Raw genomic sequence first — 559,199 nt, 5'->3', positions numbered from 1 at the left:
CCATTGTGAAAAGAAACCAAACAAAAACCACTATGAGCTCACACTATTTTTACTTTTCTTTTTACAATGCCTGCAGGACCTTCACTAAATCCAGGCAGAGACCTTTCAGCCACTGTGTCTTTTAAATTCTTTCAGGTATAAAAGCCTATAAGGATTTAGTTCCCTTAAAATGCTTTATGTGTAATGTGCTTTCTCATCAGTCCAGTCCTAAGCTACTAGTTTACTTTACTAGAGTAAGTGTGCTTGAGACAGCCAAGTCATCAAAAAGTTGAGGCTTCACCATTTAAGTATTTATTGGGCAGTATAGCTGAAGAAAGCTTATTGAGGCCAAGTGAATTTTAAAATGAGAAAACAAAAGGACAAAAGGCATTTGATTTCAAATGAATCAGCATGACCCATGAAGGAAATGTTAAGTTATAAAACACAAACTCCTGCCTTTCAGCAGGAAGGAGATGCCGATTTGTGCATTTGTAATGCCGAACAAAGTAAAGATATTCACAAGGCATCTGTCACTAGTAGGTCAGTGCCCCAAAAAACTAATACCTCCTAAATGATATTCAAATTATATTCAAACCAGGTTATCTATAACCATCCTACAATTCAGAGAGGGGAAAAAAGGTAATACAGTCAGTTTTCCCCCCAAATTAAAATAAATTAATAGAATATATTTATGACAGAAGTTTGCTGAATAACAAAGCTAGGGCCCTAATGAACTCAAAGAAACTGATGGAAGAATGTCAATGGTTGTTTTCCCATTTTGCCGCAGCTTGAAATTCTACACACAAAGTATCGTTTCAGGACCTATTATCTAAATGGTAATATCATGTAAATTAATTCTTGCCCATGTAGGGACATCGTAGTTCAAATAAATAGAGGGGTATATTGACTCACATTTAGCTAGTTACTTTATCCCACAGGTTTTCATTGTTTTTTATATACATTGCACATTTTATGATATTCTGCTTAGTAATCTTTCTGTGGGTTACAGAGTGAATTCATCAGTCTTAGACCACTGAACTTATCTGAACTATTTTAAAGGAGTTGTTACATTGATGACATCTTGATAACTCGAAGAATTTGTTTAAAAAGCACAAGGAAAATAGCAGCCAACATTTGTAAGTTAGTAAAAGTAAATTGTTGGTAATATTTGTACTTGACCTATTTATTGTATGCTAAAATAATGTCTTTATTTGAATAATTAGTCACTTTCCCCAAAAGTAGCATCAATGTATCAACTGACAGCATCAGTTCAAATAGATTACAATAACTGCCACGTAAATATCTACTTTTTAAATGCATATTCATGCTATTTTGTTGAATCTAATGAACATTGGGCCAGTGCATTTCTGGGTTTCCTGTAAATAAAACTAGCTGATGGGCCCAGAATGCCACTTTCTGACTTGGGATGTAGGTACAGATCCGGTTGGAATGAACCCTTTGGACGCATCAGGATTTCGTTTCCTGTGATGCTCTAACAGTCCCACTCCATGGTAGTCCACTTGACCTCACTCCGTTTCCCTCGAACCCTTAACCTTCATCTTTATGTTCTCCATCTTTACCAGACCCACCACAACTTTATTCATAGAGAAACTATTTGGTCAAAGGAAAAGATTGAAGGTAGACGCACACACCATGGAAATTGGTTCAACTGGAATCAGAAACATGTATGGAATGGTGAAAAGGATTGTAGAGCAATAGAGACTGTGTTCCAAGAATTGTCTTAACTGTTGCTGAATTTGTCTATTACAGAGGTTCTCCGTCAGGGACAATTTTCTCCAAAGGGGACATTTAACAATGTGCACAGACATTTTTGATTGTCACACCAGGGAGGAAGTTAATTGGTATTTAGTGAAGAGAGGCTAGGAGTGCTGCTAAACAGACTAAAACTAAAATGCACAATCCAATCCCCTATCCCCACCAGAAGATTCATTTAGCCTAAACGTCAAAATAATTTCAAGGTTCAGAAACTCTTGTTTATTAAACTTTCATTTACTTTAGGAAATTTCTAGAGCTTGCTTCCTCTAAGTGAAGAAATAAGCCTATGACAGTTGTAGAATTTTATGTGATTTGCTCACCGGTTTGAAGTAGGCAATGCTCCCTAATCATGTATTCGAACACTGCTCCTACTAGTTGATTATATTTGTAATTCACATTGGGACAATCAGGCCACATCTACATGTCCCAAATCACCAAACCACACACAGCCTATCATTTCCAGAATTTAATGTCTGCTTACAATTGCCATGCAGTCTAGTGAGTTGGTGTTCTGCTAGCTGTCCATCAAAATGGTCACACTTGACATAGTCAGTTTCCATAGGAGCTGCCATTTTCTATTTGAAAAATATGAAGAGCCTCTTTTGAAAATGACATGATTCATACCCTTTATCTTCATAGGGAAGATGGATTCTGTCAACTATTTCCTCTCTCCTCTTAGCAATAATGTAAATATCCCAACGTGGTCTTTTAAATGAAGAGGAGATTAAGAATATTAAAAATTCATTTCATATTTTAGAAATTATTACCCTTTGACCAGTTCATCTTTTATTTAACACCAACTTCCCATTGTCACATCACAAATGAGATGCTTTCTAGTTTGAAGGGTGGATGACTGGAGATCCCGCAGACTTGTGCTCCTTATTTAGCCACTGCTTTTTTGACCTGGAAGATCTGACACAGAGGAGATGGGAGCACACATGATGGCCACAATTATTCATTCTTCGTTATTACTTCATTGATAGTTGCCAGCACCCTAATTTGATAATATCCCTTTCAAGAACTATAACACTGGTGTTTCAAATAGATTAGGAAAGCACCAAAAGCTGGATAAAATTGTGCAAAGTGTATTTTCGCATGTATATACAATACCATGCCTCTTCAATATGCTTCTCTTAAATGGGTGCACGCTGTAGCATGAACTATATGCATATTTAATGTATCTTCCTGGAATATGCTGTATGCTTAATATATATACATATTATATATAAAATTATAACATGTACAATAGAAATACATATTTCTGTATGCAAATAAAAGTATTATACACAAAATATTCCTATGTGACCTGATGTATCTTCTTGCAACTCAGCAAGAGTAAATGTGGCATGCCAAATTTTCAAAGAAAACAGAATTTGCATTTGAAAGAAAAAATTTCAAAACAGTTAAAATCATATCCATTTTATAATTAAAGTGTTTTATAATCTTTGGAAGCATGGCATTGGTTTTAAACATCTCTTATAAAAAAAATATTTTTTTTATTGGAAACGCAGGTCAACAGAGAAAAGAGACACAGATCTTATGTCTACTGGTTCACTCGCCAGGTGGCAGCAACAGCTGGAACTGAGTTAATATGAAGCCAGGAGCCAAGAGATTCTTGCAGGTTTCCCATGGGGACACAGAACTCCAAAGCCTCGTGCCATCCTTCACTGCTTTTCCAGGCCACAAGTAGGGAGTTGGAAGGAAAGTGGAGCAGCCATGAGCCTAACTAGCAGCCACATGGGATCTCGGCACATGCAAGGCAAGGATTTAGCCACTAGGCCATCATGCCAAATCCTAAATACCCCATGAGGGAGCAAATCAATAAATTTTTGCTGTCCCCTCCCCCCACATGAAAACTCTTTCTTCTCCCGTGCCTGTGACATGTCTCTGACAAGAATCTTCCAGCTGGTGCGACTCCAGCAGCTGTGTTGAGCTTGTGGCTGACTGCCTGATGAGGCTGCAAACAACCCTTTGTCATCATTTTACTCTCTTCCAAATTAACTGATTTTAGCAAAATAAAAAAAAAATCAGTACAGGAAAAAAAGATGACCTTCAGAATATTTTTCTTTTTTTTAATCTTAAAAAAGTGGGGCTGCTGGGATTAGAACCAGTACCTATAAAGGATCCTGGTACATGCCATTAGAAGCTATAGCAGCTAGGCCACCGCACTGGGCCCAGGATATTTTTCATTCTGACAAAGGAAAAATTGTATTTTAGAAACCATTTTTTAGGGCCTAGCATGATAGCCTAGTGGTTAAAGTCCTTGCCTTGCATGTGTCAGGATCCCATATGGTCGCTGCTTCCTATTCCAGCGTCCCTGCTTCCCATCCAGCTCCCTGCTTGTGGCCTGGGAAAGCAGTTAAGGATGGCCCAAAGCCTTGGGACCCTGTACCTGTGTGGGAGACCTGGAAGAAGTTCCTGGCTCCTGGCCTCGGCTCATCACAGCACCAGCCGTTGCGCTCACCTGGGGAGTGAATCATCGGACGGATGATCTTTCTCTCTGTCTCTTCTCCTCTCTGTATATCTGACTTTACAATAAAAATAAATAAATCTTTTAAAAATATACCTTAAATAAAACATTTGGGCTCTTGTGGCATAGCTGGTTAAGCCACTACTTAGTAGACTGGCATCCTAATATGGGTGACAGTTCACATCCGATCTGTTCCACTTCCCATTCAGCTCCCAGATGATCCACCTTGGAAAGCAGCAGAAGATGGACCAAGTGTTTGAGGTCCTACCCTTTGTGCGGGAGACCCAGATGAAGGTCTTGTCTCCTGACTCAGGCCTGGCTCAGCCCTGGTCTATCCGGTCATTTGGGGAGTAAATGAACAAGCAGATGGAAGATGTTGCTTTCTCTCTCCCTCTGCCTGTCTCTCTTTCTCTCTAACTCTGTCTTTCAAATACAATGAAATAAAATATGCACAGGGAATGAATATTTTTCTTAGCTATAAAAAATCCAACATTTACTTGTAAATAAGCTTTTCATATATTCTCTCTTGAGAAGCTTTTAACGCCACATGTGTAACATAAGACATTAAAGGGACCGGCATTGGTAAATTCATTAGAAGAATCATTGGAATACCAACATTTAAAGGTAAGTATCACAGATGCTCTAATCATATCTATGGTTCCTCCAAAAAAGATGAAAATAGACTGTCCACCCATTGACGGGTGCACAACGGCATTGTTGTCAGCTGCAAAAATGGATAAAATGTTGCCCTTTATAATGACATGGATGCTACAGGAAAATATAATGTTAAATAGAGTTAGCCAAGTAAAGAAAGCATCATGTAATCTCATTCATATGTGGAATCCTTAAAAAATAAGGGAGAGAGGGAGTTCAAGGTCATGGAAGCTGAAAGTATATCGTTGACTACCAATGATGGGGTGTGGGAGGGAAGGAATGTGGGAGAACTTTGGAAAGGGTGACGGGTGGGTACTAAATCATAACATATAGGAATCAGACGTTCTGGGGTTCTATAACAACATAGGGTATACGTCTGAAGTATATTAATGTATTTGAAAAAGCATGTAATGGGGTTTTGATTGTTTCTGCCACAAATAAAGTTGAAATGCAAGGACAATAGATACAATTACCAGGAGTATACATTTAGTTTTTAAAAGCACATCACATCCCATCAATACATACAATGTTGTAAAACCACATGGCACCCCATTAGTATGTTCACTTTTTAAATAAATAAGAATTCTTTCCTTGAAAAGTATTTCAGCATATCTTCATAACATGAGAAGACATGACATTCCACGTCAATAGAGTAGTTAGCTACCTCTTCCCATGGGGTTAGCTAAGCAAGACACAAGATAGAAACGTTTAATTTTTAAGTTGAGATTTGTTTTCAGAAAGCTAAAGGATCATCAAACCTGTTCTGTGTTTTTCCTTACCTCGTTTGCAACTTCCTGAAATGAATTTTTTTTTGCTTCTATTTTGTATAAGTTAGAGAGGGTGAGCAAATGAAAGTCATCGTTAGAAACATTCTAGGATAAATTCTGATGAAGCTGTTTGAGGTTTTCAAATTAAATTATTGAATATTAAAGCTGAGACTTCCTCCTATTGAAAAGCAGTTTTCCATTTTCTTTGTTCATTCCCGAAACACTCTAATCATATTTCTTACATGAAGGATCAGAAATGAGTTTTCAATTCAAAGTAAAGTCAGGCTTGCAAGGAAACATCAGTTTGGGTAGATGATTTAGAGAGAAGGATTGGAATGAACTATCAAGAGCTTCCATTAATGGATAATATAGAGCTTGCAAAGATAGTTGAAGGGACCAATAAGGCAGCCTCTGCATAGCATAGTCTCTGTGGTTGAAGCACAGTGAGTGAATAGCAGTGTAGAAATTGGTCTATGGAGAGGACTTTGCTATAGAGAGTCGCATCCTGAGCACACATTCCAAAGCTATTAATAAATTTAAAAAGAGACCGCATATGACCGCATTGGAAGTTTTAAACCATTACTCAGGTAAGGGTGCAAACAGGTTGGTGGTGGACACAATGAGGAGATGCCTACGAAACAATTCCAAATTTCTGCTTTGAATAAATGAGCTGTTGAAATGATTATTAACTGACATATTGCATGTTCTTTTTAATGACTGACTTTCACAGAAGCATTTAACTTTTAGCCACTTCTCATGAAAGCTTCAACTGTCTCATCCTGTGCCAATAATGTAGTGTTCAAAAGAAATGACATGTTGGTTCATTTTTGTTTCTTGTTAAGCAATTTGTGAATATATTATGGTTTAAGGATTACAGCAAATGTATAAGTATTAAACCACAATTTTCATTTTAATATGTTAATAAAATGGACCAATTAATTGTAGTTTGCAGTTTTAAAAACGTAGTGATACTACCATTTTTTTCCCTCCTTTCCTTGCTTCTTTTTATTCATTCTTTCTTTCGAAAAATTTTAAATAACATCTTTTAAGTAATGATTTCAAGAAGAAAAAATTAAAAATCATAGTTCAGCAGAATATAAGCAAAGGCTACAAGGTATGACCCAATGAATATATTTCTAGACAACTCATATACAGTAAATTTTAAAATGACCACAGGTAATTAAAACTATACTAGCCTATCCTTCCTAATCACTTTTTTTTGACAAATATATAAAAAGCAAAATTTCACAAAACAGTATTTGCAGCAATACTGATAGATGCAGAAATTCCTTTTAAAAATTATTTTCTTTTTAAATATTAGATCTCACGTAATGAGGACTAATAGGTCTTACTTATCTTTCCATTTCTGTCTTCTTTCACTTCACATGATATCCCCCAATTTGATACAGATGTTTGAATACCATTTTTATGTGTGAATAACATTCCGTTTTGTGTTCACCTGTTCTTTTCCCGTGTATCTGGTGATGGAGACCTTCACTGATTCTGTTTTTAGCTGCCATGAATAGTGAATCTGTAAGCAAGGGGAAGTAGATATCTTTTTGACACAATGTAGTCAAGTCTTTTCAACATGCACATATTAGTAGGATTGCTGGATCATACGCAAGTTTATCTCTAGTTTTCAAAGAAAGCCCCATACAGTTCCCGACCTTGCTTTCTATGGACAATCTTTAAGGAAATGCATACATAGGAAAATTTTAAGCAAGGTATCAACAGGAAACTATTTTGAAGGCATCACTCATCTTCACCATCTGAAATCACATAAGATGAACATATTTTCCCAAAACAAAAGATCAAGAATACCTTAGCTCTACATCAATAATACATAAAATAGATAAAAAAGAACATGAACAAAGTCTCTTAAGATGTTCACTGGTGATTGAAAAAACACATGTCAGTCAGCTCTGTAGGAATGCGGAATAGAGCCATGAGAACTAATACACAAAAATCATTGAGAAATTAGAGCTGAGAAGTTTGGAATAAGTACATTGATAGGCAGTAACAGGATTTGTCTATGGTGTAGACAGCAGCATAATTCATTTTGCTTATCTGAAGGCAGGGACAATCTTCTCATTATTTTAGGGTTTTAAAAAAAAAAACGGTTTTCAAAAAGTTGGAGGAATTTTCACATTATATAGATGCAAAACAATCCATGACACAAAAAATATATTCTGACATTCTTGAATTTTCCTTTCTCTGATCTTTGCTGTTTCTGGCATTCTTGTCAGAGCTTCAAAAATAAGGTGTTAATTTCAATATGTTGCTTTCTGAAGCAATCATAATAATGTATTTTTTTTAATCTAATTCTCTTGGTTAGAAATACTAAGAACTCAGGAGTTAAAAACACTTTATAATACCCCCTATCTGAATAAAAGCTAATTTTTTTTTGCTTAGAAATATTCTGTGACTTAAGTGGCTATTTTTATCTTCCACCTTTTTCTCATACCATTTAGGAAAGGTGATTTAGCTTTAGAAACTGAAGACTTTGATGTTCAAATCGGAAATCATAAAAGAAACTTTGTTGAAAGTCTTTGAAATGGATAAAAAAAAAATCTGTTGCAGAATTCCCATCAAGAAAGGGCATAAAACAAACTAGGAATTGTTTGCCAAATGTAATTAACAATAACGATAACCTTAATATATCAATAGCTACCTCAGATCCACAGTGAAAAACCGAACATTTTAAGACACAGAGAATCAATTAAATTAATTATATTAGAATATTTAAATCAATTAAATTAGAAGCAACTTAAACTACGAGAGTTTGAATTTTCATTATTTTGAAATACATAAACAAAGACATATCGCTGAAACAGAAAATAACCCAAAATTTTAAAAGGATAATGTCTAGCATCTGCAATATTTCTACAATAGATACAGTTATTTCCAGACATCTGGTAGACCTGCTAGTATATATTGCCTTTCTGAGAAATTTGATAATATGTTATGAGTAACAAAAATGAGCACGATTTCTTCAAATAGAGAAAAACAATGAAACAAAGAGTTATGTGTTAAAATTGATAAGCACTTTTTAAAAGATTGGCAGAGACCTTAAATTGCAAAGATCAGTTATTGAATAGATCACGTCATTACAGTTCCTGCAATGATCTTGAAGGATTATCTGGATATACCACAGACATGAACGATTTTAAAAGCCTTAGACAGATAGTTCTAGTCAACCAAAGCCATGCATTTTTTTTAATTATTAACTGTAATGTCTCAGCAGCTTGATACAGCAAATATACAGCAAATTAGAGAATTACTCATGATCAGTTCACTTTCAAATAGTCACCAAAGTGTCCAGATTTTTACTTCTGTGATTAAACCATTGCAGAATCTTCTGGCATGTGCAAGGTGGAGGGAGGAGAGAAAGAGCCAGAATCTACAAATTAAATGTTTGTACCAGGGGTTAAGCTCCTGGCTTTCACCTTTCCTGGTTATGGATGTTGTGACCATTTAGGGAGTAAACCCTTGGATAGAAAATCTCTTTACCTCTGTCCCTCCTCCCTCTCCCCGGATATGTTTATTTTCAAATAAATATTTTTCAGGGTTACACCAGTAGTGTCAATGCCAAAGACTCACTTGGGGATTTTTGTTTAAATCCACAAATTCCTTTGACCCCAAGTAGTTACATGGCCGGGATTTACTCTGAAAGGAACTGGAAAATTTGGTATTCAGTGTTTCTAAGAAACAACATTTGGCTTGGTGAGTACAAGACCACAACCAGGTGCTCATATTCTTCCCAATAACAAGGTTTATTATAAAGTTGGTGTGGTCATTAAAACTGAAATTGTGTTTCCCTTGAGAATATAAGAATCACACCTGTGTACGTACTTTCAAAAGCATGCATGTGTATGCTCGTCATTATGAAAGTTGTTAAAAGGGAAAATATATAATTACAGGGAAGGAATAATATACTATGTGAATGAAATGCTATAAAATATTTTAAGGTAATGAACCATTAAATATATGTGAAAGAACAAATAAAAGTTTGTTCTCACAGGAAACTTCAAATTTGGGGGGCTTTTCTCTTAATGATTGTAAGTGTAGTTTGGTCAAATGTTGCCAGAACAAAACATTTAGGAGACACTTATCAATGTGACATTTAACTGTCTTGAGATGCCTAACACGATTTTCAAGATCTATTTCTTCTATATTTCATTATTTCATGACTATTGAGACAAATGCCCAGTGAATTTTAGATTCTCAGTTAAAATTCACAGTTTAAGTGATATGGTAGAATTTGAATGCATTCTGTACGTCTCTTCCACTCTGAGCACACAGGAAATAATTCTATTCGAATAACCTCAAAAAGTCTGTCCTCATCAATCATCAGAAGCATGCAATTGTCTGGAAACAGAATCGCATAATTAGACATGAAAAGTTCAAATTGATGTGGATGTAATGATAGAATCCTCAACAATTTTGAGTAAATTTACTCATCAAAGGCACAATTTTTAAGATGGATTCAATTGCTTCATTATTTATAGTCTATATCGAGAAGAAGAGAAAATAATCTTTCACCTTCTTCTTGTTTATTCTCCAAACAACCGTAGATAGCAGGACTGGGCCAGGACCGAGACAGGCGTCTGGAAGTCCACTCCGTTCTGTCATCTGGGCCACACTGAGCACTTACTCCATCGTCTGCTTCTTACCAGGCACAATACGAGATGTCAACAACTCAAGTGGCAGCTTGGCAAGCTGAGCCACGATACCTGTTCCACATTATTTATTTTTAATCTAAAGAACTTAACTTAAACATAGAGACACCTTTCCTTGCTAATTCCATCCCTCAATTTTTTGCTATGCAATGTGAAAACAGTCTAATAAACATTTATTTACCCATATAGTCTACAGTCTTAAAAATACCGACAATACTGACATCAACGTGCACAATTAGAAAAGGAATGCTATTTTCCTTTAGATTTCAATGTTCATTGAATACAGATTCTCCTCCAGGTTTTTAAATAAATGCCCTGCGATATAATGGGATAACTGTGTCCTATTTTAATCATTTTCCAGTCTGATAATAAACTCATCTATGATTAAAATCAATTGCTTAATTTGTAAATAGCTTACTTAGAAGAATGAAACCAATATGATACCATAGCACATAATCAGACCCAATGTCTGCCTCCTTTCATCTCCCAATTAAGAGCCAATGACATGGGTCCTTTAAATTCTAGGGAAAATCCAATCATTGAAATAATAGCTTCTATAGCAAAATAGAAGTGATAGCATTGAAATATATGCTCTTACGGATTATTATAGCAGTATTGTTCATGGTAAATCAGAAACTAGGCATAAAGTGAATGTTTGGATTTATTTTGGTGACCATAAGTGTGACTGGATTTATAATGACACAGCTTATGTGTAATTGCATATGTAAATCAAGCATGAATTATACAACATTAACTGATTTATAATAAGTTATATAAGATTCTTTGTAAAAAAGCAAGATAGATGATATAGCCTTTCTGTTTTGATCAAATAAATGCTAACACAACGAAAAAGCTGTCCATATGTACTCATGCGTGTGCCTGTACAGGATTAAAGAAAACTGTGTAAAGACTCCTACACAAGGTCTTAAAAATATAATATTTCACATGAAGATATTTGGTAACAATTATGAGTATGTCATTTATTAATACACCCAGATTATAACTGTGCACCAGTACCCAGAAATCACCCACGTAATCAGAAGGATTTTAAAGATACATGAAAAGAGGTATTCTCTTCTAAAAATACTTGAATCTATATATGCAAATGATTGATTAAGCAAAATAATCCAAATCAGATTTTAAATGCTGATCCCAACTTTGGGTTTATTTTAATCATAAGCATCTCCTATTCTATTGCTAAAGCTACAATACATCAGAGTTACAACTGAAAGATCAGAGACAATATTTTGGATATTTACATTTAAGAATAGGAACAAGGTTTTATAATAAGACTGATCAAAGAATGCATCAAGTAAATCAGGACACTTTTGCAAATAAAGGTAATTGAATATGGAGTGAGAGAACAGGTAATATGTGTAGAATAGAATAGAATAGAATAGAATAGAATAGAATAGAATAGAATAGAATAGAATAGAAGTGTTTCCAGTAGGAATAATTAATGTCTTTCATCCTACTCCCCATTTTAAAAGTGATTTGTTACAGTGTGTAAAAACTAAACATGATTAGAAAATAGTTGGCAGAGTTCTCATACCCTTGTCTCACACCATATAGAAAAATCTACTCGAAAAGTATTAGGAATATAAATATAATCCAAAACTATAAATGTTGTTAGAAGTAGAAACAAGGTAAATATCCATGATAATAACCTGGGCATTGATCTGTTTATTGACTATATCCCTCCAAAATACAGGCTACCAAAAAAAAAATGGAATTGCATTAATAACCAAGAAAAAATCGCATAGCCTAGAACATAGTCAACAGAATTAAGAGACAATTAATGCGAAGAAGATATTTGCAAGCCATATTCATGCTTAAGTAGGATGTTAATATCCAAAATCTCTAAGGGGCTCAACTCATCAGCAAGAAAGCAAAGAACTCAATTTTTAAAATGCACTAAGGATCTGAGTAGGCATTAAATGTCTAAAAAGTATATTAAAAGGTCTTCAACATTAAGAAGCTTCAAACAAATGCAAGTCAGAACCACAAAGAGAGATCACCATGCATCCTCTAGGACTGGTCATATCCAAATGTCAACAGACTACAAATGCTATTGATGATGTAGAGAAAAGAGAGGGCATGTACATAAGTGGTGGAGAATTATGTGGCTACACCATATGGAAGACAATGTGAAGAATCTTGAAAATAGAACTGCCATCTGATCTTACAATCCCACTTCTGGGTTCATATCCAAAGTAAATGAAGTCAGTATGTAGAGACGTATTTTCATATCCATCGCCATTGCAGCAGCATTCAGTGCATAGCCAAAATACGCATTGAATCTAAGTGTCCATCAACTGATGAATGGAAAAAATATATATATTATGTAACGGAAGAATCTTTAGCCCTAAAAAGAAAGAAATCTTGTAATTTGTGACAACGCAGATAGAGCTGGAGGACATTATGTTATGTGAGATAAACTAAGTACCAAAATACCAATGCCACTTGATCTTATTCAAGCAACATGCAGAACTAACGGAAGTCAAATTCAGAGAATAGAATGTTTGATATCATTTTCCTTCTGGGATACAGAAGGTGTAGGGAGAATTTGATGAAAGTATGCAAATCAGTTAGCAGATTCAAGAGCAGTTCAAGAGCTCAAGCCTGGTGACAACAGTTAATAGCTGTTTACACTATACTTTAAGTTACTAAGGAAGCACATTTTAGTTGTTCTAGCTACAACCCCATATTTATGTGAGTTCATGCATATGGTAATTGCCTTTGTTTAGCCATTCTATAATGTGTACATGTATAGCACTACCACCATGTAGAACACTATAAATAATACGGTCCTAATCTGTCCACTACATCTCTTTTAAAAATAAAACAAGGGCTTGTAGCAGCAAGTAGAGCCACCACCCGCAGCTCCAGCATCCATAGGTGTCAGTTCAAGTCCCAGATGCTTTATTTTCAGTTCAGCTTCCTGCTAATGTCCTGAGGCAGTAGTGAAGAATGGCACAAATGCTTGGTTCCTTGTACCCATATGGAAGAAACAGAGAAAGCTCCTGACGTCGAGCTTCAGCCTGTCCCAGCTACGCACATTGCAGCCATAAGGAAGCACACCCTCACTCTTTCTCCCGCCCTTTCCCGTTCTCTCTCCTCTCCCTCTCTTTAACCCTGCCCTTCAAATAAATAAATACACAGATCTTTTAAAAAAATAGAAATGGAAAAAAGAACAGAGTTTGCAGAAAGTATCGCCTTCAATGAACAAAATAACTCTAGAATTATTTTCAGAGAAGCCAGTTAAAAAAGGATAGCAGGCGTATGAAATGCATTAAATATTCCAGCTTCAGAGTGTAGGAAGTTGGTCAAATAGAATAGAAACAGCAATAGGAGAATGGAAACTAAAATGATAACAACCTATTAAAGACAGGCAGAAGAAAACTGCTAGTTAAGAGACTATTTGCAAGTATACAGTATCAATAATAAAAATGGAAATCAATGTTAAGCTTCAAAATATGTCACTCCAAATTTTCTTCCTTGCTTCACGATCAATTGTCTAAAACTGGAGATACAAAGGAATATATGAGACTTAAATTTGAAAGGCAATGGAATAGCAAACAAGATAATTTTTGGCACAGATTCACATAATTGATTTTCCTCAGTATCTAAAATCCTATTTTCCTAGCACACTTTTTTTGAAATTTAAAACTCACCAAGAGCTATTATTCTTGTATTCATATATTATTCTTATATGAACATTTTTATATCCTTATTCATATATTATGTTTAATTTCAATGAAGATTTGCAATATTGATATACAATTGTGCATTTTTTTTCTAGAAATTGATGATTTTCCAAGGGTTCAATGTAGATTTCAAATAATGAAATGCAAATGTACATTCTTGTATTCTATTTGCTTGCCTCTGCACAGCTCAGATTATAAATGAGAGGAAAGAGGACAGGCAAATGAGTGTGATCTGGAAAGTTCTCTGAAACTAACCTTTCTATGGTAGACATTCAGAGAGCAAAACTGGGTGTCAACCATTCCTCTGAAAACTCTAAAATAAAAAAGATTTCTCGATTCCATTCTCTTATCAAAACATGCCCCTGAATTTGTTATGAATGGAGATCTGTTCAAAATTGGTATAGTTATGCCTGATGTGCCTATGTCAACACTACTTTTTTCTCATCTACTTAGAAGTCACGGTTTAGAAGTTCTGGTTGGCATTTAAAAAAAAAACAATAAAATCTTGCCATTCGCTAAGGAAGAACAGTAACTTTATTCTAGTATGACTAGTCCTTGGATGGATGGAAGTGGTAGAAATTCATTCTTCGAAGAACATTATAAAACATTTTTGTTCTTTATCCCAGTTATATTATACATATAATTGCTTAGAGAAAGGGCTTTTCATTGAAGAAAATCATGTAATAGCTAAAGCTTGGAATGTTATTTAAAATACTTCAGATTTTGTTTCATATTTTTAGAATTTTTTTCAATTCATCCATTCTGTCATAGAAGAAAACTAATCAAATTATAAGTTAGTTGTCTTATTTAGGGTATAAGTTTTACAAGTGTTCTTTATTTTACAAAATTAACATTTGTCACTACAAAAATAGCAAAATAATAAAAAGAAAATATAAATTCATTGGACGTCCCATCCTACCACTATTACTCTACTGTTGAAATTTTCATGGAGCCATTTCTTTATTAGCCTCTTAATCATGATCTAGAAAGAAAAAAAATTTAGATGAACATCTTTTAAAACAGCTCTGATGAAGTACCATAACTATGACATATCATGAGACTAGTATAATATGTAGATTTTATGAAACTACAGTTATTAAATACTAGTTTTTAAAAGTAAATACCTACATTTTTTCCAACTTATCTTCCATGTTCTTTTATCCATATGTATTCTTGGAAGAGTCAGTTATAGACACATTTATCCTTGCTTACCTCCCAAGTTCTGCCTAGATGAATGTGATTAAACATAAAAAAAGCAGTCAAGTATTTACAAGATTAAAAATAGCTGGAAAAAAAGGCACATGCGGCAGGCATACTTTTTGGAGACTGAAAGCAGATGGGTGAGTGGTAACCGATGGAGCAAGTAAAGACAGCTTAGGTGGCAATGGGAAATCCCATATACTCATAGACAGTAATTGTCAATGCCAAGTACCTCTGAATAGAAGAGAAGGTGAAAATCAAGAGATTAACCCCTCCTCGCCAGTCAGAGCCCAAGCTGGCCCGGACTGGTATTGAGGTCCAGGAAGCTCAAACGAGAGAATTTCTGCTGAGGTTTCCAGGCACAGATGAATGAGTAGAAAAGTTATGATCATGGGAAACATTTCCCAATTAGTTTAGAGTTTACATTACTTAAGTCACATATGAGGAACAACAATTCCTTACTAAACGACAATCAAAAGATGCTCTGATGCTCTCTGACATAGAACTTCAGTGTCCCAGTTATGTGCCGTTTGTTTTTTCTTATGTAGTTCTCAAGATAACTGCAGGGCATATTGGGAAATGCAACACCTTGAAAAACAAGGGGAACTAGCAGGAGTCTCTGAGGCTCTTTTCAGTCCATCCCAGAGGCAGGATGGCCTTTAACACTTCAGCCTGGGGAGTCGCCAAGTCTCAGATGTGAGAACCAGGGTGGGCTTGTTTCTGGTAGGCTTCCAGTACTGTGAGTATGGGCAGCTCATCTAAAAGTGCACCCGTGCAGGGGGCTTCCCTGAGCCTTGGTGAACCAGCTGCCAATGAATCCCAAGCTACTGCTGTCTCTTGCTGCCTATCTGTGAATAATAAACTTCATGGAACTTTTGAGTGTGTGCATGTACTGTCTTGCCAGGCTCAGGCAAAGTGGAAATCAGTGCATTCTGAAACCGTTCCACATGGCACCGTGTTCTCCATCTGTGCAACTGTTTGAAGCAAAATAGTATAGCACATCTAAAGAAAATCACTTCTTCTGGGAATATGCAAAATTGTCTTAAATTTTATCCTTGAATATTTGTTAAAATAAATGAAGTTGATATTCCGAATATTTTTGTTACATGTTTTTCCTCTCTATCTCTAATGAGGTATGATTTTCTTTGTATATTTTATTTTTAAAAGATTGCATTTAGTCATCTGAAAGTCTCAGTTGGACACTGTTGCCTTGGATGGGGCAGGTCAAAGCCAGGAGCTTCATCAGGGTTTCCCACGTGAGTGGTAGTAAGAAGCCCAAGCATCTCATCTTCCACTGCTTTTCCCAGGCCATTAGCAAGGAGCCATGTTGTAAGCATTTCAGCCAGGTTCCAAATCACTGTCAATATGGGATGTCGTCCTTACAGACCGTAGTTCTACTAGCTATGCCACAACACTAGCCCCATGAATCTTCATTATGTTCTTAAAGCAGTATATATGAAATACCTGAAATTTGCCCCTTTTATATAAATAGTTTTTTTTTTTTTTAAAAAAATCTATTGGACAAGGCCTTAGAGAAAAATACACCAAATAATGTTTTCTCTCTATTCTTAAAGACTCCTCGTTTCCTTTTTTTCCCTTGAAAATTTTAAAAACAAAAACATTTAGCTTTCCTTTTTTGCTTAAAAAAAGCAGAGTTCTTAACAGTAGGAAAGAGAGGTTCGCTACAGTAAGTCTGAAAACATGCTAATGAGGAAAACCGAAAGAAAAGCTTCGTGCGAGTCTCTCTGCTTCACACCCTGATGACACACACAACACGCTCCCGAATGACTGTTGCTGCCAGGTGTGAACGCATGACAAGCTGCAGGTTCCAAGTTTCATAGAAATGTGCAATGCACACAAAGATGATTCCAAATAACTTGCGTGTGGATAAAGGCTTAGCCGATGTGCCTGCAGCACCAAAGCAAGCATTTGGAGTGGAAAATTGTATCAACTAAAATATGCTTTTTCTATCCAGTATTTAAAAAAAAAAAAGCATATTATGGGCTAATCTTGTTAAACAGGAAAATACATATATTTAAAGAGTATGTGTAACCCTAATTTCTAGCGTAGGGTAGTTTCTAGTGCGGTGTAGGTGTGATTAATAGGAAAATGATTAAAAGAAATACTGTGTAACTTCATCTCAGGAAGTCATGATCCCACGGATTACTGGTCTAACCAATCCTCACCAGTAGAATTACATTTGGGAAAAAAAACACAACCATGTTTGTTGTTTTTGTTTTTGTTTTTTTTTTTTCTTTATAAGAGTGCGATGGACAAAGGCCGGGGCAGATTCCGAGCAGATGAGGAAAGCATGTGAGGTTCATATACGGGCACAGCAGAGTAATGGCGAGAGCTGCTACACAGGCTAGAAGGATCTTCACAACATGGGAAGGGTGCACCTGTGCCCAGATGCTCCAAAGACTGAGAACTCAGATCCAGGGTAGAAACGATGTGGCAATGAGGCAGGGATACTGGTGGGCCTGTGCTCAGCCCTTAGTGCCTGGGGCTTCCAAGCATCCAGTGCCCACTAACTGTGAAGTTTTTTTCCTCCGTGGGAAGGCAGTAAGGAAAGACAAATCTAATAGTGATTCTTGAGATGTTTTGGTGTATTTCGGGATCGCTTATGTAGTTGTTTGGGCACCTCTACAGATTTTTCTCTCTCTTTTTTTTTAATAAACAATACTTTATAAAGGTTTATTTATCTCCCTTTTCCTTATTCATTCCCCCATGTGTCCACTCAACAAATGCCAGGGTTGGGCTAGGCCAAAGTCAAAAGTCCAGAATGCAATCTAGGTCTCTAATATAAATGCCAAGGACTCCACTAATGGGGCCATACTTATTGCCTGCCACGGTAAGCTTTAGCAGAAGGCAGGACTGAATATAGAAATTCAGACATAGGAGGCCAAGTTACGACACTATCCCAACCCCGCACCCCTGGCCAATTCCCTACTAAACTTGCCTTTCTTTTCCCTATCTCTGCCCCCCTCTGTTCTTTTCTTAGTTTATGTGGAGGAGGACCAAGAAACTGACTTAGGAATTTTTAGGCTTCTGTAATTATGCATACAAAATTCGTATTTTAGTATACCATAAAATACTGTCATTGCTTCTGTGTATATGAGTATTCTGAATTAGTACAAGAGTATGTTTTGATTTCTAGGGATTTCATATTTACTTGTCTTTATGCACATTCGCTGCTAAGGACTTGTCTAGACCACTTCCAAATGAAGCTGGGATTCTTCAGTACAGTACGCTTGAATGAATAAATTTCAAATCAACTTTATAAACACAAGTTTTCTCTTTTTAGTGTGGAATCTACAGATGTCTCAAAACATTTCATTCATGCTCAAATTGGCAGAATTTTTTTCCCCCTTCTTTTTGGCAAATATCCTTCTGACTGGGATTAGTGTAGAACTAATGCCAAATTTATTCAGTATGGTTAGTTTGTGTTTGTGCAACAAGCTTATCATCCACAGTGAACACATGGCTTTTGGAAACATAAATTAATCAGTGCTGGAAAGACACGCTCCTGGCATTGATTCTAGACTGCCTGCTCGCACGAGCCTACATTTCTGATCTCCTCTGCAAAGCAGCGTCCAGACCTGCAGAGCACAGACTCATCCATCTCTATCAGCCTCGCAATTCTAGAAATTTAGCTCTTTGGGTGGAAAGTACTGAGAAATACAGATATAGCTAAGACCAAGTTAGTAATATGTCCTTTTCAGAGGCTTCATATGAGAATCGAATGGAATCATATGTGTGAAAACATTTCAGTAATGCATGCCCTGTCTTTAAAAGGCGGGGATTTGAAGCAGTTCATACTGGCATGTAAATATGGTATGAATACATTTGAAATAGATGGGTAAAGAAAAGCAAAGACATCTATAAGGTAGCCAAGAATGAAGTTTATGTAAGCCCTGTGTTAATGTTGCTGGTTTTCCATAAAATTTTATTTAGGAATTTTATTGGACAATCCATAATAAGGACTCAAAATCAGCTCCATAGTGTAAACTAAACATCTGGATTAAGTTGCTCCAGAGAAGTGGTTCTTTCTCAGTTTATGATACTACGAAGTTCTTCTGAGGGCTTTCCAAAATAGAACACTCCAATATAGTCAACGTATCCTTCTCAACAATTTACCAACATTTTCAGAACTTAACTGTGCTTCATCATGGTCCATTCAAATTATGGAAGGTCAACACCACACGTCTTTTCATCTTTCTGCTACTTCATCTTCCTCCAGACAGCAAAGTGCCAGGAAAAAATTGATCGGTCACTATGAATACACTTTGTAAGTTGCACAAGAGTATGTAGGTGCAAGGCATAATTATTTCCATGATCACCATGGCTTTGAAAGTCAGATCATGAACTTGAAACTCTAAAATATTGGCCATCAGAATGACTACGGAAAAAGCAATTGTTCTTTTGTTTCTCTTTTGCTGTGACACAATTTTCCTCTCATTCTCTCACACTAATACCCAATTTTGGTGGGCTGCCACTGAGTTAAAAATAACTGCCAACGTAGTAAGGCTCAGAGATGCTGGAATTCTTGGCTGTATTTCACAGAAACATACTCACAGTAGAGAGAGAGAATTTATTCATGCAGGAAAAACAGAAAATTTAAAAGCTACAATACTGCATACTCTAACATTGCTATTCATGCTTTTGAATGTGGATATAGAAAACACCAGTAATTCATTCTAAATGCAGATACTGTGCTATACTGACCTGAAAACAGACTTCAGACCTCTATCACCAGAATTCATTGACACAAATGTTTCTGAGGATGCTTTTTGTCGCATTGAGCTTAATATGAGAAGTCTCTAACTGCACTGGTGCCCAATACTTAGGACATAATCCATTTCCTCTTACATTCACTAGAAATGGAAAAATTGGAGTGTGTGTGTGTGTGTGTGTGTGTGTGTGTGTGTGTGTGTGCACTTTCCCATAGAGGAATCTTTATTTTAAAGAACTTTACTAAAAATAAGTCTTCATTTTTATTAAATAAAACAGAAAAGCATTTACTTCCAGCCTCTATTATGAATCAGGCTTTAGACACAATCCTTGTCATCACAGAAAATAATTAAAAACTGTTTAGTACCATTTAATCATCCAAGCACCGTGCTAAGCTCTTTCTGTTCATGGCCTCATTCTGTTATCATAGCAGCCTTATGAAGTAGTCACTGTTCTCATTCCCCTTCAGTAGATGAAAAATTATTTTACAAAGAGAATGAATAACTTCCCCAATGTCATAGTGTTAGTTAACTCTAAAGTGAATAATGGAGCCGTATTTTGACTCAGGAGCCTGAAATCTTAACTACAGCAAAGCAGAGGACTCCTGGAAGAATCCCAGCCCCAGACGGGCACAGAACATGAGGTTAGCAGAACAAGAAGAATCATGGGTAGTGATATTTTGAAGTAAGGACCTTGTGGAGTGGATTTAGACTGACTCTCCAGGCCTGCACAGAATCCGTGTGGTGAACATACGGCCAGGGACATAGATAATGCAGATAGAGCCAGCAGCATACTACGCCGTGATGTTGCACTAGGCCTAAATCAGCCCACCACACGTGCAAAAGCAGCCACACGCTTTGTGGTCTGGAAAGAAACAGACTACCAGCAGCACCATCACTGGAGACAACACGAGTCCGTTAGCGAGAGGACAAAGACGACGCTTGCCTAGAATGAGATCTGGAGAACTACACTCTGCTTGCTGTTCTCCGTAATGTATATAGCACATGTTGCTCTGTACCTCACAGGGCTTTAAAATGCCTGCAAGGACTCCCTCACCTCCACCAGCTTATCCTTCAGCTTCATTTAGTAGTTTTATCCATTGGCACTTGAAATATTGTTCTAATTAAAGTGTTGGCACTTTAGGGATGCTGTGCAATTCCTCCTGGAAAAGTGCCCTTTTGTCTTTCCCATGATGAAACCAGGGGGGGAAAAAAAGGTTTAGGGATTCATCGGGTTTCAAATCTTTTTAAAGCCTCCAGCAACTCATCCTGTAATCTTTCCCATGAATGATTGTCAAATATGAGGTTAGGAGTCACCCTGCTAGACCAAAATGTTAGCTTTTTCAGCATTTTTTTTTTCTGCTTTTCAAAATTTCCATAAGGAGATAAACTCTGCAAGGATCAGTAAGCTAAACAGCTTGTACACCCACTGTTGCCACACAGGCGTGTGAAATGCCTGTATGTGACTCATGACTGGAGACGTAAAACTGTCATCTAGCTCAGGATTAGAGCTTGGCATTACAAGTATTCATAATGTGTGTGAGTAGAAACTGTGGCCTTGAAAACTCATGGCTGGAAAATTGGGGCTCTTGAAAGGAATTCCAACAATTTAAAAGAAGTCCGGGCAAAATAGGTAGATATGTGAGAAATACTCCATCTGCTGATCACCTAAATATAATCATGTCTATATTAATTAAAGGTAAATGAAATCCTCTCTTTATGTGTGTACAGAAAAATAATTCCATCATTTTACCTACTTTTATTTCACCCCATTGAAATATCAGTCTTAAAGGAAAACCTTTTGGGCCCAGTACAATAGCCCAGCAGCTAACGTCCTCACCTTGCATGGCCAGGATCCCATATGGGCACCAATCCTAATCCTGGCAGCCCTGCTTCCCATCCAACTCCCTGTTAGTGGCCTGGGAAAGCAGTCAAGGACAACCCAATGTCTTGGGATCCTGCACCAGCTTGGGAGACCTGGAAGAGGCTTCTGGTTCCTGGTTCCTGGCTTCAGATCGGCACAGCTCCAGCCATTGTGGTCATTTGGGGAGTGAATTATCAGATGGAATATCTTCCTCTCTGTCCTTCTTTGTCTCTGTATATCTGACTTTCCAATAAAAAAAAAAAGCTTTTTTTTTAAAAAAGGAAAACCTTTCAACACTTGTCCAATTTTCATTGTGACATATACCACAATTCTATTTTCTGGTTTAAGAAACATGATTTGAATACAATGAAGCAGGCCAAGTGGCTAAAATATGTGTGTGATTAGTTTTGAAAAAGTATACAGCTCATACAACCTGGAGACTTTAAAGATTTTGAATCAATACACATATTTTGCATGCTGAAGGACATAAAAATAGCCCTATGCCTCTTTTATTTAATAAGCTTGGTAACGGACATGAGGCAAGGCTGTTGCAGAGGCAGAACCAGGTTAACAGCTGGATTCCTGCATGACTGTCCTTGCCTTTCACACGTGCAACCAACAAAACAACATACAACGTTTTCATTAAGACAGAAATATCTATGTCCGTATACACTTCAGCTAACATAAGAAGTTTCAGAGATTCTGCTTTTATGCGTACTTTTCCGATCACTTACTTTTCAGACCTTGCCTTCTATTTTGGATTGATGTGTGTAATTTTGGAAAGAAATACAGTCAGCATTGCAATGCAGTCTACCTGGAAAGAGACTTTTCTCCTGTCACAGTGAGTTAGGTCAACTGTCCCTAGAGTTTCCAATTCCATATTTGAAGAACCATGGATAGTGATTATTACATTTTTCTTCTTTGACAGTTGAGTTTCTATGTGGCCAAATAAGGCCGTTTTAAAATAAAACAACGAGGCACTACCTCTATCATTTCATAAAATGAAAGAAAATTGTGCAACAATGCTGGGAAAGGTATAAGTTCGAAACCTTTAAATTGAATAAGCCTTGCTTTGCGGGAAACTTATTAAATATCCTTTGTTTCCCTCATTTCCTGTGAAATTCTTGATAGCATCTCCTTTGATATATCACCCTGTATTTATTACCCATTAAAACACATGGCATATAGTCCCATCGTCGGATTTATGTTGTGTAGTCTGAATTCTGACATGTCACTGTCAATATCCAAAGTTCACACAAAATTGCAGTAATGAGTCAAGGAATCATCCTCAGAAGCAGACATGTCATCATGTGTCCCGAGAAATGGGAGAGATCCAGTTTGCTGAGCATTCTGATGGGCTCCAGAGAGACTACAGAACAAACTGACAAGTTACCCTGGGAAACATTCCACCTAATGAGAGTATAGTCTAAGAATACCAGAGTCCAATCTGGGTGTTTTCTGTGAAAAGCAAAGAATTTAGGAGGTGATAGTAATTCTAAGAGACACCGCACCCATAAAGAGCACTTTTTTTTTCATGAAACACAAATATCAAGAGTAAAAGGGTTATAGTGGGTGCTGTGGCCCAGCAGGTTAAGCCACAGCATAGGATGCCTATAGCTAAGATCAACTGGCTTTCAAACCAGTTGCCTGATGAAGTGCCTAGGCAGTAGCAGATAACAGCCCGAGGAGTGAGTCATTCCAGCCACATGGAAGATTCGGATGGAGTTCGTAGCAATCACCTCTGGCTTGACCCAGTCATGGCAGACTGTGCACATTTGGAGAGTGTGCTAGTAAAAGCAACGATGGGAGGTCTCTTTTTCTCCTTCTAAATGGCTTTATCTTTTAATTAAATAAATGTATTGCCTTTGAGATCAATTTTAGCATTTTTGAGAAAGCATGAACGCTCCTAATGAGTTTATACAAAGGACCCTGCATAGATCCCAACTGGAGATTGTCCACCGCTTTCTCTAGTCATATGTTTGATGTATGATTGTCTAAATTCAAGTCCCAGCTTCACTCCTAATTCACCCTTGTGGTAACATGGATTCTGGGAGGTCTCAGGTAATGAGGGCTCAACTGGTAGGATCTACCCTAAATGAAGGACCTAGGACTGAGGAATTGGCCCCTTCCTCGGCCTAACCCAGCCTGGGCCATGCTCAGCACACAGGCAGTGAATCTGTGAATGACAACACTTCCATTCCTCTCTGCCTATCCATTTATTAATCAGTTAAGAATACCAAATTTTTTAAAAACCAACCAGTCATGTCACTTCTGAATATCACACTGAATATCCTAAACATTGTGGAAGAAAACCAGTTTGCCTGCATTATTATACCTTATTAAACCACTGAACAATCACGTGTGAGGCCAAAGTAAAGTTTTTTTTTTTTTAGATCTATAAAAGTTTACAAGATTCTCATCCTGTGAATCTTTCCTTACGAAGACACTAACCGGTGTCTTTACAGACTTGGAAGAGCCCACTTTCAATGGGACGGTGAAGAGGTATCAGATACGGCAGCTGTAGAGCAAACCCAGAGACAAACCAATATGGATACAGACAGGAAGACAGAAGAATACAAATGTGAACATTGTTGAAATGCAGCCTATATTTGCTCTAAATTAAACTCTAGGGACACTCATCCATAAATTTCCAGCACAGTACTGATGGCATATTAAAAGCCCAGAGCTGCCCTGGAGTAGCTGGCATCATTAAAACACATCTACATTATTGATCATCCAAAGAAACGTTGTCTGGGAGGTAAAAGAAATTCATGTGTCTGGTTGCAGGCATACAACAGAGAATTATGTGTCCATTAGAACAATGAAGCATCTATCTATAGGCGTGATAAACCAGGAACAGTGATATCAGTAATAAAGAACAATGTGCAAATGTAATTTGTATCTAACCTAGTTGCTTGTTAGTCATTGATTTCCATCCTTCAGCTAGTCCAAACTTGAGTGGATGAAGGGTTTTAATTAGGAAAGTGTGAGAAAGAAAACGTAAAGAAAGTGGAAGCTGTTAGAGACATGGCAAGCAACTCCATCATGGGGAATTCGGGGAAAGATAGGTTGATATACTTAGCAGTTTCTTTGTCTTCTTGGACAATCCTCTCCAAACTATGCAAAGGGGGGCAACACAGCATGCTGAAATTCTTGCTCCTTGACTGAATTGTTCTTCCAACCACGAGGCACAGGGTTTAAAGGCATCCCTTTAGACGATGAAGAGAGAAATGAACATTTCCACTAGAACTGAGGAGAACACGCTGACAAACCGGGAACTAATCCTGACATTTCATTAATCCCCCGATAAAGCAAGTCTGAAATCTGTCACTGAATTTTATATTATACCCACCATATTATGATATGATTGTACGTATTATGTTACCTCAAGTAATTAGTGAAAAAAGTGGAATTAAAGATATCTGTTGTACTACCAAAAAAGAGTTGTTCCATAATACAAGCTTACCTTGAACATTAACGGAAACTGTACACAGACTTTGAATTGTTTTGCATCACAAAAAAAATGAACTTTTGATTCAATTTTGCAATGAAATTTTGATGTACCTTCATTAGCTGCATGTTACAAATATGCAGTTATTTCAAATATCGTAAAAAATCTAAATTCAATAAATATGACATACATTCATTTATTCAATGTTTTATTTTGATTTAATGTTATTTATTAACCAAAAATATTTATTAAAATTTAATTGAACAATAAAAATTTTGTTTTCACTATATAATCTGGTGATTCCATCTGTACACGCATAGCGAAATGAAAAAAAATCAATATAATAACCATTTCTATCACATCACAACCTTACCGTTGGCTGTGAGAACTATTTAAATTGTACTCTGAGCAATTTCCAAGAGTGCAATACATTACTGTTCATGACAACGGTCATTTCGTAAAATAGATCTGCCAACCTATTCATCCTACCTGAACCTTAAACCCTTTAGACTTCTGTATACCAATTGCTCACTATAATATGGAAAAATGCCGAAGATTACATATATCAAATTCTATGCTTTGAGTTATCAATGCGACAGTTCAAATTTATGAACGCCTACTCACACATGTTCAGGCACAAACATTCTCCCCCTTTGGGAAGGGATAATGCCAAACTAATAACAGTTTGGCCTAATCTTAGCACATAAAACTGGGACACAAAATATGGGGACATATTTATTTCTGCTTGAATTTTAATTATTTATCAATTGCCTATCATTCTTAAAAATAAATGTCAGAAGAAAAGGATAAACAAATGTGATAATAACAAACATGTCAGCACAACAAAACTTCATGGACAATGAAATTAAAAGCGTAACATCAATACAGGTTGTTTTTTCCTTAATTAAAAACTTTTTTTAATGGTGTATCAGGCGAATAAACCTCTGCCTGTGGCACCGGCAACTCAAATAGGCACTGGGTTGAATTTCGGCAGCTCCACTTCTGATCCTGCTCCTTGCTAAAGGCCTAGGAAACTGGACGAAGACGAATCAAACAGTTTGGTGCCTGCACCCACAGGGCAGACCTGGAAGAAGCCCCTGGCTCCTGGCTTTACATTGGCTGATCCATTCAAGGAGTGAACCAACAGATGGAAAATTTCTCTCTCTCTCTCTCTCTTTCTCTCTCTCTCTTTCTCTCTTTGCTAGTAATTCTTAAAGACGATCTCTGTTATCCCTCCTTTAGTCTTCATTTCTATGCAAATTTGCCTTTCAAATAAAACTACATTTGTAAGAAAACTTTTCTTCAATCATACTCTTTCCACAACATACTTTATTGTTCATTTTAATGAATAATAATTTTGATTTCACATTTTTCAATCTAATTCTTACCTCCTTTAATGTTTATCTGTACCAAGAAAATAAATTTGATGTATTGTTTTATATATAAAATTTAAAGCCTTTAGTGATTCTTCCCATCACATCCCTCTCTTCCCCCCTCCTTCTTTAATTACTCTTCTTGAATAATATTTGGCTTAAATTACATTATTTTTTTAAAAGGATTTATTTATTTTTATTGGGAAGGCAGATATACAGAGAGGAGGAGAGACAGAGAAAAAGATCTTCTATCCGGTGATTCACTCCCTTAGTGACTGCAGCAGTCAGAGCTGCGCCATTCCAAAGCCAGGAACCAGGAGCCTCCTCCAGGTCTCCCACACATGTGCAAGGTCCCAAGGCTTTGGGCCATCCTCAACTGCTTTCCCAGGCCACAAGCAGGGAGTTGGATGGGAAGTGGGGCTGCAGGGATTAGAACCGGCATCCATATGGGATCCCAGCACATTCAAGGCAAGGACTTTAGCCACTAGGCCACGCTGCCAGGCCCAAATTATGTGCTTTTAAAATTTGTATTCATAAGAATATTCTGAAAAAACAAAAAGAGCAGCACCTAATATGGTTTCAAAAAGCACTCTATAATTCACTGGTGTGTGTTCTTTGACAAATTAGTCAATTCCCTTGCATTGGAGTTATTATCTATAGATTATGAGTAAACATTTTTAATCACAAGGAATTAAATAAAAATGTTTGTGTTTAGTTGTTATTAATATTAATTTTCTTTCTTTCAAATATGAATTTATAGACTCTAAACTTTTTGAGTTATGAATTTTATAGGCTATAACATTCCAGTTCATTTCAGAAATACCACTATTGGAGCCATAAATGTTGTAGTCAACCAGCAGGCTTTTTAAAATATTTCCCAATAACTCTACCTATTAAGCTTTTAAATTATTATTTTCACTTGTGACAGGGAGAAATCCTCCAAGCGGTAGTTCACCCCTCAAGCACCCCCAGTCGCCGTGTCTGAACCAGGGCAAAGCTAGCAGCTAAGGACTCAGTCCCCCAGGAGGGGCAAGAACCCAGCTACTGAGTCATCAGTGCTGCCTATGGAGTCTTGCTCCCCACCTAGCTGGATTCTGCAGCTGGAGGTCGATATCAAACCTTGAAGGGGAATGTGGGTGCCTCATCTGTCATCTTCATCAGTAAGCTTAACACCTGTCCCGAATGCGGAGTTTCTTTAGCAGGCACAAATTAATCATCCCAAAAGGAAAACTAAGATGATACACACTTAATTATGAAATTCCCAAGTAATGCTTTGTCTGGCCCTTCAATGTAACCTGCTGGACCATCGGCTAAGCTATCTTTAACGTGACCAGAATACATCGTTGACCAAGCAGAGTGTGGAATGACTACAGAGTTGTCGCAAAGCACTGTCATTGTATGCAAGTGCTCTGAAACAACAGAGAATGAAAACAACACAGACGAAGGGTGGGGTGGGTTAAACGTGGGGTGCAGGGAATCCTGCACTCAGGGTTTTGTAGGTTTCCATGGAAACAGTTAGACGTAGATGCATGGGTGCATAAGGCGGTCTTACCAGGTGTCTGTCATTGGTTTGGAGGAGGAAAAAAAAAATCATATTTCCATGACAGTTACAGATTAGCTGAGCAAGCAGCTTTCCAAAGTGATGTACTTGCAAAAAGCAGATAAGTACTGCCCAAAGTGAAAATGTTTGTATTCTCTAGTGCCAGCTGGGTAATTAGAGCTCGCCATAGAAAAGACCAGATTGTAGTTTGTACTTTGTCACTATTTGATCCAAGATAGCAGGATCTTTTACAAAGAAGCAATTTTCTGAGGGAAAAAATATTCATAATATGTAGGTAGACAGTAGGAGAGAAAATTGAAAGTGGGAGGAAAAAAAAATTGTACCAAAGAGAATCACGCAGACATTCTAGAGGTTACTAAAATAAGAAGTGTGTTTACACATGGAAAGCTATGAAATATTTATAACGGCATTGAGACATCGAGGCATTTGGCAGTGTAGTGAAGCAATACTTCATGGTGTGATCTGAGACTGAAGAGAGCAAAACCCACCATCCATCACAGATCAAGAGGTGACACAGAAAGAAAACAAAGGAAAAAGTATGCTACAGAAGGAATAGAACGGCCTGGAGAGCATCTGAGTTAAGAAAAACACAAAACGCAGCTGGATATGCACATGTCATCACACATAGGAGCTACACACATATATAAGATGGTATGAATATAGATAATAGTGGAAATATAAATATGCACATGAATGTTATTGGGAAGATGGTAATGTACACATGTGTGTGTCTTTTGTCCCTAAAACTGTATTATGTCTACTATTTTTGGTATATCTATATATTACTATTTCAGCAATACATACTTATTTCTGCTGTATAACTTTACATGTACAAAACACACACACACAATTTATGTAATACTTTCATTGTTTATTGAAATAGATAACAGTGGGAAAATCAAACAAAGGTCTTAAGGGAATGCTAAAATTTAAGAAAACACTGATATGTCAAAATTGCATCATAAATTAAAGATTATTTCTTTTATAAATGTTTTGTTTTTGCAAGCAGATCAAACTTTACATAGTGCATGCAGTTTTCTAAGACTTATTTATTCTTACTGGAAAGTCAAATATACAAAGAGTGGAGAGACAGAGAGGGAAATCTTCTGTCCGATGATTCACTTCCCAAGTAGCTGCAATGGCCAGAGCTGAACAGATCTGAAGCCAGGAGCCAAAAGCCTCTTCCTGGTCTCCCACATGGATGCAGGATTACAAGGCTTTGGGCCATCCTTGATTGCTTTCCCATGTCACAAGCAGGGAGCTGGAAGTGAAGCTGGGCCACCCAGATTAGAACTGGCACCCATATGGAATCCTGTTGCGTGCAATGTGAGGGTTTTAGCCACTAAGCTACTGCACCAGACTCTCACACACACAGTTTTAAGAACATAATAATACTCCTAACCCATCCCTTCTTCCTTTCCTTTCTCCACCTTCTCTCTTCCTTCCCTTTTGTTTTTCTTTCAATTTTTATAACACAATGCTTTCATTTTACCTTGTAATAAACCAGCTTAGCTAATAAACCATAATCAAATCTCAAAATGTCACTTTCACTTGTATGCATCACTTATGTACTCTGTGCATTTATTAAGATGAATCATGGAAAGCATGATTTGTGTCTTTCGGGGATTGGCCTATTTGAACAAGCATAATGCTCTAGAATTTTATCTTTTAATTGCAAATGACAGGACTTCATTCTGATATAAAGGAGTAGTACTCATAAATAAGTGTGTGTACAGATATAGATATATGGAGAGAGAGAGTAAGTGGAGTTTCTGTAATTGATTTTCTTGAGCTCTTTATGCATCCTGGATATTAATGCTTTATTAGAAGCATGAGTGGCAAATATCTTCTCCCAATCTCTCAGTTGCCTCTTCCCTTTGCTGTGTAGACCCTGAGCTTTTGGTATGTGTGTCTGTTTTCTCCTTTCGTGTGTGTGCGTCTGCGATTTACCTGAGACGTCGTTGCCTGTGCCAGTGACTCGCAGTGCTTCCTCTGTGTTTTGCTAGAGTAATTTCATGGTTTCCATTTTCTTGGTTGTTTTTCAAAAGCAGATTCTGAGATACGATTTGTGGGTTCCACCGAGGGATTGGGAGGGAAAACTGAACTGTTTCCTTCCCTAATTGTAAATGCACTTTAAAATCAAGTGTACTGCGGCTGGAGATGGCCCGTCTTCTCTGCTGTCAGCGGCATGTCCCCCAAATCAGCTTAACACAACAACTCATCGACTCAGTGTCGGTTTCTGATTGTTTCATGTAAATGAGAATAATTTAAACCATTTTCTGTCTAGATTCTTTAATGTAAAACTCACCCAAGGGATTCTTTCTATCCGTAATTTGTTCCATTTGCTTTGTTTCAATGTCTTCCCCTGTTGTATTTTGTAGTATATAGCTAGAATGAGCTATCATTTATGGAAACATTTATGCTCATGGAAGCTTGCTTTGTTCTAATTACAGAATATTAATCTTAAAAATTCTATGACTGTGTTTGCATAGGGCTTTGTGTGATGCGTGAATTTTTTCTTGGACTAGGATTTTTGGGGGTTGTTTGCAAAGCTCGTGTTTTGTTTTTTTTTTTTGACACTGCCACATTTTTATAACAACGGCGGCATTTTTACATGTTCACCAAATATTTGTGGTGTTTCAGGAGCCCCACTTCATCTCCAACTTCTATATTATCCATTTTTAAATGAAGGTTATTTTACTGAGAGTGCAATTTTATTTTGTCATGGCTTTAACTTGAATTTACCCATTAAGTAAGGATACTGGAGGGCTTCTGTCGGTTAGCTTTTTGTAACTTCTTTAGTGACGAATATAGACAAATCCTGCCCATTTTTCTAATTGTAATTGGATATAAACATTCTTCTTAGTGAGTAATATAAAGTTTTTTATAGATTAGGAATACACAGCAGTTACAAGCATTATGGATATTTTTCTCACAGCTTGTGGTTTGAATTTTAAGTCTCTTTTTTTTTTAAGATTTATTTATTTTTATTACAAAGTCAGATATACAGAGAGGAGGATAGACAGAGAGAAAGATCTTCCCTCCGATGATTCACTCCCCAAGTAACTGCAACGGCTGATGCTGCGCCATTCCAAAGCCTGGAACCAGGAACCTCTTCCGGGTCTCCCATGTGGGTCCAGGGTCCCAAAGCTTTGTGCCGTCCTCTACTGCTTTCCCAGGCCACGAGCAGGGAGCTGGATGGGAAGTGGAGCTACCGGGATTAGAACCGGCGGCCATATGAGATCCCGGAGCGTTCAAGGCAAGTAATTTAGCCACTAGGCCACGGTGCTGGGCCCAAATTTTCAGTTTCTTAACAAAGCACTTGGAAATATAGAGGTTTTTATTTTTGTTTAATTTGTCACCTTTAAAGACTTGTGCTTGTGGCTGAACAACCAAACCATATGTTCTCATTGCATACTGACAACAAATTCTTGTGCTACTTTTAGCTTTTAGATTTGCGTGTAATGTTTACATATGATAAATGTGCTATATAATGCTCCCTTGCATTTTTGATAGTCAATAATTCCACCACAACCAGTCCAAATCAGTTCTTTTCCCCATTTACAACCTTTGCGAAAATTAATTTCAAATGCAGAATCAATTTTGAGATACTAAACCTGTTCTGTGGACTTCTGCACCTCAAACGCTTCAAACTTCAGACAACGTTCTTTTAAAAATAGTTGTGTATTTGCAAGGCAGAGAGAACAGGGCAGAGGGTGGGGAGAAGCAGAGCAAAGAGAGGTAGTTTCGTCCGCTGGTTCAGTTCCCAAACGGTTGCGATGGCTGGACCCAAGCCAGTATCCTGGAGCTGCATCCATGCCTCCCATGCAACTATGTTCTTCAGAGCTGTGAAATTGATGCAGTGACTGGAGTGGGCATTTGGATGACTTCCCTGACAATTGTAACAAAAGTAGTGGGGATGCAGATCCTTTGGTCAAGTGAAATAAGGCAGATAAAAAGAAAGGAAAATAATGTTATCTCGTACATGGAAATTAATATACACAGAAGGAATATGTAAAAATTACGTGGATAGCATATCATTTGTTATATAGATATTTAAAAATAGTTTCACTGAATTATATCACCCGTGAAATAATATATATTTGTTTCCCAAAGAAACAATCCGATATGTGATATTGGAGCCTTGATAAAATACTGCAGTATTTTGATAGAGGAAGCCACAGAGTTACTACCTGTCTGTAGCAATTTTAAAACATCTCTAAAGATTCATTTTCAGCTATCCCCTCCAAAAGCTTGGGCAATGATTTCCTAATAGACTCTGAATCTCTTCGTTGGGAGTAGCCAATCTTTAGAATGCCTTCCCTGAACTCATCATCCATGGGATTCTTGTCCATGTACACGGGCTTCCTTGTCTACATCTGGACCTCAGCAAATGTGTTCTCGGACCTGAGCAACCCTAACAGCTCACTTCCGGCCTTTGGATAGTTGGCTACCATTAGGATCACTTTAAGCTTCAAATAGTCACAGTCTGGAAGAGGCCGTTGACCTTTGGACAGCACACTTCTCTCCCACATGTTCTTGGTCTATCTACTCCATTGCAGTCAGCTATGAAAAATTATTGTATTCAGTTCCTTCTGAGTCACAATTCTCACTCTGACAGTTCCTTTCCTTAATTACGGATGGCTGGAAGCTGTGCAAGTAGCATCAACAGCCAGCTAAGTGACTGTCATTGTCCTTTCTTTTCTTACCAGGTGTTTACCCATTACATCACAAGAAGCTGTACATTCCATGTTTCTAAATCATTTTTCTCATTATGTGCCGCATAGCTCACTGATTCAATATCGTATTGAAGGTTTCCTTACAGCATTCCTTCTCTGACGTGAAATATGTTAGGCCTTATGAATCAGATTTAGGAATCCAAGCTAAATGTCACTGCTCTACTGCAATCAAATTTTATGATATGGGATTAAGAGCTACTCTTCTAAAAATAATCCTCACTTAGAAATGCAGGCTAATGGAATCCTCACTAATCACTTTGGCAGGATAAAGAAAATGATGTAGACCACATGCTGGTTCTTCAAGGGCATCTACTATCAGTTACTTGTCAAATTCTCTCAGAGATATTGCCTAATTTCAACAGGATGGAAAAGTATAATCTTGCCACACACCTAAACAGAAAGATAGAAAGGACACAAGGCGCCATCATGATGACGGCTATGTCTGCCATTTCTTTTAATGTGGCCTAAGTTTCTTTTGAAGCTGAAGAGCTTGGAGCAAAACAATGAGCTGTAATTGTTGCCTGTGACTGTGTCAGCTCTGCCTGGACTGGACCCCTCAGGTCATTGCAAAAGTTCACTCTTCCCATTGGATGAGGTCCTATTGGGGAGATGGAAACAGTAAGCCTGGTACCCACAAATGTTCCAGAAATTGTACCAGCTCGTTTTGTTCCGACTCATACTCATTGCATTATCTTCTAATATTTCTTTCTCTGTGTAACCTGCTCACAGGAATAAAAAATGCGCTGACTAGGGAGATGTGAACATTCTGTCCTTTTGCAGTGATAATTCCCAGTGCCATAATTTAAATCAACATTCAACTTTCTGCTTTGTGGGAGATTTGTTAGCATCAGTGGGCATCATTAAGGCTCATCAGCTCTGCTACACTGACAGGATCAAACTCAGAGAAGCAATACATTCCAAATCAAATTACTGGAAAAAAAGAAGAAATCCAGAGGCAAGGAGAAGGGACCAGCATAAATCTGAATTTACCCATTATCTGGTGACCAATGAAATAGTTCTAAAATATATATATTGATACACACACATACATATATATAAGAAGTCTTACATATTTTATTCAACATATATGTGCAATGAAAAAAATGGCAAAGAATCATGGGATAAAGAGGCTTCAAATCATGTTTGGGTCAGAATCAAGAAGCAGAATGTGCTTATAGGGAAAAGCTTAACACTAGATCATATACTCCAGTTGTCAGTATCCCAAAACCCAGGAAACAGACCCCAGTATGAACTACAGTGCTGACTTCCCGAGTTACATGAACACTAGACCTGATTCATACATGTGGGAAGACACAGTATAAATAGATTTCTTTTGTGACTATTTATAAAAGAGAGAGAGAAACAGGAAAACCCAGAGACAGAAGTCTTCTACCTACTGTTCACTCCCCAAACGGCTGCCTTGCCTGGGCTGGGGGCTTCTTTTAGGTCTCCCATGGGATTGTAGAGGTCCAAGCATTTGTGCTATCCACCATTGTGTTCTCAGGCATGTCAACAGGGAGCTGGATCAGAAGTGGAGCAGTCAGACCAGAGCCAGAGCTGACACAGGAAATGGGCATTTCCAGGGGCAGCTTTACACACTATGTCATACCCCTGACCCCAAGCCTCAGCAGCTTTTAACCAGTGCCAGACACATTCCATTGTTCCTGTGTTGGCTTCGTAGCTGGTCTTGACCGGCAACAAGTTTAATCTTTCCTCGGGGATTTTGATTAAATCCTGGGCTCTGGCTGGAGTGTGTTCTTATCCTGTCCTCCACTGTAAGTACAAAGCTAGAACTGAGCTGGAGAGTGCACTTGAGTGGAAGCGATTTCTGATGGTGCTGGCCAATTGTTGCACCCGTTGGGGACACTGAGACTAAAAGTACCTACAAATACATGTTGAATATGCATTATGAAGATGAATTTCTAAATCATCCATCCCTTAATTAGAAGAACAGGTGACTCTACATGGGCAGAGAAAGCAGAAAATAAGCAAAAGCTTAGAAATACATTTTCATTAGAAGGTTAATCATGCGATGAAATATACACAAGACAGACAGGATGAGAAAGCTGGTGAATGCTGAATTTCTGATCTGAGCCCGTCTGATAAATCAATGTTAAATCATCACGCAGTTATGACTATGACATGCGTGGTTTCGGCAAGCCAAGGTGAATTCCCGCTAACCGAGTGCAGGACTTACATCCAGAGCAACATGACGAAATAAAAAATAGTAAAAAGAGAAAGAGTGTAATTATTCCTTTTGGATGTGAAAGAATGTTTGCTTTGGCAAGCCAAAAGCCCCATGAGGTATCAAGAAAACATCAGTGGAAAAATACCCCAAAGAAGAAAATAATGTCCTATTCCTAAATTGACTATGTTTTAAGCAAATGTCAATTCATTTGATTGCTTTTAACTGACACGTAAAAATGGTAACTATTTATGGTGTACCCTGTGACATTTCAATGTGTGTAGATATTGTGTGCAGGTCATATCAGGATAAACAGACCTATCTTTCTAGAACATTTATTATTTTTATAGTGGGAATATTTAAAACCCTGTCTTCGATCATTTTTCATATTTTAGAAGAATACCCTGTACATTGCTACTATCCACAGAGATCTGACTGCAATAGAACATCCAAACTTCTTACTCAAGTTATTCCTGAGAAGCAGAAAGCCACAAGCCATGTCTCTCAATGTGAGGACAATGGAGCAAAGTGTGCCATCCCTGCTCACACTCTCTCTAATGACAAGAAGCATAAGGCTAATTTTTTTAAGATTCAAAGAGTAAAGAAATGCAACCACCGTAAATAGTTTAAAACAATCGAACACTAATCATTTTAGAGTGATCTGAGTGTACTTCAGGCAACCAAAGTTATGCAGGCTGTGGTTAGAAAGAGAGATGCTATAAGCTGGCATGACACAGCATGCTAACCCACTGCCTCTGGTGCTGGCATTCCATATGACCATCGGTTTGTGTCTCAACTGCCTACCATTAGCATAGGAAAGCATCTTAAGAAAAACCCCAGCCCTTGGGCCCAGGCACCCACATGAGATACCCAGAAGAAGCTCCAGGTGCCAAGCTTTGGACTGGCCCAGCCTTGGCTGTCGTGTCCATTTGAGGAGAGAACTACCAGAAGATTCTCTTGCTCTCTCCATAATTCTTTCAAGTAAAAACACGTATCTTAAGAAAAAAGACCAAAGATGAACAATAAGCATATTTAAATGTAAAATTTTTAGGTTATAACTGATGTAGGAGAAATACAAATGTAAATCAGGATAATATGGAAATATGAGGCAAAAATATCTTGCTGCTTGGATTATGTTTCAATCCATTTGCAGCAAGCAGTGTTTTGAAATATATGTATAATCTTTTAAGAAAACAACATCCACATATGATATCCTTGAACTTCGTATCTTCTACCTTTTCACTTTTTGTATGACAAAACGCTTTAGATGATTGTATTAAGTTGTATAAGTTCTAATACTAAATTTTGCATCTTCCAGTCAGTGATTCAAATGCCGTGTACCTTCCTGAGCTTTTGAATATTATGTAACTTTCGGCTGGAGATACTTCCTAGACACACAATTAATTTATAATCAGGACAGCAAACAGTATTTCTCCTCTTTTTTTTGCTACTAAGATATCATATATCAAATTTTACCAATTACCAAGATAAATCCATGCAATCTCTTCAGCACTATTAAGCCTGTGTGTTTGTGAAATTTTAATTTATGTACTTCTGCAGATCCAGAACTCCCATTTAATCCTCTTGTATAGTTTTAATTCATGACTGAGATGGCCCATTTATTTACCCAATATGATCTTTTTTTAAATTTTAATTCTTGCAGATCTTTGTAATAGCGGTATTAAGATCCTTGTCTTCTAACACTGTGTCATTTCATCTCCGATAACTGCCAACTGTTGCATTAAGCTACCTTTGAATCTTGGCATTTCCATATTTAGTAGGATTTAGCAACTACTGAACATTCTAAAGGAAACATTGTAAAGGTTCTCCAATTCTGCTTCTTTTTCTCTTGGAAGAATGCCCACTTAGATTCCAGCAGGTACAAACTTGGCTACACTCAAATCCCTGCGGTGGCAGCAGAGAAATCTCTGATGAGTTATTGAGACATCTATCTGTCTGTCACGTTTTAGGTGTCCCTTGTCTGCTGTCTCCCCTGTCCTAAGCACTTGGGTAGACCATTCAGAGCCCATCCTCTCCTTGTTAAGCTGCTCCAACTGGACGCATTACCTAGACCATTCCGATTCTTCAAGCCATAAGGTTATGGATTTTATTCTTTAAGCTGCAGCCACTCTATGCTAAAGTGATACTGTAGCAACCTCAGGCAAAGTATGTACCTGTGACTGTTGCCCGATGTAAGCCAGCTCTTTCAAGGCTGACATTTCTTAGGATTCTGCCTACTTTTAATCTGTTATTGCACCTAAATGTTGGCAAATATTTTATTTATTCATTCATTCATTTATTTATTTGAAAGACAGAGTGACACAAAAAGGGACAGAAACTGAGATATCTTCCATTCTCTGATTCATCCCCCACATTACTGCAATAGCTTGTGTGGGACCAGGCTGACGCAAGAGGCGAGAATTCCCTCCATCATGGCTCTCCCACTGTGGGCCTGGGCCAAAGGACTTGAGCAATCTCCTGTTTTGATAAACGCACGAGGAGGTGTTGTTCCAGAAGCACACTGGCTGGGACTTATGCTCCCATTGTGGGACGCTGCTGTTGCAAGTCGTCATCTTGGCCCACTGTGCCACAAAACTGGACCCTGGAGAGAATATTTTTGTGCAGAAGCTGTAACTGTTTCCCACAGGATTGTTGGTGTCATTGAAGCAACATCATTGAAAATGGAACACTTAAACATCATCTCTTTAAAAATAATATTGCAATTACACTAAAATGATTAAGTGACTTATCAGTGCATTGTTTTCCAACATATTGCCTTGAAAGAGGAATGTTAATTAAAGAAATGTCAAATTAAAGAAATCACAAACTTCTGAACAAAATCGTGCGTAAGACATTTCTTTTTTTAAACTGAATCAAAATTCAGTGAACTCAAAAACATTCTGCAATGCAAAACTAAAGGGCAATGCAGTTGAATTATTTCCATTACCATTATAACTTTGCCATGGAAGCTGCCTTATAAATTTCAAACCAGCGTAGATTACAAGTTATCTTTTACCTTAAAATACTTGGTGTTTCAGAAATTTTTATTCCGTAGAGCACTTGTAAAATCAGTAACACTGAGGTTACTTTATTCTTTGAATGTTTTCTATTTTCATTCCTTAATAAAATCACATTTTTATGCAGCTTAAACATACATAGCCAGAAATATATGCCTCATTAATATGTTAATTGATCATGCTCTGTGTTTTTTTCTGTATTTTGTGTATGTTATAATGAAAATACATCAAAATTTAACCATAACTCTCTTTCAGTAAGGAAATTATTGTTATGATAAAAACCAACTCAAAAGAATGTGATAAACAGAATATCTTTCTGATGAGATATTTATATTTGTATATATATATGTATATATGCAATTATATTTACGCACACATTTAGTAAAATAATACATAATGCCAAAGTAATATAATAAAACTAAATTTAAAATTAAGTTATCTTACAGGAGGAAATGCATAACCACACTTCATTTTCTCATCTGGAAAAATCATTTGCTTCTAATTAGCTTCTATAAATTAACACATACCTTTGAAGAGTCTCAAAATGTCTGCTGCTAATGAATGATGAGTCCACAAAAGTTGCCATCCCAAAAGTTAGTAGTTGGTTAATTATGATAATGAATGCTGTGTGGTCATCCTTTTGACTTATTCTAAAGTTTACAATAATTTTTCTTCACATCCTTTTGAAAAGTATAGTTTCTAAAGAGTGTTTGACATAAACAGCATTAGTATCTTTTTTTAAGATTTTTTTTTTTTATTGCAAAGTCAGATATACAGAGAGGAGGAAAGACAGAGACGAAGATCTTCCGTCCAATGATTCACTCCCTAAGCGACCGCAACGGCCGATGCTATGCCGATCTGAAGCCACGATCCAGGATCTTCCTCCAGGTCTCCCATGCGGGTTCAGGATTCCAAGGTTTTGTGCCATCCTCGACTGCTTTCCCAGGCCACATGCAAGGAGCTGGATGGGAAGCGGGGCTGCTGGGATTAGAACCAGCGCCCATGTGGGATCCCGGTGAATCCAAGGCGAAGACTTCAACCACTATGCTCGTCCCACTTACTCATTCTGTATTTCAGTGTATTGGATCATAGGTGGATAAAGATTGTAGGTAATTTGAGGATGTTGCTACAGTTTCATCTATCACTGGCTCCTCTCTCAATCCTGTCACTACTTCAAAATAACATCAGCCATCACAAGTTGATGATATTTATTATGTGGAAGAAATTTCCAGAACTCACAGAGCACTTGGCAAAGTTATGCTTACACTGTTACTACAATCATAAATACACAGGTAGTGTTAATTAGTATTCAAAAAGTGTGTGATCATCCAAGAAACCTTGTAAAAGCATATGTAGAGGACAAAAGGTAAGATTAAACTTGTAATCACAATTTCCACAGTTATTCATACTCAATGAATGGCTGGAAAAATCCAAAATCCTGAAGAAAAAATGTCATAATGTGAATGAGGACAGGAAAATTATTTCTGAATTGAGGAAACTGCTTTTGGAGTTCAGAAAAGCTGGGAAAGCTTTGCAAATCCCCAGGTTTTCTGCTTTCTTACTCCGCAGCATGCATTGAAACCACCTTAAGGTTCCATGTCACTCTGTTCTAAGCATTAATATTTACCTATTTTGTCACTTTTGACTTCTGTGTATATTTGATCTTATTATGGAGTATACTGTTTATTCATTCATTTAAAGGACACTTTTCTTGCATATGTATTTTTTTAATTATGTATTTTTTTTAAAGTGACAAAAACAGAACAGGATGGATCACAGAGAGACAGAGAGAGAAAACTCCTACATATCACTTCACTCTTCAAAGCTGGCAACCACTGTGACTGCAGGAGCCAGGAGCCAGGAACACAACCCAGATCTCCTACATGATTGGCGGGAATCACCTTCTACCTCTCAAGGGACACATGAGCAAGCAGGAAGCTCCGCCACAGAGCAGAGACCCAAACCCAGACACTCTGATATAGGATACGGGCATCCAAAGCCACAGCTTCGGGTTGTGACCAATGTCCATTCTTTTGCAGATATGGCCTCAGTTGATATCATGGTCAATGGCAGAAGTCCAGCTGATCAAACTGAAAAGGTATATTCCATTGAAAACTGGATTGAAATTCACTCACCAATCATAACCCCTGATTCTGTGTGTCCTCTCTTTTTGAAGAAATACATTCAAGTTTCTCCTCTATACTAAGTTTTCATCATAACTGTAAGATATGACTTTGATAATCCAGAAGGCATTCATGGTGTGTGACATTGAGGTCATAATGAATATTCAAAGTGATTCATGGGGTGTTAACCACAAGAGGTTCTCTCCCCTTTGTGTGAGGGGCAGGCTTTAAAATGTCAGTCATAAAAATAAAGAAATACAGGTAGTGGGATAGTGAACTGGAAACTATGCATGCAAGACTTATTTGTTTTCTATCCTGCATTAAAAGCTAAACAAAACAAATAAACCAAAGAAGAATAGCCAAGAAGTCATCATGTGGTCCCTGCTTTTTATTTCTCCAAATGGGATGAGCCTATCCTACCATAAATTTATTTGAATATAATCATTTTAAAGACAAGGTAAGTGAAAATCATAGAGGGAAGTACTTTAACTTCTTGAGAAAATTCTCATTCTATTTATGTAAAATAAATGCTAGATTTGGTTAATCTGATTGTGAGCAATTTTCCTGCGGAGAGACAAAGAGATGTGGAATTCCTATTACAAAGCTTAACACTGCTGTTTTCCTTCTCCTATTCCATTTGTAAAAGTTGTGGTGTTCAATTACTACAATGCTCACAGATGGTACTGGACCCAAGATCGTGGAAGCTATTTGGATATAAATCCTGCTGCCTTATATTCCCCTGAGATGGTGGTACAATAGAGTCCACGGAAATCAATGGCCATTGTCCCTTCTTCTGTTATTAATTAGGGGCACATTACAGACAAACAAGATTTGCAGAGGGGTCTGTTTTCAATGTAACAGAGATCTTTTCAGTATCTGCCTTTTTCATACATAATAGCTCCAAGTCATTCCCAGAAACTGTTAAGTAATGGTAACATCCAATTGTTTAGAGCGCATGGTCATATTTTTCTCATCTCCCATCCACTATACAGAATAGACCAGATTGAGTTTATTAAGGGAAGAGTTGTAGAATAAAGGCACTATTATTTCCTGTGTATGGGTAGAGCACCTTACAGATTGTACAGATCACGTGAATGTCTCCTCATTAATCTTCCCAGCTAGATGAGGTATGTTATTACAATCAGCTACATTACAATCAGCTACTTTTTCTTCGCAAATCTACAGCAAACCTAAAAATGAACCTCCAAAATAAAAAGGTTGTTTTATTACTAAGTACAGCATTCTCTGAACATTGAAATTTCTCTATCCTCAATGCCACATGTCCCTTCCAGGCATATGAACACAAGATATCTATGGTGTTGACACCTCTTAAAGTCATCGTCCTCAGAAAACAGTGGCTCACATCCCGCGGCTAACCCAGTCTTCCTCAGGGAGCTCCAATAAGCACCTTCTTAGTAAAGAACCTATTAGGAAGTTGTATTTCAGCCTCGAATGTTGATTTTCGGTTTTTTGAATATTTTTTAATGGGGCTTATGGTTTTAGCATTCTTTGATAAATAGATTGAGAAGAAAAACGGTCCTTCTCCCAATTTTGCATAAGCACTGCTTCAAGTAAAACTTGCACAGCGCTGTTGAGCAGCACACGTATGCTCCGATTGACCAACACACTCTAAACAGGCCGATGCATCTCACTGAACAGCTGCAATGAGAATTGCCTTGAGAAACTCTTTCACGTTGTTTTCTGAAGAAGCCTGAGCTTATATACAAGCTTGTCATTCCGTCTGTAATGTCCGCTTCTGAAGAATGAGTGCACGCGCTTTCGGTTGCTGTGCAGCAAATCACTACAAACACACCAGCTCAAGAGAGGACTCCTTGACGAGTTCACGGATTCTATAGTTCCAAAGTCTGTGCACAGCATCACTGAGCCTTCTGCTCAAAGTTTGGTAAGGAAGAAATCACAGCGCTGGTAGAATTAAGTTCTCACCTTGCCTTTGAGGTTCTCTGGCAAGCACCTGATAACTTCTGGCAGAAGTTTATCTCCTGGACCGGTAACGCTGAGAACCCCTTTTTTTCTGGATGACCGTCAGACAGCGGTTGTTCTCTGCTAGTGTATACTGTTGCTTACAGCTAAGCCAAATGGAACTCATCCAGAGAAAACTCACCTCATTTGCATTTACTTTCTTTCAAGCCAACAGGAGAAGGATCCGAACCCTGACTTGTTTTTAAAAGAGTTTGCCTGATTTCATTAGTCCCACCCAGAATGGTCTTCATTCTTTTCCACGGTTCTATTTTCGTATCAGCATCGTGTTCTTTGGCTGCTAGGGCTCTGCAGTGAGTCTTGAAGTCAGATATTGTGGCACCTCCAGCTTTATTGATTTTGTTGAAGAATAATATTACGGTGATCTGTCCCTTCCATATAGGGACAGATCACCATATAATTTTAGATTTTTTTTTTTTACTTCTATTTCTGTAAATAATGTCATTTGGATTTTGGGGGGGATTGCATTGAATCCACAGCAAGGATATTGTAATGATGTTTATGCCTTGAATCTATTTTTCCTTCTATCTTTTTAATGGATTTCCTTCATTATAATTTTTACTGTGGCGCCTTTTTCACTTCTTTGGCTAAAATTGTTCTTGAACATTGCGTTGTATGTATCGTGAATGGAGCTAATTTCTTGATTTCTCTTTAATTAGTGTAGTGTACAAAACTGCTAGACAGCTGTATGCAGGTTGTGTATCCTGCGACTTACCTGGATCTTTTTGGTGGACTCTTAGGTTTTTCTACACATCACTGACAACAGGGATAATTTTACTTCTTACTTTACATTTTATATGGATTTTTTTTCTATTTGTTGTTAATAAAACTTCTAATACTTGTTGGATAAATTCAATGAGAGCAGACATCTTGTGAGGCCCCAGGTGTTAGGAGAAATGCTTTCACTTTTCCCTCTCCACACGACTTTGAATGCGGGTTTGTCATATTCAGCCTTTTTAGTGTCTAAGGTATAATCATTTGTTTACAATTTTAATAAATGGTGAATTATAATCTCCCTTTTGTGTAGAGAAACAAGGAATGTCTGCAATTTGGTTTCGATGTAGATCTGCTTTGAATGTAACTCATTAAACTATTAACCACGTGAATGTATTTACTCCTACACGGCGACTGAGCCTTGTACATCCCTGCAAGTTTCCGCCTAGTCCACCTGCCAATATCTCATATATGAGAATTGCATTTGAATATGTGTTTCAGAAGGAACAAACCATACTCAAGGCACAGTAGTGATCCACTCTGCATCCACTCTAAAACTATTAAATTTAACATCCACACCATGCTCAATGGTATCTGCAAGTCAGTCATCTTGCACTCACACATTACAAATCAATTTCATTACACCAGACACAATTTGCATTTCTAAGCCTAGAATACTTTACATTATTATTAGTTATCAATAAAATATTTTTGAAGTTATGGAATAGCCAAATTTATAAACAAAATCAAAAATATAGGTTAAACCCAGGCTAAATTGCTCTAAGATCAGATAATCCTTGCAGGCTTCTGCCATCTTTTTTGTCCACTTCAAAGTCTTGCCCAGGCATAGGGAAATCACAAAAGGTATTTTGTGAGACTGCAAGAATTAACCTACATAAGCATGATATTTTTCTCACAAAAGCTTTCCTTTCAACTTTGGCTTTTTGCATCATTACTCTCTATCATTTAAAAAAAAAAGGAGTTTTTGGGGTTTTTTTTTCTTGGTTTTTGTTTTGTTTTGTTTTGTTTTAATACGCATAGTTACACAGTGAGAGAGAGGGACAGGGAGACACAGAGTGGTATATTCCACCATTGGTTCATTCCCGAAATGTTCGCAATGGCCAAGACAAAAAGTCAGATGGAGTTTAGGAGCTCAGAACTCCATGCAGGTCTCCCATATGTTTGGCAGGGACCCAAGAACTTGAGCCATCTTCTGGTAGGAGCTGGATCAGAATCACTCATGAGGATCGCAGGCGTCACAGATGGGGGCTTAACTCACTGTTCCACAACAGCACTCCCAATTCTCTCTTGTACTGTTTTTTTTTTTTTTCTGCATCCAAGACCAACAATAGAAAATGGTAAATAGGACCCAGCATCAGGCAGGATGAGCTAACCTGCCACCTGCAATGCCAGTAATGGCTTGAGTTCCTACTGCTGTGTTTCTCATCTAACTCCTGTAAATATTTCTGGGAAGGCAACAGATGATACCCTGCCAGCTTTGCCCATGACATCTGCTAGGATTGAAAGGACAGAGATAACTGAATAGGTAGAAAAGAATTCTATTGCACAAAGGACAGTCTAGTGCTGTTTGAGCTCGGAATATAGCCTGTCTAAACATCAGCTGAGGGAGACAGAAATGAAACTTCAGCCAGCTTGCCAATAGAGGGGACTTCCTTTCAAGCTAACTCCCAAGGGAAAGCTGCGAGAACGTGCACAACATCACATTGCACATGAATGTACAGAAATCCCCTAGGCAGTTTACTTAAATCATTAAATTATTCAGTTTAAATTTTTAAATTATTCAGTTGTTAATCAAGGACAATTACTGACAACGTGTGGATTTGCTAGTTTGGTATGTCCCAGTAGAGGTACTGATAAAAAGTTTGCACATGGCCAGTGGGATAGAGAACAGAAAAATTCCACCAGATTAGTTAGAGTTATCAATCTGTGCCCAGTTTTACAAGGTTTTTGGAATTAGCTATCTGTATCCCCTGAAGCCTAGAGTAGTCTAATACCACTCATGTGGGAGATCAGTTGGAATTTCTGGCTCCTGGCTTCAGCCTGGCCTAGAGAAGGCCATTGCAGCAGCATTGCAGATCTTTGGGGAATGAACCCAGCAGATGAAGATTTTCTCTCTCTCTCTCTCTCTCTCTCTCTCTCTCTTTTCCAACCCTCTCTTTTTGTAACTGCCTTTTTAAAAATAGACACTTTTTGTTAAAAGAAGAAAAAAATGGTAAGCATTTACTACTTCCATTTTACATCTGGAAGTTCAAAAAGACAGCCAAACTAGTAAACATGTCCTAGTCCCATGTTACAGTACATAGTTCACTCTCTAGGACATAGTTATTTTTGAGTAAACTGAATAATTTGTTGAGTTAAATTGTAAAGCAAAGAGGCAGATATAGGCACCTGTATCTGTAAAGAAAGAGTAAGCAGTTCATATGGACACGAGCCTATGTGTCATGAACGTAAATCAACATACATTAATCAAAAGCCATGTAGAAGTTCTATACCCAAGGAATCTTCCTGTCATTTAACGCTGTAGTGGGTTTCATGCCCAAGAAGCTCTATCCTGTACTATTGCAGAGAGGGGAAAGCAGGAAGAAAAATTGTCAGAAAAGTGATCACCCAACAACCACAAAAACTGCAGACTAAATATAGACATAGCACGTGATTTCTGTGGAGCTGCCAGTTGGTCTCTTATGCACCTTCTTTCATTAAACTTCACAAGCTTGCTTATCTCTAATATCTTCCTCTCCTGGGGATTCTTGTCTTATAGGGAAACAAGAACCCTCCACCGTTCCATCCTTACCGGCAATACTATGAGCAGTGAGTCTTCCTTCCTGGGAGAGCTTAGAGGCTGTTCTAGCAGCTGCTGGACCTGTCGGCCTTGGGAAGACCCCGCTCAGTCGTCTTTGGTGACATGACCACCGCTTTCTATGTACTTAAGGAAAAGAAGCAGATCTGGGAAGAGCCAAGCTCCAACTTCAATCAATACCAGTAACGCAAAAACAAAACCTGGTGTGTATGTGTGTGTGGGGTCTTTCAAGGTGTAACAAACGTGTAAAATCCATAGAGAAACAAGGTGAATTATGTAACCTTAAACTGAATATTAGAACATCTTATGATCAAATCAGTTCATAGCAATAAGCCAGAGGTGACATGAGGATTATAAAACTATGCCTGTTTTTTTTTTTTTTACCAGTTTGGTGATCTTACATAGATTGAGCTAGAAATACTTCACCAACTATTTTTTGATATAAAAACTAAACTTCTAGCTTCTAACTTTCTGATTTCATCTAATTGTCAATGCAAATCATCATATCTTTTTACTCAACCTTTCCTTTCTAGAAGTCAGCCTTCCTGCTCCAGATTTGCTAACACAAGGGGACACTGTGGGAACACCTTGATAATTGAGACATTGTTAGTGTAATTACTTCTATCACACCCCTGCTTCACCTTCACCCTCCCCCAACCCTTGGAGCAGCATCTGCTAAATGTCAGGCATTACAAAGTGTCAGACAGAAGCCAGAGCTACACAGCATCCATTGCTGGGAGGCAGCCAGAGCAGAGAGGAAGAAGAAAAACATTTCGTTGAAGAACCTTTCTCAGTGGCCTTGCGATTGTTTTACAAGGGCCCTCAAAAATGGAAGGACAGAGTATCTGTGTGCTTCAGTGAATATGTGTGAGTATATGAGGGAGGGACAGGGAAAGAGAGAAGCTGAGAGAGATCAGTCTGGAAAGAGCAAAAGCACACATGCACACAAGGAAATCATGACATCATTGGCTTGATTCACATGCCTGTGAATGACTTAACGACTCTTTAAGAAGGGCAGCTAGTTAAACACATCTAAAACTCAGTGTACCACTCATGCCATGGTGGGTCAGCCATTAAAGCGTAGCAACTGCTGTAGATGGCAGCCAACTGTATTGACTATTTGGGGATATCTGTTGATAGCTTGTCATGACTAAAAGTATATATATTGTCTATAAAAGGCAAAGGTCACATAAGAACAATCACTTCTCTTGGCTCCAGTATGTATGTTACGTTATTTCTTTATATTAGAATGAAGCTGTTATCAATGATAAAGCAGAAATTCTTTCCTCAGCACACTGTGTTATGGAACATCCCTAAAAACGGTTCGAGGCATTACTGCATCACCCCTAAACCTGTGTCTACTTGCCCAATCAATGTACAGCAGGTCAATTGCTGAAGAAAGCTGGCAACTGAAGCTCCAGTCCCATATTCCCTGGCAGTTTTCAAACGTGAATCATACTGCTCAAAACTGGAGATAAAGTCTGCATAACCAGCCTGTTTCTGACTGGATAAGAGTGCACACCACCTTCCTTTGATTGGTCACTAAGAGAGACCAGAGTACGGATTTTTGTTTGTTTGCTTCTTGAAGTGAAAAAGGTGAGCCCAAGTTAGTCTGAGTCTAAGGGAATATGGGTTATAATATTGATCTAGGTAGATGAATTTAGCAATATTCTCAGACCAGAGGTTAGCATGGACACATTAACGAAAAGCAATGGCAAGCCAAGGCAGGAATACCAGTACATGATGAAGTCCACATCAAGGTGTTAAGGGTAGAGGTTCAGCTTTGAGTGAAGTGTCTACTTAACTGAAGCAATCAGCAGGATCAGTGTCCATAGAGTTCTAAATCATTTGAGGAAAGAAAGATCAGTTGGCATAAGCAGCCCACTTTATTTTGGAAATAGTGTTGCTTATATAATATATATGTGAGGTATGTTTGAGATATATATTTATTATGCATGCATATATGTAGCTCAGCAAATCTGAGATGTATGTGGTCATCCCATTGAGCATAGAGTAGTGGTTCTCCACTTGGTATTCTTTACGTGACATCATTTCTTTTCAGATCTATTATGTTAGAACACCTGATGAGAAACTCCAGTGTAAGCCCCTGTACCTGATTTTTTCTACAGCAAGACTTTATTACCAGTTTCGAGGAGATTCTCGGTCTCTGAGCTGTCAGCTCCATAACACCATCAACATCACTAGCAAATGGCAGGTCCACTGCTGCACAATACGTAAAATGGGGAGAAAATGTCAACAAATATTTTTACAATAAATAGTAATTAAAACATAATAGCTCCTTCCTCATCGTATATAAATATGTATATACACCAAGAAAAGACATCCAAGCACATTATTTACCTCTACTCATGTCTTATGCTGACCTTTAATTTAATTCATTTCGCACCAGACAAAGCGCAAGGCCCTGAAACCTCAGGAAGGGCACAGCCTACGCTATCCTTCCTGCCATCTCATCAGAGCTTACAAAAATCCTTTTCTGTTGAAAAGGGGTTAGCTTCTCAGAATCCGAAATTATTTTGAAATATAACTTTGATACCTGTTAATACTAGGGCCAGGGTATTGGTCTGCCAAGTCACCAGAGAAGAGAGAGAATGCGAGAACAGATTGAAGTAAATGATCAGCATCTTGGTTGACAGCATGTCATTTGACAAGTCTCGCAAGTATTTTTTTCAATTCGAATTAGCAGGAGAACTACAGAAAGCAGAAAGGGGAGCTGGAGCTGCAGAAGATTAAGAGATACTTGAAGAGCTTCATTAAGGAACCATTTGGGTCTTGTTGTTGTGCTTGTTTGTTTGCTTCTTGGCTTTTATTTTGGCATTTCATTCACTAGCATTAGGCCAGTTGCTAAATGCTTCCTACATCTCGGTCAAATAAACCCATTTTGAACAACTGTTGGTTTCTGCTGTTTAGCTACCAAACAGCTGAGAATGGCAGTGGCCTTAATGGGAAAAGATAATGAAACAACAGCTTTTTCAGCTATGTCTAATCTGCTTTGCTGCTTTCGCTGGCACCATCAGTCAGTGCTTTGAAAAGGGCGACAGGTGAATCCATAAAATGGTAGAAAGATGGACAGGGTTGACTTTCCTCGTAGTATTGAATGTCTACTGCATTCTCCGGTTTTCTTTCTTCCGATGTTCCTGTTTATTTGTGCTTGTTTTATAGACAGCAGATGAAAGCAAATGTTCATATGGAGTAATACGCAGAAGCAAAATCAAAGCCAGGCACTAGCTTAGCCTGTTTTACAATAAACATTTTTTTAAAGATTGGTTCACTCCCCAAGTGACCACAAGGGCTGGAGCTGAGCCGATCTGAAGCCAGGAGCCAGGAGCTTCTTCGAGGACTCCCATGGGGGTGCAGGATCCCAAGACTTTGGACTATCCTCCTCTGTTTTCCCAGGCCACAGGAAGGGAGCTGGAAGAGAAGTAAAACAGTCGGACATGACCCTGCACCCATATGGGATCCTGGCAAATACAAGGCGAGGATTTAGCCACCAGGCTATCACGCAATGCCTTATAAGCATATTTCAGTGTTAGGGTTTGTTGTTGTTGTTCTGCTAAGTTTTAATTTAGCCACCAGGCCGTCACGCAAAGCCTTTTACACACATTTTAATGTTAGAGTTTGTTGTTGCTGTTCTGCTAAGTTTTAATGGAAAACAGCATTATTCCTCAAGAACAGCTGTAAATGTCACTCACTAGTTTTGCAGAATCACAAGCATTTTGGTGCCTTAAAACATAGCTACTTTTGGCTTGAAAAATTTATAATTTTAATCATTATAATAAAAAAACCCTTTAGGTTATTTTGTTGGATTTTTCACATTCCACAATCAACGAATAATATATATTTTAATTTAATCAATTAGGGAGAGTCAGTATTTAAAATAAACTAAAAATTCTCTTGCTGATAAGTACACATTAAAATGACTGAAAGCTACATATAAACACATTAAGAGGCTCTTCTTCAAAGTTAGCTTAGTTACGTGACTGGATGGTAATCTGCAATCTATTTTTCCTTTTTATGCGAGGTTTAATATTCTGATTTTCTCTCACTTATATGGCAATAAAAAAAAATTTTGTCTTTGAAACAGTCATATACAATCTGTTACATTCGTCCTTGCTCTGGAATTTTATGATTCTGTGATTTTATGGCAAGACATCTCCGTTGTTACATATGGTCCTTTCTCAGTGTCAAGGAAGAAGGAAAATTGCGTTGTATTTTTTATTTCCCCTGGAACGTGCTAGAGGTGTTCATGTGTGTCTATCCCATTTCTAACCACAAGGTAAAGGTGCAGTAAACCTGTTACTTAACCAGAAACATGAAATGCCAGCAAGCAAGTGGCGGTGTTTGGCCTGCCAGTGGAGATCGTCTCTCACAGCAGAATGCCTGAGTTGGATACCCTGTTCTGCCTCTTAGCTCCAATTTCCTGTCCGTGTTGTCCCTGGGGAGTAGCATTGTCAGCCCAAGGAATCAACACTCTTGTGGAAGAACAAAATTTCACTGCTAGATCACGGCTTCCATCCTGCCCCATCTGAGCCCTGGGATGAGCCCCAGACAGAAGGTCTACCTCTGTTAAAAAAAAGAAGGAAGAAGAAAGGAAAAAAAAAAAGTAGCTGTTTTTAAGGCCTTTCAGTGCCTCCAGCTCTCAAGAAAGCAATATATTTTTTTTAAGTTCATGTCTAAAATCAGTCATTTCTTAGGCCAGTATTGTATAACTGTGAGTTAAGCAACTCACAACTTACAGTGCTGGCATCCCATATAGACACTGGTCTGAGACCAAGCTACTCCACTTCCAAATCGGGTGCCTGCTAATCTGCCTGGGAAAGCAGAGGAGAATGACACAAGATCTCGGGGACCCTACACACCCATAAAAGACCCATAAAAAGTCCCAAGCTCATGGCTTCAGAACAATCCAGCTCTGTCAAGGCCATTTGGGGCGTGAGCTGTAGATGGAATCTCCCTCTCTCTCTCTCTCTCTCACTCGCTCATTCTATCAATAAAATAAATAAATAATTTTAAAAAGCAGCATTTTCTATTTAAAGAAACTTAGAACATTTTGCTCAGATCAGAGAAAATACTACAGAACGTTTTGTTTTGAAAAATGAAAGATAAATTATCTGAAACAAGAAAATCTAAGAGAGCCTATGCTAGTTTAGTGAGAAAGACATGAATAATAATTGATTTCATGAAATAGTTACTGCATTCCTGCCATATGTAGGTGGCCCTGAGGCTTCTCTGTTGGACTCCTGAGGCCAAAGGAATTAGAGAATTCTTTTACCTACATCCCCCTTTTTTTTTCAGTGACAATTAAACAGGAAGAGTTCACACAGGTGGTATTCTTTTTTAAAAAATTCTAGGTGGGCTTCAGGGAAGTCCCAGAGCCTATGCAGCTGTATCATAAAATAATAAATTTTAAAAGAAGAAACAAAAAAAATTCTAGAGCAGAGAATGAATTCTGAATTATAAAAATAAAAAGTACCTACATATTACGTAAAAATAAATACATCCACGTACAAGGAGCACAGGAAAAACTGAAAAAGAAAAAGGAATGAGATTGGTGAATGATGTCAGTGTCGCTGTCAGTATAGCTAGGAAAGTGTCCCGTGGCTTTGCCGGATATTATGAATAAATAACTAAGTAACTTGCACACAGGTTTCGTCTGTGTTATTCATTACAAACACATGTAAATCAACAATGAACTTAAATGTTAAGTAGAAGTAAAAATATAAAAGTAAACACGTCATAGGAACTGCAAATCCAACCGAAAACAAGGATTGATAACCTTTATTGGCAGTAATAAGAAACAGAATTGACAAAATCTAATCAATGCTCTACCTGACAAACTTGAGAGATTTCTTATAAGGAAAGAAAATAATGAAGAAAGCAAGGGATGCTGCAAAGCAATAATGAAGTTACCACAAAGAATAACATTTGTTCCTGAATAAACAAAGAATAATTGGATTCATGGTAATAATAAACATAATTGACATTTCCTTAGATAAAATCAAACCATTACAAAAACATGAATACAAAAAAAGTGAAATTGAGTCATCATGTGCCAGATAATTCAATAAACAAAAACCCACACTGATCCATTTAGCAACATTTTTCTTGAAGGAAAAAAAAAATGTGTAAAGAGAAGGAAAAATTCCAATTAGTATTCAGGGAAAACGTAATAACCCACTAAAAATAAAACTATAAAAATATAGAAACTGGTTGTGCTCAAGGCTGTATAACCTGGTGACACTGGCAATGCTCTTCCACAGAAATAATATCAGAGAACAATAAAGCAGGAATATTTGAATCTGGGCATTTGAATATGTTAGAATTGTGTATCCAGAACAGCAGGGCGAACTAATAGTGTTTATCAGGGGAAAAATGAGAATTCAGAGAAGTAAACTATTGTAGGGTTGCTCACCTAGATGCCTTATTCTGCTTCCTATTGTAAAAATACCCAAGACCACAGAATTTATAAAGGAATAAAATTAATTTGGCTCAAGTTTAGAATCCAAGAACGTGATCAGAGCACCTGGTTGGTGTTGGTGGGGGGCGGGAGGAAGTGGGAGTGAGAATCCTGACAGCTGACCTTGTTTCTGTCACAATTCTGTCTTCCTCCCCCTCAAAACGAATCCATTGCTACAACAGAAAGCATTATTCACCTTAGCAAACTAACAGCAATACAATCGCAGTCATATTTTAATGTGAATTCTAGAAGTGCTCAATCATAGGTAGGTGCAGTTTTCACTGTATTATTACATCTATTGGGTAACATGCCTGAAGCAGCATTGTAATTGTAGCTTCAGCCACGATCCAGTTCCTCTCCTCACTACCCAAACGACTGTTGTCACATCACATGGTGCAAATTAGAGCACATCTTTGCTTAAAACTCATTGGTAGGTTGACAAAGACCAAACAAGAGATCCAGTAGATATTTCAAGGAACAGACATGATCACAGGCTGGTAATGCAGCAAATAAAACTAGACAATAAATCAAAATTTTAAAAACATCTAGAATTTAAATTACTTTGAAATAGCTCTTGTAATATTTCAGATTCAAATCTGAACTGATAGTGTGACCCGGAGTTGGGGGAAAACGCTGCCCATTGCCTCCTGCTCAAGAGGCCAGGACCAGCCTCTGTAGCTGCTTCTCCCACAGGGACGAGGCAGCACTGCCCCAGATGCCTTCTCTGTCTTTCTGCCAGCCCAGTGATTGATCATGCATCTTCATTTTCTAATCACATTGTGTTCTGAATATGGAATGGATTCAGCAGCCCACGGGGAACATGGAAAAGCAAGGCTGTCGTTATTTGGGATGTGATATGACTGAGGTAAAGCACGGAGTGAAGCAGCCGTGTTCTCTTTCCGTAAGAATCCTTCCTGGTTGCCAAAGGAGGCAAGCTTCTCTTCACTCGTCACTGCGCAGTGCTCACTCGGTCTCTCAAAATCAAGCAGCATTCATCACATACATACGAGAGAGAGAGAGAGAGAGAGGGAGAGACAGAGAGAGACAGAGAGACAGAGACAGAGGCTGCAGCAGCAAACTCATCATCCTTACTTGTAGATCTCCCTTCCCCCAAATAATAAGGTGGTTTTGTTGATAGGAATAGATACTATTCCAGTGTAACTTTCCAAAGCAGTAGGATGTGATGCTGATCCCAGTGCTGAATTCTAAGAAAGACAACAGAAAAGAGAAAGGATGCGTTTGAATGATCATACAACTAGAATAGATTTGAAAAACCATGATCAGTGGTGTTTTTCCAAAAAACCCAAAGCGACTGTAGAACTGTGGAGTTTGGTGTAAAGGGAAGCTCAGAACACGCATTTGGAGCAGAGACTGTTTTAATATCCCATTATTGAAAGAAATAATGGCTATTCCTCAGTCTCAGCCAACAATGACATTTAGTCTATTAAAAAAGATGGCCTTGAGAGAAGAAAGAAAAAGAGTGAAGAGAAGCATGGTTAGACGGAAGAGCTTAAAAATGAGGAGTTTGAGAAGCAGTTGGGGAAGGGCCATAATAGAACTCCCGGCAGCAATATTGTTGCAGACCAATAATACCTTTAGGTTATTTGACTGTTTCAGCTACAAGAGGTGACATTTTTAACAACAAAAAAATGAACAATGGAGCTAAATAAACTTGACAGGTAGCTTGTGACTACCTTCCATGTCCCCCCTTTGTTCCCTTTTAGCTCTCTATGCCTGTCTGTTAACCAGTACAATGTCATTGTCAGAGTATGTGTATTTCCATTAGACTCAGAGGCAAGACACCTGCCTGTCTTTTGTTTACACAGTATCTGGCAACAATAACTACTTGTTGAAAGAATAATAGATGAGAGATATCAGGCAGCCTCTGAGAGCAGATAATCCACACCCCTTTGAATAGCTACAATGACAACAGTTCGTTAAGTATAAAGACAATTGCATAATTCAAATTATTTGGTAGCTTATTCAATTAGGTAATCTAAATTATTACAACATATTAAATTAGCATTCTCTTTTTTCCACCAGTTTCTTTTGCAGGATGCAATGGAATGTGCCTTGTGCAATCCTTTTTTGAATCTTTGACAAGTATGCATTCTTTTTGTCATTGTTATCATAGGAAATTTGTAGATGCAGAAACTGAGGCTCAAATAAATTCATTTTTGTTATTTCCATTTATTTTTAGATATTCCAGAGAAAGAGAGAGATGGTTTAACAATAAACCAATAAATCCACTGGTTTGCTCAAAATGTACCCGTATCAGGCAAACCTTGGCTAAGTATCAAAAACTCAATCCAGAGCTCTTCCTCCTAGGTGACCAGCCAATCCTCCATCAGTAGAGCCATCACCTGGGACTCCTCTGTGTGTCCATTCCTAGTCAACTGTTAGCGAGAGCAGAATCATCCATCGAAACCAGAAACTCCATGCGGAATGCAAGGGTCCCAAGTGAAACTTTAACCACTCTTCCAAAGCCTGCCACTCCGGTAAATAACTTAGGTAAAGTCAAGTTGTTCAAGGTAATAGCTATTTGGGGACTTGAGCTCATTCTTGTTTGATTTTATACTTTATGAGCATAACCTCTTATGCTGTACTTAAAATGCCTACCATGTGAGTAGAGAAGGTTGAGAACTTGATGTGAGGAAGAATGTTCCAAGAGTTTCACTTGAGTGGTTTTGATGCTTCCAAGATGCTGTCAGTTTCATTGCACCCGGGTTGAGAAAATCTTCCCAAGGTGTATTGGCTGACCAAATCCACTTTACTTACATTCACGAACCCAGACACTTGCTGGAAAGCTTGGCCAGCAAGTGGTCCAACCCGTTCTGTTCCATCTGACACAGTCCTCAACATTCTCTGCTGACCTAGGTGAGCTGACTTTCTGCCTTGTGCATCTGGGCATGTTGCCCCGTGCACGGGCATCAGCAACTAGGGAGGCCCAGTTTTGACACATGGACTCTGAAGTTGGATCACATAACCTGTTATTTTCGCTGAGGCAGGGGTTTGAGTCCAGCAGTACAGTTAGGGAATCCCCCAAGAAACCCTACCTGGGTGACCCTACCTGACTCTTGCACTTGCCAGCTAATGCAGGGTCAGGTTCAGTCTGTCACTTGCAACAGCCAATACATGCAACGGTGGATGCAGCTGCCTAGTCAGTTCCACCTCAGCTCTATTTCTCATGTAAACTGATGGGTGCTGCAGGCTAGTCTGACCCAAACTTCCACAGGCCCAGTCCTCACACTAGTGTGTGTTGCAGCCTATGTGGGGCAACCCCCAATAACCGCCACCATGCCCAACCCCAGGGCTGCTTTATACATGTGCCAGCATATGCTACAGCCCAGCATCTCATCTGGCTCTTGTGCACATCCATCTGTACTGTGACCAACTCAGCCAGGCATGTCCCCAGTCATGGCCCACATGTTTGCCAAAAGGATGCTACTTTGTAGAGTCTGGTCCACCCCCAGCCCTGGGACTCCCATGCTCACCAGTGGGAGGGGGGTTCAGCCTAGCAGGGCAGTGTCCACAGTTCCCCTACTAGGTCCACTCTCAGCCTCAGATTTTGCTCTTGCCAAGGAGTCCAGGCTGACATGATTTGGACCCAGTCCTAGCACTTGCCAGTGAGTGCTGCAGCCTAGCCTGGCCTGCTCTAAGACTCAGTCCATTTGCTGCGGAATGACTACTGCAGCCCTGCCTAGCCAAGCCACTCCCAGTTACAGCTTTCACCAGTGAAAGCAGCAGCCTACCAGGGAATCCTCAAAATTCCCTTACCAGGCCCTCCTTTAGCCCAGGATCTTCATGCGTTGGCAGGTTGTGGCCCAATCTAGCATGGCTCATCCCCCAGCCTTGGCATTTGCCAGCAAGTGTTACAGCTTGACCTTAGCCCAGCCTGTCCCAATCCCAGGTTTCTACAATGGGTGCTGCTGCCAAACCCAGCCCAGCCCAACCCCCAACCCTGAGCCTCAAGTGAACTAAGTGGGTGTTGCAGCCTGACTTGGGCTAAACCCATCTTGGCTCTTGAGTGTGCTATGGATTAGCCCAGCCTGGCATGCCCTCAGTTGCAACCTTCATCCTCACCAGAAGGACCTATGGACTAGAAAGGGAGTTCCCCAATTTCCTTACTAGGCCTCCTCCCAACCCTAGACCTACACTAACGTATGCCTCAGGGTAGCCCAGCCTGTCCATACCTATTCTGGCTCTAATGAGCACTAGGAGTTATTGGGGTCTAGCCCAGGATAGCCACCCCCAAACTCAGGCCACACATATGCCAATGAGTGCTGCTGCCTTGCCCAGCCCCAGCTATGGCTCTCACATTCACCAGTGGGAATTACAGCCTACTAGGGGAGTCTCCATAGTTCTCTAGACCCACAGCCAGTCCTGAATTTTGTTTTTGCTAGCAGGTGCTTCAACCCAGCCTGGCTTAACCCACTCCCACACTTGACAGTGTATTCTGCAGCCTGGCCTGGCCTGGCCTGGTCCACTCCCAATCTCAGCTCTCACCGGCAGGTACCTTGGGATAGCCCAGTCTGGCCTCCTCTAGCCTAGGTTCTCATGTAAACCACCAGGTGCTACAACCTAGCCTGGCCTGGCCCACATCTTTTCCTGGCTCTTAAGTGTGCAAATAGGTGTCACAGCTTGGCCCAATCTGTTCTTTCAGCCTCACCCAGCTCCCATGAGTGTTTATGAGTTTCATGGTCTAGCCTGGCATGATCCATCCAGCTCTTGCACAAAGTAACAGTTGCTGCCATCCCACAAGATCAAGCTCACAGATTCCCCCACCAAATCTGTCCCCCAGATCCAGTTTTCTCTCATTCCAATGGGTGCGGTAACCCAGCCTGACATGGACCACCCCGTCTCAACACTCACAGGCAGGACCTGTTGCCTAGTCCTGCCAGGCCTGCTCTCCAGCCCTAGCTCCCGTATGCACTGGTGTGTGGCAGGCAATACTGTTACCCCTCCCTAAGTCTCCCACACGTGTGGGTGCCTTGGCCTGAACTGGATATGCTTTCTGGTTTTTCCTGTTTAAACCATCCCATCTCAGCTCTCTCATTTACCCACAAGTGCAGTGGCTTGGTCCATGAAAACCCCCAGCAGTCATTCCTCACCTGTCAAACATGCTCTCGGTGGCCTCTCTCCCAATGTGTCCCCAGACCTCCTTCCCTGGGGCAATCTGCAGTGGTCCCACCACTCGGTGGTGTTGTGTGTGGCACGCCTGGGGCCGGAGCCTGGTGTCCCCCAGCCCTCTCTGCACTGCATGCCCTGCATACATATGTGTGTGTCTACATGTATGTATGTGCATATATATTAAATAAGTAACCATGCTGGTACGCTGGTATACTTAATTCAGAGTTGGCAAACAATAGGCCCAGAATGCTCACCAGCAACCCGCTGCTTTTCTCATAGCAATGTGACACTCACCTACAGCTGGGGAAAATTCATTGTTTTTAACTAAAATGTAGGATCATTTATCATTGTTCAATGTCCTCATTTTGGATTAGGTCTGTCACAGTTATTTCGAAATTTGACTCCAACATCTATCAAATGGGCTGCTTTTTGTCATCTGTGCATTTGATATCTATACTTTCTAAGCATTCAGTCGTGTCATTGCTAAAATATTAAAGGGACAAGATAAATCGCAGAGTTCAATGATGTTCTACTAGAGATGTCCCTGAATAGAGAAAAAAAAAATCCTCCAGAAATTGCTCAGTTCATTTGCAGAATAATAATAGACTATCTCACCATATTTTAAATTAGGACATAAGAGTCGTCTTTGTTTAAATGCCATGTAGAAATCATTGTATCCTACACAGATGCTCCACTGCAGAAAAAAAAAGGCTCAATTTTGCTGACATATTCTTAATTAGAGAATCCATACTGGCTCGTGGTAATCACATAATCTTTCTATAAACTGAAAACATCAGTGTTCAGGGAGCAAATATCACTGGACCTGGGAATCTTCCTTTTTTTCTGGAACAGGGGCCATGTCTGCCTGGGGAAGATATGGTAGAAATATGTGATATACTTTGTGGTAAGTTGGTTTCACGTATTATAAAATTTCCTCACGTTTTTCAGCAAACATTCGCTGACCATTCCATGAACTTCACAATAACGTATGCCTGTATTTTATACGCTTCAACATTTTATTAGAGTTATTATATACAATTGCTATTATGTACAGTGTCGGTGGAACCCAGTGACACACTGCACAGAATCGCCGTTGAACGGCGAAATTGGCTTGTCACTTACGTCACTTCAAATATTCCTTTTGACTGTAGCCTCAAAAAGATTAGCTCATGTAATATACAATATCATACACAATAAGCAAAAGGTTTCCTGTTTGAAATTGTAATTTTATTCAAGACTATAATTGAAATGTTATTAAGAGAATCTGATGTCATCAAGCACAAATTTGCCCACATCTACATTAGATTTTATTTTACTGATTTTAATCACGTATGCTTTAGCTATTTCCATTTTTTTTTTTTAAACAGAAGTGGATCGTGTTTAAATCCTCCCAGGCTGGCCTCCAGGCTTAGTGCACTTTTCTTACGTATTCCTGAATTATTCCCAGAGTGGGACCTTGACTAGGTCCCTGTCTTTGCTGTGGAATAGGAACGTGAATTTCGCTGCAGTTCCATCACGCTCCACATGATGGTGGCCTTGTCCCCACAAACCAGACTTCAGATCCCTGCATGCTGGTTTATGGAGTTGAGTTTCAAGCGGCTGTCAACTTCCTTGCACCCTGTGGGACACTGAAGCTCTCCGTGTAGGCTTCAGGCCCCACCTGTGATGGAGGAGTATGATGCTTCCGGAAAAACAAAGGGTATTGGCTCTTTCCAGATGCATCTTGCTTACAAAATGTGTTATGCTGTTGATTTCTATTCGTCTTTTGGATTTTTTTTTTAATAGAAAACTTGCAAAATTTTAAAATGTACATAGTGGCAAACTAAATGAGATATTCCCCACTGTGAGCCTTTGCTATTGTTCATTTACCACTTTCTAGAACTGTACAACAGCTAATGTGTGGCTCATGAGTATTTAAGATCTGACCAAGGGGCTGGCCTGGTACCATAAGGGGTAAAGCTGCCTGTGGTGCCCATCTCCTTCATGGGCACTGGTTCAGCCCTGCTTGCTCCTCTGGCAATGCTTCCACCTGCTCATGCTCCTGGGAGAGCAGCAATAGATGCTTCAAGTACATGAGCCTGATTGCCCAAGTGAGAAACCCAGGCGGCGTTCCAGGTTCCTGGCTTCAGCCTGGCCCTCCTGGTGTCATTTGGAAGTGAACCTGAGGATGGCATCTCTGTTTCTCTCTCTCACTGTCTCCCTCCCTCTCTCTAACATGAAAAACATAATGCAAGCTTATTTACACTTTAACATACATATATATATATATATACATTAATATATCTATAAAAAGATATCTATTTATGGATATAGACATAGATATAGATGATACAGATATTATGAAACAGTTCCAGAGGCTTAGGGATTTTCCCTCCCACCCTCCACATTCCCCATCCCCTCACCGATTTCCCTTATATTACTACAATACCATAGTCCTTCAGCAACAGTCACACGTCCATCACCGTAGTTAACAATATCCTGACATTATACATCTAGACAATGTCAGAATGCCCAGCATCTTACTGTCAAGATGCATTTACCAACTTCATTGAGAGTTTCATTCAGGAGTAGAAATAGATACTGCATCTCCACTTCTTGGTATGGTAGTCTCCACTGTAGATGAATAGAGATGAATATACATGCATACATTTTAATATTAAGATAATACTCTGGAGTTATTAAATAGATGTCACTAGAATTGATTTTACATTGATGAAAGTTGCTAGAAAAGATGATATGACATGCCTTATCCTCTGGGAGTTCTCGTGATATTTCTGTTGAACTGAGCTTGTCTGGAAGGCTAGGTAGTATTTACTAAGTACAGAGAAGTGCTAAATTCCTAAGCAATATTTCCTCGTGAAGTCTCTCAGTTCCTCGGGATAGTGATCAAGTCTGAAGTCTTGAGTGGCATTGTAGGCCCTGATGTGCCCACGGAGTGGTAACGTGTCTTGAGGCCCAAAGAAGAACCTCATCATTTTCGCTGATCAGAATTATAAGGGAGAAATACTTTATGTTGATTTTTGAGTTTCTCTACAGAAGGTGATTCATAGAATGTAGATAATATATATATTTGAATCTCCTCTCATGCTTTTCTTTCTTTTTCCCTTCCTTTCTAATTTTTTTTTAACCTATGGAGAAATAACAATGTCCGGATAGAGGCTATACCATTATCTAAAGAAACTGAAACATACATCTAAAGAAGGAGACATGAATATTATGATATGTATATGAGAAGAAGATAAAAATATACAGATAAGTGTCATCACAGTTGTGACATAGTAATGCTATCTGAACCTGATTTAACTCTAAAAAGCAGTCATTTGACCTTATGTTTTAAGAAGTTGATATATAATTTTCAAAATTTATAGAACTTTCATCCCCTTTGTTGTCTAGAAAGTTATTACGAAATTGCACGAACTGTGCACACATTTATTAGGAAATCCCTGGGTCTATAGTACCATATCAAGAAAAATTTTTTTTAAAAATTTAAAGATGAGTCTTCAAATTCTTTCAACTTAAACACATCTCTTTCACATTTCACAGCTGAAGTTTTGTTGCAGTTAATCACACTTTCTTCAGAGAAATAATAATTTCCAAAAATGTTTTTAAACGCGTTCATTTGAAACAGTCAGCAGCTGGGGCAAGGGTGCTAGGGCACATTTGACCATCACTCGGCTGCGGTTTGCTTATAGTTTAAGTGCTTCCAGTCTTTGTGTGTTCAGGTTTCATCCCCCTTGTGAGATAGTATAATGGAAGAAATTAACCAAAATAGGATGATTACAAGTAAAGTGCTCAGGATTCATACAGCACCACCAAAGTGTAGTCCCATGATTCAATATTCACAGCTTGACAAGCAAAGCCAGAAACACACACACACACACACACACACACACACACACACACACACACACACGTGCTCCTGACGTGACAGGTGGAGTCAAGGGGGATGCACAAACCAAAGCTTGCATCATGGTATTTGCAGTTCCAGTCTCTGAAATTGTGAGCTAAAGAAATCTCTTTTTCTTTCAAAATTATCCTGACTCCACATTTCACTATAGCAATATAGAGCAGAATAATCCATATTTTAGAAATGATGTGCTGGAATCCATTGGAGAAAACACAGACATCAGCATGTTGCTTAGCCATTCACTGCATGAGTGACTGCAGTTGCCAGATCTGTGTTGAACATTAGAATGGGGTCGGGGGTGCAACGGCATAACAGCCTGATCCTCCTCCTGCAGTGCTGGCATCCAAAATGGGCCTTGGATAGTGTCCTGGCTGCTCCACTCTCCACCCAGCTCCCTGCTTATGTCCTGGGAAAGCAGTAGAGGCTGGCCCAAGTCCTGAAATCCACAAGGGATTTCTCTGAAACCAGAATTTTCTACAACTATTGTAAAGTACTAATGATGTATTGCACTGTATAGAACTTGAGATTGTAGCAGACAGAACATTAGCTAGAAATGTTTTAAGATTAAAGTCCAAGAGGGAGGCAAAGCTATAACTGGAAGTAAATGATCCATATTCACAAATGGAATCATCTGCTGAATGGGATGAGGAGGGGAAAAATATAAATGACAAGTAGGAGAGCCTGTCACTTGTAGGTAAGCAGTGTGGCTCTCAGCTGCAGAATACAGCAGACAGGATGGCTGCCCGACCATCGGCTTCTCAAACCAGACCATGTGTGCAGGAGCAGATACTGCTCGAACAAATCATTTCAGTGTGAAGTATCTGCAGCAGGAATTCCACCATGAAAATTCATGAGAACCCTTCTTCATCTGTCAACCATACTCTGAGCTCTTTTGACACACACTGCAATTCTTGCAAATCAAACATCTCCTTAGCATTAATCGGGTTTTTCCCTCATTCTGTGCCTCTGTGCTTATTTTGATTCCAGAATGTGAGGTGGGAAGGCTGTTAACATTGCTTGTTAGAAGTTTGTGCTTTTAACATAAACTCTAAACTATAGTCACAAAGAGAAGTAGTAGAACTACTTCCATAAAATTGATGCCAAGAGCTTTACATAATATTCAGGTTTTGTCTAACCAAGGCACAGTAACAGCAGAACTTTTATCACCTTAAACAGACAGTGAATTTGTACCAGTGTTGACAGACACCCCATTACAGAGATTTGTAACAGACTTTGAATATTATTGGCTCATATTAAACTTGCTATCATTTAAATCCTTATAATCTTAATTATCCATTTATATGCCAACCACTGTTAGATTCCTATCTTATACTCATGCAATTGATATTCTAAGCAAAATTAAATCAATTACTGTCTTTTTTCCAGCGTTCATCCAAATCATTTCTCTGCACTGGCTGACCTGATTGGCAGCTAGCAATCCTGCCTGAGTTCTTCACCATTGCAGATCATTTTTTTTTCTAAAATGTTCTCTATAACCATATAATTCCTTTTTAAAGCATTTTAATAAGTTTCTACTGCTTAGTGCGCAGTATGTAATCTTTTAGTTCACAAACATAATACCCTACGATCTTTCAAAAATCTCGCTCTCAGCTGCTTACCCTGTCTCCTCTACACACTTTCTCTATTTCTGACCAACCAACCTAACACCTTCAACAGAGCATGTTGCAGTCTATAAAGCATCTCCTCACTCTGCTACTACACTTCCTTGTTGGTTTTTTTTTAACTTGGAGAATCATTTGAAAACTTGCATGGATAGTACCAGGCACACTGTTACAACACTAACCATCATTTACCCATTTGCAAACATTTTCTATACTTGCTGCTAATTTTGTTCTATAGGCATGACTTATTTCTGTTTTTATTTGCATCTTTTTAATCAAATGGTATCTTTCTAATTAAAACAAAATGGAGATTATCACTTAGAATTTTAAGAAACAAATCAAGGAAATTCCACGCAGCCTTCAGTGCCATCTTCCTAATGGCAACATCTTATTAACCTCATTGGAGCAGGCAGAATGTTAACATTGATCTAGTCAAAATTCAGAATATTTGCATCACCACTAAGCTTCTACGTGTTGCTCTCCTGTAGGGCATACTCCCTTTGCATACACTACCTCCTCTATATTTCACAATCATCATCTGATTTCCTTTCTAATAATTTATTTTTGGGGCACCATAGAAATCATATGATATACAAACTTCCAGTGTGAGTTTTATTAGAACTACAGAAACATGAGTTCCATCAGGGCATTTTGTCTATAGGGCTTAGGAATTTATCCGCAGGACTGGGAAAAGTTCTGACACGTGGTAGACAAGTTAAGCTGAACATTGAATCCAGGATGCTTTTAAGAGCCATATCACTACATAATTAATGCACATTTGGGCTTGGTGAACTAACAGTGAGAAGAGCTTAAACCTTCTGTTGTCTGTAGGCTAAGGTGTGATGATGGGAATTGCTGTCAATCCACTTTGATTTCAGTGGGGTGATGAGTTTCTGTGGTGGATCATGTACTGGCATCCAATTCACCAAAACTAAAGCTCCGAGCACTAGAATGAGAGGAAAAGCAAACATGAGTGAACGGAATAGTCTTCTCAATAGAAACCGTTGGTATTAGCTGGCCGATCCTGCTGCAGTCTGAAGTCAGTTAAACAGAAAGGTGTAGGGTTTAACAAACAGGATTGACTTAAATGATTCCAATCACCGACTGAATCTGAGGGATCAATAGAAGCAGGACCGCACACGTGCCGTCCCAGCTACGTCAGGGAAGGAGCTCAAAACAAACTTTACCTGAAATTCAAACAAATGGTGAAGTGTAGTAAAACTCCACCGTAACTTTGATCTTGGACTTTCCAGATTCCAGAAGCGTCAGAAAGAAACATATGTGGCTTAACCAATTCATCTTTTGGTCAGCTGTTATTGCAGACTAAGCTAAAACAGAAACAGGGGTCATACTTTATTCCTCAAGGCAGCCAATTGTGCTTGTATATGTGTGTATTTCTGTGTGTGCGTGGGTGTGCCTACACTCACTTAGGAATACACTCAAGTATTTTTAACATTTATAAAGAAAATGGTAGTAAATATATTGGAAACCACAGTTTAGTTTGAATTCTTAGGGAAATTGCGCTACAGAGTTATCTGGAAAACCCAGAGTGCAAATTCATTTTCTTATGGATTTTGTACAACTAGTCAAGACATTGATAAAACACCATTCCATTTTGTTTAGATTATTTTCTTAGATTATTTTTTTCAAACATACGAAGCTATCATGCTTACCAAAAATAAATTATGTTTGTGACATATTCTATTTTCTATCCCTTCCCTGTTAAGTTCATCATATTATCGTGGTATTGTATAGCCAGACATAGTCAGATGCTCGGATAATGACACAATCCGTGACGACATTTTCTATTACCCTCTGCGTACTTTTATAAATATTGTAACAAGTGTCATTCTAGTCAGAGATTTTTTTTAGTGTATAACTACACTCTTCTCTCTATTATCATCTTCAAGTCTCCATTGTCTCTACTTTATAATTGGAGAGTTTTTTTCTTTTTTTCCTTCACAAGGTTATTGAAGTTTATGTAGCAGTCAGCTGCCAGGCAATAAGATTTCCTGGTGATTTAATTTTGATGTGTCTCTGAACTTCAGTTTAATTATATTCATCCCAACAGATATCAAAGTAAATAACTATACGTTATTAGGAAATTTGATATGCTAGCATGGGGTTAATGATATTTTAAATAATTCAATGAAGACTACTATCTACTCTGGTCATTTTAATACCCTATGTCAACAGTAGAGAATTCCAAAAACAGTGACATAAGGCAGAATTATCCTTTGGAAAAGACAGGCTGAACAGTAGAAATTATCCCATGGAAAGCATTACATTGGCTCTTGTTCCATGTTTCAAGGGCTCTCACCTATAACCAGCTCAAGATTCGATTAGCACAATACACATATGGGATATATGTGCCAGGGCAGATTCACATCGACCTCACTGCAGAGCTTAAATTTGCAATCACTGTATCCGCACGTATTGATTCATAGTGCTGAAATAGCTGTATCTCAAGCCACACCACTCACTTAAACCTTGTATTGATTGCTTTCCTCTAAGGAAACCTGAATGCATTATGGAGCTATTTTTGAGATCAGTAACATCCACTCTTTGCAGATGAACGTAGAAGATGTTTACTTCAATGCAGACCTCGCATGAGCATACAGTTACTGCGACTGCCTTTATCCCTGGCTCACCATCCTTGTCTGCCCTTCTTCATACACTGCAGGCTGTAGTTCTTATCAGCATCTACTTGCTCGCTAAACTTTGTAAGTCGGGCAAGCCACTTTCAATTTCTTGATCGAAGAATGCATCCTCTTCCTTCGTGGCCTTTGGATGTATTCTGTTCAACATTTATTTCAGAGTCATCCGAAGATAACCTAGTTCTTTTTGAAACACACTTCAAAAACGTGTCCACACTCTCGGAAATAACATTACCTCCCCTGAGAACCCTACACACAGTCGACATGAAATGAAAGACAGCGAAGTCGAAAACATGAGAAACACGCTAGAAATCATTTTCCTAAGTTAGTTTTTATTTATAATCAGAAAAAGATGGATACATCTAGAAGGACTAATAATTTTTGTGGAATTGATTTTCTCCATTATGTAAAAATCAATACCCACTTCTCCAGAGCAAAGTAACCTTGTCCTGTGCAGAGACGAACCATGAGCTCCTCGGAGTCCCATTGAAAATATGAACCATCAGGACCTGAAATATCAGTGATTTCTATTTCATAATCAGTAGCAGAAAATGGATGTTAAATATAAAAGCTGGCATTGAGAAAAGCAGTAAAGGAAGTGACTAGCTACCTGGTAAACCAGTTAGTACTTGAATTGAATTTTTTTATTAGACGCAGTCAAATTTAACAGCAAATGGGCAGGAAGAAATCAATTATCCTGAACGTCTTAACTGCCAAACTCAGCTACCTAAGTCTTTTTATCTAATTTTTAGTTTGTTTGCTTATGTTCACATGCGTCTATGTCTTTATATTCTTTCTTTGCAGTTTTGCCACCTAATGTTCTGTCATAAGAATGCTAATCCTATCGAGGGATGGGAAGAACACGGAACAGGAGTAATCACTCAATATAGACTATATTTCTCCACAAGAAGGAAAAAATACAGAAGATAGAATTTTGGGTGTTTTCATTATTAAGACACAGTCTGTTAGAGAAGAAAGACATTTTTATGATTGGACATTAGACAACATATCTATGAATTGAAACATGACATAGCACTCTATGAATATGTACAACTTTATTTGTAGCATCTTTTGACAAAACATTTTTTAAAGAAAAAGAAACAGTTGGAAAGCAGCTATTAGTATAAAGACTAGGAAATTTCTGAAACTTATTTCTTTATATATTTTAGAAATGTATTGTCCTAATTTTTGAAAATGATTATTTGGGGCTCGGCATGATAGCATAGTGGTTAAAGTCCTCACCTTGAATTCGCCAGGATCCCATATGGGTGCTGGTTCTAATCCCAACAGCCCCGCTTCCCATCCAGTTTCCTGCTTGTGTCCTGGGAAAGCAGTTGAGGACAGCCCAAAACCTGGGGACCCTGTACTCCGCAGAGGAGACCCAGAAGAAGCTCCTGGCTCCTGGCTTCAGATTGGCTCAGCTCCAGCCATTGCTGGATACCAACCATATGGGGTACCAACGTTGCAGCCACAGCGCTGATCCCTGTTGTCTGAGCCCTAATGAATACTGAGAATGAAATCTTAGAAATTAAGGACACAACAATATGGATTAATTAAAGTGAGGGATGAAGAACTCCATGACAACACGCTCACCTTAAAGCAGCCACTAAACTATATCCTTCTGTCATCACGCCCTAGGGACTCTCTTCGGACAAGTTGTCATAAGCCAGGATCAGTGAGGGTCAATCTCAGAGATGAACTGAGAACTGTGTCACCTCATTTACAGGGATCGCAAGGAAAGTAACGCTTGCATAGATTTATTCATGTTAATTCGAACAATTTGAAGAAATCCAAACCACTAAACCTCTTACTTAAACGGGCAGATATCTTTTAGCCTAAGATAGAGGAAATTATTTCAAATATTTTCAGAAAGATTAGTGAATTGTACACATATTGCCTTTTTGCCTATCCATCTATCATAATAGATTCTTGAGAAGTCACTCTTTATCTTTGCTACACAACAGCAAGTTGACAAGTCTAAGTCAATTGGCAAAAAAAAAAAAAAATCAATTATTATCAATCTGTCGGTCTAGGATGTCAGAAATGCTAGAATCCTCTGCAGATGTGGAATCCAGGATGCTACAATTTCACCTTGACATTCAATTGATATAAGATCTCTTGTGTTACCAGAGAGAGGAGAAATTCTGCTAATGAGGACATCATGAAACAGCCCCCGCATACTTACAATTATAAAGGTCTCAACATTTCTAACAACCTGCTGATGCGACTCGACAGAGTGGAAAGACACTACATGTCCTATATGTATTGTGGATATTCACGTGCAAAGTGTAAAAGATAAATTGTGGAAACTGATCTTGTGACAAAAGAAGACAGCTGGAATATAGTCAGCCAAACTTCCAATGGGATATGCCAAAAACTAAGAGAGTAAGGTTTTCCAATCTTTTGAGCAAATATTACATTCCCTTTGTAGATTTCTTCCTTGGGGTGAAAACTGAATCCTCTTTCCAAATCCTAAGTGTTTCGCTGCTGCAGCTGCTCTCATTTGTGAATCATTAGTACCTCCTATGAAGAACAGCTTTGAAATGTCCCGGCTTATTACGAGGGGCAACACCCTCACCCCTGGTGAGAACATGGTATCTGCCTACCCTTCCTTATTTAAATATCGTGAGGACCCCCTCTCTTCTTTCCCACAGGGAAATCTAGGACTATGGCTAGTGTGAAAGGCAAATATGAGCCACATTAACAGTCTGGGGGTGGCAGGAGTAATATAGCCTAAATGGTGATTTAGTAATTTAATTTTTTAATTTAGTAATTTTCCCTAAATGATTAAAAAAAAAACTTCAATTTCTCTTCTTGCAATGCAGTTCTTATAAAAGGAAACACAGATGTCTCCTTCACATCTGCTTATCCTCCCTTCACGCCCGATGAACTTTAGGGTAAAGTTCATGAAACGCTGAGCATTTGGGAAGAGTTCGTTCCTGCAGCACACACAGGAGCACCAGTGCCAGCTGGTTTCTTCCTGCTTGTGGGAATTTGTGATTTTTGTAGTTTTTCTTTGTGTATGTATGGTTCCGCGCTTTGGTGTGATATAGCAAGATGTTTAAAGGTGAAATTAAGGTAAAATACTTCTTAAGACTTAGAGGAACTTGAATTTCACACCCTTTCTCCTAGAAGATTAACATCCCAATCCTTTGCTTAACAGAGAATTGGGAATTATTACATGATGTGCTAAGATTCACAGGTGACACAGCTGAGAACTCCTGCCTCTGGGCGCCCTGCCATGTCCTGTGACTAAAGTCTATGCCACAGAGTTTACAAGGCAACCGATTCTGTTCAAGTTCTCCCTAATGCATAACTGACTGATGAGCAGTTATTTTGGCTAAAACGATGCTGGCGGAGCATCTATTACCCAAACCTTTTGGAAATTGCCATCAAGAAACACAGTCAAGATGTACCTCTCTTCCACCACGCTGCACGAGTGCTCATGAGGAGCACTTTTGCCTATTAAGGTCTGCTTGTCAAAGAACTGAACTTACTATTTTATGTTTCTGCCATTTGCACTTTACAAAGTGCTCTATTTTTCTTAAGCACCATGCCATAAAACACTTGAAAGTTCATGTTTCTCCCCACCCGCACAGGTGGCAGTTGGATTTGTCTTAATGGAGAAGAAATGGATCTCCTTCCACATTCCTAACTCAAGTGAAGGCAAAGATTTAGACCAAATGGCAAAATGTATTGTTAAGAGCCAACACCCTTTGAGTGCATTCGTTGTAAGGCCAACATGTAATCATCTTACCCAAGATGTATTGGAACCATTGTGTCTGAAAATAGACTTAAAAATGTATCAGTAGATTGATGTTTATTGAGTCTTAATACTCTGGGATTAGATACCTGTCATGAGAAATTCTTTGAAGCTAATCCCACCATATTTCCTTAGACTTTATTTCTCTGCATGATTGAAGCATTAGTCTTGTTTATTAAGAGTGCTTGGAGTCCTTCAGCAAGGGAGACCAGATGCACAGTAATTGGCACTCATGATATCTAACGGAGTGATCATTCTGGCTTGGTAGAAATTAAACACAAACTATTCGTGTCTATTGCACAATTTATTTTTTTTCATTTTAATTTTGTTTTAATTTATTGTGTCTATTTGCAATTTATTACTCCAACCCTGGCTAGAAATAAGTTACCCCAAAATTATTCAGTATAGATGTATCTTATTTTTTTTTTCTGTCCCAACCAAACCTAGATTACTTCAGGACTCTTGTTAAATTCACCAACATCTATTCTTACTATAAAATATAGATGAAAAATACTGAAGAAAAATATGGTATGTGTGCCCAGGAGTGTCTTCATTAGTTTGCGGGATCAGTTCTCATTGCTCACAGGTTAAACAGGGGAGGGCAGACAACAGAAGGAGAGTCACCATATTAAATTATTGCACACGACAGCATCTGTTTGAAGCATAACTTTGATTTATTTTCCTAGTTTTTCCCCTCGGATGGAAAAATAATTTCATCATTACAACAAAGATTTCTGCCAAAATGAAAGCATTTGAGTGTTTCAAAATTTCTGTTAAAGGAAAAGTCACCATTTTTTTATCAAGGGCATGCTCTTTCTCCACTCCTCCCATTTTGCTATTTTGTTTTAATCCATTGGCAGAAAACAACATATTTTCCTCAAACAGAGTGAATACATTTTATTGCTGCTTTGTTTAGTATATATTTGTCTGGATTGGGAAAAAAAAAAATTCTAGGCCTAACAAGAGAAGTAGCTTACCTGATCACAATATTTAAATTGTTGCCAAAAAGGAAAAACATGTAAAAAAAAAATCTTAATGGAAAATATCACATAACTTGAAAAAAAAAAAAGAACTTACCTCAATTGTCTATCATTTAACATGTACTATAAGTCAACTTGCTAAATAGGATTACAGTCCTTTATTATAAGCCCCTAGTGGTACTATGGTATACATTTAAAAAATGCCACTACAAAAGGTTTCATTTCTTCTTGGCTTGTGCCTATTGGGTACTTAAGCTACAGATCGTTTTGAATACGAAGCCTACAGTAGGTATCAATGTAACTGCTGATTGACTCTGTGTGTTGATGTCCTTTTCCTGTTCCACGGAAGGAAGCGTCCTTTAGTCCAGCATCTTCTCCTGTTTCTTGCCTTCCTTTTTCTTCTTCTTAGACTCTGCTGCGGTTTAAAAAGAGAAAAAGAAAAGAGAAAGTGTCAAATTACTGAACTCCCTTCGGGAAGAAAAACTCTTTGATTATAACGTACCAAGAATGGATCACTTTGAGAAACACATCCGCATTTCTGTCTCTTGGCAGGTCTCTTGGGAAGTTGTATATCTGAGAATAATTTTCAAGCAAATCCTTTTAAGAACAGGCAGATAGAAGATGGCCTACGCCAGCATGGAGACGTATAAACAGCTATTACGCCATTGATTAATCCCATTTTGTTAAGTAGCAAAAGCTTTGCCTCCCACTTCCCACATCCCTCCTCTGAGATTGTTTAGAAGGATGTTTTGTCCCTGAGTAAACAATTCCAAAGTGTTCCCACTCCAGGTCTGCCCTCTGCACAGACGTTTGACTGGATGTTTATACAGGAAGGAGCAAAGGGAGCCACATGTATTATGCACGGAGTTTTGGTTAACATAACCTTTACCCTTGGAAGAAGTCAGTAGACTGAGTCCAACTGAGTTAACACTAAATAGACAAAACTGAGAAAGTTTAACTCAAAAGACTCCATTCTTTCCAATTCCGTGTGTTGACCACCTCTGGTTTCCCGAAAGGAGACTGCGGTGTAGAACAGGACATATCTAGTTTGACTCCAAAGATTAGAATGATCAGAATCACAGGGACAACTAGTTAAATGATGCTGTTAAAATATCTCTAAATTGACTTCTTTTTGGTCAGCAATACTAGCAGAACTTTATTAAGTATAAGCGGCAAAGCTAGACTACTCTATCTTAAATACTAGGTGCGTCATTTTGCCATGGTGACACTTTGCAAATGTCATTTAAACGTTTGTGTCTCCAACTGCTCACACTGTAATGTGCTTATCAAAAGTATCATAACATATGACAGTAGGTATGGGACTGTATAGGACTAATACCCAAATTAAATGAGTTGAATAAAATCCACTTAAAATAGAACATGGTAAAGTATGTTGTGCTTACTCTCATGAGTGTGGTAACAGACAAAGAGCAAGAGGTCCTCTTGCTGACTGCAAAGGTGCGCTCTATGCAACTGACTCATTCGTTTCCAAAAATGTGGAAATGTTTTGTCTATGAACATGTCTGTTCTCAACTTTTCCTAAGTCGATACTGAAGAGATTTGATATTCCACTTGCGCTTGGCATATTTTAACAAATTTCACCCTGAGGATGGTGAGGAGAACAGAACTTTCAAGATAAAGGTACCTGTAACATCAATGAAGATATTCCGTTTAACTTCTAAATAATTCACAGATCAACATGATTCCCAATCTTTGGCTGACATTTGAAACAAAAGCTGTGTATTCAGGGGGTGTCCTCATGGGACAATCCAGGATGCCATAGAAGACTTAACTCTGATTTCTTCAGTCTCATTTTCCCCACATGCCCGCTGGTGAAGCCTCAGAAATTTATAAGTCTCCAGCTCACCATTAAAGTGGATGTTTTTGTCAAGTTTCAGATTCTCATAACCTAAGCCTATTAGATTCACAAATTTGAATGGATGACACTCTGAGTATTTTGCATGCCTCGATTTCACAAAAATCTTAAATTATTCTAAATCCTGGACAAATATTTCACAATTGGTTCTTTTGACATTTTCTTTCCAAGACCTTAGATAGGATTTATTGACAATTCCTATAACTCATTTTTTGCTAAAGTTTGACTGCATCTGTTTTCCACGTCGTTTCATGTTTTCTGAAGCATAACTAAGTAGCATGCCTTCATTGCATCTAATTTTTGCTACTTTTTCTCTGTTGAACTCCCACCAATTTTATTATTAGAAATAATGATGTAATGGTACTTTCAGGCATTTAAATGTTCCTTTAGGATATAGATTATAAAAGAGAGAATTTACTAGATCAGAGAATGAGTCATTAGATTTTTTTTGTTTAATTTTAGTGGCAGAGAGATGGAGAAGCAGAGAGGGAGAGAACATGCACCTGCTGATTCAATCCTATATGCCACAATAAGTGGGGCGAGACCAAGAGCCAGGCTCCCAGTTCAGGTTCCCCATAAGGGTGACAAGACACAACAACTTGGACCAGCACGTACTTTCTCCTAAGGTGTACAGTTGCTGGAAGCTGGAATTAGGAGTAAAGAAGTGATTCAAACAGCTACTCATGTATATGATATGGGAACCCTCACCACTGCCTGAACAGCTAGATCTGCACACTGACCAGGCCATTTAAACGTTTTACCCATGTACTGGAATATTTATTTTTTGAACGACAGTACTACTCCAAATCATTATCAGCGGTTTAGGCAAGTGTCTGTCACAGCAAGCCTGCTGTGCAACTAATCCAACATACCATATTGTATCTTTTCCACCTGTTGAAAAGCACTTTGAAAATTGGATTGAAACAAAGTAAATATCTGCTTTCATGACCAACATTGGAAACACACGGGCTGGAAGTAAGCTTTTAAGAAAAGACATCAATGGGTAGATTGCTTTAAGATCTAAAATGCAGATTTTTTTCAAAGGTGATCAGTTGAAAGTTTCACACTGTTTTCTCATTTTCTTAGCAAGAAGTCTTGTTTTCATTCTTTTTTTTTTTTAAATTGCCTGCTGTGTATATCAAAGCCTAAGAAGGAATTTAGGAGGTGAACTTGTCAAGGAGAGCCTAGATTTTAACTAAAGTAAATTAGCCTCTCTTTGCTGCTGACTTCAACAAAGTGGCTTTAGATCATTACAGCAACGGGAGGAGTTAGTGATCAGAATACAAGTAAGACCTAAGTCCTTCCCAAGGAGGAAAATTCATAGTACGAGGAAGGTTAAAACAATCAGAAATATTCATTGCCTATTCAGAGATCCAGCCAGCCACTGGACTAAGTTGAAGGGAGGCAGGGTAGGGGGATTATGCCACAGGGATATTCATCGTTCACCTTTAGAAACGCGTATCATTGCAAAACAGTAAGAACACAATGTAAATTTGTCCAAAAGCTTGACTACCAGCAAGATCTCTTAATGCTTTGTGAATCTGTTTAAAGACACTCACTTGTGCTTCAGGATTAGCTGCCTCCTCACACAGAAGTTATCTAAGCCCTCAGCCCATGCCAGCTGAGCCTGGGAGCTGTTAATGAGGCTTGTGGTCTGCGCCTATTCAGTCCAGTGATCGTCCTGGAATCCAGGAACTGGTTAGCAGCTTCTCCTAACATGACACCATTCATTAAGACTCTACGCAGTTCAGTCCAGGTAGAAGTAGCGTACAGAAAGTGTCACACAGTTCAGGAATAAATTTTTATCAGTTTAGCGAACACACTGAGAAGAAAGCCAGGCTATTGCCATGCTCAGGAGAGAGTCCTCAGTAGACCAGCATGTGCTGCCACCATTCTGTCATTGTTCTGGCCTCTAGAACAATGAGCACACACCGCTGCTGTGGCTTGGAAGGATCTGGGTTTGACGGGCAAAGATTCCTGTTAGTGAAAGGTGATCTGAGCCAATCCTCTGCTTGCTACAGTAGCATCCATATGGCTTCCGGTTTGCGTCCTGGCTGCTGTATTTCCAGTCCAGCTCCCTGATGATGCCCTGGGAAAGCAGTGGAAGGCAGCCCAGGTCCTCGACCCCCTCTCCCTACACCAGACCCCAGGGGAAACCAGGCTCCTGGCTTTGGGCTGAGCCAGGTTTGCCCTTTGCAGACATATGGGGAGTGAACCAGTAGATGGAAGATCTCTCTCTCTATCTCTCTCTCTCTCTCTCTCACTCTCACTCACTCACTCTGTTTCTCTCTCTTGCTTTCACTCTTGCTGTCCCTCTCTATGCAATTCTGCCTTTTAAATTAAAAAAAATCTATATTCTGATAAAAAAAAGTGGTCAATCTTTAAGAAGTGAGGTCTCATGGGAGATTATTAGTGCCCTAAGAAGATTGCCTTCAAACAGGATAAAGGTGGTTCTTGAAGAATCGAATTGAAGAAGCAAGTTGTTCTAAGATGCACCTGCCCCTGAGGCATTCTCTAACTTTCTGTTTATCAGGGCCACAATTCTCTCATCACTCGCTTGCCTTGCCGCTCACAACAAGGTGCCACAACCAAAAGGAACTTCACAGGGGCTAATGCCATGGCCTCCAAACTTCTGGTCTCCAAAACCATGTGCCAGGCAATCCTCTGTTCTGTGCAGTAAGCCAACTTCAGGCATTTCGTTAGTCAGGAAGCCAGAGCAGTAGGATACGCGTGTTGCAATGGCAGTTGGGAAAAGCAGCCCTTGCACACAGGGCTGCTTTGGGAATGCTTCCGCAGAGTATCTTCCCTTTTTGTGTGTTCTTCAGAGATTCCTCATTAGCTGTTGAGTTACAAAAATACCTGAACATTTATTGTCATTGTAAAACTTGCCTGCCAGAATTTTTAAAGTCTGATTTTATTCCTATGTTTCCATATGTGACTTTGAACTCTTGCCATATGGGATTTCCTGCTCATCTGTGGCTTCACACATGCGGGTGACATTAATTCTTTCACCGTCTTTCCCACCTGCACTTCCAGCCCTCAGCAGGTGAGGTGAGGTTCCCCCCCCCCCGGTGTCTCCTCTCCACCCTTCTGCCCAAGGCTCTGTCCCCAGCAGTAGCAAAAGCTGGACTTGAAGAACGTCCCCTGTATTTGTCCACATGTCTCACACAGCAGTCTTCATGGCAGCTGAATTTATTGTCTTCATGTGTCTAGTGGCAATCTGTAAATAATGTTTTTCTATTTTCTGCAGAATGAAAATGAGTTTCAAAAGCATTGCATGAGATAACACTGCAAATGTGTCTAACTGGGGTAAGTACATCCAGCCCTTGCTCTCCATGTCAGCTTAGTGGGACAGCGAGAACTTTTTTCTTTATACCTCATCCTTTGGGTTAATTAAACATATATTGTTTAATTTTCTGTGGGAAAAAAAAAACCTTTTCTTTGACTGCTTCTGCACCCTGAGCAACAACCAGCCTGCTCTGATTTCCCAGAAGTTTCCTGGAAGCTTTACATCATTGCAAAGTGGAGTGAGGTTGCTGGGTGTGTGAGATGCATCTCCAACCATGGGGCTTGTTCCCGGGACAACAGTGTGGAGTCATGAACTCTCCCAGCAAGCAGGAAATAAGCATAGGCTCATCCATGTCTACCTTCAGAGGCCACTGAGTGGCAGGGTACCCTGCCTGTCACATACACTCCCAAAATACAGAATACAGCCCATTGAACAGCTCTGAAAGTTGTCTTTGCCTTCAGTGCAATCATTATAGAAAGACAATCAGGGCAAAAAATTATTTGACAAGACTCAATCAACAGTTCCAAATATATGAATGATTTGGGACTATTATTAAAATAAAATTATTAATTGTGATTTTAATACCCAGCGATCCCTCAAGAAGCATTTGGCTTGAAAGACACCAGTCTAACAGTTAGGAACCCTTGAAATGGACTGGTCTTCAGGTTCTGGTGTGACCTTTCTCTAGATAGGAGACTCCATGCACGCTGCAGACGCAATGCCCTCACCAGAAAACGTGAGTTCCACTTCTCCGAGGTGTTAGGAGAGAGCAGTGAGACAGAATGTGTTATGGCTTTAGCATGCATAATCCTCTCGTAACACTCTCTCAGAACCACTTTGTCAATGTCAGTAGGTAACAAATAAATTAATGAATTAGATAGAATGCCAAAAGACTCACATTTCTTCCCCATTGTATTCATCACTGTGTGTGCTACATTGGGATTAATCTACCTGCTCTGTCCCTGCACTAAAAAAAAAAAAAAATCAAGTTAGGACATTCATGTATTTCTAGTGTGAGTTCTAGCATATAACATCCACTCAATAAATATTATTAATCAACAAGGTATATTTTCTAGAATTCATAGGGGGAAACACAGAATAGGAGAAGGAAAAAAAAACCAACTTCAGGTGATGAGCAGGCTAGGTACAGAGGAATAAGTGCTTGAGAAATCCTGATCCACTCAGCCACAAGTGTGGGTTTTTGTATGTGGACAAAGGTCCAGGCCAGGGTCACACAAAGCCCAGACAGAACAATGTGCAAGATGAATGCTCCGCCAAAGAGTCAGCATGGGGCTGAAACTCATTATCTTCCTTTGACTTGATTTATTTTTTCCAAGATAGAGTTATATAGGCATAGGATTCCATATTCCCCCCGGTTCATGTACCCCATTTTCACAACAGTATAGTCTCTCAGTACAAACTATAAGCCTAACTTTCTTATATTTAAATGTGTCATGATATGGTAAGTATAGGAAAAGCTAGAAAAGCTTGTATCATAACATAAAAGTATATCCTTCTTATGTAAGACACTTGAAAGTTGATGTTGACCAGGCAAGAAGTAGTCAGGCATAATCCAGTTGTAATTTGTCCTTGTGATTCCTCTGCTATGACCTGTACACATTAATTGTCAATCTAGCTTTTTTAACCCTCATTCTTTCAGAAGTAAAATTTGGAGCGATATTTCCCAGTATGCTAACCTCTTTGTAGCGCTTACATTCATGTGCTCTGTGTATTAGCTGCTGCATATCAGAGGAAACATAGGCTATCTGTCTGGGGGAGTGGGTGATTTCACTAAAGCTAATGGCTTCCGGCTGAGTCCATTCTGTTGGACAGATGTACAAAGCATGCGTCTTTAATTCTGAGGAATAAGAGGATTCCTATTTTTAGTTTTAGTTACACTTTTACATTATATTACTCAATTTTCTTCCCTTTCCTATACTAGCCATGGCATGATACACTTGTATATCAGACAGCTAAGCACGCAATGCTGAAATGAATGACTATGCTATTGAATAACTTGGGGATAACTTGGGAAGGTGTCATTCCTTATGCTTCTAAATATGACAAAAAGGAATCTACTCATGGTACAAAATTTTTAAACGACCAAAAAAGGGAGTGAATAACTCTCTCTCCATTTAAGGATGCTAAATCTAACCACGTGTGAGCAGTGTACTGAACCGCACTGAAAGACACTAGACTCTTAACAAATCTGAGTATAGTTTCTATTCTACAATCATTGTAAATCCACCTGAAAAGGTGCTGCTGAGGGCAGCATCCACCGCAAGAAAATACAGTAGAAGAGACAAAATGCTCTCAAAAGTCCTCCACATTTTGCAAGCAATTTTATATGTGATTCTTCATTTCATCTTATTGACAATGCTGTCAGGCATTCGTTGCCAACTCAAATTTATGGAAGACAAAAAAAGGTGTCACTCTAGTGTGAAAAGCAAGGGAATTAGATCCCTTCAATTACTCTATGGACGAGAAATGCAATCAAAAGCACCAAAAGGCATTTTCATCAAACAGAATTTAAAAAAAGAAAGAAAATTCTTGATCCGAAACTGAGTGTGTTTCCCTCTGATAAAAACTGGATTTTAACAAGCCTGCCCATTCTGGTCAAATTTAAGCACCCCTACACTGCCAGGGGTTCCAGGACAGCCTAATAGTGGGATTCTAGCCACCCTCAACCCCGACCTTCGCTCAGTACCATTTGTCTTCCTGCCTTCTTAGAAGCTCATCCACGCTGCATTGCCAGGCTCACTCCCAAAAGGTGGCAGAGCCCAGAAAGTGGAACGAAAGGTTGAGGAGCTTCTTTTATCTTTAAATGAACTAACAAAAGCATCTATTTAGTGGAAGAGAGAATTGAAAATGGTGGGAATATCACTTTACTGACCCGCTTTTCCTACTTAATAATCAGCTGCCAGAAGCTGTGTCCTGCACACAGCGGAGACCAGCACTTCAACAGTTGCCATTCTTTTGATCTTTAAAGATGAGTTGTCAAACCTAAGAGAGGGCTGGGCAACTGTCCAAAAAAAGGGGGTAGCAAGATGGTAACACTGGTAAAAATAGTTGGGAAGACATAAAAGGAACGAGGGGAGCATGGAAAAGAAGGAAATTAAACAAGGATCTAGAAACAGTACAGGGTGGACTGGCACAGATTGGTCACAAGAACAAATAATATTCTCCCCTTGAGCTACCAGTCACACAGAATATCCATCCATGTCATCTCTTCTCTGTGCATTCCAGAAACATTTAAGAACAGCCTCTGGTGCTGACATAAATGTCTTTTTTTTTTTCCAAAAAAACAGAAACTTCAAAATTCTTTTATTTAGGCAGTTCGTATAAAAGACAACAAATAAATAATTTATATGTGATAATGTTACAGGATCATGCAGTATCTTGAGATAATTGTTGTAACATACGACCTGTAGTCCCCTTTGGACTCTCAACTCACACTGAAGCCCCCACAAAAGATTCAAACCAAGCTTCCTCCTAGCTCTGTACTCAGCTAACAACTATTTCAAGTCTGCTACACAGGAGGCAGGATGCTCAAATAGATGGGGCTGGCTGTAAGGTCATGGCACCACACCAGGTCCCTCCTGGACGCCTGGCTTGTTTTGACCCCCTTCTAATTTCACAGTGAGCCCATCCTCTAAGGAACCATCGAGAAGCACTAGTGGCTTGGGAAACGGCTCTTTGACCTCTGAAGGGTTCTCGACCACGACCTTAATGGAACTGTCTGTATAGACTGAACCTTATTTGCAGGTTTCATCACTGTTCACAGATCAGTTATTCCTCCAGAAAATAAAACGCTGATCACTCCAAAAAAAGAGACATCAAACTCCTTCTAATGGGAACTGTCCATTTAGAAGATTCGTCTTGGAAACTTCGTCTCCATGGAATGGGATCCACCATTCATCTCACCCAAGCAGGAAAGACCTTCTAAACATTCTGGTTTATTTTCTCACTGTAGCAGATGCTCAGATCTCACAGCAATCATAAATCCTTTGCTTTCCCCTTCTCATGTTAAGGGGTAGAATCTGCAAAGCCACAGGCACATTTCTTAGACAAACTTATGGGAGAATGTTCTATGTGAACATGTGTCTAAATAAGGTACAAAGGTAGAAATGGCCAACTAGAAGCAGGGCACAAATTTGTCAAGGTTGGGTGTGTCTGTTTAGAGAATAGAGCTACACCATGGTTCCCAGTGTTCAGCAGCTTATGTCCTGAGGACAGGATAGCTTCAACAGCAGGGTTTTCCCTAGAGGAGTCACATGTGGTGACAAGATGTTCCTCTTAGAGCTCTTGACTTTGGCTGCAATATCACTGACCTTGCAACATCCAAACCACATCCCCTGGTCCTCCTGGAGACTTTTAACTACGTAAAATCCTCGCATAAATAGTCTTAATAAATGTAAGTTTAATTTTTTAACTCTTTTTCCTAAGTTACTAAATTATGAGATATCAAAATCACTCGTCCACTGATTTATCCTGTCTACACTCTGGTGATAATTTAGCAGACTGTAGCCAAGCAAGGAGTCTTCCCCACATCAATTCTGCCTCCATCCCCAGGAAAACTTACTCCATACTGGCAGCAGTCACTTCTCATGTCTGCAGGAGCCTAACACTATTCTCTCTTCCTCTGGACATAGCATGCGGAAGTAGATCACTCAAAGCTCTTCTGAGATGAAGTGGGATTCCCTGGATATCCAGTGTCTTTGAGTGTGTGTTCCCTGATAGCCAGTACCATTGAACTTGTGGACTGAGGCTAGAGAAGGGAGTTTGGACAGTATTGACACAGCAACAAAAGGCCTGCTTCTATTCCTCTGGAGGCAGTACTGCTCAACAGGCCTGGGAGGAACTGAGAGGCAGCTTTAAATCAAAGTGAGGAGAGTATTTAGTCATTTGCTATCATTTAGATGACAAATTAAGATATTAAATCTCCCACTGGTTCCTAATCAAATATTTGTGTGTGTGTGTGTGTGTGTGTGTGTGTGTGTGCGTCTCTGTGTGTGTGTGTGTGTCTGTGTGTCTGTGTGTGTCTGTGTGTGTCTCTGTGTGTGTGTGTGTCTGTGTGTGTGTGTATTAGCCTTATTATTAGTGTTCAAGTCATGAAGATATCCTCTAGTTTCCCTCAATTTAATGCTACCCTTTTCAACTTCCATTTTAAATTTGAAAGGCTATATTTTCCAGCCTGAAAATAAAACTGTTTATGTTAATCTACCACCAATTATCAAAACAAAATAGATCAGAAAGTAAGCAAAGCAGCTCTCCAAAACCAACATGGGACACGCAAACAAAACTGCTAGATCATGTGTTTGGTGAGAAGTAAATTGGGTTAAGCAGTCAGAGACTAGATTGTTTGAAGTAGCTCTATGTCAACAATTACTAATATTCCCCAAGGTCACAATACTCTAAAGCTATTTATGTAAGAGTCTAGCAACTATGTGAAAACCCTTTCTTACAATTCTCATGTTCTCCCAAAGGCAGAAAAGCAATACCCAAAGAGGACAAACCTGGAAGAGAGTCCATCTCTGCAAAACAGGAGGAACACGAGAGTGTGGGTTGCACTCATTTATTCCAAAAGGGTTTGATCAGATCATAGCCAAGATCCCAAGAAGACTACTTTCTAATGACTGTATATAGAAAAATATATTCAAAATAACCACTTTCCTGAGTTTACAACACAAAGACCCACCCTGGGACAGTTGCAAAGACCACCTTTCACAGCAATACAAGTTGGAGTTTGAATCCCAGCTTTCTCCATTTAGAAATGTGAGAGCCCTCCAGCAAGTTACTCAGCTCCTGGAACCCATGTTTTTCATATGTAGTGTAGGATACATAAAATTTACATGTGCAATTGCTTTAAGACTTAGATGAAATTGAAGACTCCTCTTTCTGTGCCCAGTCCAAAATGAATGCACTCCCAACATCTCTCTATAGTTTTGGCACAGACCAAGTTAACAGCAAGTTAACTTTCTGGAAGCAGAAAACAATCCAGGATTCTATCACTTGGAGAAAAGTCCAGTGACATGACTTCTTTGCTGCTGTGTCCATCAATTCTGGGTATATTCTGTGTGCAAACTCTTTTTTTCAGTTTAGCATTCTTATACCCTTCAAGTGTTTTTGAGTATTTACTGTTTGCTGCTGCTTTTTGGAGACCACAGGGATACATAGAGAGCCAAGTGGCCAGCTTTGTGTCCTCCTGAGGTTTATATTCTGTGGGATGCCTCCCAGAACAGTTTTAGAAAGAGTGGTGATGAAATATGTCTTCTCCCATCAGGTGTGTCACTATTGAGTTTCATCTGGTTCCAATAAAACTCATAGAACCTAATCATTACAAGGACTATATCAGACAATATCTGTTAGACATCTAAAGCAAAAACAAAAACAAAAACAAAAAATCTAAAGCAACACAACACATATGAGTATAATTAGAACGAAGCAGAATAATGATATTTGGCTTGTATTTTATTAGTATTTGTTTTTCCATTAGAAAAATGAGCTAACTTGAGATAAGACATTCCCAAAGAGAAAATTATAACATGACTTAAGAAAAAACAATAAGGAGATACACCTCTCATGTATGTCACTCGTTACCTTCCGGCTAGCCTGTGAAAAACATTTTGTGGACCATGCACATTGTCTATTAAGGAAATCTCACTGATGTGGGTCTTTGTCCTGACAGTTAAGAAACCAGTGCACATACTGGAGTGAATGGGCTTGAGTCCTGCTTTGGCTCTCGCTTCCTCCTGTCAGTGCCAGTTCCAGAAGGCAGCAGTGACAGCTCATCCCGTTGGCTTCCTGCCATCCATGTATGAGTTACATTAGATAACTGACTACCTGTTCTGGCTCCAATCGAACCCCAGCCACAGCAGGCATGTAGCAAGTAAATCTCCTTTTCCCTCCTACCCTTTCCTTCAAACAAATAAATGCATAAAAGCAGAAAATCTTCTTCCTGACATATCTCTCTGACTCAACTATTGACTGACTATTCTTTTGCAGCATATCTGATACCAAAACAGCTTTTGCAAAAGGATCCACTGTTGCAGGGGGAAAAAAAAAGAATCCACTGTTGGGAGGGGAAATGTTGGTTAATTTTAAGAAAGTTTTAATTATGCACAAATAGAAAGTCGCATTTTAACGGATTTTAAGATGCATGGCCAGTAGTCTCAAACACAGGGCTCAGTCAGGATAAGCCCACTTTCAATTAATTTTAGACCTTAATTCGTTAATATATATGAAAATTACAGAATGTCTATACACTTGAAATATACCACTTTTTCAAGCTGAAATCTGGAAACAAAATTGCAACCTCCATTAATATACTACATGGAAAAATTTAAAAGGTAAAGTAACTATCAGTTTAGTTAGAGGAAATTTTTCATTTAATGGATTTACCAAACATCCTAAAAGTTCTTTCTTAATCATGTTCACTGCTATGCCCCATGTATTTCCCACATTTCAACGTTTCTTTATTCACCAGACCTCCATTTCTCTATCTGAAAATATTGCCACTTTTAAATTAAATTAAAAATTCAAACGCAATTTCTCTCCCCTGTGGAAGAGAACAAGAACAGCATGCATGGATGTGCACATGTGTGCTTGCCTTGTGAACCTTCACGTACATGCCTGTGTGTGGGTAATCTAGTCATTGATTTCAATATTGGAACATGAATTATCAATTGAAACTGAAACTTCCTACAGGGCACTTCCCTTTCTAAAACTAACGGTGGTCATTTAGGTCAACTATGTTATATCTGGGCACTGGAATTTTTATGTTTTTGTAACAAAATTTGTCAGAAAACATTTATTGTAGCCCAGGTTAAGACCTCTGCTAAAATACGCAGAGTTCCTCAACTTTTCCTTCCTATATAAATATTTGCTCCTATAGTTGGTTAAAAATAAATTAATATGAAAACTGTGTCTCTGGGTTTTTCTGTTTGGGGGAAATATTTACTTACGAGATCTGACTGCTGGCTTTGATTAGACCTAAGTGGTGGTCTTTGGCCAAGGGACATCGATGGGGATGGTAGAAGAACTCATTGCATTAACCCCAACCCTGATCATAAACTGGAAAGGGCAGCCTGAATGTTAGATTCATTGTCTCCAAGACTAGGCTGTACCTACACATCTTGAAGTCAGAAGTTTCTACTTCTGTGGACAATTCCATCATAGGCTAAGAAGTCTGCAAAATTTGTATTAATTTTTCTGATTTTATGAAAACTTCTTACATTTTTTGTTTCAGGATATGATGCCATTGTAGATTTTAGAGCATAGGGTCACCATACAACCATAGCCTTAACTGGCCTGTTTTGCTAAAATATAGTGTCAATTTCCCTAATTACACACACGACTTCAGCTTTAATTCACAAATTGTTTATGGGTAAGTATTTTTGTGAATGTCTAACCTACAGAACTTTTTCCATCACTTTCTAGATTTCCATATGTGAAGATCTTGCTTGATTTCATTAATTCATTAAAATTAAGCTGTAAGGGCAAGGACCTACCTTGAGGCTTGGGCTTGGTCAGTTTGCCACAGGGCTTGGAGATGGTGACTGTCTTCTGGCATTCAGCATTGTGCAGAGCTCGCTTCAGATTTCCAGTTCTGGTCTTCAGGGCCGTGTTCAGATCGCATTCTCCCCAGGCCTGGAACTGGTATTTGCACTCCGCTAGAAACAGAATAGGAGGAAACAGAAATTATTGAAAGATTCAATCGTGGTGCCATGAAAACTAACGCACGTTTGCATTTCACTCAAACTGAAATAATTGTAATTTCCATTGCAGTCAGAAGCTGTACAGAGAGTTTGCCAACACTTTTTTCTCCTTGTTTTTCACAATAAGCTAGAGACCAACAGGTTCATGCAGGTCTCCCCCATGCATGGCAAGGGCAGCACTTGGGCCATCCTGTATTGCTTTCCCAGGCCATTAGCAGGGAGCTGAATTGAAAGTGGAGTAGAGAGTCACTGGGACAAGATCGATCGGGTGACCATCTGGGATGCCTGAGTTACAAGTAGCCGCTTCTGCTTCATCGCAGGAGCCCCAGTGCTGTGGATTTTTATCACATGAAAGGAAAGAAGGAGGGAGGGAAAGAAATAACACATCAATGGGCAAGGGTAGGAGGCAGTATATTTTTTCTTCTTATAGGTAAAGCATAGGTTCTCAAGCCAGGAATAATTTTGACCCCTATTGGATACTTGATCATAAAATATCTGGGGACAGGTAGTTTTCACAACTGGCAGAGGTGAAGATATTATTGGACGATGGTGAATGGAAGCCAGTAATGGTTCTTACAATAGCATAGCTAGCTTACAGTACAATACAATACAATACAATACAATACAATACAATACAATAACATTATCTCACAAACATAAGCCAGCCTCCACAACAACAATGAAAATCACCCGATCAAAATGTCTTTATTGCTACAAGTTGAGAAGCCCTAGAATTGGGCAAAAAGCCTGAATACCTGGTGTTTTACAATTGATCAATCAATGTGAAGTAAAGAATACTTGACCTTGAGAGCATTCTAGAAGTATCTCAGACTAAGAGGTTAAAAGAATGGGATGACAAGGTGAGACTTACCACCAAATTGCTTTTTCCAGTTGCAGGGGATCTTACATCTCTGGGTCTTCATGGTTTGTTTGCACTCGGCTCCGGTGCGGGTGCCCTCCCGGGTGCCCAGCCCACAGTCTCCACTGGTGGGTACACATACACTCCATTGCCATTCTCCACAGTCAGACTTCTTTACTTTTTTTTCTGGAAAAAAAATGTAATCAAAATTCATAAAATTCTGAGATTTAAGTTCACTCTCCTGAGTGTCCTAATTGCAGGACTCTGTATCTCCCTCCCTCTGTCTTGATTGCCCAGTAAGTAGTAGAAATATGACAGCTATTAGACAAATCAGTTAAGCCTGAAAAATGACAGGAACACTCAATTTCAAAATAATCAGCTTAGCCTTTTAGCACATTTCTTTAAAAAAAAATGTTTCCAAATTCCCATTTATTTGAAAATGAGATTATATGTAATATATATGCATTATACACATACATCTTCAATCAACTGGCACATAGCCTAAATATCTTCAGTAGCTAAAAACTGCCAAGTCCAACACTGGAATCCCAAACCTCTATCCAGGTCCCCCACATGGGTGTGGGAGCTCAAATAACTGATCCATCACCTATCCCATCGCTCTGATACGGACACAGATGTCATAGCTGCTATGCTAAACATCCACTTGGGTTTAACTATTATTAACACTTACTTCAGAGAAGCACATGATTGCTGAGCAAGACAGAGTAGCCATAATATGCACAGCTCCTCTTAGATCTAGGGACAATAAGCGGGGAAACCTTTCATGTTTCTCTCAGTCACTGAGAAAAAGAATGGAAAGTAGGCAGAACACGGGGCGAGGAGGCGGGGGCCGATGGCGTTCATCAGCGGAGAATCTCACGTTCATCACTCCGCTGCTTACCTGGTTTCTCTTTCTTCCCTGCTTCAGCGGTGTCCACAGCTGCCAAAATGAAGATGAATGCCAAGAAGGCAACTGCAAATTTTCGACGCTGTTGCTGGTAATGTTGGGACTGCATTCTAGAAATAAACAGACAAAGAGAAGGATGTGATAACGACCTAAGCGAAGGAGACACTCGTGGGAACTCTTGGATGAAGGGCTCTACTTTCCAATCCTAAAATGTTAAGCTTTTGTCAAGATTTATACCAATGGTCTTAGAATGTTATCTTTTCTCCCCAATCATCTATGACATAAGCATTCTGCAATCAATCACACTTACTGTATTATCCTCTTAGGATTTTATGACATTTTGATAGGTATGCCTCGGGAATCATGGAAATGAAAGAAGAAATCTGAAAGCGTATATTTGAATGAACAAGCTCTCCCGGTGAGTCTGGATGATGGTGTCACTTGGTAACACCAGTGACTTCAGAACGCCTGAGCTCCCTGGAACCATCACGGTGCTGCATGTTACAGGGCTCGTCTGAACGGACGGGAAGCATAAATTGGACAAATATGTGATTGCTGCTTATTTTCAGATAAATTGATTCTAACATCTCCGATGGTTTTATCACTTTGCATGATCATTACTATAGTCTTATTATTATTGATTACTCAAAGAATGGAGCATACAAGTAAAGCCAGCACATCTATAATACATATCAGCCACACCAATAAACTCAACATGTACTAAATATTCTCCAAGTTCTAATACATAGTAGATTCTTCTTTTTCATAGGATCTCTCTCTCTCAATATCAGATATATTAATGATTTATATTTCATGTAAAAATAATGACCTATGTTCATTCACTTTGTGAAATTTTTCCAATAGTTATAATAGAGATTTTTACATTCTTTTCAGTGACTTTTTTTCATTCATATCACAGTTAAGATCCCTATGTTCTAGAATTTGTTTTTCTGATTCAAAAATGTCTTTGAATCAATCCCTTCATCAGAACGTTGTCTCCACAACTGTATCTTTGGAAATGATCTTCCTTATCAATGTGTTCTTCAATTGAAAACTCTAGATTCCATTATGTAGTTGAATTATACTTGTCCAATATTTTGGTCATTTGAGCTGTTCATTGAGTCACAAGAGCCAACTCTTTACTGGCCAGCTCCATTGCTCTGTGTGGCCTTGTCCTGGATGATCGATTCTTCCTCCTGATCCTGAATTTTTGTCCTTTTACTTTACTGATGATTACAGGGAACAGTTAGTATTGGTCCTGAGGCTTTGCCTAAATTGTTCACTGCACTTGCACGACTGGAGTAGCCAGCCTAAGCTACTTGATTTGGAGGATTTGTCAGTTTTCTGAGAAGAGCACGCGAGTGAATTTGTACTATTCTGCCTTGCTACGATACTTTCAAATAGTATTTAAAATCGCTACCTGTGAATTGAACCAGAATGGAGGCCTTCTTGCTTTTCCTAAAGGCTGTCTGAGAGACTCCTTTCAGTGACAAATAATGTGAGAGTCAAAAGACATACATTTGGGTTTTGTTAGAGGACAAATGAACATTTTAATTGATAACACGTTTATAAAAAGTTGTTAATATAAAGATAACAGACTTTATTTCCTAGGTACTGTTTCACAAAGGCTACTATCCTTCCCTCCATCCTATGCCTCTCCCGTACCCTTCCCTTCCTCCCTTCCCTCTGTCAGTGTTTGCAAAGACATAGCATTAATCCACTCTATACTCATAGGCTTAATTTGCCACTAATTATCAAGTAAGACGTAGCAAGGCCACAGTGGCACTAGCATATAAACACAGGATAAAAAGTGACAGTCACATTCCAGAGTAACAGTTTTATTTGTACATATTTTGTGAACTGTATACTTTAAGTGGCACATATAAGAGAAAACGTGATGTTTGCCTTTTTCAACTGGCTATTTCGCTAAGCATAATGGTTTCTAATTGTATCCACTTTGCTGCAAGACAGGATACCGTTTTTTATGGCTGAGTAGTATCTCATGGTGTATATTATGCCATTTTTTTTAAATCCCGTTTTCAGCAGATAGACATCTGGGTCGATTCCATATCTTAGCTTTTGTGACTTGAGGTGCAATACATGTAGGGTTACAAATAACTCTGTCATAGACTGATGTCGTTTTGTCCAGGAATTCGCAGGAGTGGGATGGCTGGGTCCAATGGTATATGCAGATTTTTATTTCTGAGGAATCACCATATAGCCTTCCGTAGTGATTGCCCATAATTTGCAAAACTTCTTTTTTGCTTTGTTGTTCATTATGGTTTATCTTTTAAACTGAACAATTTTAAACATTTTTGCCATATTCATTTCATATATTTATACATGTGTATATATGCACTATATTTCCTTGAAGTGTTGATATTAATATTATAAAGGGAAACATTCATGATAACAATTTATTTCCAAGTTAGAATCTGGTGTTTCATGTTTGACAATTACCTACAAATTTGTGAAGTGTTTGGAATATTCTTCATTAAGTAACTGTGACAATTTGGAAATTTCTCTGGGAAAGCATGACTCTTCAGAAAAATTTCAGATAGACAAAGAAACGATTCAACCTAGTGTTACATCCAGCAGAGACAGAGATGAGAAACGGCTCAAAGCCCACAGGGCAAGCATGGTTTTTGGACAGGAATGTAAACAATTTTATCCTGCATAAACAACACAAAACACACACTAAGAGGGTGATACTGTCTATCCTTGGCAATTTGTAGCCTCTGCATTTCTCATTTTACATTACTGAACTCTTAATTTTATCATTATTTCCCAACAGATTTGTCTTAATCAAACTGCATTTACTTATTTCCAAAAAAAAAAAAAAAAAGAAAAAGCCTCACAAGGATTCAGTGCATCTCTATTTCCAGATCAAAGATGGACTATTACTGAAACTATTAGCTGTATCTTGACAACGGGAGGCTGGACTCTCTGCCATTGTCCATGCCCGCAGTAATGAACATGTGACTGTTTATGAAGAGCTACGCTATAGTAATATTATAGGGGAATTTGGTGGGGGAGAGGGGACAGGGAAAATTAAAAATAAATAAATAAACATAAGCCCCACAGGTCAAAATTTTCTATTCATACACTTTTCTTTTAATTTCTAGACTGGTTTACTAAGCTGAAATTGCAGCTATGTGGAACCAAAGGAAGGTTGGAATTGAAAAGGTAGTTAGTTGTAGAATAGAAATGTTCTGTTTCTGGCATTAATTCTGAGACACTCTAAATGCTAAGTGGATAAATGGTGAATTTCAGCTACTAATTTTCTAGAAAATAAAAAGGCAAACAAGTCCGCATTTACAGGGATCTACCCATGTAAAATATGTGATCTGTACTAGTTTTGAGTTGGAAAATGTCTTCCTCCTTGTCAACTTACCTTTTCCACCCTCCAATTTTTCCTGTCATTCTGATTCAGCCAATATTCTGTAGCTTAGAATTAGAAAATGAATGCAGGTTATTTAAAAGAAGAGAGTAAGGGAGTTTAAAAAGGAAATGATCAGTGCTACCAAAAGTTTCAAGTGCATCCGGACAATGTCCAATTACTCTGCAAGTGCCTTGATGTAACAAAGACTCTAGGAGCTAGTTTGGGAGAAGGAATAGTTCCCCTTGCTGGAAATGTTTCTTTAGTTAAGTGAAGGCAAAGACTCTCCTCTTTACAGTTTGACCTTCCTTGTTTGCCAATCAATCTTTCCAGACGGGTGCAGAAACAAATTACTGCACATAAGATGTGATCATAATAGTTACATATTTTCACACCAAGGAAGATAAAACAGCAAGAAAATGGGCTGTAATATGGAGTAGTTTTTGAAAATATTTTCTTACAACTCATTTTCCCCCATATTCATCTCTCTTATACTTGCCCTGATAGATTTAATGCCATACACTTTATCAGTTAAAATGAAGCCCATCATAGTTTGAGTCAGTGTGCAAAAACTTACTGTTGAGTTATTCCAATGAATTCTGAAGCTTAATGTTAAAACGTTACTAAAGTTAAAGAAATCAACTCTGGATGGAAAACATTCATTTATCAAGTCCCAATCTCTTTTCTAGAATACTTTATTAGAATTCCCATTTCCTTTAACATTTTAGTAGGATATAGAATTTCAAAGATGATAACCTTTGAAGTAAACACAAGGCAGTCTAGTATGTTGAAAACTTCCCTTCAACAACTTTTTTTTTAATTAACAGAGAATTTGTGCACACAAATTTTGAATCCAACTTCAGCTCCACTGTTTAGTTTCTAGGTAAATAGCGATCAGTTGAGTTGTGCCCACATTTACAAAATGGAAATGGCAATAATACTTGCTCATGAAGATTGAAAATGAATTGATAATATTTGGACAAAAAAATACCTGAAAATGTTTCTGCTTAGGATGATGGCATCACACCCACCTAGAGTATCAGGCCCAGTCTTGTATATTCCACAGTTTTGGTTCAGCTACTTAAAAATGCATCTAGGATGTATTAAACGATAGTCAGGATACTTGGTTTCTGCAATCCACAGGGGGGGCCCAAATGGAGTTTCTGGCTCTTGACTAAGGCCTAGTCCAGTCTCAGCTACTACAGGCATTCAGAGAATGAACCAGCAGATGATAAATCATTATCTCTTTCCCCATACATCTCTCTCTCTCTGTCTCTCTATCTCTCTCTCTCACACACACACATAACACATTGTACCTTTCAAATACATACATAAATATTAAGAGATAAAAGATAGCTAAATTGGTGGGCCAGCTTTGGGATGCAGCAAGTTAAGCTATCACCTGCCAAATTGGCATCCCAGAGGCACCAGTTTGAGTCTCAGCTGCTCCACTTCCAATCCAACTCCCTGCTAATGATCTGATGGAAAGAGCTGAAGCTGGTCCAAGTACTTTGGTCCCTGCAATGCATGTGGTAAATGTGGATGGGGTTCCAGACTCCTATTTTCAGACCGGCTGAGTCCAGGCTATTGTAACCAAATAGTGGATGAATCAGAACATGGATTATCTCTGTGTAAACATGTCTCCTTCTGCCTCTATAACTCTTTCAAAAAAATAAAATATTTTTTATATAAAGCCCAGATGAGTCTGAATATTGAGAAACATATTATCAGTTGCTGAATTTGTTTTTGGTTGATGCTATTCCTTTTCTCTGTCAAGAGAACATCTCTAAGTGTCATTTGTAGGGCAGGTCTGGGAGAGGTGAATTCTTTGAGTCTTTATTATTATTATTATTATTATTGGAAAGTCAGATATACAGAGAGGAGCAGACACAGAAGAAGGATCTTCCATCTGCTGGTTCGCCCTCCAAGTGGCCACAATGACCAGAATTGAGTCAATCTGAAGCCAGGAGCCAGGATGTCCTTTCTGTTCTTCTACATGGGCTCAGGGTCCCAAGGCTTTGGGCCATTCTCTACTGTTTTTCCAGGCCACAAGCAGGGAGCTTGACGGGAAGAGGAGCAGCTGAGATATGAACTGGTGCCTATTCATGGACATTGGGAAAGCTAAGGCACCAGGCCCTGAGCTTTTCTTTACGTGGAAAAAATAAATAAATATATATACATATATATATACACACACAATACAAGAGTTACGGGAGAAGGTAGGTTTAAAGATCTAGTCAAGTGAAATAGTAAATGGATGAAAACTTCCTTAATAAGGAGAAAGAGTTGGGAAACAACAAACAGGAGGGGCACAGAACTCTCAATAGGGCTGACATAAAGTGATTTTCACCACAACATATGATATCAACCTCTTTTCAGTGAACATAAACAAAAGATACTTAAATGTGCACGTGGAAAAAAAAACCCTATTAATATATAGAATATCCCTGTTCAGACTCATAGCTGACCTCTCAGAGAAGCTCAACAAACCATTGTGCCATTGAACCACCGCCCCGCCCCTGACACACACACACCCATAGTCAATCTTTCTTGCTTATTATTGTCTTTTGAGACAAGATGGGCAAATTTCTACCTGCTTTTCCAGTAACATCAGCATGGGGCCAGATAGGAAGCAGAGTAGCTAGGGTTCCAACCAAACAGTCTAATACGCAATGTTGGCATCTCAGGCACAGCCACGTAAGCCATTATGTCACAATTTGGAAGCCAATTTTAATCTTTTTTAATATTTATTCATTCTGTTTTTAAGTTTCCATTTATTTGAAAGGTGAGAGAGACAGAAAAATATACTTTCTGGTGCATTCTCCCCAATGTACGCAACAGTTCTGACTATAGCAGGCTAAAGCCTATAGGCCAGAACTCTCTGTGGGTCTCCCACTTAGGTTGCAGGGGACCAAGGACTTCAGTCATCACCCACTGTCTTCCAAGAATGCATTATCCAGAAGTTAGACAGGAAGCAGAGCATCTAGGACCACAACTGGCACTCCAGTTTAGAATGCAAGGACTTAGCCAATGTGCCACAGCACCTGCTCTATGAATTCAGCAAACCGTAAAGCAACTACCAAGGGCTGGGAAGTAGGAATGTGGTAAGTGAACATGAGATAGACTGCTCCCTCAAAGGGAACTGTCCAGTTAGAAAGAGCAGCTAGATAAGCATGATGCGTTGTGGTAAATAGTGTCCAAAAATCTGGAGTATTATCTGAATGTACAGGTCCAAGCAACAACTGCGCACGGCAAGACTGAGCATGGTAGAGGACTGAGACATGTTTTAACTACTTTACTGAAGGAAAATGCTTGGAGGTTGCTGCTGTGGCACAGCATGTTAAGCTAGTGTTTGCAGCTTTATCATTCCCTATGTACGCCAGTTCAAGTCAAGTGCTTGGAACTTTGCACCTACCAGGAAGACCTGAATAAAACTCCTGGATCTTGGCTTTGGCACATCCCAACGCTGGGTGATATGGACACTTGAGGAGTGAACCAGCAAATGGAAGGTCTCTGTTTATTTCTCTTTCCTTGTCTCTCTCTGTAACTCTGTATTCAAATAAGTAAATAAATAAATAGCTTTTTAATTAAAAAAAAGACAGAAAAGGAAAATAAAGTCTCTAAATTAAAAAGGGAATGGGGAAGAAAGTTCCAGATAAAGGGTTATATAATGAAAGGATTACATAAGCTAATATACAGACGAGGGATGGAGACTGAGTATACATTAAATTTAATTGTGTGAGATATAAAAACATTATGACTGAAAGTCAGAGTATTGATGCTAAGGGAGTCTAAAATTCTTGCAAAGCCCTCTTAGGGAAATTGAGAAAATATTTATCAAATTTGGGCAGAAGAAAAAAAAAGATTCATTAAGTCACATATTCAGTAAACTGAATCTTAAAGAATTACTAATATTAACAAGTCATACATAAATGTATCATATTGACTTAAAATATCAATTAATACTCATTCAACCTAACTCATTGGACTTTACATTTAAAAATGTGTAGATTTCTAAATCAAATGAAAAGATATTTATGCCAAAACCGCTACCCCATTTTCATACTCTTGTGCAACTCAGTACAGCTCAATTAACTGCTAAGCTTAGCTGGCACTTCTAATAACTGATGACTTTATTTATTCAGATTAAATGACGCAATTAAAAACATAATTAACAAAACAGCATGCAGATTTTCAAGTTCACTGGCACGCCACTAAGCAAATGAAGGGTGTCCTAGATTATCATGCATTTAGGGGAGGTAAAAATGAGTGTTGCATGGCTGACCGTGGCTGCTTGTGTATGGCAGCAACAGACACCAGCTCAGGGCAGAAGCTCTGCTACAACTGCCACAAGTAACAAACACCTAGTGAATGTAAGAATCTAAGGGTGTATTTGTATGCTTTTTCAGTTTTATAACACACTGTTGGACACAGGTCAGGTTTATAAAAAAAAAGGGGGGGAGAGTTTTGACAATCAAATGCTTGGTGCCAACATCACCTTAATTCTGTTAAGGACCTCATTGCATTGGAATGGGAGTGCATCTCAAAACAGGACAACAAAGAGAGGCTGAAATCACACCTTCCTCTTGGGGAGCATGCCCCCTTTGACCTAGAGACTTGCCACTTGGCCCCACCTCTGTTACACTGAGTACCAGATTTCCAACGCGGGAACCTTGGGCACAGGGGAGGACACTTTCAAGCCGAAGCGAAATAAGTAAAGAGGCTTCTAAATATGTTGGTTACGCTGTTACAGACTCTAATGTAAGCATTTCAGTCCTCAGAAAGCCCTCAAGATGCATGCATACCATACTTGCAGCTAAAAGTACTATAGGATTCTTGAAAACCTTCCAAATATTTGAAAAAAAAAAGTCTCTGCAATAAGAAAAGATTAAACACTAAAATTAGTGTTTATTAATATCCATGTAATAAAGCATTTTGTCTAATGCATAATATGTATCAGCATAAAGCTCACTATATCAAAAATTTGATTTTCTCACTTTATAGGAATTCTGGAACAAATCCAGTGATGGTCTAGATGGAAGGCAAATAATTTTCAAAAAGGATTGCACATATGTATGCCAGAGAGCGGACTTACACGCATCTCTTGCAAAGGCCTACGCCCATACCCTAGCATGGGTAGCCAACCTTGTGCATGTCACCCCAATCTCCCAGTTTCTACTCTGGTTTGCGACTAGAGCCTAAGGGTGGCCCCTCTCTCCTCCCAGCCCAGAAAGTGATGTAACTTTTGTTCCCACACCGTTCCCACTGTTCTGGGAAGTTTCCACACGGAAACTAAGGTGCTACAAGGTAAAGATGAGATATTTGGGGGTTTTTTTGTTTGTTTGTTTGTTTAATGGGCAAACGCTGGGTTATTAACGTCCAGCCCGATACCAAGAACAAAACCCTGGGAGACTCAAACAATTGCCCAGGAAGCCATTTGGATTGGAGTTAGCGTCTCCTTCAGGAACGGAAGAACTGCACTTTGCCAGCTTTCATCTGCATGCTTTTCAGCTACTATTTCCAGTTGATTCAGCTCATACAACTCCAGCTTTCATTGAGCGCTGAGCTCATTGACTAAAAAAAAAAAACATAAAGAAGAACTTAAAAAAGAAGAAGAAAAGACATCAAGGAAAGGCTTCATTGATTATGCAGAGTGTTGCTTTGGGAAAGGGGACAATCTTGTTAGAAGCCTGGCAAACTTAATTCATTAAGGCCCTGGTGACATCGTCTCAAATCAGAGCTCTACATCAGGTTAGTTGAAAACAGCAAGCAGCCTTGTGGTAAAGTAGAGCTGCCCCACCCCTAGCCATTCTCTCTGATTCTGCCACTTTTTTTTTTCTTTCATTTCTTGTGAAATAATTCTAAGCAATAGTAAATAGTTCTCTATCAAAACATGTTAAATGATATGTAATTTATTGGAAATTAGAAGTATTAAAATCGGGAGTAGTGATTCTGATTACGCTCCTTGTCCTCTAAAAGCCCGCTTTGTTTTTCTGCAGGTGACGGCTCAAGTTCTAGGTCCCCACACCCATCCAGGAGTCCCAGATGCAGATCCCACCTCCTGGCATTGACCTAGTCCATCTCAGGCCATGGTGGGCATTTGAGTGAACCAACAGGAAAGGAACCAACACAGCAAAGATCTCTCTCTTCCTTTCTCTCTCTTTCTCTCTGTATGCTTCTTTCTCTGTGTCTTCAGGAACCTCTTCCAGGTCTGGCATGTGGGTGCAGGGTCATAAGGCTTTGGGCTGTCCCTTACTGCTTTCTCAGACCACAAGCAGAGAGCTGGATAGGAAGTGGGGATGCCAGGACATGAACTGGCGCCCATATGGGATCCTGGTGCATGCAAAGTGAGGACTTTAGCCACCAGGCTACTGCGCTGCACCCATGGTCCCATTCTTATTGGAATGAAAGCACCAAAAAGTTCCTAATTCAATGTACAAGCTACTTAAAATTAGGATACAATTTAATTTTTTCTTCTTCATTTTCTATTTTTTATTTTATGATTCAGTTCCATTGGCTCCGGGATTCTCCTTCCCCTCCAAACCCCCTCCCTTCCACTATTTCCCCCCATAATATTATGGTGACATAGTCCTTCCTAGACAGTCCTAAGCTGGTCATTCTGCTATTTAAGTGTATGTGAGGATACATTTGAAACTGTATTGTTAATAGAGTCGAAGTTAATTATATCCTTAGTGGAGCAAAAATCTAATATTGAGCTGAAATAAATTTTTTTTAATTTAATGATAAGTGTAAAATTAAATGCATTTAAATCAAAACCTGAAGTAAGAAAAGACAAGTTATTTCACTATAGTTCACAGGATATACTGAGGTGCCAGGTTTTTTTTTTATTAATAAAATTTACTTTGACAGAGGTGCCACTGTTAAAAAAAATTCAAACATAAATGTGGAATCAAATAACAATAGATATGTATATAAATATAATTTTAAGAAGTTCAAGTTGTTAGGAAAACTTTCCTTACATTGAATTGCTATCAATTCACCATAAATTTAATTTCATTTTCTTAGTGAATAATAAGTTTGAATTCCTGGCAACTCATAAATATACAATTGTCTTTAAACTCAGCTATGATTAGAATGAGTTTGATATGATTATCAAGCAGGAGTCCGGCGGGAAGCAGCACTCAAACAGATTGCAAATGATTATCTGTAGCTGCAAACTTTATCTAGAGTATAAGTAACCATTAACTCAGGTCGTAATATTTCCTTAAAAACATACAATAACATCAATTGCCTAACAGCAGATTAATTCAGCTCCTCTACACATCTAAAAATCGTATCTTGTACAAAGTCCCTCCCTCTATATAACGCTTGACAAATATGGACTGAGTGAATGAATGAATGAGTAAATGAAATTTAGAAACCTGGCCCGGCGGGATAATATCAAGTGGTTCATACCCACAGTCTATTTATTATTCTCTTTTGAATTTTTATGCATAATTCTGAAGCCTTGGCTGTTTGATTTCAAGTCTATTGCATTAGAAGGAAGATTCAAAAAAAAAAGTTATTAGTGTGAAAATAAAGAACAAATATATTTTCAATGCATAAAAGTGTAGTTTGGAACTATTGAGTGTAAGCTCAAATAATTTTTACAAAATTCGGTTTATCCTGATGAATAAACCCACCGACTTCAGTGATTGCATTTGTTAGTATAGCTAAGACTTTCAAGTTATACCTGTCTTTATGAGGCATTATATAAACAGCAATATAGGAAAGAAATGTGGAAAACCTCTCATAAGGCTACACCTGCAAAGTTAATTAGTTGAAAGAGAGAGAGAGAGAAAGAGAGAGAGAGAACCTGTGCATAAAGGCTTACATCCAAAGAAAAAGATTAGATTTAAGTCCTAATTGATTATTCTCATTCATGCAACCATCATATATCCCATTTTGTGGGTTAGAATCATTCTGGAGTTGCATTTGCAAGCAGCATATTAAATAAATGAGGTTTCTCCCATAGATGATGCACCATTGGCTGCTTTGCCAGTAAAATGTTTCTGCCTCCGTGCTTGGCACATCACATGCACAATTTGTGAACCAATCCACTGTCAGTTCTACTTACAGTTAACTGCTATTTTCAGAAGGCTTATAAAAAGTCACTTTTACAAAACTAACTCAAATAGTTATAATATCATAAAAAGTGTTCACATTTGGTGAGGAATAGTTTTTGTGTGGAAGTGTAAATAATTATTACAAGAATAAACAGCAGTAATAATTTTTGACATAGAAAGAGAGGAGGAATGTGAGAACATAATTCCATGTTTTACCAAAATAACTTTAATTACCCTGAAAATAAATTTGAAAGAAGTCAAAATGAGAGTGTTGTGACGCTGGAGAAGGCACTCCCATATCAACGTTGACAATTTGAGCCCTAGCTGCTCCACTTGTGGTCCAGCTCACAACCGATGCATCTGGAAAAGTAGAAGATGCTGGCATAACTCTGTGAGTCCCTGCCACCCATGAGGCCGACCTGGGTGGGGCTCCTGATTTCAGCTTGTATTAGCCTTGGTCATTGTGGTCATTCAAAGAGTAAATAAGTAGATGGATGAACTCTCTCTTTCTTAAAAAAAAAAAAAACTAATAGATAAATCAAACCGTTTTAAAAGACTTGGTTGCAATCCTGTGGGAGATCGCCCCTTGATCTCTGCCTGCTACCTGTTGGGCGTGGCTTACAGCTTACCTGGCCATGACCTGAAGCACAGCTTCCAGCCCTGCATGCTGAACATGACCTCTGAATGTCTGGAGGATCTAGGGGACTATACTGCCTTCGAGTCGATTACAGCGCCATTGTTGGGTGGGGGACTGTTGGGAGACTCCCTCCAACCCTCTCCTTCCGTAACTCTTATAAGCTTGTAAGTTGTGCTCATTAAAGGGAGATCCCCCACCAGATGGTCCCCAGTGATTCCTGCAGCCTCACCTCAGAACACCTTGCAATCTTGCAGAATATCTTAGCCTCAGCCCTCGGTGGCCTCAGTGCCTGCTGGCAGGCTTCTCTGAGACAATCCTGCTATACTCTCCAATTCTAGTTTCTGGTCTTGAATCACTCATTTGTTCTCTTTACAAACCATTCCTTGGACTGTAGGGAAAGGCAGTAATAATTTAACTACTTACTAGTTTATAATGAGGCTAAATGATAAAAGTCATGTATAATGCTCTAAAGTGTTATGTATACATTAATGCTATAATTTTATTTAAAATTATGATTTACTTATTTATGATATATGATGAGGTGACCAGAGGAATTTGATAGACTTGTTGTTTATCCATACACCATTGGTACTCTCCTGTAGATGTGTTCCCGGTAGACTCTCAACTTTTGAGATAATATACTTTTAATTTACTTCATACTCAAAGGCTGAGGGTGCCAATCAATAAAGAATTGAGCAAATAAAAAGTGATAAGGCAGCTGAATAGCAGGAATATAGACGAGAGTGATAAAATTTCAGTTTCATTTATATACAATTTTTATACTCTATGTATTAATTACTACAATTCAGAGAAAACAGGTGATATCTGTCATTTTCAATGTTTTACTAAGCCTAATGACCACCAGTAGCATCCACTTTGTTGCAACAGTAAGAATTTCCTTGTTCCTCGTGACTGGGTAATAGTGCATTATATTTATGTTTGAGTAATATGATATCATGTACACACACACACACACACACACACACACACACATTGCATCACATTTTCCTTTCCCTGGCATCTGTTGATGTACACTTAGGTTGTTTTTTCCATACCTCAACTAATGGGAACTGAGCTGCTCTAGCAATGGAAGTGGAGCCAATCCTTTCATATGCTCATTTCATCTTCTTTGGATATATGTTCCCAGGAGTGAGATGGTTGGGTAATATTGAAGACTCATTATTAGCTGCCTGAGGAATCCCCAAACTGTCTTCCTGAATAGTTGAGTTTGTTTTTCTACCCATGAGGTGGTAATAACATTAAGTGCTTTTGTAAGGCAGTTGTCACGATCAAAGAAGAATACATGCACCACAGGCTCAATATATTATTTGCTTGTAAGAAAACAAACAAATAGTACTCTTACTATTGTGTCAGTAGGAAGTCTATGCGATTATCCAGTGGAATTTGTATGGTTTTTCTTCTTCTGGCCTTTTTTAAATGGAATCTACCACCCCGCACAAGAAAGTCAGATTCTTCTTTTTCTAATACTTTACTAAAATTGCTTTTCCACAACAGTTGCATTATTAACAATTTTCAGTGGTTTGAGAAATAATAAACCTAAGGTTTTCCAAACTTCAAATGAGATTTTTGTTTCCCTAAATAAATGTTTCTTGCCATCTTTACACAAATATTTATTTCTTGATTTCCTTAGTCTCACACAAAATTTTAAAATGTATTTGACTGTAGGCAAAATTAAGTAAATACGTTCAATAATAAAAGCTTCTGCTGCTCTCATTGGCAAGTCCTAACACACAGTCAGACTATTACACAGAAGTGATAACATACAAGTGACCTGGGGAGTCTGGGTATGTTTTGTTTCACCTGGAACACGAAAAGCAACAGAGGATTGGTTCTTCAGTTGTGTAAGGACTGTAAGAGCTGAAAGAGAAAACTTCTACTAGTAAAGAAACAAAACCGAGATGGAGACTAGGCCTGCACCTGACTTCCTTCTGTCGTTGCAGGAGGCTGAATCAGCAAAAACCAGTTCATAAGAGTGTTGCTTCATAAAATTCCGGAAAACCTCTGATTCCAAACAATTAACTCATTTTGGAATAATTGCAGCTTTATTAGAACAATCCATTTCTTATCTGAGCAAACAGTTATTTCATTAAATGGCAATTAACTTATCAAGATGCACTGTCAGTTAAAATACTAACTTACAAGAATGATTCATTTCTAATCAATCCTTGCTTTGAAAGATGCGACTTAATACCATTCGAATCCAGGGCCCAGCACCCTGTAAATATCCTCTTCTTTCTCTACCTACAAACCCACCACAATGCAATCAGGGTTAGATCTCACCAGGCTGCAGTATGCTTAGTAAGAACGTCTGCTGAGTCAGTGGGTTTTTCTGTTATTTTGTTTATTTCATTTCATTTCATGTTGGTACGTTGAGGAAGTAGATGTGTGTTGACTGGGATTTCAGCTGCCTGTTTTCTCAACTTGCATCCCTGGGCCTCCTCCTTTAACCCACTGGCATCTCAAGAGCACAGTTGGGGCTTCGATCTTTGGTCTGAATCATGAAAGTGTGCATGAATGTCGTAGCTTCATGCCTATTGCCATGGATGCAAAAATGTTCATGAGGCCTAATGTTGGGTAAATGGTTATGATGGTAGGTTCATCTTCCAAACACAGACAATATAATCAAACTACAATTAAGAAAGAGAAAAAGCCTGATCCTTAGCTTTAAATTCCTACCAAACTTATTTCAATGTTTTGTTACTCTCGATCCTTTGCCATCGTGCATATAATTATCCATTTGCATAGCCACCATTTCATAATATTCACTATTTTTTCATTTATATCAAATTTTGCAAGTCATAACACTTTTTAAATGTTTCTTTGAAATGTCCAGACTTCTGGTTTTTTTTAAACAAATGTATTTATTTATTTGAAAGAGTTACAGAGACAAAGGGAAAGAAAGAGATCTTCTAAGCACTTACACACTCCCCAGATGCTCACAAGAGCCAGGGCAAGGCCAGAACCAGGGGACGGGATTTCCATCTGGGTCTCCCACAGGTACAGCAGAGGCCCAGGCACTTGCTCCATCAGCTGCTGTTTTTCCAAGACCATTAGCAGGAAATCGATTTAGAATAGATTATGGGACCCGACACAATCGGGTTTAGTGGCTAAATCCTTGCCTATAAGCACCAGAATCCCATGTAAGTGCCTGTTCTTGTCCAGGATGCTCTGTTTTCAATCCAGTTCCCTGCTTGTGGCCTGGGAAAGCAATAGGGGATGGTCCAAAAGCCTTGGAACCCTGTGCCTGTGTAGGAGACCTGAAAGATACTCCTGGTTCCTAGCTTCGGATTGGCTCTGGCCACTGTGGCCCTTTGGGGAGTGAACCAGCAGACAGAAGATCTTTGTACCTCCTTCTCTCTGTAATTCTGCTTTTCCAATTTAAAACATAATTTTTAAAATCCTATTCAAAGAAAGAAAGAAAAGCACCTGGAACACAAATAAGTGCCAGCACCACAGGCAGAGGCTTTATGCTCTGTGTGACAACACTGGCCCCTTGATTTTTATTTCCAGTTGCTGTGTGATTGTTACCGAACAGATGCACCAGAATTTGATGTGGCTATTTTTTCTTTGCTTTCTTCAACTTCCAGTTTTATTATCCAGCCATTCAGCAAAGATATGTCGGTAACAAAGCTAATACCAGCCACCCAAAGTGACTCTTCCTCTTGTCACTCGGACCTGCCTTTCCTTCTGAAAGCAACCGTTGGCCTTATAAATCACATTGTGTAACCTGGTCTTGTGATACAGCTAAGCCATCTGAAACTGCTTGCAGCGAAATTGATCATTCATAGAGAAATGACAGGAAATATAAACATGAGTGTGCTTCAAAGAGGTCAGGGAAAATGGAATTAAAACATTTTGATTTTGGTGAAACAAATTTCAAAATTGACATGGAGGCTTTTGTTTTCCATAACATGCATTCTTCGGTCCCTGTTTCCTGAGGCAAGCAACTACAAACGGGATTGAAACGAATTCGTGCTGGAAGGGGCAGACTGCACTACCTCCAAAGCCTGGAACTGCCTAGTGAAAATAATACAATTTTAAAAACACACAAGCATTTTTAAATATTTTTCTATAACACTCATCATAATCTTGATGAGGTTTCTGAGCCAGCGTATGTGAAGTGCTAAAAATTAGAGCAGACATAGTTGTGCAGGGTTCTGGAGAAGAAAAACAAAAAAACATCTTGTGAGGAGAAGCTGTGACTGTCCCAACACAGCAACACGAAGATGACATCTTGTCCTAATTTTGATTTGTGGAATGGAGTGTTTTTAGAGCAGTCTTACGTTCAAAGTAAAAACTAAATAAAAGGAAAAGAGGTTTCCAATACAAACGCAGACTTCTCATCGCTATAACCTCCTTATTATCGACACTACCTAGTGGCCCTTTTGTTAAAATGATTGGAACTACCCTGACACATCCTTAGTGCCCAATGATCTGCATCACAATTCTTCACATTGTTGTACTTTCCATGGGTTGGACAAATGCACGGGGACATGTGTCCACCCCTAAAGACTCATGCAAACAATCTTATCCCGTGATCCTATTTTTCGAGCTTTTCTGTCTTCAAATTCCCAGCTCAAACACTTAAAGACCTACAATATACTTTAAATACTTAGTGAAAGACAAGTGTTGCATGCCATGCCTGCACACAATTTTAACACAATATTATAAATGTCTGGGGCCTGACCCAAGAGTTTCCCCGCCTTTTCTCCCTTGATTTTACTTCTTGGCAAGAACACTCACACTCTTTCAGACAATAAAGGGCTTTCATATTTTTGACTAGGGGCAAACTGATTTTTTATTCGTTATTTTTTCCCCAGCACTATCACATGCTTTCGTTTCTTTAACATTTTATTGAGGAATGTTTGTACATTTGCAAAATATAAATTGTGAGATAGTAATGCAAAGAGCTTTTATGGGCGCTTCACTCCCTTTCTCCTGCTACCATCATATGAGTATGTTTGCCATAACCAATAAACTACATACAAACCTTTCCCCTCCATTTCTTTTTTAAAAAGCCAAATCACTGTCATCCCTTGTACTCCAGCTTATCCCCAGTGCCTAGTAATCAACACTGGGTGTTCAGGTGGAGTTTTTGTTGTGATTTTATTTTTATATCCCAGGTAAATGGAATCCCTCCTTCAGCGACCATTCAGTGCCTTACACAGTCTTCTTAGGGTCTAATGATGCCGAACGCCATTGCACAAAATCCGAGAAGGTTTCTGTTTCCGGGGAGGGCGCACTCACAGCAGGACACCTGGTTATCAAGCACTTTCCCTAGTGCCCCTGGCTTGGGCAGTTTTGTACAGGGCAGTTTTCAGCATGGTATGCAATTGTCCTTGTCCTAAATATTTATGTTTTTTATTTTTTAAAAAGATTCATTAGTTTTTCTTTTTTCTTGTTGGAAAGGTAGATTTACAGAGAAAATGATCCTCCATCCACTGGTCCACTCCTAAAACAGCCACAATGGCTGAAACTGAGCCATTCCAAACCCAAGAGCTTCTTCTGGGTCTCCCAGGTGGGTACAGGGTCCCAAGACTTTCCCAGGTCACAATTAGAGAGTTGGATGAAAAGTGGAGCAGCTAGGATACAAACTGGTGTCCACATAGGATCCCAGTTTCTCTGTGATCAACCCAAGCCTCCTGCAAAGAGGCCATGTGGCTGTAACTGGAAATCCCATGATCTGGTATGTCTTGACCCTCCTCGGTGCTTCTGCGCATGTGCCCTTGTGCAACTGCACATTTGTCTGTTTGAGGGAGAAGGAGGAGGGGAAATAAAAATACGTGCCCTTCTCATTAACAAAGTCACTTGGATTGATGACAAAGGGAAGTTTGATTTAAGTAAGTGTGGATTAGGTAGAGATGCCAGTTACGTCTGTTGCTTCGGATGGATAGATAGATACTTACAGTGAGTCTAAATTTTTAATTGGAACATGTGATTCCTGTTAGAGATAGAATCAACGTGGTTCCCTCATTATCTATCACAGCAGTCACTAAACACACCCAACAGGAGTAGCAAGTGTTGATTGAGCTGTAATTGTGAAATACATGCAGATTTTGAAGACTTGGTGTGAGCAAAAAAGAACGTAAAAATGTTCCAAATGTAGGTACTCCTTCAATCAGTAACAATGCATTTTTCAAGTTCTAGTCATGGTGGTAGTCATTTTAAAAAAAAAATAGAGCAGTAAGTCAAACAAGTTAGCCCTAGCCCTTATGAAGCTTGGAGTCAATTAGCCTTTATTGAACATATTTCCTCTACTGTCTGGTCTCTGACCTGAATACTTTGGTTGCACTGCTGACACTTGTAAAACAGACATCATAGCATGCCTCAATACTAAGCATATAGATTCGAGCTAGGAGCTGCCTGACAAAGCGGCAGTGTCTCATTGCTCTATAGCCTTATTGTTCTGAGAAATGGCTACAGTTACACATGGCACAGGATCACCAGGGAACGTGGCTAGTCTGAAGGGGCATGTGCTGTAGGTGTGAAATACACATTGGATTTCAGAGAGAGTATGAGAAACTATCTCTGAAAATATAAAGTATCTCACACAAACTTTTACCTGGAATACATGGTGACAGGATATTTTGAATATAACCATTAAAATATAGTGTTAAAATTAACTGCATGTTTCTTTTCACTTTTTTTTAAAGAAGTTTTCAAAAAGTTAAGATTATGTATGTGGCTCACATTTCTCTTCACTCATTTATTTTTCCATTGCATCAGTGCCAATAATCACACTAAATGGATTTTGCCCTCCAGGAGGCTATGGAGCCAGCCAATGGAGCAACTTGAACTTAGCCAAGGGAGCTATAATCTACCTCGGGCCCTGCGTGGGCCTTTTCTGCCTGAAGGGTCATTTGTGCCTTCTGTGATTAATGAACGGGATTCAGAAGCCTTGGCATGATAAAGAAGCCCTAGTGTTCATTAGAAAACTGATTTTTCGGGTCTTACCAGCCTCACTGACCAAGTGATGATAAACAAACATTAAGATCCTATGGAATGCCCACCTCTGAACATAATACTATTTCAGATAGTATTATTGCAAAATACCCAATCTCACATGTTCAACTGCAAACTGGATTACACTGTCATTATTTGTCCTAACTATCCAAACAATACCTCTATACACAATCAAGAAAGAGTGTGACATGTAGAAGATTCAAGTGCTTTCAAGCTGAGTCCACCAAAATCCATGGAAATTCAAAGCCATTGATACACTAATAGATAAACAGCAAGGCTGAGAAAGGCAGAAAAATGATAAAGAAAAGACAGTGTTGAGGGAAAGCAGAGAAGAGCATGGACAATTTGCTTTTGGACCCCATTGCTATATCAATTGCCTATTGCCAGGGGATCCCTTTGGTGTTGTTTGCCTTTGAAATGGGTATTTTCTTATAGACGCCATTGAAAAACTATGACTTAAGATTAAGCTTCTCACCCTCTTTCCATTACGGCCAGTTGTTTGTGGTGGCAGGAGGTAGGGACGGAGACTCTGATGTCACACTGTGCAGGTTGAAGCTTGCGGAAACAGAAGGGCTCTGTGTAATCTCTGGCTTGGCAATACCAGGCACAGAGCACTTAGCCCATAATTACACACTAGTGAAGCACACTGATGTGATTATTCTGTGAGTATCAGAGCTTGTCCCAGCATTCCTGGTCTCCATCAGACCTTGAAAATCAAAGCAGACTGCATGGCTTCCAAAGCCCAACTTTGATTGTGCTGGCTGTAGTCTGGGAAGCTTGTTAAGGTATGGAGGTGTTTTATGCTTGTTTGCAGAGAAGTTCCAAAAAGTATCCTAAGTCAGAGACAACTTAAATCAGCAAACACACTTTCCATTCTGAATGACAGGGAAATTGACACTACCAGGTAATTCATTGAGTTGAAAATAAATAAATAAATAAATAACCCTAACCAAGTAATCTTTCATAAGATGTGGACAGATAAAATCACATTAACTAGTAAGAAAAAATAAAATTTTAAAGATTTATTTTTTTTTATTGGAAAAGCAGATATACAGAGAAGAAGAAAGAGAGGAAGATACTCCATCTGCTGACTCACTTCCCAAGTGGCTGCAATGGCCAGAGCTGAGCTGATCTGAAGCCAGGAGCCAGGAGCTTCTTCCAGGTCTCCGACCCAAGTGCTGGGTCTCAGGCTTTGGGCCATCCTTGACTGCTTTCCCACATCACAAGCAGGAAGCTGGATGGGAAGTGTGGCTGCCAGGATTAGAACTGGTGTCCATATGAGATCCTGGCATATGCAAGGCAAGGACATTAGCTGCTAGGCTACCACATTAAACTTTTTTATAAAAAATTAAATTTTAAACAGAATTTTATAAAATGGTGTATATCATTTTACATAAAATCAGAACCACCACTTCCTCCATGTAAGCATGGTTACATTTGCTTCAGCTGTAGTTTTGTGGGCTAAAAGGCATGGAGTATTCTTCAGATGGAAGTGACAAAGTCACCAAGACTATTGTGAATAGAACGAAGATGAGCTGCGGAAAGCAGATGGCATATGAAAGCGGACTATGGAAGAGAGTTTGATGAAGTAATTGTTTAAAATCAGGTGAAGAGGAGCAGGAGGCGGTCCCATCAGATAAAAGATCTCTTGAGAGGCACACAACCCATCCCAGGGTTCCTGGTTCAAGGCCTGGCTCCTCTGCTTCGGGTCCATCCTCCTGTAAATGCCTGGCCCGGGAGCCTCGGACAATGTGTCAGACTCTTGTGTTCTTTCAGCCATGTGGAAGACCTAGACAGGGTTTCAGGCTCCCAACTTTGGACTGGCTCAACCTGACTGCTCTGAACATTGGGGAGCAAACCAGCAGATGGAAATTCTCTCCTCTCTTTTTGTCACGCTTTGTCTTTCTGCCTTCCAAATAAAACAAAAGTAAAAAACAAAGCATACCACCAATGCAAATAAAGTTGAGTGAAGAGAGTTCAGTGACACCACGGAGAGATGCCAGCACACACTGAGATGAACAATTACAGAAAGGATTTGCTGCCTTTACATCTGAGATGGAAACAATGGGAGGGGTCCATGTCAGCACCCAGAGTAGAGACCCCTATGAGAGAGAGTCTGGGAAAAACACATCCTAACAACTCACACACCAGCCTGGAAGGAGGGACAGCTCCACCAAACCTGACTCCTCCTTTTCCAACTCCTTACCCTCCAGACCGGGCCATCAGTGATCCAAGTCCAGTAGAAGCTAGATGACAGAGGACTCTGCTGATGTGTTCCCTAAAGCTCAACTCCATGGTACTCAAGGTAGAATAAAGAAGAATGACGAAGGCCCAGCGCGATGGTTTAGTGGCTCAATTCCACCATGCATCTGCCAGAATCTCATGTGGGTGCTGCTTTGTGGCCTGGCTGCTCCACTTTTCATCCAGCTCCTTGCTGGTGACCTGGGAGGGCAGTGGAGAATGGCTCAAAGGCTTGGAACCCTGTACCCGTGTGGGAGACTCGGAAGAGGCCCTTGCTCCTGGCTTCAGGTCAACTCATCTCCAGCTGTTGTGACCACTTGAGGAGTGAACCACAGCAGTTAGAGGATCTTTCTGTTATCTCCTTTTTCTGCAAATCTGCCTTTCCAATAAAACATCATGTAATCAATAATAAAAAGAAGAGTGAAGAATACTGTTGGGAGTACAAAGAAGCTATATTTAGAAGAACAGGTAGGTTACACCAAAGGTTGTCTTCGGGGCTAAAAACTTGTCCACGGTTTGGAGGAATAACAAGCTGCAGGGCAGCACTGATCTTCATCAACACCTCTGGGACTCTGCCTCTGCTTGTCCGCCTGTCTGTGAGAACTTACTGCTGAAAGTCGGAGCTCGAACAAGCAGCCACCTTGCCCAATACCAAACTAAAGACCTCAACCAACGAGTAAGGGATAGGCAGAGAGCAGATGTGGGTCCACATAGAGCTTTAAAAAGTATAGGAGAATTCTTGGATAGAAAAATACCTTTATCTCCAATCCTAAATTTTATCCATCTGGAGAGTTTATTAATCCTTACTTTGATTAAAATTGACTGAACTAATCCCTGACTCTGTGTTCCCTTGCTGAGTAAATGTGCTTTAGGGCTTCTCTTCCTTGATAGCCAGATATGGACCTGAACTACCCGAAGCTTTACTGAGTCTCTGATTTGATATTTCAGCTTTTTACAAATTTTCTGATGACCTCTGAGATTTTAACATAAAAATGGTTGCTAAGGCAAGAATTCTAAATGATGTAACTCTTAAGGTCTTATTGTAATTCGAGTTTCTAAATGCATGGGCCTGGTGGCTGGCAACCAAGACACAGCAGGAGTGGGATGAGATTCGGAAGGGAACACACCCTTGGCGTCTCACCACACAGCACTGGCACGGCGTCTTTCCACCCAAGCCCTGCTTCATTGCTGGCCCTGTTGCCCACCCTTATTGTAAAGCAGGCCTGTTTCCTGCCTTCCTGTCTAACATAGCAGAAAGCATCAACTCCCATGGCTGTTGGCACCACTTCTCCCCAGGGGTTAGGGTTTCCTGCCAGGAATTAAGTTAAAAAAAAAAATACTAACTCTGCTTTGGCTTCTTATCCTAAACTCACTGGTCAACAAAGAAGAGAAGGAAAATCTGTAATGCATCCGAGGATTCAGAGAACGGGCCGAGTTTCAGGCCGGGCTTACACACTGGGCCCAGGAGAGCCCTTTTCTCCATCACGCACTCTCATAGATGCAGCAGTTCCACAGAATGCTCAGTGAGCCTCGCAGGCACCAGAAACATCTAGAGGATTCCAGAAAATCCTCTCTGTGTAATGGATGCAGAGTGCAGGCCACTACTCACTGACAATAAATTGACGTCTTCAAAGAGTTCATAGAAAATATATATTATGAAATAACCAGGCATGCAATTATACTTTCACACACCAAAATAAATTGTGTTTTAAAATTCCAGTTTCCCAAGCACTTACCAGATGCCCTTGTTTCTCTTATCCTATTGCCAACTTTTGGCAGCTTCTTGAAGACATGTTATGCAGGCATCTAATATCTGAAATGATGTTTTCTACTACAGAAAAAAAGAAAATTCCATTGTGAAGGCTAATAAGTTTTACCTCAAGTCATATTGGGCGATGAAGGTCCCAGATGAGGTAACACTTTCCTTGCTAAGAGCGAAGTCAATTATTTTTTTTAAACCTTAGAACTATTCCTTTTCACCAGGTAAATAGATGATGATGATAAGGATGAAGATGATGAGAACTGAAAAATCAGTATTACATTAAAAATTCCCGTTTTAAACATTTTATATTATTATTTCATCAAGAATTTTGTATTATCAAAATGCAACTGGGACCCAAGGCACAGGTGGTTAATTTCAATAAAATCGCAGATGCATATAAATCTATGAGCCATTTCTAATGATCTGAGCCATTTGTCCTTCATTTCCTCTTCATTCATTCTTAGGCGTATGTAACACAAATTTCATCGGTGTCAGTCATAGAACTGGAGATTAGTGACAAAGAGGAAAAAAAAGCAAAGAAACAGTATTGTCCCCAAGAAGATCATAGCAGCCAGGTAGGAAAAATGGAGAAAGGCAAGAGCAAGGGCCTAAGTCTTCCTTGGGGATCAGAGATGACAAAGGGAGGAGTTTTCAGCGGCAGTAAATCTGGTAGAACCTAGAATGCGATGTAGGCATTAGCTGATCCTGTAAGAGAGACAGAGATGCTTGGGCCTGGCAGTTCTAATCGGCACACTGATACAAACAATAAAGAGAGGCTTTGGAAGTTGGTAAAGAATGTTAATGAGAGATTATAAACACGGGTCCACTGTGTATCTCACATCATCAGCAAAGGACTTTTTTTTCCCCTCTGATTTCATCCTGCTTTACCCTAGGGAAACATAGCTAGTTTCTGAGCAAAACCTTGACCAAAACCTTGACCAACTGCAGGTTCAACTGTCCAAATCCCATTGTGAATATGGTGCCAAGTTTTAAGATACTTTTGCTATTTTATTAGGGATTAGCTCTTTTACGGTTAATGCTTTTACCAAATCAATTTGAAAAGTGGTAGAGAAGGTAGGGGGGAAAATCTTCTATTTGCTGATTCCTTCAATAAATGACCAAAACAGCTGGGGCTGCATCTGGCTGAAGTCAAGAGCTGGAACTCCATGTATGTCTTCCAAGTGAATGAGAGGAATGGAAGTAATTGGACTATCAGCTGCTAATTCCCAAACAAAACAGCAGGCAGTTAGATTGGTAGCCAAGTAGCTGGGGCTCAAACAATACTATGACATGGCATGATGTTACAAGACAGGGCTTAACCTGCTGTGCACACTAGTCACAATTTTTAATGTATGTAAGCAAACTCTTAAAAAGATGTTTAAAACAATTTCAAAAAAAGTCAGGTGTATATTCTGCAGAAAAAAAAGTATAAAGGAATTGGTAAATAACTTGGTTAAATGTAACTAACATATTCAGCAGCTTTATGTTTCTGGAGTATCCTAAATGATATTCAAGATTCACTACATGTGCCAGAGAAGAAATTAACCAAGACAGTTAGCACAATAGAGTCAGTATGTGATACTAAAACCAAGATTGCAGGACAAGATTGACATGGCAAAGAATGCAAGGAGAACATAGCCAAAGGTGCCATGAGGACTCACAGGTGGGCGGAACACAGCCCAGGAAGGTGGTAGTTAGGATGTCCCACTCCTGGGACCTTCACTGAAATGTCCACAGACCCAGTAGGAATACTGAAGGTGAAACAGTTCATACAATGACTGGACCCAATTCTAAGAGAGAGGAAAGGGCAACCATTTGATCAATTCGAAAAATAAAGTAACCAATAGAAGCAAGTACCAGCTTCTCCCAGCAGTTGGGAATTGCATAGTCAGTGAACGTTTTATTCAGTACAGGACATCAAGTGCAAAAGAAGTTTACTCCTCTGACTTGTGATGGCGTTAGGCATTTCTGTTTGAATTATCTGCTTGTATGATCTCAACAGTTGATTGGAATGTATAGGATGCACCATCCAATCGTAGGACACAGAAACAAAACTTGTTAAACTGACTAAAAATGTATCAGTTCGGCTCTGCTCTCCCTGTTTTCAATGTAAACTGTATATAATTTGTATTCTTCATGAAACAATAACTATCACTTGTATGGCTTCAAAAAAAACCATTGGGCCCAGAACGGTGGCGCAAGTGGTTAAAGGTCCTCACCTTGCACGCCCGGGATCCCATATGGGCGCCGGTTCTAATCCCGGCAGCCCCGCTTCCCTTCCAGCTCCCTGCCTGTGGCCTGGGAAAGCAGTCGAGGACGGCCCAAAGCTTTGGGAACCTGCACCCGCGTGGGAGACCCGGAAGAGGCTCCTGGCTTCGGATCGGCATAGTATTGGCCCGTTGCGCTCACTTGGGGAGTGAATCATCGGACGGAAGATCTTCCTCTCTGTCTCTCCTCTCTGTATATCCGCCTTTCCAATGAAAAAATAATAAAAATAAATCTTTAAAAAAAAAAAAACATTGATGTTCATGCATATTCATTGCATAATATTTATTGTAATCCTATCAATAATGCACTGTTCCTATGGGCCAGCTGCAAGAGGTATGGAAATGACTTTGTTTGGCCACAACAGCGTCACCAGTTACGGAGCACACGCAGAAACATGTTTAGGCTTCCCAGGAGATTCTGAGCAGCTTCTCGATTTCAAAGGACTGTTCCCCCTAAGTGACAGTAACTGTTCTTTTACTGTATTGTTGAATCAAGCTGACTCACTCCATTCTGAGAGTTAATCAGATTATTGTTGTATTATTACTAGAGTGGGAAGCTTTCCTTCCCTACCCAAAACTGGAAGCCTGATCACATAAAACCCTTCTTTAGTATGGTTTTCAACTTGTACCGTGAGCATTTCCTATGTACAAGTCCAATGTAGCATGTGAAAGATGCTTTAGATACCTAAACATCTCTTACATTGCCCTTGTTCATTATTCATTTCTGCTACTCACAGTGATTGAACGCCATATGCATGTGTTCTACGGGCATATACATAAACAAAGATCAATCACTTAAAAATGTGGCGGGGATTTAACAAGTTGGAATTGTATGTAAATTCATTCGTCATCAAAATTAAGTTTGAGGTTTTAAAGCACCACAGAGGAGTGACAACCTTCACGGACTATTTCCATAAAATTTCTGGTAAAATTGAGCTGTGAGACAATTCATAGGCCCTGAAGTCAGCTAAGACTAGTACATATAAAAAGCTTTGGTGCTGCGCTATGGTTGGCCACCTAAACAGTTTGAAATCAAGTTGTCCGTGAGGTAAGAAAGCCGTTACCTCCTGTGCAAGGACTGCACAATGTACTCCAAGTTCAACTCTTCAGAAGCTACGTAGAGTGACTTCAGCATAGTAATATAGTCAGCAAACACTCTCTTAAAAACCACTGTAAATAATGTGAACTGACCCCAAACTATGTGTTCCTCCCTTTGCTTTGATCTTCCCCTCCTTTTTTCTCCTCCCTTCATTCGCTTTGAGATTTCTGACAGCCAAGTACTTGCACAGTTCCTTTGGGTTACAATATGTTATCCCCGGTGGAAATCAGAAGCTTTCATTCAAAAGGTGGCCACTCTTGACCTCTGACCCTGAGGCCTTCCACCCTGCTGCTCCCCTCCTTTTTTGTGGTCTCCATGGAACCGAACAACCAATTGGAAAAATGGGAGCAGAGTCTATAGCTATTCATAGACCACCCCACTGCCCCTCCCCACCCCCCGAAAAAGAAAAGAGAAGGAAAAAGATGAATGAAAGCCATTCATCAATAAGCAGGAGAGGAAGAAGGAAGCTCTACTGACTGAAAGCAAGCGAAGAAACCGGGAAGGCAACAGAGAAGGAATTCCAGGGGAAGGAATGAAGAGGAGTATGAAGTTAATGGGGAGTGTAGGTAACGAGCTCCCAGAAATAAAATCTCAGAAAATGAGAGGCTACACAGTGCATTCCCACCAACTGAGTTAATAGGAAGGGCTAAAACGATTTCAACATGAAAAGTCTATTGCATGGATTACACCTCCTTAAAAAGAGTACAGCTGCAAGAAAATTGAAAGAAAGGGCATGACGCTTCTGGGATTGCCCTTTCTTAAGTACTGTCATGGTGACCTGGTTGATACCGAACAAGCCACCTTTTCTCAGTAGCTGAGAACTCATGGAAGAAACAACACTCATCCAGTGGAAATGGCTGTACACATTGGAGAACAACGGATGGCAGGTTTATTGTCTAAGCTGCGCTTAGAGTCAGTTGGTATTTCAACAAGCACCTGTGTGCAGGTCCCTGTGTTCAACACCAAACTACAATATAAGACAATGAGCGGGTTTAGGCTGACCCATGAATTTAGCACAACGGTTGACACGTAAAACATGTTTTCCTTCGGTTAAAGAACTCAGGTATGAAAAGAAATTACCCATAAATTCAGATCAGACACCAAAACGGGCCACGCTTTAATAATTCCATAGGATTCTCTCTTCCAACTCTTGCAAGGTACACGTACTCTCTCTAATTTATTAGCCACACATGGAGAACCAGTCTGTTCATATCATTTTGACTCTGTCTCTGAGATGAATAGGCCAGTGAATTTGCATACCACGTGAAGTTTAGCAGCAACAACATGCTTTCAACCACACGTGTGGGAGCAAAAACACATTGCTATCACCTTTCTCTTTTTCTCTCCCACCAAAAAAAGGTGTCACTTACCTCCGAGGACCCAGGCAGACAGTGTGTTTGCAGAAAAATAAAATGACAGTTCTCCCCTACCTCCTCCCCCATATACTGCAGCTACAGTTGTAAAATTATTTCACCAGGGAATTTGGCATTGGCCCTAAAGATGTTCACACTTTCTCTTTTCCTTCATCTTTTCTGACACTTCTCTGACTACACTTTCTGGGACTGTCAGATTTCAAGCCTAACAATATGCATGAAGTGGGTGATGTATTATGATTAGGGAAAGAAAAACAAAGAGGCTGCCAATCAACTCAAAAAATTCACAGGAGCGCCAGTCAAGTGGAAACCTCACGGACCTCAAGTGTGCAGCCTTACCACCGTCAGGGCAGAAGCTTCCAGCAGCTCCAAAATTCACAAAATGCCATGCAGAAATGAGTGTGAGAAAGAAAAAATCTCTCGCAGAACGCAGCCTCGGAAGCCCCACCCATCGTCCTGGTACAAACAAGGACCCTGAGATGAACCTGCAGCAAAGGCTCCTGTAATAAGTTCCTCTTGCATGCTTCCCTCGCCTCCTCCCCTTACAACTCCGCAGATTCCCATGAAGAGCACGGCAGTGGAGGCTAGCCTGCAGAGGCCGAGTGGATTCAACTCCTCCTGGGCCTCTGCCAGATTCTCATTAGGTCCCGGACATGTGAGCCAATGCTGATTTCCATGGCTGATCTACCCTAAATCTGCCCTTCCTGAAACACTAGCTTTTGTCCTTGCAGTCGCCGCCGTCTTTAAATGGGGATTTTGGTGAGAGCAGTCCCAAAGGGACTGTCATTATTCACCCATTATTATGAAATTGATGGGCTCTCAGTCTTGCCGGCCAAAAGCTCCGACGCAATGAGATCACAACGGCTTGCAGAATCATTGCTTTCCCTGGTTAATCGGGTGGCCAGTGAGAACCAGAGTCGGGTGGGAGATTAGGAAGGAACTGAAAGGAAGAGTGTTTTCTCCTCAAATTCCCCTCACTTCCCGCTAGAGGACAAGGCCATCCATACCCACGAAAGGCTAATTATATAAATCTGACGCCCTGGCTGAGCTTCCAACCCCCTGGGAGCAGAGAGAACCAGGAATAAATGAGGTCTTCTACAAGCCCTTTGAAAAAAGGCCAAAGCCAATACAGCATAACTCACTTCCACCCCCCCTGCCCCCCGCTTTCGGTATAGAAACAGAAAAATCTGGACAAAGGCTAATATAAACAGCTTGGCTGTCGCATTTTTTCTTAGGATTTTAAGCCACATTCACAGTTTGTTTACCTCCTTGATAACATGTACTGATCTTTGCATCATTAAATATGTCCATTCCTGAGCTGTTCAGACACCTTAACTATATCTTCAGAATGAAATCTGACGTACTGTTTCACTAACATTCATATTATGATGCCATCGTGAGAAGCCGGGGCTAACAGTGCTAGAGAAAACACATCACTAAAAGATGAGATTCTAATGCTAGTCCTGTTTTGCCACCCACTGGCACGTAATCTTGTGCAATTGCTTTAGTTCCAAGGCCTCAAATTCCTCCTACGGAAATGACACTCCTTGCTCTGTGAAACCAATTTCCTATCCAGGCCACAGCCATCTGATTAGTGGAAGACCTGAGATTCAACCCGGATATCAAGAGTGTTCATGACAGCTACTTGGAATGTAAGAGTCAAAGTTCAGGCTTTTTCAATTGTATTTTTATTTTATTTTTCATATTGTTTACATTGCTGAGAGGGATGCATTCGCATGTGGGCCTCTGATTAGGATGGGGAGGGTCAAGGTGTAGAGGTGGGTGAGACGAAGGTTTCCATTCTTCTTTTCTTCCTCCTTCTATGTTAGCAAGGGGGGAGGGAAGGAGGCCCACTCCTTGTTGTCAAACTACACCAATGCCTAGGGCCGAAGACAGTCATGTGATGTCACCTTAGAATATTCCCTGATGTGGAGAAGAATATTCCACGGGTGCTGTATGAGTGGTCCTGATAGTGCTAAGACACTGTCAGCTTTATTGCACCAGGATGAAGATCTGTGAAAAGTCTATAGGCTGTCAAGTCTACTTCATGCCTCCATAGACCTCTAGATTCTCTGCAAAGCATGGCCAAGCGAGTTGTTTAGCCTGTCTGCTTTGTATCTTCTGATGAGATTGGTGATTGTCCTCTGTTGGCTTACATGAGCTGGTTGTCACGTCTTTGGTGTGCCTCTAGGGACATTCCCTGCATGGTGTCGGCAACGGGCTCTGGCCCATTGTGACTTTTCATCTTCCCTGCATTTGCTCCCAGCTTCCATGAAAATTCATTCCTGCACTTGTCCTTCCTCACTGACATTGCATCATGTTGTAACCGCCAAGGTGTAGCATCTGAGAGCTATTTAATCTCTGACCACGGAAATTAATTTTTGAGGCCAAACAGGAAAATGTATGGATTCATATTGTAGTAAATATGGTACCAGAAAGTCATTTAATATGTTTGTTAAAATAAAGAAATTATAAAAGGCTTTGAATGCAGAAGATTACATGTATATATAAAAATGTTGGGGCGGGGGCCTGGTGTGGTACCCTAGTGGCTAAAGTTCTTACCTTTCATGTGCAGGGATCTCATATGGGTACTGGCTCATGTCCTGGCTGCCTGCTTCAAATCCAGCTTCCTGCTTGTGGCCTGGGAGGGCAGTCCAAAGGCTTGAGACCCTGCACCCACGTGGGAGACCTGGAAGAAGCCTCTGGTTCCTGGCTTTGGATTAGCTCATCTCTGGCCATTGTGGACACTTGGGAGTGGACCAGCAGATGGAAGATCTTCCTCTCTGTCTCTCCTTCTCTCTGTAAATCTGCCTTTACAGTAAAAAGTAAATAAATCTTAAAAAAAAAAAAAATGTTGGGGCTGGCATCATGGCATAGCAGATATAGCCACCTGAAAAGCTGACATTTCACACGAGTGCTGACTGGTGTTCTGTCAACTCCACTTCCAATCCAGCTCAGACACTGACCTGGAACAGGCAACAGCGGATAGCCAAGAATCTGGGACCCTGACAGTTATGTGGGACACTCCGGTGAAATTCCTGGCTCCTGACTGCTCCAACTGGCTCAGCCTTGACTACTGTGGCCATTGGGGAGTAAAACCACAAGACTCTATCTCTGTCTCTTTCACTCCATCTTTACCTGCAACTCTAAATTTCAAATGATCCTTTTTTTAAAAAGTGTCCAACTAGTTAAAAACAAACAACAACAACAACAACAAAAAAAAAAAAACAGCTTCACGTCCCAGATAACCACAATGCCAAAATCAGCAGCCAAGAGCATCACTCGGCTCTCACATTGCTGCAGGAGTCCAGTAACTTGGTCCATTCCTGCTTCATCAGGCAGGGAGCTGATTTGGAAGTGAGCAGCTGGGACTCAAGCGGGTGGCCATATGAATAACAGAACTGCAGGCAACTGCTTTCCCAGCTACATCATAGTGTCAGTACCAACTAATTTAAATGTATCCTTTTCTGCTTAAGAACTCAGATTAATTGATTACATTCATTGTGGGTAAGTGACCACCTTGGTGTTTCGTGTTAATGTTGTGGCTTATAATCCTGAGATAAGAGTTCATAGTGTGCCTAAACTTGTACCATCCGACAACAGATTCACGGACAATAGGAACACATTCAGCAATTCACCCAAAGTCCTTGAGAAAGAGCAAAGTCAGAACCAGCATATTTCCCTGAACTCCTGGCTTGACCCCTTCTATAGCTGCTCTTACCACTTGCCCTTGTTGTATACAAAGCGCCAGTGGTTGGAGCAAAAGGATATTACAAGGTTTACCGTGTTTTTTTGGAAATTAAAAATAGGTCTTAACTGTTTATGAAACTTCTTAAGGATATAAAATTTTATTTTTTATTCTTTTCCAATAGGAAGGTGCACAGGGTCGCTTCTGAGATGCACACCTCCAAGCATTCTTGCTCCTTGCAGTCTGTAAAAATCTAATCCAAAGGCAGTAGTATATGCGTCTCTCACAGGGCCCACTCATTGTCCTTATTATGACTCGTATGTCCTGAGTAGCCCCCGCCGTGGTTTTGAAGTCTCCACAGTCATTGCTACTCAAAATTCAGAAACGTCATTCTGCTGTGTTCTGCTATGTCATTCTGTCTCTCTCTTAGGCTTCACCAGGACTTTGTCTAGTTTCTCAAAGGCAACAAGATTATAGGAAAGCTGGATAGAGCAAACACAGGGGAAAAAAAAAAATCAGTCCACAACTCCCTTCTGGTTCACGTCCCTATATCACAGAAATACAAATACACATTCAAAGCACCAGTGATAATCATTTCTTAAGTTAGCTGGCCAAAATCTATCCAACTAGTTACAGGGACTAAGCATCTGCCTTTCCGCCTTTTCATGGTAGGTTATGGCAGGGCACTTGGGGCAATTGCTGGGGCATGGCAATTATTTATAACGACACTGATAGAAGCCGCATGAGGTGATCTGGTCAGGATCACTGTCTGTAGCTTAAAATATGGTAAGGATTAAGTATTCGTGCCTGGCAGATGATAACCAAGAACAATACATTCCTTGGCCCAATCTACCTCTCCTTACCGCTCTACAGCTTATGGGCTGTAGTAGTAATTTTCGTGGAATATAAGCACTGTCCCGGGGAGCATAACAAACTAAGAGAGCAGCATGAGTTGAATCCATGAGGCAACCACACATTCACTAAATTTTCCTAAGTTGTCTGAGATTGATATCTGATACCTGATTAGAATCAACGAGAAACTTAATTTCTTCTAGACCAAAGAGTCTGATGTACTCCATCAGTCAAATGCCCTTATGAATCCATAAAAAAGGAAAAATTAGAAAGGATAGGACCAAAATAAATATAGACATGAACTGTTGGGCAGAGAGAGTGAAGAATGGATACAGTTCTGTGAGCTCTAGGGCTGCAGTTTCTGCCAAAGCCACATTATACAAAGAGAAATGGACCTGGTTTTAAGATAGAGATTCCGAAGCAGAGTTAACTAAGGATATTTTAAAAATTAAAAAATCTAAAATCTTGGATAGATATTAGATTAACTTGTTACAAAACAAATTAACGGAGAATAAGTTAGCAAATGAAGGAATTAGCTGCTGTTAAAACTAATTCACTACTCTATAAAACCAAGATTATTATGGGAATCAAATAAGAAGACTGAACACAATAAAAACCATAAAATAGCTCTGTACTGTATTCGCTTAATGTTGTATCAAGTGTTATTTTTAAAGTACTATTTTTACAAAATATTTTTGGATGCTCTTGCAAGTATATGAACCTTTTTTTTATTCTTTACATATTTGAGTTTATTTTTATTTGAAAGGCAACGTGAGAAGAAGAGATTGAGAGTGATCTGTTATCTGATGCTTTACTCTCCAGGATGGACCAGGACAGCACCAGGAGCCCAGAACTCAATTCAGATTTTCCAGATGATAAAGATGCAAGTATCTGAGCCATCATCTGCCGCCTCCAAGGGTGTGTTTTAGCAGGAAGCTGGATCTGAAGCAGGGAAGGCAGCACACAACCCAAACATGCCAATGAAGTGATACAGGCAGCACAAGAGGTATTGAGACTGCTGTGCCAAGAACCAACCCTAATAGGGATTCTAGTAGCTAAGCAGTCTCTCTCCAGGTGCATCTCCTAGGAGACACATCCCTAACAGCCACCTGCCTGTTTGGTCTCCATGTATGTATCATGTATCAGCTTGCTAAGCACCTATTCCAACCTTCGTCCAGCCAGCAAAAAAAAAAATGAAACAGAAAATGCTAGAAGAAAAACAAAACAAATGAAACAACAACATCAACCACAGCAATAGCAACTGTATTTCCCAGCCTATTTAAACACAGCCCTGGAGATAATTCAATGGAAGTCCCATCAGGTGCAATTCTGAGACTTGGAGTCTACACCACGTGGTCATGGCAAGGGCAGTTACTCCCATGGTGACCCAGCTCTGTGGATTGTTTTTAGGATCCATTCCCAGTAATTAAGTCCAAAATCTATGTCTTCAACTCTGTCCCAGCAACTGTGGGAACTAGCTCTGCCCCTTAGTCTCACGTGTCTTAAACTAAGCGTGTTTTTATTTAACTACAGTTATATATACATATTCTATACATGCTTTCCCGAATCACCAAGTGCAGCTCTCTATGAACATTTTGATATTAGTTAAAGGGTGAAATAAGAAAATTCTCAGAGTTTTAAAAATTAATTTACACACAGGAAACTTCTGAAAATCTGTAAAATAAGGCTTACTTTTCTAGCTCAAGTAAGGCTATGAAACCCACCGTACTATCAATATCTTATCTGTTGGGTTCAGAAACTTCATGTAATCCACTTAGGAACCCGACAAAAATCTAAACACTCTTGGGATGCAAAATATCAGAACTGGATGTTTACAACCACAGTTCAACTGGATTGTGTCCTAGGTAAGTTTATCATTCAGTATTTAAACACCTCCTGGGTGATAAGGAGGACAGGGAAATCATTTCAGAAAAGTATAAAAAAGCATCTATTATAGAATCATTAAAGTTTAGCTATAAACTACGAAACACAAAGCCTTAAAAGGCGCAGTCCCAAGACAGGCTTGCCAGGGTCTAATTGGGTTAGGCTTTTCATTAACCAAAGCAGATTCAGCCGTACATGGCAGAGACAAACAGGACTGACCGACAAGGTGCCAGTGGTCAGTAGAAAGCATATGTATTCTGAAGATACTTATAACACAGTCAACTGTGCATTGTAAAAGTGAAAAATGCTGTCAGAGTAGACACTATTAGGAGATTGGATAGGTTTAGCACTCAAGGGGGATTCTATATTCTCCTTTGCAGTGCACATTCTGCATATTTTAAGCTATTCTCTGTCAGATTCAAATCAATCCTGCTATTTTCTGCTCGATAAGGCACCATGGTTCCTCCTTGTCTCATTTCAGTTACCATATTAATAACTTCATCCTTGTTAAGTTCTATTTATAGCCACTCTCTGAATTAATCTAAATGATGTGGTTTTTCTTCCTTTGGCTTATGGAGATACAAAAAAAATGGTAGCCAGCATGCACTCAGGAATCAGATCTTCAGGGACAACATTTAAGGAAGTGAATGTGTTGCATCCTGGGGCTCAGATACAGTGATGGGCTCCCCGCCAATGGAAAACAGGATGCTAATAATTATGGGATGCAATGGCATCACCGTTCATCAGATGAACACCTGCAGCTGATTGAGAAGACAAGAGGTGGCTGTCCTTGACTATTAGGAACTGAGATGGGGAATGGGATTCTTCTGAACACCCCAGAGTGTTTATAGAAGCAAGGAGCTCAAGCCTAACTGCTTCTCACAAACCAGACGTGTGGCAGCCCTAAAAAATATCTCATCTGTTTAGCCCCTCGGTGAGGATAGCCAAAAAGCAAGCACAGCATTAAATTGTTTATTTCAGAATCATACACTAAGTTTAAAATCATGATTTCACCAATTCTCTTAGGACAATGGCTTGGATAGAATTCCTAACACATGGAAAAAACAGCTCTAGTTGAAACCCAGAATCTTAATTCTGAATTTTCATCTCCTTCACGCTGACACCAACTGAGGAATCAGAAATATGATCAGCAATGTCTTAACCTAAGCCCTCTGGTGGGGTATGGAAGAGTGGGGTTCATGGGTGAGAGAGCAGAGTTCACTCTATGGCACACATTTGCATCTAAACTATATCATGTGCTAGAAAGACCCCATTTTTCAGTTCTCTTTAATCTGTTTCTTCACTTGCTTACTGAATTGTACTAGATTGGAATCTTCCTTCCAAATATCAAAAGAAATCATATATAAAATTCTAAACACATAAAAAAGACAAAATTCAATTGCTCCGGGGTTAGATATCTGGCATAGCAGGTAAGACACCATGTGGAAGGCCCACATCTCATATTGCAGTTCCTAGGTTCAACTGCTTGCTTCGTTTCGAAGTCTAACCTTTTGTTAATGGGCACTCTGAGAGGCAGAATGTGTTGGTTCAAACGCTTGGGTCTCTGCCACTCACATGAGAGACTCTGATTGATTTACAAGCTCTGACTCCAGCCTGGAGCTCTTTGGTTGCTATGGGCATTTGGGAACTCAGATGGAAGGCCTCCCTGTCTGGATATCTCTGCATCTCTTATTCAAATGAAAACAAATTAACAGTTGCTCTGAATATCTCTTGCACCAAAATATGAGGGCCTCTTCTCAACTGCACATCCCCCTAGGCTATCTTTTCAAAATCATCTCAAATGTAGCTGATTCTGAGATTTCATCTTCACACCTCAAAACCACCAGGGCCAGCACCTGCAAACTTGTCAGAAGGCAAGATTTTTAGACTATGAACTCAAACTCATCAGGTTCAACTTGCGGTCTCCCCTCTCAGTGCTGTGTAGGTTCAGAGCGAAGTGCTTAGCCTATGCTTTAATTTCTACTCCTGGAATTTCAATCTTAAGGGCATCCTTCAGAGCGGGAGGAAAGGGGTCATATGCGAAACTCTCTGGGGGATGAAGAAGTGTTCTTGAGAAATTCCAGCAAATTCCTGAGGCATTTTTCATGATCGCGTATGTCAAGTGATACAATGGAAGAGAACTTTGCAAAGGCAGGCCAAGGTCAACCTTCATTAATAACAGGGCCTGCACATCTTTCAAACAGGAGGAGACTGATTTCAAAAATGGCCAAGGTCAGACAGCAGAGGAGCAAGCAGTCCCCAAAGATGTGGAAAACACTTTCTCTGCTGTGGAAAATGACCAAGCAAATCATCAGGAAAATGAGCAGGGAGACTGACACTCTCCTGGGGAGCATAAGGTTGCAAACTGGGCTCCCAAAGCATTACCTTTGTGCAAATTAGCCAGCTGCCAGATTGGCAAGCATCATAAATCTCTAGGAATAGAGCTACCCTCACGAGGTAACCCAGGTGTCTGCCACATAGGGTGTTGAAACATGCAGGGCTAGCCCTACTGGTGCCAAATGGGTCACAGCTGTCCCTCTGTGCTTGAGTTTCCCAGGCTCCTCAGTGCAACTGCTCACAATTAAGTGCTTTGTTTGTCCCCAAGCCTGCCTGGGCTCTCTGCTGGAAGAGAGGTTCTTCTCAGGTTAGTGGTCCCCCACCCCCACTCCCTGTTTCCATACATGCACAACAGTCTTAATCAGAAACCCCATCAATCACGCAGAGCTCTTCTGAGATTGCGTTAGTGAATGCATCGCTTGGGATGTCGGGTTGATGAACAGAGGCTGGGCGAGTAGGGAGAGCCAGGGAGCACAGATTTCAGCCTCACGTGTCCCCCTCCTTGTTCTGGCCTCCAGATGTGCAGGGTTTTCTTTCTTTCTTTTGGTTTTTTTTTTCTTTTTTAACATTCTGTGTTGGCCGTCTCGGTGCAGTAAGTAAAGGATGGTTTCCAGGCTTCTTCTCACATGATTAGTGGAAGTTCAATTTGAATGTCAAGCATGCAATAAATGCCCAAGTACCGCCAGAGTCATAATTTCTGCATTAAATTTTCTAGCAAAGCAGTGGATGTGAAAACACGGAATAAGACCATAGGAGGACTCCCGGGGGTCCCGGATGTAGCAAACTCTACACTTTACACCTCCCCACCACAAACGCAGGACTCCCAGCTTTAGAAAATCCTACAACCTGGGGAAGTTTGCTGTTGTCCTTTTCATCTCAGAGACTTATCCCAGCACCGAGTCCACACACTCTTCATTGGTCAAACATACGTTTCCTTCTATTTCTGGGTTTTATGGGACCTGCTAAGGAAAATAGTGTTCTTCAATCAAGTGAAATAACTCACAAACGCATTTCAAAAAGTGTGTAGGAAGTGGGATTAAATACTTGTCTTTTGATGGGAAAATCTTGAAATCCCCATTCGTACCTTTCCCGCCCCTGATTCTCTGCATTTTCAGGAATGTTTTGAAGCCCCTTGCAGGTGAGACGTTCGGTGTGTAAATAGCACTTTGCTGCAGGGCGCTGTGCTATCCTGCGGTGATGGAGCACCATCCCTCCGTCCAGCATTTACTGTCGGCAAAAAAGGTCACCCACTGAGGTACTGGGAGGCACAACTGAACTTGGGTCTGCACAGATTTCCTCCTTACAAAGGGCCTGGATGCTGCACGGGAAGTGGTGAAGTGGCAGAGAGTCCAATGGAGCGGAGTTTGGAAAGGAGCCGGGGATTTCAGCACCTTTTTCTTCCCAGTTGGCCCGAACACCAATCCCAGCCCTCTCTGAGACATCCACGACAGAGACATCAAGCAGCATTGCACGGCTCATCGCTTTCACAGAGCATTTTACTATCTGCAGCTCCAAATTTAACAAAAACTTTGTGTACACACACACACACATGTTTTTGTTGTACACAAATCTAAGACAACAAGAGATAGTGTCTGAGTTTCACCTACTTTGGATTCCCACGGCTTTCAGAGACCCAATACATCCGTACACAAGCTGTAAATGGATTCGTGAATGAACAAATAGCCACAGGTACATACATGTCCTTGTTTACTCCAGCACATTATATTAGCTACTGTCATGTGTGTCTCCCTTGTATGTTACTGAGAGGAGAATCTTTCTGATCTGTCTGTCTCCATTTCCATATACATCAGTCACCCCACTCATATAGAAGCTCTCCGTTCTATCGATGAGGCATAACTGCTGACTGAGGTCTAGAGTAAGATTAGCAAATGCTTTCGAAGCATTTATATATAAAACCCCCAACATAGTACCATTTACTTATTATCCCTCAAACCCTATTTCCTCATCTGTAAGACGGAGTTCGTGTCCACACTTGACACAATTTTGGTGAATATTAGCCCAGGGACAGGCATAAAGTTTTATGAGTGTTTCTGGCTTCTAAAAAGGACTAACTTTTCCTCCCTCACCTGTGTGCTCAGGAGGGTTAGATCCCCAATGAAGGGGCTACGTTCACACCCTGAGATTTCCTCTGGGAGCATTTGATAAACTGAAACTGCCTCCGAGAGCATCCTGATAAAATACGACATTGAACCAAGTTGCGAGGAGCTGCAAGTCAACACTGCTTTGTCACGGGCAAGCCCACTGGCCCGCTCCTCGGCTCACCGTTCTAGAGGAGCCTCTCAGATGCTCTGTAAGCCACTGAAACCGAGAGCACAACTCTGCTCCCCGTGGCTTTTGCTTTGCATTTTATCAGTTTGAGTCTCAGACTGTGTGTAAGCTTCACCAAAGTCTAAGCAAGCCTACCCAAAGGAGGAGGAAAGGGCCCTGGCACCCAGCCTGGGGAACGCCAAGGTCATAGACCCTGCTCTGTGACTGAAGCTGCTTCTCCTTCTTTTCAGTGTGGCTTCCCACACTTAGTGTAAGGAGCGAGTGGCTCACGGTATGACTCTCAAGGGTTAAATGGAATTCTCACTGCTCTAAGTCCTGCTTGTAGCCCATCACCAATCCTCCTGTCTGCTGTCGTGTGTTACACCACACATGATCCACTCCACATGTCTGTATTCACAAAGCACTCAAGAGCCAGGAAGCATCCCCGTGCCCCTCCAAGCCCCACAGTCCCAATGCACCACATATGTGTTCAATCCTGCTTGCTAGTTTAGAATACAGATGTCTATACATTTCTGTTGAAATGACAGCTACTAGGGTAACCTTAATTTCATTCCTGAATTATTTTATGTCATTGGGGACTAACACAGTGTACAAATATCAGTTTCTATTCGTCTTTCTGCATCATATATCCATACACTCATGTGTAACCCCTTTCCCGGTGCCAATATTCAGTCCTGACTACCTAATAGGAAGGATGAGTCACATATGGGCTTTGAAACCTTTCCCTAAATTAGAACATTTTTTGTGAAAAGTTAAAATGAAGAGTATGGGCCTGGTGCACTAGCTTAGCTGCTAAAATTTTCACCTTGATTGCACTGGAATCCTACATGGGCACCGTTTCATGTCCTCGCAGCCCTGTTTTCCATCCAGCTCCCTGCTTGTAGCCTGGGAAAGCAGTCAAGGACTGCCTAAAGTCTTGGGACCCTGCACCTATGTGAGAGACCCAGAAGAAGCTCCTGGCTCCTGGCTTCAGATCGGCTCAGCTCTGGCCGTCGAAGTCACTTGGGGAGTGAAATTAGCAGATGGAAGATCTTCCTCTCTGACTCTCCTTCTCTCTGAATATCTGATTTCCAATCAAAATCTTTTAAAAAATGAAGATTATATTTCCTAATTATCCTATGTGCTAAAACTAGATCATTTCACACTTCCAAGGAATTTAGCATGGTGTGTATTTTTTTTTTTACATCTAATACTTCTCTTCACCTAAAGGCATACATAATGAATTGTGAATGTTGTTTGTTGTAGATGAAGAGCACTTGCGGTAATCGTGCCCAGGCTAGTGGACAGCTGCTGGTACCCCTTTCTCTTGCCAATCACTTGCGCTGCCTGTCAGACTTGAAGCAATTGTTGAAAGAACGATAGAAGAAAAAAAAATCCATGGTTGGTGTCTAGATAGAAAAAGAGTTAAGGCAAAACACACACCTTTGAACCTTGAATCCCAAGAATAAATAAGCCTGTGTCATGCAGGGTTCATTTCTACAAGCAGTTGCTCCGTACAAACAAGGCCGCTGTCTTCTCTGCAGATCATTGTCAAGATAGCTTCAGGTCATGCTGCTATCCCTCTTCGCACATCCGAATGCGGCTGTTACTCATCTGCCAGAGCTGGCTGCTATAACTTCTGGTTTAATTCTTCACAGACTCCAAGGAAACTTGGAGGTGGACCTGCATGCGGTGGCTGTGCAATGAACTCATGTCCAGGGGTTGCGCTCCGGGCACCCAGGCCGGCAGACGGCTGTTGGACTCCCCTTTCCCTTGCCGACTCTGTTCATGCTCCATGTGGTGCCACCAAGCAGCGTCATGACCCACCTCTCTCATCCCCTGCAAACCCCAAGTCAAAGTCAGGCTTTATGCCTGCTCACAAAGTTAGGCTAAGAATCAAAGAGGTGTTTGTTTTGCAAGAATGCATTTCTGTAAGCCGGATATAACTTTGATTTCTCATCACTATCTACCCAAATACTTTCGCATAGATTCCTCATTCTCCCACTTTCCACTTCATTTTTTAAGCCACATGAAAGATAACAAAATATCTCTGCTTTTGGTCATGTGCCATCTGCAAGACTTATTTAGCTGTTATTTACAGCAACATTTTGTTTGTTGTCAACAGTGCTCCCTTCCGCAAAGCTCGTAGGTGGTATATGACAAAATAGATTTTACATGGGGGTTTGTAGCAATATATAACAATGCTATTTGGGCTTGTTATTATCTAAAGTTTTAGTGGTTTTTCTTGTTTTTAATCAACAATCAAAACATGGGTTTCTTCTCTTGTCTCAGTACTGCTTAAAATTCATTTCCCAGATGAGCCTTTGAACTTCAGTTCAAACACATGACTAGATTTAAGCATGCATAATTGGCCAAAATCAAAATATTGTATAACGATTACTTGACTTATGAAAGAAATTGGATCTGACACAGTGACCTACTGGCTAAAGCCTTGCTTTGCACGCACTGGGATCCCATGTGGATCCCTGTTTGTGTCCCAGCTGCCCCACTTCCCACTCAGCTTGCTCTTTATAAATTGGGAAAGCAGTCAAGGATGGCCCAAAGCCTTGGGACCCTACACTCATGTGAGGACCCAGAGGAAGCTCCTAGCTCCTGGCATTAGATTGGCTCAGCTCTGGCCATTGCAGCCAATTGAGAAGTGAACTAGAAGATGGAGGATCTTTCTCTTTGTAAATCTGACTTTCCAATACGAATAAATATTAAATAAATGTTATCACAGTCTTAAATCTGAGCTATTTTTATAAATTAAAGGTTGTGTTTTTAACATTTGCTTTTTACATAAGCCAGATAAGAATGGGATTAATAAAATTGTATGTGTAATACTAAAGAACTATTTGATTTTCATAAATGCATGTCCTTAACATTGTAAAATAAGAAGCTGGTTATTGAAATGGCACAAGATTGAAAAGTTGTTTCTTTTAGCCCCGGAACCAGACACATGTGGGAGTGACACCGAGAGGCCTTCTCTGATCCTTTTTCCCTCGCTTCCACACAGGCATCCTCCCAGTCCCCAACTCTGCCCTCTTCTTTCCTTCATCACCCTTATAACTGACATTGTGTTTCCTCACTTGCTTTTGCTTTACTGAAAAACAAAAGAAGCTTTCTTTTATGCTGTGCTGTCTGGCCTTGAAGAAATTGGATGTGGACATCCCATAAATATTTAATGAACGAGTAAGAAAATGTATGTTTTCAACTGGTGACACCTACATCCCATTTCAAAAATGCAAAACGTAGCAGGGGGGTGGACAATGTGGCACAGTGGGTAAATCCTCTGCCTGCAATGCAGGCATTCCACGTGTGTGACAGTTCATATCCTGGTTGCTCCACTTTCAACCCTGCTCCCTGCTGACGCTCCTGGGAAAGCAGCAGCAGATGTCCCAAGCACTTTGACTCTTGCACAACCATGTGGGAATCCCAGATAAAGCAACTGGGCTCCTGACGTCAGCCTGGCCCAGCCCAAGCTGATGGGGCCATGTGGGGAGTGAACCAGTAGATGGAAGCCTACTTTCTCTTTCTCTCTCTCACTCTTCCTTTCTATAACTCCAAATCCCAAATCAATAAAAAAAAATAAAACTTTAAAATGAAAAACATATAATCTCCTACTTAGCCTATCAGAAGTGGCCTGTAGACAAATATCTGCAGGCCTTCCTAACTAGCACGGTTGTTAAGAACATTCAAATGAACAAGCAAACTGAAGGTAGAAAGCGGGCTCGAGAACCAACAGCAATGTCCATGACTGCTCTATGGAGTTCTAAACCAGCCGGACAGTCACTTAAAACTCATCATTTGAGAGTAATGGAGACATTAAATACAAACCATCTAATTGCCGCACTGTCATGAAAAACAGGAGAACTAACAATATTTGCATTTTTTATGGGTCTTTGTGTAACACAATTTTTAAGAGTAGCTGCAGCAGCCTGCTTCGTTACTGTCAGCCAAAGCACATTCAGACTAAACAAGCTGGCCTGCATCATTCTAGGTTTGGATTCACTTGAAACATTTTACCCTTTCTTCTTTCAAAATCATAAAAGCAAATCTGAACACACGATTCATCTGAAAATAAAATTATAAAACAATTCCGATAAAAACAAGATTTTTTTCCTCCCAGAATCAGTTCTTTTCCTAGCAGCTTCATCTTTCTTGCCAAGTTCACTTCCTTCATTTTCATAATTTTGCCTTGATGAAATGCCTGTGGCTGCAGGAGAATCTTGTAAAGGGCAGGAATCCATGGCCCCGCCACCCGCCATGCCTTCTTTAACTCTGTTGACGTTTTGTTAGAGTTTCATTCTCAGTAGTAGATTTCTTTACATCATGCCTGGGTTTTTCAGTTCTGTGGTCCACTTTCTTTTCAATTATCCATTTTGGAAAAGATGTCTTGTGAGTTAATCACCAGGAGGCAACACCACCATATGTAAACAGCAGTCTACGGCGGCTAATTAAGGACAAACTACAGAAAAAGTTATGCGATTGGCCACTGGCTGTGAAGCGCGTGTGTCATGTATACAGTGATGTGTAGACTGAGCGGCTAGCAGTAAGTTAAGTTCATTGCACAAACGTTATTTAATCCAGTAGAATCTGGGTGATCATATTGAGAGACTGGTGTCTGCTCATCCAACTGGATAACCAAGCAGCATACGTATCGAAACCATAAGTCATTGAAACCTTCATGCTCTGTTACATGACAATATCATCTCTAAATACAAAGGACAAGCATTATAAAAGATATCTGACAATATAGAAAAATTGGGATTTTTACCATTAGAAGTTATGTACTAAAAGCAAAGAGATTTTTTTGTTTTAATAGACTGCAGGGACTCGTTAGTCATAGCCTGAACAAGGATATAAAAAGACAGATTGCTGCTATTGCGTAGTCACATACTCATACGCTTAAAGCAGGATCAGGAATGTGTGAGACCATGGTTCTGAAGCTTATCAATGGTTGGTATCATGAGTGGTATGATTTAAACAGACTGTAGGGCCCGGTGCGATACCCTAGTGGCCAAAGTCCTCACCTTGCACGTACTGGGATCGCATATAGGCTCTGGTTCTAATCCCAGCAGCCTGCTTCCCATTCAGCTCCCTGCTTATGGCGTGGGAAAGCAGTCAAGGCCGGCCCAAAGGACTTTCCAATAACTTAAAAACAAAACAAAACAAACAAACAAACAAACTGCAGCTCCTGAAACCCATGTGGACAATCTAGATGGTCCTGGATCCTGGCTTCAGCCTGGCCCAGTTCTGGCTGTAGCAATCTGAAAATGAATCAGCACATGGCACTTCTCTCTCTCTCTCTGTGCGTGTCACTCTATCTTATGAATAAATAAGCGAATCTACTTTTCAAAAAGTGTTTTCAGAATAAATAAGAGTTTCAGTTAAACTAGCATGGACCTCTCCAAGCAGAAGCTCCCTAATTTGTGAAAGGAAACATAGCAGGCAAAAAAAAAAAAAAAAAAAAAACCTCAATGAAATCACAAGACCACAGGTTAACATGAACCAGGAACCGCAGAATCAGCACTCACCTAGATTCTAAAGGGCTGTGGACTAAATGGCTTCCTGAGAAAATATCTTCTCTATTCCCTGTCTCCAGGGCATTTCCGGTCTCTTTTGAGTCTCGATCAAATTAAGTATTGAATGAAAGACAGTTTGTTTCTTCACTTCCTGGGCTTTCTCTATTCAAGCAAAGTTGAAGAAAATCATTTTTAAGGAACAAAAAGGAAAAGATTCATTTGTCTTCGACTCTGCCCTCACTCTGAGCAGACTCAGCGGAGGGGCACAAAGGGAGCACGGAGAAGGAGGGAGCGGCTTCACATCCCAGCAGGGCACAGCCAGGAGGAGTGCCGCCCTGACCAAGGGGCAGCCAAGGAGCAAAGGTTACAAAACACCCTCCCGGGCTAGGGGCCCTTTCAGCCAAGAACGCAGGAGACTGTCTTGCTGTTGCTGGCTGCTCAGGACTTTGATTATTTCTGAATATTTTTTTTATCAATTTGCATAAAGGCGCAACAGTCTAGCTTTCGAGGTCACATGTGAAAGTTGAATTCCATGAGCAGCAATGATTGCTACTGACCAGAGAAGTCATGATTTTCTACATGTCTGGCAGAAGTGCACATCTGAACATAGGAAAATGGACAACTTCAGGGAAAGAGCTGGTAACTTAGGGCGGTTCCATTGGTGTGCTTCTACAATGTGCATCCTCAGGTTTCCAAGGCCTCTCCTGGGCCAGCATGGAAGATAGAAACTCAGACCATTCCATGTGCCTGTGTAACATCGAGACCTCTTTAGAGGCCTTACTTTCAAGCATATGAATCCAATGAAACCATAAAGAATCAAAGTAATCATAATAATAATAAGTAAAATTAACTTGATCTTACCAGATTCTGAGGAAAGTTTTGCTGCAAGCTCTCCCAAGGAGAAAGGCTTGGAAATTTAGAGGCCAGCTGGGATCCTGGGACTGACTGCTCAGGTGCTGGACGCTTGAAGCTTCATCTCATGCCAAGGTTCCGGGGACACGGATGTAACACACAGGGTGCAGAGACACCTACACGAGCCCATGCTGAGTGCTGAACCAAATCTGTCCCTTGAAGGCCTGGGACACTCATCTCGTTTCCCCAATCATCTCTTCCTCTAGAATCTCCCCACCCACCTTTTCCATCAATGCCACCAACATCCTCTCAAATCAATCCATTTCAATGTCTCACTTCTCATTTACTCCTTATGCGCTCACCTTCCGTGCTAACATCTAGACAACATATAGCTTTGATTCTTCCTCCTACTGTCTCCAGAAAGGTATCAGCAACTCGGGCCTTCGTTGCTTCACTCACTCATCTCTTGTTGACCGAAGAAGCGCTGGGCTAAGAGAACCGTAGTTTAGAATGACGATAGGGTCACTTCAAGCGATTGTTACATGACAAAAGTGAGGCAAAATTTCACACCATTGCCTTCACCTAGAACTCACTTTCTCCTTTCTATTTTCCAATCTTTAAACAAAAGTCAGGAGACTTTTTTTTTCTGAAAACCTTTCCTAAATTCACCTTAAACTGACTTAGGTGTCTCCATCAGGGTTTTTAATGTGTGTATCTAAGGGCCAGCATAGCAGCTCAGTGAGTTACACCACCACCACCAGGAACACCTGCATCTTATCTGAGTACCAGTTCAAGTCCTGGCTGCTCTACTTCTGATTTAGCATTTGCTCGTGTGCCTGTACAAGCAGGGAAAGATGACCCAGGTGCTTGGCCCGATGTGGGAGACCTGGATGGAGTCCCATCTTCAATGTGGTCCAGCCCAGACAGACAGTTGCATCCATTTGTGGAGTGAACCAACAGGTGGACTCTCTCTAACTCTGCCTTCCAAATAACTAATTGCATCATTTATAAGTACATATTTAGATCACTGCACTGATTGGCTGTTTTATATGTCTGCAAGATTGTATGATTTCAGGACAAAGTCTAGCTCCTCTGTATTTTTTTTTAATTCCTACTACTTATAATAGAGTATGCTAGCTTCATTGTGTATTTTTTAATGCGAATGAATGAATGAAAACCTAGAAGAGAGAAACTTTAGAAAGTTGTAAAACATAAAGAGGAGTGAGTATTCATTTTAACTAGGGAGAATAAAGGCAATTTTTCATGGAAGGGTTGACATTTATGGAAAGCATTGAAGCATGAACCGGATTTCCAGAACTCAACAAAGATCAAGGACTGGGGAGGGGCTGGTATACAGAGGATTACTTTTTAAATGTCTGAGTCTCTCCACATTTTCTATTCTACTTCTCCCAGTCACTTTTTAAAATTTATTTTTCATGATGGAGAGCCTTCAGTGACTCCTTATTAACATGATAACTTTCAAGAAGGTTAGTTTGTTCTTGAAGCGTCTGGCTACAATTCTCCATTTTAACCCCAACGTCTGCCTCTGGTCACTTACTCTGCACCAGCCAAGACCTTCTGACCTCGGCCCCACCGTGTTTCCCTTGCGTTACCCTTTTCTGCCCTGAACGACTCTCCTTCTGAGTTTCTGCCACATACACAACAACCTTGTCTTTGAAAATCCTACCCACTTTATGCAACATTTTTTCCACTGCAGAATGTCTTCCTTCCAAGGACAAACAAGTTGAACAACTCTTGAACATTCACTCTGATGCTGCATTTTATAACTTAAAGTCTGCCTTACCCCTATTAACGTGACTTAAGGACAGTGTCTCCTGCCTCGGACCGTGGATGGTGCCTTGCCTTGACATGCAGTTTTTCTGTGTCCTCCCTGGCTGAAGTGCTCCCCTGATGCACTAAGATTCCTTCACTGTGAGCAGACACCTTGATATTCAACTACCAGAGGATAGGGACTGTGTGCAACAGACTTAATGTCCAGTAAGAATTAATTCAGTAAGAATCAATAAAAATTGCCTTATCACCTTGGTCAAGAAATCACTAAGCTTGTCTACGTCATAAAATTCCCTACATTACTATTCATTTTATCGGCAGAATTATTGTTATAGTTATTTCATCTCCTTCAAGCAGCCAGATTAACAGGTTTGTTTTTTATTTTTTTTTTTCCTTTTTCACTGTGTGATGGGCCTGGAATGGCAGGTGCATCATTCTCGCTGTATTTGCTGCAGCTCCTGGAATCACAGTGTTTCTTCAGGCTTTCCATCCTTCTAAGTTTGCCCCTTGTCACTCTGCATCAATACAGTCTCCAACCTGATTCATCAAAGACATTTAGAGGAATAGAGGCCCAAGGCCTCGTGTAAAGAAGTGACCTCATCGCACACCACAGGCTGCAGGGCATGGAGAATCTACGGCCTAACCTTTCCCAGCCTCTGTTCAGCTGGGTCCCACTGTTGCATGTCCAAGTTTGACAGCGAATGTTTCCTGATGGGAAACTGTAGCAGGATTCTTTCTTTTTCCCATCCTTTGGTCCCCATTGTATGTTCAGCTGCACTGGAGCTAGCTGCTAATCACAGCCAGCAACTCTCATACACAAACAAACACAGCATTGTGGCCTTTCGTGGAACTGGAACACAGCAATCCAGCAAACAATGTGGTCAGGTGATAGCACGCCAAGAGACCAGCCAGCGCAGCTCCTTGGCACCTTCCTGTCTCCACTGCCTGGGTGTCGAGTCCCCATGCCAGGCAGATCGATGCTGGGACGGAAACATTATGCGATAACAGGCAATCCAGGAGGGCTGGCCTAACCACAGGATTCTTCTATGCCATAGAGTGCATTCTCCTGATGCTGATGAGGCAGAAATAAATGACAGCGCAAGAACCTATTTCTGCACACTGGCTAGGAGGAAGGATGGAGGAGTGAACCAAAAAAAATATCTCTTCGAGTTGTTTGTTGCTAAATATATTTAGGGTGCAATCTCAATTGTATTTCTTACCAATTTGGGATCTTAAGAAAGTTACTTATTATGAGAACTCAGTTACTTCATTTAGAAAGAAAAAAAATAGTCCTTACATTGTAGCACTATGGAAGTATTTAGCATTTTATGTAAAGTGTTACGTAAAAGAGTCCCATAACTTCTGGATAGGATATAGCTTTTTTTTTTAAGTGTGTATTAACTGACATACAAAAACTTTGTTATTATTATTATTATTATTATTATTATTGGTAAATTGTGTTTAGAAAAGAAAGGGGCTAGGACATTAAGAGAAGAAACCAGATTTAAGCTTCCAGAAGTAGTTATTGGTGGGGAGGTAAAACCTTCTCCTTGCCCCAGCAGATTCTAAGAACAGCACACCAGAGGTGCTAGAAGGTCTTGAATTCGATTTCTTCTCAAGGACTCATGGAGCACAGCATGGGATGCTATGGCAGTGTCGATGGCCAATGAAGACAATAAAATATGGATCTTCATATTCTAGCAGAAGAGTATGCATCTGCACACGAATCACTAACTTCGGATCTTCTGACTGTATTGAATTCTCAACGGGGAAAAAGCCCCAACCTTCGAAGAAAGGGATTGTTTATGCCATCATTTTTGGCTAGGGCAGCCAGTGACTATATGCCCTAATCAGGGTGTCGGCCTAGAGGTGAGAGGATAGAGAAGGAGAAACTAGACAGAAGAGTAAATATAGCCTTTACTGAAATGAGGAACAGAGAATATTCAGTGAGGAATATGATGGGCAGCTGATGTAGATTCAGCCTACAGTCCTGCCTTTCCTCTAAGAAAGTGCAGGAGGTAAAGAAGGAAATTGCTCTACATCCCAAAGGGAAAAAGGGAAAAATCAAGGCAAAGGTTTTAAAGGGCAAGAAGTCAGTGTTGAAAGGTATCCACAATCAATCTCTCTCTCTCTTCTCTCTCTCTCTCTCACACACACACACACACACCACCCATGTTCCAGAGACCCAAAATACTAGACCTCTGGAGGTAGCCCAGATATCCTTAGAAAAATGCCCCCAGGAAGATAAAGCTTGACTGCCATGCAATCATCAAATCCCCTCGGACCACTGATTCCACCATAAAGAATATACAAGACAATCACACACTCACATTCATGGCAAAGGTCAAGGCAATTAGCATCAGATCAGTTTGCGAAGAAAGTCTATAACATTTATGCGAGTCAAGGGCATCCTCGTAACCAACAATGATGGAGAGAAGGGGTGTGTTCTGCTGGCTCCTAACTACAATGCTTCAGATGTTACCAACAAAATTAAGATTGTCTGAACTGAGTCCAGCTGGCCGATTCCAAATACGTTTTGCAACAGAAAGGGGAAAAAAGAGTCTTAAACCTGCATAGGAATTTTGCAACATGCTTCTTAAAGCCTTTCTAATTGATCTATACTATTCTGCTACACATTGTTCCTCTTCAAAGGAGACAGTCCTGACCTTTGAAGGTCTAAGACATCCGATCTGACTGTGGCATTATGAGGTGTAACATATATGAATATTTTTACTTTGTTAAGGAGCAAAATGTGGCTTTGCTTAACCACCACGAAGATCAGAGCTAAGCAATTCCATGTCACGTTAGATGAGCAATGAAGTTAATTTTCATTTGATAAAAACATCCTCTAATATTTAGACTGCTCTTTCTTACTGAGAAAATATTCAGATTACCTGCAGAAGACAAGTTACACCTTCTCCTGTTATGTCCTCATTTCCATCTTTTGTTGCTCAAATTCTAATAGATGATGAGACACTTGACTGTATCTCAGTGTGAACTTGGAATTTAGGTAAAGAAGGGCTTGGTTGGAGGTTAGAAGAAAATACTCTTTGTTCTTCAAAACAAAATTGGACATTTTAATGCAAATATCCAAGATTCTACTTTAATGAAATGAAGTTGGATATTTACGATTGTGCATATAGTGGCTAAGCAGTGATCAGGGATGAAAATCAACCCGGCAAGATAACAGGCCTCAGGGAGAAGGGACCATCTTCTGCTCCAGTCCAGAAAACCAGCCCTTCAATCTCTTCTTGCTTCAGGATGCTCGCCCCAGTGGACGGAAACAAAGGCTTAGAGACGGGGCAGTTTTACAAAGAGTTGGCTCCAGGGACCCGATTATTCAACAGGGGACCTGACATCCAAGATTTCTTGGGTCCTACTTCAAACGAAACCTCTGCACTGGAACAGATGAGCATGTTTTGTCCTCAGATGAGGTCACTGAGGAGAGCAGGTCCCAAAGGGGTTTGCACTAGAATGCTGGAGAGCAGGTCCATAACAGTTTGTTCTAGAGCCGTGGATTGGTTTTCTGACAATTTTCTGATAAGAGAAGGCTGACCGGATTTAGAAAGCAATCAAGGCAAACGCCCCCCAGAGCTGACTAAGGAACACCACCACAGCCCCAAGGTCCTGAAGGACCTAAGGCATTTTCCAATAACTCATTCATGGTGAAGAAAGTGTCAATATTATCTACCAAAATTTTCAATGTAGGGGTCTGAATCTCTCTTTGAGCATGGCTGAGCTATCAAATTCCTTAAGTTTTTTTTTTTTATAGTCTTAGTTTCAAGCTCAGTTCAATTCCTTTCGTGTTCTTGGTTCTGCTGCCTTTGAAGTGAATGGCTGCCATTTGGCCTCTTGAAAGAGAACATCATTGCCTGAGACATGAGAGGCCCACAGAGAGAGGTTGCATTTAAGAAATGTGAATCTGTTTAGAGAGAAATTGGGAGAAATTCATGTCTAACCACTTATTCCTGCTGAAGTGCCTTTGATCTACTTCTCCAAAGTAAATTCATTTATGACATCCTTGAAAAATATTTTCAAATTGCAGATATCACATATCAGAAACAAGATCTGTGATTCCCTAACCATCAGACTAAATCCACTATTTAAAAAAGTCTTTAAAAACACTCCAGGCGAAGGTCAGTGACATCCCAATACTCGCATAAGCCATAAAAGCATTTGGCCCTTACCCTTCCTCTATGATCAAGAAAGCGGACGTTAAACCCAAATTTGATCTGACTCACTTTCAACTAGAGCCAACTGTACACTAATTGTAAATAATAACAGAGCAAATAACTAACTCCCCAAAGGGTGCCAAGCCCCAAAGCACCATGCATCAAAGAGGCACGCTGATCATGCAGCTTACCCACCTGCAGCGCCCTGAGCCCCAAACAGCTCAGATGTTCCCCAAGTTCCTGGGAGCAGCTCAAGGGATAGAAGGGACCTAGGGGGAACCAGGCAGCTGTGGCTTCCTGGAGAGACTTGCTCTTCCGGATATATGGATCAATCCCCAGGATATGAAAGGACTCAATGTTTCCTCAGCTTGACCTGTATCTGGCACCCACGGCTTCCTCAGATTAGCTGTTCCTATCTAAACAGGACATCCTTCGGTGGGATAGATTTTTGTTTAGTTTTCCTCATGTGATGTTTGCATTTGTCTGTTTTTTACAAAAATTGACAACATTAAATAATTTGATTTTTTAGCTCCAAATTTGTTCATATCAAACTAGATAAATTGGATTTCTGTCTTCCTGGCTCATTTGGTAGAAACAAATCCACATGTCGTCATGGAAATAAACATTAAAAATATTGCATGCGTAAATTACAATGTGTATTAAAAGGGCACATAGCTATGCATATAACTCTTTTTAACACTTACACCAGAAGAACGAACAGTATAAGAGTGGTGCTGGTATTGTGGTGTAGCAAATAAAGCCACTGTGACACTGTCATCCTCTTGTATGAGCACCTGCTTGAGCCCTGGCTGTTCCACCTGCTAATTCAGTTTCCTTTTAATGACCTGAACAAAGCAGCAGAAGATGGCCCACCTGTTTAGGCCCCTGACACCCACACTGACATCCAGAAGATCCGGATGAAGCTTCGGGCTTCTGACGCCATCTGAGGAATAAACAAGCAGATGGAGCATTCCTCCTCTTTCCCTAACTTTCAAAAAAATATATATTTTTTTTAATTATTAGAGTCTTAATAGACATTGTACCTATTGTGAGGATTATTAAAAAATTTTTTTTTGCAATATAAACTCTTAGTACTACTTACACATACTTTTCTAATGGGAAGCAGTAACATGCTTCTTTATGTGTATTTGTCTTCATAATAAAAAGTGTAATAACAAAAATCCCTTAAATGACTTACACATGGTTAAAATTAACCAGCCAGCCCATAAATTTCATATGGATTGATCTGTTTTAAGAGATTCCATGTATTCCCAAAGAGACAATTCAACAGCAAAATGTATGTAATAAACAAGAGGCTGGAAAGGAATGCCCAGTGCCCCTCTGCCTGCCTAGTGTTCACAAATAAAGACCACATTATGTTAAAAGATTAGAGATGATTTGATTGCTTGGAACATGGATCCTATGTCTATGACCAGAAGAACCCACATTCATAGCAAGTCAAGGAGGCTACTCTGAACGCGTTGCTCAAACGTTTTGCCCGGTTTGCATGTATTTTAGCCTGAGTGAGGATTTCCTTTGTTGTCTAAGATGATCGCCAAGATAATTTGTTGATTAAATCTAGCCCTGAGTCAAAACAATAAAAACATCCTGGTTCTTTCTGTAGACAGCCCAGGTCATTTAAAAAAAAGTCACAAAATGGACAATAATCACTCTTAGTTCCATAAAAATATGAGAGGGAATAGTCAAATAGAGTAAACACGTGTTAAAACCTTCAGGAGGAGAACACCAAAACACCAGGAAAGCACATTGCAGCGTATTCCGTTCATACTGACAAAGGATCCTAAGCATTTTCACTAATTTTTCAGGTCAGTTTAGATGGCAACATTTGGATCCCTAACGCGATCTCCAGGATAAGGCCACAGCAAATGCACTGGTAAGGAGACCCAAAGCACAGCTGACTCTTGAGTGCACGGTGGAGGGAGTCAATATCAGGAGGTGTGAGCAATTTCATTTTATCAACAACCCGACAGTGTACACATTCCTTGGTCGTGAAGATGTGTGATGAGCTTCTGCACATCGCAGCGGTATTGCTGATGATTCTCATGGCTCAAAGTAAGTTACAATACGTGAGTGGAGAGCTCTGGTTCCCTTACACCCTGTTCTTTCTAGGTTGTTGAACGACAGCGGTTTGCTATTCACAGTGAGGGCCCAGGTCAGACCATGCTGTGCCTGGAAGCTTGCTAGAAATACAAACTGCTGAAGGGCACTGGAAACCTACTCAATCTGCATTTTCTCAAGATTCTGGGTGACAGGTAGGAACATTAATGTGACAAACTCAGCTATTCTATAAACAAAGTGTTGCCAGCCAATTGGGAAGATCTCAACTTAACAAGACTAATGGACTGCAAGATGTTAAGTGTTCCCTTTAAAGCTCTGAGAAGGAACTAGAACACAATATTTAGTAAAAGAAAACATGACTGCTTTAGTGTAGCCATATTTAGAAACTTCTTCTCACTGTTTATTTTTTCTCCATGACTCAGATTTTCCTTGCTTTGTTCCTATCACACATCTTTTCTCCTCCTCATTTCATCAGGCAAACACACCTTTTGTCATCTTTGGCAGTGCCTAGGTGTCCTGAGAAAATGACAGTGACAGCAGCAGAATTAAGGAACTTACTGCAAGACAGAGTCTGTATTTGGTGTAATCCTTCACCGTACATAAATGGTACAGTGTTAACCATTTAACTTTATCATCAACCTGAGAGGTGGGTAATCCTGATACCCCATCAGCATTTTCAGCTTACAAGGAAAAAAAAAAAAAACCTAAGGTTCCAAAAGATCCAGTGGCATATTTAATAGCTTTTGTGGAACAGTAGGCACAAGTGTGGCGAAATGCTGGCTTCTGAATTCAGACTTCACCTCCTTCCTCTAGACTAAAGTCTCCCTCAACAGGGTGATGAGTGTGACCAAGAACCTCACCAAGACCTTGCAGGAAAGATTAAGGTCAAACAGCGTGATTTGAAGCTTTCACCTGTCAACTGTGTCCCCAATCCCATCTCCAGACTTCAGCATCATCACATTTTCTCTGGTTTTGCTTGTTTGTTTTGTTAAGAAGAAAATGGTTCTCATCTAGAGAGAATGGTCTGAGAGTGTGAAGAAGAAAGACCTTTGAAGTTACGGAGCATTTTTACCTGGGTTTCTGCTTGTGTGTTTGAGACCTGCATTGGGTGTGAGAAATAACAGGAGCGAGTCAGGGTGTCCAGGGGCACTTTCCTCTAACACTGCCCCACTACAGTCACCTCCATCATCTTCAGGTTGTGTTCAGTGCCGCACATTAGTTTGCTCAATCCATAGTCCCATGTTGATCCTGGAAGGTTAGTGCTAGTGTCCCACAGTACAGATACAGGAATGAAAACAAGTCATGGAGACCAGGAAATTCACTCAAGGTCACACATCTAGTAGGAATCATAGCTGTGTCTTTGTCTTAGAGCTGATACAGAACAACTGGGGCTGGTGCTTCTCACAGATACCTGTATTCAGAGTCTTGTCATTGGACCACGTTCTCAGATGCCACCACTTGAAAGAGGGACTCTGAACATGAGCCTTGGCCATTGGGATGTCCAGACGTGATTTTAGTTTTACCTAACAAACACTGAAGACAGGGAACCTCTGCATTAAGGTATTCGACCTCTTATTGTACATGCCTGGGATTTGAGGGGGTCACCAGGAAATCAAATCAATGCAATGTACTAGCTGAAAAAAAAAATGGCATTATAGCTCATTCGTGAAAAACAATACTATAAATGAACATTTTATGACTTTTTTTTTAAAGACCTGTATGTCATTGAATGGGGCCAGCTTTACACCTCAAAGCCTGAGTTTTGGTTTCTATTTGAAAATAGCACTGCTCAGTCTGACTGTGCAGAGTTCTGAAAATATGATGAGAAAAAAAAATATGTGCATGCTTACAAAGCCAAGCTCTCACACTCCAGTGGAGTTGTGGTGGAGGTGATCGGTCTTGCTGCCCTGAGCAAGAAGTTTGTTATATTAAAAGTGTGGTTTCACTCCACATGGTGGGGTAGACTTGCACCAGAAATTATGACAGATTTTAAGTAAGTGTGACTGGGAAGATATTCCAGAGACTGAGTGGGTCTGATTTAGATTTGGAATGAAGAACATAAACAAAGCAAAGTTGCAGAGGCTTTGAAGTTAAGAAAAGAGATGTTTGAATTTCTTTTCTCTCTCTCTTTTTAAAAAGATTTATTTATTTTTGTTGAAAAGGCAGATCTGCAGAGAGAAGGGGTGACAGAGAGAAAGTTTTTCCAACTACTGGTTCACTCTCCAAGTGGCTGTAACAGCCAGAGCTTAGCAGATCCGAAGTCAGGAGCCAGAATCCTCCGCCGGGTCTCCCACGCAGCTAAAGGGTCCCAAGCCCTTTGGGCTATCCTCCATACAGCTGCTTAGAGTTCAACAGAAAACTGGCACCCACTTTCACTTAGTAAAGTAAAGGACTATGGTATAAAAGACAGCCGAGTTGGCTGTCTCTTACAGGGCTAGAACAATGAGTGGGATCCAGGGTCCTCTACTAGTTGTCCCATTCATTGGTTAGGCATTTATGGGTTGTCTTTAATAGCCCTGTGCTGGGTAATCAGGATTTCTTGACATGAATGAGAGTGAGTCCCTGCCATTAGAGGTGTGGGGGCTCACAAGAAAACTGGAGGACGGAGGCAGCTGGAGGAGAAGGCTTTTCTTTCCCTCCAGTTGTACCTTTTCATTATAGGACAGTCTTCTCACATTTTGGATAAATTCTCACAGAAGGGACATTCATAGTGAGGTGGCATGCCTTTAAAACCAAATATTCATTCTAAGTAAATTCACATGAAATTCGTAAGATGACACTTCTAATAATATGTTTTTCTTCTCCGTGGAATAGGTGAAATGAAAACACAAAGAACTTGAGAGTCCAATTTCTCTTCCAGAATAAATGACACTAAAGCAACAAAAAGATGGCCATGCTTTGAAATAAACTTTGAATACCAATCAGCCTTTCTTCAGCTCTGTTTTGTTTTTCCTCATGAAAATGAGATTCCTTTGTTACTAAAACTGCTTAGGATAAAAATTGTGCATGTGCATACTTTGTGCTATAGTAATCAGTGTTTTAATCTTATTTACATACACACTGAGTAGAGCATAAGTTACTTAAAGGCATATTACTTATCTTGTATCCTCTATCATGCAACCTGACAGATAAAAATAGTATAATCAATGCCCACAGAGCAAGATAAACTATATAACAGAAAACCTTTTATTTCAGACTCCTCCCACACATAGGATTATACCTCTGTTTTCACAGTCATTTGAGGGAAAACTTTTTAAAAATGTGAGTCTATAGTTCAGTTGAGAAAATGCAAAGATTTGAAAGTTTTTCTCAATAGAAGTGGCAGCTGGCACTCAAACAATCAAGACGAGAGAGAGAGATACATTGAATTTTGGGGAATGAATGTCCACATGTGGAAGTTAAGGGGGGAAGGTAAGAAAAAGCTGGAAAACAGTGAGGCAACAGTGTGTTAATGTTTCTAGTAAAAGATAGTGCACAACCGTGTGGTAAGTGAAAGGCAGAAATTCAAGGCCATCGGTGTAATGACAATAGTTATGACATTTCATTAAACATCTTTCTCTAGAGATAGGTGGAGTTTTGATAGAACTTAGGATTTTTGGAGATCTGTTTCAAATAAATTTCTGATAAAGAATTTCACAAGTCAGCACCACTTCACGAAGTGTTTCAGATTGTGAAACTCCTAGAGAAAAGAAACAGTGTTATATTTCTTCAATATGATTTTGTCACGTGCAGCACAGTTTAAGGTACTCGAGATACTGAAATAAACACTATTACGCTGACTGGCCGCAGCAGCAATACAACGTGTATTGAGGGGCTAGGATCTGGGACGATGTGGCAGGGAGACGTTAGCAATAATTGTCATTCTGTAGAAGTTGGAGGCTGAGTAAAGTAAGTTGATACTTACTGCAGTGTTAAAAGTGCAAGGTGACTTTAGCACGGGTCTGAATCAAAAAAGATAAGCTCCAGTTGAGTCTGCAGAGGGTACATTGGTGCTGAAAACAGATCTGAGTGAACCAGGTCAGAAGAATATCAAATATGTCAGCTAGCTTACATCCAACCTTCCATGAATTCCAAGATGTGGGCAGACATTCCTGTTGTACACACACATTACGGGTCATACGCCATCACAAACACGAGGAGAGAATGAGCAAGGCATCGGAAGTCCGTAAGAGGAAATTTCAGCAACCAGATTTAACAAAAGGAAGAAACGAAGGCGAAGTGGGGGAAGCATTAAATTATAAAAGTTGGCAAAAATAGGAACACAAGTTTGGAGACACAGTGTGGTATTTTAGATGATATTTTAGTTGTGTTTTTAGATGGTATTTTAGTGATGGCTAAGAGAACATCTCAGAATTAAGAATCCAATTACCAATTAAGATGCTGTCTTTTGTTAAAAATACCATATAACAACAGATTTTGCTGTTGCTTTTATACTAAGCATAAAGTTGCTGAAAAAACTAAGAATTCTGCTTTCAGAAAACACAATGACAGATTTTTTATGTCAGTTGGAAATGCCATTATGAAGAAATGACTCTGAAAATGAAATAGAAGAAACTAAATTTTACTTCTCAAAATAGCTCAAGGACAGACTGCATTCTTTGTCTACCCTTAAGCAATGGGGGCTTAGATGAATGGGATCCTTGTAGGTTAATCCAGAATATAACACATATCATCATAGTCACCCTTTCAAGCTGAAAAATCCTTAACTTCTTATTTGATAAATGCTAAAATAGAGGAGGATAAAAAAAGGCTTGTTGCATCTTACAATCTGGAAAGATTGTAATGACACTGTGTAAAACTGTGCCACCCTAATGGCTGGCTCAAGGCAGATGGAAAAACAGCCTTATGGTGGAAACTTGAATGGGCCATAAATATCAACAATGGGGAACAGCTTTACAAAGTGAGACCACAGCCCAAATTCCACAAGCCAATTGACAAAAAGCAGACCCACCCAGCTCATAAAAAGAAGGCCTATATTTAAATGTTCTCTCTCTCCCCTCCTGGGGCAATGGCACAACCCTGTACCAAGAGGAGACAAGGCTCTTCTTGCTTCACTCTGACAGGGATGTGCAACCCAGCATGACCACCAAAGCCATACAGGGGCAGCTCTCCGTTGCCTGATGCTTCAGGACGCAGCAGACCTGAACCTGAGCTGCACACCCAAGGGTTGGACTCTTTTGCTCTCAGGTCACTGGGAGGTCTCTAGGTTTATTTTATTTTATTTTATTTGTTTGTTTGTTTACTTAATTATTTACTTATTTATTTGAAACTGGGTATGACGTTCAGGAAAGAAGTACAATATACTTTATCATTTTGATACCATATCAAAAGGCATAAGTGGCTAGAAAACTGTAAATTAGATTCTGAATCCTGATTTCTCCTTGATCTACTGTTAATTAGATCATTTTTTGAAAAAGACAAGTTTTTGCGAAGTTTTTGAATAGTAATAAAACCACAACATCACAAATAAGAAAAACATCAGAATTCAGGTAAAATGTCATTTAAATGGAAAACTATGAATATCCTCAAAGGGAAATAAAACATTCACACTTAAATAATCGTATTCCTAAATTTGATTTTGTTAAAGCAATTGTGAAACTACTTGGAGATCTTAATTCTGCCATGCTATCTTAACTGATGAACGTCCATAAAAACTCAAATGAGGTTATTGGCTTTATTGGAGTAATGATAATAAAAATTTTCATAAAAATATACAGTGTTGCTACATCTTGCGTTTTGCAAACACCAGATAAGGCATCTGAAAACTTGCAAAAAAGTAGCATCTTTGTTGTACCAAACTATTTGGAAAGAAATCTGGGAATAAAGTAAAATAGTATATAATATGTTACATTATGCAGGGTTACCTATGTTTTATTATTTTTTATTTTCTATAACACAAAGACAATTAAGATGTTCTATGCCTGCAGCTTTCTATCATTTAGCTCTGAGGACGTGATGTGTTTGTCTTCACAAGTGCACTAGCAGCTGCTCAACTTGAGGAGGATACATCTTAGAGTGCTCTCACCAAAGTGTCCTAACAGGGCTCTCCAAGCAGGAGGAAAACTATCGCCCCCTGCCCCACCCCCCCACACACACACAGATTCAAAGTACACAATTAGAGACTGTAGAAGTGCAGAAGTCACTAAAGACGCAGAAAGACAGCGTTAGGTAATTTTAGCAATAAGGTACATTTTTTTAAAAATGCATCTAATGAAAAACAGAAAGTTTAAGTATGGACACTCTGAAATCACGCATGTCCCAGGGCAGAGAGAGGTCACACCTCAACTCATTCTCCTGACTGTATCGGCTCTTCCGCTGCTTTTGTGAGCTAGTCACTACAGGACATAATTAACTCAGAAAGGAACAAGCTGCGGATGGAAAACATAAACATGATTTTTGATATTTGTGCCTTCCTGTTTGTCTCGTTCCCACTACCTCCCAATATTCATCCGAATCAATTCATTCCTAGCTGATTGAAATGACAGAGTGCACTGCATTAATTCCACATTTGCCTGTAACCAAAAAGTGGTTCCATTATGTTGTTAATTCCAAAGCTCTTCTTGGTGGTTCCTGGTTCTCCTTCCAGGCCCTTTTCTCCAATTTTCCCTACTATCTATCTATCTTTCTCAAGCTCCTGATAATGCAAGATCACAGTTCAACTGCTAAAAGAGTAAAAATAACAGAACTTAAAACTCCCTCAGGTTCATTCCCCCCTCTCACAGACCCCCAACTCACCACCTACAATCTTTATGTCTCCTCAAACTCAACAAAGCAGGTGTCAGGGTAACAACAGAGTCCGTATACATTCTGTGTGTATTCTGGTGTGTGTGTGTGTGTGTGTGTGTGTGTGTGTGTGTGTGTGTGTGTGTGTGTGTTATGAAGACAGGAAGTTTCATTCCCTTTACACGAAGTTAGGAAAGAATTGAGTACATTCCTCTAACAAAATATTCAGTTAACTTATAAAAAAAATAGTCAACTCGGAAACTGGTAAATTACACCTGAAGTAACAAGCACATCTTAGTTTTCTGTGGGTCCTAGCACCTCTGTTCGGGGCAATGATAGAATTAGCAATGGGGATTCGTGGTGCATCCTTCGAAACTTTGGGCTTAACCATTTCTGGAGCTGTGGAACCAGCATTGCCACCTGCTCTGTTGTAGATGTCCACATCAGTAGGTGGGGTGGGTGAGTGGGGAGGATGAACCCCCACACTTAGCCTGAAGACGCCACGGAAGAGGCAGCATCTGGAAACCCTGGGCCAGTCAGAGAAGCAGAAAAAGAATGAGCAAATCTGACCGGCTTGCAGGGGCTACCTTCCTGCCTTGTCTCTACTGAGCCAGACACACCTACCCAAGCTCCAGGTTTGAGGCAGAGCGAAGATGCACTCGGCAGCCCATCCCAGCATGCCTTCCAGCCATCAGCTAGAGCCCCATCCAAACACATGCTTACCATGACAAAAGGTTTCCTTCCTTCTGTAAACAGAAACACACCCTACTTAACCTGACCTGTCAGCCTTCCAAAAACATGCTCCAGGTTACCTCTGTAGCAAGTCAGTTTTAAAACCGTTTCTCCCATCAGCAAGGACACCAGGCTGCCTCCTCCCAGTCCCAGCACCTTCAAGCCTCTAGCAATCAGGAAAGTGAAAACAAACTTTAAGAGCCCCGGGAGAAATCACATTTTCCTTTCACTTACTTGGAGCTGCAAAAGTCCTGTCTGGAGCTCAGGCTGCCTTTGTTGCAAGGGGCGAGGTTTGCTGCTGCTGGGAGTCCAGGTACTCTGCTCGCGGCTGCTCGCAGCTGCTCCTGCCCAGGCGGCCGCTGCTCTCCTCCTCTGCACCGATGACTCACTGGTCTCTTTCTTCCTCTCTCTCTCTCCACTTCGGATTTTCCTGTGCTCTGGGGCTCCCTTGGCGGGATTTTTGGACTGGAAGGCGGGGAACCTGATCTGCCTTTGACTCAATTACACCCTGACAGGGAGGGAACGGAAGGGAAATGGAGAATGGGCGGGCTGAGAGAGGATGGCTGGGCGAGGGAGGGAGAGTGCTTTTCACCCGAGAGCTGATTGGGAAGCTTATTAAAAGCAGACTACTCCGGGGGCAGTCTCTCCCCACGGAGCAAGCAAACGGATTTGAACCAAGAAGCCAGGAGATGTAAGAACGTATTGTGTTTTAGCAGAGAGACTGAACACACCGTAGCTTTTCCAAACTCCACGCGTGATTCCAGGGGTGCATATCTCAGCATACCAAGGAGCAAATCTTAAATGGGCAATCAAGGAAATTTTAGGCTGAAGCTTTGCCCCCACCCCTTCTTTAAAAGAAAATATTCATTAAAAACAAACAAACAAACACAACCTTCAATAGGAGCCTTTCCTTCCCTACCCCCCAACACCCTCCCTACACAGAAGGAACACAGTCAAAATCAGCTGTCAGTCCCAGCTCACCTGAGCTTAGTTTCACGCGTTGTCACAAAGAGTGACAGATGTCTAAAAGTTCCTAATTAATTGCCACTTTCCCTTAGGGGGATTCCCCGCCTCTCACCCCCCCCCCCCCTTTTTTGGCTCCCTTGATGTTTTTATTGGCCTTTTAGTGACGAGTCTTTGACATCCCAGAACGCTGGGGTGTGCAGAACTCAGGGGCTGGGTTCCCAGGCTTTTTGAAGCTTGCATCTCATTCAGCAGAGAAAAGATGCTGAGAAAAACACAGCTGTTGATTGTTGAAGTCCTACGGAGATGAATTTTGAAGGTATAGATGAGATTGAAAGTATTGTGTGAAACGATGAAGACTTGTAAAGCAGATTTTTCTCAAATACTTACAGAAGTAAATTGTGAGGGATTCTGTCGCTTCTTTGCAACTCCCTCTGCTGCTCCTTTTCTGCCCTGACTGCTCAACATTTGGCCACAGAGCATACCCCAACTGCACCTCCCAGGGTGCTACGGTATGTAGGTCCATTTCCCGTGGCTCTGAGGTTGCATCCCCCCGATTCTATTTCACAAACATTTGTTAAGAACCTTATTTAACTCTCAGTATTTCCATTTACTTAAAATCAACCCTCAACTCTATCAGTAGAAGTGTCCTTTTGTAGCGGCTAGTTTTTAGGGACCTGAGACCACCAAGGGCAACCTGGACAAGTATCCCATGGAGAAAGGAATCAAGTAGGAACGCAGAGGTGGCCCTGCAAGCAAGCTTGCCATTCAAGCTTGACTTATCTTTGTTTTACTTATTTTCAAAAGAATGGGCATCAGAAAATCACTTAGGAACTTTCAATCTACCCCCCAATGAAGCGCTCCCTACACAGAGCATATGAAACATGAAAAATGGAATAAATAAGGAACTGTCTTCCTTCTGTACCCGTAATGCTTTTCTCCCTCTGCTCGTATTCCCAGGGAGCCACGCTCATTCCAGCTGATGATACTTAAACTGAGGAAGAACGCATGCTATCATTGTCTATAATTATTTTCCCAGGCCCTTTACTGAAAGAGATGTCTCAGCATTTCCTACCCAGAGTTTCCAGGGCATTAAACAGAGGGGGATCTGTTTCGTTTTCTTCCTTAACTCTGTCTTCACATCGGCACGGTGGCGTGTTGCCACCGGTTAGGTGCACAAAGCTGGCCTGATCATTGTGCTCATTGCTGGAGTAAGCATGAAAGTCTCACTGCTTGTCACTCCATTTTATGTACTTTATCAAAAACGACAACTTTTTATTCAAGTCAGTATATGTGGAAATGACATCACTAATTGTCAAATGGGAGCAAGAATACGCTGCACAGCATATTTGACAACATTTTGTGCTAATAACTAGAGGTCAAGAACACTGCCAATCTTCATATAAGGCACAGGATAGCTACTTATGATAAAAATTTTTTTTTTTTAAATTTACTTTGATTGGAAATTCAAATTTACAGAAAGAAGGAGAGACAGAGAAAATGGTTTTCCATCTGCTGCTTCAACTCTCCAGATGACCTCAATGGCCAGTGCTGAGCCAATCAAAAGCCAGAAGCCAGGAACTTCTTTCAGGTCTCCCATGGGTGTTCAGAATCGCAAAGTTTTTGGGCCATCCTCTATTGCCTTCCCAGGCCACAAGCAGGGAACAAGAAGTAGAGTAGCAAGGACATGAACCAGTGTCCACATTGGATCCTAGTGTTGCAAGGTGAAGACTTAGGCGCTGAGTCATGACACCAGGTCAATAACAAAGCATTTTATGATCCCAGATGTTAGTATAACTGAGAAGGAGAAATCTTAACCTAATCACCTTGTTTTCAAAACTAGACTGTGAATGAAGGTTATTTAAAGTTTCATTACTAAATGAAGCTTGAAAAAGTCAAAATCAACGAGATTGAGATTAATCATCATTTAATTCAGCCTAGCATTCACAGCAATGTTTAAGTACAACATATTCTTAAATGTACCCTAATGGGCCGGGAGCAATAGCGTAGTGGTTAAAGTCCTTGCCTTGCACATGCTGGGATCCCATACAAGTGCCAGTTCTAATCCCAGCGGCCCTGCTTCCCATCCAGCTCCCTGCTTGTGGCTTGGGACAGCAGTGGGGGATGGCCCAAAGCCTTGGGACCCTGCTCCCTCATGGGAGACCCAGAAGAAGCTTCTGGCTTCTGGCTTCAAATTGGCTCAGTTCCAGCCTCTGTGGCCACTTGGGGAGTGAACCATCAGACAGAAGATCTCCCTCTCTTTCTCTCCTCCTCTCTGTATATCTGCCTTTCCAATAAAAATCAGTCTTAAATAAATGAATAGATAAATGTACCCTGAACTGGTCAGCCCCAGTACAAACTTCATCCCTGGAGGCTGGCACTTGGCACAGTGGTTAAGATGTCCAATGGGATGCCTGTGTCTCATGTTGGAGTGCTTGGTCTGAAGCCCAGCTTCCTGCCAACGCCCTCCCCAGGAGGCAGCAGTGATGGCGCAAGTGCTGGGTTCCTGCTCCTGGACTGGGTTCCAATCTCCTGGCTTTGAACTGGCCCAACCACAGCTTTCCTGAGCATTGGAAAGGCAAGTGGAAGAGCTCTCTTTTCTACAATTGTACCTCTTCCTTTCAAATAAATAAAAATAAAAAATAATAATTTAAAAGATTTCACCATAGGGTATAGTTATGGGTTTGTTGATCCATGTTTCTGGAAATTTTATTAATTTTTCCAGCATTCCTTGACTAGGAGGGAATAGAGCCTTTTAAAAAACACAAATCGAGTCCTTGTTTTCTTCCTTGTTTCCTATGTTTTCGTCAATTGAGTCTTTGAAGAATTGGATAAGTATCCTAGAAAAGAAAAATCACAAAGGCATACAGAACAGTGCCATGAAGGAGAAAAGTCTTTCTTGGATGAAACTTGAGTGAAAACGTAAAAGATTGAAAGAAGCTGATCTAGTACATACTTGGGACGGGGCCTGCAGGTCCTGATCTTGCCAATCATCTCACGACAGGCTAGAGCCCATTGTACCAGGAACTCCGGGAGGAGACACGGGCAGAAATGGACTGGATCCCAGAGGGCCTTTGCTTCACTCTAAGGAATTCCATGTTTACACTCAGTGGGAGACAAAATCCAACCCTGGCTTTCCAAAGTCTCTCTGCGGTGCTGCTTGGGCTGTGATCCATTCCGGAGGAAAGCGGTGAATCCTAAGGTCCTTGAACGAGGCTATGGCAGTAATCCACCGACCCCATGTCTCCTGAAGAAAAACCAAGTAAACTTTCCATGTAACGCCTTCTCTTACCAACAGCTGTATCAGCAGTCACATTAGCTTGCTAATGCTGCCAGCAGTCGGCCTCTCCAGGTGTAATTAACAAACCCCCTGCCTGAGCAGGATCAGGCAAAAACATAACTAATGCAAAGTGATTTGAAATCACAGAAATTATAACATGGCCTCAGGGTGTTCTGAAGGTGAGGCTGCTGACTTTGCAAGGACAAATGCAAAGGGAAGTGTGATCAGCGTGAAGTTTAAAAATGTCGAATAAACTGATGAGAATTTTGTCAGCATGTCTCTCCCATTACCTACTTGAGGGGAAGTGTGGTCCTGATTAGCACACCAAGTTCTTCAGTAACGCTAGAATGCACACAGGTGGATGGATCAAGCCATCACAATTTTAAAAGAACCTCATTAATACACTGCTGTTTCTCTGAAACATTTTAATGATAATATCAAAGTCTTTCACCTTACTAATTTTTGAAAGCTGGGGCTAAATGGCAAAACTTACTCCTTCACTAGGTTTATTTTTGTTATGATGATTTTTTTTTTTTTAATCTGAGCACAAAACACAAGGGACCAGCGTGGTGGTGCAGCTGTAGTTCGTTAATCCGCAAGCATCACCAGGAACCCCAGGGGCCCGTATCAGAGTGCTGGTTGGAATCCCAACTGTTCAGTTGCAGCTCCAGCTCCCTACTATTGTCCTGGCAACGCAGTGAGAAATGGTCCAAGTACTTTGGCTCATGTCACTCAGAGGAGAGACCCAGATGGAACTTCAGGCCCCTGCTTCTCCTCGACACAGCCCTGGCCAACGCAGACATTTGGGGAGCACAGCAACAGGCGAGCATCCCTGTCCCTCCCTGTCTCCCCCTCTGCTTCTCTCAGTCATTCTACTTTCAAATAAATAAATATAGATCTGTCTAAAACAAGCTCGAATGAAAATGATTAAATAATAAAGGAATTAATTCACAAATAACATGATTGGTATGACCTGCTATTAAAACAAGGATAAATCAAACTTCATCAAAATTAAAATTTCCTCTCTGAACACCATCACTAAAAATAATAATAAGGCAATCCAGAAATTGCAAGCCATTATAAGAATTCTCAAAATGCCATTTTTACAAAGACTGATGTGGGGTAAAGATTTTGCATAGTTCAATAATCAGTAGGCAGGGCCTGGTGCGGTAGTGTAGTGGTTGGGATCCCCGCACTTATGGGCGCCGGTTCCAATCCTGGCAGCTCCACTTCTTATTCAGTTTTCTGCTTGGGCCTGGGAAAGCAGTCAAGGACGGCCCAAAGCCTTGGGACCCTGCAACCACATGGAGACCTGGAGGAGGTTCCTGGCTCCTGGCTTCGGATTGGCTCAGCTCCAGCCATTGCGACCACTTGTGGAGTGAATCATCGGACGGAGGATCTTCCTCTCTGTCTCTCCTCCTCTCTGTATATCTGACTTTGCAATCAAAATAAATGAATCTTTAAATAAAATAATCAGTAGTCAGACAATGCAATGCAAGGACAAAAGATCTTCATACACATTTTAAAAACAAAATGTGTAAATGCTAATGAGAAATGATGACCATAATTTGTCCCATCAAGCAACTGCAAACTAAATCTATGATGAGCTGCATCATAGCTATGCAAAGACCTAAGATTAGATGGACTGGCAATCCCAAGTGTTAGTAGGAACATAAGATGACACAACTACTTTGGAAAACAGTTTGATAGTGTCTCATAAGTGAACACATACTTATCACAAAATCAAACTCTTTTTAACATACTAGACTTTTTACTCATAGATAAATACTCATATCATCTATAGTCTTGATAGCCCCAAATTGGAAACTCATGAGTTGGTGAATGTATTGAAAAATGTACATGTTCATCCAATAGGATATTATCAAACTTGGTAGACTCATTGAATGATGTGTTGGTCAGCAATGAAAGGATGAATTCCTGCTATAAACAAGAACAAGCAGCAGCAATACACTTAGCAAACCAAAGCAGACACCTAAGAGCCCTTGCTGTAGGATTCTGCTTAGGAAATTCCAGAGAGAGCAAATTTAATCCACATTGTCAGAAAGCAGCTCAGTGGTTGGGATGACAAGTTAGAGATGGAGAGAGAGTAATGAAAACACCAAAGATACGTAATTTCCCGACCTCATCAAACTATGCATTTAAAACCACTGTATTTTACTACATTTGAAATTTTTAAATGTACCTTGGTGAAATGTATTCAAAATTAAAATAATGGAGCAGCATGTTGTAATAGCTACTATTATTGCTTCAATAGTCAGAACTGCCCGATTTCAAAGACTATGCCTTTGCTTTGCTGGCTGGGTGTCTGCTGGTAAATCAAGGAATCCCGCCAGGCCTTGTTTTAGCATTTGGATAGCATTTGCAAGAGCTTGCAAAGAAAATTATACTTAGAACACCAAATGCCATTTGTCTTCCATTAAATTACTGAACAAAAATTTCACAAAACACTGTGTTAAATTTTAACCAGACACTGTTTTAAATTAATATCAGATCCATGTGATAAGGAAATGGATGTAAGAGCTAGAGATACAATTAGGAGAGAAACTGTATTCTGAACCTTTCAAAATAACCGTTATATTAAAAGCCAATTTTATTCTTTCATTCCCTAAAGTACATTACTAAATCCTGTTATTATAATATGTAAGAGCTTTCAAAACCTTCATTAAAAACAGAATTAAGAAACAGCTTATTTTTGGTACAAAATTTTTGAAATTTTTCATATGAAGCATCTTTCAAAAGCTCATGGAAATAAACAAAAATGTACATGATTCATGCCTTTATTTTTGCCTTATAGTAAACCTGTCTTTCCAGCAAACTTTTTTTTTAAATGACTTATTTATTTATATTGGAAAGGTAGATTTACAGAAGGGAGATACAGAAAGATCTTGTGTCCACTGATTAACTTCCGAAGTAGCCCTAATGGCCAGAGTTGAGCCAATCAAAAGCCATGAGCTAGTAGCTACTACTGGGTTTTCCACCCAAGTGCAGGGGCCCAAGGCTTTGGGTCATCCTCTGCTGTTTTCCCAGGCCATAAGCAGGGAACTGGGTGGGAATGGAACAGCCTGGACAACCAACACCCATATGGGATTCCAGTGCATCCAAGCCAAGGAGTTAGCCCCTGCGCCTCTCTGCCGAGCCTTCAAAAAACTCTTTGAATCATCAGTCTTGTAAGGTAGCCTCTGGCTTAATTAAGATTGGTCCAGGTTCTTATTTCTATCTAAGAATTCAAGGAAGATATGCAGATAAATGTGAAGAAAGAAACAAAAATTATTTAAAGCAAAAGCACATACTCAGAAAACTCCAGAGAGAATCAACTATAATCAACAAGATTTGGAGCCATCATTGTATACGATTTGGAGAAATGGGGGTTAGGTCTGCGATGTGCTTAACCAAATATTCAAAGTGGGGAGAGTTTATGGTGGGTCATGAATACTACCCACTTCTGTACCCTCTTGGAAATCTCAAAAGCACCACAGACTCAAGTTCAAGATGCAAATGGAAGTGTCAGCCATGGTGAATTTATTATAAGGACCTAAAAAGCCATCACAGGGACACAGCCTACAGCCATATTGGAGATTTCTACTTGGTGTTGGGCTGAAGTTGCAACATCATCAAACTTGTGGCTTCCAGTGTATAAAAAAGGGTTTGTGCAGTATTTGGAAGGGGATTCTGGGCTGTATATGGAAAGGATGTTGGGTCGTTTGAGTTGCACAAGTCAGGCTATCACACGTCACGGGGTTGATGCACGTTTGGCTAAGGCTGGTAAACTTCAGCTTCTCTCTGCTTCATCTACCTTGTTCCTACATCACTCATACATTCAGGTAACAGTCAACCCAGAGTATCTTCAGTATGTAGGTATCTGACCAGACCTGCAGCAGTGTACCTTAGTACCAGCATATGCAGGGCAGCAAGGCCCCTGTCTTCAGAGGGGCTGAGAGTGAGCGATTGTTTTCTCTGCCCATAATAGGAAATGATCCACGTTTAAGATTAGGGATAATGAAATAATATTCCATAGTAATAGATACACTTAAGTGGAGTTTTGAAAAATAGAGAAAATAGGATGGGTAGAGTCAGCAATGACAATTATTTCAAGCAAGGAAGCACAGGACATCTGGGAAACATTGCAGATGGTTCAAAGGTCGCTTTGGCTGCAGCAGAGGGAAATACAAAGGCACAAATCTGACTTGGAGAAAGGTTCCCATCGCAGCAGAACTTGGACACCGCAGAGATGTGGAAAGGTCTAAAGCAGACTGACATTATATGCATTTAGAGATGGTCTGAAAAATATTATGAACCTGCCAGCCTCTCTTTTTTTTTTTTTTTTTGAGAATCTAAACTTAGATAGCGTTGGATCAAATTTACTTGAAACACACCTAAAATGTAGCCTGAAGTGTTGTACTACAGCCAGGCAACTCTCCTTGCTGTGTTCTCAGCGCTGTCCCACACTCGTGGTCTCTACCTGGATCTTCCACACTCACCTACACCCCGTCCTTGGTCCCGCTCCATCTAGGGTGTGAGCCTTTCTGGGATTGTGTCACCTCACAGATCAAGGTCATTCTGCGCTAAGATCACTTTTCTCAGAGTTCACTGTGTTTTATAAACACCTAACAGCAAACTGTCATTTGGAAGGAATGCAAATTATAAGAAACGAAATTTAAAATGAGCAAATTGAACTTCCCTTGATGTAACTCGGATACATCGGTAATGGCTCTTGACCTAATTTTTATAGCTAAAATGTAACGATGCGCGATCTATTTGAGACGCTTCCTGCTTCAAGGCTAAGAGAGGACAACTTTAATCAAAATTTTAGGAATCTAGAAGGCCTTCCATACATGCATATGCAGAAACACAATCCATCTTTCTTTGGATTTTTCATCTTCAAGTAGTAGAATAAAGCTTTCTTGACTACTAAAAGTTTTAACATCTTCCACACGTATTTTGGCCACTCAGTATACATTATGAGTCAGATAAAATGAGTATCATTAGGAATACTTCATAGCTAAGGAAACTGAAGCCACTGAAGGGAGTGCTACACCTCCCTGCAACTCCCAAGTGTTATCTCAGCTCTCTCCTCTCTCTGGCTCCCACTAGTTCTCATCAGGTTCCAGAAAGCGTACATATTTAATATCTACATTCTGTATTACTATGAAAACGTGCAGATATGCAAATGTACTTAACCTGAATCTTTTTAAATAGGAAAATGTGTTTTCAAGATCACTTGCTATTTAGTCATTTATGGCTCTAGTTTCGTTTTGGAAATTGCTTTTCAGTTTTCTTAAGCATAAACATCTAAAAGCAGATTGGTATCATTTGAGAGCAATATTTATCCAATGAAATTCAACAAGGCATTTTCTAAGACTCAGAGGTAAGTATAACAAATTGTATAGTTTATACCATATATGAGAGGATTTTTTTTTAAAGTTTGTGGAAAATTAAGTTAAAAGATTAATTTATGTTAATGAAAATATTTTTAAAGCTTGAGTTTTTCATAAGCATTCTCCACTTTGAGGATCCCTTCAATGCATGAATTTCAAAATTTTTCCATCAAAATAATCTTGAATCTCATTGCCTGCAACATTCTGAAGTATTCATATATAGACATGAGCACATAATTACAGGAATACATTGTAAAGAAAAGAATTAAAAGAGAATCTGTAAACAAATGAAATATAGATTATGTATGACCTTTTTGCAGATACACACGCATACACACACACACATACACACACAACTCTAGGAATTGGAGAAGATGTGCCCACAAATTATGTTTCCCCAATTGTTGCTTGAGATGAAATTTCAGAATAGTGATTATAGTCATTCGTTCATTACAGAGGGAAAAGGACAAGGAGAGGAGAAGGGAGACAGAAAAAGCAATAGAAGGCCTGAGATATTGAATAACCTGTTTGTCCAAGGCTAACTTGCAATATCATATCTATAAAGTAATTTCCCTTCAAGGACATACCAGACTATCCATTTCCTGCCAAATGTGCATAACGAAATAGATACAGATGTTGGATAACTGAGTTGGAAACGGACATTTTCTTCTTACTCCTGGGGTTCAGAGCTCAGAGTCTGTAGTGATTTCTGCTTCTGCTACCCACCCACCCCCCAACTCCCTGCACGGGTTTGGATTGTACATGAAAAAGGAGATTCTGTGACTAATATCAATGAGACAAAGAAATGAAAGCTCTCTAATCCCTGGCCCGGGCGCCATCCATCCCACTGTACGGGGCCACTGGCCAGAAATCCCACTGTATGCTGGGCCTGAGGCCAACCAGGGTTGGACACAATGAGTTTCACAGCCACCTTTTCAGAGCTGACAGCAAATGTAGGGGCACCAACAGCCTTTGATAAGAGCTCCAACTTTCTCTACCATTTCTACCCAGTAATAATAAAGCTCTTTCTATTTATAAAGCGGTACTCTCTTGAAGATTGCTTAGTGCTTTTAAAGACACAAACTCATTCATCTCAATACTTATAGTGAGAAGAGGTGGGGCAGCTAGCCAAGAAGGGAAATCAATATTCTCTTCCTGTTTAGAGAGAGAGTGTGGAAAAAAAAAATAAGTCCACATTACTTTATGCAACAATTCATTCTATTGAAATTTCTAGACAAAAGACTCACATGAATATTCTTCCTTAAATTAAACGTGTTGCTCATAAGCTAACCAAACCTTGCTGTGTGATTCCTAATGAGTTGTTTACTTAAAATGTCTTCTCTCCTCTTAAGACTGGGGATTTTGAAAGGCCAAACACATACACAAACCAGTGAAATCTGGCACCCTTCACTGAGCTGGCTGGCTGCTTCAGATTTAAATATTGATTTCATTCTCTGCCTCTCCCTGTCTCCTTGCGATGGAAGCAGCTGCTAGGAAGTTGGGAACTTCATTCCAGAAAGAATATGAACACCATTAAAACGTTTTCGTTTTCTTTCTTTTTTCTTTTTTTTTTTTTTACCATTTACTTTATTGTTGCTCTCTATAGCTCTTGAGGAGTTTGTTGAATATTGGGTAACCAAGAAGGGCTTCTTGTCTACTGGGGAAACACTAAATCTGATTACCGTTAGAGATTTTTTAATTATTTAGTGGGAATTAAGTGCCCTAATCAGCTGTCCTCTGAGTGGCTCTTAATGTCCATTCACCTTCACTATGCAGTGAGGCTTGAGTACAACTTACAACTTGTTAATGTTAACTTTGAATGACTTGGGGGGAAGCCCACTTTCTAAGAATTAGGTTGCCTATAGCAAACCCCTACTGTGTAAAATGAGGCCCGGTGTATTTTAAAAGGATTATAAATACCTCATTTAATTAAAACGTGCTCCCATTTCCAAGTTTTGCCATAATATATTCTGGTACCTAATATTCAGATTTGCACTTTTTCAGACCTGAAAGATTGTTTTAATAGTAATCACATTTAGAAAATAATTTCCTTGCAGTCATGTAAATTTGCTAACCGTTATGTCTCTATTGAATAAATTGACATCTTTGATTGGTACTGTTAGACAGATATTTCGACATGTGCCAGCAACAGCCAGGACTAGATCAGGCAGAAATCAGGAGCTGGAGCTCCACCTGGGTTTCCCACCGGGTTGCCACGTACTTGGGACATCATCTTGTACCTCCCAAGGTACAAGGCAGCCCGAGGTGACTGCCTTGGGCTGGAACGCTACAGGCTTTGCCGCCTCTGCAAGTTGGACTTGGGTGGCATGTGCCCAGCTCTGCCCCTTACCTCTCACACTGGCCCAGTGCATATGTCAGCAGGAAGCTGGGTTAGAAGTGGAGGACCAGGGACTAAAACCAAACATTCTGTTGCAGGATGCAGTGGTTCCAAATGTGCCAAATGCTCCACTCTGAGCATTTTTAATTCAACTTTTATTTGCATCTTCAATGAATAATTCAAAGCGAAGTGTTAACTTATTAGGTTGCTTGAATGCTTCTCAAATCAATTCAGAAAACAAAATTTTAAAAATCTTTCCACTAACATGTGCCCTTTTAAAGAAGGAAGGATGGCTTCCGATGCTTCCTTTCTGTACCTAAAGTAGAAAGTGTTGTTCAACAACACCGAAAACCGATTTGTAGAACCCCTAAACTGGCTCCGCTTACCTGACACGAAGAAAGCCAGATGTTGACATTGGCATGGTAGAAGAAACCCAGCACTGACAGCAACGACAGGCAGTTACTGCTTAAGCCCAGGGCTCCTGAGGTGTTGGGGTGAAGGCTATTACACACAGAAAATTGACGCTGAGCAGCACATGTGTACAAGCTTCCTCGTGGGTCAGTGTTGCCACGGTTGTAGGCTCCAGCCCATCTAACAGGTTACATGAATGCAGTTATATTTTCTCCGGGACTTCCTGCTAGACAATACTGGTCATTAAGGTTTTTCTCTAAAAATCAAGACTCGGGCCCAGCATGGTAGCCTAGTGGCTAACATCCTCACCTTATACATGCCAGGATCCCATATGCACACTGGTTCTAATTCCAGCAGCCCTGCTTCCGATCCAGCTCCCTGCTTGTGGCCTGGGAAAGCAGTTGAGAACAGCCCCAACGCCTTGGGATCCTGCATCCACACCGGAGATCTGGCTTCAGATCTGCTCATTTCCAGCTGCTGCAGCCACTCTGGGAGTAAATCACTGGACAGAAGATCTTTCTGTCTCTTCTCTCTGTATGTCTGCCTTTCCAATAAAAATAAACAAATAAATAAATAAATCTTAAAATAAATACATCAAGAGACTCCGATTCGAATCTTACAGGAGCCGTTTGTCCTTCCCTCAACCAGTTGAGTAATTAAAACTAGCTAAATAAATAAAACCAAAACAGCATAAAGCGCCCCACACATTATCTTTATTCCTGAGAAGTCTGATTTCAGAGATGTTAACTCGTAGGGAAGTAAGCGGACTTCCACCAACACAAGTTGCTTCTGGAATGACACAGCCCACAAGATGACATTAAACACCGTTAATGTATAAATCTCCCAATGTTAATTGGTACAGTTGAGTTTTAAAAATTCATGGAAAGAGTATGATTTTCTGATCAGGATGAATGTACGTTGTTTATATACATCCCTCTTTTAACAACATTTAACAACATACACACCATTCGCTCTACAAGATGTGTCCTAAGAATAGACCTCATAGCCTGGTGTTGTGGCCTAATCTAGTGGATGAAATCCTCACCTTGCATGTGCTGGGATCCCATATGGGCACAGTTTTTAATACCAGCCACCCTGGTTGTGGCCTGGGAAAGCAGCTGAGGATGGGCCATACTTGGGACTCTGCATCCATGTGGGATACCCGGATGAGGTTCCTGGCTTTAGATCGGCTCAGCTGTGGCCATTGTGGCCACTTGAGGGGTGAATCAACTGATGAAAGATCTTCATCTCTGTCTCTCATCCTCTCTGTGTATCTGACTTTCCAATTAAAAAACAAACAAGCAAACAAAAAGTATAGACCTCTTAGTAATTTATCTAATCTTAAATTTTGAAATTTCTATACTCCATAGTAAGAATTGTATCCGATTTTACCTGGGATTTAGAATTCACAAATGAACTTCCATTATTCTCAGGAGCCAAATGTAACTTTCTAGCATGAGATTAAAATTCCCAGTGGTTGGGCCCTTCATGGTAGCCTAGTGGCTAAAGCCCTTGCCTTGCATGTGCTGGGATCCTATATGGGCACCAGCCATTGCAGCCATTTGGGGAGTGAATCAAGGAATGAAAGATCTTCCTCTCTGTCTCTCTTCTTCTCTGTATATCTGACTTTGCAATAAAAAGAACTAAATCTTAAAAAAAAAAAAAACCAGCCCTCATAGTCTTTGATTAGTTTCCTACTCAAATAAGTAAGGAAGCCCAACTATTGTTATAGAACTATACATTTCTCTCTTTAATTGTGCCAAATTTAACTTACATATTTTGGGACTTGTTAGTTGTGTGTGTATTTTGTGGATGAATCAAATATCTTTATTTGTCTATTATAATATGTATGTCTTAAAATCTCGTAGTCTGATGGTAATAAAATCTTGACTTTTTTGTTACTACTTACTTAGGACATATTTTTCCCAATACTTTTCATCTTTCTGTATCTAAAATTATTGTCCTCTTGACAGTACCTACATTGTTTGAAAAAAATTAACTCAGCTACTTTCTGCCTTTTAATTAAATAGTTGAACCTATTTACATGTAAAGAAATACTGATAAGAAAGGACTGGCTTCTGCCACATTACTATTTGATTCTGTAGGTCTTACTTGTTCTTGACTCCTCCATTCTTCCATTATTATTTTTTGTTTTAATAATTATTTTGCTGCCTTAAAGCAATGAGCCATTTCCCCTTCATGTCATTTATATATTTCTATTTTTTAATGTTTGTCTCGGGTTGCAATAAACACATCAAGCTTAAAACAGCCTTGTTTAAATAATGCAAGCTTAGTTGCAATGGTTACGCTTTGCTTGTATCAGCTGTGGATTTTACTCCATTTTAGATGGTTATATTCATGTCTATTTGCTGTGTGCCTATTAACACTAATTTACAATTCTTGTTTTATTAATTTTCCTTCTATGTTACTTAGGAAGAAGAAAAGGAGTTACAAACCCGAAGTAAAATAATCGTGGATTCCTACTTATTATGTAGTTAACTTTAATACTATTCTTTGACTTTTACTGTTGAGTTATTGTTTAGCTTTCATGGCAGCTTTTATTATTTCTTATAAGACAAATATACCAGTAACAAAATTTCTTGCTTTGTGTGTCTGGTGCTTTTAAACTTTTTTTCTACTGCCTGCTGAGAAGCTTGGCTGGACACAAAACTCTTGGTTGACAGTGGTTTCCATTTTGCTTATGAGTTGAAACTGAGGGCATCTGCTGAGCGGCTGAAGCTGAAAGTCAGGAGCTCCTGGGAGACAAGAACCCAACTCCTTGAACCATCACAACCCTTCTTCCCATAAGAGGACGGTGAAGACAAATGACATGGGATGCCTATTCATGTCTTTAATAACCCCAGTCTGTATGCAGAGGGCCACTCAGTCCTTTACTGCTTCCTGCATGGTCTGGCACGTGCAAGAATTCCCGACTCTTCTTCTTCTTTTTTTAAAAGACTTTGTGTATTTTACTTGGAAAGTCAAAGTTACAAAGAAGGAGGGAGAGACAGATCGAAAGATCTCCATACACTGCTTCGCTCCCTAATTGGTTGCATTGTCTAGAATTGGACCAGTCCAAAACCAGGAGCCAGGTGCTTTTCTTCAAGGTCTCCAGGTGGGTACAGGGGACCATGGGTTTGGCTCATTCTTTGCTGCTTTCCCAGGCTATAAGCAGGGAGCTGGGTCAGGAAGTGGAGCGACTGGGGTACAAACCAGCATCCACATGGAATGCCAACAGCAGCAGGTTAAGGATTAGCCTGTTACGCCACCACACTGGCTCTTCACTTTTTTTTCAGTCAAATTTTTTATGAATCACCTTCTTGACTGCTCACTCATCTGCTACATACTGCATCGTAGATAGAACAAACTCCTTGGGTTCGGATCAATGGTTAAAAACTCACTTTTCAGTATTTGTTAAATCTTGAATATAATGTCTCTCAGTGTAGAGCTCTGAGTTTGTGCTGCTGAAATGCCTCGATTTGGACGTGTAGATGCATATCTTTCATGAAATATGGGGAGTTTCAGGCCCCTTGCTCTGCACATTTTATCATTTATTTTCTTCTCCTTTCTCTCAGAATTTCATGTTGCAAATTTTACGCTGGATGACGTCCCATTCAGGTTCAGTTTACATGTATTTTTTCCCCTCCTTCTCAGAGTGGATACTGCGGCTTTTTTTTTTTCCTTCTGCTTGCTCAAATTTACCATTATATTTCATTGGTGAATTTTTCGGCACAGCGGCTTTTCAATTCTAGAATTTCTACTTGGCTCCTTTTTTTGAAAATCTTTCTCTCTAGTGACATTGACCATCAGATCACACCATTTCTTGGGATTTCCTTGTCATTCACCATCAGATCACACCACTTCTTGGGATTTCCTTGTCATTCACCATCAGATCACACCACTTCTTGGGATTTCCTTGCCATCTGTTGCTGGTTTACTTGAGTGTGTATGTGTATTCATGACTGTTGTCATCTTTGACCAGTGAAATTCAGTGTTGACTTCCTTTGCATTAGTTCCTGCTATTTTATGTAATTCAATTCATTTCCCTGTTTTCTAATTTTTCTGTTATTACTGTGAACTGGATATTTTAAGTAATATGAACATAAAATAGGAACTGTGGAAACCAGATTTCTTCCTTTCTTTAGAATAGATCATTTTTGTTGCTTTTGAGGATTGGAGTCATCGAGTTACAATGCCATCTTTTCCAAACTAGTTTTGCCAGTCTGAATCCCATTGTAGGGAATGCTCACTGGTGTTCCACGGTCCACTGTCTCTGCTGGCAGCCTGCAGCCTGACAGAGGCTCTGATACACACCACATCCAGCGGTCCTTTCCTCCAGAACACACCTGATTGCTGCAAATGATGACGAGGCTCCAGGGTTCTCAAACTATTGATTGCGGACACTTTGCCCCTAGATGACTGGTTCTTTTTGTTTTTTAAGATTTATTTATTTTTATTGGAAAGGCAGATATACAGAGAGGAGGAAAAAAAGAGAGGAAGATCTTCCTTCCGATGGTTCACTCCCCAAGTGACTGCAACAGCTGGAGCTGAGCCAATCTGAAGCCAGGAGCCAAGAGTTTCTTCTGGGTCTCCCATGCGGGTGCAGGGTCCCAAGGCTTTGGGTCGTCCTCTACTGCTGTCCCAGGCCACAAGCAGGGAGCAGGATGGGAAGCAGGGCCACTGGGATTAGAACCAGCGACCCTATGGGATCCCGGCACATGCAAGGCGAGGACTTTAACCATCACGCTATCACACCAGGCCCTAGATATTGGTTCTTTCGATAAAGAGACCAAATCCTGGAACATTCTACTATTCAATTTTCCATGAAGAAAATATCAGCGCTTTTGTTTGATTTTCTTAACAGCCTTTGTGTGCTGTTAGCTAGACCTTATTAACAAAGGTTCCTTAAGCAATGGTAGCTCTTGGTTTCTTTACCAGCAGAGACAATAATACTAAACTTTATCTTTTTCACAATTTGTCTTCAAATAATATTTCATCACTTAACATGGCCCCTAAGAATCTTACAAATTACTTTAATCCGTTTTTTCCATGCTTTTGATGCTATTGTTTTTATGTATTTATTTGAAGAGCTTTATTTTATAAGGGCTTTATTTTAAAAAAATCTTTCACTAGCAGAAAAAAAATAGCATATTTGAACAAATACTTAGGATGTCTAGTGCAACACTTTCATCTGGATACATACTTCTATATGGAAAATTGCCTGAGAACTTTAATATCTCTGCTTATTCAGAACTGTTTGTGTTGAAGATTTTCAGTTTTTATCTATCTGGAATTTTTCTTTTCACATATATTTTTTGCAGGGATTGTTGCAAAACGTTTGCAACTGGACAGCATCTTTCTTCAGCATTTTATTCTTTATTGTCTTCTTGTATGTAGTTCCTCTGATGAGGAATCTTTTTTAATCTGTATTATTTCTGTATTCCTTTTTGTCTGACTATATTTAAGATTTTCTCTTAAAGTAGACTTTTGCTATAATTTGCTATATACATACATATATATTATTTTGCTATAATTTATTAAGCTTCTTGAAATTGTTCTTAAGTAGCTTTTTGCTTTTCGTCAATGTTTACAACTCCCAGAAACTATTTCTTCAAATATTTTTCCTTTTCTGTCCATTTGTGAAAAATGTGAATCTTGTTGCACATATGTTAAGATTATCAAAGTTGTTCCTTATCTCACAAATTCCTTTTTATTTGTTTTCATTTTTTTAAAAATTTGGATTTTATGGTACAAATTCCATTGGGTTTGGACAAATTTCTTTTTTGTTAAGGGAAATATTACTTTGTTTCTGAGCTTCATTTTGGATTATTTTCTCTTACTGCTTCGTCAAATTTATGAACATCCTTCTACCAAATATTCTATTATTTTCTTACTGTTGAACAGTGTGTTGCTGTTTTAATCACAGATATTATAAATATTATCTCCAGAAATTTGATCTGAGTTTGAAAATAATTTTGCATTTTAACTCCTTAACCCATTCAGAACAGAATTGGAATGACTGTTTCTGCCAACGGAGGCCTGAATTACTCTTCCTAAATATCTCTGCCTAGGAACTCTGTGAAATTTGTAAAACAGGGTCAACACGAGGCTTATTTCATTCCTGTTTCTCAGCGGTCACTGCTAGTTCAGTGTCTCATCAATCATGGTTCTAGATATACATGTTTAAATTATTATTATACAAGCGGTGATGTAAATGTTGGTGCAGTAGTCCATTTGGGAAGCAGAAAGCTGAACTTTCAAAATCATTTCTGCATTGTCACAGTCCGCTTGAAGTCCCTCCCTACCCTAATAACCGCCTCTTCGCTCCTGATTTTGGAATACACAGCGTACCATCCATGTCTGTGCTACCTAGCCGGCAGAAACAACAGAAAGGAAGCGGATTAATTCTAGGTCTTCATTTTTATTCTGTACATTTTCACACAATTCACAATACAGAAAAAAATTGTCCAAAAATTAACTGTAACTAATCAATTTCTTTTTCAGAGATTCCTTCAGTCTCCTAAATTAATTCCATTGAAAATCTCTGTCGAGCAACACAGTGTTCAAGATACTTTATATAAATAGGAAATGCAAGAAAATTAGGGAAAAAATACTTTTATGACTTTTTTTTTTTTTACAAAAAAAAAACCCTCCATTCTTCCCTTCCCCATCCCACCCTCCCTCCACTCATATTTTCTGGATCTCATTTTACCTAGAAATAAAACTTCATTTTACTACCACCACAGCTGCTACCTTTTGGTACTCCACATGTGAGTTGGCATCTCCACGCGGCACTGGGAATTGACAGGGCGGAATCCAAATCATGAAAGAGCCCTTTATAATGGCACCACAACTCTTGAAGCAGATTTAGCGTTTGACAATGTACAAAGCGCCACAGCCACGGATACACTCAAAGCCTACATACATTCTCTTGCTCCGAATCGAATGAAACCAATTCTATTTGCTTGGATGGCAATGAGATTGACCTTGATGCCTCAGTTCTTGACAGGAATGGTTTCCTTCATTTTCATCCAATTGTGCTTCAGAGAATATTCGGGTTCATGGTTGCCTACTTAGCCAAAGTTAAAAAAAACAAACAAACAAAACAAGCAAGCTGACCTGTTCTGAGACTACTTTGGACCTTAACTTTACGAAGATGAATTTTTTCAAAAATATTCTATTGTGTTAGAATGCTTGATCTACAAAAGTTCTAAATCTCATTTCCCAAAATGACAGTCATCCCACATTTCCCAACCCACGGTGAAAACACTGTCTGTCCTCGCTCAAGTGCCTCTGTTTCCTGCTGGAGTACCTGGCTTGGATTCCCAGCTCTGGATGCGCCTTCTAGTTTCCCGACAATATGGCCCATGGGAGGCTGCAGGTGATGGCCCCAATGATTGGTTTTCTATCACCCAGGTGACTGTCCTGGACTGAGTTCCCAGCTTCCAACTTTCGTGTGACACAGCCTCTGTTTTTTCAAGCATTTGGGAAGGAAAGTAGAGCATTTAGAGATGCTCTGCTTCTCTCAAGTAAATTCATAGCTTTGAAGTTCTAATCATGTTGAAAATTACACATGCATATGGTGAGTGTCTCAATCCAAGCAATGGAGGGGTGGGAAAGGTGGCAAATACAAAGTGTTAGTGTTTAGAAAACCCAGGATGTAAGGAATCATTTGGATTCATTACACAAAGATCTGGCGAGTGTCAAAGCCAGAAACTAACCTAAAAGTGACAAGTCTCATCAGCATCCTTGTGTGAATCACCTATAAATTTCAATCAGTAAATACTTCGTGCTTTCATCTGTTTTTATTTTTCTATGAGAAAATTTGTTAACATCTCCCATTTCTACCACTTTTTAAGAAGAAAGATCGCAGATGAACTCTAAAATAACAAGCTCACAGTCTATGAATTTTAAGAAAAAAATAATTCAATATTGTGAAGAGGAACTCCCCAAATTGCCCTTGTTTTCCCAAAATGTTGTCATGAATTAACACAAATCTGTGGACAAATCAGGCCTCCGGTAAGCCGTCAGAGAATTCCTTCCCAAAACAACCCCATTGCTTTGGAAGGTCTTAGAAATCTCTGACACTAGCTGATCCCATTTCTCCCCAATTCCCAAAATAGTCTAATTCTTCTAAGCTGGACAAATTGAACAGAAAGCCAGTCTGAACGAGCTTAGTCCATTTGTGTACCTTCTTTGTTTGATTTTCCTAGGGTACATATTTGCTGAGGAGACGCTGTGTTATTAACTGTGTTCATTTATGAGTTACCATGAGAATCAGTGTTAAGGTTAGCACGTTATTGCTGTACCACTCTGGAGACCATTTCCTTCTTGCCTATGAGCCCTTTTACTTTCCTAAGTCAGAGCAGGGAGTAAGCTGAAGAAAATATGGTAGTTTCCTTTCAGAGTGAATGTAAAACCATTTAAAAAATTATCTTCGAGAGACTTCTTCTCCACCCCTAGGAACTTAAACCTGAAAAGAATCAGATCTTGCTCTTATGGAAGAAAGGAAGGGAGATGTGCAACTAAAACTGCAATTAGTTGAAATATAATTGTATCATAGCAGCCTGGGTGATGTGTTTGTCTTATTTAATGACAAAATGCTACAGGAAATACCTCCTCACATTTTCATAATCAGAAAGCATGGCATCCCTCAGTTCCTATTCCACGTCCACGTCCTAGACATAGCTCTATACCACCAATACCTAGCAGGTGCTAAGTGGGGAAGGCAACTCTCCACTCCTTGCCCTTAATTCATTTCCTAAAATGAATTAATGTGTGTCTTAATTGAACTTTATATCTCCTTCAAGAGATTTGAGGATTGACTATCAATTGCCAAATTATATACGTGTATGTGAGCAAAGCAAATACTTAGGATCATGAAATTTCTGTTTCCAAATGGTTTGGAGTGCATTTCCAATGACCGCTGCTTTTACAAAAATGCACCCACTACTATCTCTTTTGAAGGAACCTGAGGGAAAAAAAAATAAGTGTGATTTAAGTTCTGCTGCATTCTAAGAGTATAGCAATCTAAACATGGAAACTGTCAGTTTTTTAGGCCAACGTCCTTCCTAAGTAAGCAGTTGCTTTTTACGTAATCTCTGAAGTGGGTTGTTTATTCTTGACTTAAACACTAGAAGAAATGCTGACTGTGCTAAACTTAGTCCTCTTGCTACAGTGTGTAGCAAAATAATAACTCTTCAGTAAGTCATAAAACTGCCTCCTTGTTCCTGTCCATCCTTTCTGCTCTGGTCTTGCATTATTCTAAAAATTGTCTACCCTATAGAACTAAAATGCAACAATTCTACTTTCACTTGTCTCCTCCAAATACTCTTATTGCTAGTCCAAGTCTGTCTTCTTTTCAGATCTAGCATTCTGTTCTATACATCCATCTACCTGCCATCACTGATTCTCCTAAGATGTCCTTTCTCCTTCAAGTATAGCAAAACCTTCCTGGTGTGTCTTAGATTTCAATGTGTGCAACTCTATGTGCTTAACCCTGATTGTGCAGTTGAAAGAAAATGCAATCTTAATGTAGAACTCTGAAAACTCTAAAACGATTCTAACAGTAAATTCCAAGGAGGAAAAACAGTTCTAGCATTTGGAAAACATTGAGACTCACAATTAAACCACCAGAATCAACAGCACTCAACGCACCTTTTCTTTTTCTTGTAAGTCCACCCTACTACCCAAATAGCTCGTCTCCCCTTTCAGAAATCTATCCCAACTGACAAGACTAACTCTGACAGAAAAAAAAAAAGTTCTTTATTCTTCTGTTCCTCCAAATCAAAACAACCCTTGCCACTCTGGGATCTTAGGTAAATCTGGTTTTCATGGAGGCAGGATTTGTGTTACGAGAATCTGATCAATTGATGTAAAACATGACTGAAGACAAAGGTAGAAAATTATCTAAGTAAAATCACCTCTTGTGAACCTGAAGTTTGGAAAGGCCTCTGTCGGACTGCGAGTTCCGTCACTGACTTCGTGGGCTGTCCCAACTTGAATTCTCGGCCTGAGATCCATCTATGCAGCTGAAATGCATTATCCACTTCATGCGGTCCTAGGGAAGTTCAAGCAACTCCAAAATGCATTAAAAAATACAAACGCGAATGTTGAAAAATGATTGACCTTGTTACGAATATACAGTATAGAACTGAATTCTTCCAGCTATTTTAACTGAAAGCTGCAGATATGTCTCACTGAAGGGTGCAATGACAGATGTTTTACTTCCCACAACCCACAGCTCCCAAAGCAGACACCATTTGGCTCAAAATATTGGAACTTTAGGAGCTGGGAAAGAAAACCAAGATGCCTATTTTTTTAAGTTTCTGTGGCTAGGTCTGTCTTCATAATCACTATGCAAGCAGCAGGAGCCAACACATTTTCCGCAATTGCCTTTCATGTACAGTAGTTGCTTGGCTCCCAAATGGTTTTTAGGCAAAATTTTTTGTTTGTGGTCATATTAGATTACATTTACTTTAGAAATATCAAGTCACAGCAGTTCTTAAAAATATTAGAACACATAGAAAGTAAGACAAATATTGAATAGGACTTTGTAATGAAATGCCCAAGAATATAAAAAGTCTGCTGTGATTCCAGAAGTTTTTTTTTTTTTAATTGGTATATTTCAAGGTATGTTTTCTTGGCTCTTCAATTTATGCTTAATGTGTTAAAATATTTAAATAACTAAAGGTCATTAATCCCAAGATTTGAAATGTTCTCATTTGCAACGTATATCCTAAAAAAATAACAATATCAAGGTTTTCCTGACTTTTAAGAGGGAAATCCCACCATTAAACAAAGATATTTAATTTCTTTTCAATCACAGGATCTGATTACTCCTTCTTCAAACCACATGTCTGTCATCTCAACCCTCCATCTGGTGGTCAGGTGTCCTGCTGAAATGGCCTGGATATATGTAGCTCTGTACAGACATCCACGCTAAACATGCTGACCAACAGGATCTAATCTTCATCTTCCACATACTTAATCAACACTCACTACAAACCCTGCTTCAGAGTCCCAGTTTTGCACTTGCAAGATAGAATGAGTCTTAGTTCATAGGTCAGTAGCTATCAACGTTTCATCTTCAAAGTGTTCGTTTCAGATGCGTTTTTAAGAACTCGCTCAAGACTCAAAGAAAATAGAAATGGAAAATGTCACTGTTTGTTTCCAAGCTAGTATTGTTTTTTGTAGAACTAAAAACACAGGTGACTGATAGAATGGCCTTTGGTTGAATTTCCACCGTAGGCTGCATTTCCTGAGTTTGTCGTGCACAGCACTCACCTAGCATCCTGGAATTTGTCTTTCTTCTAGACTGGCACAATTAAGTCAAGCTATTTTGTTGGTTGAACCCCTTGTTTTACTCCATCAGAGTAAATGATAAATATCTTTCAAACAAATTATTATTTGTATGTTTAAGGACTGAGTATAAATGTAAAGTAGCTTGGAATCTATCATCACAAACATATCCAATATTCAGTTGCCTATGTTAAGTCTATGCTTAAATGGAGTATGAATTTTTTTTTCTGCATGCTTCTGGGGACCAACTCTGTAAACCTAGCGTCCTAGGGGAGCAAATTGTCCAAGGATACTATAGCTTACTTTGTTCTTAGTATTAGGCTTCTCATGAAACTATGGCATCTGAACCTCAATCCCACAGATGGCCCATGGGAGTTGAATACCTACATAATCCAGTCTAAAACTCCAGGGCACATTGCTTCTCACCTCATCAGGTACAAAAGCAGCAGACATGGTGTGAACTCTTAAGATGTAACTAACAGACAAATCTGGTCCTCGTATATTGTTTTTCAGAATGAGATTTGTTTGCATTCTGTATGATAATCAAGGTTAATGGACATCTATTTGCTCTTTGGATAAATGGATGGTCATTTCGGGCACAATTTCATGTTGACTCATTTTGAGCACAAAACCTAGGGAAGATTTTGGCAGCTTTATGACAAAATGATTCATGACAGCAGCAGAAAATCCAGGAGCAGGACTGTGACTGTTGCCAGCACTTTGGAGAAGCACAAGATGAGAAACATTCCAGACAGGATGAAAAGGTACACCCCAGGAGTGGTTTGTAGCTGCACAGCACAACAGCGTGCCTGAGACCCACTTCCACCTCTGCTTCTGATGCAGCTTCTCGCTCATACCTGGAAGACCACAGATAATGACCCAAGGACTGGGGTCTCTGCTACTCATGTGAGAGACCAGAACGAGGTTCAAGGCTCCCAACTTCAGCCTGGCCCGGCCTTGGCTTCTGTGAGCATTTGGGTAAAAAGAACCAGAAAGTACAAGTTCACTCTCTCTTGCCTTCTTTCTCTTTCACGGTCTTTCAAACCATCCAGCCAATCTTAGCAATCTTAAATGAAAAGAATGTAGGCTCAAATCAGAACGAGATGCTCAGTGGAGAAGGCCTGAAGGACTCAGTCACTGCTGAACAAGGAATTCAGAGACGCAGAATTATGAGCTTCAAGAATGATCATGGGCAGAAGCCACTGTTACTGTAAGACTGATAGAGATGGATTAGAAAGATGATTTAATACATGTGCTACATGTTTCTTTGAAATGGCATAATCCACCTAGGCACAGCAATTAGTAGCTTTATTTGGAGATTATGATGAACCATTTTAACAATGATCTACTTTCATTTTTAAAAGAATCTTGCTCTTCTCACTGATTTTATTAGCTAATTCTACTGGAGGAAATATCAGCTACACAGACCCCAAACTTTATATCCAAGCTTCTACTCCCTCTTGGCAGTAGTTTGTCCAAATTCAACATCATTCGGCAACCTACTGAGCTTTAATCTTGAAAATTAAGCCTTGCAGAGTAATTTAAGTATCACCAAGGACTGAATTCTTCTTTTTTTACTTGATGACCAAAAATAACATGGTCAAATCTCAGAGCTAAGGCAAGTTTCATATTTCATGGTAGGCAACAGAAGCAATTACAAGCACTCTTAGTCATGGACTTTATGATAGGCAGTAGACAATACCATGTGTAACTATTTGATGCAGTAATGCATCAAAATGCATCAAAATGAGAATTCTCTGTCACCCACCTTTGCCTGTTTGTGTTACCTAAGCCTGTTGCTAAGTGACTAGCATGTTTTGAAAATGTTTTTCTCCTTTTTAAACTTCTAAAATATATACACATATATGCATACAAGCAAATAACTCCATATACATATGTGTGAATATGCATATATACGCACGTATACACACATACATTAATGTATAGGAATGGATTATTTTTGACATGGCATGAAGATCACAATATTTCCTACTGAGTAGGACAATAGAGTGGCATAGAAGGCAGCCTGGATATCCATCTCTTTTAATAAAAGCTTTTAAAAAAATAAAACTAAAAAATCAAAATATTCTTAATAAAATTGCCATGCAATAACACGTAACTGTGCCCTCACATTTTCTATGACCATTATAAAGGTTGGAGTAAATGGATTTCAGAGATTGTTTTGGCACAGGGACTGTGGCTTCGTACACATGAACATGAGTGTGAGCTGTTGAGTATCTCATGGCACAGACAGACCTGCCTAAGCAGCTACTATGCAAACATAGGAAGCGACAAGTTACTTGAGGCTTGCCACCAGCTGTTCCTGGTTTTAGTTAGGTATCTGCTGACTAAATTCTGTTTTAGAAACTGTCCATTATCACCTCTATAGAAAGAAGCAGAAATCTCAAAGCAGAGTTCCCAGGCGAGGGTCTTTATTTCCTTTCTGCTGTTCTCATCCTCTCGTCTGTTCTTCATCAAGTATTCAAATGCGACAGAGCCCAGATTAAACTGTTCTGTGGCCCGCTTAATGACATAAGTGTGCAACTGGCCCATACAGTTGCAAGAAAACAAAACAAAACAACAACAACAAATTAACTTTGTAGTTTTTTTTTTAACAATGCTGCTTCTAAATAACTTTTCCACCCCTCTATTGGCCTAATGTAAAAACAGAAACCCAGAGCTGACAATGCCTCAACAAATACATTCCAACACCCACTAAGCCAGTTGCCGCTTGCAGCACTGCCTCAGCAGGCTGTGGAGAGATGCTATCTTTGCAAGTCCGCAGTTTTCTGTCAAAGTTCTGTGGGATTTTAGAGCAAGACCAGGCCATTTGCTTCTAGATGTCCTGAAGGCCCATGAAAAGTGATACAACATATTTAAGCTAGCTAGAAACTAGAACCATATGGCCTTGGCTCTTTCCAATGCCCAGAACTGTCACATGCAGTGACCAATTAAATAAAATGTGCTACAGGAGGTAGATTTAATGTGCAAGACATTAAATATGGGGTCATGCTGCTCATTTTTTTTTTCTTTTTGAAAATCCAACCCTTGGAGTTGCTTCCTTTTCCAAAGAAACAGATCATAGTTGCTGCCATATATCATGGATGACTAGGATGGCTTTGAGCGTGGTTCGGAATACTGTTTAAATGAACCAGGATCCTTACAGTAGACAGTAGTTCATCTATTTTCATTGCAGGGGTTGACTGTACCTTCAGCTGCTTGAACTGGTCCACTGCCAGCCGTACCCTGATTTTCTCTGGGCTGCCTGACATCCTTCAGGGAGGAATATGAGATGGTCTTTAATGAAAACAAGAGCCCTGCATCCCACAAGCAGATACTTGGGAACTAAAAGCTTCGTCCAACGTTAGGCTTGATCCAAGGAATAGAAGGCACCTTCAAAGCCAGATTCTAGTCTGTTTTAAGGATGATATTTCTGTCATCACATTTCCTTGACAGTTCCACCAACTGAAAAGCATTCAGCAGCAATCCAGTGATTAAATTCTCCTGGAACACATTTTCTTTTTTCCTAACCTCTGGAAACAATCTGCTGCAATCCCTCCTTCATTCACCATAAACTCCAAAAGCAAATTTCATTTCTGAGACAGATATATGGAAGGAGATTACTAACAACCAACCCATTTTTCCACAGCTGGAAATAATGCCAACAATTGGACTTTGAAATGACTACGGAGACTACAGTAATAAAATCCTTCTCCAGTGAAAGGCAGCGCCTCCTTAATGTTGTACAGCATACCCGTACTTGCCAAGGGATGATATGTGCCCAAAATGTGATTCAGATAAGCAACATGTCACCACTTGACCTTTAAGTTAAAAGTAGAGAAATAACCATTTATGGTCATATGCAGGAACACCAGAGAAGCACTTTACAGTACCAAAAGCAAAAATGAAAGAAACCTCGAGAGACTTCAGCATCAGCCAAAAGCAAGACTCTCGGACCCCCACTTTTATTTCTGATCTACATTCAGGTCAAGCAAATTCCTGGACAAAACTTTAAGAGATGTTTCTCTTGATAGCTTGGTTATCACAGAGTCCCAAGGCAGGGCTTACACACTGCAATGCCACAACTGGACAGACATTCCTGGTTAGACTTCCATAGAAGTTTCTCATAAAGGAAAGAAAATAGAGAAAGAATTTACGATGTCAGACCACACAGGGAAAGGGGGCCGTCGGTTGTGACCTCAGAGCCTAACCAGACGTGGAGAAAGTACACACCGGTGAGACCCAGGCCTCCTGGAAAGCTGGCAGTGGAACTCATTAAATCAGACTTGGTCTTTGAATCAAGGCTTCCTAAGAATAATGAAAACCAAACACCTAGCAGGAAAACCTAACATGGGGCCCCTCGGAATCCAAGAATCTATCATTGTTGGCTTCTGTGAAATTTTCCTCTGTGTGCTGCTTTTTGCTTCTGTGTGTTATCTGGACATACGTTGCTGCTTCTGTTTCTGCTTTTTATGTTGTTGTTGTTGTTGTTGTTTCCAACTCGGTGAGACTGCTTTCTATTACCACTCGATCAAGTTCAGAAGCAAACGTGAGAGTGCTCCTTTCTTGTAAACACAGTTCCCACACACGCCTTCCTGCTCTGCATTGGAAACAGCGCTTAGCATTGAGTGGTTCTGCAAACCAGCTGTGCGCCTTTGCTGACTCCTTGCCTGGGCTCGTCTCGGCTGCAGCCAAAGGCAAAGGCGGCTACACATAGGCAGTACGGAGCTGTACAAACAGCCCAAGCTGAATCCGTCCTGCATGGCTATCAGCAAGAGCCCAGCAGCCTGGGCTGAGCGCTGGGTTACCTCTCTGAGGCACCACTGAGCACAAACAACTCCCATGCCACCTCAGCCTGCCCCAGAGACAGGGGGTACAAGTTAACCTTATCCACGTGGCACTTTCCAGCTCCGACAGAACAAAACGGGAGGGCTGGGGGAGAGGACATGCAAAAGAGTCACTAAGTAGTCTCCAGTATGTTCAGTCTTGGGACTTGAAAAAAAAAACGGTTGCTGCGGGACACCCAGAAGGTTTGGGAGGGCCTTCAGACAATCTCGCCATCTTCAAAGACTGACTTGAAAAAGAAAATGCTGAATTTTTGTTTGTTTGTTTTAAGTTAGTGGGTGGGGGGCTGTTACAGAATTGTGTGGTACAGAGGAGGGATGAATGCAGGGGGCAGGAGGGGGCGGTGCCGTTCACGTGAACAGCATCCTCTGAATCTTTAAAATAAATTATACAGGTGAACACAGAAGTTCATGCTACTTGCTGGAAGCAATAGGATCAAATTTTGTGGAACAGGTATTCCACAAGCGTCCAGGTAGCCTGCCTCCTTCTCCGTGGGCTGTCGTGTTCTGTTGCAGGTCTCGAGAGCCCTTAAATCTGGTGGCACGGTCTCAGATAGATTGTTGCAGGTGAGAGACTGATGTCTGGATTCCACCGGCTTCTTCCAGGGGAGATGCTCAATGGCCGGGAGGGCACAGGTGATCTGCTCACTCAGGTTTCCTTTGCATGTCTGCCACGGTCAAACAGCAGTTTCCAGGTCCTCGTGGCCAATGACCTTATAATTCTGGCGGCTTTCTAGATAGGCAGCTAGATCTGGGTCCCCGGCCTGCTGTGCTCTGTCTTGGGGTGTCTTACCCTACAGGTGACGGGAAAAGGAGAAGAGACAGATATGTGGGGTGAGTTTTTTTTTTTTTAATCATACATATGATTCACCCAAAGATCACTGACTAACAAGAAGCCTTTCATGCCTGGTGTTTTTGATGGTCCAAGACATTTTCAAATCTGCTTTAGGACCTACTGCATTAAACATGGGAAATCAGTAAACTAGACCTTAATGTTTCTGATAAGTGCGGTCTCTCTGAGAGAACAGAAGTGCACAGACTGACTGCGTGTACAGGAAGAAATGGCATGGAAAAGAATAAGGAAATTCAAAAAGAGACCAGGCCCTCGGTTTTCAGCGTAGGATTCTGTGTGTTAACTACACGCTGGCAGTCTACGGCAGAACGACAAACCGAAAGGAAGGAAACCCCAAATCGTCTAAAAGGTTTTCTTGGCAGGTTTCAAAAGTCTTCCGGTAAGTCATCTTCAATCCGTGGCGACTCCGTCTATCAGGAACAAGTCCCTCACTGACAACACAAGCGATGAATGAGGATTAAGGAACTCTTGGGGCGAGTAACAAACACGAAGAGTATAAAAGCCACCAAATGTTTGCCTGAACTAGCAGAAACACTGTTCACCTTGCATTGAGCAACTGTTTTTTGTCTTCTTGCGGCTCTAATAATGTTTTTCATTCTGTTCTGTAAGCATCTTCCACGCAAGAGATCATAAATACTTGTGCTATGAACTCTATATCAACATTTTAAATGTTATTGTTTGTGATTTATGTACACATGTATTGCAAACACACACATCTGTATATTACTCTTGATGTTTTAAGAATACGCTTAGCGACTGGATTTTGGCAACGAAAGCAGGAGGCGTGTCTATCTTCAGTATGGCAGCAGGAATTACCTCACATGCTCCGGCACTTCGGATTTTTGTTCAATGATGCAGGTTTGCCTGTTTCAAAATGTTATTTTAAGTTCTAAGAGACGGTAGAGGCATGATCACTGTACCAAAGAAACAGCTCCTTATCAAAGTGCAGGCAAGTTTTATAAAAATGATCAAAGATGTCTCCATCCGGGCTGTGCCAGCCTCAATTAAACCCACTCTGGGAGTTTGTGCAGTAGTGGATAAAAAGAGGGGTAACAGTGTCTCGAAACTCTTTAGAGATTTGGAATTTGGGATTTAGAATTTAACAATTAGCTTGAAGTTCCTAAAACAATTCTTATTCAATCTGTTCACAACCTGAGACTATGCCATCATTACATCAGCAATTAAGAGCTTCCAAACTCAGGAAGGGAAACCAAGGATGAAGGTTAAGTTGAGTGTGGGGGCATAGCCCCAGCCAATGTAAACTGGCAAATGGAAGCCTCTGTTGGCTTGTTTCTCAAACACACACATAAAGAGAAACTTGAAGGCAAAAACAAAACAACAACAAAACGCAAAGCGAAACCAAACCAAGACATAGCTCAACTCTATTGAACTGGCTTTGGGAAGAATTGATGCAAAGCGGGGGCCTCAGGTGGTGTGTCAGGGAAGTGGAGAATTCCATGAAATGCAATTGCCTACGAAGGCAAACAGGGCCTGCCAAGATCTTCTCAGTTTGTGTACTATAATTTGAAAAACTCCCAGAGGGAAAACTGTGCATAAGTGGATTTGCATGACTTACATGAGTTAATGGAACCTCAGGTCATTTAAAAGGCTCCTAAGTCAGTCATCTATATTTCAGGGCTACATGAGTTGGCTCAAACCCTAGCCTAACATATACCTGCTTTAAGAAGGCTCCATTCATACAATAAAATTCTTTCCTGCAACCTTTTTAAAGTGGTTGATCCTTTCTTGCAGTCTACCAAGGTATCTTATAAGATATAGGCAACAGAACACATTCTACACACCACATCTGAAAGCCAATTTTGCTATCATCCATGACTCTATTGAGTAAGTGAGGCACTCCACCACCAAATAAGGATAACCTGCCAGGTGAGTAACACTGGGCTCAACACCAGAGAGGTGAATCTAGGTTTGGGCTCAGCCACAGCATCCTGCACCTATCAATGGCAGTATGCTCATGCTTTCTAGTTTCTTGATTGAACTCTTAGAGAATAATAAAAGAACACAAATGAAGATAAGCATTTCAAAGCAAAATAAAACACTACAGAGGCACACTGAATTGAAGATTGTAACCGTTTCCAAATCAGGGCCTGCTTCCATGGGTGTCCATAAGTAATCATTCTGTTACCTGTATCAACTACACCCACAGATTCATGGAAATTTTTGGAATTAAAATATAGGCTCAATTGGCTAACCGTTCACCTCCAAGTGCCAGGATGTCATAAGGGCATCTGGTTTGTGTCCTACCTGCTCCACTTCCCCTTCTAGCTCCCTGCTTGTGGCCTGGGAAAACAACAGCGAATGGCCCAAAGCCTTGGGACCCTGCGCCCATGTGGGTGACCTGAAAGAAGTTCCTGGCTCCTGGTTTTGGATTGGCTCAGCTCCTGCTGTTGCTGCCACTTGGGGAGTGAACCAACAGATGGAAGATCTTTCTGTCTCTCCTTCTATTTGTCAATCTGGCTTTCCAATAAAAATAAATAAATATTTTTTTTAAAAAAAGAGATGTTAATTTTGTTGCAAAAAGTGCTTATTTTAAAATAATATGCCTTTTCCATGAACTTTTGATAAACCCATCAAATCTTGTTCTACAGCCACCACAGATTTTTATCTATACTGGAGTAAGTACTGAAGGAGAGCTCTTGGGGGAACTTCTTGGTAGTCAGCCCATTATCTTTGCACATGAGCCTCACCTCTCTCCCAGGGCTTTGGACTGCAACTCTGTATGACTTGCCTGTTAGTGTCAAGCAAAACAACCGCTAGTCCCATGGACACCATGTTCAGAGGTTTATAAAGCCCCATAGGCAAGCACACACACCCTCCTTTTGTGCTTATACATTTAAAATGCAGTTCTCTAAATGAAACACTCTATTTTTTCCTCTTTTTTTTCCCCAAAGCCCCAGGCACTTCCATAAGCACTGAAAGGATGCCCAGGCTACGGACACAAGCGGAGGCAACAGTGCCTGCCATCTCCCCCAGTGGGAGGATGTTTGCACTCGCTCATTGAGTTACCTTGGAGTCCGTCTTTCTCAGAGATGCTCCTGCATCTACGAGAAGCTGGCACACAGCCCGGTTCCGCTGGCAGGCAGCCTTGTGCAGTGCAGTCTCACCCCTAAATCAAAGATAAATGGGAAATTACCCATAAAGGGATTGGGAGGAAGGCAGCAGGGGATGGGGTGGGGAGACATTTGCTACTCCTACTGATAATGGTGAGAGCTCCTCAGCCTCTTTCACTGGCTGAGTCCGTGGCTGCAAGATACTTTCTAGGGAGAAAGGCAATGAGATATCCACAAATTCCATGAGTTAGTCATCAACTGAATATTTGGCTCCAAATTCTTTATCAAATAGCATCAGTTCACCTTGCTTAGTGACTTCTAAAAAATGCTGGATGTAGGTTGTACTCAATGACATTATGAAACAGACCTATTATGCAAATGTGTCTGAATATGGAAACAATTATTTGTTGACATTTTGGCAGGGTGTGAAGGGCAGCCGAGTACTCGGGAGCAGCACAGAGAACTCACAGCCCTTCCATCGTGTCAGGCAGCGCTTGGTAGATAGCAACTGGCCTTCAGGGAAATAACTCCTGGGAACCAGACTTCAAGGAACCAGGCCAACACCCACTCACTGTTCAACCTACTTTGGATTCAGTGTAAGTGGCAGGTGGAAGAAGGGGCAGCCACAGAGGATATCATAGAGGCACAGTGAGACTCCGGGAGAGTTCAGGAGCCAAAGCTCTCCCAGTGGGCGGCAGGCCTGAGGCCAACTACTGAGTATGGAAAAGCAGATGAGGGTGAGTGGCCTCTTCCCCATCTCTGAAAGGCAATCGAAGGGGAAAGATAGTCCCATTCTAAGGCGCAAAGTGAACAGGGTTTTTCAGGAAACATCAGAAACGGAGAATGAAGGCAACACTGACAACCTCATTAGTAGGTGTGAGTGTGTAGGGCAATGGGGAGCTCCTTTGGTACTTAGTCATTCATGGCTACACCTTGTCCTTCTCATCCTCCACTCTTTTCACTTTTACTTAGCAGGCTCCTTTTTACACAGCTATCTTCCTCTCACTCTCACTCATTTGTATTCCTTCTTTCATTTTCTTTTTAACATGCTCTAGTGACTTCCAGAAGACTTTCAGGAGTAGTTGTACGTTCTTTCCCTGTTCCTGTTTGAGGAGCAGTAGTGCTGCCATAGGAATAACAAAGTTGCAAACAAAGTTACTGGTTGAGGGAACCTTCCAGAATGTACGGCTTCCTCAAGTGGCATTCCTTATTGGACACAGAAAATGGCTGGCATCTCTGTGTCCTTGGTTCTCCAGGGGTCATACATAACGTGTTCCATTTACAGTAGGACAGAAGTTGTATCATCACATGGACAGGATGGTGAAGGCATTCAGAATTCATTTTCTCACAAACATTAGTTCAGATGGAATAAATTTAATGCGTACAACAAAAGGTAAATGTATTCATCTTGGACTTCACAGCGGTCCAAGATGCATGAATGCAGAAAAACTTGCCTTATAGGAAGTTTTAAATAGCAGATACCATTGATGACTCATTCAATCATTAACACTACTCCTGCACATTATGTAATCTAGACTATGTTTTCCATATATGTCTAGGAAAATCATGTAGTTTTCAGGTCATTTCATAGATAATTTCAATGGATTAAAAGGTATACTTTCAACTATATCAAGAAAGGCAACACTCACGTTTCACTGTCAGCCATATCCAATAACTCAGAGGGTCCTAAACAACAAGAAGGCAAGATGCCCATTAAAAATAAGTTCAAGATTTACCCATCACAGAAAATTTGTAGTTACAGAGCTCAATTATCTTTAGAAACTGAGTCAAAGGAGTCATTTGCAGTAAGGGACAAGAATACCAAAGCAAAACCAAAGGATTCTACTTCCCTGTGGCTGGTGTCCTGTTTCCCATGACATAAGACACACTGAGCATGAGACACAAAGCTGTACTACAATGACACAGTAGCTGCCATCCAGACGCTCTTCGCCAAGTTGAAACAATAAAGCTAACTGGAACAGAATAGTTGCAACAATAGTTGACAAGCTTGCCAGAACGAAAGGGGAAGGTGGATTTCAACGACTGTTTCTCACTCTTTGGTTGCAGGCTGGAGTCACAGATGTACCAATGTGAGAGCTATACGACCCCACACATATCACAGAATCCAATCTCCTTGGTTAAGAGTAAAATTCTAAGTTTTACAAAATGTCCCTTCCAAAGTCCTGTGAGAAATTTTATACAGACAGGCAAAAATTATTATAGATGTATCCTTAGAAATGGTAATACATTGTATTTGGCTTTTTACAAAGTTCCATTTGTTCATCAATTAATCTATTCAGTCTGAGAACACTGCTATTCATGCACACCTTTCACCCCTCGGACCATTGCTTCCCTTTGCAATAAGTTCTGTGACCTAACTTCAAGAACTGCCTGTCTGGGTCCTGGCGCGGTAGCAGAGTGGTTAAAGTCTTTGTCTTGCACATGCCGGGATCCCATTTGGGCACTAGTCCTAATCCCAGCAGCCCTGCTTCCCATCCAGCTCCCTGCTTGTCGTCTGGGAGGGCAGTCAAGGATGGCCCAAGGCCTTGAGACCCTGCACCTGCACGGGAGACCCGGAAGAGCTTCTGGCTTCGGATTGGCTCAGCTTCAACCGTGGTGGTCACTTGGGGGAAAGAACCATCGGATGGAGGATCTTCCTCTCTGTCTCTTCTCTTCTCTGTATATCCACCTTTCCAATAAAAATAAAATCAATCTTTAAAAAAAAAGAATTCCTGTCTAATCTCTACATTATTTACTGGTCCTTTTACTGTGAATGGGTGAGCACTAAAATGTATACCCTAAGGTGAAACCAGCCAAGATAACTGGGGATAAATTATTGTATTTTTCAGTGTGATACCTGTCAATCCATTTTAAAATCTCTTATTGTTTTTTCTCTCTCTCTACACTGAGATTCTAGTAAGTTCCTCGAAGTTCCAGGCTATATTTGCTCACCACTTTCTTTGTGCCTGGTGTACAGCTGGGTGCCAACTTAATGTTTAAATATTTGGTAAAATGAATGAATAAAAGTGCTTTGAAATTCCAAACATGGTTCAAGGGATTTTAGACTTTACAAATATGATTCAGGTGATTTGTTCTTTCTACTGGTGAATATAGTTAGTATTGAAAATTAACTTACTGTGCACAACAAAAAGGGGGCGGGATTATAACTTAACTATGAATGTCATTAGGCAAGGAGCAGCCAACAAGATATTATGAGGCCTTCATAATCTTCCTTGTCATCCAACAGTTCAAGGCTCTTTGCCTCCCACTTCCATGACATCATTTCTGAGACTTGGTAAATCTTCTATTTCAATGCACTTCCTCTTGGTCCTATTTAACAAACAGACTTCCCAACAAGTTCGTGAACCTGGATATAATTAACATGCAGAAACTGATGTAAAAGAAAAAATTAAAAGTCCCCTATCATCCAGATTTTTCTGTTTCTAATACATCGTGTACATTGTTTATGCCAGAGTATTTAAACTTACTTGAATCTTTCACACAGAACTGCTTTCCTACCCCAATCAAAATCCCCAAAATATTCTTCTCAGAAACACAAAAGATGATATAAAAGTTCATCTGGAGACAAAAGAGACCATGCAGAGACAAAGCTATCCTAAAGAATAAAAATCAACCTGGAAGAACCACAACTTCAGAACTCAAGACATACTACAGGGCGATGGTCATCAAAACAGTCTGGTACTGGTACAGAAACAAAGAAGAACATCAATCGAACTGAATAAAAACCCCAGAAGGGAATCCACACATGCACAGTTAATTAATCTTCAACAGGGAAATGGAAAACAATCCTGAGGGAAAGTCTGGTCTCTTCAAATGCTGTTGAGACAATTGTTTGACACTCTGCAGAGGTTAAGAAACGAGATCTCCACCTTTCACTCTATACAAAACTCAAGCTCTAAATGAGTCAAAGACCTAAATCTGCACCCAGAAACCATCCAACTATTAGAGGAAAACATAGAGGGCGCTCTTTAAGATACAGGAATTGGGAAAGGTTTCTTAGAAAAGTCACCTAAAGCACAGGCAGTCAAAACCAAAACAAACAAATGAGACTACACCAAACTATGAATCTTGTGTACAGCAAAGGAAACAGTAAACAAACTGAAGAAAAAACCAACGAGACAGAAGAAAATTTGTGCACACTACACAACTGAAAGGGGACTAATATCCAGGATATACAAAGAACTTCAGGAACTCAACAACTGCAAAGCAAACCAGCTTGTGAAAAAAAAGGGCAAAGAAAACAAACAAATATATTTTAAAAGAACAAATTCAAATAGCTAATAGACATAAGAAAAAATGCTCAGGATCTCTAGCTATCAGGAAAACACAAATAAAAGCACAGTGAGGTCCCCCCTAACTCCAGTGAGACTGGCCTACAATCAGAATTTTGCTAACAACACATGCTGGCATGGGTGCAGGGAGAAAGGTACCCTCCTACACTGTTGCTACAAGTGTAGGCTAGTAAAACCTCTATGGAAGTCCGTATGGAGAATGCTAAGAGAACTGAAATTGACCTGCCATATGACCCAGCTATCCCACTTCTGGGAATATACCTAAAGGAAATAAAATCTCAATATAAGAAAGAGACTTGTAACCCTAAGTTTACAGCAGCACAATCTATAGTAGTGAAGACACGGAAACAATCCAGATGCCCTTCGAAAGAAGCGTAGATATAGAAACTGTGGTACACCCATTCTGTGGAATACTACTCAACCTCAAAAAGAATGAAATTCTACCATCTGTGACACAATGGTCTCAACTAGAGAACATCATACTTAATGAAATACGCTAACTGCAAAAGACCAAATGTTATATGTTCTCTGTGAAGTAAAACAATCTTCATGTAAAATACAAGACCATTTGTTATATAGGTAAACATATATGTATTATAGCCATATAGAGAAACTGTATCACAGAGACTGTTATACCAAGAAATGAAGATACAAGCAGTATGCATCTCTACTCCTGAATCAAAGCTGGACTCCTAATGAAATTGCCGAATACAGCTTTACAATAGGATGCTGGACTTTCTGCCACCACTATGCCTGAAATGTCATGACACACTTAAATTACAGAATGATGGACTTCATGACCGCTTCTGGAGGGCTCTACACTTGTAATAATATTTGGGAAATTTCTGAAAAGGGGAGGGAAAGTCCCTGAGTCTATGGAACTATATCATAAAAATAAGGAAATAAATGAAAGAAATCCTCGATCTGTTGTTATCAAACCTCTATTTTTTCCACATAAGCTAAACCGGTTAATGACTCAACTTACGGATTATGCATTCTTGTTTCCCATCACCAAGAGGTTGACAGTCTCCCAATGCTACACGCTAACCAGCACAGCTTCCTTCTTCTAGCCACACACCTGAATGTACCATGTTCTTTAACATCCAGTCTGTGTTCAGGGCCTCTAAAAGGGGATCTTCTACAGAAGCAGCTTACCTTTTCTCAAAACTCCTCATCAAATAAATATTTCTTTTGTTCAATTCTTGCATAATGTTTCTGCTTTTTGAATGTAGACCTTGTCTCTAAAAAAAAGAATTATCCTAAATTTCTTGAGAGCAAAAATAGTTTTGTTAGATTTGGAATCACTCAGGCAACTATCGCGTTTTCAGAAACGAAGACTGGACTCACTTGTTTGACTCAGTTGTCTCTCTACTCTAGGATTCCGAAGAGACACGAGTGATCATTCACGCTCCAAAATTTGCAAAGCAGTACAGAACAGTGTGGGAAAGTAAGCTTTTAGGAGTTGTTCTTCCTTGGCTAAAGGGGCTACTATTTACAAAATCCTGGCAAATTCACTTAAACCATTCATCCCTTGTTGTTGCATATGTAAAAACACAACATATATTTCGCAAGCTGGTTGGGAAGTTTATGAGTCAATCGTGGAATGAGTTTAAACAAATGTCTGGCACCATGGAGACTAAGCATAGCACAGGGTCATCTGCCTGCTCTCTGACCTAAGACAGCTGGTCACGGTAAATCAAGTGAGTGCGACATCAGAGAAGGAAGATGAGGCCAAAGGGTCATTTCACTACCACCAACATTTGAAGTCACTTACTGACACCAATTGTATATCCTGGGAACAAAACACCCCAGGCCTGTTTGATGGCCTACCGGTCACCTTCAACAAGACGAGGTGTAAGAGGTCATCTAGTGCCCAGGGGTCCTTTGAAAGAACTCCAACACTTTCAACAAACCTTTCAAGCCGTTTACTTTGAAGGGGGTTCTGTGAGCTGAGCTTCATCAATGGTTCTGCTCTCATCATTGCTGCTAATCGCACGGCTCTTCAGGCAGCCGTGCCCCTGTTGCACTTTCTTCTTTATTCCTCTCGTCATTCGTTGTTCACGGAGCTACAAACATGGTAGGTCTAGGGCCAAGGACCTCTGGAGTCTACACTCTGGATACATGACGAGCTAAAGCATTTCTCACTGTGCTAAAAGAGCAATCATTTGACACCCGGAAGGTGCGGCCAAGGCAAAGAACAAACCGTGTTCCTCACCGTTTCTGGCCAGAAGCACCATAAGGACAGTCAGTCCAGAATTACTTCACAGCTGACCCAGGCGGTGAATCAGGCATGCCTGTGGCTGCTCATCCTGGCCCATTCTCACCCTGTGATCCCCAAAGCCGGTGGAGGTGAGGGGCAGAGACACAGAGACTAAAACAAAAAACTTCCGCTCTTGATGAGTATTGTAAGAAACTTGATATTTGGGACAATGGTTTGGGAATGATGGGTTTCATCAAACAACTGTTGTGAGGTGGGCAGCTAGTTCAGGATCACAGGCTTGAAACTCACTCCCCCATCACCACCTAGGTGTTCCCTCCTGCCCACCTGTTGTGCTCACCTATCAGCACCTGGAACCTGAGAAGGGGGCGGGGTTGTATTGTTGTGTAACCTTCCCTTCACAAGTCCCTATAAAGGTCCATGCTAGGGAGGGGCTCCCTCTGTCTCTTTCTTGGTCATGTGCTTCCATTGCTCTGGCACTCCAACTCTTGGCCACCTGCTTGCTCCCTGGCTTCCTGTGGACAGACTCTGAGGACAGGTCGCCCCTGAGCACAGCCCTGTGTGTCTGTATGCCTCACCTTCTGTTCACTGCTCGGGTGGGACAACAAAGATAGCAAAGCTAAGATGCTTTGTATTGTTATTCTGTGTATTTTCAAGAGTTCCAGAAGAGGTGAGGCCTAGCAGTAGTGGAATGCAGGCAGAGAAACCAGCGAAAGGTGAATGTCTGCAGCTAAGTGTGCCCAGGTTGTCCACTGCATGTTTCTTAGGATAACTTATATTGCTGGGGAAGCTGGGACGTGGGTCTTCAGTTTAATGCATGGACTTCATGGTAATGACCATTTGTTCCTCTTGGGGTTTCAATGAACTGGATTGCTGTAAGATTTGCCATTTCTAGTGGGTCCTGTTGTCACCAAGCTTGGTTAATAAGGACTCCTTAACAAATCCTAGACTCGTTTGGCATGATCTTGCTTGCACCCCGCAACACTTCTCTTAGTGTCCATTCAGAAAAGCTAATCACTGAGCAGCAAAAGGTTTTGAGCATTAAAGCAACTAAGACAGAAAGATGGCAGCCAGTGGATTCCAGACGGGAGTGGGAAGCTGTTTTCAATAGTATAGGTACTTGTCTAAGTGCTTCATTCGCCTCCTTTAAAAAGGACTGTCTCATGCTAGCAAGCAAGGGGTACTGCAAGAGGAAGAAACAAGAATGGATGCTGGGTACAGCCTCAGGGGGAGGCTGCAGTTCCCTCCTTGTTTGTCCCTGTGCCTAGCTGCCAGCATCTGGTCTTTACCGGTGCCCAGGACTGTTTCACAGTACCTGGCTTGTGCTGTGTAGTACAGTCCACTGTGAGATCTGTGAGGCTGGCCAGAGAAACCGAAATGATAAAGAAAAGTGTGCAAAAAGTAGCATCCGTGATTTTTAGGAAATTCACTTGCGTCTCATTCATAAATAGAAAACAAAGGAGAAAGAAGGGAAGAAAGTTGGAATGCCTTCAGTGTATCTAAGTGAGCAACACTTGATACGGGGCTTCTTTTACAGCACACAATCTGATGGTGGACACCACCCCACCTCCACTCAGGAACTGACAGAAATGATACTAAATTGTCAGCAGGAAGCTCTCTACCACTCCCTAAACATACAAGCACATCTTGATTCACTGTCCTTCCAGGAATCACTGAGATGTCCACATTATTTTCCACACTATTGGCACCTGAACCTGCCAAAAAAAAAAAAAACCCTCCAAAAAACTATGACTACCATCAAATTCCCATGGAAGACATTTGGGGGGCGGGGGAGGAATTAAATTTCTCCACGAAATTTTCACAGGAAACCAACCAGTGCTCTTCTAGAATCCTTGGAGCAGCATCCCCGGTGACCCTGCATCATCCCCGGGGGCCCTGCAACATCCCCAGGGGCCCTGCCACATCCCCGGGGACCCTGCAACATCCCCGGGGGCCCTGCAACATCCCTGGGGGCCCTGCAGCATCCCCGGGGGCCCTGCAGCACCCCCAGAGGCCCTGCAACATCCCCGGGGGCCCTGCAGCATCCCCGGGGGGCCCTGCAGCACCCCCAGAGGTCCTGCAACATGCCCGGGGGCCCTGCAGCACCCTCAGAGGCCCTGCAACATCCCCAGGGACCTGCAACATCCCCAGGGAACCTGCAACATCCCCGGGGGCCCTGCAGCAACCCCAGAGGCCCTGCAGCATCCCCGGGGGCCCTGCAGCACCGGAGAAGCTCTGCTGTACTGTGGTTACTTGCTCCTGCTTCTCACCCCTTGCTAGGATTTTTGTGTGGGCTGCAATCATTTCTTACATATGTGTGAGTTTGAGCAAGTAAATTAAGCTAACCAGACTTCTGTTTTTGCTGCCCATCAAACGGAAATAAGAACTTACTGTGTAGACTGCTGTAAGAATTGATTGTATTGATGTTTTTAAAATATTTAGAACAATAAAGATTGGCAGTAATTATTACTCTTGCTTTTTTTTTTCCTCAGAAAAGCCTGGAAAAAAAACTAAAAAAAATTTTTAGATGAATGAATGAAAAACATTTTAAAATCAAATTAAATTCCAGGCAATGTCACTTTTTATTTCTTAGAGAAACAACCATAATTGAAACATGAATTCAAAAGACTGTACTGCAGGGAAAATGGTTGAAAAATCAAAGGGAAAAAAAACTACTAAGGGAATGTATATATCAGTATTCACGTGAGAGCCAGGGAATGCCACAGAAACCAAAGCTTCACAAATTGTTCCAAATGAGAAAGCGAACATTACGGTCAGCAATGGGCTCAGCAGCCTGGAAGCCTGCTGCCCAGAGCTCATTCCAGTCTCTTTCCATGGCGACACTGGCCTTGCTGATGCGACTTTATCATCGACATGATCTTTGTGTCCCATATGACGTGCCTTTTGTAACATGCATCCTTTAATTTTCTTCCCACACCAATGCATCCAAATCCCCTTTGCTATTCCTTCCATCTCCCTGTGGCCCCTCTCTTGGGACCTCATTTCCCATTAGTCTCCCTGACGCTGCCAACAGACCATTCCAAATCCTCCCCTGCCTCGGGACAAAGACTGCACAGATGTGGGAGAGCTGGCACTGGGAATGCTAACACCGTCATCCTGTCCCAGCGGGATAGTGGTCAGTTCTCTCTGGGACCAGAGGCAGAAAAAGGAGGGTTAAAAAAAGAAGAAAAAACAAAAAAGATGGAAAAGAAAGGCTGAAGGCAGAGAAAGAGGGAAGACAAAATAAGCCATTGAAATCCAAAAGGAAATGCATGAGTGAGATTTCTATCAGGGAAAGCAATAGGGGGGGAACCAGTAGGCACTAGGAGAACAAAAACAAAAGAGCAAAATGCAGAGGGTAGTGAAACAACAAAACAATGCAGAAAAGTCTCTCGGAAGGGAAAGCTACAGGGGAGGGAGCCGATGAGGAGTATGGTTGAAAGGAGTTGAAAAGCGGAACCACTAGCGGAACATCTCAGCTAAAAGCCCCTGCATCCTTGGCCTCTTGGTAGCTCTGTCTCGGTGGACTTGTTAGCTTCTTCCTCTTCCACTGTGTTTTCAGTGCTCGCAAGATCCTGATTCCAGTTCTTTCATACAGAAAAGCAGCATGTTGTATGTAGGAGAGACAAGGTCCCAATGAAGACATGGAGTGCGACAAACAGCCCCGAGCCTCCTGTGGCTTTTTCAGCACACAAGTCCTACCACCCTGTTTGTTGTGAAAGAGCTCTTAGAGAAGAGGAAGCAATTGCTGGTGGTAGTGTCTGGGAGAACTGCTAAGCTCTCAGGCTCTTTAGTGTGGACCAACTCTGTAGCAAGCCAAAGAAGAAGGCAAGATGAAATCAGCAGAGGCGAAGTGAACCAGAGCACCCACACACAATGTCAGCTGTGCACTTGCAAAAGGCCTAGCAATTGCTCATAGCTGTTATTCAACAATTCTGAATTCTGAAAAACAGACACGAATGTATAAGTGTGAAGCCATATCTGGTACCCAAGGGGCTTTCTAAGGAAAATGTATACAATAATCAAAGTTAAAACAAAACCAAAAAACCTTTGTGGGGCTGGTGTTGCAGTATAGCCAGTTAAGCTTCTACCTGAAACGCCCTGCGGACACAGGTTTGAACCCTGGTTCTTTTCACTTCCAATCCAGCTCCCTGCTAAGGTCACAGAGAAAGCAGCAGACAGAAAATAGCTCAAGCGCCTGGGCCCCTGCACCCAAGCATAAGCTTCAAAAGAAGCTGGACTCCAGGTGTCAGCCCCAGCTACTGCAGCCATGTGGGGAGTAAACTAGCTGATGGAGGATCTGTCTTTCCTCCTCTCTCTCTATAATGCTGCTTTTCCAATAAATAAATGATACATCTTTTTTTAAAAAATCAAAAGGAAATAAAGTCTGCCCGGATTTCCAAAAATTGGTAATCATGCAAAAGTTACATTTTCATTCCACTGGAATCAACTTTTGAAATCTTTATTTACTCGAGTGGCAGAAAGACACAGCAAAAGAGTTTCCATCTGCTGATTTGCTCTACAAATGCCCACAGTGCCTGTGGAGGCTGGGTGCATGAGTCTGGAACTCAGTTTGGGTCTCCCACGTGATAGGCACCTGACTACTTCAGCAATCACCACTGCCTGCGGGATCTGCATTAGCAAAAAACAAAGATGAGGAACAAAGCCAGGTACACCGATGGATGTGGATCACCTGCAGCCAAACGCTCAGCTAAACAGCTGCCCCTTTTATGAACTTGCTCGACGTAGGCTTGAATCGCAGTCTCTCTGAGGTCTCCTGGGAAAGGTTATTTTCTTTGTCAGGCAAGGGAAATGCTGGAGTAAAGGCCATTATTCTGAAAGGCTAGCTATTTCAATCAGCAAAATCACATTAAGAAAGTGATTACAGAGTAGAGCTTTCTCTGTACTTGTCTCTGATTTCCAGAACACCATAATTTATAGGATCCTCTATAATTTAAGAGAGATGAATGATTCGCAAAGATAATTTTCAATCCCCTTGCACAGGTCACTATAAAATTGCATCCACAAGTAAAAACATTGAGAAGTTGAGCTAAAGTCTTTAGCTCTTTCAGAAGCAACAGGTCAACGAGGCTAAGCAAAACTATTTTACAACCATATTCCTGAATAAATAATAATAAAGAAATGAATGTTAAGAATGAAATTAGCAGCCTGGCACAGTAGCCTAGTGACTAAAGTCCTTGCCTTGCTTGCATGCCCGGGATCCCATATGGGTGCTGGTTCTAATCCCGGCTGCCCCACTTCCCATCCAGCTCCCTGCTTGTGGGCTGGGAAAGCAGTCGAGGATGGCCCAAAGCCTAGGGACCCTGCACCTGCACAAGAGACCCAGAAGAAGCTCTTGGCTCAACACCGACCGTTGCAACTACTCGGGGAGTAAACCAGCAGATGGAAGATCTTTCTGTCTGTCTCATTCACCCTGTAAATCGAACTTTCTAATAAAAGTAAATAAATCCTTAAAAAGAAAGAATTAAACCAACAGCATTTATCAAATTGAAAAAAGTCATTTCGATAAAAACCAATTGTTTCCATTATTCCACTATAGTAGTTGAGGGTTAAAAATTCGAAAGTTCAGTGAGTCATGGACTGCAGCTCACTTCAGATTTTATTTTTAAATAAAAGAGAAGCACCGTGCTTTACTCGGCATAGTTTCTCTACAGGTAGGTGTCTATTAGCCAACTAAAGACCAGGAAGAGTACTGGATATTTTCTGAGGCCTTGAGAATGGTGTAATTGTGAGTGAAGCTGAGATAATTAACAGGAATCCTTTCTTTCTCATGTACAGAAATATTAAACCAATCACTTCACAAAATCAAATCCAAATACTAATCCAAATCTGTACCCTCCCCTGAAGGCCTGAATTCCTCTGTGTCCAAGAGTTTTAACAGAAAGAGCTGCTCTACGTGAATCAAACTTCACAAAAGGCACTCCTTTCGTGTTGCCGTGTCATTCTTTGATCCGGACCCAGCAGCATCATTTGCCGAGTAGTCTCACACCACACAGATTCTGCGTGCACCAATCACAATTGGGCTAGAAACTCACAGCCCCAGGAATTCAGTTGCCAGCCTTTTAAGAAGTTCCATCATTTGAGACAGGATGAATTCAGCCTATCCTTGGCTTGCTTCAGAAAATAGAATGCAGAGAAGGTGATGTGGAAACCGCCCACCCAGACTCAGGATGTCCAGCGGCTTCTCCGTGCACCCTCAGGAACCCCAGAGTTACAAAGAAAGCTTGTAAACAACTACACAGCAGAGAAGCTAGGCTCCAGCGTCTCAGCCTGAAAACATCGCACACTTGAAAGTGCAACTGAAATAGCGTTGTCCACAATGGCGGTTCACTGCAACTTGTAAATGAGACTATGTGTGATTTTAATACAGAGAAGATCCTAAAACTAAAGGAAAAGTATCCTGCTTGTTCAGGAATGGTAAAGACAGAGTGAGAAAGAGTGAATTTTGGAGTCTGTTATCACTCAAACAGAAGGCCGGGGCCAGTGAGGTAGCCTAGTGGCTGACATCCTTGCCTTGCATGAGCCAGGATCACAAATGGGTACCTGTTCCTGTCCCGGCTGCTCCACTTCCCATCCAGCTCCCTGCCTGTGGCCTGGGAGGCAGTAGAGGACAACCAGGGGACTTGGGTCTCTGCACCCATGTAGGAGATCCAGAAGACACTCCTGGCTCCTGGATCCTGGCTCGGGATCAGCTCAGCTCTGGCCAGTTGTGGTCATTTGGGAAGTGAAACAACAGATGGAAGATCTTTCTCTCGGTCTCTCCTTCTCTCTGTAAATCTGCCTTTTCAATAAAAATAAATAAATCTTAAAAAAAAAAACCAAAAACCAGAAGGCCAGCATTTTAGATACTTACACAGAGGGTATACATGAACTGAACGGCTTCAGGTACAAAAATAACACGTTTAATATCATTGAGTAGAGGGAAAAAAAGCAGAAAAGGGAGGTTAGAAAGAATCAAGAAGACAACAGGGAGAATCTTAAACCTGACCAGAGGAGAACTCTAACGCAGGTGCATGCCCGCTGCTGGCGTGCCTCGTGCAGCAGGAATGCGGAGAACTGCCATTTTATTCATCGCCTGTGGTCTGTTTTGAATGTTTTATTCTGCCCCTCACTGTCTTTTGGGGAATACAGAATGAATCTATGAAGTGTGTGTATGTGTGTGTGTGTACGCGTGTGAGGAGAGAAAGAGAAAACCTACTCCCTGCTTTTGCCAGTCTTAACCCCAAAAGAATGCTTCCCACTGCGTGAGACAGGAGCATCGGGGAGTAGAAGAGAGCCCAGGCTTTCTGAGGCAACAGCTCCAGCGTGCCACCACCACCCGGCCGGCCAGGGGCCACGGGGACCACCGCCCGGCCGGCCAGGGGCCATGGGGATCCTCATCTTGACTCAGTAGCCTTTCATTTTCCAGACCAAGTCCCCACTCTTTGTACCGCAACTCAGGGCGAGGGTTCAGGCACACCCTTCACACAAGGAGGTACTGGAGATGAAGCGAGGGGAATCTAACACGACGGACAGTCTCGAGCCTCCTTACGAAGCCACTGGCAAGAGGAAATGATAGGATTGCTCCATGGAATTAACCAACTGTTTGTTGAATGAATGACTGAAATAAGATGCCTTTGCCAAACTGTACCAAAAATAAATAATAAGAAGAAGTAAACAGTGTGAATCTTTACTCAAAGGCTTTCTATCTGCGGCCCGAATGTCAGTGCACAGCAACTTGGATGGTTCTGCCATCAGACTCAGAGGCCGACTTCAAGCTATCCACGCTCTCGGCCACAGCCTTCTCCCCTCACCCCTGAAAACAAACAGCCCAGGCAGTCTGTTCCTCCTTCTTCCTCTCCCTGATTCCCAGAAACACCACACACACGGGAAAGTGAATGCCATGGGTGGGACTCGCTTCTCATCTCACGTGTCTTTGTTTCTAAGGTAAAAATGACCTAACGGCAAATCAGCAGCCCGCTTCAGGAAGCAATCTGGGGGCAGAGAATAAATGCCTGCTCCAGCCAACACAATGACATCACACACTTGGCCGAGAAAACGAAGGGTGACTTGGGGTGTAAAGATGCATTCAAACAGAAAAAAAAAAAAATTAGAAAGAAGGAAAAGTTATACCGAGTAACACCTTAGAGTGATCGAGTGCAAATATAGGTTAAATTCGCTGATTCTACTTAGTTAATTTACTAAAAAGCTCTACAAGATCAAAACACACTGCACCCAGCTATATTTGTTTTTTGTTCTTTATATTTTATTAATTTGACTCCAAAATAAGCCTGCCAAGAGTTCAATGTGAAAAAAAAAATCATTGCTATTAATTTCTTGGACATGCGGCAGGGCTCTGTGACTTCAGATGGGACGAAGCAGGGGGGTCAGGTCAAAGTTGAAGGGCGTTTACGCCGTTCTGAAGACAGCCCACATGAAGTCAACCTAGGAAATACACCGTGATTTATGGAGAAATGGTCCCCGGTACATTCACTGCGGCTACTCACCGTGGTCAAGGATATATTTCACAATCTCTCCGTTGCCGGTTTTAGCTGCGTAGTGAAGAAGTGAGCAGTGGTCTGGTCCCTGAATTAGCAGACTGCCTCCATTTTTATAGCTCTCTATTAGCTGAAAAAGAAACAGAAGGGGGGGACGCTCAGGCAGAATCCGGAACAAAGACAACAGCTCACCAGCGATCAAATAAGGGTAATGTAACAAACCACAAGTGTTTCCAGCCTCAAAAGACACAGAGAAAAGGCATGGAGCTGAAGCAGCCTGGATGCGCCGCGTTATCCCTCAAACAGATGGCCAGGGTTTCACGCAGCCCCGGACAGGGTCTCAGTATTGACCAGTGAAGGAAACTGAAAAAGGCTGAATGGCTTTCTTTCCTCTCGTGAGCACTGGTCTCTGCCCAAGCCAGAAGGGGCGGTGTGAGGAGGACAGGTGCCTCACTGGGCGGGTGAAGTGTTCTGTCTCAAGGAACAGAATAATTACAGCTATAAACAGCAATAGCTTGGTGTCCGGCGGCCAAGTGCCTGTCTTGTGTCCTTTAGCTGTTCTTCAGTGCCTAATGAACTTCAGCAGCAGATCAAGCTTCCTCCTTGGCACTCACCCGCCCATCCAGACACACACACACACACACTCACACACACACTCGCACACTCACACACACACACACACTCACATGCGCGCACGCACACACACACACACCCCACCTCTTCAGCGCGATAGTTTCTGTAAGTCACCCAACACATAACCAAAAAGGCTAGAGTTGATCTGTGAGGTGAAAACAAATGTGATATGAGCAGTGTGGCAATTTCTTCCCCTCCCCCCTTTTTTTCAAAATGTATTTCTTTTTCATTGGGGAGTCAGATCTACAAGGAGACACAAAAAAGATCTTTCATCTGTTCATTCACTTCCCAAGTGGCCGCAACAGTGGGAGCTGAGCCCATCCGAAGCCAGGAGCAAGGAACTTCCTCCAGGCCCCAGATATGGGTGCGGTATCCCAAGGCCTTGGACCTCTATGAGCTGGATGGGAAGTGGAGCAGCCGGGATATGAACCTGCACCCATATAGGATTCTGGCTCATGCAAGGCAAGGATTTTAGCCACTAGGCCACCATGCCAGGTCCAGTGTGGTGACTTCTATAGGAGAGTGAAGTGTCTGGCAGTGAAGGACTTGGTACAAGGAGCCGCTAGTCATACACAAGGACTACTGACTGGAGGTCAACAGCCAAATTCATTAACAGCATCAGATTTGTAAGTACTGACGGTCAAGTGGGCATGGGGAGGAGGGTTTGATGCATTTCCATATTAGCAGTAAGAGGGAGTTGACTTAACACAAAGGAATTCCTGCACCCTTGCCTGGAAGTACCTTTCTTCATTTTGTAAACAATCCAATCAATTGTCCTTGCATAGAAAAGAGAACTGGAGAAAATCAGAAGTTTGTAGCCCGAGAATAAAACTGCTAAATGAGGATACAAAGTCCATGAAATATTAAATGCCCTAAAAAGTAAAAGGGGGCCAGGTGCAATAGTTCGACTGACTAATCCTCCCCCTTAAAAGTGCCAGGATCCCATGTGGGCCCACGGTCCATGTCCTGGCTGCTTCACTTCCCATCCAACTCCCTGCTTCTGGTCTAAAAAAGTAGGAGAGAACATTCTCAAAGCTTTGAGACCCTGCACCTGCATGGGAGACCTGGAAGAAACTCCCGGCTCCTGGCTTCAGATCAGCTCAGCTCTCTCTGGTCATTGTGGCTTCTTGTGGGTAAACCAGCAGATGGAAGATTTTTCTATCTTCTCTCTGTAAATGTGCCTTTCCAATAATTCTTAAAAAATTAAAAAAAAAAAGTCTAAGAGGGCTCTTAGTCCCCAAAAAGTAGCATATTAGAAAAATATGAGCCTTTCTGAAGCCCCTAAAAAATAGTTTGAGGACAAATAAGGCTAAAATAATCCAGTAAATAAGCAGAAATAACATATTTTCTTTGAAGAAGTGAGGTTTCATGGCATTACAAGTAATGCAGTATAAGGTGAGACTACATAGTCTGATGCCCACCCTCAGATAAATCCATAGCAATGCCACGTGCCCAGATGTCAGGGAGACAAAGACAACTACAATTCACTCACTAGCCTCGAGTCCCCACAGCCCATGGCGAAACATGATTTACACAGTTCATGGAGATGATGCTATGAGGTTCCTAGAGGGGCTCGGAGGATGCATAAAGCAAGAGAAAGAAGTTCTGGAAGATGGCCTGGGAAGCTGACCTGCAGAAGTGGTTGAATGGAGGTAGAGAACTTAAGGGGACTTCCATTTCCCAGACTGGAGGGGGAGAAGAAAGGAAGAACGAACTAGCACGTTTTCCTCACAACTCCCAGACAACCGCACATTCTGGCAATGAGTCTTCCATTTCACTGTGGGCAGAGCCAACCACGATGTAACGCAGACTCGTGCCTAGCTCCTTTCTTACTGATGCGGCTTTAATGACTGTAGCCATCAAGTTCATCCATGGGCTTCTTAATGTAGCCCAGTTGTTCAGTAGCTTCTCATTCAACTTTCACATGTCACAGAGCAGGCCTGGAATCTTCCGTTCTCTAGTCTATGGCTTATTCTCTGTCTCTGTGTGTCTCTCTGTCACATACACACACATAAAGTTGAATATTTAATTGGCAAATGATTCTTACTCAGAAGAGAAAAATGGAGATGTAGAAGAGAAAGAGGGAAGAAAAACAGAAAGGAAATGACGTTAGAAAGAAAAACATGGGGACTGATGCAACAGCCTAGTGGCTAAATCCTTGTCTTGCCGGGATCCCACATGTGCACCAGTTTGTGTCCTGCCTGCTCCACTTCCCGTCTAGCTCCCTGATTGTGACCTGGGAAAGCAGTGGAGGATGGCCCAAAGCCTTGGGACCCTGCACCCACATGGGAGACCAGGAAGAAGCTCCTGGTTCCTAGCTTTAGATCGGCTCAGCTCCAGCCAATGCAGCTGCTTAGGAGACTAAACCAATGAATGAAGATCTTTCTGGCTCTCCTTCGCTCTGTAAATCTACCTTTCCAACAAAAATAAATAAATCTCCCCCCATCAAAAAAAAAAAAAAAGGAAAAAAACTAGAAAAAGAAAACCAAAACTATGTATCAATTTCTCAGAAAATTAAGTCTCATTAAGCATTTCTTAGCTTTTTTAGAAGTGATTAAAACACAGATCAGTGCCAATCAACGAGAGACTTCTCATATTTCAACCAATTCTGAATTAAGTATATGATAATAAAACCAGGATGATGAGAAATCTGTTCCCTAAAGTAACGATGTACAGGAAATAAAATGACAAAGTTTCAGGTGCACTATGCTTTGCAATTTTTTAGCTCAGAATCACTCAGCAGCGAATATTAGTCTTAGTCATACCTTTTTTTTCTCCCATAAAATTACAGAACTTGATGCAAAACTTGGCAGGGTGTGCGGGATAGTACTGACTTAGCCTGGCAGTGGAAAAGGGCATCGAACTCACACGTGTATTGCTTAAAGAGCACATGTCTCTTTCTGATACAGCTCCCGGGATTCCAGCCAGGGCACAAGCACCGTTTTCAGGATTATGTACCTGAAGACAGCAGGTTCCCAGGATGTTTGCAGGCTTCTTGCTATTTTCTTCCTATGAGTAACTCATTTGCAAGTTAACACAGGTATTCCTCAGATTATCCATAGTTATGCTTCCAAAAATGGCAGTGTACAAGAGTAAGAATACCCATGATTCCCTTCAGACTTTTAGTTTCTAAATGTGTTAGAGTAGTTCACTATTTGGGCTCACATCTCTCCTCTTTGGTAGCTGCCACTATGGTTGACAAAATCAATGTCAGTAAGGATTATATAGGGACATTTGGGCCCTTGAACGTCTCAGTGCTTGAAAATAAAATGGGGCCAAATATGGTTTTAGACTATACATACCCTATGTCATATATTTTTATTTCCCCATGTTTAGCTGTTAATAAGACTCTTACAAACAATAAAATAATGTACAGCTAATACTGTAGAACCTTTAAATGTATTAAGGCCAGTCTTAGAAGCTTTATATATTTGGATAGATAGATAGATAGATAGATAGATAGATAGATAGATAGATAGATAGAGAGATTTTACATCCCATTTCCATGCAAGCCAAAGACAGGCCTTTCTATGCCCCATTTCACAGAGACGGAAACTGAAGCTCAGGGAGAATGCCACAATTACACAAAATCAAACATTTAGTGAAGTGAAGATCTGAACCCAGGCAAGCATCTGGCTTTCAAATTTGCACTCATTCTTGAAATATTGGTGACTAATCCTTTCGTTCTAAACTGAATTTGCTGGAAAACAAAAGTATAAATTAAAATCTTCAACGTGGATTATACAGACTATCTTCTTTGGGTCAACTGGCCAAAACATAAAACACAGTTCTGGCTGGAGAGGGCTTTGCAGGTGTTACTTAGATAATTCTTATTGATATATTTATTTCAATATTGATCCCGAAGGAAATCTTTAAATTGTTCCAGTGCTAATCTCCAGAGAGCACAAATTCTTGGCAGTTTTCACACTGCAATCTTGGAGTTACACTGTACACTTTAATGAAGCCAGGCAAATGTCTTGTTGCTTAGCACAACCAATGTGCTAATGAGGTTTGTACTAGGCTCTCCCTCTTGTCTGATCAACTCTTAAGAGCATCCTTCCTCCTTTTACGCAGCAAGGCAGTCAGTATATGACATATGATATGCAAAGTCATGAAAATTTGGTGAGAAATGATGTTGAGTTAAAATTCTTAAAGAATCACCAAGGTTTTGGTAGGAGGATATCTTACCTTCATAAGATCACCAGCTACTACTGCCTGCAAAATTGCTGTGAAAAACAAAAGAGAGATGCCCCATTAGTAAAAGACCCTGTCATTAAACCATTATAAAGGGTTAGAGTTGTATTTTGGAGAAGTAATCTATGTTTGGGGACCAAAACCAGAGAAGGAGCAGAAGACCAATGGTTGAGTTTTGATCAAACTAACTCAGGCACAATCTTGAGTATACCACAACCTAAGGTCCTCCCCGTAAATCAGTGCAGACTCTAGATCCACCCCTCTCTAGTCCTGGTTTACAGAGATAACAAAGAATTTATAATCATGCAGACTGGGCTCATATCTTCTTCCGGGCATGTAAAGGTCTGGGAGGTTGGGCAAACCATTTAATCCTTCTTAGCTTCTCTGTTCACATTTGTGAAAAGGGCAAATGTGAACCTCAAGGGGTGACTGCAGGTCTCTGCGAGGTCTGCCAGCTTCCCAGGCATTGACGGATGCACAGCCAATGCGTTCACTCCCATCTACTCAGTTCCCTCTATTCAGTCTCTGAGGGTTCAAGGAACCAGCAATCTTTTCCGTTTGTTTTTTAAGGGTAAAAATGCCTACTTTTATAAATATTAAGCAAACTAGACATAGCAAAAAGAAAAAAAAAAAGCTATTTTCTGGGGGAAATAAGGATGTGTCTGGCCTAACATTCATTGGTGAATGATGTGGAAAGATGCCTGAAGATGTTAGGTCACTTAAATTATTTAGAAAAGCATGTAGACTTGAAATAAATAAAAAAAACAGAAGTCATTTATTGATTTATGCTTCCTAAGTGGAGTATAGCAGTGGAATGAGAAAACAACGTTTTTAAATGGTGTATATGAGCTTCTAATGACAATTACAATTCTTAAACGGAAGAAGACGGGTGAACGTTTTGCTTGGTGGCTGCAATGTTCACACCCACATAGGAATGCTGGATTTTATTTCAGCCTCCTAACTTCTGATTCCCGCTAGTGAAGATCCCGGGAGGCAACAAAGATGGCCCTCGTGGCCGGGTTCCCACCACCCCATGGAGGAACTGGACCTAGTCCCTGGATCATGGTTTTGGCTCTGGGCCCAGCCCACCTGTTGTGGACATTTGGGGATTGAACCAGCTCTTTCTCTTCCTCTGATTAATATTACCTTAAAGTTCATTGAACATGAAATACAAGGTAACCGAAATTGATGTAGAAAAAAAATTTAAATGCATTGTTTTTATAGGGGGACTTAATAAAACTGATAGAAAAGGCATATCGGGGGGAGGGGCAGAACAATACATGTATTTTAACGCTTGTTTGTACCAAAACAACCTTATCTTTTGTTGCCACTTTTCCACAACATTTCTGATAGAAGTGATTCTTTTAGAAAAATAAATGCGGCAGTTGGCATTTCTGAAACTATTCAATCTAGATTCTGTAAAAGTTTAACTGTCACGTAGTTTTAGATGCAAACTAATTTAAATTTGTTTTGCAACATGACATCTGATTCTTCTTGTTGGAGAAACCTCTCATTTGACGTCAACCAAAAATGCAGTGCCAAGCATCAAAGTACGTGGAACCACTGGTTGCCACCACGGCAGCCCTGGGCATTTGTGAGTGCAGGGTGGATGAGCAGATATAAAAGCACACAGGTCCGTGTAACCCACTCACTGCCATATCACTGCACACCTTTTTGTTGACCCAACAGAAAATCTGAAAACTGACAGACCCAAGCAAGGCAACTTCCTGGTGGGAAGCAGGGAGGGATGGAACAAGAGAACTGAATACAGAGTGAACAAATTTCCTCTCTGCAGCAAGCTAGAGTGCTCTGTTCTTTGACTTCCTGGGAATCCTAACTCAACACTGCACACAGCAGAGCACATCAGTTAGTTGTTGAACTGCCTGAGAAGAAAGCAAGGAGATAAAAGAATCCAGGAAAGAGAGAGAGAGAGAGAGAGAGAGGAGGATAACTGAGATGAAATGAATATAATAAGTATAAAAAGAACCTGTGAACTCCAGTTCCCATTCTTTGTTTTATGAAAGAAAATACTAGGGTTTGTACTGAGGCGACTCTTCTTGGAGCACAGAGCTAGTAACGGCCCACTCAGCACCCTAATGGAGGTCCTCTTGATTAAAAAGTCTTCCAATAAGGGTGAAATTGGACAAATGCTCACCTGCTTAAAGTTCCTATCAGACAAGAGGTACAGATGGCACCATTGGGAAAGTGGTTAAGCCCAAGACATTAACCCCACAACAAGAAACGGGGAATACAGGCTGGAAGAAGCATTAACAATCATCGAGGTGGGAAAACAAATCAACCTACACCTTTATACTATAAGCAGTTCTCCTGAGTTAAGAGGAATATCCATATTAGGAAAGCAGTCATGTTACAGAAATTGTGTTAGGAAGCAGTTAATGCAAAGCTTTGGAATTCCAACAGGGAAGTTCAAAATCAAAGCATTGAGTCGACTTCTTCAAGACCACTCTGAACCATTTGTTAGAGTGTAATAGAAAAAAACGAGTGAGAGAGGGCTGAAGGGAGGCAAAGAGGGGGAAAGGTAGCAAGCAGAGAGGGAGGGAGAACATAATAGAAAAAGAGGAACAGAAAGAGGTAAAAAAAAGCAGCTAATTAATTTGAGGCAATTAGGTAATAAACTTTGGGTATATAAGCAGTCTATCAAGATGAGGAAGGAGCTTCCCAGAACAAAGGGAGCGAGGGAGGGATGGTGGAAAGAAGAGAAAGAGGGGGGCGAGGCAAGAAAGGAACAACTGGTGAACCTCTTGGCCAGGAATGGATTTCAAAGAACAGTTCCCAGATGAAGTGAAGTTTAAGTCAATTATCTGATAAGTGGAATTAATTAGCAAAGAATCTTTTTTTTTTTTGTAAGAAATTTGCAAGACCAAGAAAGGACATGAAAAAAGACATGGACATTAACTGTCATGGAGTCCGTGGGAACCAGTTGAGAGCTCAACACTAGCACACCGACAATGGAAAGGAGCCTCAAGCAACATAGAGCAGGGCTGCACAGCAATCAGTTTGGCTAGCATCCCTTATGCCAAGACAGGGCACCAGGGTTGCTTCTTGCAAGGGATGGGAACCTAATGAAGAGTCAAAAACAGGAACAGATATTTTTTAGTAGGTCAATTGGATTCTGTTCTTCCCTTTGTGGAAACAGAGTTACTGCCATGCTCCTAGCTCTTTTTTTCCAGTTCAACCACAGTACAGTCTTTTCAAACTTCTGTCCTATATCATTAACATTAATTATTGTTTTTATTTGCTGATGTTCAGCAGTCTTCCAGTTTCAAGTTCTCATGAAGGCAGATCATATATCAGAATGATAACTGCAAATAATGCCAAGTGTGCTGGATATGGAAGGCATGAATATGTTATTTTTAAGTCAAGCAGTACACCCACGGGTAGCTACTGCGCAAAAATTATTGGGAACAAGTCTCACTTCTCTTTTTGGATTAATGTCCTTCCCTGTGAAGATGGTAATTTAACATTTTCTCTGCTTAAAGAGTGTCTGAACCCATCAGTATTCAAACCTCCAGATAATAACCTTTGGAAGATCAAGTTAAAAACACGTAATGGGTGGTTATGATTAGAGTATATTCTTTGCTATTTCTTGGACCCCAAGCCTGTCCTCTTGCCATTTCCAAAAATGCTCTCATGCAAAACTCTTTCCGGCAAGGAATGCAATGCTTGAAAATTCAATGAAGCAAAGGAAGTCAAATTGCTGACTTTACATAAAGGTGACCGAGCAGATGAATACTAACTTTTCTGGAAAACTAAGTCCCATACAGTTATGCATGAAGACATAAAAGTTGTAGGGCAGAGGATGGAGATGCTTCTCCTTTTGAAGCATACACATATATGAAATAGCTTATTTTCTATTTTAGCATTACAAACTCATGTAACTTCTGTCCATTGTGCATCTCAAGAAAGATTAACACGACTGGGTAGACAGGAGCTCTAGAAGGAAACTGCTTCTCTTCCTTCTTTCTTAGACCTGGATGCCTAACGGTCCATGGATAGGCGGCCAAGATGACTTTTACCATAAGCAATCAACAAAGAAGATAGCTACTGTGATTTCAATGTTAACACATTGCAGAAGTCTACCTTGAACTTTATCCCAATGTGACAATATCCACAGGTAGGACCCTCTGAGAGGTGACAGAATAAAAGCTCCATCTTCATGAAGACATCAACTCCCTTTTAAAGGAGGCTTTGGAGACCCATTTGGCCCTTCCATATCTTACACTATGTGAGGATGTGGCTCTCATCCTTCTTTTCTTCTTCCTTCTTTCTTCCTCCCTTTCTCCCTCCTTCCTTTTCTCTTAGATTCATTGATTTTTATTTGCAAGGGAAATTTTCAGATGGAAGTAGAGATAGGTCTTCCACCTACTGGTTAACTCGCCAAGTGACCGCAACGGCCAGAGCTGAGCTGAGCTGAAGCCAGGAACCAGGAATCTCTCTTGGGTCTAACACATGGGTTCAGGGACACAAAGATTGAGCCATCCTCGGCTGCTTTCCTAGACCACAAGCACAGAGCTGGATGGGAACTGGAGCAGCTACGACATGAACCAGCTCCCATTTGGGATGTCAGTGTCACAGGCATGCTGCTCCCATCCTCTTTTTTTTTTTTTTTTTTACCACCATGGGAGAACACAGCAAGAAGCTGAAATCTCAGGAACTATAAGCAGGCCTTTGCTAGACATCAAAGATGAAGGCACCTTGATCTTGGCCTTCCCAGCCTCCAAAACTGTGAGAACTTAATTTCCATCATGTATACATGATCCAGTACAAAGTGCTTTGATACAGCAGTAAGCATAGACCAGGACTCCAACTCCTCCGGTTGCTCCAGACCCTAACTAAGATGGAGAATGTCACAGAGTTCCTATGTGGCAAAAAGCCCAAAAGAAGTTCTCACTTCATAATTAGGAGGGACTAGATGACACTTCATCTTGGGGCAAACACTGTTGCTTTGAACATCCATATTTCACACCAGACCGGTTTGAGTCCTGGATATTCCACATCCTTTCAAGCCTCCTGCTAAGACATTCAGCGAGGCTGCAGATCACAGCTCAAGTGCCTGAGTTCCTGACACCTACATGGGATGCCCAGGTGCTGTTCGGGCCTCCTGCCTTTAGCCTGTGTCCACCCTGGCTGCTGCAAGCATTTGTAGAGTGACCCAGCACATAGATGTGTCTGGATGTTTCTTTTTCATTCTCTCTGCCTTCCAAGTAAATGGAGGAAAATGAACATTTAAAAAATATTCTGATTCAGATTTCTTAGATTTATCTTCTGTGACCATGATTAATAAGTTGTAACCTAGAGCCAAGCAGTTTATCAAGCTTTATTGCTCTCTTTGGAAAAGTAAAAATTCAAAGCATTTCTATTGAGGTTCTGCCTTGCAAATAAGTTCCAAATACAAGGATTGAGACCATTAAAGTCATCTATGTAGGACATTCTGTAAGATTGGTATTTCCAACCTGTCACACAGGAAAAGAAAGATGTTAGACTAAAATCAATGAGCGCTCTACAACCGGATACATCAGTATTTCTGAAGGGTTGCTTTACGATTGTAATTCTTGCTTTGTAGATGGGCCTATTTCAGAACAAAAGGTATACACCACCGGGGAAAGCTGCTACTCATATAATATGCTTGTGATTCTCAATAAGTCAACTGCGATAAATCCAAAATTGTATAAAAGAATCACAATCTTGAAGCATTTATGTCTCTTTTCATTCAAGTTCAGTGATTTTTTTTTCACTCTTCCAGAAATCACCACAAATTATTTGTCATTGGTTCACAGTAGCCATGTTCTAAGTAGCGCTTTTTTTCTTTTTTTAGCATTTTAGGTGAAAAGAAAACAAAACAAAAGGTAAGCAAGCAATGGCTTGGAAATGCGTAAGAAATTAGTTATTTACTGTGAACTGAAAACACATCTGTCTGACACCTTCTCTGTACTTTTTACTCTATAGCATTTTTTTTTTTAATTTTCACGCACAAACCCGAAACAACAATGTTAAACTTCTTTCTTTACCAAAGCAGTTACATTCCGAGGCTGAGTTTGACCTCCTTGCAACCCCTCTCAGTTGGTGGATGGAGAGGGTGAGACATGACATCTGGACCGACCTTCCAGGGTGACACACAAACTTAACAAATCAGTCCAGAGAAAATCCCGCTTTGTTTATGTGCTGCCCTCGCCCTTGCCAGGTCAGAGTACTTGCCGTCAAGTTCTGCTGTTTCTCCTTTGTTTAACTTGGAGCAGGACAGTCAAAAATTAAATCAAACTAAAACTTCCCTGGAGGGTCATGAAAGCATGACATGCAAAATAAAGTCAATTTATAGTTCTGTGTCAATGAAGACATGGGATAGAACTAGCATGGTAAAAGTCACACTCATAATTCTCATGAACTCATCATAAGTCAAGTCCCTCTGCTTCCCCTCCATCAATTAAACAAAAAAAAAACCCCACGGCTTGCTTGGCTAGCACAGTTTGTGCCTTCACCTACCAACAGCCCACTCCTCTCACATACACACTTCTGCGTAGCTTTTCCTGAGTTTACCTCAGCAGATACATTCCGTCCAGTTTGTCTGCTTCGTGAGCAGCCAGCCATGGTACAGGAGCAACAAACTCAGAAGGCTTAGCTCACAAAAATGGAATCCAGTGTCATTGTCAAACACAGCCAAGGTAATCGTAATTGTCAGGATAACCATTGTGAATTATGCTAATTAGGCAGAAATGAGAAGCAGTTCGTGAAAATGACTGTGATTAATATCACTTTACGCTGCTGTGCTGAACAAATCCAAGACAAGGCGAGAAAAAAAAAAAGAATTAGATGTTTCTAAAGATCTCTGCATTTTAACATACGCCTAGAGGAGTATCTGGCAACTAGAAACAAGACATGCCACGAGTAACTTGCTACAATCAAGACTAAAATACAGAGGATTTCTAATGACGTATCAGAATAAACTCAAAATCATTCTTAATATTACACAAACGACACACTCATTTTCCACTAATGCATAGCAAATGATCTCAAACTGTAGCTTCACTAAGAACATTTTGCTTCTCTGAGAATCTGCACTTCGGGCAGCCATATGCAGCTAACTGTTCAGGACTAGCTTCAGCTGGAAGTTTGGTCCCTTGGCGTGATCTGGCCTTTCCAGGGTCTGCCTGGACCTCCTCACCGGTGGGTGTCTGCACTCCAAGAAAACGCAGTGGAGGTAACCTTGCCTTGCCTCATAAATGACAAAGTATCATTTCTGCTAAATTCCCAAGCTTGTCCACCTTCAAGCAGAAAGGCCATGGAACTCTCATCTCAACATATGGTATGCATATATTGCCAAGAGGAGAGTGCCAACTGGAAGACAAGACTGCGGTTGCTTTTGAAAAGCACAAACTGCTGTTGGAAAGCACATACATCATATGCCTAATTTTCTTCTTTCGGCTGCAAGAAAACTGTTCAGAGAAGCATCACAAAGCTTTTCTTCATTTTTCTGCTGAGACATTCATGACACAAACCAGATGACGCTGTGTGCATTACACAGCCCCACAAGGGACACAAGCAAAAAAGGCTGTTGGCCATCATCACATCCCAACGTTAATTGAAAACATCAACTCTATGACTCAGTGTATGATGTGACAGTTTATACGTTCCCAGACAAGCCATTATCTTCCATTACACTGTTTCCATCAAGATGTGAGAAGTCTACATCCTCTATTTAAAATGTGGACAAACTTTCAATTTCATCAGGAGCAATACTTTGCGAATTTCAAGGTACCATGAGGCGCACTGGGACCTTCTTTGAACCAAGACACTATTCCACAAGGAACCAAGACTCCCAGGTGAAGCTGGTCTGCCAGTTGCCAGATACACGTGTGGTCATTTCAAAAATGGATCTTCTGGCTCTTGGTGGAGCAGGGACAAACTAACCCTGTAGAATATTGGCCAAAATGAAGATTCTGACCAAAGCTCAGTGTAGTGTTTGAAGCTATTGTGTTTTCAGATAAATTGTTATGCTACAGTGCAGAACTGGTATAGAATTGCATGTTACTAATGATCTGGAATATGTGCTTTAGTTTTTAATAAATAACTCATCACACATTTAATTTCTAATTCTCGAATACTCTTCTAGGCCTGTATTAAAATGCAGAGATCTTTAGAAAGATGGAAAAAGACTACTGCTTCTCATTTCTGCCTAATTAGCATAATTCACAATGGTTATCCTGACAATTACGAACACATGTTCGATTACCTTGGCTGTGTTTGACAGTGACACTGGATTCCATTTTTGTGAGCTAAGCCTTCTGAGTTTGCTGCTCTTGTACCACGGCTGGCTGCTCACGAAGCAGACAAACTGGACGGAATGTATCTGCTGAGGTAAACTCAGGAAAAGCTATGCAGAAGTGTGTATGTGAGAGGGCTGTTGGTAGGTGAAGGCACAAACTGTGCTAGCCAAGCAAGCAGTGATTGAGTTGACAGAAGGTAGACATGAAAACTCCAACATGACGAGTTCATGAGTATTGTGAACCTAACTTTTCTTAGTATTGCCCCTCCATCCTCCATGAGCACAAAAAAAAAATGTTACTTTTAATCACAAATTGACTTTCCTGTATTTTGCATTCATGAATTACACATTCTAGAAATTTCTTAGGGAATTGTTTGTTAGATAGCTGGTTTGTATTATAGATTCTACCCAGCATGAGTCTGCCCCTGGCTCCTTTTATAATATCTGGCTGCAGCAGGTTAACTCCTGAGTGGAGGGTACAGCGTGCATGTCTCCTGTCACTGATCCTTATTGGGAATGATCCACCAACAACATCTAAAGGAGATTCCAAACTGCAGTGGTCTTTTATGCAAAATCCAGGCTACCTCTGTGTTGAGAGTATGTAACTAGAGATGGGAGACAGAACAGCTTTCTCTTCTCCCTAATGACACAGCTAATGCCCAAATTCAATTAATTCCTACTAATTGAATGCATGGATGTATATGGGTTTCCTTCCATCTGCTGCAGCAATCCTTTCGAATCTCCCATTAGCAGGGAAGATGCTTTCTGCATGATGAAGAAAATACCAGCCCGTCCCCATCTAGTGTTCTGTTCTGGTAGAAACGATCTACCTTGCTGCCAGAGATCAGGATGTGATGGCATCAGAAACAGCTCCACTCCTTCTATTCGCCACTGGAAGTGGCTATAAACAGTGCAGGGACCAGATGTCTCTCTGAAGCACACCATGTATTCAGCTGTTACTGCTAAGTTGCATGGTTGTTTCATGTATCTAAGTTGTCATTTCTGCAATACACCGTAAGCATACCGACCATGTTTTGTTTTCGCTGTTTTCACATTTTCCTCTTTGTTTTGTCTAAACTACAGCTTTCATTGAAAATTTTTTAGGATGAGAAATTAATAAGCTATTTAATACCTATTTAGTTGACATATGTAGCCTGCTTAGGCAGCCAGCTATCAATTTTAATATACTTCAAACTCTAGATTATAAGGAGTAGAACAAAGCTCACTCTGCTGGTCCCTGCTGTACTTGGCAATCAGAAGTTACAAATACTTTAACCTCTGGAAATGCAATGAAGTTTACTAGAGGCACCAAAATTCCATTGCGTTCCTATCATGAGTTTAATCAAATAGCTCATAGTAGATAACGATACACATTACTTTTGATAAAGTGGGTAGTAAGGTTCAGATCAGTTGTAAAGTCAATTGTATGGGTTAATGAACTGACTTTGAACACTGTGTTAATTCAGTCAAGTTCACAAAACCCACACTTGCCCACAGCCGCCGTACGCTATGGTCAGCCAGCCAGCACTATGAAATATATCCTGAAAATCACCGGGGAAACAGCAGAAGTTCTTGAAAATATATTTTTTGCCAATCTCTACAATTCAATATTAATGTTCTCTCTAGTTATAAATTCAGAGCATCACCTTTGGATGCAATGTGCCAACACACTTTTTATATTGTACCTCATCTAAAGTCAGATTCAAACTACTCACTTAAAACTAGGGGGGAAAAAGTCATGTCATGTCTTGTAACCGCATTACAGAATCCTACTGGCCATTTTTTCAGCAAATATTGAGCCAGCACAAACAGGAGGGAATTTTCATGTTTGTAAAGGTTTTAATCTGATTACACCTTACTAAATTCATGAACTCCAAATCATTATACTAAGCAACATGTTTTTTTCCCTTCTTAACATCTGAATGATTGCAGCAATATGTATTAAAATGCTTTTCATGTTGCAAACTGATTTAGAAACCTAAGAGATTAAAAAGAAATCCCAGGATTCTGTGAAGGTCCTTCATCCTCAGAATGTCGAGAGGATTTAATTTAGATCGAAGAGCTTTGTTTATATTTGCTTTGTTGGCATCTGAATGGCAAAACTACAAATTGACAGGATGTAAAGAATGAATGAACATGTTAAAGTGGCCATCGTGAGCCCCATAGGTGAAGGAAAGTGCCGTGTACAAGAATGCATTGTTGGCCTACGTGTCTACCAACTTTTACCAAGTAGCTAAAAGACGCATCAGAACCCGGGCCTCAGCCTTCCCCTGCACACCCAGGGCCTGTTTCCTGACACCATTCTCCTTGAAGCTATTTAGCAATATCCTTCAGGAACTCTAAGGTGAACTCAGGTTGAAAAAGTGCACTCATATTTCGTTCATGACCTCCTTAAGCAGATCTGATGTGCTCAGCAAGTGATGGATGGTTATTGGTTTTAACCAAACTTCAAGACTCCATGAGGAATGGTTTTTAAGGCCAGGATCCAAGTACAGATGAGTGTGTTCTAGAGCTCAGGAAGATGATAAGTTTACGGGTCATCTGGTCATCAGGATGCACGTTAAGCACTTTATCACTGCCTTGCAGCAAACTGGACACTTTTAAACATGAAGCACTTTTTAAGTGAGAACAACGAATGCCAAAACACCTCTCCTTTGATCAAAGGTAGAGGGAAAGTTAATCCAGCACAGGTCATTTTCAGGGACATGTGCCAGCAAAATGTACATACATCAAAAACACATAGTTTTTTTTAAAAAAGACAAAATTCTAAAAGTGTACTTTCATTTATTAGTGTAACTAGGCAATACAGTATATTTATAACTAAATTGTAACTGGTCAGTAATTTTAGATCTTTTTCATGGAAGAATATGATAGATATTAATCTGATGAGTAGAAAACTTAAGCATTTTACCCCAGCAAAGACAAAAGGAAGTCTTTGCTTTCACTACCACATTGCACTAAGTTTACTAAGGAGTACCATGCCTCAGAAGCCTGTTTTCTTGTGAAATGTCTTATTGTGTGATTCAAGGACTTTAATTTAAATACCAGCTGAATCCCAAGGCAATCCTACAGCAAGGTCATAGGTAAATATCAGTAAACAGCTCTATCCATCTCAGGCCTCGTGCACTCTGAGGGTCAGGCCTGCAAACGGGAACCAGATAATGAGCAGCAAAGCATTCAGAAGAAGCCTTAGAGATCAAAGGGAGGAGATGATTACACCAAATAGGGAGACACAGTACAGGGCTGGAAGAAGGAATAGGCAGGGTTAGGAACAGTTAAAGCAATAGAACCACATTTTGGAAATCTCAAGGATGCATCTTGTTTAATTTTGTTTGTTCCTTTTGTCTGCTTACTTAGTCTTATTTTGTATCTTAGCTGGTAGTGGATAGTCTATTTTCCTAAGATTTGTGAAAAATCAACCAAGGATAATATGCTGCCAGTCTTAGTACCTTCAATTCAGTCTTTGGTGAGCATCCAGGGAGACTACTGTAAAAGGCCATCTTTTCAGCACGTTACTAATGGATTCTCTGACAAAAAAAGAAAAAGGAGCAAGACTGACCTACCTTCTGCAACAGGGAACAATATTAATGAGACTGCAACAGGGTTCCAAGATGTGTGCTGAAAGCTTCAGTTTGCCAAGACCACATCCTGCAGCAAGTGTAACAGGAGGATTTGCATAGAGAGAATTAATTCTATGCCAAGGAACAGCATAGAACAGGGCAGTGTCTCTACTCACTGTGTTTATAGACACACAGAAGAGCAATGCCATTTAAGAAGAAAGTATTTAGAATACACTCAGGAAGGAGTGAATGAAGAAAGAGAAATCACAGGCTTTGGAAGTTGTCAGGAAAATTTATGATTGTTTGTCCTTTGAATCCATGGAGGCGATTCCAAGACACGGGAATTCATGAGCACAGAGAAGGAAGAGTAATGAAGATGATGTACCAGACGGATGGTTGGAAGTGGTGTGGTACCATATGTCTGAGTGAGTGCCAAGAGAGAAGGTCCTGGAAGCGGGGGAGTAGAAAGAATTTACAAGCCAGGAGAGTGAGCACTAAAAAGTTAAAATCTAATTAGAAAGCCAACAGGGGATTCCATGGAAAGAAACCACAACTGGGGCAGAAAAGAACTCTGTAGCGACCATGTATCACATAGCCCAAAGTCACTGCAAAGTCGCACACTGTGGTGACCAATGTTGCAAACCTCTCCTCGCAAAGCAGATGTTTCCATCCTTACTACCAGCCAAGTTTACTAATCAAGCTTCACTAAGAAATAATTTAAAGAAAAGAGGAAACAGCTAACTTTGTTAACCCACCCCAGTCTTCTGGTCGTAATGGTCCCCTTCCTCGTGATACTTATTTAAGGAAAGTTCTGCCTTTCCAGAACACGGATTAAGCAAATATCTTCATCTTTACTGAGCAATTCCTATCTAATAAAAAGAGCTCTCCATTCAACAACAGAATCATCTGTTTGCTGTTACGTGAGCTCAAATTTCCACAATGCTTCTGACAGAAGAATGCCTAATGGGATCTGAATCCAGGTTACCTGACTTTACAACTTTTACCTGAGGCTTCAGCCTATCTCTAATCCCTACTAACAATGTATGTGATCTTGGACAATACTTCTTAATTATTGAAGTTTTTATATAGCTGTGTGTGTGTGTGTGTTAGTTCACATTTGTTAGTTATTTCTGAAAATCCCAACAATAGCCAGGGTCAAGCTGGAGCCAGAAACAATAGCTAGGAATTCCATCTAATTCTCCTAAGCAGGTGTCACACACCCAAACACCCGAGCCATCCTTGCTGCCTCCTACAGTTTGAACCTGTGGGAAGCCAGAGCCAGGAGCTGGAACCGGGAACCAAATCCAGATACTCCGATACAGAAAATGAGCATCTTACCACAAGGCTAACCAACGAACTTGGGAAACACTTCTAAATTGGTTCATGTTCAATGGGAGTTCTTATCCACTGAATTTGGGAGTATGTATTAGGATAATCTCTTTGGACAACAGTTTATCGCTACTTGATAATGAAATACATACAGAACTTGCCACCTAAGTGAGCCAACTCCAGGTTTACACTCTACAAAAACCTCCTGCACATGCATAGTAGAATAATCCATGTCAGATTGCTCACGATAACAAGACGAAAACCCCTCGCTCAGTCTGCATGAACATTCGTCAGAGCTTAGCTACATGAATTGCTGTGTATCCCTATGATAGAATAACATAGAACTCTTACTATGGCACTCATAAGGACAATCATCAAACCATCATTTGGAATGAAATAAGCAAATCACTCAAAGCCATGCATCATGATTCACATTTTAGTTTTTCAAAACAGACAAAAATACTCACACATGAGTGTGCATATAAAGTTACTCCCGTATAAACATAGGTGATATGCATACATAACTGGTAAAGCAGTAAAATAAAACATGCATGTCATTCGCCTAAGGACAGACTAGTTCTTATTTACCAAAGGCAAGAAAATGGAATAAGAGAGGTAATTGCGGGGTTGGCATTGTGGTGCAGTGGGTTAAGCTACTGCTTGCGATACACACTTGTTCCATATTGGAGAGTCTGCTTTGAGTCCCAGCTATATCATTTCCAATCCAGCCTCCTCCTCACGCATTCCAGGAGGCCAAAGGTTATGGATGGAATGCTTGGGTTGATTCCACCCAGGTGGGAGACCCAAAGTCTCTGCCACCTCGCTTTGGGCTGGCCCTGGCAACCATGGTCATTCTGGGTGAGAATTGGTGATTGGAAATTGCTCATTTGCTCTTTCTCCCTCTCCCTGCCTTTCAGCTAATCAAAATAAATAAGCCAACATTTGTTAAAAGAAAGAAAAGCAAACAACATGGAGCTCCCAGATTTTCCTTTTTTTTTTTTTCCTTTGGTCTATTTCTTAATCTGGAGGCCAGCTATACAATAGTTTCTGCTGCTTATCACTTAAATGAGCAGATAAATGATAACCATTTATAAATATTATCTATTTTTGTACAATTAAATAGAAAAATATGCATATTTGAGAGAGCAAGAGAGGAATCAGCCAAAGACAGCTGCCGATGCCTCCGAAAGCTTTGGACCACACCGCAATGTGTCTCCTTGCTTCTTGATCTGATCATGGATTCGTCCTTGGCTTCTCTCCATTGTGCTTGTTACGGTTCTTTTCCTGGACACTCCACTACTACTGGTTTCATCTGTTATGGCATTATTGCAATACAACAGCTATTACAGAATCTGCTGCACTTGTGGTGGAATGCCTGAGGGCTGACCAGCCTGGCAAGCAGAAACAGGGAGGGAAGCCTACCTCAGGTGCTCCCAGGGAATCAGGCAGATGGTTAGCTTTCCTTGGAGCGGGATCCACGGCTGCCTTTTATTCTGCAAGTGAACAGACCTCAGTTGGAGGATACGCTCCCCTCAATGTGCCAGCCCCACTAAAGGCAGCAAGAGACACATCCTAAGAAGCCTGTAAAAAGAGCAGGCTTGGAGGAGATAGCGAGAATGGGAGAGCTCAGGTGGGGGTCTGCGTAGCAGCTTGGGCACAGAGGGTGGCGCCAGGAGCAATTTAAATCATGAGGAGATAGAGAGGAAGGGCAGCAGAACCTCAGGGGCCAGGGCCATCCATGATAGCCCAGCACATCTTCTGACAAAGAAGAGGCCTCCTGTTTCCAGATGTGGTATCACAGTGCAATGTGCCCACCGAGATTCAGCATGGCAAGCTTCCTATAGCTTTGGCTTCACTCGGTTAACTAATTATGAGAAAATGTGACATTGGTATTTACTTTTTCTACAGGGACAAATCATTCCCAGCAGGAGGGAGAAGTGGTTATTTTTGTTCTGTTTTGTTTTGTCATTAAAAAGAAATTACTTCCACAGTAGTAAATATACTCTTGTTAAAAGGGGGAAAAAATCTGTTTTCCCTTCATTTTTATCAGTTTGCCCAATGCTGGCAAACAAGTCTTTAGTTTTCCAGGGACATGGAAGATGAAAGAACTAGGGCTATGGTACGAGAAGTGGGTTGAAAATTAACTCTGCCACTTACTATATATGCGACCTTAACCAAGTTATTTAGCCACTTTGTTTTCCAAAAGAATGCCACGTCAACTACACAGAGCTATTTGGTAAAGATGAAATGACATCACGCAGTTGGAATACTTTAGCAAAGTGCTTCTTCATAGTAAGTGCTCAATAAACCTGAGCTTGTGTTGATAACGGGCCTGAGAGTTTGACATAGAAACCATTTGCCATCTATGACTTCCCTCACCAATTCTCTAGGACCTCACCTCTAACCATGGACCAGTCTTTGATCCTAGGAGCCAAATTACACATTAAACACTTCGCTCTTTCTCACCCTGATATAAAACAGGTTTCCCATGAAATTCTCTTCTTTAATGACAACATCGAAGGAAAACGTCCCCTCCCCTCTGACCTTTGAACTCCTCAAATGCTGATCAAACATCCTGAGCAAATCTGAGCTTCCTCTTCCCTAGCCCAGGTCCTAGAGAATACAACGTGATGCTGGCGTTGCTTCTCCCAAGAAGTGATTTCACACGACAGCCCATTCGAACTCACACCATCTTAAGAAGGGCACCAAGTACAAACGACTCCATCTTTTTTTTTCTTTTTAAAGAATGACTTAATTGCGAGATATTTTGGAGACAGCCAAAGCGATCAATGTTCATTAAGAGAAGCAGATGACTCATGGGAAGCAAAGAAAATTTAAAAAATTATAGGCACAGAATTTATATTCCAGCTTCACCATCCATTTACCCAATGTGCCTCATATTTTCCAGCCATAAACCTGAGACAGAAAGCAATGGAACAGGTGTGTTACAAGGTATTTATTGCGTGCTTCACTGATGAAGTGCTGCTCAAGATATTTCACTTACCAAGGTAAACATAAACTGTTACAGAAATTCACAAACACAGAAGTACATGTTCTATCATCAGTACTGGGGAGGAAATCTTGAGACTACAGAAAACAGAGTTTTTTTTTTTCAAGGGTGTAGGAACTAGATGATGAAGAATTTTGGGTAAGATCAGCTCAATCAGCAATACAATTTTACAGTACGTGTTTGAACTATTTTTAGAAGCTAAAAGATAGGAACACATAATACTTTTTTGAGACCATACAATTATAGCTCAGTAATTTAGATAGTATGTCTCCAACTAACCACATGGAACAGTTCTTGAAACAAAAAAAATCAATTCTGAAGTGCTCTTAAAACAGAGCAAGTCTTTTTGATGGTAGTCACTTTTCAGGACTTCAAAGGGCCCTGACACATGCTCCATGGTAACTCAGGACAGTCCAAGACCTCCCAACAGCCCACGGACTTTCATCTGAGAATTAAACCCCTCTTTCACTGTAGTTCTTCCAGACAGGAAGGCAAACCAACAAGAGACATGAGGAGGAAACTTAATTCAAAACAGAAGCTAGACCTAGCACGGTAGCCTAGTGGCTAAAGTCCTTGCCTTGCATGTGCCGGGATCCCATAAGGGTGCCAGATCTAATCCAGGCGGCCCCGTTTCCCATCCAGCTCCCTGCTTATGGCCTGAGAAAACAGTCGAGGATGGCCCAAGGCCTTGATAACTTGCACCTACATGGGAGACCCAGAAGAGGCTCCAGGCTCCTGGCTTCGGATCAGCACAACTCCAGCTGTTGCAACCGCGTGGGGAGTAAACCAACGGATGGAAGATCTTCCCTCTCCGTGTCTCCTCCTCTCTGTATATCTGATTTTCCAACAAAAATAAACAATTAAAAAAAAAAGCGCCAAGCACAAGCTTGTAGCTGAGTCGTAGGCAAATGCATCACAGTGAACTTACTTCACGGACTCAGACATCATTTTCCATTTGGTTCTTTGCAGAACACGACATAGGTTCCTTCCAATATTGGGACAGATCTCAGGATGCGGCATGAGAGAGTTAGCTACTAGCTTTCCCTTTCCTGAAGTGATCTATTTGCTAAACATTTCTGAATATGTGCTATTTGTTGCAGACTGTGCCGAAAGCTCACAACTGAGTAACCAGATTAACGAAGCAGCCAAGTTGTGTGTTATGTCCTAGAATTCAGAAAATATCTGCAATAATAAGTGCAGCAGAAAGCTCTCCCTGCGAGTGATGTGAGATACACACAAAGGAGAAAATTCCAGCCACAGAGATCCAGAAGTGCATGAGCAGGGCAATGGGATCAGCTGTGATGAGACGTCACAGGGAGAAGAGGGGAAAACAGCAAAGGAAAGAATAAGCAATACAGGAAGCAAACGAGTCCATCCATCACTGAGGGTTTTACTGGTCCGCACAAAACACTGATAATGGAAATCTGAACATAGAGTGTGAATGTGGGAAACATATCATTTGACAGGCCACAGGAGTAAACTTTTACTATATAATAATCAATGTGCTCTAGTTGTCTCTCTTTATAAAAGATTTACTTTACTTAATTGAGATCAGGCGCGTTCAGGGTGGTATGGCCGTAGACGACACTACTTTACTTAATTGAAAGGTTGAATTATACAGCGATTGAGGGAGAGAAAGAGGTATTTCAAATGGCAGTATTTGCCAGTACTGGGCCAGGCTGAAGTCAGGCGATTACATACTTGGCTTGTTCTCCACTGCTTTTCCTGGGTGCACCAGCAGGGAGCTGGAGGACAAGTGAAGCCATTGGAACTCATATGAAATGTAAATACTGCAGGCCACCATTTAACCTTTGGACCATGTCAACCCAGCTATCTCTCCTTTAAAAGATTAATCTATTTATTTAAATGTTTGAGAGGTTTAATGAGAGAGAAAGAGGGAGAGAGAGAGAGATCTGTCGTTTGCTGGCTCACATGCCAAGTGTCTATGATAGCTGGGGCTGTGCCAGAGGAAAGCCAGGAGCTATGAGCTCTGTCTAGATCTTCTATGTGGGTGGCAGGGACCCAAGTGATTGGGCCATCATTGGCTGCTGCTTACGGCGTATGTTAGCAGAGACACTTCCATTTGGAATGTGAGTTTACTGTGTTACAAAGCCTACCCTGACAGCAATCTCTTCAAATGGTGATAATGTACCTCAACTGCGTCAGGATTAATAGCACTTAGATTGCACTTCACTTCAAAGCTGGAACAGACTTTGCAACCAGATACCCCGAGACATGGTCCCAATGTCTAATCCAAAAAGGAACTCTGGGGGATTTCTACTATAAACATAATTTTTAAATATGAAGAACTGATTCATAGAGGTTATCTGATTGACATGAAGTTAAGAAAAAAAGTAAGTTTCCAATAATGGGATAGAAGTCAGGCTTTAATTTCCACAGTATTTGTTAATGAAACAGCAGTAACAGCTGAAACTAAGAAAAGATATCAAATCTTGCCAGGATTTATTTAGTTTTTCAAAGTGCTTCAGCTTTAACACTCAAAAAATATATATAAGGATGATATTTTAAATACATCTTCTTAGCTAGTTTTCCACGACGATTTAAATAAAATGACCAAGGTTGAATTTTTAATCATGAATCTCAATATAAATAAAACAAATCCTTACCATGATCTTCTGAAGAAACTGGTGACCTAAAAGAGACATAATAATAAGTATGATAAATATTTCATAGATGATCATTATAAAAACAATGAAGAATTTCATAACAGTATTCCTATAAAATATAGGTACCTATAAAATCAATATAAGTAAATGATACAGTTTGTATGACACAATCCAATTAACCACCAACATATTCCATCAGACTGGTTAACTGCTAGGAGTTTTTAAAATCATATTCCATGCCAGATAGTAATCGTTAAATTTGGAGTTGTTATCAAAAAGAGACACAGAAAGAGAATTCAGAGATGAGATGCCACAATGTCATCCAGTACCCAAGGTCCAGCAGTGTGTCTGTACATTGAAAGAGAGCTACTTACAGAGCAACAACAACAAAAAGTGAGACATAAGTAGGAGAAACGGCATGCACTCTCATTGTATTTATACGTTACGGAACTTGAATGAGCATACTATGGACTCTTTCAGTGGTAGCCTTATGTTCCTAAACCCTGGAAATAGCAAAGCCAGGCAAGAGGCAAGTCACTGGGGTCCCATTGAATATATTCATACACCAGTGACTTATCATCGCATGTGTGGGTCCACTTCTAATTATGGTAGTCAGATATCAAATATGATACTACACACAGCCACAAAAGCCATCTCTCCTAGAGTTGACTACTAAATGAGACAATCAGAGCAACACAGACACAACCATATGCATGAGTTCATCTCCAGCTGAAAGACTACAGTCTGTCAACTTATTCGTCTTTAAACGCTAGCATATTCCAGAGCTCCCCAGAAAGCCATCATGTTGCCTTCTAATAATCTTCCTGATGGGTTTACCTGCTCCTAGGCCAGCTGTGAGGTGAATAGAGCACTAAGGAATGAGTCTGAAACTTTGACTTTATCACAGTCAAGTGATATCCAAAACCATCAGCAATTAAGACCATCATAATCTTTCCTAGTCATTAGGAAAAAAAAAAAAAGGAAGGAAGGCTGCTGCATGGAGGAGAAAACAGAATTAGAAGGTGACTCTGAAGAGGAAACCAATCAAGAGAGCTGCTTTATTAATCTGTTCAGGGTATGAAAAACAGAGGGACAAAGAAACATCTTCACCCCGACATCTTCAGCTGAGTTGGGGCACGTTCAGGGTGGTATGGCCGTAGACACCCCGACATCTTCAAATGAGAACTAAACAAAACCATGTTTCAGATCGACTGTAAGGAATGTCTCAGAGCTAGTGGAACAAAGAGAAATCTACGCCAACAGACAGTGTGGCAGCGCCCTTGCTGTCTTTGTGCAGAAACGAAGCACTACATGAAATCTGAGAGGTTCCAGAAAGCCCCTCTCAAGTCCCGAGGGTTGCATGCTGTACCATGTCCAGGCAGTGGAAGAGGACTGTCAATTTCAGAGTGTTTTGCAAAGATTAGTCACGTTGTGCTTTTGGGCTGTGTGACTCTCACGTGCCTGGATTTGTGGAATTTTAAGACATATGGAGTATTTCAAGCCTCACTCAGTAATTCATTTCTCAATGCAGTGAGTTACCAAATTACCCAGGAGACGTGCACGTTATCCATTACTGTCAAAAACAGGCATAAAACGTTCTACAAAACTTGGCTCCAGAGCGCAGAAATCTCCCCAAATCAGAAATAGAAGGAGTTACTTTAAAAATTGAGGCTGGATCACAGGACAGATCATCTTTCTCAAAATTGACCACTGAGATATGGAGGAAAACTCACTGCATATTCTTTCCACCACCTGAAACATATACAGTATTTTCCTGGGTTGTTGGGTTGTTCACTGTTTTCTCCAGGCACAGCTAAACAAGGAGACAGTAACTACTCCCATAAGACTATTCTTAGTTTTCCAGTTGTTTCATGACAACATTCAACCCTTAATTTTTTTTTTCCAGATCATGAATGTCTTAGAATTGTCTACAGAAAATTTATCTTTGCTTTTTTTTATAGGTGTTTTGGTATAATTTACACTTTTTACTTCATTGACCTCAGCAAAGTGAAAACAAAACAAAATTTGCATCTTCCATCTAAAAATTTCTTCTGTTGCCTGAGGTCTAGACAGGAATTGCCTATGGCTAACTCTTTGACTTGTTGAATTAAGTATTATCAGGCTCTGTACCAAATGATGAGTAGTTTTTAAGGAATGCATGAATCTGGTGAAAAAAATATATGAACAAATGATCACAGTGTAGAAAATACATACCTCTATAGAGTTAGAGATAGTGACCAACACATAAATAAAGTAAAACGGTAACATGGAGAAAAGAAAGCCATTTTGTCTTTTTCCCAAAATACCAGAGCCATCTAGGTTGGCTTTGAAGGATAAATTAAACCTCATGAGTAGGTGAGAAAGGAGCAGAACTCAAGGCTCAGGCAGTGGGAATGCGAAAGGGCCTAAAGGCACGAGTTTTCATCGGAAGTTGTCAGTACATAAGTAGTTCCTATTTTGCCAAAATGAAAATGAGCAATAATCACGAGGAGTCGCGAGACAGAAGGCCACTTAGAAGTGCCTCAGATTCCCCAGGATATCACAAGACACACGTGGAACACAAAATTAAAAGGAAAGTTTATTCTGGTACCCAGAAGATAAATATATGCAAACAAAGCATCTTCAGAGAGTTTCCGAAATACTCTGCCAGAATTTCAAAAGCGATTTTTACAAACATCACTTGGTCCATTTTTTTTTCCATCAACACCCTGAAGGGCCCACATATCTTCTAAGCTAAATGAAGTGGGATTTTCAAGCAAGCAAAGCCTTATTTTATTTGTGCATGTCAAGGAACCTGCTGTGGGGAATGGACTATAAAGAGAGCAAGACAACAAGTTAAAAGGTAAAAGACAAATTAAAGGCAATTATCGTACTATCTCCATGTTAATAAGGCAGAATAAAACTTTCTTCTGCAATTGCTTGGAGCTCTATGAGAAATAACAGAGAACACCAAAACCAGTAACTGAAATATTATCTTTGATTAAAGGAAAGGTGCAGACACCTAAATTATGATACTTGAAGAAGAAATACCCAGCGAAATAGAAATTGGGCTTAATTCAAGGACAGAGAAAATATTTTGATATTAACCGAAGAGGCATAGGTGAATGCCCTCCACCACGAGCCACAGTGTCCAGCTCATCAGAATTCGAATCAAACCTCAGAGCAGCCGTGTATGTTCTGCATGAGAAGACTGCTGACCCAAAGTCGTATTTCCAGCAACACACCCAGTCACTCATTGCCCTTATCAACACGAAACTCCAAATTTCAGAAAGAACTCACCATATACAAACAATACAAAAACACAAGAAGAAACCAGCATGAGCTTTTACGTCAAATGCCACACGTAGAAAACATGCTGTGGGGGGGGGGTACATACTAAAAAAGATGATTGCATACAGCAGGTAAAAACTGTGAATAGATCCTGAAATTTAGACATTTAAGAAAGGGGACAAATGGGGAAGTAAAGAGGAGAGAAAACAGAGCCTTTGAAAACATTCATGTAAGAAAAGATTGTAATGGCCAAAGAGAAGACAACAGGAGGCAACAAGGGCGGAAGTTTGCCCAATATCTGGAAAAAACCTGACAACTTTTTTCACCTTGTCACCACTGCACCGAAAAAGGAAAATAAGAGGAAACAATCATTTAAAATACATTAAGATAATATGCGATATTGACAAAAGACGCATAAGACACAAACAGAAAGGCGCTTCGTGTTCCTGGGCACTGTTAAAATACAGAGATGCAAAGCAGTTCCTATGAAAATACCAATTTCTTCTCACACATCAAAAAGTCAATTTTCAATTTCACATAGATCCGCAAAAGATCCTTTTAAATAGCCGAGAACACACGAGTTTCCCTTTAATTTCCTTTAGAAGTTTTGTAGTTTTATTTGTAATACTTCAGTATTTAATTTATTTTGATTTTGATATTTATATCATATGAGGGAAAGATTTAACTTTCTGTGCAAGTGGGTAAGTAGTTTTCCTGGCACAAATTATTGAAGAAGCTGTCCTGTGCCCATTGTGTATTTTCAGTGTTTTATCAAATCAATTTGTATGGATTAATTTCTGGAGTCTATTCTGTTCAATATGTCTGTTTCTACATCAATGCCATACCACTTTATTTTTATTGGAAAGTCCGATACGCAGAGAGGAAGATTCTCCTTCTACTGATTATCCAACTATATCTAGCAAGAACATTTTGGGATTCACATTTTCCAAGAATAATATTGTGGCTATTGAGACTTTAAGGGAATGAGATATGAGACACACATCAGCTAGTGGGTACAACTCTGGACAGCTCTATTTTTGCACTAGATCATCAGTACAGCACAAGAAACTCCAAGACAGATTTTCAGATCGCCTTTCATCAGCATGCCCCGCTTCTCGGCCTCTTTATCTTTCAAATAGATCCAAGTAAAAGGACTGAGGACACTGAAAACATCTGCCCAGTTTTCTACCAGCGAAGCATGTGTATGCATACACGGGAATGGTATTTGTGAAGGCAAAGGCTTTCAGAAATATTCCACCTCTTGCGGTATTTTATTAGACTGAAATCATGAGAATCAAAAGTATGTCAGCCTTTGCATACATCTTATAGTAACACTCATACTGTAACAATACTTCTTTTATACATGTGAATAATACTGTTCTAATTCTGGTTTTGAAGAAAAGAATGTTTGTAATATTGCTCTCTTTCTCAACGCTATAGCAACCATGGCTTCCATCCATAACTCTTCCTCAAAATCTACATAATTCTTTTCTTTATATAACAGACACAGTATGAAGAGCCTCACACCTTGGAATCCTTCTCAAAGGCACAGGAGAAATGATGAATATTGGCAATCAACTATCTTTTCAGAGAATTACCCCCAAATGAATGCTTATTTCCCTTCCCACTGTCCCCAACTTGCATATTTTTTAGTCAACACTTTTCAATCATCTCTTAGTAGGGACTTGGTCAAGAAAGGGCTCCATCATAGAGCTGGACTGACAGTAAGCTTGCAGGAGAGGCGTTAAGGAAAATCTAAACAGACAAAAGTAGAGATAGATGCACTGAAAATATCCAGCAGGGAGACATTTCTCTATGATAACAGGCTAGATGGGGTGCAGGAATTGTGAGGTTCCCAAATGCCTGACTGGGGCAGCCAGGGTTCCTTCATTCCCTGCTTATCGTGGGATTGTAACAGAAAGCAGAAGTGGAATACAGGGCTGAGTTTATACTCTGTTTAACACACCACAGATCAGTAAACATCCTTGCTCCAGTCGTGGCAGCAAAGTAACACATACGTGCTACGTACTGAAAACAACTCGCCCTGGGCCTTTGCTGATTCATTTCTATTACTGTCTTTTTCATTCCGGTTATCAAGGTGAGGACCACCATAACATGATCACTTTAACTGAGCATGGGGTGATCAGCTGTCATACCCAGGAAGCTGCCAACTCTCCTCTTTCCTTCTCCATTTTTCTTTCTTTTTCGTCTCCTGACTATCTGAGAACGTCCAGGGCATTCCTCATTTGCCTTTCTCAAACATTGCTCAAGTCCAGCCTTCGCTTGCCTACCCCATGTGCGTGACACTCTTTTGCCTTGTGTGAAGCTGTAAGCCCAGACTCCCCAGATCTGACTTCCCTTTCTACTCGCACCACTAAAATTGCTTAAGTTCTTGAGATATCACCAAATGAAAACTTAGTTCCCACTTAGACATTCCTTCCAGACGTAAACCAAAATCTGTATCTCTTTTGCAGAAATGCCTTCTTCATTTTTCCTCTCTCTTCCCTACGAAGAGTGAAGCTATACCAAGTCACATATATCCTGAAATTGTTGATACTCAAACATTTTTGCTTAAATCAAGTAAGCAGAGGATGATGCAATGTACTCTGAAATCATACCACCAGATCATTATTTCCAAGCAATGACTTTCTTCCCTGGAGATTTCCTGAAAGGATGTGCACTGCTTATCCCTGGAAAACTGGGAGACCAGGCCTATGACATTGCCAGGGTTTTAAGGAGAAATGGCAAAATCATGAATCCAAGTAACATCTTCACCATGACCAGTTTAGTTCCAAAGCGTGTCTAATTAGGCCAAAAGGAATCTCAAATCCCTCAGCACTGAGAATCTCTACCAGCTATAATCCTCCCTTTGTTTGCTCTTGCTCCCTGTAATTATGAATATTCCTCTTAAGACAATTAACAAAGCAGATACAGTAAAAGAGAACAGGGGAGAGAATGAGAGTGAGAGAGATGAAAGTTGCAGCAGCCACACAGAGTGGCATTGAAACGAGAGAAAGACAAACACACTCTCTATTCAAGTGGTCACAGACCCATTCAGGGCATGCCAAACACCCTCAAAGGTAACATTCACCACCAACACAGGGGAGGGGCAGAAAAAGGGCAAAACCAAAGGAGGGAGACAGAGATGGCTATTTTAGGGGAAGGTAGGGGAGTAAATTCCAGAAAGAGAACAGTAAAAGCAGCTTGGCGAATTTTGCCCCTGATGTTAATTTCCATGAACTTCCTGCATTCTCATAATTTTTCTGTCCTTAAGACTCTCACGCAAAAATACACACACCGATGGCCCTAAGGGTGAGGTATACTTAAGATCCTTCCTGCTTTTCGAAATACATTTCTACATTTACTTAGATTTGGCTTTTATAAAATAGCGATCTTTGACATCAATTTGTATTAACTGATTTCTGTTCTGTACCCTCTCCAGGCAGTAGCTGAGAAAGGTCCCTCACTTCCCTTTGAATCTGAAATTTTACTGCCACCTATTGTGAATTCCAAAGAACTCCAACGAAACGAAGAGGGAAGAACGGGCAAAAACAGGTTACTGGGACGTAACTGACGCAAGACAGATTCGAGAGTACGTGAAATTAATCCCTAACAAGTTATTCATCATGAAACTAGGACGGTGAATTTTAACAATATGGAGATGAAATGAATAAGAAGCATTAGACAGCAATTACATAGAAATAAAAAAAATGATGCTTTACTTTAAGGAGTCATTCTTTACAATATAGTTGCCTAATTTAAAAAAAAAAAGGAGTTAGAGGGAGATGAAAGATACACAATTCTATAACCATACCAAGAGACATTTAGTATAAAACAAACTCTGAAATTCTTGTTATTGCAGAAGCCCTGGTTCATAGCTTGTTGAGAAATTGTCCAGCTGGATTTTTCTGAAGGTTTTAATTTCTGCCAAGCATAAGTTGCAACATGAAGCTCTGGACTGGAAAGCAAATCCCACTGAGCACCATGCTTATTGCTAGCACTCGATGCCTATAAGCAAGGCCACCATCTACCAACTCAGGACAGACCACGCTGCTCTGGGGCTCCATGGTTACTGGGTCAGTGCTTGCCTGCAGCTACTTATCTCTATAAAAGCAAAGTTTGCAGTTCTGCATCCAAGAAAAAGATCAGGTGGAGCAGGAAGATGCTCTAGCACATCTTCTGAAGATAACCACAACACAACCAACACGTTGCCCCTGTGTATCCCAAAGCTCCAGCTTTGCCCTGCCTTCTTTGGTTGGAAATCTTAGGGCCTTCCACCTGTTCCATTCCTAAGTGTTCACTAATTCACGGCTTCTTGCCCACTTAGTCATCTTCCTCTGCTTCCAAAGAACACGAGCAACCTCTTCAAAGCCCTGACTGCACTGACAGTACCAACGCGACTCAGAAACAAGACACTCCTCACTGTACAGGTCTCAGGACACAGTCATTCCTGGACACCCACTCTATCCGCAAGAGGGCCTGTCATTTTCTATATGTGCTATCGTTATGTTAAACATTCTGATTTGTGACACATCTCTTCCGCACAAAGATTCAAGCACATCCTTAATTGCTTTGGGTGTGTGAATTTTCTACATAAACTAGATAAATATTAAAGTTTGAAATATGGGAGTCTAACAAAAATTTTCGACATTTCACAAATTATGATGTCACAACGCTATGTCACTAGCACTCAGTTTATTATAATGATACCAGCAGACACATGCTCTACTTCGGCTTGATGGAGTACCTTTTCTCCAATAATATCTGATGTCATTCCTTCATCCTAAAAGCCTGCCTTTCTGAGTGCCTTGATCACAGGTGTGGTGCAAAGGGCTATGAAGGAGCAGCAACACATCTCGCTTGGTCATCCAAGGAGCTCATGTGCTTTAAAGAAGGACCCGATCGAGTTTGCCTTACACTCGTCATTCCTCCTGAAGTGTGAGTGGGAACGTCGGCCAACTTGCACAAATGAAAATGAGTCACTTCAGAGTAATAACGTCTTCTCATTTTATAATCATTGGCAGAACTTGGAACTCATGCAAATGGAAGGCCAGAATTTCCTGGCACCATTTTAAATAAAATAGATGTTTAATATTAAAGTTGTTTTACTTGGCAAGGTTTTTTTTTCCCCCTTCAATGTCAGTCAAAATAAGATCTGGTTCAAGGGAATTTTACTCTGGCTCTTTCCCTAACTGAACTTGGAAATGTGACTCCATTTTCCCCAAGGGGTTTAGAGTCTTTAGATGCATGACAGTTGGAGGACCAACTAGAACAAGAACCAACAAAAATTTTTTTCTTAACTAGTTTACAAACTAACATGATGTTTATTTGTCTGAATAGAAAAAAAGAACAATTTGAGGTAAGGTCAGGAGAAAGAAAATAATAATAAAAAGATATAGATCAGAATTTTTCCCATCTGGAGTGATTATCCGGAGCAAGCAAGATTTAGACCAAAGTTAAATAAGAAAAGGACTCAAATATCTTGGTGAAATAGATGCCGGGAGCTATCTATATACTGAAAGTGCCAATTTTATCTCTAAGATATATATTCCTGCAAAACCTGAAACCCACTAAGAAGATTAACTTTCTCCCTCTTATCTGATTGTGATGGTCAAGGTATATTTCCACAGCCAAAGCGTTGCTTAATAGTCTGTCTTCCTGCTGAGAACCGAGGCTTTGACAATAAATACCACTGTCCTCTCCAGGAGGGTCATGCCATAATCTACTCTTCCCAGAAGAAACTAAATAAAGGAAACAGTCTGGGATCAGAAAGCAATGGAGCTATTTCTCATACACTCAGACCAAAGCATCTGAGTTTTCAGGAGAAGGCACAAAGTTTCAAGGCCATCACTGCGTCACTTCCTGATACAGTGACGCCGAACGGTAAGCTGTATCCATTGAAAGCATTACTGGGTGTTTTAGCTCTCACCAAATACCTCTTCGCTGTATGAGTTGCTTTATGGAAACATCAGGCAGAATGCGGATGAAGTGTCAGTGAAGCTCATTAATTATCTCAGGGGTATTTCTGGCCATAAATTCGAGGAGAAAAAGTGCAAAGGTTGGATAAAATACGAACAGAACATCTGAAACTGAAAAACCATATTGAGGCTGTTTTTAGTAATCCTTAAAACATTTTTTCAAATAAAAAATAATAAAGGGGAAATGTAAAACAAAAAAAATTATATCTTCTGTTATTTTTAGAACACCCTACGATTTTCCGTATATTTCAATCATCAGGGGGAGCTCTAATAATTGGCTTATGATAATATTCCGCTTTGAAAGCAAACTTTTCAAAGGCAGTAATCATTTCTTACTTAGTCCTGAACAGGCCCAATACTGAACTGTTTAATAAACGATGGACTGAACGGTTCGACCTGCTTCTTAGAATGCAAATAAAATCATAAATCAGACCTTATAACTCAATCTTTGATGACATTACCCTTTTACGGACACACGAATACTTTTTCTGCTCATAAAAATTATTATTTTATAGTTATTTCCATTTAATTTTATGGTTATAACTGCACTTGGTGTTATTTTAAATATTTAATACTTTTGTCTTGACCTATTTTCTGTGTAGCTACACCTGCTTTAAAACGCTCAGTCATCCTTACTCTTCAGCAAGCATGCAGGTGTCTTTCCTGTGCACACATAGTACCACTGTATTTATACTTCTGTTAAATTTATACTTCTGTTAAAAGAAACAGAAGTCTACCTTTCCAAGGCTCTCAGGCTTTGAGCACACTGTTACACTGTCTTGGCAACTTTTTCCTTGGGAAAGTATAATACAGTGGAAAAAACCAAGGCGTCACAAGCCAAACCAACCTCAATTTAAACCATGCTTGCTATGGCGAGCAACCTAAGAAAAAACCGCTACTTCCTGTAAGCCCCAGTTCAGCTATCTGCAAAGCACGGGCTAACAGCAAAAGTAGGGAGAGAAGGGGAGTGAGAGAGGTAGGGACTCTGGAGTGCCAAGTTTCGTTATTCTCTGAAAACTGTACATATAAAATACATGAAATATGCTTGCTTTAAATAAAAAGGAAAAAGAAAGAAATAGATAAGGTCATTTAAAAAATTTAAGGGAATTTACTTAGGGTACAAACAAGTAGAGGGTATTTCACTATTGCAGTGCTTATGAACACGATTAAGACATTTTTTGTAACTGCAGATCTTGTGATTTTGTACCAGAGATGATCTCTTCAGAAAATAAAAAGATGATGTTATTTATAAACAATCAAACGGCACACACAGCAAAACGAATTGGAAAACAACGGAGGAATTAAGTTATGTATTTAGTTGTGTATTTAATGTGATCCAAAACAATTATTTTTATTTCTCTGGTGTATTGTGACGAGTCTGACTTGTACCACAATATCCAGCAACGCAGCTGTGGAAGCTCAAAGCCTAGGGCGAATAATATTTGGATGCTGTTTCATCTGTTTTGCAAGCGATTCTGCAGAACTGCTTTCTTGAAAAGACTCAACAACTCCAGTTCATTGGAGTTACGAAAGAGCAATGAATGACCATGAAAACACCTCAACTAAAGATCAATTTTAAAAACAGGAAAAAAAAATCTTGATTTTTAAATTTCACTTGAAACTCAAAAGATAAGAGTTGATTTTAACACAGTATTTTTAAAAATCTGGCTATATATGAAGTTGTACATTTTTGTGTAACTCTTGGGAAGGTTACTTTCCATCTTAGAAATAACCACTTCATCTGTTTAGACATGTGTGCCAATGTGTTTGCTGTAGCAAAATCAAGCCACAGAAAACCAGAAATTACACTCAACTTTTTGAAAATATTATATATATATATATACACACACACACACACACACACACAATGAAACAGTCATTTGCTTTGTCTAGGCTTAATTGCTTATTTCTGCATCTAAAGCTCTAATTTTTCAATACATGTGCCCACAGGGAAACTGTCCCCCAGTATGGCTTCCTGTCTGTGATACTGTAGACAAAGGAACTGGAGAAATACCTGAATAGTTAGCAGTCAGGAGCTAACAATGTTTAATTAAAAAAAACAAAATCCATAGAGACTGGTTCTTCCCCTTTCTCCTCTGCACACAAGAAAATAAAGGTAATACAGAAAAGCAATTAAAATGAAGTCTCTTTCTGCCCTTGGGGCATCTGAGCAGACCCTTTGCTGATGACATGATCAGCTCCAGATTTCTGAGTTTTTTTCCCTTTGTTACACAAAAATGTCTTCCAGTCTTCTTTCACCAACAATGCACTGTTTCTTCAATTAATCTCTCCTTTCTCAGAGTCTAACCAATTTCATCTCAGTGTTTTGGCATAAAGGAGGAACTGTGTGTTGCAAGGTTGTTGTCGCTATTTGAATAGAACCTCCGCCTACCCCTGGATATTAGCCTAAATTTGTGAACCTACAGAATCCCTGAGATGGGGTGATTAGGTTGAAAATCAAGATGAGCATCAGTGTCTCTGTGACCACAGACTGTACCTAGAACTTGCTCCTGAAATGAAGGATGGCAGGAGGGAGGACTCACTGAACACAAAGACAGCAGAACTCACTGAAAAACCCCAATGTGTGTCCTACTTACTAACCGCGAGCAGACCTCAGAAAAACGCATTGAAAAACGGTGATGTACAAACAAATCCTGTGTTTTACCCACAAATACCGCATCCACAACTTGGAAAGCTTTTAGCCTTACCACACAAAAGCACTCGGCAGTAACACAGATTTAAGCCAAGTGAAACATTAAGTCAGTATTTATACAAGCAAAAGTATGTGTTTCTGCCAAACTGGTCACGATCTCTTTGTATAATACTGCACCCCAGTAAAGAAAACACTAGTGACTTTATAGCATTTATTGATGCATCCACACAGTTTCAGGACGACCCAGGAACAAAAGAAACAGATTAAGTTCTCGCCAGAGCTTGAGGTAGACAGAAGTGAGTAGGATGAGCCACAATGTGAAAGCACGCAGTGACACACAATGACACCGATTAAGCACCACTGGGAAAAGGAGTCCTTCCCATCAGCGAGCAGTTCATGCTACAAGCCCCTCCCAGCATTCACTACGGCACCGAGGAAAAGAAAAGCAAGAGTTCCTTACTGTAGCACACGGGAGTGACTGAAATCTTTCATATCTGAGTCTTCATAATGGGGAGTTATCATCCCCAGGCCACTATCACTGAGCATGCGTTTCCGAAGGGCGGGATTCCACCAGTCTGATAACCTAGAGGAAGAAAGAGCAGCCCACAGTGAGGCATTCTCCATCATCCACGTGGCTTCTGTGCCTCCTTGGTGCAATGACTGCCTTCACACTCAGGTTCTGGTGGGGTTTACAGGTTTGTTTTGTGTTGTTTTTTGCCAGCTAGAGCTAACTGTGGTCGAATCCATACAAAGTGCTCTTTGAGTCATTCCTTAGCTTGGAGGGACTTATCTTGGGAAGGTCAGGCCCAGGGCCACCTCAGTAGGATGTGCTACTTTACCGAGGTCTAGGCTCACTTTATGAAGATCAAGGGCTGGAGTTTAGTCTGCCAGGATGAATACACCTGAATATTAGCATCTGTGGTTCTGTGGTGGCGTGTGGTTTCCTACCAAGACTGCAACTGCATCTCAGCTGACCATGATACACTGGCAAATAGCAATAATGCAGACAGAATCCTGTGAAAGGGACCATCTTAAGAGCATCTGCCTATTTACAGTGTGTACGCACACTTCGCTTCTGCTGTTTGTGTGAACATCTATACGCTTTCTAGGGCAAATTCTTGTTTCAACCACTCAGTCTCCATGGACCACTAACGACTGACTTGACAAAGGCAGACATTTTTCTTTTTTCATTTTTGTTCGGTTGTTTCCCAAGGGCATAGCAGTATTAGCACAGAAGAGTTCTAAAGAAACAACTTTGAATTATTAAAGTAACCCGTGCATGATGTCTTGGGGCTGCAAGGTGGGAGTTACCTGCATGAACTCTGCCATAAAACTGTGGGACCAAACTTCAAGTTTCCCTATTTATTTTCTGTGTAATATTATGCAAGTAACATAGCCTACTATGCCTCCACATTCGTATCTATGGATGCAGGAGTAGAGGAGAACCAAATTTTCAGAGACAGGGTGAAAAGATGATTATTATTTCGATAACATAGTATGTAACGCATGTCTGTCAAGTACCGGGAACTATGTTTCATTATTGCCTACATTAATTCATTTAATCTTTTCACGGTCCTCCGAGTAGCTATTAATATTATTTGCATTTCACATGTGAAGAAACCAACACAGAGCATTTAAAATGATTGGGGTCACTATTAAGTGGTGGTAAGAATAGCAAAAATGCAAGGAGTACAATACAGTGCTCATTAGAATCACTTGATGTGTCAGTGTTATTTTCATTTTCAATCTACACATTTCAGGCAGGCTAGAAAGAGAGGAGAACAGCAGCGGGGAAACAGTGATTGACAAATCAACACTGTCCATTAATACATGCATAACAGAGCCACAGTAAGTGTTCATACACAAACAAAATATGTTTTAAGGTTGTCAGGAAGTGCGGATGCAGTGAGAAAATCTAGGTGCAGACATGATGGAGCTGTGCTTGGAAAGTAATTCTACATAGCCACTCATCCGTAAAAAACAGACTGACAAGAGAACCATCTATTCGTGAAAAAAAAAAAAACCAATGCGATGTCAACAAAAGTTCAATTCCAAAGCCAACTAGACCCAGATGCCTTCCTGTGGCCAGCCTCACATGAATACCCACAAGGAAGACGCACACTCACCCTGAGGCTTGCTCCACCACGAGATCAGGCATGCCCGGGGGTGTCCCCGCCTGCTGTGACACCACCATATCTGGGTCCAGAATAAAAATCTCATCCTGGGAAATCTCCATCACAAAGTGCAAATGTTCCTAGGAAGACAAATTACTGTGCCAAATGATTGACAGGATGCACAAACCCAACATCTGGATGACAATGGAAACGAAAACCATCTTGGTCTCAGACACTAATAATATTTTGTGACATACAAAATGATCACAGTACATTATCAGAGGACTGGCCAATGATGTCCCCACTCCCACCCCTGCAGCAACACTAACAAGAGCCAACAACAACAGATGAATCTTCTTGGTTCAGGATTTCCAATCAATTGGCACCGTGTGAAGTCTTGAAATGATCTTGCTTCTACTTTTCAAATCAAAATGACAGAAGAGCTGCCACTTGGACCAACATGAGAACAAGGTATCTTAGACCTCTTACCTAGGGTTAGTTAGAATATAGCTAACATTTGACTTTATCTTTAGGGTTAATACAGAGAGTTCATTTTCACTAGAAAAAATGTGGTTACCAGGAAGACTTGCTAAGGTTGAGCAAATACATTCTTCTTCTAATTACAGAACTTTGGGGATTGAGGAACTCGGAATTCCTTAAACTTTTTAACTGGGAATGAGCTTAAAGAGGCACAAAAGTCAGCTCGAAAGAAGTAAATGCAGAAATTTGGGTGGAAATGTGAAGGGTAAGTTTGTGATTGTGTTTGCAAGGCAAGTTATTTTTGCACTCATTTGAGTAATAAGCCACATCACGTTGAGTGGTATGTGAATGTAAAGGAAATATCATAGATGGAAACATACAGAACATTTATAGAACGTGTGAAGACAAGGTTTACAGCTTAGAGTACAAGCGCCTATGCAAAACTTGTACATATTTGTTTTAAACGTTCATGAGTTTACCCATCGATACAGAGTATCGCATTGGGAATTTTTCACTTTCACAAGCAGGCAGAAAAAACTTACCTGAGATCTGTCAATTCGATAAAAGCGATCAGCAGAAGTTGCTAAGGGGAAAAAAAAATGCACATGACATTCAGAGTGTTCTGAGGCGCAGCAGGCAAATGTACAGCATCTTCTTTCACATTGCAAACATGCTGGATCTCTGGCGATCCCACAGTCTCTTAAGAAAAACCCAGCCTTAAGAAAAACCTTCCCCTCCGCTGCTTCAAATTCAATGTTTAGAAAAACCCTTCCCATCACAGTGGTCATTAAGCTCTTATTGGTCTTTTAAAAAAATAGATTTGTTTACTTATTTATTTGAGAGGCAGAACTACAGAGAGAAAAAGGATGGAGATCCTCCATCCACTGGTTCACTCCCCAGACAGTCGCAGGCTGTCCCTGGCTAAAAGCAGTCCGGGGTTTCTAACGTGGACACAGGGAATCCAGCCCTTAAGCCATCCTCCACTGCTTTCCCAGGTGGGATAAAAGCAGCTGGAGAGAAAGTGGGGCAGCTGGGATTCCAACCAATGCCCAAATGGACACAGCTGGGCAGGGGCAGGGAGGCGGCTCTACTGAATTACCTGCAATGGCACATTAGAGGCCCCAGTCTCGGGAATTTTATGGCCAGCTTATAATCTTTTCCCACCGCCACACTCTCCTCATGTCAGTGTCATTGCCCTAGGGAGAATGACTGCTCCTGTGTCCACACATTTACATTTGCTAGGCTTCCTACAGAGACTTTCTTCACAAATCGCTATGGAACTATGAGACACGTTGGTTTTCTTCAATGTCTCCCATAGCTAGCACAGGACCTTAAGTGGAGCTGGGACTGAATATGTTTCTATTATGCAAAGCTGGAAGAAAATGTGGCTTGATGGACTGTGCAGGCATGTGACTGCCATGTGGGGAACCAGTCTGAAGATAAGGGGCAGGATTACAAACAGCCTGAAAGGAATCATTTCACTTTTTTTTTAATGTTAACTTGGCGCATTTCACTTTCAAACTACAACCCCAGAGCCATGTCTGAGGGAAGCCAAACACTTCTGTCCCACTCCAAAATTATGATTTAAGCATCCCTTCAAAGGGATTGGGCTGCATCCATGTTTCGGGAAAAATAATTTTTTTAATTACAAATTTTACTTACAAATTATTTTGATTATGCTGGATACTAAGAAGAATCATGTTCCCAGTAACTTAAATCTGAATCCAAATATTACAAACAGCTTTCCTGCCCATCCCCAAAAGAGGCACAAAGGAAAAAAAGGAACTTTCTCAAGTAATCACTTAAAAGTCACAACATTTTATGATTAGCTTTTTTCCAAACGAAATTGAATAAAGAAAAAGAGGGTTATTGTCTGTGCTTTCTAGAAAGTAAAAATACAGCAAAATTTGTCTCAGAAGGAATTATTCTACTTCATGTTTTTTTTTTTTTAACCACGACTGCCACCTTCTTAATAACCATGGAAGCATTTTTAACATAGCTTTTTATAGACTAAAACTATAATGTTGGTTAAGGCAAATATCTAAAGTTATCTAAGATTATATAGAGAACAGAATACCTTTTTTCATAATTAAAAAAGATATATAAATAACTTCAGGCATAGCAAACAATTGTGCTTGTCACGGTGTAAACTGAGGGTGCTAAAAGGAAAAAAAGACAGCATATGGACCATGAACGAAAGAAAACCTGTCATGTGATTCTCCTGAGAGTTCATAGAGACCCATGTCCCCATCTTAATACTACTGTTTTACACACTCACATACCTCATTTATACTGCGTTCCACTCTTTAAACAAAAGAGACACACAAAGAATCCCATGTCTCCGTAGTTGAGACTAGACAGTGGGTACCCTAGGTAGTACGTAAATAAGAATGTATAGACGTGGGATTGCTATTGTGGTTCAGAAAGTTAAGCCACTGCTTAGGGCACCTTTAACGCTTGTCAGAATGTTAATTCCTGGCCATTCTGCTTTGCGTCCAGGTTCCTGCTAATATGCCTGGGAAGAGAACAGAAGACAGCTCCAGTGCTTGGGCCCCTGCTTCTGTATGGGAAACCAGGATGGATTGGCCTGGCCCCCATGGTTGATTAAATCACTTGGGAAGTAAACCAACATATACAAATAGGATCGATCTCTCTCTTTCCCTACTTCTCTTCCTCTGTCACTCTGCCTTTCAAACAATGAAATAAATACATCTTTTTAAAAAGCCAACAAAGTATAGAAATTAAAATATATTATAACATGGGTGATTCAGTGAAAAAAGAGCAGGCAGCAACTAGGAGAGTAAGAGGTGCTTGAGATGGAAACAGGCTCATTAAGCAACCATTTAATAAATAACCTATTATGCATGCAAGATGTTATGCTCAGCAGAATAGGTCTGGATGCAATTGGAATTTTCCACCCTTTTCACAAAATCTTCTACAGCATAGCAAAAAGACAGTCTGATTAAAATAATATGAAAGTTCCAGAACTTGCAAGCAAGGTAAAAATTAGTGCCCATCGTATGCCTATAGAATCCAGCTACTGGTCTGAATTATCGATAATTTAGGAAAAGGAGGATGGTTAAATGGCAAGGTCACAGGTGTCACAAGAAGGCTTTCTGAGTAGCTGGAAAGTGGAGCTCACTCCATCCATCACCCATCACCGACAAGCACTGCTGCTTCCCCTGAGCCAACCCCTCGTTGAAATGCAGGAACACTTACCATCTAGGAAGCACCATCGAGGCGAGAGCCTCTGAGCTGAGAGTGCCCTGGGGAAGGGGGTGTCCTGGTCCTGAAAAGAGATAGGCACATGCTCAGGGCTCCAGCGTCCCGAGGCCTTCTCTTCCCCTCACACTCTGCCCGATTACCCACCTCTGGGGAGAAGACAAAGGTTCTCCTCTGACAGTCATTTCACACAGAATTTTTTTTAAAAGCAACTTACAAAAAAGTTTCCAGAAGACAATTATTCTATTAAATATTCATAAGGGATGTAATTTGGGACATATATTTTCCCCTTTGGAAATTTCTTTCTTTGCCTGTGTGAAGCCAAAGGACTAGTGGTAGCCAGCTGTCATTTATAGCTTTGTTCTTCACACCAGACATGGGCATAATACGGAAAGGAACAAGCTTCATCTACTGGCCAGGCAGAAATGATGGTCAGGCCAACAGAAGACATCCAACGACACGTTCCAGCTTCCTCACAACTGGAGTACCATCTATTCTATAGGAGCACTCAGCTCCATGGAAATGAAGAAAACCAGCTGCATATGTTGAGGTCATACCCTAGGCTCCTCCGGTGAACTACAGAGCAGCAAGTGAGGATGAAGAGTTGTGCCAGACGGATGCCATGACCAAATGACTCTGTTCAATGTTGATCCAGCCAGCAGTGTGCTCATTTCCCAAGCCTTTCTCCAGAGTTCTCACTTTGAATACCATAAACTCTCCTCTCATTGACGTTTAGGGACTTCTGATACAAGCACTTTTTTATCTTTCCTCTCAGTGTGTATAAAAAAATTTCTCTCTAAAGCTAATCACTGTATTAAGACTCTGGAATACTTCTCTCCCAGCAGATTTTACTTTTGTAACTTTATGAAAATCTACTTCCCAATCCTTAAAGTTTATTTTTTCTATCTAGAAACTAAATTCCTTTGGGCAGATACTGTGACTCTTCCAATAATCGCCTTGATTTCACCTCTCTTTGCCACCCACCATAATCCCCCCCAAAATTCCTAAAAGTTGCTTCTCATCAGCCCTGCCTGCTCTGCTCTGTCCATGACCTCTAGGCCCTTGACCTCTGACATGCAAATCTTCAGAACAGCTCATCCAAGAGTCAGCCAGGACCAGCTTGCATTCTCTCCTGACTTTGCTCTACATCTCCTGATCTCTTGTAGATTCTGAGGCTCTATTTGTTACAAGGAAATCAGGCTACATGAACAGAACCAACTAAGCCGCTGGCAGCTTGAAATGAAAAGGATTATCTATCTATGATTCCATATTTTCAAAAATGAACAATTGTCCCTACTCAGATTCCTGATGATGATAATAGAAGTGGTGGTCATGGGGTGGGAGGTGACAAAGGAAGAGATCTCTCATTTTATGACACATGATTTGGAGCCTTCCTGGCTCTGCCACATGGTGAAATTGAAGTCAGTAACAGAAATGAGAGGGCAGAACTCTCTGTGGAGAAGACAAAGTTGACTTGGAGAGGCTGACGTGCAGGAAAGATCCTGGAGGCAGCTGTGCTGGTAGTGGAAATGACTCTGTGCTGTGAGCCTTAGGGTGGAGGGGCTCATATGCATGGAGAGACCTACATCAGAGACAATGTCAAACTGTGCTGACCTTGACTTCCGGGGGATTAATCAATACTCTACTGCCTCTGCGAAGCCTATACTTCGTGTTCTGGAAGGTGTGTCCCCTGGAACAGCAGTATCACCTGCAATTGTTAGGAATACATCTACAGGAATCTTGATGATGAGACTAACCTACATTTTAAAACAGATTTCTTTATTTCCATTGGAAAGTCAGATTTACAGAGAGAAGGAGAGACCAAAAGATCTTCTGTCCACTGGTTCACTTCCAAGTGGCCTCAAAAGCCAGAGCTGAGCTGATCCAAAGCCAGGAGCCAGGAATTTCTTTTGGGTTTCCCATGCAGGTGCAGGGTCCTGAGGCTTTGGGTCATCCTCTACTGCTTTCCCAGGCCACAAACAGGAAGCTGGAACGGAATGAAGCATCCAGGATATGAACCAGCGGCCACATAGGATCCTGGCACATACAAAGCTAGGACTTGAACCACTAAGGCTACTGTGCCAGACCCAAGCAATATGTAACCAGAAACCATTGCGGGTCTTAAGCAGCTAGTTCAGGGGCACAAGGTTGGAAGCCATGCCTCCCCACGTATGTGGTCCTGTCTGTACACCTGTATGTTGGATGAGGCTCACCTATCCTCACCTGGAACCTGAGATGGGTGGCATTGTGTTGTTGCATAACCAGTCCCCTCTCAAGCCTGTTAAAGGCCTATGTTAGAGAGGGGCTCACTCTGTTGGTCCTGTGCTTCCCTCACTCTCTTGACCTTCCCCAGTACCCACTCGCTCTCTGGCTTCCTGCAGACAGACTCCAAGGACAAAGGTCGCCCCTGAACACGGCCCCTGTATGTCAGTATTCCTCACCTCCTGTTCACTGCTTGAATGAGTCTGTGAAGACAGAAACACGAGCTGCATTGCATTTCTAATTTGTGTACTTTGTAGAGTTCCAGCAGAGGTGAGGCCTGACAGCAACGGAATGCAGACAGAGAACCCAGAAAAACCAAATGTTCGCAGCTTTGTTAAGTGTGTCTCTTAGGATAAGGAACAATGCTGGGGAAGCTGGAATGTAGGTAACCAGTTTAATGGACGGGTTTCATGGTCAGGATAATTTGTTCCTCTCAAGGTTTTGACTCAATCTGGATTGCCACCATGACTTCATTTGCTAATTTTTAGTGGGCCCTGCCACCACACAGATTGATTAATAAAAACTCCTTAATACATTCTAGACTTGTCTGGCATGGTCTGTCTTGCACCCTGCAACTGAATCACAGGTGGTTTCTTTTATCAGGCTGAAACACCAAAGGCATTTCCTGAGTTTTGATATTGAATATACTAACAGAACACCATGGAAACATATCCCAATTTCCCTAAGAGCCATTCAAATCGACTTGTCATTTTCAAAGCCTTCGGAATGACAACACTATCACTGAGATAACACCATCACTTTAGAGAAAACGGAAATTTAGTCTGGTCATATGTCTATTATTGTGGGCATGGACAATGGCAGAGAGTCCATCATCCTACCGTCATAGAGTAAACAATTTCATTGGACTCCATCTTTAGTCTGGAAGTAGAGATGCATACTGCATTGTATCCTCACATCTGTGTATGATAGTCTCCATTTCAGAGTCACTGTACATCCCCCCTATTTCGCCATCCCGATTCTCCTTAATGCTCATTATTATTGTGGCCATTTTGGGAGTGAACCAGCAGATAGGTGATCTTTATATATTTCTGTCTTGCTTCTCTCTCTCCCCCCTTCTTCCAAATAAATATGTCTTTGTTTGTTTGTTATTGTTGTTATTTCCCTAAAAAGGATTTCAGGGGACAGACCCATGGGGTAGTAAGCTAAGCTTCCACCTATGATGCCAACATTCCACATGAGCACTGATTGGAGTCGTGGCTGCTCCAATTTGAATCCAACTCTCTACCTGAGGCTTGGGAAAGCAATTGGAATATGGTTCAAGTACCTGGGCCCCTAACCCACATGGGAGACCTGGAAGAAGCTCCTGGATCCTGGCTTCAAATCAGCTCAGATCTAGCATTGAAGCCATTTGAAGAGTAAACCAGCAGATGAAAGCTCTCTCTCCCTCTCTGTAACTTTGCTTTTCAAAGAAAAATGAATCTAAAAGGACTCCAAAAATATTTTGATTATTTCCATCTGTTGCCTTTCCCAAAAGTTTATTTTTATTGATGTAATCTTCTTCTGCTCATTTTGTTTAAACAGGCAAACAACAAAGGTATTGATATTGAGCATAAGACAGTCTTTGTAACTGAAGGTAAATAATACTTAGACATTGTTTAATTAAAGACTTAGAAGTCTGATTTTAAAAGTCAGTTGTGCTAAAAAAAAAAATTTAGTACTTTCCTGGTGAAAGAAAGAATAAACTTCAATTTAGGAAGACATTAGAAGTTCACAGCAGAACCCTAACTTTTTGGAAATGTTTCTTGTGTTGCTTTGTGGGAAAAATTCTCTTGCTGCTCTGTGGAAACTATTTCCACCTTGTTTGTAAAAAAAAAAAAAAAAAATTCAGCACTTAAGAGGATAGCTTTCATCATCATAAGAGCCAGTACTAAATTGCACTTGAATCCCGAAGAAAATATAATTAATATTGGTGTGGATTCATAATGCCAGTAAACTACTTGTTTAAAAGCTTTACATGTGGAGTGCATTAAACCACATCCTGCAGTGCTGGTTTCCCACTTCTCGGAGCACAGGTCAAATCAAGGCTGTTCCAGTTTGATCCATCTCCCTGTTAATGTGCCTGGGATGGCAGCAGATAATGACCCAACCGCTTTGGTCCCTGCTCTTCATCTGGAAAACCTCATTAGAGTTCCAGGCCCCAGCCGCTGATGCCATATGGGTGATTATCCCACAAGTGGAAGACCTCTGTATGTTTCTTCTTCTCTGTGACTCTTTTTAATAAATAAAAATAAAACCTTGAAAAATTTACAAGCACCAAAAGTTGTACGAAAGCAGTTAATTCTCAAAGATAATTTTGCCTTTGGTTCTAATCCATACACATAAATGCAAATGAAAATAGCTCATCTGCATTGAAGCAGTGAGTTTGAAATTTTCCTGAAGTCTGTGTTAAAACGATTTGCCAAACAGTAGACTGATAAAATGTAAAACATATACCCCAAATACACCAGCAAAATGAAGTAAAAAGTAAGAGTAAAAGCAACTGCTAAGCATAACCAGATGAGAGGACATGATTTGCAAGGTCTGAGGTACAAGAAGGTTGAAGCCAGGACTGGGAACAGCTAATCTAGTGGTGGCTGAAGTGGTCCTTATTACTGAATTTCACCTGAGTTTGGGAAATGGAGCAAAAGTTGCATTAACTGAAAATGTTTGCTTTGGCACTCCAATGCTCTTGCAGGATAAGATCACCACCATCACAGAAAGGTTAAGAATTCAAGTGCTCCAAAACTCCTGCCTTAATGTGTTAAAATACAGAAGAGACAGACCTGTGAATGGGAAAGAAAAGTAAGGCAAGAGCTCTTGGATCATCCAATACCAATCAAGCAGCAAGGCCAATGGGAGTGGTCGCCTAATTAAGAACAGCAGCTTTGACGGACGTGGCAATGCCAGCCTTCTTGGCTACCAACCATAACAACTGCAGCAACTTTGTCACCGACCGTGTGCCCTGCGTTCCTCAATTATGAGCTGGTTTTTGAGGAATGCAGACGTGACTTGCTGAAGCCATTGGCTAGTACATATTCACATGCGGATTTATCTCGCCTAGACAAGAATGCTGTGGCAGCTAGGGAAAAAAAATTTACCTAAAATTATTCTGACCCTTAGTCTCATGAGGAGCTCACTGCATGAGGGCCACATTTCAAACCAAGCCACTGGGACACTGCCACCACAGCATAACACTATTTTATCCATAAACACATTTGCACTCAGATTCTGTGTATCAGAGAAAAGGCAGAAAGAGAACAAATTAGAGTGATGCCAAAAAAAAAAAAAACAAATGGCATGAGACAAAGGCTGAAATCATGCCATTTGTTGGCTTGGTGTACAAGGATTAATCAGTAAACCACTGACTCAAAATATTAGAAGCTATATAATTGTCTTACATGCAGCTTATTATGTTCAAGGATGAATGGCTGCTATCACCGACAGTAATGTTTTTCACAACAGTTTCTTTTACTGTCCCCTCCATTCCTCATTCCTAACTGTGCTTTTCTGGTATTTGTTTATTTTTACCCATTTGCTTACACTTGCTGATCTGGGGTGTCAGTTGTCACAGCTACAAATTACTTACTCTTGTTATACAATTATGGTCAACCATGTTTATGTGTATTTATTAAAAGCAATAAGGTGCAAAGCATGTGATATAAACCTAATAAGGAATAAAATTAGGCCATGTCTTTAAGGAGTGGTGATAGTATATGAAGCAGTGGCAGTGTTTTCCGTGCTTCTTTTTGGCTCTCATATTTGGACTTAAAGGGATGGTTGTTCTTAAAAAGAAAGCCTCATGCTCGCATCATATAAGTCTGTGAAGTTGTATGGCTGTAGAGAAGAGTAGAGGAGGTTACACAGCAGAAAGCAGATGTCCTACAGTTAGTATTGAATGGGAACTTAAAAGCCAAACAGAAGTCTAACCCATCTGAAAACTAAACTACGTTTATAAAAGCTGGCTGGCTGACTGCCCAACACACCTATCGCATAAAAGCCAAGAGAAATGTGAGCACCTTGATATCGAAGAAAAATGCATTTTGAATGGGTGGAAAATGGAGTAAGAGTAAGGAGAAGCAGACCATTCCAGAGGAATTCCGAACTTAAAAGTATGGTCTACTGGAGTGGGTGTTTAGCTTCATGGTTAAGACAAGCAAATGCGGGCTGGTGCAATGGCTCAATGGCTCAAGCCTCACCTTGTAAGTGCCAAGATCCCCAATGGGTGCCATTCATGTCCCTGCTGCTCCACTTCCCATCCAGTTTCCTGCTTATGACCTGGGAAGGCAACACAGTATGGTCCAAAGCCTCGGGACCCTGCGCCCATTTGGGAGACCCAGAAGATGCTCCCGGCTCCTGGTTTAAATTGAGCTCAGCTCTCGCCATTGTGGCCATTTGGGGAGTGAGCCAGCTGATGGAAGACCTTCCTCTCTGTCTCTCCTCCCCAAAAATCTGATCTGCCTTTCCAACAAAAACAAATAAATCATTAAAAAGAAAGAAGGAAAACTGCATCCCACACTGGAGTTCCTGGATTTAGTATATCCGACTCCGGCTCCTGGATCTATCTCTCCACCAGTGCAGATCCTAGCAACAGCAGCTGAGGCTTTGGTGACTTGGTTCCTGTCACCCTTGGGTGGAACGTGAACAGTGTTACCAAATCCTAGATTCAACCCCAGCCTACCTCAACTGCTTTGGGCACTTTGGCATTGAATTAGTAAATAGGAATGTGCTCTCTTTCTCTCACTTTCACTCTCAATCTTATTGCCTTTCAAATGAAATAAATAATATTTATTTTTTAAAAAGCAGGCATGTAAATCTTTTATACTGGAGATTCTTTTTTTTTTTTTAGCTTTTAAAAACAATTATTTGAAATACTGATAAAGAGAGAGGGAGAGACGGAAAAAAGGAGTTCTCCATCCACTGCTTCACACCTCAAATGGATTCATGGTCCAAACTGTGACAGGTCAAAAGCCAGGAGCCAAGAAATCCACCAGTGTCTCCTACAAGCATGGCATGGGCCCAAATTCTTGGTTCATCTTCTGTTGCCTTCCCACCCATGCTTTTAGGGAGCCAGAAAGGAACCAGAGTATCCAAACTCAAACTAGTGCTTCTATTTATATGGGATACTGCGGTTGCAGGTGGCAACTTCACCCACTTCACTTCCTTGGGCGTTTTTTAATTAATAATGATCACATAGTTAAGTAGGTTTTTTTGTGTACAGTGTCCAAGTAACTCTTTCATCTTTCTCAGGTTTTTATTGCCTTTATTGCTCAAAAGTAGTACCTAGAATAAAGGTCAATGGGTGGTCTTATTAGTAGACTTACTATTGAATGTACTAAAAGTTTTCTTTAAAGTTATTCATGACCAATCCCAATGTAAGTTACTCAGTTCCATCAAGTTAACTACCTCATCATGTTCTCAGGATCTGGAAGACAGGGAGAGAGGACAGCTCAAATATTAAGTAGTCCTGGTTTTACGGGCATCCTCTGTTCCCTACAGATATGGGACCAGTACAATGCAGAGCATGATTCCAATTTGAACAGGAAAAAGGAAATGAGAAAAATAAGACAACACCTTGCCCAGGCACAAGAGGGTAAGGAATACTAGTTCCGGAGCCAGATTTTTTTTTTTTTTTAAATAAGAGGTTGGATCTAGCAATATTTTCTCAACAGTGCCGACAAATGGTCAGAAGCGTGCTTGACTTGTGAAATTCGCATATTATTTTGGCTCTACTAGAGCCAAAAATACAAGCTTAAAATATACATACATTTCAAAAACATGATTACAAATGCTTGAAGGATGTAGATCGTGTGAATGCAATTACATTCACATAATTACCCGAGCTGTGCTTCTAACCATCGTATCTGTAGCGTTCAGTGATAATTTAGGACTTCTAGTCCTCAGATTGCATAATCAAATCAATGACTCATCACACAGATGAGACACTTGACTTGCACATTTTTGATCTGTTATTTTTCTTCCTATAAATGGTGTGATTTGGATAAATGCAACCGCCAGGGCACTATAATGTAGGCCAAATGACATAACCTTAGACATAACATGCTCTTTTCTATTTTAAATGTCATAATCTAAAATTGCATGCTGTCTAAATGAATGTTAACAAAAAAAAATGCTCATTTCAAATGTCCCTGCTATGTGAATTTTCTCTTTTGATGTACGGTAATGGATAACATGTTTCTCTTGCTAAAAATATGGCCACACGCACAAAAGCAAACCTGATATTTTTATGCATTTCTGAAAGCCAAATGCCATGAATTATACATAATTGATAAGTGAATCATCTGAACTGCTATTTCACATACGTATGCCAAACTTGCCTTTAATTTACATCTAATTGCTCATAGCTTATACACACATAATTTAATGAAGGCACAGCAGTCCCATTACACACTCCAGTAAGTTATTCAATTAAGCAATATTCACCTAGCACGTAACTATACTTCCAGTGTGAACTAAATTCTTTTGATAAAATATTAGCAGATGAATTGAAGTAAACGAAGTCTTTTGTGTTGAGATTTTATACTTTATTTAATAATGTCCAGTCAATAATCACTCTAAATTTGTCACATTTATCTCAATTCCTTTCATCTAGGCCTCAAAATCAGTTACACTTAACCCTTCTATTATTTAATTTTTCTACATGTTTATGTGTCTTTGTCCAATTATATCACAATGAAAGATTTGATTATGTTATTTACATATTTCTAAACCTTTTAATATCAAATGTACACTGTCACTCATAATTCTTTCAGTAGAACACAGAAATGAGGTGGTCCTTGTTAGGCTCGAAAGACAAATAATGAGGCTATGGTTGAAAGTAGAAATGGAAAATACTCTACATTTTCACAGGACCATTTTGCTGATGGAGCCTTTCATTAATTACCAGCACCACCACAACTCTGTGTATACTGGCCATGTTTTTGTTTGTTTGTTTGTTTCAGATTTAGCAACCTGCATAGGATCTAGGAAATTCTTACTTCAAGCTTCCACTGGATCACCTTCTGACATCTTCAAACTTATTCAAAGACAGCGTCTTCTACAAAGTTTCTAGCTAGCACCTGCCCTTCTTTAAAATAAGATCAAGTAATTCCCAGAAATAATCTTTCAATTTATTTAATTCAGTCCATGGAAGGACTGTTAAAATATATACACAGAAAGAAAAGATTCCAGAGAAAATAAAGATGGATAAGAGCCCAGAAAAAGACTAGTTGTTGGGGAGATAACTGAAACATTTTGGAAATGCAGAGTTTATCTAGAGCTAGACAGAGCTATAACAGAACACAGCACAGACCACTAGAGGAACGAGTATCATGGAAAAGAGACGAGAACATGAACAAATAGATGTAACTCCGATCCGAACCATGGGTTTTTGGTTTTTTTGGGTTTTTTTGGGGAGGGTTGTTGTTTTGTTTTGTGGAAGTGAAAAAGATTAACACCTATAAAGGATGAAAAAGAACTTTTCAAAAATGTCACATCCATTTATAAATATTCCAACCATCATGGTATTATTTTTAAGTAAATTGATTCCTAGAAAAAGGAATGCCCTTGTTGATTTTACTTTTACTTATTAAAATCTTATGATATTTATTATTAAGTCCTAAGGTACCAGCTCTCACTTGTTAATCATTATAAACAGTGTCCCTTCTGAGTATGACCCGGGGCAAATGAGAAACCTGCTGTGTCTTTATATATTCTATCATCTCTTTATTCTATACTATCATTTTCAAAGATAACTCATCTACTTTACCTGATCTCTTCTCCCTCTGTTTTTTTGTTTTTCTCTCTCTCCTTCACCTTTCTTTATCCAACACTTGTTTATTTGCCTGCCGAATAATCAGAATGACTCAGGGATCTTAAGCTTCATACTATTGCCTTTTCTAATTAGAGAACTCCTTCTTTCACCTGCGCATTGTAACATACATCGCAGCATCTGACAACAGATCACAAAAACGATTCTCAGCACTGCCAAACGTCCCATACAGAGTTCAAAACTCTCAAGAGTCCAGGAGTACAGAAATGGTTCAATCGACTTCTGTTTCTTAGAAACTTTGTGCCTTGCAATGAGAAAGCAATGCCATATTTTCCACGGAGGGAACAGAAAAAGTCTCGTTTCCCTCAGAAAGCATCTTCATTAAATATGTGTCAACTCTTTAAACTTCAGTATATTTGCCAATCTCAACAGTATCCTGAATCTATAAGCACCATGCACTTGTGTTGTGTAACTATTAGTTACAGGTTGCGTAAATACCACAGGCAGGCAGCGATCTTTGTACTCCGGCCTCGGAGATGGTGCAGGCAAGAATTTTTAGCAGGCTATAAATACCTAACATGGTCTTGCATAATCCATAATGCCTTGTTAGGTTAATATGAGGTGTCATTTTAGAGCTTTAGTGCTTTGTTGGCAAGTCAGCAGAAATTTGACAAGCAAGAATCCAAAGCAAGGCAGTGCTTCCAAGATAAGCATCTGCCCATGGTTCATTAACAAGGTGTCTTGAGCACATGTACACCTATCGGAATGCTTTTTTTTTTCTCTAGAGTTCCTTTTGCCCTCATCTTAAAAAATATTTAATTAAAATCCCAGCTGCAATTTAGTGAGCTGATAGCAATTTCTCAAGTTTTTGTTTAAAGTGACTACAGTGTCTTCATTTTCTTTGCAATTAATTCTCCAAACACTTAATGCATGAGAAAACTCATTTGGAAAGCATATAGGGCATTTTACCATCTGTGTTTCTTCAAGTGGTCTCTACGTTATTCTCAACTGCTACAAACTAAGAAATTCTGATATCAGTTCTCGATTATGAAACAAAATATTTAATGTGAAACTGCCTGTCAGTTGGTTGTTACTTTCCACTTAAAAATTCATAGCATCTGCATCACATGTATTTGTACCCTTAGAAAATACATGGAAGCCAAGCTACATCATCCGGGCCTTTCTAGAAGCATTTGACATGATCTGTTCATTTCTACTGTTCACCTTTGGTTTTCCCTTCTTAATCACTGATTTCAGAATAGGTTTATATTTACAAAACAAAAATAGTGAGGAGGCAATGCAGAGTTTCCACTCACTGCTCATCTGATGTCCCCTTGCAATGTGTCATATTGGTATATTTGACACTCCAGGTTTTGTCTGATACCATTTCTTCCTTGATTTCTTGCACTCTTGCTTTGCACCATGATTTTGATAGCTCCTGATGAGTAACTGGCTTTTATGAACCTCTGTTCTTGCTGACTGGTATATACTTGCTGATGGGACTTTTCTCTATCTAACCTCCCCAGAAGTGTCTTCTTCCAGTCCTGCAGTTTTAACATATCTATTTTCTGTTGATACTTACATTTCTATCTCTTGGTCATAATTTTTTACTGCACTCTGATATTCAAAGACCTGCATCTACTCACCAAGCTTCCTGGCTGCAATCAGCATATCAAAGCCAGTGGGGCTAAAACATAATGTGTGCATTCGGCATTTGCTCTGAGATCTCAGCCAAATGTGAAAGCTCATATGCTGTGGCTCCTTGCTGAAACTAGCTCTTTGCTCTGCTAGGAAATTCCTCATTGTCCTCTCCCTGTGCTCCTGCCATGTTAATTCTAGGCTCCAGTCCCATCTCCATTCTGGTTTTAGCTTCCTGCTAATGCATACCTTGGGAGGTAGCATTTGATGGATTGAGTGGTCGAGTTAGAGAAAGTTGTTTATGTTCCCCTCCCACATACGCACCTTCTCCAGGAATGATCAGTATAGGGGATTTGCAGAGAGCAAAGCTTTAATGACACTACTCCCTCCAAGAGCTCTATGTGGGTCCTTTGCATTGTAGAGTGATACTGCGCATTGGTATCTAAACCATGCTAGAGTGAATGCGATGGGTCAGAGAATGACTGAACAGACTTCCGAGTCATGGAATTGATGGAAGCCCCAAAGTCTACTGGGGCAAAAGACAGCTGAGTGTTCTACGGACTAGACAAGGGTCATATAAGACAGACAGACAGAGTTTAATAGATCTAGCACAAATGAGTAGGATGGACCAAGCAGATGATATTTTAGCACTTTCCCTTGAAGGCTCTAGGAAGGCTTGGATGTAAAAGATGCTAGCTAGTAGAAGTTATCTTGGACCATGAAAACACATATCCAAAATTGAAACTGAAAGAGGAGAGTAAAGCAGAAAGAGTTTAATCATAAACAATTGTTACGTGAAATCTACCCTGATCTCGACTTTTTTCTTATATGGACCAGGCGACTCTTTCCTTGGTAAGATGATTTGATTAGCATTTATGATATTCATCACTGAAAGCACATTTTCTAACCTTTGTTTAAATGATCTGGGGAAAATACAAAACAAAAATTTATTCTAATATGAACCAAAGCTCACTACAATGCAAAATAATCAACATAAAAATCTTTCTAGATTCTTCCAAAGCATGAACTCGTTTCTTAGGGCAAAAGTGGATTCTAATTCCAAAGGAGATAGTGAGTGAAAAGTAGGTTCCTCTTGGCCCAAAGTTGGGAAACAAGGACAGTCCATTCTGAGTTACCTGGTAATGAACTCTCTGTGAGCCAGAAGAAACTGAATGCAGATCCTAGTGAGAAAAGCAGAAAAATATACATGTACTTGAAGCAAGAGTGTGCAAGCCGCCCTACAATTCTACCAACTGAACACCCGGTTGAATCTTATTATGCCTCTCTAGAAAACTCATCCAAATTCATCAAAATTAAATAAACAAAATTAAACAAAGCAATATCAGAAATGATAAAACATTGTAAGTTGCACAGAAAAAGAAAAGGTTTCCAGAAAACTATTATAACCTCTAAATCATAACTAGTTTTTAGAGATAAGTGACATAGTGTGACCTCAAAGATGGGAAAAACCAAAAGAAAATAATAAACAATTTTATTATAATAACTGAAGATCCTGTTTGTTTGACACCTGAACTTTTACCATATGAAAAAAGGCTTTAAGAGTCTCTCTACACGCTAATAATTTCTTTATCTTAGACCCAGTGCATACTGTCATGGTAAATGTTTATACTGACATGTGTTTTTTTTTTTTTTTTTTGCAAACACAGATTTTCATACTTTGCACAAAGAAAATGATTTCCACCTCTGCCTTATCAGGGATTGCGAATTCCTGGGATTAAAGTTCACACAGTTTTTCTGGAAGACTCTGAGAAATGGACTCGCTTTGAAGAGTTGTAGAACTAAGCTGTCACCGCCATGCACACGCTCCCCCAGGCTTCCTCTCTAACGAGTGTCCTGATTCTATTCACAGATTTCAGCTACTCTTGCCCTCTCAGCTGTTTCCCACAGCGCTTCATCAAATTATTCTCTACATCCAAGTGAGTTTAAAACTGTACTACATAATACAATGTAAGCAACAATAAATTAAAAAAAAAATCTTTCCCCCGCCCTTTTTTTTTTTTGAGTGGATGTCTTCTCTCATTACTTTTTTTTTTTTTTGGCTTGTTTGTTTTTTTAGAATTTTCCTTTTGCCAAGTATTGATGTGGTGTGGTTGCACACCAATAAATTAGCTTTCAATAGTCATATGCTTAGTCATACATTTTATTACTGTAAGGTGTTATTAAAGTCATCTGAGTGTTAAATCAGAAAATAGGTTGGCTCCAACTATGAATCACTGTTTCAATGCAGTGCATAAAAATGAGATACTATAAATTCTGAGATCAGGCGCATTTAGGGTGGTATGGCCATAGACAACAAGATACTAAAAGTTCTGATAAAATTCTGGTAAAATGCTCACAAATTTTAATTTATTCAAGCAACTATCTTTCATTCAAGTAAAAAAAAATTCAAATTTTGGCAGCTACTTCTAAATATTTGCATACGTAATTTTGTTTTTATTCTTAACAATGATAAAAAGTAATAATTTTTCATATCACTCTATTCTTCCTCATGGAATCTAATATTCATAACAAAATGGTTACAAATCGAAGGAGTTTTAAACACTATGTGTTCCCTTTAGTTATTGACACCTAATGTATATTTGGAGACAGAATAGCTCATTAAGGAATAGCAAACAGAATAACCCCGTGACTAATCCTATGTGAGAAACATGCCTTACATATGCATATAGCATAAAGAAATTCACAACAGAAACAGGCAAAATATGAGACACTTTGCTGGGATGCAAATTCTGGTCTGAGTCCCAGCCACTTCACTTCTAATCCACCTTCCTGCTCATATGACTTGGAGGCAACAGATAACGGCTCAAAGGCTTGGCCCATGCCACAGATGTGAGAAACGCAGATGAAGTTCCGAGCCCCTGGCTTCAGCCTGGCTGAGCCCTGGCTGTTGCAGCTAATTAGGTAGTGAATCAATGGATAAAATATTTCTCTCTTTCTCTTGCTTGATCTCGCTCTCACTCTCTGCCACTCTTTCTTCTAGCAGGTGAAAATAAACAAGCACACCGAAAAAAGTACCAATATTAAAGACGTCACTGCACACGTTCTTCGCCATTTGTGGATTGAAGACAGTCAGTACTGTCCCTCAAGGCTTTATAAAGCAATCCAGACCAACTGTAACCATGATCTTGATGCTCCATCTTTCCAGCGACAGTCACATTCGCCAGAATCTCATAACACAAGAACCTCCGTTTCTCGTTTCTCTATGAGACTGCACTGATAAAATAAATCTTAAAAAAAAAAAAGCTAATTCCTTTGTGTTCCGACAAATCCCCATGAAATACAGAAGGCGTTTCTTCCTGAAGGGATTTTATTTTTTAAACAAAATCTAGCTGTACTCGATGAGAGTCTGTGGTAGATACAAAACATTCAGTAATCCCGAATCTCTGATTTCTTTCATTATTTATCAATTCCCTTTGAAATTCTGTACAGCTCGAAAAGTACAGGTTTGCAGTCTGGAAAGAAGACAAGCTGTTCCAAGCTCTGCTGATGAAGTGCACACCGAAGCAAGGGCTGTCCGCAGTTACCCCAGCCAAGTCCTTCCCACTGTGACCATCAGTGGAGGCTGGAAAGGGAGATCCACAGAGCAGGTGGCAAGGACACAGTGACATTCCTATTGTGTCCCACGGTGCATCATTTCAAAAACAACCCTACGTGGCTAGTAACTGTTCATCAAAATGGAAAGCCGAGTAGGATAAACAAGCCTACTCGGCATCAACTCACCTCCTGGAGGCGGTCTATATACATTCGGCAAGTCTCCAAGTCACAGTGTCCACGAACAACAAGAATACCCAGAGGTATGGCTAAGGGCGACACAGAAAGAGAAATCGAAGATCACATATTTGATTTTTCCAGACTGGCATAAACATGTTTCTTGGGGCTTGAGAAATAAATCTCGTCAATAACGGATCTTTCAGGCTCTTTTACAAAAACAAAAGGAACACCTTCATGACGTCACTTTGTCCTGGCCTGCAGTTGTCATAAACTTCCGTGCATGGTTCACGCCGCCCTTTGATCGCAGGGGCCCAGGTAAGAAGGGTAACATCCCAGGAACACCGGATGGCAGAACCAGAAAGCTAGCCCACGCCCTCTGACAATTTCTGCCTGCGTTTGCAAGAGACAACGGAGGATTCAGTCCCAGAGAGGGATTACATACATGATTCTGATCACTGAGCCCTGCCACAGCTGGATGCATTTTGAGCTTGACCTTTTTGTCAGTTTACAACAGTTCCTTGTTCCTAAGACTCAAGCAACTTAAGGCAGTGTTGTTAACTGGTAGCCATCATCAGAATAAAAGGCATGCAACCTTTAAATAGATTTTTAAAGTGTAAGAAAGGAAAATACAGAACTAAGAAAACTCAACTGATTTTAAAGACAGGCTAACAGCAGAGCTCAGCAAACAGCAGGAGAACTTAAGTCATGCGCCTTAGAAAGCATCTTACTAGTGGGTACAAATGTCACACTGTGGTTCAATCTCCTACTTATATTTCTCCAGAAAGTCCTGAAATATTAAAAAAAAGATACTCTCCTTCCCAAAACTTAAAAGAAATATAAATATTTTTTATTTTACATGTACAGATATAACATCAAATCCATGAGTCAACAAAACAAATTTTTATTGCTCAGTATCTTCAAGTTACCAGTTAGAAAATACTAGACATTAGATATGAAAATGGCTTTTATTATCAAAAATTCTTGTGAAAACCACCCATTAGAGGCTGTTATTGTGATACAGCAAGTTAAACTGCCACCTTCGATGCCCGCATGCCATATGAGTGCTAGGTAGAGTCCTGACTACTCAATTTTCAATGCAATTTCTTGCTAATTTGCCCAGGAAAAAAAAAAACACAAAATGGTCCAAGTACGCAGCCTCTACCAGACAAAGCGTCCACCTCCTGGCACAGTCCTGACTATCATGGACTTTGGGGAATGAGCTTATGGACCCGGGACTGATCTGCCTCTGTGTCACTCCGTGCTTCTCTCTCCCCCACGCCCTCCCTCCCTTTCGCAGTGTCACAATGCCTTCCAAATAAATACAATGCATCTTGTGAGTTTGTATTCATTCATTGCCTTTATTATTAAAGGCCAAGCATGATGGTTTTACAAATTGATAATGATGATATATTTAAAACACATGAAAAATTTTCAGAATGTTTAGCCTAGTAGTGAAGGTAATAGGTTCAAATAAACACTGCCAAATATCATGAATGTATCAAATGCATCAACAGTCATTTGGGAAAGCTCTGGAAAAGAGGAACTAAGCCTTGCCAGGAAGACAGATTTCAGGCTGAAGAGCAGGGCTGGTCTAGAAAAAAGAAACAGAATTTTCGATATCACCCCAACCAGGTTCTAGCAGGAGGATGTAATCAGCCCCATTTGCTCATTTCTTCAGCATCCACTGCCTGGGGGAACTCCAGCAGTATCTGAGTACATTCTCTCATGTCACAGATCAGCCTTGCTTACCCTCACTGCCCAAGTGCCTGGACCAGAAATGGGAGATACTCAATCAATGTTTGCCAGGAGATGAAAGAAGATGGGATGAAGCCCTGTCCACATGTGAAGGAGAAGGAGCATCGTTAAGACACAAGGGAGTTTTCCAGGGTAGACATGCAAGCATGGGGTTGCAACAGAAGTAGAACGTGGCCTGGGTTTGAGCTTCCTGTTGGCTTACTTGCCCAAAAATAAGCAGGAGAGTCGCCACGCAGAGATGAGGCCCCCTGGAGGGATCTTACGTGTGTAAGAATATTTTCAGCTTCTTTTTCAATGGAAGCATCAAACACGTTTTCTCGGCTTGGCAGCTGTGTCTTAGAGGGTTATGTAAGAGAAATTCAGTAGGGATATCCCTTAGAAGTCCTGATCAAAGTATTCGTATCAGCTAAGCCACTAAACACATCCAAATTAAGAGCAGAACAACTTCTAATGTTTGGGGAATTGTGTGGAAGCACTGGAACTTTAGATTTGATATATCAAAGTTTTAAGAAAAGAAGCCTAGCTCCCAGAGCTTTTGGAACCATATCGTAAAACAAATAAATTAATTTTTTAAAGATTTATTTATTTGTGTTGGAAAATCAGATATACAGAGGAGAGGAGAGACAGAGAGAAAGATCTTCTGTCTGATGATTCACTCTCCAAGTGAGCGCACATATATATATGAGAAATGAAACCTAGCTGTGATAGTGCACAATGACAACCCGCATTGGGGTCTTAAACTGTTTAGTTCTATTTTTCTCTTAGCCTCAATGTGAAAATGTAGAGAAATAGACTTGAAACAATACTTACCTATTTAATTAGAATTTATATGGAAATGCAGGAATCTTGTCAATATCTCTGATATCTAGTTATTTTCAATGTTTGGATTTAGTCTGGTCCAAAACCAAATCTAATGCACTTGGGTGGCAGACATTTTAAACAGCAACTACAGACTTCAAGACACAGAATCAAGAAAAGGTAGGGAGAAAAGTTTTCAAAGATGCACCATTCAGTTCTACTGTGTGCGTAAAGTCAAACGCTTTGCCTATTTATCAAGGAACAGTGGACCCTTAGCTGCTTCTAATGGAGCCATTCTTATCCATTAATTCAGAGTAAAAAGAAATGGAGAGGAAAAGAAATGACAGCTACCCCAGTTTCATAGCCTATTAAGGACAACTGCCAGATAGATTCCGAAATGAAACAGAAAAGAGTTTACAATCATCCACTCCCAGACTCAAATTTTAGTAATACTTTCGTCTTGCAAATTACTCAAGTAGTAAACATCTTATGTTCTCGCTGATATAAGACAACCTCCTTGCAAAATATAAGACAAGTGGATGTATAGGTAAATATGCATATACATCATAGTCTCATAGATGAACCATATAACGGAAGCTAGCATATCAGGAAGAGAAAATGTGTTGCAGTATGCATGTCAATTCCCGTATAAAAGGAGCGCTCCCAACAAAAGCTGTCCAATATATCTCGAAGTAGGATACCAGACTTTCTACCATTGCCTATACCTACAAGCTCACGACACACTCCAACAGCAGAACTTTGGACGGTGACTGATACTGCAGGACTATACCTTTATTAACAATATGGGGGGAAGCGGTGGTGGGGGAGGGCAGAATAGGAAGTCCAGGAGTCTATGAAACTTTATCTTGAAAAACGATAATTACGATAATTAAATTCTTTAAAAAGACCCTGGTATTTAGAATGGGTATCTTACAGGATTTTGTGAGGATTCTTTAAAACAGTATGTTTAAAACTGAATTATGAAAGCATAATTACCAATGCTCTCTCACTCCCCTCAGTATCTTTGAGCATATTTAACTACAAAATGGATGCACCTGTCATGTATCTTTTATAAGACCGTAAGAGTTAGAAGCCATCTTCTCTTTACTTAAAACTAATTTCCACTCTCCCAGCCAAAGGAAAATTATTGGAGGACGAAAATATTAAAGCAGAAGCTTGTGGAAAACTACCAGCTTCCTCTACGCTACTGATAACCAGCTGCCCCATTTCAGTGACGTTTCCTTCCTCTAATTAGGGGAGTTAGAGTTCTGATGGTCGAAACAGCAGCAGCTCTGACTTGATGATTCATCTTACTCTCCTCTCAGAGGCTTTCCTCCAACAAGCACTGGTCAATAATCAGCCTACATAATGGAACTTTTATTGCAGAGATTAAAAAGGAATTCTAATGAAGCAAAAAAGAAAAGAAAAGAACTTCTGGATTAAGATGGAAGATTTAACACACACGCATCTTTCACACTGAAACATTGCTGAACTACAGCGAATGGCTTAACAACAACAACAACAACAACAAAAACTATAAACCAACAAAATGAGGAGAAACAGGGGGAAGAAAATACTAACAGGTGAAACAGATGGAGTATTGGTAACTGATTCAGGACCCCTACAGAACTCCCTAACCTCGAGAGGGAGTGGGTGAGAACCAACACAATGTACACTGCAGAGCCTTCAAAAGGCTTGCAAACCGTCAGCACCAAGTGCCTCGGGAACCCAGTAAAAAGGGGCAACAAAGACAGAAGCATGATGTTCACTGAATGCCCACCACAATCTCGGCAGATGTAGTCACCTTAAAGAAAATGGGGAATTGGGCCTAGCGCTGTAGCCTAGTGGTTAAAATCCTCACCTTGCATGCACTGGGATTCCATCTAGGAGCCAGTTCATGTCCCAGCAGCCCTGCTTTCCATCCAGCTCCCTGCCTGTGGCCTGGGAAAGCCAAATGCCTGACCTGGGAGATCGCGGTAATTCTAGGACATGAAGAAGGAAATATCAATAATATATCATTTTATGGATTATTTAATCTTCATCACATCCAGAGAAGTTAACTATGATTATCCTTGCTTTTAAAATTGAAAAAGTCACCAACGTGAGTCATGAAAATATTAGATCACATTAGGCTCCGCTACTACAACAGCTAAACATTCATCCGGGGTTTCTCTCACTCAGGAGTTCCTCTTCTGGAATATTCCTCCTGCCACTAGATCTTGCCTCACACACACAGGCAGGGTCTCAGGGAGGCGAGGGCAGGAACAAATGACAGTTGACTAGGGACAATGAAGGAAGCACCAGTTCCCTAGGCCTGGATCCACCTGCACGGAGAAAGGCTGTGAGCGGGATGCAGGACGAGCTGAGCAAACACTGTGGACTTGGCCCGATGATTCACACAAGGACTCAGAAACCGTGAGCAAAGCCAGACTTTGTTCTCACGAACAATTTGGCAGCAGTGTGATCATTCTGAAAGCTTCCCCTGCTTCTTCCCTAAAATACCAGCTTCTCTGAGACTCAGAGGTCAAGAGTCAAGCTAGGAAAAATGATGACAGATCCATTAAACAGCTTTGCAACTGAAAGTTCATACAATGAAAGTGAGTGTGGCTTACTTTATAAAGAAAGGCAATGGTGAAGTCGGGAGCAGATGTTAACCATCACTGGGTTAGTGCAGATGATCAGACGACACCAGGCTTAGAATGCTTACAAAAAGTCACGTGACTTGTTTTGTTATTTGAAATCCTTACATGAGGATTTCCAATATTGAACGAAAGAGCCGACTGACATCTGTTAACATAAACTAAACACAAAAACCAAAACCCACACTCTCTCCGGAGGTGTGAAATGTGCATTCATTGAGGTATCCAAGGGCATTCGAAAGAGTTTCCCAAGGACTTCCGGTGAAGTATTTCCTAAACATTAACTCCCAGTCTGGCTAGCATTCTGCTTGATCTATTTGGCGGCTTTACTATGACAAGCATTCTCATATCATTTATTTCAATGTTTAATTATACTTGGTAAACAACTATATTCAGAAGAGTCATAGTTATAGGTACACTTGATCTTGCGGACTGCTAAATAAACTTAGGTTGCCCTTGATTCTTTTTCAACAAAGTATGTCCAGGTCCCATGTATCAGTAGAGATCAGGGTAGCTACCTCTTCGTGTTATAGGTCACTCCTCCAAGTCTTGCTAAACTCACCGTGTTTTTCTTCCTAATTCCATTATCAAAATATTCTAGCCATTCGTAAACCCTCACACCTATTTCAGCAGACCATATGTGTGAATTTCTGCAGCAGACCATGTCTAAAAGAAAAGCATGAAGATTAAAAAAAATAATAATCAAAGAACCCTACAGGGAGATGAGTGGAATCACAGCTGGCTGTTTGATGACACAAGCAAAGTTCCTCAGAGCCAAAGCTGGAATGGGTCCTCTCTGACACTAAGTACACATGAACTTGATAATGGAATGTATAAAAAGGGAGAAAACTCATGGCAGTTAATCCATTCTCTGCAAGGTGCTGGAATGTGTTCAACAACATATCACAGTGGAAATAAAAGGCTGAGAGCTCAGCACTTGAAAAGGGAAAAAAAGGGATTTAATTATTTGACATTTTGCAAGCACAGTGCAATTCCTATTAAAACAGAACTGGCACTGAATGAGCCATTTACCTATTCAAGGCACAAATGAAACTATCATCAGGAGTTCGTTAACAGAAAAACGTGACACCTTAGAAAACAGCTCAGAAAATGCCTGCATTGGGAAGACTGGATTTAAAGAGGTACATAAAAAGATACTGCAGAGGCTCTTACTGAGACTTAAAGAGTGGTTGCTTTCTGCAAAAAAAAATAATAATAATAATATATGTATATAAAGATAGGGTTAATAATGGCTCCTCCAGGGACAGACATTGCTCAATACGTTCAGTCATCAGAATGCAGATAAACTCAGAATCATGATATATTTGTCTTAACACTGTTTTGATGTATAGCCCAAAAACCTGCTCAGTTAAATATTGATGTCAGACTTAATATAATGAATAGAATGTATGGCATTTCCTGCTCTATTTTTATCAATTTTATCAACTAATATTAATAAGAAATCAAGAGCTTGAAAAAGAACCTGTTCCCTAAACAATGACTTATAAGGAGACTATGTGCTGTGGGGTTTAGATAAAACACCATCAACACGATTCATGAAAAAAAAAAAGCGGGGGGGGATAAAAAAGACAGATGTCCAAAATGCTCCAAAACTTAAACAAGCTTAAAAAAGATAAAAAATATTTATTTCAGGAGGTGCTCAACATCTCCTGTCATTTGGGAATTACAAATGAAGACAACAAAATATCACTTATAACAAGGGAGAAATATCCATAACAAGTGCAATCAAAATAGTCAACACAAATGCTGTGGGGATGTGGACTAGCAAGGCTTCCAGACCTTTTGTCTTGAGATAAACCAGTAGACTATACTTTTTTTATTTTAAAAGATTTATTCATTTTTATTTGGAAGGCCGACTTCACAGAAAGAACCTGCCATCCACTAGTTCACTCCCTAAACGACCTAAAGAGCCATGGCTGATCTGACTCAAAGCTGGGAACCAGGAGCTTCTTCCAGTTCTCCTAGGTGGGTGCAGGGAGCAAAATTCTTACAAACAGGGTTGAACAATGACTGCCAGCAGTCAAGTGTCTCACAGAAAGACATCATATATTTCACTGTGACATTACAACGAATGGTAGTCAGCCCAGCTCAAGAACTCTAAAAATCAAGTTGAAATGTTAAGCAAAGCATCACAAGCATACTCACCACTGAGGTTTACAAACAATGATTAGACACACTGATCCTAATCTGTCACAACTGTCACTTCAACACCATCCTGTCTGTCACACTACACGGGGAGCAGGGCCACTCCAGCAACTCACTGCAGGCACCTGCAGACAGGTAGCCCCTCACTTTCCGAGTTGATTGGGCATGAGCACAAAATCAACGACAGAAACATTCTGTACAATCAGCTGAAGGGTCCTGAATCTCCAAAACCAGAACTAGACAATGCATTATATCTGGATAGTTGTTATGTGGATATTTGAAAAGAAGCACTCTCAAACAAATGCATCCTTAGTATTTAACATTCAAGGGATACCTCTCATTTTGCATTTTATGACACTGACAGTGCACAAGTAATTTAGGTAAACCAAAATGCTAAGAACTGGTATGAACTATAAAAGGTGTAGAACTCTGTGTAATTAGCACATAAAATCATGCATCTGAGTTCAATTTTAATTTTTCCAAAAGCAAAATTATTTCCCAAATTAATCTTTCCAAAAAAGCAAGATATTAGTTTCTGAGCACCTCATATTTCTGTGCTCAGTTCTATTCAACATATTAGCAATAAACCAAATTATTATCCCAGAAGAAATTATCATACTGTTGAGACTCAAACTCTTATCACCAAGGACTACAGTGTTAGGCTACAAATAACAACCAGAAATTCAGATTTATTTGCATCTCAGTCTCCAGTTTTAACTACCCAAATTCCAAAGGGAGAATATTTGCTTTGGCAATGGTTCATTTAAAAAGAACTACTAGGGCATGATTTGTATTCACATGTTGAGTTTTCATTTTACTTTGCTGATCCAGGCACTTATGAAGAAAGGAATTAAATCAATTCCAACACTTTTAATGTGGGATCATAGGAAGGTCAATTCAAAAGACACAGAGAGAAAAATCTGGGGGGCTGGGGAGGGAGGGGTTAATGCTCATTTAATCTCAAACCCCAGTACCCAGAACACCAATGGTAACAATAGGTGTTCAATAGAGATTTTCAGTATGAGGTTTGAATAGTAGTCTAAGCAGCTTTGGTATGGGGAGGGGTCCTTCCTGACAATAGACCAGACATCAGATGCTGAGTGACATGGTAAAGCCTATCCATACAGAACTGAGCTGCCCCAGCCACAAAGATCTAAGTCACAGGCACAGGGAATGGCATTGTTGTACAGCAACTCAAGGCACTGCCTGTGGGCCAGCATCCCAGCTCTGAGCACTGACTCAGGTCCTTGCTGGTCTGCTTCAGATCCTACTCCCTACACGTGTTCCTCAAAGGACTTCTGAAGATGGTTCAAATGCCTGAATATCTGATTTCTTTGTGGGAGGATTGGATGGAGCTCCTGACTGTTGGCTTTGTCCTGCCCAGGCCCAATGTTGCAGCCATTTGGAGAGGGAACTGGCAGAGATAAGGTCTCTCTCTCTCTCTCTCTACCATTTTGCCTTTCAAACAAATAAAATAAATACTGAAGATGGAAGATCTATGTCACAATTGATGCAATTCTGATGGCCCACTTTGGAGCACCACTCCAGGAAGGTTGTTACCTGTCACCACTCGGGGAGACTGTCTTATATCCAGTAACCTTTGCCTCAACTGGTGCAACTCTAAATGGCTGCCCAATGTTCAAAGCTCCCTACAGCAGTCCGTGGCCGCACAGCTGTACCAAGGCTCAACTACTCACTCCTTCCAATTTGATGTTTGTTGCCCTCCATAGCTGTAGTTCCCTCTTGGGAAATGCCCAGTGAACCACCCCTACACAAAACTCAGCTGCAGAACTTCTCCCAAGGAATACAACCTATGACAAGAACTTTGACCCCAAATTCTTTTAAATAATGCATTATAATCATCTACGCAAAGACCTCAACTGCAGTTGGACCTCTGCTTCCTGAATTGGTTTCTGTTTTTTAGTAAATTGGTCCCATCAACATATATGCCTGCTGTACTCTCTCATAAATCAGAAAACAACATATCCTTTTTGGTCTTTCCCAGCCACCATCGCATTTTTTCATGGTCCACATACAAAAACACCCCACAGAGGCAAGTACTGTGAATTAACATGGACTTCTCGATGGTTAATCAATAGACCAAGAACGCTTATGTCACAGGACCTTGGCTCTTATGGTTTCCTATGCATAAGGAAACAGTCTCACCTGGCATCTCAAATTCACAGGTGCTCTTTGCACTCAAGTCCCTTTAAACATCACGGAAAATCCCCCATCTGATCCTCTTATTAAAATCAGGATACTCTGTCACACTCTTTTATAGAGCAGTTAATAATACAGTAATTCCTTATCTGTCTGTGTCTCCCACTGAAATAATAGCTTTATACAAGTAAGCAGGATCTCTACAACTTGCAAAAGCAGTCGATAAATGCACACCGATTTAATGACATCGATATTTTATTTGGAGTTTGAAGGAGATTAAAAAACAGGAAACTGATCAATAAACTAGAGTATGGAAAGTTGAGATTAAGTCATTTTAAAAGTAAAAATGTCTTTAAATAGTACTGAGTGGTGGAAACCTAATTTTTTTTTACTCATAACAACTGCATGTGCGAAACTAACAAGTACTGCGGCCAGTGCCATAGCATAGTAAACTGAGCCTCCACAAAGGGCACCAGCATCCCATATGGGCTCCAGTCTCCGTCCTGGGTGCCCCGCTTCCTACTCAGCTCCTTGATTATGGCCTGGGAAAACAGCAGAGGTTGGCTTAAGGGTGCCTGTACCAACATGGGAGACCCATGATAGACTCCTGACTCTTGACTTCAGATTGGCCCAGCCCAGCTGTTGCGATCATTTGGGAAAGTGAACCAATGGATGGAAGATTCATCTGTCTCTCCTGCATTCTGTAACTATGCCTTTCAAACACAAATAACATTCTCTCAAATTTTCCATGCTTCAGCTGCTAGATATGTACAATGGGGGTATCAGCATCACCTATTTTTGATAGCGATGTTTGGGAGAATTAAATTATGTATTACATGCAAAAAATTTAAGACCACTCCTGTTCACAGAGTGATGACATGTAACTATTGTCATTTTTGTTATTGCATTTTCAAATAATAGATAAATATAAGATGCCGACAAATGATGGGGTAGGATAGCAAAAGAAATTAAGCACAAAACTCCAGTTAAATGTCAGTTCAAAAAATAGAAATAAACCTAAACAGGCTTGCAAAAAAAAAGATGATTACGGCTCTTCAGAGGACAAACTGACAACATTTAACTCCCCAGACAGATTTCAAATTAGAATGCCTTCCATCATTAATTCAGGCTTAATCTCTACTGCACAGTCCTGTTGTCAGCCTGTTAAATGATGGGGAAAGATTCCATTTTAGATGAAGCAACCGATAGAGAAAATTCAGCGCACTCATACTCACTGAGTGAAGTGAGAGTGTAAGAATTTAACTAAGGAAGCATCCGAGGAAAAGTTTTAAATCCTACGTAATTTCTATAGAACTAAATATTTATTATCACGTATCGTTAGGAAAGACTTGGTTTAACTACTGCATTGAGCAGATAAGAAAACTGAACCCTGAAGAACAAATGCATGACCCCAAGTTGCACAGCTGATTAGTGGCTAGACCTGCTTCTCTCACGCTTTCTTCTATATTTTATCTTTTGCTTTTATTACTTAAATGATACTTGCTAGGAAAATAGGTACATACTGTTTTCGCAGCCCTATCACAGTCCTTGTCACAAGAGACAAAACTTCTGGCAAATCTGGGACTAATTCTTGTTTGTTCCAGCCATTGTTTGCTCACCGTGAAAACTCCATAAACGCATGCTGCACTAATTGCTGTGATGTTGAATGGTTTCGTTTTATCTTTCAATGCCTACTATCTAACAAAGTATCTGTCACACGAATGATGCAAATAAATAGCTGTGGAAAGCACAAATGCATGAATGCTTGAGTAGTTACAGCATTTTAGCATAGTTACCAATATTAACTAGAGCCCAATTATGAAAACTGAAAACTATAACAAATCCAATGCTCCATTTTCTCTTCTTCAGAAAGTGGGGCAGAATTACTGACTTACTCCCAAAGAATAGAGTAGAGGAGAGAAAAAGTAAGAATGTTAATGTAAACGAAGATAGCGAATGTTACCAAAGCAGCTTGATCAACACTGCAAGGAATGAACAACTGGTAAACTCTAAAGTGACAGGACATGATGGGTACGTATCTCTACCATGATCTCATAACTCCCGTCTAATTACGAACGAGATGGAATTCAGTGCTCGACTCAAAGATATTATTTTTTAAGCATTTGTTATTTTTATTGGAAAGGCAGATATACAAAGAGGAGAGACAGAGAGGAAGATCTTCCATTCGCTAATTCACTCCCCAAGCAGCCACAATAGCCAGAGCTGCGCTGAACTGAAGCTAGGAACCCGGAGCCTTCCAGTTCTCTCACTTTGGTGCAGGGTCTCGAGGCTTTGGGTCGTCCTTGACTGCTTTCCCAGGCCATAAGCAGGGAGCTGGATGGGAAGCAGGGCCGCCGGGAATAGAACAGGCACCCATGTGGGATCCTGGTGCATGCGAGGCAAAGACTTTAGCCACTAGCTACCACACTGGGCCCGACTCAAGAATATTCTACACAATATCCTGTCAACACTCCTCAAGATCATCAAAGCAGAAGAGAAGGCTGAGAAATTTCCACAGACCGAAAGAGGTAGACAGACATGCCAATACAATGCAAGTGGCTACTGGGATGGAAAGTATGAGAATTTAGTTACTACTACTGCTGCACCAATAACACTTTCTCTAAACAACACACCATTGACGCATCAAATACTTAACAATGTAGGAAACTGACTAAGGCTTATGCAGTATCTCTGAATAATAAAACTGACATAAAACAAGTCAGTGATGGGTAACGGATAATGTACTTACAGAAACATTCGGACTTAAAGAAGGGAATTTACATTTCTCTGGTCAGATTATCAAACAGAGGCATACAGTGGTCAAACGTGTCATAAGAGCCTTGTCATCATAGCACATTCTCACTTGAGTACTCACAATAAAAGTAATGGAATGATTAACTGCATTTTCTTCCCTCGTTTAGCTGTAATATATATTCAAATGATGCAGCCAATTCTGCTTTTCGGAGTGGAAAAGCCTGTTGGCGGGAGGTGGTGAGCACCGTGGAGAGGGAGCTGATTCTAGCCAGAAAAGACTCTGAGCAGAGTAGGCCAGTCCTCCCTCTGTGCCCTTAAGCACCTGCAGATGCATGGGCTTGGTGACAGTGGGGCCGCCTAACAAAAACAAACACAGTAATGGCAGCGTGCTGATGTGCCAGACTCTGCAGCAGCCGTTCTGGTTATAAGATCACACTTAACCTTCAGTACCATAGAAGGTTACAAGTATACTCTCATTTTAGATAGGCAATATTTGTCATGGGAGAAAGGAAATTACTTTGTTAAGGTTACCATTGTCATTCAACCACAAACATTTCTCACTGTTAGATCAGTAAACAATGAAAATCCCTTTAGGTAAATGCTTAAATAGCAAATTAAGGTATAATCCTAATTTCACTAAATCCTCATTATATAATGGATATAAACCATCATATACCATCTATTTCTCCCGATTTAAGAAGTTTCCTCAGGCAGAAGTTTTATCGCACGAGATATGCTCTGTAATGTACTTGCCAAGAAATGTCATCTTCTTGTAAAACCTCAAATCACAATTATCGCTGGCAGTGATGGGCAGATACTGCCAAGCAGAGACATCTGAAATCCACAGATAAGCCTCAAATCTCATTTCAGCCCCAAATTTCAAAAGTATCCCCACTTCGAGTTGATTTTCCTCAAAAGTAAACTGCAAAATATTACTTTAGAGCTATTACACTTTTATTTGTAAAATTGTAAGCTATTTGAAAACTGGAAACCAAAAAAAACATAAAACCATATAGTTTACAAGTAATATTCCCCAAGAGAATATGTCATTTACACTGCGGCTATATTTCACACACAAACACATGGCCGCCAGTTAATGAGTGAAAATTTGTTTTTGTGTTCATATGTCACAACCTCGCTCATATCACGAGTATAATATATTGTTTATAAAAGAAAGAGGATGCAGGGACTATTCCTTCTCTAGATACTTTTTAATCAAAGAAAACGAGAGTGGAGGCAGAAGGGAAAAGGCTGGGTAGAAACAAACGGATGTTGATGCTCAAGGGAAACACTTAGGTGGAGGAAGCTGGAGCAGCTGAGAACCCCGGTACCAGCTCCAGAACCCAGAGGCCCCTGACCTCTCTGACCCCAGTTCTGACAAGGATGTCAGGATTCTCATCCTCCAAAGCTGTCTCTGGGAGTCAGACCGTAGAGGTTCCTCAGTTCCTGTCACTTGAAACCACTTGCCTCTTTTCTAGTTCTAGACAGGTCCACAACGAACCCACTTCAGGTTTGGGTTCCAAAAATCACTGGGTCTACGGTAAAACTCCTTTTGTTTCAGCATCCACATCTGTTCTCTCGACCACTGCATTGCCTTGTCTTCTCTGATCTTATTCTACTTGAATATCAGTCCCCACAATTATGAGGAAGCCCCAAAACCCCGCATACTTCAACTAAAAGCCTCATATTCCGTGATGCACACAAGGATTTAAAATAGTGACAGGAATGTTAAGAAAATACCCAATAAAGACCAACAAATAACCATCCTTGCATTCGGAGAATCATAGACAAATTATGAACCCTGAGAAGTAACTCATATTTAAGATTTCACAAACAATGACAGCTTATCAATGAACTTCATCATCACTTTATCAATCACTTTATCATCTTAATATCCCATATATTGTTGCCTTTGACATATAGGTGTATGACAGCTTAGAATGCTGGATGTGTCTTCATAGTCAACTTTGCCACACTGTGTGAAGAATAACAGGTTTGACCCTGCAGGTTCCCAGAAGATGTTTTCGTAGTCTGAAGAGTTTTCTGGCTCCTGATAAGACATGTGGTAGCACCAGCTTTTTGCTTTTTAATCATTTCAGGCAAATCTGAGACTACTAAAGTGGTGAATATGCAGAGTTCTTGACTTGGAATCTACAGCAAAAGACCACGCCTTCTTATCTCGGTTTCATGTATGTCCATTTACTAACAATCAGTTGGGATTCAGGCTACAACACCTCTCTCACTGCTCTAACCATTGTTTCCAACACAAGGACAAATGAAACCACCCAGGAAGCCAAGAAGGACCAAAAGGCTGACAGCAGGCTGACGACATGAAATAAACGAGCAGTTCCAACTTACAAGCTTCCCGGAGTTTCTCCTTGTCATAGTGGAATCCTTCATAGTCTTGTAAACTGATTTTGTTCACCCGGATCCTCAGCCGATCTGGGACAGACTGGGGACTGCAAAACAAGAACCAAGACGTCAGGTACAAATGAGAGAGTGGAGTTGGGAGTCATGACCTTCAGGGACTAAGACAACATCATGTCTTCATGCTTAGGAGAAAAAGTTCATTTCCAAACTGACTTGTGGGTATGAAAAAAAGCTCATATTCAAAGCCAGCATGTAGGTTTTTGTTTGTTTTGTTTTGTTTTCACAGAATGAAGCAATTATCTGAAGAATGCTTCTCCAGACATCAGAACTTACTGGAACTGAAGCAGGAACCTGTATGTTTATGGGATTTCTTATTGTCATATTAAAATTTAATAAGACCATGTGTTTAGCAACATAGAGAACAAGAGTCAACTCATATGAAATAATGAGAAGAAAGATGGATCTACAAAGACTTAGAAGGAATATGCCCTTAACCACGAAACTTGGTCAATGGTAGCTTGACCCAGAGGAAGAGAAATTATTTTTGAAAGCAGATTGAAAACACCGTAAGCACAACACTGAGACTGAAACAGTCACCTCCGGGGAGCAGTTGTTTCAGAGCAGAGGCTTAAACTGCAGACTGCAACACCAGTACCCTGTAACAGCATCTGCTGGAATCCCAGCAGCTCCATTTCCAACCCAGCTCCCTGCCGATGTGCTTGGGAAAGCAACAGAAGATGATCCAACTGCTTGTGCCACTGTTAGGTACAACGGAGATATGGATGGAGCACCAGGCTCCTAGATTGCCCCAACCACTGTGGCCATTTGGGGAATCAATTCATGGGAAGGAAACCTCTCTCTCTCTCTCTCTCTCTCTCTCTCTCTCTCTTTCTCTCTCTGTCTGTCTGTCTGTATCTCTCTTGTTCCAAGTCTGTATCCGTAACTCTGTGTTCAAATAAATAATCTTTTCTAAAGAGCCACTTTAAAAGAGTTTCCTCTTGGTGAACACATTATATAAATACTAACTATGATGTTTCCTTTAAGTACTTCAGAATGACAAAGAAATGAATATGCTCACTGCAGTTTCTTTAGGAACAGAATGAAGTGTGCAGCTCATTTTGAAGGAGCTGCTTAAGTGCTTTGTTCACCCTCACAAGGTCTAACCAGACTGCCTATATATTTTTTTCCAAGTAGTATCTTCAATGTTGCTTAATCCATGACATTATTTGAGTTAAACAGCTGAACTTTCACTACTACCATTATGGATAAATACATTTCTTTACTATATTAAGATAATACCATCCTAACTTGACCCCAAATCCCACTCTAGATTTCACTGGTTGAGAGAATTTTCTTCCAGAAAATTGGTTCTCACGTTTATATTAGATGGTGTGAAAAGTCATCAGCGATTAAAGTAGAAGGTAACATTACTCTTAATTTCTGTAAAGCAAAAAGAGGAAGAGAAAAGAATAAAGGGAAATAAGAGAGGAAAGAGGGGAGGGAGGGCCGAAAGGAAAGCAGACAAAGCAAAGTCTGAATAAGATGGAATAACGCTTCTAAAATAACAGGGCACCCTTATCTCAAAAACACAGAGTAGAACACATATTTATTTACTTTTGCCACAATTCTGGAAGAGAGGGTAAAAGTGGTTTCATTATCTTGTCTTAAATTTCCTCTTAGGGTAAAGTTTAGTACATTTAATATACTCTTACTCTAATTAAATAAAATAACTAACACAAATATATCCAATGCAGATTCTGTGCTGGGCACTGAACAGGCGATGAACAAAATAGATGAGAATATCAGATGTCTAGTTTGACAGCATAATATTTAGGAACTAGAAGAACGGACTTTAGCTATAATATTTACCTAGCTCATCAATAGGTGGGAGTGAGTCAAGGTCACAGAGCTACTAAACAGCAGTTGGGAGCAGAGCCTGGACTCTCGGTCGCACCCTCTTTCTACTGTGCTCTGCTCCCAGGAGGACTTCAGACCTTTGCCAATGGGTGCATGCACATTGAACCCCATGGATTTCAGCAATCCGCAGATTCCTTGTCATACTGGGCTGGTGACCCCAACCTACTTGAAATTGAGATCCTTATGCAAAGTAGCAGAAACTCAGTTCCTGACTTAACTCACAAAAGCCTCCCCCTCTGCCCCATGATGATTTTTTCAAAAACTCATTAAGTCATTTACCTGGACTTCCAACAAGCTCCAGATCATGGCTTCCTTAATTCACATAACTTACAACCCCAAGATGCTAGCAGATGGAGGATGATCATATGTCATCCTGGCAACTCCCTGTATCTGCATGGGAGACCCAGAAGATGATCTGGCTCCTGGCTTCGGATTGGCTCAGCTCTGGCTATTGCAGCCACCTGGGGAGTGAACCAGCGGATGGAAGATCTTTCTCCCTGTCTTTCCTCAGCTTTACATGTAAATCTGACTTTCCAATGAAAATTAGTAATAATAAGAAGAATCACTCTTTATTTTATGAGAGACCCTACTCACTGGTTTATTCTTCAAATGCCCTCAATCGCCAGGACAGGGCTGGGATTAGAATGAGGAATGAGACTGAAGATTCCCAAGGGAGAGGCAGGAACTTAATGGGAGCATTCACCACTGCCTCCCAGGGTCTGCAGCGAAGTGACTCTGGAGTGAGAGCTCTTAATCAACTTCAGGTTTAAAATGTGCAATACAGGAATGCCTGAGGTAAGCAACCCCTTCAGAACTACAAGCAACAACAACAACAACAACAACAACAAACTGCAAAACTTCAAGCACAAAGCTGGATATATAGCCAAAAAAATATGTGCCAACTCTGTGGGTAACAGATTAAAAATAGACTAGGTTTTCTGAATACCATGTAACTTCTATTAACACTGGTTGAAATAAAATTTAATTTTCCAGAGATCTTCAAAGACATATTATAATTGCAATCTTTCATGCTTCCATGGAAATTTATAATAAATCTTGATGCTTTTGAAATTTGTAATAACTGAATTTGTGGCAGTGAAATTACCATGTGGTTATCCACACCCTGTCTCTTCGGCTCAGTGTCAAGTTCATGGCACTTAAAGGAGAAGCCGAGGTAATGGGCACGCACAAGCTTTACTCAGGGGTTTTGCGAAACAGCTCTGCAAAGGCAGCGATTCCGTGAGTTTTATATTAACGGAAAATAGGCCAACAATCTTGGTTTTTGTTTAAAAACAGCCCTGGCCATGTGATTCTTTCTGAGGCAGTAACTATCATCAGACATCCAGGTCTGAGACTGTGAGCTGGAATCCGCCTGGCCCATGTAGTGACACTGCTGCTACCAGAATCACAGATGTCATTTGTAAGCCAGCACTAGTATGCGGATGTTGGCTGTCCCTCAGGCTCCTGTGCTGGAGGTCTGGTGCCCCGCATGATGATGAGGTCTTTAAGGGGTGCGGCTCAGTGGGAAGTCCTCAGGTGTCTGGAAAGGAACACTGTCATCTCCTGGCTCGGCTCTCATCTCCTGAGCTGGATGGTCTCTCTCTGGTCTCTCTCTGCCTTCCTTTTCGGAGACAGGATTTCTCCTCCCACTATGTGCCACGTGGCACTCACCAGCCTGTGCCTGTGCCGTGCTAATCGGACCCGTAGCCTCAACAGCAGAAGACCAGAGCGCTCAACTTAAATCCCCCTCAAAGAGCAGCCCGCCTTGGTGGCTGACTCCCTGATGCTAGGAGCTCTTTCGTTTTGGATGTTTGCTCAGAACTTCCTTAAGTTAACATCAGAAGCTGTTTTCATTAGCAACTTCCTTCTCTCCCCTCAAATACTCCACCTCTAAATGGCTATGGAACAATTTTCCTCTTTCATTAAAATGCCCACTGGAAAAAAAAAATTAATCCAAATTAAATACTCACTGATCAAGCCACTAACATTTCACACCTAAACTCTCTGGACACCCTGCGTTCAAAAACTCTGTCCCGTTGTACACCGTTCGACATGTAGATACAATTATGACATGCTGATTTTCTTCCCCATGAAAATATGAATTCTTCAAGAGAGACATCCAGTTATAAATATCTGTACAACTTGCATAGTGCTTATTAATTATGAAGCCACAAACATGTGTTACATTATTCTTCCCCATAGGCATTTGTTGAATTTTGAAACAAAGTCTTCATGACCACCTCGTACTTTTCTCATCACATCTGGTCATTTGTGATATGAAATGTGTACCACTGGCCCAAATGGGGACTACCCTACCAAATTCAGTTCAAAGGGAGGCAGGCTCCCATCACTAAAGCCAACAGACAAGAAACAGTCCTGATGGTCATGGATGGTATTATTACTGTGTTTTACTTTCACACAGGAATTCATTGTCTGGCTTATCTCTGCTCAAGACAAAAGGAAAACAATTTCTACTTGTGATAAATACTGTCAACTTACTTACGTCTCCATAGGGTCTCCTGCCATGATATTTGCTCAAATGGCAACTAAAGGTGGCAGGTTTAAAGGAAAAAAAGCTGTTTAGGGTGAGTGTTTTAGCCTTCATGTTCTCACTTACATTGCACAAAATTTGTACAAATATTATATTGAAAGGCCAAAAATGAAAAAAAAAAACCAGTAAAAACACAGGAGGTCGAGAGGACACGGATATATGTAACAGAGAAGTCCGAGAATCCATATTGCTGAGATGAAGAGAAAGTTAAGACCCACTGAAATAAGAATCAGGATCTCAGCTCTGCTTTGTATCAAGTCAAACAATTCCCACCTTAAGAAGCTGATCCATGTAATGGAAGTTTCCAGGTACTTAAAAAATTCCTACACACTCTCATAAAACACTACAATGAGCTACTTTTAGTACTGTTGCCTACAATGGTATTCAGAATTTTTTTTTTTTTATTATTACTATCTCTCTGGGGAAAGAAGCCATTGGTTCAAACTGATGAGACATAACGGGACAACTCCATTCCCAAGCTTTCCAAACGACTTCATTATCCCGTGCTCACGTACTTTCTGCTTAAAGTATCAATTTCTATGTATTCAAGAAAGGCCTTACACTTCTTTTCTATTTAAAGTGCTGAAAATGTTTTTAGTTAGATTTGCAGTCAAGAACTGGTGTATTTTCCCGTTTTTATTTGTAAATGATGAATGATTTGGCTATCCTAACAGGAAAAGTATGTTCATGAAGCTTCTCCATTCCCCTTCCAGCTCCCTGCTTTGTGGCCTGGGAAAACAGCTGAGAACGGCCCAGAGCCTTGGGACCCTGCACCCGTGTGGGAGACCTAGAAGAAGCTTCTGGCTCCTGGCTTCGGATCAGCGCAGCTCCGGCTGTTGTGGTCACTTGAGGAGTGAATCATCAGATGGAAGATCTTCCTCTCTGTCTCTCCACCTGTCTGTATATCTGACTTTTCAATAAAAATAAATAAATCTTTTTAAAAAATCATGCAGTAATCCTACCAATACAGCAATCAATTAGTAATCAATTACTAATCAACAAAGATAACTTTCTCAGAATTTGGTAGCAAATTTGAGAAAGCATTCCCTAGAATATACTTCTATATGAATACAATTAAACATTTATGTATACATTATATGTATACACTCTTACATTATATTTATATTATACTGATAAATTGCTTGGATGATGAAGAAAGAATAAACATAAAATAACCAGGCCTTTGGTGTCATTCAAACTAAAAGGAAAAGAATGGCTTTGTTTATAACGGTAACAAAGCGTAAGCAAAGTTGGGGAAACTTTTGCTTCTGCCATTTCTTTCTCTTTTATTTGTCCTGTCAAAGTAGACCCTGTGTCATCAGGCACTGCACAATGTTTTCATAATTCAAGAACATTTCCCAAAGAAAAGTATGTCAATATTTGACTTTCTGCCACAAAATACTATCAGGACAAAAGCTATATTTCAGCAATCACCTCTTAAGGATAGTATTGTCTAACTACTTCATTTTTTAAATCAAAAAAAGCTTTGGTCTCCGTAAAAGCAAGCTGAAAAGCTTTTGTTTTCTCATTTCACACGTAATCTTCCAAAGGCATTTTAAATGTATTCAAATATGTCAGCAATAACTCTGCAACTTGCAGAATTCATAATATGTTAGGATTTCATTTTCTGGACCAAAATGTGATGATGAGTTCCATGAATTAATTAAATCAGTATTAACAGCATCTTCTTTTTATGATTTTTTAAAATGTGTTTTCTTTTCATTCTATCTAAGAGTTTTATGGTGTTATGACAGACCAAGAAAACTCAATTGAATGGTTATAATTAAATTCAAACTCTCCTACAGATGAAATATTCTTTGAGTTCATCACCACCTCAACAAAACAATCCGATATAAACACACTCATGAGTCACTCAAAACAAAACTCCGGATTTCTTTGTTACTGATGTGCTCCCCTCACTGCATATCACAAGAAAATATGAGTTACTATAACAGGACTGGAGTACAAATTGACATTAAATTTTTCATCCCTCAAAGCACTGAACCAGTTGATAACAATGCAACTTTAATAGTAAATCTATTTTTTTTTTCTGGGTGGAGGAGCCGTATCTAAATGAAAAATGTTTTCCCTTTGTTTTTTTCATATACTCTTAGACGTATCTCTATATTTACTCTAATTATGCTCTAACTATTTAAAATAACAACAGCAGCAGCAAAAAAAAAATGCAATACATTTTACTCTGTCATTTCATCCTACAGAACAAGCACTTGGGCCCAGAAAATTTCGAATTCATACTGTTCAGTATGATTAACACTGAAAATATGCTATAAAAAGAATAACGCCCTTAGCCTCCTCATATCCTTTAATAAAAAGGATTTTCGAGGTTGCAGCTGTGGTGATGCCAGCATCCCAGGATGGAGATCTGGTTTGAGTTTGACCTGACCCAGTTCCATTCGAGCTCCCTACTAATGTGCCTGGAAGACAGTGGAAAATGGACCAAATCCTGGAGCCTATGAAACACACACGGGTGACTCAGTCCTGACTGTGAGAACCATCAGGGGAAAGAATCAGTGAATGATAGATAGCTTTGAAGAGTCAGTGATAATAATAATAATAATAATAATAATAATAATAATAATAATAATAATAATAATTCAATGAGCTTATCCGACACTAGTTATTATGCATTGATTAGTGTTCCCTCAAAATTGATCTCAGGGACCCAGCGCGGTGGCCTAGCGGCTAAAGTCCTCGTCTTGAACACGCCAGGAGCCCACATGGGTACCAGTTCTAATCCCGGCCGCTCCACTTCCCATCCAGCTCCCTGCCTGTGGCCTGGGGAAGCAGTCGAGGACGGCCCAAAGCCTTGGGAACCCTGCACCCGCCGGGAAGAGACACATGCACCTGGCTCCCAGCTTCAGATCAGCTCAACTAAGGCTGTTGTGGCTACAGGGAAGTGAACCGGTGGAGAGCAGATCTCTCCAGTGTCCGGTGACACAGACACTCACAACTGGGGACAGACACCACGCAACGACGCAAGAACATGATCCACTACAAACCAAGGAGGCAAGTGTCAGGAAACAAACTTGCCAGCGCCCTGATCTCAGAATGATGAGAGAATAAACCCCCATAGGTGAAGCCGCCCAGCGTGTGGCATGTTTTGACAGCTGCAGAACCCTTGCTACAGGGATGTGGCAGGCAGCGCAGCACAGCAGGCTGGGGCAACATCAGAGCGTCAACTGGAGTCCTGGCTCCCCTACTTCTGACAGTTTCTTAATAATGTACCCGCGAAGGTAAAAAAATGATGACCCAAAAATCTAGGTCCTTGTAACCCATACGGGAGACCAGCATGGGATTGCGCACAGCGCCCGCTCAGCCTGACAGCCCTGGCTGTTGTGGCGACTTGGGGAATAAAACACCAGGTTAAAGAGATCTCTCCTCTGTTTATTCCTCTCCATCACTTTGCCTTGCAAACAAATAAACATATTTTTAAAAACATGTACTAAATAAATGACCTCATTTTGCTTCAGTAGAACTAGTTTTTACATATATATATGTAAAGACAGATATAGATATACAACCAGAGAGTAAGAGGACTCTTAACATTTCATTTTCCAAAGCATGGCTGGCTTGTAAATCTCTGGCAGCTTGATATTCTTGTTCTGAATAGTCAAACTCTAATTTCTACTTCTACTTAATATCATGTTATAGAAACAAATTTAAAGATTGGACTAACATTATTTTAAGCTTGAATTTTTTTTTTTTAAATTTCAATTTAGCTTAAAAGCAGCGCCAGGTAGAATCGATTGTGCTTAATAAAGTAAGCCAGTCCCAAAAGGAAAGCATGTTCTCTCTGATATGGCAGTACAGAAACACTACATACATATAGAAACACACCCACGAGCTGCACAGGGGCGATTTGGGAAGTGTAGTGTATTCGCAGTGTATTCGTAGTAGATAGCATGTGTCTCTATTCCCGAATGATAGCATGGTTCCCAGTGATGCTTGTAAATACACTTTTAAATTATGATACTAGATTTCCTACTTTTTCCCATACTCATCAAGTCATGATGCATTTAAACACCACCAGTTAAGCATCAACTATGAACCGGGTGACTATGCTTTTGTTATAATACAGGAACAAAGAGCGAGAGGGGCAGACGTGGAGGGAGAAAAGCATGTGGAGAGATGAAGCCCTGAGCCCATACAACTGTATCGTGGAAAAGAATACATTAAAATTTAAAAATAAAATCAGTTTTTTTTTCTGAATTTGACTTTAAAAAATTTATCGATTTTCCTCGCTCCTTCAGTGTCCCCCTCGCAAAAACCTGACTTTTCTGAATCATGCCCTTTTGCCTTGCACCCTCAAACAAATCGGCACTCGACATTCGCCTCAATTTTGAAGTGACCTTTCAGCATGCAAAATATGCTGAGTCGTAACTGTTTCGACACCTACACGCGTATGAATAATTCAGCTCCAAAATTATATTTTAAAGGCAACAAGATCTCCTTTTAAACCGCAGGGCGTCCTAAATGCATCGTGTCTTTCTGTGAGTCCACTGAACACGTAACACTTGGTGTAAGAGCCCGGAATATTCCTTGCTAACAGAGGTCACAGGTGACGTCACTCCACGACGGACACAAGCCCCACCCCTTCCCAACAACCTGCTTCTCTAGCCAAGCGCCGTGACTGATGGCGCTAACAGATCCAGCTCCGTGAGGATTTATCATTCTGGGAAGTGTTTCTAACACTTGAACTGCAAACAGTAAAGCTTGACACATTTGAAACACTCAATACACTGTAGTTGTTATTCATACCTAATTTTCTTAAACGGTTTGCTTGATATGATTGATTTAAAAATGTACAGTTCACTCACGTAGCAGACGCAAAAACATGAAAAGAATCAGGGACTGAACTGACAACAGAGTTGAACACCTAAATGCTATTGTCAGAGCAGATACCCTCGGCTTTTAGTCCTAACTTCATCAGTCAGTGCTGCATAATTGTTATGATTGTGACTGTGTAAATGTCCCTTTACTTTCTGTAAGGTAATAAAAGCCATGGCCACCTCGTCTAGCTGCTAGAATGCTAAAATTCATCACAATCCTCTTGGAACATACTTTCATTCTAAGGCCATGACCTAAACTGTATCATAACAGGAAATCAGAGGGGAAAAAAATGTTTCTGAGCATCCAACTATATGTTTTTTAACATCTGAAAAATACAAAATACTAATATAGAATCAATACAACACAGAACACTGCAGGCTCCCCAGGGCAGTGAGAACAGGGATATTCCGAGAACGCTGTGGTCAGAGCTCTATGCTGTGCTGCCACCTTCCCTTTTCTGAGCGAATGAATCTCAGACAGAGGGGCACCTGTAGAGGAACCCACAGAGTGCAGCAAGGGCAAGGCACACCATCTGACCTGCAGGACCAGCTCGAACTCTGCAGCTGGCATGAGCTAAAGCCTGAGCTGTTATCTTTTCTTTCCTGTGGAATTTTCCATTTGGCACACCAGCTTCCTGGAGTCAGAAGACTAAGAGGCGGGAGGGAAAAGGCAAGGTTATGACCAAGATAAAGGTCAAGATACGGTGGGCAGTGGGCAACCAGCAAGACAGTTGGAGGAGGAGGGAGTGTCCAGTGAGGAGAAAAAAAAAATGAGCAAAGCTTTAAACTTCCCTTCCTCAACCAGGGAGTCATTAATTCTGTCTTGCAAAAATCCTGAAGTCCACGCCTACCTACACTTCACTAACATTAAGACCCAGAAAACAGCCTTTTGTTCAGTTCTACAATGGCAGAAATTCTCTCCTGATTTTTGGAAACGAAACCAGAAGCCACGTTTGCCTTCTTCCAGGCTAGAGAGGCACTGCACACTTACTGAAACCCATCTAAGATCCAGAAAATCAGAATGACTGTCCTCTCACCCATTAGAGATGCTCACTCAAGAATCCAGTAATAAGAATCAAAAGAATCAAAATATTGAGAGTCTCAGCACCTTGTGGTACCCTCACGAGCGACTCGGGGATACAGAAATGAGTCAGAAGTTATGATCCGTCCATCAGCATCCACGCGCATTCCTCCCCAGGCTGCCCATGGGCTCACATGGCCCATGGCTCATGCTACCCTGACAGCCCCATGAAGGATTGCGTGTTTACCACTGCCAGCTTAATTCTCTTAGGCAGACCATGCCTCCAGCGTCACCTCAGCTTCCTTAGAGGAAAGTCTATTGTACCCGGCACAGCAGCCTAGCAGCTAAAGTCCTCGCCTTGCAGGTGCCAGGATCCTATATGGACACTGGTTCTAATCCTGGCAGCCCTGCTTCCCAACCAGCTTCCTGCTTGTGGCCTGGGAAAGCAGTAGGAGACGGCCCAAAGCCTTGAAACTCTGCACCCACATGGGAGACCCGGAGGAGGCATCTGGTCCTGACTTCAGATTGACTCAGCCCGGGGCCGTGGTGGCCACTTGTGGGGAGTGAACCAGCAGACTGAAAATCTTTCTCTCTGTCTCTCCTTCTCTCTGTATACCTGCCTTTCTGATAAAAATAAATATCTTTTTTTTTTTTTAAAAAAAAGCACCTTTAAGATGTGAAATCATACTGGGCTTCTAGTCAGATATCACAATTCAAACTTTTCCATGGATCTTGGTCTGATTCTGGTTTCCCTAAGATTATAAGCAAAAATGCACACAGTTTAGCATTGGAATACATCTAGATGGTAAACTATATCTGACATATGCTGGTGATAGTTCAAAAATACACAGACTATTCCCTAAACGGTTTGGCCGGCTTAGCTGTTTCACTCAATGACTGTTTGCGGCAGGAAGAAGGGTGGATGGAGGCTCACACTCCCGTCAAAAGGCACTGCTGAGTTCTAGAACTGAGAGAGGCGGGTCAGCATCAGCATTCATTCTCTCTTACTGATGCGGCTACAGAGATTGGGAAGAGCTCAGAAAGCAGCTGTCTGAGATCCCTGTAAATTATTGCAACAGACTAGACACAGAGACTAGAATTTAAAAGCCATCAAACTGCCCCTCCACCTCTTCTCTCCAGTAAACACCGGCCTGGATTCTAAGTGCTAAACAGCCAGACAGCAGAGCCCCCCAGATAGGATGGGAGAGCACGCCTGTGAGCTGGCCTGGGGGAAAAGACCTTGAGTGCCAGGAGAACCAGGAGAAACCAGGGGGAATCGGTCCTCTTGAAAGTCAAGTGCCCTTTGGATCTTAAATGGTATTGTCTGTATTCTCTTTCTGGGAGGGGGCACTCTCATCCTGTAAAAAAAAAAAAGGTTATGTATTATTTATTTAATTGAAAGGCAGAATTAAAGGCATAGAGGGAGAGACAGATAAAGGGATCTTCAATCTGCTGGTCCACTCCTCAGTGGTAGTGACGACTAGGGTGACGCCAGGAGCCCACCCACTTAGATCGTCTTCCCGCTGCTGTACCAGGCTACTGAATCCTAAGTAAAGTTGCCACTGGGAGCGGGCGCTGGCATTGCAGGAGGCAGTCTATTCCACAGTGTCACAAAGCTTTTTGCTGACTTTTCTTTGGAGTTGGAAATGCGTGTTGGCGATAGTGCGATGCATGGACAGTTAGGAGTTGTAACACACGCACGTCTGTGCCCCCGCAACATTTTGGGTTTATGCAGAAAATAAATGAAGCACTCAGCATGACTTTTTACGATTTATAAAATGTAGCGTGTGTTCTTCACTGAGTGCTTTAAAATGAAACCACCGAGAGAAAAAGAATGCATGAATTCGCAGTTACCGCATACCGGAGCTGAGCAAAGATATCCCAAGCTTTTTCTTTATTAGATGAGACATGCTGAATAATCTTGATGAAGATCCACAAAATCATATGTGTTCCATCTTGATCAAATCATAGAATTTCAGAAATATATTCTGCATAAACCCAAAATGTTGTGGGGGCACAGACATGCGTGTGTTACAACTCCTAACTGTCCATGCATCGCATTATCGCCAACACTGCTATGTTTGCATTTTTTCCCATAGTCCCTGCTCTGTTTGCTAAGATTTTTCCATCTGATTTGTCTAATATTGTGATTTCTTACATTTTTATTATATAAATGTATTATCAGTTTTATATAAAAACATAAAATACATGACATGTGTAATACATATGATATGGAGATATATAATTATTTCAGACCAATATTCAGGTTCTATTGTAGTCACTATGTGGTGCCAGCTATATTCTAGGGAAATAAATAAAATTTCCCTTCCTGGAGCATATATGTTACTGGCCTAAGAAATAAAGAATCCTATTTAAGATACACAATTAAAATGGAAATGTAATCAAAATTTAACCAACGACAGAAATGAAACACTATTAAAAATTTTTTTCTGCTGTGAACATACAATAATAATTGAGAGATACTCCTTGAATCAACTGAAGGAGGAGAAGGGATTGGGGAACAAAATGTCAAAATGAACCGCACTGTACTCACATGGTGAAGGAGCCAGGGGGAGCAGACACTCGCCGCAGGTCCGCAGTATGCACCTGCTGGATGCTACGGGCAGCAGGGAATGGGCAGCGCAGACAGAGTCAGCACGCACGCGTGGACAGACAAGGACCAAGCCGGGGAGAGAAAGAGAGACACACAAAGTTTTAAACAGAAATTAAATGAGCATGTCACCCAATGGGGAATGAAAGGGAAAAAAAAAAAAAAAGGAAAATCAAGCCAGCCACGGAAATAATCCAATAACACCACTGAGAGCAATGGAGCCGACAGGACACAGGAAGGTTCCAGGCAAGCTACAGATGGGAGCAGAGCCGGGGACCAAGGCAGGAAGACAGGCTGTGGGGGCCCAGGGGCATGGTCACGGCTGCCGTTGCTCTGGTCACCAGGACAGCCGCGGAGAGGAAGCACAGACCGACACATGAGCAAGCAGGACACGGGCACGGGGCGTCCTGAAGGTCAGCGTGTTCCTTTCACCCTAGCCTTCACCATTCCCCGGGCTTCTAAAGATATTCGCATCACAGGACAGCCATCTTGAAAAGGTTAACTCAAAAACAACACTTTAGCTTGCTTCAGTGAAACATCAGAGGCTTTTTCAGAACTCCACAGGGATTACCAGCAAAGTCCTAATTGCAATGTTGTGTTGTTGTGTTGCTGTAATTCCACACACATTCGGGGTAGCAAGTGAAACCATAGCTTTTTCTTTCCTCCCTTCTTTTGTGATAGAGAGCAGCTACAGTAGCTACCAAAAGAGACAAAAAGTAGAATTAAAGAAACTAAACCCCAAATTTCCTGTCATTTCACATAATTATTCTCTCCGTGCTCCGTGCTCTCATGGAAGCAACGTCACCGGACCAGCCGAACGTGGTCCCTCAATCTACTCCATGGTGAAAGAAAAACCTCACAGTCCCTTGCGACAAAGCTCCAGCCCAGGGCTCTCTCCAACCCTTGTAATCCTCAAAACCATCGGTTACAATCGGTGATATTTCCCGGCAGCCCAGGATGGTTGAATCCAGTTGTGCATTTCAAAGCTGGTTCACCAGACATCTTCAATCAGTCAGCATCTTTATTGATACTGCCTTCATTGCTAGGAGCTAAGGACAAAAATGAGCGGAAGAATTGCACGGAGCCTGTGTAAGGTGTAAGTTTCTGATCTCCTTCAACGGTGCCTTCCAAAAAAACACACACACACACACACAATCAACTTTATCTGGCAAGCGTGTAACCAGTGTGTGAGTACATAGCCAGAAACATCCACTCTATTTTTGTGGGAGAACAAATGTGCTGGAGCTCAGGCTCATGTAGGATTTAGTGCCATGATACAATGGAACATGCTCCTGTGCCAATGATTGTAGGCTGGAGAACACACGGGGGTGGGGGGCACACTTTTACTTTGCATTTAGCAATAGTAAATGAGATTAAAAGCTAATGCATTTTATTTTGGAGAAGCATTATGCTTCCCCTTGCAAATATGAAATTCTAATGGCATCCAGGAGGTTTGTTATTTAACTGCCTCTCCTCAAAAAATCCTTCCAGGTATCTATATGAACCATATCTTAAAAGTATTAAATATATTCCTTCACTTATAATAAAGTGTGATCAAAATACATTTTATATTCATGATATTTTAGACTCACATTATTTTTAAATAATATGTGAAAAACAGAGACACGCTTATAAAGCTGACCCAAAGATAAGACATGAATTGGGCACGGGACCCTGTTTCACAGGCACTGTGGCTCTCAAAGAAAACCCCAGAGCCTCCTCACAGAGCAGAGAGAAGAGAGAACCAATCATTAGCAGTCGTTTCAATAGATGGTATGATGGGAGCGTGGGCGCTGAGCCCGAGGGTTGAGCCGTCCGTTAGAACGTGCAATCCTTTTTTGGAACGTCTGGGTTCTGCTCATCTCCCAGGTCCAGCTTCTGCCCTGTGCACCCCTGAGATGCTGGAGAAACTGACTCAACAGGTCATGTTCCTGCACCAAGAGGTACCACCCCTCAAGCATCGTCTGACAGCCCAGGCCACACTGGAGCTTTGGAGAGTGACACAGCACAGTTTTTTTTTTTTTCTTTCTTTTACACTCTTGCTCTGACAAATACACTTTTAAATATAATTATGGATGAGACCAAGGGTGTTGAAGCAGCACCGAGTCGCAGCCCACAGCTGGAACTAGACAGAAGAGGGCTCTTAGGGAAGGAGATAATTCAGTGGCATTTGGAACCATGAGAGCAGATGACCAGGAAGAGAGAAGGACTAGAAGACGCGCAATGAAGAGACATGCTAATGGCAGCGTATTTCTGCAGGGACAGTGATCACCTCTGGAGCCCAAGGAGATACAGGTGAAGAAGGCAACGATCAAACACGGTGGTGAAGCTAAGGAGCGAGGACTTTCCACGTTCGGAAATGTCTTCCAGTTGCTGTATTGGAAGAAACACACTGTGTGGGAGCACCTAAAGCCTGAGCATGAGAATGAATGACAAGCGTTTCGACAGTGCTGTTGACAGACAGTGTAAGCGGCCTTGGAACTAACGTTGTCTTACCGGCCCACGAGACAGATGACGTGAGAGTTAAAGATCCAGGAAATCCAACGAATGCAGGTGTCTGAAAGTGGGCGAGAATGGGATCACTGCCAAGACTGGAGGCCCGAGACATGGATGGATGCCTGTTCACCAAATAAAGAGAAGCAGCTCTGCGGATGCTGGGGAGGCTGGGAAGCAAAGGGAACGTGGCTAACGGGGCCACGTGAAGCATATGGCTGGCGGTCACTGTGAGACACTAAAGTGAAGATGTCAACTAAGATATTTGACGATCAGTTTTCAATTTCTGGAAAAAAAAAATCTCAGGCTGCAGACACAGATCTGAGGTATAATTTCCTAGAGAAAAAGCACAGCTCAGTAAAGGGCACGGGCTTTCAAGCAGAGAAGTTGTTGTCCAGGGAGCGACTCTGATTTCCAACATTCACAGTTAACCTTACGATGAAGTGAGCTGCTACACCCCTCTTATCTGGGACACATGCACGCGCAGAGATTTCTAGGCTAAAGTCCTAAAACATTTCAATTTTCTCTTCTTTAATGAAGACAAGCGAACGAGATGTCCAAAAAGCAGTCTTCGTGAAATAAACACGTGAGTAGAGAAGAGAACAAAAGTCGGGGAGAAAGAAGATGGAAAATAAAGGAACGGTCAATCTTTCAGGTCTCTGCTCCCACCGTGGACGAAACCGGGAGCTTCGCAGAATGATGACTGACGCAGAGGGGAGCCTGCAGGAGAGCCAAGATGGAAGAAAGCTTGTGAGTCTGAAGGCAATTCTACTTACAAATCCAGAAGAAAAGTTTCATTTCAAAAAGAATGGTCTAGAGAAATAGAAACAATATATCCCAGAGGGGGAAAAGGTCAGGGTGAGAGAAATCCAAATTCAATATACTGATATTACATGGAAATGAGCCGTTCTGCTTTCTTCTAACACGTTATCTGTTTTGGTTTTCGAAGCATGTGGTGTTGACTAGTCATTTTTTACAAGTAGAAATACATTGTTTTTTCATTTTTAATTTTTACAAGCGTTCCTTTAAAAAAATATAATTAAACATACACTTTTTCCCATTTTACACAGGTGTTTCCTATGGCCTGGGGCTGCTTTTATGGAGGCACCACTGCCCCCTTGTGGGGAATTGAGTAACTGCATCTCTGAGTTGCTTCTTTAACACCTGCTCAGCTAAGAACCTGAATAACATTATATGTCATACACGCCATCAATACAAAAAGAACAAACACTATTTCTTTTCATATGGAAGAAAGTTCCAAAGATGTGTAATCCTAAGTAAATTCTAGACAACACAATTACTGAGAAAAATCCAAGTTATTTTGAACCACAGTGTAAAAGCTGTTTGAAATACAACAGCCAACTTTATGTCTGAGAGTTCTTAAATAGGAAATGCCATTCGTGAGACTATAAAAATTTTCACTGTTACTATATTCTTAACAAACTATCTACAAGCAACCCAACAGTAAAGGCTAAATTTCAGAGGTGGCTTTTTACTTATATTTTTCCCCACAAACCAATGGTTCACGCCTTACCTCAAACATTTCTCGAGAGGTTGTATATGGCAACCCATATATAACTTTCAAGATCTCATTTTTTTCCTTAATAGATCAACAATTGTGTGGGCAATTTAAGCGGAAGCTCAGGACAGACAGACAACATCAAGAAGGACACCTACGAGATGCATTAGAGGTCAAATATTACCAAAGCGAGAGACACAACTCAACGATCCAGGGAAAGTTCGGTGAAGCCCAGACTCTGGGAGACAAGGGAGGGGAGGCTGGAGAGATCTCTCCCCTCAGCATGAGCTGTACAAGCAGATGCCAAAAAATGAAATACGTGGAGGCGTTGGCTACTGCCATTCCTTGGCCATGCACTGCGGCAGGAAGAGCTGAGTTAGGTTCGGTTGCGATCGCTGGCTTTTGTTGGCTATTCCAGCTACTTCCGTAGATCTGCTAGTTTGACTCAATAAATATATGGCAAGCATGGCCGTGCTCTGCACAAACTATGGGAAGCCAGTCATTCAATACAAATAGCTAACTAGGAATCACCAGCCACAAACAAGAGGCGCACCTTGGAGGGATCCCTCACCATGACAGAGAATGCCCAAAGGCCATAGCTACACAGGTACGATCTGCAAAGGACACTCAAACAAGTTTACATGCTTTCTTCTTTCTCCAGTCCCAAGAGACTTGTAAATGACTGATTCAAATAACGTGAACTAGACAACGAATACACACGTCAATGATCTAGTCCTTATCCTTGTTCCTCCAGTGACTTTGTCAGGTGCCTAAGAAAGCCAAGAGGCCAAGAAACATAGCCTATGTGTGGGAGTCCAAAAGACAGACCACGTGACGCCTCGGCAATGGGGTCATGTGCAGAAAAACCAAGTGGAAACCACTGAGTACACACAGCACCAGAACAGGTGCCAGGGACAGAGGCGACCCACCAGCAGGGAGAATGGGATACGCTGTAAGAAAGCCACGAACCAGCAAGGACAATCTGCTACTGTTGAAGAAAGCAACAGTTGCCATGCAGCCCCAACAGAGCTCAGGCTAAATGCTTCCCTGCCCTGAAACAAAGGAGTGCACACCTTAGGAGCCTAAAAACCCTCTTAATTTTTATAATTATATCAATTACATAGAATTCACATACATATACATATATATTCTAGATGTATGCCCAAGTCATTAGCGAAGAATCATTGGTCTTGCATACGTTCCTAATTTTCAAACCAAGGGTATGGTTAACTATAACAAATGGGAAAATAGACACATGCGTACACATTCTCGTGAAACTTCTGAGTTCCCCAGACGCGTCTGCCCTTCCCAGCACAGTGAGGTCCCAAGACCATGCACATGCCCTGTGTTCTCCTCTCCAAAGTCTTCAGCTGAGCCAGGTAGGCAAGGAGCAGACTCACTCGTTAAGTAAAGGCATGGATGTCCTCCTCTTGCTCTTCTGGACCATGTTGGCCTGGTTTCTCAAGGAGATGCGGATCATAGCTGGGGCCAGCCTGCAGGGCTCCCCATCCACCTGCATGGGGATGGACTTGTAAGTGAGCAGCATGACCTCCCGACACTGATGGAGTCTTTCCCCGTGGCCCCCAACTTGCAGGGCAGCCTGTCAAAATAAGAGTCAGAGAGGAACTAGGATTAATTAATTCTGCTGGCTTAGGGAATCTTGAAAAATCACATTCTTTCAACTTCTACATAGCTAGCTCTACGGATAGTCCAGTTCATTAGCCAATATGTAATAATAGAAATTTTGGATAAACACTGACATAAAAGAGCCAAACTTTCAAAAACTGTATGAGCATTATCATAAATTTTCATTGATTATTTTTCAATGTTAGACATAACTAGGTGTTCACATCCATGAATTGTAGCGCTGTGAATACAAGCAACCTCAGATGAAAAAATATTCATAAAGTACAGGATGCCTTTAGACTGAACGCATACAATTTTTTTGTCACTACTTTCTAAACATAGAGGTAACGTCTGTTTACTCCAGCTCCTTGGCACAAGAAGGCATGCAGTTTTCCTGAGCACTTTTAAGTCACCTCAGCCTCAAAAATAAAATAATTGTAAATACAAGTTGAGTATTACCTATCTAAGATATGGCTGGGATTAGAAGTGTTTAAGCTTTGCACTTTGGGGGTGTGGAGTTTGAAATATTTGCATAGACATAATGAGGGATCTTAGAAAAACCAAATCTAACCTAGAAGTTCCTTTACGTTTCATTTACACCCTTACACAGTATTTGTGGCTGCACCTTTTGACCATGACTTCATTACATGAGGTCAGATGCACAATTCCCTTTTTTGTGGCATTATGTTGGAACTCAAAAGCTTCAAATCCTAGAGCATTTCAGATTTTTGGTGTATGAATTACAGATGCTCAAGTGCACCACAAAGAAGCAGAGTTAAATAACTGCCGCTGCCAGCTCTGTCGGCATTTCAGAACCAGCCAGAACCACTGCGCAGGCGCAAAAGGAAAGGCCTTCCTTTAATTTTTCGGGTGGACACATTTCTATTTTTATCAGCATTACCAAACTAAGTTATTTACAGGCAAGGGTATAAGTAATATTTGCTCAGTACCAGAAGGCATGTCATTGTCATTTCACCACATTAATTATTGAAAATGCAATCATCTCAAAAGACAAAGTATTTTCAACATCCCTTTAAAGATTTATTTGAAATTCAGTATCATAGGGAGAGAAGGAAAGAGACAAAAAGGGAGAGACCTTCTGTGGTCTAGCTCACTCCGCACATGATCACAATGACAGCCAGGCTGGCACAAGCCATTACCTGGAAGGCAAGAACTTTGTCTGGGTCTCCCACTTGGGACGGGGGCCTACAGAGTTGGTGCATCCTCCGATGTGTTTCCCAGGTGAATTAGCAGGGAGCTGGATGGGAAATGAAGCCTCTAGGACTCGAACCAGAGCCCACACAGAATGCTGCTATACAAGCTGACTTAACCTCTCTTCGGTGATTTTTTTTTAATAGTAAGCATTTCCTTCAAAATAATAAATAGAATGCATCTTTTTTAACGGATAGAATCATCTACCAAAAATAATAATTATCATGATAAAGGAGATTGAGAAGCATTCCTTTTAGAGGACAAAGTGTACTAATCAGAAACAGAATTTTTTTCTATCATATTGGAAGTCTAAGCTAATAAGCCAAAGAAATGAAATTAAGAACCAAAAGGCACGAAAGAAACACAACGCACACTTGTTGATATTTACACCCATACCATCCCACATTAAACACCCCAACAATATTCACAAGCAGAGGGCGGATCGCCCAGGAACAACGGCTGGTGCGACACTCAGGTACAAAGCCACTTGACAGCAGGCATTGTGGCAAAGTGAGACAGGCCCCTACTTGTGCCACTGGCATTCCATTTCAGAGTCCCATGCTTGACATCCCACTTCTGACTCGACTTTCTGCTCATGCACACAATATTAATTTATTAATTTTTAATTTTTTAATTTTATTAATTTATTAATGATGGCTCAAGTTTTGGGGCTCTGCTACCCAAATGGGAGAGTCCTATGGGGACCCTGCCTAACAGCTTTGGGCCATCCCAGTCCTGGCTGTTATGGCCACAGGGGAAGTGAAGTAGTGGATAAATGATGTGATCTCTCTGTCTCTCTCTCTTTTCTTGCCTTTTTCCTTTCTCTTCTCCCTGTCTCCATTCTCCCCCCTTCATCCTTTCCTCCTTTCCTCTCTCCTCTTCCTTCACTTTTCTCTCTTCTTTTCCCTTTTTTTTTAACTCCCTCCCCTCTCTGCCTCCATTGTTGCATGTTTAAGTAGATGAAATAAATATTTTTAAATCCATAGTAGTCCAGCAGCCTAGCAGTAACTAAATGGAAACATGAGATGCCTTTTGTTTAAACCGTAAAACAAAAATATATACAAGGCTTTTCTGCCAAAAACAAACCTCTTTAAAATTATACTGAAGGACGTAAAAGGAGATTTAAATAAATGGAAAAACATGTCGTTTTTATGAACAGAACAATTTAATGCCCTAATGACGTTAGTATCCCCCAAACTGCAAATACATTCAATGAATTAAAAGAGAGTAATGTTCTTAGGGAGGATGCTACCAAGATAATTATCATGATAATTCACTTTACATGAGAAGCCACAACAATCAAATGTTAATCAAACATTATTCTAGATGTTTCTGGGATTTTTTTTCCTCCTGAGACTAACATTTACAATGATAGAATCTGGATAGATGGTCTTCTACAATGTGCCCCTCATCCAATTAAATTAAGATCTTAGTGGACAAAACACTGACCTACCCAGAAGAGGAGGAATGCTACCATCCACCGTCCTAACTCCAAGCTCAACCCTGCATCTTGCAAAGTCCTGGTTTGCCCTGAATTCCTGCAACTGCTGCCTTCATGGTTGGTGACGCCCAAGCTCCTCTCTCTCTCCCTCGTCTTTCTCAGCTTTCCTCCCTTCCTCCCTACACACACACACACACACACACACACACACACACACCACACACACCCCACACTCTCATTGTGCTTCATGGGGAACCGTGACTGTACTTGTCAAATATATCCCATAATTAATTGGGAAGAATAAAGCACTTTCATTCTTGCCAATTTTATTCAACATCTTAGACATAGTGGCTAGTTCAATGATGAATGAAAAAAAAAATAAAAAGCAGGTAAGAACATTGTGTTAAGTTAAATAAACCAGACCCAGAAAGCAAATACCACAGAGGACACCCATAAGTGTCGGAGTTAAAATTTGAAAAACCAAGAAATAAAACCAGAAGTGTCTGTATAATTCAGTATTGCCTCAGATACAGTTTTGAACACTTTATTCTATATCTTTAGCAAATTATTAAGATTGTGCTACTACTATAATTTTAATAATTTAATATAACTTTAAAATTTACTCTATGTGGGGCCAGGCACAGTAGCCTAGTGGTTAAAGTCCTTGCTTTGCACATGCTGGGATCCCATACGGGCACCAGTTCGTGACTGGCTGCTACACTTTCCATCAACACTGCTGCCTGTGACCTAGGAAAGCAATGGATGATGACCCAAAGTCTTGGGACCCTGTGCCCACAAGGGAGACCCAGAGGAAGCTCCTGGCTCCTGGCTCCGGCTCAATTCAATGCTGGACATTGCGGCCGCTAGGAGTGAACCAGCAAATGGAAAATCTTTCTCTCTGCCTCTTCTCTCTATAAATATGACTTTCCAAAAGAAAATACATAAATCTTTAAAAATTTACTATATATGAGTGAAATTTTTTCCCACTCAATTATTGTATACAGCTGTTGTCTCTATTTCCATCATAGCCTTTTGACATTCTGCTTCTTAAACTTTTCTTTCCATTTAGTATTAAGCCTTTTTACTATAAGGTAAATTTAAAATGTTATCTGAAAAACTAAAAAAGAGAGAGAGAGAAAGAGACAGAGTAGGAGGAAGGCAGAAAGGGAAGAAAAAAAGGGAATAAACTTACATTCTTAAAATTATACTGACAAATCACATTGAATCTGCTAAAACTAATTAAAACATTTTTAGTGAAAAAAATCTTGAAAGAACATAAGAAAACAATAAAATTGCCCTTATTCACAAAAAAATAAGATTGTGTACATAGAAAAACCTAAAGAAATAATAGAAACTATTAAAGCTATTAATGAATTTAGTGATGAAATATAGTTAATAAATGTGTATATGCATAAGTTATTTCTATCTTGTAGTAATGATAAGAATTAAATGAAAACTTAGTATGCCTTTGTAAATACGCTCAAAAACAAAAAGAACTTAGAAATGAATTTAACAGATGGTATGCAAGAATCTAAAACCTGCTTGAAGGTACAAAACATTGCTGAAATAAAGCATAAATAAATGGAGAAAGACAACGCAGCCCTGTGCACACACTGCAAGACTCAATATTGTTAATACTCAGCTCACAAACTTATCTGCAGCTGCAACCCAAATGGCCAGAACAGCCAGACCTGGACAAGGCTGCAGCAAGCACCAGGAGTTCCTCCGTGGGCTCCCCTTTGGAGGTGGCGCCATCATCTTCCGCCTTCCCAGGGAGGAAGACAGGAAGGGGAGCAGGCTGGCACCAAACCAGCACTCAAACAGGTAGGCTAGCACTGCAACTGGCGGCTTAGCACACTGAATCACAACATTGGCCTGTGTTGCTTCTCTCTTGGTTTTACCTCTTGTTTTTTCAAATATAGAACTTTTTAAAAAATACATGCAAGAGAAAAAGTTCTAGAATAAACGAAAGGAAAGTGTAATGCAAGAGGGCCTCCTATCACCAGACTGAGGGCTTGTTATAAAGCTGTAGTGATGAAGACAGGGCTGTCTTGACAAGAGCATAAACCAATCGCCAGGACAGGATGGAATCTAGAGACAGTTCTTCAGACAAAAGGCCCGAGCGCCAAGGTAGTCACCTACGTAAGGAATCTGTGTGCTACAGTCACGGGAAGACTGATAAAGCTATTTCCTAAGTGAACTAACACACGTCTTACACAAAACACACTGATACACAGAAGTTACAGCTAATATCTTCAACAGAGAGAACATTTTCCCAATCTATTCTGGAGCAACGAAAAATTTCTTAAGCAATACACAAGAAGCTTCAGCACAAATGAAAACCTATTTCATAAAATTGGAGTTCCTAAAATTGTTTAAAATACGTTGATCAAGAGAAATAGTAAAAACATAAAGAGAAAAACTTAACACAAAGACAAAACATTTTTGCAGCCAGTAACTCTTTCCAAAGATTTGTGTCCACACGCTCTCCTATAATTGAGCAATAAGAGGAAAATAATCCTTCAGAATGTGCAAAATCACAAATATTTCCCCAAAAAAACCATAAAACATACAGATGTCATTACTCATGTTCTGTTGTTGAGCAAGATGCAATTATTCGCATAAGAATTTTCATAACTTTACAGGGCAAGCATGATTATTTATTTCTAGCCTTAGAATTTTATTCTCCGCCCTATATCACCAAGTATGAAAACATTCATGCCTCTTGCCTTTGGCATATATTCAGAACATGCTAGGTTTAACCTCAAGTCAGTTTTTCATCCAGGTGCTCTGTATATTTGCTTAAGTGCAAAAAAAAAAATTGCAGAATTTCAAGGAAGTAATTTTATAACTGTTATTAAGAGGTCTTGAAGTGTTCTTACAATTGAGTCAATTACTTGTTTTCTGAGGTTTGTGTGAGATTTACAAACAATTTATGTATCATAAACTCAGCATGTATAAAGAAATCATTAAAAGTAAATTAGTATGAATTTATACAATGAAAGTGCAGGGAGTCCTTTAAAGTATGGATGTCACCTATAATAACGAGATGCAATACATGTTTAAAAATAAAAATATGTCACTTTGGGGAACTATATGAAAGAATAATTATTTCTTAGTCATATTGAAACTGTAAGTTTTACTTTATTTCTTATACTAGGGGACTTCAAATATTCACAGAAAATGCATATTACGGAAAACTTATGGGTGCACAAAAAAAATCCTCATTTTATCTTTCATTTTTCCCAAATGCTTCTAGGTGCCCTCATATTTAATACTTATTTCTAAAAATAAAATAAAAGAAAATATTGCTATGATAACTATGGAACTGCAACCATAGATGTATTCTTGGGTAACTTTTTTTTTTCACACTGAATAACCTTTTGCTTTTCTAATTCATAAATATAAAAGAACTCTCAGATTTTAATTTCAATTAACGAAAAGGCAGCTGGAAGTGTTTAAAGTTTATGTGACTCAGATCTTTGGATTTCATATCAAATGGCAAATTAGGCTTCCAAGTCCTCAATCTGAATAATGCTTTGAACTGTCTTGAAGAGCTTTAAGTTACTTAGAAACAGACTCAACATAAAAGGACCTTCACAATTATAATGGCAGAAAATGGCAGTAGAAATAAATACACATTGCAACATCAGATTACGGTCTGTATCAAATCCAAGCAAGTAATCAGGTCAGCCAGGACCCAGGGAAGACTCAGCAACCAATGAAATGAGTGGAAAACCACTGCTCTGAAGTTTGGCAATTACAGCACAGAGCCTGGCAGTCTTATTTTCCTGTGCTAGTAACTGTTAAATCTCTCTCACAAGGTCACTCCGAATTTCCTGTTCGTTGGATTTCACTTAAATCATAAGCAACAGCAAACACATTGTGATCAATTTCTTCCATGAGAAAATGTTTTTAGCCTTTAATTACTTCAGACATGTCAATTTCTAAGAAAACAACTGGATTCTAAAACACTTGACCTACTAGTTACATTGTATAATTATATAGCAGTTATTATAAACACACGAAAAGCACATTCACCAAGCAGCTACGCTCTTCTGTTTATATAGTCATTTTAAACAGATGTTTGGATTTTCATATAATCTACCTCCTTAGCTATATAATCATATGTAATAGTTTGAAGAAATGTGAAATTGAAGGACTACAGACAAGATAATTTCTTCCAGAATGGAAAAAGAACCTAAAATATTGTACTTCTACATGAATAACAGGACAAGATGTATATAAACGTAGAGAAATACTTGCCACTATTACTTAGACAGTGCAAGATGTTCATAGCTTAAGTAACATTCAATCCCGCTGTTCCAAAGCGGGACTTTCTGTTTTAGAAGAAATCGGAGGTCACTAAAATCTAAGATTCAATCACACACTTGATGCTGGCTCATGTGCAGGCATTGCATCATCCACACCACGTAAGGAGAAAAAACAATTACTACAATTTTAGCATTCCGTTTTTCCTTCATTGGGTCCCACGGACTACATTTCTTCTTTCCTACCAATGAGAAGCTGCGACAGAGAAAGTCTTCACCCGTCTCCCAATCTCTCCAATCTAGACATGCCTCTTCAACTCTAAACATGTATTTCAAATGGCCCATGTGTACATTTCCTTGGATATATTATAGGGATTACGCATGTAAAATACATAAAACAGTGTTCTTTTATAAATGTCTCTTTCTTTTATACATTACTTTTTAAGGTTTATTTATTTCTATTGGAAAGTCAGATCTACAGAAAGGAGAGACAGAGAGAAAGATCTTCCATCTGCTGGTTCACTCCCCAAGTGGCCACAATGGCAGCATTGCCGATCCGAAGCCAGGAGCCAGGAAGGAGCCTGCCCCCAGGTCTCCCATGTGGATGCAGGGTCCCAAGGCTTTGGGCTGTCCTGGACTGCTTTCCCAGGCCACCAGCAGGGAGCTGGATGGGAAGTATAGCAGCCAGGACAGGAACGGGTGCCCATATGAGATCCCAGCATGTGCAAGGCAAGGACTTTAGCCACTAGGCTACCGCACCTAGCCCAACCTACAGTAAATTTCAAAGCACTGTTGGTTTTTTCCCACTTTCCACGTTGACTTCAGGGCAGCTTCCTAAAGCAAAAAATTGCATGCAGGTTCATACATCTCTCGGGTCAGCCTCCTATCAACAGTGAACTTCTGTCCTATTTCCACATCCCCAGGTTCATTCCCAGTAGGCATCCTCCCTAACACCTTCCTTCTGGCACACTGTGTTCTAACTCAGTGGGTGACAACGGGCTGTTTGGCACTTTCAGACCTCCAGGCTCCTGCCCCCATGAAATCTCTGCTAATCGTCCCATTTTATAAACGCTGTCCTGCCTTCTGTCCTCCCTGCTGTTCTCACAAATGTCTTTGTCCCAGGATTTATGATTTCTTGTTTACCTATTGGTCTCCCCTCCACAAAACCAAGTGTTGGGCACCCTGAGGACAGATACTTCTTTTGGTTCCATTTTATCTAGAGGCATGCCATTCATGCATTCGCTAAGAACTAGTGAATTCAAAATTACTTGTGCCTGATGTTAAAGATTTATTTATTTTATTGGCAAGTCAGATATACATAGAAGAGAAGCAGAAAGGAAGGTCCTGATTCACTCCCCAAGTGGCCGCGTCGGCCAGTACTGAACTGATCCGATGCCAGGAGCCAGGAGCATCCTCTGGGTCTCCCACATGGGCACAGGGTCCCAAAGCTTTGGGTCATATTCCACTACTTTCCCAGGCCACAAGCAGGGAGCTAGAGAGGAAGCAGGGCCACCAGGACATAAGCTTGTGCCCATATGGGATCCTGGCCCCTGCAAGGCAAGGACATTTGGCACTAGGCTAGCACTCCAGGCCTAGCTGAGATTAAACAAAATGGAATCTGTGAGCTATTTCAAAAAATTATTCTGCATTTACAGAATTCCAGATAATTGAGGATCATTGTTTTGTACAAAAAGGATACACACACCCAGCCAGATTCTAGGGGAGGGCACACAAACAGATCCAAAGTCTTGAAGGGATACAAGTCATAAAAAGCCAAGGCCATTTCACAGTAACAGTTACCACTGCAACAGACTAGCAAATCAAGTGTTTATTTTTGAAAATAGTACCTGAAAAGAAAAGGAAGTACTTTTCCTGTCTTTCCAACACAAATTTTGTAACTTAGTCCAAAACAGAACAAATTCTCTGGCTTCTTCCATAAATAATCCTGAGGGTGAGGGGGGCAGCTGGAGGGAAACCTACAAAAACTCGTGTCATTTCCATCAATTACAACACGTGAGCTTCACTTGGACCGTAACTTCCTTCTCTCCATCAAAATCTCTCTCTCTTTTTTAATTTTAGTAAAACTAATGGAATTTGAGGACACAGGAGGTTATTCAGTAATTTCTTCTAGATGACACTGCTGTGTTGTTTTTGCTTGTTTGTTTGTTTTCAGAATTCGGTCCCTTTAATCAGGAAGTCCGAGAGGAAAGAATGGCAGGCAGGGGGAGGGCAGGGCGCCGTTTCTTGAGCCCCACTCAGCAACCTCAGTTCTCATCCTCTGGCAGCTGGATCTTGCTGGGATCAAAGCAGGTGGATTCCATGAGAGGGAGCCGCTTGGCCTCTCGGTGTTTTACCAGCCTTTCAGCTTCCCGACGGGCCCATTCCTGCATCCTGTAGTCAGGCAGATAAATCAGAAAGGTGGTGCCAAAGACCAGGACAATGGAGAAGCCAAAGAAAGAGACAGCGCGCATGTTCCAGAGGTCCACAACAGGGTCCCTGTTGTATCCATGGGAGTCTGGGTTCTTCTCATAGAGCTTTTCGTCCTCGGGATCTGGGTCTTCCTGCCAGTGGATGGCAGGTGGTGGAGGCCGCCTTCCCGTCACAGCAGACGGAGCGAGCACAGCCCTGGAGGAGCTGGATTCCCAGCCAGCTCGGACAGCCGGGAGCCCTCGAGCAGCCGCAGCCGCCAAAAAGCAGCGAGCAGACAACCATAACCTTCCGGCCGCCATGACAGCACAGGGCAGGGTCTCAGGGGCGGAACGGAAATGCACCTGTGCGCAGCTGCAGCTGGTCCGAACAGGAGCGTGCTCGTTCTGCCCCACCACACGAAATAGGTTCCGGGTGTAGATTCGTATCGTCAGGAGAGACAGGGGCGCTTCGCGGGGGGCGCCTTCTTCCCATCCCGTTGTCACAGCCTCCTGAGAAATTTCTTACTGATAGGTTGTCACACAGCCTTCATAGGAAGCAAACGGTGACACGTGGGTGGCAATAAAATGTGTAAAATTTTATAAAGTCTTTGCTTTTAAAAAAATGAAAGATTTATGAGAAAACTAATAATTTGCAGATTTGTTTAAAAAATAATGGAAGGGAAAAACGCTGACGGATCGATCACGAGTTGATACCAACGCTGAGAACACACTTGGCATTGCATTACACTCCTATGACTTTTTATATTGAAGCATTTCCATCATCATTACTATTTTCAAAACAAATTGAAAACTTGAAGAAATTGAAAACACCTGCACAAAGTCGAGTGTAGTCCGTCTCCTGACCTCAGCCTATCTTCAGTGTCATCTGATACAATTCTCCATGTCACGTGTAAATTACACAAAACCGTTTTCTAGTTACCCATGGGAACCATGATCTCCCAAACTTCAAAGTGTTTATAAATTTCCATTTTGCCTTTATTATTATTATTATTATTATTTTAGTGATTTCTTTTACTTCTCTGAAAGGCAGAGTTACAGAGAGAGCGCTGAAGAGAGACAGAGAAAGAGCTCTGCTGTCCACTGTTTCACTCCACCGAAAGTGTGCAATAGCCAGGGCTGGGCCAGAGACAAATCCAGGAGCCACGAGATTCTTCTAGATCTCTCCTGTGGGTGCAGAAGCCCAAGCACTTAGACCACATGGTACTGCTTTCTCAGGCGCTTTAACAGGGAGCTGGATAGCAAGTGGAGCAGCCAAGATTCTAGTCAGCTCCCATACAAGACACCAATACCTCAAGCAGCGGCTTTATCAGCTATGACACATCAGCCTGAAATTTCCTTCTTTCAAGAATGCCAAATCCCAGGCTTCTGTTGGCAAAACTCATTAGTCGGTTACTTTTATGTACTTCCAAAGGCAGGTATCAGGTCCCCTACTGTCACTTGCACCTGCCAGCTTTCCCTGCCCCCTTTCGGCTCTCTAAGGTTGATCAGCTTAGAACAGGAACAGTTCTTCCACGTGGATCCTGTGGTTTCTATCTAGAGTAAGCCACCACCATCAGAAAACCTGGAGGTCAGAGCTGTGCGGTGACTCTGTTCCTGACTCTCTCCCTGCCCAGTGGCTTTGGCTTAGCACATAACGCTGCTATCAAGTGGCCCTTTCCCAACAGTTCTTTTTCTGATATAAGTGCTCATTTCCTTGTCTTTGCACCTTCAGAGCAGTAATCATTATTTCATACAAAACTTGTGGAATACAGCCAAGCCACCATTCAATGACTTTTAAGTCTACAGCACACTGTATATAGCATGGCGGCCCCCTGAGATTATCAAGAGCTGAAAACACTCCCAATATTTGTGACAGCATAGTCATCAAATGATACAGCACATTACTCAGTAGTGACAGAATAAAAATACAATATATACAATCATGTATGTATGTGTGTGTGTGTGTATATATGTGCTATATTTTTAATTCTTCTACTTACAGAAAAGTATATACTATAAAACAATTTGCCACACTACTTCAGCAGCAGCCTCTCCTTTTGGTTTTTATGACTCCTGATCTCATCATTTCTAGTGTGTGATTTAATCTTGTGTTAGCTTGCTTGCTGTTGTCCCGGGAATTATGACCTACCTGTGTACACACTGTAGTCTATTACACAACTCAGACCAGATGCGTGTTCCGCACACTGCACAATGTTTGCACAATGACAAAACTATCTCGTGGTAAACTTCTGAGAATTTATCCTGAAATATGGCTGTATTTGTAAAAAAAAGCACCTCCAGTAAACTCTCTTCCAAATACAAGAGTGTCCTGTGTTGATATTAACTATACAGTGATAAACTAAAGTCATCTAGACCAAATATACACGTGTGTGTATAAAACTAAAAGTTAAAGAGATAAAGAACTTCTAAGAGAGTGACAGTCTGTGCAATGTCAGTGATGCAAAAGATGTTCAAAGCTTTGCTTGACATGTCTACCCGGAAGAGACAGCAAAGATAAGAGGAAGCCTGGAGAACCACGGAAACCTCAATGTCACAGGCCAAATAAGGGATTAGATTTTTATCCTTAGAGCAATAGAGAATACCTAACACTGTCCTTGCCTCCCAGACCTAGGTGAGGGAACATAATTGCTCCAACAGACCTTAACAAGCCTTCTCACATGCAATCAGGGCCAGGAGACTCTGTCACATGCACCAGGAAGCCACTCAATAAACACTCACTGGATCAGTGAATACATAATTGAACAAAACACAGCTGGAAAGTCCTAGCTGTTGCTGTGTCCAGTATACAATAGTGTTGTTTTCTATGGCCTCCATGAATTCTCCCTTTGCACATTAATTCTTCTGATCATAATGCTATCTGTATTTTGGTGAATCCTCCCTGCAATTAGCACCAAAAGTATTAGAAATAAAGGTTGCAGATGGGCTCCAACTTGGAAAGTAAGACTTGGCAGCCCAGACTTTTATAGCTCAACAACCATTTTATTCTAGAGAATGGATTTAATAAGAAACACCATCAACTCAGAATGACAAAGATTCTTGCCATAATCCTGATGGATCATCCCGTTACCTCACTAATACAAAGTGGCTGAAGAAGAATCATTTTGACTTCATAATGTGAATAAACAGAGACATACTCTGACTTGTTTTAAACCAGGTCTATAAACTCCCACATTCACGTGAAAGGTATAGCATAAAATGCCAGCCAAGTTTTACAGATAGAAACTATTTTGATTTGCATTAGAAACTGATCTTGGAGTCTCATTTCCAAGATAACTTTAAGTGCATTCTTTTTAAATGCAAGTAAGCAAAGTTTACACAGGAGTTTATCTCAACATTGTGACAACTGAATATTAATTCATTAATGTCACAGTCGTGATGTGGTTTTATGTTTGTGCTAACAACCAGATTCCTTTTTACACAAGAATTCAAGTCCTCAGTGAGTTACAAAAGAATCAAAGTTATGGCTTCTGTATCAATGCTAGAGTATTTCGGTGACAAAATGTTTTCTAACTAGCTTGGAAACTTTTCATCCCGGCACAAAATTAATCAGAAAATTAACAAACAGCACTCATGTATTTCTGAAGTTCAAACAAATGTTAATCAACTCTCTTGGTGACACAAAGAATGTCACCAAAGAATGTCACGTTCTTATTTTCTCTAGCCAACTCTCTTATATAACACTTGGAAGTTGACAGAGCATGAATGTCCCGTGAAGCAAATACGTTTTAAATGTGGCTAAAAGACACTCCATTGCAAGGAGAGACTTGTGTCGCTCACCAAAGAGGCCATAGTGAATCCAATGACTTCAATATAGCCATCGTCGTGACGCTGAGGTTCGAAGTCATGGTGATCCCCTGGGTTTCCCCAGGGCATTGTGCCTGCACAATATCTGCAAGGTAAGATCAAAACCAGAATTAAACAGATTCCACAATTCTCGTGATTAGCTTTAGGGATTCATTTATAGTGAGCATCATTGATTCCTTAGCATAAGAACAGTTTTCTTGGTAAATATCTTTCAACAGAAAAGAACACGCAAGAACTTCCTGTGAAAAATGGCTCATAATTATCGAACAAATGCAACTTTTATATATCTCAGCCTGAATTCCCCTACAACATTTTTTTCACTCAGTGATTCACATATAAGTGTTTTCAATGATATATCACAAATTATCTCTTGGAGGCGATGTCCATTGTCAGTGGAAAAAAGGTGATTGGGCTGCACAGACTCTGTCACTTACATACAAAACAAAGAGAAGTACCTGCAGCGGAACATAAAAGAATTAAAGAGAGGATTAAAGAAAGGATAAACGAGAAAAGGGTACGAGACTCAAAGAGACGGGGTACAAAGAAAACAGATCCACAAGGGGGACCAGGTAGAGAAGGAAACGAAAGACAGATAAGGAAGGAGAAGAGAAAAAGTAAAAAATAAACCAACAGTTATTTCATGCCTGTAATTAGAACTAGTATGAAGTCACTTCTCAGATGGAGTTGTAAGGGACCACACTCAGCCACACTGACATGCAACTCTCATAGTGTGTCTGAGCTGTTTGGTAGGCTGACAAAAAAGGGTTATAGACCCACTGGTTCCAAAGCGTTGGCTTGGAAGCTTAGATTCATTTTATGTCACTGATATAATATGCTTTTTTGAGAGTAGTTAATCCGACGTGCTGCTTTCTCCTGAGGAACATAATTGCACCAAAGAGAGTTGACATCCTTGCTGGAAAAAAAAAATGCTTCCCTAACTGATCCTTTTGGTTTTTTTTTTTTTCAAAGCAATCATCTGGTAATGATTTTGAATGAATTCCATGTTCAGATCAGCCTGGATGATTTCCTAACAGCTTTTGGGAAATGAAGAGCAGGGATTTATTCAAGCTTATCATTCTTGGAGGCAAGCATGAAGGAAAAAAAACATGAGTGAGAATTAAAGAAAAATGTCCCATAAAGAGTGGTGTCTCAGTTTGTTAAGGATGGAAAAGTGTAGACCCGTGTGCCCTGGCACACACAAGGCCAACTAACACAGCGCTTATCTTATAAATAAGTCATGTAGAAGAAAAATTAAATTTGGAAATCTCTAATCAGCATTAAGATAAATGATTGACTGTCATAAGATGATTTACACCTGAAATGCTTCTATTAGGAAAAGATACAACCGCAAGTCAAGAGTTCACCTTCAACCAAAAATCTAATATGAATAGAGCTTACCTGGGTATATTTAAAAATACTATACACTGGAACTTCAGTTCCTGAATCTTTGGGGTGAGATCAGTTCCATCACACTGCAACAATCAAAGCAGAACAAACAAGGGATTTGAAGTTGCCACAAGTCTTAGAAGATTACCAAAGGTAGCACAGTTGGTGATAGAAAATACCATGGCCTTTTGCCTCTTGCCTCTAGTCAGGCTAGCACAGAAGCCAGTCACGATGACTGAAAATTCATTCTGATTATAGCTTTATGAGACCCAGAGCTCACAGTTTGATTCTGGCTTGATTCAATATAAAATCAAAGCTGCCATGTGGACCAAAATAAATTTTCCTTCTCTATTAATCAATGGAAATACAGTTGGCCTTAAACTTGAATTATGAGTAGATATTTAGACTTAAATACGGATACTTGAAGATTGATGAACCGTTAAAAGAACAGAAAGAACAAAGCCCAGACTTAATGTAGGAGCATGGTAATTTCCGTCATAGTCACCTGATTCAAACAAGTCATAAATATAATCGTTATGAGTTTCCTTCTAAAAATATTAAACATAATATTTTGAGCACTTTTTAAGGATAAATATCTGTAAGTTTCTAAAAGTTATCTATCATACATTTCAACTATCTCTAACAGTTCATTTTATCTTGAGTACACGATGTGAATTTCTTGTTTTATTTATAATAGTTAATCATGTATCCTATAGATGTGAAATACAGACAGGAGTCCTGGATCAAGAAACATCACCCAAAAACTTCTTATACATCTGAGATAAACTCTTCTACTGGACACGGCCCTGGGTTTGAGGGCCTTGGCTCAGCCTATTCGATCGGTGCTATTCTTAAACGTTATTATCCTCTGATTAATTAAGGAAAGGGCTTTAGAAAACTGCAGTCATAATGATAGATTTTCCAACATCAAACACATAAAATCTGCTTTTATATTTCCTATCCTCATATAATTTCCAATTATCTTCCAGTTCATAAATTATATAAGTAAAGCTTTCCAAACTTACCTGCAAATATATAAAGGTTTCCTTAACAGAGGTTTCAATCTAAGAATCGGGATTTTTCTTGCAATCAAGACTATGATTGAGTATCTATATCTACTCCACAGCTGATCATACTGCAACCCAATTTTATGAACATTCCCAAAAAAATGGTTTCCAAGAAATGTATACTCCTAAGCAAAAAATTTCCAAATAGAGCTTAGCTAGGGATCAAAATTTCAGCATTGATGGTTTGCTATTTTTTATTACTCTAAAACATGAAACAAACACAAAGTGTCCCATTTTAGTTAAAGACTTGAAAATATTCATAGATGACTACGCCACTTAATATAAAGAAGAAAGACATTTTAAATGATCACCGATGCTTTTTTTTTTTCCAGTACTCTGAAACACTAAGCAAACGTCAACTCTCATTTTATGTAAGACGTGAAAATAATGCATAGATGACTATGGCCAACAAAGAAAAAGTAGAGGACATTTTAAATTATTCAGACTGAGTGTTATAAGTAAGTAGAACTTATAGAAAACAGTATTGGATACATCAACAGCATGCAATCAGTGCTGCTGCATTACAGGAAAATACTATAAAATATTAATATAGCCAGAACAGAATTAAATTTTAAATTTTATTTCTGTTCTGGGAAATATATCAGTGATCATGGGAACTCATCAAATTCCATCAAGTCGGGCACCCCACAGAGCTCAGAGGGTTTTTTTTTTCCCCTTGGGCATTAAAACATCCTATTCTCCAGAACAGTTAGCAGTTTTCAACTTTTTCCTTACTGCACACACAAAGAAAAGAAATCTGCAAGTAAAATATATATGTTTAAGTCCATATACTGGCGAGTCAAATGATGCCAAAAAACTGTTCAGTCGTTAGAGCAAACAATGTTGTTTGCAGGTTTTATTTTTTTATGTTTCCTTGGCCTCAAATGTCAATGTATTTTATGTCCACATGAGATTATTAAATAATCCATACCAAAACAAAAAACACAACAAAGACTTCATTTTTTTACAGATGTTATGATCTGTGTGTGTGTGTGTGTGTGTGTGTGTTTTAATTACAGACCTACTCTAGCTGACGCTCTTGCTTTTCATCTCATACTCATAAAACATGGCATCTGAGTGCCATTCCATGTCACAGAAACCTCACTTCCTAAAATGTGTCTCCTCATCTGAGCTACAGATCAGGAAAGCAAACTCCTCAGAAAGGTCCACTGATGTCTCCAAAGACATACAACTCGAAGGACCTCCACAGCAGTTTCTAACGGCTGTTCCGTCTGCCAAGGCAAGACATAATTATCGCATGCGTTAGCTGATAGCAAATCATTCATAGTTGTATGTTGGCTTTTTTGTTTCTCTCCAAGCTTCTTTCACTCTTCTGCTAAGAGGCCCCTGTGTATGAAATTTCACCATGAGGAGGATTGCCCAACATGAAACTGAAACTTGTAGTTAGCAAGGACATAGTTTCAACTTGATGGTCTGACTTCAGTTGTGCACTGTCATTCAACAGGGCCACTGTCCAGAGTCCTTGGGTCTCTTGGCAAGTACTGCTAATGTTCCTCCAATTGCAGAACTTCAGAAAGGATGGCTAATATTTACACTGGGTGAGGTTGAAAGCGGTCAAAGAAACAGGAGAGCCTGGTTTAAGGTTGCTGCTGCATACATGTAATAGTCATGACTTTATGAAAATGAAGATACTCATTGCCTTAAGAAGGCAATATTTTTGCTTTGCCTTCAGAGTCTCCAGCACTGAATGATACTTGATGCTCATTGTTATTACGTGAGAACTGAAACATCTGGAAGTAATGTCAAGGATTGTTAAGGATCAGTGTCTCTTTTCTGACCTGATTTTGAGAGTTATGCTTTAGTGATGTTTATTAATTTTCTTTTATGTTCTCCCATGCTTCTCTATATTCCTATTACTGTAGGATAATATATTTTTCTACTTCCATGTATGTGTGTACACATATACATATACATGTGTACAGATGTATATATGTGTGAAAACACACATACTTCCCACATATTCTTCAGACCATGCTAAATTCAAGCATGGCTACACTCTTGTTACTTCATCTCCATCTACAATTTTTTCTCTTCACAACAAAGTCATACGCATCCCTTCTCTTAAATTGACTACTACATTTTGTGTCTTCCTTAATAACTAATGGCATGCTATTTTACAATGCATTACGCAGGGCAAGATCATCTCTCCCCACATCCTGCTCTTGTCCCTCCAGTATATGTTCAAAACTTGGCTCAGAGAGGCAGAAGGAACCAGCATAAAAAATCCACTCTGTGGGTAGGAACATTCGCCAGATGGGAACGTGATCATCAAAAAATAATGAATTCAATGCATTCTTCTAATATGGAGACTCCTCGGACAGCTTTGAAATAAGACACATTCAGTAAGTACCTATTCATATTACAATCCCCAGGCCAACACCATTTCTTAGGCAAAGGTATTCTTGTATGATCAGAGATCTCAATTCTCCCTTTGTCTTACCACCATATCATTCACACAGCTGGATAACTGTTTCTCAATGATTGTACTTGCCCTTTACCGTGACTCTCTTCAGGAGTGCAATTAATCGATTTAGTTTTATTTCCAATCACTATGACAATGCCAGTCACATAAAGTTTTCGTCAACGTTGGTGGCATGAGGCACACTAGCTCTGAAGTTCTCAAATACAGCAGTTAGTCTAAATATATGTGTCAGTATTGGCGAGATTATTTCACGGCCATTCATGTTCATAATCAAATGAAATGAACCAACACAGTTAATACTTACGACAACTTTAACATGTTTGGATAGATCTCTAGAACTTCTTTGTAGGAAGTCAGAAAAAGCGGCCTACATCAGAAAGAAATAAGGAAAAGTACATTTTAATTACACGGTCAAATCCGGGCTTCCACAATACAGTTACCAGGGATTCCAAATACGCAAGAACATAGAACACATTCTCCTTTTGCCAGCTGAAACACTGAAGGACTGTCAAGCTCAAACTTCGTTCTTTTCAAATGAGAATCTATCAAACAGTGAAGATCAGAAAAGGAAGGTGAGAAGCAGAGAATCCCAACCACCTCTTGGGGGAATGCTTCCGCTTGCCTCTCCTGGTCCTCCCACTCCTCTACCTGGGGCTAACACGATCAAGATGAGACCACAACCACCAGGAGCAGCTTGCTCACTCCCTCTCTGCATAAGGACGGAAACGGAAACCACCTGTTCTTTATTAATACTTTGGATGCTGTGTTTCCTTTATTCACCCCAGGGGTTATCCCTGAGGAGGAGAAGAAGGAAGAGTGACTACTCGAATCTCATACATGCTTCCGTGAAAAGCTTTCCATAGTCTGCCAATTTCTTATCTGAAATAAAAGCTTATGTGCCACGGGGCCCAGCGTGGTGACTTAGCAGTTGTCCTTGCCTTGCACGCACCGGGATCCCATATGGACACGGGTTCTAATCCCAGCAATCCCTGCTTCCCCTCCGGCTCCCTGCTTGTGGCCTGGGAAGGCAGTTGAAGACAGCCCAAAGCCTTGGGACCCTGCACCTGCATGGGAGACCTGGAGGAGGCACCGGGCTCCTGGCTTCGGATCAGCACAGCTCTGGCCACTGGGGCCACTTGGGGAGTGACTCAACAGACCGAAGATCTTTCTCTCTGTCTCTCCTCCTCTCTATATATCTGCTTTTCCAATAAAAATAAGTAAATCTTTTTTTTAAATATAAAAGCTTATGTGCCTCAGTGAAAGTCCATTCTTATCCATGACTTTCCTCCCTGATTCTCCTATTCCCTGCATTAGTGTTAATGCCTGCTTTCCCCATCACTACTTAAATAACACCACCTTTATAAAATACGGAGGCTTGGGATTTTCAAAGGTCAAAACAAAAAACATCCATTTTCTTTCATACCCTTCCACGTCTTCTTGAAGCCAGACACTGAACATTAACCACATATAAACATGCCTGGTGTATGGTACTATTTTTTTTTATTGGAAAAGCGGATATACACAGAGGAGGAGAGACAGAGAGGAAGATCTTCCATCCTAAAGTTCACTCCCCAAGTGACTGCAACAGCCAGTTCTGCACCGATCCGAAGCGAAGAGCCAGGAGCTCTTCCGGGTCTCCCATGTGGGTGCTGGATCCCAAGGCTTTGGGCTGTCCTCCACTGCTTTCCCAGGCCACAAGCAAGGAGCTGGATGGAAAGTGGGGCCGCTGGGATTAGAACTGGTGCCCATACGGGAACCCAGCGCGTGCAAGGTGAGGACTTTAACCACCACACTATTGTGCTGGGCCTGGTACTATTTTTAATGTGGTTAGCATCCTTTTCATTCATGAATTTGTTCTAAATAATAAATAATCAAATGTAGTGAGCTCTGTACTCACCCCTGCATAGAACATTTTATTTCGAAACCGACTGTTGAATTTCTCTGGATTTGCTTCTGTAAAAGAGGAGAGATCATTTGCTATAGAAACTTTATTGAAGGACAGAACTTACAGAAACACTTTCACTTCTGCTTTCTCCTTCCCCATCCTACAGACCCCAACACGTCCCAGCACATTACTATCATCGTTCCATCAGTTCCTAATCCTGTCTTCTTTGGTACAGTGGCCCACGGCCATGGGTACAGGTACTCAGTGCTATAGAAGAATAGTTCCAAACTGACAGCAAAATCCAGACCTACTGATGTAACATGGGCGTGTGCCCCCAGACTCAGCTTTAACAAGATCTTTGGGTGGTTCTCATGTACATTACTGCTTAGGACACTCTGGTTTGCTTACAGGACACAAGGGCAATGGGGATACGGCACACGGATGGTGAGGGAAAGAGGGAGGAAGGCAAGAGTAGTTAGCTGCATTGACCGCTCCAAGACACGATTTCCACAAAATCTAAATGAAGGTTCTACATGTTTTTAAACATGAGAAATTCGGATGCAAATTTAATGAAGAATTTACATTCACTTTTTTTTTTTTGCAAAAATGCTAAATCACCATATGCTCTCTGCTTGTGACGGGCTTTGAAAAACCATTTGCTTTGGAGAACATGCAGACACACACACACACACACACACACACACACACACACACACACACATCCCAGTGAGAAAACTCAGCATACCACTGTATAGACTATAGCAAAGACAGGCTGAAAACTCCTTTAATTTTTGAGTTTGCTCTTGTGTTTCCTATAGGTCAAAGGCCCAAAAAGACAAAACAAGAATGGGTATCAGAGAATTCTGACATGATTGCAAAGGATTGTGGAATCTAAATGAACTCTTCTTTCCCTCAAACATCCTTATTACAGTCTGTATTGAACCTGCTTCTAGTCCATCCCTGAACTTCATTAATTCCTTCCCAGGCCAGATTTTTTCCCAGTCACTGCTCAATAAACTGCTGTGTCACTGATTGAAACTCCCCAGTCTTAACCCTGTTTATGAGAGCCAATTCCTGATGAATGCAATAACAATTTCCCTTCATAAGCCTGAGCAGAACAAAAGCTACGTATAATACTTCAATAAATGATCTGGACAATGATTATCAGAATGTGATATTTCAACATATGGCATAGAACTTGGGTAAATAAAAGCAAAAAAAAATTGTAAAGATAGTGTTTCTGATGATTGGAGAAGTGTTCTTAGAGTAGCGGTCATCAATCTCCATTTTCCGTAGGTCGAAGTTTCCTTACCACTCGTTGTGTTTTACTAAGTGAAGTATTCTAACCCTAAATGCAAAGGCAAGAGGGTGATTTGTAGGGCAGTATACGCAAGATTACAGTGCTGCCAACAGCTGTGCCTCTCTGACCCCACCCCTCTTCGCAGAGCTGACCCTTTTCTAATCTGTATCTTTTAGAGGATAAATGTGGCTGCTTTTGACCTTTTTAAAATCAAATTTGGTTGCTCTCCGTGAATCTCAAGCAGTACAAGAGGAGCAGCGGCTGCTCAAACAAGCTGAGGCACAAAGAGCAATGAATACTGATGTTTCTGAGCTTTCTGATCTAAAGGAAGATGAAAAGAATCCAGAATCGCTGAAGGACCAAGGAAACAAACTGTTTGCAATGGGGAGCTATCCGTCAGCTGTCAATGCATACCGCTTAGCCACACGCCTGAACAGTAAGATCCCAATATTGCATCTGAATCGAGCTGCTTGCCATCTAAAAAAACTAAAAAACAACAAAAAAACTCACACAAGACGATTGAAGACTCTTCTAAGGCACTGGAATTACTGACCCCACCTGTTGCTGACAATCCGAACGCAACAATGAAGGCACATGTGCAACAGGGAAGAGCATTCTGCCAGCCAGAGCTGAGCTGATCTCAAGCCAAGAGCCAGGAACTTCCTCCAGGTCTCCCGCATGGGAGCAGGGTCCCAAGGCTTTGGGCTGTCCTGGACTGCTTTCCCAGGCCACAAGCAGGGAGCTGGATGGGAAATGGGGCTGCCAGGACTAGAACCAGCATCCATACTGGATCCTTGTGCATTCAAGGCGAGGACTTTTGACCCCTACGCTATCACACCAGGCCTGACTTAATTTCTTTTAAATCATCATTTTCTACCCTCCAGACCTCACAATATATACTCTGTATATGAAAAAATGTCTTCCATCCTTCAAAATTATCATTGGATCATAGCATCAATTCAGAAATCTAAAAGTCTCATTTAAATCTCATTAGCTCCCACTTCCCAAATGTTAATTCTATATCAGCTAAATGAATTGGCTGTAGATGAAATTCATATGTAATGATGATGAGCTCTGGGTATAATCCATTCAATGATTAAGTGTATTAGCCACATCCTTTCCAACACGAGAACGTGGCATATGCCATCAGAATGGGATTTCTAAAACCCTGCCTTTGTATCCGACTGATAGTACAGTTTAGTGTTAAGAACCTTCCAAATTTTTATTGCAGTCTAATGCCACTCTCTGGGTCCTGGGAAGATCTTACGCGTACACACTAACTTATTTAACACAACTAACTCATAGTGCATTTCCTCTTTCTTCCAATCTAGTTAAGCTCTTATTTCCCATACTTCTACATCCACCATTCATCATGGACCTAACTGATTCTCCTTTTCTCAGTCTTTCTTATGTCCTTCCTGCGTCTTCACAAAAAACAGAAAATGGCAGATGGTTGAATTCCATGGTTTCTGCAGCATTTTCTGATCCGAAACTCTACGGGAATGAGTACACACAAAATGCATACGCATCCCATACATATGTCATTTCTGAGCTTCTAACCACCGAACGTTAGTATGTATATTCAATGTCTAATAGAATTGCAGAGCGACTCAAAGGTTGCTTCCATCTGACCCTATTTCCTGCATGCCACCTTCTCACAGGAGAGTCCAGTACCTGCACCAATTTCCTCCCCCAAAGGATGTAGTTAAAAATTCAGCGTATTAGCAATTTGTTACTCCGTTGCCACCAATCTCCATCCAAAATCAAATTCCTCAAGCCCAAACCATACACGTGTGTGAAAAGTACTCATGAAACATGTATTAGTTAACTTTCTCAGACGTTTACTATGTGTTAACACATAATTACTATACTATTGAAGCTAGCATTCAAAGATTCCAAATATATGAACACAGGCAGCCTATCAGCCAAAATCTATTAGTCAAATTCCTTATATAATAAAAGCAGAATACGCCTTGAAACAGCACATATAAATGGAATCACAAAATCAAGCCCCAAAAGAGGATGTAGGTCGTATTCCACATACTGAAATACATTTTCACATTTTCAGAATTATTTTACACTCACATCACTGATAGGCGTGCTGCAGCCAACACTAGGTGTTGACAAGCAAAACACATTAGCTCATATCCCGACTGCATTTTCCACTAAATATTAAAAATACACACACACACACACAAATCAATTGAGCATGCATATCCTTATCATTCTCCTCTTTTACTCTATTTCCAACTCCTTGATTGAAATCATAAAAGCTCCAATTTTCCCAAGGCATATTAAATAAGAATTCAGAAATGCAAGCACACCACTGTGTTTATCAAGCTCAATATGCAATTTGAACCTCCTGTAATGTGTGTTAGCCATCAACTCTCATTGGATGCTTACCTAGTCCTAAGACTTCAGTGTTATGTCTATAAAATTCTAACACCAGTGCAGTGTTTCATTGTATGTTCATTGCTTATCTACACTCTTGTTTCCTCTCATCTACCTGGATTCCTGTTTAGATCACACTCTTCCCTTTAACCTGTCCTACTAATTCCTATACGTCCAGACATTTTCCCCCAAATATTTCCACTGCCACAAGTCCAGCTGAGTTCCCGTAGTACTTACTATCTACAAAATCAGATTCACCTCTATTTTTTTCATTTTCAAGCGCTGTTTATCTTACCTCTGTGAGGCCTACCTCTCGAACAAACAACCCACTACTTCAGCAACCCACTACTTAGGCAAAACCTTATTCAGACAGTTGTTGTGCCAAGTACAAGGAATAAAAAATGAAATGAAAGGTGGTCGTTTACCTTCAGGAAATTTAGATTGGGGGTGCAGGGGAAAGAGGTACTAGCCTGAAAATAAATTTAAAGAAATGCCTTCTATATTCCATGAAAGGAACAATCAAAAAATGGTTCAACTTTAGTAATAATTCTGGTTTTTTTAACTTTCTTTTAAATTTTTATTTATTTTTAATTTATTGTCAACTCCTAATTTTCATGATACAGTTCCCTTGGCTCAGGGATTTCCCAACTTCCACCTCCCCAAACACTGTTTTCCCTACATTGTAACAATACTTTAGTTCCTCAACAAAACGATGATTCTTAACACAGAAAGAAGCTCAAGAGAAAGTTTCAGAGATCTACAGTGAGGGCCTTCAGACAATTTGTGCTTCAGCCTCGGTGCCTGGGCAAGAGCTGGGAGCACGTGCTGTGAAGTGCCGGCCATGAAGCTGTTTAGCCACTCATTGTCAGAGGCAGCTCATCAACCAATCTGTCCATGTTTAATCGTATGCACTGCAAAAGACTCACTCTCCTTGGAAAGGTGCTGACCGGCATGCTTCTGTCTGTCCAGTGAACACAGAACATCCTGAGTCAGATTTCAATGTCTTCTTCAGACTCAACTACATTTCTTTGACCTTGCAGCATAAAATTGAATTCTTCTGAATAATTTCAATGAGGCCGTAAAACATAAGCATCCAATTTGAAGCTAACAATGCTGTGTGTTTAATAAACATTTCCAAAATCTCATTCAGAGAGCTGGCAAAGTGAGACCTAACTTTTCCATGGACGGCTCTACTTGTCATTAATACTCTGGACGACGCTAATAATAATTATTATAAGCTGTATATGAACAGACTGGACTGTTTTCAACAGCCTCCCTGAAGCATTGTGATATTGCAATAATGATGAAAGCACTTGGCAATCCTGCAACTGACAGTGAAACATCCGATCCTATTACATCTCTATATCGTGTTCCAAATGATTGGACTTCATGATGCATTAGTGGCAGCAGTAACCACAAAGGCTTTGGCAGCATAAAGAACAATCAGAAACCCCAAATCATGAAATATTTACCTTTCTTTATATACAAAATGAAACCAAAATTTAAGACCATTCTTACTCCTTGCTCTTTTACTAGCCATTTTAAAATCCTTTACCCAGAAATGACATGAACAAACTGGCTCAAACATCACTTCTTAAAGATATACTGCATAGGTAATTAAGTTAGGAACCAGCAACTGGATGAACTATTTTAACATTTGTCATGGAAATTCTTACTCCAGTTAATTGTAAAAAGTTCTCCTTCATGAGACTTGTATTAATATGTTGTCTAGATGTATTAGCATAATTCACAGTCTGAAATACTACAATTTTCTTAACTTATCCCTGAAAGGTTATTTTATCCAAGCCACAAGATTCTCATGAACTCTGAGTCACTGTCCAAGTGCTGTATGGCAAATGATCCGAGTTTAGCTGTAAGACTCAAATTGTGACTGTGGCTTTAGGACAGCTTGATGTCTCCACTGCGACTGTACCGGGTTGGAGGACACCCACAACAAATGTAGCTTCTCCTATCTTTCTTCTACAGCTTAGATTAATGTTTCTTGACAAACCAAGTAAAACTAGTGAGGGGGCACAAATCTGAATTAACATAAAATAATTTTAAAAGAAAAATTGGCCTGAGTAAATAATTATGCTTTTGGTTTTTTTCTCTTAGTGTAAAAAGAGGAAATCAATAGGATAGGGAGACATCATCACTCCTGCTCTCAACATGCCAACAAAATCGGTCTCGTATTTTATGGACATGGACTTGTTTTTCTCATCCTCACCTCATCTTCATGAACTTTACGTTTCTTACTCTGCGCCAATGTCCATTGTCCCTTAGCTTTTTAGCAGCTGATTTTTCTCACAGACACTGTTTATATGTAGAAAAAATGTTTGCAACTCCATTGCATGGTGTATTTAAGCACTTACACTAAGCCTTAGCAAGAAACCATTCGGAGTTTCATGTCTGACACCCTATAATGAATTTGTATAATATGCTTCTACAATCTAAACTGCTACAATCTCATACCTTTTAAACTGAGGGAAAAAAAAATTAGTTTCCCCAACAGAGGTAGGCCTGGCTTTTCTAGCGAGGTGTCTTGCTCTGCTCTCACTCTGAAGAACAGAAATTTCAGCACAGCACAAGGCAGTGTCTCATTAGGATAACTTGCAGATTAATTAGACTAAATATCAGAGTCACTTGAATGAGCTAACCATCAGCTACTTGCTCATTCAGGCCTCTGATCATGCCAGGATGCCTATTTTGGGAAATTCATTTATTAATGCTAATTGTGCTACTTCACAAGCATTGTTAAGAAACTCATGGATCGTATCAAGAAGCCCAGATTCCGAGTCTGCTAAAGGATATGAGAACAAAAAATGAGCCAAGTCTTACACATACCTCCTAAATTAATTCCACTCTCCGTGAAGGGCAACAGGTCAGAAATGCTATTCCCAATGCAGGTACTTCTGAGTACTTAACCTCTGGGTACTTAACCTCTGAGTACCTAACTTCTGAGTATTTAACGTGTACAGTGCGAGTTGAGGGGATGGTGATGTTCCTCCTTTGGAGTATCTGATGTTCTGTTATCAACCAAACCTTCTGTCTGAGATTTCCTGGCCAAGCACATGGGAAAGCAAACCGAGACTCTCCCTTGAAACCAAAATCATGCTTGATCAGATTAGACTCTGACCTTAACGTAGCTCCCTTAAAGGCTCCTGAAACCAGGAAGGCCAAAGTCTATCTTAAGATTACTGAGTTTCTGTAAGGGACGTCACAGATGCGTCACTCATTTGTATTCTTCACTCTGATCTCGTCACTCCATTTGTGATTCTCAGGGCTGAAGGGCATTACCTGGGTCCAACATGACACCTCAATGCATGGCTAGGCTTTCACTTTGCAAGTGCCAGGATCCCATATGGGCACTGACTCGTGTCCCAGCTACTCCACTTCCCATCCAGCTCCCTGCTTGTGGCCTGAGAAAGCAGCAGAGGATGGACCAACACTTGGGGCACTATAGCCGAGTGGGAGACCAGAAGAAAATCCTGGCTCCTAGGTTCCAGTTGGCTTAGCTCTGGCCACTCCTAACATTTGGGGAGTGAACCAAAGGACAGATCTTTTTCTCTGCCTGTCCTTCTCTCCATAAAACTGATCTTTGCAATTAAAATTCATAAATCATTTTTTAAAAAAATAAAGAGCATTCCTCTGCCTTATTACTAGAACCTGTGCTCTTGCAGAACCTGGAGGAAGAAAAGTAAAGTACTTCCTCATTTATAACTTTTATTTCTTAATAGCCTATATTCTGGCGCTATTGTGGTTATGTCTGGGACTTTAAAAAGTTCGTAGAAAATAATAAAACAATAAGCTTATTTCAATTTAAAAAATCTTGAATTCCATACTCATACATAAGTACACTTATAATGGACTAATTAAAGCATGGCTGCAGATACAGGCATGTACAGATTCCTAAATGGTTCTATCAAAAAGGAGAGAGTTTCAGAGACCAGAGAGAGAGCAAGCTTGGGGCTAAAATCAGAAGTGAAATTCTCAATTCTAAATGGCATAAGAAAATAGTGACGGCCTATTTATATACCATTATTTCATTTTATTATCAATAGTTCTTTGTACCTCCAACCTTTTTAAATGTCTATTTTTTTTTTCTTTTTCAAAAGCAGAGCAAGATGAGAGACTGATTCTCCACCTGTTGGTTCACTCCGCAAAGGCCTGTGACCCCCAGGGTCAGGGCAGGCCCAAGCCAGGACCCCAAACTCCACCCAGGCTTCCCACACAGATGACAGGTACCCACGAACTTGAGTCACCTTCTGTTGCCTTCTAAGATGCATTAGCAGGAAGAATGTATGGAATGCAAGTGTCCCAAGGGCAACTTAATATGCTGTGCCGCAACTCCAGCCCTCCCATAACTGTGGCCTTATCTCTATTAGTAATACTGCAGTCACCACTCAGCCTCACTCCCATCTCAGTCTCATCCAGTGGGGATCCCTGGTACCTTCTCACCTGCTCAGGCCACCATCACATTCATTTCTTGCAACCCAATCTATCCACAGCCCTTTTTTGCTCTGAGATGTCTATTGCAACTTTCTTCTTCATTTTTGCTACCACATTTCAGTGAGACGTATGGAATTCTAGTAACTAGTGGCTTGTGAAGCTGTTGTTTGCTCAAAAGGTCTGAAAAATGTTTAGCACTTCTTGTAATTTGCTTATTTCAGAATTTCCAGTCACACTTAAAAATTAACAGTCCCTGGAACAGGCTCTGTCCTTTACTATCTTTGAGATCCTAATCGATAAAGTCCCCAGGTTCCATTTCTAACCAGTTTCCATCTAGTCTAACTCCAGAGTTCCCCATGAAGACTACAGCAAAACAACACTGAAGCACCCAGCAAACATTAAAGTGAACAAAACAAACAGAAGGGAACATGCGAAAACACCTGCTAGTAGCTTTCTCCCTGGGAGATGGCAATGGGACGGTATCCTCACCTCTGGATTCATGGAACTCCAGTGTGACGTGAGCATCAAATCCAAGGCTGAAATAATTATTGAAAACATTCAGGGGAAGCTGCAATGACAAACAAAGGTATCAGTAAAGTTGTATACGGCCAGGTTAAAGGAGAAACCTAATGCCAGAAATCTATCTCTAGGGTAGTCCTGGCGAAGGATCAGTCGTAACTCAAAGGACAGGGCGTTTACGCAGAAAGAACAAGTGACGGTTGAGTCAGTTCAAACCAAGTAATTCTCTCAAGAATTATTAATATTGGGGCTGGCGTTGTGGTGTACCTTGCCAAGCACCCACCTACAATGCGAGAATCCCATGTAGGTACCAGTTCAAGGGTTGGCTGCTCCACTTCTGATCCCAGCTCCCTGGGAAAGCAGCAAGAAATGGCCTAGGTTTGGGGATCCTGTGTCCACAGGGGAGACCTGGAAGAAGTGCTGGGCTCCCAGCTTTGGTCTGGCCTGCCCTGACTGCTGAAGTACTTGAGGAATGACCCAGAGAATGCACGATTTTCTGTCTCTCTCTGCTTCTCTGCCTCTCTCTTAAGTCTGGTTTCAAATAAATTTTTATAAGAAAAGAATTATAAATACTATGTGAAGCCAAGGAGCTATAAATAGAATTATGAGATGTGAGCCATTCTAATGAATATTGTAATATTTATTAAGCAAAGGGCTACACATTTACAGTAGTTCTAAAAGATGATTCACTGAGTGAACTGATAATATAAATTTAATTGTAAGGACAATATCTACCTACTGAATCACAGGATATTCTTTTTTTAAGAATGCATATTCAACATATGAATATTGAAGATTAAACTGAATGTTATTTTGTTTATCCACTGCCTATGTAAAAAAAAAAAACAAAAGTAGTTTCTGACAAAGTTCATATAAGAAATAGGCAGTGGGAATGATTTATCAGACCAAGGGTGGGTGGGAACCTTTGTTCTCCAAAGGGCCGATTAGATTTTTGTATCGTTCACAGCCCATACAAAATTATTAACTTAAAATTAGCCTGCAATAGGCAGGCATTGTGGCATAGAGAGTAAAACTGCCTCCACCAATGTTTGCAGCCCGTTCCTTCTGGCGGCTCCACGTTTGATCCAGCTCCCAGCTAGTGTCCTGGGAAAGCAGCAGAGGATGGTACAAGTGTTAAATTCCCTGACAGACATGTAGGAGAACTAGAAAAAGCTCCTGGCTCCTGGTTTCAGAATGAGCCAAAATCCTAGCTATCATAGCCATCTAGAAGTCAAACATTAGATGGAAAGTCTCTGCCTTTCTGTAACTCAGACTTTCAAAATAAATTTTACAAATATTTTTAAATTCAGTCTGATATAGGCTTATTAAATTTCAAGTCCCACCTGAAATTACTTTGGCAAGGCTAAAACAAACAATTTTGTGGACCAGACACTACCTACATAGGAAAAAAAAACATAGAACTAAATAGATACACTTTGAAATATTATTTTATATTATATAGATGTGTGTAAACATTTTTCAGATTCTCAATTCATTTTTGAAAGCTTGCATCTTTAAAATGACCATAAAGTTTGCAAATACAACGCACGCATACAGGCACACAGCTTCCTTCCCAGAGACTGCTGAGTCCTCGGCTATATTATAATTGCAAATTCAGTGGAAGAGAGAGCACCACGTAGCTTAAAATCACACCTTAAAACTGGAAAAGTGGTGTGACTTGACATCTTCATGTCCATGACAGCGCAATTAGAAAGGAAATGAAAAGTCAACATTTGGCGTGGTACTTAAGGCACTGGCAGGATTCCACATCTCACTTTTGCGAGCCTGGGTTTGACACTCAACTCTTACCACTGGCTCCAGCTTCCTGCTGGGAGACAGGAGCCCGTAGGATGCTAAGATTTCGGGGTTTCTGTCACCCATCAGGCACTTGTGGACAGAGATCCTGGTCCCCAGTCCCTGGCTTCAATTGCCCAGGTGGGATTTAGGGAACAAACTAGTACATGGAATCCATCTCTCTCTCTCTCCTTCCCTACTCCCTTCCTCAACCTCTTTCTCTCAAAACAAACAAACAAAAAAACTAAGGAAAAATATAAGGCTTCTCCCACTTCTTCTTGTGCAACTCAGAGAGGACAGGAAATACTAAAGTAAACAGAGATTTAATGTATGCACACAATTATTAGGTTCATGTCTCAAATTGATCTACACTTTCTCAAGATTTTGAAGCAAGTTTACTGCAGTGTTTCACATACTCCATGACTTTTATTTCCTCTGCACAGATGAAGAACTGTCCCATTTAAAAAAAAAATGAAATGAGAACAAGAGAAGCATATTAATACAGAATGAAAGACATCAGGTTGCTTGGTCCCTAATGGGAGTAAAGAACAAGCCCCCATGGCGAGTCCTGAGTCAGAACTCGTAATGATTCTGAGACCAAATCATTCCTAAGAAATTGATTCAACTAACCAGGAACAGGGAGAGAAACTCAAGACACAGAGCAATGCCAAGATCATGTCTCACTCTTCTGGTTTCAAGTTTGAGAATGTCCAGTCCCCGCACTTAAACAAAATACCAGTCTTTAGTAATGACAGCGGGCTGGCGATCCTGCCAAGAGCACAGATATGTTCCTTTCCCCTACCATTTATGTTCTGTTGGCTGCAATTCTAGCCCATGTCTTAGCATCCACTGATAGCTAAGGAGAACATCTGGTCACCATCTCCGAAATGATATCCCAATTGAGTCTCTTTTTAAGCTGTTCACATTTTCCAGGAAAACTTGCCCCAATTTCTTTTTCACATCTCAAAAATCCATTTTGAAAGCCCTTTAATTATCTGGATTGATGTTCCTTGGCTGCACCATGAAATCTTTCCATTTCTTAAGTTGTTTGGAAGAGAAATAAATATAAGTTTCTATTGCGGGTCTAACCATTCAAACTTTAACAGAAAAAGAGGTTAAATTTTCCATATGGCACTCTTCTTTCTAAATTGGTTGCTTTCCATCCACACCCCAAGATGATTAAAGAACATTATAACATTATGATTCAAATGCAACCAAGAAATCATCATTTCTAGTAGAATCTAAATAATGGCAGGATACAGTTAGGTGAAAAAATATGAAAAAAAAAGAAATAAAGCATGATTTTACCTCTTTTATTCAAATAAGAAATTTGAGCATTCATCTCACTTGGTCAGGATGATGGTACTAATGAATAAATGGACATGGTTGGGTCTAAAACGATACAGACTTCAATCTATTTTAATGTCGAAATACCCATGAAATCTGCACCTCAAAGTCATACTCCAGTAATAAACAGCAGAGAGGTTTAAGTTATGAATGCCTGAACCTTAACCTTGCTTAATTTATTCAGACTTTTTGAGGCCAGGACCTGGTAATCGACATTGTAACAAACAGACCTGGAATTCCATATACAAAAGTTTGAAAGCGCTATTGGAGAAGAAAGGCAATGCTAACTTAGGGGAAGAAGCTACTCAGCAAATCTGCCTGACATTGCAACCAGAATGTAGAACCAAATGTTCGACCGAAGTTCCTACGCAGTGGCACATTTACAACTCTGTCCTTTGGTTTGTTTTGGGTTGGAATTAAAGTTTAGTCACTAAAAGAAAACACTAAGTCAAAACATTTGTATATCTTCATGTCCCAAAACAGTGATGAAACAGACTGACTTACCACATCCTAAATACAAGGGAAATTTGATGATGAGATCAGACACCCTAACTGGATCTTCTTCTACTGAAGAAATCATGTGCAGAAATGCTTCAAAACGTAAAGTTTGCATCTTCTCAAAGGCTGCTTGCGATTAACTATGAAGATTAAAACCTGGAGAGATACCCTTTGGATGCAGAGGCTGAGAGTTTCCTGAGCTCGGTAAGCATGGAAGGAGATCCAGATCTCAACAGTCCATGGGACAGCGACAGTGAGTGCCACCACTGTACTGCCAGCCTCAAGCTTGACACTATGCTGCCATCTCAGAAGCAGGAGTTGGCATGTGAGTCCCCAGCCAGCAATGGTACCCCTGTGGCACAGGAAGATGTCCCAGGGGTCCTTTCTGCTGAAGAGAAGGTTTACTGACCTTACATACACCATCTTCAAGGTCTTCCGGAGGCAGGTCTGGGTTTCTTTCCACATGGAGGTTCCAGCGATCTAATTGTACAATTGTCCCATCCTCTACCTGGCACAGGATCTTAGAAACAGGTTCATCAGTGTATCCCTGAGAACACAATCAGAGAACATACCCATTGCCATCTGAGCAGTGGAGTCAATACTATTTTTGACCAAAAAACAAACAGACAAAAAACAGTGCTGCTATTATCATTCTGCTTACTTTGTACTAAGTAAGGCCGGGAGAGTGAACTGTTTCCTCAAGGTGCTTAGAATGTAAAAATACTCACAGATAAGGTACAAAGATGCACTAGGTCTGGAAGGTTTGGGCTAACGAATGTTTACTGGCACAAAAAATTAACAGTCATTCGTACATACAGAAGGTCATGAGAGATGTCTACTTTTATTAGGTTACAACAGGATTCTTAATAGAGGAATTGGGAAATACACAATCAATCTTGTATACAAATGGGAGACAGTATCAACGTAGGATGTGATTGACAACTTTGGTTAACATTCAATCTGCCCCCCTTGCCTGGATTTCATCAAGGGACAGCACCCTTCCGTGACATGAGTGACGTTTTACTGGGGCAATTCCTGTGAGAGAACTACGTGTTCCTGAAGATTCATTACTGACATCACAATTATCAAGGACAGTCATGTCATCGACGCGGCTGTGATATGTTAACACTTCTGAAACCTTCCAAGTTTCATGAAAAACACACTGCCTGGCATTAGCATCGTGATTGGGAAGTATAAGCATCCCATATTGGAGTGCCAGCTAAAATCCTGGCTGTTCTGTTTCCCATCTAGAATCCTGCTAATGTGGCTAGAGAGGCCCTGGATGAGTGGCCAGAGTGCTACTCACATAGGAGACCCAGAGGAATAGTTACCACCTGACCCAGTGACAGCAACTGTGGATATTTGGGGAGTGAACCAGCGGATGCGGGATCTTATTTAACTATTTCTCATCTATCTTTATCATCTATGTATCTCCTTCATAAAATAAATAATCTTTAAATGCATGTTTACGTATCTAATCATATACTGCCAATTAAATTATGCAGTTGCGAAAGGATGACACAACCCAAAGGCTAGATGAACATCTGCTACACATCTGCAAATAATTTTTCTGAGAAAAAAGCATCCCAGTTGATTGTCACAGAGGAGCAAATAAAAAGTTAGTGGGTTGTATCCATGTGTTTGTTAGTAAATTTTGTCTCCGTTAACATCTTAGCATTATTAAATAAATAGGTAAACAAATAATAAGTTAATAAAATGCTGGTTAATGACAGGATAACTACTCCTCCTATGCTTACCGGGGTTGACTGCATAGTGGGAATGACAGCTGGATTATTGTTACCAAAGCCATCAGGAAAACCCAACGGAGGGGCCAGCGTTGTGGCACAGCATCTTTAGCCACCACCAGCAACGCCAACATGCTATATAACAACTGAAGTCCCAGCTGCCTTACTTCTAATCCAGTTCTCTATCGTCACAGCTAGCAAAGCAGTAGGAAAACAGTTAAAGTGCTTGGCCCTCTGTGTTCATACGGGAGACTGGATAGAGTTTCAGGCTGTGGCCTGGACCAGCCCTGGTAATTACGCATTGTGGCCACTTGAGCAGCAAACCGTAAGATGGGAGATTTCCCTCTCTCTCTCATTTCATCTCTCTGACTCCCTTTCCTTCTGTATCTCTACCTTTCCGGTAAATAAAATAAATATTTTTTTTAAATGTTCAAAAAAAATTGCAACCCTTCAAAATTCAGGACTGTAAATAAAACCTGATTTGCTCTTCTGGCCAGAGTTGACTGTCCAAATTCATTCAAGCCCATATGATAATTATACATGAATCATACAGTAATTACCCAACTTCTTTGTTTTGCTGGAACCGTCCAAAAGCCCCAGATCTGTGTACTAACTACCACTGTCTTTCAGGCTAAACATGTACTTCCACTCAGGACGATCATCATTTTCAACTGAAGAAACTAAATCAGAGTTTACGGGTGCTCGATTCCCAGCACAGACTTATGCGCTGAATAACGGCAGCTCCTTCCGTTCTGTGAGTTCTATGGATCAAGGATTCTGTTTGTCACTGGAAGACAGGCAGCCTCAGGGGACATTTCTTACCCCTCCCCAGTTGAGCGTCCGAGCCAGGTCATTCCCAGTCCCCAGAGGAAGGACTCCCACAGGAGGCTGAGGACTCAGCTGCAGCTCATCCAGGATCGACAGGATCCAGCCCACCTACAGGCACATCAGGGGCCAGAGGAGAAAGAAGAAGACAAGTAAGAGGCACAGAAGACAACGGGAGAGGAAGAGGCCTGTGAGCACTTAGCACAACAGGACTAGTTTTCTCTAGAACACCCGTGTCTCCGTGGAGGAGATAAAGCAAGGCCGCTCACTGCATCAGGCAGTTCCCAAATGGCAAGTCTCTGCAAGGGAAGAGCATCAGTTTATGTATGCTCTGTCATGCAAGCAAAACGCTGGTTCCATTTCTCTACGTGAGCTGAACCACAGATGTCCTCTAAATCTTGGGAGAGGTGAAGATTTAGGGAGATAACATAACGGGGAAATGGAGGTTACTATAAGGACTCACAGGGGGACGGAACTTCAGTTCTGGCTCATATGGACTACAGAGCCTTGACTGAATTACTTAACTTCCTGGATCTTTATTTATATGATTTTCAAAATGAGTATATAATTTCCCTAACAGAATTATTTGCAATTCAATTAAAATGTATAGATGGCCTTAATGTGATGCATGGCTCATGGAAGCACTCCTTTAAGTGCTTATCCTGCATAACATCATCCTGGAAATAAGTAATGTATTTCCAAATATTCCTGCAGTCTCCGTAATGAAATATCATGATGGCCCGAAGCCTAGCCTACATCTAGGCAGGACATAGGCACTCATACAGTAGAATGACAAAATTTAATCTTTTCTAAGATAAATAATACTTCAGGCTAAGTCTTGTTACTGCTAAAAATAATTACCCCCATTTTGATCATAACAAAAAAGAAATATGTGTATCAATACAAAGGTACACTTAAAATACTGCTTCATATGGATACCTAAAAATTGGATAACTACAGGTTAGTAGAACTTTCTGTCTGATAGGGACACACATGTTACGTTGCAGTATGTAGCTCTGTTCCCAATGAAACAGCAAAATACATCCTGAAAATACGATACTAGATTTTCTACCTTTGCCTATACCTACAATGCCACGATACAATAAAAGTGATTTGTAAAAAATATATATATGGCTTTGTTTCCCCCACAGGACATTAACCAATTTTGTCTCAAGTTTAGAGAAAGTGTTTGTGTATGAACTCCCTAACTGCTCTTCTCTGCAATCTCCTAAATCAGCCTTACCCTCTTGTTAGGTTCCTCACTGGGCTCAGCGCAATAGCCTACTGGCTAAATCCTCGCCTTGCAGACACCCACACTGATTCGTGTCCTAGCTGCTCCACTTCCCATCCAGCTCCCTTCTTATGACCTAGGAAAGCAGTAGAAGGTGGCCCAAAGCCTTGGGACCCTGCACCCACGTGGGAGACCTAGAAGAAGCTCCTTTGGATCGGCTCAGCTCCGGCCATTTCAGCCACTTGGGAAGTGAACCAGAGGATAGAAGATCTTTCTTTCTGTCTTGCTTTCTCTCTGCAAAATCTGAATTTCCAATATAAATAAATAAATCTTTTTAAAAAGAGCTATGTAGGTTTTCAACATGCATTTGTTTTATAGTTGCATGAAAATCGTGTTTTTGAAAATAAAATTATAGAAGATTCATTGAACGTTACCACGCATAAAACACAGATCTAAGCAAAAAATAAGGACATAAATTAACTAGGCTAAGATAGATAAGGCAACTGGTTGATCTCAGGGAATTTATCAAAACAAAAACATTGATGTATAAATACAGTAATGTCACTTAGTCCTTCAGAAATACATTAGCCCAAGACCCCGAGTGAATAAATATCTTCTATAAAGTTTAATTTGCAAACCACAAAGATTAATAACAATATCCAATAATAAAACTTGAAGATTCCCTATGTATTTTTAGAACTCTTGGTAATTTTCATTTTTCTTTTACTGTTAAGGGAAATTGAGATTGGAAGGTCAAGTGACCTCATTAACAGGACATTGTTTATGTAGTATGCCTGGCATTCCAAAAGACATCTCCCTAAGAGTGAAGCTGTCAACTACTATGATGCAGTGAACCTTGAAATAAAGACTACGCTCGGATCTGGAGAAGGCCTGACCGCCCCTGAGCCAGGGACATGAGCTAGAGAACCCTTAGGAACTGCTTAGTCAAATACAGCTCACGTCTGCCTTCATTAACTGAGATCCAGAGGACTGTGTCATTGTCTTCGGATGAACTAACAGGATATCATAGAGTCAGGGTCATCCCAGTTCTTCTGACTTGCACGGAAAGTCTTTGCTCCTCCACAATAATAACTGCCAAGGTTGTAAAACTGACTTGTTCACCAATAAATCCCAAATTCTTTGACTTCTAAACAGGAACACCACAATGTTCACCACAATGCAGTCCACTAAAAATTCAGATCTCTAAAGTCTCCCAAACTAGGCAACAAATCTTCGGATATTTGCGTGCCTTTAGCTCTTGTTTTACAGCTGTGACGAAGCTGAAGATAACACACCAAAAGGCCAGATGCTAAATTACTTTTGACGTCCCTGCACTGCTGAGAGCACAAGCTAAACACAAGGTAGCTCGAATCGACTGCAAGAAGGGAGCTTAAAGGTCAGTGAAATGGACATAGAAACGGAGAACAGTCAAGACCACGGATCAATGACTGCAGACGAAACAGCTCCCAGAACCTCCAGACCTGCAGTTATTCAGCAGAATTCAATAGCAGTCCAATTCACCATCCCATACACAGAAGGAAACAGGATTCCTCTTTACAACGTACCTGAGAGATGATCCTGTCATCTCCTGTGTTGATTCTGACAAGTCAATCCACTTACTTGAAGACAGACTTAAATTAGAAATTTTCTTTGTGGGGCTGGTATGGTAGACTAGCAAGCTAGTCCTCCACCTGCTACTGCCAGCATCCCATGAGGGTTTCAGTTCTTACCTTGGCTGCTCCACTTCTAATCCAGCTTTCTGCTTATGGCCTGGGAAAGCAGTGGAGGAATGCCTAAGTCCTTGGGCCCCAGAACCAATGTGGAAGGATCAGGAAGAAGCTCCTGGCTCCCAGCATCCTATCAGCTCAGCTCTAGTCACTGCAGTCATGTGGGAAATGAACTAGTAGATGAAAGACCTCTCTATATCTCCTTCTCTCTGTAAAATCTTCCTTTCAAATAAAAAGAATCTTTTTAAAAAGCTTTTTCTTGCATGTGGCTGAAATATGTGTCTCTTGTGTTGGTTGGATGATGCTGTGAATTATACTCTATTCATTGGTTTGCATCTCACCCCCGTCCAACACACACACACACACACACACACTACTCTCAGTGGCCAGGGATGGGTCAGGAACTCGGTCCGCATCTCCCAAGTCATCGGAGCTCAACGACTTAAGCCATCTCTGATGACTGAGGGTTACAATAGCAGGATGCTGGAGTTCAGAATGGGGATGGGACTCAAACCGAAGTGCTCTGATTTGGGATCTAAAACTCCTAAGAGTTTCTTTTTTTTTTTTTTAACGTACTATGCCAGATATCCACCCCTGTAGGTACACTTTCAACTTCCATTCTATTCTAGACTCAGCAATGATGGGAGTGGAGGAATATATGTCTCCATAGGCTAAAAACAAATTCATCAAATAGTTAAAGATCAGGATCAGAGCATCTCCTGGCATTTAAAGGAGCAGAGGCATAGAGTTTGGCATCTATCTGACATGGGGTCATAGAATACGGTTTCTTCTGGCAGAGGCTGCATAGGACAACAGAGGCAAGGTGGACTATGAAAATGATGATCAAGGCTCATGAAAAGGTGAGACCTGCTATGGTTGCAAGAATAGCAGAAAGCATCAGTCTGGGAAAAGCTTTTCCAACTTCCCATGAACTGACAAACTCCCATGAGTTGACTGATCCATCTGTGTGTCTTACCCAGGTCTGAATGTCCAAGAAGCCATTTAAAACTGCTAGTCAGAGCATTTAAAAGATCCACAGAGAGAGAAGTGCAAAGAAACAAACAACAAACTCTCACGGTGACCTTACAAAGAAACATTCCAAATGAAATGAGGAATGCTAACACTAAAATGATGCTAAAACTAGGGGATTAATTTATTGCCCAACAAATGCAAGCAATTTCTACATGGCTTGGAAATGAGTAACTTCCAAGATTTGATGCTGTGCCTTCTAATGGTCCTCAGATCTGGACACGTGGCCTCCGTCAGAGCCCCCCGGGCTGTGTCCCACTGATCTTCTCAAGGCCGGCAGCATTTCTCCTGAAACCCTGTGCTAAGTAAGGTTCCATGAAGCAACGATCCCGCCAGCCCTTTGGATCCTTCTCCTCTTGTCTCAATCAGACTCGGCCTACCTGGAACGGAAAAAGCACAACTGATTTGAATTTTAAAACATTTCCTTTATCATCAATTGCTTTGCTTTATAAATGGATTAAAAAATCCTGTCTCCTTTTCCAGCAATCAATTGAAGATTTAATTTTCACTTGAAATCAGATAGATGGTTCTAGATTTCTTCCACTGAATGAAAAACCATTGAATGCTCCTGCTTTTCCCAACACAGGTTTTTGTTGTTGCTGTTTTTCTGATTTCAAAAAAATCTCTCAAAAACAACCAATGTTAGGCTAGAAATTCTGTGGTTTGGGCGGGTGGGCCTGCAGCTTTCCTTCACGCAGCCCTTGACTAGTTGTTCTTCCAAACAGTAACATCCTTACTACTACTCATCCTCCAGCCTTCTCAGAAGACCACAAGATGCAAGCTAGGTAGCAGGGGTGGACTGAGCCCGCCTGCTGCACCTGCTGAGTCACTCAAGTAAGGCCCTTCATCTCCTGAAGCCTCCCCCTCATTTGTAAAGCAGGAATAGTAATAAGAACACTTGCTTTTCAGGGTTATTTTGTAAGTCCCATGGTATGAGGACCTTGTTCAGCATGTACCTGACACACATGACATGCTTCAATAGCATTCCGCGTTGTGATTTCACCACTTATTCCTCTTTCTCTCTCTTATCCACCTTAAGAAAAGTCAAGTCCCAAGTTTGCAAATCAGTTACACTTTTGGATGCCATGAAGTCAAGGAGCTTCTCTAGGAACAGGCTCTATGGCATAAAGGGTAAAGCCACCGCCTGCAGTGCTAGCATCCCATATGAGCACCGGTTCAAATCCTGGCTACTCTACTTCGGATCCAGCTCCCTGCTAATGCACCCGGGAAAGCAGCAGAGTACAGCCCAGTGATCTGGGTCCCTGAATCCACACGAGAGACCTAGAGGAAGCTCTTGGTTCCTGGCCTTGTACCAAACCAGCTCTAGTCAATGTGGTCCTTCAGTGAGTGAACCAGTGACTGGTCCGTCTCTCATTCCCTTTGTCTGTGTGTCTGTTCCTCTCTAGCTATGTAACCCTGCCTTTCAACAAATAAATCAATCTTTCTTTTTAGGCTGCAATGAACAGTAAAAGTCAAACCACCCTGGAGAAAAAAAGGGGACTACCAAAAGCCAGGACACAAATACATCTACAGTAGCAGGAAAAGATCTTGGGTCATAATTCATGTCCTTGCCTCGACAGGCACACAACTCCATGAGCACTGGTTAAAGACCTGAAGCTGCAACTGGATGATCTCCCCTCGCAGTAATTGTCAACATGTTGTTGCTTGAGTGCAGACTGAAAGCCTGCAGGTTGTTCAACGGGGGTCTGTGCTTGCTGGGGTTTCGTTGTGCCCTAACTCATACCCACAAGCTCTCCCAACACCCTGCTACTTTACACCGTGCAATGAATTGCAACACGATTTGTTTTCCACCAAAGCTGCTAAGAATATCATCAACTGAGAGCCACCCCATTTTCTAGCTTGCAGGGTCCTTTCCTTCCTTCATCAGGAAGGACAGGAAAAACAGATTTGGCATACCAGGCCCTGCGCCTTGTTCCTGAGCAGGCAAGCACCACAGCTGCTGGCCAATGCTGCCACCAGCTGTCTGTTTCTTGCTTTGGCTGTCACTGTTCCCCAAGTACATGCCGAGCAATGTTTTCATTCTGCAGTGTACTAACATTAGAGGTTCCCAAGGGGTGGAGATGGCAGCGTGCCGACACTGTCTTCTCACCGAGCAGACACACACTCACTGCCTTGCAGTACCTGCACTAGAAAGAGGAGGACCATCCGCTGGAAGAGAGGAAGGGAAAAACAAGGGCAAGACTGACAAACAAAGAAGGAAAATGAAGACCCAGAAATGGAGTGTGGAGCGGCACTTTGGAATGCATTTGTAATCAGTTTTACTTTGGAGGTTCTGTGTTTGCATTGGATAGAGAAGAGTCCCAGTGAGGGAGAGAACTGACCACAGGATCTAAGAGTGGTTCTTTCTTGTTTGTAAACACGAAGGTTTGAGAATATCCTTGAATTAGCAAAGTTGTATGGCAGCCTAAAGATTAAAGATGAGGAGGGTGGGAGGATGGGAGCTGTGTGACACAGCAAGTAAAGCCGCCACCTGCGATGCCATCATCTCCTCTCAGAGCTGATTTGAATCCTGACTGTTCCACTTTTCCAGCTCCCTGCTAATGCATCAGAGAAGGCACGAGAGGATGGCCCAACTGCCTGGGACCTTGCACCTATGGCAGAGGTCTGGAAGGAGCTTCAGTGCCGTCCAACCTGGTCCAGCCCTGACCCTCAGAGCCAGTGGGAAAGTGAATCAGTGGCTCTAGATCTCTGTCTTTTTTATAGAATGGATTCTCAAATGATAACATTTTGGAAAATAATAAATAAACTATAAAATATATTTCACTTGAACATTTTTACTTTCTTTTATAACCACGGATTTATTTATTTGAAACGTAGGGTTACAGGGAAATAGAGATGGATCTTTCATTTGCTGGTTCCCTGCTCAACAGCCTCGATGGCTACATCTTTGCCTGTTGGTGGCTGGGAGTCAGGAGCTTATTCTGTTTTTTTTTTTTTTCTTTTACGTGGGTGCCCATGTCCCAAACACTTGGGCCACCCTCTTTCCCAGGCACATTAGCCAGGAACTGGATTGAAACAAGAGCAACTAGAACTTGAACCAGCACCCACATAGGATGCTGACGTGATGGAGGTGGCTTCTTGGTGCCTGCCGGTCCTTACCTTCCCTTTCCAAAGTGCTTCTTCAAAGTTTAAAAACACAAACATGGCTTGTATTACCATTCTCTTGAAGAGCAATGGTCTTCATTACTGTAACAGCATAACTTTTAAAAACCCTTACAGATTTACACGTCTCCCTCCCTTGGTTGAATTATAAAGTCTCAAAGAGGTTAAGGAAACAACCAGCAGTCACAAAAACAGTGACAGATAAACATCTTCCACTCCACCTCCAAAAAAGTTACTCTGCAACAGATCACTCTGCCTCCTTGTACATTTTATTGATACAAGTATCCAAAGTGAAATCCAAAGAACTTTTCTCAGCATAATGCAAAATTTCTATATGTTAAAAAATACTTCAAAAAGCATTTAACAAAAAAAATTAATGATTGAGTTAGCACATCCACCATCAAAAATAGTTTCATTTCTGATTTCCCCCTTGAGACTTTTCACTAAACTAACAGCATTCTGACAGCGTCTACTGAGGTCGTTAAGCTCACTAAGGGCTGAAGACTTCCTGTCAAATACACACCTGACTCTCTTGAATCGTACTCCACTGCCCAAAGCCAGCATTTTCCTCCCATGAATAAATCAGGGTGCTTAGAGAAACTCTGCTTCTGTCCAAAATTAAGAGCTTCACATTCATCCGCTGCTATGTTTTTTACAAAGCACTGGATTATAGCATAGCAAAGTATAACCAGGTTTACAGAATATACAGGGTAAGCCAACTTTTCATTCCGAATGACAGACAAAAAATAAACAGTTCAGAAGTTAGCCCCAAGTCCCTTGTCCACGGACTACCTTTATTTTTGGGGGATGTATCTTGCCATCATTTCTGGGACTCTCAGTGTAAAGAACGGGTGCATCTGAGAGTCACATGGAAGATGTCTCAATAGCACAAAACCTAGAAGAGTATTTGCTACAAAGACCTGCTGCCTAGACAAAAGAAAGAAAAGAGGCGGAAGGAGACAGGGAAGAACAGGTGCAGTGCACTATTCCATGGACATGAGGAGATCTGGGTGTCACAGCACTCAATGCAACGACGATACGCAGAATTCGTGGATTACTAGGTAGCAAATGTGGATTCGAGTAAAGACAGGAGCTGCGAAGTCAAGACGCCAGGCGTACCTCCTGTCTCTCACTGTTACAGAGAGTCAGAGGAGGAGAAAAGTGACAAGGATGCTGAAGTCATATCTGAAGATTTCTAAACTGAGCAAGATGATTGAAGTCAAGAGCCACCTTAGTACATATGCTAGGTATCTACCCCCCAGAAACTATTCTGGATGCAATGTGTTGATAAAGGAAGTTGGAAGCAGTACATAGTAATGCTGATGCTAAGAAAACGGTGCTCTTAAATACGGCACTGGGCAAGCAGTGTGCTTCTAACTAAAGAACATCGGAAGGGCCTCACACACATTTCTCTTTGACTTTCTTCTGCCTCTCACGCCAACCCCACATGAGCCATACCAACCAGAATTCCTCTCCTCCAGGGTGGTTCATAGAAACTAGAATGTCTTTTCTCCCAAAATGAGCTATAAGGCCTAGAAATATTTCACTAACCTTCCCCTGCTCTAACTAAGAATCCGTCACAAAGCAGTGTCATGACCTATCCCGTCTGACATGAACCACAAGACCCTCATTCCAGAAGATTCTCCCATCTCCCCAGGAGGGAAAAGCACTGCACAAGGAGGCAAGAAGAACCTGAACAACCCACCCAGGCTGGATTTTCTTCAGTCTATCACTCTTAGATTACACACTTTTCATATAATCGCATTTGTACACGTCCATTCAACTCCTCATCAAACACACAATTTACCCTGGCCCTTTGGGCTCTCACAAAGGCTCTTGGTTCAACTTGATTAAATAAGCATGTTATACTCTTCTTTGATGGGCCTCCCTTCTGCTATACAAGTGTCACTGTGACCCTTAGGACAGGGAGGAGACACAGCAGATTCTCTTTGCCTCTGCACAGCACATCTCTCACGCGCCATGAACACTGCAAACAGCTGAAACCTGTTATTGTGGGAGGAAAAATGCTATAACCAAACAAAAATAGGTTAAGGAAACTTAAGTATGTCTATTTTCTTTGCTATAAACTTTCAGAATAAAATATTTTAATTAGTGAGACCGAGGAAATAATCACTCATTGTATAATCCTGGGTCCTATGATATCCGATTCCAAAGCAAGAGGACGAATACCCTTGACAACACAATCTAAAGGTCATGATCTTCCATAACTTACTCTGTTAAGCATATCATATAAGTAGAAGCAAAATGGGGAAATAACACATAATAAGGATAAATATATCCAGGATATAAAATTTTAGCCCAACTTTTTTTCAAAAATGAATAAAATATGTTGTAAATTATTGTTGATGTTATGTTGTGGCTTTTCATTGGACGGGATGATACTCTGCCGGCTCTAATTTCAGAACAGGGATGGTCTCCCAAGGAAACTGTTGAATTTATTTGGACAACAAGATGCTGGACTCCATACATGGTGCATGCTTGTAATGAAGGAACCATGACTGGATTTGACCTGAACTACTACAACGATGTGGAGGAGTCAATCATGGGGGATGGCATGGGGTGGGGGAAGGGGAATCCCAGAGCCTATGAAACTGTGTTATAAAACGAAATCAAATAAATGAAAAAAAAAAAAAGACCAATTAACAATGTTTAAAGCAAACCAATGGTAGTCAATAGAAATTTTAGTGTCACTAGAAAAAAAAACGCAATAATTGAAATACATCATACATTTCTCCTTAATAATTGTGCCCAATTATTAAGGAAAAATTAAAATAGGCTCACTTGATTTTTAAAAGACTTTATCTATGCCATTCACTTGAATAATCTGATCTAAGCATTACCTTTGGAACAGAAAAGAGTATACTTTAAGGGATGAGTATACTTTAAACAGATTAAGTTTGTCTCCATTGAAAATAATAAAAAGATGCTTCCTGACCCCAAGGTGCCAAGATTCACATGAAACACCCATGCATTTGGGGGAACTGGAAAGACTGGGAATGAAGAAAGAATTGTCACCAAGAAAATAATCAGGACCTTTTAGCAAATAAACGAGAGAACTGGGTTTTCTTTCCAGGAACCTACCGTTCCATCCCCACCACAAGCCAGAATCCGAAGATTCGGTACTTTCCTATATAACTCAAGCCTGTAGAAGAAACAGAAGAAAATATAATCAAAATAACACATCCCTGCCAGGAGTGGAAAGAAGACAGCACAAAACAGGCAAGGGACATGTCCATTAGAGGAAATGCAGCACCACGAGGAACCCAGTATCATGAACCAGCGACTGGATCAGAGCAAGCCAGCAGGTACTGTTTAGACATGGTCAATACTGGGACGAGATTAAGGCTGGGCCTGGCACAGTAGCCTAGCGGGTAAAGTCCTGGCCTTGAACACGCCAAGGATCCATATGGGCGCCGGTTCTAATCCCAGCTGCTCCACTTTCCAACCAGCTTCCTGCTTGTGGTCTGGGAAAGCATTGGAAGACAGCCCAAAGCCTTGGGACCCTGCACCTGCGTGGGAGACCCAGAAGAGATTCCAGGCTCCTGGCTTTGGATTTGAGCAGCTCCAGCTGTTGTGGCCGCTTAAGGACACTTCTGTCAACAGACAGAAGATTTTTCTTTGTCTCTCTCCTCTCTGTATATCTGACTTTCCAATAAAAATAAAATAAACCTTTTTTCAAAAAGACATATGAGGGCTTTATGTACCATAATTTCTATTATTTTAAACCATACTGATGCTCATTTATTTATTTTTACCCCCTCCTTTCCTACCCCCATCTTCCTTCTCCTTATTCAAAAAGCATCATTAACTGGTCACCAACAGTCCTTCTGAGTGTTTGCTCACATTTTATTAGGTTTTCCTGAATCTACATGTTTCTCAAATCTCAACTTTCCACTCTTACTCCCAGGAAACACTCGGCAGCCAATGAGGAGGTTCCCCATATCCTTACTACCGCACCCACAGTTGCAGTCATTGCCACCGCTGCTTCTCCTTCCAGCCCCAAATGGAAAGATCCATGCTCTTGATTTCACATTTTCCTTGAGATTAAATGTTCTCTTTCCCGTTGGCTCTCAAGGAAATGGCATGAGATTGCTCAAGGGATGCTATTCTATTCTAACTGTACTCTAAAAAAAAAAAAATCATCTGTTTAAATCGTATCATGGGGAGTGCTACTGAAAATATTTCCTGTCCTATCACGAAATCCATATGATTATCTATGAAATGTTTACCAAGTTCTAATTAAACTGAAAAAATAGTTTCTAATTAAACTGAAAAAAGTTTCAGAAGTAAACGTTTCAGAGGATGCAAAATGGGGAAGCAGACCGATCTTAGCAAAATCAAATACAAGGAAAAAAAAAATCGGGTGTTATAGCAAACTCTAGTGGCAAGGAAATGCACAGAGTAGAAGAATTACAGAAATTACCACTTGTTAAAAACATACAATTTATCTATTTTTATACAAAAATACAAGTTCTCTGGATATCATCTGAGTTGGCACTTTTTTGCTTCTTAAAACTGTCACTTGTTAAGAAAGAACTGGTGTCTATCATTTTATGCTCATCAAATAACATCAGACTGCAGTGTAGATAAACCTAACACAGAATCAGGCAACAGCAGACGTGTGCCCACACTGTCTCACTCTGTAGGATCACCTCTATGTCGATTTCTGAAAAGCTCAGAAAAGGGACTCCATAGTTATACTCAATAACCAACTTCTGCATCTTTCAATGCACAATTCAAATGTTGCCAGCAAAGCAGGACCGCCTGCATGAACAGTCCTGTTCTCATTTATTTTCCAAAGCTGCACGTGCAGGCCTAATGACCACATCCTCTGTCAACCCACAGACCTACTGTGCGCAAGCAGCAGCCGCACACACACGAGCAGCGCCCCCCATGTACTCAGAGCTGACCAAGGAGAGGGTGAGTTAGCCAATCCTGAGCGAATAGCAGGCGACATCAGGTGACACTTTAAAGGGAGGAGAGCCCAGGGAGAAAGCAGATGGCGCTTCTCAAGGTGATCAGATAATGGAGTGGAGAAGGTTCCTCTCACTTGCCTGAAACACATACGGACCAGGGGAGTTTTTTCTGGACTTACGCATCTTTGGGTCCTTCCTGAGAAAGATCAAAGACCTGTCGTGGATTCAGGTACCACATGAACATCTGCAAGACTTTAGTTCCCTGTAAAGGAAAAAATAGGGAAAAAAAATTCGCAATATTAGCTATTCACATAAAGTTTTTGAAATTCTTTTATCTAAGATAATACCTGTTAAAAGTATTCACTCGGGGTTCTGGAGATATATATAGAGAAAATGACCAGGTTAGATGTTTGTCCGACCTATTAACTCTGGGAAAGTATCTTAATTTCCATATACTCAGCCACTTTTCCCCATAATATGGACACAGCAGTAACTAGATCACACACTTGTGGCAAGGAGTAAGGCAATTAATTCTATTTGAAGAACATAGCAGCAAGTGCTTCATAAGCAATATTTACTTGTTATTTTTCTAATTTCATAATTTATGAAAATTCATGAGGAAATTATTATCCAGCTTATCTAGTTTAATATTAATTTTTATATTTTGTATATATTATTATTTCTGTACAGTACGAAATATGAGCAGCATTAGCTAAGTGTGTTTTATTGAAATATTTTTTCCCAACAGAAGCAAAGGGCCCCAGTAATTGTATATATACTCTGAATAAAACATTATATATCAAAAACATATACAATATTACATACATACAACCTGGTATATACTAAATAAGACTTTACTAGCTAGATTACAATCTTTGAAACTTTTCAATTCCTATCAGTTTAAGCTACAAACTTCACCCGTGCGTTAATATTTTTGAAACTTTTTAAGTAACCATGACACCTATAGCACAATAATTATAGCATACACCAACTAGTTTGGGAGATCATTTCTTATTGTGGATTTTGCAAATAAGAAATGAAAGAAGCCTCTTCCTTATTTAGCAATGCCAACAAACTTTATAATTGAGCAGGATGTCCCACTTTATCAACTGTTCAAATATTTAATTAGTTGATTGATTTCTACTAGAACATCCTTCAATTTATAGACTAATACTCTATTGTTACAAGTCATCACAGTACGGGAGAAGTAACGTGAGGTGTGAGTCCCAACTAACGTGGACGCTCTATTGGGTAATCGTAAATACTTATAATCTTATAGAAATGTAGTGTATAAAATTAAAGAAACATTTACCTACAAGGGTTAATTAAATGAACCGGCAGTAGTTGTGCTCCTAGCACAGTGAGAGACACAAGGAGCCCTTTGTAAATGCTAGACCCTTTGTTTCTGCTCTCCGGGTTATCTATTCATTAAATTACACTTGGCAGTGTGAGGGCTTAAGAACAGTTTGCAATTACCACATCATTATGCCGTTTATTACAGAGGCCAATGTAGATCTTTTGTTCTACATATCATCCAAACCTGTAATTTACAAGTTCTGCCTTGTCATGTGCTTGCTATAATTTTAGGAACAACATTCGATACTTAATTTTACAACTAATGCTTCTGTTTCACAAAATGACATATTTTGCTTCCTATCAGATACAAACACAGACTTCGATACGTACTATTTACTAATACTAGACTACTTTCCTTCATCCTGATGCTAGGCCTTGCCGAGGAACGTTGCTCAGGATTATCTCAAATAATCTTTTATGTTTAACAAATAATACAAGGATCATTTTAAAGACCAACCAAGGGCCTGGGGAAATAGCCTAGTGGCTAACTTCTTGCCTTGCATCCGCCAGGATCCCTTCCGGGCACTGGTTCATATCCCAGCTGCTCCACTTCCCCTCCAGCTCCCTGCTTGTGGCCTGGGAAAGCAGAAGATGGCCCGAAGCCATGGGACCCTGCACCTGTGTGGGAGACCCGGAAGAAGCTCCTGCCTTTACAGTGGCTGAACTCTGGCCATGTGGCCACTTGGGGAGTGAACCAACCTGCAGGAAGATCTTTCTCTCCATTCTCTCCATCTCTCCTTCTCTATATATATGTATTTCCAATGGGAAAAAAAATTATATATATATAATTATATATATATCTTTAAAGACCAATCAATTTGTAAAACAGGAAAATTATTTTTTTTTCAGTTTTAGATCTTAGGGGCAGTATAAATCATTGTCGTGAGTTACTTCTTTATTTCCTGAACTATTAAAACATGTATGTCAATTTCTGCTTCCCCTGTTATGCACCAATGCTGGGTAATTAACACTTTTCAAGAAGAAAAAAAAAGCATTGAATGATTACTTTTCTCAAGTTACACGTTCTTTAAAAGATCTCCATGTCCACACGGCCTTAGATTGGCTCCTTTTTTTTCACTTGTGCTGAGTGGAGCACTTTGAAAGAATGAGTTTTAATAAGTCTGCTGGACTGTGTATCGCACCACTCGAGGCGACTCCATTTCCACTGCAGGTTAACCGGCAAGTGCAATCTACGCTGTTGGAAACGTGCGACGCTAAACTCCGGAGGGACGGCTACCCTGCCAGAGCCGCCGTTCAGGAATAATGCGATTCAGTCTCCGAAAAAATTAATCATCTCTTCAAAAGATGATATTCACGAACAATAAAAGGTAAGGATTTCTTACGGAGGCAGTTAAAAAAAATCAATCATTGAAGCAGGAGAAAAAATATCTGACTCATACATTCAAATACGTCGTGTTAATTTTGTTCTTCCTTATCGCATAAATTTCTTCGCAGCTTCCACAGAGGTGACTCATGAAATAAAACGGAATGATTTGAGACACGCTAATTTCCTGGTAATTTATTTTTCAATGGAAGGACGAAGCCTGTTCAGTCATTTACAAAAGTAGCGCTCACTAAGAAATCTCAAACTCTCCTATAATTATCACATGCTATATGCCAAGTGCCAAACGGCAACTGTTATGCAAGAATATAATTTTCTCTAAATGAATAAGTCACTTATACATCCATCATGACATGTGCCTGCTGGTATGCAAGGATACCTCATTGATATCCAAACTTGCTTAAATACCATGGTCTTGGGTATTCCCAGGGGATATGAAAACATGCCCAGATCCGAGTATTGGAGGAGAGGGATTATAACAAAACCCAATCTTCCAGAAAATACTAGATTCTTCTAGAGGAACACGAACATGATTTATTCATTCATATATTAAGTGACCAACACAAGTTAAAAACAAAAACAGATGCACGAGCAAGACAGAGGTGTTCCTGTTGTCAAAATGAAGCTCTAGGTATTACCCATACAGAGAAACACAAACAACAACGAGAGTTGTGGAGACAGAAACAGGCCAGCTCAAACAATGCATCCATCTCTTTAAGAACCCTCTAACTCCCACATGACTGAAACATACAGCTGTGTATCAGGTACCTTACTATAGAATAGACGTATTAACTAGATTATAGAGGAGGAAGAATTTAAGAGTTATTTCAAGGGTTCGGCACAGTGGCTAGAGCCCTCCCCTTGCATGTGCTGGAATCCCATATGGGCGCCAGTTTGTGTCCCAGTTGCTTCACTTCCCATCCAGCTCTCTGCTTGTGGCCTGGGAAAGCAGTCAAGGATGGCCCAAAGCCTTGGGACCCTGCATCCATGTGGGAGGTCCAAAAGAAGCTCCTGGCTCCTGGCTTCGGATCACCTCACCTCAGCTCTGTCTCATTGCAGCCACTTGGGGAGTGAGTCAGCAGATGGAAGATCTTTCTCTCTACAAACCTGACTTTCCAATAAAAAATAATAAACTTTTAAAAAAAGTTACTTCAAGTTGGCTTCACACAATCCCAAAGAAACAGTATTGATAAATATGAATGAGGCATCTACTCTGTGTCCATGCATGCACCAAGAAGCTCAGAATCTACTGGAAGAGCATCAATAGCACATACATTCATTAAAACATGGTGAGTGCTGTGACAGACATGCGTATGGAGAGGCAGGAGTGCCCAGAGTCACTAGGCTCAAATTCGGAGATGAGCTGACGTCCTCCTTACTTTGATAATCAGCCATGTCTGGAATGCGGAGTTAACCAGCCCTTCCTACGGGGAGGCGAGGAAGGGTGTTCAGGCCAAAGGACCGACAGGTAGGCAACAGGGAGACCCACGCATGAGACACGCATTTCCTTCGGCTGTATGAGCCACGAGGCAGGGAGCAGAGGCCGACACAAAGGCTGAAGGGAGCTGGAGACCCAGCCCTGCATGCTCGGGCACATGTACCTTATGTTACAAAGAAGAGCCTTCAACCGGGAGAGTCAGACTGACATTTGGATCCAGTACTGCTCTAGTTACAGAGAAATATTGGATGGTGCAAGACCCAGACCTATCAGAGCAGCTGGGTGGCTTGGTCTGGGTACCGGGGTACCCCACTCCCCCAACTACATTAAGACTTGAATAAAAGGGATTTCACACCCAGATCTATAATGTGGTTTTCTTTCGTTCTGTTGGGTGACAAGGTCTTGACACTGGGTCTTGACCTGTGTTCCTAGCTAATAACTGCCTCTCTGCCCTCTCCCAGCCCACTCCAAAACTCAACTTTTACCTAAACATACTGATTCCTGAATCATCCCCAGGATGAAAAGTGTCCAGCACCATAATAATAATAAGAAGAATAGCTTCTTCATGGAAGTTGTCTGTTCAAGTATTTAGAATTGTTTTCAGACTCAGTTGTTATATTTTAAAAGTCACTTACTCAGCCTATGTCCCCCTTCTGCACATCTTGCTGTGACTGGTCACTGGTTTGGGTGGGCAGACTTGACCCAGAGAGCAGGTGGGATGAACTCACTGACCACGAGCCTATCCATCAGTGGAGGGAGTCAGCTTCTGGAACCTTCCACTCTTGGGGCTGCCTTGTTAGAGTCAGGTCAGTGGTCAGCACCCTGCTCACCCCGCACAGTGGGAGATGAAGTCACAGGAGCACAGCAGGGAAAACAGACATGAAGGCAGCCAGGTGGTGTCCGGAGGTGGATTAAAGGTCCAGAAGACTGACAAAGGTACTGCCGGGTCAGGGACATCAAAGGGAAATTGTAAAGTTTGACGATACAGCAGACAAGGAAAGGACCCCATTTCTCTAATGCTTACAAGTCCCTACAGAGAGGGGGCGCTGTTGGGCAAACTTTACCTTATGACCTCTTATCTAAGTTGTTCCGGCTCTCTCTGATTCTAGCTCTCTTTCCCTGGACTAACAGCTCCCGCTCATAGCAGCCATGCTCCCCACCCCCGTGTCATCTCTGCCTCGAGAGCATCGAAACAACGGGACACAAATGTGGATCTAAAACAAGGGATCTGGAGCCATCCCTGTGACATAGCAGGCTAAGCTGCCGCCCACAATGCCAGAATCCCACATCAGACGAGTACCAGTCACAGTTCCATTCATTCTGTCCTCAATCAGCTCTTTGTAGAAACTCCTGGGGAGGCAGTGGAAGACAGCCCAAGTACCTGGGCCCTCACACACCGCGTGGGAGACGCAGAAGGCATTCCAGGCTCCTGACTTCACCCTGAACCAGCCCTCGCTTCATAAGACTCTCTCACTCTCTTGCTCATGTTCTACCTTTCAAAAAATAAATATATCCTTTTTTTAAAAAAAGAGTGCATTTTCACAGAATATATGTGCAAAATACAGGGGGGAAAGTGACATGAATTTTTCTTGCCAGTAGATGGCGGTATTTCTCTAGTTATTTACTGCAAGAAGCCAGCAAGGTAAAAGGTTAAAACCTAAGTGTCAGGGAGGAAACACTTTGGCATCTAAAGGCAGGTGAGTGGAAGAAGTGAATTATCAAAAGACAAAAAATAGGACTTAACGCACAAAAACATACCCACTTAAACCCTTGCTGTCTACAGTGTGAATGGAAAAACGCAACTACAGCACACCCGACCTACAGGTGCAGACTCTGCCTTTTAACCAGGTCCCAAAGCATGTTTTATGCACATTAAATTCAAGCATATCCCTCTGTTTAAAACCAAAAGATTTAAAATTTTTTTAAAAAAAAGATTTATCTATTTGAAAGGCAGAATGACAGACCTATCCTGTGGCAGTGGTTCACCTTCTGAATGGCCGCAATACGTCTTGGCCAGGTAAAAACCAGGAATACCACCCAGACCTTCCAGGTGGATGACAGGTGCCCAAATACTTAGACCATCATCTACCACCTCCCCAGGTGCATTAGCAGCAAGCTGGATGGGAAGTAGAGCAGTAAGGACTTGAACCTTCACTCTGCTACAGGAAGCCAGCATTCCAAGCGATGGTTTATCCCGCTATGCCACAATGTTGGCCTCTGCTTTATTTAAAAAGAGAGAGAGTCTGAGCTTTCCCACGCATGGGTTCTTTTTCCCCAAAGGACCACAACAGCCAGGGTTGGGCCAGGCCAAGCCAGGAGCTGAGACCCCCCATAGAGGACCCCCATGTGAATAGCACAGACCCACTGAGCTTCCCTGGGTGTGCATCTAGCTAAGACGGTAGAATCAACGAGATCCAGAACTTGGACCCAGCGCTCTGGATGTGTGTGTCCAAACACCGCCCACCACCCAACGATCACTCAGCACAGGTGTGTTCCAAGAGCTTTGGGAGCTCAGCGGACAGGACAACGGATGATTAGAAATGATCCGGAAGGTGCTACGTCCTTGAAGGATGAAAAGGAGAGAGAGGGCAGGCGGTACTCCCCCAGTCTTCTTGGAGTACCTAAGCAGTTCCCATCTTCAATTTCAGCTGCTTCCATAACACCATGTCCTCATCACTCTCCAATCACAGCTTGCCTCGGAAATCTCATGGCACCCACAGTTGCATCCTTTCAACTTACAACTCAAAAACCGTGATTGATACCTCAAATTTTTTTTCCCAATTGCCTCTTTTGTGTCATGAACAAATAAACTATCATTAGAAAATTCATTTACATCTCTTTGGCCTGTTTTCTGTTTGTTAAAATAGGTAGCAACATTAGATAAACCCCGAGTCCGCATCATTAATTACAACAGGAAGGGGATATATCTTACTGGGTTGCTAGCACCTTAATGATATGGATAACTCACAAATTTCTCCACGCCCTTGTGGAAAAAAAAACTAATAATAACTTTAATATTTGCATTTTATGTGTAGTCGATGATGATGAGATCCACCTTGTACTAGCCCACATGTTGTCTCAAGTAGCCACATGAAATCATGGGCGTTTCTCAGTTGCGTGCTTCTGAGCTCCACCCCTGACCCTCAGTAGCTACAGGAAAATTAGCTCAAAAGAGTGGGTGCAGCTCAGTGCAACTCAAACCTTATCCCCAGGAAACCTGCCCCTAGGTCCCGCTCTCGAGCCAGCTTGGGTCTACCGTCATCACAGTGTGAAGGTCGCAGCCCACACACTCACAAGCACAGCATACCGAGAAGCAGGTATTTCCATTTTATAACAGCTCTTTACCCTGTCCTCTGCAATGCTGCTAACTTTTGTTAACAAATTATTAATAATTTTGAGGCCAGAAAAGAAGGGCTAACTCTTTCATCAACTTCCACAACAGAAACTCCAGTAAAACAAATACATTCTAGAAAGTGATAGCTGTTAATAAGAACGTTATTAACAATAACATCTTGGACTATTAAGTCCATTCAAAATCTTTTACTGCCTTCTTTATATAGGGTAATAAAGGAGTTTCAAATCCTTAGTTGGTTATAATGAAATTTCAGAGAATCTTGTTTTAAACTGGAAAATATAATGGACAGAGCAAACATTATCCCACTCACACGAAAACAACAGAGTATGGAGAAGCCTCAGAGAACGGAACAAGAGCTGGACGATGAGAACAAACACTCGGTTCCAACACCCACTCTGCAGCTTTACCTATGCCATTCAAGGTAACATTTCTAGGGGTCTTTTTCTGGTTTCAAATGAGGGAAACGCTAAGTATCCCATAGGACCAGGACCAAATAAAATCTTGTGCAGCTGACATTTTCTAGAAGATCGGCGGTGTTTGTTCACAACTTTCTGGGCAGATGGGTCACTGTCCTCTCCTTTCTCTGAGAACAGAGCCAGAAGGACTACGTCAACAGCACAACAGAGAGAGATCAAGCTCATTTACCAAAGGACTTCCTAACTACAGGCTCGGGGACCCTTAACCTGAAGGCTTAGCACTGGATGTGTGTCAGGTTTCAGATATTCTAAACTTGGGAATATCTGCATATATGCAATGATATACTGGGGGGATGTGACCTGAATCTAAACACAGGATTCATTTAAGTTTCATAGACACTTCACACACACAGCCAGAAAGCAATCTGGTGAAAGATCTTTAGTCTGCCTTACACATTCTGGCTGCAGTGTGTCCCAGGAGACCACTGGCTGAATTTTTCCCACTTATGGAATCGTGTCGAAATGTTTCAGGATTATACAGCATCTCACATTTTGGATTTCTGGAATAGGCATGTGCAATGTGCATAAGCACTGAGAGACCTTGAATTATATTAACTAAGCAGTTCTGAAATGACTGTTTGGGTTTCTCTTTTTTGCTTGTCTTTCTTTTTTTTTTTTTTTCTTACATCTGTAAGAAAATGTCAGTGGTTAGATTTGGAGGGAGCCTCTGATACAGCATGTCATGGAAGTGGACGGATGAATCACGGAACTAGCTCTACGATGGGCAAGGTTAGCTCCCAATTTGCCCTTCAGACACATTATCTGTCAGTGCTTGGAGTTCTGCAGGTGCTATTCTAACTGGTGTTTCAAACATCATCAAAGCTTCTGAGCGAATTCCAGTGACTCACCTGGTTGCCTCCGCTCTTCGGGTTCACAAACACAAGTAAGGGTTTCATGAGAGGAGAAGAGATAGGCTTTATCACAAAAGGACGACCTTTGTTTTCCTGCTGAGGGAAGCAAGCAGCACAGTTTAGGAGCTGTGTCCCAAAGGAACGACCATCCACAGCTTACAAAGCAGCTCGGAGGCAAAGCCAAGTGTGACATTTCCACTCACGCCCCGCTCTCCACAAGCCCTTGGCATTTTGTTTAAAGGCTCTGATGCTACAGGGCCTTCCGTGTCAAGTCGGAAAGAAAGCACTGAGTCTCACTCTGTACTCTGTGCATTCTAAACGTGTTAGCTTCCCCTTCGTCATCACCGGGAGGCAGTTGCTAATTCCCAGCTGAACGCAGATGCTCTGGCTCCAAAGTGGCAGGAGCAGGTTAGAGCTCTGTTTTGGTTTAGGGTTTTTATTTTGTTTCATTTTGTAAAAGAACGGATTCCAATGTGGTTAGAGTATAGTTAAAGAACAGTAAGGGAGACAGCAGAAAAATAAGCTTGGGCCAGTTGCTACAGGACAGAATGAGAGCGCTTCATTCCCTTGGTGCATAATTCTAAGATACATACTTCCGTTCCTCTTTTACTGGCTTTTCTCTTAAAGCTCGTTCTTTTCTTCTTTCGATTGGAAGCTTTCAGGGAGTTCTGTAGGAAAGAAGGAGAAACCTGAGCGGCGAGGTCAGCTGCCCCCAGGGTTCGCCCATGCAGGACCAAGATGACGGCTGCACATGCTGACCCACTGCATGCTTCTCATGCTTTCACAGTCCAAGCCACTGCTCATGGGGAAGCCACAGACAGGAACCAGTCGGGTGCTTTCAAGAGTGAGCAACTGACGCCCCCCAACACGGAGAGGCAGGGAGTGAGAGCCCCTGGAGGCTCTCAGGGACTCACATAACAAACACGTTATACCTGCCAACCCTCCCAGTAAAAATGGAAGAATCCCAAATTCTCTGAGGGGCTCCAGTCTCCCGCCCAACCAGGTCCGTCTCCCGCCCAACCAAGTTCAAGTTCATCTCCTGGTATGGAGATCACCTATGTGGAAATGTAAAAAAGGAGGCTGTTTTTTTTTATGTTTTATTTTTTTTTTCTCTTCTCTGTTTAATTTTATAACGGTCTTTTCTAGTAACAGTCATAAAATCGCTCTTCACCCCAATGGAAATTTATTAGCAAGCTCTCTTATCAGCACTGATGTCTAACTTTTTAAAAACATAGGGAAGACTCACCTTACTTAAAGAGCAGCTTACAGTCACTGGTTTTTCTTTCTCTAATGAACTGCTGATTAAACAAGTCTTCCCGCCTCTGCTACCTTCAGTAACCCCTAAATTTACTTTCCATATCTTTGCAGGAATTTTACAGCCACAAACTTGTGATTCCTCCAACTAACCACATACTGTCACTATTTGATAAAGCAGCTTTGGAAAGAAAACTCTATTATGGAACAGTCAAGACTCACTGAAGACAAAGCAAAACTGGATTTATTTAAGGACGAGTCAATAAACTGCACCTTCACAAAGATGAGCTATTACTGACCACATGATAGGTGTTTAACAAAGTGCTGAAAACCTGAAATGCAGAATTCTTAACTTAGAAAATTCACATTAGTATACACACAGACACACTGCTTGAGCAATTCAAACATCATGTGTTCTATTTTTTAATGTACACGTTTTTCTTAGCACATTCAAAATAGACTTTAGAGTACATACTGTAGTGTTTCCAAATTAACAAGATGCGAGCTATTTCGCTTTTATTTTGCTTTTACTTGGATGTAGAAAGAAAGAAGTTAATTTCCAGCCCATGTTCACCAAGGATGAGGGAAACTCCCAAGAACCAACATTTGTGCCAAGTTTTCCTTCTCCCACCAGATTCAAAGAAAGCATGTCAGGATCCCAGGCTCTCACTGGAAACGAGATCCTGGCGTTCCCATGTGATCTGGACCCAAAGTGAGATCTCATCACTCGGTGCTCAATCAACTTCTCCCAAGAATGAATCCTCAAGTTTCTAAATTCCTGGTTTAACAAACCTTTTAACACATCCCTGCCTTGTCTGCACTTTGGAACTGCCTGCCGTCATTGGATTAATTTCTGTTTGTTGGAAAGGAAAATGATCTAGCGTCTTTAAAATCAGCCAAATGGCTCAGGAAGAATACCAGAAACGGTTGGACTGGCATCTCCGGGTGTCAATCTTTCAACAGTTCCCAACCACTCCTGCACATGGGCACGACCCAGGGAACTTCTACAGGAAGCTCATACTGGGTTTCTACAAATGAGTTGATTTGATCTGTTTGGGGTGAAACCAAGAAAAGTACTTTGTGAAAGTTCTTCCAAGCAATTCAACCATGTTGCTAAGCTAAGCACTGCTGTTTACAGGGCAAAGAAAAAAGCAAAGAATCACACAGACCAGCATAGAGCAGGAGGTCTCTAGAAAAAGGAGCGTGCATCAGTGAGATAGGATATGAATCTGAATGTCCTTGTTATTCTATCCGTGGCCTGGGCCAAGTCAGTCAAACTCTGGAAATGACAGTTTCTTCATATTAAAATGACAGGGGGTAATACCTACCTCGGTGGACAGTTGTGAAGTGTAAAAAGAAAAGGTATGTGAACAGTTAGCTTGGTATCCATCCAATGACAAGTACTTCAATAAATCCTGGTGGCCTCGGTCACTCATGATTATCCCCAGCACCTTGCACAAATGCCTGGCACACAGTACCCACTCAGATCATTGTCGAAATTAGGAATAATTATTTGATTCCCAACACTTACTGAGACCCTGCTGGTCTGGGAGATAATCTTTTGGAAGTGAAGGCTTGCCTCCTAACTTCTCTGACGTCTGAGCTCATCTACTGCTAAGAGCAACAGAGGACAGACACAGAGTGCTTGTGGGAGCATCCTATGGGCTTTGGCTCCAGACAGGACTCAACAATGAACCCGTAAGGACTGGATGTGCTGACTCGGGTTAATACTGTTTGCTGAACATGTCTGATTAGAGAATTCATAGACTTTCAGGCAGTTTTGATGATGAAGCACATTTGGGGAACACAGAAAAAAAAATATATCAAATTAAGGAACTCAACGCTAATGGAGGGAACATACACAAAACAGCCTTTGAAAACACAGCAGTACTAAACAGAAGTGATTCTAACACCTTCACAGAACAAAACATGGGAAAAGAGACTAAGCATGCTAGTTGCCTTACAGTGCTAGGGCAACTCTGTGAGCTCTGACAATGCTTAGACCCCCCAAGGATAGGCCAATGGCAACAGAAACAGCATGACTTCTCAGCACACCTCTAAAGTCGCCAAGGCTCAGCTGCATTTATGTGTAAATACCTATCTCTCAGGGAACATGTAACTTCCCTGCAAAGGTAGCATAATTCAGTGAGAAACAAGCAGATGTGAAGACAAACTTGGGATATGTTTAAGACACTCTCCCTGCTGGGCTGCAGTATTGCTTACCCTGTCTAGGTAAGTTACACAAAATCATTTGCTTTACAAAAAATGTAGAAGTTTTGCTGAGGAACTCTGTATCGAATGGTTGCTAATGTAGTCAGCGAGCATACGAAGTTCACTCTATGTTCCAAAACAAAGCCTCTCTGTTACATCAAGGGCAGCTAGATCAATAGTGAAGCTTGCAGAAGTAACGCTTTCAGACCAGTGCAAATGTCTTTAATTAGGATTTTCACATTGTTCTAACAGCTGTCAATCTATACTCTGTGAGCCCACTATTTAATGAATTCAAACAGATAAAGGTTTTACTGTTCCTGTGCCGGACATGATGGAAATCTTACCTTACTGCAAAAATAACCCTATCACCAACATGCTTATCATAACTATGACTCCTGCCTGGGTTGTTAAGAAATATTTGTGGGTTAATTTGTTCAATTATGAATAAAACATAAGCACTTATTCACTAATCTGGACAAATTTTTCTTACATTATGGGGTCAAATACCTGGTTATTAAAATATATAAAAAATCTAAAGAGATTCCCAAAGGAAGTCTTCCCCATCAGAAAGTAGACCAAATTCTAGTGTATGCTAGCAAGGACAGGCATGATTTTACCCATCTAGAGCAGCCTTACTCTGCCTGCATCAGGTGTACCACAGAAACTGAGCTGTTCTAAGACGGACAACCAGAAAGAATAAAGAAAACTCATTCCAAAAATTAAGGACTGAGTTTCAACAAGTGCCAACTAAGCCTATTTAGCTAAATCATAAGAGATGCTAATTAACCTTTGGAATTTGTCGAAGAAAATGATTTGGGCAATTTTGACGGATACTGTTCATTTCAGAAATTAAGAGGCTGTAATTTATGGTACTCCAGGCTTTAAAGAATATCATTCAATTCTAAGATATATTTTAGATGGTCTGGCACAAAGAAAACTCATACAGGGCCAGAAAGGAATACATACAGCATTGTTAGAAAAATATATAAAATTCATGAGTTGAGAAATGAGTAAACTGTGATATATCCATAATATAAACAATCTTAAATATAGAATTATCTCTAAATGTACTAATATAGGGCTTCCCCCATGATTCATTTTTTTCAAACTAGGAAGGACAAGTTTAAAAGCATTATATGTAGAAATAGATAACGTATTAAAAGCATACTACAGTAAGCGAAATAGTACTGCAAGTTTTCTATCAGTGTGCTTTCACACATGTCAAATCACTGTAAGAATTATATGTCAAAGCATTGTAAGGTATATACATCGTATATGTTATATATGCATATGTGTATATGTGTGTCGTGTGTATACATACAGATTTATACATAAATTGAGGGGAAACTACTGGTGAAAGGAGACTATCTGAAAAGTGTAATTTGTTATAGGGAGAAGATATATGATAACATTCTATAAAATAAACCGAAAGACTAAGACCTTTCATTCTTTGAAAGAAGCCCAGATTATTCCAATACACCGCTGTGGATCCTGATGGCCCGGACTCAGGATGGAGCATTTATTTAATTTCATACTCTCCTTTGAGGACTATGCAAACCCTCTGAAGTTAACAGGAACATTACAAGGCAAGTGGCAGTCTGCAACAATCGGGAGATTAATGTGCAATCTCTTTGCAAAAGTTGTCTTAATGCTTGACACGTAAGTTCTGAGAAAGCTTTTAGCTGGTCAACTTGACCTCACAAAAAAATTCACAGAACACAGGACTTGCTCCGTCAGCTTCAAGCGTTTCTGTTAGTATTTGAACAGTCGTAACTCATTTATCGAATCAGAACAGTCTCTTGTAATAGTCCCAGTCCAGATGAAAAACACTAAAAGCTGTAATATTAAATGTAATTTGGACTTCAAATATCTTAACAGAACCAAGCATCATTCCTGGAATTTGGTTTTCTTTTCTTCAGAATCCTTTCAATCATCTATCTTCCTTCACCTTTTCACTCATAGAAAATAACTTCTTCCTTTCTGAATCATCTGCTGATGAAGCCCAGCACATCGTCTGAGCGTCTCTGGCCAGGCTTTTCACAGCATCCAACTCCCGCTGCACACTCACAGCAGCGAAGGAAAACATGCGACTGAATTTCACCTCTTTATGAATTGTTTTTCTGATCCTAGTACACTCACACGGACACAAACATCAGAGTAAAGCCCACTGTATCTGATGACCTCTGCTCACAACATGTCCTACCAACGCTCTTTGCTTTTCCTCAGCTCCCTGCACAGTGACACCGTCCAGTGGCTCCTTTTCCCCTTAGCCTTCCCTGACTCTCACGACTTAAAAACTCCTGAAACCCAGAAACCTAACGAAAACTTCACGGAGCATAGCAAACATAAAAACCACTTGCAAGAGGTTCCAACTGGTCAGAGAGCTATTTGGACATAAGAAGAAGAAATACAATGAAAAATGAAATTTAAAAAAAAGAGTGATATACAACTCCAGAAAATGCATTACATATTTATAAGTAATAACTGTATAATTTCATGATGAAATTTATATAAACAACCACCAGAATAATCCGAAGCTCTCTGTAAAGTCTTTTAAGGCATCGGTAACAATAATTCTCACTTATTTGCTCATATATTAATTGTTTATGATAAGAGAAAAAGTCACAGCTAACAAGTAGAAATAAAAACTGGAAAACCATCCTTTGATAATCCGTAATGAAAGAGATTTCAGCAATTAGCCTTAATGGGTAATATAACAAGTTAAATAAAAGATTATTGGAAAACTTCATGAAAGACTAGCTGGGATAGTTCCAAAACCTGTTGACCCATTTCACCTCCACTAACAGTGAAACAAGCTGATACTGTGTCCCTCTGACAGCAGGGTAAGGGCACAATAAAATGCACAGCACATCCATGCAACACTTTTGCAATAAGTACATTAAAATAAATTAACCTGAATCTAGTTGAGTCTCTACAATATGTTAGTCTACAAGAATTATAGAAAATAAAGGAAATCATTTGAAAACACACTAAGACACAATCAACCAACATCAAAATGTGATAAGTCCTGATGTAATCACCAAAAGAAGAGAATGAAGAGTAAAAGGTGCCTGCTCTACCCAGCATGCTGGCATCCCGTATGAGAGGCCAGTGGAGTCCTGAGTGCTCCATGGGGATGCAGTTCTCTGCTAACCTGCTCTCCCCGCTCTTGCTTGTTTTACCTCCTAAACGCCAGCTTTATTCTATCACTCCTTCGCTCACAAAGCTTCACACGGATCAGACACCTCTCCGCAAGCAGGCCTGAGTAACCTTCTGTTCATCCTCCACACACCTTCTACGTAAACTTCTGCTGTTTTCTATAAATCTGCTATACAAACTGGTGGAACTAGTTGTACCGCCACATGAATACAATTTTGAACAAAGGACGCTGGATTGCAGCACTCTCCTGCTTGCTGAATCTCCTCTTCGGCGCTGGTAAATCCTATCCATCTTTTATAAGCAAAGTAAAACCCAGATCTCTCCCTGAGTCACTGCAAGGTGCTTGCACGCAGGGACTCCAGCGTAACCTTTCTGATACTATCTAGATGAACAAAGAAGATGCTAAATTAAATGGAGATTTAATATTAAGACTCAGAGACTACTGTATTTAGGGAAGGGGGATTTAAAACAAAGAATTATAAAGGTTAAGGAGATTTAAAAATAGAAGTTGGAATTCAATCCACTTAGATTCTAGACAGGATTGTTCTATCTACCATCACCTTGGTTCAAAAAGGTCACGCAAAGGACTAGACTCCCCACTTTATAACATGTAAATATTGTACATCCCTCTGGGGGAACTCTCCCAAGGACTTCCATCAATTATAACCTGGAAAGTTTATTCCTAATCATTAGTCATCAACAGAAATTAACTTTATATAAAACACACAAAGCAAAACTGTATCTCTGATCCACCAAGTTTTACATAAAAGTAGATCCGTAAGACCAACCTGCGTGATGACTTACGAGAATACAGAAAGTAAGGTCCACCTATTTTGTTAAGATAGTGCATTTGATAAAACTTCTTCCTGCGGGAAGAACGGTCTTTTCTCTGTAGCACTGAAAGTCTGCTGTTGTGTAGCTCAGAGCTAACCATCTGACATGCACGGTACAAAGGCAGACACATTTTCTACCAAAGATGATGATCTTGTCAAGAGACTACCAAGGTGTCCCATAAAACTGAAGAGACACCCACCAAGTCAGGAGGTTCTCTGGGGAGAATACGGAATGAGATTAGGTATTAAACAAACGGAATCTTTTGTGCCTTTAGAAGAAATGTTACCCCCTAAGCAGGACTTGTTACCTAAGCAGCACAGTCTGCCTCTCAGGTTGGAAGTGACTCTAAGCATAATGACTAACTACCCAGTTGCCCTCACAATGTCTCCCAGGGAACGCCCAGGCAGGCAGAGAAAAGGGTTGGAGAAAAAGCACCTGGTTGTCATTGTTACTCAGTGGAACTCAGGAGCACTCATGTCAAACAGAGCATCACATGTATGGGGCCGAATCACTCCTGTCTGGGACTCTGATCTCATTAGGACAGTAAGACTGAGTCCATGGGATGAACTTGGAAGAGAAGCATGGAACCTGAGGGATGTGTGAGCAGAGGCTGTAAGAACCCAACACCTACTCAGTGGGAAAAAAGCCAAGAAGCAGCAGTTCACTTTTTTTTTTCCTCGCTGAGCCAGCAGCACCAGGGAGTAGCAGTTACCTGAGGTTTCTTCACCTTAATGATCCACGTGGGTGGGACAATAACAGCAGCATGAGCCCCAAGGGAGCAGGGTTCCTCAATGTGATGCAGCATGAAGCAGGTCACCTTATTGTGAAACTGAAGAGGAAAAACAGGCCAATAAACAATTCCAGGCAAAGAGCAATGGTGTGGCAAGAAAGAACAGGTGCGCACGCGCACACACCCCCACATGCACAAACACACAGACATGCACACGTGCACACCCAGGCACACACTAAGGATGCATGCGTCTCTTCCCCACCCAACCAGCCCCAGAAGCTCAGAGACCAAATTTCGAATGTATTCCAGTTTGCAAACTTTTAGCCGTTATTGTAAGAATTCAAATTCGCAGGAAAAGATTCAACTTTCTGCTCAATGGAATGTTTCATGGAGATGTCAGAGTCTTAGAGAGTTTATTAGTCCTAACTGGATATAGTTGTGTTTCACTTGACAAGGTACTGATGACAGTTTAATTGATCAGAATTCATGTCAAGAAGCAAATGAAGACAAACAGCAAGGCGATGCCTACCATCTGCCTCTCCTTTCTTATCATAGATGTAAAAATCCTTCCAGGGAGTCTTTCCAGGTTAGGGAAGCCAGGAAAGAAGCAGGAAAGAAGCTCTCTTGCAGGGAGCTGTTCATCCCAGAGGTAACAAAGAGGAGATGGCTTCTACTAGCTTGGACTGCAAACATACAACGGCTCTACGGCACTTGGCAGGACGACAGCACTGTTTTATCTTTTACGAGGAAGGAAGCTGACTAATGGCTGCACAAATCCCTTGGTGTTAGGAGGCGCGCTGAACCCTACTAGGACTGCCAGGCTAGCGAGCTGAGCTTACCACATTCTCATTCACCTTTTGTGCAAGAATTAGGTGATAACAGTGGCTGGCACTGTTTCTTTTACGGCAAACATAAAGTCAATATGACGCAATAATTAAGAGCCTTAAGTTTTCATCATCATGAGTTTTTAACTTAACATGTTCCTGCTTAGGCTATACTAAAAGTGATCATATAATCTATCATTTTAACTGGAACGACTTTAAGAAAGAGGTCGATCATAGTGATTATGCTGAAATGGAGAGCATCAATTAGAACTGTGTGAAAAACTTAGTATTTCAGCTGAGGGGTTTTCATTCCTGCACATCTTCAAGATCGTCAGTGATCTAATATCCAATTATTTACCAGCCGATTAAATGTTAAACATTAAGTGATAAACTAATCATTCGCCCTGCCATCATTGAGAAGAATGTTATTCAAATGCCTTCTTTCAAGATACTCAAAGACTCAATGCGTGGCCATTGCACTTCTAAAATAGCAGTTTCAGCAACTGCCGATGTCAATTTAATATATATCAATAATGTCCCATCTGTAGATTCAGAATGATGGCTTTTAAATGGTGGAGCCAGGACCTGAGCCCAGGAAATCAAGCTCGTAAACCCAGGATTCTTAATCCTGCAACACAAAGTCATTTATTTGTTTCTTTGACCTCAAATATTCCAGGAAGGATTCCCTATCCTGTTAAAGTGCATCCACGGTCATTTGTGGTGAAAAGTTTTGTGCTTCTAGTCCTTGCAAAATTGCCTCCTATATTTGGGAAATCCAAAGGTATGTGGAAATGATCAAAGTTCTACCACAATGGTCAAGTGAAAGTCCAGCCTTTGTAGTGCCTGAATTGAACAGAAGATTGATGGGGGGAAAAAAAAGAACAAGTGTGTTCATTGTAGAGTGGAACTGAGTTTTCAAATTGACCAACCAAGCCTGATAGCAGCAGAAGAGACACTGCCTATCTGACTGGACCGCGCCATGAACCTGCCCCACCAGTGAGGTCTCGGCAAGGCAAGGGAGCCAACAGTACGAGTATTGATAGGAACGCCTGGACACTGAATAAGCTTCTTCCTCCCCAGATGGAGATGCTTGGTTTGATATCTAGGGTTCATTCAAGAACCACAATGGCCACATATTTCTGAATATATTCTTAAACACAAGTGCAAAGATTACTTGCATGAAAACCATCTAAACAGAGATGGGAACATCAATAATAAATCCTACGGGAAGATGCTGACATAGTCAAGTATGACTTTCCCAGGCCAGTGAGTCGTAACTGGTGATAGCAGATTGTCCAGACATGTGGGAGCTTAAGAAAGTTATACCAAGGAATTATTAGATTGAATAAGATTGAAGTGACATAATCCAAATGGCTTTGGCCCACAAAAAGTCAAATTCATGTGTTTTGACTAAATGTATGCTAGTCAGCTGTGTGACTTGGGGGTGATTAGTTCAATCTGATGTGTATAGGAGGGTTAGGTTTCCTGCAGAATCTTAACGTAGCTGAAAAACCACAGCACTTTGTCTTCTGGTCTCCTGTTCCATAAAGGGACTACAAATCCCAATTCAAAGTAAAAAAAAAAAAATAGTGGACAGAGATCAGAGCAGAGGTTAGCAAACTTTTTCTATATAGCCAAGAGAGTATATTTTCTGAGGCCTGTGAATCCTCCTGCCTATGTTGTAATTTCTCAAATTTGTAACTAAAGCCTAAAGTAGTGATAGACAATACATAAACATAAGGAAATCCATAAGTACCTGGGCAAGACTCAGTTCCAACAAAACTTTATTAACAAAATAGATGTCACACAGGCAATAGTCTGTTAACCCCCAAGTTAGAATTTACATGATCTGATAAAAGAAAGAGCAGGTGCATTGGCAAACAAACAAGAAATTTTAACCTTCTGGTCAGGATAGAAGAATTACATGTTTGAAAAACACATATACAGGAGAATGTAGATAAAGGAAATCCTAAATGAATGTAAATGAGCAAACCTAAGAAGAACTACATTTAATAAGAATACGGACGACTAAAACAACATCCCAACCTGAAGACAGTTACAGAAGCCATTGCTCTTATGCTAACGGTTATTCCTATTTTAAAATAGTGATGACTCATCAAAGTCTGAAGAATTAAGATGCCTGAAACCTGCATTAGAGGGTTTTCACATGTTGCATGTTTGTTTGACCCTCACGTTGCATCTCCACACTGTAAAAGAATTTCTTGGCAATCTAATGGAGTTGGGAAGCCGGGGGCTTGGGTCTGAGACATACTCAAGTTGGGTCCCAACATTAGAACCACAAGAACATTTTGCAGTCCTTGATCCCGGGCTTCCATGTACATCAAATGAAGGGGTTAAATTATCTCTATCTTTCCTCCCAACTCATACAGGCTAGTGTTCTATAGCTTTAATCTCTCTTCCTCTAACAATCACAAAAGTAGCGCATTAAATCAGGATACATTTCCACTTGCAGACAGGAACTCAAACAATGAGGCAAGTTTGTTTTTGATAGAGCATGAGCCCACCTTGCTTTATTTCATCCCCAACTTACCGCCTGCTTGCACCAGGAACAACTGATAGCCACAATCTCTTTACTGTGGAAAGAGAACTTCTGCTGGAAGCCCTGGAATATTAGGACAAGAGACAGAGAATTTAGAACCACTGCAATCAAACAGCACAAGTTTGCCCTCCTGAAGTTCAACAAGGCAAGGGCCAATTCAGCACTGCACACAGCTCCTCCTACGGTGCAATGAGCGTCTATCGCTGAGCCACCTGGAGCATGAGGGACAGCAAGCACCAGCAGACCTACTACCACCAAGCATTCAAGCCAACCACAACCAAAGAACTTTCTCGAACAAAACAAATTTAATTCTTATCATAAGCAATGGAAAAGTCACTGTTGCTCTATATGGTCCTTTTTTTTTACATAGATACTTTAAGAAGTATGGGGGGGAAATAACCGTTTATTTTTGGTGCAACCAAATTTGCAAAGCATGCACAGCTTCATCTTCACTCTGAGCACTGCTGCCAGATAAAATGATGCTGTTTGTTTTTATCTCCAAAACACTTAACTTACAATTCTGTCCTAACATATGAACAGAATAAACTCCTCATTCTGGTTATTTCATACATACATGCTATCTCTCCAACAGGACTACAATTATTCTAATGGAAATCTTTGTGTACTGCTTAGCAAAATAGCATAGGGATGCAACTTCTGACTAACCGAACAACAAACTTGCTGCTAGCACATCACGACCCAATTACAAACTTCATGCTAACTACTCTTGAAAAACTTTACCCAAATCAGCTCAAAATATACCTTCTCATGGCACCCTCCCCCACACAAAACATGGCCCCTATGAACACACTGCAAATGTACCAAGACTCCATTGTCCATTTTCTATTCAGTTTATGGTATTGAAATACTGCATGGCTAGAAGTCAAAGCAGCAGGATCTGGTAAGTGCACAGCAGTTCCCACAACTAAAGCTCTGCTGAATGTTGTGGCTTAAAACGTACTGTTAAAGTCTTAAAGGCTATGGTTCAGACATGGGCTCATTAGCTCAGAAATTAGACGACTGCACTCATCAAACAAGAACCGAGAAGAGACGGTTGAGCTTCGATGAGTTCTCTGAGTCTGTGAATTGCTGAGCCATTCTAGGTATATCATTTAACTCTTTTAACTGTTCCCTTCTGAACACGGCAATAAAAGTACACTCTTTTCCTAGATGATTATAAACACCAAAGGAGGCAACGAACTTGAAGGGTCTTTATGAAACATTACACACAAACACACATACACAAGTAACGTTATTGCTAAGATGTATCAACAGGAACTTCTCTCAACACCCAACGGACAAAGCTCCTTGTGTCTCTCATGTGTCTTACAGCGCTCTCTTTGCCAGCAGAAGGTGAGTATGTTGAGCCTCATGCTCTGCTGGATGACAGCTTTTGACTTCAGGGGCAAACAGATGCAGTTCACTGTGGACTTGATGGCCCAGCTTACAGCAAAAACAAACAACAAGGCCAGCTACAACTGGGCCCTCAGCACCACGCTTATTCAGAACTGTGGTGGAGCTGCTGGACAAGAGCCTCATGGTAATAAGCTCTGTGCTTTGCTTCCGAATGCCAGTCAGAATCAAAGTGACCACGGCCTCAGGGTCATTATCTAACACAGAGACATAAATAGGACTAAATTGGAGTCCTTATGGAGCATTGTCCCAGAGACCACCTGCTCTGGGGAAATGCTAGATGGGCTCTCAGCATGGCAAGAAGAACTAGATTCCTAATTACTCACGCTTGAATATTGGCCCAAATAGGCTATTATGGAACTGACAGATGCCCTGACTGAATTTCAACTGACTGCACAGCTTTGTTAAAGCCCTATTTGGTTCAGACTAACAAAATGGAAAGTAGGGATGTCAGGCCAGATGCTCTAGATACTCTGGTTCATCTGCCTTCAGAAAGGAAGAATGCCACGAACACTGAGAAATAACGCCCTTTCTGGTTCTTCCCTTCCCCGCATGCCCCCTTGCCTCACCCCGCAAAATGGCGCTTTTGGAATGAGGGTTAAACAAGACATATTCTGAAGAGCTAAAAGCTTGCTTGTCTGCCGTTGTTCTGCAAACCAAGGCATGCACCAAACGAAACTTGCTTAGAAACAGAAAGAAAAAAAGGAGGGCGGGGGGAATTTTCCTTGAAATGAACTGAAAGTACTTAATTATCTCTGTGTTTAAGTAAGCTTTGGAGGAAAGTGAGAGAACTGCATACCTGCAGCCTGCAGATTGACCCGCTATTTGATTGGATCTGTTCTAACACGAGAATTAAACTCATTTCGCTTTCACAACTTCAGCCAATAAAAACAAAATTAACTGACATAAATCCACTAGCACTAAGACTTATAAAATGTTACAGAGAAAACACCCGAGGGAATCATAAAATAAGAATACATCAATGTACTTCTATCAATGTTTATCTTAAAATAGAGAACTTCAACTATTTTTACCAAAATAAAGTACTTTTAAAACATTCACTCTTTCACGCATTTTCCATTTCAGCTCCAAAATGTTTATCCTGTTTCATGAGATGCAAAGCCCGTACTGTTTAATAAAATAAAAATAACATCTTAAAAATGTTGTGCCATTTGTAAGCGTATCCTGTGTGATGTTCATGGTTTGGTATTCACGGTGTAGCTTCCCACTTCGGATAGGAGGCCACCAGAAGAGCTCAGACTGACTGGTCTACTGAGTTCAGTTACAATACACCTTGTCGCATTCACTGAAGGATCAGAGAATCTGCCAGTGTCCTTATCGTCCACAATCGACTCTCCCTCAAGGGAATGACTGACTTACACCCATACGCTGACGTTTCATCATTCCTCAGTAGAGCACTGAGTGCGCCATTCTAACCATGTTTATAATTCTATTAATTGGAACAAGTCGGTCTTGTCCTCCTCAGCTTGCTTCTGCTTTTTGCACTCATTTCCCTGCAAGCCCTCGTTATCAGCTACCAACCACAAATTGAATTTTCTCAAAAAAAACCAGTGTATTGCAGAGGATGCTCGGTGCAAGTTAATGCCATTAGCACAAACATAACAGATGATGTCTAGGGCTTCTTTACTTCTCGGGCAGACGAATTCCTGGAAGGAGATGGCTTAACCCAGACCTTGGAATTAAGATAGAGATCTACGACAAGGGCTACTGACTTCGAATTTAATTTATATGTTAACCGTGTTTGGCTATCATATTGTTATCAAGCTTCTGATTCAAGGACATAAAATGGCTTATACAGACGAATGTTATATTCAAGAAGGCCAAAACTGTGCATAAACTTTCAACTGTTGAGTTTAAATCTTTGTAATAGAATAACAGGAAGCTTCTTAATGATTCAATTAGATGCAATTATGACAATGCTCACCCATGAAAATTAATTTTCGCCTCTGATTAACCTATAATTAACAACTGTTCCTATAAAAATATTTTAATACAAATGTCATTTTAATTTAGATTTTTTGTTTCTGGAAAAGAAAATAAAGCAAGATTACTTTTGAAAAAAGACTAAAGTAGCTTAATTTTTTAAAGATAGGATTTACGTTAATGCCACTAGAAATCAGGATAGCATATCAGTGAAGTCACACAACAGACTTGTATAATATTCGTGATAGTACAATCAGAGGAAGTAACTGGTTAACTGGTTCTACTCCTGACCCTAGTCTTTGTCGTGCCATGCTAGCCCCCAGAAAACGACTTTTCCAAAACTGCTCAAATTATGGCCCTCCCGCCTACATACATTTCTGTTAAGGAAATAAGACTAATACATCATTTATGCCTTAAGGAAAGAATCTGTTATGTAGAAATAGGCTTGATTTGGAGGTTTTACTGAATCTATTTCTCATAACAATACCTTGAAAAACCAAATACTCTTCTCTGAACAGTAACTTCAGCTAGGGAAACAATCTTTTGAAAGAGAAAAAGAGCTATTTGTCAAAAGAACTAGTCGCAGGGCCTCATTCGTATGTGCTATCAAGAGGAGTATGTTGGAGGCTGGTTCCTGAGGGTACGGGACAACATTTGGAAAAGGAGAATTTCTCAGTGTTTATCATCTACAACACAGGATTTAACCCACTGCCAAGGACCCCTAGGACAATGATAATCCTAAAAGGACATTTGAAAACTTCCCTCCTCACCCCGCCCCAACCTGCAAAAAAAAAAAAAAAAGTTAAGTAGAAATGTCTGAATTGTTGTGATAAAGAAGCAATCAAATTCTCACAGACATTGTCATGCTAGAATTATTAAATTAGATACAGCTGAAAAACTTATAAATGGGCTATGCTCTACAATTAATCCGAAAGGCACCGCATTTGCCAAAGCGTTAAAACGCGTGCTGGTGTGAAGAGCATCATCACTGCTGAGATCAACAGAGGCTCTCCCCTAGAGCTTAGCCCTGCTGCTAGAGAACGCCGTACAGAAGGACCCTGAAAGCAATTTGAACACTAAAGTTACAAAACGGTAGGTGCCAGTGGCTGCGCTTAACCGTAGATGCAAGCACTGTTCACTTTCTATAAGACTGAGGGAGCAGCCAAAGGAACCTGACCAAGACAGTCACAGAAATGACTACTCCAGCACACATGCTTGAAAAAAAAAAAAAAAAACAAAAACAAAAAACTGGACTGTAAGAGAACAGAGGCACTGTTCAATTGACACTATTAAAAACAAAAAATGAGGTTGTGGAGCCAGTGCAACGCTGCATATGCTTGTGCTAGCAATCCATGTGGTCACCATGTGGTCAACCTTCCAGCCATATCTAAGTCAAAACCAGTGTCACAGTCTCAGAAGCTACAACCACGGTGGCTGTGTGCTAGCTCTCTAACCTTCCTCTTCTGTGTACTCACGGGAAATGGGGTCAACCAGAATCCTAGATGAGCTGTTCTAAAGATGCATTATATATGAAGCAATGGATTCTGAGCAAAGCACAAACTTGTATCCCAAATAACCTGGCTCTAGGCAAAAGTCACCTATCTTATTCCCCCAGCTGAAAGAAGTGCTGGGAACTGATGGGTTCACCTTCTCCATCTTCTGGAACTCCCCTGAGTTGGACAGAGTCTTCTCGGCTAACGAAATCCTTCACCCACTGACGGGTCAAGGCACGGCAGTTCCGAAGGTCTTGGCCAGCGCTCTCGTATGGTGCTTCATTGCAGGTCAACTGCTCCTGTTCGTCTCTGTTCCTTCACTTCCCTAAAGCTGATGATTCTGAGATCTCCAATAAACTGCCCTCAAGTAAATCTAATCAAATTTAGACTACAAATCTGTTTATATCTAAAAAGAATTATATCCCTGTCCTTGTATGAGGGAGGGCCATGAAAAGGGAAACGTTTTCCATGTAAAAGAAAAACAAAGTCCACCCCACCCCACCACTGCACCTGCCTAGTAAATATCAAAAGCTAATGTCGTGCTTTCCCACAATTGCTTTAAACCAAATGAAGCAGATAAATCCTGAAGAATTATTGCACCTGTACATCAGATCCACATCAAAGTCATGGAAAAGAATTTCTTGATCCACCTATTTGCCCAAATAGGTTGCCCTTTTAAACTTACTTGGCATGACTGATCAACTGTGGATATAGTTTTAGATGAATTCTACCCTACAGAGAGTGAAAGCGCAACTTTAGCCAGCAGAACCTTGATTTTGCTTTTGAGATAAGCAATCAGTACGCATTTCTCTGCCTAAAAAAGCAAACAAACCAAGTACGTGGTTTGTTTATCAATTGAATAGTCCATTTTAAAAATACACAAATAAGCTTTTACTTTAACAAGAAGAAAATCTTATCATCTCTCTTTTTTTCTTCCTTGAAGTCCCTTTTCATTACATGATTTTTTATGTTAGAGAATGCTTTTTCTGATATCAGTATTTCAGATGCCTGTTTGACACTCCCATGCTTTCACCCCAGAGAAAACTGTGATCCCAGTAAGGCAGAATAAGCATGCATTCTACCCCAATCGTCGGGCTAACTATCTCTACCCAGGGCCCCACTACAAAAGCCTAACTTCTATCGGATTGCCTCAACAGAGTCCCCGATGCTTTGGTATCTGCTGGGATTGGCTACCAGAGAAGGAAGGTTAAGTATAGTCAGCAAATTGGTTTCTCCAGCTTCTAAGTCACCCCATGCTCGCTGAATCTTTGGATTACGGATCACAGCTCCTGCACAGAGGTCCTCTCCATCTCCAGCCTCTTTAATCTTGGCTTGATCGTGGCTCCCTGCCACTATTGGTTTGTGCTCTCCATTATCCCTTGTAATTCCCCTTGCACTTCACTCATACATCTGTAACAGCCTCTTTATTCTAATAATCTCATCAAACTACACAATTTGAGTTTGAGCTTTTCATCTCTTTTCTGCCCTAGCCCTGACTCTTTCATAATACAAACGACAACAACGTAAAACTATGTAATGGTCATAGACTTGGCAACCTGCGATATTCATTTCATGTTAAATGAGGTGAGCAATTAAACCATGTGTTCTCTCATCTGATATTCATTAAATGCCACACATCCTCAGCCAAACACATATTCAAGGCTCAAGAGAAAATCACTCTAAATAGGTATTTTGTTATTGAATTTGAAAAGCAGAAATTAAAACTGAAAACACTTTAACCACAAACTCTCCCTTAATAATCTCACAAAGTTTGTGAATGACCAGCTTAAAAAAAAAAAGTAAAGTTATTATTTCTCTCAATGAATAAATTATGGGAGGAAAAAGTGTGTGTGTGTGTGTGTGTGTGTGTGTGTGTGTCCAGAAGGAGTGGGAGTTGAGGGGCAGGGTACGGATTAGAAGTCTATAGATACACAAAAATGTGCAATCTCACTGACAGAAGTAATATATAGTATCAAATGTCAAAGTGAATGTTTCAATCACCAAATCTGTAGCTGGAAATTAGCCATTAACTTTCTTCTACTCTACAGCAGAAACTGGAAATAACGGGAGGATTACTTATCATCCAAGAAAAAGACACAGATCCGAGATTATTCCATCCTATAGTTGCCTGAGTCTCCAAGAACTCATGGGCAACTGGATAACAGAATATATAAACACTAGAATTTTATGGGAATGTTATATGACAACCTGGGATTGCTAATTTCCCCACCGATAACTGGACGTACAGCAGTGAGCACTCCAGAGAACGTGCTGGCAACACTGGACAAGAAAGGCGTTATGATCATAGCAACTGACGGTCCAGTCCAGATCCTGCTTCTCAGTTGACCATGCCAACATGACACCAGGCTAGAAAAGGGAGTACAACAGAACAACAAGGAATACCACTCATAAAATACATTTATTGATTTTCTCTTAATAAAATTTCTGCAACTCCATTTTGGTTTGAATTACAGAGATGGTGCCAGCTCTGAGGCTATTCAGTGAGTATACTTTTCCAAAGGGTACAACCAATTTGTCTAAATCCACTCAACTACACACAATTCATGTTTCTTCTGATCCTCAAATTTGCTAAAGCCACCCTATCTTTTCTCTTGTGAAACAAAGTAACACACACACACACACACACACACACACACACACACACGGGCAAGTTACAGATTATCTACAATCATATAGTATGAAAATCTGCAAGCCCCAAAGCAGTACAAGGATGAGACAAATGCAAACATGAATGATTGCCATGAAATAATAGAAGTATACGTGAAATGCCTAATAGGAATCCTTCTACCATCTTATGCTTTCTCATCGTTTCTCTTTTTCCTAACCCTCCCTCTAACCTATTTTGTATGTCCTCTTTTTAGAATGAATGGGAAACCATATCCTACTGGGCTGAACTGGAGATGACACAGTTACCGTAAAGCACCAAGCCCCCTGATGATAAGTGATGGGCCCTCACAGGATCCTGGTAAATAATGACTACAGCATACTTTCTTACTAGGCACTGGAAAGCACAGAAGAATCAAAGAAATGTTTTTCCAAACCTCCTTCACCTTCACAAATCTACCCCATGCAGGCCAGATTTCCTCGCATGCTTTTATTATCAAAAATGCCGTATAATCTGCTCACTCCAGTTGCTGGACGCAGCAGAGTTACATGATTAAGTACACAGATTAATAATAAATACACATATTAAATACACACATGACTGAATACACTACATATGCAGACTAAATATACAGATTAATAATAAATTGATGAGAAATACATTCTCCCAAATTAGCTTGCTCTCTGACAAATCCAAGTGTCGCTTTACTGAGTCTGATTAGCAATAATCACCGTGAACACCTAATATTATAAGCTTCTTTCCTATGATGCCACAAATCATTACATACATTTGTAGCTGTACATATAATGCTTTTTATAGAGATGAGATCATGCTATATGCATAATTGGCCAATAACTTTTTATTGAAGCATTTTCTTGTGAAAATCCTTGTGCACCAATAAACCGATATCCATTTCATTTAAACAAAAAAAAAAAAGCAGTATTGCTTAGCAAACCACTGATGTGCTATTACTGATCAAGTAAGTATGACAGGTCAATAGCTCTCAGGACAGAGTTTTTAAAAACCTAGGAGACGTCATATTTGCAAAAATCAACAATCAACGAACTTCACTATAAGAATGTCGCTCTCTCTCTCCCTCTCTCTTAAAATGTGCTGATTCTTTTTTACTAAGATCCCCACTGCTTCCAGTGAGTTATGAAACAACTGAAACACCTTCTAAGGGCAGGGGACCTTGAGCAAGGAACTGCTGGCTGCACTCGCTCATAGGTCTGGGAGCCTGCCCCCTGACTTCGGGCCAGGGAGTCCTCTGAGAAGGCCGAGGGGCGACTGGGCTGCTTACCTTGCCACACTGCTTACACTTTCCCTCCTGCCGACGCCTGTGCACCCAGTGATGACGCACAAAATTCTGTGAAAAATAAAACGAGCAGATTGTCATTGGCAAACCTCAGTATTCGTGCGTTGTAAGACTTCAAGCTTACAGAACCCAGATCTAAGCCACATGGTTCCATGGTGCGCGTGAATCCACTTGGAAAAAATAAACTCCTTGTCCCCAGTGACATTTCATGTTGTAGGACACATTTACTCGCGCGCTCTCTCTTCTTGTCTTCTGGCGGCAAGTGGCCATACTAGACTACTGTCACCCTACTTTCTTCCTAGCAAAACAGTGTACAGATGCGCAAATGTGCTGCAGGACCTTAGGCTGACACCGCAACCAGGGAAGGTAAAAAGAAATAGCCAGGGAAAGGTGGAACGTTAGAGGAGAGGAGCTGAAATAGCAATATTTCACCCCACTTCGCGCATATGCCTGCACTGCCTTACACAGCCAGATGCTGCACAACAGTCTCGTTGGAGGGAACTTCAAGAACTCAAAGTCCCAGAAAGAAAAAGAAATAATCTCCTGGGCAGAAAAATGTCTGCTTCTGCTCGGTATGAACACAACTAGTGTTTTTGCATATTTTAAATCAGCAATGAGTTAAATAAGAAAGACAACTGTATATATACATTTACATTATTGTGAGCCACATTTTCACAGGTTCAACTTCAATTATTATTATTCATAAGTTCATCTACAGCGCACAAAGCAAAGGCAGGGTTCAACTCCAGACAAGCTGGCTACAGAATCATTGTTCTTTCAGCCATGCCTCTCCACTGACTTGAAAGCTACTTCCATCTGAAATATCAATACACAATTAAAATGACAGTTAGCAGTGGAAATATTGAATACATAAAAGTGTCAGATGGCATTGTGGGGACAGAAAAATGTAACCTAACTGCTGTTAGTTTGGCAGAATTGGAAGAACAATGAACAATATCACTGATTTTGAAAGAAATTTTGTACTTATTGAGATTACAAATCACCAAATGACTGTCAGTTTAAGGAGGAAAATGTTAGGAAAATTGGATGCAATTACCTAGGAGAAATCACGTCTGACTCACGGAATGATTTAGGGAGCGACAACTCTACAATAAACAGTGCACTGACACTCTACACAAATCAGCAATTATTTGGAAATAGGCCGACTTCATTATTTGTACTACAACATATATCATTCAACAAGATTTGTAATAGCATGCCATTTAGTTCATTTAAGAAGTAAAAAAGAATACGCTTAACTAAATTTAACTCTTAAATACTAAGTTACTTACGTATTTAACTCTTAGTGAAATACTCAGTAAGCATGATCTTACCTGTTGCTAAACATTTCGAGTATCATCCCTCCAAGGGAATAAGCAGAAAATTATGGCATGGATGGATACATGAACTTGGGCAAAGTTACTATCATGGAAGAAACTGAGTGAGTGTGTGTATTCTATAGCTGCACGGTTTAAGATGCCAAGCTCCCTTCCACTGCAGGTTTGTGGGTATCATGCAAATTCGCTTTTCTGCATAATTTATGCAAAGTAAACACTGCCATATGTGTGGACTGACATGGACTTTTCAACCTAGCTTCTTCGACAAGGAAATAATGATTACTATGGGGGAGATGAGTTGTCTCCATCCCCACGTGCACCAAAAGCACTAGGCTAGAAGCCCTGCACCTTCCAGGCCTGCTCCCCAGAGGTTTACATTTTTTCACACTGTTTTCTTTTGATCACGATTCATATCCTGCAAACCAGGGGCCTGGAATGAGAGTTTTCACACTACTCTCTGTTGATCACTATGCATGTCTCCTAAATCACTGGACTGACATTAGACTCAAAACTGTTGCAACACGAACGTTGAGTGTCGATCACAGCCTTGTCTTAACACTGCCATTAAGGCAGCAAAACAAGGCTCCTAACCCCATCACATCTTTTTACTCATCAAAAATTTCTGAATTATTCATATTGTGTTCAAAAACTGGGTAATAAAAGGGCTATTACTTACGGGTGTAAAAATATTGGGGATATGTCTTTCAGGATTTATTTTCAAAATTGGTAGCAGGAATACATAACACAATTGCTCACTTAGTTTCAAACAGCCAGTTGATTCAAAGCATTATTCATAGAGCACTTGAAGGATCATAGAAATCATAGCCTAATTCCTACAGTATTTGGCTAAGCAAAGCAAGGTTCGAAAACATTCATCCTTGAGGAGCTTAGCAAATATTTTGTAGAACCAGCCATGTGCAAAGTACTACACAGTGGAGAGACACCGGATCAACAGTCCCCAGTCGAGAGAGAGAGAGGAGACCCTTCCTATGTAGTTGGGAAGAAAGAGAGGTATAATTTGAACCCAGGCCAGACTAATTCTAAAACAAGTGCTTGTTGCTTCATTTGCATTCAGTCAACTTCCTCAAAGAGTCCTTAATGAAATTCGCAGCTGGATCACAGTCAGCCATAAATGTCATCTTCCATATGTCCTCTTAGAGCAAAGATTCTGAAACACTGTGGGCTCCTTTATCAGACACACTCAGGCAGTGGATATTGATCTATCGCATTTTCTGGGTGCTGGCACAATAAATCCAGGACAAATTCTGCGAGTGGCACCCCAAAGCTCATGCTAAAGGAGGGAGACTGTTGGACAAGGAAATAGCTCCATGCATAGTTATGGTGAGTAAAAACTCTGAAAGGGGAGACAGCAAGGTCCTAACTACTTAAAAGTGTCACTGAGACTTCTGCAGTGGACTGATGCTTGGGTCCCTTCTCATCCATGTGTTGAAATCCTAACCCTGTCATGTGATGGCACGTAGAAGCCAAGGCCATAGACAGAGTCCTCACGAATGAATCCCAGAGACCTCTCCTCTTTCCCACCCATGAGCGGCAGTAAGAGAAAGTACCAGTCTGACGCATAGGAGCGGACCCTCACCAGAACTGGTCCATGCTGACCCGAGCTGATCCCTAACATACAACCTCGAGAACTATTACAAATCAATTCTACTGATTGTAAGCCACCCAGCCTTTAATTTTTCATTATGGCAGCCTGAAATGTCAATCTTTGTGGGACATTTTAGCTGAGATCCTATTATTAAAAAAAAAAAATGGTTAGCCAGGCTCAGTGGCCTTGCATGCACTGGGATCCCATATGGGTGCTGGTTCATGTCCTAGCTGATCCACTTCACTTCCAGCTACCACTTATGGCCTGCGAAAGCTCAAAGCCTTGGGACCCTGCACCCATATGGGAGACCCGGAAGGGGTTCCTACTCCTGGCTTCAGATCAGCTTAGCTCTAAGCCATTGTGGCCACTTGGAGAGTGAACCAAAGGACAGAGAACCTTCCTGTCTCTCCTACTCTCTATAAATCTGCCTTTCCAATAAAAAAAAATTTTTTTAATTAAAAAACAGCCATGCAAAGAGGTTTTCAGAATAATAATAAGATATGCCAATATCCAAATATGGGGAGGGTTATATCTTGGCGTGTGTCTCATGAATTAAAGAAAAGTCTGCATGGTTGCCGTGGGGGCCTGGAGACATAGGCAGAGGTGGGAACACACAGGTCTGTTCCTGTCAAGGCTAAGGGTGCGGCTTAGCTGTAACCTGGGAAAGGACATAATCTGATTTTCATTTTGCAAGACTACTTTTGAAAAATCATAGGTATATTGGAGGAGAAAAGTAAAGAACCTTGGAGAAGCTACTGTGGTGGTCAAGGTCCTTCACGCTGCCAACAGCGATGGAGGCTTCGTAGTGCGGGTACATTTGACAAGACTGGTGAGAGCAGTGACAGCTGCCCACGTGCAGAGCACACAGACAAAGCCGCACGACTCCCCCGATCTCTGTACTGAGACGCCAGAGGAACAGCCACCTCCTTGGATGAGATGGAAAAGTTTTCACTTTTCAGTGATGGAATTAGAAGAGTTTAGTCATTGATGCTTTATAGCTCAGGTGATCTAACACCCTCAAAGGGCATGCCAAATGAATTCCAAGGAGTATAAATTGGAAATGTTAACCCTAGGAGTTCTGTGCCCACAAATAGGATTTAAAACCATGAAAATAGACATGTTCTTCTGATAGGGGTGGCCAGAAATGAAGGGCCGAGGACAAATACCAAACCCACATGAAGGCACGGAGGCCAGGAGTGTGACAGCAAGAAGCACTGACCAACAAAGCCGGAGGGAAACTAGAGCAACGCTATGAACCCAGAGGAAATCAACGCTTTTCTCCAGTTTATGACCATTGTCCTGAATTCATGATGTCAGAAAAAAAGAACTAACATGTGTATATATGCAATATCTACCTAGGAAGTGAGCATGGTAGAATGTTAAAAATGACTAAATCTTAAGATCAAATGAATACCAAAATAAACTTTGAAAACGTAAAAAAAAAAAAAAACAAGAGAGAGAAACTCAGAAAGGATGGACTACACAGTGGTCTGAATATTCTTGAGAGACAAAACGAAGAGCAGAAAAAACATTCCATAAACTTGGAGCTCACTGGCCACGTTGAAAACACAATTTCAGGAGATGCGCAGACTAGGAACCAGATCAGAACAGGTTAAGCTGCCTAAAAGATGACATACTAAAAATAGTTTCAACAGCTAACACATCCTGGAAGCTTGGCAGTGAGCACAAGACAAGAATGGGAGCAGCCCAGAGGACACAGTTGGTGGTTAAGAACACTGTTGTTTCTTTAAGATGGAAACTATTAGACTCTGTGCTGACAGCAATTATGTGGGGGCTGGGGAAGCTGAGATTACAGAAAAGCAAGGAAAAGCAAATGCTTGAAAATATAAGGATAAGGGAAAGTGTCCCGAACTCTTACTGGGGAACTGGAGAAGGAGCTGGCTGAGAGAAGGATCCTAGCTAAGGATCATCAAGAGTTTCAGTCGAATTGCACATTTGGCTACTGTTATCTAGGTAGATATACTTGGTCACCTGTGATCTGACTATGTCTCCATCCATTCACAAAGAGAGAGAGAGAGAGAGAGCAAGCTGAAGGAATACATTGATCTCTCACATGGAAATCGGTAAGCTGAAGTTTCCATCTTAAGAATGCCCCCTGGGGCCCAGCGCGGTGGCACAGTGGTTAAGGTCCTCGCCTTGTACCCCCGGGATCCCATATGGGCGCCGGTTCTATCCCGGCAGCCCCGCTTCCCTTCCAGCTCCCTGCCTGTGGCCTGGGAAAGCAGTCGAGGACGGCCCAAAGCTTTGGGAACCTGCACCCGCGTGGGAGACCCGGAAGAGGCTCCTGACTTCGGATCGGCATAGCATGGGCCGTTGCGCTCACTTGGGGAGTGAATCATCGGACGGAAGATCTTCCTCTCTGTCTCTCCTCTCTGTATATCCGCCTTTCCAATGAGAAAATAATAAAAATAAATCTTTAAAAAAAAAAAAAGAATGCTCCCGGGCATGGCACAATGGCTGAAAGGCTAAATCCTAACCTTGCAAGCCCCAGAATAGTGTATTAGATGCTGGCTTATATCCTAGCTATTCCATTTCTGATCCAGCTCCCTGCTTATGGCCTGGGAAATCAATTGAAGACAACCCAAAGGCTTGGGACCCTGCACGACATGGGAGACCTGGAAGAAGCTCCTGGCTCCCATCTCCAGATTGGCTCAGCTCCAGCCATTGTAGCCACTTGGGGGAGTGAACCAGCGGATAGAAGATTTTTCTCTCTGTTTTTCTCTCTCTTTATAATTCTGTCTTTTCAATAGAAATAAATAAATATATATATATATTTTAAAAATTCAGTGAAGCAGCATCTGTAAGTCTCAGTGTGGCCTCCTCCCATCACACCCCTGGCTTGCCGGGGGCACAGCAAGCAACTGCTCTTCAATTCTCATTTCCCATCCACCTGCTGCTCTTCAGGACCGCACTGGAAGGTCAGGCACTGAGCAGACAATGTCATGGTACCCTGTGTCATATGTATGCATTCAGTTAACAGGTGTGAACCGTGGGATTCACAGAGCTGAAGTGAGATGCCCAGGGTCTTAGGAGAAGCCAAGCCTGCCACTGCTACCGGGCTGTCAGAAGGCAACACCCTTATTCTGGGCAACCAAGGGCCACACCGCCAGAACAGCTCAGACACACTCAAAATTGAAAAGCAGATTGAAAAGTGAGCACAAGTCAAGGAAGTCTTACCGAGCTTAGTTCCCCCACCACTCCTTCCCCCGGCCCTCTGGGTGGGTGGGTGCTTCAAGTAAGACCTTAATGTCCCACTCAAAACACAGGAAAGAAATGAAGCGCATGAGCCCGCACTGATGAGACTTGCGAGTTTCACTGGTGTGTTTACAAAAAGCCACTGTGAAAAGCAGAAGTCAGCTTTTTAAATCTCTGGTGGAAAGCTACGAACCCAATGAGTCCACGGGAAATCGAAAGCGATCTGCATCTATAACTCTGAAATACTCACTTCTCTCGGTGATCTCGAGCCGCCTTCTCGAAATGTTGGTTTACATCTAAAATTAATCTGTCATTGAGAAGAAGGGTATGTTATATTAGAATAAGCAACAGATCAGACTGAGTTATCCCTCCTCCCTTCCCTGCCCCTCTAAAAAAGCCAACTCAGTGACAGGTGCTGACAAAGCACTCAAAAACTAAGAAACAGTACTGAGTACTTTTCATCTTTTGAAATCATCGCATTAGACAACACACATTGATACTGCAGAGTGTCATATCTCCGGTCTCCAGCCCTCCTCCCTTTGCTCTGATGAAATAAAAACATCCTTAAGCAATAGTGTTCTTTCAGGGTGAATTGGACAAAAGAATCAGGGGGAGGATATATGGCAGTTGACATCACCTGACCATTTTAGGACTTTCAAAATCGCAACTATAAACCTGAAGAATGTTTAAAGTTAGGATGATTATTCAAAACACAAGCAAAATTATTCTTCGTGAAGTGATTCAGCCTTGCCTACCTCCTGGATGAGGAGGCCTGCTGCTGCCTTCATTTGCATGTTCTTAGCTACCCTATCAAGGAGAAGGTCAGCAGTGAAGCAGAGGAGGAGGAAGAGGAGCCCAGACAGGAAAGGAAAAAAATAAGAGCGTGCCAGGAGCCACTGCCCCCAAGAGCGCAGTTGGCAAGAGCTGGCAGCATGTCAGGGAGACCCAACAAGTGCGGTGAGGGACAGGATTGCTGAGCACACACATACACACGAGCTCTGGAACACAGATTCTACACAGCCAGCCAGCCAGCCGTGCAAACGGGAGCACCAGAGCTACCTCCTGGGGCGTTTCCTGTCCCCAAATCACAAATCAAAGAATTATTCAGAGCCCACTTCTTCTGGAAGCCAGGCACTACCCAGAACGTCACATCCTCTCCCACTCAGACACGTGTGTTGCACAGCAGGCTGCGGTCCACAAGCCCAAACAGCTGACCCAGAGTCACTCTCTCTCCCTAACACTCATGTTTGTTAGGAAGACTGTGGAAGCCAGAGGTATCGAACCATTTTAGATCGTTTTCAATAAAATCTTTTTCTTAAGGAAAAGTTCTTGCGGAAGTTGGAAAACAACACCTGCGCATGGATGATACAGGAAGAAAATGAATACACATCAGCCTTTTACGCAGGACTCCCAGTTCTTTCAAAGGCCATTGTTTTCCAAAGGTTGGAAAATAAACATTGACACCTCATCTTTGAAAACCAAACACTTGCGATGTGGCAGAAGCAACAGCAGGGGGCGCTGTCTTACCTTCTCCAGCTGCTCGATGCAGGCAGTGTGGACCACGATTTTACAGACTGCACACTTCCTCCTGAGAGCGGATTTCTGTAACATTAAATTCAAAACACAGGAAATGTAAGCGGCCTCTCAATGAGTTTCCAGGTTTTCAAGAGAGCATATGTACTTGAAGTAAACATTGTCATTCTTTTATAATCAAGAAAATCTGAAACATAAACCTTAAATAATACACCACCTAATAGTCTTGACTCACCAAGTAACCTGTGTTCAAATGACTTAAAGCGGCCACGCTATCTTCCCAGTACAATAGCACCTGCTACTTCCCACAGAGCAAATGATAAAGGCTTTCTATTACAGTATTTCTAGCCTGTTTTTTCTTCTCTCTCTCTCTCTCTCTCTCTCTCTCTCTCTCATTCCAACTAGATTCATGCCCCTCATGGTTTCCTTTTTTTTTTAATGACATATTTATTTATTTGAAAGTCAGAGTTACAGAGAAATAAAGAACAGGGAAGAGTCAGGGAGGTTTTCCATCTGCAGATTCGCTCCCCCACGCGCCACAATAGCTAGGGCTGGGTCCGTCAGAAGCAAGGAGCCAGAAGCTTCATCCAGGTCTCCCACGTCCCGGGTGCAGAGGCCCAACTCCGTGGGCTAGCATCTGCTGCCTTCCCAGGTGCTTTGGGAGGTAGCTGGGTCAGACGCAGAGCACTGGGACCGTGTCAGCCACAGGCAGAGGCTTCACACACTCTACCACAGCCCTGGCCCCTTTCTCAAGCAAAAACGAAGAAATGTTATTACACTCTACCTTTTAGCATTTTTTAAAATTTTTTTACATTTTCGGCTCAACAGTCATACGGCAGAACTAACATTCAACCTTCATCCCGAATCCAAAATAAGCATGACTCGCTCACTACTCGTTGCTTGCATTCTCTTGTTATTTCATCATAATGTACTCATAAGTACAATTAAAAACGTTAATTGTTAGTTGGGGGGAACCTCCTCTTTTCCTTCTACCGAAGCATATCTACTCAGATTTCTTCCCCAATCTAGCTTTTATATTCAGAAACAGCAAAAATAACGGCCAACGCAGCCCAAGCAACCGATCTGAACAAAGTCCTTCGTGTTCTGGTATAATTCTCTGACGCCCTACGGCAGAGGTGCTGTTCTTATTCCATCCTGCAGGTGGGAACACAGAGGCAGCCAGCAGAGCCCGGCGGAGCCACGTGCTTCCAGAACTCATGCTTATGAACAACACACAAACTCCGTGAAAGGCACACGCGCGCGCACACACACACACACACACACACACACACACACACACGCACACACATAGAGGCATTTTAAGGTTTTCATTTTCTCAAACAATATGCCTGAAAGAGAAATGAATGGGTGGATTCTGGATTTCATTACTGCCAGTATTACAGATAATCTAAGTAGCATTTCTCAGGCCTTTCCACAAAGGACTAGCTCAAAGGAGAATCGGCACGATGAATTTTTTTGTGGTTTGAGCCCTGAAAGAAACTTCACTGCATAAAGCCCATCTATTCATTAGCCCGTCAAGGCATCCGAGTTTAAGGTTCTCCGGGCCTTATGGAAGGGGCTGGAATAGATGCTGGCCACGTTCTGCCTTCGGATGAGTGGCACCCCCTGAGGAGACAGAATTTTGAAGCTTGCCTCAGCAAGTAGATGAGACCTTGTAAAACCTTGCTGCCGCCAAGGACTGAGTGCAGGAACCCCAAGCAACCACCTTGAAAACGACAGCATCCAGGGGAACAAACACGGCCTCCAGTCTCCTGGACGGCTCAGCAACCCGCAGAGGGGAGCAGGACCAGTAATTAACAATGCTACCAGCCATCAACACAGAACCACAGCCACCACGGCACCGTGGGGACCAATCTGTCAGCCAGTTCCCACTGACCCCCATGTACCCCGCTTGCTAATGCTCGAATCACTCTTGGCAGTTCTCCTCCTGAGACAGGACATGATCTGAAACATGCAGAAGCAGATAAAACTGCTGCCTGCCATGCCAGCATCCCATCCATGCGGGCGCTGGAGCATCCCGGCTACTTAAGAGCTTCCAGCCCTGCTATTCATTCACATGGAAACCCCAGAAGCTTCTGGCTTCAGCCAGGACGTGCTCGGTCCATTGCCATCATCCAAGGAGTGAACCAGCAGTTGGAAGATCTCTCTCTCGCTCTCCTTCTACTTCCTTCTCTGTGACTCTGACTTTCAAATAAATAAATATTTTTTAAATGACATTGATAAGTGGCAACCAGCTGGTTTGCAAGTAACAACAGAGAAGCAAAACCAACGAGTGAAGCTACTGGAAAACACGTTGAAAAGGACGGAAGGAGAGGAGAGGGGAGCAGAAAGCTGCACATCAAGGATGAAACATGAAATAGCAGTGACAGCAGCAACAGAACAGTCAATTTTACTAATAGTAAATTTTACCCATAGTAAAATTTTAGCTTGCAAATGTTCATTTGCACCCACAGGCAAATGATCCCTGCCTGCTGTTTGCTAAGAATATCCTGGTCACATCACAGTTTTACAGTGTATCTGAGTCATGTTGCTAATCAGAGCAACAATATTGTTCAGGACAGCGGACAAGCATAGCTACCCCAGCAAGGTCAGGCGAACAGGGACAGACACGGGCAGACCAGGAATGATGCTTGAAAAGCCGCTCCTTACCATCCAGCCCTCGGCCGGTGCAGCTGTGTGCCTGAAACTGCGCACTGTGAGGATTCTGAAAGTTCCAGAAGTCTGCACCAAGTGTGGGAAGGGGGGACACAGAGCATGCCTGGGAAGTCATATGCTTTCACCAGAACAGCTCATTCCTTCTGGGTCGTGGAGATCTGGCTTCTGAGTCAAACCCTCTCTCAGCAAGGGATCTGGGCTTGGAGGGTGTGAGAGCCACTGGGCAAGACAAGCGACTCATACTGGGGTTTGCCAACAGGGGCATCACTCATGGAAGGAGCCAAGGGCTCCAGTCTACAAGCTTTATGTTTAATTGGAATTAAACCATGCTAAATTTCAAAAGACCCTGTAAGACACATCACGTACGCCTTTGCCTCAGAGGCGGGCTGTGTAGACATAATCTGAATTTTTCCTTCATAAACGACAACATGATATATTGTAGTCATAAAGGACAGTCATTCATATTTCCAGTCTTCTTGTCGGGTCATTGTTCTTAGCTTTCATTGTTCTGGATTTCCTAAGTGATAGCTTTTAATTGGGAAATCAGATAATGAAAGCTGATAACCATGTGCAACACGAAGTGAAGACATTCTAACCGAAAGCTCAAGGTCTTTTCCTTTTTTTCTTCATTTTAAAAACTTTTATTGTATTATTATTATTATTATTATTATTATTATTATTATTTCATGATGCAGTTCCATACATGCCCTGAGCTTTCCCTTACCTATCCCCAAATCCCCTCCTCCCCCACCATGTTCCCTTATGTTATTACTATAGTAGGTTCTTCATGAACAGTCATAAGTCTATCACTGTGGGCATGGACAATGGCAGAGAGTCCAGCGTTTTATTGTAAAGGTAGAGTTAGCAGTTCATCTTTGATCTGGAAGCAGAGGTGCATACTGCATTGTACGCTCACATCTAAATGACAGTCTCCATTACAGTTACTATGCATCCCCTTAAAAGAAAAACCACAAGACAAAATCAACAATAGGAAGAAAAATAGAAAGCTACAACACAATGAAGTTAAATAATGTGCTACTGAATGACTAATATGTTGCTAAAAAAAAAAAAATGAAAAAGAAAATCAGAGCCCAGCACGGCAGCCTAGTGGCTAAAGTCCTCGCCATGAACATGCCAGGATCCCATGTGGGTGCCAATTATATTCCCGGTGGCCCATCCAGCTCCCTGCTTGTGGTCTGGGAAAGCAGTCCAGGACGGCCCAAAGACTTGGAATCCTGTACCTGCACGGGAGACCCAGAAGAGGCTCCTGACTCCTAGCTTCGGATTGGTTCAGTTCCAGCCATTGTGGCCACATGCAGAGCAAATAGATAGACAGAAACTCTTTCCCTCTGTATATCTGATTTTGCAATGAAAACAAATAAATCTTAAAAAAGAAAAAGAAAATCAAGAACCTTCTTGAACAATGCTAATGTATGACCTATGACTCAGTGAGGAATTGATTTATTGATTTATTTATTAAAGGTTTATTTATTTTATTGAAAGGTCACATTTACAGAGAGGAGGAAACACAAAGACACTCCATCCGCTGGTTCACTCCCCAAGGGGCCCTAACGGCCAGAACTGAGCTGATGCAGATCCAGGAGCCAGGAGAGACTCTAGGGCTCCCGAGTGAGTGCAGGGTCCCACGGCTTTCACAGGGTCCCCTGTGCTTTCCCAGGCCATAGGCAGGGAGCTGGATGGGAAGTGGAGCAGCCAGGACATGAACCAGGCACCATATGAGATCCTGGCACTTGCAAGGAGAAGACTTCAGCCATGAGGCTAGAGCCCCTGGCCCAAGTCCATGAAGAACTTAATACGAGATGAAAAATGGTTTTGAATAAATGAAAATAAAAATAAAAATATCAAAATCCACAAGATACAGTTTCCGCTGAGCTTCGTTGGTGAGAATGTGTTTCCTGCAGGCAACAAATACATTGGTTTTGCTTTTAGATTTGGTCCACTAATATATGATGTGTGATTGATGAGTATCTTCTGTTGTCATTTTACTGGGATGTTCTCCTCATTTGCCTTTGCTTTGATTTGGCCCGGAAGAGGCAAATTCTTCAAGCTTCTCTTTGCTGTGGAAGAGTTTTATTTCATTTTCAAAGACAAAGGAAAGCTTGGTTGGGTATGTTATCCTGGGCTGACAATTTTTGCTTTTAGAATCTGGAATATGTCACTCCATCCTCTTTTGGTCTGTAGGGCTTCCTCTGAGAGGTCAGCTGTGAGTCTCATTACTGTTCTGTATATGCCATTTGATTTTTCCACGTGCACATTTAAGGATCTTTTCCTTATGTTTGACTGAAAAGAGACTGATTATCATGTGACATGGTGAAATCGTTTTTGGTCAATCTGTTGGGAGTTCTGTGCCCCTCCTGGATGTTTTTTTTTTCCCAATGCTTTTTCCAGATTAGGGAACTTTTCCTGTGTTTTTTCATTGAATACATTTTCACCCCATCTTCTCTTTCTGCACCTTCTGGAACTCCCATAACTCTTACATTTGGCCTTTTCATAGTGTACTTTAATCTTTGAATACTTTTCTTAGTTTGACTCAGTTCCTTTTTCAACTTTTTGATTGTTTCACCATTGTGGCAAGAAATATCATCCAATTCTGATTTTGCTATTCTTTCTTTTACCTTACTCACTCTGTTATAGAGACTTTCCACTGAATTTTTAATTTGCTCCATTATGTCCTTCATTTCTAATAATTCTGCTTGATTTTGTTCCAGTGTTTTTGTTTCATGTGTGAAGTGTTCCTTAAGTTCCTGCTATTATTCTTATTGTTGATAAAAAGCTTTGTAACAAGTTAAGTTCTTCATCCCCCATTTCCTCAATGTACTGCTCAGTTAACTCTGAGGTTGGCAAAGGATTCTGCTCCTTTGCAGGGGAGTCTTCAATAATATTCATTGTGCCTCTGTCTTTTCTTTTGCTCCTGGTCATTGCACTTCTGATTAGCAGATTCTTCTCGTTAGGGCACCCACAGGTTTAGCGTTGGATTTTACTGATGGCGTTTGGTACCCAGTTCTTTGTTTGCAGTCACTTGTACCACCCCCTCCTGCAAGTTTCAGGCCTGGACTCTTGTGTTAGGCTTCTCCATGGTCTCCATAGTGCCAGTTCCTGGCTCACCATTCTCCACCTCCTGTGACTTCATGTGATGGCTGCACCATTATCTGTGCAACTTACCCCCAATTCCAGTTCAAACAGTTCCCAGGATTAGGGAGACAACAGATATTCTAAATCATTAGGTTGTCGGTGGTGCTGATCTTGCTGGAATCTGCTGACCATTAGGTCTGAGAGCCACCTGGACCTATTTTAATACATAGGATGTCAAAGTCAGCATTATTTTCCCTATGGGACCACTGCAATGCACTGAGCTGGAAGGGAGTTTGCTCCCTGCTCAGAGCATATGCAGCTCACTGTTGTCCCTGCAGTCTCACAGCCTTTGTCACACTGTGCAAAATGATGCCTTATATACCACTAGTGGAGTTCTGGATCTGCTGGCCATTAGGTCTGGGGGCTAGCTGGACCTATATTGAGTGGAACCTATAGGATGCCATATCATTGCAATTCACTGAGCCAGAAATGAGTTCGTTCCCAGCTTAGTGTGCATGTGGTCCTATCCTATAGTCTTTGCCTCCCTATACAAAATAGTGCCCAGTGCAGCTCTGGTAGGGATCTAAACCACCTTTGGGATCTGCTGCTCCGTTTCTGCTCCTAGTCAAATCAAACAAATCAACAGGATGGGCAGTTCTTGCCTGGTTTCAACTCCTGAGCTTCAGGTGAATTAACTCCCCTTCTTACTGGCTACATCTCCACTTGCTGACCGACTCTGGTGTATCTGGTCACTGCAACACCACGCCATTGCCTCTACTGCCTCCCCATGTCCATCAGTCTCCAGGTGCTCCTTCACTGCCTGGCTGTCCTCTGCTATTTCCTAGAATGTGTTCTCTGTTTCACCCTGGCTACTGACTCTGTTTAAACGTGTCCTTCCTCTATTCCACCATCTTGATCAAGCCAAGTGTTTCATAATGGCCATGACTGAGAACCATCTCCGTGCCCCAATTAATGAAACCGTTCTCATTGAATCCCAAGTCTTAACTGCCAACACTCTGGTTTATGCATATATTTCAACTCTAACTGGATGTAGTGTCACAGTAAAACATGGAACACAAAATATTCAAAACTTGTGGAATTTTGTGTTTCATTGTGTTATGATTTTTACTTGGAAGATATAAGTTAAATTTTTTAAAAAGAAAAAAACACAGAAATCTGGACATTGTATATACTGTAAATACTCAATTTTTCCCAAATAACTCTTATTGAAGGCAGCATTTCATTTACCATGAAAGGTGACAGATTTAGCCAAGAGAAGTCATTAAAAACTACTCAATAGAGTAGTTGCGAATCTTCCTACCAAGACATGGGTGCTGTAAAAATCTAGCCTCAGAATATTGTCTGGGATACCTAGCCCATCAAAATTTAAAGTATAGGAGCTGGTTGCACACGTTAACAGGTAAAGCCACTTCCTGTGACTCTGGCATAATTTATGAGCAATGGTTCATGTCTCAGCTGTTCTGTGTCCAACTCAGTTATTTGTCAGTGCACCTAGGAAAGCAGCAGAAAAAGGCCCAAGTGTTTGGTCCTCAAGCATTCACGTGGGAGACCCAGTAGAAGCTCCTAGATTCTGACTCCTGGCCTCGGATCTGCCCAATTCCAACCACTTCAATCATCTGGAATATGAACAACCAAGTAAAACATTCTCTCTCTCTCTCTCTCTCTCTCTCTCCCTCTGTGAGTGTGTGTGTGTGTGTGTGTTAATACCAGATATACTATAGAGCATATTCTATCAGTCTCATTCTGAGCTAATATAAGCATGATCAGCGTTTAACTAACAACACAATGATATGCCATGCTTTAGGATGGTGAGCACAGTAAAACCAGCCACTATATGATATAAGGAATATGAGACGTCTTAAAATGCTCATGGAAAGCCCAACTTATGAAAAACTGAAGCATTAATGTTGGACTTTTTCACACACAAAAAAAAACCACATTATTTTACAATTCCACCTTTCCATGAGTTTTTAAAAGGGTAGAGAGCAGGCTGTGCCCCCTGGTGGAGCAGGGCACTGTGGCTTTCCCAGGGTGGAGCTAAGAGAATGCAGGGGCTGGGAGGACAACTCCCCAGGCCGAGAATGCCTGCAATTCAATGTCCTTTCAGCAGGGACTGTCTCTTTGGGCAATATAAACAAGAATCTTGTTGCTGTATAATCCAAGGTAAATGAAAACAAGAGTTCCTTGATTTATTTAAAAACCCAATTAGAAGAAACGACAAACACACTTGGCAAGTTCTTCTCCTCTGGGGAGCCTGGGAAGCAATCAGTGAATCGGTATTAGGAAAAATGAAGAATGAAATTATCTGGAAGGTCCATTAATACGAATTCCAGGCTGAGTCTTGGTTTTGCTGTCACTCATGCCCCCCCTTCCTTTTTTTTTTTTCTTTAATGGAATACAGAACATTTGAGTCAAACCAGGAGTAAGGCCTCACTGAATCCCAGCCCTATTATAGGCTCTCTGTAGACCACAAAGCCTGTGTGTAACAACAGTGTTTCTTCACTGTGAACCAAGAAGAAGAGATACCACACATCCATGCCAGGCTGGCACCTTGGTGGGAACTCAGAGCTCTCCTTAGAAGGTCTCTGGTCCATGCACTGAAGGGCCTGTGCTGATCCGTGATGTGTCAAGATCAACACGTGTGTACCCTGGATCCTCTGCTCCAAGCTCTCTCACATCAGCACTCTCACCCCGTCCACACCTGACACCATAACTAAAGTATCTCAGAATAACTCGAAGAGAAAGTTACCAGGAACAACTGCATGTTGAGAGGATGATTCTAGTAAACAAATCTGTCAGAATACCCATGCAATGCTCCACACTAATACACCCCAAAATGGTGATGTGCCATGGATCTGCAGCCAGGATGTTCTAAGGTGTCCTTGAACTCTGCCTCAAGAGATGTATATATTTGAAAAACTGGATGTTCCATCCGGATGTGGTCCGGTCTCTCCACCAAGTAGGTTTCCTATAGGAATGGACGAGCAGCCTCGCTGACAGCGCAGACCAGATCTGAGTCTCTGGGCTCCTACACATGCAGGACCCTCTAGACTCAAGGTTTGGTTTGGCTCTAGGATTCAGGGATTAGAATGTCCACGGATGGAAAGAAGGGCCAACCAGCTGTATAAAGAAGGCAGAGACAGGTGCCATGAGGCCCTGCAGGAGAGACATGTCTGTTTCCACCGATGGATTCCAAAGAAGCTCCAGGGTTAATGACTGGCAGGTCTTTAAGGTGCAGATTCCTGTTTGTCTAGACTGCTACAAGCCAACACCAAGAAAACTGTCTGCCACAGATGGTATGGAAGCAAAAGAAGGAGAGAACGGCAGGGGGACTGGGGGCTTTCTCCCTACATACGCCTTCAACACAGTCCCCTCCTTGAGAAGTGGAGGCTTGGGAAACAATAAGAAATAACACCCCCACAAAAACATAATAATCTCACAGTGGGCAGTGACAAGAGGTGGCAAAGAAGACTCCAACAGTGTAAAGGATAGAAGACTTCCACAAACCATGCAAGAAAAATGGGCCAGATGCTTCTTTTCGAAATAAACTAATATTCGTTTGATCATCCAGCAAACGGTCCCCTGGGGAGTCCCTGAATGGAAGACTATCCCACAGAAGGCCAAGGTGGAAGTAAGGACCACAAGCTAGTGTTAACTGCTGCCTAGGTGACTCCTCCTTATCCAGATAACTATCAAGGAATAGGTGAAAAACAGGTAGAACTGGCCAAGATGTGGGCCAGTTCTCATAGGTGACATAGATTCAGGTTATCAAGAGGGCCTGGGATAAGGTTCTCAAAGGCTTTAAAGTTTTTCAAGTTTGGGCTAAGAAATTCAAACTTTAACCTAAAGATAACAGGACCCAGCAGTTGCAGACGCTCAGCTTGCCACAAATAATAATTTCACACTATCTCAGCAGAAGCAAATGAATAAGTCTGATGAGTAATTGATGAGTTCAGTCAGACTAGGCGCAGGCAAGAGTCTTCAGCACTGAGCTACAGCAATGGACAAAATCTTAAAACTGTTATACTGTTATTCAAGAGCTTAGCTGTATAGTTGTTTTTTTTTTTTTCAAAATTACCTTGTGCTGCAATAATCTATTTCCCATAGGCAGTTAGAAGTACCCTATGTAAGGTATGCTGATAGAAATAAATGCCAAAGACACACACACACTCGTTTCCAGCAAGTACAGCATTGCTACAGATGGGCCCTTGCCCCTTGAAAGGCAGGCAGTATAACACACACTACAGGCACTCTGCACCTTGGATTGGCTCCTGGCTCCTGGCTCCAGTGTGGCCCAGTCTCAATGGTTTCAGGCACTTGGGAAGTGAACCAACAGATGGAAAATCTCCATCTATCTCTCTGTATCTCTCTATTCCTGCTTCTCAAATAAATAAATACCCTCCAAAATTTCTAAAACACGGAATAAGCTACGGGTTTATCTGGAGCAAAGTGTCAGCGCGGATGCAGCTGCTGCTCAGCAATCACATCACTGAGGACGTTCATCCATCCGAAGAGAAAACGCGGGGCACCGACTCGTCACAGTCAGCTGGTCGCAGGGTTTGCAGAAGAGAGCGCAAGACACATAAAAACCCTGGGACAAGTGCAACTTACACGCCAACTATGGATAGAGTTCAGTTATTCTAAAGACAGGGAAGTAAACCACACAGTTATGACAGAGACAGATAAATAAATGTGCTTTTACAACTCGACTGAATTTGAGGTATACTATAAGCTCTCCAGAGAAGGGAAGAGACCAGAGGCATTAGGCAGTTTAGTTGTTGGTCTTCAAGAGACCAAGCCTTAGTTTTCCTCAACGATAGAACACTAACATGTGATTTGAAGACTCACTTAGCCTAGCACTCTGGGTTGCTCATTTGGGTTAAGTGCCTTGGAACCGCATTCATTCAAGGAGGCTAACACCATTGGTTAATACTTATCAAATGTTGATTACTTGCCATGTGAGCTGTTAAATATGCATGATCTCATTTAATTGTCTCAATAACCATAACAATCAGGTTTTACCCACATTTTATCTAGGTGAAATTTAGGCTTTAAAGACTTTATAATGCTAGCCAATACCATATAACTCAAAACCTGGAACTCTCACTGCCTCGATGCCAAGTCAGGCCACTTGATTACAAAGCTCAACACACACCGTCATCAGCTACTCCTCCGTAAATGAAGACAGCAAAGCTGACTTTTCCATTTCCTTATGCTGTCAAGGCATCACCTTCTGAAGCATTTATCTGCATGGTCTATGAGGCAGGGAACAATATGACTTCCACAGAAAGAACAGAGATTGCCAATTTTGAGGGCCAGCAAAAGTTTGGGGTAACTGCTAAGACAAACACTGGTTCAGTCAAGACTGATTATTTCTGAGGAGTAGCATCGTCGGTCACAATCTATTACCCTGGACCCCCTGGCGCAGGGAAACACCAGATGAAGGGAGAGCATGTCTATTCTTGTTGGCATGGCTCAGGCCACATGCGAGCCCTCTGTTCAACAGCACATAAATACCTTTATGATTAAGTCACAAGACCATACACTATCAACTGTTTCACACAAACACACATCCACATACAGACACACACATGCAGCCTCAATATAAATTTTTCATGACAAAAAAGATAACAACTACTCTCAGAAGTTCAAAGTGTAAGGCTAAAATAAGGATTACACACACACACACACACACACACACACACACACACACCCCTTTAGGCTTAATGCAAATGTAGTGTAAAGGCCATAGGACAGCACTGGTACGGAAAAGTCAGGTGGCTCTGGATGACAGGGAGGCCTCTTTGGCTTTCCCCCCCTTTATCTATACACTTTATACCCTCATTGAGATTCGTATGTTCTACAGTACATTAAGAAAAATTTGCGATTCCAAGTTGTAATGAACAATACCCAAATCATTTTTACACAAGTCTAATGTTCTCCAGAATATGACTTGGGGGAAAAATGGACTGTGCAAATAGACTTGACTACTGAATCCCAGTCAGCAAGAAGCGACAGAATCCTACTTGACATCTCACCTACTTTATCTCTCTCTCTTACATAGAGGAACAGGATTCATAGTACATTCTCTTGCAAAACATAGCAGAGACCTCCATATCAAGAACAGCAATTATAAAAAGCCATCATGATAGTTGTCATAGTAACAATGGCTAACACTGTCTGAGGATCTCCTGTGTACCAGACTCTGTTTTCAGTGTGTACACAGATGACCCCATGGAAATGCCCAACCTGTTGGCCAGACACACAAAACGCAATGTCGCTTCCTCCACTCATATTTACCAGCTAGGACACCGGGAGCAGAGAGTCTGTTCGTGGAAATTCCTTTTCTTAAAACATCATCTTTGTTGATGGTAGTGCCTTCCCTGAGTCATCTTGATTCATTAGATCCTCACTACCCTAATGAGGGGAGCGGCCTCTGGCAGACAATGGCCTTGGCAGCTCTCTGGATCTGTTGTCTTCAGGCTTGCACCCAAACTGCTCAAAGCTGGCTCTGCCTTCTGGGCTTTGCTGGGACACACACAGTTCCCTATGACAGCCTGCACACAGCACAGCCAATCTGCCATCTGGGGCGTGGATCATCAATCTGCCATGCTTGACAACCAGCACTGGAGGCAGACAGAACGGGAGCACATGCAGGCGGATCTCGGTGCGTTCTGACTTTAACTTCGGTTCTCGGTGGCACGCACCTGCCAGACCTGAACACACGGAGCAGATGGCCAGAGAGTTCCCAGCAGTGCATTCTGGGCTCTCTGAGTCTCTCTCATCTTCCCACTCATACACACATGGATGCATGTAACCAGTGTTGGCAGGTATTGCTGCCTGGTGTTCCAGTCTTTCTCAGAGAACCAGCCAGGGAACAAACAGATTCAGAGACACTTTCACTTTCAAACAGCAGAATGCTGAAAACTTGCATCAAATAGGGCAGACAGCTACTGGGCTGGGGTGCTTTTTACACATTTCTTCCAGCACCCAAGGAAGTAGCCAGCATCATCATGATCAGATGTTACATCCCAATGTGGTCAACGATGAAACTTTTTATTGACTAGTAAGAAAACTCCTTTTTCCAAAAGGAGTTGCTTTGATTGGTCACACTCAGTTGTCCCATGAGACAGATAACATGGCAGACAACAGCAGAACGACAGGTGAAGAGAGGAGCAGGCTTAGAGCTGAGTTAAACAGAATCAGGCCAAAAACGAGACCATGTGACACGCCAAGTTCAGCCGAATGACCGGCTGGCTTCTTCAACTTCACGACATTGGACTATAAGCGGAAATGCAAAGAAATGCGGAGAAAGTACAGTCTGTAGCGATCAATCTCATCCTTGTGCTGACTCTGAGTTATATCCAATCATCGCAGTTTACCAAAGAGCCCAAGGCCCAGAAAAGCAGGGCCGAGCTTGGGACTTGACTCAGGCCTTTTGTCTTTGACCTGTGTGGCTGTCCTCACTCCCCTCACCTCCCCAGTACACTTAATTTCACTTCTCCATAAAACTGCAGGTCACCAAGGAAGACACCCGGAACGAAGGCCAGGTGTTTGGGGAAGGGCAAGTTCATGATTCCCAGACATGACATGTAAGGCAAAGATAAAAGGCAAAAAAAAAAAAAAAAAAGCATGAACAAAACAAGAGCAAAAGTAAAACCATACCTATTAGCCTACCCACAAAAAGAAAGTGACATGAGCACATTTAAAAATAGAAAAGATAAATCTGGAAACAGCATTCTGAAGTCTGACAGTTCCTTTCTTCCTTTAACCCAACCTACGCACTCTCTCACATATCAAACCCTCTACCTACTGTCTTCCCTGTAGCTCACAGCTCCGACACCTAGCTGCCTGTCTGCTTGCTTACCCAGCAACCACACACGTCTCTGCCTAAACCCTGGACACTGATTTAGATGTACCTCTGTGTGGGGGATGGGGCAGAGGGGAGTCGTGAACCGTGCCATTGAGGACATCTCTGCACGGCCAGATAAAGGTAACCTGCCTGGCAGAATGGCTACTGTATTAGTTTTCTAGCGCTAGCTTCATGAAGCACCACAAGCTGATTTGCTTCAAACCACAGGCGTGTGTACTGCCTCACCATGGCGAAGGGCAATAGCTCAAAGCAGGGGTGGAATCCCTTCTGAGGGCTCTGAAGCGACATCTAGCCCACGCGTTCCCCTAGCTGCTGGTGACAGCCAGGAATCATCTGTGTTTCTTCGCTCCCAAGCTACATCACTGCTTCTCGGCTTCCGTCATCACATGGTTTCCTCCGTGTTGAAGTGCTGCTGTGTCCTCCCCTTTTCTTAGAAGGACATTTGTCCTATTATATTAGGGATCACTGTATCCCAGTATGACCTCATCTGACTAATTACATCTGCAACAATCGTACTTCCAAATAAGGTCACATTCTAAGATCCTACGCGGAGAATTTGAGCATACCTTTCTGGAGTTCATGGTTCAACTCAGAACAGCTGCTTTATGCCAGGTGTGAGAAGCAAGCCACTTCACGTGATCCTGACACTCTTTATGAGGCTGATCAATGGCTAGACTCTCCCCTGACAATGCATACAATCATACAGAGAATGATTTTGCTCTAACCTGAAAACCTGGTGCCACTCACTAGAGACACTGATGCTGCAGGCCCAGGCTGGGAACCAAAGCTTATAAGATAAAATAAAGAGGCCAGCGTGGGGCCTGGCAGTGTGGAGCAGCAGGTTAAGTCACCCGTAAGAGTGCCGGTTTGAATCCCAGCTGCTCTGCTCAGAATCCAGTTCTACATTAACACATCTTAGCAAGCAGAGGAAGATGGACCGCGTCTGAGGATACTGCACCCTTCTGGGAGATGGGCTGGAGTTCTGGGCTCCTGGCCTTGGCCTGGTACGACTGCAATTATTCTGCCCATTGGGGAAGTAGATGGAAGATCCATTCATTCTCTCTTTCCCTCTGTGCGTATGTGTATGTGTGCTTCTTTCCATCTCTCCCTTCCTCTGTCATTCTGCTTGTCAAATAAATACATTTAAAGATTAAAATACAGTTAAGCAAACTGAAGGAAAAAAAATTAAGCCTAACTGAATTAAGGTGCCAGCATTGTCTTAGAGTGGGTTAAGCCACCATTTGCAATGCTGGCATCCCATATCAGAGCGCAAGGTAGAATGCCAACATGCATTCCAAGGGTGGAAAACACAGATGGCTCGCCCTGTACAATCATACTTCCACTCCTCTCCAGCACACACCCTTTGCTGGGGTCATGCTCATCTCACAATCGCCACCTCTCTTCTCCATAGACTGCTATTGCCAGTGAGTTTGCCCGCGCTTCTCTCCCTGCTGGAAATGCTCTTCTCCTGCAGCTCTAATGACATCAAATCGACCCATCTTTCAAAACTGACCTCCAGTCCGATTTCCATGAAGCCATTTCTACCTGAACCCACATGGATGTCTTTCTTCTTTTAACTTGTACTCACAGCATTTATTTTGTTAAAATAGGGCAAGGACTGAAACACACACACATCTTGGGTGGTAGATGGCTCCTTCCTCAAGTACACTGCTTGCATTTTAATTTGAAGCCTGCGGGTACTTCCTGGTCCTTTGGGCCCAGCCTCAAAAAGTATGCTCTTCTTCAAAGGGGGGTTCATTAAAATGCCTGGGGAAAATGCATAATCTACAAACGCATGGGTTTGCTCTCTTCCCATACACCTATTGCTAAAGTCGAAGAAAGAAGCAACCAGAGCATTTCCACCGTGACTCGCCTTGAGATTTCCTTGACTGACCCTCTAGTCTAAACCATGACTATATCCCCCTCTTTGTTATTCCTGAGACACGGTGGTTCAAGTTATCCGTGAACCCTTCTTTTTCCACCTGTTCCCCATGTTCTTTGCTGAACAGTCCTGATTGTCTGAAGTCCTTCCTAGACGCCAGCATGATCGAGCCACTCCTTGTAAAGGCAGTATCCTGTATCAGAACATAACTGAAGTCCCAGCTTCTCTGCTCTGACCCAGTCCCCTGCTAATACACCCTGGAAAGCAGTGAAAGATGACCCAGGTGCGTGGCCCCCTGCCACCCATGTGGGAAAACTGGTTGGAGCGCCAGGGTCTTGGCTTCCGCCTGGCCCAGCTCTGAATACTCTAACCTTCTGGGGAGTGAACCAGCAAATAAAGGATCTCTTTCTTTCTTTGTGTCACTCTGCTTTTCAAATAAATAAAATAAAATGAAAAATTTTTAAAATAAAATACTTTCATGTCCGGCACAGTGGCCTAGTGGCTAAAGTCTTCACCTTGCAGGCTTAGGATCCCATGTGGGTACCGGTTCATGTCCCAGCTGCTACACTTCCCTTCCAGCTTTCCGCTTTTGGCCTGGGAAATCAGTGGATGATAACCCAGGGCCTTGGGAACCTGCACCCACATGGGAGACCCAGGGGAGGCTCCTGGCTCCTGGCTTCAGATAGGCTCAGCTCCAGCCAGTGCAGCTACTTGGGGAGTGAACTAGCATATGGAAGATCTTCCTCTCATTCTCTCCTTCACTCTGTGAATCTGACTTTCCAATAAAAATAAATAAATCTAAAAAAAAAAAAAAAACTCTTTCTTATCATGCAGTATTTTTCAAAGTGAGGTTATGGAGCACCTGTACTACAATTATCTGAGGCGCATGTAATAAGCACGGACTCCCGAATTCCACTCTAAGTGCAGTGAGCCAGCATTTAGAGCAAGAAAGGCATCATTTGTGTTGCTCACGGGTTTTCCAGGGGAGGCTTGGCTAGAGCAGAGGGCAAGGAGTCGGAGAATTTCCTAGGGCCCATTCCACCTTCCCATCAACGGTCAGCACAGAGTCTCTTCTTCACAGCCTGTCTTCAAATACTCAAGACATCTCCAACCCTTCCCTACTTAATACTCAATAATCCGTGCTATTTAAGCCATTTTTTCCAGAGAGGGTTCCAACTTGGGCACTCTCTTCTGGGTCCTCTGCTGCTTCCCAGTGCCCCTTCCAAAATACAGTGTCCAAAGATGATACAGTCCTCATGATGTGCTGGGCAGAGTGGGGGGAGAGTTTTAATGTTTTTACCATACACTCACAACCAAAACTCCTGCCAACAGGTAACAGACTGCCCAATTTCACCTAGACCAGCCAGCAGTATTATCATTTTCATAAAACTTTGCCAATTTTGTAAGCATGTGATCTTGGCTCCTTGTGGGTGCCTTTCTTCACATTTTTCAAATGTATACTGAGAACTGCTAGTCCTTTGTAGTATCACTTTATTTTGTTTCAATGAACTATATCCTTCCATGGTGCGAAATGAGTCTTTTTCCTGCATTATCATCAGTTCCTTAACACAACCTTCCCCCAACTTTACAGGTGAAGGAATGTTGCTTGAAGGAATTTAAGGAACCACAGTCAGCTCGTCAGCTAATTTATTATTTCTTCGATCACCACTTTTTGAGAGCAAGCTATTTCCCAGCCAGCTACTTTGCCAAATGTGTTAATACCGCCATTTCCCTGGAACAAAATCATGAGGAAGGGTTCGGCACAATAACATAATGGTTGAGTCCTTGCCTTGAATGCACCAGGATCCCATATGGGCACCAGTTCTAATCCCAGAGGCTCCACTTCCCATCCGGCTCCCTGCTTGTGGCCTGGGAAAGCAGTGGAGGACGGCCCAAAGCCTTGCGAACCTGCACCTGTGTGGCAGACCCAGAAGAAGCTCCTGGCTCCTGGCTTCGGATCGGCACAGCTCCAGCTGTTGCAGCCACTTGGAGAGTGAACCATCAGACAGAAGATCTTCCTCTCTGCCTCTCCTCCTCTCTGTGTATCTGCCTTTCCATTAAAAAATCTTTTTTAAAAAATCATGAGGAAGGTTCAGAAGGACTCTAGGAAATTTCAGAGCTTGATTTCTTCCCATTTCTGTCAAAAACTGCCTTAACTTTTTTTTTTTTTTAATTCTGGCCTTTTTGTAAGAGGGACCAAGTAATCATGATTGGGTGGGTAGAATGGTACTCACCCATACAGGTTTCAAGAGGATGTACAGTTCTACTCATACATTTGTCAACAGAGATGAATACATGGCGGACTCAAAAAAAGGGCCAGAAAAGGATCAAAGTGGGCAACTTTGAAATAGACAAAACCTTTACAAATCATTATCCATTCACTGGCAACAGGACCAGTAGGAAATGTTCAAAAGTATACACCCAAGAAAGAGAGGCTTTCATGTTTTCCATTTTAGATTATCTAATATCCCAAGACCAGTGTTTATGCAATTAACTAAGACCCAAATGTTAATTCATTATTTATAGCATTTTAGTCCAAACAGCTGAGCTTCTCACGGATTTAGTTAATTTAATCAAATTCCATGCAATTACGCTTTAATTAAAAATACATATGCATAAAGTTGAAATGCTGTTATTTGAATCAATTGAATTTAAAACCATATTAGGAGAAATTCAAATGACTAATTAGAGATCAAATTTAGGAGCGAAATTTAAAATCATTTGGTGTTATTCTCCCTTTGTGCATAGAAGGAGGCCAACATTCAGCGATTCTGAGCCCTTAACATCACTGAGCACAAACATTGGGATTCAAATCCGGAGCCTGCTCAGTGCGGCAATTCCTGAACTGTGCCTACCCCGACTCAGACAGACCATGCTCCTCCCAGGACTCTCAGAGGCTTGCCAGAGTCTGTAAACTAGAGATCAAAACAACAGAAGCAATAAAAAAACCTCGTGATTTTTGGACTCTGCGATTCCAGGAAGCAAGAACATTGGGGAATTTTTCCATCCCACAAGGACAAGCTCATTCAAACGTCCTTGTGGAAATTCAGGCCCAGTGGCCCCCTCTGCCTTCAGACCCAGAGGCCCAGAGCTGGAGGACACACTCACTGCAAATCGGACTTGGCAGTTCTCTTCCCCCAGGTAGCAGAGGTCTCCTGAGACGTTGGTCTCCAGCCACAGGTGCTCTCCGTTCACAGCATTCTCCTGCAAGGAAAAGAGCCACCTGGCTTCAGTTTTCTTTCCAGGGAGAAAAGCGAAAATTTTCAGACTTCACTATGGGATGTGATGGTTTGTGAACCTTCAATGCACGGCTCAAGTTGATTTTTGCCAAAGCTACAGAAACACAAGAGGCTGTATGGGAAGACTGCTGGAGAAGAACTAAAGTTGACATTAGGTTTATAGCTGCTTTATCTATGGATGTCATCATTTATCAAACATACATTCAGCAAAGAAGCAAAACCATCCCTAAATGGCTCAGTGTAAAATCTCACTTATCCAGGGCCAACATGGCAAATTCTGTAAGAACTGAGACTAAAATTCTATTAACATTTGTCTTTGCTTTGTGAGCTAACATAAAAGGAAATGAGGACCAGTGTTGTGACACAGAAAGTTGCTGCTTTTAATGCTCACATCCCAAATCAGAGCTGCTCCACTTCTGATCGAGCTAATGCACCTGGAAAAGCAGTGGAAGATGACCCAAGTGTTTGTACCCCTGACACACAAGGGGGAGACCGCGTTGGGGTTCTGAGTGTTTCGTTTTAGCCCAAACCAGCCCCGGGCACTGCAATCTTTTCGGGAGCACATTAGCAGATGGGCCATCTCTGCATCTTTATCTGCCTCTCTGCTCCAAGTTCCCCACCTCCCCCAGCCCAGGACTTTTCACATAAATAAATCCTTAAACAATAATTTAAAAGGACAATGATCTATTAAAGTTCTTTAAGTCAAAATTTTCAAAAACACATTTCCTTTAGTAACAAGGACATTGTACTTTAAGGGCAGAGACCTCTTGAAAACTTTTAGTTGAGGTTCCTGGTACTCAACACACAGCAAGTATTCAGGGATTCAAACACTTGAATAACTCAGTAAGGCCTGAACTCAAATTCCTTAAAATGAATAATTTCTTTAGTTATAAACTAAATTTAGAGTCTACGACTTGCTACATACTAGCTGTGTGTATTGAGACCTCTCTCACATCCTTAAAACTTATGAGTAAAATCATAAAAACAGTGTGTCTTCCTCAAAGAATGTCAGTGATGTTTAAATATGAAGGTCATAAGGTTCAATTCTGGGGATACAATGAGAAGTTCATAGATCTTTATGACAGTTTATATCATGACTGATGTTGAGATTCTAGGGTCAAAATTTCTAGCCATTTGGCAAAAGAGTTTCCTTTTCTGAGACACAATTAGGTCCTACTTCCAAGGCTCCCTTGTAATTAAACATGGTCATGTGATCAAGTTTCAACTAAGGAACACCAGCAGAAGTTTCAGACTTGATGTGTTAAATATTTCCACATGCATTCCTTCAATACTGGCTGATTGGGGAACAGCTGACTTGGGCAGCCTGCTGCTAAGATGTCAGTATGGATGACTGAATACACGAGAAAGGGAATGACACCCCACCCAACTGCCTGGAATAGCAGTGCAGCATTTTATACGGGTGAAAACCAACCTCCATTCAACTGAGGCCTATTGCAGCCTGGTTTGTCCCCACGAACACAGGTCTCTTCTCTGCTCTTATTTTGGTCTGCGTTTTCTTTCACCGCACATACCAAATACAACCTTCCATGCTCTTCTGTGGACAGCATGCATTTCTGTGAGATCTGGTTTCTTCTCTGCACTCTGAATTCTGAAAGCCTCCTGATTGGGTTTACACTGATATAAACTGCATGTCTCTAACACACAGCTGTGTCTGAGCTTCTCCCTTGCACAGAGAACTCAGAGAATGAGCTGAATTCACAAGCTAAAACCCCAAATCTCTAACAACTGGGCCTTCCATTAATAATGCCAATCTCTTCATGCTCCATCTCTCTTATTTACCCTCAGCAATTTGGCTATCATTATTCTTCTTTAAATAGAACCTTCATGTTCCGTTGATGGTGTCACATTTGGTTCATTCACTGTTCCCACCTGGAAACACCTTTCTTCTTCTCTACACATCCACCCTGATGTAGCATCTCAAACAGCATATAACTCGATGACTGCCCACCTGTGCTAAGCAACAAAACAACTCTCCTACTGCTAAGTGAGGGTAATATTTCACCCATCCTTCAGAGCGCTGCAACAAGTCCCAATAGCTGTGCACGTATTGGATAGACTTAAATGAATAGCTCTATTTCTTAAAGAGAGAAATTTATCCAGAGAAACATAACTGTGGACTTACACATATAAGTATGATTTCTTGCTCCAGTTCTCTGGAAATCTTGGTTAAGGGTCGTAAGTAAAAACAAAGACATGAGTGGTATGGTACAGATCGAATTGTGCTTACAGAGACTGCACTCATACCAGAAGTAAACAGTCCATGCAACATGAGGACAGGCCCTGTCTTGAAACAATAAAAACAATAAATATGTATGCTATGTAAATGTCCTCGTAAAAGGTCAAATGTGTGGCTTGCCTCCCTTGGTACAGATTTGGATGGTTTACATGTTGTGCATAGTATGCTTGTGGCTACAAAGTACCTGAAATGTGGTTAGTAATAACCCAGAGGTGCTGTCAATAAAGAGATTCGGTGTGAAAAAAAAAAGAGAGTACTGAGTTTCATATTGAGTTTATGTTCATACACTTGATGAAAGAAATATGGTTGAAAAATATCTTTAGCTCTTTGTTTTTACTGCTTTTAATTCGGCTGTAAGAAAATGCATAACTACTTTACAGCTCGTGGCTGTTGTTATTGCAATCATTTGCCGGGAGGGAAAAAAACAAATAGAGACACTCGTGCCAAACCTGTGAAGCTCTAGGATGCCATTTCTCTAGGTATCTAGTGTAATTTATTCTTAAATCTCTTCAGATTCAAAAAACAAAGGAATACTGCGGCCCATGAAATCATGATAGGTTTGTCCCCTTGCTGCCAACGCTGGCCAGGGCCAGTACTGTCAGTGCTGGATAGTGGATAGTTTCTCACGCTCTGCTTACAATTCTGCTGTAAGACAGGAGTGGAGAGAGATGCAGGGGAGACTGCTGATGACAACACCCCAATGTGATGAAGAGAGAGGACCCAAAACGTGGAAAGAATGTCCAGATCTCCTAGGATTAGAGAACACACACACACACACACACACATGCACACATATGCACGTACACACTGCTGCTTCTCCTGGCTTTTCATTCAAGGTTTCTAAAGATATGCTGACCTACTTTCCTAACCCAGTTCAAACCAATCCCATGTGGAGATTCTAGTTCCCTAATCTTGTCCTTGCACCAAACTGTGAAGCACTTTCCTGACTGCATAGGAAAAAGCACTTCTTTTCTTAGCATCATCAACTACAGGAAAGGAAAGGGGGTCTGGGTTGAGAATCTGGTTTGGTTTGTGTTGTCATTCTGTTTTCCACAGCTCACAGGATTGGAGGAAGTGATCCAAAGAACTGAAATTAGTGATGCTGAGTTTAAAATCCTTTGTGAATGAGCTGGGTGGCTTTTGCACCTATCCTGGGTGTTGTTTTAGGCAGTGGTACTAAAAAGAAACACAAAAGAGGTGAAGTGCCTGGAATCTTGAATCACTTCATCAGACTCTTACGCCCCAGTCACTCTACAAGCAGACTCTTGCTCAAAGTCAGCACCCTTGCTCCAATCCTAAAACCAGCCCAGTCTCCCTTCCAGGGGATGAATATGACATTCAAGAGAAAACACACACTATGCATGAGTAACCCTCTTGCAAAGTAGCAAACTCCCCCTGAAGCATGAAGTTGAGAGACAGACCAGGCAACCAAGGTGTTTTATCTTTGGGTGTATTACTTCCTTCACTTCTATTAATTTAGTTTAACTCATCCCCCATCCCAAATTAGCTTAGCTGACATGCAGCACACAGGATTGGAGGGAGCAGCCTTTGCAGGCTGTCACTGTAAGATGGCTACAGAACGCTATTGGAAAGAATGGGAGACTCCAACAACTGTGTGTGCTCTAAGATCTAGTATAATGCATTGTTTTAGGAAGGAAATTTCTAAAGCATTGGGATTAAAATAGCATGAATCCATTTATTTTTCAAGGATGTCTAATCGAGCCTTTCAGGAATGGCAGATTAGCTGAATGCTTGTCAGCTCCCAGTGCCTGTCAACTCCCGGTGACATGTCCCCTTCTCGCTGACTGAGCAGAAAAGCTGTAATCAGTTCATCCCCTGACATCAGTAACAGGCGCTACTGGGCCTGTGATTCCATGCTCTCCAGCGTGAAGAGGAACCAAGTAGAAGACCCTGTACATCTCTTCAAGTAGCCTGAAATCTAAGGTTCTAGAATGGAAATGTCAAATTAGCTTCCCTAATTTATTTCTAAGGTTAGTTAGACAACACACTATGGGTAGCAGTACTGTGAGAAACCAGCATTGTGGCCGACTGGGTTAAGTCACCGTGCAGGACATATGTATCCATTATTAGAGTGCTACTTAGGGTGCTGGCTGCTTTGCTTCCAACCTAGCTTTATAGAAAACAGTATCCACACTGAGTTGAGCCCAGTTGTCCACTGTTAACAACAGAAGATCCGGATGCCACCATTAAGACTGATTTAGACACTGTCTATTCTTCACCATGAAGGATCCTATGCTGAGTAGGCAAAGGGGACAGGCCTGTACACACGTGGCAAGACCAAACACAAACAACCGTCCAGGGAATAAGACCAGGCACATGGGCACGGGATCCTAAACGTCTTCAAAAATCATCTAATTGAACCCCAGAAGGAGAGATTTGGGTGTGTGAGGAATGAGCCAGAAGTAAGACAGTGTTCTCAACAAACAGATAAACAGGAATCTGAAACAGAGCCCTAGAAGGAAAGAAAAGTTTGCATGCTTGGAGCATGAAACCTGGTGCCTACCAAGATCTCCAGGTGTCTGAAGATGAGTCATTAAATTAGCACTCACTTGTGCCTCAGGCTGACCACATAAGCAGACCACTACTCAGAGCTCTTTGCAAAAAGATACTCAGGAATAGTTGTATCCTTTCAGATGACATCAGCACATATGCAAGAATCAGAACGGGGTGCTGCTGAGATGCCAAGTTCTCAATGACTTCGCTTGGAAGGCAGCCATGCTCACCCCTGTACTGCCCATGCTGTTCACACCTACTTACCTTGCCATGATCCCCAACCTCCTGAGCCAAACTGTTAGGAAGGAAACAGAATTTCAACCCAAGAGTCAGAGAGGGGGACAGACAGAACAGGGGACAGCGTGTTCCACCCCTGGGCCGCCCTGCAGATGCATCGCTTAATAGGACAGGGCCTTCACCAATGGCAAAAAGTCAGAGTTCCTTTTTTTTTTTTTTCTAATTTCTATCACCCACTTCCTTATTTAAGAGACTCTTAACAAGATTCCAAGCCTAAGCTGTGCTCAACTAACAGTAACAGACCAAATAAGCAAAGATGACTCATTTCAGCTCACTCATTGTGGACTGGTGGAGGAACATACATCATCACCTTGATTTTCCACAGGGAATCCAACAAGGGAGTGGAGAGGAGCGGGGAAGTAGAGAGGGTTTGAGCAGAATTCTCCCTCCTCTTTTAAGTGGAGAAGAAAGACATTTCTGATTTGGCTCCCGGAATAGAAAAGCCAATTAGAGCGATGACAATGAAATTATTGAAAAGTACATTTTCAAGAAGAGCCAAGAGATTTACCAAGAGCAAATAATCTAAGAATTAGCAATAAAAAAGTCAAGGAAAAAACATTTTTTTTTAATTTATACTGAAAAGGCAATTTACAGAGAGAAGGAGAGACAGAGAGATATACCAACTGCTGGTTCACTCCCCAGATGGCCACAATTGCTAAAGCTGAGCTGGTCTCTGAAGCCCAGAACAAGGAGCCAGGAGCTTCCTCCGGATCACCCACATGAGTATAGGGTCCCAAGGCTTTGGGCCACCCTCTGCTGATTTCCCAGGCCACAAGCAGGCAGCTGGATGTGAAGTACAGCAGCTGGGACAGGAACTGGTGCCCATACTGGGTACCAGCAGTTGCAGGTAGAGAATTACTAAACTGAGCCATCACGTCAGCCCCAAGTAAATACTTTTATCCACCTGCTTCTGTCTCTCACCTCATCCCAGTGTTTCACATGAGTGTCATAAGAGTGGAAGATTGGGCACAGTTTAGCCTCTGTTGGCTCACACCAATATTAGCAAACCATTTTTTGGTTGGTTTCCTCATAGCACTTTGTGACCTCAGAACTCTAAATAAGCCTTCGTAAGGAGTGTTCTTAGGAAAAGCTCTCCAAGTTTCCTCCACGGTTCATTAGATATTCCCAATGTGTGTCCTGCCATGGCGTGGTTTCAACAGACAAGCATGTCAGGGTGCCCACAGTCACAGAGGAGGGAAGGCAGAGAAGAATACAAGCAGAGTCTGCAGTAGGTTCTATTTGTTCTTTCTCCCCTTTGGCACATCACAGCCTCTCCCCGCACCCCCCCCCCACTAGCCAAAAATACCATTTTGATGAAACTTATTAGAGTACAGTCCTCTCTACAGAAAGCAGAAGTCATACCTTCTTGCCAAGCACGGGCTAAAACAGGGCATTTCCTGCTCAGAGCATTTTTCTGGCAACTATTTCCAGCATCAAAAGGGACAGAGTGTCCTTCCTTACACCCTGGGGCACTTTCTGAAGTCCTCTGTTCTAGACATTGCCAGTTCATATTCTCAATGCTGACTTCTACCCAGTCAGAGCTCCTGCCGTCCAGCATCCTGAGAAAACAGCACAGTTCCAGCACAATGCAGGTTCTGAACAAATGTCCGACAGATGGATGGGTCTATCAACTACCTTAGGTTTTGAATAAAGGGCTTCGCAGAAGGCACAGTTCACAAAGGACTACGCTATTTGCTGCCGCCATTGACCGTGACAACATCCATGAGGTGCCACCAAGGTGGGTCACAGCTATCCCCTCTACAGTTGGGGCTATAGAGGCTGAGACAAAGCAAGTGACTCAAGTCCATGAGGGGACATGGCAGGAATTAACCAGGGTTCCTATGAACTATCCTTCATTAGATTCTCATCTCAACTACGGCCCTCTGAATTTGATCCCAGGATTGGCTGGAACATTATAAATATAAAGCAGCATCTAAAGTCCTTGATTCCTACATTCTGTCATCACTGCTCCATGCATATTCTTCTGTGACTTGACTTACGTTTCTCCATAAAGTTGGTTTTGTTTTTAATGCTGCGCACACCATAAATACACTCTACATTATGTCCTGGAACAAGGGCGGGTGGGGGCACTCTGAAAAGGCAATGCTGTCCCTGAACATCAGTGTGCGCAGATGATACCTGAGCATGCTCAGGATAACCGTGGGTCCCATCAGGGAAGATGCTGCATTTAAATCACATCTTGTCTGTGCCAGGACTTCACAGATACACGCAGAATTTACCCTGGTGTGCCCAGGATATAAAAAGCAGAATGTGAATATGGGAGGAGAGAAAACAATGTTATGACAAAAGGACATTAAATCCTGCCCGATGTGCTCAAAGCAAAACAAGTCCAACCACTCCTCTTTTTATCCCACCCTGCCATTCTCTTCCCTGTGGTTTATCCACTTTGCTCCAGCCTAACTAGAAATGCTAGCCAAAGCTCATCACCGGGATAGGCTGGCAGCAATTGAGCGCAGCCAGCTTGGGCTATGCTTGCTTCAGGAGGCAACAAAGCCCATCAGTCCACAGTCAGGGAATTCTCTGACCATGAACTTCACTCTTTGAAGCCTCTCAATCATCAGGCTAATAGTTCTGTTAGTGTGTTTTGGTTAAAATGCTAACACCAGCTGAGGTACTTAGCTCACTGATGCAAGCCTCATCTGCCTCTGGCTGGGAGATATGAGAGGGAGGCAGTATAACCAATGAGATATGAAATGCCAGAAAGGTAAAGTGAGGTCATCCTGTGTCAGGAAAAAAAAAATAGCCGTTCAAGCCAAGGAAATCAAACTTAGATTCCACAATGTTGCCAAAGATATGCAATACTCTCTATGCATCGTCAACTTGACAGAAAACAATACAGCAAGCGTGCAAGGGACATTTCATCTCACAGCTGCAAAGCCAGAAAACAGTGTCCAAATGATTCATGAAGATTTTATTTTAGGCTTGAACACATCTAACTTCATATAAAGGAGCTACGGTCTTCCCAGGAGTCTGAAAGCGGAGGCGCTGCAGCCTAGCACTCCGAAGGCTGGTTCGTGATCAATACTGAAAATAACCAAGTAAGTCTCACTTCAAGCTTAGGAAATCCTGAGAAGGAAGGCAACACAACATGGAGCCACAACTATGTATAAATGAAAATGTTGACACATACACTCCAGTCCAGAGTTGCTCTGGGCTCCTTCGCTGGACCATTTGCAACAGGAAGGCTGAGGGGATGCGCAGGAGCCAGATGCTGGAGGCCTGCCCGGGAGATTGCTTTCCTGCAGCAAGAAAAAAAAATACAAAGAAAAACCAACATCAGAATCTTGTACACAGCTCAAAATTTCCTGTGGGATAGAAACGATACCTGAGTCAGACTTGCATCTGTGAAAATCTTTACCAACGTACTGGAGCATACTGTCTAAAAAGGGAGAGTGACAGGTCCCAGGAAGACCAAATGGGTCATAGTAAGAAAGTATGGGTTCAGCACCAGAATTAAAATGTGAGTCTTTGGGGCTGGAGCAATGGCAATTGTCTAATCCTCTGCCTGCAAGTGCAGGCACCCCATATGGGCACTGGTTCGTGTTCTGGCCACTCCACTTCCAATCCAGCTCCCTGTTTGTGGCTGAGAAAGCAGTGGAGAATGACCCAAAGTCTAGGGACCCAATAAACCCATGTGGGAGACCTAGAGGGGACTCTGGCTCCAGGCTTTGTATTGGCTCAGCAATTGTTATTGCAACTATTTGGGGAGTGAACAAGTGGATGGAAGACGTCTCTCTCTCTCTCTCTCTCTCTCTCTCTCTCTCTCTCTCTCTCTCTCTCTGCGTGTGTGTGTGTGTCCTCCCTATAAATCTGCCTTTCCAACACAAGTAAATACATCTCAAAAACTGTAAGCCATTTTGGGGGTAGGGGATATAAATGGAAATCTTCCTATTCGTGGAATAAGACTAGGGTGTGGGTATATACAGTATTTGGATAATTTTAAGTAGCTAGGGACCCAAAAAAAAAAAAGAGTGGGGAGGGGCAATAAAATTAGGCTTGTGAGGCATCCTATGTAAACCCCTTCATTTCCTGGCAAGGCAAACTCCATCTGGTCACAACTTAAAGTTCACTTTCAGCCGTCTCTCCTCTAGAGAACATCCTTTACCAACCAGAAGATTGACTACCTGAGCTTGGGGTTCTGAATGGGGAAAGAGTGATCTGCACCTGCCAAGAAATCACCCATGTGAAAAGACAAAAACCTACCTCAGAAAAAAAAAAATTCAAACATTCTTGTCAGATCCCAGGTTTGCAAGGTAAGAACTAACGGAATTCAAATCAGAAAGGAGGGAACGGAATAAGAAGGGCTAAGAGGACCAAACCTGACCTTGGTTGCAAAGATTAGGATTAAGAGGAGGAGTTTCAGCAAAGCAAGGATCACCACTGCAGAGCAAAGCAGAGGGAAAGACGAGAGCATCCTGGTGAGAATATGAACAGCAAAGAAAAGGAAGGAAGCCACCTCATATGAGGAGATGTGGAATATTGTCAGACCAGGGTTTCAAGCTTAATAATGAGCACTGATTTGTAGGTTCCCTGTGGCTCTGTGGAAGCGAGAAGGGCTTTGTCTGCATAGTGAGATGTAAGTGTGGTGTGAGAAGCACCTGAACCAGAATCAGGTAGGCCTCTTCTTGCCATAACTCTGAGTGCTGAAACATTCTGAGTGAGAGTCAGGGAGTCTGCCCTTACACTGGTCTCAAGGTATTCCTTCTATGTGCTAAATTCTTCAAACTCAGCCCTTTGCCAGAAAGTATGCTTGGGCAGGTGTGAGAGCAATGACTTACCGATGCGTATCAAAGGGGAGCTCTCAAAGAAACCAGCAGTGATTTCATTATTGATTGAATTTTCCAACTGAGTCCCTGCATCATGTTTCACATGACCTGAACACTGCAGAAGAATTGGCATCTATGAGCCCAGACCTGCAGACACATCAGACCCCTCAGGAGGCCCAGATCCTGAGACTGCTCACCCACCTCACTGCACAGTGACCCAGTGAAAGGGGAAGCGATGATGGGACCATCTATAGTGAATCCCATCACCACTGAGCCACTACAGAAGAGCCCTTGCCCTGGGAAGGGGGGATTGTGTAAGAAATTAAAGCCTTTATTGAACCCTAAGAGTTAGATAGATGCTCTTTGTCCTGCTCATTAATCTTGGCAAACTCTATCCAGAAATGCAATTTAGAATGTCAAGCAAGACAAAGGGTAGACCTTCAAAACCTGGGGAAAGACTGAACAGAACTCAGTGAAACTGCCACACTTGTGCAAACATGAGTCACTTAGCAAGCAGTCAAAGAGAACTTAGCAAGTGCCAGGCCCTCCTTTTTTTCGTTTTCTCTGTTCTGTCCCTTGTATTCCTACGCAAAATGTCTCAGAAGTACTGGATGGGTCTCCAGTAGTTGGACAAAATCATAACAAGCCTTCAAGCAGTCTACTTTCAAAAGCTCCCACTGGGCAGCAGGTAACCTACTTAATTTATGTAATTCCCCAGAGTCATTGCAAGCATGGAGGTCTGTAATGAAGCCACTCTGATGACACACCATTCTCTTCCCCTGCTCTCATCAAAGCAAATTAACAACATCAATTTTGGTCCCTCTCCCAAGCTGTGTTCCATATCCTGATGCAGTAAGAAGAATGTAGGATTCTTCATGGGTTTCCAACTAAGCTGAAGGCAATAGAGCACTTTTCATTAGGCTTGTTCTCAGGCTCTGACAGCTATAGCTTTCATCATAAGAAAACCAGATTTCTGTGTTCAGCTTTTCTATAGTTTCCACCTTGCACTCTATAACAGCTCACAAGCTGTCTACAGTAGATAGCAAACAGTGCCTATGCATTTTTAAATAACTGAATGATACCTAAATCTCTGCTGAATGAAAAACAAAAAATGCACACATCTTTCATCTCTTTATGAACTGTCCCAGACAGTTGTGATTAGACGAGAAGAAGAAATAACTAAAATCTACCACCAGGCCCCAGTTCAAACCACAGGACAAATGAGTTTAACTATCACAGCTTGTAGATTCTGACCAACTCCTGGTTATTCTCTAATTAGAACTACCAGGGGGGCAAATGCCTCAAATAATCAAATTAGGATGCAAGGGATGTCTAGAAGAGCAATGCAGTTGCATGCGACATGCAAATATTTAACCCGGGATGAAATTACAGCCAAGTCACATGGTCTTGCAGACCGTGAACTGAAACAAGTAAGGTTTTTGCTAATCATCCGCTCTACAATGAGAATGCAAACTTACGACTGACTCCACTTCTCGTTAATGAAGGGTAGAAGGAGGAAGGAACATCAATGGGGCTCTAAGTCTGTAACTGCAAATGGAATCCACAAAATGACAAATGCAAAGCTAGCCCAAAATGTAGAAAAACGAAATTAAAATATAAATTCAATTCTGTTAAGTTTTGAAATCCATACTTTTTATGCTGGGCATTTTCTATCAACCTTAGAAAGGGTCCTCCTACATTAAACCGACAAATCAGGAAAATAAAAATATTCAGGTGCTATACAAGAATGGGAAGTAAATTCTGACAGCTGTTCATTCTTGTAAGCATGCAAGAAAAACTCCCTTTTCTAAAACATCATACATGTATAGACAATTTGTGCTAAAATGAGAGGGTGACTTTGTTATATCTCAGACTTCAAATAATATTAGTCTATGTTATTTTTCAATCTCAAGTAGTTTTGGTTGCAGAATATGACATTTAAGAGTCTGGCAGAATTTGGGGTGTGGTTGAAGTGGACTTACTGGTAGCAGTGGGAGTCTGTGGTTTTAAGCAGCAATTTGCTCTGATAAAAAAAAAAAATCAGTGGGGTTTCAACTTATTCTTTCCTTCTCATCGGAATCCTTCCAAGCTCCCAGTCAGCAAAACCGTGAAGTGCCAGTGATTCTTTTTATTATTTTTTCACAGCAACACTTTACAGGGCATGACCAGAATTGCAAAAACATCTTTGGGAAGATTTGTGATGGTAGCTGTGAAATAGATGTGAAAATATTCTATAATTCAGTTTCAAGGGCACAAAGTCGAAGTTAATGTCAATTAATTGACATGAAAGACCTCGGCCATTTTTAAAGTATAAAAGCCATCATACATTTTAAACAGCATTCTATTATGCCCCTTACTTCATTCAATAAGACTACATACTCCTAATGGACAGGGCTCAATTCATAGACTGATCTTATTACGTTTTAGCCTACGGATAGACACAGCATATATTCAACAAATGGTTTCCTAGTTAATGAATGAACTTCACCCAGCAGCTAAGCAAAACCAGCTTGCTGATTAGATCAAGGGCTGAGCAATCTGATTAGGGTGATTTGAGTTATATCTCAAGCCTTACATATCACAGATACTCTTTCCTGAGAGGGACAGAAATCCTTTGAAGCAGCTGTCTAATGACAAATGCAAATGAGACAAAATCCAGTGTTAAGAAGCAGAAACATCTCAACAGCCTTGTGGCATCAATGCTACAATGAAATCCTATTGCTAGTACACTGGTAAATGGCAAATAATCATGTTAATATTAGTCTAACACACTAATCAAGAGGAACAGGGAGCATACACTCTTCCGAAAGGATTTTAACGACATGATTAAAGCCCTTGCCTTGCACGTGCCAGGATCCCATATGGCAGCAGGTTTGTGTCCAGAAGGCCCCGTTTCCCATCCAGCTCCCTGCTGGAGGCCTAGGAAAGCAGTTGAGGATGGCTCGATGCCTTGGGACCCTGCACCCATGTGGGAGACCCGGAAGAAGCTCCTGACTCCTGGCTTAGGATCAGCTCAGCTCTGGCGACCACTTGGAAAGTGAATCAATGGATGGAAGATCCTCCTCTCTGTATATCTGACTTTCCAATTCAAAAAATTTAATAACATCGGAGAAAACATGCAAATAGGTGGTTGCTTAGTCTGAATATCCTCTCCTGATCCCATCAGCAGATGTTTCCCTGCTCATCCTAGTGCCTTTTGGCCTCCAGGCTTCTGTGGCCCCCATCTTCAGCCCAGCCCCACTGTGCCAATTCCTTCTCTTATGCGCTTGAGAGAATGGAACAGAATCCCACCAGCTGAGTGGAGAAGCCCTGGGCAAGCATCAGTTCCCTTAACCAGACTGACGCACAAGAGACTGGTGAACTCACCTTGCTCTTCTAGAAAAACAAACCAACTGCCTAAAACACGACTCTCTACCTTGGCTTAATTCCTCAAGCCGGATCACAGGCGGCGGCTTAGAATGAGTATTTCTAATATTTCATAAGCACTAATGTTCTTTACATTCAAAGCAGTCTTTGGGGCTTCTTGGTTGAGCTGGACACCTGCCTACAGGACTAAAAATAGTCCACAGGATTAAGACAGTGTCCCGAAACCAAAACATTATGCCAGAAATTTCTGTCTGGAAAAATTCGTTTATAACTCTTGGAGCCTAACCCTTCCACATTAAATGTGAACTTCAAATGTTTTTCTGTAATTTTCATGTACGTCAACATTTTTAATCAGCTGATTATTGTTGAAAAAAGTCATGTTTTGTTTCTCAGGAGAAGTAATTCAAAAAGTTATTTTTGAGTGGCTGGCATGTGGCTTAATAGGCTAGTTCTCCACTTGCTAGCACCAGCATTGGCACTGGTTCACACCCCAGCTGTTTCATTTCCAATTGAGCTTCCTGCTTGTGGGCTGGGCAGGCAGCAGAGGATGGACCAAGTCCTAGGCACCCCACACCCATGTGGGAGACTGGGCCAGTTTTGGATCAGCTCTGGCCATTGCCACCGTATGGGGATGAACCAGCAGATGCAAGACTTCCTTGATGTCTACATCTTTGTAAAAATTTACCTTTCCAATAAGAATTTTTTAAAACTTTTTTTGTATTGAAAAGGTAGATACACAGAGAGAAGGAGATACAGAGAGAAATATCTTTCATCTGCTAGTTTACTCCCCAGTGGCCTCAATGACAGGAGCCAAATTGATCCAAAGCCAGGTGCCAGCAGCCTCTTTCGGGTCTCCCACACGGATGTGGGGACCCCAGGGCTAGGTCCATCCTATGCCGCTTTCCCAGGCCACAAACAGGAAGCTGGAAGCAAAGTAGAGCAACCAGGAGACAAACCAGCACCCATGTGGGATCCCAGCAGATGTGAGGCAAGGATTTTAGCCATTAGGTTATTACACCAGGGTCAAAATGAATAAATCTTTAAAAAAAATTATTTTTGAGATTGTTTTGAGATTGAATCTGTAACATTATATGCCTGGATTACCCTACCTTGATTTTTTTCATGATTCTCCACCAGTCACACTCAGCTTCTGCCCACAGCAATCAGCTTATTTAAGAGTCTTCAATTATCCTACTCTAAGAGCTACTGTTCCACACAGACACCACCAGCTGACTACTTTATTACATCTCTAATGTGACTAAACCTAGACATTTGCATGTTAAAATGCAATCACTCACCCAGCAATGTATTGTCTATATATTTTAGTACACTGTTAGAGATGTGTAGTATATTTGAATGAATAAAACAGAAACAAATCACTGGTTTTGTCATCTTACATCTCATGAGGAACATACTTTGTCAGACACTGAATCATAATTTGTTAGTTTTATTTATTTAGAAGCAAAGCGAAACATATAACACAAAGAGAGAATTTCCAAATCTTTGGTTCATTCTGCAACTACCAAGAACTAGGGTTGGGCCGGGTCAATGTCAAGAGACAGGAATGCCATTGGAGCCTGCCGTGTGGACAGCAGGGGTAAATAACTTGTGCCACATCTGCCGCTTCCCAAGGACATTAGTAGGAGGTTGGATTGGAAACACAGTGCTGGGACTCAAGCCAGTACTCCGGAAAACGTATGCATTCCCAAGCCACAGCTTCAGACACTATGAAACAATGCCTACCCAGACCCTGAATCGTTTCACACACCTTGCATATCCCTCACAACAAGGAGACAGATGCCCGTATCACCCATACTTTAAAGGACGTGACAATGAATTCCTAAAAAGTATAGCTACATATCCAAGGTTCCATACATAAGATGGGGTCCAAATCAGACATCTAACTGCAGAGTCGACAATTAAACACTACATAGCCCTACACTTTCTGAAATGCTGGCGGCACCCATATGCAAATGAGACATACAATTAGCCTCTTACATGTTAAAGTCTAATTCTCTTCATCATAATTATGAATGCTTTGACTCTACTAAAAAAAAAAACAAGCTTTTACTAAGAAAGGGACAAGACAGGTGTGAGGGTATAAAGGTGATGTTACACCTTATCGTATGTGGCCAAGCTTCTTGGTCTGCTTTGGCCTCTGCTTCCTCATCAATAAAATCAAACCACAGTGCACCACTCAGAGAATATCAAACAGGATGAAAACCAAACATATGTAGAAGCCTTGGCTCACAGAAAAGTACAATAAAACTGCTACTGGTATCCCTACACACTTCTTTGGTCCATGCAGCATGCAGCCAAAGCTAGGTATGTGTAAATCATGGCATACGTATGTGTTTTTGGATTATTGTCAAGTCTTCCGAATCCCCTAAACACATCTGTTCATTCTGTAAACATGTGAGAAGCTTTGAAACATGCCAGGCTGTTCAAAGAAGCTCAAACAGAAAAGTCTTCTGCCGTGGTTGACAGAGGAATCAATCCTCACCCCAACTCGCCTATCTTCCTCAAACAAAATTAGAAGGCATCCCATCCTCCCCTCAGGCAAATTTACTAACATATTAAAGACAAACATCCAACCCAAATGCCACTGGAATTCTTTTATTATATTCATATAAATGAATGCTGTATGAAAAAGACTTCTTTGTTTAATCTGCCAAAAAAAAAATGGACTGGTTGCCAAATGCCCCCTGAGAACTTGTGAACTCATTTGTTAGACAGAATTTATAGCTCAAACATATTTCATCCACAGCCATGTTCACAGGCTAGAATGGAGCTCGGTGTGAGACAAGGCAATAAACTTCGTTTCGAAATCAGGTGAGATTTTTCAGTTGAATGTGTCTCAGGAGCTAATGACACTCAGCTCCTTCAGGTATCATTTGAGGGGAAAAGTCAGCTTGGGGAATGGAGACAAAGTAATTCCCCTGGTACAGGTTGACTTGTGACCCTCTCTCCATTCACAGATTGAAGTCCCAAAACTGGGGACTTCAGAATGTGGCCTTATGTGGCATATAAAGTCTTTGCAGAGGTAATCAAGTCAGAATGAAGTCGGTGAGATGCGATCCTAAACCAGTTATGTTTTTACAAGCATCTTGGGGAGAAAAAGGTGGGAGGAAATTTCATATAGACATACGTACAGGGAGAGAGCCACGTGAAGATGATGGCAGGGGTAAGACTGGCAGCAAAGTACCAGCAGCCAGGGAGAGAAGCGGAGGAAGCAGGGTCCCCCTCCGCCTACAGAGGAACTCACCCCAGGACTCCCCGATCTCAGAACGGTGTGACAACACAGTTTTTAGCTTCACCTACTTGGCGTGTGGGACTTTGTTATGGGAATCTTACCAAACACGTTAAAACTAAACCCAAAGTTTGGACTGAGTACGATTGGGTTTGACTAACTTCAGTTAATTCCTCATTTCCAATTTCCCTTATGAAATTCTGGGCACCTTCCTATCACAAAGTTACCCTTCAGAAATCACTAATATTTGAGACACACCTTTTCTTGCAGAACCACTGCTTCAGAGCACCATTCTCACACAGAGTGAGCATCTGACCAAATTTTACTTAATGCATCAACAAAGTGACCATCAGAGAGGAAAATGTAAATGCATAGAAGAAACTGGAATTTATAACATGAAGGAAATGCCCAATATGCTAACTCAGATGTAAGAGTAATTTATTGTCCTTGGGTTAATAAAATCTCAACCTCAGAGCCATGAACATTTCTTTCAGTCCCTAAAGTCATAATGGATCAGCTTTCCACAGATTAACTTCTTTTTTTTTAAAGATTTATTTTATTTTTATTGGAAAGGCAGATATACAGAGAGGAGAGACAGAGAGGAAGATCTTCCGTTCGATGACTCACTCCCCAAGTGAGCTCAACGGCCGATGCTATGCTGATCCAAAGCCAGGAGCCTCTTCCGGGTCTCCCACATGGGTGCAGGGTCCCAAAGCCTTGGGCCGTCCTCGGCTGCTGTCAGCACCTCCATCAGATTTGGATTAACAATCAAATACATAAAGACAAAAAGTATAATATCTAAGAGTTTCAGATGAGAATCACTACTAAATAACAAGGATCTGATTGTATTGGAGCAGGTTAATCAGGATAAACTTTAATAAAATAACGTTTAAGTTAAAAATAATCATTTTCCCTCCAAAATTTGAGCTAATTATATTTCTTCTGTTCATGATTAAATCTATTAATTACAAGTTCTTGTGTAGATTTACATATGTATTTATAATAATTCATAATTTGTAATAATTTTTCCAGATTTATTCATTTTTTATTGGAAAGACAGATTTATGAAGAGAAGGAGAGACAGAGAAAAGATCTTCTGTCCACTGGTTCACTCTCTAAATGGCCACAAAGACTGGAATTGAGCCAAACAAAAGACAGGAACCTGCAGCCTCTTGCAGATCTCCTACATGGTGCAGGGTCCCAAGGACCTGAGCCATCCTCCACTGCTACAGGTATAGAGCTGGATGGGAAGTGAAACAGCCAGGTCATAAACCCGTGCCCATATGGGATGCCAGTGTTTGCAGGTGGAGCATTAGCCAATTGAGCCATTGTGCTGATCCCTAAATAAATATCTATAACACGGTGCAAGGCCAGGACACACAATGGGTTGAAATGACCAATGAAACATTTCTATGGTCCATTTCAGTTGCTGTGACAAAAATAGCATAAACCAGAGAACTGAAAAATCACAGTGATTTATTTCTCATAATAGTGAAGTCTGCAAGACCAAGATCCAGGCAGCAGCAGATAAGGTGTTTGGTGAGGGCCACTTCCTGGCTCACTTGCTCATAATCTTCTCTCTGAATCTTCGCGTGAAAAAAAGAGGCCCACAATCTTGCCCAGACTGCATGTATAAAAGACTATTTGCACTCATGGGGGTGGGGTGGAGGGTTTCCACAATCATGATGAAATCATCCCAAACTCTCCCTTCCTAACAAAACCACACTGGGGATTAGGATTCTAAAATGTGACTTCAGGGGTAGTAGGTGGAGAAACGCATCGACATTCAGTCATCAGCAAGTGCCGTTGTGCGGCTGGATAAGGAACATTTTAGGAACACAGTCTACCATTCGGCTGGAAGCTGTTGTGTACTATGATGAAATGGTCTCATTGCCTCCGCCTCTGTATTTCCCACCTGCACGTTAATCTTCAGAGAACTCCTCTGCTTCCCTTAAAGGCATGAGGCTTTTATGAATGTGGAAATTGCAAATGAGCATTTTACATCTAGGTCAATGAATGCAAAGTAGACTTTGCTTATACTAAGATAGAAAGATAATCCAGAATTGAACAAATTTAGGAAAAGCATTAGCCTCAGAACAGAAATAACCTTAAGAACATAAGCCCTGTGGGACTCCTCAGACATTTTAGGGGAAAGGATTAAGATTCATAGGATTGTTCCCAGTAAAACTATCAGCAGGGAAATCATATTTTTAGAATCCGCCACCCATTTTCATGTTCACACATTCATTCCTATCCTCTCCAATTTCCCATTTCTGTGGCACCTACACTGTTACAACCATAATCCTGCTGAGTTGATGGCATTACAGAATAGATAACCCCTAGGAATTTTGTCAACTAAAAGTAGTCTGGGGTATGTCCCTTATAGCAGCATTTGCCGTGTCAAAAGGAACTCAACAACAATGTAAACACTTATATGGACTAAACAAATGGAGTAAAATGACATTCAAAGTAATGCAAGTAATTTCCCTACACAACAGTCCAGTATATTATAAATATAGCTGTGTGTGGAGGTTTGTACTTCAGGTCCAAGACCTACCTACTAAGGTCAGCCTTACTCATAAATGCTATGATCAATATCCATGAACGGACTTTGTTCATGAAACATACGATAAAGACACATTCCTGAGAGAGGGTCAGCAGCAAATAAGAATTTTATCAACACCTTGCTTCTGAGTCCAAGGCACTTACTACCATGTTAAAACCCAACTATCTTCCTGGCAGACATTTACTGAACCATGCACCAAGCATGCTGTTCCATTAATGCTGATTCTAACACAAACTGCCATACAGACAAGCAAACAATCAGTAATATTTATGTTTGTTAAAGACTTGGTTATATTGCTAGAATTGAGATTTGTCTAAGACACACACACACACATACACACCCTTGTCACGCCTTTTTAAACCAAAAGTACAAATCACGGGGCTCTCTTCTTTGCAGCAAGCCTTAATAAAGTTCCCATTCTTTGTTCTCTAATTACATTAGAATGGCAATACAGATGAAATACACTGAGGGCCACCAAGAGGCAATGTGAGGTTCGGCATTTAGTAGTGTTGGAACAAAATACTAGGTCTCACAGCCCAGTGTTTACCATGAAGACAAAATTGAAAACTGGCTGGTATACTGAACTGCCAAAATACCCTTAATTTAAACAATTTTTGCCTAAGGACCAGTCCTAGATAATGTTCCTTTCAAAGTCCATTACAACAACAGCTTAATGCAGTTTCAATTTCTTCGATTAGAAATGAGAAAGAGCTGTACTTTCCAACAATGAATTCTGCAATTGTCTGTTTCCTGAAAGGTAATGTCTCTTCTAACAGCCTCATTTGACTGATGCTGTTCAACCCCATCATCTTACTCATCTTCATATCATTCCCATGACTGATTTGCAATGGGCCTCCCTCCCTTAAACCTGCAGCTTAAGATACTTAGAGTTGGGGCAAGAAAGAGGGGTCTGTTTATCCTATGCACCTCTCCATCCCCCCGTTCTGATTCCTCCAGTGCACTGCAGCAAGAAAGGGAAGGGAAGTGAACATTTCGATCGACTGGATGGAACTGGAAGCAGCAGCATCTTTGGGCAGCCACAAGGGCAAGTAGAGCTCACCGTCTCAGACCACTGAAAGCCTCACTGTGCTCCACTGACCACACAGTTCCCCCAGGTTACACCATGTTATCCAGCTTACCCTGGGAGGGTAGTAATCTTGCTTCATATATATAAGCTTTTTTTTTTTTCAATAACTTAAGACTGAAAACAACTCTAGGATTCATTTTCCACATTTAGTGGGAACCAAAAACTTGAAGTAATTCTAATTGGTGCCCCCATTTCTGCATGGCACTCTCTCAACAGTTAGGTGGTTACGTCCAATAATTAAGCGAACGTCCTAAGGGAGGACAGAAATGAGTGTAGCACCTTCTTGCAGAACTTACTGGTTTTTTCTGAGTGCTGTCCCCTGGCCTCCAGTGGCCGACAGCAGGTGAAGAAAGCAACTAAACTGCTTTATCCACATATCTGAAATACAGCAACATCTTTTCTATTATTCCCTTCTTAGAGTGACTTCTATAAGAGCAGTGAAAGCTTTGAAGGAATACTTAGCCGAGCTCAGCCCTTCCTACAGGTGTCTGGCCCCAACCACTAGCAGCTCTCTAAACTTAGAATTACAGCCTCTAGCTTTCACACTTGGCCATAATTTCAATTACCAGGAAAAGAATCACTCTGTAAGTCTGCCTCGCAAAAAGAAAATAGATTTTAGAGTCAGATTTTTAGGCAATCGATATTTTTATTCAACGATTACTACATTCCAGTCTCAAGCAAATGGTTGATTGTGCAGACGTTCACAAAACACAGTCCCTCTTCTGTTGGAGTTTACAATCCCAGAAAAGAAAACAAACAACAAAGAAGTAAACAAACAGAGATCAATGCTAACAGATAAGATTCTACAAAAGGAAAAACACAAACAGGTGGTAGAGAATGGAATTATGTTGGCTAGGGAAGGAGCCAGGAGGAAGCAACAAGAATTGAAATCACCTGGAATGGAAGCTTATGGCTTTCAAGATTAAATTTGTGATTCATGTACTACTTAATGTCTCTCATCTTCAATTTTTTTGCCTGTAGAACAAGAAAATAATTTTTCCACATGGGCCACTGGGAAGATCCAATTAGATAAGATGAAAGGTACCTTTTCTTCCTGTCTCATCCCAGGACTCAGAAAAGGCTTTGAAAAGGGCACCTAGTCTAATTTAACAGAAGACCAGCACTGTAAACTGTAAGGCAGAAAGGGCCAGAGACCAGAGACAGCACTTACTAATTTTGTAACTCTGCCAGAGACACTTCCCTAACCCAACTCTTCTCTCGCTCACCTCTCAGAGAAAGACAACAATATCCTACAGGGACTATCAAACCATAAAGACCGAACATACACACACATTCAAGTGGAGTTGGATTCATCATGAAGGCGTATGAGGTTCGGTCATTGTGGCTACGTGGGGAGTAAGCTAACAATACAACATTTTTCTCTCTCTTTTCTCTCTCTATAACTCTTTCAAATAAATAGATATTTTAAAAAACAAATGAGGTTAAACACATAAATAACAACAGCTATACATAAATACAATTATTTTTATGAGAATAACAAGCAACTTTTAATCAAGAAAATTATCATTAAAAATAAATAAGTGGCTAAAGATCAGATAGAAACTACGAAAATGAAAGTTAGCAAGCTGCCACGGATAGCTAAAGAAATGATGGAAATAGAAGAAAAAAATTTTTTTAGGAAGAGGAGAGAATTGGAGAAAGAATTTGACAGTGTTAATATTTAAATGCATATTAGAAAGCAATTAAAATGCAAACCAATGCAAAACTGTATTCATGTAGTGGAAAATGCAACATTTTGCAAGCATCAGTTCTACCCTAAGTAATTTGCAGATTCATAAAATTTCAACCAAAAGAAAACTGCGTAGTGTTTTCGGTGAACTGAACATGGTAAAACTTATTTAGAAAAGTATAGAGCCAGAGCAGCCAAATATCCTGAAGGAAAAAAAAAATACGGAAGTGGGACTAGCATTAAAAGATATCAAGCATTATTAAGAATTAGCAATTGATACAGTGTGAGACTGAGGCAGGGATTAACAAACTGAACTAATGAAACAAAGCTCATATGTAGACTGAAAAAATACAACCTTGATTTATGGCAGAATTAGCACTGCTGATTAATGAGGAAAGATGCAGTTTTTCAATAAATTGTCCCAGAATAATTGATCATCCTTACAGATTAAAACTAAATTATAATCCTTTCCTCAGAGCATACATATGATCCATCTCTGGTACATTAAAATGGAAATGTGAAGATACTTTGGGAGGATTATCTTCCTTACAAAAGTGGAGGGAAGCATTTATAAGTAAATTTAACACACACACACTCACAGAAAAATCCTTGAAGAATGTATAAACTATAAATCCAAATCAATTAAGTAATGCTGTTAATCGAAAACACTGTAAAAAAAAAGATCCAACACAAAATACAATACTTGGACAACTATAACTGACCAAGGTCTAGTAGATACCAGTAATGTAATAAAAAAAAAAACAGCAAGTCCCCCAAAAAGAGAGGAGGCAAAGATTTGAACAGGTTCCTTGCAGAAGGGAAAATCCAACCAGCCAAATCAGAAAAACAAGCTGAAATTATGTCCAGATTCACCAAGGCAATGCAATATCACCCTGTTACCCTTCTGACTTTTTCTTTTCTTCCATCTCCAACATTTTTCTATGACTTCAAATCCAGTAGATTGAACATTTTAGGTGTGACAAAAGATGTTAAGTGTATACACTGTTTTTTAAAGAGTCACATCTACTGGCTCACTGTTTTTTAAGATTTATTTTTTACTTGACAGGAAGATTTTACAGAGAAAGATCTTCCATCTGTTGGTTCACTCCCCAAATGGTTGCAATAGCTAGAGTTGAGCTAATCTGAAACCAGGAGCCAGGAGCCTCCTCCAGGTCTCCCACATGGGTGCAGGGTCCCAAGGTTTTGGGAACCATCCTCGACTGCCTTTTTAGACCATAAGCTGGCAGCTGGATGGGAAGTGCAGCAGCCAGGACACAAACCATTGCCCATGTGGGATGTCAGCACTTTCAGGTGGGGGATTACCCATTGAGCCACGGTACCAGCTCCAAGTGTAAACACTATTACAATGACTACAACATGCTACAATCAGTGGGAAAGGCATCAAATGATCTCACAGTGCTAGACTTTCCAATAATATTTCAAGGTATGGACCCTACATAATCTCTGGCACATATACAATGAATGTGAATATATTATATCAACACTGTTTATTATAAAAGCATAAGAGCATCTCAAATGTCAAATGAATGCATAATGGATAATATCTTGCAATGTGTCCATATAATAAGATAATACTCAACTACAACAAAAAATGAAATCAGTTCCAGAGAACAAAATAAGTGAAACTCAAAGACTGAGTGGTCTTTGAAATGTGTCAATTGCTGAATGAATATTCATATTTCATTTCAATAAAATTTGAAAGTGCAAATGGAAATTTTACTGTGTATTCTTAAGAGATGGCATGACATCAAACTTAAGCACACAAAATTTGTCATCAATCCTCCCTGAGTTAGAATTTTGGTAACCGCACCTACTGATTATATGGCTAGACAATTATTTCACATCTATACACCCTGGTTTCCTCATTTGTAAAATGGAAATACTGCTCTAGCTACTTCTGTGAATTACCTTAGGTTTAAATAATGCTGTTACTTTCTTTAACACTTATTTTTATTTATTTAAAAGGCAGAGTTGTGTGAGAGAGGAGCAGAGGCAGAGATTTTCCATCCGCTGATTCAATCTCCAAATTACTGCAACAGCCAGGGCTGGACCAGGCCGAAGTCAGGAGCCTGGAGCTTCTTCCAGGTCTCCCACGTGGATGCAGGGGCCCAAGCACACGGGCCATCATTTCTTGCTTTCCTAGGCACTTTAGCAAGGAATTGGATGGAAGACAGAAAAGCCAAGACTCAAACCGATGGCTGTATGGAATAGTGGCACTGTAGCAGGTGGCTGAACCCATGAGGGATCAACAGCAACAACTATGCTGCCCCTTTGAAAATGATGAAATGCTAAAAAGCAAAAAGAATAGTAAGTAAAATGTTCAGCAGTATGAGGGAAGAAAAAATGGTGGGCTGAAAAGGAAATCAAAACGGACCGAAGAGGTTATGAAAGCACCCTTTGTTACTAAGTAAACTGTGAGGTTGGCGGAGTGGCACAATGTGTTAGCTGCTGCCTGTGGTGCCATACAGACTTACTATATAAGTGTAATGCACATCTTTTCATTTGATGGCTTTTAGCCCTTGTCCAAATCCCTGCTAAATGATGGTATTCTCACCTTCTTCATGTTGAACTCTTTATGTAGTGAAGCTAAGCCTTTGACTATAGTGTAAATTAAAAACGTTCTTTCAAAAAAGAAAAAACTGTGTAGTGAATCTTCACATATTTCTTATACTCTTATTCTTTATAAACTATATTTTATAAATATGTTGTTGTATCCTGTTACTATATGTCCTTTCCCTTTAATAAAAGTATTCTGAGCACTGTAAAATTAAAGAAAGTAAAACGTAAGTCTACATAGTCAGATCACTCCTATCTATTCAAGCTGTCACCCTAGAAAACACAACCTTTGTAACAAACAGCACTTCGCTGACATTACAGCATCTTTTTCAAAGCAGCAGGAACCCCTTTTTTAGAAATGCTTTTTGAACCTGCAGCCACTGCCACGTTGGAACTTTCTAAATACAGTCAGGTCTCGTGTTTTGAGGATAAATCTTAGTTTCCTCAGACAGCAACAAGTTATTTGAAGTAGAGTTTGATGGATGAGATGAGTGATTTAGCTCTACGTTAGATAATTGAGATGATGATACGTTTCATAAACAGTTTCTCAAAGGAACGCCAAAGAATAATAGACTTGAATGGTTAGCAAAGCAATCACAGTCAAGGTTCCACACAACTTTGAAACTACTTCTGCCGAGAGGTCAAATGACAAGCCAGTTTCAGCCTGGAGGTTTTAAGTAACGCAAAACCCCTAGAGTATATGTAAAGATAAACTCTAACCCTCACCTACTAGTCCAGTTGTCCTAGTTTAAATTTATTATCTTAATATTGCTTCATACTGGACTATGATTCCATTCTATACAAATCTGAACCCAGTGACTATCATACATATTAGCTCTCCATTGCAGAGGAAAATGCAAGCTGTTAAGTTTGTAATCATCTATGTAAGATTCTCTTGCCACTGTTGGAACTAACAACTCAAACAGGACCAACTGCAAAGTCCTATTACTCCAAGGTGCCCACTTCCAGCTTGGAATTAATTCATACTTGGGGTAGGTGGAAGGAGGTGGAATTTAAGCATCTATGAGTTAGCCAAATTTTAGCTTACTTCTTCATATTTCTACTTAATCACAGGAAAATCTTGAAAAATTGACACATACATTACTTAAATCTGGACACAAACTGTGTATGGAATTTCATAAATCTACCAAGATCAAAACTACAGCCAAGAAATGAATTCGGGCAACTTATATGCATTTTCTTTTAGGGAACTTCTAGCTCATTGTGATCATGATTTCCTTTTCTAAATCTATTAAAACACGTGTCTAAGCACTTCGGTAGATTTTGAAGATGCTTACATTACATTTAGTAAACTACAAATTCACCTGCCCAATTTGGAATGGATGTTTTCTTATCACTGGTCAAGAATCGCTACCATTGTTCTTTTCAATCACAATCTTATTATCAAATTTGCAACACCTTTCACTATCTGTGGTAGAATTTATCTGAATGACATAATCTTCATTGTCTAAACAAACTATGTTCTTTCTAAATGTTCTTTCTAACCTTGAATGATTTATTCCATCCCTCCAGTTGTAAGATAATTTTCCTTAATATATTTATCTAAACACACATTGGACAAAATTCAGGTCCATTGAAGATGTAAAATTCCAACATTTTCCTTTAGGATTATTTTAAGACTACAAAAAAAAAAAATGTTTTTTAAAAATGAGGCTGGTGTTGTGGCATAGCAGTTAAGCCACAGCCCACAATGCCAACATCTACTTGTGGTGCTGATTTCATCCTAAGATGCTCCATTTCTGAGCCAGCTCCTTGCTAAGGTATCTGGAAAAGCAGTGAGTAAAGGCCCAATTGCTTGAGTCCTTGCCACCCATGTGGAAGATCCAGAAGAAGCTCCTGGCTCCTGGCTTTGGACTGGAGCTGTTCCAGCTGTTCTGACAATTCAGGGAATGAACCAGTGGATGGAAACTTCTCTTTCTCTCTCTTCTCTCTCTCTCTTTCACTCTGCCTTTTAAATAAATAAATATTTTATTTTTAAAAAATGCTAAAAAACATCTAGCATAACTGTTTTTAAATAGACACTTTAAACAACACAGACTCCTCTAACGCAATTTTCATCTGTAAAAAAAAATGTTGCCTGTTGGAGACCTGGAAGGAATGCTTGGCTCAGACCAGCCTAGCTTCAGTCATTGTGGTCATCTGAGGAGTGAACCGATATGTGCAAGTTTCTCTGTCTCTCCTTCTCTCTCTATAACACAGCCTTTCAAATAAATGGAGTTTTTAAAATGAATATCCATAGCTGATGTTCCTTAATTTTTCTTATAATTATTTGCATCTACATTTGGTCATTTACCCTAAATAGAGGACCACAACACACCATCAGACAGGAAGAAGGATGAGGACACAGAAAGCACGAGAAAAACGGTGATACAAACAGCAGGTGGCACAGCTCACCCATGTCTCACGGTAAATCTTGGTTCATCCAACTCATCAAACTGGACAGTAAAATAGGAAACAGCTAGCATCCCACAACAACCAGCTAAGTTTATCTTGAACAAAATCCTTCCTGGTTATAATTCATTTCAACTCATCCTATCCACAGCAATAAGACACATTACGTAACTAAATGTTATCGCTAAAATTGCTCCCTGCTTGGAAGTAACTCCCTTTTCTCTCCAACATTAAATCCATCATCCTCCACTCAAGACTTCATGTTTGCCCACCCATCACATCCCTGCATTCACTCATACGAGTCTCCCTCATGACTCTGTACACACCACCTTCCCACCAGCTATGGTAAACCACTCATTTTCGTGCCTTTAAGGAACTAATTCTTCAAAATGAACTAACTTTGCCCTTACTTTGTAGCCAGCTGTTCATATTTTTATCCTGCTGTGTTAACCATCTTTGTGTACCTGTAATGAAACACCAGAGGCAACTTGACTTCAAGAAGAAAAGAGATTTATTGAGCTTACAGTTTCAGAGGTTCAAAACCTAAGTTCACTCAGTGAGGAGGAAGTCTACTGGTTCATTCTCGGTGGGGCCTTCACGCAGAGGATACCATCCCATGGAGGGGGCAGATGCGGGGGCGATCACATCTCAAACAGGAAGCCAGAGAAAGGCTAAGTGGGTCCACATCCAGCTTTGTTGAATCCTCTGGGGGCAAATTAGTCCCTTGAGAAGTAACTAAGGGTAGCCCCCTCAAAGACCCAAGGGGCCCCCACAAGTACCTACCTCTTAAAACTTCCACCCCAACTCCTAATACCTCCCTGCTGGGAGCATGTCCCCTAGCACATGACTTGTTAGGTCATCCAAGTCATGACAACTGCATATTTTCTTCCTTACAAGAAACAAAAATAAAAGCGACCACCAGAAACACTCCTGAAACAAAGTCTTCTCTGACTTCTCAAGATACAGTCACCCCTCTCAGCTGACTGCTTTGTTCTCTTCCTCATCGTGCTTTTTGGATGGAAAACGGGAACAGATCCATGTTCTGGATTTAAAGATTCTCACTTAAACTGCATGGATCTGACCCATGCCATGATATGCTGAAGACATACTTGGGGACTTGCAGTGTGCAACCAGGGCTATGGCCACCGTGGCATTGATGCTACCCTACCCAGTGTGCAACCCAGCCAAGTTCAGGAAATATTCTCTTAATTAGAAGTCATTCACAGACTTACCAAATTGGAAACTCTGAGGCCCAAGCATTTGTGTTAGGACCCAGTTCCTGCCAAGCTTAGATTAAGAAACACTGGCCAAAAGACTGCTTTAGTCTGTCAGAGGAGCAGGGAGAGGTGTTAAAGAGACAGGACAAAAAGTTCTTGTCCCCTTCACTCCATAAATGACCACAACAGCCCGAATTAGGCCAAGCCAAAGCCAGGGACCAGGAGATTCATCCCAGTCTGTCACATGGGTGTAGGGGCCAAAGACTTGGGCCATCTTCTGCTTTCTCAGACATGTTAGCCAGGAGCTGGATCAGAAATGGAGCAGCCAAACTCAAACCAGTGTCCATATGCATGCTGGTATTACAACTGACAGCTTTACTTGTTATACCACAACATTAACCCCACTCTGTTTTTGAAAAAGTATCTGCTGTTAATGCATATGCATTTGTTTTCATCTGTTTGGAAAGTGATGTGCCAGAGAGAGAGAGAGATATCATCTATATACTAGTTCAACAAACAGTTGCAATAGCCAGTTCTAAGCCAGAAATCTGGAAATGCACCCAGGTCTCCCATGGGGATGGCAGGATTCCTGGCCCTTAAACCATCAGCTGTTGCTTCCCAGGATGCACTGGCAGGAAGCTAGATTGTAAGTGAAACGGCCAGTATCCAAATGAGCATTTTGATACAGGATATGGGCATCCAAGTAGTAACTTTATCTTCCATATTCCAATGCCTGACTCTACTGTCTCTTTTAGCAAGAGATGGTAACCAATACCATCTATAATACCAATACTGTAATACCAGCTGGATATTACAGGATTATTTGGAGAGCCATTACAATCTCAAACATTTGAGGAGTGAACCTGCAGATGGAAGATATCTCTCTCTCCCTCTTTCTCTGTAATTCTGATTTTTCAGATAAATAAACAAATCTTTAAAAAAAAACCCTGTAATTGATCTCAGATTGAGAATTTTATGAGGTGAAGAATTGGGTTTGAAATTTACTATGATGGAGGTTAAGCATTGCCCAACATCAGGGCAACAACAGGGGGGATCCTCTATGCATTACAACAAGACACGCACTGCAGCTAAAAAGGCAAGGAGGGGGAAGGAAAGAAACAGAGCATGAGCTGGATGGCCGAGAGAAAGAGAATGAAGTCTTGAAGGATTACTAGGGAGATGGGAGACAAAGAGAATCACCAGAGCTTTTGTATGAGACCCCTTTGCACCCTGGACTCCGTAAAATCTGATTCATAAATTTAATAGAACCACAATAGACAGCTCAATGTTCTAGTTCTCTGGGAATCAGAACATGTTCTTACTACTACCTTATTATAAGTTTCGTAACCGCCTCAGACAATCTGAACATTTGTGAGCAGGTTCTTTATTAGAATAAAAACTGCAAGAAAGGCCTTGAAAGGACTGCCGAATTTCCCAAGAAAAGCTTACCGACTATTCAAGCTCATGCTCATTCCCCACAGGTATCCCCAACTGCTATCAAATTCAGTTGCTATAACAACTGCCACTCACTTCTACTTTACACCAGTAACCCAAAGACAGCTGGATCCAGAATAGGTTTAACTCAAACATAAAGCAAAGGACGCCGGTGGAGGAACACTCAGCGGGGAGGTAATTAAAAATGAAATCACTATGCTCCCAACGATCTTTAAAAGCAAATAGCAACGCAGACTCTTGAACACATGCAGCATGTGTGGGAAGAGTGAGAGAGACACCACGAACCCACTGCCCCACAAAGGTTTCACAAGTCCCCAATTTTACCTCCATCCTCACACCCTCAGGACAACACCCCCTGTCTTCATTTCCAGAGATCAAGGTAGGAGTCCCCTCCTTGTATTGAAACAGCTCGCCACCTTTCTGACCTTTCTCTTCGCCTCTCCCTCCGAGTGAAAACAATGACCAGATCCATCCTCCAGCCTTTGCAAATTTCCTCACCAATATCGTTTCACTTCATTCTTGGCTGCCTCTTGCAACACTTTGCACCAACACGTGCGTGCTAACCATGAAGTTGCAGACCTACCTTCATCTATCCTTGTGGAACTTTCTCCATTTGAATGGTAAGCACATGACCCTGTCATGACCCTTCCCATGGGATTCAGGAACGGTTTGGAACTGGGATTATGCCACACCATGGGCCAGAAAGTGACGAGCTCACAGTAGGAAACAATTGCATTTGGTAATACAACTAGAATTGCATATTTTCCCATGTACATAGGAAAACCTGCAAAACGTGGCACCGTTTTGTTTCATGGCTGAGAACCTGCAGAATGGGGAAGCTCCTAATATTTCATCAGGGGCAGAAAAAAGCACATCAGGTGTGCTCTTTGTGTCTGTCAAGAACTAGAGCTCGTTGAAAATGAGTAGCTGGCATTTGGCTGCAGGGAACAGTTCTCAGGAAAATAGAAAAGGAACAAAACCAAATGAATAGATGAGTACATTTTGAGTGACATGAGCCTTTCATAGGATGCCAGGTACTGCTCTGCCAGACCTAGGCATGCCCGTCTTCTCTCTCACTAACAAGTATGGGTAGCTCTGGTGCCTACACTGTGTGTGTTTGTGTGCATATGTATCGAAATATTTTTTATTTTCTTTTAACATGTGATGATGATATTTATCTAAAAGTGTTACAATTGCCATAAACATTCATGAAAAGAGAAGTATCACGTGAGGTGGAGGGCATGGTAAAGCATAAGGCGGAATACAAACAAGGCAATATGGCGAACAAGGAGTTCATACTGTTCCTCATGAGGGGTTCTCACATAAAGCTGGGAGGTGTTTTCCCAGAATGTAATGACACACTGTCCACCAAGAGCAAGGAGCAGTGTCTCCCTCAACTAGGGTTGTCCTTCCTAACATCTCAAGAGAATCAAAACCAGAATGGACTGGCCTGGCCAAATGACTCCCAGCCTCCTCAGGATACCAGCCATGAACAGAGCACCTGCTTCTCAAGAGAAAGCAGATGCAAATCTTTTTAAAAAGGAAACACAATGCAGTATTATTAATATGGCTTTTTCCCTAAGAATCGATTTATTAATTTGAACAAGAAAGGGATGGAGCAAGATACAGATTTTCCATCCATTCATTCACTCCTCTGATGCTTGCAACATCCAAGGTCCAAGCCAGCTGCCAAGAATTCCACCTGGACAGCCACCATGGTAGCAGGAACGCGACTGCTGGGTGATCATCTGCTGCCTCTCCTGTCCATTAGGAGCAAGGTGGATTAGAAGTGGAGGTGGACCATGCATTGGTTATTCAGTGGCATGTTTTTCGACTCCATGGTGCTGTAAATATTATGTTTTAACTTCGTATCTGTTGTTGACCTTATTTTGTGGCTTCTCATTTAAGGGAATGTATAGTGGTGGTGTCACAGAGACCATCATATTCAGATGTGAAGATACAACGTAGTATGCATTCCTACTTCCAAATCAAAGATGGGCTCCCAATGAAACAGTTGGACATATCTGGACAATGGGATGCTGGACTGTCTGACATTGTCTGTACCAGCAATGTCAGGGCACAGCTAAATAACAGACTGATGGACTTATGACTACTTATGAAAGATTATACTATTGTAATAATATGGGGAAAATTAGTCCAGGGTGGGAATTTGTGGGAAGGGGGTGGGGAAACCCCAGACCATATAGATTTGTATCATAAAAATTAAAGAGAAAAAAGTGGAGGTGGAACTTAATCCCAGTCATTGTTATATGGGATGTGGGCATGGCAAACACTGGCTTAACTCCCTGTGACAAAACAACTGCCCAAACTATTATTATTATTATTATTATTATATTCATTTTACAAATGAAGAACATGAAATTCTATAACCAACAACATTTTAAAATTTGCTCTCAATTGTAGATTACTTAGAGATGGAATCAGAATGTGAATGTAAATTGCAGCCCCTTGAAAGAATGTTCACCTACCATGAGGTGTACCATTTGCTGCTAAGGAAGAATGAGAAAGAGCCATGCCTACGAAGGAGGGGACACTACAAGTCAGAAAGTGAGAGCAATGCTGGAGGCTTCTTGCCAATGCAAGTCCACTTGAGGACTTTCTCCACGTGGCACTTGGCCCTCCAGGCCACGCAACTCCAGACTCAGCATCGTGATACTGGCTCTCTGCACCCTAAGCAACAAGAGGAGGCTACCTCTTACCAGAAGCCCACAGGATTCCAGCAGTACACCAAATTGGAATGTGTCATGTAAGATGAAAGGCCATTTGACATCAATAACAATTTTCCTGTTGCAGGGACTCATGAAAATGTGCTCGACAGAATTTCAAACAAGCTAGACTTCTTTATAAGATACACTCTCACTATTTTGATCAGCCTGAAACTTTAGGTCTTATTAGCACATTATATTCTAAATTCTTAGACAAGTATATTTATTGTATCCATTTTTAAGGGTTTCTTTATTTTTATTGGAAAGGCAGATATACAGAGAGGAGGAGAAACTAAGAGGAAGATCTTCCTTTCGATGATTCACTCCCCAAGTGAGCCGCAACGGCTAGAGCTGAACCGATCTGAAGCCAGGAGCTAGGAGCTTCTTCTTCTGGGTCGCCCACGCGGCTGCAGGGTTCCAAGGTTTTGAGCCAACCTTGACTGCTTTCCCAGGCCACAAGCAGGGAGCTGGATGGGAAGCAGAGCTGCTGGGATTAGAACCGACGCCCATATGGGATCCCAGGCATTCAAGGTGAGGACTTTAGTCGCTACACTATCACGCCGGGCCATGTATCCACTTTTTTTTTTAATCTCAAATTTACCTGCCTAAATAGTTCTGAAATATAAGCAGATTATAAAATCTGAATCCATGCCCAATATGTCTTAAAATGTACCCAGCTATTGTATGCAGCACCTTGACATCTCAGCAGTCAAACTGTCCCCTCGCAACAGAAGGGATCTTCAGAGCAGAAATTCGTTACAACTGCCTCTACTTCTTTAGGAACAGGGACTTATAGAGAAGCCTAACCTGTTTGAAATTCTGTCAATCACATTTGTCTTGAGTCTCTGCCTCTTCTTATTTAGGATGGAGAAGATGCATCATTTTCTTCACGATCCTTGTTCCCTTTGATCAACAGATCAGAGAGTTCAAGAGTAACGGGCCTCCATTTTCCCCTGGAACATAAACCAATCATTTTCTAAGTAGAATCCCTGAGAGCTTCCTGTGGAGTCATGCTTCCTCCCACGTCCCCAGTGCAGAAAGGAAGGGCAAATGGAGCATCCAGCAGGCTGGCCGGGAAGGTCTCCTGCGTGCGTCTCTTGCTCTCCCGACTCTCCTTCTGCCAGAATCATCTGAGGATTGTGTTAATTCCTAACATTCCCGGCTCATGAGCAGTGGGGATGGATCATGTCCAATATCTGGAAAGGGGATTTGGCCATAAACTTACACCTCCCAAAAAAGCTGCTCAGGAAATTCTGATGCAGCCTTCTGTACAGCATCTCAAAAAAAAAATACTGATTAGGGGCAAAAGGAGGTAGTCAAACAAAAGAAAGAGGAACATTCATTGGATGCCTATGCCTACTCTATGCCAACTATTCATATTTTCAGCTTATTCACCGCCACCTTAGATGGACAGTATAAATTTTCCAAGTGTACAAATACCGAGATTTATAGATGCTTTTAACATGCTCAAGTTCACACATCTAATGAGATACAAGTAGAATCTGAACCAGATTTGGCTGTGCAACCTGTAAGGATTGTAAGTGCTGTACTCCACCCTGGACAGGTTCCTGAGAGTAGCAAATGCTGCAGCCAGTTTGATAAGCTTGTATCTAAAAAGGTCCACCAAATCTTAAATTGCAAGATAAAGAAGATAAAGGATCTAATTGGGTGGCCTCCCCAGACAACAGGTCAAGCCTGGTCCATTGCTTTGTCCACTTGGGTGCAGCAAATGTGCCATTAATTTTCATATCCTAGCACCCAGCATCTCAGCTCTCCCTAACTATGGCAACAAGCAGTGAGAGAAAGACCAACTAACAGATCTCCAGAGAGAATTTCATAGCCAGAATCTGAAAAGAGAGGGGCAGAATTTGACTCCTGCAACTCTCTGTCCCAGGACCAAAGCAAAGACCCCAAGCTTCAGGTCTGCATCTTTGAATGTAAATGGCATCAAAGAACATTCTCTCAGGGGAAAGGGTCCTGCTCCTCTGAAGAGGCCTGCTCACTGGGGAGATGTTTTGTGGGTAGGTGATTAAGGAAAAATGTTTATCACATAGCATAATATTTTAGTCCTACACTTTCAAATGTTTGAGTTACTGGTTAACCACCCTTAGGAAGAAGGTAAAATCTAACAGTTTTCTCTAACTGGAATCGGTCCTTACTCTGCTACTTATTCAAGCCATATTTTTCAGATTCTGCTGACATCCCAACGGTGGGAATAGAGAATTTTATTATTGTAACTCTAGGATTTTCCAATTGCAAGCTCACTTAAGAACTCAGTAAAACTTTGAAAGATTCACTAGCTTGGTGCAGAAGCAATTTTGTGGGTGTCTAGATAAATGGGGACTGGCAAAGCTTGCTCTTTTTCAGCAAGCTATGATTAAGGAATCCTAAGTGTCTGAAGTGATGCGTATGCCAAGCATGCCGCTCCTCTGACACTGTATCGCGTACTTGTACATCACACTCTAAAAATGTACAATTACCATGTATCAGTTAAGGAATTCTTTCTGTATTCTAGACTTTCCATTTTATTGACTGTGATCCATGATACCATTTTGTTATAGAGATTCATCCCTACTTCCCCCTTTCCTCCTTCTCCATCTTCCTTCTGTCATTTGAAAAAAAAAAAAAAAGTCTTCAAATCTTTACAGAAAACTAGGGCATGACACTATCTGACAGATACAGGACTAATCTCCACGATGTATAAAGAGCTTCAGAAACTCAACAATAGCAAAACAACCTCGTAAAGAAATACAAAGGAAATGAACAGTTATGTTTCAAAAGAACAAATTCGTGTGGCTAAAAGACACATGAAAAGATGCTGGGGATCCCTGGCTATTAGGGAAATACAAATAAAAGTCACATTGAGATTCTACCTAATTCCAATGAGATTGGCCTAATTTCAGAAATCCACTAATACTTGCTGGCATGGATGTGGTGAGAAAAGGATCCTCCTTCACTGTGGGTGAGAGTGTAGGCTGGCACAACCACTACAGAAGTCAGCATGGAGAGTGCTAAGACAACTGAAAATCGATCCAACAGCTATCCCACTTGTGGAAATATATCCAAAGAAAATAAAACCCACATATGAGAAAACGACCAGCAACCCTACATTTATAGCATCACAATCCACAATAGTTAAGACACCAAAACGACCCAGATGCCCGTCGAAACAGCAATGGATAAAGAAACTATAGTGTATCTACTCCATGGAATACTACCCAGCCTTCAAAAAGAATGAAACTCTACCATTTGCAATAAGATATTGATTTATGATCAGCGAAACAGGCCAGTCCCAACGGGACAAATAACATGTTCTCTCTAATATAAGGCAACAGTAATGCAAAATACAAAATAAACAGATCTACAGGTCATAGATGAACTGTGTAACAGAGAGCAGCATACTGGGAAGTGAAGACAGGTTGTAGTATACATCTCTATCTGGAATAAAAGGAGGAATCCCAATGAAACCATTACATATACTTAGGCAGTAGAATACTAGATTGGCTACCCGTGGCTATATCAAATATGTCATGACACACAGAATAACAGAACACTGTACTTGTTGACTGTTACTGAAAGGAGATACAATTGTAATAATATGGGGAGAAACAGTGAGGAAGAGAGAAGGGGGGAAGAAAAAATGGAGAGAGACTCCCTATACCTACAAAATCTTATCGCAGAAAAATAACAATGAAGAAAAGAATTTACAAATCAAGGGCATGATCCATGATAAAAATATAAAAGAAAAATATATACATAAAGAAGCCCTGGATGGCAAACTCAATTAAATATTCTGGTCTTGCTTCACTTTATTTTTTATGCCAAATGCACTCATTCACAGAGGGCTCTCACATTACCTGGAGAACAGAACAAAATCACTTAGGAGCAGCTGTAACCCCTCCCTGCGAACACCAAGCACTCTCATCCTTAATAAGCAGCTAACTAACTTAGAACTGGAAATGGGAATGTAGAACTCATCCATCTTCAGATTTTTCTCACCTAAAAGAACTCTGAGTCCATAAAGCCACATGCATACTGGAGGTGTTTTCAAAATTCTTAGGTATTTAAAGGTTCTGTGATGGTGCTTCTGAATTCAGCAACTTAAAATTTTCCAAATTTTAATCCTGTACATGCACTTTTTCCTCTACAGGCAATTAATTATACTCACGTGATTGTAAACACTTTTCATGTAAAAATCGCACTGTATGTGTTTATCCTGTTCTTAATAAGCCTCATATATTTTACTATTTCAAAATCACATCTATGACCTTCATATTTAACTTTTCCTTGGGATAAATTACCATAGTTAAAATTGTTATTGTTTCAGAAGTGTTTATAAAAATATTTATATGTTTGTATCAAATCTGTTTTATTTCTATTTGCTTGATTATCAAACTATCATAGAATTATTATCACATAATAATCAGTGCAGATTTTAAAATTAGACAGTTCAAACACTTTCCTTACTACCACTGCCCTGCAGGCCTTCACCTTAGAAGTTGCCTTATTACAAAGGCTTACACATCTTTCCAGAACTATGTTGTACATTTACAAGCATGTGTGTGTGTGTACAAACAGAACCTTATAACACAAATCATAGCGTATTTTTAAAGTTTTACCTAGCAATATATCTTGGCAAACATCATCCGAGTTCACAAACACAATATACTTTTTAACTGCTGCATTCTATTCCATTAATGTAATCAGCCAATAAATTAATCTTATTAGTTACATGAATTCAGGGAGCTCTTTCTGTTCTCTACGTATGGCAGCTCTGGAACTGAGCAAGGTCCTGTTTTATACTATTTCTAATCCTACAGAGAACATGGTTATAAATAAGGCCTTTGTGCATGTGCTAGTAACTTATCTCTTTGTGGAATAAAATCCTAGTAATTAATTCACCAATCCATTGGCTCTTCTAGTTGACAATATCTTCTTTTATCATTCCAAGTCAGGGACCTAGGAGTCAGTGCCAATACACCTTTCTCTTCTTGACCCAGACATCAAATCCTTTGATTCAACCTAAAATCTGTATTATCTATTCATCCCTCTTCCACCACCTTAGACCTATTCACTTTCTTTGACTATGTTAGTGTCTTTCTAACCAGTGCCCTCTATTCCATCTGCTTGGCTTTCAGTTCACCTTCTACAGAATCACCAGTGTGACTCCTTAAGGATAGCTGGTGTCTCCCTAATCTTGCGAACTGCTCAAAATGAAGCGGAGAACACTCATACAGACAATGATGCAGCCATAACATGGGATCACGGGAGGTGGAGAGTGGTGAGTCAGGAGCTGGTGCTGCAGAGACCATGGTGGAAGCCTTACACAGGAGTCCAGACCTGAAACTTGCTGGAGAGAGAGGCACAAGGGACTACAAAGAGTTAGGTAAAAACACAATTAGTAACATCAAGCAGAATTATTAGAAATGAAGGACACGATGGAGCAAATTAAAATTCAGTGGAAAGTCTCCATAACAGAATGAGTAAGGTAAAAGAAAGAATATCAGAATCAGAATTGGATGATATTTCTTGCCACAACGGTGGAACAATCAAAAAATTAGAAAAGAAACTGAGTCAAACTAAGAAATGTATTCAAAGATTAAAGTATGAAAAGGCCAAATGTAAGAGTTAGGGGAGTTTCAGAAGGAGCAGAAAGAACAGCTGGGTTTGAAAATGTATTCAATGAAAAAAAAAAAGGAAAACTTCCCTAATCTGGAGAAAGCATTGGGAAACAACATCCAGGAGGGGCACAGAACTCCCAACAGGGTTGACCAAAAGCGATCTTCACCATGACACATGATAATCAGTCTCTTTTCAGTCGAACATAAGGAAAAGACCCTCAAATGTGCATGTGAATAAAAAGCAAATGACAGATAAATGGCAGTCAGACTCACAGCTAACCTCTCAGAGGAAACTCTACAGACCAAAAGAGGATGGAGTGACATATTCCAGATTCTAAAAGCAAAAAATAGCAGGCCCAGGATAACACACCCAACAAAGCTTTCTTTTGTTTTTGAAGATGAAATGAAATTCTTCTACAGTAAAGAAAAGCTCAAAGAATATGCCTCTTCCAGACCTGCCCTGCAAATGATACTTAAAGATGTTCTCTTGACAGAGAAAATGAATAGCACCCACCAAAAGCAAGGGCAAATGTGAAGAACATCCCAGTAAAATGACAACAGAAGACTAAGTCAGACAATGAACAACACATTGTTAAAATGACAGGACCAAATTATCACATATTCATGTTAACGCTAAATGTAAATGGCTTAACCGCATCAATCAAGCATCGCAGAATAGTGGACTGGATTAAAAAAAATATCTTCACTCTATAGGAGATACATCTCACCAACAAAGCTCAGCGGAAACTATATCTCATAAATTTTGATGTTTTTGCTTTTATTTTCATTTCTTCAAAACATTTTTTCTCATTAAATTCCTCATTGAACCAGAGGTCATACAGTAGCACCATTTTCTTCAAAAAGTTTCTAAATTTTCATTTACTCAGCGACATATTATTTATTCAGTAGCATGTTATTTAACTTCATTGTGTTGTAAATTTCTACTTTTTTTTCCTGCTCTTTATTTTATTTTTGTGGCCTTTTCATTTAAGGGGATGCACAGTAACTGTGTAACAGAGACAATCATATTCAGATATGAGGATATAATGCAGTATATATGTGTTTTTCCAGACCAAAGATGGATTCCCAAAGAAACCATTAAATATATCTTGGCAATAGGATGGTAGACTCTGCCACTGTCAGTGCATGAAATGATGAACTTATGACTGTCTATGAAGAACCACACTATTGTAATAATATAGGGAAATCGGCGTGGGAGGGGTAGAATTTGGAGAAGGAGTAAAGGAGACCACCAAGCCTATTTGATGCTATCATAAAGTAATAATAATAATATGGAAAACGTATATAATGTCTAATTAAAGATAGCTTATAGATGCTGTGAATTCAGAAGATAGATAAAGGAGGAGATGGACGCTTGAGAATCCTCAACGTACTGTTATTAGAAGTTGAAGAACAACCGAGAAACAGCTTAGCGGGAAGCAGTCAGAAACAGGAAGGGAAGCACTAGGCTAACACTGTACCCTGGAGCTCTGCAACACTTAGAAGCTGGGAAGGAAAGACTGCAGGAAACAGGAGCCACTGATGATGGAAAATCAGCCTAGGGTAGGGTATATGGGACGGTGGGGGAGAAAAGACATGAACACAATTCCTGAACAGATTCATCCTGTGTGTTCTGAGGCTTTTGTAACACTGCTCCCTCACAAAGCCTTTGGGCCTCTCTTTCACGCCTGTTCTTCATGGTTTTTCTTTTTTTTTTCCTCAAAGATGCTCAACCTAGGGAAAGGATACATCAGCAAAACATTTAGTCTTCCTGGTTTTTACTCCTTAAGTGTCAGTTGTATTGCTCAAGATATTTAAAAAATATTCTCATGGGCACAGATACACCTGGGACAACTGGTCAACATCACCAAATGTTCCTGAGACAGTCTCTCTTCCCCCAGCTCATTAATTTTTCAGGCCTCTAATAGTCTCCCTTTGATTTTCTTTTTCCATCACTTTGTCCCTGCAGTGACCTGGAGACATCACAAGAGAACACGAACGCCTTGCAGCTTGCTGGGGCACGTCCTCTCAGCTTGAAAAGGAGACTCTAGCGGAGCCTTCCTATTTCAAAAAGATGGAAAATGGCCCTGCATTTTCTAAAAATAACCTTTTTGTTACTTTTCTCATTATAAAACGTAGATAGATTTAATTAACCTTGGAAAACTCAAAGTGTGGTAGATTAAGCTGACTTTCCTTTCCCTATTTTGTTTCTGGACTTCTGATACTCATACATATTTCCCTTTCAAGCATAAATTTCAATGCAAATCCGACCCAAGGATAACAAAATAAAGAGTTTGGAATGTTTAGACAAAGAAGGATTTTTCATCCTTCCTTCAACAGCGCTCAATTTACATAATGAAACGGGAGCAAATGAAGGAAGGGGGAAAAAAAACCAAATGACTAAAATCAGAGGGTTTCCAAATTTATGAACTTTATAAACTGTACATCAAATAGGCAAGTGACTGATTTCTAACAACTATTTTTATCCCAGAAACTCATCGTCACATCAACCGTCTTGAGCCTTAGGAGTAAAATAATTTATAAAGTTTCAACAAAACTCCATATGGCTTTTCACTGCAGCAGCTTGAAATAGAAACTTTCCTTAGTGGTTAGAGCAGTGTGTCTAGGAAACTGCCTTGCCATAATTAAGCCCTTTTCTACGAACCTCCTTCAAGATCTGCAAGACAAGCTATCAGAGCAGAAGCAAGGATAAAGGACTAGGAACTACTTTTGTATTATCATCTCAAGGCTATCCACAATTGTGGGACCAAAATTAAGTGAATAAACAATTTAGGGAAAGATTAGAATAGGAAACCAAGAAATGAAGAATGAAAGCTTGAAATGACTAAAAATTGCCTAGTGAGAAATAGTGGAATTTATTCTTGAATATAATTTTGGGGGCTTTTGGGGGGTTTTTTTTGTTTGTTTTGCAGAATATATGGCTAACTGACATGTTTTTGTTTTGGCATTTCTTTTAGAATAGCCATCATGAAGAAAATTTAAGAAACAAAATTACAATAAATCACAATGCCTTCCAAAATAGTGATACTGTCCAAGCGTGGGTCCGCCCCCCACACACACAAACACGCCCCAAGGAAGTCACAATAGGCTCAACCAGCCTGCAACCCCACAGACTCAGCCACCAGACTAGTAGCACGTGAACCAATGCTTCTCCCAGAGCTGAGATTAAGGGGATAAATCCAGGATGCCAGCTTAAGCTCATCGAGAAACTATCCAGACTAGGACTAATGTTCTCTGGCTGAACGCAAAGCAACCTTGTACTCCAAGCACGACTGCTTTGCTTTCTTACTTGGGAAGGCAAATCAAAGGAGTCAAAGAGGGAAGAGATGTGAAGGAGTTGAATGTAGTAAGCGTAAGGGTGGTCACCAGATTCAGATAGCCTGACCTCTCCAACTTCGGGGGTCCATCTGTTCTCTATCAGTGGAATCCAACCACTAACCCAGGTTTCCTCTCATCTGAAGAGCTCTCAGACGGGCATCACCAACTTCGTGGCTACTCCATGTCCCCCTAGCTCACCAACATAATTGCTCATCAATGTATTTTTCCACTAGCCACATCAATATTTTTTATTACATTAAAGTTGAGGTCAGCAGGGAAGCAGTTCTATTATTTTAAGGTGATTTTTTTTTTTACATTTCTTCATTATGAGAGATTGAAAACTCTAATTTCAAGTAGATGACTCTTTTGCCTGAGATTCTCAGGATAATCTCCTGGACTTCATGTCCACATGAGGACTCAACAGTAATCCCAACACTCTGGATCAATTATTTTGTCCAAATTAATTTTGCTTCAGAGAACATAAAAAGTTAAGACACAAAATTAAAACACAAAAAAAGTTAAGACACACAAAGTTATTGAGAGAAATGAGATGACTGAGAGTTGCCAAGTTTTTATATTGCTAATTATTTAAAAGAATAAAATGTCATCTATTAAAGATAGGTTAACCCAAATATAGATAGAAAGACAGGCTGAGGATTAAGTAGTATCCTTTATAGTCCTAATAATTTTCTCACGTTTCTTTGTACATGCACATGAACACATTATTATCCGAGGCTGGCCTGGGGCAGGGCTAGGCTTGGGAACCAACACTGGGGAAACATCAGAGATGCTTCTAACACTCAGGGAGTCTCCTCCCAGTCCTCAGGTCAGAAGAGTGCCCATCAATAATGGCACCTGATTGTACCCAACTACTTCACAGCAAAGAAATTCCAAAGATGTGCCTACATGAGGGTCCCTCAAACAGTTCACAGAAAATAAAACTTCAAATACTCATTCATGTTGCTCCACAAAGTTATTACAACTCATCTATAGTATGTATTTTCAAGAATTTTCAGTTGCCACACATTTAGAAAAAAAAAAAAAAACAGCTTTCACAGCATAATAAATATACTTTTAACTGCACTTGCCCGGAAACTTTTTGACATTCCTTTGCATTTGAAAATACATATGACAACTTTGAAAAATAGAATAACTCTGACTTGGCAAGAAATTTACAGAAATAACACAGGCTATATCAATAAAATCCCTACTCTAGTTCTGAGTTGAACTTTCTGGAAGGACAAACTTCACTTTCATGCCTCAATCAATTATAACAGGGCCTCTGCCCTCTCATGCCACCGAAACGACTCTTAGTAAGGTCATTATTAAGCTTCTAAGGGCTAAATCCAGTGGATATGTTTCAGCCATTATAGGCTTAAGGGCTTACGTTATTTCCCTTTTCTTTAATTTCTCTTTTAGCTTTCACAACATGATTATCTCCTACGCCTCCAACAAAGCACTCCATCTCCTTAATGGTTTCATGCTCACTCCTTAAATCAGGAATGGAAAGAGGATTCATCTCGCTCACTGACACCAATCAAATCACTATGGATGCTGTGTAGAGACTTCTCGAGGACAGAGTGCTGTGACTGATGAGTAAAATGCAGGACAGGGAAGCACGTACAAATTTTACTCAATTTCGTTTTAAATACTGGCATTTCCCAGGACTGTGTTCTCCTTCTCATCTTGGGGGGATGTCATTTGTAACTACAGTATCAATGTGTTTACATACTGTTCCATCTCTATTCCCAAACCAGCAATCTCCCAACATGAATGCTCTTGTCCTATGCAGCCCACAGGCAACACAACAGCAGCATACACATCACCAATTTTTTTCCCAGTTGTCTTCTCATCAAACCCAACCTGGTAATTATCCTCACTTCCCTTCTTCTCCCATTCCTCATTCTTTGTTAGCCTCCAGTTCCAACAAACCTTGCACTGAGTTCCCCTCCTTCATCCTGTGTTCAGTGCCTTCTCGGTACATTTCTCGCTACTTGCTTTTTTTAATTTAAGATTTATTTATTTTTATTACAAAGTCAGATATACAGAGAGGAAGAGAGACAGAGAGGAAGATCTTCCATCCGATGATTCACTCCCCAAGTGAGTGCAACAGCCGGTGCTATGTCGATCCAAAGCCAGGAGCCAGGAACTTTCCTCCAGGTCTCCCACATAGGTGCAGGGTCCCAAAGCCATTGGGCCATCCTCAACGGTTTTCCCAGGCCACAGGAAGCAGAGCCGCCAGGATTAGAACCAGCATCCATATGGGATCCCAGCATGCTCAAGGTGAGGACTTTAGCCGCTAGCCCACGCTGCCGGGCCCATTTCTGGCTACTTGTGATGGCTGTCTTATTGACCTCCAATCCATCTTTCATAAAACACGAATACCATTTCTTTGCTTAAAAGTCATTTAAGATCCACTTTCACATTTTAAAGCATTTTTATAATGTAAACCCAATACATCCAAAGTGCACAATTTGATGATTTTTAGCTAACTACAGGAAACTATCATCATCATCAAATGCTGTACACATCTTTTGTCACCTAGTAAGTCCTTGTATCACTTTACCATCTTTCCAACGGAACCTGCATGGTAGACTCTAACATTGGACTGCCTTCACTAAGATATCGGGCTGATTTCAGGAAAGTCACTTTTCCATGTCTCGGTGTACTCACCTTTAAAGGAAAACATGGATTCTAGGATCAGTGCAGTTGGCAGCAAGATAGTCATCTGCCTGCAGCACTAGCATCCCATTCTGGACACCAGTTCTGTTCCTGACTACTACACCTCTAATCCAGCTCCCTGCTAATGGCCCAGGAAAGCAGTGGAAGATGGCCCAAGGTTTCGGGCCCCAGCACCCATGTGGAAAACCTAGAAGAAGCTCCCAGCTCCCAGCTTCAGACCAGCCCAACTCTGGCCACTGAAGCTATTTGGGGAGTGAACCAGAAGATGGAAGACATCTATTTATGAAACAGATCCATAGGCTCTGGGATTTCCCCTCCCGGTTCCCCAAATCTCCTTCCCCCCACTGATTTCCCCTATATTGTTACAACAGTATAGTTCTTCATAAAGTCATAAGTCCATCATTTCTGCTATTTAAGTGTATCGTGACATTACAGGTACAGACAACGGCAAAATCCAGTATCCTGTTGTCAAGACATATCTAACAGTTTCATTGGGAGTCCATCTTTTATGTGGAAGTAGAGATAAATACTGCATTGTATATTCGCATCTGGTTATCACAGCCTCCATTACACCATTCTCTTTCAACTTACACTTTTCCTCTCTTCAATGAAATATAAACTTCATGAGAAGGCCTTCGTCTGCTTTGTTTACTGTTGTTTCCCCACACTAAGTATTAAAACCCCTTGTTGCGTCAGCAGGGCTGGGCACCCAACAAAGGACAGCGTTTATCACAAGCCTCGTCGCTGTCACCCGCACCAGCACCACCAGATCTTGTAAAAGCCCAACTCTGAAGGAAAAGCGGATGAAGCCCTTCTCTCCCTAAATCAGGCAAGAACACATCTGCATTCTGATAGCAATGCCATTGCCTTCACTTAGATTTCTCCTTGCATTCTTGCCCCTGATTAACCTTGAGTTCTGCAACTAGCTGCTCCCCACAATATTTGATTTCTAGGCTTCCTAAATTTGGCTTGACCACTGAGTGAACAGAACCATAGAACTTCTGTCTGGAGCTTGACCCACATGACTCTGAAGAACACAATGAACCCCAGATCTACTACTCCCCAAAATTAAAACTAACACCTTCTCTCTAGCTTTATACCCTGTCTGATTGTTCCCTATGCTAACTGCTTACATTTCTGGCAGAACTATATAATTTTAAGTGAATTTCTACATGTTTGTTAAGCAGTTATTAACTCAAACCAATGCCCTAAAAGTCACGTCCCGTTTGTCCTAAGCAAAACAAACATCTAGGAAAAACACTGCAGGCAAAGGGAACTTGAAACTGACCATATGGGATCTTCTGCAGGTTATAGATATAGTATAACTTGATCAGAACCCCCTAGCTTCCACGATGTCTGAATGAGTATGAGGAGGAAACAGATTTTGTCAATCAAACCCTTGTTGCAGGACCTCAACATAACACAGACGACGATTAAATTAATTAGAAGTCATATGGATCACGGCAATAAATAAGCATCCATCCACTTTTTCCCCCAAAATATCTGCTCTCATGTCACTGATAACAATGGCTTATATGTCAGATTGGACTACAGGTCTGAGCAATCTTTGAACCAATTCCTAAAGGGAAAAGCTAGTAGCTTTCCAAAAAAAAAAAAAAATGGACTGAAAACTATCGAAGCCAAACACGATTTGAACCGCTTGAAACATGACAGTTTCTAAAATGTGATTTCCAGAATATTCAGTTCTCTGCACTGAGCCTGTGTATGTTCCCCAGATGCTGTTAGTTTACTTGAAAATATTCAGATGTGCCTCATCTAAAAAATGCAAACTTTCAAAGCAGAGACACTGGAAGATAACAATTTGCATTAGAAAAGATTCCTAATTTACAGGAAGCAGTCACAGAAAGATTCCTCTCAGGATACAAAATTCCACAGAACACAAAATAACACTATTTGTAAAAACTGAAACGGCATTCTATCTATAATATAAAGGTGTACCTGTTTTGGTGCATTAGTAAAAATAACTAAACTCGTGGTATTACACAATACAGGTCCAAGCAAAGACCTTGAAGATTATGGAGATTAATATTTTCATTTTATAGAAAGAGTTAAAGATGAAGCAAGTGAGGTGACAGCTCATCCCCAACAGACTTGAAAAGAACCCAACATCTCTGCCTGGGTTCATCAAGGTGCTTCTCATCACCCAAACTTGCACCTCCTATTTTATCTGAAAATAATAGTTTGAAATACCTCTAAATACTAGCTATCAATTCTTAAGAAGCCAATGATACTATAGATCTGAGTCTTTATGTAAAAGCAGATCAATCAGAGGTTAAACCAAGTGTGACAGAATAGACACGCCACATTGAAGAGCCCTGGCACCATGAGACCTAATTTCACACATAACACCCGTGGCAATCTGGGGCTTCATTGTACCAAGGCTAGGATGAAATAGGGCCATTCGTTTATTCAACAGTATTTGTCATTTGGCCACTTGCCCCAAGCACTATACCAAGCATGGGGAATAATACAAGGGATAAGGCAGAAACAGCCCTTTACAGACCATTGGTGACAGTAGCCAATATTTATCAAAGGCTGTCCTGTTCTAGGCACCATGCTAGGTAATTCAACATACTATCTCATTTAATACCTCCAACATAGCTATGAAATATGTCCTACATTTATTACCATTTCACAGGTACAGAATGAAGGGCAGAGATTAGTAAACCAATGCTTTATAGCTGCTAGGTAATAAAATTTGAATTCAATGTGAGAATTCAAAGCCTGGATCCTTAGCTAGCTACTGCGCCATGCTGATTCCAAGCTACCGAAGGAGACACACACACTAAACACATCATTGCACACAGCTAGTTCCATCACAATTGTAATGTGTTAAGAGAACTTCATACTTAAAGAGCATCTATGAGAAAGATCTAGTCACAGCAAGACAGAACTATTTTCACTGCCAACAAATTACTGGCTACCAGGTGGATGCGATATTGACCTTTTCAATATTAATAAAATGCACTGTAGCAATAGGATAAAAAGAAGAGTGTGTTTATAAGCTTTCAACATGACTAAGGACACCAACCTTTGCCCACTCCAATTCTGGCCCCCAAGGAAACTTCTTTTATACTAGTGTGGGTTTTGAAAATAGCTCTGCAAACCCACCCCCCCAGCCATGTCTTATTCAACATTTTCCCCTCAGAGAAGCAGCAAGTTCTCATCTACTTGTTTCTTCCTCCAAATGCACTCAATGGCTCACACCAGTCCAAGACCGGAGCCGTTAGCTCAATGCAGGTCTCCCATGTGAGTGTCAGAAACCCAGTGGCTTGAGCCATCACCACTGCCTCCTGGGGTCTACATTAACAGACAGATGGAGTCCGAAACAAGTCCCAGAACTGAATTCAGGCCCTCCTGTGTGGGAAGCAGCCATCCTGATGACTAAACACCTACTCTTCAACATTTGTCTTATATGTACAAAGAAGGGTGGGCTCTTTTCCTTGGCTTTTCATATCCAATTCGCAAACTCCCTAGCAGTTTGCCAGATTGTCAGTAAATGTCTATTCTTTGCTATAACTGTGAACATATCTCCAAATCAGTCAAACAAGCACAACCAGGTCTTGTTTGATCTTATTTAGTCAGGCCCATAATTCAAAGCACAGATTCACCTCCATGTTCCTCAGGTCTGAATGAATTGTGCCAAGTGAGGGCAATTAGTAGACATATGGACACCTTCATCTACCCAATGGAAAGCTTACTCCTACACTCGGCATTGCTTTCCATCCAAATCTGATTTAAATGAACTGGGAAATCCATGCTGAGCCACTTCATCTATCACAAAGGTTTTCCTGCAAATAGAGACATCAAGCGCTGAAATCCAACCCTTGCTCAGCAACCTAAGCCCCATGTCTCAGCATAGATCTGGAATCATCTGACAAAAGGGCACCTCTTTCCCTGCATGGAGAGTATACTGGCCATGCCATGGGCCTAAAGGGCCATTTCCTCCTCTGGATCACTTTGTTTAAATTCACATCCAGGGCCCAGCGCGGTGGCGCAAGTGGTTAAAGGTCCTCACCTTGCATGCCCGGGATCCCATATGGGCGCCGGTTCTAATCCCGGCAGCCCCGCTTCCCTTCCAGCTCCCTGCCTGTGGCCTGGGAAAGCAGTCGAGGATGGCCCAAAGCTTTGGGACCCTACACCCACGTGGGAGACCCGGAAGAGTCTCCTGGCTTCAGATCGGCATAGTATCGGCCCGTTGCGCTCACTTGGGGAGTGAATCATCGGACGGAAGATCTTCCTCTCTGTCTCTCCTCTCTGTATATCTGCCTTTCCAATGAAAAAATAATAAAAATAAATCTTTAAAAAAAAAAATTCACATCCAGCAGCCAGTATTGTGGAGTATTGGGTAAAGCTACTACTTGTGACTGCAGCATCAAGGACAGAAGCAAATTCAAGTACAAGCTTCTCCACTACCAATATGGCTCCCTGCTAATAGCCTGGGAAGGCAACAAAAGGTGCCAGAGTGCTTAGGTCCCGTCCACCCACATGTAGGAATGAAACGAAATTCCTGGCTCCTGCTTTGGCTTGTCTCAGTTCTGGCCTTTGGCAACCTCTTGCAGAGTTAGCTAACAGATAGAAACTAGCTCTCTCTTCTCTCTCTCTCTCTCTCTCTGACTCTCAAATATATAAACAAACATTTTAAAAGTCATATCCATATGCTATAGGCTGGATGGGGTCAGGCAACTCTCCAAACCTATTGAAAAGCACATCTGTCTGAGTCTTGTTTTCCTCTTTTCTGAAACAACAAGAAGGTCAAAACATTCTTATTCCACTTTGAAACCTGAATGTACAACATCCTAGCTCTTTCTTTTTTGCGGGGGGGGGGGGGGGGGGGGCGGGAATTTTTATTTTGAATTTTTGAATTTTATGGTACAATTCTGTAGAGTCTTGGATTCCACTCCTGTCCCAGCTCTTTCAAAGTTACAGTGTGATCTGCTTAAAAGAAAAGGAGGCTGGATAGACAAATCCTACGAGTATTCTGGCACGGCCCTTCTGGAAACTCTGGCCTCGGCTCCCTCTCTCATTTCCCAAGGAGTTGCCTTAAACCCTCAGTCCTTTAGCAAGGGGAACAGAATCCATGCTCTCTGCTCACAACATGATCCAGAACGGCCAGGGACACAGTTTCTGTGCATGGGTGTGTCCAATGCAAAGATGTATCCTCTAGGTCTTCCCAGCAGCCATTGTAAAACACTGTGCAGATGTCATTATTTTTTGGTCACATGTCTTCTAATTCTCTCTTTTCTAATTTTCCTATCTGTCAACAGAGCATATGGGAATGACCATCAGATCTCCAATCTATCTTCGTCACTTGCAGAATCAAATTGGCAGTCTAGAGAAGACTAACCCAGAGGTCCCCCACTGCATTCAGCGCCAGTTGCTCTAGTTTCAATTACTCCTCTTCATATTGAAGTATGATCCTGCTCTCCATGATATCCATAGACAGGAGAGGACTTGAGAAGTAGCTCACAACAAAAAAAAATCAGTCAATCACTTTATCTTGAAATAAAGGTAGAACATAAACCCACCTCAGTATTTCAAAGCACCCCCTTTATTAAATCTTCTACAGCAGGATTTGGAAATTAGGACCTTCACAAATCAAAAGATAATTCTGTTTATGTAGCATGAAGAGACACATTGCAGAAACCCACATGGGGGTGGGGAAATAAGTGTACATTATCTTACTAACTCTAGCTGAAAGATCGGCTTTCTCTATCTCTCACTTTTAAAAAACGTATTTGCTCTATTCTGGGGATAAAAAGTGAAGCTGAATCAGTACTATCTGACAAGAATCTAAGACGTCCCTCGTGAGGACTTTGACAGGGAAAATTCCTGAGGTTAAGCTCCGAAGAAAATTCCTGAGTGAACGGCTTGGCTGTCCTTCATCTCCGCTTTGCTTATTACCCAGAGCATTTCGGCAGTGGCAGGTGTGCAGCGAACATCTCTCAAGCTGTTTCCAGGAATCTGCCACCATCATTCCTCCCCTCCCTCAAAAGCAAACAACCAGATGATGTTTGTTGCAAGGAATGGAGAATGAAAATTACCCAGGCCAGCCCAATCCTCCTACCCATACCCCCACCCACACCTCCCAACAATGAGCTTCATGTCTGGATGCTCAGTGCATTCAAAGGTTGTATAAATACATAAGGAAAGCATCTAGGACTTGCTGATCACATCATGCTTGGCCTATGACTGTCATGTTAAATAACCATCTGACATAAACTTAATCCACACAGAATGAAGCCATTCTCATGCATAAATTAACTGGACAACATAGGCATGGTCTGTAGTCATTGGAGTGGAAGTACAGTGGGTTTTAGAAGTGACCAACCTAAACCTAATCCTGACACACACCAAGAAACTGGACAAATGAATTAAGCCAGGAGAGCCTCAATTTCCTCAATACTTACATGAAAAGTTCTTTGAAGAGTTGGAAAAATATTGCTGTTTCTCAGTATCCATGAGGGATTCAGTCCAGGACCCCTATGGACACCAAAACCCACCGAAACTCAAATCCTTTATATAAAATTGCTCAGCATTTGCATGTAGCTACATATATCCTCCCATTTAAATCATTTCTACATTGTAAGTAATAATGTAAATGCTATGTAAAAAATACTATTGTACTATATTGCATAGGAAAACCAACAGGAAAAATAATTCTACACATTATTTTCAGGTATAATTTTTTTTTAAATGTTTTTGATCCATAGTTGGTTGAACCCAAAGATGTGGAATTTATGGATGTGGTAGAACCAGATTTCATTAAAATAGGCCAATGATTTATCTATCAAGACTGTGGACAGCACCACAATCACTAGGGGCAAACAATGTGGCTCCCTTTTCTTGCCTCGGGACTCGGCCAAAAAAGGCATTATAAGAAGAAAAGCAATCCAGCAGGTGCTATGCTCATGCAAAGTTTTGCTGAAAAGATAACAAGCATGCTAACAACAGACATCAGAACCACTACTGATTCTCACACAGTTGTACAGATTCCTCTCACACAAACCTGACATTTACAATACTTAGAGGAAGTGCATATGGACAAATGAAATGCTGAAATTTAAAAAAAAAAGGATATGTAGAAAATACTACCCATGTTTTAAAATTCCACAAGGATCCTTTCTGGTTTATCTCAGTTCCATGTCTCTCTCTGCACTGACTTCTTCCCTCAGGAGCGTGGGGAGGTCATCATTTCCACAGAAAGATCTCACCAGAATGCACAATGCTGCACTCCAGGAGGCGGCTGCTAGCAGGTGATAAAGCCACAGGTGCCAGAATGGACAGAATGCACAGAAACACGCCTGCATATGTGACCACCTGAACACAAACACCTACTTGAATCCCTAAGAATGACAGTCACTCATGAGCCCAGAAGTTAACTCCTGCCAGGATAATTATCTCAGCTAATTTGTCTGTTCTCCCACATTTCATGAATTTATAGCTGGGTGATTTGGAAAAGCAGAGCCACGATGTAATAGGAATATAATTGCTTCATTGTGGTACTGCTGAAAACCATGGGCTGCTATTTAACAATAAAGCTCTATGTTTTTTGATGCTTTATTATCAACCAATACAAAGTATTGAGCATAACATCAAATCTTTTAAAAATACCCTCACCAAGAATTTATATTTGCCTTACGGACAGGTATAGAAGTCGTTAGCACACAACCATTTCTGAGTAACCCAAGTCTCAGCCTCCTGGAACAGGCACTAATTGAAAAAGCAAACTCCTGTTCTTCAGTTATGATCTCCTAGAAGCAGCTCCCGGGTTGAGTCGGACTTGCAGTGCATCGCCTTGCAAGGAGGCAAGCAGACAAGCTCACACTGATCTCATATGCCAAAGGCACGCCAATGGCTCAGAGATCATTCCCTAACTAATGCTTGCCATCCCTCTTGCTACCCTACCCCCTCACCCACCTACTGCCATTCCAATTCTGTCAACTCTGGCAGTGGTGGGTGAGCTGTTACATTCAAAAGGGATGAAAAGAAAGAAACAGAATTCTTAAATCCTTTCTAGTTAGGTCTCCTGCAAGAGGAGCAGCAACAGAGTCACAGAGGTGCTCTGGATAGAGCTGTATCCTAAAATAATAACAACAACAATAATAATAATAATAATAATGCCACTTGTAAAGTTAAGAACTACTTTCCCAATGTCATTATTTTATTACAACAATTTGAAAAAAAAAACTCAAAACAATTAGCTACTTTCGTTGGAAAAAAATACAATAAATCAATTAATATAAGAACAGAGAATTAAATGTTCCTTTATGCAAAAAAATACTATAGTCTTAACATTCCTCCAAATATAAAAAATAACCTGTTTTAAAATAAGAATGTACAAAGAATACTTAGGCATATAAATAAATCATGTATGTGTCATTAAAAAATGATAAGAAAACAAAATTTTAATGAAAGAAGTGCCAGGGATCTAAAAGGGGTCCACTGCCAAGTTCAAATGTGCACAAGACAGCCCATGGAGCTCCCATCACATCCCCTCTTCCCCGCAGTCACACAGCAGCTTCCCATTCAGACTCACGCGTACCCACAAGCCATTGCCAAGGAGGTACAGCTTCATACCCACATGCTAAGACTAATACGTAAACCAAAAACACACTTATGAGAATGAATGATCTGTGACTTACTCCATGTTATGGGAGAAAAAAAACACCCAACTGTCAGGCTTCCAGGGAAAAGAATTAAATTGAAAAGGAAAAATTGAGTAAGCCGGTGAGTAAAACAGACTAGATCCCCGAAGTAACCTCTGTGAGCCTTTCACAGTTGAATCCAAAGTCACTCGCCGTACCAACTTCAGGCAAACACATGAAGGATCTGGTTAATATTAGAAAGTGGCTGCACTATCAGAAGCATGTCTACAAAGGTCGAGTTGCGAGGTTTGCTTTGACTTGTGCCCAATTTCATCTAGAGTTGACCTATCCTTGCCATTTTGGTTTGCTCTTCACCGAATGTCCTTAACTTGTCCAGGCACCTGCTCTTAAGGGATGAAGCTGGAACGTGGAATATGAGGACACAGGTAAAATCGTACATCCCCCACCCCCATCAACTTCTGAAATAAGCATTTGTTCTGGCAACATATTCAACTAGCATCTTCTAGCACATTTAACAGACAATGAAATAGGTGTATACAATATGAAACACTTGTCCAAAGTCATCTGTTCAAGGTCATGCAATCTTGTACTGTAGAAAAGAAAATTCCAATCTATACTCTTCTGACTCTAACATATAAACTCTTAACCGTGTGTGTGTGTGTGTGTGTGTGTGTGTGTGACCATCACTATCGTCACTGAATATTGACTATATGCCTAAGTGTTGATGGTACAACAGCAGTTCTGTAGAAGATGAACTAAGACCCAGAAAGAAAAAACCCACTTCCGATTTCTTCGTAACTTAGAAACATTCTTAAATCATTCCACATGCAATGCTATTTTCACTGTAAAATTCTCATTTATTTTCATTTTAATTGAGAGACAGAGAGAGACACTCTCATCTTCTAACACCCCAAATTCCCACAACATCCAAGGCTCAGCCAGGGGTAGCCGGGAGTCTGGAATTTGATCTAAAGCTCCAGTGCAGGGGGCACAAACCCAAATACTTGCGCTGTCACCTGCTACTTCCCAGCATTCACATCAACTGAAGGCTGGTACCGGCCGAGCTAGGACTTAGATCCAGGCATTCTGATACAGGCAGTGCACACCCCAAGCAGCATCTTAACTACTACTCCAAGTGCCTGCCCCTCCCCTGCATTTTCTTTTAATTCCTCTAAGAACAACCAGATATAAATACATCTACCATTGAAGCTTTAAAAAATAATAAGAGAGATATAAAGTGGAAACACAGGGGTTGGCATTGTTGCACAGTGGGGTAAGCTGACACCTACAATGCTACTATCCCATATGAGCACCAGTTTGAGTCCCAGCTGTACAACTTCCAATCAAACTTCCTGCTAATGCAACTGGGAAGGCAGTGAAATATGGCCAGAGTATTTGGGACCCTGCCATCCATGTGGAAGACCAGTTTGCAGTTTTAGGTTCCTAGAATCTACCAGGCCCGATCCCAGTTGCTATGGCCATTTGGGGACTGATCAAGTAGATAGGACACCTCCCTTTGTCTTGTCTTCTCTCTCTGCAGTTCTGTCTTTCAAATAAATAAACATTTTAATCTGAAGTACAGATTATTCGATGTATGTATAATCATTTTGTATAGCATTGACACTTGTCTACACAGAAAGAAGACAAATAATGTGTACAACAGGTTCAGTTATTCATTCTACAATCTTTATTGAGTACCTACTTTTAGACATAGACACAGAACACCAACAATTTCTCTCCTCTCACTTTCCTCCGGCATTCTAACATTATGTCCTAGAAAAGGGAGCCAGGGAGAACTTCTATTCTGCACATTTTTCACATTTTCAACCAAGTGCACAGTTAGAAATTCATTTTATTTTTATTTTTTGAAGATTTATTCACCGTTATTGGAAAGGCAGATGTATAGAGAGAAGGAGAGACAGAGAGAAAGATCAGCCATCTGCTGGTTCATTCACCAAATGGCCACAATGGCCAGAGCTGAACCAAACCGAAGCCAGGAGCCAGGAGCTTTCTCCACATCTCCCATGTGGGTGCAGGATCCCCAGGACCGGGTCCATCCTCAACAGCTTTGCCAGGCCATAAGCAGAGAGCTGGATGGGAAGCAGAACAGCTGTAATGCAAACTGGCACCCCTATGCTATCCTGGTGCCACAGGGCAGAGGATTAGCCAGTTGAGCCAACATGACAGCCGGTAGAAATTCATTTTAAATATACCATTCTTAACCTATCTCATAACACAAATCATGGTGCAATTATTTAACATTTATTAGAAAAAAAATACTAGGCGTAATTGAAACAGGGCATCTTAAAGACGTCTGGTAAGGGAAGCAATTTATAATTGACATTATTCCCTTTTTTGTAATTTATAAGTTACTGGTTCACTCAATAAAATTATCTAACAGATAATGATAACAACAGAATTGGATGACAAGATAATTTAGCCTCCTTTCTTGCAGACAATAACCGTAAACCAGTGATTATATTTTTGGAACCAAATATTGACATGCAGGTTATGCTTGCAGGATTATTTATGGAGACAATAGACTACACTATCTGAAATTAGGATGCATGCTTGTCATATCCACATAAAGATCATCAAATATTTAAAATCTAATCATCTGTTCTGTCAAGCTCTATCCATTCAATGATCAATAAACCCACAAGTTTTGTAATCTCACCCAAGACAAACTTCTACAGTTCTTCTGTCTTCTGCCTTTCCAGCTCCAAAGATTAAATAATTACAATGCCTGTTTCCTCAATGTGAAAAGGGCACAAGAGCAGAATGTTAAAGCAAGGTAAGAGCTCAATCCTCCTTCCCCCCTCCTCAGCTCTCCGTTGTTCCGTAGACACTGCTAGCTTTTCCCAAGTAAACTCCCCAGGCAAACCACCTGTATGCTCAAGACCACAGGCATCAGAAAGCTGCCCCATCCAACACACACACACATCCCTGTACAACCGGCCCATCTTATTCAGAGTCTATACTTCCCTTGCTCCTCCTTCTCCCTTGCTCCTTTGTGGCTAAGAAATGCTTGCTATTTTTATAACCTTAGCTGAAAACAAAGGTTGATCAGTTGTGGACAAGGGAAAGAGATGAAAAACGAAACTATGCAGATTGGACTGGATACCTGAGCTTTTAAGAGACATTAGCGTTTATTCCATATTTGTTATTCCGCATCTGAGGGAACAGAGTCCCCATGCTCCCCTAAAACCCAACCCTGGCCTCTCATCTGCTAACATTATGAGATCAAAGGCTCAGTCATCTCCCCTTTTTTAATGATTGTATTTATCTGAAAAGCAGAGAAAGAGATGCTCAAACAAATACAACAACCAGGGCTGGCACAAGTTGAAGCTGGGAACTCCAACCAGGTCTCGTAAATAAGTGGCAGGGGCCCAAGCATTTGAGCCACCTTCCATTGATTTCCTACGCACAGTTAACAGTGCCTCGGATCAGAAGCAGAACAACTGGGACTCATGGGAATGCTCCTTCATGAGAACTAGCACAGCAAGTGAAGACTTAGCCTGCTGCACCACAGGCGGCCACTTGGCTCTTCTCCCACATGTCTCCAGGTGAAATCCTGCTTCACAAACATCATTAAATGGCTGATTTACTACACAACGTGTGACGCCATCACAGGAGGGGAAAACACCTGTTGCAAATCCCGATTCCAGAGAAAGTGAGGGTGGATATGCTTGCGGCCAAGGATGGGCCCGTGTGAACTCTCACACTGTGTTCTTCTTGACTGTACTTTCCCACACGCTGCAGGCAGTTCCTCTCCTGTTTTTCAGCCCTTACCAATTCTGCTGAGCATGTCTAACTTCCTATCTAGGGTCCTACACATGAGGTCCAGCACAGAGACACACGACTGACAACAAGATGACGGAGCAAGAGGCAACACGGCCTAGGAATGTAACAACAGAACCCACAGTCACACAGAATGAGAGGGACCAGCAAAGGTGACAAATACATGATTGTCTACCAGTTCCTGGGTGAGGACACTGGGTGGAAATGGGATTCATCTACAGAGAAATGAGACAGGAAATAAAGAAATGCACAGAGCTATCAAGATGGCCAAGAGGTAGCACTGTGGTGAACACAGGTTTTTCTACACGTCAGGGCCTCTACTGTCCAACTCCAAGTAGTCTAATTCCACCATGACAAATAAACACTCTCGGGAAGGGAGGAGCCATGCCAGATTACTCTTACATCCGAGTAGAACAACAAAGCACAGTATACAGTCAGTGCTTAGCAAATGCTCACTGAACAAATCAGCACAACAGTGACTGGCCATGTTGAAGCTCACAAAAAGATGCCCCAAAGTCAAGGTCTCAGAAGAAACATTTCTTTCTGACCTTCTCCTGCCCTCCCCTCTCTCTCCCCAGAGGCAAGCCATGGAAACTAGAATCCTTCTTGCCCAAGACAGGCCATAGAAACCAGAGCCTTATTCTTCCCCTCACAGGCAGCCATAAAACCTAAAAAGACTACCAATAGCATTCTCCTGTCTGTGACGGGGTTGCCCATGCAGAGATTTTCTGAGCTGGGTTGTCTGACGGATGATCATAAACCCTCGCCGTGGATGGGTCGTACCCCACAGCCACAAGACATGAATGCTGCACAGCGGGGTCAGAGCATCCAGAACGGCTTTGCTGGGCCTCTCCAATCAGTCTATTCCATGACTTTATACCATTTTTTGAACAATCTGCATTTCTACGTGGCTGTTATCAGACCTAAGCATAAAAATAGATCTACATGGGTCCTTGGGTCTTCATTCTGAAGATTCTCATGTCGCCAAAACAAAACAAAAAAAAACTGTAATTAAATAAATTTGTCATACCTTCTCTCATTAACCCTATACTGTAGAAGTCTCCACCATAACCCTACAAAGGGTGAGGAAAGGCACCTCATCTTTCCACTCCTATAGCAACTAAAGGGAACTCCAGGTTCCCCTGCCCCTTCATCTCCCATGGAAGGTTTTCCTATAAACCCACTCCCACTCTCTGCCTCCTACCCATCAGCATTTGTCTAAAAATTCAGAGCACTAGGCCCAGCGCAGTAGCCTCGTGGCTAAAGTCCTTGCATGTTCTAGGATCCCAATAGGCACCAGTTCAAGTCACGGCTGCCCCACTTCCCATCCAACTCTCTGCTTGTGGCCTGGGAAAGCTGTCAAGAAAGGCCCAAAGCCTTGGTACTCTGCACCCACATGGGAAATGCAAAAAAGCTCCTGGCTCCTGGCTTCAGATGGGCTCAGCTCTGGCTATTGTGGCCACTTGGGGAGTGAATCAGCAGATGGGTGATCTTCCTCTCTGTCTCTCCTTCCTCTCTGTAAATATGACTTTCCAATAAAAATAAATAAATCTTAAAAAAAAAAAACCCAGAGCACTCCAGCAGAACTCTGCAGTCTAATCAAGAATGTCTGTCCCACCCACATCACTGCCCCAGCAGTCCAGCAGAGCGGCCAGAAGAAGGGAGAACCTTACGGGGTTCTGCTTTGTACTTTATGACTGGGAGAACTCAAGACAACCAAGATCCAGCATGCCAATCAATGCCTTTGAAGCCAGAAGAATCTTCATGCTGAGAATCCTGAGAAGATATTCTTCACACTGAGAGAATCTGGCTTGAAAAAGGAAAAGAAAAAAAGTGCTGGAAATTAGTAAATACTAAAAGCCTAAAATTGTAGGCTCCGTAGATGATTTTATACAACTGACTAGATCCCTTGGCCCTGGTCTGTTCAGCTCTGAAGTGAGCAGTATATTAGTTGATGATCTGTAAAGGCCACTTCTGGTTCCAGGCTAATTTTGGTTCTGATCATATTTTTATTCCTATATAAGGTCTGAAATGAAGCTTCTCTGAGCCTATTATAATCTTAGTCTCATGCCAAGAGACTTACCAAGACTCATGCTGTTCTCTCTTTGAAAACAACACATTTTGTCCTGCTAAAGAAGTAAAGATCTACGTCAGGGTATATCCGTGGCCCCAGATAAAGATCTCCCTGACTTTGGGAAGACACAATCATCAGTGTAGCTTCTTTCCTCTCACTCACTCCTCAAATCGCCAAACCCAAGATTCAGGAACTACATGCAGGTCTCCCACCTGCATGGCAGGGGCCCAAGAATTCTGCCAACCTTCCGCTACCTTCCTAAGTTATGTTATAAAGAAGCTGTGACAGAAATGGAACAGCAGGGGCCTAGCACAGTGGCATAAAAGGTTAATCCTATACCCTGTGGTGCCAACATGCCACACAGGTGCCGGTCCATATCCCACCTGCTCTACTTCCCATCCAGCTCCCTGCTTAATGGCCTCAGAAAGCATCAAATATGACCCAAGTCCTTGGGCCCCTACACCCATGTCGGAGACCCGGAAGAGGTTCCTGGCTTTCAGTTTTGATCAGCCCAGCTCTGGCCACTGCAGTCATTTAGAAAGTGAACCAGTGGATGAAAGACCTTCTCTCTGTGTCTCTCCTTTTTTCTCTGTAATATCTGCCTTTCAACAAAAATAATCTTTAATTTAAAAAAAAGGAGAAAGAGAAAGAAATGGAGCAGCACTCCAAAGCAAGATGCTGCTGTTGCAAGCTGTGAGCTAGCGCAGTGAGTCGCAAGGCCAGCTTCGTTGTAGTTCCTTAATCTCCACTCCAACGTTTCTACTCACTAGACCGAGCTACAAAAGTCATTTTTTTCTCTTTTCAGTCCCATAACAATGTATATTTTCTGTAGTCGTTATTGGATATGCTAGTTATTTTAGTTAACTCTTCCTTTATGACAGCTAACTTTTTAAGAATAACACATTCAGCTTCTTAGAGTACCTGCTAGGCCACCTGACACTTGATGGGAGTTGATCATTCTTACAGTATCTTTACATATGGTTGAATCATATTTGTTCTTTTCCTGATTCAAAGGTATCTCCTTGGCTTTTCTAATTGGTTGAGGATCTTCGTGAGCACACGGAATGATTCGTCAATTAAAAGAGTCCTCACTAATTAGCATTTTTCCATTCTTTTGAAGGCATGTAATGGAAAAGTGTAAACAGATTAATGTCTTCTAAGGCTCAAATACTATTTATGAAAGCTTTATAGCTCTTAATACCTGTGTCACTATGAATTAACTATGTGGCTATGGCACAGAAACAACCTATGAAAAAAGCAAATGAAACTTTGCCTACAAATCCGACAGTGGGCCAAAGTGACCTGCTAACTCTTTATCTTTTCTCAACCTCTAAATCAACTCTTAGGAACAACAACAACAACAAAAAAGCAAGCATGCAAATAATTTCTAATGATTTTCCAAGTAACAACAAGGAACATTTGGTCCTATACAGACTCCTAAGGAGCAAATTAAGAAAATAAACAATAATTACATGAAAATAATAAGAAACAAAACCAAAGAAATACTGCTCAGTTTATTAATTATGTCCAAGCACGAACTTACCATTTCACTTAATACAATGTACACATGGCCAACTGTGTATTAAAACACTTCACTACATTTAACAAAGTCTATCAGAATTACAAGCCGCAATTAAACTCAGACTAAAAAATCTGGCTAGTTCTAAAACATTCACCCAGGAGAAATATCTTCAAAAAGATTCCTCCCTGGATAACACAAGTTGAGTAAGACAAAGAAGAAAATGCAGGCAAATGACAGTGGCATTAAACTGCGTGGTCAATCCCCACCTCCCGGGAAGAATACACTCTACAATGCAGAAAGAAAAGTCCAATGTCAGAAGCACTGCAAAAAGAGCACTGGGGGTCCTGGCTCATACACTGAACTCTGAGAAGAAAGACACGCCTGATGTATGAAAACTACTGGGGTTTGTAACAAAAAAAGTAGTGAATTCCTCTGAACTCACCTGCCATCTGAAGACTCTGACGTCAGCACTGTGCACCTGTTCTGGTCCCTGCAGCTTCGGCAGAAGAAATCCATCCATCCCCAACTCATCTTTCCAAGACACCTGACAGTTCTCACCAACTTGCATGTATGTTAATCACATACACATGTGCATGCAAGGATACACACACACACACACACAGTACCCGCCTGGAAGCTTGCTGTTGAGTACTCCGGATAATTATCTCAACGCCTCCTTATGAGCTTCCTAAATCATAAACCAGGTTAAACTTGAGTGGTCTGACCACTGAGAAGGAGAAAGGAAAAGACAGGTAGCTCTGCCAAAAGATAACAAAGGCTGCAAACAGATCCCCAGGATCCTGGAGTCATTTTAAATGGCACCAGGATATTCACAGACACAGACATTCTCTGGCGCGAGACACTGCCCTGGAAAGTAGATTAGCCGGGCAGATGGTATTAGATTCAGAGCCGGGAGCCCTGCGAGAGTCAGCCAAAGAGTGTTGGAGGGCGAGATACAGAAACTCCGGAACCTTGCAAGGATTCCAAGGCCTTTCAGGACACAGCTGCTCTGTCCCTGCGGAGTCAGCGCACACACGCGCACACACACACACACACACACACACCTTGCAGACACAGTTTAACTCCTCATTGCCAAAGTGAACAGAGGAGGAACAGAAGAAGAGCAAGTGAAGAGAATTTAGAAACGATCTACAAATCTGAGCCAGTTTATACTGCAAGAGTGGGATGGCAGAATAGTCCCTTCATTTGCTTTTTTCCCTCTTTGCCTCTGCTTCAATCTTTGTGTTTCTCTCCGCATTCAAAGCCCACCAGAGACAGAGGACACGGACAGGAGCGGAGGGGACACTGCAAGGTTCCAGAAAAGGCAGAAGCCTGCAGCACCACATTCCCAAGCCGTTCAGTTTCCTGAGCTCAGACAGCAATTACATCAGCTTCCTTCAAACGGTTCTGAGAGCAAACCCAGCAGGCGCTGCAGAGCAGCCCCAAAGTAACAGCAAGTGAGTAAGAAAATGACACCAGAGAGGTAAGAAAACGCAGCCAGTCCCGCCAAAGCCATTCCCAAAGTAACAGCAGATAAGTAAGAAAATGACACCAAGGCAGCCAATCCTGCCAAAATAGGGCAGCCAAGGTTTCTATTTCCACCACAGCAAGGAAGGGAAGAAAAGCAGGCAATCAGATCTGGAAATGCAGAGAGCCATGATGGGGAGTGGTGGGGGACATCGCCGGCCAGGGCAGGCGTCCTGCAACTGCTTCTGGACAAAGCTTCCTGGCCATTCCGAGACAGCAAGGATTGGGGCACACGGGACATCCCCAGGGCCCCGCTGGTTGGTGGGCTGGCTGGTTGGTTGGTTTTTCATCCTCCAGCAGCTGCTTTGCTGCCACCCCAGCTCCCACCCCAAGAACGTCCTGGCTGCAGGGAGAGTGCCCCTAGGCTAAGTCTCCCATCCACCCAAGCTGTGGCTTGAGAGGAAAGCAGAATATACCTTCTCTTGAAGAAGGTTGCCATCTTGGGGCCCTGCTCCCTTTATTTTTCAAAGGAGCCTTTGAAGCATGAGCAAACACAGGGAAGAAGAGTAGAGTCTAGGCCAGCTGGGCAGCCAGCTCAGCATTTGCCTCTGCTCTAGCCAGAGTCATTCACCCTCTTACATACAGTAGTGACCGTCTGGGTCACTCTTCCCCTTCTGTCCCCAGGTGACTCTGTCACCCTCCTCCCCACCATCTTTCACCTCAGGGCACCTGCCTCCGATAACTTCCCCCCCTGTGTTGTCATTCGTCTCATGGATAATTGATTGCACGTCAAGCTGATGCTAAGAAAAGAGCAAGGTGGTCAGACGTGTGCCTACTATAAATAGATCCACGACGTGACCAGCATTTGCCGATGATGAGGAAAGCACGGCAGAGGGGGAGGCTGTGGCGGTGGCAGCTTCCCCTGGGTCCTGGGGAGAGCTGGCTTCACACCAGCAGCCATAATCATGCATGAAACAGCCGGCTCGCTCTGTTCAGGAGCACAATGAAAAAGCATCACCGCGTGCACTGAAACGTTTAGTCTGACAAAACATAACATAAAATTTCAGACAGCCTGTCCTTTAAAGTATTTGCCTTTCTTCCTTCCATATTACCTTCTTCTCTTCATGTGGTAGGCACTTCATTTTGGCCGAGGGGGCATTTTTGCTCAAAGCTTTCACTTACACATACTCACACGATTATATGTGTAATTGGTACCTACACAGACTATAACTGAGCTCTAAGGTTAAATCCTATAAGTAGAAGAAGAATAAATAAGATGATCAGGCTCATGATATAACAGATAGGAATCCCTTTGCTATCAATAACAGAACTCAAAAGAGCAAGAAAAACAAATGGGAACTTTCTAGGGCATCCACATTTCCCCACCAAAGAGTTCCCCACCAAAGGAGGCAGTCCACAGATTAAGTTAGGTTTTAGGTGCACCTGCCCACCTAATTACTTTTGTTTCAGATGGCTTCTGGCTGGTCGCCCTACATTTGGAGGAAGGAAGAAAGCGCAGAGGCAAACAGGCTGTTCAGCCATAAACGTGACTCCTATGTCGATGTCTCTGGCATGGCTACTTAGCAGCACTGCCTGAATCCTCTTATATCTCTAACTGCCCTGATAGACGACAAACCTCACCTGAAAACTCTGGTAACTGCCCATTCCCTAAGGTAGCCTTACCTTCCCCAGAAACCGCCCCAAAGGCCCGACACAATGGCTAAATCCCCACCTCATAAGTGCCAGGGTCCCACTGTGCATGCTGGTTGGGGTTCCGGCTGCTCCACTTCCCATCCAGCTCCATTCTTGTGGCTTAAGATAGTAGCAGAGGAAGACCCAAGACCCTGGGACCCTGCACCCACGTGGGAGACCCAGAGGAGTCTCCCAGCTCCTGGCTGTGGATCAGCTAAGCTCTAACCATTCAGGCCATTCGGGGAGTGAACCAGCAGATGGAGGATCTTTCTGTCGCTTCTCCATAAATTTGATCTGCCTTTCCAATAAAAGTAAATAGTTTAAAACAAAACAAAAGATTTCCCCAAGAAGAAGCTATCTATGAAAGCTGTGCGAGCCATGGGAAGAATACCTTCTCCTATATCCAATTCAGATGTGGCCTAGAGGATGCACAGGAATTGTAGCAAGAGACTCAAGGATCCCATGCGTCAGAGGGACTCAAGACATCTCAGGGTCACAGAAACTGACAGTACAGACCACAGGTGTTAGGGCCCACAAACAAAGCAACAAACTAGTAAGCAGCAGAAATGTGAAGAAAGAGCATTGGATTGGTGATTTCGTCCATCAACAGGTAACTGAGCGAGTCCCTCAACCTTGCAAAAAGCAGTCACTCACAGAAGATCCTTGCGAGAGTTACATCTGGAGCCAGACATTCAGCAAGCATGTTACTGAAACAAATCATTCTTCCTCACCCAGACACCGACAGGAACCGACACGGAAGAATCTGAGCTAAGAATTCTGTTAGAAGCCACCGGTGTACATATATCACCTATAAACCTGCTTCCTGCAGAGGTTTTAATAACCAAGCAGATAGGAGATCTCTCCTCTGTTTCCAAGCAGTGGATCTCATCAGTAATCCAGACAGGAGATAATATGCCAAGACCTGCTGTGCCCTCCCAGCCAAGTGTGAACTCACAGGTTTCTGGTTCTCATTCTCCAAGTTCACGCCTAGGAAATGATGGAAAATACACCCCCTCGCTGCAAAGCCCCTTCCTGAATCATTTGTAAGCTACAGTAATAATCCCATGATGCAAACACAAGGGATGGGGGGGGGGGATCATTCAGAACCGTCTGAAAGGTTATTCTTGCAAGACATAAAGGAATGATTATAATGATTTATTAAAATCTTACAATGAGAGCAAGTGAGATCGGCAAACAAAATCCAATTAAGGAATTCACCAAATCAAAAGGAGCTGAACTCCTCCAGCCTGGGGTTCACAAAGAAGCCATTCAGTAAAGAGCTTTATATGCTAAACTTAGCTAAGTAAACCTGGTGATTTTCCATGTGGTGCTGTTCTTAAGAGAGCTATTTAACTTCATCCATCTCTGAGGATCAAAAATACTGAGTATTAAGACTTAGCTTTTTTTTTTTTAATTTAAGTTCCAATTTTAAAATGAACTTGCTAAGAGACTACATTGTGTAACTTTCAGTTGATTAATGCAGCAATCCTAGGAAACTTCTCAACATAGCTCCTGGCCTCCCCTTCCCAATGCCCCCTCGTGCAAAGCCACAACTACTCCCACCAAAAAATATTCCTCTACCTTCTTCTTCCATCAACCGTGTGGGGCTTTCGTGCACTTTGGGTGTGTTTCTGTAAATAGAACCTCCTGGTGTGTGTTTAACATGAGTATTTTCCTTTCGTGTTGCTTTCTTCCCTGCAATTTCCCAGTAAGCAATGCTCCAGGATCTAAACGCCACCTCAAAAGCAAAAGAATTGGGGGGAAAGCAAAGAAAATGGACTCTGCCTGTTTAAAACCCCTTTGCCCTACGCTACCTTCCACCCCCACATCATGTTGATTCCATTTCTTACTCCTTGGTCCTCGGGCCTCTGCAGCCTCATCACTCCAGGAATCCTCTCTTCCAAGCCACAAGACCACCCGAGGGCCAGAACCCCTCAGCCTTTCGCTCTTCCTCTGCAGCAACTGACACCAAAAACCCCTTCCTCCTCGTTACCTCTCTTTGTTTTGCCACTTCTATGCTTGCCCGGTTGCTGGTTTTCCTATCTCCACTCATTCCCAGGCTGCTCATCTTTCTGTCTCTTAGCTCTTGGGGTTAGCTGGCACCCAGTGCTCAGCCCTCCTCCCTAGAAATCACCCAACTTCCACAACCGACCTCTTCCCTTAGGGGGAGGAGTCTCCACAGCGCCTACCTGCCTGAGACCTAGCACCTGATCAGCCACAAATGAACAACTAACTTCCCAAAAGGCCAAAAAAATGTTTCCAGTGTCTGTCCCCTCACCTGTAACAACAAATCACTTAAACCAAAACCTGGAAAGTAGCTCAATGCCTCCAACTCTTCCTCATTCATTATATTCAGTCACTAAAGCCTGCCAGATCCCTTTTTCCCTTTGCTGCTATCATGCCAACTAGAACGTTCTATCTCCAAAAAGAGTGCACCTGTCGCTTCCACCATTAGATTATTTAGGAACTCTACAACACAGTAAATCTAGATCCTCTGACACATGCCTATTCCACATTGGACTTCCTACTTTCCAGCTACCTGTACTTATTAGTAGTTTCCAATACACAGAATCGTATTCCATAGTTCCCTGTTTACACTTTTCTATGGGAAGTAATTCCTACCTCACCCCTTTTGATCGGTAACTCTTCAAGGTACATTTCAGGGACCAGTGCTGCAGCACAGCAAGCTAAGCTGCCAGCTGTAGCCAGTTGAAATGTCGTTTCCACTCCTGAACAAGTTCTATGATGATGCACCCAGGAAGACGGCAAAGGATGGTCCAAGGCCTTGAATCTTGCACCTGCATGGGAGACCCAGAAGAAATTCCTGGCTCCTGTTTTGGCTTAGACCTTGCTCAACTGTAGTCACTGCAGCCATCTGGGCAGTGAACCAGCACATGGCAGACTCTCTCTCTCTCTCTCTCCCTCTCTCTCTCTCTCCCTCTCTCCCTCTCTCCCCTACCCGCCCTCCTTCCCTCTCTGTATGTATGTGTGTGAGAGCCTTTCAAATAAATGGATAATTTAAAACAAAAAAAGATACATTTCAACTATCACTTGCTCTGTGAAACATCCTATTAGGGACTGAATACCATCGTCCCCAGAATTCATACACTGAAACCCTAATGTCTCCCAAACAAGCAACCAAGATTAACTGAAACAGCAAGGGTGGAGTCCAGATCCAACAGTTTTGTGTCCTTCTGTGAGACACACCAGAGGTTTGGTCCTTTCTCTCGATACACCAAACAAGAGGTCCTATGAGCACAAAGTGCATCTTACTGGCCAGGGAGAGGTCTCAAGGGGAACCAAACCCTGCCAGAACCGTAGCCTTGGACTTGCAACCTGTAACATGAATACATACTTACAAGGCTATCTCATCCGCTAGCTACAAACTCCTAGATAGCAGGTTAATGCCCTAATCATTTCTGGAATCTTCCCTTTGATCTAGCCCACTATCTTCCCTCAGTTAAGTGCTCAGCAAATACTGTGAGGTGACGTAAACGAATCAAATCAACGGATAAAACTAAGCTTCTTGTTTGCCCCTGAATGGACATGAGGGTGGTTCAGATGTGCAGATGTGTGTAGTCTGAATACGCCTGTGTCTATACAAAGAGATGCTTTACCTGTCAGACTTGGCTGGCAGGCAGGGGTGAGGGGGTTGTTGGATCATATAAACAAACTAGTGTTTCCTTCTGCAGCATACAAGTCTCTCCGTATACATATATTAACCTCAGAATTACAGAGAGAGAGAACCCATCTGCTGTTTCACCCCCCCCCAAATGACCCAGCTGATCCAGTCTGAAACTGGCAGCCAGGAACTTTGTCCCATAGGTGCATGGGCCCAAGGAATTGGACCATCCTCCACTGTTCTCCCAGGCCGTCAGCCGGGAACTGGACCACAAGTGGAGCAGCCAGGACTTAAACTAGCACCCACACAGGATGCTGATGCAGCTGGCGGGAAGGTCAGAATGCTCTGCCACCAAGGGCCCCTTACAATGGAACCCTCTTGAATTTTCCCAGCAATCCTATGGACAACCTGGCATCATTTTAATGCTGTACCTTCCTTTCTTCTCCTACTGCACATGGTTCCATTTCTCCTTGGCAACTGCTGTCAATGCAAAGACAGACTGGAGCCAACAGCTCGGAAAATATCTCAACCGACAAACTCTCAGTGCAGATCTGTCCTCCAGGGTGCTGGGAACTCTTTGTATCACTGGTAGACAAATCTACACATTTATGAATTATAATGAAGCTGAGAAGAACAAAATAATTATATCCACCTGGCAGAAGGAGATTTTTTTTTAAAGCAGGAGGAGGTTTTTAGCTTATAGCAAAATTGGAAGATCATGCATGCTCTTTCCAACTTTGAGACAACTCCTCTATACCTGGGGCAAATTGGTCTTCTTTACATTTTCTCATTTCACATCCTGACAATCTGGAACAAAACAGCCCAGTATCTCTTTCCTCTGTGTAAAATAAGGGAGAAAAGCAAATATTCTTTTTCTTAATAGCTTGAAACTACACGTTCTTATTTGGAAATAGACATAAAACAAATTTGAATCAGCATTACTACCTGTACCCCACTCCACCACACTGCAAAAAAAAAAAGTCAGAAATAGCAAATGGTATACCCTCCCTCAAAGACAGCATGGTTAAGAGCCCTGGCTGAGGCATGGAGCTGCCACCTGTCTTGCAGAGCATCCTGCAGCACTTGAGGTCCTGGCCTTCATCCAATGGTGGTTCCAGCACTTCTGCAGGGTGATGCATGGAAGGCCACCTTCAGTTGGAAGGGGAAGAAGGGACTGGACTGTCCAAACCATTTTGCAAAACATCGAACAACGTCTAATATGTTCATCTCCAACAGAGCCAGTACTATTCTGGGCAAGGTGACACTGTGCGTGTGATAAGGAGACAGTTAGGCCCAAAGAGCTGTGTCGTTCATCATTGTGCGAATTTCTTACAGTTCCCATTTAGGTACTTTGAGCTAACTCAGGCTCAACTGCATTCCAATATTCTTCAAATATCTACATTCTTACTGACACATTCTCACAGAGATGTAGAGGTGGTTGGCAAGATAATGAGAGCAAGAGATTTCCAAGAAATCCTTTGCTAATTACCAGGATGGGCGAAAAGGCCATGTTCCTGGGCATTCCCATAAATACAGAGAAAGACACAGGCTGACTTTGTGTGTCCTCATTCAGTGAGTCTGCACTTGATCGTGTCTCACTGTTCGTAATACTCTGAAAAATAAAAGCAAAAAGGCATGGTGGTCATGGCTCCTTCGTTACCACAGTGTATATGAAAAAACGGAAGTGAAGAGAAAACCACATGGAATTGGAAGACACAGAGGCAGACGGGAGGGTGGGGGCGGCGGCCATCAACACTCCCAGCCCTCTTCTGCACCTCCAGTCCAGAACCCCAACCCGGTCCTCAGGAGGCACTCCTCTCATCCTGGGCATCCTCACCCTTTCCCCCGGTTGGGCTTGACTTCTCCTGCTCCCTGTGCTTTGCTTCCAGTCTCTTGGTGACTGGAGATTTCTGTGCAGCCAGGAACCCCAAGGGAAGAAATGGCATTTTCCAAAACTCTGGGCTCAGACCCAGCCAACTCATTCTACCTCCCTCTCTCCTCCCCAAATACAGGCTTTGCCAGTCGCCTGTTGTCATGGTTACTCTAATCTTTATCTGCTTGGCTTGTTAAACAAGCTGGCTTCCCTCCAGCCCACCTCCGGGTTGCCCCCCACCTCCATGGCCTTCCTGGCTCCACTCCCTCCCCATGCCCATCCCCTTTCGTTCCTGAGGGATAAGAGGAAAGCACAGTGACCGAAGCTCCCTCCCCACCCCTCTAGTCTACCAGATGTTATCAGGAGGGTTTCTTTTATACTCCTAAATGGAAAAGGCACCACTCGTGGCAGGAGCAACCAGGGACTGGAAATGGAGGCTCTGTGGAGCTCTAGAAATGAGGAGGAGGAGGGAGCAGCCCCAGGAGAGCCATCTTGGCTGGCAGAATCATGACATCTAAAGCTCTTGACAGGCCTCCGCACACCACTCCCCCTGCACGAGCATCTCCGCCCATGCACCCTGCCCCACAGAAGGCATCCTTCATATCCTACGCTTCATCCCAGGGAGAAGCTCAGGGTCCTGCCCCCTGTCCAGGGCAATTCCCTTTTGGCCTCCTTCCAAATCCTAATTCTACAAAAATGGCCTCCTCATCCTCTTAAGTTAGACCAACTTCTCAGGACTTTCTCTTTCCCCTCGTTATATAAGCACAACGCCCCCCTCTCAAAACAACATCCCCGACTGACCTCATCTTGTGTTCTAGTTACTGTTCACTCAATCTCCCTTTGTGGAAACGCATCTCCCCTTGAAGTATCTCCAGTTCCTTGTTTTGCATGCAACCAGGGACAAAACTTGCTCCAGTCCTAGGTCAGGGTCAAGGTTATGAAAAATTAGCCACTGAATCCCTTAACATAATGCTTATGCACATAAAGGGGATTTTGAATCCTGTATGCTTTCAAATCTTTGTCCTGGTGCTTATCAGCTTTGTGACTTTAGGCAGCTTACTTAACCTCTCTGATCTATCAGCTTCCCAGCATTTTATTGAGGTAATGACTGTATCTCCCCATTCTGGTTATTATAATGATTAAAAGAGGCAGCACACATAAAAGAATCAACACAGTTCTTACTCATAGAAAATATCTGAAAATCATTAGCGATTTATTACCCAAACCCCTCAACAGCTTTCAGTGTCGCTATACGCATTTATTTTTGATAATCTGCCACCTTCTTCTTTCCATTTTTTCCCCCTGGAGCCTCTCTGTGAACATCTCACTAACATTTCTTTGATAGAACATTCCACAGAATTTTATTCAGGGCCTTCTGCTCTGTTCAATCTAAATATTCTCCCTGGGCAATCTCAGTTCTGCCCACAGCTTTAACCACCATGGCAGATGGTAGACCAACAAACCTCTATGTTCATCCAAACTTCCCTGCTATACTCCAGATCCAGCCATCTCCACGTGCATGTCACACAGGCAGCTACAACTCAGCAAATGCCAAAACTTGAGGCCAACGAACTTGGGCATAGCCAGGAACCCAAGTCCGAACGCTGGTACAAGCAGTCAAGCTCCCTCATCTCTCATCCTCTGGACAGTGACCCAATCCACTTGACTCTTCTTCATGCACACTCAAGCCAACCCAAACTGTCTAATGTAATTGATTTTTTTTTTCCCTAGACACTCATTATTTCTGGCCTCAATTATCCAAAGTATTTACCACACTCCAATAATTTCTTCCATGGTGGCCAGAACAGCCTGTTTTAATGGCTTATAATAGTATTCCCTCTAGGTATTAAATCTGCTATAGTTTTCCATTATCTCTAATAGTATCTCCCAACTTAACTACGGTTCTTGCTAAATTCCTGAATCCTACCCTAAAACAACTGATATCAGATTCTCTAAGGGAGAATTTTCTTGCATTTTCTACCATGCACCAAGTGATGCTAACAACTGGATAAGTTTAAAAGAGGTTAGCCTCTAAGCTAAGAGAACATGTCTTTCCTGGTACAAGTGCTGCTCTTCAGAGTATCCCAATGGCCACTACTCTTCCATTCCACAATCCAGCAGCAGACAACGCTAAAGTGAGGAAAACACAGAACACATCTCTGTTCCCATTCTCTACATTAGTGATCGCTGTCAATTGATTTTCCATGCTGTCCCTCTGCTGCCCATTACTACAACATTATGCAAACTACTCCCTGAATGTAGGGCACCTTCACCCCAACATTCACCATAACAACCAGCAGCCTTTGTTCGGTTCAGTTGCTCTCCCCAGCTCCCCAACCACACCAAGTATTGGTAAGGTCCATTTCATCTGTGCCCCCTGACATATCTTGGATTCATAGCCATTGAAGCATTAGTACAGGATATTTCTGCTTCTTCTGGTATCTGCCACACTGTCTGTATTAGTTCCTCAATGTAGGCAGTTTAATATTGAGGAGTAAGTGAGTGACCAAGAATGACCAAAGCAGAATTTAACTATCTCAACGTTGCATACCTCTTCCAAATCTCATGGCCTCATCCAAAACATTCATTATCCTTCCTAGCTTCTTATCATCTCAACTTTTGATTTCCATATTCTTTGCCTCCTCTTCTAAGTTACAGGTACGTGTCACACAGGGGCCTAATGTACACAGTCAGTAGGCAAAGGCTCCCTTATTGGGCACTAATTCACTCACTTGGTAAGCTAAGGACAACAAACTTTTTAAACGGCAAAATATCAATGTCTATATTCTATATTGGAGAGATCATCCAAGCACAGTTGGAGCTTCCTGGTTGTCCTTTGGTACAGCTCACGTGTATCTATTGTCTCAGGGCAGCTCTGGTGGGGGGTTGGGAAATGAACAGACACAGCCAAGGTCATGGTGAGCCTCACAGCCACCAAGTCTTCTGAAGTCACCATCACCCAAGGCTTTACAATTTCTAATTTCCAGAAGAGAAATCATGATACGTGGAGTATTCATTCTGAGAGGGCCAGCATTTGTATTTGGAGGTCATTTGCCTCCTGTCCAAGGACTCAAATTTTCAGTTTTATTACCTGGTCAAGATTTTTCCCTGCAACGTGTACCAGGTTCTCTTTTCCATAGGGTGTGGACTCGGTAGTCTTCCCAGTTTTGAAAACTGAGACAATTCTTGCCAATCTCTGCTTTCCAGTTCTGGCCCCATCTATTATCCATGATTCTTCCAAGAAACAGTCAATAGTTTCTCTGTTGCCTGGAATGTAATTCTCCCAGGCTAATAGCCTTGAATCCAATAACTCAGGCCAGTGTCTGCCTGCGTGTTCCTAATCCAGGGAGATTTCAGAAAAAGATCAAGGCCAACTCTCCTCTCTGGCCACTGAATGTTACTATTGCTGAACTCTATGTTAGTGACTAAGGAGAACCAATGCTATAGAGGTGCTGGAGGACTGGAGGATGGAAAGAGAGGAGAGGGAGGGAGAGATAGAGGGACAAAGAGAAAGTGTGAGCTTTGGGGTCAGAAAGACCAAAAATAAAAATCAAATAACCATCATCTTGTGATTTTATGCCTTAAGCTAGACTTTGAAGCTCTTTGACATTAAAACAGAAGAATAGTAGTAACATCCATCAGGATGATATTAAAATATAAGCACACTGATACGGGGCAGCATGATGGTTCAGCTAGCTAATCTTCTACCTGCAGTACCAGCACTGCCTATGGGCACCGGTTTGTGCCCCCAGCTGCTCCACTTCTAATCCAGCTTCCTGTCTATAACCTGGAAGAACAACGGAGACTACCCCAAGTCCTGGGGACCTCTGCATCCAAGTGGGAGATCCAGAGAGAGCTCCTGGCTGTTAGCTTTGAATCAGCTCAGCTCCAGCTGTTGCAGCCATTTGGGCAATGAACCAGCAAACGAAAGATCTCCTTCTCTCTCTCTCTGTATGTGTCCCCTTCTCTCTGTAAATTATTTAAATAAAAAATGAATAATTCTTTTTTTAAAAAGATATAAATACACCAATGCAAAGGAAGCATCTGACCTGGTTCCTGTAAAAGAAAACCACTTTTGAAAATCCCAGTAGGTCTTCCTTCAAATATGATGAGTCATACTTTGTGTGTGATTCCTGGTCTCCGGGAGTCCCAAATAATGCCAGGAAACAAAAGTGGCAGAAAAAAATTCAACCAATCAAGTACAATAATATGGATCTTTCCCCCAAAAACTGCTGAAAGTCAGTGATGTACAGATTTTACTCTCATTAAACATGAGGGTGAGCTTCACACTGCGCACCTAAAAGAATGAAGGTTTCCTTTTATTTCTGGAAAACACATAAGTTGTAAATGATAAGGCAGGGCATAGAATTGGAATGGCCATTAAGATCCTACTTGGGACACCTATGTCCTTATATAAGCTAGCGCTGTGGCATAGCACATTAAGCCGCTCCCTGAGGCAATGTCATCTCATGTGAGTGCAGCTTGAGTCCAGGCTGCTCCACTTATGGTCTAACTCCCAACTGATGTGCCTGGCAAAGCACTGGCAGATGGCCCCTGCATCCACAAGGGAGACCTCAATCCTGGCTTCAGCCTGCCTTTACAGCCATTTAGGGATTGAATCGTGAACCAGCTCACAGAAGGCATTCTCTCTGTCTCTCTCTCCCTCCCTCTCTCTCCCTCTCTCTCTCCCTCCCTCCCTCTCTCTCTCTTCCTCTCCCGCTCTCTCCCTCTCTCCCTTCCTCTCTCTCCCTCTCCCTCGCTTTCTCCCCCTCTCACTCTTCCTCTCCCTGCCTCTGCCTAGCTGTAACTCTGATTTGTAAATACGTACCGTATGTATGTGTGTGTATATGTATATGTGGGTATATGTACGCATATATAGAGAGATAGATATTATTGGGTTGCTGGCTCCATCCCGGCCCGGCCCCAGCTGCTGCAGGTGTTTGAGAAGCAAACCTGCACATGAGGGTTCTTTCTCTTTTTCAAATCATCAAATAAAAACGGATGTAAAATAAGGCCAAAATGATCAAAGTAGACGATCTCGGACAGCGGTAAGCACTGGCTGAAGGATCAGAGTTTGCTAAAAGCTCTCACATACAAGCAAGTGTTAAAACAGCAAATGACCTGCTTATGGTTTCAGAACTCTGCAAGCAAATCCTACTGCATCCAGGATCCTATTTCATCAAGTTAAATCAGCTGGGCCACGCATTATGAAAACACTGGCCCATCCATCTGGGAGGCATTCCGAGGGATACCTGTAATGAAAACACCCAACACTGTCATGGCTTTTAATTCCTTTCATAACTTCTGCTTCCAATCTCAGAGTTCACACACAGCAGTATCTGAAACATAGATTTTATCCAGACATGCATTGTCAGCCTGGCTCAAAATGTGAGAATCAGAGAGCAATGCCACGTCCCAGAGGAAGCAACTCCTTCGCCACTGTTCATACTCAACCCTGGCTTCTTAAACCTTTCCACATGTCTGAGATAAATTCAGATTCCAACATTAACAGTAAAAGAAAGACCACCATTTTTTAAAAGCCTGCTGAAATAATGAGTATATTCTAAGTATTCTGGAAGTTTTGTTTGGGCTTTCACTGAAAACTGAATTCCCTTCAGCAAATTTAACATTTTTCTCCAATTTTCTTTCACACTCTTTTCTTGTGTCCCAGGTAAGCCTTCCCATCAGAGTGTTCTCTGCAGCTGTCCAGCACATGGAACATCAGGTCTACTGAAGGTCAAGTACACAGGTCAAGCATCTGTTCTCACAGGGCAGAGGTCTGCCTAAGGAGAGTTGCTTTCTCATGAGAAGTTGGAGACAAAGAGACAGGTGTAACACCTCTTTAATACAAGCCACAGACTGGAGGAACCTGGCCTGGGAGTCACAAGACTCCCACCTAGTACTGGGGCCCAGCACGACTTCATGAGTCAAGGCAAGGGGAGCAGACAGAAGCGCTCCTCACTGGCCACCTGAGATACACACACTCCCTTCAAGGCAAGACAGAGCTGCCTACCTGGGAAAATGGAGCTGTACCTCCCCATGTTGACTGTTACCTCCACCAGCCATGCCCGACTGCCCAAAAAGCATCCCCTGCCCACTCCCCTCCACACACACACACACACAAAGCAAGTTTCTGTCTCATCAGAACTCAGAAAGCAAGCTGTGTCACCACCTCTAGCCAACAAGGACGAAGTAGTCTGTGCCCGGAAGCTAAATTGCTAAATAAGCAGCAGTCCGCATGCCCATCGCCACAGCATTTCGTGTAAGCCTGTGGAGGTTGACCTGTTCGGATGCCAGCAGGTGCAGATCCAGCAGATGTTTGATCAGTACATGTGGATGCTCACCATACACAAGGTCCACATCAGCTGAGATCACACTTTGAAAGCACACACCACTCCTCAGACTTGGAGTCCAGCGTGGTACTCCGGGAAAGTTTTTCATAAGCTCCCTGCTGCAAGTACACCATTTCTGGACTGTACATTAGATTCATCACTTCAAAGGAACACTAACAGGTAAAGAAAAACCAGGGTTCCTTTCACTGCCCTGTGTGTGTGTGTGTGTGTACACACGTGTGTGAAGGGAGGAAAGAAAATATTGATTTTATTATCAAAGTTACAAAGACAAAAGTTAAGCCAGAGAGAGAGGAAGATATTCCATCTGCTGGTTCACTTTCCACATGGCTGCAGCTGCTGTGGGCCAGGCCGAAGCCAAGATCCCAGCGCTCCACCTGCGCCTCCCAGCGGGGTGGCAGAGACCCAAGGACTTGGGTCATCTTCTGCTGTTTTCCCAGGCTCATCAGCAGGGAACAGGACTGGAAGTGGAGCCGCTGGAGTTTGAATTCATGCTCATATGTAATGCCAGTGTCTCAGGTGGTAGTGCCACCCAGTGAGCCACAATGTCAGCCCTTACAGTACTCTTTTTGCCAACTGCGCATCTCTAAAGGAATGTGGAGTACCCAGGCACGTGTCTTTTTAGCTTGTCTTGTACATTATGACATGACTTGTAGTACTTGATAAGCATCTCAGAGCTCACCTGGTTCATTCCCACTCAGAGCAGCAAGGCTGACTGTAACAGAACTGCATCCGAGCTGTGCTTACAGATACATAGCACCTGAAGAGTCAGTTCTCTATTTATGGTGCCACTACCAGGATGGCACTTCTTTTGGGTTTGTCTGGGGTACCAGCTTCATGTTGTACCAATCCAACCTGGTGTTATTTGATAAGCCCCTTGCTATGGTCTCAATGTCCCCACGACTACTCATCCTGAAATTGAATCTCCATGGCAAAGTGAGATGTCATGGAATCGTTAAGGGGTAATTAGTTGCAGAGGGCTCTATCTTCATGAATCAATGAGCCCATTCACGCAGAGGTGGGGAATTCATGCAGCCCAGCCCCTGAAATCATTCGGTCTCGTCCTGCCAAGGCAACCACAAGTAGGGATTGAAATTCAATAAACCTATTAAATTGATAATTTTGTATGACCCTTGAACAATATTATAAATATCCAAATGGTCCTTGGCAAGGAAAAAAATTCTCCCCGCCACTTGCCCAAGATTAACGGGCTGTCTCAAAAGTAGATCTGAGAGTTGGTGTTGTAGCATTACAGCCTAAGCTGCCACTTGGGATGCCAGCACCTCACTTTAGAGCACCAGTGTAAGCCCTGGCTGCTCTCTTTCTGATCTACTTCTTGCTAATGAGCCTGGGAAATCAGCAGAAGATGTTCAAGTACCTCTGCCACCCACATGGGAGTCCCAGGAGTTCCTGGATCCTGCTTCAGCCTGGCCCAGCCTTTGTCACTGCAGCCAATGGAAGCTCTCTTTCTCTCTTTGTCTCTTCTCTCTCTCTCTCTCTCTCTATCTGTATCTCCACCTTTCAAAATATAAAATGTTTTCTTTTTTAAAAGAGTGGTCCTGTTATCAAAGTTACCATGGCTGTGTCTCTGACTCCTATATCTGTCACCATGCAACAGCCTCAGCCACTGGCCAGCAAGATGCCACCAGGAGCAGCAGCCCCACTGGGAACATCCCAGCCTCTAGACCATGAGATGAATAAGCCCTTATTTTTTTAATATTTATTTTTATTGGAAAGGCAATATACAGAAAGGATGAGAGACACAGAGGAAGATCTTCCGTCCGATGATTCATTCCCCACACAGCCACAACGGCCAAGGAGAGTCGATCCAAAGCCAGGAGCCAGGAGCCTCTTCTGTGTCTCCCATGCGGGTGCAGGGTACTCACGATTTGGGCCATCTTCCACTGCTTTCCTAGGCCACAAACAGGAAGCTGGATGGGAAGCAGGACCCCCAGGAATAGAAGCTGTGCCCATTAGTAAGCCCGGTGCGTATAAGGCAAGAACTTCAGCCCCTAGACTGCTGTGCTGAGGCCCAAGCCCTTATTTTTTTTTTAATAAACTGCCCTGGCTCAGGTGTTCAGTGGTAGCAATAGGAAACAGAATAAAACACGCCCTTCCACTCTCACTGCCCTGGTTATGAAGACAATAGCTTGGGTTACTTTTTTATTTGCCTGCAGCAAAGACTGACCTTCAAATGCCTGACTCTGAGCCCTGAAGAAGGTCTAAATCTCCTCCCTGCTCCTTCATCCCTACTCTTCTCTCCCAGCACATCCCAGCAGGTTCCCCCTAATCCCGACTCTAACCAGCAACGCTCTTCCTCCCCCTTAGGACAGGAGACTGCTAAGGCTCAGAAGGTAATTAACTTGCCCCAGGTTTCACAGCTAAGAAGTCGGGGTTTTATCCCAGTCCAAATATACTCCACTCCTTCAAGTGTTTTCTCCTGACATGGAATCCCAGACCCTCAACTGCCTGGCCAACCACCCTTCCCTGCTAAATCCCTGTGTGTGTTCCCCAATGAGACGTTCACCAGCAAGCACGAGGCCCCAACTCAGGTGAAGTCTAATCACTGGCAGAGGGTACTGCTTCCGGAGATCAATGCATTACAATTCCATTAATGCACCTTTTTAGTTGCTTTGTCAGATTTAGCAGCTTATATTGAGCTTTTAGTCAAATAAAACCTCAATGCCTTTCTCTACCAGGACAACCACCAGTAGGGTTTTTTTTTTCTCCCATCATTACTATTGATTTTTTTAACTCCAAAATAAGATTTTACATTTAGCTTTGTGAAATGTCATCTTGTTATTTTTAGCCCAGCATTCCAGCACATCCACATCACTTTAAGACATATTTTTATCATCAATTACATTGGCCATTCTTTCCAGTCTCCCATCCACTACAAATTAGACAAGTACACTTTTTGTGTTTTCTTCCAGCTCTCTGGCAAAGCACCTATCCAGAGCAAGTCCAAGAATCAGGAATCTCAAATCATTTTCCTGGTGATGTTCCTCATGGTGTCTGCTGCCACAGGCCTCCAAGGAGCCTTTCTGCAGAGCATTCCTTTCTCTAGAATGAGATGCACCGCCAACGTCAGCCCTTTGCAGCCTTCCAAGAGACAATGCAACTTAATCCACATCATCTGCTAAAGCAGCTTAGGCAGGTGTCTCCAGGGCCTCTTCTGACTCCAGGGCCAGGCAGAGCACAATTAGCGAGGCCTCCGGGAAGGCTCTCCCACCCCAAAACCACCCAGGCTCCTCAGTGGCTAAGAAGGGAAGGAAACAATCTACTAACAGTATTACAACCCTGGTAGCTCCATCCATAAGCCTACAAGAGGTCAGCCTGCCTATGAATTTCCATCAGTGCATTGGGTCCCATCATGGTAGGTCTTCAGAGAACATCACTCAGAGGAAAAGCACGGAGAGGCCTGGCTGAACAGGAGATATTCAGAATGTCAGAGCCAGTTCCTGAAAACTGACTCTCCTTCCCTTTAGAGAGGAAGACAGGAAGGGAACAGAGCCAAGACATCACTCAAGACTCAGGCTCCTGGCAGGAAAGGGAGGCAGCTGCACGCCGGGGCAGCTCCAAGAAGAAGAGAAGTGAGACCCCACTGTTAATTCTGAGACTATGGGTGTGGGGTTTGCATAACAGGAAAGCAAAACAAACTCCAGAAATCCAGTGTTTTCAAAGATGCTGTCAGACCTTCATGGAGCGAAGGCCTATTCATACACAGGGTTTTTATCTCAGCACCCTTGTTCAACTCCAGTGTAAAGAGAGCAATTACATCTAAAAAGGCAAATTCCCTCTAGGACAAAGAGAAAGAAAACATGCTAAGTGAAAGAAGACCACTTGAAGTAGTCTAGAGGATTGGGAGGGAACAAACAAGCCATTATAGACTTATCCAAAAGAGAAAAGCTAAACATGCAAAGAGCAGAACAAGGAAGACAACGGCGTTCGCTCTGAGTTCCTAAGAAAAGTGGAGGAATCAGCAGTGCTGGGTCTGAGATCACGGGTTCGTGCTCCCGATTCTAGCTTCTCACTGACACACACCCTGGGAAGAACAGGTGTTTCATGATCAGGCCCCCCGACCTCCATGCAGGAGACACAGATGGAGATTCTTGCCTTCTGGCTTCGGCCTGGCCAGACCATGGCCATGGTGGACATCAGGGGAGCAAAGGAGGGAACAGACTATTTCTTGGAATATTCCTCTGCTTCCTTCTCTTTCAAACAAACTGAAAAAGCTGCTTTCTTTTTTCCTACTGGGCCAAAAAAAAACACTCTGGATCCCCTCATCACCCGCCACTCTGGGCAGGGGACCAGGATTTTTCTTTCAGAGAAACTGGCCGTTGATCCTCAGGAACCAGGGACACAAGTGGGAGGCTTGCAGGGTGTAGACGACAGTGCAACAGTAAATGAAAATCTGAAAAGGGAGAATCGAGTGAAAGTCACAAACCACAATGAGATCCTCCAGTCCCACGTCCCGAACTCATCTCTCCAAACACCCATGGCAGCCAACAGCCTGAAAGTCTCTCTGTTCTGCAGAAACTAACCTGCCTGCGGAAAGAGCTTCCAGACGCATACATCCAACAGGCCACCAATGAAGCGGATCTGTAGGTGTCAGATCGCCAGCAGACCTGGGCCGTGGACATGGTGTGTCCTGCTTGACATTGGGACGAAACCACAAGCATGAAAGACAAGACCAAAATACCCTATCAGGAAGAAGGAACTGAAAAAATAAAGGACAGACCAAAAATAATAAACAGCCCTTGGGCTTTAAAAATATCACAGAATAAAAAGTAAACAAGAGAGGGAAAGGTAAAGTTCAAGGAACCTCCCAGAATATAAGGTCAAAAGGTAATGAAGAGATAGACTAAGAAAATGAGAGAATAAATGCAAGATATACAACTTCCAGCTAATAGGATTTCTCAAAAGAAAAACAAAAAAACATGAAAAGCAAAAGATGCAGTATGCTATTTGTCAAATCCTAATAGTTCAGAAAATAGAGTGGAGGTGAGCACCACAGCCTAGGTGATTAAGCTGCTGCTCACAGCCCATATTGGAGTGTCTTGCTGGAATCGCAGCAGCTTTGAACAATCCAACTTCCTGCTAATGTTCCAGCTGGAAGGCAGAGGATAAGGGCTCCAGGCTTGGACCCTTCATGCCCCATGGGAGCTGGAGATCCAGTCTTCTGTCACCTGCCTTTCAAATAGATGAAAATAAACTTACAAGAAAGAATAGTGTTTTTTCAATAAAAATTGCAGATTTAAAATCAGATTATGGAATCACATTTACTCCGGCTTAAGCCTTGCATCCACCAACCACTGTCTATGTGAATTTGTGGAAAGGTTTTGCATAGGTAGGTCTCATGTGTGAGAGATGGAAAGACTGACAGAACTCAATGAACAGGGCAGTTAAGACACAGTAATATGGCTCTAAAGTTTCCTAATAGTGTCTTACACCTAGGGAAAAAAAAACTCAATAAATCATATGTGCTATTTAAAATGTCCTATAATACTGAAGTAAAAAGAATCTGACCAAAATTCAACCAGAAGAATCTATGACAGTGATAAAAAAGAGGAAATGTTAGAAGGACACAGGAATGTTACTCTAAAAATCTTACCATTCATAGGAAGGAGACAAGGTATAACATCTACAAATTAGCAAGCAAATAATTGTAGCATAACTGAATAGCTAGAAGTACAGCAATAAATAAACACCAGGAGGAAAAGCTAGACGAATAGCAAGTTGCTGTCAGGGAGAGAGAACTCCACGGCGGGAGACGGGATGGAACACATTTATGTGAATAGTTTATTTTTACAAGCATTTAAGCACACACGCATACACATATTTAAGTAACCTTATCACACAGCTGAAACCCGAGGGATGACAACAGAGGAATCTCACCAAACAGCTTCTGCAAAAGCTAAGCGCTGACTCAGAGCATAAAATATCCCTTGCAGCTGCATCAAAACAAACAAAAAGTAAGCAAAGGGCATGTTTCCAGGGGAAAAAGAACCGGGCGGCTTGGGTGTGCAGGCCTCAGGCAGATTTGTGCGTGCTGCAGCTGCTTGCACACTGGCCCCCACGAATCAGCACCTCTCTCATCTTTCTGAGGACCCCAATGCCCTCACATTCATGCCTTCCACTCCCACGGCCAAGTCTTCCCTGGACCACCTCCTTCACACGAAGGGTGGAAGAAATTGCTGCAGCTTTGACTGAATGGCTGTTAAATTGTGTTTTGGAAGCCTTAGAGTTTTCTATTAAATGGTCCATAGGGCGGTTTCATCAAAGAAAGTAACCCTTGTAGAAAAAAAAAAAAAATCTGTTCTGTAAGATGAAATGCTGGCTCCTTGAAAAGTCATTATTAGAGAGGAACCCGCAGATGAAAATGCCAAGCCCCCGAAGGGACTGCAGAAGTCAGAAAGGAGAGAAAGTCAGCAGTGTTGTGCTCAAGCAACAGAAAAACAAGCCAGGGAATTCTGAGAAAAGACAAGATTTTTGCAAAGGGATTGAGTATTCGGATTATACAGCACAGCCACAATGCAAGAGTCGTTCTGACTGCCTCTGCCCCTGGCAAGAGAAAGCTCAGGAGCCAATGCAAGAGAAACATTAAACACAGCCGAGAAACCCTGAATCCAGCTGCGGTGGCTAAGGGCAAAGATCAATTTAGACTCCACATATACCTGAAAATGTGAAATTACATGTGAAAGCTGTCAAAGGAATGGGTTTACAAAGATCTGGAAAGAACGGCATTCATCGGTCGGAGAAGGAAAAATGCCACTTGAACCTATCTCTCGCTGAGGTCTAAATTGGCCCGGATGTTGTCTGTGCTGCAAAGATGCCTCTCAGCCGGTGCCCAGGTCATAGAACTCTCAACCAAACCCATCTACTCCCAAGGGAAAGACTACTACATCTTAAGAAGGGGTGAGCGCACCACCTGAAGAAGAGTCATTAGCAGCCCTGCTGTCTCACCCTCCCTGTGGGAATAAATGTGAGCCTGCAGTGTGCCTCCTCAGCCGGTCACCAATCCTGTTAACCATCACCAGGTGATTCGCAATTTCCCATGAGAGAGCCTTTCATTCTCAGTGTGACTGATGGTCACACATCGATCTCTGTGGTTTGAACCCGACTAAACATGTGTAACTCACCCCGTAAGAAAACTGTACCAGACGCAACACTCAGGCTCTCAAGCCAGTGGAGCAATTAACTGGTTGTTTTCACATTAAAAACCTCAATTGGGTCAGAGAAACTTCAACTTTGATTGTTTTTTCTTCAACCAGACTCTGGTATTTTAGTTAACAACTAGTATTACTCACTGATCAATAACAATGAACTGTTGTTTTTCTAAAGGGTATCACATGGAACCCAGGTGTATCTATCATAGAATGCTTTGACATTTTTCAAAGCATTTGCTTGAAATTTCAATGTAATGTAGTCTTGGAGTGAACTGAAAAAATGTGGACAATTACCAGCTTCTGGCTGTGTACGGCAAGCCTTCAGTGAATATGCAAATTCTAAATCTGTGGCAACTTTCATCTTGTTATAAATCTGCTTTTTATTTCCAATCTAAGTTTCTGTCTTGTCTTTGCAATAATGTTCATTCATTATTTTCACAATTCCAATCCTCTCTTGAACCTATAATAAAGGCTGACCTACTAGTTGTGATACAAGCTGCAGGCTGCCTCATCTATATTCCAGACACTCTTACTGATATGGAAATCACAAACCCATAAAATTAAGTAAGCCAAGACATTTCTGTGCAAAATTAAGTAAATTCTCTCTTGAATCAGACAGGAGACTTGATACTATAAAGCAAGCATCTTGTTTCAACGATTTTTTTTTAATTCGTTCTTTTCTTTTGAAAGGCAGAGCCACAAAGAGAGAAGAGGCAACAGTCAGAGCTTGCCCACTCCCCAAATGACCGCAACAGCCAGAGCTGTGCTGCTCTGAAGCTGGGAGCCAGGAGCTTCTTCTGGATCCTGGTATGGGTGCAGAGGTCCAAGGACCTGGGTCATTCTCTCAAGCCATTTATCAGGGACCTAGGGTAGGAAGTGTTGCAATCTGGGACTTGAACTGGTACCCATAAGGGATGCTGGCATTGCAGGTAGAGGCTTTGCTTGCTATGCCACAGTACCAGCCCCTATTTCAACACTATTTTTTAAAAAGATTTATTTATTTTGATTGGAAAGGCAGATTTACAGAGAGAAGGAGAGAGGAAGATACTCTGTCCACTGATTCACTCCCCAAGTGACCACAATGACTGGAGCTGAATCCATCCAAAGCCAGGAGTCAGGAGCTTCTTCCATATCTCCCATGCGGGTGCAGGTTCCCAAACCTTCGGGCCGTCCTCGACTGCTTTCCCAGGCCACAAGCAGGGAGTTGGATGGGACGCAGGGCCTCCAGGACATGAACCAGCGCCTACATGGGATCCCAATGCATGCAAGGTGAGGACTTCAGGCACTAGGCTAGCATGCCCTCGGTGCTATTTTAACGATACGTTTCAACAACACTTTAAAGATCCATATGACTTGGTGCATCATAATGTACAGTGATGCTACTGTGCAGCCTTTGAGGACAAGTGCGACCTCATTACCACCAACATTCTCTAGATTGTCTCAAACATATATGACTGACCTGGAGTGAATCTAGAAGCTTTTAGCAGAAAAAGCAGTGGGACTCAGAGACTGAGCTACTTAGCCTGTCTAGGCACCAAGCGAGGAGCACCTGATGATATTTCCACCTCATTTTTCAATCTTCCCATGTTGGGGGAAATAAGGCAACAACAACCCCCAAAAAACTCATCTATTCTTGTCCTACCAAATTCGAAGTTATGATAGAGAATTCTGTTGAGATACACAAACCATAAAGACAGAATTCTCAAATGAGAATATGAAAAAATATCTGCCAAGGAACATGCTCAATGCTACATGGATACCCCCTTGTAGCCACTATTATGTAGACTTTCCATGATTGCCCAACTAGTCCATGAACTTGTGAGTCAGTCATCCCTTATAATCATTGAGCCCTGGGGCTGGCATAGCAGTGAAACAGCTAATCCTCCTTTTGCACCACCAGCATCCCATACAGGTGATGGTTCATGCCCCGGCTACTCTATTTTCAATCCAGCTCTGCACCTATGGCCTGGAAAAGCAGCAGAGGCAGGTCCAAGTGCGTGCACCTGCAAGGGAGCCAGAAGAAGCTCCTGGCTCCCAGCTACAGATCATCTCAGCTCTGGCCATATGCCCTGGGAAGGCAGAAGAGGACAGCCCAAAGCCTTGGAACCCTGCACCCGTGTGGGAGACCCAGAAGAGGCTCTGGGCTCCTGGATTTCGACTGGCTCAGCTTCAGCCAATATAGTTATTTGGGAAGTAAGCCAGAAGAGGATGGAAGATCTCTCTCTTCTCATTTGTGCGTGTGTGTGTATGTGTGTGTGCATGCACACACGTGTGCACATCCTTCCCTCTTTAATTCTGGACTTCAAAAAATAAACAAACAAATCTTTAAAATGTTTTAAATACATCAATAAATCATTGAGCCCTAGACAAGCAGCACATAATTAGGCACAAGGCATTCAGCAAGTTCACCTCCCTGGAACTGAGCCTGCTTAAAGGAGATATCAAAAACACAGTCAAGGTTATAGCCACATCTGGAGAGACAGACACAGCACGTAGAATGGTTGATAATGAGCAGCCAGAGCCCCAAGCCGACCCAACTTCCCTTCATGCCCTAGGGGCAACCACTTTCACCAAAAGAATCTGCTTTTAAGGATTCATCACACTTACTGCTGCCACACACACATACACACAATAATGAAAAGAGATGCCAGCTTCCAATTATTCATGTTTTTACTTAAACAGGGCCAAAATATTTGGAAATACTGTCGGCAATTATTCCTAGTTGTTACATTCATACATCCAACAAATATGTATTGTTTGCATTCAAAGTGGTGGCATTTCTGTTCTTGCCTGTTCATTCACCGAGACCAGCCTTCTTCTCCCCCTCAGGTTGAAGAAGGTTTAAATCAGTGCCACCCTAGAAGGAGTGGGGACAGAGGACATGGCAGCGAGGCAGGGGTGAGAGAGGAAGGGTGAGTCAGTGTCACGATGGAAGAGGCTGCTCCGTGAGTTCATGCTGCAGGAGGCCGCGAGTCACCAGATGCGGGATCCTGGCTGCTTCCTTCTCCGCCCTGCCAGTCAGCCTGCACAAGCTGGGGCCGGAGGGCCACGTGACACTGCGCTTACCCCTGCAAACGGCGTGTCGAGCCATTCCACACTCCAAAGAAGGGTCTTATTCTTCTGAGCCAGTGAAATCATGTGCAAAATCCCGTGGAATTCCATGATTTAGGATGGGATTTGTTTTATATTAGCAAGAGCAAGGCATAAAATAATCCCGTACTTATCACACCAAGTAGGAGGGACAACCACAAAGATGTGACACTCTGAAGAAATCCTGACCCTGCTCAGAGGGAATAAAAACACGTTTAACTTACAGAAAAGGTATCTGACAGCGATGTTCTGTCCCCAGGAAAAGCAGGACCCCGAAACAAAGACGACCCCTCCCACGAGACCTCCTATGAGCCTGCCTCTGCAAATCCAAGAGTGGAGTTGAGAAACAACTGCCCATTCATAAAAAAGAGACCAATTCAGAAAAACTCAACAGAATGCGCATTCATACAGGCAAGAAGACCACATCCTACTCAAAACCAAACAGCAACCCAAACCAAAGAGGAAAAATGAGGAACACAGAAAGAGAAATGCTCTCCAAGGTTTCCTAGGAGCAGGCTTTCCACAGTTCACCTGAACGAGCACTTGCCATAGTGCCAATAGGCAGGCACTTCTCACCTGGGATGGACAAAGAAAATGAGGGACACGGAGGTGTGTGACTCCATAAAGGCCACAGGAGTTTAAAGTGACTCACATGCATGACTGCCTGATGCACAATGCATATTCTCTCATCAGGACAAGCAAGATGGCCAGAAGGGGAGAGAAAGCACACTCCCATAAACATTGCACTAATACATAGTGAGAACTCTGAGCCATGACCAGCAAGTAAGCACATCCACAACAAGAAGACTTGCCCAAACTTTGTTCACTTGAACTTGCTTTCTTAAAGTCTCTTATCATGTTTCCTGAGTAGCTTACTTGGGCCAGTGTTTTTAAAATACTGCACAGCTCTAGTTAGAAGATCCCTGTAATCCAACTGAAACTCAGTTTCCATTCAAAAGACTTGGCTTTACAGAGGGGTTTGGTCAAAAGGGCATGCATGCGAGGGAGTTGCCTGATGGGGTGTCAGCTCCTGGACTGCTGACTTCAACTGCCATTCGCTGGGGAGTTTATCCCACAGCCCTGTCCCCAAGACAGACACTCAGGAGGAATGCCCCAGGCCCCACCCAGAGCATCGAGTGGACACATTTCCAACAGGCAGAAGACAAAGCACTCTCTGTGAAGAAATACCACTTTCCATGAGCACAAACTAACGAAGTGCTCACGGCAGCTGACGAAGGTCTGCATACACACTGTATCAAACTCTCCATTAGACTCAATACAGAGACTGCCATCACCATTTGAGCAATATTAAAAGCATATTAAAAACATTTGTCACTCATGAAAAAAAGAAGTAATTCATGTTAGCTCCGATTTTCCAAATTGCTTTTTTTTTAATAAAAAAAAATCAAACCTTGTAATAGGTAAGTCAAAGGAAGATTACATGCTTGTGAAAATAGAAAAAAAAACTAGTAAGTTTCTATACAATTTATAAGACAACAGCTCTTAACTATGAAGGTCTTTGCCTTCTATCATTGACAAAATTAAAATGCATACAGGAATGAATCACGGATCTAACAAAGTTGCACCCACTGATCTGCTCATGACCACGTGTCTGTAATGCCCATATTTACTACTTATTTATGTATTTATATTCACTCCCCAACACAGGGACACACACACACACACACACACACAAGTAAAATTAAACTCAACCTTCGTCCCATCCAGGGGTGTTTTTCTTTCCAGCGGTCCCACATGTCTGAGTTGCTTGCGGCAGTCAAATGCTCCCTTACCAAGTGGTGTCTCCCCCTGAGAGACCACCAGATCTGTGGGTGAAGATAATCCACCCTATAGATGAGCACTCCACCTGGCTTTATGCCCCGCTCTGAACCACCCTTCCCCTCTCTTCCTGAGCCCCAGTGCTAAGCTCCATCTGAAAACAGGTGGGAAGGGCTTGCAAGAGAAGGGAAAGCAAGGGGCTGGATTCCTGTGACATCACAGCACGGCCCACCACGACTACAACCACTTCTGCGGGAACTCAAAGCCTGCGCCATCAGGGTCTGGGAGCCACTCTTCAGAATTTCCATTCCGCAGCTTCCCCAGGCAGGTCGCGTGCCATGGCTTCTCTGCAACTCCCCAAGCTGACTCAGAGCACAAGCTCTCTGACTCATTCTTCGTTCTCTGCTGTTCTGGCTCCTGAAAACGGAGGCTCCCCTGAGCTTTAGGTGCGGGTCAAGGGACAGGGGTGGTGTGGTAGTTCAAAGGTCAGAAGGAAATCGGTGATATTTAATTCTCACAGAAATATCCCTGAGGAGAGCATCAGGAGGTATCAACATTAGGACATTTTCTTAGAGTCCGAGAGACAGTCTCGCAGGTCCTAACACATCCCTGGGTCACCAACCTCTCCATCTCTACTTTCCACCCGGGGAGACTCTACCTTTCCTTTGTCTTGCCTATTTATTTGAGTCTTTGATGGAGTTATATGGGTTTTCATTCTCTAATTTCATAATTAATTTAGTGTCCACATTGCATCTGTCCATTCGGGCAAATTACCAATCAACAGGTACACTTTGAACTGCCAATTCCTCATCCATACGTGAAAGCCTACAAAAAACTCAAAGCTACACAACAAGAGGATGTTTTGGTCGCATTGTTTGTAATAGCAAAACACTAGGGGAAAAAAAGCAGTAGAAAACTTAACAAATTTATTATACATATTAAAGGGCTTTTCTGTTATCAGCAATGACAAAGAAATTCTATCATGTTCTCACGTTGAAAGGCATGCACGGTGTATGGCTACATGAAAAACTGTGAGGGGGAGTAGGTAGCACAACCAATGCACGTGATACTCGCCAATGCGATCAGCGAATCATTGGCACAAGCGGATGTGTTTCCGTGTTTCACATCACAGTTTACAAGAGGCTGTCACTTAGCTAGCAACACCTGCATGACAATAAACACTATGCCAACTAAAAATCAATAAGGACTTTGGAAATTATTAGACTGATGTGACGAATGATTCATCCTCTAACATAAATCACTTGATAGGCTATTATACGCAGTTTACTTAGACACTAAGAGAGAATCTATTTTTTAACATGTGAAAGCACATATTTATTTGTATTACTATACTGGTGGTACAACTTCTCACCCTTATCTTATTATACATGGTACAGGAAATGGTTAGGTGTCTTTACTTCTCAGGATGAAGGAGGAGGTCTGGTTGAGGCAGGTGTATTTAAAAGAGATACTACCTCTATATCACCTAGTTCATATAAAACCCACTTAATTTTTATAATTCAAAGTTTAAAAAGAGTTTAAGCCCACATATACACATATGCCATGAACCACCTTGATGGAGGAAGTAGATGAGCAGTATTTAAAAAAATGAAGACATGAGAAGCCCTTGTGATAACTCCACGGAGACTGCAGATGAGGCTCCAAGCGTAAGTGGAATGTACACAAGAACGCAATGTATTGTGGACTAACCTAAGGGAAGGTGCAGAGAGAAATGGGGGGCTAGTGCGGTTATCGTCAATTGCAAGCAAAAAAGCTCCCAACACAAAGTCAAAGAGGTCTAGACATCTTTGGGAGAACACCTTTTAAGTTTAGATGGTATGCAAGACAACAATGGGAAATTCTACAAACACCACTGAAAAGGTCAAAAGAAAAAAAAGTCTTTTTCTGCTATTGACAAAGGACTAAATCATAATTGAAATCCATGTAAGAATTGCAGCACAATGCATGAAGGATCACATAGAAACCAAAAGAACAAATGTCTGACATGAATGTGTGAGAACTTTGGCTCCTCGTGTGTCGCAGCCTGCATCTTGCTCGCTCTGTCTTCCTCTGCACTAAAATGCTGGACAACAGCAATTTAATCTTTATTTCTTTACTTGAGAAGCACAGAGACTAAGGAAGACTGGGAGACAGACGGGGACCTCCCACTCACAGGTTCACTACCCAAATGCCCACAGAGTGGGGGCTGCACCAGGCAGGGTGTGCAGTAGGGGCGTGATTCAAGCCAGCTCTGCCCATTAACTGGGCCATCAGCTTTACCTCCCAGGGCCTGCATGGAAAGAAGCAAGAAGCAGGAGACAAAAAATGGAAATCAAACCCACAGACTCCAACATAAGATGAACTGTTTTAATTGGTAAACACCTACACCAAGAGTAGTTTTATATAGGCATTCTAATTTGGGGTATTTTTGGAATCTCCTGAAAAGCTTGCTTCTGAAAAACTGAGACATTTATGTAATTTCAAGTTTATTTTATTTAATCTTATGTTGGTATTTCAATATCCAGTGCCAGGAATGACAGGACTGAAGGAAATATTTGGAAATATTTGAGGAATGACATATACTTAGAATTGACCAAACAGCCATAACATGATTATGACACCCATTGATCTCCCTTGTTCCCCTCACCAAGAATGCTAGGTTATGGCCAATCTCAGGAAACAAGACATAAACTTTATCCTCAAGGATTGCACATCCCTGATAACCGAATTAAACAATAAGTCACTGAACAATTAAGCACAAGTTGATAAGTATCATAATAATACAATCATAACAGCAAGGTAAAACTAGGAAAGTATGAGTAACTTCATTTTAGGAACATTTCTCCCAGTGAGTTGATGCTTTGAACTGATTTTTGAAGATCTGTAGTCGACAAAGCTACAAAGAACTGAAGGATTTCTGTAAGCGATCATCATAAATGCAAAGGAGAGACTTGCCAGGGAAATGTGCGCCTAGGGAATGCCAACTACTCAACAAAATCAGACAGTACAAGAGAAAAGTGAGGAAGAATCTAGAATTGCAATGAGGAACAACGAAGAAAACACTGAGAGCTAATGATGGGTGTTCACCCAGGAAATGATTTGCATGGCTTTGCATTTGAAAGATCACATTGGGGATTGTGGGCAGGTGCCTGAGATGCAGAGGAATGAGATGTGTTAGCTGACAGAGGTGTTCTATTTATAGCAAAGTAGCTTGGTCAGAACAATTGTTTCATAGATTAAAAAATCACAAAATTTGTACAAGTGCCTTTTTGAAGAAACTACTGAGATCAAGGTCAAGGGAAAACCAGAGTTTATCAACAAAAAGGCAAATTGTACTGGGTGCAACGTGCAGCTTGTAAACATTTGCCTGAAATGCACTTGCCGTCCACACACCACTGGACCTGCACCGAGCCTCAGTTCCCTTACTGGATTGTGATGTAGGATGATTTCTAAAAAAAAACCCAGACTGCAGAAAACCAGCTCATGCGGGGGGACACTGGAAGGGGGAAAAAAAATCATAAAAAGAGACAGCTCTAAACTCTGAAAATAGTTCCTGTTCTCCAAATCTCTGGCTAAACAGCAAACTAGGCAGGTAAATTTTTACTCTATGTAAACTCAAGCATAAACCCAACAAGGGCTCTTTCAAATAAAAATCCAGCAATTCCCAACCTAATTGGAAATGTAAAGGATCTGGAACACTAAAAACAAACTTTGGGGAAAAAAAAATGGAGAACTTAGACTGTATGACTTCAAGATTTACCTTAAATCTACATTGTGATATTAATATAGACAAACACATCAAAAATCGGACCATTTAGTATCAGACTCACAATTCCATTGCACTTCACAGCAAAAAAGTCAGGGAAGCCTGTTTAACAAGTTACACTAAAACAGGTGCACATCCACCTGAAAGAAAAAAGAACTAACCTTACCTTAACCCCTAACTCATATCATGCACAAACACGGTATCAGGATGGATCACAGAGCGAAATGTGAAGGTTCAGGCATAAAACTTGCAGAAGAAAAATATTGCTGGCCTGAGTTTAGATAAACATTTCTCAGACTTGATACAGACAGTAGTACCAGGAAGGAAAATAAAAATATTTTGCTAATAAAGCAAGTAACATTGAGAAAATCAATAGATATATCTCCCATTGGGAAAAAATATTCATCAAACATACGTCTGCTAAATGATGTATATTCTGCGGTTTTAAAGATTTATTTATTTATGTCGCAAAGTCAGATAAACAGAGAGGAGGAAAGACAGAGAGCAAGATCTTCTGTCCTGTGATTCACTCCCCAAGTGACTGCAACAGCTGGTGCTGCGCCAATCTGAAGCCAGGAGCTTCCTCCATGTCTCCCACATGGGTGCAGGGTCCCAAAGCTTTGGGCCATCCTGGACTGCTTTCCCAGGCCACAAGCAGGGAGCTGGATGGGAAGTGGGATCCCGGCGCACTCAAGGCAGGGCCTTTAGCCTCTAGGCCACTGTGCTGGGCCCACTCTGAATTTTTAAAACTGTGATTCATTAAAAAATTTTTCTAAAAAATTATAGTTTCTAAAAATTCTGAATAAACATTTCATCACAAAGATGTAAGAAATTCCAAATGAAAATGCTCTATATCATTAGAAATCAGGGAAATTCAAAATAATGAGATATCACTCTGCACCCATTTCAATGGCTAGGTTTGAAAACCGATAATACGAAATACTGGTGAGAATTAAGACTCACACACCACATCTATGGGAAGTAAAATGGCACTTAGGAAAACCTTGGCAGCCGAAGCCCTACTGATGGATAGGGTTTCACTGAAGAGAAAACCAAATACATGCCCACCAAAACTTCAAGAACGTTCACAGCTGCTTTATTCACAACAAATAAAACTTGAAACAACCAAGATGTTCATGAGCACACAAACAGCGAGCAATGTGGATGTTGGTCAGATAACGGGATATTGCTCAGCAATAATACAGAATGAACTGCAAACACAGGAAGAAGCTCCTGGCTCCTGGCTTCGAACAGGCTCAACTCTGGCCACTGCGGCCCCCTGGGGAGTGAAGCAATGGACGGATGACCCTTCTTTCTGTTTCACCTTGTAAATCTGGCTTACAATAAAAATAAATAAATCTTAAAACGAAGTAAGCTACATGACTGAACTGCATATATGTATCATAGACTTAGGAATAAGAAGAAAAAGCTGTATCGTTCTATTTTCATGAAATTCTAGGACAGGCAAAAATAAAGAAGAAAAACTTCTGAAGAAGGGTTGCCGTTAAGGGGCAGGGATCATACTTGGAATGAATCACTAAAGCAGGAGGCAAATTTTTGGCTTTGTTTTGTATCATTACAGGAAGTATAAGGAGTTTTGCTCTGTTTCGTTTTTTAAGATTTGCTTTTTTATCTGTTTGAAAGGTAGAGGCACAGAGAGAGGAGGAGAGGCAAAGAGATACATTCTGTCCGCTGCTTCACTCTCCATACGACCGCAACAGCTAGGGCTGGTCCAGCTGAAGCTACGAGTTCAGACCTTCTTCAGGCTCACCCCTGTGGGTTTAGGAAGCCAAGCCCCTTGGCTGCCTGCTGCTTTCCTACCTGCATCAGCAGGAAGCTGGAACAGAAATGAAATAGGCAGGACGCACACTGACACCCACATGGGATTCTGGTTTTACAGGTGGGGGGCTTAGCTCGCTATACCACAATGTGCACCCCAGAATATAAGCTTTACTACATGCAGTGTGGGTTTTGTATTCACATATTGAAACTGTATGCATAGCATTTATGCATTTCCATACTTACGCTACTGTTTGAACACTAGTCCACTCTGAAATACTGTTGGAATTTGGTTGCCATAGAAACCGTATTCAGAAATGGGATCCTTGGGAGGTGATTAGGCCATTGTCCTCCATTCGTCTCTTGGTTTCCTACCTTCCACCAAGGAATGACATACCAGTGAGGTACCAACCAGATGCCCATGCATGTATCTCAAACTTCCCAACCTTCAGGATCATAGCAAAACATATATTTGTTCTTTACAAATTACTCAAAGCTGTGATATCCTGTTACAGCTTCACAAAATGAATAAACTTTTTCTTAGTCAATAAAATCATCTTTATCATAGAGTGAAAAGGGATTGACACTGTTCATAAACTCAAAGCCAGCTGATCGCTACAAGGGGTTCATTTTACTTCCTTTGTATATACACAAAATTTCCTCATACAAATTGTTTTTTAATTTAACTGCAGCACTTCAAGCGAGTAATGATGAGGACCTAAATTAAGAAAGAAGCAACGAATGTAGACAAGATGAAATGACTCTGCCATATGGCAGATGATCCAGATTGAGAGCCAATGAGAGAAATGAGAGGGACAGGACAATTCACGGCCCCCAGTCATCCATCCTGTAACCGTGTCTCTGCACCACCGGCTTCCATTTAAGTCCTGAACACTTGAAAATGTGATTTGGAAAGCTGGCCTCAGCTATCGGATCAAAAAGGGGCAGAGTACATAAAAAAATTCCCTGGATGCCTCCTAGATTTCTGATTAAAGCAACTGGTGGCATTTCTGAATGTCATTTATTAAGCCTCAAGAAAACTTACATGGCAATGAAAGGATATTCACGATGGAGAATGGGGTTTAGAATAATGAAGTGATTTAAGCTTGTAATGTCCTGGTCAGAGAAGTCTAGTAAGCCTGCCAAGACACATTTGTAAGTCACTCACCCAAAGGATATAGCTCATGTTTTTAAAGATTTTATTTTATTTATTTTTATTTCCCGTGCTCCCTCCCCAAGTCTCCTTCCCCCCACCGAATTCCACTATTATATACTATAGCATAGCTCTTCATAAACAGTCACATGTTCATCACTGCAGGCATGGACAATGGCAGAGAGCCCAGCCTCCCGTTGTCAAGATACAGCTAACACTTTCAGTAGTAGTCCATCTTTGATCTGGAAATAGAGATGCACACTGCACTGCATCCTCACATCTGGACATGACAGTCTCCATTACACCATCACCACACATCCCTCTTAAATGAAAAGCCACAATACAAAATCAACAATAGGAAGAAAAGTAGAAATTTACAACACCATGAATTTCTCAAGAGGCTTTGATAGCTCAACAGTCCTGAACCACTGGCGATCCCGCCACTCCCATTTTAAACTGTTAGACGACAGAGGTTCATCAAAGGTTATCCTGGGAAAATGAAGGATATTTGCACTGAAGGTATATACACACTCTCCATAAATACTTCCTGGTTCCACCCGTGTCACCCGTTCAATCCATTCCTTAGTACAGCCAATCTGCCTAATTTCAATCTGTCTTCATGTTACAAAATGTTTGCAGCTACTAGATGGAAACGATTAGAAAAAAATGAAGGAAAAATATACTTGAGTACTAGATGTTACCATGAATATTTTCTCTGAAGGTTTGGACCATTTATTAACCTTACCAAAGTATGTGTCTTTATAATATTTATAAAATTCATATTGCCTGAACTGTATAGAGGATTTAAGAGGATCAAGAAGTGAACCTGTCGTGATGGACAGCACAAGGGGGATGCAGACGTACTGTGTTGCTACATCCCTCCAACCAAAGAGGCTAACGATAAGGTGTCATTTTTTTCAACTCAAGAGAGAGCTTCAAATGGCAGATAGAGAGCCTTAAAACTGTCATCAATTCATGTTATTTGGAAGAGAAGTAGATTTTGATCTGACTCACATCTGACATCCACATGGGCTTGCAGGCACCTCTGAGGGTGGACCCATGACAGGCAACTGCACCCCCAGAATACACAGAATCAAGCGGTACTTGAGTAGCCGCACGAACAAGGTATGCAATATGAACTAGAGACAGCCACCTCAGGATTGCCTGACATACGGGATCCAAGAGATCCTATCTCCACCTCTACCCAAAGACTGTCTGGAAGTGTAACCACGACCCTAAAATCGGAGAAAAATGTAGCTAATAAAAAACTGTACTGGCTTTATCACAGGATACACAAACATGAAGCACTCGGCAATGTGGGAAGGAATGTGTGCACAGAATCCAGAAGTCCAAAGAGAAACCAACTTCAACACCTGCTAACTTGAGCACTGATACTATCTCGCAGTCACCAAGTAAGAAATTCAGTTTCCCTTGCATTTCTTCCCACCCACTTTCTCCCAGCCCAACTTCTTCAGTGGTGGTTGGTCTGAGACTCAGCCTGGCAAACAGGCTGGATGAAACAGTACTATGGTGAAAGAAAGCTGACCACTTTCCTCTCCTCCCTTCACAGTTGGAGAGCAGAGGGGGAAAAAAACCACATCCTAAATCAAGAGTATTTATTATCATACAGCACTGGACATGTTGTTTACTGAGTTTTTACAATGCTTTCCAACTGGAACTTTTTAAAAAATTGTCTAAGAACGGGCCTAGCACAATGGCCTAGTGGCTAAATCCTCGCCTTTGCATGGGTACTGGTTCATGTCCCAACTACTTCACTTCCCATACAGTTCCCTGCTGGTGGCCTGGGAAAGCAGTGAAGGATGACCCAAAGGCTTGGGACCCTGCATCCATGTAGGAGACCTGGAAGAAGCCGCTGGCTCCTAGCTTCGGATCGGCTCAGCCTCAGCCATTATGGCCACTTGGTGAGTGAATCAGCAGATGAAAGATTTGTCTCTCTGTCTCTTCTGCCTGTAAAGCTGACTTTCCAAAAATTAAAAATATATAAATTTTAATTATCTAAGACTGAGGAGAGTTTGCAGGGAAGTATATGCCCCAGCATTGGGGTTTAAAGTGCAAATGGAGAGGGGCCTGGCAGTGCGACATAGTGGATAAAACCGCTGCCTACAATGCTGGCATTCCATGTGGGCAATGGCTCATGTCCCAGCTGCTCCACATCTGATATGGCTCCCTGCCAATGACCAAGCAAAGCAACAGAAGGTGACCCAAATATTTGGGCCCATGGCACCCACATAGGAGACCCAAAAGAAGCTCATGGCTTTGGCCTGACCCAACCCTGGCTGTTACAGTCTTACAAGTGGACCAGCAGTGGAAGATTTCCCTCTCTATGTCTCTTTTTCTCTGTAACTGACTTCGAACTCAATAAATAATTCTGTCTAAAACAAAACAAAAAAGAAAAAGAAGAATGACTAGATGGCAAAGGCATAGTTGTTCTATTAACACAACACATGCACTAAGCCTGAGCATCTCAAGTATCATATTTTAATGAGAAGTAAATCTGGGATCTATCAAAATGGCTCTAGTTATTTTGATCATGTCAGTATTTCAGCACCTACTGCTATAATTTTTCAATATTCCCCAGCTGCATGCAACTACCTAGGTTGCCTTGTATCTAGGCAAGTGGTGCACAGCTTGCAGAAAAGCAGCCAGTAGCTGGCAAGCATTCTGGACCTCGTTAATGCCAAATTTGTGTTAACTATACCGTGTACCAGCATAGTTAATTATTCTATTTTTTTTCCAAGATAGAATGCAAGAAATAGTTGGCCAGGGACATGCCACCCCAGCACCTTGGGAGGGATGGGTGGCTGGCGACTACCCCAGGAAGAGGTTCTGGGCACATGTTGGAGTGGGAGTGGCTGAGGGCGTGTTTGACAGGGGATGAATGACTTCCACAGGCTTCCTCACACTGGACAACTGCACTCACAGGTGGGTGAAAAAACAGAGGCTGAGTTGTTTAAAGGAGGGAAACTGAAGGGCACGCATGGGTAAGGCCAAAGAACCCGTCCATGAACCCAGGGTGATGGCTCAGTAGCTAAATCCTTGTTTTGCATGCTTGTTCATGGCCTGGCTGCTCCACTTCCCATCCAGGTCCCTGCTTATGGCCTGAGAAAGCAGTAGAGGATGGCTCAAAGCCTTGGGATCCTGCACCTAAGTGGGAGACACAGAGGAGACTTCTGTCTCCTGCCTTCAGATCGACTCACCTCCAGCCATTGCAGCGACTTGGGGAATGAACCAGCAAACAGAAGATCTTTCCATCTTTCCTTCTCTATATAAATCTGCCTTTTCAGTTAAAAATAAACAAATATTTAAAAAAAAAAAAAAGAGCCACAACAAACAACTAACTGTCATGTGGGAGACCTGGACTGCGCTAAGTAGCATCGCCCACTGCCAGCGCACACAAAAACTGGTGCTAGAAGGCATGCTGGTTGGGCTAGTCTACAACACCCATCCACCAGTGTCAGGGCATATCGTGGGTCACATCAATCTGGGTCACAACACCCACTGGAACACAACAGAACTGGCAGCAGATTCTACAGACTTGTGAGCTCACCTCTGTGGGATTGCAGCAAGCCCACCAGTTTGTGCAAGAACTGGCAGTGGTGACAGGCCAAGCCAGGCTGGACCACAGGACACAGTAACCTTGCTGGAGCTAGAGCTGGAAGGAGGCTAAGCTGGGCCATTCCACAGCACACATTGGCATGAGCAACAGCCAGGATGGGGTGCAGGCCAGGCCAGGTTAGACTGCAACACCAGCCAGTTCACTTGAGGACTGGGGCTGGAAGTAGTCCAGGTTGGGCTAAACTGTTGCACCCAGGTCTGGGAGCAGGCGCAATGGGAGTTATGGGGAGTTGCCCCAACTAGGCCACAACACCCATTGGTTTACATAAGGTCTGGGTCTGTGACAGGCTGGGCTTGGCTGAGCCACCGTACCCATCAGCTCACGTGAGAGATGGGGTTGGGAGCAAAACTGACCAGGCAGCTACATTTACTAGTACGTACGTTGGCTGGTGCAGGTAATGGACCAAATGTGACTCTGCACTAGCTGGCATACACGACAGTTAAGTCTGAGGTCACCCCAGATAAGCTTTCTTGAAGGACTACCCAACTAGATCACTGGACTCTAATCTCAGCCACAGGTCAGATCACAGGCTATGTGGTCCAAAGTTGAGAGTGATGTATGGAAACAGGGCCTCCTTGGCTGCTGATGCTTGTGCATTAGACAGCATGCCCAGATGTACACAGGGGACACTTATCTAGGCCAGCAGAGGATACTGAGTGCCACATCAGAGGATAGAGCACATTGGACATCTCTCGTAGCCAAGTTTTGCAGCAAGTGTCTGGGTCTGTGGATGTACTAAAGTAGATACAGTCAGGCAATAGACCACTGAGCCTCTCAATCCTGGTGCCACAAAGCCGACGATAGCTCAGAACTATCAAAGCCACTCCAGTAACACCCCAGGAACATTCTTCTCCTCCTCAAGCTCTCGAAAGTGTCATTAAATGACCTTCCCCCTTTCCCAGGAATGGATGTAGCTTGACAACAAACAGCAGCCTCCTCCCCTCACCCACCAGCAGACACAGTTAAAAAAAAAACTGAAACGTGTCCTACTGTCCTCCCATACCTTAACTCTCCGCATACTCATCAGAGGCCCACATGGGCACGCATTCCTCTCAACTACTATGTAAGCAATATCAAAAACAAAATCAAAATTTTTTAAAAAATTTAATCTTTTCCTAAAATGAAGCAGCAAATTAGGTATTTGGAGATGCAACAATGTATAGCTTCTGTTTTGGTTCCCTCCTCTTTTCCAAAGCTTCAGTCTAGCTCCCATTTGCATTCCCTAACAGCTCTGCTTCCATATTTCTGCATGCATGTCAGACAACACAGCTTGATAGTACTCACTGTGTCCCAAGATGAATCTTCCCATCTTGTACAAATCTCCATATTCCTCCCTAACCGAACCTACTCCCTTCTTGTTCCTTCATTATCCAAACAGCCCACACAGAAAGATCTTTCTGAACCAGAACACTCAAAGTTACTTCTCTGCCTGAACTTTTCCACACCCTCTAACATCTGAAATCCAAATACCCCGTGTGACTCACTAGATGGAGCTAGCCTTTGTCTCCAAGGCTCTTTGTCCATGACTCTCTATGGGGTTTTTACGTTCTGTAGACTCCCCCAGCCTCTCTATTCTTGTTGGTTCAGGTTGTTTGGAATATTCTTCTCTTTCTCTCTCCCAGCCCCAACACCCACCTGTGTGTGTGTGTGTCTCTCTCTCTCTCTCTCTCACACACACACACACACACACACACAGAGGAAAATGCCTATTTGTTTCCCAAGAAGTGAAATGTCATCTTGCTTTGGGGGTTGGATTCATAATGAAGCAGGCTCAAATGCCAAATGGAACACTGTATCCCATACTGGCATGCCTGGTTTGAGTTTGGCAGTTCCACTCCTATTTAGCCTCCTGCTAATGCAAACCTGGGAGGCAACAGAAGATGGCTTAAGTATTAAGTCTCTAACACCCAGGTGGAGTTCTGTTCTGCCATTTCAAACCTAGCCCAGCCACAGCTATGGTGTGTATCTTGACAGAGAACCAGTGGATGGAAGATCTCTCTCTCTCTCTCTCTTTCTCTCTCTCTCTTCCTAACACACATACACAATGCCCTCACATAAAAAGAAACATAATTAACATTTTTTAGTATCTCCTGACTGAAAAGTCATGCTTATGCTCTCTAGACTAGTTAGTTAAGTCTAACTTAATTGTCTATACGCCTAACTGTATGCCCCTTCCATGCATACTCAACAAAACAAATAACGTTCTCTGACAAAGCCTTTCCTTTGTCTCTTTGATCTTCATACATCAGTGTGATGCTGACATAGAGCAACTGCTCAATAAATATTTGTTTGCCTGAATTAAAGTGAATTAATAATTTGAAGATACTGATAACTTAAAAACAGAAATAAGAACAACCATTCTCTCATTGCTCCCTAACAGAGTAGGCCTTTGTAAAAACCTGAAAAACAGACTTTTTCAAGTTTTGTTTCAACCCACTGCTGCTCCTCTCTGAGTAAGTGGAAGCAGTGGGGGATTGGGGGGGGTGACATCTACCAAGGGTGGACGGTATCTGCAAATGTTGATGAAATTTCTCGTTGAAGATGCGTAGTAAGTGGAGCAAACATTTGGTCAAGATGACAAGCACCTTTGGTTCATGGAGGAGGACGATAACAGCCACATATGCAGCGTAGCTTCAACCTACACCTGCTTGATCAGCACTGGACACGTTAGGGCACAGCAATAACTGACGAACATGCTATGTTGCCAGGAGATCAATGATTCTGGTCTCCAGGCCAAAGGTCTTGTGATGCTGCAGGATGCCCACAGCCAAGCCCTGAACAAAGATGACTTTCTTAAGACTGAAGCCAAACACCACACTTTTCCCCAAGGCTGCAGTCATGAGTGGGACCACTTCCCTTGAGGATCCTTTGGCTTCCCCCTTCCAACTGCTTTGCTGTTTCGGATCCACTGACCGTCACTCTATCCATAGGAAGTAGTGACCACCCTTGAAAAGCTGAGACTGGAAAAAAGTTCTGACTTTGGTGAGAATGTTTGAGTGAGTAAGCCTGGTTTACATCTGTTAAATTGTGCAATGAATCAGACATGTCATATGCAACTAAATAAATAAATAAGCTTGCAAATTAAATGAATGCTTAACTTAATAAAAGGACAAATAGAAAAGAGTATCCTGAAAAAGAAACAGACAACAGCAGAAATTTGAGACATGACCCCTCCTTTTTTTTTTTGATATTTCTCTTTCCACTTCCCTAAACTGCAAAGCTTACAAAAAAATGAATGCAAAAGGGTTGGAAAGAGTGAGTGGTTTTCTTACAAAAAAAAATCAAATTAAAATAAAAAGACTGCCACCCACCACCCATGCTGCCATCCCACTGGAATGACTATAGTTTTAGCATCCATAATAGGACTGTTGCAGTTTTGAGAATGTTGTCATAGTAACCAACCTCAGCCCATCCCCTAATATAAGATAGAATTTAGCAAAAAGAAATAAATAACAGACTTGCACAGAAACATTATCAGACCTTTCCTTATAAATAACTTGGATAATTAAATGTTTCAAAACAGAATATTTAGAGAGCTGTGAAAAAAATTCTACGTTTATTTTTAAGTGAAGGGGGAAAAAAAAAATCCCACAAAACATCAGCTGGAATCCTTGGCTGCCCACACGGTTTCAAGGAGTCACAATTTCCAAACTTGCCTGGGCAAGAACCTGTTAGATCACAACTCTACATTTTCATGTACAAGCAACACTGAGACGAGGAATGCACAATCTTTATTCTAAGGAGCTCTTTCAGCATACAGGCAAGAGAAATCTCTTCTGTGTCCTCCAAACAATCATAAAAGGCACCTTGAAAACATTATCTGTAGGAGACCTTTAGACTACTCCTGCCCAGGTGACACCACGGTTTGCCACATTCATGCCCCCTTGTCTCTCCAAGAATTCTCAAATGGACTGACCAATCTATAGCAAGGGTGACATACTTGCTTTGTTCAGGCGGCAAACAGACACAAGCCTACACGACCACCCCCTGCTGCTGCAGCACAAAAGCAGCCAGAAACAATGCTTCACTGGAATGAACAAATACCTGAGAAATAAGCATAGCTGTATTCGGACAAACCTTTATTTACAAAAAACAGCCCAGAGGATGTGGCCCCTGGGTCAGAGTGTGCCCTTCATCCGGTGTTCCTTGTACAAGCACAGTTTCCATGTAACGCAAGAAGCACCAGGAATATCATTTGTAAGATCCATAAGAACAAGCAGCATTCAAAGGCAGGGCAACAAGGTCAGGCTCGTCCTAACAGTGACTAGGAACAGACTGGAAGAAGCCATTGTGAGAAACTGTCAACTTCCCTCCAATAGGAATTCCCACAGCCACGTAAAAAAACCCAACCATCAGACAAGGGTCGGCAGACTCTCTACAGTCCTCTGGATACTGCTCCTCTTGAAATGGAAAAGCAACCCCAGGATGGGGTGAAGCAATACAACTCCTCAATAACACGAATTATTGCCTGTCTGAAGCCTGGAGCTATTTCAAAAAAAAAAATCTGCAGTGTTGCAGAAGTCCAAAAATATATATATTTTTCCTCCTGGCAAACTTCTATAGAAGGATCTATGAGCAATGCTTAAGTAACTCATTAGCAAAGAAACAAGTGCAAGTGAGCAACAGAGTGGGACAAACATCTCGCACAAGTAGCTCTAGCGTTAGAGCTCACAAACCTGCTCCCTTCTCCACCCCTATACTGCTTTTAACACCTTTGTACTTCCGCAGGCACGATTTTCTCTCTCTTTCCTTTTTCTAACCCAATCTATGCCTTCCCCTCATTCTCCCTCTTTACTCTCCTCAAGTGTCCATGATATGAACTAGAAGTACATTTATTTAATGATTTCAAATTCCCTTGCAAATGGCCAGCCATAATTAGGTTCCTCTGCCCTCACTGTGCCTGATTAATTTTTGGTGAGTCATGGCCAGGATACAGAAAAATTTTGCACGCCTGCTCAGATTTTTTTGTAGTAAAACTCCTCCAAAAGACTCATCATGGCTCAAAAAAAAAAAAAAATCAAGACCTACTTATTGGTAAAAGGCCAGTTTTAAATAAACAGACACAGAGAAACACAAAGAGCTTTACTTTAAGCTTTCCTTGGGATTTCCCAAGAGAAACTAATATTCCTAAGATGCAAAAGATTCCAAGTTTCCTTAGATTTGAAAATCAGCTGCAGTTGTATGTGGAGATGTTTCAGGGATGCTCAGGCACTGAATGAAAAGAACTTTAAGAGAACTAGCGCAATTGTCTAGTGGCTAAATTCTTGTCTTGCACACACCGGGAGCCCATATGGGTGCCATTCGTGTCCCAGCTGCCCCACTTCCCACCCAGCTCCCTGCTTATGGCCTGGGAAAGCAGTCAAGCATGGCCCAAAGCCTTGGGACACTGCACCTGCACGGGAGAGCCAGAAAAAGCTCCTGGCTCCAGACTTCGGATCCGCTCAGCTCCAGCTCTTTGGCCACTTGCAGAGTGAATCAGCAGACGGAAAATCTTTCTGTCTCACCTTCTCTCTGTAAATCTGCCTTTCGATAAAAATAAATCTTTTTTTTTTTTAAAAAAGGAACTTCAGCTCCATAGGAATACTGATGTTCAAGTAAACTGTTCATTTCACTTTGCAACTTACTGCTGCATAGTGATGAGCACAGAAAAAGTTCTTTACTTGAGCTTCAGAGGGGGAAAAACATTTGATGACAGGTGAAGAAGCAGAGATGAACATGCATTGCCGTTTCTTCCCCCTGACTTCAATTATGCTGTCAGATTATCATGAAATGTCTAGAGGTAGAAGTTTATGAATATAGTTCAGCTGCATAAAATAAAGTCGGTTAGGCACAACTCATTCAATCAGTTATATCACGCATCTCAGTGGTCACTCAAAAAGGAAGGACTACTTAGAAAATCTGAATTAAATTTATTGAGAAAAACAGAACATCTTTCTTCCTACTGGCCCTGTTTTATGGCCTGGGCCATAGGTCTAGAATACGCTAGCTTAACCGTGAACACAAATAGCTACCAAGCTTCTGTTGTGAAATAGACAAATGGAGCTGACATCTCCGAATCAGGAACAGAGAGATCAGCATCATTTAGGACAAAAGTGGACTAGAGAGCTGGAGGATCGTTTGGAGAACAGATGAGTAACCAACAGCCACTTGCCCCCAACTTTTCTTTAGGGGATTATAATAGAAATCAACAGTAAAACGGTATTCTATTTAGAATCAATACATTTAGTTCCTACACTGAAATATTCTTTTCCCCTTTATCCATTTATGAAACATTGATAAAAGTTTCTGTTACAAATGAACGACGAACCGGGAGCTGAATCTGAGGAACAGAAGAGCTCCTTGACAACACCAGGAGGCCCTTCCTTCCAGGAAATAATCGATGCTCACTAACACGGAGTGCCTGCCAGGCGCCGAACCTCTCCCTAGGCAACTGACAAGAACTAGCTCATGGAATTCTCACCCTTGCCTTCTGAGAATGCCTTTACATCGGAATTGCATCAGATACATTCTCATTTCTTCTTTCTCTTTAATGTAACCCCCAATGGTTTCACAAGATTTCTCTCTTTAATATTCCAAAAACTTTGAGGAGCAATTGTACCTATCTTGCCTTCGCCCTGGTCTATATTCACCCAGCTTCAATTCTCAGTCATGAAAACAACACCCTGCACAGTCTACTTCCATCCTCTACCCTCTTCTAGCCCACTTAGCACTTGGCTGCATTTTGATCACTGGACAACACCATTTTTCATGTCATTTCCCTGATTTAAAGTCTAGAACACTCAAAAAATGGTCTGTTGTACTGTCACACCTTTTTTTTTAACCTTCTTAACACAAACTCGCATGATAATTCTTACTCAAATGTTGGCCTATCTGCAAGAGTGAAGAAGATTTTAGAGGGCTTAATTTCTGGACTTGAAAACATGCTCCATCTGATAATCACTCTTCTAATAACACCCCCGAATGAGCTTCCACTCCCACAGGCCCTGCTGGAGGCTATCTAACAAATTTAAATAGAAATTCTCACCAAGCTTTCAAGGTTTCCATCATCTAGCTATATCCTACACACTTTGTATTAATTCACTTAATTCTTATATAAACTTTCACTTGCGGTTTCATTCCCACTGCAAAGAGCTTAAAGAGTATCTGCATAATGCTAGTCACCAGGCTACATATTCGACCACTCTAATGTATAAATCTACCTCACACAACAAATAACTCCCATCCCTGGTGGATGTTGGTCTATATTACTTCATCTACCTGATACGCATTCACCCACTCCCTTTTTTTCCCTCAAATAATGCCTTTTTGCAGCACTGCAGCCCAAACAGATTTTTTTTTCTCTATCTCCGAATTTTCGAAGAATAACTCTTTCTTCATTCATATGAAGAAGGACAAACCTATCAAAAACTTAATATACTCCAAAATGCTTGGAAAGCAGATAAGACACCTGTGAAGCACAAGTTGATAAGAATGAACATTAAATAATGAAGCTAGTAAATTACAGGAACCCTCATAATAAGCACGTAAGTAAGTATGTTACAGGCAGGTACTTAGCAAACTTGTACATGTACATGAATCACTCTACTGAAATACACTAAACCTGGCATGGACGTTGAGAGTCTCCCATTTCTAACAAGCTCTGATTCCTAACCTATACACCAAGCAGCAAGTCAATGGCAAGTGGAGTTCAAGAGTCTCCATCCAACACCTTGGTATTGACCAATCCATCCCAAAGACTCATGCTAAAATTCTATCCCACTGGTTTAAGGAAGTTCTAAGCTGAGGGAGCCACCAAGACCTGACCAGCAGAAGCAAATGTTCTTCCTCCTCTTTCATGGTCTCAAAGCTTAAGGGAAGTACATAGTGATACTTGCTGTCCATAAGAAAATTAGGCTCAACAATGTCTCAGAAATACATGTATCAGAGAGAAGTGAAGCATCAGATTCAATCACTCAGTCACACATCATTTTAGCACACTCAGCACCACTCTCCTGGCTCTATACTAACGAAACAACTTTCTGATCTGAACTGTGTACTTCATTGGAGATGGTAGAATCTTCAATGAAGAAGATGCACTATTGAGGTTCAGAAGCTGTCAAAAATCATCATTTTTCAAAATTTTGGAAATTAACTGAAGAGTTACAAGAAAAATGGCTGATTCCCCAGAACAGTGGGCTCTGTAGTATTTACATCTGCCCTAGTCCCATCTTTTTCTCCATAGCTTTTCAACATCCATAAAACCAGCAGCTTTAATGACTTGTTAGCTATGAAAACCAGTGGCCCATGAGACTCTGTAGAAAACAAAATGAGCTTGAAGTTACCCAAAACTCCCATCCTCAAAAAAGTCACCATGATTTTATTCATCTGGCAGCTCCCTACGAAAGACCCGTTCATGAGAATCATCTTTATTTGATATAATTCAGTCACTGTTCAGTGAAGAAATCCCTCTCCCTAATGGATTTGTACAAAACAACACAGTTGTTCGACATCATCGCTTTCAGAAGCGGCAACATCAACCGGGGAAAACAGAAAACTGACTAAAACCCTGAAATTTAAAATGCAAGGAAGGAAATGCCCGTGGTAATCTTTGGAATCTAGAAATCCATGTATACATGCAGAGACCTGCATATTCCCAGTAACAGAGGAGAAGGCCTTAATTATCACCGCTACATGGCGAAGCAGAAAGTGGAGGCTATGGTAGCCTTAGCAACTGCTAGAATTGAAAACGTACCCCAAGTTGCAAACCACACAAAATGGGTTCAGAGACTTCATTAGGTGGGACAACTTAAGAAACTCTCTCTCCAGTAACTAGCTGCCAGGAAAATAACAGCTGGCATAACACAGTAGGCATTTCACCTACTGTGTACAACTGAACTGATGGATTTTAAAGAATGTAAAGTCACTAAAACAGCATTCGTATTAACAACTACTAAAACAATCAACAACCACAAACGGAAAGGATCTGATTTCCAGATACACTTATATTAGTTAATAAGCCCAGATTTCAACGACAAGGAAATAAAACACATAATGAAGCAGGAAAGTATACCCAGTGAGTGAAAAAGAATCAGTAGACCTGTGCCCACCTGTGCAGTGGGTGCCAGGCCCAAGAGCCCCAGAGGATGAGGGGTCCTCCGAGGCCAGGGTTGCCTGGCTCAAGTCATTGTGCCCTCCTGTTGGGGGGGGGGGGTGCTAGGTTCATGAGCCCCAAGGGCAACGTTTCTGGCAGAACCTAGGTCACCCGGCCTGGGTCCGTGGGTCACTCGCAAAAAAAGGTCCTCCTAGGTGAAAAAAAAAAATGGAGCAGTGGACAGCAGGCCAGGATGCACATGGAGGATATGGCAGCCCATCGGGGCCTGTAGGGACATCTGGTACCATAGCAGAGGAAGGAAAACAGAACAAATTGGACAATTACTCCAGCCAAACAATGACAGCAAAAATCTAGGCAAAAAGGAGACTCCAAGTCGACTATGTCAGCCAATGGACATCAAAAGGTTTTCCTCATCCTTGGATCAGTGAAGTCAACAGCATTTCAGAAGTATCCAAACCACTTGGGCAGAACCCCCGGGGCATACACCCCATCAGGACCCTGGGTTGATATCAGGTGGCCATTCCTACTCCTGGGTGCTGAGGCTGGTCATGGCTTTCTTCCTTATTTCTCTCCTTCCCCCAGAAACAGGAAGAAATCGAAAATTTGGAAACAATGATTACAACCACGGTAGGGATCATTTCCATCCTGATCAACTATGTGGATGTTATCAAAAATAACTAACCAAATAAATAAATAAAATCAGCAGAAATTGTGCCTAAGAAAGTCCAGATATTGAACTTACACACCTAAGTTTTACATGACCTATTTGAGAATCTCCAAAGAACTAAAGGAAAACATAAGAAAGATGCCTTACCAAACAAATATAATTCTAACAAAATTATAAATTGCATGTTTCAACATATATGTACTTTCCACAAAAGAGGCAAGCATAAATTCTAGAGCTTAAAAGTACAATATTATAAATGAAAAAAAAAAATCACTGGAGAAGATCAAGTCAGTAGCATATTTGAGCAGCCAGAAAAAAGTACTAACCAACTCAATTATCAACTAAGATCACCTAGTTTGAGAAACAGAAAAAGTATGAGAAAAAATAAAATGTCTCAGAGACCTATGCTATATGAGTAAGCATATCAACAGGGGGAATGACAGAAGGGCAATAAAGATATAAAACGGAAAGAGAATATATTTAAAGACATAATTGTTGAAAAGTTTTCCAATGATGAACAATGAATCTGCATCTCTAAAAAAGCTCAATGAACTCCAAATAGGATAAACTCACAGACAGACACATAAGACAGTTAAACTTTACTTTCAAAAGCCAAAAACAAACAAGACCTTGAGATCAACAAGACAAAAGTGATTCATCACATGCAAGTCATCTTCAATAACATTAACAAGCTGACCTTCTATCCTAAACCCAGCCAGTAGAAACAACTTAATGAAAAACTGAAGCAAAGAGACTGCTGGCAAGAATACGAAATCTAGCCAAACCGTCCTTCAAATTTAATGACAAATCAACATATCATTAACCACTAAGAAAATCCATACTCGGCAGACCTGTACTACAGGAAAATCTAAAAAGAGACCCTCTAGCTGAAATGACTGAAACTACTAGTGAAGGAAATCACATAGGTAGAAACAAAAGAAAGCATCAATCGATGTAATGTCTAACTCTTCTTCTCTCAGAATTAAGCAGAAACTCAAACCAAAATTCGGTGATGCAATATAATAATCTGTAAGGAAGTAACTTGCAAGACAAGGCAACACATCAGAGGAGTTGTACAAGACAAAGGTTGTCACCAAATTTAAATCGCTGTTAATTTTAACTAGATTGTCTTAAGATATAAAAATGTAAACAATTACTGTCTCAAAAAACGATATTGAACATAATATGTAATTAAGACAATACACTAAAAGATAGATTTAAGAGAGAAGAGAAATAATGGGGCAGTAGAGAGAAACAATAAACAAAGAATAGAACTCAGTAACCTAAGCTTGTGAAGCAGCATCACATCTCAGTGCTGAGTCCAATCCCAGTTGCTCCACTTCCAAACCAGCTCCCTGTCGATATGCCTGGGAAAACAGCAGAAGATGGCCCAAACACTTGGGTGCGTACCACTTGTTCAGAAGGCCCATAGGGAGTTCCAAGCACCTGACTTCAGCCTGGACCAGCACCAGACAGCACCAGCCATTGTAACCACTTGGGGGTGAAAAAATCCTCAAGCTGACCTAGGGCAAATAAAGGGATTATTCCAATTGCCAAAAAGCAGACACATGACTAACCTTATGGAAATATAAGAGATTGCTATAAACAGCAGTATGCCAACTATTTATACAGCTTGGGTAAAATGAAAAATATAAACCCTATAAATTAACAAACTACTGACTCAAGGAAAGAAATTTAAAATCAGGCCAGGTCTATAACAAGAGATTGAGTTAATAATTTACAACTTTCTCACAAGGAAAATCTTAAGCCAAGATGGCTTCATTAGTGAATTCCTCCAAGAATTTAAATTAAAATGAACACAAATCTTTTTGAAACTCTTATTATGACTAGAAAAGAAAGGAACTCCTTCCAAACTACTCTACATGGCAATATTACCACGAAAGTAGACAAAGCCACCATGAGAAAAGAAAACTGCAGATCAATACCTTTCATAAATACAGAGGTAAAAATCTTCAACAAAACACCAGCAAACTTAGTCCACCAATGACAAAAAAAACTACCCCCATGGCACTTTACCTTGGAGGGCAAGGCTGGCTTACCAAATCAAAAGCAATCAATAGAACACACAAAATTAAAAATGAGGAGACAAAAATACACATTAAGAATCAAGCACAGGGCTTGGCATGACGGCTCAATTGGCTAGCCCTTCCCTTGCAAGCGCCAGCATCTTGTATGGGTACCACTCATGTCCCAGCTGTTCCACTTCCTGTCCAGTTCCCTATCTGTGGCCTGAGATAACAGCAGAGGATGGCCCAAAAGCCTTGGGTGCAGTTATTCTGCACCCATGTGGAAAACCCAGAAAAAGCTCTTGGCTTCTGACTTCAGATCAGATCAGTTCAGCTCTGTTATGGCCATCTGAGGAGTGAACCAGCATAAAGATCTTCGTCTCTCCTTCTCTCTGTAAAACTGCCTTTCCAATATAAATACAAACAAACCACAACTGGGACCAAGCAATGCTCTCTATTCCCCTCATCTCCAACTCCTGATAAGAATATATTGAGTTCCGTTATTCTGCCTAGGCTCTATTTCTTTTAAAACGATTGTTCTGACATTATATCCTATCAATCTGGGTCTAGACTGGTTAGAGGTCCATTACCTGCATTCCTGAAAAAGTTGATGAAATTTTGCTTTGGAATCTCTGAGAATCAAACCTAATACAAAAACCCCACTCTGACCTGCATTCCTGAAAAAGTTGATGAAATTTTGCTTTGGAATCTCTGAGAATCAAACCTAATACAAAAACCCCACTCTACAACAACAAGCCAATCAGTCTAATCCTTCAGTCTGTCAGAGGAGTTCTTGGCTAAAAGAAAGGCTATTAGAGATTAATTGTAGTGTCTCCCTGACAACTTAGATATTGTTTGCTGTTCCAACGAGCACATTTGTTTTGATAAGTATTCAGCCTTGTTAAATGACTGTTTCTTACGAGCCTTGTCTTAAAAAAAACTTTTAGAATTTCCACCTGTAATGATTAATCTGATGTGAAGTTTAAGTGTGGAAAGACATCAGCAAGTATCTGGTTCGAGTCTTCATGATGTTCCTTAACAGACAACTGTTTGAAACAAAGTACCAGAAGCATACAATACATGCCATGACTGTTGGGCCAAAGCTCCAGGATCTTTCTAACAGGAAGGAGAAAGCTCAGCCATGGACGACATTCAGAAGATTCCAATTTTCCATTTGTCGAACATGGCAGTGTTTTATTGTTGTTGTTTTTTTTTTCCTTTTTTAATTTCTTTATTTTTTTTTTAGAACATGGCAACATTGAGAGTTAAGATTATTACTCAACAAAACTGCCAATGTCTACTGCATCTTTAGAATCAACTGGAATTATAATTTCATTCTAGCCAAGCAGCCTCTCCTTGGGTTCTTCACTAGGTGTTCATTCTCACTAAGCATAAAGTCACACCTAGAAAGAGCTGACACAGAGAGACAGCTCGGCCAAATCTTCTTGGTATTTAAGTCTCAATTCTTGGATCTATCTGGTTCCACTTAAAAATTTTCAGCTATGGTTGGCACAGTGGTGTAACGCAGTGTGGTGTCAGCATCCCGGGTGGGTGTTGGTTTTACTCCTAATCGCTCTACGTCTGATCCAGCTCTGCTAATCATGAGAGACCTGGAAGAAACTCCCAGCTCTTGACTTTGGCCCAGTCCAGCTCTGTCCTTAGCAGTCATTTGGGGAGTGAAAAAGTGCATGGAAGATTGCTCTCTGTCCTTCTGTAATTCTGACTTCAAGTAAAAAATAAATAAATATGATTAAAAACTCCACTTCCATCAGTGTTCTGATGCTCAATTATGTAACTGAACATGGCTCTTCAGTAACTATAAACTCAATAAGGTTGATGGTTAGTCACAATGGAGAGCAGGGAATCTGGATCGAAGACTTTCTACTTCACCTGAAGCAACACCCTACAAGAGCTTCACGCCAAAGTGGCTAGTATTCAGCCGTGATCCAAGTGTTTATGTTCTTTTCAAAATACAATTGTCATGACTCTTTGCAGTATTTCATTCTGTAAAATGTTTGATTCTACCCTACTGAAATCTTGTATTTTCATTCCTATCCACTGTCTATTTCCTATATATTGATTTGTCATTTTTACTTCAGGGGCCTGGGAAACTTTTGATGAGGCATGACTCATGATGCTGGAAGAGAAAGGAAGAATGTCAAAAAATCTGGAAGGTCAAACGGCCTCTCACCTGCAGAGTTAGCATCTTCCCTCTCCATGCACTTGTACTGTGATATTCTCATGTTCATCTTAGAGTTAACTCATAGGATTTCCTTAACCTTTGAATATATCCTTGGTACTGCTTTGAACACACTGGATAGATAGTAGGACTAATTGATGGAAGGAAAAGGAAGAGAGGAAAGGAAAGGAAATAGGAAAGACAGGAAGAAGAATGGATGAATGAGGACCAAGAGAAGGAAGGAACCAGCTCTCTCCCCTAAGCTCATCTGGACTTACCCACTCCACTACTCCCCGAAAGTGGGTCAGCTGTTCTGAGCCTTGCAAGCTACAAGAAAACAACCATGCCCTTTGCATCATGAAAGCTACAACAGAGTGCCAAAAATAAATGACCATAACAGCAAACATGTTAGCCTATCACATGTAGGACCAGAATGGGCAGTGCCCTCCCAGTCCGTAAGCATACCATTTTGAAAAAATCAAGCACTGGACTTCAGCTCTCAGTTTCACAATCTACAAAATGGACAGCAAGTCCATGTGACTTTCTAGTGAATGGCATTGTCACCTCTGCCACCCCCTGCACGCTTTAAGTTCAGTCCACACAGACAGGAGGGAGGAGCATTTCCTTACTGGTGTGTATTTTTCCAAATCTTGAATGAGAAAGAAAGGAGCCTGTTTATGCACTCAGACATGCATCCACTGGTGGGGAGGGGAGGGGAAAACAGAATAGTCACAGCCCTGGAAGAGATGCCTTGTTCAACCTGTAGGAGGTTAAGCTCACGATTATAAAGTAAATTGCAAGTATGTCACTGTAAAAATTAAAAAGAAAACTAATTAAAGGAGGAGGAGGAGAGAGGGTGGGTGGGAGGCAGTAAGGGAAGGGAAGGTGTTATTACGCTCTTAAAACTGCATGTATGAAATACATAAAATTTATTCTCTATATAAATTTTTTTTAAGATTCAAAAATGGGCCTCTGGCTAGAAAAGTACATGTCAGGAGAAACGCAGGACCTGTGTCGCATGTGGTAGCAACTTGTCCTCATGACTGCTCTCTGTCAATTCCGGAGAAGCTAGATGCAAAAAATGCCTTTTTGGAAATAACTGTTGAGCAGGAAAATGTACTAGATATCTTACATTTGTTGTTGCCTTTGTTCCAGCTGCTTTCACACCTAAAATCCTAACAGGCCCCTATGTGTAACACTTTAATTGTTGCTAAGTAACCAAAGGTGGTGTTAGGAACAGGGTTTTGACTTCAGTGGGGTGTTGGATTTGTCCATTAATCTGCATACATCCCTGCCTCCTGAAGAGATGCTCTCTACTGTGAGAAGGGTGAGGGTGGTTAGAGGAGACAACACATTTTTCAGAGTCAAATTCATGTTCGTGCCCAACTGCAGCCAAGCCTTTCTCTGATTGTTCCTCTCCTCCAGCAACTCCCCTGGCTAGAAAACGGTGCACGGGGAATCAGAGGTAACCTGATGCTTGGCTGGACCCACGATGGCTCATTTTACCCCAGCCTTTATTTAATCAACTTTTATTTATTTAACCTAACGTCTACCAACACTAATACAATTTGTGAAGTGCTGTGCCAAATATTACAACAATAAAACAGATTTTTTTTTAAAAAAAATCAAGAAAACTATACTTCTGAGAACTAAAAAGAGTGACTACACAGCGAAGGCCAACGAGGATCCTCGGCAAATATCATCACTATAAATGGAAACCCAAAGGAAAGGCAGACAGGTTGCCTGTGCGGAGGGAAGAACAGCTGAGGCATCTTGGAAGAATAAGTAGACATTTAAATATTTCCATGGTTGCAGAGGAAGGTCGGAGGGAACCCTGCTAAGACAGCGAACATAAATGGGACAAAACAGGGAAATTTAAGTCGCAAGGAGGAGACCAGCTTTACCGCTTAGAGTGGGCCCACGGCCAGGTCTCTGGAGCACCGACGATGTTAGACCAATTTTAATCTACAGAGTCTTTTCACACAAGCCTGGAGGTGCATTTTATGATTCTGATATTGGCAAGTGTGTAAAATAGGTCCTCAAAGGAAATCTTGCTCGGCGCTTTCAATTTTTTTCAGGAGTTATGGATTCCATTTATATCACCAGGAGTTTATTTGCACAATATTTCTTTCTGATGTTGTTTTTCTCTAGACGGTTTCCCAGCTAATAATCTACCTTTCGTGTTTACAGACAGGCATCTTGATTTTACGTAGGTTTAACATACGGAGAGGCGTTCGGCATGCTCTTGCAAAATTTCTGTAAGCGAAAAAATCGTTTCACCAACTTAAATATCAATTGCTTTTAAAACTGCAGCCTCACCCGCAGGAGCTTCCATTAAAATAACAATACCTCTCTGGGTGCAAAGTATTCACTCCATAGCAAGTATCTTGGGGAAATTTAAGGATTAAATATATACTGCGAAGAAGCACAGGCTAGAGAATTGAACATACCCTCTCTGACCTGGGTTCAGATCCCAGGGCTAACACTCAGTCGCTGCATGATCTTCGCATACATTTCTCATTATCCCAACCATAAGCCAATAAGCGGGCCCACTTTGCGCAATTAGCTACTCTTCAGCTCAAGTGTGTGTGAGTACATACAATGAGCACTCAATATGTGCCTCGTGCAGCACTCAGTGGAGCGCACTGGATGCACTTTCTCTTCTCACCGAAGTACCTACTAAAATGCCTGCCACCAAGTAGGTGCTGCTGGTGCTGAATTCGATACGGTTAGAAAGAAAGCAGAGGGGCCCTCGCCTTGTAAGCACAAGGATCCCATATGAGTGTCAGTTCTGATCCTGGCAGCCCCACTTCCCATCCAGCTCCCTGCTTGTGGCCGGGGAAAGCAGTCCAGGATGCCCAGAGCCTTGGGACTCTGTACCTGTGAGGGAGACCTGGAGGAAGCTCCTGGCTCCTGGTTTTGGATCAGCTCAGCGTGGGCCATTGTGGCCGCTTAGGGAGTGAATCAACAGATGGAAGTTCTCCCTCTCTGTCTCTCCTCTCTCTGTGTATCTGCCTTTCCAATAAAAAATAAAATAAATATTTTTAAAACAAGAAAGCAGAGAGATGCTGAACTTGGACTTCCACTTCCGCCATAGCATCCACAGGCTGAGACTGCACAGTTACGTAGCCCTAAGCATCACTTTCCTCCTCCATAAAATGAAGAAAATCATTTTACAATTTTTGCAATGAGATACCTGGAAGAGCTACTGCAAATATTCTAATCATATAATCACAGATTCTTCAGTCACATTTAACTATTCATTTGCTGTTGTCCACAAGAGAAGTTCTCCATTCGTTCCTTTCTCTTCTCAAGTCCCTTTGGTCCCTGTGCATCCATTTCATATAAATAAAAACTGCACTGGATGGCATAACCTATCTGGAAGAGTGAAGGCAGCACAGTCTCAAAACCGTTGAGAAAGAACCAAAAGATTGACATTTCTTTGATGTTTGCATGACTAACACTGGAATGACAAAGAACTTTTGACACAAGGAGGAAGATGCATATATAGTCTCCCCTTCCTAAAAAAGCCTAGATTTTTAAAAACATGTCCATGTTTTTGCCTTTTCATGAAACAATCTGCGGGAGGGCTCATTTCCTATCATTTAGTCTAATCTTACCTTGTAGGCTCTGGCATTGAGTGGATAGTCTTCCTAAATCCCCAGTCTCCCTTTCAGTGCTCCACTGACATGACTCATTTTTTTAAGTCTGTGTTTTCAGCTGTGTTTCCACCAATTTATTTTCAAAAGCATTAAGAAAATGAACTCCTAAGCAGCTGGGCTCTGTGTTACCTACTTGTTTATACAACCCTGTCATTAAAAACTACAGGTTGACACACTCGGATGACTCCACTATTGTGCTGCTGTGTACTGAGTACTATTTTACCAAGATGCTTTAAAAAGATAATTTCACTCCAAATGCCTTTTCCTTCATTTTATTTATGCTTTTTAAAAACATAATAGACACGGATTTGTGTACAGCTCCAGTAAATCCTTCCCTTTGTCTTTCAGCTGCTGTTGGGGGAAGCTTCAGCTGATTCACGTCAGGTCTGACAACTCTATTGAGCGTGACCACATCCTCCTCACCTGTCCGTCACCAGGGAGTGAACGCAGAGCAAACACCAACCTTCCTTTTATGATGTCTGTAGAGATGGGGTTAACAGGTGCCTGTCCAGGGACAAGGCAGCCCACAAGCATCACAAATGTTTCAGGCAAACTATTAACTACAGAGCTTCCTAGAGAAGGACCCGAAGAGAAGCAGCTGTGGCTGACTTCCCAAGCAAAGACAATGTAATAACTGTGAGCTTACTGCATTGTCTCTAGCAAAGAAAAATCATGTCCTCAAACCCAAACAAAAGCTGAGCTGAAGCACGCCACCAGGCAGATGAATCCGAAAGCCTGCCTTAAGCTTTCAAAAACTCAAAAACAGACAAATTCTACATCCGCCCTTGCTCCTAGCTTACCCAGTTCTCCTTAAAAGGGCGCCCCTTACTAACAGCAACTTCACTTGCTCTTCCGCGTGCCCACAATCTCTTGGAATGTTACCATTAGAAGCTCCTTAGAGGGGCCAGCATGATGGTGTGTCAGGCTGATCCTCTGCCTGTGGAGCCAGCATCCCATACAGGCACCAGTTTAAGTTCTGGCTGCTCCACTTCCAATACAGCTCCCTGCTAATGGTTTGGAAAAGCAGCAGAGAATGACCCTAGGTCTTGAGCCACCGTGGCCATGCGGGAGACCAGGAAGAAGCTCCTGGTTTCAGATTAGATCAGCTCTGCCCTTGTGGCCATCTGAGGATGAGTCACTAGATGGAAGAATCTCTCTGTCTCTCCACCTCTCTCTCTTTCCCTCTCTTTCACTTTCAAACAAAATAAATAAGATCTTAAAGAAGAAAAAAGAAATACCTTAGAGATTACAAAGGTTCATTTTTTTTTTAAGTTAGACAAATCAGGCTAAAAAAGAAAAAGAACTTTCACTTTTTTACAGGTTTACCAAGGCTAAGCAAGAACTGTGGCCCTGGTTGAAAGTGATATAAATAGAGCACAAGATTGTTACTCTGGTTTTAAACAATGACACAGGCAGAAATCGTGTAAGGGGGACACAGCAGAGTGAGTACTGTACATCCTCTTCTCAACTTGGCAAACACTGGAGAACAAAAACAACTGATCACCCTCCTTTCCCATCCTTCTTTAGTATTCTGATCTACCAAAGGGCCCCCTTGATGACCAGGTGAAGGGTGAGGCTTCAAATGATAGATCAGAGAAGAGTGAGAATAACAGTGGCTACCAAGGAGGCTGACTATGCACCAAATGCCTTGCAACTTGCATTCACTCCCAGAAGAGCTCCCTACTGACAGTCAGTAATTCCCCGTTTTGTTAAGGAAGAAATTGGGTCTGCAAAAGGCTCAGTAACCAGCCCAAGTTATATAACAACTTCAGTAATGAAGTCAAGATCTCCTAATCTAGCTGGTTGCAAAATCAATGCTACCCTAGCCAGGGGATCATGAGAAACTGAACCTGTGCATCCATGTTCAAGACTGAGATGAGTAATAGTGCCAGACTCTTTACCTGCCCATCAAGCATGATACTGTTTACCTGCCCATCAAGCATGATACTGTCTAAACCAAGGACCCCGCTGGAGCCAAGGAGCAGAATAAGAATTAAGTGCAATTCCTACAGAGCCATTTTCCCACACTACACACCAACCATCACCACTGACTTAAACAGGAAAGGACTAAAGGAAGCAGAAAGAATAGGATCATCCAGATTCTTACCCCTCCCCCTATGACCCTGTATTACAAGAAACTTACACAGCATATAGCAAAATTAAGAGCTATGCCCAACTTCTAAATCATGGCTCACTCTAACAGCTTCCTATATGTCAGTGATCTGTTCTACTCAATGAAGAGATATGGTCTGTTTTTTATTTGTATGTCTACAAGAAACGTCAAGGAGTTCACAGAAAGTGGAATTAAAAGAAAATGTATAATTTTCATGAATGGTCTAAAGATTCTTTATAATTAGGAAGACCCAAAAATCACTTCATGGACTTTTGGCTAAGATATTGTGCATATGCAGTACCAAAAATGTACTCTTTCCCAAGAGCTGGTCTTCCAACACGAGGACCTCTTCTGAACTTAAAGTATTTCAAAAACTATCACCCAAGGTCTTTTCTCTTTTAGCTTTGGATACCTGGAAAACATTGACAAAAAGAGCCACGGAGAATCAATAATACTTCCAAACTTTTATATTTTGTCATAATGGCATGTAGGCACATTTGAAACAAAGAAACAACGCATTCATACATGAGCTGCAGAGTTGATACAGGTTTCAGTGCAGTGGGACTGACGCACTGCCTTTATATGATGCAACCATTAATAAAACCACCTGTAAGATCAAGTCACAGAGCCTCCATGTGCTCATGATTCATCTCGGGATCCTGGTAAGATGCAAATTCTCAGAGAGATCCAAGCTGAAAGCCTCCATCTCCCGTAGGCTCCTGCTAACACTGCTGGAGCTACGCATGTGCACTTGGTGCAGCTGGGCCTCAGCTTCCAGAGCCTGACACTCCTGCCTGTCCTCTCAACCACACTGCCCGAATATTAAGCCATTCACTCTCTTGGCATCCTGTTTCCTGAGGGTGGATAGAAGTGTCTGTGTGCATCTGCGTGTGTGAGGCTGGACATGTCCCCAAAATAAATTTTATGTCTTGGGGTCACAGATTCCTTTCATTTCCTTTGGGTCGTAGATCAGACTTTGTTACACATTCAGTTAGGGTCCCTGCTATGATAGGCTTCTGGCTATTCACATGTTTGTGTTGACAATGTTGGTCTGTGGTTATAAACACCTTAACGGTAATAACAACGCAGCATGTATTTTCTACAATAGCCAATATTCGTTTAATAAATATCTGCTGTAGTATAAATTATCTCAATGAAGAATACTTTATATGCATATTAATTATTTAAAAAGCGCACACATGAATGAAATATATATATTAATTAATCAGCAAGTAGTTCATAAAAGTGGGGGGTGTCATTCATTGTGTCATGTCTGCATGCCTTCTATATGCTATCTTATTTAACTGTCACAATTAAAACGTCTTCTTTAATAGGGAAGATTCCAAAGATTAGGCCCAACCATTACACAATGCTGCCTCATACTATGCATGACCAATGCAAGGGGCCATGAAAGGAGAGAGAGAGAGAGCCAACTGGCAATGTTGAGAAAGGCCCAGGACTGACATTTGCACTAAATCTTAAAATAAATATGGGCAAGACCCATGCAGAGAAAGGGAGACAGGCATAAGACATTTGGGGAGTTCACCTGCAAAGTGCCAGGTTAAAGGAGCATGACGTCCTTCATTAGCAGCTCAATTCACAGAAGCTGAGACATGGAATCAACCCACGTGTCCATCAATGGACAAAAGACTACAGAAAACGTGTCCTACACACATCTCAGCCACGAAAAAGAATAAAATCCTGTCATTACAACAAAATGGGTGCAACAGGAAAGCATTAGGCATGGTGAAATAAGGCAAATATCATGTATTTCCTGATTTGCAGTAACTAATATACAGGGTAACAAAAATGCAAGGCATATTAGTTAAATTAGTGAACTTGACATTTGGGGATTGATTATTGTTAATGCACTTGTCCACACTCCTCAAGACCAGTGGAGCTTTTTTCTACTATTTGTTGAGTTCTTCACTTAGTGGTGGGCTAAGCCTGTGATTATAAATAAACTAAAAGGACATCATCGTAAACTTTCATTTCATTTAAGAAAGGCAGGTGGAAGGGTGGTGGGAGCGCAGGTGGGAAGGCAGATGGAAAAGGAGGGTAGGAGGGCAGAGGGCAGAGGGCAGCAGAGTCGGAAGAACCTCTATGCTCCTAAATCTGTAACAAGAAAAGACATGGAATTTGTTTATTGTATGTAAATAAAATGAGCATTGTGAGGGGCTGGCCTTCAGCACAATAGTTAACAGCTTGGAACATTCACATGTCACCACACAGTATGTGGTTCAAGTCCCAGGCCTGTTGTGGATTCCAGCTTCCTGCTAATGAAGGCCTTGGAAATGCCACCTGGGAGTTCACTGATGACACCTTAGGAAGCTGAAATCCTGTCACTCATGTGGGAGACCTGAGCTTCTGGCTCATGGCTCTTGGCTTGCAAGAGGCCGAGCTGTTGCACACGTTTGGGGAGCATATCAACTGATAGAAGATCTCTTGTTCTCTCTCCCTCCCTCCCCCTCTCCCTCTCTCTCTCACTCAAGTAAATAAATGAAAACAAGGATGTGGTGAGGCAGGGGAGCTCCACTTTGCACAGAGCGTGCAGGGAGAGCCAGGGCACAAGCCTTGTTGTTTTCTGGGGAAGGGAGAGTGATTAAATAAGGAAGAGGTGTCCTCCGAAGCACCTGGGGAGTTTTCTCAAACAGCACATCCTTACCCCAGGGATGTGTCATGTTCCCAAGTTCCCCAAGGTCCACAAGCTAGCCAGAATCTCCTGGGGAAAAAGAGTTCGGCCTGCGGAGTTTGACAAGCTTCTTGGGGAGTCAGGCCTGGCCCCATGCATGATAACCATCATGGGAGACACATCGTAAGCTCAGTGTTGGAGCCTTTATCCCCTGCGTGGTGCAAACTAGAGACCTTTAAAAATAGGGACATGACAGAATCAGATCTATTTTTAAAAGATGCCAAGTATGGATTGAAGTGAAGAAAAACTGGAGGCAAGGCAAACATGAGACTTCAGAAATAGCAGTAATAATAAAGACAATAATAGCTTGTCCTTATTGATGTCCTAGGCACTGTTCTAATTTAATAGTGTCATCAACAGATTGAAGAGCCCCATCTGAAGCCATGATGGGAGGAGGGGAGAGAAGGAATCAATTCCAGAGAGATCCCGAACAGGGCAGGATGGATGCCTAGCATTGGAAAGACTCGCATTTTTGTCCCCAGGCCTCCGCCTGAAGCTTTAGGCTCAGTCTCTTTCCCTCTCAGCACTTCATCATCATAGCACCGGCACCTTCAGTGTGTCCTTAGGGGAACAAATGTGGAGTGGCAGATTCTCCAGGACCGGAGTTTAAGTTTAGTTAAAACCACATTCATTTTTCTTTTTCAGAGAGTAAAAAGAAATAATCTTTAGAGAGCAGCAGCAGCAGCAGTGTGACCACCGTGGCCTTGAACACAACACGCTGCAAGAGTAAGAGGTCCTCCTGCTTTTCCGGGCAGGGGTCCACTACATTTCCTGCTTGCTCAGCTCCAAGTGTAAGGGTCTGGGATGACCTGGGATGACCTCCTGAGACACCACTGCAGCCACTAACAGCCTGGGTTCATCATGAAAACCCAGAACATGACAATAATATGCCTTAGAATTGAATTAGGTGAAGGAGTAATTGACAGCACTAACTCCAAAGAGAATCAAGATACTCTATAATGCTATCAGCAAGTCCCCTTCAATGGATTTCTGTACAAATTCATTCATCGTTCATTTATGTGATGGCTTCTATGCGCCAGGCAAAACATTAAGGGCTGGGACAAGATGTCATAGAGACAGAAATTTTTTAAAAAATGAAGGCAAAGACATGAAAACTACCGAAAGACTTTCATAAAAAAGACTATGAAAACCACTGAGCAAGTTTCATGGCCCCAAGACATCTCTCATGAAAGGTTTACATTTTCTCCAGTCTGCTACAGACTTTATGATTGAGGCCAAACAGAAAGCAAGCGTCATTAAAGTTACACCTTGACTGTTTACCCAAAGCAACGCCACTGACTACATACCACGATATTTACTGGGATGGAGTAGGTTACAAGGAACACAATAAATAGCTCATCCGCTAAGATAACAACCACTGATTTTCAGCTAGCACTGCCTTACTATAAAGCGTTGCCTAAGGTTCTTTGACACCCAAGCCTGCAATCACAAACTAATCATGTCAGAAGAAAAAGAGATCTCTGGAGGGTTTCATACTGGAAAAGAGATACTGTCCCACAAAGCACACACATCACTCGCGGTGAAGTGCCCAGACATATTGCCCAAAGCTACTGACACTTCCCCACTTAAATACAAGAGATCCACGCAGTACACTCTACCATGCTCCTAGAGTGGAATCAGGCCAATTGTTCGCCGAAGAATATCAAGGTGACCAAAGGGGGTTATTAAGAGTCAGTTCCACCTTTTACTTATAATTAGCCTCAAAACTTCATTCATCAGTCTTGGTCAGACAAATTAACACGTTCACTGTCAATAGACATAGTAAAGTTCCCACTGCAATCTGCTCCTGAAGCAATGGTATGCTATTGGATGATGTCATGATAATGAAAGGGAATGGATTTGCAGCCACACAGGAACAAGGTCTTAAAGTGACTAAACAGCTGCACCTGTGGGCTACCCTGTTCCTGCTGCTGTCACAAACCTTTGCACTGGTATTAAACAGGGACGAGTACGGAGTTTTAAAAATAGGGCAATTCATGCAAAGCTCCAGTCTGATCAAGAACTGACAAAAAAAGATACACACACACAATCACAGTCAACAAAACCCAATTTTCCACAAAAAAGCTTCTGATCCCAGGAGAGAACAAATACAAAACACTGTATTAGAACAGGAGGGAATTACTACCATTATTCAAAAACTCAAAGAACTGACATTTATCATGGAAGTCTTCTGACACTGAGAAAGACTACGACAACCTGGGAGAAGGGCTTTGGTGCAGCATCCCAGGCTGGCCAGAACAAGAGTCCTGAGTACATTTGGACATGAACTTTTCCCCAATCAGACCAAAATTATGTGAGCTCTGATTCTATAGCAAAGAAGCAACTCAGAGTAACCTCTGAATGAGCTGCCCATCCTTTATCATCTTGGCTAAATCCTTGAGTAGGCCTCCCTTTCTGCAACTTCCGTTACTTGAGGTCAAATACAATTGGAAAATACTAAGTGGAAAATTCCACAAATAAACAATTTATGAATTTAAATTGCAATGTTATTTTGAGCAGCATAATGAAATCGCACACCATCCCTTTCCGTCCTATTTGGGATATGAATCATCCCTTTGCTCTATGTTTCCATGCTGTATACTCTACCTACCCATTAGTTACTTAGTAACCACCTTTGTTACCAGATCAGCTGTTGTGGTAACACAGCACTAGTATTTGAGTAACCCTTATTTTACCTAAGCATGATTCCAAAGCACAATCTGGCGATACAAAGGAGGCACTCAAGCATAAAGCACAGAAAGACAGAAGAACTCTGGCCCTATGTGGCAACACTACAAGGCATACAGGAAAAAAAAATACAACATAAGGATACTTCAAACAGCTCATGGAAAACAGAATTAAAAGACAGGTTTGTTTTAGTGCAACCTCTTGTTTTAATCATGCACTTCTTTTATAGACAAGAGTTCTATCTGAAGCTTCAGGCAGCCAGGAGGGTTCTTGAAGCTTCTCTCTTGCGACTAAGGAGGGATTACCACACATACAACAGACCTTAATAATTTCTGACTGCCCTAGGCAAAGCCAGCTAGGTAGCAACTCTTGAAATATTTTATTTATGCTTGCTTTGTCATAGAATGAGCTTTGGTTTGTATCTCCAGCAACAATCTATGAAGTATTTCTCATCCTCAGCTGGCAGGTGAAAATTTTGAAATTCAAGAAAGTTGAATGCCTTTCTCCAAGTCCTACAGCTCAGAAGCAACAGATCCCAGGAGAACCTCACTGACTTCCCATTCCTTGAAGCTTCCTCTTCTGAGGAGAAGCAATCTGTTGTTCCAAAGGAAGCTACTTGCAATGACGGTTAATAGTGCATGCTCCAAAAAGACTGGCATGTGAACCAGTTGCACCTTCCTCAATTATAAATGGCGATCAGTCTTCCATTACATGGTTTTCATGAGCAATAAGTAAGATTATATGTTATAGATATGACTGGTTTGGTACACGGGAAAAATTCAATATATGTTTACTATCATCATCATCATCATCATCATCTATCCAAGTTCCGTATCCAACAAGCAGAGATTTGTCTGTACTAAGCTACACTTGACCTCTGCAGCTGTTTCCTTGTATATATTTCCTTAAAGTTTTTTTTTAATCGTTGATTTCACTTACTTGCAAGGTAGAGTTAGAGAGAAAGTGAGAGAGAAACAAGGACTTCCACAAACTGATTCACTCCCCATATGGCTACAACAGCAAGGCTGGGCCAAGTCGAAACCAGGAGCCTCTTCGCCTATGCCACACAGGCGTAGGCACTCAAACACCTGGGCCAACCGTTGCTACTTTCCCAAGTGTGGCAGCAGGGAGCTGGAGCAGACATGAAGCAACGAGGCCTCAAACCAGTGCCCACAGAGGATGCTGGCACTTGAGGCAACAGCTGAACCCACTGTGTCACAGTTCCAGCCCCTCTTTGAAGTTTTAGAGGACAGTTAGGTACCAGAACAAAATGATTAATAAAGAAATCCTGCACTTTCAGGGGGAAAAAATGGAATACATTATACCAAACCCCTAGTAACATCATGGTAAGTAAAATGTGATTCCTTAATATACAAAAGACATTATTCAGGCTAAGTATGAATTCACTTAATCTTCACCCATGTGGCAGAATCAATTGTTAATCCCATTTTATGGATAAGTAAATTGAGGTTAAGACATTTTAAATAATGTGCCAATTCCCATAGATGTAAGAAATAGTAAAGTTTCAAATCCAGAATGGCTGACTTAAAAAAATTTTTTTTTTGCTCTATCTGCTAAGTTATGCTGTTTAGTGCGATCATGATACAGGTAGAGTATGGCTTCAGGTAGTGCTAATACAAGATGCTGTGTGTGTGTGAGAAATGGAATAATGCGGCCTCCTGAATCACCACTGCAAACAAATGGTAAGCATAAGTTGACAGAGCATCAGAAGTGGCCAAGAAGTCGCTAATGCAGAGTTTCAAACAATGACAGTGTGAAAGGATGCTAAGGATACACAGTCATGTGCCATTGGAAGGAAGGGAGCTCCCCCTTGACACAAATTGACCAATGACAACCCGAAGAGGCCAACTTTATTGATATAAGAAGAGAAGTAGAGAGATCTGCCACAGGGATTATACCATTGCTCCCAATTGTCACCAGTACTGCTAATATCAAGCAAAGAGAGGGACTCCCAGGAGCATCACCTCTGCAAACGAAGAAGGAGGTGTACAGGGGCTGCATTAATCAAGAGGCTGAAAATTGATTCCTAACTCAGCCTCTGATCTCTTATGTTGCAGTATCAAACTTAGAGTCTTCTTTGTAAGTATTAGGGAAAGAGAGGAAGAATGGATGCAACACCCATATTCTCAGGGCAGATTCAGGTCAGGAGCAAGGACTAAAAAGGGAGCATGATCATCCCTTTGAATCATATCCAAGCGGACAGAGCAGAACCGTGAACGCAAATATTCTGCAGTCCACCCGCATGGGTGCTGAGGGAGCGAGCGCTGCCTTTACAGCATCTGACATCAAGTGTGTACCAGTGAGAGAAAACAAGACAGAAAAAGAGCCACCCAACCTCAGCCTCCACATCGGAGGATTGCTCCCGAAGACCAAAAGACCTCACCAAATTCTCCACTCCAAGACAACTTGGCAAAGATGTCCAATACTCCTTCTTTATAAAACTCCAATTCTAAAAAGAAAAAAAAAAAACTCTCACCATCAGACAGATGGAAAATGCATTTTTGGCAAGATTCTATGCCACTCAAATGTAATGATTTCTCTCCAAATTGAATCACTGAATTTCAAGCTGCATTTGGTGCTGGCAAAATACAGCTTCCTGGTTCAAGACATCTAATAAATCTAATAGCTATTGAGTGAAATGCAAGCAAATAAAACTAATACATGGATATAATTTCCCTTGAAATCATCTCAGAAGTGAAAGCCCAAGGGAAAAGCATGTTCATAATGAGAGAAAATGGATTTTTGCTAAACAACAACAAAAAAAGGCAGCACAGTACATATCATTAACCCCCAAGAGCAGTGTACAGCCTCGACGGATCAATGGTTTCCCTACTTATTCTCCATTCCCAAAGGAGGTCCAGACTAGAATGAAGGTGTGGATGTGGGGTGCAGAGAAAGACAGAGGGGAGACGGGGGGAGGAGATGCCATCAGGAGACCATGGTGACCTGCAAAAATCCCAGTGCTGCCTCTTCGGCTTCAGGTTAGAAAAACTCCCCTACACTGGAATGGAACTTCATCCAGTATTCTTACAGATAGGGGAAATGCCAAATCGGAGTCACATTCCACCATCACTTCTACTTCTCTTGGAAGGGGTGAATCACTTCCACTCTTGAGTATTTGAGGACAGCCTCTGGTTCCTCACCACTCAGCCTTAAGGCGCTCCACACCATTGGAAATACCACATGAGGTTTGGAATGAGACTGATAAAGGCTTCAGCCTCTGAGAGCATCAACAAACTTCATAAACCTCCCCAGAGAACATGTGTGCAGAGGAATCTGAGCTTACAAAATTCTATAGGTGGAAGTATTTAATAGATGTACCATGTGTATCTAGAAATAAAAAGGGGTATATGGCTCCAGACCAAATAGGTACCAAATAGGTGCACACTCCTCAGGTGGGAGTTTCTTGGCTCTCAAGTGCTTAAGCCATCTCTAAGTTTGAACACTGCGAGATTATGATTCACCTTTGCCAACTTGAGCCCTGCTATAAATATGGAAATACCAATAGCAATGAAAAAGACTTCCCCTCTTTTGGCTTCCCACTGAACATTGTACCAAATAACATCAAGAGATGTCCCCATCTTCCTGTGACACAGTGATAGAAGACCACCTTGCCACCGCGGGCACCTGAAGGCCTTGTCCTGCTCGCAGGAAGCCTACACATCTGATCACATCCAGGAAATCCTTTCTTTTTAGTTGCCAGCCTAGCTTCCAAAGATTGCTCTGACACTTATCTAGTAGCTTCTTTTCATAAATTAGCTAAATCACTTGCCTGGGAAGTTCAGATGAGTCTTCTAAAATAAAGACAACCAAAAATTAAATGATAAAAAAAATTAGTGTGTCAACAAACTACTACTTCTTCCGATGAAGCTTAGAAATAAAATTCCTAATGACATTTTCATTCTTCCAATAAACTTTTTGAGTATGTATTAAAGGACAATCAGATGAGTAGATAGCTGGTCTACCTAATAAGAGGCCACATGGAATGTCTGCCCCGTATCAAGTGATCGAGTTTGAGTCCTGATTCCAGCTCCCTCCTAATGTACACTCTAGGAAGGTAACAGGTGGAGTGATGGCTCAAATAGGTGAGTCCCTGCCAAGATGCTCTTACTGGAACCTGGATATGAAATATACTTGGCTTAAGGATTTATATGATATTCCCAATATTAGCTGTCAACCAAGTGTCTAATGCATCTATGATATCATATATCACATTGAAAAAAATAGAGATCAGAAAGAGGAAGAACTAGCAGTATGAGAGAAAGGAGACAGTTCAGATAGAAATTTGTAGATCTTGAAATGTGACTTCACTGCTCTGTTTCATTTGTGAGTTCCACCGGGCAGCCAATTATATATATAATGACGCACATTCAGGGTGTTCCCTAGGTCCTCCGGGCTTCTCCTCCTACAGACTAGCCCTGGGTAATCACATCAACTTTCAGGATTTCAGTCCCCAGTGAAAATCCTCCACACTCAGCTCAGACCACTGTCTCAAACATCTAAATCACTTTCGCAGCGACCTTCTTCATCCTAGTGGTTCACAGGTACCTAAAATGCAGTAGGGCTGATGGTCATGTCATTGTGTTTCCTGTGAGGTGTAATTCTGCGTCTCTTCTAGTGTGTTAACTTCACTAAGAAAGCAGATTGGAAACAGTCATCCTCGATTCTCCCTTCATTCCCAAAATCATGTTCAAAATATTCTCCAAGCTTCATCTCCTACAGCCCTTTCATCTGTTAGCTCTCCCTTGGCCATTTTTCTCATCTAGACGAACACACAAGTGTCCTTTGACCCATCCTCGTTAAAATGTAAATCTGTAAAAGGCTCTTCCTTATCTAAAACTTCTCAGTGGCTGCCCATTGCCACCAGAAACAGCAGTACGCCTTCTGCTCTCCACGCATCAGACTCTCCTTGTATCAGACTCCAGACACCATAGCAGCCCCACAAAGGGCTTCACTCTCCTCGGGACCGTCTCACTAGACCTTTCCAGGCTTTAATTCCAAACTCTGCGCTTCCAAATCGTTTTGCAAAAGCAGTGACTGAAGTTGTTACTTCCAGATCCTAGACACAACTGGAGTTCAAACTGGATCTTCCAGCATCTTCCACTGCTGGACAGCAGCAGTTCCAACCAGTCCTGTATCAGCTTTAGCCTCCGGAAATCCAACTAAGACAAAAGACTTAGACCTCCATTATGTAGAAAAGAATATCAAGATCCTGCCTTTCTGAGCTCAAGACCTCTGCAGTTGCCCCGGCATACTGCTACCATCTGGAACTCGCCTTGGGTGAACACAAAGGCAACCGAAGCCGCTGCCAAGCTCTCTATTAAACCACAACCTCCAGCTCCCACTAATGATGTGCAGCTACTCCCCTCCCTTTCCCACACCTCATAACACAACAATGCCTTACACTACCAAGAAATGTGCCTGCATGTGAAGAGGCTATACCCTCAGAATCCAACACGCTCATCCACTAGCGCCCTCTTCCAGGGATGGACACATGTAGCAGCAGGATGATGATAAAGAAGAAGATAAGGCCATCTGCAGCCAGTTGTGAGCAGTAAACACCTGGTTTCCACAAAGCACCAGACTAGCCCAGTTATGTTATTTGTGGAGGTCGGGTCCACAGCCTACATCAATGCATAGCTCATGCTGCTTCAAGTAGAAGTAGAATGAACTTATCTAGCTTAGCGCTCTGATTCTGAGAACTGTAGTGAGCAGCTGTCTACAGCAATGAGAAGAAGCAGTTCTACCACCAGCCGAACACAGTCTGCCCAGGAATGGCTCCTGGACCCACTTGTCATCCCAGTCTCTCCTTGAGGCTCATTCCTAGTACTGGAAATGACCTGCACAAACCTGCATTGGGCCCCCGTCAGGAGATGTTGCTCAGCACTACAATTCTACTCAGGACATCAAACCCCAAGTCCAAGGTTGAACTAAGAGATCAGGCTTGAACTCTCACCCCTCAACTGAAGTCCCCCCCTTGAAGAAGAGCACGGTGGTCACCCGCTTTGACTGGTATGGTCATTAGATACATCAGTACAGCATCCCCAGTATGGGAACTTGGTGTTCACCAACCAGTTATCACCTTCACTTGTCACAAAAGTTATAGATGTAAGATTCCAAGTGGGGAGATGGGGATGGGTAGGCAACTTGTGAATGGGATCTGAAGGGTTTCAAAAAACAAATCTGCCATATAAGCAGAAGTATCTGTTGGTGAGGCGGCCAGATAGAAACGAGATGAATGGATATTCAGTGACCACATAAGCAGGCTGCGGTTATTTGGGGTATTAACCCTGTGGGGTTGTTGCGGTACTAACAGAGTTAATACATGGGAATATGGCATGCTTGGAATCATGCCTAATGTAGAAGATGCTCAGAATAATGCTTGGTGCCAGTGGCAAAAATCAATGCTAACTGCTGCTATTATTCCAGTAATAGAATCTCCATGAAATCTGCAGTATTACTCCACTCCTACATACCCATCTTCTCCATGAATTTCCCTATGCCCCCAGCCTACCCTAGGTTCTAGGAATAGAACAGTGACCATGACAAAGGCCTCATGGTGTTCATAATGTAGAAGAGAAAGGCAGATAAATAATAAGGTAATGTACACCATAATTTCAGAATGTAGTAAACCATATAGAGATGGCAAAATACGGCTATGGAGTAGAGAATCACAAGGAAGGAGAGGAGCATTCCTCCGTGACAGCTGAAGGTAGGGAAGGCACCATCAGGAGAAGTGACTTCAGAGCCCAGACTTGAATAATGAAAACCAAAAGTGGGAAGGTATGATATTCTGGAGCAAATAATCCCACGTTGTGTACTGTAGGGTGTGTTTATCAGCACCCTGACCCATAACCACTAGATGCCAATAGATGCCCATAACCAATAGCATCCCAGCAGTGGTGACAAAGTATCCCCTTCTGAGTAACACTAAAATGACATTTGAAGGGTAACAATGGTACTGTTTTGTTCTCATTTCTTGAGCCAATTCAGGCTTCACAATCCTGGACTGCCAAACCGCCATCCTCTATACAGACAAGCCAGCTCCCACAGCCGTATTTTCACTTATGTCGATCTCCTGGTTTCTGTAGATCTCTCCACTTCTCTTCAACTGAACACTCTCTCTTCATGGCTTAGTACCAACTCAGTGTCTCACTGTGTAAAACACACACACACTCAGTGCTCAACAAATGTTCGCTGTATACATTAATTCCTATGCTCTCAAGAATTTTAAATTGTATCGAAGTCTCACTCCCAAATAACACAGAAAGTAATGTGCGACAGAATAAACAGAGGGCCATTCCGGTGAGCACGCTCATTTGTACAGAACCATGGAAATACTCTACTGTTGACTTGTGACTCCCTCCCCAAGGCAGCCCTGTGGCCACGGATCACAGCCTGGTGAGCAGGACAGGCCTCACAGAACAGATGGAAGGACATGCGGCAGTTCACACCGACCCTCATCACTACCGGAAACCCAACTTGCACATCCCAGCCAATGCTCAGAATTCCAAGAATAGATAGGGCTCAAGGTGCGTGGCTCACCAAGGCCAATCTAAAAGACACTTCACCGGGCCTTGGTTGCACAGTTTCTATAAATATCACATCAACCAGGTTGTATGTAAGCAAAGCAGGGTGAACAAACAACATGACCTACTATGAAATTATCAGCTGTCCACAGCGAGCATCTTAGGCCCACATCTTGCTGGTCACTTCATATCGGGGATACTCTTCTGGGCTCCATCCATACCTGACTATTAACATCATCAATGACATTGTGTCACAGCAGGATAATCCATGCCTTCTCATTCCCTTTGGTTACCAAGATGAGCCAACAGGAGATGATTTTCAGAAGACAGCAGATTACCACACTAAAAACCTTCTAAGAGTATATAAAGAAAAATACAACGTGGAAGCAAATATGCAAGTCAGCTCGGGAACTGCTCTGGAGCGAGGCCCAGGTGTTCATCATGTGCTTTCAGAAAATAGTTATTCCCACAGGGTTAAAGGTCACCACGCATAAACTGATTCTCAGAAGTTCTGGAATGTGTCACCAGCCACACAGGTACATTTGTAAAACGGCCCAGCTGGAACACTCCACTGCAGCTTTGAGTGTCAGCATGATTTAATAAGTTAGCCCCTGAGACACCACTTTTGTGTACAGATCCCCACCTATCCACACTGACACAAGCGTTCTACTCCAAATATGAATCAGAGTGCAGGCAAATTTCAGCACAAGTGTCTTGTAACAAAATCAAGGCACGGATAACTTTCATTTTCATGCTTGTTCAGAATTGTCAATAACATCAGAAATGTTAAACTTTAAAATAACAGATTTCCTTTTAAATACACTACATGACAGCAAAGTTCCGATCCAATAAAGCTTCCCCCCACCAAAAAAAAAAGTCTTTACAGAAATATAAATTTTCATTTTATAAGCGATGGTCCTGGGCCACAGACAGATCAAGTATTTTGGCCATGGTCAAAATCACGATCACAAGCCCCAGTGCTCCGCTCGCTGGTCCCTGCTTGGTGCTACCTCCTGATAGAGCTGTTGAGCACAGCCCACATTGAAACACCTACTCACAGACGCTGCACCAGATCACACTCCTCAACGAAGCTATGTTCCCAGACCCACTTCTTTGTACCCACACAGAGAATCCAACAAGTTCAGACTGAAAGAAACATGAACGCTCATCCACCCAGCCGCTCCATTTACAAAACAGCCACAGTTCTCTGTGCCACCCACCATAACTCCTTCTTACAAATTAGGTGGGGTTCAAGCCTGTTGCCTGGAAACCAGCATCCTCTGTCACCCAACCCCATCTATTGTCAACCACTTCACACTGCTGCCAGACCTGCACCTGAACACCAGTGACGACAAACAGCCTGATTTTGCTTGAATACACCATGTTTTCAAACCTCCATGACGAGGTTGCCACCTCTTACACATATTCCCATTCCCTGCCTGCCTACATGACCAACCTGCGCAGTTTAAATATCACTTTATGGCATTCTCTGATTATCTCAGGAAGCATTACTGTCCCTTCCTCCATCAACCCAGCACGATTTGTACATGCTTTTGACACAGTGCATCCCTCATTGTGTCTAAGTTACTCATGTGCCCATCTTCTGCTTTAATACAGAAACTATATATTGAATACAGGTACTATACTTCATCCATCTGTGTCATCTTTGCATCTAGACTAGCACCGCTCCCCCCCCCCCCCAAGCTCTTTAAAGAGTTAGAGGGAATGAGATGAAGAGAAATAGAGGGTGCTAACACCCAAGAAGTTCCGCAATTTCTTCAAAATCACTGAATGGTCAGAGCAGAAACTCAGCAGAGGCTCGCAGTGTCACAGTGTCGGGACAGGAACCATCTGGAGAGTAGTCCCTGTCGCTTACTCATGCTTTCTTCACCACCACCAGCTTTCTGTTTCCTCCAGTCCAAAGCTCCAGCGGGGACTTTTGCAAATGAAAACAGCTGTCAAAACGTTGACTTGGCCGTGTGCTTTGAAGAGCAGTGAACGCGGCGAACGGTTTAAGGAACCAGTCTCTTCCATGCAAGATCAGTGGGCAAACGCTCAGAGGAAATGGATGTGCGGCCTTGTTTCAACACTGGCTAATGTAACCATCTCTCCTCCCATCAAACCTCCAACCTCGGAACCTTCTAGCATCCCAATCCCATGAACGGTGGCTGGAAGGGCGGTGGCCTACTCGCCTCCCTCTCCAATGTCTGGGGAAGCCCCATGATTGACCATGGCCCTCTTCTAGTTGTAAAAGAAAAAAGCAGCCAGGAAAACCAGCCAAGAAATGAGCCAGCTGGCAGCAGCTCCAGGGGAGGCGTGATGTGAGCCCAGACCAGCCTCCCAGCATGCCGCGAGGGCCTCCCCAGCCAGGAAACAGGCCAAAGAGTGAGGCGTCACCAGTTCCAGCCCACAGCCTCCTGCGAGAACATTGCAGAAACTTTCTGCTCTGCTGAGGCCTTACCTCCGTGGGAGCCCCACCCCAGCTGCTGCCAATTTGCACCTAATTAGCGGCAGCCTCTCCCCACTGCCAGTCCCTCTGAATTCCCAGCCCGAGCACCTCATTGGTGCTAAATGAACTTGAGGTGTTTAGAGAGATTGGCATCTGAACTGCTACGGGAGCAAACAAGGATCAGGAATTCCCAGCGAACCAGGAGCGCACAGGCTGTGGACAAGAGCAGTATTCCTGGGAGACACCAGTGGCTCCAGGGCAGGAGATGCTGAGAACCCAAGAGAATTTCCAAAACCAACGGATGGATTGCAAGGACAATGGTGAGTGGCCTGAATGCAGCCGACTTGCAGCAGAATGCCCCTGAGCGTCACGGGAGGTAAGAAATACCCTCGAAAAGTGAAGTGAAACTTGTCCACCCATCCTTGGCCACAGAGAGGCAGAACTGGGTGAGTTGAAATACCAGGGAAAGGACTCTTCAAAGTCCTTCACAAGTGACACATCCTTAAACATTGCCGTCTGTTCAAAAAGTCTAAGGAAATGCATGAATATGTCATATTTCCAATTGTCCTTTCTGACAAGACAACAACAACAAAAAACAATCTTGCAGTTCTCGAAGGGTGAGTTGGACACAAATCTTTTTATCCCAAACTCCCTACCAAAACACCCACAAACATGACAGTCAAGGAAATAAAAGAACAACAGAAGAACAAAACCAGGAGAGGTGACAGTAAGAGAGGAAAAAAAAAAAAAAAACAGCTGGAAGCTGGAAAATGCACTGAATGCTGGCAGTGTAGAGAAATATGGAAATTAAATGCATCAAGAAGCAAGCAAACGCAGGTGAGTTTGCACCACAGAGTTCCAGAGAAATTCAGCAACTGGACGCACAGGTGCCACTAAGCAGGAAGGATCCCAACAAGAATTCTTTACATAAAGATGTTACACACAACATGTGACCACTCCTACCCCACACAGCCATTGCAGCCAAGATCTAGTTTCTGAAAGAACTGAGCCAAAAAGGATCGCGGCAACTCCAGATGCGAGAAAGTGTAAGTGCACAACCTTCTACTGGAGAAGCAGAGAGCGCACAGAGTGCTACCTTCTCAGCAACAAACACTCAACCTGAGACAAGAGAAGGTCGGAGGTGCACAACTTGGAGGAATACGGGAAGGGTTCTCGTACTGAACAGAAAGCTGTGAGGTGTAGGGTTTTCCCCATGAAACCAGCCAGGACTCCAGAGAGGAGCTTAACAGTGTACCAGGGTGTGCACAGGACTTCATCTGTTATCAGGGGCCTCTCGATCATCCAGAATAGTCTCCAACAGGAAAAGAAGAGTCCAGCACCAGAACAGGAAAATTTGCAAAGAAAGCAGAGTTACTAAAGGGGGAATTTACAATTCCCCAAAGTTTTAACTAATAATGTCAGTGAAAAGAAGAAGAAGAAGAAGGACTGGGCCGGGTCTGGTGCAGTAACCTAGTGGCTAAAATCTTCACCTTATACACACCAGGATCCCATATGGGTGCTGGTTGTAATCCTGGCAGTCCCACTTCTCATCCAGCTCCTTGGCTGTGGCCTGGGAAAGCAGTCAAGGACGGCCCAAGGCCTTGGGACCCTGTACCTGCCAGAGGTGACCCAGAAGAAGCTCCTGGCTCCTGGCTTCAGATTAGATCAGCTCCAGCCACTGTGGCCACCTGGGGAGTGAATCAGTGGACAGAAGATCTTCCTCTCTTTTCTCCTCTCTGTTATCTGACTTTCCAATAAAAATAAGTAAAAAAAAGAAAGGCTATGAAAGTTAAAATGATTCCCACCCAGATCAACTAAGTAAGCATCATCTAAAATAAAAATTCTTTAAAGTTAAAATAATAATATATAAAAATTAAAAATCCCATAAAAGATGGAAAACAGATGGGGAACTCCCCAATAAAGTAACATGACGATAAGGGAGAATTCTGAAAGAAACGACAATTAGAGGATGCTATGTCACAACTCTATCGTATAAATTCCAGGGGAAAAGCCACTGCTAAAAGGAGGAAAAGGAAATATTCTTTCTCCAATCCCCCACCCAAAAACTCTTAGAACTGCAAGTTTTCAGATCAGCAGTTGAAAAGTTTCCAGCTCTGAACCAAAGTTTAAATTTTCGTGAGAAAATTTATATTAAAAGAGGCTTGTTTGCTGGGGAAAAAAAATAAAATCCATATAGTATTGCATAACATGTATTTTCCATGAACTGCTTGAAGACCTGCCATGCATAAAGGAGAAAAAGCTTTAAAAATCAAGAGAAAGGGAACCTGGTAGACCTGGTATTGTGGCACTGTGGGTTAAGCTGCTTCCTACAAGGATGGCAGCAACAGGGGTGCTGGTTCGAGTCCCAGCTTCTCCACCGCCAACCCAGCTTTCTGCTAATACGCATTCTGCAAAGGCAGCTGATGTCGACACCAGCATGTGGCCCCCACTATCCACCAGCTGCTCCACTTCCCTTCCAGCTCCCTACTTGTGGCCTGGAAAAGCAGTTGAGGACGACCCAAAGCCTTAGGACCCTGCACTCGCATGGGAGACCCCGAGGACACTCCTGGCTCCTGGCTTTGGATCTGCTGAGCTCTGGTCGTTGTGGCCACTCGGGGATTGAACCATCAGATGGAAGATCTTCCTCTCTGTCTCTCCTCTTCTCTGTATATGTGACTTTCCAATAAAAATAAAATAAGCTTTTTAAAAAAAATAGTTTCTTACATGAGATCAATAATAAAAACACAGGAAAGTTTTTCTAGTACTACGTATTTTATCTACAGACAAAAATCTACAGTCATAGTAATAAAAGCATTTGTTAATGATTTAAACGAAATTGTAACATAAATGTATTGGAAGAATGAAAACAGTGATGCGCTGAGGATAGGATAAAGGAAAAGCAGTTTTCACTTTTTCCTCATAGAGCGGCATGTTACACACAGGCAGCAACGGCAAACACAGGACGCCCGAGCAGGTAGCTCAACAGCTAGCAGGAAGCAGCAGCAAGAAAGAGAGCTGAAAACGGGAAATGCCGAGATTTTACAAGCCCTGCCGTTTCTAGCTAATTACTCTTTGCTTCTGGATTGCTTTGATTTAAAAAAAAAAAATCTGATATTTAAAAATGAAATCCAAGGGTGAGGGTGAGCATCGCAGTGCCTAAAGTGAAGCGAAGCCCCCACGTGGGACACGAGCTCCTCCTGTCAGAGTGCCAGTTCAAGTGCCCGTGACTCCTCCTCTGACCCCAATGCAACCGCAACAGCACTGAGGGATGGCCCAGGTGCTTGCTCCCTGCCCCAGTACAGGACACACACCGAGTTCAAGGCACCCAGCTTCATCCTGACCCATCCTGCTGCAGCCATCTGGGAAATGAACTAGTAGATGGGAGATTTCTCTCTCTCTCTCTCTCCACACACAAACACAAGGCCTTTTAAATAAGCAAATATTTTTAAAATGAAACCCCAAGGTTGTTTAACCATAACATAACTGAATTCACAAATCTCCAAGATGCTCTGCACCACTGCTAAGCCCGAGCCCGAGAGTTGTCATTGACGAATGTAACGACCTTAAGAAATTCAAAGTGTCTCCAAGAAAGATCGCGTAAAGATGATTCCACCAGGCGGTGACGATGGCACGAACAGGCGAGGTCATTTACACTGCGCACTCGGGATTCCATTCAATCCCAACAGCCACGCCGGGCAACAGACCTCATCAGCCTCCTTCTTCACATGAGGACACTGGACACACAGGCAAACAAGTCTCCCTGAACGTATGCACGCTCCCTCGTGCACACACACACACACACACACACACACACATAGTAGTGGGCAACAGCACGTCCTCACACACTGGCAAAGCAGTTAGCACACTTCTTCTGTGAACTTACTCATGCCTTCGTTAACCTAGTGCAATGAGGAATAAACATTGCATGAAGACTGACGGACGTTTGTTTGTTTAAAATACAACTGGCTCTACTGAATAACACGGGAAGAGACGCACAGTTTTGCCTACTAGAGTTTAGTTTCACTGAGTAGAACTATAACATTGCTTGGCAGTCGCCAAGGTATGGATTTGGTTGAAAAACAGGAAGCTATCACTTCTCGGTTCTGAAACTGGTTTACGGATTACACCCTCGCACGGGTCTGAGTCAAGACTGCACAATCTTCTGCAATCAAGTTTCTGGGCCTTCTGAGTGTCAAGATGACATTGACCTTAAGGTTGCTCTCTCTTCTATCCAGATTTTTCTCTAGTTTCCATTTATATAAGAAAAAAAATGGTGATTTTTCTTTCCAAAATGCAAAGTGTGAGCCAGCTCCCAGGCATTGCAATGCAAGATACATAATACGGAGAACGCGCTGGGCATCACCCTGATCCTTCAGGAACAGACAGGAAAGCCAGCAGACAGATCCAGCCACGATGTTGCACTCCATTTACTGAAGATTAGGTCTGAAAAGAATGTACAGTTTGCAGCTGAAAGCAAATCTCTCTTAGCTGCTAAATTATTATCTGTATTTCTATTAACTGTTCCAGCCAATCTCTGTTCCTGTAAGTATTAGGCAGTAATACAGACATTTGACAGAGAACACATTTAAGCTGCTCCACAACTTTTTTTCTAATCTATTCAGGACACACATTTCTCCCAATTTGTCCAATGATTTCTAAGTACTGGAATCTGGAGGTGGGGGATACTACCCACCTCATTTAAAAATTTGCCACTGGTGAGATTTGAAGGATTCTAGAGAATGGCCCCAGCTCCAAAAGCAAAGCAACATTCTCAAATTTTCTGTGTGCTTACCTGTCGGCACACACAACAATGTGATTTGCTAAAGCACTAACAAGTAGCATCAACTCTGAACGCCACTGATCATATGACTCTCGGTGTAAAAACGCTGAGTGTTCAGACTCTGAGGTCATCACACATTCTCCTTTCTCTCTGTCTTTCCCAAATTCTCACCTGCAACTGGCGCCGCCCCTCATCTCCCCATTGCCCCAGAGGCAGGAGAAGTGCCTGGCTCCCAGCCACCACAGGTCTCTGCCTTCCCCCTTTATGCCCCAGAGGAGGGAAGGAAGTCATTGGCCACACTAAAGGAGCTGGAGGCAGAACACGGCATAGTGGCCACTTCTACAACAGTGGCGTGTGTAGCAATCATGGCAGCTCCAAAAGCAGAGTATCTGGCAGTGGGTCCAGAGAGAACAAAGGCCTCCCTACTACTCAAGCAGGAACAAAAACAAGGGCTCCCTGGTAGCTACAAACTTCAGAATCTTCTGGTGGCAGTCAAGACCCTTCATTCTGAGCAGACAGCATATACTTTCCCGGTCTTCCAAGTTACTGGGGTTCCACACCCACAAAGCAGAAGTATCCCACAACTCACAAGACTGCACAAAGAAGTCGCGGATTCCAGCAACATGCTCCTGTTGCCTGGGACATCCTCCATTCACTCTCTCCTGCTGTCCCTGTCTCCTGCTGTTAAAATACTACCAACACCGCAAAGTCACTGTTCAAGGAAACCCTCTCCCTCTCTCGTGTTCTTGTATCCCAGACAGGATCCCGCGCAGCCTTCTCTGCCTGCTGCTCCACCTTTGTTCACGCTGCCGCTGCCTAACAAGTGCATTGTAGATACAACACCTGGTCAAAGTGCTTTCTGTGTGGCTTTCTGGGTTACTGGAACTCTGAGAGCCCTCTACTCCTTCACACAATTCTCCATTCACACAAGTGTCTTTGGGGAGAGACCAGCAGCACGTGGACTCTGCCTTGGAATGACGCTGCCAGTCCATGAGTTAGAACATAGAGTATGTTTTTGCATTGAATCTAGCATAAGAACAAATCATGCATTCCCCTTCGCACCCAACCATCTCCTGTTGCTCCAAAAAGGCGAACCTCATGATCGCCTGCCCCGGGTATTCCAGCCTCTAGCCTGACACAGCTGCTCGTCCTCTGAACCCACATCCTGACCCACCAACACCCCCTGCCTTTTGCACTTATCACCTTGCAGCAGTCCAAGTCAATTCCTTGTTTTTCTCTGCAATCAACCCTAATCTTGATCACAGAGATTCTTCCGCCTTTTATTTTTAGCACTGAACATCATATTTGAGACATAGCAGGCACTCAATACTCTTTTTTTTTTCTTCCCCCACAAAGCTATAAACAATTTTAAGGTTGTTTGCTTATATCACTTAATTTGGGATTTCTCATCAAGGGCTTGAGACAGCGTTCTGCATATAAGACAGACAATATTCCAAAACAGAACTTATGAAATAGGCAATTTTTTTTTATCAAGGGAATTGCTCAGATTATCAAGTAGAGGTGAGAAAAACCCAACATTCTCCCACTGATGCTTTTAAAGGCACATTGTCCGCCCCCCTCCACCCCGCCCCAGCCTTCAGCATCAAGACTTCAAAGGAAGAGCTCAGTGCTTGGAAGAGCCTCAGAGACCCCCCGAGATCCGTGCACTTCAACTCTCAACTGCTAAAGCGTTCCGTTTTTCCCGTTTCTCATCATCCTCATGAATTATCTCACTCCCTTCAGTGGAGGACACAAGTTACTCGGGTTATTTTTAGCACCCCCTTGTGTGCAATACTGGCGACTCAAAGTGCCAGGGAAAAGCCACGTGAGCACACACAGAGCCTCCGGGGGCCTGGCTCTGACCTTCAACTCTTCTTCTTGGCTCCCCTCGGGTTTTTTTTTTTTTCCTAGGTACCAGGTGAGCCACACCAAAGACTTAGGTCTATGCATTCATTTCCATGCCTCCCACAGAATCTGACAGTAAATGTTATCAACACGATGGAAATGAACATGAACAATAAAACAGGAAGACTGAAAAAGCTGTCTGTCGGGCACAGACACAATCTGATGCAATGGTCCACATTCCAGAACGGTACCCTCTATCATGGACCATGTCATCCAGATTTCAGGAATCTACTGATGGAGAAGCAGCTGTGTTCTTTTCCTACTCTTAATTCCACCCCACCCCACACACAACCATGTCAGGTTTAGTTAGCATTAAGGCAGAAAACTATCCAATCCACCCAAAAGTGCCTGTTTGTTTATTTATTTAGGTATGCATTTTATTATGCCATGATACAGTTCCATAGGCTCCAGGATTTCCCTTCCTCCTCCCCAAATTTCTGCCATCCCCACTGAGTTCCCCCCATATCACTATGATAGTATAGACCTTCACAATCAGTCTAAGTCCATCATTCTGTCATTTAAGTGTATCCTGACATTGCAGGCATGGGCAAAGGCAAAGAGTCCTGCATCCTATTGTTACAATACAGTCAACAGATTCATTGTGAGTCCATCTTTGATTTGCACGCAGAGAAACACATTGCATTGTGTCTTCACCTCTGTATATGACAGACTACAACACAGTTACTCTAACTACCCCCAAATGAAAAGCCATAAAACAAAATCAGCAAAAGATAGAAAAATAGAAAATTTACAACAACATGAAGTCAAATGACATGCTACTGAATGGTCAATGTGTTGCTAAAGAAATGAAAAAGAAAATCAACGACCTCCTGAAGCAAAGCATGCAATTGTGTGACCTATGAGTCAGTGATGAAATCAATATGAAAAACATAACCTTTTTTTTTCAATGAATGAAATAAAAACAAAAGTGTCAAACCCCATGAGATGTAGCAAACAGTATTAAAAGGACTATTGATCTTGTACTTTGCATTGGAGAGAACATATGATATTTGTCCTTTTGGGATTGGCTTGTTTCACTGTCTCTAGTCAGGACTATTTGGTTACAAATGGTAGAATTCCATTCTTTCTTAATGGCTGGATAGCATTCCATGGAATAGATGTACCAGGTTCTTTATCCACTCCTCTTTTGATGGGTGTCTGGATTGCTTCCATGTCCTTTACTATTGTAGATGGCGCTGCTGTAAATATAGCATTACAGATACCTTCTCATGCAGATTTTATTTCTTTAGAACAGATATTCTCTTGCATTTACAGTGTTTGGTAACATTGGGAAATATGCAGGTCATGGAAAAAAGAGAAAAAATGAATCTCCCTTTCCCGGCCCTTACGGAACTCAGTCACCACCGCAGTATAGAAAGAACACCTGGCAAGCAAGGAGAGTGGACTTTCCTCCAATTCCTGTCTACAATGTCTTCTTTCTCCTACTTACAAAGTGTACCTTCTCCACTAGGGAAACAGGCTTTTTCATTCAGGAACTATACCATCCAACATAATTATTTGAAAATGGCTGGCTAAAGGTCTCTGTGACTTTAAGAAATCAGGATCTTGACACAGCTTTCAAGGTAGCCATTCAAAGGAATTTTCTACAATGATGAAAATGTTCTAAATCTGTGCTGCCCAATATGGCAGCTCCTTGCCACACATGGCAATTAAGCATAGAACATGTGGTTAGAGTAACTCAGAAACTAGATTTCAAATTTAATTTATTTAGTGAGCTGTGAAGATGCATATGGCTAGTGCTTATTGCTCTGGAAAACACAGCTATCATATCCGATATAATAAAATATTGTCCTCCATACAAAAACCTTCTTGGCCACCAAATATAGGTGTAGTCAAAGCACAGATGGATTTCTTTATCAGCTCTATGTCAACTCATTAAATAAAGCGAAAAAAAGGTTAACCAAAACCTCTCAAAGAGACTGAGCTGATTTTAGGAAAACGAATACAAACATTTCTCCACTAGCATCATATTCAAATGTAGAATGGGGCAGGCATAAGTCTGAAAAAACAACAGAGCTTGTATTAAATAGTAATTAAGAGAGAACTTGCCACTTGCCCTTTTCTATTTAGGAAAGAAAGGGAAGGAAGGACAGACACGTGGACAGAAAGAAGGATCGTGAACATTCCAGAAGGTTCGATATCCAAAAATAGATATGAAACACGCCAAATAAACATTTAGCCAAAACGAAATGACAAATCTTATGTGAAATGGCTGCAATCTAAGCGAAACTCTAGAGATGTCATCAGTAATTTGTTGAATTGGCAGTCTGGAAATTAGTTTTTGGAATGGATTCTACAGCAATTGGCCTGTGCCCATGCTAACTCATATTCAAAAGCAATCGTCATGGCAAAGGATGAAGAACTATATTGGCAGGTGGACGCCATGACTGCTTCTAGCATCCCTGGAGCAGGTGTAGACTGAAGTCTAGCCTAAGAGTCATTTACTACACGCTGACTCTGGTCCTGAAGCAGACTCCGGAAGGGGCAACTTGTGTCAATATTCATCGCCCTATTTAAGACCTGCTCCCGATTTGGACAAAGACACAATTTGAACAAAGTCCCAGTGGTAGCCTGGATTGGACCACACTGTAAGTTTATTCGCTGTCGGGAATAAAGTCCTGAGTACTCAGGGCACTGGGACAGCTGGAAGAGCCAGGTAAGTGAGGAGAGGACTATGAAAGTGGAAATCTACACAAAAGAGGACCAGAGGGATGTGTGGCGCCTGATTTCAAAGATCTGAAAACATAATCATTCGGAAAAAAGGGCGGGGCGATACCCTGGGTTCCCCCACCAGCAGGTAAAATAAAGGACAACAGCGGAGGTAGCACATTTAACAGCAGGGGACCTCGAGCACAGTAAATCCTCACCTCACTAATTAAAACTTATTTTTTTTTTTTTGGCTCGAAGCAAATTATTTCCTTCTATGAGACAGTTTTCTCATCTGTGAAAAAAGATATATAATCCAGATACTTGATATGATTATAAAATAGGAAAATAATGAAAAGGTGTCAAGAAGAGAAGTTCATACTGAATATTCCCTAAATGATCATATAATAACAATTCTTTCACAATCAGAACTCAATTATGCTATCACCCTAATATAGGTAAGAGTTCTTAGGTACCGGTCAACAACACCCTATGCGCTAATCACTTTGTTTTCCAGCCACAAGCAACAGAAAAAAAAAAAAAAATCCCTGGTTAAACAAAGCCTGAAGGAAGTTGTGCTGGAAAGAGGCTGGGTGGTTCACAGTCCAACAGGAGGACAGGTGGCCGGTCCCGGGGACAGCGCTCGGTGATGTCACAGGAGGCCACTGACAGCAGAACAAATGAACTAACAGGCCGTCCTGCGGTTCTTCGGCAGCCCCATTAGAGTCCAACTCCAAAACCTCAAGTCACGTCCTGGCCGTAGGGCGACGCCAGGGCAGCGAGAGGCTGCCCTGTAGAGCAGCTTCCAGTCATTACACTGCTATATTTTTTTTCAAGATTTTATTGATTTTTACTGAAAAGGCCGATATACAGAGAGGACAGACAGAGAGGAAGATCATTCATCTGCTGATTCACTTCCCAAGCAGCTGCAATGGCCGGAGACCTGCATTGATCTGGAGTCAGGAGCCAGGAGCTTCTTCCTGGTCTCCCATGTGGGTGCCGTGTCCCAAGGCTTTGGGCCATCCTCTGCTGCTTTCCCAGGCCACAAGCAGGGAGTTGGATGGGAAGTGGAGTAGCTGGAACATGAACCGGCACCCATATGGGATCTCAGTGCATGCAAGGTGAGGACTTTAGCCACTAGGCTACCGAGCCAGGCCCATTACACTGTTTTCACGGTAGAGAAGCAGCTACCTCACTGTACAGTCTCACAATGCTGCAGACAGTGGGTGGAGGTGAACGGAAGAACAGGGTTTGTGCTTACGCTGGGATGAAGCAGGGCAATGCCTAGGTGTGCGAGCTGGGGAGTTCTGAAATTCAGATCTCGACATCACCACTACCTGTTGGGTTCCGACCCGTTATTTGCCTTCGTTTTCTCTTTCATGAGGCTACCGATAGTAAAGGCATGTGTTTCATAAAGTTGTTGCAAGAATTAACAAAAACTAAGTGAAGCCCTTATCACAGCTTCCCGCACACAGCAACAGCGTCTGTGAGAGACACTTCACGCAGCCCTGCGGTTTCCCGCTATGCAGGAAAGTCGAGGATTGAAGCCCTCTCTTCCCACCCTTTCTCGACTTGATTTCCTGACGCGGATAATGGGTTCCTATCACGCCAGAGTCATTTCCCCAAAGCTGTTCTGATCACTGCACGAAGTGAAAAATGAAGCTATGAGCCGCATTAATTGCTGGGGAGATGCTAAAACCCAGCTCGTTAATGAACCCAACACTGCAGTGGGAATAACCGCTCGCCATTGATGAATTCATCCATGTATTTGTTCTTCTGAACAAACATTACTTTCAGTTCCTGGAAAACGTACTTGGACTGAAGTGGCAAGACAACTTACTGGAAGATAAAGACCAGATTCCAAGCAGCCCAGCCACTCCCACAAAAAGGCACTTTGTTTTTTCTCATGTGGATTGAGGAGGGGGGTCTCGGGGTGAGTGCAGCACACGCTGAGAGCATCAAATCCACTCCCTTCTTCAACTCCCATGAAGCAGTTCTCCAGGCACGTGTCTGCAGCCAGAAGGCTCACACAGGTTTGCAGCTTATCACAGCGATGGCTGCAATGCCTTTCGAGGCAGGGCCAGGGACTTGTGTGTTTTGACATCTTCCCTTCACACACATAGCTGTAAGAACATCGTCTGGGCCTCCTCCTCTAGAAACACCCAATCTCTAACTTCTTTTTCTGATAAAACTGAACTCCATGACTTACACTAGCCTCCCATTTTCCAGAAAAAAAATCTCAACAGGGTGCAATCACAATCCAACTCCTTGGCTGCAACATCTTATCCCATACATCATTACTTGAAAGCAGAACTTTCAATGATCCAGAATATTCTATGTAGATGATATCAGCGAAGGTCCAACAGGCCCTGAAACATACCTGCTATGAGGTGTAGCTGCTGGTCAGACTTCCAGCTCCTCAAAAGAGCAAGTAGCCTGGGTTTGCGCCATCCTGTTCACCTGGAAGGCTGGTTAGCAGGTCAGCAGCTCTGGGGAGTTTTGTGCATCCCATCAACAGATATGTTGAGGTGGTTACTTCTGCCCCTAAAATCACTGAGCCACAGACACAAACGCTCAATGGAGACCTGAAATGCAACAGCTCTGAAAATGAAATGTTATTCTTGGAATACCTATGTCATTGCTTGAACTGAATCTCCTTTACAATGAAATGGCTGCTGCTTAGCAACTAATGCAAAGCCAGCGCCTGCATCTCAGTCTCTTCTTTCCCTTTATTCGGGGGGTGGGGAGAGGAGGGGAAGGGGTCGTTAAATGTACAGGATCACACTCCTGCCCCCGTGCGTTGTCGTGCGGGGGGGGGGGGGGCATAAGGGTGACAGTGAGGTCGCCCTCCTTGCCAGCGTAGTACGGATTTGCTACGCCAGCTGATGACTGATTTTAATTCTGTCCACTGAGACTCATAATGGAGAAAAATTCAAGCAAATAAAATGAACAAGAGGGAAATGTTGCTATTTTTCTATAGGTTAACATATGGAAGCAGTGCTCTGAGTGCAAAGAATATGAAACCTCAGATCGCAGAGCCAGCTTGAGGGTGCCAGCACCCCTTCTTGGATATGGCCATGGGGAAGAACTTCACCGGTATGCCTGATTCCTTAAGTACACAATGGCTAGGAAAACAACACGAGGTCTGAGGGTAAAATTAGCTCGATTACAAGTATGTGGAAGGAATTTATAAGCGGTAAGTCTGAAAAGCACACACACATTTTTATTAAGTACCTAAATATAGTCGGTATTAACAGTTCGAGAAATCACTAGAAATCTGTCTCACTTGTTTTTTTTTTTTGTAAGATCCCTTAGATTTTGTTATAGGTAATTCCACCCTGGCTCACAGAAAGCTTCTGTTTCAGTTCAGAAATAGCTTTATGTTTATTTTTGAACTAGCGATTTATTTCCCTAAGAAACTCTAAAGGTTTTCTTCAAATGTGTAAGAATGACTCAGGTTTTTGAAATGCTCCTCTGGAACCTTCTAGGTGTCTGTAACCATACACATGAATGTGCTTGGGCATCCTGCAAGATGTTGTTATAGGAAAAATGTACGTTGTAAATATCTGCAGCCTAACTGGGTGTTCTAGCTAAAGGTACAAGTTGAACTCCTCTAAGGAAATACTTACAAAAAGAAAGTGGGATGATGCTGACAGTCTCATCGCAGAGAGACAAACTGCAATTCGCTGGCCCTAACTTCCTCACCGGGCCCCCATCCATGCGCAGTGCCCAGTTTCCCCTCCAAGTTCCACCCTGATTACAAGAAGTCACAAGGTCTGACGTTGGAGAAAGAATGTAAAGAGGAAGCACCAGGCTTTAGTTTCTGCAATCATTTTCCATCCAAACAAAGCTGTGTTCCCCAACCCCACACAATGGAAAATTCACAGGCTGCAAAGGGCAGTACCATGGAAAGCTCAGTCTTGGCCTCCGGACAGCTGACAGTAGCAAGCAGCCATCTCATGCATGGACATTAACACAGTGCCGTTCTCCCAGACAATCAGCCTTTCTTAGGGCCATCCTCTGTGTCCTGGGGGAGGCCTGGCTGCTCCACTAACATCAAACCCACGGGTCTTTTCGCTGACTGACTTCTGATCTTACCAATAACAACCAGACAGAGGCACGGCCACTCTGCCACTTTGTGAGCCGTGTCACAAAGCAGGATGTGTCAGTCTAAGCCTCGACATGCTCATCTATAAAACAGAAAAACAAAGTTCCTACTTCACTGAGGAATCATTGAATTACTATATCTAAAATATGCAGTAGCACAGAGCCGGCATTACAACACAAGGGATTATGCCATTACCTCCACGAGAGCCATCCATTCAAGTCCCAGCTCACCCACTTGTGATCCAATTCCCTGGAAAAGCAGTGGAAGATGACCCAAGAGCTTGGATCCCTGTCATCACTTGGGAAACCTCCTGGTTTTATCTTTGCCCAGCCCTGGCCACTACAGCCATTTGAGGAATGAATCAGCACATGAAATATCTATCCATTTCTCTCTCTCTCTCTCTCCCTCTCTCTCTCTTTCTCATCCTCTTCCAAATAAATAGCCTTTAAAAAATAGTAGCTTATGACACACAGTGAGTACTGATAAGCTCTTTACAAGAGAGGTTAGTTGACACAGACAGCATTTAAACCAAGAAAAGCTTTTTGCTGCACTGAGCTATACTTTACAGACCATTTGGGAATGCAGACATTGCATTTGCCGCCTAGGGCAGGATCTGTCAGAGGCCCCTGGTCAGGAAAGGGATCTTCTTTAACTTCCTAGGTTGCCGTCTAACAAGGCAGGGTGGTTTGGTGCTAGGCGCTGAACGTTGTCTCTTCCCAGATCCGTACACCGCAGCCCTACACCTGCAGCCTGATGGAGCAGGCAGCTGAGGCCCCGGATGGAATGAGCGGCTCTACTGTAAGAGACCCAGGGCACGACTTACTTTGGCTACTCCCTGCCACCTGAGGGCGCCAGGGGAAGGTCACCACACACAACCCAGAGGGCAGCCTTCCCCAGAATGTGCCCACGCTGATCTCCAACTTCCAGCATCCAGAACGGGGAGTTTGTCAGCACTGTTGTTCATCAGCTGCCACCCTGTGGCTCTACGTCAGGGCAGTCGGGGCTCAAGAGCTGAGCAGGCCAGGAGGGGCTTTGGCTGTTCACACTGCAAGGGTGAGACACTGCCGTCCAGGAGCTGGAGGCTTCCAGACTCCCACCTAACTGTAGGGGCGCGAACAGCCCCACAAACGGAGAGCGAGACAAATGGAGAGCCCCACAAATGGAGAAGAAGCCGCCGCTTTGGGAATGTGAAAGGCCTGATTAGGAAGGAGAAGTGTGTTTTAAAGCAGGTGCTTTTCTTCAATGCCTCTACGGGCACCGTTACCTACACTGACAAGACCCCAGTCCTTTAACTCTAAGGAATACGACAGAAGTTTTCCTCTAAGTAACATGTGAGGCCCTTTCCGATACCTTCCACATACTTACACAAGCTCTTTTTATCTTTAAACAAATCTTTGTCAACTTTCTCTTTAAACAAAAGTAAACTTTCCTGTAGAAATGTGACACCTTGTTCATACACAATGGAATGATACATTTTTAAATGTCCTTCGGTTCTTTCAAGGAATCCATTCTCTGGTTATTTCCTGAAAATCTACATAATACATAACAGCAGCCAAAATGTCTTATTCCTGTCTTTGAAAGAAAAAATTAAAAAGGAACAAATTTTATTTTGTTCAACAGAGACTTAAGAGCCGTCTATAGTGTTAGAAAATAAATTGTGCCGTTTGGCCTGCTTGAGAGAATTGACAGGACACCCCAAAAGGCCAAGTCTTCCGTTTCTGGAAATACTCAGGGCAGGTGGCATCCATGAGGCTTTCTGATTGCCAGGACACGCCAGCCACTCACTGTCTGGGCACACAAGGGGGATGCCACGGAGACGGAAGGGAAACACCTTCCCTCCCGTTGCCATAGCGACAGCTCTGTTTCTAGCACCTGTGTTGTCAGTTATTACCTGTTCCTGACACTGTGCGGCCCCACGACCTCTCCGCCAACCCTCCGCGTCTGACTTCTGCTCTCAGATGACCAGCTGCCAGTCCGGGTCGCTGCTAGCTGGCTTGTCCGCACACCCACGGCGCCGACTGTCTCCGCTCTCTGCCTTCTGTCTGCTCCAATTTCCCGAGCGCACAAGCAGCTCTCCCTCTTCCCATTCCCTAACAGGATGGCACTACGTTCTATTACATCGGGAAAGAAGAATGCCATGGTCCTGACCTTCATGAATGCCAGAACCTGCACACTGCCATTCTATTTTTTTTTTTTAGCATTTATTTAATTTTGTATCAAAAAGTCAGATTCATAGAGAAAAAACAGATACAGAGACAAAAATATTCATTCCCCAAGTGACCGCAGCAGTAGGAGCTAAGCCAATGTGAAGCCAGGAGCCAGGAACTTGGGCCGTCCTCCACTGCTGCCCCAGGCTACAAGCAGGGAGCCAGATGGGAAGTGCGGCAGCCAGGACATGGACCAGCACCATCCAGGACCCCAGCGCACGCAAGGCGAGGACTTCAGGCACTAGGCTATTATGCTCCCCACATTTCACTTCCTAAATGACTCTTTTCATACTGTTGGAATAATTTTATGGTTACTGACATTTGATGGGTGTTCAATATTTTGAAATGTAACAAATGAAGTCACTCCTCAACAGGACTGAAGAATAGACAGTACTAAACACCCTTCATCTTCTACTTTGTCACAGACAACTCTGCAAATAGCGACTCACTTAAACCTCACATGATCCTTTGGGGAGGCAGTACTATTATTTCAACTTTATAGATGTAAAAATAAAGGCAATGAGGATAGGGAATTTGTGCAAGGGCACCCATCAGGCAGATATGGAGTTTTGGATCCCAATGGGAGAGCTCCAGAGGGGCCCTGAGCCGCGAGGCTAACTCGGGCTCCTGTGAGATTCCAGGGTGAGAACAATGGGAATTGATTGCAGTTTAATTATTACTGTTGGATTGTTTCCCCTACATCCAACAAAAGCCAGGCTATTAATATCATAGCTTAAACCAGAGTCAGTTCCTCATCAGAACACGAGTTGTAAGTTTCAAGCATCTAAAGGCAAAACTTAACAGAGGTTAGAGGCAAGAGCTACAGAATTCTTTGTCAGAAAAAAAAAAAATGTTCTCTTCCATACACGGGGGCCAATACCTCAGTGTGGTGGGTTGAGACCTGTCTATGACCCCTGTAGGAACCAAGTCAAGTGCCCGCTGTTTTATTTCCTGTCCAACTTCCTGCTACTGCACCTGGGAAGGCAGTGGGAGGTAGGGGTGTGTGTGTGTGTGTGTGTGTGTGTGTGTGTGTGTTTCCCTAACTCTGCCTTTCAAATACATAAATCTCAAAGAAATGGCATCTGCTCCATCAAAGGCTCATCAGACTCCAAAGCTGTACCGTCAAAACCCTGACACTCATTTTTGAAGATCTTTCTCCCTTGCTCTCCCGGACAGCATCCCCCTCCTCCTCCACACTCATCCGCAGACCTGATCATCTCATTTCCCTAAAAATCCCCAGCAGTGCTTGTGCCACTTGTCTGAGGGCACAGCGGATGTTGGAATAGTCACAAGCCATCTTCAAGGGCTCAGCAAATCACATGAACTAAGAAACTGTAGTGGGCACTTTTTTTTTTCTGAAGACATAGTTTAGCACCCCTAAGTAAACCAAAGATTTTTTTTTTTCTAAAATAACTTTTCCACCAATATCCATCACATGAGTCAAAGGAAAAAGGGAAGGAATACCCCAGAAGCGAGGCCTCTGGAGTAAGCCTGGACTGGTTGGACAGCAGGCATGAAAGACTCAAAGAACACTTGGTGGCCAGTCCGCGTTTTGTTTTGTTTTTTTCACTTACGATCATAGAAGGAAAAGTCCACAGAAAATTCCCTAAGCAGCAGCAAGTCAATGCTGCCCCTCGGAAAAGGATGAGACAGACAGAAAGAGAACCAGAGGGCTCATCAGTGCTACTCGGAAGGCAAATTAAGGCCTTTTGTTTGACAAGCTGCAAATAGCTGCTTAAGGAAGAGCTTCTGCCACCCTTCTCCTGTCTCCAGTACTGGAACAGGAAGCGGCTCACACAAGGGCAGCGCTGGGCTGCCGGACAGAGTGTAAAAGAGAGAAAGAGATAGTGTTTTGAGTCAAAAGGCAAATAGCAAGTGAGATGGACTGGCACTGAAGAGCAGCAGTAGTTTAGCTAAAGACAGGGAAGTAAACAGTCGGAGCCCCTAAATATTTATCTAGTACCCACCCCACCGAGCGACGCGGACAGAAATCTGGAGACTGCGCCGGATCAGCTGCAGTTTTGGGAGTTCACAACTGAGCTAAGGGAATAATGTTGATTCTGAAAGTTCACTCTGTACAGAGCACCAGGCTGAGGCCTTCGCGTCAGGTGACTCAAGCGACCCTCCTAACACACCTCTAAGTTCAGAGGTATTTTAGGAATGAATATGGTGAGCCTCCAAGTGGTTGCGTAAGCTTCCCAAGACCAGCTGAAACACACCAGGGTCAAACACACAGCAGAAAATGCTAGCAAAGCTGCTTGTGAGTGGCACCGTGAGGACAGACAGGACCAAACAACATCTCAGAAAAGTAGATCCCGATGTGCTGGCTCCTAATGAGTCGGCCTGGGAAGCAGCCAAAGCTGAGTTATGGGAGCAGTCAGTGCAAACACAGGACTTGGTAGCTGCACTGCTTTCATCTGCATTGCATTGTAATGCCTTGCCACAGGTTGCAAACAAGCAATTTGAAGCTAGTTCATTTTAATTTTAAAATGTCAAGAGGGAAAAAAAAATAAGCCTAATATTTTAGACTGTGTGTTTTTCCGATCATCCTTCCTCAGTTATCCACCCCCTCAAAAACACACATGCCACCCTCGTGTCACAGCAACTACTTCCTTGAAACTACATGACAGGGTCTCAGATGAAGAAATACTTTGTCTCCATTGGATCATTTTTTTTAAAAGATTTATTCATTTTTATTACAAAGTCAGATATACAGAGAGGAAGAGAGACAGAGAGAAAGATCTCTGTCTGATGACTCACTCCCCAAGTGAGCGCAACGGCCGGTGCTGCGCCGATCCGAAGCTGGGAACCAGGAACCTCCTCCGGGTCTCCCACACAGGTGCAGGGAGCCAAGGCTTTGGGCCATTCTCAACTGCATTCCCAGGCCACAAGCAGGGAGCTGGACGGGAAGTGGAGCTGCCGGGATTAGAACCAGCGCCCATATGGGACCCGGGCGCGTTCAAGGCAAGGACCCTAGCCGCCAGGCCACGCCACTGGGCCCCCATTGGATCATTTTTACAAATGTAAGCCTATTCATATCAGACAGTAAATGCTGCATGCCAATGCACAGGTGACACACACTCACAGATACTTCCGATTTCACAGCACATTCATCTTAAAGCTTGGCTTGGGTTTGCATAAGATATATATCCCAGGCCCCAAACTGGAAAGAAATTAGGGAATGCAACCATCCTGGACTCTCACTGGAAATCCTCATTTTTTTCAGAATACAAAGTGAAGTGTTGGGACGCAATAGCGCCAGTCTAATTTAATGTGGCCCCAGGAGGCTACGCTACTGTTGTCCTCGGGGAATCGAGCTCCACTCGAGCTCTTATCCCAATTCTCTATTCCTACATTCTACCGGGCCCAATGCAATCACTCTCCCAGGTGACAGACGCCTCTAGATCCGTCAGAGGAAGCTCTCTGCACAGTGGCTACATTGAAATCGTACCCAATGTCCATCCCAACTAAGGAAGTCAACACTTAGCAAGCAAGTAATCACTGAGGCAGGAAACACTGAATTTCTGCCAAGGTCTTTGTCTCGTGCCAGAGTCTCCAACTACTAACAAATATATAAAACACGGATTTAAAAAGGATATCCCTGAACTGACCGCAGGGAGTGGTGCACAGAGGGATTCAGGAGAAGACAGATTTCCTCCAGGGACAATACTGATTCCGGCGCCAGGAAGAACAATGTCCAGGTTACCTGAGTTGGCTTCCAATTCCTCTACTGTTTTGCTTGTAACAAGATAATCTTGGAGCTGGTTTTGTGAGGCAGCAAGTTAGGCTGCCCACCTGAGACCAGCATTCCATGTGAGAGGTTCGCTTCAGTACTGGCTGCTGTACTTCCAATCCACCTCCCTGCTGGTGCAACGCAGATGGCAGTCGGTGCTGGCCCAAGTGTATGAACTCCTGCCACCCAGAGGGGTGACCCTGGGACCTGGCTTTAGCTGGCCCAGCCCTGGACACTAAGTCATCTGGAGAGTGAAGCAGCAAATCAAGGATCTCTCTCTCCACTTCTGTCTCTTTCAATCTGATTATATGATTATGTGACTCTACCTTTCATATATACATATATTGTTGTTTTTAAAAATATCGATTTATGGGAACAGCATTGAGGCATAGCAGGCCTGTGATGCTGGCATCCGATATGGGCATTAGTTTGTGTCCTGGAGAATCTACTTCCTTTTCTTTTTTTAAAGTTTATTCATTCATTTCTTTATTGGAAAGGCAGATTTATAGAGAGAAAGAGAAATAGAGAGAAAGATTTTCCATCATCTGGTTCACTCCTCAAGTGGCCTCAACAGCCGGAGATGAACTGATCTGAAGCCAGGAACCAAGAGCTTCTTTCAGGTCTCTGACATGGGTACAGTGTCCCAAGGTTTTGGGCTGTCCTCTACTGCTTTCCCAGGCCACAAGCAGGGAGCTGGATGGGAAGGGGAGCATCTGAAATACAAACCAGCGGCCATATGGGATCCTAGGTGTGCAAGGTGAGGATTCAACCATGAGGTTACCCTGAAGGGTCTGATAATCCACTTTTGATTCAGTTCTCCATTAATGGCCTAAGGAAAGCAGCAGAAGATGGGCCCCTGCCATGCATATGAGAGACCCAGGGGAATGCCCTTGCTCTTGAGTTCAGTCTGGCTTAACTTTGGCAGTTGTGACCCGTTGAGGCAAAAGATGGAAGAGCCCTTTTTCTCTGTCTTCACTTTTTTCTCTGTAATGCTAAGTTTCACATAAATAAGTAAAATCCTATGTCCATACATACATATATAATGTGGGTATATTTTATCTGGTTACTGACCTAAGTTTCATATATCTTGATATTGCTACTTCTATAAAATAGCAAAAACACGTTAAGAAAACCACCATCCTGGTTTACAAGCAGACAGGCCAAAACACAGACATCACTTTTAATAATGATAAACACCAAGAAATCTGGAAGAGAAAACTCAGCCTTCCTCAGTACTCTGTGCCGGCCACCGGCTGCAGAGCGGCCAGCCCCACTGGGCCCGTGCGCACCTGCACAGCAGCTGTGCGAGCTGTTCCCACAGACACGATGAGCCTTTCACGAGCTCTGCATCCTCATTCCTATGACAGATACGTAGGTGGTTTTGTCCTCAGAAGCAAAACCAGTATTTGTGCTGATGACCATGAAAGGACGCTCATTTTGATTTCGGAAACAGGAGAGGAGTCCCTTAAAAATGAAGAATGAGGCAAGCAGATGACCTATGGCACAGGATGGATGAAGCCAAAGAAGACGTGCCTACGGGCACGTACACGCGGCTACAGGCACATTCGTGTGGACTCGTGCAGGCACACACTTGCAGACACACCTGTGAGTACAATGCTTACACAGGCACACGCACAGACACAGCGAGTTCAAGTCTGAACGAAATGACTGGAGAAGTAGCACGGTACGTCTGAGGACAAAGTCCTGCGGAGTCGGATCTGCCTCTAAGTGCCGCCTCCGTCCAAGCTCCACGCTTCAGGATAACTTTATTAAAGAGAAATGGCCACCATCGCCTAATAAGACTATAATGGAGATAAATAATATTAACTATACAATAATACTGAGCACAGTGACCGCCACACACAAGACAAAATTCATCAACTACTTTCTCCTTCCTCCCCCTCCCGTACGTCCCTGGAAGGAGTTTTCTCCCATTTTACTGACTTCAATGGAAATAATTCTTACAGCAGTTTTTCTTCCAAATCAGTTCCTCCACTTTAGGTAGTCATTTACACATATGTGTCCATTGCAGCACCATAATTTTCAAAGAGCAAGAAAGTAGCAATTTGCAAAGAAAAGTAGCAGCTCATTTGCACACCTTGCAAAAGCCTCAGCTTTACAGGCCAGGGAGCCCATGCACTGCCAGGGCGCACAGTCAGAAAGAAAGGCAGAATTATCATGGGAAAACCGCCCCCCCCCAAAAATAAAAACAAACAAAAGCTAATGAGGGAAAAGCCAGGAGTCGATAAAGGAGTTTATTTTACTTAAGAACGAAAAAGTCAAGCAAAATGGAAAAAAAAAATCTGCCTCCAGAAATGGTTATTTAAAGGCTTTTTGAAAAGGGCTCTGGTTCCTAAAAAGACAGGAGTCACTGCATATGCCCACCCACTCCTCATTTATTTTTAAACCCTAGCTTATATGTTCCTTAGCAACAGAGCAGATGAGACCCCCTACACACGCGCGTGCACACACACACACACACACACTCTCTCTCCCAAAGTCCCCTTCCTCTTTCTTGTCAAGTTTCAACGCGCAGTTACTCATGTTCTACATGCTATTCCCTGTCTACCTGTGCCTCTCCACTGGCTCACCTTAAGTGACACCCTACTCAAGCACCCATCTTCCCCACTCCAGCTGAACTTCTGTGTGGGTTGCAAACTGCGTCCCTTCACGACTCCAGCCCGTGGAATCCCAGCAGTGCCCCTCAGGAGCAGGGCCGGCAAGGTCCTCACTGAGGAGCCGACGGCCACTTCCAGCCAACACCGCTCTTTCCCCACACACCGACACAGACCTCCCAGCACACCAGTCGGGCCCAGCTACATCTAAGTCCAGCACACAGCGGCCACTGGGACTACCGGGTTGGTCATTCACCATGACTCCAAGGAAAGAATGTAAACGGTGATTGAAAAGCAGCAGCTTCCAGTGGACAAACACGGGCCAGCTAAAAGCACCTGCCACATCACCGTCTGTTCCTCAGTTTCCGGGATTGCCTGATCTTGTTAGGCCAGGCAGGGTTTCATGAGTTCAGGAATCAATTGTTTAGCCTTTGAGAAAAAAAAAAAAAAATAGGGCAACGATCCGTCAGATCCTAGTGTGTTTAAGCACTGCCCGAGGACCCTGTTAAAAAAAATCTCCACCCACACAGAGTGGATGGTGTCAGTGTGGGGTGGCAGGCACTTTTAACAGCCACCTGAGATGACACTGCTGCAGGTGGTTGGTTCACTGCGCTGGAGACCGTGATGCTCTCTCTAAAAGGACAGGATGCCCACAGAGTACCAGCTGCTCCGACTGTCGTGCAGGGTGTCCCTGCTCGCGCTCATGACTGTGTGTGGACACACATCTCAGAAAGCTGTGCTTCTACCCAGGACGGGTACATTCCCCCTCCCCCTCCCCCCCAAAACAGGTGCTGAGAACTGCGCTTCCCAAGAGGTAAGCGAAGATGATTTCCCTTGCAAACTCGAGCTCTGTAGCCCTACCCAACTGGGAAGTCAACACGGATGGCCAAGACACAGGACCATTCCTCCGTCTCGAAGCCCAGACTCATCCTGTGCATAAGCAGCTCCTAAAAGAGGCTCAATGTAGTCCATGTAGTCCCCGTTCCCCCAAGGGCCCAACAGGCCATCCTAACTGGGAAGCAGAACTGCCGCTGTCCTAGCAAACCTCCCTAGAGTTAGCCCATTCCCTCCCTCCCACCTGCCTATTTTTAGAAACCAAAAATATAAAAATGAAAATCCATTTCGAGCCTCTCTGTGTAACTGAGAAGACAATCGAGGTGGGATATGCCCTGAGCGCACAAGGCAGGGGACCACAGATGCCAAGCCCTCACCAGGGAAGCGGCGGAGGAGCCGGCACAAGACCACAGGAACACACCAGCACATGCCCGCTGCCAGGGGCGGGGGTCAGTCCAAGCTCTGCCTGTGGGGATCCCGCTGATTCAGCCACCTGCCCCCATACATCAAGCGCACCCTCAGCAGCCCCCACACCTCTGTCACCTGCTTTTGCTTACATAACAGCACACGGTGTGACAGGCTGAACACATCAGATGGGTTTCTGGAAGGCTTGCTGACTCAAAACGAGTAGGGGCATAAAAGTGCACTCACTGACCCTTTGCAAGACACACTTGAAGCCCTGGCACATGCAGGTCACTGTGCATCGAGGCTTGCTCCCGCACCTTTACAATCAACAAGCGGGAAAAGTCCTCCCAGCAACTCCCCGAACGTCTTCACCCTTCCCTTGGCAGGGGGAGATGGGGGGACCTACCGAATCCCCTTTTCTTTCTGGGAGGTCCTGACACGATTTGGAGCTACCTTTTGACCTCCTCGGGTGGCCAGTTATCCCACCCCAGTCTCTGTCTCTACAAATGCACCCATCACCAGGTGCCAATGCAGTCCCGCCCTGTCCTCACCCCTCACGGTGACCTTCTGGGAACACCCAGGAGAAACAGAGAGCGAGAGAGAGCAAGCGTGTCAGGAACCCCCACAACGGAGACCCACCTCCCGCCTGCCCCCTCACTGGGGGAATGTCCCTGTGGGTGCCACTTCCTTAAGAATGACTCCCCGCTAGAGAGATAATGTAAGCTTCAAGTTCGTGCCAAAGGTTCAGCCATGAAATCCGGGGAGCTGGGGGAGCGATGGGAGATGACACCAGCTTAGGGGCAACTTTGACGACTTCTCTCAAGAAAACTAGGCGTCTCCGTGTGTCCTCACCGCCCCCGCCCAAACACCCCCCCACACACACACACAAACACACACAGGCATTTGCGTTGCTCTGGCAGCAGGGACCCTGGTAGGCGCCGGCAGCCTCCCCCAGCCCAGAATGATGGCACGAAGAAACAACAGCGCGGATCTCCCGAACGGCTGAAGGCGAGAAAGAGCGAGAAAAAAAAACCAGAGCGCGCAAGGCAGAGAAATGAACGAAGTGCCCCCAACTCCTGGGAAGCGCCGCTTGGAAAGAGAAGACTGGTTACCCCGCCCTCGCCGGCACCTGTCTGGGGCTGCTTGGCTCCCCGTGCCTACCTGTACGACACCTGCTTCCGGAAAGTTAAGTTCCTCAGCTTCTCCTCCAACGCCTCGTCCTTCTCCTTCTGGCCGGCAGCCGCGGGCTCTTCCAGAGCGGCGGCCGCCGCTGCCCCTGCGCCCCGCGGGTCCACACCGCCCTCGGCGCCCAGGCAGCAACTCCCGGCGCCGCTTCCGCTGCTGCTGCTGCCGCCCGTCGCCCCTTTCTCCTCTCCCGCCGAGGAGCTGGGGTTCATGGCGACCGCTCCACAGGCGGCCGCGGAGGGAAGCGAGGCGGCGCAGCTGCGGAGGCCGGACCGACTGACGGCTGTGGTGGCGGCGGCGGCGGCGAAGGCGCCGACTGCAGGAGCGCGGGCAGGTCCGCGCGCAGCTGACAGGGGCAGCAAATGGCAGCCCCTTCCCGCAGCATCCATCCGCGGCTGCAACGCACCGGGGCATTGTGGGAAACTCCGTGCCTCCACTCCCCCTCCCCGACCAATCAGAGGCCACCTCTCTCCGCCTCTCTTCCCTCACCCCTCCGCTCCCCCCTACCCCCCCACCCAGGCTAGCCGGCGCCCTCAGTCCCTCTTTGGCCTTTACCCAAATTGGGAGCAAAAACCGGGGCTGAACCTGAACTCCGACGTGAGGCGAGTGGCCGTAGCGGAGCGGGAGCCGGCGAGGGATGAGGGACCGCCTAGCTTGGGGCGCTGAGGCACCGAAAGCAGGCACCCAAGAAAGGAGAGCTTTGAAAAACTCGGAAAACGTGCCGCACCCTGCTTAACACAACCGGGGAACTGGGACCAGGACCCGCGCGGTGGCCTGCGGTGGCCGTCTCCTCGTTAGCGATGGTGCACACCTGGGGTCGAGCGCCCTGATGCCAGGTGGGCGCGAGCCAACATTGTCCCCACCACCGTTCCTGAGCGCACAGAGCTGCGGCCAGGCACAAGCCCCGAGACGCGCAAACCTTTGGGGAGGGGGGAATGTAACCTGACTGCGGCTCACAGACGCGAATTCGCGCGAAATGTAAATGAAGGGGGAGGGGGCGCCAAGTTTAAGCCTTCCCTCTCAGGTCAAGGGTTGAGACGCCAACGGGGCCCCAGTCCAGCTCCTCTCTCGCCAGCGTGTGTTCTTTACGAGTCGCAGGTGTTCGCTAAAGAGCTGTTAATTCCATTGCCTCGGTTCGCGGGGGCCCTGGGCTGCTCAGCACAAAGGTTGAGCAGAAGGAGAGGGAGAAGTCGGCGGGTGCAGCTGTTGCGTTTGGGCAAGAAGATGGACTTAGCCAAGGATGGGGCGCAGAGCCTCGGGGGTTTTAGGACCCAGTCTCTGAGGAATTTAACCATCTGCCTCACACCCAGTTTGTGTTTCGAAGATGACAGAAAACTCCTTGTGGTGTGAATAGGGTTCTACAAAGTGTTTAAGATGGATCGTTTTCCAAATTAGAGGTTTCCACCCAAGAGAAATCGCGGCTGTCGGCATCCACGAGAAATTCATCCTTAATGGCAGGTGTTCCTAACCCAAGTGTAACAGGCGGATCTGCGGTGGTAAGTGAACCAGACTAGTCCAAGAGCTTCAGGCAGGCAGCGGGAGAGCCAGAACATTTTCTTGTAACTGAAACCTCCAACATCTTCCAGTTCCCACATTCAGTTACTCTTCTCAGATGCACCTTTGTCTTAATATAAAGACGCGCACTAGGACTGAAGAGTAAACGTACTTTAATGTGAAAATTTCTGAAGTCCATACATTTGGGAACTCTTCCAGAAAGCTCATGAAAAACCCATGTTAGGGGGGAAAAAAAAAAACACCTCTGTGTGGATTTTAAAAAGACAAGATTTTCTTTATTTGTATGACAGGCAGAGTGACAGGGGAATTCTTCCTTCCAGTGGTTCAGACCCCAAATGACCACGAGGACCATCGGTGGAGCACACCTGAGCCAGGAACCCTGAGCTCCGGTGGGGTCTCCAATGCGAGTGGCAAGTGGGCCATCTTCCACTTCCTTCCCAAGCGCATTAGTAGAGAACTGGATGGGAAGTGAAGTAGCCAGGCCTAGAACCTGAATACCTATGGGATGCTTAAGTAGCTATGCCACAATGCTGGTCCGTGTGTGTGTGTGTGTGTGTTTTAATTGTGTATGGCAGTTTGGTTGTAGGTCTTCCTGATGGCCCTGGTGCCGTGTATCCCATCTTCAGAAGAAACATTTAGGCGCTTTCATAGCAAAATCCATAGATAGCCTGAGTATTCCCGAGGTCAAAGGTCCCTTGACATGAGTCACTGGGCCAACTTCACCACTCCCTGCCTGAGCTTAGGTCCAGCAGGGTATCTCCAATCCCTTCTCTAGCATGACTTACCAAATGCAACTGCTATGTCACACCTCACCTTAGAAACCGTACAGTTACATCTTGTTGTCAGGGGACTAAGGCTCATGCAACTGCTTCCCTGACTTTCAGGCCCACAACGAGTGGGGGTGCCGCACTGCCTGCTTCACGCACAGGTGCTAACCCGAGTCACCCTGTGCACACGTCTCATGTGCTCTGCTTGTTCCACTCCCGTCTTTGCACCTCTGTCTGCTGTCTTCTTCTGTCACCATTACTCACAAAGCTAGCTGATATACCTCTACCAGATTTTAGTTCACATCTTTTCTCCCTAAAAAAAAAAAAAACCTCCATCATAGATCTCCCTTCTAGACTGTGATGGCCATAAAGCTTTGTAATGAACTTGACCACTGTAATGGTTAGTCACTTGTCCGTTATTCCCGCATACGTAGTGAGGCAATGGGCCATCACTTTATCTGCAGCAATGACTTAGTTAATAAAATAATAACCTAGTAAGTGTGCATGTCACAGGCCGCCGTCATGTTCTCACCGACCGGGAAAAGGACTAAGTGTAGTTTTAACCCTAGAAACATATGATGAAATTCACTCATTAAAAATTAAATTCAATTTTAAGCTATAAAAATATACCATTTTTCAAGATAAACGGTTTAATATTAGGTCCTGTGGATGAGGGGTAAAAATAAAACCCAACACTTTAGAATGTTGGTGTAGTTTAACCGATTATCTAGTCTCTGGGAGGGAAATCTAGTAAAATAGTTTTTGAAATGCACAATGTAATCAAGCCCACAAATTCAACTTGAACAAATTTGTGCCCTGACATACTTGTAGATGCCCACAAAAAGAAAATTTAAGACTGGAAGCAGCTTAAGTTACCAATTTAAGTAACTAGGCCTATATTATCATCAGTCGGTTACCGTCATGTGAACAACAGAATTCTCTGTTTCCACCAAGAGAAATAAGGCAAAGTGATATGTATTTCATTGTCTTAAATTTCAGGCCTGATGAAAAGTGCTTTGAGCATGATGCTCTAAAGAAAGAAAAAAATAAATTTTAATTTTAGCTATCTTAAGCCCATCAGGAAGGTAGTAGAACTGAAAATTCCTCAGCTAATAAGACTACAAAACTAGATAATAATGAAAACACCATGTCTAGCATTTTTAAAAATGTATGTAGTAATCAGAAAATCGTAGGAAATGACACTGAATCGTGCTTTTTGTAAGTCAATAAACATTGACAGGCATACATTAAAATGGTGAAAGATTTGTGCGATCTGAAGAGAAACCAGAGTATACACACAGGCACACACCAAGAGCTTCAGTTCTTTATAGGGCTTTGGAAGTTAGGGCACTAAGAGACAAAAGCAGTTTCACAGTTGAGCTTTTGTGTGTTACAGTCTATAGAAAAGTGCTAACTGAGCCTTCCAGCACGCCCTGCGAGCGCCCTCCTGGTCTCTAAGTGAGCAGTTTGCTCACGCCCTCCGTTCGCTCCAGCTCTCCGACTCTGGGCCTGCTTGCATGCTGGGCTCACACAGGGCCCTGCGCGCTTGCTCACGTACTGCTCACGGTGACAGTGTGGTTTCTTGGCTTTCTGCTTTTCTACTTGCCAGTTGTTTCATTCTTTATCTCATGGTGTGTTCAGTCTGTGCCTGCAAAGCAAGCTGAAAGCATGCCATTGTAAGAATTAAAAAAAAAAAAATTAAAGACAGTGGAAAAGAGGAGGGTGGGGGCCAGAGGGGCAGTAGAAGGACCACCATGCTTCTAAATCTGCATTGTGAGATATGTGCAATGTCCTCACTTTATCTAATTAACATAACTCAACATATATATACTATATAATATATATATAAAGCTTTATGTCAGAAATTCCAAAAGTCTTCAATTCCCAACACCCCTTGCTTTCTCAGCAATTCCAGTTTTCTGATACTCCTCTAGGCCTTCACGAAGGAACTTCTAACACTCAATGTTTCTTAGGTAGTTAGGTGTTAGCAATTTAATATGTATTTACGTCTTAGCAACTTTAGTAGCTGTTTGAAAATAAGGCACAAAAATCAAAAGAGAAAAATAGCGTTTGCATTTCACAGGTAAGCTGCAACAAATACTTGCTAATGGTATAGTCACAGACATGGCACGATGCTCAGCCATAGAACTGTTTTGAACACTACCTCCCTCATTTGCTGTTCCACATTGTAGTACTTCTTAGAGCCACACCACCAAACACACACACACACACACACACACACACACACACACACACACAGAGCTTGCAAAAGAAATGATGTCATTGAAGGAATCTAAGATCTGAGTTGAAAATGTCAACTACTTTGAGTTCATGGAATTCGTGATGTCTAATACCTGTTGAGTTATTTTCCAAAATGTAGTCTATTCTTATGTCCAAAGTTAGCTGTAATTACACTGCAGAGAACTGAGTACCTTGGTGTATAGTTTAAGAACTGTTACTCTACCTCCGGTTCTTGCATAGCGTTGTGTTGTGTTTTTGCATTGGTTCCCCGAGCCGAGGACTGGTGAGCAGTTACAATCCCAGGGACTCAAGAACAAAAGCAAAGACTGCTGGTGGCTGCTGTCACTGCCTCAACCACTGTCCCTGTCACATGGAGCCACAGGTTCTCAGTGGGCGTGACTTGTAAAGTCTGTGCTGGTACCTGTGCCAGGCACTCAACGATGCGGGAAGACTTGAGTCTAACACTCACTTGCTTAACTGGAAGTCTGAACGCAGCGTAAATGCCTTCCTGGAAACCTTGAGGAAAAGAGGAAAGGCTGTCTCTTATACCAGCCCCAACCAGAAAGACCCTGGAACTCCAGCTCTACGGCTCAGCCTAAAGGGAGGTAAGGATGCTGATTCTCCCCTAGCTTCTAGAAGGATCTGGCACCTGGAATTCCGGCTCAGTGATGGGAGTGCCTGTGGGAACCCTCATCTGCCAGCTTCTCCCCCGTTTCTTTGCAATAAACTCGAGTGATTTTATTGGAAAGAAAAAATAAATAAATAAAAGGTTGAAGGGAAAACGAGAAGACAGAAAAAAGTAAATTGGAAGTGGTCAGTTATGAAATGGCTACGGCCTCACAAAGAAAAACTGCTTGCTTCTCTGTTGTCTTGGCGCAAAAACATTCTCACTAACCAACAGCTTCTGTTTGTAGAGAGTAAAGTTCCTAGTGAAACATCAAGTTGAACTCTCCTTGAACCCACATTGCCCGGTGTACGGAGTTTGATCAGGAGACTGTCCAATGTGCTAGTTCTATTGCATTTCCCAAAAGTACTCGACAAAAATCCTTATCAAAGGAGAAGGAGTTCATCGAATGCGACTTTTTAATTAACTCATCATAATTTCTAAGGCTCCTCTATTGACTTTTCAACATATTGACAAAGTCCTTTTCAAAACACGACGCAGATAATAAGGATTCAAAGAAGGCTACAAGCCAATTGCTTCCCTAAAGGAGTTTACCAGTTAATTATAACCAATGAGAACCTTTATGCTGCTCCTCTTCCTCATTTAAAATACTGAAAGTCACATGGCAGTTATGCCCTTTTTACTTGATAGATGAGCACAGCCCCTTGCTCGCCTCCTCCAACTGGAGACAGGTGCACGATACAATGTTCTCTTTCCCCACCTGCCCTGAAGTGAAGTGTGGCCACGTGACCTTGTGACCTGATTCTGAGCAACAAGATCAAAGCCAATACAATCAGGGCTTCTGCAAAAGTGCTTTTTTTTAATACAGCCCTTCAGCCCTTTGTCCTTCATCCATCGTCCTGCCCAGAGAGCCCTTTCAGTGCCTTGAAGTACAACGCCATCTCACAGACTTAAAGATGAAAACCATTACAAAAAAAGAGTCAAGAAATGTAATAATCTGGACCTGGACGCCCTTGAGCAGCTGCCAGTCCAGGACAGTCTACCAATATCTAACCATCCCAGTAGGTGGAAAAATAAACCTCCAATCTGTTTGAGTCATTGTTGATTGGATTTCTAGCTCCGCGTGTAGTCAAATGTATTCTTATCAGATAGCTAGTAAAACGAAACAGAAATATTTAATGTCTTGGTTGAAATATTCCTGATATCTATATCCACTGGGGGACTCGGGGCATCTTCTCTCATAACTACACTTTTGTGCACAAATTTCCTTTAGAAATAAAACCATGAAACGAATGGGACAGTCCAACAAATCATTCCACCTTTTTTTTTTTTAATGCTCAGTGCTTTTAAAGGTTTCTTTATTTAGGAAAGGCAGATATACAGAGAAGAGACAGAAAGGTCTTCTGTCTGCTGGCTCACTCTCTCCAAGTGGCCCCAACAGCCGAAGCTGAGCTAATCTGAAGTCAGGAGTCTGGAGCCTCTTCCGGGTCTCCCAGGCGAGTGCAGGGTCCCAAGGCTTTCCCAGGCCACGGGCAGGGAACCAGTTGGGAAGCAGGGCTGCCGGGATTAGAACCAGCACCCCTGGCACGTGCAGGGAGAGGACTGTAGCCACCAATGCTATCACACCAGGCCCAATCATTCCACCTCTAAAAAGACATCTCAGGAAAAAAAAAATTCCAAGTAAACAAGATTCTAGGTTCAGGAGGATATTTGTGGGAAAACTGCATTGAATAACACATAGAGGTGGCATAATAAGTCAACGAGAGGAAAATAATTAAGGAAATTTCTCAATGCTCATTCAAAATATTAGGATATAAAATTGAGTGGCACTCATATCAAAACTGCATAAAATATGTGTACATGAAAAAGAACATAGAAATAGGAAAACAGTTTACTTAAAAATATGCATAGTGGGGCCAGAGCTGTGCTGTAGTATAGTGAATAAAGACGCCGTTTGTGGTGCTGAATGGATCTATTACTGCTAATGGGATTGAGTTGATAAAGAAAAATTCACAAAAGAAAGTGAGGAGCCAGATGTCCTCGTTTGTGAATCCTACCAATCAAGAGCAATATATTAAAATCGAGAAATTTAAGAAAAAACCCATTCACCTACTGGAACCTCTACGAAAAACCTGAAGAGGAGCACCGCCAAGTGCTTTCTGTGAGAGCAGCCGTAACCTGGTGCCATGTTAGAAAAAGGAATTTCAAGAAAATCGCACACCAATCTTTCTGATGAATAGTGGTAAAAATATTTGATGAAACGCCAGGCAAAAATTCAAAAGCATGATTAAATGCTGACGCATCCTAAGTAAGTGGGATTCGTTCTTGGAACACGAGGATGGCTGAACATCTGAAACTCCGTCAGTGTAACATGCCACATTGACAAATATTGTGAGTACCACACGAACAAATGGGAGGCATGGCAAAAGATGTTTAACACCACTGACCACCAAGGAGTTGCAAACCCAAACTAAACTAGATATCAACTCACACCTCTTAAGATGACAGCTATGAGAAAAATGAAAACAAAATGTATTGATAAAGGCGGGATTGGAGCCTTGATGCACCGCTGACATCCCAAAGGAAGACAACAACAGCAGGTTGTCATCATTCTAAAACGCAGTCCAGCCATTCTGCTATTGTGTATTCATCCAAAAGAACTAAAGGCAAAATAACAGAAAGGCATTTAGGCACTAATATTTATAGCAATGCTATCCATAATAGCCAAGACATGAAGGAAGCCCAAATGTGCATCCATGGCTGAATGGATAAGCAAGATGCAGTTTGTACAGCTGCATTCAGCCCTCACAAGCAGCGAATTCTAACACGAGCTACACCTTGGAGAAACCGTGGCTGAGTGATGTCACCACAAGAAGACAAATACCGTCTGATTTCACTTATTTCAGCTATCTAAGGTAGCCTAATTATTAATGAAAAGTAGAATGGTTTCTGCCAGGAACTGGCGTTTTCCGGGGGCAGGAGGGGAAGAGGGGAACGGTGGCATGGAGAGGAAATGTAATGGACACAGAGATCCACTGAGACCCAGTTGTGCAAGATAGAAAAGTTCTGGGAATGTGTATCAAATTACTGAACTGTGCATTTAGAAATGGCTAAGAGGGCCTGGCGCAGTAGCCTAGCAGCTGAAGTCCTTTCCATGAAAGCACCGGGATCCCATATGGGCGTTGGTTTGTGTCCTGGCAGCCCCTCTTCCCATCCAGCTCCCTGTTTGTGGTCTGGGAAAGCAGTCAAGGACAGCCCAAAGCCTTGGGATCCTGCACCTGCATGGAGACCCAGAAGAGGCTCCTGACTCTTGGCTTTGGATCAGCTCAGCTCCAGTCGTGTTCGTGTTACACATTCTTACATCACAATAAATCATGTTTTCAGAAAAACTGGAAAATTTTTGAAAAAAATTAATTAAAAAAACAACGATGCACTGGGAAACAATGAAAATGAATTTCTGCTATGAGCATGAATTATTGTAATCCACCTCTGATTTCAGATTTCAGAACTCAAAAAGGAAAAAAAAAACCCTGTGGAGAGACGGGTCCAAATGACTGGCAGCCAGGTAGAGGTCGCGCAAAGCAAAGGGAGAAATAATTTCTTCTTGGAGCCATCTAAGCTGCAATGCCAAGTCTTGCACCAGTTTTCTTGCTTGCTCTTCCCTCTTCATTAATCAAAGATAATGCAGAATTACGGGGGGGGGGGGTATTATTTGCCAAAGAGTTTTCCATTTTCTGCCTCTCTGTTGATTGGAGAGAAAAAAAAAAAGTTCCCTGAGGACAAATACTCTGGCTGGTGGGACCCGAATTCGCCTGCGGGGAAAGCAGAGTGCTCTCGGAGTTCTGCTGTTGTCACTGTTCTTGGGGTCCCTCTGGTGAGCCCTGTGCAATCAGCCGCCCTAGCCAAGCCACCATTAAGGAGCCACTCATCAGAACATGCACTTTTCCCCTTTGTTTCAAGGGAGTTGCGTCCTTAATCGGATCTCCGTAATTGAACCTTCCTAGGCCAACACTACAGCTGCTGTCCAGAGGCTAGAAAGCTGTGCCCGTTGCCGTTTATTTGCACTTCTAGAAGATACATCAGCAGTATCATTTCTCAGTCATCCATCGAAGTCCTGAAGGAGGTGTACAGGCTCACACGTTCGCTTAACTTTTTTCCATGATAATTGTTATTAAGAGCATCTACAGTAACACGCCGCACATACGTGCCTTCTGTTGGTCACGCAATAATACAGCCCGAGCAATTTTAAAATACAAAAAAGAGGAAGCACACAGCACGCATGCTGCGATTCGCGACGCTCGTGCTGGTTGAGGGATGGTGTTGTTTTCCTCAAATGGAATCACTCCCTTGAATGAGGACATGGCGGTCCTGTTTGCTCCAGACTGAGTTCTTTTGAGATCATCGCTTTCCTGCTCGTATTTCTGTCTTGCAGTTATAGTGATGTTTTCACTCATGCAGCCTGCCGTGATGCCGTTGGGCCTGACTTAACACGAAGACATCGTTTACATAATAATTCCATTTCTGTTCGTTATTCATTAGCGCACACGCACACCACTGCCATCAGGACCCCTGAAATGACACAGCAGTTAGCACTAAAATGACAGCCCAGGTGATGCAGAATCCTTGCAAACCGCGTTAATAATTTACATGATCATATAAATGGAAACAAAAATTTTAATTTTAAAGACAGAAGACAGAAACCCCAGGTTATTGGGATCCACTGAGTAACATTACACCGGGCCCCTCTTAGCATCTAATTAATGTTTAATCTCAGTCTCTTGCTGTTTTCTCTTTATTTCTGCTAGTTAATGTCAGCCTTGAAAGCAGGAAGCCCTAGGCTTGTATTTCTTCACCTGCAGGGCTTAACAAATCTCTGTTTCTCATCACAAATTGGAAGTGACCAATTGCATGCTTGCTTCAGATACTGTTGAACTGAAAGAACTAAGATGCTCTTACAGCCTTCTGATTTGGAGTCTGGACCAGCCACTTCTTCAGTTAAAGATGCTGTAGATCCAGTTGACGCCTCGGTCCACGTGAGGGCCATTTTGAAAACAGTACAGTTCTTGCTGGCTATGCATACTGCTGTCGGTATACCATGAGTACTGCTCCATTTACCGACTAGAGCCAAACTATAACACTGGGCACTTAGGCTGTCTTTCATCCAACTGGATCCCTGAACTAGAAACAGGAGACTGGACTGAGAAGTATGAAAACCTTAACGAATCTTCTATAGTCCAGCTCAGAAAGATTTGGCTGTGGCAAGTGTGCTGGAGAGAAAGTCAGAGCCCTCACTTCTCAAATCTTTTTCAAGTAGTTGTGCAGCACCAGGAAAGTCAACCTGTAATATTTAGTTCTCCTACTTATAAAATGAAAGAGTTGAGCAAAGTATCCTCTAACATGGTGTTTTCCTCCGAGAACCGAAAACAAGAATGAGGAAGAGGGTCTGATGCGATAGCCTAAGGTAAGGCTAAAGTCCTCACCTTGCATGCAATGGGATCCCATATGGGTGCCAGTTCATGTCCTGGCTGCTCCACTTGCCACCCAGCTCCCTGCTTGTGGCCTGGGAGAACAGTCTAGGATGGCCCAAGGCCTTGGGACCCTGCACCCACACAGGAGACCTGGAAGAGGCTCCTGTCCTGACTTCGGATCAGCTCAGCTTGGGGAATGAAGCCAAGGATGGAAGAGTCTCTGTCTCTCCTTCTTTCTGTATATCTGCTTTTCCAATAAAAATAAAGAAATCTGAAAGAAAGGAAGGAAGGAAGGAAAGAACGGCTAGCACACTTATTTTTAAAAAAGGAAATGAGGAAGAACTTGGAGTGTTTACTCTTTCTCTCTCTCTCTCTCTCTCTCTCTTTTTTCTCTTCCTCTTCCCTTACTTTGCTCTCCAGATGTGACTACTGTCAAGGAAAAGAAAGGGCTGGCAGCAGTGGCATCTGCTGCAGAACTTGAAGTTGCCAGCACGTCCCCTTTCTCTCAGCAGAGGATACGGACACTTGTGACGCTTTTCTGTTTCAGAAAACAAGATCGTGAGTGTTGGCCAGCCTGAACATTGAACTATTTCCAAAAGTCTGCTTCATCAAAGCTAATGGATCAGTGTGGAAGTCAGGAGTTGCGTTACTCAACATTTAATAGCAATAATAGAAATGATGCTCTAACAGCACTCTGCGTGAATTCTTTGAAATGGAAGGAAGTGGGAAAGGAGAGGAAGGACGACGTTACGGAGAAGGTTAGAACACAGGGAAAGTTAGACCTGTGTCTGCTCCCTGTGTACCTGGACTTGCCAAACGCACTCCGTGTTTGGATTTGAATCTGAGTGTTGAATGTGTGTCGTCAGCTGACATGGTGGAAGCTTCAGCCCTTTGGGAGGAACACAAAATCACACTCTGACACACGGTAGCTGCAGATGGGCTGGTTAAATTATTATTACAGTTTAAAACAAGGAACCAAGGGATGTCAGGGAGCTAAGGGCAACACGCGAACATTATCCAAAACAAAATGAAAGACAGATGCAAAAAAGAAGATGTTCGTTGAGTTTGAAAGGGATAAAAGCTAATGGCTGGCTAGATGACTACCTTGTGGTAATGTCAGATTTGCCAGGAAAGAACAAGCTTTCAGCATCTCTCTGCTACATTTTCAAACTCAGACTATGTTTTGATTCCAGAAACTCTAATTTGTTCTTTAAGGAAACATCTTCAGGAGCTCTCATTATGCCTTTATTAGCATTGTCTTCAGCTCTTCCATTAGCTCTGCTTCCAAGGAAAGAACCTAATCTGATTACTCAGCCTGAACTCCCTTTTGAACGGTTATCTCCTTAAATGGCTAATGATGTTTCTTTGCTTTCTTGTGCCCATCAGCCTGGAGAATCCTCAGCCCGGGCTCAGTGAGAAGGCCAAGCCCCTGGCATGGAAGTGAAGGTAAAGACAGTGGAAGAGTGGGATGCCACTTCTCGTCCCACGCTGAAGAAGAATTTCCACGGGAAGGGTGAAAGCGAGCAAAGCATGAGTTTTGTTGAAAACCAGAAGTCTGGTTGCAGAAGTCAGAAGTAAAGGCTGCACGGGAAGAGTTGCCTGCACTCAATCATAGGATGTTTTGCCGCATGAAATGGTGGCAAAAAATGGTGTGGAACTCCTTGATTGACTTGTTTGAGGGTTTGAAATTATGTCCAATTTGAGAGGCAGAAAGTTACACAGGAATATTCACTATCCTTGGTCTACAAAGGTAAGAATTAACAATCAGTTAGGGAGACAAAGATAGAAATTATTGTTCAGGGCCCGGTGCAGTGACCTAGCGGCAAAAGTCCTTACTTTGCACATGCCAAGATCCCATATGGGAACAGATTCCAATCCCAACGGCCCTACTTCCCATCCAGCTCCCTGCCTGTGGCCTGGGAAAGCAGCCGAGGACGGCCCAAAGCTTTGGGACCCTGCACCCGCATGGGAGAAAGAAGAAGAAGAGGAGGAGAAATTGTTACTGAACTAGCAAGCAAGGGGTCTTGTTGCGGAATGTCGCCAGATGTTTGGTAAGCCTCTGTCTTCCTGAGTGAAGCCAAGTGCTGTTCAAGGCCAGCCCAAGAGGGTAACGAAGGCTTTTCTTTCCCATTTAGAGGGATCTCGAACCCTTTTTCCATTTGAAAAGGACCTTACCTAATTTAATCCATGATAGATCTAAAGGGCAAAGGAAAAACAGAGAAAGATCTTTCATCAGCTGATTCACTCCCTAAATGACTGCAATGGCAAGAGCTGAGCAAATCTGAAGCCAGGAGTCAGGAGCCTCCTCCGGGTCTCCCACACGGGTGCAGGGTCCCAAGACTTTGGACCGTCCTTGATTGTTTTCCCAGGCCACAAGCAGGGAGCTGGATGGGAAGTGGAGCAGTTCGGACACCTCTAAAAAAAATTTTTTTTTGCTTCCAAAAATATAGCAGAATGAAAGTCAGGAATGAGAAAATGATAGAACATGAAAAAGAGCTTTTGAAATAAGAGACAACACTTTTAAAGAAAGATTTATTCATTTTTATTGGAAAGTCAGATATCCAGAGAGGAGGAGAGACAGAGAAGAAGATCTTCCATTTGTTGATTCACTCCCCAAGTGTCCACATGGCTGGTGCTAAACCGATCAAAGCCACGAGCCAGGAGCTTCTTCTGGGTCTCCCACGCGGGTGCAGGGTCCCCAGGCTTTGGGCTGTCCTCAACTGCTTTCCCAGGCCACAAGCAGGGAGCTGGATAGGAAGATGGGCCACTGGGATTAGAACCAGCTCCCATATGGGATCCTGGTGCATGCAAGGCAAGTTAGCCACTAGGCTACTGCACCAGGCCCAAACCTGTTTTTTAAGATGTTACTAGAGAGTGTACTCCAGTTAAACAAAGGAATAAACCAAGGAAACCGAAATCCAATGATCTAGAACTCAGTAATTTCATGAGTAAAAGCCTGGCAAAGGGCTTTTCCAGTGCTCTAGGGAAGAGGCATCCCAAGATGACAGCTGTGAAACATGAGTCAATGCGAACAATTAGAGGCGTTTTAAACAAGTGTTCCTTTCAAAATTGGATGTTGACAGATTATCTAAGTAATTTGAATATCAAGAACATAATATTGACAGACAGTAAATTGCTGTTATATATTTCAGATGTTATGCTAATAATAGGAATACAAAGATTAAATGATAAAGTCGAAATAAATCTTAAAAAAGGTTAAATGAAGATTTTAAGAATTATTTCTATAGACTATTATATACACACACATATAAACACATATACTGTCAGATCAAATAGAAAAATTAGGTACTTATGAAACCCAAGAGAGAAGAGAAAAATGTTTTCAAGATTTATTTTTTATTTATTTCAGATGTAGAGCTGCACAGCAGGAGGGAATGAATGACTGAATGGCTACGCCTGGGCCAGTCCTGAAGCCAGAAGCCAGGAGCTTCTTTAAAATCTCCCCCATGGATGCAGGGGCCCTAAGATTTATGCCCATCTCTACTGCTATCCCGGGAGCATTAATGAGGAGCTGGATTGGAAGTGGAAGGAAAAAGGAGAGAGAGAGAAAAATGTCTGTGATGCTAAAATTCTTACGCATCATAGTAAGAAAAGAATAAATATTGGGGGTGATGCCGTGGCATAGAAGTTGCCACTGTTTACAACGTAGCCACATTATTCAGAGTGCGGCTTCAGGTCTCAGTTGCTACTCCGTTTTGGATCCAGTTTTGTGCTAATGAACCTGGGGAAACCATGGATGTTAGGGCCCAATGGTTGGACTTTTGCCATGCAAATGGGAGCTCTGGATAAAGTTTGTTTTCTTCACCTGGTCCAGCCCTGGCTCTTGTGGACATTTGAGAGATGAGTTAGCAAATGTCTGATATATCAAATCTTAGCAGCATAAGGACATTAATAGAAATACATAAATACATGTGAAAAGAAATTAAAATTGGCAGCTTCTAAGAAGTAGAATTTGGGGGTAGAAAAAGAATTGGTCATCATTTTTCTTTTTTTAAAGATCTTTTTTTTAATTGGAAAAGCAGATATACAGAGAGGAGGAGAGACAGAGAGGAAGATCTTCCATCTGTTGATTCACTCTAAGCGATCACAACAGTTGGAACTGAGCTGACCTGAAGCCAGGAGCCAGGAGCCTCTTCCGGGTCTCCCACGCGGGTGCAGGGTCCCAAGGCTTTGGGCTGTCCTTGACTGCTTTCCCAGGCCACAGGCAGGGAGCTGGAAGGGAAGCAGGGCTGCTGGGATTAGAACCGGCACCCATATGGGATCCCAGCACATTCAAGGCGAGGATTTTAGCTGTTAGGCTACCGCGACAGGCCCTCTTAGTCATTATCTTTCAAGAAAAAGTTTATTTGTACCCCAAATTTTAACTACGTATAATCACACCGCACCAATGGTTTTAAAATTCAACTTGATTGCATGAAAACTTGCCCCAGCATTCTTCCTGGTAACACATTCCATGTGAACTCCGATTTGTGTAAATGCTCAAGTCTCACAGCTTGGCCGGGTGGGCACTGAGCTCATGGACCAGGGGGAGCAGAAGCAGCACGCCATCTCCTGGCTGAAGCTCACGTACCGTCTGACTTGAGACCTATTTCTTATTCTTTTTGAGTGCCAGTTTCCTCCACCGTGAAAAGGGGTAATTATGTATTCCCCCCGAAATGTTTGAAGGTTTGATGAAGGACATAGATAATAATAGAAAATCATCCAGTAGACAATAGACAACAATTTCTCCTTTATCCTCAAATCTATTACTAATCCATTATTATTACTAGCGTAAGAACTCTGAAACTTTTAACTCCTTTATCTAGCTTTATTTATTTTTACATTTGAGAGGTAGAGAAGGACAACAAGAGAGCTGCTGCGTACCAACCGGTCCACCTCTGAGATGCCCTCAACGAGCAGGACTAAAGCTGGGAGTTGGGCATGCAATGGGGCTCTCTCACGTGGGGTACAGGAACCCACTCACCTGGGCCACCACCTCCGCCACCGAGGGCTGCATCAGGAAGTCAGAAACCAGAGCCAGGAATGAAACCCAGGTATTCCAATGTGCGACCCAGTCATCTCAACTACTAAACAGAAGGCA

At 41.6% G+C, this 559,199-nt stretch overlaps 3 protein-coding genes across 4 annotated transcripts; all 3 read right to left on the bottom strand.

Moving 5' to 3' along the window:
- Positions 1–70,015: 70,015 nt before the first annotated feature.
- PTN (pleiotrophin) lies at positions 70,016–147,327 on the bottom strand. Its single transcript, XM_041002125.1, has 5 exons — positions 146,936–147,327; positions 85,985–86,100; positions 85,096–85,269; positions 84,018–84,179; positions 70,016–70,757 (listed from the first exon to the last, which is right to left on the bottom strand). Exons 2-5 carry the CDS (start codon positions 86,097–86,099, stop codon positions 70,702–70,704), a joined length of 507 nt encoding a protein of 168 aa, XP_040858059.1. The 5' UTR covers position 86,100; positions 146,936–147,327; the 3' UTR covers positions 70,016–70,701.
- Positions 147,328–175,518: 28,191 nt separating this feature from the next.
- On the bottom strand, positions 175,519–543,893 carry DGKI (diacylglycerol kinase iota). Of its 2 annotated transcripts, XM_041002016.1 has the most exons (34): positions 543,459–543,893; positions 394,898–395,006; positions 386,548–386,643; positions 367,889–367,963; positions 366,612–366,668; positions 360,188–360,253; positions 351,403–351,474; positions 348,010–348,126; positions 340,433–340,507; positions 339,837–339,935; positions 331,201–331,283; positions 329,187–329,247; positions 318,972–319,085; positions 316,814–316,951; positions 312,736–312,814; positions 304,119–304,174; positions 302,526–302,588; positions 298,724–298,797; positions 297,299–297,410; positions 283,943–284,142; positions 278,474–278,536; positions 265,569–265,669; positions 250,948–251,027; positions 248,343–248,387; positions 235,536–235,605; positions 232,859–232,899; positions 231,849–231,976; positions 230,183–230,305; positions 217,822–217,847; positions 199,009–199,046; positions 194,197–194,317; positions 180,808–180,844; positions 179,115–179,214; positions 175,519–176,028 (listed from the first exon to the last, which is right to left on the bottom strand). In XM_041002016.1, exons 1-34 carry the CDS (start codon positions 543,869–543,871, stop codon positions 175,912–175,914), a joined length of 3,249 nt encoding a protein of 1,082 aa, XP_040857950.1. In that variant the 5' UTR covers positions 543,872–543,893; the 3' UTR covers positions 175,519–175,911. The 2 variants fall into 2 exon arrangements, with proteins under 2 accessions (XP_040857950.1, XP_040857951.1); XM_041002017.1 differs by lacking the exon at positions 278,474–278,536 and having other exon boundaries at positions 175,912–176,028; positions 543,459–543,871.
- On the bottom strand, positions 293,357–293,821 carry LOC121170661 (NADH dehydrogenase [ubiquinone] 1 beta subcomplex subunit 11, mitochondrial-like). Its single transcript, XM_041001911.1, has one exon. The coding sequence runs from the start codon at positions 293,819–293,821 to the stop codon at positions 293,357–293,359; it is 465 nt and encodes a 154-aa protein (XP_040857845.1).
- Positions 543,894–559,199: the final 15,306 nt, after the last annotated feature.

Source organism: Ochotona curzoniae, unplaced genomic scaffold, assembly GCF_017591425.1.
Source record: "Ochotona curzoniae isolate NIBS_2020 unplaced genomic scaffold, NIBS_Ocur_1.0 scaffold_2476, whole genome shotgun sequence".
Classification (NCBI taxonomy): domain Eukaryota; kingdom Metazoa; phylum Chordata; class Mammalia; order Lagomorpha; family Ochotonidae; genus Ochotona; species Ochotona curzoniae.
Note: the sequence above shows the minus strand (reverse complement) of the source record. Positions and strands in the feature narration are given on the sequence as shown.

Coding starts and splice junctions, on each gene's coding strand:
- DGKI (XM_041002016.1), bottom strand. CDS start 543,871: ATGGATGCTGCGGGAAGGGGCTGCCATTTGCTGCCCCTGTCAGCTGCG. Junction 284,143..297,298: donor GATTCACTATGGCCTCTTTG/GTGAGCGACACA, acceptor TTATTTTGACAG/GCTGCCCTGCAAGTTGGGGG. Junction 217,848..230,182: donor AGTCACTCCCGTGTGCTACA/GTAAGGAACTCT, acceptor TGTCTCTTTTAG/GTCACCAGTTTCTTCAGAAG.
- PTN (XM_041002125.1), bottom strand. CDS start 86,099: ATGCAGTCCCAACATTACCAGCAACAGCGTCGAAAATTTGCAGTTGCC. Junction 84,180..85,095: donor CTGGAAAAAGCAATTTGGTG/GTAAGTCTCACC, acceptor TTCTGTTTCTAG/CGGAGTGCAAATACCAGTTC. Junction 70,758..84,017: donor GACCAAGCCCAAGCCTCAAG/GTAGGTCCTTGC, acceptor TTTAAACCGCAG/CAGAGTCTAAGAAGAAGAAA.
- LOC121170661 (XM_041001911.1), bottom strand. CDS start 293,821: ATGGCGGCCGGAAGGTTATGGTTGTCTGCTCGCTGCTTTTTGGCGGCT.